At 44.7% G+C, this 499967-nt stretch overlaps 4 protein-coding genes and 3 long non-coding RNA genes across 24 annotated transcripts; 3 read left to right on the plus strand and 4 right to left on the minus strand.

Moving 5' to 3' along the window:
* Positions 1-29188: 29188 nt before the first annotated feature.
* On the minus strand, positions 29189-29898 carry PIGY (phosphatidylinositol glycan anchor biosynthesis class Y). The gene has a single exon (XM_059722292.1). It carries the CDS (start codon positions 29813-29815, stop codon positions 29600-29602), a length of 216 nt encoding a protein of 71 aa, XP_059578275.1. The 5' UTR covers positions 29816-29898; the 3' UTR covers positions 29189-29599.
* On the minus strand, positions 29875-30321 carry PYURF (PIGY upstream open reading frame). Its single transcript, XM_019488112.2, has 2 exons — positions 30126-30321; positions 29875-30025 (listed from the first exon to the last, which is right to left on the minus strand). The coding sequence occupies exons 1-2, from the start codon at positions 30278-30280 to the stop codon at positions 29875-29877; spliced, it is 306 nt and encodes a 101-aa protein (XP_019343657.1). The 5' UTR covers positions 30281-30321.
* Positions 30280-45110, plus strand: LOC132248621 (uncharacterized). Its single transcript, XR_009459928.1, has 6 exons — positions 30280-30429; positions 32414-32557; positions 36018-36084; positions 37205-37284; positions 38159-38345; positions 41614-45110. It is a non-coding gene; the product is annotated as an uncharacterized LOC132248621 (long non-coding RNA).
* Positions 45111-78581: 33471 nt separating this feature from the next.
* On the plus strand, positions 78582-171443 carry LOC102561522 (probable E3 ubiquitin-protein ligase HERC3). 7 transcript variants are annotated; one of them, XM_059722293.1, is made up of 26 exons: positions 78588-78693; positions 81100-81210; positions 81354-81617; positions 119389-119548; positions 121667-121743; positions 122292-122513; positions 123613-123704; positions 125274-125404; positions 126336-126496; positions 128424-128500; positions 129993-130117; positions 131386-131445; positions 134565-134676; positions 137410-137599; positions 140188-140351; positions 141054-141167; positions 142413-142436; positions 142521-142610; positions 147541-147711; positions 148603-148746; positions 151250-151416; positions 152702-152768; positions 154498-154580; positions 161597-161780; positions 162639-162741; positions 169708-171443. In XM_059722293.1, the coding sequence occupies exons 2-26, from the start codon at positions 81171-81173 to the stop codon at positions 169914-169916; spliced, it is 3231 nt and encodes a 1076-aa protein (XP_059578276.1). In that variant the 5' UTR covers positions 78588-78693; positions 81100-81170; the 3' UTR covers positions 169917-171443. The 7 variants fall into 7 exon arrangements, with proteins under 7 accessions (XP_059578282.1, XP_059578277.1, XP_059578281.1 ...); XM_059722294.1 differs by lacking the exon at positions 81100-81210 and having other exon boundaries at positions 78585-78693; XM_059722295.1 differs by lacking the exon at positions 81100-81210 and having other exon boundaries at positions 78592-78672.
* Positions 171444-194896: 23453 nt separating this feature from the next.
* On the minus strand, positions 194897-452684 carry FAM13A (family with sequence similarity 13 member A). Of its 11 annotated transcripts, none has more exons than XM_059722315.1 (24): positions 452609-452684; positions 421816-422005; positions 416534-416743; positions 400255-400435; positions 364400-364559; positions 351168-351251; positions 307524-307693; positions 252895-252936; positions 241831-241875; positions 239196-239375; positions 235747-235933; positions 230426-230502; positions 229613-229655; positions 221851-222001; positions 212430-212643; positions 210861-210999; positions 209881-209962; positions 209522-209742; positions 208168-208251; positions 204066-204161; positions 202247-202330; positions 197936-198132; positions 197022-197123; positions 194897-195995 (listed from the first exon to the last, which is right to left on the minus strand). In XM_059722315.1, exons 2-24 carry the CDS (start codon positions 421970-421972, stop codon positions 195869-195871), a joined length of 3033 nt encoding a protein of 1010 aa, XP_059578298.1. In that variant the 5' UTR covers positions 421973-422005; positions 452609-452684; the 3' UTR covers positions 194897-195868. The 11 variants fall into 11 exon arrangements, with proteins under 11 accessions (XP_059578298.1, XP_019343650.1, XP_019343649.1 ...); XM_019488105.2 differs by lacking the exon at positions 452609-452684 and adding an exon at positions 424973-425344 and having other exon boundaries at positions 221851-221998; XM_019488104.2 differs by lacking the exon at positions 452609-452684 and adding an exon at positions 424973-425341.
* On the plus strand, positions 355704-373464 carry LOC109283329 (uncharacterized). 2 transcript variants are annotated; one of them, XR_002090439.2, is made up of 3 exons: positions 355704-355827; positions 368265-368374; positions 370873-373464. It is a non-coding gene; the product is annotated as an uncharacterized LOC109283329 (long non-coding RNA). The 2 variants fall into 2 exon arrangements; XR_009459929.1 differs by lacking the exon at positions 370873-373464 and adding an exon at positions 369196-370833.
* A 27264-nt stretch (positions 452685-479948) lies between the features above and the next one.
* On the minus strand, positions 479949-489077 carry LOC109283345 (uncharacterized). Its single transcript, XR_002090462.2, has 3 exons — positions 488931-489077; positions 485675-485772; positions 479949-481022 (listed from the first exon to the last, which is right to left on the minus strand). It is a non-coding gene; the product is annotated as an uncharacterized LOC109283345 (long non-coding RNA).
* Positions 489078-499967: the final 10890 nt, after the last annotated feature.

Below are 499967 nucleotides of genomic sequence, written 5' to 3' on the forward strand. Positions count from 1 at the left end.
CCCTCTAATCAGTACTGGGGAGGCCACATCTTAAGTACTGTGTCCAGTTTTGGTGCCCCCCACTACTGAAAGTACATGGACAAATTGGAGAGGGTCCAGGGTCCAGTGCAGGGCAACAAAAATGGTGAGGAGGCTGGGTGATATGACTTATGAGGAGAGGCTGAAGGAACTCATCTTATTTAGTCTAGAGAAGAGAAGTCTCAGCGGGGATCTACTAGCAGCCTTCAACTACCTGAAGGTGGTTCCAAAGAGGATGGAGCTGAACTGTTCTCAGTGGTGAAAGATGTCAGAACAAGGAACAATGGTCTCAAGTTGCAGCAAGGGAAGTTTAGATATTAGGTAGAATTTTCTCAGTAGGAGGGTAGTAAACCACTGAAACAGGTTACCCAGAGAGGTGGTGGAAGCTCCATCCTTGGGGAGTTTTTTAAGCCTATCTTGACAAAGTCATGACTGGGATAATCTATTTGGGGATGGTTCTACTTTGAGCAGGAGGTTGTACTAGATGCTACATAGTTGATCATGCCTCTGGAAAAAATCTTCAAAAAACAGAGGTGTACCTCTTATTTGAAGGGCAAGTGGTATGTAAGAACTTGAAGTATTTACTATTGTGATGGAAGCTCTAAGAAGATGTAGATAAAAAGACCTGTTAGGTTGCATAGACGTTCCGTCTGTCACAGCATGAATGAATACTGTATAGTACATTCTATAACTTGCTGAGTCTAGTTCTAAAATGTTCCAAGTATGGGATTAGCTTCACACTGACAATAATATAACTCAAAGCATAATCTGGCTTGTATGTAAGAAGGCTGTGTGATATTTTAATCACCCAGTTTAATAGATTATTGAGTACTACATCAGGTCCACCATGTATTCTGTGTGTTTCTGTAAGTGAGTCCCTTAATTACTACAGGAGACCCTCGCCATGTTCTTGTATCCCCCGCCAATGTCAAAATCTGTGAATAAGGCACTGTGTTCATGAACGCCATCTGGGGGGGGGCATGACTGTGCTGGTGGTGGCGGGAGCCCAGTGGTGGCAGCAGAAGCCTGGCGGTGGCAAGTGCAGGTCTCCCAAGGAGCTCCTTTAAGTGTATTTAAGATGCGGGTTTGGCATTTGCGAATATTTGAAACCGCGAATGCCAAATCCGCGAATAGCAAGGGTTTCCTGTACTTTCATATATTAAATAGGCACTAAAGTATTGTATTTCAGTATTGTGAACTTGCCTTTGACTACAAGCACGTACATATTTTACATATCTCCAGTGAAGGAGAGAAGAGTAAGTGTAATGACTTATAAAATAAGTTTTAGCAGCTTAATTGGGCTGTTACATACAGATCCTCTAGTTTTTCCTTAATTTCTAGTTAAGATTAATTTAGTCAAAGTTGACTAGGCTCATTTCACAGTCTCCCTATGCTTTGGCCTGGACTAAGCAGTCATGGCCTGCTGCCCGCACTACAGTAAGAATTCAGAAACTTTCATTCACATAGCTAGCTGAGACATAAATTAACATGACACTTGAATAATAATACATCTGAACCAAGTTTCCAGTAAATACAAAAGTGTCTTGACTGACTTTAAAGGCTCAGTAAAGATCATGTAGCCTGTAGTTTCTGAAACTTACAGCCCTCACTGAAACAGGAGAGCCATACACACAGGCACATTAGGGGTGTTTGAAACAGAAATCCTGTTCCATGTTCCACTCACTGTCAGTATAACAATATAACTTCCTATATGAGCACACCAACTTAAGACAGGCTTGAAATCCAAATCCAATTTTTGCAGCTTCAGCCCATTCTTGTTAGAAATAGTCACCAGTTAAATTGCAGCAAGTCCCTAGATTTCCTTTTCTTTTATATTAAAAGAATAAATACAATCATTTTAAAGGAGATAAAAGTACTGCTTGCTCACCTGTGTAAAATCTTTCAAAGCCATGATTTAAGAGAATTGACTCATCTTCTGCCTGATCCTGTACATCTTAAATCAGCCATCCTGCCTCATCATTTTGCTTCCAGAAGTTCATGTTCAACAAGCTGCTTCAGCAAGATAAAGTTAAATAATGTTTGTGTTTTTGCCTCAAAATGTGTAATCAGGTAGGGAGCTGTGCTCTTAGCCTAAATGTGGAAAACTTTCCTTCCTTGCAATCTCGAGTTACCACCTTAAACATTATACGAAGCAGCACAATGTAGTAGGAAGGGCAGTGACCCAGATTTCAAGAGATCTGGATTCTGTTGCTTATTGTATAAGTGACTGTGTAGAAGTCAGCTGGCTTCATTTTTTCTCATTGCAGAATGGAGTTTTTTATGGAAGAGAGTCAAAAGATGAAATATTTCTATGTAAGAGCTATATATGGTGAATCTCAGAAGGTCTGCTTCTGTTCTTATTGGCCTTATTGCAAATGGAATCAACATATAATACCTTACTGACAGCCAGTGCCATCCTCTTTGATACTGAGGCACTCTTGTTTTGGTCTTGCTTGGCACACATTAAGAATGCTCCAAAAAGGGGAGGTCACTTATCTGGGTACATGGAATAAAAATTTATCATTCTACCAACTCATATAGCGTGTTTAGTCACCGACATTGAGCATTATATGAAAGGACTACCTTTTCCAAATGAGAGTGGTGAGGCGTTTGTTGTATCTGTTGTATCTAAGAGCAAATGGAAAGGGGCTTCTTAGCAGTCCTCAACATTAAGAGAGAGAGATATACTTCCAAATAATAAAAAATCACCTGCTCCAACCCCTTGTACAATTCATCCTCAAAGCACCTTAAGGAAACAAAACCAGAAGCATCCTATAAATGTATGACAGACGTAAGAGATTCAAAAATGGTACCAATGCTTGTGTTGCCCCTGTCCAAATTGAAGGTGGACAGAAAATGTATTGTTTTAAATACTAGCCCAGAGAATTTTGTGATTCTGCTGGAATCAACTTTCTGAATAAGCTGTCCTTCAAAAACCATTATAAGGTCAGTAGGTATTTCATATTCAGGTGTAAATCAGACCAACTTGAACTGTTTGGGTATTGCTTAGGATACTAAACTTTCCTGAGTAAGCTAAAAATTACATCTAGTTTTTATCAGACAGGCTGTAACCTTTGGGTACAGACAGAAGTTATATTTGTCACGTGATTGGCTCCTTGAAAGTGCTCTACAGCTGTGCTCTTACAGAAATGCATGGCTGCTGAGTGCTTTAAAAGTGCTTGAACACATGACACTCTAAACCTTCATTACAATTGGAGCACCTTCAATAACTTTTGTCAGCACTTTCCAGAAGCTGATACAGCCCAGCCCCTCCCCTGGTGCTGTCTTCAGAATGAGAGGGGGATAAAGGAGAGGAGGAAGTTTCATTTGGCGTTTGCCTAACCTGTGCTGGAGGTTGAGGTGGGTGGATTGCACCCCCCCCACCCTGGGGTGGGGGGGCACAATCCACCCACCTCACCCTCCAGCGCAGTCCAGGGAAACCCCAGACCGAGCTTCCTCCGCTCCCTTCCTTCCTTCTCATTCTGAAGACAGCACCAGGATCGAGAGGGGAGAGAGCAGGGTTAGGGGAGACCAGCTTCAGACACCCAGCTGCTCCAAACTGGAGCTCGATCCTTCAACCCCCCAGACTCAATAGTAAATGTCTGTTGGGCCAGGGTGGACGCTGTAACTCGTGGTACTTCCTGCAAAGCGCCATGAGTTACAGCAGGGAGCGGACACATCTTTTAGCACCCTTTATCTCCGAGTTTGAGGAGACTGAATGGTTGCTCAGTCAGATGGAGATAAATAGCTGACCCTTCTATAGTATAGAACTTTATGTTCAGCTGTGTAGCCATTTCATTGCTGTGGACAAGACCCAGGAATGCTTTTTTGCAGAAAGTTAAAATATTTCCTGTTCTAGCCTGTAAAGCATGTACAGGAATTCTGGGCTCTATAACTTTCCCTATAAAACTAGCCTGACTTGGTTATTTTGCTCACCTGTTATTATAAAATGAAAAATGGCATGAATTTCAACAAGTCCATTAAAACCCAGTTGTAACATGCTGTTGAAGAACTCAGTGGCCTATTAATATTTTTAGCCTTCCTGATTTTGTTAATTAGTTAATAGTTTATCCCTATCATATATGATATGAATGTATGACATGCTTGATGTGATATAACATTTTTATAGGCAGGAATTTGGAATGGCAGCCGTGAGTAAGTAGTATATGCTGTCTAAAAGAAAGCCAGTAACATTTTAATGTCACATGTTTCTGTCATGCACTTTACAGTACAGGGGGGAAAACTATTTCAGGAATGTTTTAGATTGCTTTTAGACGCTTTGTATTGCATTCCTTCACCTGTAGAGCCATATGCTCTAGATCCCAGGAGTCCAATAATATGAATGCCAGAGGTAGAGGTAAAAAGGAAACTCATTAATTTAAATCTTCTCTAAAAAAAAATTAAAATAGCTCTTCTAGACCTAAAAATGTCAAATCTTTAAAACTTGGTACTTTGGGACTATCTAAGGGCCAGCATCAAGTCCTGACAGCCATTGGAATGCCAGGAATCTTTTCCTTTCTAGTAGTCTGAAGTTGCCTTTGCAAGATACATTGAGCTATGAGAAATGAGCAGGCATCCAGGTTTTCTGTTTCCCACGGAAAAACAGAGAAAACCACGGATTTCCCATTTTTATCAGAGAAAATGTGGATTTTTCCTCTTAGCAGAGAAACCGCAGATTCCCCGCTTTTGCAAAGAGCTCTTCAGGCTGGTTGAGCTCCAGCCTGCAAGAGCTGTTTCCAAACAGGGCCAGAAACCCCCAGCCCTGCCCGGAGGAGGAGGGAGAAGGGTGGGGCCTGAGGCTGTCAGTCAGCCACAGCTCAGGGCTCAGCTCAGCCTGACACTTCACTCCTGGAGCCTGTGTGGTAAGTGGGGCTTGCAGGAGGCTGGGGGGTTGTGGGTCATGGCTAAGGGCTGTGGGTAGGGGACAAAAGGTAGGGATAGGGTGGGGGGGCTGTTGTGGGGGCAAGTGAGGGGCACCAGCAGGGCTGGGGGGGGCTTTCAGGGAGCAGTGAGGGGCACCAGTAGGACAGGGGAGGCTTTGGGGTGAATGAGGGGCACCAGCAGGGCTTTGGTGAGAGTGAGGGGCTCCAGCAGGGCTGGGGAAGCTTTGGGGTGAGTGAGGGGCACCAGAAGGGCTTGGGGGAGCTTTGGGGGCAAGTGAGGGGCACCAACAGGGCTGAGGGGGGGGCTTTGGGGGCACCAGCAAAGCTGGGGGGGCTTTGGAGGTGACTGAGGGGCACCAGCAGGGCTGGGGAGGGCTATGGGGGCAAGTGAGGGGCACCAGCAGGGCTGGGGGGGCTTTGGAGTGAGTGACGGGCACTAGCAGGGCTGGAGGGGAGTGAGGGGCACCAGCAGGGCTACGGGGGGCTTTTAATAATGGATTTGGGATTTTTTATGAGAGAATTTGCAATTTTTTTATCAGAGAAAACCAGGATCCCTGGAAATGAGACATGATGAGTGCATACAGATGTTCAAGAAGGTTAGGTTAGGGTGGCCATCATAGAGGACATTCCAGTTTTCTGCTACTCTGTCCTCTGTCCTCTATTGATACAAAACCTCATGCCTTTATGTCCTCTATTTTTCTCACCTGGTACCTGCACTTGCTCTTGTCCAGCAGGCTGGAAGCAGACCTGCCCATCCTGCCACCTGGCCGATGCCTGCGCAACTCTTTGCTGGGCAAGAGCAAGGCCAGGTGAGCTCCATGCCTTGCAACAGCTGTCCATGCCCCAGGGCTTCCTCCCCACTGCCCCCAGGCACCTCTTTCCATGCTTAGGGCTCGGGATGGGGCCACCCCTGCTCATCCACTTCCTCGAGCCTCTGCCCAGCTCCCACATTTCCTCAGCTGGCCCTCTGCCTCCCTCACCATGCTGGGCTCACCCTGGGTTCCTCCTTCCCTGGTTGAAGCTCAGGACGGGGCTGCCACTGCTCACCCACTGCCTTGCGCCTCTGCCCGGCTCCCACTTTTTTTCCTCAGCTGGCCCTTCCCTCTGCCTTCCCCACTGCGCTGGGCTCCCAGCACCCTCCTGGGAGGAGCTCAGTAGAAAAAGCCCTAGCCCTTGTTTTCTTCCCCAGGTCTAGAAGTTGGGATCATCCAGACATGGTCACTAAACAAATGCTAGGGTTTAGCAAAGAAATTTCTTTGAAGAGACAAATGTTCTATCTCAGGAGTGACGCATAGGGGGTGCACATGGGTGCACATGCACCCCCTGAATGTGGCAAGTGCACCCCCTACAAACAGTGTCGGCAGTGCCTGTGGGTGGTCGCTGCTCGCCATGCCACCATTGACACTGCCAGTGGTGTCTGTGGGTGGTCTGCGATTCCCGCTGGCCACTGATGCTGCTAGCAGCGGCTGTGCGTGGTCACCCCCCTGCCGACAGCACTGGCAGCATCTGTGGGAGCTCCCCACTGCCATGCTCCTGCTGCTTCCGCCGCTGCCATGCCCACCCAACTGCCCTGGGCATGCACCGTTCATGTTCTGTCTCTTACAGTTTTCAAGCTATTTGCATTTAAAGAGTGTTACAGACACACAGACAGATACACAGAGATACGGACTAAGCCTTTTATATATATAAATGTTCACCTCACTTCCAGGGAGAACAGCCTAGAACATGGGCGGGCAAAGTCTGGCCCATGGGCCACATTGGGCCCGCAGCAGACTCCATTTCCCAGCAGCCCCTGTGGCAGTGGCTCCTTGCTGCTGGACCCAGCCCTGCTGCCTGGGCACCCCAGCCTGTTTCCTCCACACCCACTGCTGGGGGTGGGACCGATGTGGGCAGGGCACACAGCTGGGTGGCTGAGATGGGGTCATGCCAGGGAGTAAGAGAGAGGTGGTCAGGGCCAGGGAGTCCCTGGCATCTTGCAGTGATGACGGCATGAGGCAGGGCCAGGGCAGAGCCGCGATCCACTGCTTGCATGCCCCTGCGATGTGTGCAGGTTCCATGGGCAGGGAGTGGATCGTGGCTCTGCCCCAGCCCTGCCCCATGCTGTCACTGCTGCAAGATCCCAGCCCCAAAGTAGCTCCCCACCTAACTGTATGTATGCCCTACCCGTGCAACTTCTAGTAGGTCTCCATGGAGACTTCAGGAGCACGGGGACATGGCAGTGTGGGCTGTGACAGCTTGGGGCCTAGATGGACCAGGGCAGAGCCCCAGTTTTGTGGCCCTCTGCTGTCATGTCCCTGTGCTCCCAGAGTCTCCATAGAGACTGGCTGGCAGCTGTACAGGCAGGGACTGCTGGGAAATGGATTCTGGCCAATGGCTGGATCCACCATTTTGCCCACTCCTGGTCTACAAGAATAATTCAACACTATCTAGGATTCATTAACCATAATAGATTTTTGCCTCTCATTCTTTCAGTTCATAATTTGCTTTATTAGTAGATTTAAAAAGACATCTTGGACATAATTTTACTTTGCTTTTTTTAAGTCCTTCACAAGAGAACATTAAAACAATAGCCATGGAGTAAGATGCTAAATATTATTATGTCATGAAGATATTAAATAATAGAGTGAAGGATGATTAGACTTGTCCAAAACTGAAGTCTTGAGCATGCAGTATTGTGGAGAATGTTGTTCTTCATATCTGGCCCATTTACAAGCTAGAAATGTTGTGTGGTAATATTCACTACAAATAGGGAGAATGAGATTAGGGTTTAGCTGCAGAATATTTAGATTCAGGTTCTCAGCTTGAAGCCTATTAAAACCAATGGAAGCCTTCCTGTTGGCTTTGATGGGTTCAGATTAGAACATTCTCATGTCATCTTCAGAAAACCTTAGTTACAACTCCTGACTGCCCTGACCTGCAGGTGCACTGTTGGACGACAGCAGGGAAAACACCAAGTATCTCTCCAGAGGAAACTACTCTCTCTCTCTCTGCCAGATTGTGCCATCCCAACTTTCAGACTACAGCCTAGTATATTATGAACTGGGTTTTCCTGCCTTGACTTGCAGCCAAACCTCCTCTGGTGTCTCAACATTTGTCTCTTGCAGGATGCCCATTTGTGAAACTGTTTGTGAAGAAGTTACTTCCCCTTCTAGAAACAGTGGTAGGAAATGGTGAAAGTGTAAATCAAAATTTTCTGCCAATAGTATACATAACAGGCAATCCAAGACCAATCCAATCTTGCATATGCAAGAACTTGAGGAAGATACTGTGGAGCCTGAGGCGACTTTGAGGGATGCTGATAATGACCACAGCCTGTATGAGAGCCTCAAGCTCTGGGAAATGTGCTTGAGAGAACTGGTATAGGGTTTGACCCAGGGTGCAAGAACTTGAACCTGCTTCCAAGAACAAATGCCGTGACTCGGGTCTTTTTCAACCTAAAGAAAAAGTGCACAGAATAAGAAATCATTGGTCACTGTACAACCCGGTGGGGCCAGGTGCTCACAGCTCCTATCAAGATCTGAGAGTGTGTTGTTAGCTTCTACAAGGAGCTGTTTAGAGTTGAGGCTACGTGCCCAGAAACCATACAACAGTTGCATGAGGGCCTTCCCAAACTCTCCATGTCTGAGGCTGAGGAGCTCAGAGCTGTCCCTGGGCAAAACTGACTGCTGCTATTTGAAGACCTTGCCAGACCTTGACTGACTACCCGTCAAATTCTCCAAGATGTTTTGGCCCCTCCTCAGCCCAGACCCCCTGCCCATCTTCCAGGAGAGCTTCAAACATAGGATCCTTCCGGCCAGCTGCTGGTAAGCAGCCATCGCACTGCTGCCCAAGAAAGGGAATCTTGGTAACATTAAGAACTGGCAACTGCTATCGCTCCTGTGTACAGGACCAATGCCCTGACCAACCATCTCAAAACAGTCATGGCCTCTGTCATAGGCCCCAAACTGACCTACTCCATACCTGCTAGGACAGCCTGTTTCTGCTACGTGACCTGCCACCGGCTGTGAAGCTCTTTGGCTTGAACAACAACTTTGTCTTCCTGAATCAAGAACAGGCCTTTGATAAGGCCAGCCACAACTTTTATTTCATACTCTGTGCCTGCTTTCATATCAACCATCTGGCTCCTGTACTGGAACATCTCTCTGCTCCTGAAAGTGAACAGAGAGCTTATGTGCCCCATTCCCAGCATGCAGGGGTGTCTGACAGAGCTGCTCTCTCTCTCTGCAATGCTCTGTGCTTGCACTACTGAGCTACATGTGCTACAGCAGTGGACCTGATGGGCCTGCATTGGCCACAGCCCCAGCTGCTGGCCCCCAGTTAAGTTGAGAGCATATGCTGGTGATGTGATTTTTTTTTTGTGAGCAGTGAGGGTAACATCCAGTCTGTGATCAAGTGAAGCAAGCCTATGATCGTGCCTCCTCAGCCTGTATCACATGATATCCTTTGTACAAAGTCAAGTATGGGAACCAGATACAACAGAGACAGAAAGGAGGCTTCAGCCCTGTAGGCTAGTGTCCAAGGCAGCCAATGGAGAAGCACTTCCAATTCTGGGAAAGTGGAGTACTCCTCGTTAAGGGCAGAGGACTTCAGGCCCTGATCTCTACCAAGGCCTCAGGTACCAGGCCATACAGTTGCTAAGGAACAAGTGGCCGGGCCTAAACTTGTACTAAGGCCTGAGGCGTCAGACCCCTGCAGTTGCTAAGCACCAAGGCACCATGCTCAGACCACTGCAAAGGCCTGAGGTGTCAGGCCCAAACTGTTGCCGGGCCTTGAAGTACCAGATCCAGACTCTCTCTTGAGACCTGAGTGCCAGGCCCTGACTGTTGCTAAGCCATTAGGCACCAGGCCCCAACTGCAGCCCTGGTCACTCCCTACTTCTTCTGTACATGAGTGGAGAACCAAAGTGCCACAGCGTGCTCCTCTAAGGAAGATTTGCCCCTGTTTTTCTCTGGCTTTGCATGATCAAGGCAGGATGAGCTGGGGGCATTTAGAATATTCCGTGTCTTGGGAATGAACGTGTTGGACTGAGTGAGCGAGAAGGGAGGACCCGGGGCATGATCCAAAAGGAATCTTCTTTGACAGAGCAGCACTAGGAAATCACAGGGCTTGGACAACAGACCTCGCGAGTTTATGGCCTGTAGGGTCTGTGAGATCATCCAGTCTGACCTCCCATGGGGACTACACTTCCAACTGTTGTTCTTGTCATGGGTTCAAATACTTGTGCTTGCCTAAGACACATCTTCCAGAAAAACACTAGTCTTCGTAAGAAGATAGTAAGCAATGAAGAATTCATTGCTGCTGCTTCCAATGGTCAATCACCCTCAATATTAAAACCTGCACCTAGTTGCTAAATGCATTGGGTTGAACTTTGGCTTTCATCCTCAGGCCCCTTCTGACCTCTTAATCTACAAAGCTGTAGAAGTCAGGGTCACCTAGGCAAAAGCCTCTGCTATATTAATGCATCACCTGATTGGTGCCCAGAATCATGAGTGCTTGAATGGGGTGATCCAGCACATTCAGGGGGAAATGACGGCAAGCTTTGGCTGGGCTGGCGAGGGTCAGGACATTAGTCCTGCAAGGTGTGTTCCACTGTGACATCATCAGGGCCTTGGAGAGGGCCTCAAGCTATTGGGCAGTGGGACGGGGACATCACAAAGGCTTTGACATGATAAATATTGGGTCCTCTTCACCTTCCCCTACCTGTTTTACTTCTGCTTTCCTCTGCCCTCAGAAGAGCAGTGATAGCATGCCAGAAGTTTTCAGTTGGTGTGAAAATGAGTATGGATGAACGTATGGAGTGTGAGGAGCAAAGTTTTGAGTATATGGAGTGGGAGGAGCAAGGAGATGAGCACATGGCGTGCGAGGAGAAAGGAGATGAGTGTATGGAGTACGAGGAGCAAGAATATGAGCGTATGCAGTGCTAGGAGCAAGGAGATGAGTGTATGAAGTGGGAGGGAGAAGATGAGTGTATGGAGTGTGAGGAGCAATGAGATGACTGTATGGAGTATGAGGAGCAAGGAGATGAGCATATGCGGTGCTAGGAGCAAGGAGATGAGTGTATGGAGTGCAAGGGGCAATGAGATGACTATGGAGCACGAGAAGCAAGGAGAGGAGTGCATGGAGTACGAGGAGCAATGAGTTGAGTGTATGGAGTGTGAGAAGCAAGGAGATGAGCCTATGGAGTGCAAGGAGCAAGGAGACGAGCCTCTGGAGTACGAGGAGCAAGGAGATGAGCCTATGGAGTACAAGGAGCATGGGTATGAGGCAGCAGTGGGGAGGAATGGGGACAAGGCAATAGAGAAATATCAGCAGGGTTCTGAAGTGATGGAGAGGTAGCAGCATGAGGATGTGGTGACGGAGACAGATTAGAACAGGGATGCCCAACCTGAGGCATGGGTGCCACAAGTGGCAGAGGGAGCCTTTGCACATGGCATACAGCAAACTGGAGAGGGGATGGCCAGCTCAGTGGCAGGTAGAGTAGAGCAGCAGAGCAGGCCAGGAGGAGAGGGTGGGAGGAGAAAGCAGAGCAGCAGTTCAAGCAAGGAAAGGGGATCGGAGTGGCAGTCAGGGTGGGTGCGGGGTACACCTGCCTAACCTGTTGCCCCCCCATCCCTGCCCCCCCAGATTTCAACAACCCCCCTCTCTGGTTGAAAATGGACATTTTCTTTACAGGAGGTTTGAAAAGGGAAGCTTGACTTTGTTTTCTCCTCCCCTCAATGGCAGACTATGGGAGCTTTGCTACTAAGGGCTAGGTCTAGTCTGTGGGGCACTATGCATAGGCTTCCCAGTCTAACAGGCCATGCACCCATCCCTTTTCAAAGGGACCTTGACACAGGTCCCCAGCCTCTCCTTGGATGACTTGCCTTTCAAGGCCTTTATCATTTTTTCCTTTGCCTCTGGACATTCTCTAACTTCTCCACATCCTTTTGAAACTGTGGAGCCCAAAACTGCATGCTACAGTCTAGATGAGGCGTAACCAGTGCTGGAGTGGAGAGGCATTTGTTATGTTTTTGATTCTTCTGCCCAAGGGGCAGCACCTTGCATTAGTCAACATTGATCTTCATCGTGTTGGCTCTAACCTAGCTTTTTGGGCTACCAGGGTTCTTCTGCATTGTGCCCCTGTCCTCCATTGTGTTTTCAATCCCTCCTAGCTTCATATCTTCTGTACATTTTCTCAGGCAGTGTGAAGAGGAAGGAAGAAGGATGATCTCATTGCTGCCCAAGAGTGAGCATGAGCCAGCGGGAAAAGAGAGATCTCGCAGAGAATGGTGCTTCCTTAGTCAGTGCTCCATGAAGTTGGAGTGGCTACAGAGAATAGCGGAGATGGGGAAAAACCCGGATGAGGAAAAAAAAAAAGTACTGATGTGGCACGGAGCGGAGAGGAAAAAGAGGAAGGTGACAGTCAGAGCAAGAGAGTGCTGACAAGCAGCCTGGTGAATGATTTAGTAGAATTACAAGGGGCAGAGATTAAACTCGATTGAGGACTCATTGAGGGAAGAGAGTGAAAAAGACCGGAAAAATTTGGGTGGATAGCAAGAACTCCACAGAAAATAAGTAAAGCTTTTCTTTTAATTTGTTTTTATTAATAAGACAACAGGAATGAAAGTGAAGTGAAATTTTATTAATCTTTACAGATTAAAAAAAGATTTGTGCTCCAGAGGCAGATAGCCGGAACTAGTCTTGTTTTGTTGCTGACCTTAATTTTGATATATACAGGACTAGAAGAAAAGATTCCAGACTACGAGAAAAAGAAAAACATCATAACTTGTGTTATGTAAGAAAAATAATAAAAGACAATTAACAGAAAATACTGTATCGCTGTGAGTTTTTAGAATGAGAATGGTGGAATCTACCTAAATTTAGAAGAGGATTTCTATAGTTCAGTGATGAAAGATAAATTAACATTATCGGGTGTTAAAATTCCATCCCTCCCGAAACATATTTTTCCATCAAGATATGGCAGGCGAGAATTGGGTTCACCACTAAAATTAATCGGCAACTAGAATCTTATTGCTAATTGGAAATTAATCTGGAAATTGATTGGAGGGCTATCCCTTTATAAAAATACGATTAGACTCCAGGCCCAAGATAGACCCCTGCAGGACTCCTGCCATTCTTTCGTGGATTCATTTATAATTGCCCCTTGTAAGCCGGTGACTCTCCACCTTTTGGTATTTGTCTAGACTACTTTCCTCCAACTTGTTTATTTTTCTCTTCATTACAGGCACCGGCGCAAAGTGTAAAATAAAAAGTTGTGTTTGGATCACATTTCATGGGAACCAAAGAGATTCCTGTGGCCCCAGATAATACAAGACAACAGAGAAGGGAGCATTGTGACAGGGCACCACCCAAGCCACCAACTTAATGGAAGGCTGGTGGTTGGTGAGAGCCTGGGGAAAAGGAGAGAGACGCAGCCCATCATGGAGCAGGCAGGGAATGGTGACAAATTTCATTGGGCATCCATACTTCAGAAGGATCCTCCATAACACTTCTCAAGACAGAAACACTTTGACAGAATCAAAAGCTTTCTTAATGTCAAAGAAGGCCACGTAGAGAAGCTTATTTTGTTCCCAGCATTTCTCCTGGAGCTGACAAACTGTGAAGATCATGTCAGTTGTGCCTCTTGATGTCCTGAAGCCACGCTGAAATTCCAGGAGAAGCTCTTCAGCCAGTGGAAGAAGACAGTTCAGGAGAGTTCTCACAATGATCTTTCCTGTGGTGGACTGCAAGGCAATCCCTCTGTTGTTTCTACAGTCAGAATTGTGTTCTTTCTTGAAAATTGTCACAATCATGGCATCCCTGAGGTCATCTGGGATTTCCTCATTGTCCCAGAGCCTTACAAGGAGGCCATGAAGCTGTGATGTGATGTCCTCTCCTCCCTGTTTGAAGATTTCAGCAGGGATTCCATCCACTCCAGATGCCTTGTTGTTCTTCATCTGCGTGATGGCTTTCCTCACCTCGTCAAGGGCTGAAGGGATTCCAAGATCTTCTATGACTGCATGTTGTGGGATAGAGTTGAGAATGCGCTCATCAACAGCAGGGTCTCAACTGACAAAGTCTTCAAAATGCTCCTTTCAAAGGGCATTGATGGCTTCCCTTTCTTTGATCAGTTTTTCTCCATCTTTGTCTCAAGGGGGTTGGTCCCTGAGTGCTTGGACTGTAGATGGCATTGGTGGCACTGAAGAAACCATGCATATTATATATATCAGCGAGATGTTGAATCTCCTTAGCTTTGTGTTCTCACCATTTGTTTTTCATATCACAGTTCCCCCTTTGCCTTGGCTTGTTGGAGATACAATTTGTTTTACTTGAATGGGAGCCTTGCTACTCCAGCAACGGTTTACCATCAAGCACATCCGTGTCAGACAGAAATTAATAAAACAATATAAAATAAACAGTTGAGTCTGTTGTTCACTCAGGGGCCTAGCTTCAGCCTTGGAATGTGTGTCTACTTTCTCCTAAGGTGGCTAAGGCTCTTTGGGGCTTACCCCTAGTCATGAGCCTGTTTTACAGGGCTTGCCTGTATCTGGCCAACTCCTGACAGTAACTTGGGACCATAGGTACTATGAATTCCCATGAGGCCCTGGCAGGTACCTGGCATCCAGCATCTGCAGGGTTGACATGTTCCTGTCATAGGGGCAGAGGTCGGGCTTTCCTCTGTTGAGGTGTTCTTGACTCTGGTGGAGGGAAGCAGTGCCTCCTTGCCCCTGGGGCTGGCGCTGCTTTATAAGGGGAATTCCAGATTGACTTGAGCCAACTTGGACCCCTGTAGGCCCCCAAATGCCCTGCTGCTACTGCCAGGTGTTGAAAGCCCCAGTGGAGATCATCACTGCCTGCAGCTATGGCTCCTAGGCTAGATGATGCGGGACATGCCTGCTGCCTGTTCTCAGCCGTGCTCGGGTTCCAGACCTGTGTGGTGCACTGCTTCCTACTCTGAGCTCTGCTAGGGGATGGGCACATGGGGAGTGCATCACCTGCTGTTTTCCTGCCCTACCCAGGGGGTGAGTATGTGGGGGGAGGGGCAGCGCATGCTACCTGCCCATGGGCCTGTTGTCTGTCACTGGGACATCCTAGTCAGTGCAGTGACACTAGTCAGTGCAGGGTCGGGCCAGATCCCTACTACAGGTGCCATTTCCTGGCCACAGATACCATTTCCCTATAATTAACCATTCATCCTACAGAAACAACAAGTCATGGCAGGTGAGAGGAGGTAGGTGCATCATGACCAAATGAACAGGGCATGCACACTGCCCACTAGCAGCTTCTCTGGGTGTGTACCTGTCACAAGCATCTTTTTGTCCCAAAATTTCCCAAGGACAGTTCAGAACTCAATGACCTGATACAAGCTGGGACAAAAGTATAAGCAACTAATGAGTTATCTCATGACCATGAGGCAAGTTCCACTCCTCCTCAGCTCCCTGGGAGAGGTGGCACTTATAACACAGGGATTCTAGCTTGGCCTGTATGGTGGTTAGCAAATAACAGTCAAATGCATCTGACTACAATGCCTAGTGTCAGGCTTGGTGAGGTAGCTCCTATAAAATACCACAATGTTGAAACCTCCAGAGTAAGGCAAGTATAGGGCACCTCAAAACCCTAGCTCCCATTGCCTTGTGGGTATTATTTGGTTGGAATAAAGCTAAGAGACATCACCCTGACAGAAACATGCCCTTGCAGAGGTGTTAGGCAGTCCGCAGCAGCTCTAACCTGGTGCTCTGTGGCAGAAGCCTAAACTATCAAGGCACTGAACATCTGGACTCAGTTTTAAATTTGGATTCTGTCTCAATGGTCTAAAGTAGGGATGATAAATCAAGGGCAGCCTCCACTCCTCCATAGTCTTGCTTACGCATACACAGTGAAAGTCTGTGTGTGATGGTTGCAGGATTCTGGTGTAAGGAAACTGAGGCTGCTACCAAGCTTCCTCTCTTGAGGAAGGCCCTGGAAAAGGTAGGCTAAAACAGCTATGCCCCAACCCAATCTATCCTGGTCAAAATTGTCAGAACCCATTAATTAGATGCCTATAGCACAGAAGAGAATTGGTATAGCCCAGAGGAGAATTGGTATAGCCCAGAGGAGAAATGACATAGCACAGAGGAAAATTCCATGGGTTTGATACATATGGCATAGTTTTGCTGTCAATCATTCTGGTGGCAGTAACTAGGTCATGGAGAAAATTCCGCTATGCCTGAACCCAGTAACCAAATGCTACAATAGTGGAAAATTACAGTTTAGAAAAAAGTTCCCGCCACTCATATGCAAATTCACATTATTATTGGCCAGTTCTAAATTATTCCTACGTGGCGACTAGCGATCGGCTTGCTAGCCGTATAAGAGGTTGAAGCAGTTTCCACCCAAGTTGGAGAACTCCACACACACCTCATGGAGAACTCTGAGTACACTGTGGAGCCTAGCAAACTCCACGTGTGTTTCAGAGCGAACTTAGCGGCCTGGTCAACCACTAAGGACTCCCCTTCACCGACCCAAGGAGGCCTAGCACACCCCTACCCGAGACGTAAGACAACTGCCGGCCCGAACACCCCAAACACTTCTGCAGACCGACCAAAGAAACTTTGTAATTTCTGCCCGACTCAAGTTTAGTTTACAACCGTAATCGAAGCAAGCTTCTGGCCTGCACTGTATGAGCAGTGTAAGTAAACAACCTTTTTGTTTAATCAAAACGCATCAGTACCTGATTCCACTCCAAGCGTCACAAGTACCCGCCCGCCGACTAGGGCTCCTAAGGCCCCGAACCCCGTACCGCGGCGACAAAAATGAGATAAAGTGACTTGAATATTGGAACATTCAGATTCTGGCCCCAGACTCTGATTTACAAAAAAATGGCATTACTAAACTATGGATTGGTTAGACACGTAGAATTCACATTATTGCATCATCAGAAACCCAGGTGTCAGGTAAGGATTACTCCATAATCTGGCATGAGAAGCCGGTAGGAGAAAGGAGAGAGCAGACTATCTTCCTGTGAAAGCCCTACTGCTGTATCTATTCAACTCGTGCTCGGAGTGTACACACAGAACAGCTTCATCACATTGTTGAGTTTTTATGCACCTACAGTGATGAAGACAAGAATGTTTTGTACCAACAACTTGAAGAAAAGATTGAGAAAACTCATAGAACTTAGACCATTATAATATTCAGTGACTTCAATGCAGAGTTGCATGTAGTGTTGAGAATTGGCCTGGTATTCTCGGCAAACATGAATTTGGTAGTACGAATGAAAATGTCCAGAGAGTGTTAGAACTCTGTGCAAATCAAAATCTGTGCTACCAACACCAACTTCACTTGGAAAAATCACAAGAAAGACATTGTGGCACTGGCAGCAATTAGATGCAGTCAACCACTAGGCAAAACCACTTGAAAGAAAAGTTGCATACAAGGACTTATTCCAATGATGACTGTGACACTGACCATGTCGTAGTCTGCTGCAAAGTCAGAATTAATGCCAAAAAGAGTCACTGTAGCAAAACTGCCAGTTCTCAAATTGATATCGGGCAAACTAAGATGCCGAAAGATGAAGACTATTCAATGAAGAAGTTGCGCAAATAAGCTTACCTAACAACTCAGTTGGTGAGGCTTGGGAAAGTTTAAAAACTAACATATATAATGTTGCTGTAACAGCATTTGGCAAAAAAATTCAAGAAAAATGCAGACTGCTTTGAAGATCACTCTGAAACCTTTCTACCACTAGTTAAGAACAAAAGGATAGCACTAACCATCTACAAGGAATCTCCCAATACCAGAACCCTGGAAAATTTGAGAAAGGCTCGGAGAGAAATGCAAAAGGAAGATAAGAGGTGTGCTCAAGATTTTGGGCTTAAACTCTGTGATGATATTCAGAAAGCAGCTGATGCAGATGCTAGCTGTGGACTATACGGAGGCTTCAAACAAGCAATTAGTCCAGTCAAGAAGAAAACAACTCTGAAAGACTTAAATGGAAATGTCATCACTGCTAACCAAAAACAATCTGAGCACCAGATTGAACACTATAGAATACTATCCTCTGTTGAGAATGAAATCAAACATAAAGAGCTTTGAAGGATTATCACAGTTTGAAGTCGACAGATTTAGACAATGACCCTACATTAGAATATTTGCAGAAAGCCATTAAATGGATTCATAGGAGCAAGGCAGCTGGCAATGACTGCTTGTCTGAGGAAATATACAAATGTGCTAATGACAAATTACACTGAAAACTCCATGAAGTTACACTTCTCTGTTAGAAAGAGGAAGCGGTACTGCAAGATTTCAAAAATGCTTAGTTTGTACCATTAGACAAAAACAAGGGGGAGAGAAGCGACTGTGACAACCACAGAGGTATCTCCCTGTTCAACATAGTTGAAAAAATTGTCACTCACATTATGCTCCTTGCAATCTCTAGGTGAAAGAATCTATCTTGAAAGTCAATGCAATTTTCACTCAGGATGCTCCACCATTGACAATGATGCAAGAGGAGCCTAAAGAAAAATGAATATCGCTGTACATAGTCCTTATTACATCAAGGTATGAAGGCAACTGTACAGTACGAAAACAAAGAATCAAATTTCTTTGGCATCAACAGTGGGATGAAACAGGGGAGTGTGTTAGCCTCTAACCTCTTTAACATCTACTTTTCATTCCTGCTTCTTTGTGTATTCAAGGACAGCAATGATGGCATTTCTTTTCGCACCAGACGATGGAAGCTTGTTCAACAAAGTAAGGTTTAGAGCATCAGTTTCCAAGACCTACAGCTGTCATGTAAAACCCTCATAGCAAAGGAGGCTAATCAAGTTACCTTGTTAGGCACTGACTTCCTAAAAAATTAACAGTCAGCACAGCTCTGCAGACTGCGCCCCCCAATTCCACCTGCTGTTACACATTACATTCACATTACATTTCTCCAGGTCTACTGTGCACTCCACTGTGTAGGGCAGACCAGGTTCCACTTGTATGCTGCTCTCTCTTCCTCTTACTCCAGCCTCAAGCTTCCTCTTCCACCATACTGATCTGCCTTCCTGCTGGACTGTGACCCACACCCTTGCAATTCCAGGACTTCTGTTTAAATTTTGACCAACCAGCCAGGACTGGCCTACAAAATCGGGGGGCGGGATCCAGTCCCAGGCAGACCAGGATGTATGATCACCCTATTCATGTTCAGCCCGACAGGGGCCGCCACATACCTTTGCACATTTACCACTTGTTTTTAGTACAGGTACTCCTCACTTAACGACCTACCTGTTTAACGACCGCGCGGACTTACAACCAGCTCTCCGAGCAGTCGGTATTGTACGAAACGTATTGTGGAAACGGCAGCGCAGCGTCTCAAGCCAAGGCACGCAGTATCAAGGGGCGGCTCCTCGCTTATCAACCAATTCGCTTAACGACATAGTCGCAGGAACGGAACTCGGTCGTTAAGTGAGGAGTGCCTGTATTGGTATACTCAGCAGCACATATACTCTCAGCAGCGCATATACTAAAAATTGGAATGATACAGAAAAGATTAGCTCTTTATCTTTCCGTTAACTGTTGTGTGTGTGTAAGCTATAATTAATTTGCCTTTGCTTCACTCCCAACTCTGCCTCCTTGATCCAAAACTGAACAAAACAGCCCAGTTGGCCTGTGATAAAATTGATACACTCACAGTGCCCAGCTAGCCTGTGACACCAGCTACAGAATTTGGCCCTTTCTGTCACCTCATGTATGAGGGTAGGTTCTTGCCTGGTGAAGTCAGTGGCTTTATCACAGTAGCCTGGGCTGATCTAGGATTTTGAAAAGTGCGGTACAGTTGGTGTGGCACATCCTCATATATTTTTCTCTAGTTAAAGATAAACTAGAAGCTTTACTAATATGCTAGGGAGTAAGTGATATATTATTCAGTTTAATTTCAAAGCAATCACAGATATAACTATTGGAACGTGTACTAATTTGCTAGTTCATTTATAAAGTTTAAAAAATACAACAAGTGACAAAAATAGTCAAAATAGTTAATAATAGTAGAGTAAAAAAATAAAAAGAGGGAAATTCTATTTGATTTTGTACTTTATTCTTTGCATAAATAACACAAATACACCTAGTGGATATAGGACAGGCACTAAGTTGTTAGAGAGATGCTAGGGGTTTTTTCTTCGTTAGTCCAGTATTTAACATTTTAAACTAATGGAGAGATACACTTTCCTCTTATTTCTTCAAAGAATTAAAGACAAAAATAGTGAAAGTCGTCTATCTTTCTGCAAGAACCTATCCTGTCCGTACATGAGGTCCAACACCGCCTACCCCATGATGCCTACAGATCTCATTAGAGTGACTCATAATCTAATAGTGGCATTTCACTGTTGGTAGTTTTGTACTTCAGATAGGTAGGTTTCTAGGCCAAAAGAGTGCTTTATTAATCTCAAAAAACAGGAAATTTGAGAAAATCTCACTGCCTGTGTATCTGCCTGCTTACCTGCCACTTTGATTCTTAAATTTATATCTTGTTTTAAATATAGGTGTAATATTGGTTCAGTGACTGTCAGTACTTTTCCCAGGAAATTTGTCTGGAGGAGACTATAAATGTTATTATCTAATTTACTTTTTATCTAATAATTTAGAATTCTAATTGAGCTAAAGTGCTCATATAAAGCAATCCTGTTTCAGATTGCATGAGTGTTTTCCTGCTCCCCTGCCTCATCACAGAATTAGGTAGAGAAAAAGCTGCCTTAAAAAGTAGTAATCGGGGGGGGGGGGGGGGGGGGGGGGGAGGGATTCTATTTTTGAATGAACCATGGAGTCAGCAACCCATAGGGCATTTATACACATGCTCTGGGAGTGTGTGGTGGGTATGCTTTAGAGTGGCTCTAAGAGTTGTCTAATTAAAGCGCCCAGAGAGCTGCCAGTACTCCCCTTCTGCCTATCTTACTGTAAAATGCTGAAACTCCACACATAGGTTATTTTGACTCTATGCTTACATGTTCGATGCATTTATTCCAGTTCAGATTTTTATTGAAATAGATTCTGAGGACACCATCTCTAATTGCTTTTTCTCTAACAACCATACTTGGTTCCTTCTTTCATTCCCAAAAGCCAGTGTCCTAGATTTAGCAATGTTGATTTCCAAGCTGTTTGGGACACAATACTGCCAGAAAGAATCTAATAACCTTTGGAAGCCTATGTGGGATTGTGACATTAATACTGCATCATTTGTATAAAGAAAGACAGGGATACAATAATTCAATATTGTGGGTGCATGATTTAAATAATTCAGGAATAGACTAAAAAGTAGTGGAGCAAGCAGACATCCTTGTGCTCCTGGTCTTAGTTAGATAGGGCATCAATGATCTCATGATGCAATTATAATGCAACCTAGTGTCTCCCAAATATTTTGACTGGAATGTATACATGACTGATAGGATGATATACTGATAGTCCCAGGCAAAACAGAGGCTGTTATCAGATAGGCAATCAATTGGTCCATTTGCTAGTTTATTTTGACTCAAATCCATTGTGTTTATACTTTAATAAATGGGCAGATCCATTTATTACTGTCTAGTGTATTGTCCAGTGGTTTCACTACCCAAGGTGATAGAACAAAAATACAAATGGTACAAGGCCAGGCTTTGCAAATGTTCTCCACAAAGTCAGGCTGTAGAGGCTGTATACTGTATTTCAAGAGGATTGATCTGGATTAACATTCTGAAAGGCAATATTACATATACATAGCTCCATAAAATAAGATTGAAAGTGAAGCTGGATCACAGTTCTTGCAGCTGTTCTTTGTACTTACAAAGCTTCCAGGACAGCTTTTATTCAGTTGCAGAACTATAGTTTGTTAGCTGTGACCACCTAGAATGTTTGCAGCTCTTTCAAGAGAGTTAAAACATGGCTATGCAGTGTGGCTGTGTTTCATGGTTTGATCTCAACATGAATATGATTGAATAAGTGCTCTTGAAATTCCGGTATACCAGGTAATGTAATATTGGGCCTGCTTTAAATATGGGGAGCCATATGACTGGCATATGGATGTATTAGGCTACAGATTTCTTCCCAGCAACATTTGGTTCATTGCGCTCTGCAGAACATTTGTTGTAAATGAATTGGGGGTCTCTTCCATTGTACTATTAACCAGAAAGTAGACAATCAGCTATTTGTTCTGACTTGTCTACTGCATGCATCACCTTGTGGATACATGTCCTTGGAGACATCAGAAAACTCTTCATTTCTCTAAGTTATTACAAAGAAACCCTTCTTTGAGGGAAGGGCACTTTCTTTTATTTGGGTGATATCAGGCTTCTTGAATCCCTTAAATGATGAGGTGACTTTGCCTTCTTACCATTGATCAAAGACTTCATATCTAGTTGGGAGGAGGTATCAAGAAGGATTTCCCAGGGCTCTGTCTGAAGTCTGGTATTGTACCCTTCCCTCAAAGAAATGCCCTCAAAGCATACAGAAGTGCCACTTGAAAATCAAGGGAAGTGATCCTTCTACTCTTTTTTTTTTGGCATCAGTGAGGTCTCACCTGGAGCACTGTGTCCACTTTTGGGCCCCACATTTCAAGACAGATGTAGATAGATTAGAAAGAGTCCTTTGGAGAGTGACAGAAATTATTAAAGGCCTGGAAAATATGATTTCTAAGGAAAGGCTAAAAGAACTAGGACTACTTAGCCTGGAAAAGAAAAGACATAGAAGATTTGATAAGTCTTCAAGTACCTGAAGGGCAATTCTAAGGAGGATAGAGATAGACTATTCTCTGTGGCCATAGCAAACAGGTCTAAGAGCAATGGTCTCAAATTGCACAGGGGAAAGATTTTTTTTTCACTCTGAGGGTGGTCGAGCATTGGAATAGGCTAGCTAGAGAGGTTGTGAAATCTCCATCCTTTGACATTTTCAAGAACAGTTTAGACAGATACTTGAAAGGTTTAGTCAGGGAAGACCCTACCTTGATCAGGGGGCTAGATTAGATGTGACCTCCTGAGGTCCCTTGCAGCCCTACTTTTCTGTGATTCTACCTGAGTAGGATCTCTTGGACACGTCTACATGAGATGTTTATCACAGAGCTACCTAATTAGCTCTTCAGTAAACATCTTGACATCTACACATGCAGGGCTATTGAGCAGGAATAAACTAAGTAATTCCACAGCACTGCACATGTACACACTGACCTGGCTGGCTGGGGCACAAGGGTGCTTCAGTGTGGGGGCTGCCTGCCAGCTAGCCCCAGACCGATGTGCCCTTGTGCCCCAGCCAGCCCCTCCACTGCACATTGAGCCAGGCAGGAGCAGCCCCAGACTAGCAGGCTGACATTTAGGGCCCCCTGTCGTACTGCTGCAATAAGCACCGGAGTTTATTGCTTCACATTAATTGCACATGTAGATTCACCCCTTCAGATTTTAACATGTCCTTGGGCTTACTAGCTGTCTTGAAAGATGTTAACTGGAAGGACCAGCACTCCCATTAGTCACCTGTGTCAGGTTTTTCCAAACCAGTTTTACCTCCTCAGTGAGGGGGTGACAGTTAAAACAGATGAAAGTACATTAAAATAGCAATTTTTTACTAGTAAACAAAATCAGTAAACTGCTTTAAGGTCTACTAAGACTTACAGATGCTCTTTCCTGCCCTGCATATACCAAGCAGGTGTAATAGCTAGGTTTCTCCTGGAGCAAAGGTTTTAGTGGCAGTTCTTTAAGTGACACTGAGGTTTCTTGATGGGTAGCAACAACTTGGCAGCTGATCATCTCAAAAAATAGTGTGGTCTCTCAGCTGCTTGCCCTGCTGCTCCCAAAACAAACACGAAAGAAAAGATAGACTCTGAGCAGATAAAAATATGAGAGAAATGATTGTTGAATGAAAATAGTCACTCATGCATCTGTATTATGTTTTCTTAAACCCCTGAGTGGCACAGCTGGTATGAACTTGATAACCATTCAAATCACTTCATTGGGTTGAAAACACTAAGCAGCTCAGACCTAGGAGGGAGTGGCCAGAAGACCACTTACGGGTCACAGAACATTTCCTCACTGTTACATGCTTGAATCCTGCTGTAGTTTAGTAATAACAGAGACTAGCTACTGCATTAAGTTACTTGTGTGACATAAATCTAATTCATAATCGATGCGTCTCCAGAGAATAAAATCATGGCCATACCAGGCCCAACTGGCCTCCTACTTCACATTCTCGGCAGAATTAGTTGAGTAAACCCCTAGTGTAATTTGTAAGTCCCCAACCTATATTGATTGGAGGAGCAAAGAGACCACCAAGCAACAGGAATCTCTGGATGCCTTCTAGTTGATTCAGCCAGAATTATTCTGGAGAGATGCAGGGACACCATGCTGCTGCTGTAGCAGCAACAACCAGGGGAGGCAGACCACGTTACAGCAGAACCAGGGACTTTGAGTCTCTGGAGCAGGTATATTTCCTTTCCTGCCCCTCTCTCTGCTGCTTGTGGCACCCCCTCCCCAAATGTTCCCACCCTGTTCCACAGCAGGGTTTTGTCCAAGGTGCAAACCCAGCTAGTCATGCCTCTGGTTACAAACACTGGATTAGGAATTATGACCCAAGAGCAAATAGTCCTGGAAGGGACCTCTTGGGTTATTAAATGCAGTTCACTGTTAGTGCAGGCAACCACCTCATATAATCCCAGTCATAAATGTAATAAACTACATTATAGAAGTGAGTCAAGGCAGACGCTAAATAACTCTTGGTTGTAGTTTTTGTTTGTTTAGATTATAAATTAGTGTGAGGTGCTTTTTCACTTGCTTATTTGCTTGTTTTATTGTGACACCTTGAATTCAATTATTAAACACCAAATATCTACTTTTGGATATTTTCTAGATGTGCAAATAATAATGAAAACATTCTGCTGCATGTGTGTGATGATACACCCTTGGTCCATGTGTGTATTCAGCTAGTAGTAGGTAAGTCATTCTGTTGCTGCAATGATTGAGGGTAGCTGGAAGATGAGAAGTGCTGTTAAAAATCCTTTTATTTTATTAGGCTAAAGAGTTGCAGGGACTAATGGATTCAAAGTTCAGGGAAACTGTAGCAGGTTTGAGTTTCAGGGGCAGACCATGGCCATGCCTGGGTCCAGCTCTAGGGTGCCCTTGGCTTCTTACTTGCCCTCCATGCTTTTGATGCTATTGTTTTATTGGGAGGGAGGCTGCCTGAGGGTCCTAGAGCTAGAATCAGTCTGCCTAATAGTCAGCAGGTCCCCAAGTGACCCCACTCTAGTCTCAGCTCTGCTTCTCCCAGGCAGAGTGGGTCCTCCTAACTGCCTTTGCTGCCCCTGGGCACCTGTAGCCTTAAGGACTGTTACATATAATCATTTCCTGTATTCAGTCTCAGCCTTCTCGGCCTCCACCCCATTCCTCTTGCTAAACCCTCGAGCTCCAGCCACTGTACTGGACTGAGCTTCTGGATCCCAGCTTCTTATCTTGCCATCTGGACCTCTGTCTCTCTCCCTTCTCAGGCTGCTGGGCCCTCTGGCTATAACTAAGCTTCTAGCCTTCTAGCTATATACCACAACTCCTACCCAACCGTGGTCCTTAGTCCATTGCTAGCCCTCAGCCCTTTGCTTGCTGTCTCCAAGCATAGCACGCTCACAGCCTGCCACTCAGCAACGGGCATCTCATATCTGATCTCTTCTCTTTTTAGCTTCCAGGGCCAGACTGCCCTGCTTCTAGTTCCTGCCTCTGCTTCTCTCTCTCCCAGGCCCTGCCCCTTTCCTGTCAGGTGACTCCAGGGGGTTGGCTGAAGGTGCCCTCTAATTAGGTTCATTAACTGGGCTCCCTGGCAACGCAGTTGCAGCTATGCCCTGTCTCCCCTGCAAGGCTATCCTTAGGCTCTTTCCCTCTTAAGTGACAGAGAGTCCCAGGCTCTGTTACAAAAATGGTACATGGTAAGTTTACATCCAATTAAAAAGAGGAGTCTGGCTTTAATAATGAAGTCCAGTAAAACCATGATACTCATCCTCCTCCTGGACATTACAGGATCACTCAGTCATCTGGAAAGACAGTTGCCAGAGACAGTACTGCACAGAGCAATAACAAATGCAGAGTAGAGTAGTGCAGAATGTGTGGCTGGCACATTGAACCTGCCAGCACTCAAACATCTGCTTAGATCGATTATAATTTAGCCTCAGCATGTCCTGGTCTAAATACTCCTTAAATCAAATTAGTTTTCATTGGGTCTTGAGACTGACTGGTTCCTCTAGCATCTCCATGGTGTCTCCAAGAAACAGTTACTGCCCCTTCCAATTCCTACAAGGGACATTGGGCAGGAAGTAGCTTGTCTAACAGGTTAGCAGAAGCAGGGGAAATATTGCAGAACGTTGTACAAAATTGAACAGTAAAATTCACCTGTAACATGGTATGTGTTCAGCATCCCATTAATATTTTCCTTTCTTATCTGTGTTATAGCAGATTAATGATAGCTCATGCAGAGCGTGGTTCTCTTCCCATTGAAGCATCTGGGTGTCTTTTCATTGACTTAGGAGCAGGGACCCACTCTTAGTTGCAGGGCATTGAACTATAGTCATCAGCAATAGAAATCCACAGTGGTAGCAAATGCCCTAATCAGCAGAATTTAGCAATTAGGAATCCATATAAACACTGTCTGCTTCTAGACATTCTATAGGGTGCTGTCTGTCCTCCACCATCTTTAATAGGATAGTAGTGTGATTTACATCCCTGCCTTCTTTTGGATGATTAACTCCCAAGCTGAGTATGACCAGTTAATCACAAAGATCAAGATGCTGTAACTTGTTGCAGCAGACTGACCCTTGTTTTGTTCCAAAACAATTTGGGAAGCACACTTGACTGGATTCTTCTGCAGTTATTTACTCCAGGCATAGTCAGATAGGCATAAACACTGTAATATGTAGCACCGTTCAGAACTTTCCACACCAGACTTGCTTGCAAATTTGCTTTAGAACTCACCAGTGAAGTGACTTGGGTTGTACCTTGCAAGTTTTCCACTATGGGTGAAATCCATAAAAGTGTGTTAAACCTGTGTTTACAAACTATGCTCACTATCTACTGTAGTTGGTTAATGTATACTTTTGAATGTACTTTATGATAATGACTATGAGTGAAATTTGAGAGCATAGAAAAAGAAACCTTATTACTATGTTTCAGATTTTTAAAGAAAATACGCAGAATTTGTATAAATTGTTACCTCTTCTAGTGATGTAATTGTTCCAAAGCAGCTTTAAAAATATACCTACAGATTTTTATAGAGGAAGGCCCTGTAGTGAGTATGCACAATGCTGAGATGGATTCTGATTTCATCTACTTCAGTAATGTTTTTGCTTTGATTCCCAGTGTATAAAGGTGTGAAATAAGGAATTTAAGAATTGAAGTGTGGGTGGGGAATAGAACCACAAGCATCTGTCCAGATGGGATGGATTTTGCATACTCAAATGGGCATGTTCCCACATTTGTGAAGGTTCCTTTTGGGAAGTTACCTTGATACTGGTGTCTTCTGATGTGAACGTTTCTCACATTAAAAGCTACTTATCTATCTTGCCATCTGAGATGGTTTGACAGGAGCTGACAAAGTACCCGTGGATCTTTGGCACAAAGGATAAGATTGTGGTTCACAAATTGGCCTGCAGGGTAGGTACTGCTGAAGTCATGTTTTTTATTATTAAAAACAAAGATAAAGCTTTTAGAACACTGTTTTTGGTTTTTTCACCCCTTAGGTACTTTTCAAGTGCCTATCATCCATGGATTTTGCACATTAGAAAAAAACACCTAGTGCTTGGTGCCTTGCAGACTCTAAGGTTCAGACTGCCTACAACATATGAGACCTTTAGAAGTAAGAAATTAAGCTTTATTAATTGGTTAGCTCTGAATGTATTGTTCTGGAGTGCTTCAGCCTTTCAATATAATTAATAACCAACAATGGAATCTTTTTTTTCAGAATTCAGGAGCATTTAAAATCCAGTCAAAAACTAAAGAAGGGAGAAAGTACTATGCCAGCTACTTAAAAGCATGTTCCATTTAGGCTTAGAGCAAATGACAAAAAGCAGCCATTAAAAGACAGGGTGGCTTATTTTTATTATGAAATCACTTTGAACGATGGGACTAGTTAGCTAAATTACTAATGGATAACCAAGTGTTGCTTCTTTCATGGCTCTGCAGTAGTTTGCTAGAGGTGAAGTGATGGGTGACGAAAACACTAGTTTTTGCCAGCAGTCTTCTCCACAATTGGACAGAGGCCAAGGACTGACTTCTACAGGGACTGAACTTCTGTCTTCCTTCTTGTAGATGGTCCCTGCACAACAAAAATGAGGTGTGTTGGGGGCACACCATGGGAGCTGACAAGGTGTAGCTAAATAGCAGGTTTCAGGTCCCACTTCTCTTGATCTAGCAAAAAGTATCCTAGAAGAACAATGATATGACTGAGGAATAAGGGCCAGTCTTGCAGTGAGATATGGCTAAAAAATGGTAATGGGGTTCTGCTCTATGCTGTGGGTATACCTGAACCTTGCTGCCAGATCAGAGGCTACACACTTGGCTCACATTATAGAAGCGCTGCTTGGTGGAGTACTCTGGCTCTTGTCTCTGGTCTCAGACCCATCTCACCAAGACCTGGTTAATGCCAGAACTTTTGTTTCCCTATTTACTTGCTTTTGGCAGCTACCCATCTCTTCCCACAGGAGGCCACCAGCTGTCTTAAGGTACTGACCCTGCTGCCCCACAACAGTAAGTGTCCACAATACCTTGCCTATGGTTTTGTTGCTTCACTAAGCAGCGTATCAAGATAGGAAAGTCTGCTCAGATTAGTTATCTGGACTGTGTTTTTGCCTAGAGCAGTGGGTACTTCAGTGGGTCAGCGTCCCAATCCTGACTTGTTCTCAGTACTGCATCTCCTCAGTCAATGTAAAGCTAGCAAGGGGGAGTGTTAGAAGGCATTTTTGAGCCTATTGCCTTATTGTCAGCTGTTACAGGCCACTGCCAGTTGGAATAAATTAAAGCAGCTGCCAAACTACTATTTCATGGCACTTCTTGCCTGAATAATTGTGCCAGACCTGCTGATCTAGAAGGAAATCATATTAGAGTGACATGGATACCCCACCTTGGTTTTTTTTCTAAAAAGGTGTGCTGTGTTGGATGTGCATGGATGACTACCCTCAAAACATGGCTGCAGTGATCCTAACAAGTCTAAAGCTCACATGGATTTAAAAAAATCTTTGCACAGACAAGTTTGCTGTTGCACAGTGTTTTGATTACACTGCATTTTCATAGCACAGTGCCAGAAGCATTTCATGAATAAATCTGTTCAACCTAGCAACGCACCTAAAGACAGACACTGCCATCTTTAAAGAGCAGCCCACATTACTGTTTATTATTAACAACCTGAGTAAGTAATTAAACTGTATCTCAGTCAGTAGATGGAGTCATTCAGGGCAAAGACAAACACCCACTGTAATATGCTTTCACACTACTACAGTGCACCTCTGGATTTTGAGGGGCAAGGACAAATGTACTTAATTATCTTTCCTGGCAGAAATTAAGCAGTCATACACAAAGTCCTCTGTAGATCATTGTGAAGTGCCAGGAAGAGGGTGATAAAGGTCATCATTATTGAGAGAGAGCAAGGGAGGAAGAGACTATCCCAGTTACATGGAATATAATATTAGTGTACAGCTAAGATAAGCTACACAACTAGCACAGAGGCCCTGTGATTGATGAGCTCACTGGGCAGTGCCCTCGGGCTGTCTGCCTGCCTTAGTTGTGTCTAAAAAGTTTAATGCCCATCCAGGTCCACAGGTGGAAGAACACGTACACGGGGATCGTAACAGGAAGCAGCAGACTGTAGAAACATAAGCTGCTGGTGCTGGTGCAGCCCTGTGGGAAGTTTTCATCCATGGTGGCCGAATAAAACAAGCCAACCAAGGACAGCAGCGGGACAAGCACTGTCAGTGTAGGCAGTGACAGGAACATGACTACTGCTCACACATGAGCCTCTCAGTCTCTAGCTTTGCTCTCTGGGACAGCACTATCTAGCTTTGCTTTGACTCCTCGCCAGTGGGGTGAGGGGGCTCGGCCTCTATCTTCCTCGCCACCTGCGGTATCATGTTAGGGATGCCGTCCACCACCGGGTAGGCAATGCCCAGCTCCTCGTTGATCAGCTCGTTGGTGGATTCTTCATACCTGCGTGAAAAACGAACAGGTCAGGGCTGCGGATTCAAGGAGGAGAGTCCCTGCACACCTGTGTGCATATGTGTGTGCGTGGGTTCACACAAGTGCGTACCGGAGCGGGCGCTTGGACAGCGGGCACACGAGCAGCCCCAGCAGCGCGGGGTCCAGCCTGGCGGGCTGCGCAGAGCCCCGGCCGCTGTCCGGCCCACGCGTCCCGCCCGCCGCCACCTGCAACCCCCTGCGCAGCGCCGCAGCCCGGCCCAGCATCGTCCCACGCGCAGCGACTTCCGCCCGCCTGCTCGCGCCACTTCCTGCGCGCTGGGAACCCGCTCCGCCCGCGCACCGCCCCGCGCTTGGGTTCCGGGGGGAGGGGCCGTGTGTACACCCCCACCACCCGCGCCCGTTCACTTCATCTGGTACCTGGGCTTGGCGGGGGGGGGGGTGTTCTCTCTGTGTCTCTCCCTGAGGTGTTCCGGGCTGCAGGCTGACAGGGCCCGGCTCTCTCCCGCCAAGGGCCCAGCTCTGCAGTTCTGTTTCAGAGCGGCTTTGAAACGAGACCTACAGGTGTTTACGGAGGAAGGCCCTGCCCTGAGTCTGCACGGTGCTGGCCTGGACTTTTGAGTCCGGCGGCTTCGGTCATGTTTTCCCTTTGATTCCCAGTGAATAAAGGTGTGAAGTCAGGAATGTCGGAGTTGAAGCGTTCGCGGCGGGGAGCAGAGGCACAAGCAGCTGCTTTCACGTCCAGACGGGATGGATTTTGCATATGCAAAAGGTCATGCTCCCGTGTTAGTTGGGAAGCTACCCACATACTGGTATTTTCTGATGTCAGCATTCCTCACATTAAGAAGCACCCACTCCCAGCCCCTGGGGCACTGTGCTGGAGGCAGCAGGGTTCGATCAGTGGGGCTCAGTCTTTTTTTGGATCACCTTGGAAAATCGCAGCTCTCTTCTTATGCCTACAGAAAAATAAGAGGAGGGTTGGGTTTTTTCCTGTAGTCAAGAGCTCGGGAGGCCACAGTGGCAGATACCTATTTGACATCCCTGGGTTTATCTCATGAATGGTGCTTGAATGCCTCTTAGTGCTGGCATGGCAAGGTCCCACACACCACCCTCAAAAGGAGCTCGTGGCCCCTTGGTTGGGAATTGCACTAGATTGGGGTGCTCGGCTCCTAGCCAGTCGGCTGAATGTGGCCCATGGAGTCATGGCATCCAGCCCATACAGCTCCACAAGGGTCAGGGAGGTTGGTGGTGAGGGCGCAGTGGCAATTAACATTGCAACCCCTCTCCCATGCCAAGTTCTGGAGACCCATGTGGCCAGATCAGGGCTGGGTTATGCTCCCTCATCCTGCATGGCTGGATCATGGCAATGATGCCCCCCTTGTTCCCTTCCATGTGGCCAGGACCTACTTCTCCCACTGGATCGGGTCCACCATCCAGATCCAGCCCATGGACAAACCAAGCCCAGCCCATCTGGACCATGGGGCAGAAAGGTTGAGCATAAATGAACCTTGACTAGGTGGAGCCCATCTCCTTCTCAGTGACTGTCTATACTATGTTCTATTGTATGTTCTACTATGTTCATGCTTCTGGGCTTTGCTGGTTGCCACATGGGGTAGGAGGGAATTCCCTGTGACCTCCCCCACTCCCTTTCTGCTACATGTGAGGGCCGGGTTTTTTTAAGTCTTTCTCAGAGGCATTGGTTACTGGCTGCAGCCAAGACTGGGGACTTTGAGGTGTGCCAGTACTCCTGCAGGAACTTAAAGCTGGAGGTTCCTGGCTAAAGAGTCATGCCCCTCAGACTGATCACCTTAGTTGGGGGCAGGACGGAATTTTACCCCATGCTCAGACTGGTACTGACTGTGGGGGGGTTGCCTTCCTTTGTACCCCTGGGGGGTGGGGGGCTCTATCTGGAATCTCTTGAGTGTATATTAACAACCTTTTATAGAAGCAGGACATTGGCTGCCATGATCCCCCTTTTTTATCCACGGCAGGTTATTGTGTTATGTCTTGTGTTGTGTCAGGGTTGATGGTAGTTTTACAAAGAGTTTAGGTTATGGATTTGTATAGAATGGTTTGGATAGGGCAGGGGATAGAATGGTTCTTGTCTCAGGCAGGGGATTGGACTAGATGGTTAGATTAGGCAGTGGTTTTCAACCTGTGGTCCACAGACTATGTCTGATGGGTCCGTGAAAGATGACTGATCAATCAAAAGTATGTGAATAGCCACACTTACAATTTAAAGGGGTCCTCACCATCATTTGAAATGTCCAAAGGGGTCTGCATTTTCATTCAAATTGTTTTAGGGGTCCTCAAACAAAAAAAAGTTGAAAACCACTGGACTAGGGAGTTGGAAAGCGCCATCCAGCCTGACTTCTCTATAATTCTATGCTATTCCTGCAGCGTGGCTGGGGCCAGGATCTGAATGTCTCCAGGGAAAACCGCAGCTGAAAAGTTCCCAAGCAGGCCTGCTTGTGTGATGCATGCTCAAGGGCATGGCAGGCTTCTGAGGGGCTGGAGACTATTCCTGCAGTTTTGATATTCATCGTAAGTTCCTAACTCCCTCCTGGCCAACCCTGTGTCATAAATACTTGCAGGACTCCTGGAACAGGGTCAACCTATGCCCCCTGATCCAGCAATTGCTTGAATGTTTCTTGGTCAGTGTCCAGCTGGAGTTGGGAAATATAGGAGGAGGGGGGGGTAGAATAAAAAACACTCTAGAAGTGATGCACATAGATCATGACTGAGAGAAATTAAAGCAACTAACTTTGAAGGAGTGAAATCTGGGCCAGGGTCCCTGAAGCAGCACAGGTGGCTGTTAACATCTGTGAAACTGGCAGCAGTGAATGTGTTTTGGGAGTATGTGCAATTGTGCAGTTTGCAAATGCTGGTTTTGATTAGGATGCTGCCTGGCCTCAGTCCAGGACAATTTTTTTCATATTTGAGATGAAAGTCCCAGTTCAGGGAATCACAGGGGATGCCAGAGCATAGTCCTGAAACTTAGGACTGTCTCAAAAAATCCAGGACCATTAGTCACATCAAGATGGACTGAATAGGGAAAGGTATGCATAGTATAGGGAGAGATGCTACCTGAATGTATTAAAGACGTCTGTGAGGAAATATCCTTGCATTCTTTTAGACTTTTTGGCTTATGTGACTGCTACACACACTATCAGTCTTCTGTAAGATTTCCTAATTCATCTTTAATGATAAAATATTATGTGCCATAAGTCTGATATCAATGTTTAGTCCTTGGTTCTTAGTGTCCAGCCAGCTTATACATTTTTATAGTTTTATCATTTCTGTACCTTCATGACTACAATATCGCTCTGACACTACCAAAAGAACAAGTGAGTTATTCTTATTCCCATAACAACAAGAAGGAGGTCTAACTGTATTCAGCAACTCACATTCTAGGAGTACAAAGTTTTGTGCAGTAGAGTAAAAAAAATACAACTCACATGGTCATGGCACAGTATAATATATAACAGACCAATTTAAAATGCTGAGTATTTAGTACATCAAATTAAAATGTGCTAGTACCTGTAGTTTCCAATAGATGGCATCACACCATTTATAAAGTAATATTTAAGGTTAACTTTGTAGGCATTTACAGTAATGTTTCTTTAGTTTTCTGGAATGGCCAGTGTCTCCAACCTGTTCTTCTCCTCCAGAAAGATCCAACAGCTTTGGAAACAAAATCAGAATCCTGCTTATCCTTTAAGCAGGAATTTGCACAGCAAGCCACAGTGCAGGCTTGTTCCTTGTGTACACATTTGCACGTGGGCGTAAAACATTACCAAGTTAATTAATGCAGGTATCAGTACTCCACCAGGTTCAGTCTAAGCAGTGACTTCCTGTGCTCCAAAGTGCCCCTCAAGCATGCTGTGCTGCTCTGAACAGCTTGTTCCCTAGACTGGAAACACTATAGCTGCATCTGTTCAGTGCCACAGGCAGGCTAGTTAGGGAATAGCAAGTGAATTGGCAACATCGCTTAACAGTACTAATTAGTTAGCCTGAAATACTCAGCAAATGTGGCCACCTGGAGCAGTGCAGCCTGCCTGAGGATGTGGCTCTGGAGCCTGGTAAATGTACTGTTGTAGATATGGCTGAATCTAAATTGAGGTCAGCCAGACAGAAGCCTGGGAACCCATGTGCTGAGAGATGGAGACTCAGGCAGGAGTTGGGGTCCTCTGGCTCTGTTGGTGGAATTGCCTCCTGTGCCCTGGGGTAGGACAGTGTGACAACTGTAGATATTGTAGGGCTTACTGCCACTGCCAAGATTTCATTTACCCACCGGCGGTGACAGGATGGACCTTTATCTCGGATCACCTGGTCTGCCAGGAGACTGATCTTACTTTTCTCGCCTGCCACAGCTTTGTTGGTACTGTTAATAGGAGGCAATACCCTGAGATGATCCTTCAGGTCTTGAATTCTGTCTTCTTCTGTAGGGCTCCAAACCTCCCCTTTACCCCATCCTAGCCACTCCAGGTGAAACTCAAAGCTTCTCTTTGGCTTGGTATTATGCTCTCCGACTCTCTAATGCATAGTCCTCTGATGACCATAGTCTTAACCCGATATGCACCCACATCCAGGGGATGGCCTTAGACTGGGCTCAAAGACCCCAGAAACAACTCAGTCTCTCTTTAGAGTCAGTTCATGTCCCCTTTACTTTGGGATCAGTCACTCGTTTTCCAAAACAATTAATCTAACACTGCTCATTACAGATCTGTGTAGGTCTACTGGTGAGCAAACACAGTCCCTTGGTAGGATCTCTCTTCCGAGCAAAACAAAGACCCACCAGGGTGGCTCTAACCTTAGAAGGAAGTTTTCCTTGCTTCCCTCTGGGATCCTTAGCAGCTACTCCATTTAAGTGCTTTCAAAATTCTTGTGTAGGGTAGGCATGCCTCCATGTGCCTCCTTCTTTTGGTTGCTCCCACAGTCCTTGTCTGGCAGGGTCAGCAGTACCTGCTTGCAGGAACACTCAGCCGCTCCACTCAGCAGCTTGCAGGGAATCAACCCTTTCTGCCCCTCTCCAGGGCCAGAAATACCTCCTGGCAGCTTCCCTCCTCCAATCTGGAGTGAGAGGCTGCTCCAGAAGTGTTGCTGTGTTTCCTGTTTGTTTTTTTTTTCTGGTCTCCAGCTGCAGCCTCACCGGCTGCTCACACTGCAAGCTCTAAGAAACAAGGCTTTTGTTGGGCTAGTCCTTGCCAAGGAGATTTCAAATTGGCGTTATATGAAGTAGTGCTGGTAGCAACTTGGTAAATAGTCTTCCTTACCTCAGGCCCATGCTGAACCAATGTCCCATTGTGATGTTCAGAGATTATATGTTTCTAGTTCTGGTTCTCATGGATGATTGGAATTTTGGTCATTTTAAGCTTACTTGGCAGCTTGTTTTGTTTGTTTATAAGAGTATGTCTATTAACATCAGAGCCTTGAACAACTTCCAACTTGGCTAATTGCATTCTGCATATCAAATCTCCCGCTGCTGTTTTACTTATTATTTATTTCAGCCACTTAATGCAGCCCTTAAGCACCTAGCTGCCCTGGCAATTACATATTACAAATACAAATTATACAAGGGTTCCCAACTAACAATAATTCTTCACTTCCTGTCCTAAACTGTCATTATTCACAGCAGCACCACGCACAATTCTTATAGCATCTCACTGGTCCATAAGGCACCACCCTTACACATTGTAAACAACAGTGGAAGTTCTTGATCTTGCTCCTGTTCACACGAGTAACATCCATGGGACTATTCAGTTGTGTAAAGTCATTCACATACACAATACATACAGAGTTGGGGTGCAAGGTCTAGAGGATTCAGACAGCTTCACTACATGATCAGCTAGTAGGGCAATCGGAGGTCATTTTGAACAAAGGGGACTCTATGAACAAGATTGCACCATGTCTAATCAAGCAGGTTAGGAAAGGACTTTCCCTCAAAAATTCTGCTGCAGGAACTGGCCCTTATTGTGTCCATCTCTCATTCCTTGTCTACTAGCAATCTTCAGAAAGTGCTGAATGAAGAGTATGATGACGTTCTGGAGGAAATGATGTTGGATATCACAGTAAGACATTGTCTTCCTATTTACAGGTCCAACTCTATAAACAATTAGACAAAGAAATAGATTTACTCATGTGAGTCTTAGAAAGGTTAAATGTAGGTGGCCCATCCCATAAGCATGTTTAAGCCACACACGGGAGTAAGGTGGTTAACATGAAGCGTATCCATCTTTGGCTCCCCAGAGCGAATGACCATTTACAGCAAGGAAACACAGGGTTGCTTTTGTGATCTCTTTTATTGAAATAACTGTATAGTTGGGCGAGAAGTTAGGCAAGCTGTTGGGCACCAAGTACTCTTCGTTAGGTCAGCCCAGGGCAGGCAACGAATTTCAAAATCCTTCATGCTGTAGTGGGGTTGGAGTGGTGTTGTAGCTATGATGATTCAGGAAATGTGAGAAGCAAGGGGTTTTGTGGTGATATCTTTTATCAAACTGTACATTTGGGAGAGATGTTAGGCAGGCTTTTGGGTACAAAGTGCCCTTCCTTAGGTCTGCAGAAAAAAACAGTCTGAGCTAAATACTAGATAAAACAATGGCTGGTGTTTAGCTCTGCATGCAAATGAAATCTAAGTTAAACACCAGACAAAACAATGGCATGTCTGTTTCCACACATGCAAAAGAAAACAGGTACCCAGAGGAGTGGAGGAGAGCTGCAAACAGGAGCAGAGAGAGACTGTTAGAAGTCACTTCAAAGCAAAAGAAGAGAGAACCAACTTCTGTAAAACAAAGCCATTTAGAAGGGAAAGAATCATTACTACCTGTGGAGTACAAGAGAGGTTAGAAGAGACCTGTTAGATTATAATGAGTCAGAAGACCAGCATCCAATAAAAGATTCCAAAAGCTACCCTGCTTCTCAAATGTTTCTTGAACCGTCGTGGCTACAAAACACACTGACCTCATTTACAGGGTCAACGAGAAGTAGCCTTCTAAACAAGTGTGGAACAAGGCTCAAATTTTCCCTTCTGGCCCCACCTTTGCTCAAGTAGTTCCAATGAAAGCATCAACTAGCCATAAAAGCAATGGGTCCTTTCAGTGTGTGTACATTGGTGATTACAGTTTCAAGCCCTGCATCAGGAAAAGAATGGTATGTGTGACCCAGCATTCAAGACTTGCTTTTTCTGTCTAGGTAATGAAGAAAGGAGAATCTATTGTTACTGTTGAACTTAAAGAAAATGGTCCAAACATTCCCATCACTAAGCATAACAGGTAAGATCCTGAAGCTCTTCTGCACATTTCTCTTTCCTTGTTAGAATGCTCTACTATATATAGTGCACATTTACTCACTTGTACTGATTTCTGTGCATTGGGTACACAGTAAATTGTTTTTTAATGAGTTTAGTGTTGAGGTTGTTATGCAAGATGGGACGTGTTACCAGAGAGAGAGTTCAAGCTTTATCACCTATACAGTGCACAAAGGATAGCAGCGATACAGAGGCGACTTGAGTGAAATCTTACAACCTGTGTTATGCAAATGATCTAACAAAGCCCTCTGGTCTGATACTCTGTGAGTCTGTGAAAGCACTACTTACACACTTTGTGCATAATTTATAAAGTGTGTTGACTGTCTAGGATTATCATGTGATTAGACTATTCCCATTGCCAATAGAGAGAAACCGAACTGTGCTGCTTTACATCTGTGTAAATCCAGAATAATGTTGTTGATTTCAGAGGCAGTTACCATAGGTTGACACCAATATAAATACATTAGCGTAGAACATGGACCAGAGATTCATGTGTACATACTGTACAGAATACAGACCACCTATCATGTTTTACTCTGGGGCCCTGGGATACTACTATTGTATACATGTTGTTGTTATTGTTAATGGCATTAACTAGAATGAGAAACCATCCCTAAATACATTTATGTAACCAGTTGAACTGATGGACATTTGCAGGGGTCATTCTCGTTCATTCTTACATACAAGTAATCTTGTTTAACTCAGTGTGATAACTAGTCATATGCACAGGATTTGCAGGATTGAAGAGTTAAGTAGTATACATTTTCCCTTTCAAATCACCTCTTGCACTGCTTCACTGAAACCTAGAAAGTAATAGCACTGCATCTATACCTTTGCAGGAAAGAATATATTGATGTGTATGTGAATTACACATTCAATTTTAATCTGTGAAGAGGCAATTTAAAGATTTCAACGGATGCATTTTTAAGAGGCTGCCCAGCCAACAGGTGGAGGATCTTTCTTCCCACTGAACTTCAGGCCGTTTTCTATGGGCATACCAAATATAACTGGCAGCTGCTGGAAAAGGTAACTCAGGCAGGCAAATGTGTAGCTGCTCAATTGGCTGGACACACATTTCCTGTGACTTGTTTCTTTTTTGAGTGCATTGTTCATGAATGAGAAAACAGGTGACTCGAGGGACTGTTCGGGCAGAAAGGTTTTCACTTTGGGTCACTAGCTTGAACCCGTTTTTGATTAAAGTGGTGTCGCAGGGCACTTAGCTGCCCTGCTCTTAAAGTGGGAAAACTGCTGAGGAAAGAGCCCTAGCAGGGAATAAGAAGCCCAGCTGTGGGTTGCCAGGGCAACCAGAGAAGGTCAGCTGACTAGAAGGGGCAGGGCCTGGCTCCCTTATAAACCCTAGGGGCTGGGGCCAGAGGCAGTTCCCTGCCAGCAACCATGGAGGAAGGAGCTCTCTCATGGAAGGGATGGAGTATTTCCCAGTAGGCTTGAGCGTTGTTGTGGCCGGGTGGCTTCCATTTAAGTTATAGCCAGAGGGCTTGTGTTTATGTTGCTGTTTGTTAGACCGGTGTTTTGGGTGAGGCTATTAGGGGTTGGAGGAGGCTTCATAGGGGACTCATGGTGGAGTGTGAGGACCCCAGTGCTGGTGAGGGTGCAGCATTTGGGGTGCATAGACCCCGGCCCCAGAGCAGGGGGCAGCATTATTGAGAGAGCCCCAGGAGAGGGGACAGCACCACTGAGAAGCCCCAGTGTGGGCACGGAGAGCCCCAGGAGAGGGGACAGTACCACTGAGAAGCCCCAGTGTGGGCACGGAGAGCCCCAGGAGAGGGGACAGTACCACTGAGAAGCCCCAGTGTGGGCACGGGGAGCCCCACAGAGGGGGCTGCGTTACTGAGAGTCCGAGTCCAGAGAGGGCACAGAGAGAGAGAGAGGGACAGAATAACGTCCGTTACATCTGCGAGGCTTGGGGTATGGTATTGGGGTGGTAGGAGCCACGCATAGCCCATAAGGCTTGGGTGCACGGTACAACCGTGACAGGAGAACCGTGGCCAAGGGGACAGAAGGCAGCCTCCCTATAAAAATATATAAGATCAAAGACGTGGCGGGCGAGAATCGGAAGGTGCAAGACGACAGCTTGGCATGGTAAAGGAGGCGGCAGGGGAGAGCACGGTGACCCTGACGTCCCCCCTGTTACAAGTGGCTACCAGTCATTTGGGGCCTAAAGTGGCTGATGGTATTTCCTGAAGTCCTATCAGATTATGGTGCTTTCTAATTTTAACAATCTCTATAGCCAAAGAAACAAAATGGTCAGGAAATGCATGCTGCAGAATATAGTCCATACCACACTTTTTAGCACTCCCATCTAGACTAGAGAGTAGAAGAGGGATGGCCTTTGCTTAATAATATGTACAGCACCTAGCACCCCCTTGACCAGGGTCATTAGACCTTACAAGAACAATCGTTTTCAGAGCGGCACCATTTCTGGAAGAATTAGTAGATATGTATAACACTGTCTTTTGATTTTGGTAGTCCTTTGAACCCAGGTTGTACTCCATGCCACATAGATAAGAACTAGGCTAAAGGGTGTTGCTCTGAATTTATAGCTGTATTGTTGAGATCAGAACTGAGCTTTTTAATTTCATTTACTCTTCACTTAGGTAAGATTTTCCTTAAAGTCAGTGGGGGAAGGTCTAAAGAAAGAGAAAGAGGAATTGAATAATAATCACAGGTTTATCTCACAATCTGTAAAAACCAGGCAAGCAGATTCCACCTTAAAGAAACTAAGCAGATCTAAACCTGTAACCAAAGGATTATTTTATGTATTTGCCGGGTAAATTATTGTTTTATAAAAGTAATGCTCTCAGTAGTTAGCTCTGTATTTAAAAAAACAAACAAACATGTTTTGAATTCTTTCATTTGGAAAATAAGTCTGCCCTCACTTTTCTTTGGCTGTACTTTTACCATTTCCATGCCAGAGCCATCTCTGCCTTGTATCGGCAGGCACAAAGGACCATGGGCAAACTTAGTTCTATTCTTCTAGGACTCTGTCTTGGAGGTTGCCCCAGGGCATCTGATTTATTCCAGATTCTGTTATGGTTTTATTATGCTTAGCACCTATATGCAGCCTTGCTTTAATAGGTCCTGGACCCTCCTAGAGCCTGTGTATATGATGGATCATGAATCATCATGCAGCTGAGGTAGGAGGTATTTGATTAGCTTCAAAGCTGTTGCCTTTAGTGAGTATTTAGTTCATCTGCACAAATGGAAGACTGTCTACTTAATCTGTCATTGGTGCAAGCCCAATAACTTCAACATGAAGTTCAACATACGACATGAAGCTGGATTCCCAGCTGATGGAGCTACTTCCACATTCAGAAATAACAGGCACGTTTATATGTGTGATTAATGCAGACAAATAAACTCTGGAGTGTATTGCTCTGGAGTTTTTTTGCTCCAGAGTTTATTTATGTGCAGCATATGGAGCCTCATCGGAGCAGCTCAGGCTGGCAGGGGACCCAGGGGGTCAGCTTGCCAATGCAGGGCTGCTCCGGTGGGGCTGCATGTTCTGCAGAGAGGGTGGCTGAAGCTTGAGGGTGGCTCAGCACAGGGGCTGCCTGTCAGCTAGCTCTATGCTGAAGCACCCTTATGCCTCAGTTAGTCCCTCCATGGCACGTGGAGCCCCAACAGAGCAGCCCTGGGCTGGCTTCTCCCCCCACCCCAGCTCCACGTGATATGGAGCAGCTGGCTGGGTCATGAGGGTGCTCCAGTGTGGGGACTTCCTGCCAGCTAGCCCTGCATTGGAGCACCCTGTGTGCCAGCTAGCCAGGGAAGCATCTATACATGCGCTGCTATGCACAAAAAAAACTCCACAGAAGAAGAGTACTTGTAAATACAAGTACTATCCTACTGCAGATTTTCTTAGTATTGTGCACCCTAATAGGGATGCACATGTAGATGCCAACATGCTCACTGCACAGTTAATTAGTCAATTGTGCAGTAAACATCTTGTGTAGATGTACCCAACCTGGTGTTCTTGCTGGAAAGCATATGGGAGTGTGGGCAAAGAGGAGGACTGAAAATCCAGCCTTTTACCCCAAGTGTTGACTTCTACTTAGGTGTCTAATTAATATAGCTGGTCTGAAATTTTAAACTAGGATGTTTTTGATTTTTTTCAATCGCAAATTCAATTTTTCATGGGAACAGTCACAGTATTGCCAACATTTTTAGCTGTTAAGAAAATCTGAGGAGAATATTTTTATTTTGGTCACATGGCAGAAACTGAACTACTTTGAGGGTTTATTTTTCCTCCAAAATGAATTGAATTGTTTTGTTTCAGGGCAGTGTAATACCAATACTAGAGGTTTGCTTGAGCTGCCAAGGTGTATCATAGGAATTGCAATTCAAGTGCCTGCTGCCCACATTGTTCTCCACGAGCAAGGATCCCTGGCTGAACTACATCCCAGGATTCACCATGTGTTCCCTCTGGCAGAACAGCAGAGGTGCATCATGGGAGATAGATAGATAAAGATCTTCCCAGAGCCGCCCATACTAGCCTTCAAACAAGCACCAAACCTCGCCAACCTCATCACCAGAAGCAAACTTCCTCAAGCCCAGAACACACCAAAAGGATCCAGACGGTGCCATGACAAAAAATGCAAAACCTGCCAACACCTCTCTACCACCCCCACAATTACTACACCCCACAACAGCCATCAGCATCCCTGGATCTTACAGCTGCATCTCCAGAAATGTAATATAACTCATCCAATGCACCAAATGCCCTGATGGAAAATACGTAGGAGAGACCAAACAACAACTGCGCACCACAATGAATGCACACCAGAAATCTATCAAAGACAGAAACACTCAATTACCGGTGGGGGCACATTTCTCACAGGAGGACCACTCTCTCTCCAATCTCTCAGTCCTGATCCTCAAGGGAAACTTACACAACACTTCCCAGAGACGAGCCTATGAGCTCTATTTCATCAACCTCCTGAATACTAGAGATCATGGACTAAATATAGACAGTGGATTTTTGATACATTATAATCTGCCTGACAACTGACTCCCCAGCCCAGCCCCTGGCTTCTTTACTTTTCATTCCATTCCATCCAGGAAGAGCACACACCAACTACTGAAACTTCCTTAGCCTGACGAAGGGTTTTTGAACTCGAAAGCTTGCTTAATAACTATTCTCCAACTATTTGGGTTGGTCTAATAAAAGATATCAAATTCACCCAAGGAACCTTGTCTGCTCATGGGAAATAGTGCACTCATTTCTATTCAGTGGTATGGGTGGGGTTGTCAAGAATTTGAACTACAACTCCCATTAGATTTGCAGTGGTTTAAAGCAGTGTTTCCCAACATTTTCCAGCCCAAGGCACACTTACATTAATAAAAATGTTTCGTGGCACACCTGTTGAGGCATTCCCCATCCTCATACCTATTGTAGCTTATTGCCATGGCACAATTCTGTGGCACACTTTTGTGCTGCAGCATACTAGTTGGGAAACACTGGTTTAAAGAGATGCAAATTAAGCCCGTTCAAAAGAAACCTTTGCATTCTGATGAAAAATGTTTCAACAAAATGTTTTGATAAGCCCTAGCTCAGACATTAATGAGGTTTTCCATTCTGGAGAAATGTTGCCTGTTTGTGCCACAAACAAACGCCAGAATATCAGAATTTCTCACGGGACTAAAATTCTGATTTTTCCACCAACTCTAGTACCTCAGTTTTGGGCTCCACAATTAAAAAAGGATGTGGAGAAGCTTGAGAGAGTCCAGAGAAGAGCCACACACATGATCAGAGGTCAAGAAAACAGACCTTACGACAACAGGCTGAGAGCCATGGGACTCTTTAGCCTGGAAAAGCGCAGACTCAGGGGTGATCTGATGGCCACCTATAAGTTTATCAGGGGTGACCACCAGTACCTGGGGGAACGTTTGTTCACCAGAGCGCCCCAAGGGATGACAAGGTCGAACAGTTATAAACTACTGCAAGACTGTTTCAGGCTAGACATAAGAAAGAATTTCTTTACTGTCCGAGCTCCCAAGGTCTGGAATAGCCTGCCATCGGAGATGGTTCAAGCACCCACATTGAACACCTTCAAGAGTAAATTGGATGCTTATCTTGCTGGGATCCTATGACCCCAGCTGACTTCCTGCCCTTCGGGCGTGGGGCTGGACTCGATGATCTTCCTAGGTCCCTTCCAGCCCTAATGTCTATGAAATCTATGAACTGAACTCTCTCTGCAAGGTATTCCCTGGTAACTTTCTCTATAGTGCTGGATGGTGATAGCAGGTGGCATTGGACATGTTCCAAAAAATGAGATTCCCCAAATTCATTTCTAACTCTAGTGTTATTTAAGTTTTAAGAAGAAGGAAGCTTGGTTGAGGTCCTTAGAGCTTTCTTTGCTTGTGGGAGTAGTCCTGATTGGTACAAGTCAACCCAGCTTATGCCACACAAGACTTGCACCATATGAAATGCAGTTTAAAAAGCAAGTGTCCAGATATAGAACCAGTTTAGAATGGTTTAAAGGACTTGAAAGTTCCTGGAACATTTCAAAAATATACCTAGATAATCAGGTATTATTTTGATCCAGTTTTCTGTGAACTAGTTCAGTGACATCTGCAGACACCAAGCTTCCAGGACTAGTGTCTGGTCAGTCCTCCAGGCACCCTGTACTGCACCATTTCTAAGTCCTCCTAGCCCCCACCCCAACTCTCATATGGCAACTGGCTGCTCTGGTAATGCTCATTACTCAGATGGGTGGAGTGCCCCTATTTCTGGGCAAGCAACAATTGTAGCAGGCTTGCCTTTCAGAGCTTGGGTTGAGTCCCAGGCTTGAAATCTTACTGTTTTGATTGGTGGAGCTCATCCACCAATCAGGAGGCAGCAAGAGCAGTTAAGTCGCACCCTTTTCCTGAGGGGAGGGGAGAGGAGTCGTTCCTACCCCCCACCCCCCGGACTTGATTGAAGACTGCAACACTCAGGTCCGGAAGACTTCAGGGGCAGAGCCCTGGAGAGTATTAAAGGAGCTGTGAGCCCAGCATGAGGGGACACATCTGGGACAGCGAAGAGAGAAGAGCGGGGCTCAGAAGAGCTGCTCAGCACAGCGAAGCAGTAGCCCAGAAGCGCCCCTGAAGACTTCCATCACCGGGGAACAGCAGACGGCTCCAGCAGCTAGGCTCTCGGTGTGCGGCACAGCACACAGCATCCAGACCCTGGGAGCTGTGTGAGGTGGCTCGGGTCTGCAATCTCTGGCATGCAGCCAGAGACACGGTGCACAGGATGCTGCACAAAGTAGGACCTTTGGAGCGCTTGAGCGGCTCGGGTCCTCAACCCCCGGAACGAGGCTGGGAGCTCAGTGCAGGAGGCGCTGCACAGAGGGTCCAGGAGCGGACCAAGCCTGGTGCTGCACAAGGCAGCCCCCCCGCCCCCGAAACCCACTGCAGGCAAGAGAGCAGCCTGGTGCAGAGGACGAGACCACCCTCCAGGCCTGGGAGCCCTGAGTTGCAAGGAAAAGAGGGTTCCCACAGGGGAAGAGAGGGCCCCCCTAAAGTTACCAGCTTCTTTGTAGGGCTTGGGAATAGCCCAAAGGCATTGGGGTTTCCCCTCGGGATTGAGTTTATCTTTGGGGTTTATCTGTTTCAGATCAGATACTTACCTGTATCTGGAGCACTGGTATAAGGTTTTATGTCATTTACCCAGAAAGTATTGTTTATATTACTGGTTTAGATATCTTATATGTACAATGTATGTATGTGTGTATATGTTTATATCCATGTTCCTTTCCCTTGTGATAAGTTAATGTAAATAAATGTGTATATAGTTAACTCCCCTGACTGTCCTGGCCTGGCTCTATAGGGACAGAGGGAAACGGGGTGGTCTGCAGTTCCCACCCCACAGCACACCTGCCAGCTAACAGTCCCCTTCAATTGGAGAAGGGGAGTATATACCCAAGTTACCTGGGCTACACAATTAACAATTAATGGACCAATGCACATTGACTGAGCATGGAATTGAGAGCCATTCTGTGTTATTACATGCCTGTTGTGCAGTGGCTCAGTTTTCCCTCATTCTGCAATCCTGGGGAAATGCTGGGCACTTGCCACTGTGAGGCAGTGCCTCACTCCCACCCCACCATGAGGATTCTGCAACACTGCAATGCCTGAAAGGTGGCTGTCCTATTTGGAACCCTTGGCAGTGCCTCTGGTTTAATTTTACATGTGTGCACACCTCCTGGGTTGTAGGGTTAAAGCCACAGCCAGCAGGTAGCAGGATTCAAAGTATTCAAGCTGGTATACTCAAGAACAAACAAGCAGCATAAATCAGTGCCTCTAAACTTAATCTGGGTCCTCCTCATGATGTGATCTCAGTAAGCTTTCTGTCTGTATCTTCCTGACTTCCATTCCCCTCTGCAGCTTTTCTGACAGGAACCAATCGAATTGCTGCTGAAAGAATGGAATACTTGATATTGAACATTGAAAAACTTCAAAGAGAAAATGCAAATGTATACTATCCTATGGCTAATACTTGCTCCCACATTTTGGGCCTTCCAAATTACAACACTGAAGAGATCCTGAGGAAGAAATTCCTGACTGCCTTGGAGAATTATGAAAAATTTGGCCTATCATAAGTATCGGGCTTTAGAAAAAGAAACATTTTTCATGTCTTTATTGTAATACTTTTCTGTCAGCTCCTGTTTGAGGATGTCTCCTTGTGCCCTGTCTTTTATTTTTACTGCCTCTTATTTGACTCTTCATTTTTTGGGATTCCACCTGGAATCTCCTCCTCCGATAATGCATCTGACATGCAGAGAGGATGTTTGTAAGGAGATGCTGAACTAACAAAAATGGACTGAAAGAACTGAAAATTTTTTTTTAATCATGGCCCTTTCAAGAATCCTGATGTTCCCCACATGTTTACAACTGGGATTTGCAAAAAAAATTGAAGGTGGTTGGGCCATTCCAAGCCCACTGAATCCTAAAGGCTAGGGACAGAAATTACACACAAACTGGTATAAGTGATTGGAAACCAATTCAAATCTGTAACACAACAGAAGTTCACTGCACATAAACCGCATTCAAAGTGGCTAAAACCAGTTTAAGATAAACCTAGATGGATGTAGAAGCACAGACTCATAAAAGTTAGGGTTGGAAGGGACCTTAGGAGGTCATCTAGTCAAACCCCCTGCTCAAAGCGGGACCATCCCCAACTAGATCATCCTAGCCAAAGCTTTGTCTAGCCAGGTTTTGAAAACCTCCAACGTTGGAGCTTCCACTACCTCTCTGGGTAGCCTGTTCCAGTGTTTTACTACCCTTCTAATGAGAAAATTCTTCCTAATATATAACCTAAACTTGCCTTGCTGCAACTTGAGACCATTGCTCCGTGTTCTGTCATGGGCTGCCACTGAGAACAGCCTAGCACCATCCTCTTTTGAACCATCCTTCAGGCAGTTGAAGGCTGCTATGAAGTCCCCCATCAGTCTCCTCTTCTCTAGACTAAATAAGCCCAGTTCCCTCAGCCTCTCCTCATAAGTCATGTCCCCCAGCTCCTTCACCATTTTTGTCGCCCTCTGCTGGACCTTCTCCAATTTGTCCACATCCTTTCTGTAGTGATGGGTGCAAAACTGAACATAGTACTCCAGATGTGGCCTCACCAGTGCTGAAAAGAGGGGAATAATCATTTTCCTTGACCTACTGGTAACACACCTACCAATGCAGCCCAGTATGCTGTTAGCCTTCTTGGCAACAAGGGCACACTGCTGGATTGTATTCATTTTATTGTCCACTGTAAACCTCAGGTCCTTTTCTGCAGAGCTGCTGCCCAGCCAGTCAGCCCCCAGCCTGTACTGGTACATGGGATTGTTCCTTCCTAAGTGTAGTATCAGACTTAATTGATTTAAGCTAAATCAGTTTATTGAACTTCTGTCCCAGGTGCCCTCCAGCCTGAGCCACTGCAGGCTGCATTTCCAGAATCAAAATTAAATGTCCATTTACTTGCTTATCAGTTCAATTCATGCAGCTCAGACTAGCCTGCAAAGATTGAGTCAATTCGGCTTCAGGCTTTCTGATTATCTGTACTTAGCCAAAGAGAGATGATGTCTTTGGGTAATGCTGAAAGTCCCCAGCTTCCCCTTACTTTCAGTGAGCAAGAAATTAATGGGATACTAAGAGAAGGTGAGAGGTAAAGACAATGATGAATCAGTAACTCTAGGGGACTTCAGGAGACACCGACTTGCTGCTTGCTCAGCAAAATGAGTCATTAGCTGAAAACAGATTTGCCCACAGCTGGTGATGGCCTTGAGAAGCAAGGTCATAATCAAAGAATAAGGTCATAACCTTATTATTAACAATAATTATCAATATTCCTTCTCTGGGTTTCCTGCCAAATCCTGTCTTCATTGTCTTTTGTATTGAGTTTGGATGCTTTCTGGGGCAGATTGTCCACACTTTGTGTTTGTATGGCACCAAGCAGTGTAAGTCTTTTTTGAGGGTTATAATTACAAGAGGAGAAGAGGATGAGGTTTATCTTGATCAGATATACTGGTGATGGGTTCTGTAGTCTCAGAGGGCAGCTAACCAGCAGGGTCTGATCCTGCAAATACTTACTTATGTGAGAATGGAGAGTTGATTTGATCAATGCAGTCCATACTCACTTATGGAAGGAAGAGTTCTCAGGATTATCACTCATTATTGGCAGTCATTTTCTGTTCTGTGCTATTTACTCTCAAACTTTGCCAAATGCTATACTTTCAAGCAGAAATACAAGGGTTCTTATGTGGCCAACAAACTGTTTTTCATTGCAGTATAGTTGGTGATAATGTGAACTACATATGATAATTTTAAATTTCTTTCAAGGGTTCATTGTAAAATCAGAAATATTTTACTTGCTGGCTTTTTTGAAATGCACAACATGTTTTCGGTATCAATGTCAAACTCTCAGGGTTTAATTCTTAAAGTGGTTCCGTGTGGGGGGATCTCACATCCAGGCAGAGCCCTGGTGACTTCATTGCAGCTTCATGTGCGCACTAAGGCTGTCTTGCAAGATCAGTGGCTAACGCTGATAGAAATAGAAGAGACTCTTAAAGGCCAGGTTCTCTTTCACCCTACTGGCAGTAGCATAGGGAGGTAGCTGGTCACCCAGAGGCGCAGGGGCAGTGGAGACTTCTCATGGCTGTGTGATTGCAATTCCAGTCATACAGCTGCCAGCAGCAGGGACTTTTTTTGGCCCCCACCAAGACAGGTGTGTTGGTTTTTTTTGGCACCCAGCATGGTTACCCTGCTTGCCCTACCTTAGTTATGCCACTGCCTGCTGGAGTCCCTGAAAATCCATCAGTGTGTCTACTTTTAACACATCATTTGAGCCTTAAGACTTAAGTCATAAAAAAGCAGCAAGGAGGAAGACCCACCCACCCTTCTTGTACGTTAGTGCAAGAGCCTTGAGCAGAGTAAAATAGGATTGCACATCAGTGCCTATGCCCAATTCTATACTTCAGAATGGAAGAGGACCTGCCCCCAGTTTGTATTTTTCTGTATATTTTGTTTCAAATGCTTGTAAACAGTATTTTAGTATTGCATGTAATTAATGAGCTGTCAGGCAATGGCATTGATCGCTCACCAGTATTATATTTGTGCTCAGGGTTGTTGAATATGTTGGTGGGTATGTAGCACACCTATGAAAGGGTTTTACTGACCCTTCTTTCAAATATTGTGTTGAAATAAATTAAATTTCTGTGGTTTTCATATTGAGAGCTGATAGTTCTTTATTATGCAACATAGTGTTGCTATGATTACCTCTTGTTGTATAACTGGTTTCAGGAGATACTGACAATAGGAATTGAAGGCCAAGATGAGAGTGTTTGTTAGGTGTGATATATACAGAGCAGTAGAGGGAGCAGGGAGCACAGGATAGGATAGCAGAGCAGCAGATCAGGCAAGGAAAGAGGACTGGAGTGGCACTTAGAGGGGATGCAGGGCTTAAACTGTGGCATGGGTGGCAGGGCACTGTTGGTGCCTGCCACTTTAAGGGCAGTCGGGCAGCAACCAGGTGCGTGATGGTGGCAGCCATTTTGAGAACCTAATATATAAAGGCTGCAGTTTGCAGCTACCAGGCCAGGCAGAAACATTGCCTAGCTGAGCTGCAGCAGGAGCAACCAGGAGGTAAGGGCAAGAGCTGATGGGGATGGCTAGGAGGCTCTTGGTCCTGGGTACGACTGAAAACTGCACCCTGCCAGGAGTGGGTGGCCTGGTGGGGCTCCCAGTGGTGCAGAAGCCCCCAGGAAATGCCAGGCCAGTTACCTCCCCGGTGAAAGGCGAGTCAAGGCACCCAGCTTCCACATCCCTGGTGGGTGAGATCGAGCAAGGGGGGCCAAGGCTCACCGTGCAGCACTGAGGCAGGACCAAGGTTGTTGGAGGGACCTGTGGTGGCACCCAGACCCTGCAGTGGAGATCTGAGGCTGCATATAGGAGCCAGTGTGAAACTCCCTGAGCCTTGGGGAGCTATTAAGGAAGCTCCTGAGGTCAGGGATAAGGGGATTGCCCAGGAGGGGTTTGGGGACAGGGCTCAGAGCCCTGATCCCAGAGAAGGGGTTGGAGCCAAGTGTGTGGGTACGGGACCCAGTGTATGTTGCTTTGTGTGCGTACCGAGTAAACCCAGCATGAGGGTGCTGGAACCAGGAGCTCCGGCAGGGAGTGAGAGTCCTGGTGAGATTCTGGAGCTCAGGTCCCAGTGCTAGCTAGCTGGAGGGAATGCCTGCAAGGCTTAAGCTGCGGTGTAGGGGAGGAACGGAGCCGCAGATAGCACCCCCTGGCATCGGGGTGGGAAAATGGGCAGCCTCCTGCCTAATTAACACCATAATTATGTATCAACAAGGCATGGCAGGAGAGAGAGGTGGGTGGTTAGCCCAGAAAAAGGTGTGCGGGCCAACAGCTGACCAGCCCCAGGAAGGCCCACTTGTTACAGCATGCTTGCCAAAAAGATTGGCCCCGACTGTTTTAGGGCATAGAATTGCCTCTTCATTCTAAAACTGTAGGCCAGGGCAGAGCATACTACTGTAGAAAATGCCTGTAGGAATTGGTGCAAGTACTTTTGCATGGTGCAATTTTCCTCCTCCTACACATACCCCCACCGGAGTTTCTAGAAGGAGCAGCAATTAGGGAGGTTGTTGACTGTATTGCTCCTGAAGGAGACCTGCTCTTAAGTGGTTGTGGGGACTGTGGTGGAAACATCAACCAACTAACTCAGTTAATCTGTTGGAACATTTGTCCTAAATCACCAGAAATTACAAATATGGTAGAACTTCGTTATATACCCTGTTATAACGAAGTTCTACTTCGTTATATACCCTGTTTATAGCAAGTCCCTGCTTTTAACAGTCCAAGCAGCAGGAACCAAATATTAATGCAGCAAATCATCTAACCTTGTCATAGCAATGCCCTTTGTTAATTTTTTTCTCCCCGTCCCATGGGGATTCTTATTAGTGAAGTTGTACTGTATGAGGAAGACAATCAGCAACTTCAGACTCCTGGAATTCCTAATCTTTTGCATGGACATAACCAACACATGGGAGAAGTTCAAGCAATTTGGATTCCTATACTATGGGGCAGGGGGTGGTGGGGGTGGAGAGGTTGAGGGACAGACGGACAATATAACAGATGTCCCAAATGCCAGCAAAAGGCTTTGTATGTTCATGGAACACTGTAGAATGGGCAACTTGGTCACCAGCTTTCTCTTCCAAGTTGCTACCTTGGTCATCCAATGACCCTCCTTTGGAAGATCTGGCCAGCACATTACAGGTAAGAGTCCTGTCCCATCTGCTTAATGGAAAGAATAAGAAGTTTGATTTTATTCAAGGGTGTATAGCACAGACAATTTCCAGTATACTTCCCTTGACAGAGTTTTACTTCTCAAACAAAAACCCAGAGCAGAGACCTTCCAGGAGAGACGAAGTGCCTCACGAATAGCAAACAACTCATCAGTGAAAAATGTAGTCTTCTCTTAAGTGAATGTGAAGGAAACCTTTGGACAGAGACCAGATTTACATCCCAGACTGGGGTCTCTGCTAGTGCTCTGTATGAGCTCATGTTTCCTGGCAGTGCCATGTATCTGGGGACACAGTGTAAGACTTGATTTTTTGTTTGTTTGTTTGTTTGTTTTTGGTTTTTTTGTCTCTGCTCTTCAGCAAAAGGAGGACACTTATCTCTACTCCTGAACTACCAAGTATCAGCCTTTGGAGGTGGGCTTAGTACTCTTAGACTTATGCATCTGTGACAATAACAGCTATTTGCAAAAGTGTCCATTTCTGACAGTTCCTGGGCTGTTCAGTGCTGCTATTTGGGATTCCTCCATTGGACTCTACATTGCATAGTGTAGGGCAGGGGTCAGAAATCCCCAGCACGTGTGCCGCACATGGCACACGAGGCCATTTTGCTCGGCATGTTACCGCCAGTCCAGGCTCTAAGCAGCTGATGCCAGCCATGAAGCCCAGGCTGCTCCCAGCAGGTGGCTGGGAGGCTGCAAGCCCTGCTGCAAGCAGACCGGGCTTCTTGGGCTGGCTGCAGGTAGACATTGTGTCTACCAAGGTAAACATTGTGGTTTTTTTCGGCACTCCAGCCAAAAATCTTTGCCTAACCCTGGCATAAGGCATGAGAGCAACTGCTATTGCATGGATCACTCATCTGAAAGATGGGAACATTACATTGGAAAATGAACAGCTGAGATAAGTTCATGGGACTAATGGCCATTATCTTCTTTTTCTAACATCATTTCTCAGAGTGGCCAGTGCCACTGCCAGGGACATTAAGCTAAGCTTTCTTACAACTAGTCCTGCCATCCCTGCCACCATACTCATCTTGCCTCTAAGGCCAAAACCCTTTCCTGTCTTCCTCAGATGCCCAGAGGTTCAGAGAAAGTAGACAATGCTCCCTACTGCAGCAGCCCTAAAAAGCAAGGGACTGAGCTGGTGGTAATCAGCCATTGACTAAACCAGAGATCTGTCTCCTACATCCCCATCATCCACTTCTCAAGCTTTCCTGATAGTATTTTTGTCTGGGTCCGTAGACATCAGCTCACAGTCAGCCCAAAGGCCAAAGTTCCAACAGTAAGAAGCATCTTTTTTATCTTACCACGTTTTGAAGCTCAGTGCTCTGGAGGCTAATTAACTAGTACATGTCAAGTGGGTTGGAGAGGAAAAGGATTCCCTAAAAATAGTGGACTTGATTATGGCCAGAGATCGGTTCTGCTTGTGGTCTGAGCTCAGTTTTCTCCTCTCATGGTCATGGCCTGTACTATTTGGCCAAATTATTAAAGACCACTCCTGTCCTTCACTTGCAGAAACACATCCCCACACCTAGTACCTCTACTCTACATAGCTCTTGTCCCATAAGGAAGAGGAGATGGGTATAGAAACCAAGAGCCAGATTTCTGGAACTGTTCCACGCTCACTGGTTTTTGGTTTTTTTTAGGTGCCAAAAATGGAGCTGAACTGTTCTGAACATTTGTCCATAGTTGTGGTTGCTGAACTCCTGAGAATACTCAAGGATTGAAGAGCCATTTTATATAGATGAAAAGCACAAATAGTGATAATGAAAGCTGACAAAATGTTGTCATGTCAATGATTCTGTTGGTGTCAGGTTGTTTTATGCAAAGACATTCAAACTGTAGGGATTCCTCAGGCAGTGTCAAAATTTAAATCTACTTAGATATTAAATATAAATCTACAAATATATAAATACTCTATCATATACTTAACCTCATAATGTCAGATTAAAGATTTCAATATAAATCAATAATTTTAGAATTTATCAACTTACACCTATAAAACATGAAATATAAACCACACAATATCCAGCGCCCACTCACAAAATATAAGGCACAACACACTTAACTATAACTCTTCTAGGAACTCCAAGGCTCAGGCTATTTTGGAGCCTTGGCTGCGAGGGGGGAGAAACTCCCCCGGTGCCCTTCAGGCTTTCCCCAGCCCAGCCAAAATATCCTTTAACCCAAAATAAAACTTCAAATTTGGGAAGCCCCATCCTTCTGAGCTTCCCCGACCCAGGTGGATTCCCCCTCTCTCATGAGAATCCCCATCCCCAGGAAATCACAACTCTGGGGAGCCGGGTGGAGGGTCCTCATCTCTTTCTCGGCGAGTTGCCACTTCTCCTGTTGAGGATCCAGCTGTCTCTGGCTCCCTCTGGGCCCACCAGCGGCCCTGTGCACCATGGTGTGCACTGATGGCTTTACTCTTTTGCTCAGGGTTGGGGCCCTGAGCTGCCTTGCAGGGTTCCGGGGTCTTGGTTTTAACTGGGTCCCTCTGTGCGAGGCTTCAGCTTTAGATGCCTGGCCTCATGCTACGGGGTTAGGGGGTGGTAGTTCCCAGTCACCCCATGCAGCTCCTGGGACCTGGGTCAACTCCTGGACCCTCCATGCAGTGCCGCCTGTACTGAGTCTTCCTGGCCTTGTGCCAAAGGTTGGAGACCTGAGCCACCTTATACAACCCCAGGGCCTCAGTCCCACTTGGACCACGGTGTGCACTGTCCATGCACCAAGATCCCGGCCACTTACCAGGGGTTGGGGACCCAAGCTACCTCATGCAGCTCTCAGGGTCCTGCTCCTTCTTGGACCCACCGTGCAGCACCACCTGCACTGAACTCCTGGCCTCATGTCAGGGGTTATGGACCTGAGCCACCTCGTGTGGCTTCCAGGGTGCCCACTCCATGCACCACTTCTGCACCACAACTGTAGCTCCACACCAGGGGTGCAGAACCAAGCAGCCTCATACAGCTCTGAGAGTCTGACTCAGTGCACCGAACTGTGCACTGCCATTGCACTTCTTGGCAGCACAGCTGTGGGCTGCACTTCTCACAATTCTCATCTGGTGAGGAAGTCTTTGCACTCTTCAGGGCTACTGCTCTGCCCTGCTGGGCTGCTCTCCCTAGCTCTTCTTCATCCCTTGATGCAGCACATCTGTGTGCTGGGCACGCTGTTCTTTTATACTCTTCAGAGGCTCCGCCCCCGGATTGCAAGTGGACCAGTTGGGGTGAGAGGGAATATAGCTCTCACCCAGGTCCAGGCTCTTTGCCTCACCCTGAGCAGGAGCGGGGCAGCCTTTCCCCCCACAACCACCTGATTGGTGGGACGGCTCGAAGCCCTTTCAAGCCAGCAAGCTGGGCTGCTACCTGCATGCCCGCCACATAAGTTTTACAAAACCCGGTTTAGAAGTGACTATTAAACTAGTATTTTTAATTAAATCTGACAGTGAAATTAGTATTTTCTTCTAAATGTTCAGGCATTTTGCTTTATGTTTAGCCCACTAACAGGATCATGTCACATATATAAAACAAACCCTTTTTTGTAGTTGTTGTTCAGATTCAATAGAGCAACCAATATTTTCTGCAAGTCAGTGCTGGCTGGGTGCTTATTTGGTTAGTGTGATACAAATTACACTAAGGTGGTAGGTTTGATCCCTGGTTGGACTAAATGATCTCTTGAGGTGCCTTCCAGCCTTACTTCTCTATACATTTCTCTCTGATAACAGTAACAAATTAATATACAAGCATATTAAGTACAGAATTGTACAAAGGAAACCTGCAAACATGTTAGGCTTAGCTTGGGACCTGATGCAATTTCCAGTAGAGTCAACAAGAAAAGCACCATTGGCTTTCATGATTAGATGCTATAAGAGCCCTTAAAATAGAATTGTTGATGAGGTAGAGGAAATGCCCACTTCAGTACTACATCAGGTAGATTCCTTTTAACTAGTGCTTTTTTATTAACAGATCCTTGTTCAAGAGAAACTCTTCCTGTTATTTTAAAAGAAAAGAGACTTTCAGAGACAGAGGGAGGAGCACTCTGGAAGAAGCGTGCTCCTTGTTGGAAATATACCATATGTCAGGGGCAGCAAGAGTATAGACAGGCCTCTGAAAATACATACCCAGAACTGTACTTCAGAATGGGTTAGTTTTTCTCCAGGACCCAATTGGATTTTCAGAGAAATTCAGTCTGGACTGAAGGTGGTGTCCACTTGCAGAGATGGACACAAGGGCAACTAGGTGACACAGCATGCTTACAAGAAAGAGGCGTAATGGCCATCAACAAAATGCTCATCTCAGAGCATATAAACCTGGCTCCTGGACTAGAGAAGGCATTAGGGACCCTGGGCATAAGGGAGAGAAGAGCTCCCTGAAGCTTGTTGCAAAGTGGCCCTTGGCAGCCTGAAAGAGGGAGTCCCTGGAAGTGGGTGATTATGTAAATGTGCTCAAAGGGGACTGAGGCTGCAGTGCCAGTCCCAGCCACTAGGCAAGAAGCCCGGAAGGGTGGACATTGGGTGGAAGCAAGGTGGAGAGCTTTAGGGAAAGGCAAACCCTTGTAGACAGGTTACAGATAAAAGTGGGGAAGGGTAAACTCAGGCTAGATGCGGAAGTAGGCAAAGGAACATCTCTACCTCCTGTTTCCCACCTAATCTATCACCAAGGCATGGAACCACTGGCCCAAGGGAGATTCATAGATTCATAGATGTTAGGATCGGAAGGGACCTCAATAGATCATCGAGTCTGACCCCCTGCATAAGCAGGAAAGAGTGCTGGGTCTAGATGACCCCAGCTAGATGCTCATCTAACCTCCTCTTGAAGACCCCCAGGGTAGGGGAGAGCACCACCTCCCTTGGGAGCCCATTCCAGACCTTGGCCACTCTAACTGTGAAGAAGTTCTTCCTAATGTCCAATCTAAATCTGCTCTCTGCTAGCTTGTGGCCATTATTTCTTGTAACCCCCGGGGGCGCCTTGGTGAATAAAACCTCACCAATTCCCTTCTGTGCCCCCGTGATGAACTTATAGGCAGCCACAAGGTCGCCTCTCAACCTTCTCTTGCGGAGGCTGAAAAGGTCCAGTTTCTCTAGTCTCTCCTCGTAGGGCTTGGTCTGTAGGCCCTTAACCATATGAGTAGCCCTTCTCTGGACCCTCTCCAGGTTATCCGCATCCTTCTTGAAGTGTGGCGCCCAGAATTGCATGCAGTACTCCAACTGCGGTCTGACCAGCACCCAATAGAGGGGAAGTATCACCGCCTTGGACCTATTCGTCATGCATCTGCTGATGCACGATAAAGTGCCATTGGCTTTTTTGATGGCTTTGTCACACTGCCGACTCATGTTCATCTTGGAGTCCACTAGGACTCCAAGATCCCTTTCCACTTCCGTGCCACCCAGCAGGTCATTCCCTAGGCAGTAGGTGTGCTGGACATTTTTCCTCCCTAGGTGCAGCACTTTGCATTTCTCCTTGTTGAACTGCATTCTGTTGTTTTCTGCCCACTTGTCCAACCTGTCCAGGTCTGCTTGCAGCTGTTCCCTGCCCTCCAGCGTGTCCACTTCTCCCCACAGCTTTGTGTCATCCACAAACTTGGACAGAGTACATTTCACTCCCTCGTCCAAGTCACTGATGAAGACATTAAAGAGTATCAGTCCAAGGACCGAGCCCTGCGGGACCCCACTGCCCACACCCTTCCAGGTCGAAACCGACCCATCTACCACAAAAACCGACCCATCTACCACGAAAACCGACCCATCTACCACGAGATATTCTGTTTCCCCTGGAATCCCCTTGAGGGAAAGAAGGAGGCAAGGTCTCCTTTCTCCCTGGAAAAGCAAAGAAGCTGGGGGTGGGCTGGCTCATTCCTTTTGTTTCCATTCCAGGTAGGGCAGAAAGCATCAACCAAAGCAATATACTAGGAGGAGAAGAAAGAAGGATGATAGAGAATGCCCAAGCTGGCAGGCCCCCATCTGCAGCTGGGATGGCTTGGAGCCCACAGCTAGGCACTTGACCCTTCAACTGCACCTTCAGTTTTTACTGCCTGATGAGCAGTGAAGAGGTGGGAGAAAGAGACTTGAGCTCTCCCAAGTCTCCTGAGATCTCTTCCTGCGTGAAGAAGTAACATGAAAGATCAGCAAGTTTTCCACAAAGAATTGCTAGCTTGTTGGTATGATGTAAAGGAACTGGCACTGTGTCATTACTATCTCAAAACCCCTGGCTGATTTAAAGATGCAGTTTTTTTTGAGGTTCCTGCAACTGGAGTGTGGAGCACATAGGGGCATGTCAAGTCATGAACTCAACAGTGATTGCTAGGCTGCTTCACATCAAGACTATTCATGCAGCGAATTATCAACACTGTAGTTCCAGCACAGTGAGCTCATATAAAGGTACAGACTATAGACATAGGAACTTTGTCCTACAGACTGAGCTTAGCAGCCCCTGCTCAGAAGTTCTAGGTGGATGGAATGGGGCCAAGACCTAAATCTTCATATGCTCACTGTCTCAATATCACTTGCTCTGTGGGGTGATGTGAAAATGCAGGTACAGGTGGTTGAAGATAATCCAGCCAGCTGTGGGAGCTCACATATTCTGGTGGTTCTACATCAGCAGGGGGACTGACTTCCTGGATCCTGGTGAACTGACGAGATCTATTGCATATGACCTTGGAAGGGAAATGGGGACCTGGACACAAATGTATCTATATTCAGCAATATCCATGGGCAACTGGTGCCTCCTGAGTCAGGAGGGGCATTTGCCTGCCCCCCCCCCAGTGGCCAGTCATTGATCCTGCTGACCCACAAGTGGCAGTGGCATGCTGCTGGCACTTCCTGTTGCACCACTGACACTTCTGGGACAGCCCCCACTCCCTGCACCAGTGCTCTCAGGGGATGCATGTGCACCCCCTATGCGTCGCCACTGACAATATCTCGTAACCAGGAAATGATAAGAGGAAAGGAGGGGAAGGGGGGTGAGAAAGAGAATGTAAAAACAACTTATTCTGTCATGCACTGTTTTAACTCTGTGGGGTGACAGGAGGGAAGGGAGAAATGACAAGGCTATTATATTTCCTCTTGAACTTAGTTGATACACAGGGTGGGGTTTGTTCTCTTTTCTTGCTTGTGAAGGGGAGAAATTGCTGAAGGGCACAGAGGGTGCTTATACACACAACAAAATTGGCCTTTAAAGCAGCTTAATTAGCCTTTTGCACCGCTTTAACAGTGTTGCTATTTACACATTCAGCAGCATATTTCACTTTAAATAACTTTCTTACATAGCAAAGTAAAACCCATCTGAGGGTTTGTGCTTAACTGTTTCAGTCAGCCAATCAGAGTGTGAATAAAGCATTATGGACAGACAGACAGTTTAAGGCTTTTATACTATTAGAATGGTGAATGGGAAGCTCAGCAGCTACTGCAGCTCCTCAAAGAAACTGAGGTAACTGTAGCAGTGAAATTAATAGGAACGTCAATTCCATTGAGTGGATGCAAGGGGCAAACTGTTCATCAAGTACGTCTGTGAGGGGCTGAGGATCTGCAGCTTCCAGAATCTGCAGCTCGGGGGCAATTGCTCCCAGAATCTAGGGAAGGTTCCTTACCCTGGATTTCGCAAGAGCTCCTCTTGCCTGACGTGCCTGAACAAAACATTTTGGACTCGCTGAACCAGCATTTGTTGGCATAATACAAGTCACATTATAGTAAGGCTGAAACCTGCACTCTGCCAATTGCACAGCAGGGAAAGCTGACTACAGAGAAACTTTGTAGAAATGGCCCTAATAACTGGGTTCTCTCTGTCCCATTGCCTCTGTAACCTGGTATCTCTGACTGTAAACTCTTCAGAGCACAAAGGGTGTGGACAGCTCCCAGCATACAAAAGCCTTGCCAGAACAAAGTGGAAGTATCAAGAATGAGGGGCCTTAAAATAGGCTTACTTTTGCAAACTAGAATTTGGGACAGGTTCTCCATCATCAGTTCAAGTCAGTGGGGCTTGTCTGGCTTATACCAGCTGAGGGACTGGTTTAAAATAATCAAATGTCACATTTCTGGGTACAAACCATTCATCCCAAGGGTCAGAAAGGAACTTCCCCTCAAAGACGGCATTCATTAACTATACAGATAGCTATCAAGCTATGAGGAAGTACATTCTGGTTTAACATGTATGTCTTTTTATTTTGGTCTGACTGGTCTCTAAAGTATTAGGTATTGGCTACTGCTGAAGGGAAGATACAAGACCTAATGATCCATTGATCTGAAGTGATATGGCAACTGCTATGTAGCATGTGATTGTGACCAATCACAGACCAACATCATTATGCACAAAAATATAGCTCGAAACTCTGAATCCCTTGGTTAAAGACCTCATGGACTGCATTACTATGGAGACCAGCTGAAGGGGGGGAAAAGAAACCAAACACTGCAAAGTTCTATGAAATTTTGGAGAGTCAGATTCTCAGCTGCACTCTGTGTATGTGGCAGCAGAGTTAAGGGGAAGAAAGACTTCTGCAACTCCTTGATGCTGGGCTAGATCTTATTTGACAGTCCCTAGTGTGGGTTAGTCTAGACTCAACAAGTTATCTTGGTTCAGTTCCTTTCCAAATGTGCACAGTACTTTAATTCTTCCCCGTGCCAGAATTCCAAAATATGTTGTTACTGGAGCACATTTTCTGTACAGAAGGCATTTGGGTCCTGGCACAGATCTCGGAGGAACAGCCTGGCCAAAGGTATTCAGGCTCTGTGGTATCTGCAATCTACAATGCGTCTCTCTTTTTCCTCCTCCCACTTCCTTTACATGGCTAGAAAGAAGTGGTTAGATTTTAATTGGATTACGGGTATCAATATAGAGAGTATTGTATCTTGTATATAAGCATTTAAAGAGGACACTGGGCTTGTGAAGGGAAGCAAGACAATTAGTCAAGTTCTCATCCTGAGAAACTAACATCCATAGGAAACTCAGTTTATGTTCCCTATCCATTGCTGAAGGAGCATGACTCCTATATAATACCTCCTGCATCACAGGGGCTTGTGGAGACCTATTTAGTGCCTGTTCATGAAGTGAGTTCAAGATGACTAGCACTATTCAGGTGTTTAAGTACTACTATTATCACCAAGTGGTTGTACCTTGCACAAAGAGAGCAAAAGTGCTGTCAGCTGGAGTGGAAAACACACTGAAGGCAGATGCCTGTGGGAAAAAGGCTGTGCAGAATGGATGGATACCATCGACCTCACTATCTTTTTTGTTTTCAAAGAGAGCAAGCAATTCATGGAGGTGCTGAAAAGTGAAGCTAATATTGCCCTACCTTGGCCTGTGCATTCAGGCCTGGGCCTCTAAAAACAGAGGCCAGCTTTACCACCTTTTGCTCTGCTGATATCCCGTCTGTGCTGTGAGCATTTTTCCAGCCATGTGGCTGGGTGAAGGGCTTTTCCCCCCTCAGCTTGCATGAGTGAGTGCCAGGCCACCTCATGCATATTGCCAACAAAGCGTATTGCCAACTCAGATTTTTATTATTCATCTTAAGAATTCAGCCCCTGTAGCTTCACGAGCTCTTCAGAACCATGACAACCAGAGATCTAATAAAATGTCACAGGCAGGGGAAATGCATAAAGCAGGTTGAAAGCAAGTCCTGAACTAAGATCATGTTCAGGAATTCCTGGTAATGTTGTAGGAACCCAGAACACTTGGACTGCTTTTTCACAAGTCCATCTGGAAATGTGAAGCATTATCAAACATTTCTCAGTGTTAATAAAATAATGTCAAGAAGCTTCATCATGGCATGAGGTTCTAGACCAGGACTGTCCAACCTATAAGCAGCTGGGGGCTGAATGCCCTGTGGGCCATCCGTCCCAGAGTGAACTATGGACCTCCTAGGCTGCTTACTGCACAGATACCCCCCACTGCAGCTGCACAGATGCCCCCACTGAACTTTGTGCCCACATGTGCACCCCTGCCCTACCTCTACACAGCATGCCCACATGCGTGCGTGTCCCCTGCCACTGCAGCACTCCCCATATCACCACTGCTGCAACATGCACCCATGTTCACCCACAGCTTGCTAGGCCACCCTGTCCTGTTCCCAGGGGCAGGCATACAAAGCAGAACCTGGAGGACGGAGAGGGAGCCAGGAGACTCAGTGAGAGTGATGAGAACAGTGGCAGGGGCCAAAATGTAACCCCTTGTGGGCTGCATCAGCTCCTGGGCTGCCAATTGAGCAGCCCTGTTCTAGACACTGCCAATGTACTGTTTCTGATTTTCACTTACGTAGGAGTTGGGTGCCTGGGCCCTTTTGAAAAATCCCACTATGTGTCTATCTTCATCCTTGGATGTTTTTAGGAGCAAGTTAAATATTTGACTGGGATTTTTCAGTCAGGGATGATCCTGCCTTGAGCCAGATGCTGGGCAAGATGACCTTGTGAGACCCCTTCTAGCCCTGCTTTCCTATGATCTACATCTTGAGGTACCTCAATATCTGTGAAAATTTTGTTCCAATAGTTTGTTTTTACAGAGATGCTATACTGGTTCTGTGTTTTAAGACACCCAGAGTTAAAGTATTATAAAACTATATGTAAACTAGGTCTGTGGTGGGAAGCTGGGTTTTGTGGTGCTTAAAAAATATACACGCATGTCATGATACCTCACTATCTAGTCATTGTTTAAGAATGCTGAAGTGGCAAGTTGTGGGAGTCAATGCTCAACAGCTTGTGCTGTTCAGGCTAAAAAATAGATGAAGAAAATCTGCAGCACATGTTAACCAGGGTTCCTATGAAGACAGTTGGCATCGGGACCAGTTACCAAAGGGACGAGAGAAACATATTTGAGCACAGCAGTAGGAGTGGGAAGAGGTTTTATTTTATTTTACTTCATTCTATTTCTTAATTAAGTTTATTTTTGCAGCTTCCTGGTTTTAGAGGGTCTCTGTCAAGTTGAAACCTAGCCCATTAAAATTATTTTAAAAGAAGTTCCTGCTATTACATTTGCCTGAATTTCTCTAACAAATATTCCCCCATTCCAATAACATTTTCCTATAATTTTATGCTTTCTTCTCCTTTATTGCTCAAAATGCCATAGAGACAGAGGAAATTGATTGTATACATGGCAAAGATTGAAACTGACTGTACACAAAATGCTTCCAAATGACAAGGTAAACAGACCAGAAAAAAAGAACAATGTTATTTGTTTTTGATTTCTTACCATCCAAGTAATTCTAGAGTGGCATGTAACCAGAGAAAGTAAATGAAAAATTGGTCAGAAGCACAATTTTTAAGACAGCATTCCTTTAAAGCAAAATAAATGTGATTCATGTGCAGTTTAAGGGTTATTTGACACACAAGATATTACATCCAAAAATACAGAGCACTATGTGATGTTGATGATGATCCTCCCCCTCTGTGCAACATTGGTCAGGCTGCAGTTGGAGTACTACATCCAGTTCTGGGCACCGCACTTCAGGAGGGGTGTGTATAGCATAGAGAGGGTCCAGAGAAGGGCTATTTGCATGATCAGGGGCAGCAGGGTAGGCTCTATGAGAGACTATGGGACCTGAACCTGTTCAGCCTACACAAAAGAAGGCTGAGAGGGGATCTGGTGGCCACCTACAAACTGGCCACGGGGGACTAGCAGGCAATGGGAGAGTCCCTGTTCCCCTGAGCACTACCAGGAGTTACAAGGAATAACAGTCATAAGCTGACTGAGAGTAGGTTCAGGCTAGACATCAGGAGGCACTACTTCACAGTCAGGGCGGCTAGGATCTGGAACCAACTTCCAAGGGAAGTGGTGCTTGCTCCTACCATGGGGGTCTTCAAAAGGAGGCTAGATAGTCACCTAGCCGAGGTTATTTGACCCCAGCATTCTTTCCTGCCCATGGCAGGGGGCCAGACTTGATGATCTGCTTAGGTCCCTTCCAACCATACCAACTATGAAACTATGAAATGCATTCAGCTCTTGGACACAATGCCGCAGCCTTCACATAGCTCAAAGCATCACTGTACAATAGGTTTTGTACACTGTACAACACTGTATAAAATGAGTGAATAAGAAACCCATAGCTAAAGTTGTGTCCATTCAAATTACAAATCCCTTTTCTCTGGGATTTATTATTTGGCCGTAAACGTTTTACCAGGACTGAAATTTGGATTAAAATACATGAACCCCAGGTCATGTATTTTTATCTAGGGAAAAGCTGTCTATTATTATTAAGAAGAAACCATGTTTCGTGCTTTGAAAACTAAAAATAATATTTTGACTGAACCAGAGAAAAGTTGAGTCTCCTGGGAGTAAATGTGATGCCGCAAAGATTTAAGAACGTGATAGTAATCTTATTATCTTCAGTACAACCTCTGATGGGCTTACAGTACAGACCTAATCTTTGGAAGATTGGGTGTTTTTGTTAACAGGGTGGGATTGAAGAATGTACTCAGCTTTGGCCAAAGAGATACCATGATCTTCTTGGGCTTGAATGGACTCATGTAGTTAGAGGGTGAAGGCCAGCCCCTTGCCCTGTGGGTAGGCTGACCCCTGCAAAATTCTACAAATGCCTCCAACTATACAATTTATGGTTATGGGAATTGCTTTCGGGATTTCCCCCTGACTTGTTCCTTCAGACTTTTGGTTAGGGGAAAGTGAGACTCCAAGGTTTGGCACTTGCATGTAGGGTGCCTGCCATAGATTTGGGAATATTTAAAGCCCCAGACTGAGTCGGGTGGTAGAATACTTGCCAGTGGTAGTAGTGCCACACAGACTTGAATGATTGAGCTCTGAAATTTGAACTGAAGTTGAAATTTGGAACTGATTTGGCGCTGGAAATGAAAATTTATTTAAGGAAAAAAGCAAGTCCCTGGGAGTTTAATCACGGACTTAAGTGAGAATGTAGGCATGTGATTACATGAACAGATGTACTCCAAGGCCACAGTAGAAATGAAGTGCATTTGTTGCATCATCCTACTTCTTCCATATCCAACAAAACTCCCTGAGTTCTATGGGGCTTGCCTGGTTTCATGGGGAGGAAAAGTGCAGTACCTCTCTGTTAGTGTGCAAAGCGAGCAGTATTTGATTCAGATTCAGCCCAATTTGGGGGACAGTGATTTGATTCGCTGATTCGGATCACTGTCCTGATTTCGATTCGGCTGAATCTGAAGACTTGGTTCTGATTCGGAGAATCAGCAATTTGGCCATAGATGCAGCTTTACATGTTTTTTCTACATACCCTCGAGGTACCAGGCATGGCTTGTGAACACTGAGATGCTGGAGCAGATGGAGCATCCCATGGGAGCATGGGGGGGGTCCCTCCCAGAAGTGGACCGGAAGTATTCTGGTCCACTTCCAGGTCTGCTGCTGAATGTATGTCCCCCCCCTTCTCCCTCCCCCGCACCTCCCTGGCTCCGCAATCAGCTGCAGGGAGACCCTGGGTGCCCTCCCCAGACGCAGGAGGTATGAGTCACTGAGCTGGGGGGCAGGGAGTCCTCCACACGCTCTGCAGCGGACCCGGAAGTGGACCAGAAGTACTTCCTCCCCCCCACACTCCCATGGGATGCTCCATCCACCCCACCACCTCAGTGTTCACAAACCATGCCTGGTACCTTGAGGTATGTTGAAAAAACATTTAAAGCTGTGTCTATGGCCAAATCGTCAAATCTCTCCAAATCAAATCAGAGGCTTCCGATTCAATTCGGAGATATTAATGGGTATCCTGATTTGATTTGGATTCAGAGATTCAGCCACTGAATTGAGTCGAATCTCCTCCAAATCGAATCAGCAACTGAAGTTTCGCACAGCCCTACTCTCTGTGGCTTCTGGAGGGAGGATATGTAAGCAGGCAGCCTCTGGTTGTCACAGCTCTAACAAACGGGCATACAAAAGTTACTACTGCAACAAGAAGATGAACAAGGTTGGTTTGCTTCTCCCTCTACCTCAGCCTACACAAGGTCTCTCAGCAGATAACCCCCTTGACATGATACTTGTGCGGTTTGCTTTCTCCAAGCACTGAGAGCTTTGCTTTAACTGACAGTAGCAGGGACATGTAGAGACAAGGATCATCAACAGTGCATTAGTAAAATGCCTGCTGAAAAACCTGCCACCAGAAATGTGACTTTTAAGAAATTTTGAACCAGATGCAGCACAGATCATGAGGTGCTGCCTGCTTGCATCATCTGCTCCGTGTGTATGTGAGGGGGTGGACACTCCCCGATGAGCTAATGTGCATGAAGTCAGTATCACCTCTCATTAAAAAGGCTTCTGCTGTAAGAATGCAAATAATGAGTCCCTCAAGTCTGATTCACCCCTTTGTGACTCTTGCAAAAATTCCAGAATGACTAGGGAGCAAGGGAGAGGCAGAGGGAGAGGAAAGAGCTCCCCTGCATGCTAATCCAGTAAATTCCATTTCTGTCTGATATTTCTGCCTTTCTCTATCCCTATTTATTTATAGCCTGTGTAGAGGCTCTCACGGGAGTGCATCTTTGTGTCTGTTTGTGAACACTGAAAAAGAACATTATTTAAGTTGCAAAGTCAAGTGTGTAAACATTAGAAAAAGCCAAACTCCCACAAATCCCAGTTGTAGCCCTTTTGCTATATAATGAGAGCCATAGAAACACCGAGGGAAAAAGGAGTATCCTGTCTTTCGAGCAGTTTTTTAAGCTTGAGTGGTAAATAAGGCATGTTCTGTGGAAAAAAATGCAAGCATTAAAGTAATTAATGCCTATCGTATCATGCAGATGTGCCAGGAGGCTGGATTGAGGAGGCATATACAGCCTTAATTCTAACATTTACTAACTTGTTGAGTGCTTGATGTTGCAAACTTGAATATTTCAAATGTATTTTAATGTAGTATACACATTAATTGCTATATTAATCATAGAGCTGCCAGCTGCTGATGTTTACAAATTAGTTATATATAGTATTTGTATAGATGTCACACAGTTCCCTAATATATCTTCTAAATGTCACCTCTACATATGTGGTCTCTTGCTCTCTGTCTTTCAACCCCACACACTATAATTTTGGTAGGAAGAGATGGGATCCACCTGACAAAGAGAGGGAAGTGAATCTTCACAGACAGGTTCACTAACCTAGCGAGGAAGGCTTTAAATTAGGTTCACCAGGGATGGAGACCAAAGCCCTGAGATAAGTGTGGAAGTGGGTGATGCTGGCTCTTCTCCAGTCCACTGCCTTTGGTTTTTTTCACATATTAAAAATATTTAAAACTATAAGCCAAAGCCTAGAAGTATGCCATCCAGATGGTAGATTATACTGGTATGTGTGTGTGTATATATTTCCAGACACAACATCATTTCATCACTTTTATATATATATATATATATATATATATATATATATATATATAGTTGAGGTGATGTCACTGTGTAGGGTGCCTATTATGCAATAGGTATAGGACAGGGTTGTTGGCAAATGTCTGTGAATTTCTTGTCTGTAAAATGCTCTTTGCTGACAATGCAGCAATTGTTAATCTCTCAGAAGCAGGACTGCAAAGTCTCACGGGTTGCTTTTCTTGTGCTTGTGATGATTTTGGTCTGACCATTAGCCTAAAGAAGACAGTAGTCATGGGTCAACAAGTTGATCACCATCCTGAAGTTAGACTAAATGATGAAAGGCTGGAAGTAGTTGGAAAATTCACTTACTTGGACTCCACTGTCTCGCAAAATCTTGGTTTGCAAGCCAAAATTAATGTGCACCTCGGAAGGACAAGCAATGTCATGGCTAAACTTGAAAAGAGAGTTTGGAAAAATGGAGCACTCGCTCTAGCAATAAAAGGTGTCCATCTACAGCACTTGCATACTTAGCTCTGTATTGTACGACAGCAAAACACAGACTCCTTATGCCAAGGAAGAAAGAAAACTAAACTGTTTCCATCTTTGATGTCTCAGCTGTATCTTAGGCATAACATGGCATGACAAAATCTCCAACTTCACTGTTCTGGAACAGACCAAGATATCCAGTATGTTCATGCTCCTGAGGCAGAGATGCCACCATTGGTTAGGACATGTGAATTGTATGAGTGATGGCTGAATCCCCAAGCACATACTTTACAGTGAGCTGGCCATTGGGAAATGTCAACTTGGATAGCCCAAAATCTGTTTTGTTGATGTCTGCAAGAAAAACCTTCATGAGTTGTGCATCAATGGTCAACGCTAGGAATCAATCGCTTCGGAATGCTGCAAATGGAAAGCTGCCCTGAAGCAAGGCCTATGTTGCTTCAAGATGGAAAGGGTCAATGATGAGATAGAGAAGGAGTGTCAGAGGCAGGCAAGATAGGATGTTACTCAGCATGCCAGTGCAAGCTCAACCTAATTTGTATGTGCAACTTGCCTGAGGGTCTGCTTGTAACGCATCGGACTCCTCAGCCACTCAAGAAGCTGTGGTGGTACCCAGAAACACACCAAAGGCACAATCTCCCTAGTCTCCTGAGACCAATGGCTGCCAATGATAGTCCAGTATATGTGTGCATGTATCAGTGAAATCAGTAAGAGTGTGTGTGCATATACCGAAGCATGTATAGGATGGTGGGTGTGTGTGTGTGTGTGTGTGTGTGTGTACGTACATGTACTATGTCCCAATGAAATCAGTGGGAGTGTGTGTGTGTATGTATGGTAATACAGGGGCTGGATGGATGGATATGTGTAGTACAGGGTTGGTATGTAGGCATGTGTATATTATGCCGTGTATTGGTGAGATATGTGTGTGTGTGTATGTGTGTGTGTGAGAGAGAGCGCGCCATATATCAGTGGGAGTGTATGTACCAGGAATATAGATAGATAAAGAGAGTGCAGTATGTGTAGTACAGGGTGAATATGTGTGTGTGTGTGTGTGTGTGCACGTGTGTGTTTTTAACATGGATCATTGGGATGGTGTGTATGTATCGACAGACAGATGGAGTGCAGTATTTATAGCACAGGGTCAAAATATGTGTGTGTTCATATATACATCATGTACTGGTGGGAGAAAAAGAGCGAGTATGTGTGTGTGTGTCTGTCTGCCTGTGTGTATGTATATGTGTATATATGTATACATATATACATATATATATATATATCAGTGGGAACACTGGTGTATTAGTGCACTATGTATAATATAGGGTCAGTGTGTGTGTGTCTCTATATATATCTCAGTGGGAGTGTGTGCATCTGTATACATGTGTATAGGTATACCATATATCAGTGGGATCAGTGGAAATGTGTGTTTGTGTCTATATTTGTGTTTGTGTCTCCCTATATATAGACACAGACACACATTTCCACTGATCCCACTGATATATGGTATACCTATACACATGTATACAGATGCACACATTCCCACTGAGCTATACACACTTACTGACCCTGTATTATACATACTGCACTGACACAGAGACACACACAGACACACGCTCCTACTGATCCCAGATGCAGCCCTGATGCCATGTGTTTGTGTATATATTAGTGCAGTATATACAGTGTCATTGTGTGTGTGTGTGTAGTGCAGCAGGTATAGCACAGCGGGGTGGTGTGTAGTACATCATGTATAGCACAGTGTCTGTAGGGTGTGTGTGTCAATGGAAGCGTGCGCGCACGCACGTGTGCATGCCCACCCTACTGTGAAACACCCCTTTCCTAACCCCACCCAACCATTTGAGTCCTGTCCCTTGGAGAGACAGGGACTGGTGCGCTCGGTGCCTCTCCCGCCTTGCTGATTGGCTGCCTCGCCCTGCCAGTCCCCAGGGGCAGGGGCTCGTCCTGCAGGGCACAGCGATGCCTGCAGGAGCCGGAGGGCGGGGCACTTCCTCTGCAAGGTTGCGGCCACGTGGAACATTGTGGAAGGTTGCCCTGCCCCGCCCCACCCCATGCCGGTGGCAGTTGGCAGTTGGTCTCCTCCCCCCAGCCCGTGTCCAAGTGGGGGCGCATGCTCTGTGGTTGGGTGAGGCCACTTGGAGCCCGGCTGGGGGGCAGGGGCGCCCCTTGCAGCCTGCCTGTGGGGCAGAGAGGGGCTTGCGTGAGCCCACACTACCCACCTCATGACAGGCTTGCGCAGGCTCCTGCCCTGCAGTCACAGCCTGGGTGGGGGTAGCTTGAGCCACGCCGGGCCAATGCACTTGGGGGTACTGCGCACACGCACATGCATATGCACAGCAAAGTGTGCATTGACACGTGTATGGTATACATGCATGCAAGTGTATATACACATATGGATACACATGTGGATACAGAGACATACCTGTATGGGTGCTCATACATAGGTGTACACATGTAGACACACTGGTGTTTCTATAGGTACACATGCATGCATGGGCACATGTGCCTACACACATGTATGTGTATACAGTTATACACACATGCTTCCCCCCCACCCCCGACAGACAGATAAGTGAGAGATAAAAAATCACAGAATCAGAAAGTTAAGATTGGAAGGGACCTCAGGAGATCATCTAGTCCAACCTCCTGCTCAAAGCAGGACCACCCCCAACTATCTCCTCCCAGCCAAGGCTTTGTCTAGCTGTGCCTTAAAAATTTCCAAGGATGGAGCTTCCACCATCTCCCTGAGTAACCTGGTCCAGTGCTTCACCACCCTCCAGTGGGAAAGCTTTTTCTAATATCCAACCTAAACCTCCCTTGCCATTGATTACTACTCTTTGAGCATGACAATCCAGCCAGCTTTGTATCCACCTTACAGTCTGTTCATCCAACCCATACTTACTTAACTTGCTTGCAAGCATGCTGAGGGAGATCATATCGACGGCCTAGCTGAAGAGAGGGTATATTACATCCACTGCTTTCCCCACATCCACAGAGTCAGTCATCTCATCACAGAAGGCAATCAGGTTAGTCAGGCATGTCCTTGGTGAATCCATGTTCACACACACACACACACACACACACACACACACACACACACACACACACACACACACTTCCAATAGGAACTCACACCATGGGCTGTTGGACGTCTTTGCAACAGATGCTGCTCTTGTTTTTCTGTACGCAGAAAAAGAGGAAAGACTAAGAGCTGTCTTTTCCTAGGAGCGCCTCAGGTCTGTTCAGGAGTGCCCTGGGCCCAAAAAGTATGAGAATCACTTGACTACAAGGTGCAAGTCTACCCTGTATTTTGCTTGACTTTGGGCTAACACAGCAAACTGTCTCATTCTCAATGTATCTCAGCCAGGCAGTGGGTCCAGTGAAAGCTATTGTCCACAAAAGCTCTCACCTCACATGTATTTCCTGGACCATCACAACCACCGCATCACTACAATGCTACCTAATAGCCCTGTTGATATTGTAGAGCTGAGTCAGTTCATGGAGGCTGTAGAAGCCTGGAGGTTGAGAGTGAGGGGTCAGTTTCCCTGTCACAAAGTGAAGGCAACGTGGTTAGGAGTAGACAGTGGACCTGGAGGATTCTTATGCACTGAAGAAGTTGTAGGCACACTGCCCCTGTGCAGGTAACCAGTGTGTGTTACACTGTAAGCAGCGGGCAAAACACTGAAACTGGTTCCCAAGGACCCTTACCATCTACTCCTCCCAATGTCTTTAATTAAGCAAATTCCATAGCTATGCATGTAAGTGGGGTGCAGTGTAGTAAAATGAATTCTACATTGGTAGGTACATTTGTAGATCATTTGTACATTGGTAACAAATGCCTTAGGAACCATAAATGACCTAGTAGTAACTAATTATACGTATAGATTTGAACACTTCCTGTGCACTTTCACTGTGTGCATTTGCATACAGCTATATATACAACAGCAGTTACATACAACATACAAATAATAGCTTAAACTGTAATAGGAAAGACTTTTGCATGCAGAAAACCCTACAAATTTAACATGAAACACTGTAATCTGTTTTGTACCATATCATCACAGGCCTGCTAAAAATCCTGAATGTGTTAAGGATGCCCTGATGTTGCAAACAGTTTTGCCCATGTATAATACTAATCACATGGATATGTTTATTGGAAATCAGGGGTGGTAGTCATGTGAGCGAAGATCTGCTTTTGCTAGATTGGGGACTAATTCTACTTTCAGTTGCATATGATTTATTTTTAAAGATAAAAAATTGGCTTTGGTCCATCCTGCATGTAAGGTATGTCAGATGTCCCAGTAAAATAGGTTTTCAGAGTCTTTCAAATGCGTTACAGATAATTTTATTTGGCTATGTGTTCCAATCAAGCAAGCATTTTTATTGACTATTTTAAATGGAGCCTACTATAAGAACCACAGAAAGAATTGCCTATCCAGCACCAAGCTCTTAAAGGCATGTACCCCATCCTAGTGATCCTGATTGCTGCAACTAACCTGACCCCTGGGGTGTCTGAGCATGAGCAGGCACTAAAACCAAGGCAATGATTTTACCATGAGACTATCATGTAAGGGCATGATTCTGGAAGGCGCTGAGTGCATATGAGTTCTAAGCATCTTTGGTGTTCATTAAAGACATTGGGATGAGTAGATGGTAAGTGGTGGGAACCCTGTGGCACACTGCAGCAGTCTAAGAAATGAGGTGAGGTGAAAACTGAGTGTGGTATCTTGAAGATCTGTACATGAAACTATGTGATGATGGTGATGGACATCACTTTTGTCATTCCCTTCTGTCTGCTTACGACCCTTGCTTGTCTTAGATTGGGGGAGGGTATTATTTTTTGAGGTATCTCTATTTGTCTGAAGATGTTAGAGCTGCTTCCTCCCCTGAGAACTCCATTGGAGCCTCACTGCAGGTCTTGGGTCAACAATAACATAAGGAAGTTGAAGCCATTAGGGTGTCCACTTACTTGTATGAAAACAGAAACTGCCATTCATCAGTGTTCTCTTGATAAAGAGGCTTATGATTGAGTTGCTGTTGAAAGCTGTCTGGGGACTGATTGGGAGACTGTTAAAAGTCTGTCAGTGATGCTGCTTAATTAGCTGGCAAGATTGCCAGTAGAGGGTGGGGGGCTGTGAAGCATTTCCTTTTCTGCCTGAGCATCCTCCACAGACCCAGCATCTTCTTGGCACAGAGAGCAAGGGAGTCTGGAACTGGATATCTCACTTGCATCTCTGCAGGCCAGTGTAGAGGCATTGCAAAGAGGGATCTGAGGTGTTCATCCTGCTTCCAAAGCTGCCATGTCTCCAGCAATATAAATAAATGAGGCCTAGAATGTTAAGCTTTTCATTAAGGGACTAAAGAAAATAGTCAATTTTTCTTTCTCCGTTTTCTGTTTTTGGCCCTAGTGTCTGTAATGTCACCTGATTTTTCACATAGTCCCATCTTCTGACCTCTTGCTCCCTTTATGCTAAGAGTTAAGAAGAATGCTGTCCACATCAGAGTTGCTAAATGGGCATTGTGATTTTCATTTAGTGTTGGAATCACATGTCCCCTCTCATGAGGATACTCTGGTAGAACACACTGGCTGTACAACAGAAGTGACGGTACTATGTACCCTGTCACAACTCAACCCATTTATTATAGTGGCTCTTGCATTGTTTTGGTGAATGCCCTGTTCTAGCTCAGGCACTGAGCTGAAACACAGTGATGGCATCAGGAAGAAGTAGTGCTTCCAACAGGACTCAGGGGCCTTAACAAAGGGAGCAGGTAGGAAGTTCCATCATTACTGCATGGTGTCAGAAGGAGCAGCACGTTGTGTAGCGCTGAAGTCCAAGGGAACAGTGAAGGAAAAGTTTGTTTGCACTCTGCCAACTGGCAGATATTGGTGTTGAAAAAACACTTGGTCCCAAGCATTTATTACAGGGGGGCTTTCCAAGCCATAGCTGTTGCTTCCAGTCCCTGATGTTGATGAGATACCACGTTCCTGTGATCAGCTGAAGAGGCTCTAGGTGCATTGGTGATGTGTAGGGGGAAAAGCTATTCAAAACCACTTCATTAGAAGTAACCTTATTACTGAGAATCCTGTAAACTGCCAGTTCTGTTCCCTTATGAAAATGAAATGCAGTAGGTCCTTTGAGTCACGCCATGGGCTGAGGATGGATGCTACCATTCTGGCTTTACCGCCCAGTATGGTTTTCCTCAACATATTCCCTTCAGCAAAGATTTTTCCTTTTTTTTTGTCTTGCATACACCTCTTGATGTTAAATTATTTTTGGAAGGCCTGTATTTGCAGATGTCTCTTTCCTCCTTAGCAGTAGATTTTCTTCAAATAGATCTGCTGCATTGCAACCATTTTACCTGTTCATATAAATACCAAGGTGGCTGGGTGTCAGGCTCCCATGGAAAGTAAGGGCAAGTGCGTGCTGTGGCTGGGGTTACTGAAGGTCTCTTTAGTGGCTCTGGCTTAATTTTTAAAAGGCCCAAGGAATTTGAAAGTGTTTTGTTTTTATTGCATGCTCAGATTAACACATGTGATGTGAAACAGCTTTCATTTTCATTTCCCAGAAATGCAGTTTGTTTATGATGTCCACTGCCTGCCTTGGAATATTTCCACATACTGGCCTTCAAGATAAGGATTTTTAATGCATTTTTTAAAGTAAAATTCCAGGAGTTTCTCCTTGTTGTGTTAGTGACCAGGAACAGCTAGTGCCTTAATTAAGTTTGGTAATAGAGCAAGAAGCTGTCATTTTGAGGCTTAAAGTGGATTAGGACACAGGAAACCATAGCTCCCACTTGAACATAATGATGCAGTAAAGACTTGCAGCAGCCTTGCATGGTATGCTTTAGAAAAGAAACACATTTGAACTTTATCTTTTAAAATGCACTGCATCTTAAATAAGAGCTAGACAGACAAGGCCACCGGTAAATCTCCTGCTTTGTCATCATTTCAAATAGGAGCTTGATTTTTTTGTCTCTTTTAGAATATACCTTCTCCCAGGAAGTTACAGTAAAATAATGGAGAGACACAAGAGTGTCCTTTGCCGGAGGGAGATGGTGAAACAGGTATTCTGTTTTTTAGTGTGGTATACAGCCAGGTTGTTGCAAGAATTCAGAACTCAGTAGCTCCTGGGGTTTTCAGCAGGGAGTGATGACTGCTGAGCACTTTTGAGAATATGCCCATTTCACTTAGGAGCAGAAATGGGAGATGTTTGGGAAATGGGAAATGCTTTGAACATTCAAACCAAAGTGTTTGGGTGCGTGAAACTCACTGTTCGGATCACATTTTAAGAGATGGTCTTCTGGGTCACCTTTCTCCGTCATCAATCATATAATGATGACAGCAATTCCTGATGTGAAAAATAAACACTAGGGAACTAACTGTATTAAGTATTTTTAGCTTCTTTTAATGAAATTAGCAGCTGGAAAGAAGACAGCTTTCTCCCTGTGGATTACAGCATAGGAACCCTTTAAGATATACTTATACATGTCTCGCTAACATAGTGTTAGAAATTAGAGTAGCTTCCCTTTCTTAAAGAACACTAGAAACTGTAATGTACTGTTGGTGCAAACTTGTGTAACTGTCAAGTCAATGGAGTAGTACCCATTTCCATCAGCGGCTCTGCTGTTGTAATAGATTGTTTTAAAGTGGTAGGGTCATTACCCAGAGTAAATAGTGAAGTGACAGTCTTTGCCACCTAGATTCTCTGATAGGCTTTTTTGAGATAGAAAGAGGTTTAATACATGTAGAATAGTTGTCATGTGGAAATAACTACTTTTACTGCACTGTGGCCTTTTTTGCTCTTAAGGAAATGTAGTTAGCACTGCACGGGAGTTACTGGAGTTGTCTGCCTCTGCTGCCTCCTGCCCGGCAGGGGTGCCGCAGGTAGGGCCGGGCCGGGGCCGGAAGATGGCGCCTCCCCCGGGGCCGAGCCAGTGACTGTGGGCTCCCGGCACCTGTGTGTGTGTGGGTGGGGGGGGTCCCTGCCTTTCACAGGGGAGGGAGCAACTCCATCCTTTTAACTCTCCAAATCACACTACTCTCCCATGCTCTCAAACCACGCCTGGGCCCAATACCAGAATAGATTACAATACTTGTATTTAGATTACTAAATAAGAATAGATTACTTACAATAGATTAACAATACAAAAATACAAAAATACTCAGGATTTCCTCTCCTGAGAGCAAAAGGAAATGAAAATATTCAGGCTCATCATTGACGTATGGAGATCCTGTTTGCATGTACTCCAGTGAAGTAAGTTTCACTAATTTTGGGACACCCCAGTCAAAGTCCCTAGCCTCGGCTGTAGCCAACACCCAGTACCTCTGAGGAAGACTTAAAAACACCCTTGCTGCAGGGGTGTAGGTTGTAGCTGTATTGGTCTAAGGACATAGGCAGACAAAGTTCCTTGGGTGAATTTGATATCTTTTATTAGACCAACCCAAATAGTTGGAGAATAGTTATTAAGCAAGCTTTCGAGTTCAAAAACCCTTCGTCAGGCTAAGGAAGTTTCAGCAGTTGGTGTGTGCTCTTCCTGGATGGAATGGAATGAAAAGTAAAGAAGCCAGGGGCTGGGCTGGGGAGTCAGTTGCCACCTCCTGGATACTAGAGATCATGGACTAAACATAGACATTGGATTTTTGATACATTATAATCTGCCTGGCAACTGACTCCCCAGCCCAGCCCCTGGCTTCTTTACTTTTCATTCCATCCCATCCAGGAAGAGCGCACGCCAACTGCTGAAACTTCCTTAGCCTGACGAAGGGTTTTTGAACTCGAAAGCTTGCTTAATAACTATTCTCCAACTATTTGGGTTGGTCTAATAAAAGATATCAAATTCACCCAAGGAACCTTGTCTGCTTAAAAACACCCTGGCACATATAGCAGAAAGGGGAACAGTGGTGGTGGGGGCAACCAGCAGAGCCCAGAAGCACGAGAAATACCCATAGCAGAACATAGGCATAGCTATGCCTAGATCAGGGGTAGGCAAAATATGGCTTTTAAACCACGTTTCCAGACCCATTTCATTGTCACTTCCTGCAACTTCATTGGTGTCAAAGGTCATGTGACATCACTTCCTGATACCACTTCCTGTGAGGTCTTTGAATATGGCTCGCAGGCCCAAATAGGTGATAAGAAGTTTGTGATCCGGCCCCACATTCAAAAAGGTTGGACACCCCTGTTTTAAATGGTGGGCAGAATAGAGAGAGAGGGGTTGGCACCTCGTTGTCCTTGGTCTTTACAGTGAGGCTGGGTAGATCACATCCTGGGTCTTCACATGGCTTCTCCATCCCTACACCACCATGTCCATACCTCTCCAAAGAGATGTTGCTATGGAAGATGTTGGTTCTTTAAGGATAAGTTTACGTAATTCCTTAAAACAGATGTTCTGTGTTCACTGCCATAAACAAGTAAATATTCAAGTAAAAGATCTTTTTTTAGTGGTTGCCTTGGCCCTGCTTATGACAGTTGCGTTTGTTAAACGCAAACATGAATTTGAATTGTCAGTCATCAGATGGTTTCTCATAGGGCTGAGTATGGTTTTCATTTGTGAAAACACTTATCACTGTGAACAAGTAGATTCAAAGACCAGACAGCAAGGCAAAAGCTATTTTTTTTATGCAGACATACTTTTCAGGAAGGGAAGACCAACATGCTGTAATCTTGAGTTGCCAGTCCCTTTCATTCTCAAATTTACCTCACAGCAATTTGAACTTTGATACCCAGATGCATGAGCTTTGAAAGTCAATCAGTTCCAATTCAAATCCTTCAGTGTTCATGCACTGGAAGTACTGCAAATCTATATCACTTTCCCTAGTACTGAAAGAAGTTCACAAGAAATGAAAACATGGGTCCTCTGTTGCAAAAGTTTTCCAATTGCCTAGTGAACTCATCTTCCAGCTGTCCTGCATAGTTACATATATCCCCTTTATTCAACTGATGCTGTTCAGAATGGATTTTCAGACTGGGGAAGTAACAGAAGGCAGACGTTTCAATATCTCGTCTGAAAACAACTTATCACAGAAAGCTTTCCAGTCTTCAGATAGCTGACGGATGCTTTTCTGTGTTCCTTGTAACCTAGGATTCAGGTCATTTAAATGTGACGTGATGATGTCTGTCAAAAACATCAGTTTTGTTAGCTCTCTCTCATCAGTAAGGTCTGCATATTGCTGACCACCTTCCTCAAGAAACAGCTTGATGAATTCAAGACAAGCAACAAATCACGAGCACGTTACCTTGATTCAACCAGTGTACACTACTGTGCAGCACTAAATCTCCATATGCAGAATCTGTATAATTTAAAAGTTCACAGAATCTCCTGTGTGACAAAGAGGAGTGGGCAATCAAAAAATTGACAGCTGTTACAATCGTTGTCATGATTTCATTTAAATCAGAAGATGAAATCTTAGTGGACAGGCTTTCCTGATGAATAATACAATGGAAACTCATAAGAAAACATTTAATCTCAGTTTCTAGAAGCTTTACAAATCCAGCTGTTTGACCCACCATAGCAGGTGCACCATCAGTGGTAACAGAGAACGCTTTGTGCAGGTCAATTTGTTGCTGTGCGAAAATATCTTTGACAGCATTAAGTATGTTGTTGGCCTTTGTTGTGCTATGCATAGCACTCAGAGAAAATCATTCTTCCCAAACCTCCCTGGAGATAAAATATTGAACAATTATAACAGGATGAGGGATGTCATTTATGTCCGTGCTTTCATCCAGTGCAAGGTTCATCACATCACAAGCATGGAGGTCTTGAGTCATTTGTTCCCTAACATTAGTTGCCATTTCATCTATTTGCCTTTGAACAGTCCTGGATGACAATGGCATTTCATCAATATGAGCAATGACATCTTTCTTATTCGCAAAATCCTAAAACAGATCCTCAGCACATTTTAAGAAAGAATCCTAAGTATGCTCCATCTGTAAAGCACTTGCCTTTCTGAGCTATAGCTAGAGCTGCAATGCAACTTGCCCATGTGGAAAAAGTATCTCTTGTTACAAAACTAGAAAAGCTGGCTGGCTGTTTTTTAAATGAATCCACAGCTTTTCACGTGTGCCTGCTTCATTGACTCCGGGAAAAAAAAGAATATGAAGTAATTAAAACTAGGAATACGAAGTAGAGAGATGCAAATAAGCTGCATACGAGCTCTTTTAATAAAGTAAAAACCTGAAAAATATGAACTGGTTTAAGAGAGTGAAAAACTGAAGAAGTGATTTAACAGAGCAAAATAAACGGAATAATAAACTGAACTCTTCTGAGACAGCAAAAGCTGAATGTGAATCAATATAACAGCAAAATAAACTGATTAATACAGACTGGCTTGAGAGAGTGCAAGAGGTGAATATGAATTGATTTAATAGAGCAAAATGAACTGATTAATGTGCAGAGAGCCAAAGCTGAATATGAATGAGTTTAACAGAGCAAAACCAAAGTGAATAGCAAAAACGAAGACTGAAATAATGGAACAAGGCAAAATAAACGGATTAACATGCGATCTTGAACGGTGCAGCAACGAGCAGCTACAGGCCCCCGAGCCACGTGCTTCCCTCGTACAAGCACGGGGCAGAGGGCGCCTGCACCCCTTCCTCTCTTGCATCCTGCCGCGGCGGTACCCTCGCCGCCTCCGCATCGTCCTGCCCACGCAGCTCCGAGCGCACGCTCTTCCGGGCCGGGCTCGGGGCGTGCCGCGCTCTGCTGCTGGGGGAGGGGAGACTCCTGGCCCCGCCCCGGAAGAGGCTGCGCCGCGCGCTGTTGCGGGCTCGGCTGCGCGGGCGGCGGCGGGGCCGGGCTGGTGGAGCTGGGCAGAGGTCAGCGCCCGGAGTCTGTAGGTCAGTGCCGGCGTCCGCGCCTCGGGGGTCGGGGCTGCGATGCCTCCGGCCAGTCCCCGCAGCCGGGCCGGGGACGCGCCTGGGAGCCGGGCCGGGCCGGAGGCAGCGCAGCCCTGCCGCCGAGGGCCGAGCTGTGGCTGCTGCCGGGGGTGGCCGCCCCTGATATAGGGCAAGAGGTGATCGCTCCTATTTAGGGCCTGGATCACGAAGGGCTTTATGTACTAAGAGCATGAATTAGGTCCAAGCTTGGATTAAGTCTTGCTTTGCATTAGAAACAAGGCAAATGCACCCACTTCTTACTTGCTCAGAATAGGACGAGCCCAGCTTGTTTCAGTGAGGGGATCTCTGGCGTGTCCAGCTTTAATGATGCTTTCTGGGTTTGATCCAGCACGAAAATAGTAAAGTCTGCTGCTATGAATGACGTTGGGCTAAAACTTGGCATACAGGGTAGTAGGCTGATTGGAGTTTTCTTTCTCTGCCTTCCCACCCATTTGAATAGTTTGGTCAGCCCTGTTTTATTCCTAAATTAGGCAGAGGAGTTCAGGGCTGTATCAGTGCAGTGGTTCAGCACATAATCCAAATGTGGAGCTATGGTGTGATAAGGGAATGAACTAAAACCTAGTGATTTCTTCCTCTGCAATGAGAGCTTGTTTCTTTTTGCAGCAGTCCGGTACGAACCAAGGGCTCTGGACTGTTAAGCCGTGACTGTTTCCTTTTCATCTCTTTTGTTTCCTCTGACATAGCCTTGTTATTGTTCCATTTTTGCTTTCTCTGAAGGTGTGCTCCCTGACTTGTATTGAATACACCAGCAGGAACCCAGCGCATTGACTTTATGGTCTTGTGCATTTGGCCAAATTACAGCATCAGTATCTTGTCTATGTATGACACCAGGGTGGGCAAGATACGGCTCTCAGGCTGGATCTAACCTGCCATTGTAGCTATCCCATGGCTGCCTCTGCAGCACTCTACATGGGGCTGAGCCCTGTCTGCACCCACCCCGCATGACCACAGCCCTGGCCAGTGCCCGCAGCTTCCTGGTGGGACTGCTCCTGCTGCTGCAGCTGCCTCCAGTGGCTCCTCCTCCTCCTGCCCCTGCTATGCCACCCCAGGCAGGGAGAAAGTTGTAGCTGGGCAGCTCCTGCCCCATCCTGCAGGGCTCCAGCTGCCATCTACTCACTCCACCTGCCTGGCATGATGAGCAGCCACTTATGGGCTGCTGTGTGGATGGAAGGCAGCTGAGAGCTGGAGCCCTGTGCACTGGGGCAGGAGTTTCCTCACCCCTACCTGGAGCAGTGCAGCAGGGACAGGAGGAACTGCTGGAGGCAGGGGGAGCCGAGCAGTACCCAGGTAGCTGCAGCAGCAAGAGTAGCTCTAATGGGAAGCTGCACATACTGGCTGGGGCTGCGGCTGCGGCTGGGGGATTGTTGAGCACAGGGCAGGTTTGGGTGGGAGTGTGTGTGGCATGGGCTGCCCTGGGCAGGAGTGGGCAGGACTCAGCCCCATGTGCAGTGCTGCAGGGGCAGCCCTGGGCTGGATTAGGGAGGGGGCAGAATACACCTGTACCTGCACCACATTTTATGGATGAGCTGTGCTGCATGCACCCCCTTCCCTTTCCAACTTTCAGTATCTAGTGTGTAAATAGGTCCCCCCGCACACATGCGCACTTTTGTTACACACACGTGCACTCCTGCGCGCACACACCAATATGCCCCCCACACCCACCTAACATTATATAAGAGTAAGATTTTATTTTGAGCTATTATGTAATCACCTCTATACAAACTATTAAAAAACTTAAATCGGGACAAACAATATATTTTTAAATAAAATTAAAATATGTTATAGTAGATGTTTGATTTTTAGTGTGTAGTTTCTTTTTTATCTATAATTTGTTAAAATGATATCTTCTGAAAGATGTTGTGTGTGCAGCCCTTGACAGCTCACGAAAACTTAAGTGGCCCATCAACAGAAATAGTTGCCCATCCCTGGGCTACACTTTTGGGCCACTCCATGTGACCTGCATGGTTGGTGTATGTTTTTTCTTGGAAACGTCTTGTGATGTGAGGACGTGTGTATGGGTACATACATGTATGTATATATGTGTGTACACATGTATTTTTGCACCAGTTCCTTCTTTACCTGGATTTTTTATGTAGTGATGTTTTATGGTACTGCTTTTGACCAGCACGCTGTAAAGAACTGCGGGAATCCTGGTGAGGACCTGCTTAAGTAACTTATTTGCAGATGCCAGAATTAAAAAAAAAAAAAAAATCTATAAAAGCTATCAACTGCTGTGTTTGGACCTATGAAATCAGAATATGATATGCTTGCTTTCTTTTTTTTTTTTTTTAATAGGTTTGGAAATAAAATACATTTGTGTAATTGTAATTGGCACTTTTCTTTTAGGCTACGTACCCATCTTATGTATGGAGACAGTTGAAGCATAGAAGGCACTATTGGGGCGATGTCTAGGGCCCATGTGCCTCGACTTCTTACCTGTCCCATCTATTGGTAAAGGTCAGTTGGTGTAGAAAGTGTGCAAGTCTGATGTGATCAGGCAGGGAATCCTCTTTTTTGTGGTTAATATCTCTTCCTGTACAGAACAGCTGTCTGTGGTTACTTCACTTGCTGATTTTTTTTGTTTTAATTCTTTTCTGCAGGCAGCATAAAGCTACATGACTTGCTGAAAGAAGAGAAAATGTTATGCTGGGGCTATTGGTCTTTTGGCCAGCCTGGGATAGGTAGCAATCTGCAAGTAATCATTCCTGAGCCCCAGGTATATGGATTTATTCATGACAGAAATGTCAAGGAGGTGGCTTGTGGAGGAAACCATTCTGTCTTCCTGCTGGAGGATGGAGAAGTCTATACCTGTGGGATGAATACCAAAGGACAACTGGGCCATGAACGAGAAGGAAACAAACCAGGTATGTTGACTTCTGTCTATTTCAGACCAAGCACTGTGGTGGGATATAGGATGAGGGGCTTCATGACATAGAGTCGCAACAGCAAATGGAGCCTGCTGGTTGTGTGTAACCCTATCAGATTAAGATGCTAAATACGATGGGACTGGCTCCTGAAAGCTGGAGGATTACAAAGGTGCAGAAGACAGAGGAGGGAGTTTTGATGCATGCGAGCAAAACACCAAAGTAGAGGTGGGCATGCAGGTGGTTTGTTGGTGAAGTTTCCTGCTTTGTACCCAAGTGGCTTTCTTTTCTTATAGCATTATAAAGATCTGAGTGGCCTCACTATAATGTTCCTCCTGTGCCTCTCCAGATTTTGCTATGTTCCCTAGAATTGGAGGATTCCTCCATGTATACTTGGTGGCTCCTCCCTTCTCTCACCAGAAAGTTTTCACTTGATGCTAGTGGAAGGAGGTCCATTTTTAACGGGATGATGAGGATTTTTCTCCTCTTTTTCTTCTGAGGTCCTTAGTGTCTAACCAGGTCTACAGACATTGCCCCCTTCTCCCATCTCTGGAGCAAGCTAGTTTTCCCCTTGCCTTTCCAGGCTCAAATTCCCCTCCCCTTCTGTTTCAGCCAGCAGAGACTTTGTGTACAAACTGCAGGCTCTCCTCTGTGTTCACAAGGCTAAATCGACCCCACCTTATTTTATTTGGAGAGGTCTCAATCTTCTTTTGTATAAGAATGAAAAACTGATATCTCCAAATAGTGACATTCCTCTTTGTCTTGAGCTGCTTTTTACTTCTTCCTTCTTTGCAGCAAGTTCCAAAGACTTGTGTTCTTTATTTGCAAGCTTACTGAAAGAAGGGTGTCAAAGAGTTAAAGTCCAAACACTAGTGATCCCCAGTCCAAATCAAGCATTGCAATTCAGCACCTACTCCTAGTTACAAACTTGGTGTTCTCAGAGCTACTGGAACAATGTCTTGTCATACAAGGACCTGATATTTTATACAGTAGATAAATCTTCCACATTTAAGGACCCCTCTCCTCCCCACCAATCCTAAGTGATAGGCTGTTCTTCAAGGTTCACACTACTGGGTTTAGGAGGAAACTTCTCCTGTGGGTAAGGCCGTTCCTTGTGTACCAATTATGGGGGTTTTGCAGCTTCCTCTGAAGCACCTGACAACAGCCAGCATGAAAAAAGAACATTGGATAAGAGGGCTGTCAGAACTGATCTTTTGCTGTGGCTTTCCTCCTGTCCTACAGCTTTATTTTTCCAACTGTAATGTATAGAAAGTGGGATCTGCAAAAGTGCCTTATCTTTTAAAAGACAAATCTTACTTGCTTTCAGAGGGTTTTGGGTTTTTTTGCACTTGGGCCATTTAGACTCTTGAAAATCCTACCCAGAATTGATGACTAAGACTTAAGTCTCCTATTGTGTGGCTAAATAAAGATGATCCAGGGTTTATAAATTTAGATATATGCTGCTCAGCTTCATTTAATTTGCATTGCTGAGCACTCAGAGGCCACAGTCAAAATCAGGGTGCCCTTGTACAGATGCACAAGCTGTCAACTTTTTCTGTAGCCTGTCTCTTTACAAGGAGATGGGACAGACACAGTGAGAGAGGAAATGGGAGCACAGGTCAGTGTCTGAGCTGGGAAGAGAACCCAGGTGTCTTGAATCCCACTATATCATGTGGCCTCCCATAAAGATTTTGTAGAGGTTGCAGACTGGGATTAAGTGGGTGCTCTTGGACTGATTTTTTTCCCATTGATTTTTCTGTGCCCTTCTCGTTGGGGGAAACATTTGAACGACTCTGTTAGTGAACTGGGATTTCATAAATAATGCTCCATTTTGTACTGAGTGGAGATATGGGTACACTTTCTAGGGTAGCAAGCAGCTGATGTGAAGTAAAGGGACTGGGTAATGTATCTGCCCTCTTTCTGGTCTGTATGAAAGTGAAAGGAGGGGTGGAGGTCTGATAGCAAATTGTATTTTAGCTTGAAAGGGCTGCATGAGGCCTAGGGCCAAAGCCCTATACCAGTTTTGGGTCTGATTCATGCCAGAGCTTCCACTACCTTCTTGGTACAGTGTAAGCTGAGAGAACGGGCCGTGCCACTTGCCTATACCCTTGTTGTGCCAGGAGTTTTGCTTCTGACTGATGCAGCGCCAGAAGAAAGCTGTCTCTTATGAGGGTGTTGAAGCCACAGTGGCTTGGCAATGAACCCTGATTCAGGGCATTTCCCAAGCAGCCACTGCTCATAAAACTTGTACAGAGCCCCACCTAGAACATGAAACTGCTTACTAAGGCCTGCAGCTTGGCTTTGCCAGCTCTGATCAGTATGATTAGGTAAGTATACAGAGGGCCTGGGTTGTTTGAAGTCAGTAGCAAACCTCCTAGTGAAGTCGGATGAGGCCCTGCAGTCTGCCTTTGCCCTGGCTTTGGTGGGGCATGTTTTGCTGCTGTATTAAAAGCCTCCATTTTGTGTTGGATTTGTGCCATGCTGCAGTTTAGTCCATGATGATTATTTCCTTGGTTGATATCTGCTGTTAGCAAGACACTGGGACTTTTGCGACCACTTGACAGTGATCTAATCTTAAATCAATGGAAGCTTTACCAGCAACTTCAATGGGAGGAAAGTTAGACCAGCGCTGAGCCATTTTCAAAATCCTACCTTCTGTTCCTTTTCTAATACAAACTCTTTGAGTAACTAATGCCTTTTTCTGTTCCACATGTGTTCAGTCCTGTAGTAGTAGGTTGCTTTTTAAAGCTCTCTTCCATTAATGGTTTTAATCAAACAGCTCGTTTTTAATGAAGCATCAAACAACAGTATGGAGTCTTTGTGTTCAGGTAATTCCTCCCAGATGAGTTCCCCTGCTACCAGTGAAGAGCTGGTTTGGAGAAAGAGACTTCAGAAAAGTGTTCATTAGGAAGCTGGGTTTGTTTTCACATCAGGCAGATTCTGGGCTGCCATACCAAAATCCTGCAGGAACTGTTAACAAAATTCCAGCGTGAGAGACTTCTCTTCAGCATGGGAGGTGGGAACTGCTGGGGGGTATTCTGCCTTGTGAATGAGGAGTAGAATTTGTATAAGCTGCTTTTCTGCAGATGACTTTCTTGCTAATTCTAGCCTTCCTGTGTAATGGGCAGATAGTAACAGGTGTGGATGGAGGAAAAAAGCTATTAAAAGGGATCCTATCCGTTGTAAAGGTAAGATCTACTTTATGCGTTTTCCTTTACCCTCTGGAGAAGGGAATCAGTTTAATGTCTCCAGTTTTAAGTGATTGCTTCCATTGTGTTATATCTAAAGCCAAAACAGTGTAGTTCTCCTTGCTTGGACATGCCTGTATAGTTCATGCAGTGCATCGGGGCAAGGCTGATGACATGTCAGGGTGCTCTGAGTGGTGCCTCCTGTACTGGGAGCACCCTCGTCTGAGCACCTGAGCATCATTCCTGGGCATGTGCTCAGATTGGGTTGTGGTGTGCAAACCATGTGATTTTTGAGTATATGTGGCTTTGTTCTCAGTAATGTGGCCACCTCACTTGGGAAGCTGTATATATGGACCACTAGAGTCCAACCTAATGTCAGCCCTTGGCTTTCCAGCTTGATTCATAGCTTTTGCAGCTAGCAAAAAGTACACGTTGTTTCAGTTGCAGTTTCTTTTCCCTAGGTGTGTTAGGGGAGATGGAGAAGGTCTGGGTGTTCAAAGCAAGTGTTCATGCTGTAGGTACATTGTACCGGGTAGGAGTGTGAAGTGACTAATAGGGCTGATGGCTAGTAATTTGGGAAGCATTGGCATGTTGCTAAGTCTGCTAAAGATGTGGGAACTGGTGTCTTCCTTAGCGGCTGAGTATCGGCCACTCTGGGTTTCATTTGGATTTGTGGATCTTCTGTTGGTGTGAAAACTGGGTGCTTGTGGAATGCTAGGTCCCTATCCCAAGGAGATTGCATTATAATCTCTGATTTGTCAACAGTGAGAGGGTAAAGCTTGCATCTTCCCTTCAGTAATGAGCAGCAAAGTGACTGTACCCTCTTTATTGCTGTTGCCTGCCTGGCTGCACATGCACCAAGATAACAGTTTAATTTTGCATTGTGTAGGTTTGTCTGCCCATGTCTACAGGGACTGGAAATGCAATTCAAATTTAATCTATTTTAAAAAATATATAGGTATGAATATTCTGGTGATTTCTGAAGAAAATCCACAGGATGACTCCAATCCCCTGGGTTTCTCTGTTCCTGTGCTCTAAGAACACAGCTAAACTCACTTATTCTGAACTCCAGTACAAGGTTAGCTCTGACCAGATACCTTGGCATTGCCTTTGAGTCATCTGTTAATCATAAACTTTATAACAGCTGTGAGTTTAGAGGCAAACTGTGCATGGAAAGGCTGTGGAGATGCATATTTCTCTCTTAATCTCTTCCTGGTGGGTGAGGAGGTATTTGTGCCAGTGCTGATCTATTTAAACTGGGGGAAGCAGGATGACAGGAGGGGCTGTACTCACTGGAATCAGCTTTGGAAAGGAACAAGGCACAGATGAAAAAGAATGGCTGAGGGGACAGTGAGGCTAGTGACTGCTGACTTGCTGACTAGGTAGGTGTGGGCACATGTTAACAGTGTGGCAGGATTCTCCTGCTTTCCTTCAGTTCACTGAAAGGAAATGAAGAGGCCTGTCAGTCATTGTGCCCAGTCCCCCTTCCATGGAGCTTGAGTAAACAGGCTTTCTGGAGAGGATGTAAAAGGGGATGACGGAGGAATCATGCCCTCTGCCTTGGCACAGAGTGGAAGCACTGCTTATAGCTGGAGCAGTGCCCTGCTTTAGCCCTATAACCCTGTGTAGGGAGTAGATCTTCTTCTGTTCTTTCCCTTACACAACACAATATAGAACTCAGTGCAAGTACAAAGCACTCTTGCCCCGACTCGGCATCCTGTGCCCTCTGTGCAACAGAAATACTGGTTCTACATTGGGCAGTACTGAGCTGCTTCTTTCAATCTAGCAAAAATCTTTCAGCATTTGTCTAAAACTAAGCATGTGAGCAGTTCTGCTGAAATTGGTAGATCTGCTCGTGGGCTTAATGTTAAACGAATGCTCAGTGCCTTTACAGAATGGGGCTTTTGGGGGTCTCTGGTAGTGTGCGAGGGGCAGGCACTAGGAGCATTTATACACGTGCTTTGGGAGTGGTGGGGAGGAGAGGTGCTTTAATTAGAGGAAATCTGAGATGCTTTAATTCATTGGTCCCACTCTAATTAAAGCTGCTCTAATTAAAGCACCTGAAGAGTCACGTGTATCAGCATCCCTGTGCTGAAAAATGGCAGTGGGGGCACTTTAACTACAGCTTGTTGAATGAGCTGTAGATAAAGCACCCCATTGCCATTTTTCAGTGCAGGGATGCTGATACATGTGGTGCTACATTCTGCTGGAGTTCAGTAATTACCATATTCCAGCAGACTTGATTAATTGAATCTGCTCCAACACGTAGTTACAGTGCATTGGCACAGCCTTGCTACATGTGTATAGGAACCCTAGGACACCAGTTGCTGGGTCAGGGCTCTGGATGTGAGAGATGTTGGTATTGGCTTCGTTTTGCACTTGCATGGTCTGGAGCATATGTGCATCTTTCTTTGAGTGCAGTGTCTCCTGGGACTGCAGGAATTACAGCACAGCTGGTTTGTCCTTCCAAAAGTTTGTATAAAAGTCAGGTTTCTCTCAAATGAAGGAACTTGTGTTCTGGAGGCCAAGTCAGTGGTTATCTGTTCCTTCCTCTAATACTGGAACACTGTAAATGTGTTATTCAGGTCATCAGATTTACCACTACCAAAGTCTTGCACTCTGCTGTTGATTGTGTGTGATATACTACAGGTTTTATTGTAAAAATTCTGTGTTGACTATGTTCATGGTGCTATAATAATGTGCGACTCAGTTTACTTCATTAACCCTTCATTCTTTACGCATAGGCCAAGTGCCAGGGTTGGCTATGGGCAGGATGAGAAAAGATGGACCTTTAGCATCAACAGAGTCTTAAATACCTTTGCTGATGTTTCAGCAAAGGTGAGAAGCCCAACACCAACCCAGGAGATCACCAGAGGATTCATAGATTCATAGATGTTAGGGTCGGAAGGGACCTCAATAGATCATCAAGTCCGACCCCCTGCATAAGCAGGAAAGAGTGCTGGGTCTAGATGACCCCAGCTAGATACTCGTCTAACCTCCTCTTGAAGACCCCCAGGGTAGGGGAGAGCACCACCTCCCTTGGGAGCCCGTTCCAGACCTTGGCCACTCGAACTGTGAAGAAGTTCTTCCTAATGTCCAGTCTAAATCTGCTCTCTGCTAGCTTGTGGCCATTGTTTCTTGTAACCCCCGGGGGCGCCTTGGTGAATAAATCCTCACCCCTCTTGAAGTGCAGTGCCCAAAATTGCACGCAGTATTCCAACTGTGGTCTGACCAGCGCCTGATAGAGGGGAAGTATCACCTCCTTGGTTCTGTTCGTCATGCATCTGCTGATGCACGATAAAGTGCCATTAGCTTTTCTGATGACTTCGTCACACTGACGATTCATGTTCATCTTAGAGTCCACTAGGACTCCAAGCTCCCTTTCCGCTTCCGTGCCACCAAGCAGGTCATTTCCTAGGCAGTAGGTATGCTGGACATTTTTCCTCCCTAGGTGCAGCACTTTGCATTTCTCCTTGTTGAATTGCATTCTGTTGTTTTCTGCCCATATGTCCAACCTGTCCAGGTCTGCTTGTAGTTGTTCCCTGCCCTCTGGTGTGTCCACTTTTCCCCGCAGTTTTGTGTCATCCGCAAACTTGGACAGAGCACTTCACTCCCTCGTCCAAGTCGCTGATGAAGACATTGAAGAGTATCAGGTCCAAGGACCGAGCCCTGCGGGACCCCACTGCCCACACCCTTCCACTACGACTCTCTGGGTGTGACCCTCTAGCCAATTCACCACCCACCGGACTGTGGAGTCATCCAAGTCACAGCCTCTTAACTTGTTCACCGGTATGGTGTGGGATACTGTATCGGGCCTTCCTGAAGTCTAAGTAAACGACGTCAACCCCTGCTCCTGCGTCCAGGTGTTTTGTAACCTGGTCATAAAAAGAGACTAGATTAGTCAGGCATGATCTACCTGCTATGAACCCGTGCTGGTTTCCCCTCAACATAATTAGTCCTGCCGGGCTCTCGCAAATGTGAGCCTTGATAATTTTTTCAAAGACTTTGCCAAGGATGGAGATGAGACTGACTGGCCTATAATTGCCTGGGTCCTCCTTCCTCCCCTTCTTGAAAATGGGGACCACATTGGCCCTTTTCCAGTCCTCTGGGACCTAGTCTGTGCACCGTGAGTGTTCAAATATTCCCAACAGTGGTTGTGCAGTGACGTCAGCCAGTGCCTTCACTACCCTCGGATGGAGCTCATCCGGGCCTGCTGACTTAAATGCATCCAGTTCCTCCAAGTGCCTCTGCACCATCTCAGGGTCTACACTTGGTAGTCTGGCGCCCTGCTGCTGCCTCACTACAATCCCAGTGAGAGACTTGTCTTTGCCCCTTGCTAGGAGACAAAGATAAATATGACAATGGAAGATCAGGCTGAACAAGGAGGTTGTCAGCTCCTGGGGGGAGTCTGTATCTGGAGATTGAGTGAGCAGGTGCAGAGATATGGAGCTCAGGGCTGGAAAGACTGAAAAAGGAGCAGCTGATTATCTTTGGGGGATGCTAGAAGCAGGTTGGAAGCAGACAGAGGGACTGCTTAGCCTCTTTGGAGTGGGTTGGGATAGAGAACCTCTTGCTGGATGGCCTTTGCCCCATTAAATGCCTTGTTTGAAGACACTGTCTTCTTTGCTAATAGAAACTTTGGGTTGTGCTGGTTTTCCCCCAACAGGAGATTAAATCCCTCTCCCAGAAGTGGAACTGGATGCTTGCTTCTTGAGTCAGAGCCATGGAGTACCACGGAAGGTGAGAAACCAAAAGGCCAAGGTTATACAGTGGGAAGGAGCCTGGGCTTTCCCCCTGCTCTAGAAGCCATGCATGGGTGACTTTGGGGGGACTCCAGTCTCAGAGCCCAGACAAGGTGGCAGTGGTCCCAAGCAAGCACCCTCTGGAGGGCATTCTGTGATGCACGAGACTAAAGAAAGAGATTTGTGATCAGTCTTAAAAGGCAAGCTATAGGACGAAAGGCTGAGTGATCTGGGACTCTTCGGCCTGAGGAAAAGAAGGCTGAGAGGGGACCTGGTAGCAGCTTACTGCTACACTAAGGGATTACATCAAGGGCTCGGTGAGCAACTGTTCACCAGGGCACCCAAGGGAAAAACCAGGAGTAATTGTCACAAACTCCTGAAAGATCGCTTCAGGCTCAACATTAGGAAAAACTTCACAGTCAGGGTGTCCATACTGTGGAATAAACTCCCTCCAGAACTGTGCAATCACCTACCCTGGAAATCTTCAAGAGGAGACTAGACTGTCACCTTGGTGGGGTCACCTGACCCCCAGTTTCCTGCTTGTTGCAAGGGGCTGGATCCGATGATCTTCTGAGGTCCCTTCCGGCCTTAAAATCTATGAAAAAGTCAGAGATGAATATCAAAAATCATACTTAGTCTGACAACAATACCGAATTCTTGTTTTCAAATGGTATATAGCACTAACAGGGCTAATTCTACAGGGATGCAGAAATAAGAAGATGGGCTGTGTGTGAATATTTTCACATACTTTGGTTTGCAAAAGCAAAGCTGTACCACACATCTGTTCAGCAAAAGTTACCCAAACGGGGGTAAGCTTCAGGAGGTTACTTGGGTTACCTCACCCAGTTAAGTCCATCAGGCTGCTGCTGCCACCAGTTCTTGTTTCTCCTTTTAAGAGGAGCTACAAATTACCTCTTAGATTTGAGAGAATCACTCCACACAGCTAGTAACAGAAGTGCCTTTAACATAGTGTTGTGATGGAGGAGGAGAACTGTGAAGCCAGAGAGTGCTTCTACTTTATGATCTTGTCCTGCATGACCTTCCTGAGTTAGTAGAATCCTAACTGACCAGCAAGACTTGGGACCAGTGAACTTGGTGATTGTAAATAACCATGGAGTCAGGAATATTTCCTTAGGAGTAATAAAGCTGTTAAGCTCCCTTCCAAAAAACAGTCCTTTTTCTCAGTGAGGGTATTTGTTTGCTTTCTTTCACACCATATGCCTTAGCCTAAAACATCTCTACTACAAGAATTCTTGGGATATGTAACAACGAGGAGAAAAGTATTTCTGCTGTTGTTTCATTATCTCATGCAATGGTGTTCAAGTTGTCTGGCCCTGCAGGCTGGATCCAGAGTGCAAGACCATGTTGTATGGTGCATAGGGCTAGAATTCGGTGACAGCAGCATTAATTATAGTGGTTCCCACAGCTGCGGCAGCTGCCACTCCTTCCATCACCAAATTTCTGGCCCCACAGGCAGCCCTGTGGGCTACATGATGCAGCTCTGAGCTCCAGATCTAGCCTGCAGCGCCAGATGAGTTGGACACCATTTCATGAGCTAATGAAACAACGGTAGAAATACTTGCTCCCCATGGGTCTGGAATATTCAGCAGCCAGATGAGTGGTGATGGAGTTAATTGCTACAGCTCTAGGAGCCCCTGCAATTAACACTGCCATTGCTTGCCACACTACTAAATTTCCAGACCCCTGGGGAGCCTTGCAGGCCATATCTTGGTTGTGCTTGATTTAATAATGTAAAATAGGATTCGTATAAGCTCCCAGCAAAACAATTTAAATAATGGCATTGTAAATTCTAACTTTCTTTATGAAAGCAATAAGATTGATTCTAACAGGTCATGGAAAAGCCTTAAGTCATCTGGCACCTGTTTATTTTCTTTTTCTATTCTGTAAGAAGTTGAATGTCTCAATGACTGGCAGTTATTCCAATGACACCTGTGACCACAGATGGATCTGCATTCAGCAGTACTGTGCTTCCTCTCAAGGTGTGAACAAACCAGAATTGTCTCTTGGAATTAACCAGTACAATTACTGTAACCTTGTCCTTCTCTTTGCAAAAACCAAAAAGCCATTGACAGTGGAAAGCTGAGAACTGTTCCTGTCAGATAATGTGGTATACCTGTAAAGGTACTGCTGTCATGTACCGATTGACTTCTTTTCTTTTTTTTAAAATGGTTGCCTGCTTTTATAAGCCTAAGAGATGGAAATCTGCAGATAATCATCTGTACTTTTCTTAGAATATGCTTTCAGGTTTGTGTCTGCAAAGAAAGTTGCAAATTTCTGGCCTTGCTGCTTCTGCTCTGAGGCTGGGGAGCATATTTTGTTGTGCTCTTGCATAGCTCTTTTACTGAACAGCCACTATTAAATGACTAAGTCACATAGGCTTGAACTTCTTTTGTAAATGTCGTGTAGTTGTTGTAAGGATGGGAGTTTTCCTGAGCTTTGTATTATGGCTGTATCATTACATTAGCTTGGGTAGTTTTCTAACTCATTAGTCCCATGGCAATAGGAGTTTACAGTACATTAGGTGTCTTTAAGCAGCCTGTAGACATCTGCAAGACTTACTGAACTACCACAAGAACCTCCTTATTGCCTCCTACGTGATTCTAGAGATTAGACAGCTTTCATGCCTCATGCATCTGGGCACTGAAATCATTGCCTTGGTTGACATGGTATGCTTCTTCAGCCTACCAAGTTCTTCCTTTAAGCATTCCTACTGATAAGAGCAACAGTGTCAGTTGGAAGGCACATTTTCATGAATCCATATCCGTAAAGCAAACTGACCAAGCAAATCAGAATCACTCAAACCCTGAAATTCTCATTACTCAAAATAATACTGTGCTTAAATGAAACCTGGCTGCCTCAAGGCTGGACATTACTGACATCTCAGATATTCAGTAAATGTCCAAAAGGTTGTTTAAAAAAACAAAAACAAAAAACCAGCCCCTGTAGTAGTCAGATGCTCTTGAACAGTGCCTACAAAGCTGCTCAGAATTGCTTTGAAGATAGGGGAAATTGCTCTAGGATAAATTCAAGCTATTTATAGCACACTTTTACATGTCAGCTCTGTTCCTGTGCAAGTAGATGTTAAATTTCCCATTGAATTAAACAGGAACATAGTGAGGATGCTAAATGCTTTAGAATAAACCATACAATATCTTTAAAGCACTTTTCTAATACAAGACTGAAGTGAAGGCTCCTGGAAAAGTCCAACCTCCCTTTTGGGATGAAAGTATAAAAGCATCAGTGCTGACTAGGGTGACCATACATCTTGGTTTGGTGTGGACAGTCTCAGATTTCACAGGCTGGTCCCAGTCAGACCATCAAAATTAAAATGGAGGGGGGGGGGAGGTGTCCAGCAGAGGTGGAGCAGCACAAACTGTGAAATAAAAAGCCCTAGCAGACACAAAATTGCCCTAAAATAGGTTAGTTTGATTAGTGGAATGACCACTAAAACAGGGAAATGACTGTTAATGCCTGTGAAGTAAAGAACAATGGGGTCATTAACAGGCCATGGACTCCCTTGGCTGCCTGACTAGTAATACCAGAGCTCCTGACTGGGGGGGGGGGAGGGGAGGGGGAAGTGTCCCAGATTTAATATTGTCCCATATGGTCACCCTACATATAATATACCATTTAACCTAAATATATAGCCAGCCAGCAAGGCAGGTAAATCCCAGGATCCTGTGCCAAGACTTGTTGAGCCCTGAGTGAGCATGTTCAGGAGGACACTGAATGTAGTGTTCAGGAAGAAGAAGCTATAAGATTTCTGCACTGTTGTGTGTGGTACTGTGCAGGGAAGATGGTCCTCATTTCCTCAGTATGCTTCTAGTCTCTGTTTTAATTTTCCTATCTCGGATCAGAAGTCAACATAGCTCTAGGGCTGTGTTAACCACTTTGAAGTAGGAGGTAGGGAGGAGCCAGTCTGCATCCCTGGCTCTCTGGCCATCTCTAAATTCTGTTTATTAATAGTTATAAAATAAGTCTTTCTGGGACCACTGGAGATGGGCATCTTTAGCCCAGCAGGCCTTTCCTCTCTCACCTGATGGCCTCTTGCTCAGGAGCTTTCCCTGTGCATGCAGCTACCCGAAGAACTTTTTCTGTTTGACTTTCAGCCATGTGAGAAACATCTTGTCCTTGGGATCATAGTGAGGCGTGCTCGCAGCCAGGCAGAGAGAAGAATCAGATTCCTTGCTGGGAGTGGGCCATATGGGGACTTAAAAGGCCCTGTGGAACAACCTATATCCAAGAGAGAGCTTTGCCCTTAGGCTGAGTTGCTCCTGTCTCCATGGTTGCTGAATGTATGCAGAGCGACTCCCACGGGCTGTACGGAGCTCTCAGCTATTTTGGGTATGTTAATGAGCCTATAGGACACCACTTTTTGCTCCTGAATTCCTATATTTAGCACCATCGCAAGCAGCCCTATAAAATGGAGCAGGATCTCTGCAGATCACACTTGTAACAAGAGTGTTTTGCTCTGTTTGGGGCCCATGTGCATTCACATGAAGTAGCCTGTGTTGCACATAATAGGGAAGCAGTCATCTGGTGCGCTGGACAAAGGAAGACAGCAGAACTGGAGTTGCTGTTGCTAGCCTTCCTTCACTCAAGTCTGTACTAGGCCTGTGCAAAGCAGCTGGTATTTCCCCCCCACCCGCTTACCAGCACGGAGTCCATGTCCAGCTCCCTTTGGTGGCTAGTGGGGACTGCCCGAATCTCCAAAGCTCTCTGAATCTTTTGTGAATTGATTTGGATCTTTTTATTGGTTTTCGGATTCAGAAATTCGGCTGCCGTATCTCCTTCGAATCAAATCAGCACCCGAAGCTTCGCACAGCCCTACTTTGTGCTGCTGCTTCCTTCCATAATGCCCTATACAGCTACCTCGGCCTTGTTTTTTTATGTATTTCCCTTTCTTTTTTCCACCCCTTTGTACTTCATGGCATTAGTTCTTAATCTGTCATCCACTTCACTTGAACTGTTTCCTGCCTCTCAGGTGAGATGTTCCCAATAAAGCATCCCATTCTCTCCACCCTTTGCTTCACTGCATCTTTTAGTGGGCGGGCTTGGAACTTAGGGGTTCTAATGCCTCTGGATAGAGAACAGAAGGTATTACGAGTTCAGAGGGAATCATACACTGATAGGAAGTGTGAGCTATGTGTTTTAGAGGTAGCTGAGAATGCTGAGTGGGGAAAACAGCATGATTGATTCTTCCATTAGTTTATTTGATGTGAGGGTAAAAAAGGAAAGTTGCTATAACGAAACGGATCCTCTCAAATGAATCAGCTGTATCATGGTAGTGTCCAAATGTTCTTCAGGAGGTCATCTTGTTAAGTTTGGTGCAGTCACACAGTAGGAGGTTTTCCATGCTCCAGAGAGCTTGCAATCAAAAGTGAGACTTAGGAAATCTATAATGGATATTAAGAGTAAAGGCGGGGAGGAGATAGGGAGGCAGATGGAATGGTGTTTGTATCATGAGGTTATGTAGGCTGTGTGCGCAAAGTTTTAACAGTTCCAAATTTCACTTGCTCTTGCTTGAAAGTCCATGCAATACACCTTTCAAAGCATCCACCCACAGTTTGCAGTCTCATAAACCTGTAAGATACCATGTACAGTATGGAGTAGGTACTTCTAAAACTCATGCAGAACCTGCCCCTAGTCCTGTTGATGGCTAACCACTATGTGTGAAGGTAATGTGTACTGGGTGTAGCAGCCATACCTCTCAGATTCTTTTGGGACCTGATTGTTTTAGCTTACATTTTCAGAAGGGCCCCTGATATTCCCACCCCCTTGCTTCTGGAGGATCACATTTGCCTAAACGCACAGTTATGTTTTCTCTAATTGTACAGTACACAGATCCCTCTCACTGCCATTGATGGCCATGCAGAGTGCAGGGGCTTGCATAGTCACCACTGTATAGTTTGGTCTGTATAGTCATTTTTGTCTCTGGCCTGGGCATTCAAAATTTCCAAGCTGTTTGCTTCATTGTTATGTGTAGTAGAGTGGGATAGAAATAAACAGCAGCAGAAGTCAATAGGAATAAAAGGGACATGCACATTAAAAAGTATATCCTTCTGACTAAGTTTTCTCCTGCCTGTTTTCTTTTCCCATCCTCCACAGCTCTGAGTTTGCTTTTCCTCTAAACAGGTTTTATAGATTTGGATTTATGTTTGGGTGAGTGGGTTTTGTCGCCTGGGCAAGTCCTAGCCCTTTCTTCAGGGTGCCTGCTGAGACATGCTGTAAATAAACCTATTGCATCTATTCTGGTGAAGGAGAAGACCTGTATTGTCCCCTAGGATTGAAAGAGGAAAGATGGGAAAGAGAGATAAGGTAAGGTTGAAAGTAAGGGGGATTCTGATAGGGTGAGCTAAAAAATGCTTGAAGTAAAATTAAACTGAAAACACATTGTTTTTTGATGAAAGGAAGCAGAACTCATGGCAGAAGGTGATATCTTTTATTAGACCAAATAGATATTTGCAAAAAAAATTCTTTATTTGCAAGCTTTCAGGCACAGGTACCAACAATCTCCTGGTTTTACCACACCCTCAGCTCTCCTGATAAATATGAATTTTCATTTCTACCTAGGAGAACTTTTACAATCTTTGCTCTCTCATATGCCTGAAGAAAGGTACCTGTGTCTGAAAGCTTGCAAATAAAGATTTTTTTTTTTTTTTGGGCAAATATCTAGTTGGTCTAATAAAAGATATCACCTCTGGCATAAGTTCTGATTCCTTTTGCCTCTAGACCAATACAGCTACAACCTGGAGACCTGACATTGTTTTTGATGAATCATTGAATATCCTTTTGTTTTCCATTGTTTACATATGCAGGATTAATCCTGCCTTCCTCTGAGCCCCATCATAATTCTTTGTCTGTACTTTATGTGAATAAGTTCAGTGGCATTTAGTCAGTCAGGGAAAAGTTTGGCTCTAAAGCAAGGCTAGCAAGGCTTTGGCCTCTATTGGTGGCAGTTGTTTGGGTTTAGTGCACTGATTTTCGGATGTTGCAACTGATTGATTCCAAAACTTCGGGGAATGCTCTAGGGCAGTGCTTCTCAACCTTTGTTCATTTGCGGATCCTTAAACAGTTTTGAATGGAGGTGCAGACACCTTTGAATTATAAGTATGGGTATTCATATACTTTTGATCAAAATAATCTTTCATCGACCTGCACAGATTGAAAACCACTGCTCTAGGGTTCTGCCTGCTCATCACTAATGATTGTGGGTGGGGAGAACAGAAAAACAAGAAAGGAGAAAAACAGGGACTTGCGTAGCCTCTAGGTCAAAGAACTGGGCGGTGACACAGTTGGAGTACTGTGTCCAGTACTGGGTGCCGCACTTCAAAAGGGATGTGGCCAGCCTGGAGAAGGTTCAGAGGAGGGCCACCCACTTGGTGAGAGAGCAGCAGGACAGGCCCTACGAGGAGAGACTGAAGGACCTGGACCCGTTCAGCCTCAGCAAGAGGAGGCTGAGGGGGGACCTGGTGGCTGCCTACAAGCTCATCAGGGGGGATCAACAGCAAATAGGCAGAGCCCTTTTCTCCCCAGCACCACCTGGGGTGACAAGAAACAATGGTCATAAGCTGATGGAGAATAGGTTTAGGTTGGAAATCAGAAGGCAATATTTTCCAGTTAGGGTGGCCAAAATCTGGAACCAGCTTCCCAAGGAAGTGGTCCTCACCCCTACCTTGGGCAAATTCAAGAGGAGGTTGGATGATCACCTGTCTGGGGTCTTGTGAACCCAACATTCATTCCTGCCTGTGGCAGGGGGTCAGGCTAGATGATCTGTTCAGGTCCCTCCTAACCCTAGCTACTATGAAACTATGACACCTATTAATGTGTTCTAACAGTATGACTACACCCCACTCCTCTGCCTGTCCCATGCCCTGAGTTACTAATCTTGAGGGAAGCCAGAGGCCCTGGGACGAAGGGGGAGGAGGCCAAAGACATGGAGAGATGAAGGAAAATGGTGTAAAAATGTGAGCCTCTGGCATGAAAGAAGAGATCTGTATTCTGGGGAGGGAAGAGTTAGTGGGAGTTCTTAGACTAGGAATTTGAGAGGGTGGTATAGAGGGACACTATGGGGGGCAGGAATTCAGAGCCCTGGTGTGTGCAATAAACTCAGCTAGGAAGATAGGACGTGTGTGACACTCCTTATATACCTTCCAGTTGTTCATTTGTAAACAGAAGCAGATCCCTAGCTGTGGTGATAATTCCAGCACCGTTCACCTGAATTGAGATAGATAGTAGAAATGGAGGGGCTGCTGGCTGTACTGACATAGCTAACAGCCATAAATAACCTGTGGGGACCTGGCAAACCCAAGGAGAGGTCCTCAGTGAGAGACGAAGAGATTTCTTGGGAGGCGTTTTCCTTCTGTGTATTTCTGATTTGCAACCATCAGAACTGTTGTGTTACCTGTCCACAGTGGGGAATTTTATTTTGAAGTGCTTAACTTGAAATTATTTTCTTTTTAGCTCCGTGGATGTCAGTAGGGCATGTTCTGAAGAGCATTTCAGAAATGGGGCTGTTACGGCCTGGTGCAGAAGCATCTTTGGGATGCAGTAGAAGCAGTTGGTGATAGTGGGAGCCAGCTGAGAGTTTGTATCCAGTCCTTGCTTTCTGGTTATAGTGTCTTGCAGTCACATAGGATGCTGACAGATGTGGGGGAACCACTGCCACTGTCCCCCCCCCCGACACTGTACTGGAAAAGGAATCATGTCAGTTTGACCCCACTGTCTGTATAGCTTGCGCACTTCAGCAGGCTTTTTGGCGCACTTATGTAATAGCTGATTGAATCAACTATTAGATAAAACGTGAAAAGTCCTCCTGAAGCACGTGAGCTATACAGACGGTGGGCGAGCTGGGTCAAACTGACACGATTCCTCTTCTGGGCATGTGCTGCACTTGGTGCAGGGGCACATCAAGCTGAAGGTAAAGCACTTGGGAGGGGGGGATTCCCCACATCTATAAGCACCCATAGTTCTTACCAACTTTGTACGCACTGATCTCCACAAAAAGATTTTCATAACTTTCAGTGGCCAGTGGATTAGGCATTATGAGAGCCAGGTTGGGCGGAGGGTGTTAAATCCACTTGTAAGACAATGTGCCACAATATGGTAACTCCTCCTGCAATGAGACAGTTATGTTTCTTTCATGTACCAGTTAATGGACATGTCTAGTCCATTGTGAGTCCATGTCTAGTGAGTGGAAAACTAAGAACTAAAGAGCCGAGTTCAGGTTGACAGCCTTTTGCTTTGAGTTGCATCATTTTACATAGCTGATTTAGCTGAATGACTTGTCCTTCTACCTGGAGTTTAGCTTTATTAGGCAACACAACAGGAAAGGGGGAACACAGATAAAGCCAACTCATAGTTCCCTAGATGATGTGGCTAAAGTACCTCCACTCTTAGGAGTTTCTCATGCTACACCCTAGAAGAGTCTCGTTTTTCCACTTACTTTAGGCAAGAAAAGTCAACTGCTTCTGAGCCATGTAACTTATTTCCAGCAGGAAATAGCAGTGCATTTCAGTCTCTTATACTCCTTCACAAATATAGTTGTCCAGTTGGTGGTTTTGGGGGGCTTTTTTGACTAAGGATTTTGTTGCATGATGCTGCAGTCACTTAGTTTCCCCATCCCATGTGTTTTGTTTCTTGGCTATAAAAAGCTGTGTCACTGACTTACCCTGCTGTTCCTGGAACAGAATACCGGGATCCTGTAACTTTGTATGAATCATGCTGTTTTGATTCAAGCCTGTTCAACTTCCTTAGTACACTTTACTGCACAGACTGCTTTTTTGGCTGAGTCACTTTGCAGGTTTACTGCCAGCCTTAGGACAAAAAGAGAGCCACTTCAGGTGCCATATAAGGGAAGGTGCTGCAAGGAAATGTAGGGAGGAGGGTGACGTGACCTGGGGCTTTTCTCACCAGGTGCTCTGAGATTGGGGCATTTATTTTGTAAATCAGTGTATATCATAGAGATGTTGAGCCTGTCTGTGTTCTAATCTTGTTTTGCTGAAGTCCTTGATGCTGTCTTTGATAACACCATGCCTCGCAATGGAGGCCAACACATGGGCCTGCACTTTTTCATTTCCTGACTTTTGAGTGTCTCATATTCTCCATTCACTTTTTGCAACTTTGGGGCATGTCTACATGTACATTAATACGCTTTTTCTAATGAGCATTAAATTTAATACCTCCAGTGTTACTAAATAAATGGGCATTGGACTACCCTAATGCACAGTACCAAAAGCACATGTTTTCTAAGTGACAAAGTGCAGTAAGTAGCCTGTTTTACTGTGCATTACCATAATTGCATAGGTTTTTATGTGATGCTGTAATGTGCAGTAAAATAGGCTACTGCGCATCAAAGTGCATGTGTAGACACCCTTTGATTTCCTTTAGAACTAAAGGCATCCTATGTAAATGCCAGTTATCAAGGTACCTTTATCTGCTGCTTGAGAACAGCTGCAGCTGTTCTGAACTGCTCATCATTTTCACCTCAGTAGGGCTGCTTATTGTCATGCTTGGGAGGATGTGTGGTGTCTGGGTCAGGAAGTCCCGACACTCAGGAAATCACCTGCACCTTATCTGTGCTGCAGTCTCAATCTACTGTAACCACCAGTGGAGACTCATGGGTATGAGTTTTGCCTGTGAAGATGCAGCCTGATGACCACCTCCTACTTTATGTACATAATATCTGTTGAATGTGGATATTGAGATCTTTTGGGTTGGGGAATTCTGTGTGAATTCTGTTCTTTTGAGTGCTCTGCGCACTGATGGTGCAGTACATACAGCTTATAAACAAAGGATTCTCCAAACCATTTAGTGATGAGCTTAAAAATGGCAAGAGCATACCAGTTAGGTAGAAAACTCACTGGTAACCAGTGGCCTATTTAATGATGCATTAGTTTTATCCTGGCCCCTGTCACTTCAGGATAATGATTTTTCACTTCTAACATTCTTGAGCCCAGGATTAGAAGGGGTCTCCTTGGCCATAGAGTCCAGCTCCTAATGTTCATAAGCAGTCATTTGTCTAAAACAGTGGTACCCAGCCTGCTTGCCCCGTGGGCTTGGTAGGCGATGCATGTCTGTGGCAGGGGCGGGCAATTATTTCAGGCGGAGGGCCGCTTACCCAGTTTTGACAAGCTGTCGAGAGGCGCATGGGTAGCCCCGTCCCTTAACAGGTGCCCTGCCCCCTTGTCACCGTCTTGGAACCTGTGCCCTAATGGCTTGGGACCAGTGTCTCAGGGCCAGCATCAGCACAGGATGGCAGGGGCCTGTGGAGCTGGGCTGGGCTGCACCAGCAGGGAGAGGGGGGAGCTGATCTGGCTCCATAGAGCTGGCAGCTAGAACCCTCTACTCCTGCCACCCTGCTCTGGGCCCCACCGGCACTGGCCCTGGGACACCAGTGCGGGTCCCATCTTCCTGCTGGCTCTCACACCCAGTGTCCCCCTAGCCTCGCGGTACACGCAGGCGACAGTGTGCAGCCCTGACCCCCTGCTCGCCAACAGGGAAGGAGCTGGTGCTGAGTGTGGGGAAAAGTGGCTCCTCCCCCACCCCTTGGCCAGCGCTTCCTGCTGCAGCTGCTTGTAGCCTGTGCGGGGCTGTCCTGAGCAGGCACAGGCAGTTCCACGTGGGCTGTGAGTGGCTGCAGTGCGGGATGCCTGCCATGGGCCGGCGAAGATCCGTTTTCCCCCCCTGCACTCAGCACCAGCTTGTAACCCACCCCCGCTGCCAGCCTGGGCCCCGAGCCAGCTCTGGGCTTACCCGTTGGGGCTGTGCACAGCGGCCCCCCCTGCTGGCTGCGCTGGGCAGTGTTTGCCACTGCCACCTCAGTGCTGTCCAGCATGTGAGCTCCAGGCAAGCAGCAGCAGCAGCAAACACTGCCTGGTGTGGCAAGCAGGGGAGCTGCTTTCCTCCACGCCGAGCAACTGCTGCCACACGGGGCCCAGGCTAGCTGCCAGGGCGGGCTGCAAGCTGGTGCTGAGCACTGCGGGGAAAAGCAGTCCCTCCTCTGGCCCGTGGCTGGTTCCCCATGCTGCAGCAGCTCACAGCCCATGTGGGGCTGCCTGTGAGTGGCTGCAGCAGGAAGCGCCGGCCACGGGGCAGGGGAAGGGCCACTTTTTCCCCAGGGTCCTTCTGTACAGCCACATGGTCCCAGGCCAGAAGCCCCTCCTGGGGCTTCTGGCTGGGGGTGGGGGGTGGGGGGCCAGGCAGACCCTGCTGTTGCAGGAGCCCACCAGGGCTTCCCCTGGGTCCTACTACTTCTGGCTCCTGTCATTTTTGACAGGAACCAAGGACAGATAAATATTAATTTTCTAAATTTTTTTAGGGGCCTCGCGGGCTGGATAGAATGGCCTCGCAGGCCAGATTTTGCCTACCCCTGGTCTATGGGCTTGATCTGGCACATGCGGCCAGCACAGTGGTGGCCTAATCTAGCTACAGGGGTGCTCAGCCCAACTCTATGTCCACCATAGGGGGCAGTGTGAAGCAGCTTGGCCCTTACCTGGAGGCAGAGGCTGGTGGTTGTGGTGGCGGAGTGGCCCTAATCCAGACATGTTGGTTATGTGGGGGAGCAGTCCAGCCTGATCCAGATATGCAGGGGCAGGCCCAGCCCTGATCCCACTACTGGTCAGTGGTTTGGGTGGGGGGGCTGGATCTGGGTGTTCATAGCTTCCATTGGTCCCCCACTGCCAAATTTTCTGACCCATGGAGATTCCTGCAGACTGGAGGCCATGGCTCTGTGGACTGGATTTGGCCCACAGATGGGGGTTGAGCACCCTTGGTTTAAATGGTTCAGCAAGAATTGTGTACTATCTTTTGCACACCACAGCTCTGAAAACCACTACAGTGTACACAGATAAAGAGAAGGAAACAAGGGCACTTTGGCCAATGTCTGGCCCATGCTGTGACAGGAAATTAGATTAACATATGCTCAAATGATCCTGGGAAAAGGACTGCATTCTGCATAACAGAGGGAGGCAAAAAAAATCAGTGACTCTTGCCAGTCTGGTACACAGAAGATTTTTGTAGTGTGTTACACATAAGCTCCCAGAGTTAGGAGAAGATATTAGCGCTGTTCCATGGAGGGAAAACTAAGGTATGGAGACTGAAGGTGGGGCTTAGCAGCGACCTAGCTCCATTCCCCTTGAAATCAGCAATTAAACTTCCACAGCCAAGCTTGCAGAAGGAAGACTAGAACCAGGTTACCAGAGCTGAGTCACAGCTGCAAGAGAAGGGAGAAGTCGAGCTACGTTCAAGACAGTAGGCCTGATTCTGCATTGCAGTAACCCTTCTGCACTGCTCCACTGATGTCAGGCCCGTGGACATGATCTGCAGGGAATTGCACCTGCTTAGAGAGCATGGATGCATAGACAGCACTGTGTTGGAATGGCCCCTTAGGACCAGGAATAAATGAGCAGTCCCAGTGTTGGCTACAAATGTCCAACTCGGGATCCTTAAAAATTCTGTTTTATTAGGTGGAAGCACTGTAATGAAGTTAAATCATAAACCTTGGGGCTGGTCCACACACACACACACACACACACACACACACACACACACACACACACACACACACACACACACACACACACACACACTCTCTCTCTCTCTCTCTCTCTCTCTCTCTCTCTCTCTCTCTCTCTCTCTCTCTCTCTCTCTCTCTCCAAGAGTCAGGTATACCTATCCCACAGGTGCTGGAGTCTGCCATCGAGGCTTCTTTCAGCGTGGTGTTATTCTCCAGGAGTGGGTCACTAGCTGGTCCTTCTGGCTGGACAGGTCGGGTGCTGGTCAAGTTGGAGATCAAGAGGGTGCCGCTGAGGGTCACTTTTCACTGCTTTTTATCTGTCCTTGGCAGGCTTTGGTGACTCCCCAGTTTTCAGGTTTGCCCAATCCAGGGGTCATTGACCCTTGTGGGACTTCCCCCTCGGTGGCTACTGGATGGCATCTGTCAGCCCCAGGGGTCGTCCGCATGTACGTGCAGGTTTGGGAGTCCGTTGATGAATTTTGAATAGGGCTCTGGGAGCGGTTGATCTGGAGATATTCATGCCCAAAAGTTGGTCCCCGGCATTGATTAACTCAGACCAGGGCTTCTAGCCCTTGAACAGTGAGGTTTAGAGATGTCCCGGTTGCTACATTGTCTTCTATTGATTTCTTCCGTTGGTTGATCTGCGGTTTCCCTAGGTGTTAATTACTGCCTGCTACTGTGTTAGGCATTCAATCACTGATTCACTAGTTCTTTCAGGGGCCCGCCTGATACAGGGAAGCGGCAGTTTGACTCCTGCCCTTGTTAACATTGTTACAATGTATAACTTACTTCTGAAACTAAACACCTTTAGTTGAAAGGTGAGGAGTATAAAATATAAGCTACAAAAGTAATCCCGTGGCACACAAATAGATAAAAATACCAAAATACAAGGGGAGATACAAAATGCACAGACACAAATTTTAAAACACAATTCCTTATCTTGAAGTGAAAGAAAGAGGAAGGAAGAAAAGGTAGAAGAGGAAAAACATATCCAAGGAGGGGAGAGCAACTGCAGGCAAGAGGAAAAGGGGGCTTTCTGCTACACCAGGAGCTCACAAACTCGGTGAGACCTGAGCAGCATTTACCTTAGGCTTGAGCAACTTGATTATTGGGCCCGCACATATTGCCTGAGCCAGGTGAGCCTAAGAGAAGTCAGTCCCAACTTAGCCTTTTTCCTTTGAGGAAAAACAGGTGAATGGGGCACCCAATTACTAAAGTGACTGCCCCAACTGAAAAGATGAATTTTGAAATTTCAGCTGGTGTTACCAGCTAATGCACCCAGCTCTGAGCACAGGCACTGGTTGGGGGAACAACTGCAGTTCTCTGCAGGATGCGAGTACAGAACGAAAGGTGATGCCATGGGTTTTGTGTTAGATGAAGCTTTGTGTAATTACACAGATAGTAATACACTTTCACATTTTAAGGGTTTTAAGCTCTTACTTTGTGAGGACTTGTGTCAGTTTGGTTGCAAGTCTGAAACAAGTTCTGTAAAAAAGATGACAGTGGGAATAAAACCCACCATTTTTAACCTCTTTCCCTTGTCATGCAGTAATGCTTACTTTTGATGTCCAAAATGCCAGTGCCATTGCTGTCTGGGAATTAATGCTATCAGCATATGGGAATTGAATACAAGCATGAAATGTGTTAGATTGTTTGTTCTTCTCCCTCTGCCAGTGATGAAAGGTGGGTTGTACTACTGAACAGAGGTGCACACAGTGAGGTCTTTAGCTTGGTGCATAACATGTAGTTCATCTGTTTAATAGTTTGGAACCAGGTCAAACTGTGGTTAATCTGTATTTTTGAAAGTAAAATCTGGCTGCAATCCCTCCCTGGAAGGAAAGGTGCATGTATGTGAAAGGCATGACCTATTAAAACTCTTAGCTTAAAGTTGGTCATGGATTTGCAGGGTGTGCTACCTTTTGGACAGTTTTGTAGGCTGTTGGCTTAGCTTTTTCGCAAAGGTGAGCTCAATAATGTACGGCTCTTGAGAGGTGGTTTTCTTGCCTCAGCATCCTTGTTTCACTTCCTGGTTCTGCACTGAGTCTGTGTAGCTTGGACTGTACCCCTCTTGGGACCAGTGCTCTTGATAGGCATTGACCGTGACACAGGGCAGCTTTTCAAACCAAGTCAACAGTTGTTAGCCAGGAAGAACGCAGCATGGGTGGTGGGAGGGGGGGGAATATAAACCTAGATCAGAATTTGTGGAAGCTGTTCCAGTGTTTTTTTCCTCCCAAACCTGGATGCAGTTTCCCTTCTTGCATATCCCAGGAAGTCCTTAAGCCAGTCTTTAAGACAGTTCTGAATCCTGTCTCCTGATACCTCTGTCCCTTTGTCTTCAGTTGCAGCCATGCTGTGCTCACAAACCTTGCTTCTTCTCACTCTCAGTCACTAATGCTTTATCATTAAGTCTTTCATTGTCTCTCCAGGTTACGTGCACTTCTTGATGGTTGATTCACATTGTGACTAGACCTGTAAACTAATTGTATACCTCTTTTACTCCTACCTTCTCCTCCTCCCCCCCCTTCCCCCCCACCTTGACTCAGGGAGAAATTAACTGTCATAACTAAGGGGGGCAATACAAAGTAGTGGGCAAAGTAGTATTGACTCCCATTTTTCCCTAAATATATTACAAAATTTCCCACCTTTGCCATATTTTGTGCTTGTGTTCCCATTGGAAACATTAAGGATGTGTCAGAAGAATGGATCCAATGCAGATGGGTCCTATCCAATCCAGAAAATGGATTTGGGAGATGATGGAGACTGGTGGGTTTGTGTCTACTATCTTTAAAAGAACTCAATTGCCTTGTAAAGCAAATGGGGTTAATGTTGTATTTCATTAAGGCTATGTGGAATGTAAATTGCAGTAGGGTGGTAATGAAGTGGGTTTTTTGTGACTGAAGGAGTGCCCTTGCTTGGCTGTTCTTTGTTCTGTTTTCTTCTGGAGAACTTTCTAGGCAGAGCTGGTAGTGAAGCCTTTAAGACCCTAATGCGTTAACTCTCTTCTGGTTGAACATAAAAGTGCTATCAACCGTATCTGCACTAACATACTCATGTCTGAGGCTAGGAATAGACTTTGCCAAATGAAGCAGATCATCTTCACTGGGTGAAACACATCACCTGTCTTGTCCCTCCTTTACATGCTTCAGGACAGAGGGTGATGTGTTCTCCTGGGACTCAGTCCTGTGCACCCTGGGAATCCCTATGCAGGATTGGGCCCGTCAAACGCTGGGAGTACCTTCGCAGCCAGCTTTACCCTTTTACAGAGATGCACCCTCAGGAAATCTCAGGGGCACCTTTCTGCCCATGGGAAACCCCAGCTTTCCCTGCTTATGGAGATCCTGGGGGAACATTTTTGCAAGCAAGAAACCCCAACTATCCTTGCTTAATGAGACCCACCCCGAGATTATCAGGGGTGCACCTCTTTAAAATGGGAAAGCTGAGCAGCTGTTCCTGGGACTTAAGGGGCCCAGTCCTACACGGAACTTCCTGGGGTGTGCAGGACCAGGCCCCTCAAGCTCCTGGCACACCTCCCCAGGGCTCCTGAAAATTGTAGGCAGCTCACCAACCTGCCTGTGCTCTCCCACCACAAAGCAAACAGATATTAGCCGCTAAATAGCCATACAAATTAATAGCACTTTCTTCGTGGCCACACGTTTTGGGCATTTGTGGTGTGGCAAGGGGCATGGATGTGTGTTTGCTTGTCACTTTTGTGCCATCATAAAAGTGTTTATGGTGGCATAAAGGCCAAAAGGCAATATCTGTTTCCACCCTTGATTGGCTGGTCACTGAAAGGAAGACACCTGTAAATCACAGCTACCTCTAGATTTTGATATGTCTCCCATCCTTTCCACCCTACTGCTCACTGGCTTGTGACTGACCTGCTTCTGTTTTTCTTGGCATGGGGCCCACTTATATATTGCTTAGGCAGACTGGCACAACACTGCCTACTGTGGACTTGTGCATTGTCTTGTCCAAATGTGTAGGGCATGTATGTATGTGGATGTGTGAAACTGAAGTGACTGCTCCTGTAAACTAGGTCTTTAGCTAGACTTATTCATTAGAACAGCTAAAAAGATTTTTAAAAAGTATATGGTAGAAAGCACCAGGGTATTGCACCAGGAGTATTTTAAATTAACACTATCAGTACTCTGCCTCTTAAATTAACTTAAAATGCCAAAAACTGGTTACTTGCCGTTTTTGTCTCTTACTGCATAATCAAGGCATAGAACGTAATATTTAAAGAATTAAATACAACCTTGCTTCTTTCTACTGAGTTAGGCAAATTAATTGTTTTTTCTCTTATTCAGGCTAATCAGTTCCCAGTTTGATACAGAAGAAAGCATTTTTGTCCAGTTTGAAATCTGTATTTTGTTGTGTGAAACCAGGCCCCTCTTCTAACCATACTTGGGAAAACTTTACCACGAGACAAGTGTCAATTTATTGCAAGACCAGATTTTTTTCATTTGGTTAACCAAGCACTTAAAAAAGGTGTGCAATGAAAATTGTGATATTTTAATGATAGGAAAGCTATTTCGGATGCACACAGTGAGAAAATGAATTACAGGCAGGCTGACTGACTTCTGTCAGATTTCTTGATTTCCTACTGCTTTTAAAATGTATACATAAAAGATTGAAGTTAATCTCTTATCAATTTAATAACATTGACACTGGGAATGGGCACTGAGCAATAGAGCAGTTTTATAGATTTCATAGACATTAGGGCTGGAAGGGACCTCGGAAGATCATCGAGTCCAGCCCCCCGCCCAAAGGGCAGGAAGTCAGCTGGGGTCATAGGATCCCAGCAAGATAAGCATCCAGTTTCATCTTGAAGGTGTTCAATGAAGGCGCTTGAACAACCTCCGGTGGCAGGCTGTTCCAGACCTTGGGGGCTCGGACAGTAAAGAAATTCTTCCTTATGTCCAGCCTGAAACGATCTTGTAGTAGTTTGTGACCATTCGACCTCGTCATCCCTTGGGGCGCTTTGGTGAATAAACGTTCCCCCAGATACTGGTGGTCACCCCTGATAAACTTGTAGGTGGCCATCAGATCACCCCTGAGCCTGCGCTTTTCCAGGCTAAAGAGCCCCAGGGCTCTCAGCCTGTCATCGTAGGGTCTGCTTCCCTGACCTCTGATCATGCGCGTGGCTCTTCTCTGGACTCTCTCAAGCTTCTCCACATCCTTTTTGAATTGTGGAGCCCAAAACTGGACGCAGTACTCCAGCTGCGGCCTCACCAAGGCCGAGTACACGGGGAGAATGACGTCCCGGGATTTGCTTGAGAAGCATCTATGGATGCAAGCCAGCGTTTTGGTCGCTTTACTAGCCGCAGCATCGCATTGCAGGCTCATGTTCATCTTGTGGTCAATGATGACCCCCAAGTCTCTTTCTTGCATAGTGCTAGCCAACATAGCACTGCCGAGCCTATAAGGATGCTGCGGGTTTTTTTTCCCAAGGTGGAGAACCTTGCATTTATCGGCGTTGAACACCATCAGATTCTCGTCCGCCCACTTGCTGAGCCTGTCCAGGTCAGCCTGGATCATCCGCCTGTCTTCTGGTGTGGATGCTTTGCCCCAAAGTTTGGTGTCATCGGCGAACTTGGCCAGTCCGCTTCTGTCTCCAGTGTCCACATCATTAATGAAGATGTTGAACAGTATGGGTCCAAGGACAGAGCCCTGGGGGACCCCACTGGTCACAGGACACCACGATGAGTGACTTCCATCAATTACTACCCTCTGGGTCCGACCCCGGAGCCAATTTTCCAGCCAGTGGATCGTGGGGGACCCAAGGCGACAATTGGCCAGTTTCTCCAAGAGACGATCATGGGACACCAGATCGAAGGCTTTTTTGAAGTCAAGATATATGACATCAATCTCATCTCTCTTGTCCAGGTGATAGGTCACCTGGTCATAGAAGGAAATGAGATTGGTCAAGCAAGACCTACCCGCAACAAACCCGTGCTGGCTATCCCTTAAGATGTTGGCATCGGCCAATCCATTAAGGATGGCCTCCTTAATAAACTTTTCTAAGATCTTCCCCGGGATAGAAGTCAGGCTGATGGGCCTATATTTAGCCGGATCCACTTTCCTCCCTTTCTTGAAGATAGGTACCACGTTGGCCTTCTTCCAGTCTTCGGGCACTACACCAGAGCACCAAGAGTTTTCAAAGATCCGCACTAGAGGCTGGGCTATGATGCTCGCCAGCTCCTTGAGTACCCTGGGGTGAAGATTGTCAGGGCCGGCTGACTTGAAGGTATCCAGCTTCTCAAGATGTTCCTTCACGAAGTCAGCATTAATGGAGGGCAGGGGGTCACCCTCACCCGGACTTCCCGGCCCAGTAGCGGGCATGGGCGTCCCATGGGGCTGATGAAAGACCGGCGCAAAGTACCTATTTAATAGGTTGGCTTTTTCCTGGGCGTCAGTTGTCAGTTGCCCCATCTGGTTCAGCAGGGGTCCAACGTTGCCCCTGCTTTTCCTCCGGCTCCCCACATATCTGAAAAAGGACTTTTTATTGTCCTTGATGCTCAAAGCTAGCTGGAGTTCAGTTGCAGCCTTGGCTTTCCTGATCTGCTCCCTACAGGACTGGACCAGTGCAGAATAATCCTCCTTGGAGGTGACTCCCATCCTCCATCCTTTGTAGGCCTTTCTTTTTAGCCTCAGGAGGTCTTCTAGGTCCCTGGAGAGCCAGGGGGGCTGCTGTGCCCTCTTGCTGCCTTTCCTCTGAGATGGAATAGACTTAGTTTGTGCTTTGAGGATCGCTCCCTTGAGGAGCAACCACTCTTCTTGAACTCCCCTCTCCCCATGGTCACAGTCCCTTAGGGCCTCACTGACAAGCCTCCTGAGCTTGTCAAAATCGGCTTTCCTGAAGTCAAGGACTTGCGTGTTGCTGACTGACTTGCCAGCTTTTCGGCGGATGGTGAAGGTGATCAGCTCGTGGTCGCTGTCACCCAGCTTCCCATTGATCACTAGGTCGCCAACTAGGTCATCCCCAGTAGCCAGCACCAGGTCGAGCAGCGCTTTGCCTCTCGTTGGCCCATAGACTTCTTGAGTCAGGTAGAGGTCATCCACGCACGAGAGGAAGCTCTGCGACCGCTCAGATTTTGCTGAGCGATCCTCCCACGAGATGTCTGGGTAATTGAAGTCACCCATGACAACCATGGTCCTGGAGCAAGCTGCCTCAGCCAGTTCCTGGGCAAACTCCTGGTCTAGCTCAGGACTTTGGGTGGGAGGTCTGTAATAGACTCCCACCATTGTGTCCCCTGTGCCGTGTTCCCCACGGATTTTAACCGAGAGGGTCTCCAGCCGTCCACCCTGGTCACCAATATCGGCTTGCAGGGACGCGTAGCTTTCCTTAACATAGAGAGCTACACCCCCGCCCCTTTTCTCTACACAATCCCTCCTGTACAGGGTATAGCCATCTATCCCTGTGGTCCAGTCATGGGTGGAGTCCCACCAGGTCTCCGTTATCCCTATGACATCATAATTGTTTGCACTGAGCAGGAGGATGAGCTCCTCCTGCTTATTCCCCAAGCTCCTGGCATTAGTGTACAGGCAGGCAAGTGCCCCCTGGGGGGCTCCTTCTTTGCCCACAGATTTTACCAGGGCTGGGGCTGGGGTGGGCTCCCTTGAGTGCCGTGATCCGCTGGCTTTGCAAGGATTGCTCAGTGGGCCAGCAGTGGCGGTAGTCCCCCAGCGGGCTTAGTTTAAAGCCCGGTGGAGCAGGTCAGCCAGTCTGGCTGAGAAGAGCCTTCTCCCTAGGGGAGAGAGGTGGAGACCATCTCTTCCCAGCAGCTCGCTGCCTCTCTCGCCAAAGAGCGGGCTGTGGTCATGAAAGCCAAAGCCTTCCTGACAACACCAGCGCTGCAGTCTTTGGTTGACCACATAGATCCTCCTGTCCCTTCTCAGCCCATAGCCTGAGACTGGGAGGATCGACGAGAACACCACCTGTGCCCCCAGACCCTTAAGCCCCGCTCCCAAATCCCTGTAGCGCCTCTTGACCTGGCTGGGAGTGCTCCGAGCCGTGTCATTGGTGCCCACATGAATAAGGAGCATGGGATAGTGGTCTGTGGGTTTGAGGAGCTTGGGGATCCTCTCCGCAATGTCCTGGATGCGGGCCCCTGGGAAGCAGCAGACTTGCCGGTCTAAGGGGTCGGGGTGGCAGATTGGCCCGTCCGTCCCCCTCAGGAGGGAGTCTCCCACAACAAACACCTTACGTTTTGTCTTGGGGAGAGCAGGGGCGGGAGCTGCATTTAGGCCCATGTTGCCTGTGGGGGCCGGCAACTCAGCAGGCTCTGCTGGGGCAGCAAGAGGTGCGTACCTGTTGCTCAGTTCTGGCGGGGGAGGGGCCTTGGTGCGGCGGGCCTTAGGGCCCTTGACCACCTTGGTCCATGCCCCTGGCTGGACACAGCAGGAGGTCCCAGAGTCCTCCTCTGGCCTGGAGGGAGACTGTGATCTACCCTCTGCCTCCCCAGGGAGAAGGGCTTGGCAGTAGGAGTCTATCTCCTGCTCGCAGTCCCTGATGGCACACAGTCTGTGGACTGTGGCCTGGAGCTCCTCCAGCTGGCGCGCCAGAGACCCCAAAAGGGAGCAGACCCCGCAAGGGGAGGTCGCCATGCTCCCAGGCCCCAGAGCCTGAAAAAGGGACAGGCAGCCCCCGCAGCCGAGAGCCAGGGGCTCCGTCTGCGTGGAGCCTGGAACCAGGGGCTCCGTCTGGGTGGCCGTCTCTGAGGTGCCAGAGGGGGGGGCCGCGGAGCCTGAGGGGACCCTCGGGGTGCGGCGCGTGCCCATCCGTGTCATGCCTCTGGTAGGCTGGCTACGGCTGGGACTGTCTACCCTGGGGGGTGCGCAGGCAGGGTCCGGCTCCCTCCCGCGCGAACTCCGCGCTAACTCACGTGCCAGCAGAGAAGCGCGCCTGTTTGTGCAGCATGTTCATGCGGCTCTGGTCGCGTGGCTCCCTGGGGGGCTGGGCGAAGTAGGGGCCTGGGCAGGGCTTGACCCGGCCCGGCTCCACTCAGCCACCGCCTCCCACACACACACTAAGGGGTTAGCCCCTTCTCTCCACGGGCCCCGCTTACCCCGGCTGCGCTGGGGGTCAGCGGGGGGGCTCCGCGGCTGCTGGAGGGTTTCTGGGGGGCTTCGGGGGAGCGGGGGCACAGCGAGCTTTCACCCGCGCGTCTCTCGCCGCTCCCGCGTCTCAACGCTCCTGTTTTCAACTGTGATAATCTAGGTACTGTCCCTGAAGATGAGTGGGGAAGATGTGGTCAGTGGAACAACCTTTTAAGTAATCAAGTGAAGTAAGGAAGATCAAGGCTGCAATGAGAAATTTCAGAAAGATTTCTGTATATCCAACTTAATGATTCATCACAAGAAGACAGAGAGAAAAATGTCAAATGAGGACACTGCTAATGCAAGAATAATTTGTTTTGTGGCTCCCCTAAATGCTGAGCTGCAGTCCTGTTCCTTTGTTATGTTTGCTATAATGCCACCTGCCTGTTGTAGGCCAGACTTCTCAAGAGAGTTTACCAGCCAGAATCTCTGCAGATTTTCAGGAGAGCTTGAAAATGGAGTCATGGAACTTAGCATGGAAGATGCTGGGCAATGAGCCTGTTTAACAATCTGTGCCTTTCTACTGCAGTGTGGGTGTGTTGGGTTTTTCAAAACCATGCTTGTCACTGTCAGTAACCGCAGCACTCACCAGGCGGTTTACTAGTTGAACCGGGGGGGCGGGTGGATGACCAACCCGCCTTGCGGACAGGCCGGGGATGAAAGGGACACTGACTCAGTTGGAAGATAGTAAAATTGAACTTAACGTTTACTTACAGTAAGATTTCAACAGCAGTTACACAACAAAACGACAGTGGTGAAGCAGCAGTTAAAGATGACAGGTAGGAGATAGCAATTGCTTTTTCCAATGTACGTGCGGATGGAGAGCTCACTATTCGGTGAAATAATAGCCAGAGTGTGACTATTCGTATGACTATTCGGCCATGGGGACACGGATTCCTGGACAGGGTGATCAGTCCTATCCAAGGGCCTGTGTGGAACCTGGGACCCTGCGGTTTTGCGCGCTGTCCCTTTTATAAACTCTTCAGCCAATCAGAGGAGGCTGCTGATTTACAGTTAAGAGAGTGTGTCTGCTGGCCAGGCAGCCACGCTTCTCCTGCAGCTCCTGATTTGTTAAGGCTATCTGATCACGAGCTGGTCAGCCTCATGATCATGAGCTCTTCACACGCTGAACATGACCTGCTCTCGTGTTCTGCATTGGTCTGGCATGTGGGCTGAGCGTTTGGTCACCTTTGGTCACCTTTTCTACTCAGAGATGCCCCCTTGACCAAATGCCAGATCAAATGCCTTCAAGTTCTACTTCTCCTTCATCTACATTAGATAGTTGGGTATATACGAAGGTCGAAAGTGTCATTAATCAATGTTTAACTGTGTTCAAAATACAACAACCAATACAAACACACAGCAAAATGCCTAATAAGGGTATTAACAGGGTTAACAGTGGATTTCTATCAGCTGCAACACAGAGTTTCGCTGCAGAGGATCATCGGGGTCGCTTGTCTCTGTAGTCGCCTTGGTCGTGAACACGAATAGACTGATGATAAAGAGGTCGCCTTGTGACATGTTGTTGCCACCGGAGAAAGCTAAAAAAAACCAAAACTCATGATCTGTTAGTGATGCATTATAAATTGTGTTATATGCGTGTACTCCGTCGGCTTAGCCAATTGTGATGGGCCAAGACGATGCGTGTGGGTGTGACTGCTTCAATAGAAACAAAGTAAGTATTAGGGTAATCTCTGGCCCTAATTATAACACTCGGTGCTGGAGACAGATGTTTAGAGGTGGCTGTTGGAATGGTTAACCACACTGCTTCGTGAGGTGAATAACATGGTTTCCAGGGTGGACGTGGTGTTGGGGTACGTTCTTCCCACAGTGACTTGGTGGCATTCATTGAGATCAATATTTCGTTGTTACACTTAATCCAATTTTTGTATGACCCGTTTCCTTTTAGCCTTAATTGCTCTTTATACAATCCTATGTGACATTCCACGACGCCATTAGACTGTGGATGGTATGGTAGATGATGATGCCATTGGATGTTATGTTCAGCTGCAAGTTGTTTTATGGCTTTTGAATTAAAGGGTGGTCCTCCATCAGAATGTATCACATGGGGCACTTGCCAGTGAGCAAAAGCAAGCCGTAAGCATCCCTGAACTGTAGAAGCTGTAGTTTTCCTTGCTGGGATGACAAGAAGTTGGCAGGTCCCTAAATCCACAATCACTAGTCCTTTATTCGGTGGTCTTGATCCTGGGAGAGGTCCAAGCAGATCCACTTGCTACACTTTGCTTGGTGCGAAATGTACAGGATCAAAGACACCGTGCGTATGTTTATGGTGCGTTGGTTTTTCCTTAGCACAAGCTGGGCATGCTTGGGTTATCTCCCTCCACTGTTGTAAGCTTGGCCCCTTATCATTATATTGTTTCCAGCGGGTTCGTGCTTTTTCAGCACTTGGGTGCCCCCAGAAATCATGGAGCCATTTCAGCAGTGGTTGATCACCTGCCACATTTGTCAGGTTTGATTGCACTAGGCCTACTTCATTTGATGGTTCTTGATGGGCTAATAGGCAGTCTATGATGGTATGTACAGGATCTGTATCAGGTCAATGGGAATGTGTATGTTTGACTAGAGGTAGTGTTAAGAATCGCTGCAAGATTTCTTTAATGTCTTCCCAGATGGATTGATGTTCTGTCGCTTGTGCTGCCCCAGTAACAATCTGATATATATATATATATATATATATATATACTCCGAGTCCATAGCGATGACAGGGACTGGAAGTGTTCCATCATGATGATCTCGAACATGTGTGAGCGCTAGATGGAATCCTCGTAATTCCGATGCTTGTACTGACTCGTCTGTAAAGGCTGAGCGAAGATCGGTGTCCTTACAGGGTTCACAGTAAAATCCATACGCTCCACTGTTGCGGGATGTACCGTCAGAAGCTATCCAGGCTGGTGATGTAGTCCCATACAGTCGAGGTATGCTGAGTGTTTCCTCCTCATCGTTGGGGGTTAGTTCCCCGTCGATAACTTGCCGTGTTGACCAGTAGTATTGGAACCGCAGAACGGTCGTGCTCCAAGTCTTTTGTGTTCCTTGGTATTCCGGGTGACTCTGGCCGGGGTTAAGCGAGGCCAGCATAGAACCTCCTGGCGCAACAAGGGTACCTGGGGATATTGATAAATGCTCCGCTGATTGTGTCGCCAGCATGACTTTTGCTAGACAGCCATACCGGTGTTGATGATTCTGTAGTGTGCGGTGACCGGTGAACGCAGACTGCTCTGTCACTGGGTCCCTGGCTATGAACCAGATGTGTTCTCTGGTAAAACCCACATGAATTGTTAACAGGGTACCAGTAGGTGGTGTAATTAGATGCGTGTTCTGAACCTCATTGAAAACTGCTTTTGAGGCTCGTTGATCTTGGTCATTCCAAGGTTTCCTTCGTTTGGTCTTTTTTCGAATCTGCTGTTGCAATCGTTGTACAATCCTCAAATGTGGTGGTGTTATATAATGACGGAGCCAATTTAGCTGACCTAAAAGGCCTTGGAAATCTGCTTGAGTTGTGGGTCGGGACTCAAGTGTAGGTGTGGAATTGTGTGTTGTTCCCCATTGGTACTGACCTGCGAATCGCGTCCCCAAAAAGCTGATGTCGGAGGATGGTTCCTTCATGGACTTGTTTGCGTTGATTGTCCATCCCTCGTTGTTTAAATGGTCTTTTAACTTCTCGGCGGTGTTGTAGACTGTCGTGCAGTGGTGTCCCATGATGACGATGTCGTCAACGTAGGACCAGACTTTTACGTCCTCGGTCCCCGGATGTAAGGTTGCGAAGCGCTCAAGGGTGTTGTTCATCGCGGCTGTCACTAATGCTGGTGAATTGCGGTAACCTTGAGGGCAAACTTTCCACTTATACATTTTACCGCTTACACACACATTAAGGACCCCTTGTGGATCACTTATTGGAATCTAATAGAACATGTCCTTTAAATCTAAAGTGGTGGCCCACCATTCTCCATCCCTTTGGGTCTCGATTATACCGTTTAGAATTTCAGTTATGGTTTGAGCCGCGGGCATTTGGATTGGTTTACATCGGCGATTTACTTGCCGATAGTCTACCACTAACCGGGCTTCTGTTGGTTTCCCTGGTTTGGGGATGCCCCATCCCGCCGAAAGGTAGGTAGATGATCTTACTGGGCTGACGCAACCTCGTCGGTTCAAATCATGTAGTAGGGTCTTAACTTGATCCTTGAGTGTTGAGCGCGTTGGAATCCGTTGATAGCACCATGGAGTCGGATTTGCTAAAGTGGGCTGGTGTTTATCCTCTCGGGCGACAGATAGCGGTAGAGCGACAAGAATATGGTGTTTAAGATGTAAAGTTTTTATTCCTGGGATTCCTAGAATGTTGATGCCCCCTAGGACCCCGAGTAAAACTTTAGCGCCAATTGTAAACTTCACTAGGGTTGTATTGGCAGTGGCGTTTAAACCCTGTATGAAGTTAGTCCTCTGTGTTTTAATGTGTGGGACTTCAGGCTTTATTACATTAACCTGGGCTCCCGTATCAAGTGAAAACATGTTGGTATTATATTGGAATCTCTAGGCATGCTAACATTAAGGGTCACATACGGGCGTTCATCATTAAAAGGTCGGCCATCGGTGCCCGATTCGGCGGCCGCTACCCGTTTTTTTCTTTGTTTTGTTCTGGTGATCTCAACCTGAAACCTAGACGGAGTGCTAACTTTCTTTGTCCTTCATCCCCCAATCTACGGAGTTGGTCTTTCATTAAACCACTTTGATTTAACAAGAACCCAAATCTGGCACGTTCTTCTGGGGTACGATCAGTTCGGGGTTTGCTAGGTGGTGATCCTCTCCAGGGTTCTGCCACTTGTACTCCCGTTGGTGGGGTAGATGCTATTTCTATCTTATGTGCTGTGGTGAGCTTTCCCAAACTGCTTAGGACATTCCCTATCGGGCCTCCCACCAACGGATGTAGCAATAGGCGAAACATGGGTGTATTGGTACCCCCATAAATTTCCACGCAGGCTTCTACTGCTGGCGTAGACACGGGAACTATGCCAGGGTCAAGACACCAGTGGTGAGGCCAGCTACTATTCACTTGCTGGGGGTTTAAATTTAACGGGTACCGTCCAGGATTCCAAGTTAAATAACTCATTCCTGCTATGGCGTACAAAAGTTGTGTAGCCGTGGGGTTGCTAGGCGGATCTCCATGCCAGGCATGGACTCGAGTCATCAGCGCTAGAACCATAGCAGCACACAAAGGAATCGGCCAGACCTTGTTACGCAGCATCGGGGTGGTATCACCTCATGCCCCTCCGCTCCATGCGGGCTGACGCATGAGCGCGGTACATTCTTCGGGGTCTACTAGATCCGCTCCGTGTTCTAGTATTAGCCGCCCTTGCCACATTGCTAGTGTTTCGCCCGGATTTATTCGGGTCTCTTTCATTAATTCTTGGAGTTCCCCTCTGGTGCGGGTGCGAAAGGTGGTGAGTGTACGGGTCGCTGCTCCATCAGTGACGGTTTTGATTAAAGCTACAGGGTTCACCTGTAGGGCGGGTGCGTTTGCATCCGCAGGGAGAGTGGGGTATAGGCGCGGGGTGCTGTACGGAGGCGGTTCCCTAGGTGGCGCTGTTGGGTTCTCCGCCCCTCCCGCTTCAGCGATGTCACTCGCCCTTCCTTCGTCAGTGTGCAGGCCCTCCCCTAGGGGTTTTTCACTCATTGTGCCTGCGTTGAAATTTTGTGCCTCAGATGCTTTAACCACACCTTCTTTTTCCTCTGTGGCACCATCTTGGAGCTGCGGTTTGGCTTGTGTGGCACTCCGATCCGCGGCTGTCCTGGCCAGGGTCTCCACCACGCTGGCTTGGTTCGCCACGTGTCGCAACAGGGTGGTCACCGTGCGAAACAAGACATTAATCATTTTGCCCTTTTTCCACTTCTTTGTGCCCCATTTCCATTTTGTGGCCTCCCGCCATTGGTCTCAAGGCCTTCCCGGAGTCCTGTTAGGATCTCATTTTCAGTGCCTCCAGGGCTGAGGTTAAGGCACCTGAATTTATCAGGAGGTGTGTCGCAGGCACCACCTTCCTTCAGATATTTGATACATCTAGCGTATTCTTTTGCCGGGGTATGATCGCTAGTATCGATGGAAGCTTTAACGCGGTGGAGTTGTATCTCCACGGCCGTGTCGGGTGGTCGATACAGGACCGCGGGGCTTGCGAGAAGACACCCCAAGGCTGCAGGAGTGAGGCCTGTAATGGCCCATTCTTTAAGCGGCCCTCCGGTGTTTTCAGCGGGGCGGATTGAAACATGGCCGCCGATCCTCCTGTCTGGCTGGGCCTGATGATACTCCACATGGGCCCTTAAATCATCGGCACTGGTGGTCGGGGGCCTGTGGTGATATCTCCACGGGCAATGCCGTACTAACTCGTCAGTGCATTCCTCATTCTCCCTTTTCCCCGTGGATCCTGTTCGTGATGCCATGTCAGTAACTGCAGCACTCACCAGGCGGTTTACTAGTTGAACCGGGGGGGCGGGTGGATGACCAACCCGCCTTGCAGACAGGCCAGGGATGAAAGGGACACTGACTCAGTTGGAAGATAGTAAAATTGAACTTAACGTTTACTTACAGTAAGATTTCAACAGCAGTTACACAACAAAACGACAGTGGTGAAGCAGCAGTTAAAGATGACAGGTAGGAGATAGCAATTGCTTTTTCCGATGTACGTGCGGTTGGAGAGCTCACTATTCGGTGAATAATAGCCAGAGTGTGACTATTCGTATGACTGTTCGGCCATGGGGACACGGATTCCTGGACAGGGTGATCAGTCCTATCCAAGGGCCTGTGTGGAACCTGGGACCCTGCGGTTTTGCGCGCTGTCCCTTTTATAAACTCTTCAGCCAATCAGAGGAGGCTGCTGATTTACAGTTAAGAGAGTGTGTCTGCTGGCCAGGCAGCCACGCTTCTCCTGCAGCTCCTGATTTGTTAAGGCTATCTGATCACGAGCTGGTCAGCCTCATGATCATGAGCTCTTCACACGCTGAACATGACCTGCTCTCGTGTTCTGCATTGGTCTGGCATGTGGGCTGAGCGTTTGGTCACCTTTTCTACTCAGACAGTCACAAATGCACCAGTCCTAGCTTATTCAAGATCTGCTTTGTTAGAGCTTGTATACAGCTATATAGTGTCTGTATAGAAATGTGAGAGATGCCTTATTTCTTAATGACTTTTCCGTCTTCCTCAGAGCAAATTGGAGCATTGGCAGATCAGCACATAGTGCACATTGCCTGCGGAGAGTCTCACAGCGTGGCACTCAGTGACCAGGGCCAGCTCTTTGCATGGGGTGCTGGGAGCGATGGACAGCTGGGGCTTACTACCATTGAAGATTCAGTGGCAGTTCCAAGGTAAATTTTATGAGAACCAAAAGCCCAGGCTTTCACAGGGGGTGCTCGGAGGTAGCAATACTCATTATTGTTCTGTCTGGGCGTGGAGTCACTAGGAGTCTTTCCACACCTCCAATGGGCTCGTGAGAAAGTATTTTTGTCTGAATTAAAAAAAAAAGGGGGATTTTATTCCACTTTGCATTCTTCTCTTCAAGTAATTCCTTCCTCTTGGTCCAGAGGTGAGTTTTTGTTCAGTTGTGCTGCAGTCTACCCTGTTACACTTCTCTGTAACAGACAGCATGAGCCTTCAGCTTTGGTTTCCCAAAATAATAGACTAAAAAGGAATTGGCAAACTTTCTCTCATCAGAAAAATGTGTGTTAAAACTTGGACTGAGGTGCAGGGGTATAAGAGAGGAGTTGGGGCAAAACAGAAATGCTGTTTGACACCTGTATCTCTACCTTCTGCTTCTGAGAATACCCTTCTGAGATGTGCGATCCCTTTTCCAGGGATGAAAAATAATTAATGTGATGGTCTAATTACCATCATATTACATCACCTTTTGAGCAAGACCTTTTACTCAAAATGTTTTGCAGAGTTGCCCATTTGCTCATTTTGCTTGTTTGAGTTTGACACATCACTGCATTGACGCAGGGATAGGCACTGTTTTCTGGGGGGAAGGGAGGGGGTCCAGAATGACCTAGCTCAGGTCAGAGTTGGTGGGTATTAGGACCAGGCCACTTCCACCTCTTTGCCTTACTGCTCAGATGCAAAGCCATGCTTTGAAAGCTGAAAGACATCCCCACCCCAAATACACCTACAGACCTTCCCTCCTACTGGAGCCCCAGGTGGGTGGTAAGGCCCAGTACAAGGAGAGCCTTCCCTCCACTGAAGCCGTGGTTCCACAGGCTGGATCTAAAGGCTCTGTAGGTTGCCAACTCCTCCACTGAGGTGTTAGCAACCTATTCAAGTGCCTGTTATCAGCAGTTCCAAAATGATACCTTTTATTAGACCAACTGGGAAATAACAAGAAAAATGTCCTTTTCTGCAAGCTTTTGGGATCGAAGTTCCCTTCACCACTTTCTGCCCGAAAGCTTGCAGAAAAGGACATTTTCTTGCAATTTCCTAGTTGGTCTAATAAAAGGTATCATTTTGGAACCAAGAGTTCTAGTTTTTTGTGTGTCTTGTTTCAGACCAACACGGCTACCAAGTACACCCACCCCTGTATCAGCAGGGTGATATTTAATGAATCTCGGGGATCTTTAGATGGTACTGATTTTTTTTTTTTTAATTATTTAATTTAACTTCCCTGTTTGCCGTTTCAGAGTACTGATAGTGTTAAACTGCATAATGAATTATAGTTTATAATCCAAAGAGCAACTAAAAGCATCCTTTCAATAGAGTTATCTAGTTCTTGTGGTTTTCAGGCTATACCAGCTTACTTCTGTGACAGAAATAAGCTCTCTTTGTTACTTATTCCTCTTAACCCTCTGGAGCTAACATGGTGATAAGAGAGGAACATTGGGTGCTTATCTGGTTTGGGTATTATTAAAATGGTTAATGAACTTCCAGTAACAGAATCCTGATGCATGAGCTGAGGCTCTCTCTGCAGGAATAGCCATTAAAAAGGAGATTTGATAGAGAAATGGTTGAAACAAATACTGAAAACCACTAATGCTTTATTTTGAATGTTTCAGACCTATATTAGAATCTTAAGACTTGCACTGTATTCTTTTTACAAATTCCCAAAATAGTCGTGATGAATGTTAAACGAACTCCACAACCCACTGTTGCTAGCAAACCTCAGTGGCTTGCCAGAGACCAGTAATACAGACACTGGAATGCAGCTGTTCCAAGCAATTTATAGATGCTACAGCCCTGCTAAACTGAATGATAACTTGGCTGGGTGAAAGCTACTTGGACTCTGCAGCATTACCATCTTAGAATGGGTGTGTTTAATGCCTAGTAACATGTTGAACCATATGTCTTCAAGATCAGGGCTGCATGTCATTGTAGGAGAAACCAATGTGCGTCACATGTAAACATTTTGGTTAGAACAAGCACATGGGTAAAAACCATGGTGACAGAGCTGAGTGACTTTTTGTGGATTTGGTGACCTGTTACAATAATTCTTCTTTTAGGTTAATAAAGAAATTGAACCAGCAGACGATACTGCAGGTCTCCTGTGGCAGTTGGCATTGCCTTGCTCTCTCTGCTGGTACTGTAAAATTTAGTCTCCTTCATCTGTGATGTGTTAGTGCCTGTGCTCTGGGGTTTCTTGGTGTGAGGGAGTGTCCATGCACATGACATCCCTTCCCCAAAGACCTTGCCCTGAAGTAGTCATGTAGTCAAAGTAGACTGTTATGAAAACAGCTGGTCTCCAGAGCTGAAGAGAGGCCGTCCAAGGTTATGATCAGAAAGAGCTGACCAGGGAGGGAGTGGTGGATGTGGTGTACAGTTAACCAGCCTCCTGTGTGATGGTTAACGAGCCTTTTTAAAGCCTTTTGGTTCTAGCTAGAAAAATGTCAGTAGTCTGTGGCATGGGGAAAATTTTTCCTAGGCTCTACTCATGAGCAAGCAGAGCTCGTGCCTCTTTCTGTTTTGCCTGGTAAGGTATAGCAGCACTTTTTCTGTGCTTCACCAAAATTACAATAAAATTGCAATCGCATTTGAATTTATTTGCCTTAGTTCCATAATTCATGTTTTCTTTGTTCCGCTATTAGCTAAGTTTTACTTACTGATCTTAATTGGGCACTCTTATTTCAGATGGCCAGTTCTTCACCTGGGGGCAGAACAACTACGGCCAGCTGGGCCTGGGGAAAGAATGCCCCTCACAAGCCACGCCACAGCGTGTCAGATTTCTTGATGGGATTCCCTTGGCACAGGTTGCTGCTGGTGGGGCTCACAGCTTTGCCCTGTCTCTCTCAGGAGCTGTGTTTGGTTGGGGAAAGAACAGCTCAGGGCAGCTGGGCTTAAGTGATGAACAAGGTATGAAAAAGTTTATAGGTTATTTTTTGCTAAGCATGGCTTTTATTTCTGTAGTAATCATATACCTTGTGGTATATGATTTCTATCATGATGCACACCTTTTGTGAGAGAATAAAGAACTGCAGCTTCTTTGAAGGGACTTGCATACTTTTCATACCAGGAATAGAAGCAGGTTCTTTTTGCTGCTATAAATGGGACTCAGCAAGGTCAAAAGGAATATGCCAAAATGTAGGCAACCTGGATAAGTAGCCTGGTTTGTGTCCCCCTACTACTTCTTCTCCCAGTTCAGGGACACTGGGCATCTGTGACCCGCATTGAAGTCAGTGGAAGAACTGAAGTCCACACATGAAGATTAGTCAGTGGGATCAGGGTCCTAGTTCACTAGCATGAGTACAGCCAACAATCATTTATACGGAACTCAGTGACTTGTGGTGTATGCATTCAGGACACTGCATACTGCTAAATACTGCTTAGTTTATTGCTGATTTCCCTGACTGACCTGAAATAACTTTTTTTAGAGATCCTGTAGGAAAAGCTTGCTGAGTTCTTTTTTTTCTGAGCAGCCTTATAGCAAGATGCATGCTTTAGTGAATAAACTGCTTTCAAATGGCCAATCTCAAATGTACTTCATGCTTCAGCCCTGTGCTGAAGCATGGCTGCTTTTGACAGTCTTAATCCTAACCTTATTTCTACCAGTTTAAACTCAAAAGCATTTGCCTGAGGTGTGCATTTGCAGGTTACCAGAGATCTCTTGGAGTGCTGTCTAGGTCTGCAGAATTTAAGGGCTATTCTTAGTTTTCCTATGTGTGGCATTCTGGACATATGTTAACTACTTGAACCATCCGCCTGTTGTATCTGGGTCTCTGTACCCTTGAGCAAATTGCTCAGGATTTGGAGATGGAAAATAATTGTTAAATACTTGAGGGTTTAGTCACCACTCCTTCCCCACAACCACTCCAAACACACCTTAAATACTGAAGTTGCCACAGGTCAGTCAAAGTTGTGGGTGCTTGTTGTGTCTGAAAATCAGGTCACTTTGAGTTTTTCAAGCATATCATGACCGTATCAACTAAACTTCTCTCTTCCCCTTTCTCTGCAGATCGAGAGACCCCTTGCCATGTGAAACTCTTACGGACTCAAAAAGTTGTCTATATCAGCTGTGGAGAAGAACATACTGCAGTTCTAACAAAGGTAAAAGGATCAATCTAGGAATTTCATACTATTTTCTTGCCCACAGGATTATCTTATTTTGGCTTTCTGAGTGTTATAGGAGAAGAACCATGTGGCTTTTACTGACCCTTTTCCTTCTGCCCCTACTGTAATTGTGTTGCTTAAATTTGAGATTAGGATCTCCATTTAATTTAATCACCAAATTATCCCCCGGTGCACACTTATTAAAAGGATGACTGAAGATGACAATGATCCATAACAGTGTGACATAAATGATGGTGACATGCTGGCAGATCCCCAAAAAAGGCCTTTGAGAAGAAAATCTGTCTTCCTCCTTGGTTCTCCTCAAAGAGGTGGACTTAGGCATCCTGTTTTGACAGTTTAAAAGGGGACTGTTATATGCTAGATTTGAAGTGATCTCCACAGTTATGGAGCTCTGAAAGAAAGTCTCATCAGTTTAGAAACTGTAGACCCCCTCTATGTATTGCATTTATACTGTGATTAATGAATTAATTGTGACATAAATGGCAAGGGTGCTGCACCTTTACCCACATTAATGTGCCATAGAATGTCAAACAAGCCATACAAGTGTTCTGCATTATACGTAGAACATTACAAACTGTAAAACTGTTCTATGTTATATGACGAATGCTTTTTATGGCTGCTTTGTATGTGGCAGATCCAGGGATGGGGCAGATCTCTGGGAACCTGGCTTTCAACTTGTTAGTGCAGGGGGAGCCCAGGTCATGATCCCTGGCTCTCCCAGCACTGTCAGGTAGAAAGGATATGATTAGGACTTGATCTCTGACCCCAAAATTGTGCCTCCTGGCATGTACAGGTGATATAGCAGGAAATACTATTGCTGGGATTGGGGACTAAATACCACGGCACCTTTAAATGAACACTTGCCAGGGGCCTTATAAAACAGGGCTTCATTTGAAGAACCCCCAAGTTGAAGAACTAAGTGGTGTATGGGGGACAGTGTGGCCTTGTGAACAGACTATCAGAGTGGGGTTTGGGCATCCTGGGTTCCATTTGTGGCTTTGCCATTAATCTGTTTGGTGACCTTGGACGTGTTGCTACTTCAGTTTCCCCACTTGTAAAAGGAGGTGACAATGCTGCAGAATGCTTTGGGAGCTCTAAAAGAATTAAACAGTGGTGTTGCATATATAGAGAGATGGTCTCTTAGATGTGGCTCCAGTTCAAAAAAAGTGCTGTTGAACAGATGCTGATGCAGAGGGCTGCAGAAAGCAGTCTTGGGCATTCAGGCTATATGGCTATCTAAATGCAGCTGGGCATTATAATAGATCTGATGGTGACAGAGAAAGTGGGTTGGACGTCAATGTACCAAGGTACAAACCAAGATGCCAAAGACGCATGATGTGACAGGTCTATGACTGCAGCTGAGTTGACCATAAAATCAGAATACTCCACTGGGTGTTGTATGGCCAGGCGTACTGAAGGCCATTTTTTTTAGAATACCTATCATGGCCTCTGCTTAGCTTGGGAGCAGTTGTGATACCGGATGAAGAAAGGTGTTGCTGGGTATGGCTCACTAAATGGAGCATGTGCTGTTTGATTTGCTAACAGAATGGAGGGGTGTTCACGTTCGGTGCAGGTTCCTGCGGGCAGCTTGGCCATGATTCCATGAATGATGAGGTTAATCCCCGAAGCGTGCTGGAACTGATGGGTAGTGAAGTGTCCCAGATTGCTTGTGGCAGGTGAGTGCCTTGTGGAGGGTAGCACAAGGGAGGGCTTTGGTACATTTTTAGTAGTAGAAATTAATGATTTAGAGCTCTCTAAATCTGGTAGATCAAATTTAACAAAGTTGCATCCTTTTGTGCCTGTGAAATACGAATACTAATGCTATCACTGTCAGTTTTACTGTGGTCTGGTGCTGTGTATGCTCCTCCTACATCATACCAGTCGAGATAGATCCTAACAGCCAGACTCTATTCTGCCTCTTGAACATTTATGTAGACTTAACTGCTTAAGTGTGATTCTATTCCACCCTGTTCAAGTCTGAAAATCCATTAATGCCTTTGCTTTTGTAACACACAGTCATCTCACCCTTAAAACTGAGTCTCAAAAAAAGCAGCACAAGAGGCCCACCTACCTTTTTGTATTAACAGTTTTTCAGGGACTCGAGTTGGGTGGAATACAATTACATTGAGGTACCCAAATCCACTTGCACACTTGACTGGGTGGGATAGAATACAGACCTAGGTTCCTTACCTCAATAACTTACAGTCTTTCAGGAGACAGGCTGTAAATTATGAAATGCTAAATTGTTAGCCTAGTGATGAAGACAGAATTTAGTAAAATGATTGGGTTTGCATCAACAAACTGACTGCATTTTTATAAGATGAAGCAGGGCAGGGTGTCATCACCCCTAGCTCTGCGTGACCCTCTCTGGTGGTGCCTCATTTGCCCTAGTATTCAGCATTCCCTATGCTGATGTAAGGAATGCAGCCAGACATGCCTATGGATGAATGCTGGTGCATGGTCAGAGCTCACTTGATTCAAATTAGCGGTGATGTCAGTGACTTGCAGTAGCTGAGCTTCTGGCTCATTGTTTCTCTGGGTAGTTTTTTAGTCTGATTTTTCTTACATTTAAACATGGCTCAAACCTTGTAATGGTCTGCATTGCAGACACCACACTCTCGCCTTTGTGCCTTCTTCTGGAATGATCTATGCATTCGGCTGTGGAACAAGAGGTCAGCTGGGAATTGGACACACTTGCAATGTTAAATGCCCATCTCCGGTCAAAGGTCATTGGGCAGCTCACAATGGGCAGCTCTCAGGGAAGCCTGGTAAGTGTTCTGCATAGTAATGGATGTGGCACATAAGAGATTAGCCCACATGAAGTGCTCTAAAGACGTTTTGCTTTTGGTCTTTGACTTAGTCGCACTCCTGCAAAAAGGAAAGGAAAAAAAGAGAAGTCTCAGAAATGAGCTGGTGGTTTCTCATATGGTTAACCATCTCTTTCTTGCTCCTCTGCATAGCTGAGCTGCACATTGAGTTCTGCCATTGGTCTACTCTGAAATGTTCACAAATCATTCTCTTGCTTACTACTGGGACTTGTTAAAATTTCCCCAGTTCTGCCCTAAATTGAGGATTATCACTTGCTCCAGTGGGGTTGCAGGTACTCAGCACCTCACAGCTAAGGGCCTTAAATAATGCAGGTGTTTGTGGCTGAAACAGGCTCACAGAATGGTAGAGCTTGGGCAGGTGTGCACTGCCCAAGCAAAAGCCCAGGAGCAATTCTGAGAAGCAAGTCCCTCCCACTCGGTGTGTACCACAGCTTGGGAATTGGGCAGCATAACGGGTTTAGTGGAGTTGCGAGCACCTGAGTGGCAGACCCACAGCCTAAGCTGCCTGATTTCATAGATTCATAGATGTTAGGGTCAGAAGGGACCTCAATGGATCATTGAGTCTGAACCCCTGCCTAGGCAGGAAAGAGTGCTGGGGTCAGATGACCCCAGCCAGATGCCTATCCAGCCTTCTCTTAAAGACCCCCAAGGTAGGGGAGAGCAGCACCTCCCTTGGAAGCCCATTCCAGATTTTGGTCACTCTTAACTGTGAAGAAGTTTTTCCTGATATCTAGCCTAAATCTGCTCTCTGTCAGTTTGTGACCACTGTTCCTTGTTACCCCAAGAAGTGTCCTGGTGAACAGAGCATCTCCGATCCCTTGCTGCTTCCCCCTAATGAATTTGTAGACAGCCACAAGATCACCTCTCAGCCTGCTCTTGTGGAGGCTGAAGAAGTCTAGGTCCCTCAGTCTCTCCTCATAGGGCTTGTCCTGTAAGCCCCTAACCATACGAGTGGCCTCCTCTGGACCCTCTCGAGTCTATCAACATCCTTCTTGAAGTACAGCACCCAAAACTGGACGCAGTACTCCCAACTGCGGTCTGACCAGTGCCACATAGAGGGGAAGTATCACCTCCTTGGTACTATTTGTCATGCGTCTGCTGATGCGTGACAAAGTGCAGTTAGCTTTGCGGATGACTTCGTCACATTGACGACTCATGTTCTTCTTGGAGTCCACTGTGACTCCAAGATCCTTTCCGCTTCTGTGTTGCTGAGAGGGTCACTTCCCAACCAGTAGGTGGGCTGGATATTTCTGTGCCTTATGTGCAGTACTCTGCACTTGTCCTTGTTGAACTGCATCCTATTGTGTACTGCCCACTAGGGCTGTGCGAAACGGCACCGTGCCGTTTCACCTTCAGTTTTGACGGTTCAATGGAACAGCGTTCTGTTTCGAATTTCACTTTGATTTGTAACAGCTATTCTGTTCCGTTCCATCGAAACTGAAAGGCTGTTTCAATGCTGTTTTGACTTTCGCTGGGTGTGGGGAGTCAGCGTGCTGCGCGCCCCCCCCAAGCCGGGCTCAGTTCCCTTCCCCTGCACTGTTATCGGCTTCCAGCAGCGGGAGACAGGGAGAGCCAGGGCTGCGTTCTCTGCTGGTGCCCTGGGCTTAATTATGTGCTGAGTGGGCAGGGCATGCCTCTAGGTAGCACAGTGAGGATTGCTGTGGGCATGCTACGGGGAGGTTCCTCTGCTGCGGTTCCCCACCTGACATGGAATGGGTTTCGTTTTATAAATAACATAACAATCTAAAACCCAAACTCAACTGGCACCTCACCCAGGTCTTTGAGTTGTCTCAAGTCTTTGAGGTGTCTCTGTGTGACATACACAATTTATTGAATTTGGCTGCTGTTTATTCTGTCTCTTCACCAGATGCCTGTAAATATCACATTGTTAAACATATCTTCTCTGGAGGAGACCAGACATTTGTACTTTGCTCCAAGTATGAGGTAAAAATAACTATTTTTTCTACAGTGATTGGGGGGGACAGACGGGGAAGGAATTCATCTGGTATTGACTCAAAGTGATGGGATTGGCTTTCTAATTACAGTTTAGCTGATCAGGCAAACAAGCCCTATTGAACTAAGAGAATTTGAGAATCTAGTGCCAGGTGCACCCATGATGTGCAGCCTTGCAGTGAGAGGACTGTCTGGGTCATACAGAAGTTGCAGAAAATTCCTCAGGCTGCTCCCTCCCCTTTCTGAAGGGGACAGGTGTGGGTGGCTGAAAAAGAGGCTCATAATTGCAGAGCAGGTCAAGAGCACTGCTTCTCTTTTGAGGTTGCCCCCCCCCATTAACTTCACTTGGCAATTGCTTTCCAGGCCAGGGGTACTTAACTTTTTGTATACCATAACTACATATTACAACAGAAAAGAGCTGCAAGGCTTTACATCACCTTCTGCATACTCCTGTCGTATAACAAGCCTCTTGCCGACTTGAGTATGGCGTAGATTTTGCCCTTCACCTGTAGGCTTTGGAAGAAGAATATTTTAAGTCGTGTTTCTGGCTATATGATCCAGACTGTTGTGCATTCTGCATGTGAAAATCTGAAGTACTCCTCTGTATTACTGGTAATGTACTGTAATGACCAGGCACAGGAAATGACAAGTCTCTGCACAATGCTACACCCTTCTTAAGTGTAGATCATTTTTGCTATGTATCCAAAAACAATCGGGAGAGGTTCAGCTCCCATCTGCAGTATGGATCCCACCGATTCTGGGGGACCCAGCTATATCGCAGTCTTTAATTTTCTTTTTCCTTCTATGTAGAGATAACCAAAATAGCGCCGTTTGAATTCCACATGTGGAATAGCAGTGAAGAAGATAATGGTCTTCACTTGATAAATGAGGGAAAGGAAAAACTGTTTGTGTTCTTTATGGATTACAGACAAGGGATGTTTTTCAGTTGGAGGGCAGGGATTTCTGGTGCCCACTGACCTGAGTAAACAGTAGGCAGGGCCAGCTGATGCCCTGTTGCCACATGTGTATAGTGAAGTATTGTGAACCCTGAATTCAAGGAAGCACAATGGTGACAATATTTCCTCCTCCATCTTTGGCTTTCTCGTTGCCTTAGAGATAGATGTTATAAAGTTTCAAACACATTTTCAGGCTAGATAAGTAACAAAAAATATCAGTAACCCCCACCTCATCTTATGGTATTCACAGAGGTTTTGCAAAAGCATTTGGTACATTTTTAAGAGACTAAGTTGTTATTTCTTTTTTTTCTTCCTATTTCCCCTTCCAGTTTTTTGGGGAGTGTCTTTCTTTTGGAGATTTCCTTGGGTTGATTAATGATGTTGACAGCCTCTCAATTAAATCTGGTGAGAAATCGCACCTAAGAAACTGCTTGGGATCAATACAAAAAGCAGAGAAGGGCTGTGGACCGGAGAGAACGGAATTGTATGTCTTAACCTTAAACACTGAAATATGTATCTTTTCGCAGAATTCTTTGCCAGCTGATGATTTCCGGACCATAAATGAAAGCCATTATACCTGTTTAATAAATGATGAAACTATAGATGTTTGGAGACAAAACCTTTTAGAAAAAAACAGCTATATTTCTGTCAAGTAGGTGTTACTATACAGGTCACAACTTCGTTTTGAACATTTTATATTGATGGTTGTGCTTATTTTGTACTTCAGGACTCACCATTTTTGCACCCATTCTTAATTCAGATTAGGAATGTCACATCAGGCCTCCCTAGAAAAAACTAGTAAAACTTTCTCAGGTTAAACTGAACTGGGGGGACATTGGACTTCAAAAGAAGCTGTTCTTTAACCCTGGATTGCATGGTTGCATTAAAAAAAATATGGAAGGAAGACATTTTAAACAGCCTAATTACAATCTCTTCCATTCTCTTTCACATGAGTGTGTTAGTAAAAGGCATGCTGGGCAAAAATAAGGAACTGACAACTGAATTTTGACACAAGCTTGTCTGCTAGCCTGGAGCATGAGTACAAGAACATAATAAGAACTGCCATTTACTGGGTCGGATCATAGGTCCATCATGCCCAGTATCTCTGGCCGGGAGATCCCCTGGGGACTGCAGGGCTACTTTTCTGTCCCTGGTCCAATCCTGTCTCTGGGGAGAGTTTCATTGGGTAGTGTCCACTGGCTCATTGGATTCATTTGAGGTCCAGCAGGCATTATCCAATGTGCTCAGTGTCCCTCCTTGGCACACTACTTATAAACCTTTGACCTCTGCTTCTGTCCCTGTTATGTTTTTAGTTGTCCCAAGCAATTAGTTGTTGCTTTTCTAGTGGCCTCCCTTTTTAAGGGAGGCTTATCATGTTTCTTAGTGGGCAGTGGCCCATGATCCCTGTAAAGCAGCAAGTAGGCCTGTGTCGCACAGTGACAGAGAGTAGATGTTGAAAGGGAGAATGAACTGGGTATGGCCAGGATTTTTTCCACTGTTCCTCTCTCATTTTCAGCCTCCAGCATTTAAGCTCTAGGAAGTTCTAATTCAGAGGCTGTATCCTTGACTCCTGTGCTCAATAGCTACTGATGCCCCTTTCCTCCAATAATTTGTCCAATCTCTTTTTTAAGCTGGCTGAACTGTCAGCTTCTACAATCTTGTGGCAATGAGTTCCATACTTCAATTACACACTGAAAGAGAACTTCATTCTGTTTGTTTTAAACTTACTTACCTGCGAGTTCCATTTTGTGATCTCTAGTTCTTTTATTTGTGTTCAGCAGTCTCTTTAATGCATCGTTTATATACGAGGGGATGGAATAGAGGCAAATGGGCATATCAGAAATGGGATATACAAAAATACAGCATACTGTCTATTCACATAAGCATCCCTCTTTTCATTTGTCTGTCTGCTGCAAACAGTAATGTTGTGCAGATCCTGTCCTCTGCTGCATGCTGGAATGGAAGCTTCCTGGAGAAGAAGTAAGTGGCCAAAGTGTATCTTTCCTGTGACAATTATCCTGTACAGATGAAGCAGGAATCACATGCTCCATTTGCTGTTGCATTAGGCCTTAATTCATTGGGGCTTGTCTGCCTTAATTTTCTCCCTGATTACAATGGTAACTAGAGAGATGCTCCACAGGTTAAGGATTTCCTGGAAGGAAAGGCCTCTGACTTGAGAAGTGACCTTGTAAGTGTGGTATTCAGTGTCATTAAGAGGTCACAGTGAAACTCCTAGGATTTCAGCATCCAAATTGGCTTATTAAATATTGCTCACCCACCTTAGAAGTTTGAGTGGTTCACTAGGGTTAATTTTGATTATGAAAATAGAATGTGTAAGCTGACATACTGAGAGAATTGGTGTTTTGGGGGGAAAAGTAAAATAACTCTGACAATGGGCAGATGAGCCGGTTAATACCCAGCAACAGTAGGGAGTGGGAGGCCACCACTTAGAATTTTCTGTGATAACAAGAAAAGCTTAGATGGTTTGATAGTAGATGGCAAATCAAATCCAAACTCATAGCAACCTGCTACTGAAAATTACATACCTTTATATAGTTAGGGTGACCATACGTCCTGGGTTGCTTGGGACAGTTAGGGATTTTGAAGGCCAACCTTGGCCAGTTGAACAAAAGTCTCAGACTTACAGAGGTGCAGGGTGCAGTGCAGAGGAGAGGCAGATCAGCATGGTGCCCAGCCCACGCTGTCCCCTGCCTCCAGCTGCTGCTCAGGAGGAGCTGGGCTGGGCATATGCAGGTGGGGTGGTACCTGCTGCAGTCTGCCTGCCTTGTTCCCACACAGCAGCAGTGCCTGCCTGCCTGGCACACCGTGCTACTCTGCCTCTGCTGGATTGTGCCCTGCAGTCCTGCCTGCCTACCTCTGCCTCTGCAGGCAGCAGCATCACTGACTCGGGGCAGGTAGGGTCCTGGATTTCCTTAAAAATAATATGGTCACCCTACTTGTAATGGAATGGGATTAATATGGGTAGGTCCCTTTAAGAACAAGGAAGTAGTTCCACTTTGGGGACATCACTCCTGGAAAGTCCTGGGCTCCTGCTTATGAAAGCTGAGAATTCAGGGAAAAGGTGGCAAAGATAGTAAAGACCCATGATGGGAGGCTAAAGGAATTTAATGTACCAACCTAATGGAAAGATCAGGGTGTGTTGGAAGGATGAGGCTGATGACTACTGTATGTATAAACTGTTGGGAGGTAAGAGCAAAAATGAGGAGGAAGAATCTTTGTGATGACCTTATGAGTAATAGCTTGCAACCAGGTGAAGGAACACGTTCCATTGTGCAAATCTTTCCAAGAGCAGGTCAAACCAGATGGAAAAACTGACTTGCCATTTGTTCCTCCTCTTTCTTTTACTGACATGATGACTTCCATATTGTAGGTAGCCAGCATGCAGTTATGTCAGGAGTATGGAGGTGTGGAAAGCAGATTTAGTTTAAAATATAAATGATTTGCTACAAATTAATGATGTTTAGTAACAGAAGCTCGTGGGAGGGTGGAGGTGAAAGCTGTGGCTGACATACCCTAATACGATACCCTTCCAAAACTGGAGGACCAGAGCTAATAATCAATTACATTGACCAGCGATTTAACACTTGTGAAAACTGCTGTAATCTGTGACCAAATGATAGCTAAATACTGGAATTTGGTTGTCTTTGTGACCTTTATAATGTGAGGTGTGACTATACTTAAAATGCCTAACTTCAGACGAACAACATAAACATTTGAATCCATTTGAGAAATATACCCTAGTGCATTGTTCCTGATGTCTTAGTTCAGGGGGCAGCTTAGGATCACTATAACACTGCAAAGCATAGACCTAAAAGAAGGTAGTTTTTTTCTGAGGCCCTTTGCCCAGACTTCTGCACAGTATCATGGATCCTGTATGCACATGCAGCACGTGCCCTGGACCAACCCAGGCGCTGGGTGCAGCCTGAGGTAGACAAGCTCCATGTGCCACGTGTAGTGTGAAGGACCAGAGCCAGCACATTCTGCATATAGAGAGCAGGGCCTGTCTGAAATGTACAGACAGCACTGTGGGCTGCATCTTTGGCATCCCTGATCGAATATGCAAGGTTATGGATGACTAGTTATCATTTTTGTCTGGGGAAATTCTTGACACTTGTGTTTGGGATTTATAGAATTGTGAATTTTTTATTTTTAGTAGCAAGATTTTACAGCTGTTATGTCTGGAACAGGTATTGCTGGAAGCATGTGCTACAAACCATTAATCCTGTTCTAGATGCTGAGTTAGAGTACTTTTTAGCTGTATTGCAGGAAGTTCCAGTGCCTACATAAGCCTTTAGAATATTCGTTCTCTGTACACTTGGCTTCTGTATACCTTCATCTTGGGTAATATCAAGTAAAAATAAAGCTTTTTACATACAAAAATGCCTAGCAGGAAAAGAGAATTTGTGGTGCCATCTACTTCCAACTGAAAAGCATAGGAAACCTCCTCGAAACTGTGCTGGGAGTTTGATTTGGACCCTCGATTAGAAAATATAGGGCTAAGAAATTCAGAGGAATCTAACAAAGGTTGGCTGTATGAGTTGAGTTTCTAGCTCTCAGGCTATTTTGAAAAATCCAAGCTTATTTCCTTTGAAATATGTCATGTGATCTCCTTATGAATGACCAATATCTTTGTGTATAAGCCTACACCACCCCACCACCCTTTTAAAAAGGCCTCTGTTGAAATGTGTATGGAAAGGAGGAACACGGGGTCTCTTGCTGCTCATAGCTGGAGTTGTACAAATATAATTCCCAGTCCTAGAATCAAAAGTGAGCAGGCAGACCCTTTGGCTTATGTGAAGTCCCCCTGAATTCAGTAGGATGGGACAGGATCTACCCAGGAAAATCCCCATTCTCTATTTGGAATCCCTGAACTGTTCCCTTTTGATATATTTCCTATTTTGCATTAATGTATTTAGCTAAGCATTCCATGGTAGTTTTTAGTTTTGATGTTTCTTTATCTGCAGATAAATTCTCGACTGGTGTTCTCAGCCCAGGCATCTACAAAGGGTAATCTCATATCTTTACTCAACTCACGTCTTTCTCTGGTGGGGGCTTGTTTTGTTGGGTTTTTTTTTTAGAATTGATGAGCACTTTAAGACCAGTCCTAAAATCCCAGGGATAGACCTGAATTCCACGCGAGTGCTGTTTGAGAAGCTAATGAACTCTCAGCATTCCATTCTACTAGACCAGGTATTCATGTCAAGATGGTGTCTAAATATTCTTGAATGGCAACTTCTCAGTGCTGGGAAAGATAAAAGGGTCTGTATGTATGTGTATGCGCTAAACACCGCTCCTCTCTGTAGAACATACTGTTGTTTACTCATGGCTTTTCTCTGGAGGGGTTAATTAAAAACTATGGGGTTGATTCTCAGCTGTTGTAAATTGGGCTAGCCCTAATAACCCCAGCAGAGCTACACTGTCTTTTACCTGGTGAGAATCTAGCTCTGCAGTTGCTTTTTTAAAAATGTTTGCCACATGGTGAAATTAAGTGTGACCATGATAGGTACATGAACCAGAAATGCTTGCTAAACCTCTCATTCTGTAAATGTATCTGTTTGAACTTCTTAGCAAAGGTATAACAAAGAACTCATGAAACAAGGACTTCACAGAATGTGAACTAGTAAACTGAATTGTCCTGTACAGTGAAAATACCCAACTCTTGTTGCGTTGCAGGATTATTGTTTTTTGAACATCAGTATTTGCTTACCCGTTGCTTAACAAGATTTGATCTATCACGTCAGCCTCTTATTAGATTCTCACTGTTTTGTACTGTTGTGTGCACTCTTCAGTCAAAAAACAAACAAAAAAAAAAAGTGTGCTGCAACCCATAATAGCTTATACCATCTGAGAATCTGGCTCATAGTCTTTTAAAGGGCTACTGAACATACACTGGTGGTGAGAAATGCTCTTGTCTTGCGATCATTTTATAGGACTTTCAAAAGTTGCAGAGCAACAGGGCTTCTTACCTAATGAGATCCATTCTTCTGTTAATGGGGGATGAAATTATATTTGCGTACTAAGTAATTGAGAGGACTTCAGCTGTTAGAAGTAGGGCTGCGTTGTCAAATAACTGGATACAGTGGGACTCGTTTTTCTCCCATTTACACCATTAATTCTACCAACGGGAGTGCAGTTATTCCTGATTTACATAAATTCTGAGCAAATGGCAAATTAGGCCCCAGATACTTGGAAGTAAAAGTAGTAGCAATTATGCTATATTGCAGCCTCAGATAGATAGCTTTGTTCTCAAAAGCTTAGGCTTGTAGGATATAATCCTTTTTATAGTTCCATAAAATGCTTTTGTGGTGCTTTTCAGAGCTGTTAGGGACACAAGAGTTTCAGCAGTTCTGCTAATCAAGTGGTGACTCCTCTGTTGGAATTTTCATTAAGACCTATTTTCTGGGATTTTATAAAATTCTGTGCTAGAACAATTTCTTTTTTTTTTTTTTTTCAAACCTAAAAGATTAATAGTAGAGGACCATTCGTTAGTAAAACAAAAATACTTTTTAGACTTGAGAGCCTATTCATCCTAATGTCTGATGTGTTTGAAACACCTCTACTCCTTGAAGCTAACTGAACAAGCTACTTCTTTTTTGTCATCTCTCACCTCAGTCTCAACCTTTTTTAGTCCCGTGTTCCCTAGGAACAGAGACCACTAAGTGCGCTGACCTGAATAATAAGGTTGTGAATAATACAATTCATAATATGCTTGTCTCTGAACAGTGGAACCTGTTTAGATTGGATTCTAATACAGTGGCAAGTGTAGGCAATTCAGGTAGCTATTAGGGCTGTGTGAAGCATCATTGTTTTGTTTCAACACGTTTCTCTGTTTCATCATTTTGTTTCATTTCGAAGCACTGTTCTGTTTTGTTTCATCAAAACTTTTGCTGTTTCGACATTTTGCCCATAGGCTATAATGGGGAATCATGAAATTGCCTAAAACTTTCTCACTTCTTACCTGATTCAGATGAAAATTGCAGGAATGGTAGCCCCTTCTGAGAGCGTGAAGCCTGCCAAGCTTCAAGGAGATAGGTGCAGACGTTTCTGGGAAAATGCACCTCAAACTGTTCAAAGGAAAACTTATGCTTGCCGGCAGTGACAGCTTCCACTCTTCCAGTGCGCAGATCTGGGGGCTCGTATCGCCAGGAGGGATGCTGGGCAGTGCCAGACTCCTCCTGGGGGGCGGGCCCTCGGATCTGCATGCTGGATAACAGGAGGCTGACCTACTGCCTGGGACCAGCGCAGAGCTCAGCCCGCACCCAGCACCGGGGAAGATTCATGCTGTCAGGGCTGTGCTCTGCCTCCTGCCGCCAGGCTGAGCTCCATGGGACTGAGGAGTTGCTCAGAGTGCAGCCCAGCAGCGGGAGGCAGGGAGAGCCAGGGCTGTGCTATGCCTGTATTTAAGATTGACCAACAATTTCTGCTGCAAGACTTTTTTCAAGTGCTCGAGTTACAGCAGATTTACAGTTCTTTTGGCTGAAATTTTCCAAGCTAAGTATCTGCCTCAGGCTAAATTATTTTTGAGAGCTTCAGTTTAACTCTATCTTGGGACAGATTTGGGAAAAATACTTTGTTTTACCTTATTTTAAAAAAATTCTCACTGAAGGTTCATTAAGAACCACTAAACCCTTCTATGCTTTTGGAGCAGGGACTTGACATTTGTCAGGGAAATTAACCTGGTATTAAGAATAAGCCTTTTACTGTCTCTGGGGAAAATCTACCTATGTTTTGCCAAGTTATAAGCTTAGGAAAAATCTCAGTTTCTGCACATCCATAGAGACCTGAATATTGTAGCTAAATTCTCTGAAGAGTCCATTTGCATAGAGCTTGCTCAATCCCACACAGTTCCTACATGGCATCCAGATTTGCTTGTACGCCATTGCCACAGAATGACTGATTTGCCTTCTCCTGTCTTTTCTCTAGATCTTGAAGAGCTTTGAAAGCTTTTTGATTCCTCAGCTGTCAAGCTCACCACCAGATGTCGAGGCAATGAGAATCTATTTGATTCTACCTGAATTCCCACCATTTCAAGACTCAAAGTATTATATAACATTAACTCTTCCTCTAGCAATGGCCATTCTGCGTCTGGATACAAACCCAAGCAAAGTTTTAGGTAAGGGGCCAACACAGCGGTTGCAACTTGTTGTGTATCTTGCTGTCTGCACCCGCCTGAGTCACTAGTGCAGAGACCATTAAGGAGACGTACACTTGGGGTTTTTCACAAGTTCTCCACATTGGCCTAATAGCTTTCAGGTTGTGTTATACTACTGCCTTCACCAGTAGCAGAGTAAGGCTGACAGTGTGGCTAGTAAGTTTCCAGTAATATATTTGGTTCTCAAAGCAGACTTCCTTCCTTCAGTCAGAGTGGTTTTAGTGCCTGCTGTGCCGCCTCCATGTATCAGAGTTCCCTGTGCCCCCACCAGAGCCATGCAGCTGCTTCTCTTAGACCTCCACTCCCCAGTTGCAGTGCAAGCAGTACTTCCAGCTGAAGGGAGCTGCAGTGGGTCAAGGGAGCTGGAAGTTGCTTCCATGCTGCTGCTTCTCCCCCCTCCCAACTCAGCCCTACTGCCATGGAAGGGAGACCAGGAGGGCAGCAGTGGCATTGACACAAGTTCCAGCTCCCCAGCCCTGGTGCATCTCTTCACTGCTTGGCCCCAGCACAGGCAAAGCCCTGTGGCTCCTCAGGCCAGATCTGGTCCATGGGAGGCACGTTACTGACCCCTCTTCTAGGGGACACTACTCTAGTGCTCCTAGTTGAAGCTGATAGGTAGAGGGAAGGCTATGTTTACTTCCCTTGGCAAGAGGAGAGATTCTCTTCCAAAAGGAGCAGAAGAGGCAGAGTCTTGTAGAAGAATGGTGCGATAGAGAGAGTGCGGGAGAGAGGAAGGGGTGAGCATTTCTTAGCCTGTGACAGAGGCATGATGAATTCTCAGGATATAGTGCCCTGCAAACAACTGATGCAAACTCAGCCACTGGCTGCAAGCATAGATGGAGGAGGAGGGGACATTTTAATGCACTTTACTTAGGGGTAAGGGCAAGGTAGGAGCAATGCAACCTCCAGGTGGCTCCATGTTCAATGCTTTACTTAGGGCTGATTTCTTCTTTTCCTCCTGCCTTGCCTTCTACTGCCTGGAAGTCAGTGGTGAGGGAAGTAGAGAGAGGGTTTCTGGGAAGATAAATAAACCATTTTAGTTGTATCCAAATACCTATTGGAGGAAATAGAAATAAGGGTGAGATCATCATTAGACATAGTGAAAGTTCTTCATTGTAATAATCTAGAGTGGTAATAGGTAGAAACCATTTAATCAAGTGCCACATTAAAGGAGTCTCATCCCATGATGGTTTGTGTAAGGTGCCATGCAGTCCAGTTGGGTTTGAACATTCCTTTAGCGCAGTGGTCCTCAACCTTGTTAGTTCAAGGCACCTGCTGGAAAATGGCAGCTCTTAGTTTTCATTCCATTTTAGACTGCGGAACAATAATAGAGCAATTTTTCTGTTGCCAAGGACTCAGAAAGATCACAATAGGTCAGAATGTTTTTGGCACTATTAATTCCTATTTCAGATCTCTTGGTTTACTTGTGAGTCACTTTTGGACACCTAATAGTGCTACTGTTGTGTGGCACCTTATTAAATGCTTGAAAGGGTTTCAAGGCACCCCAGGGTGCTGCAGTATCCTGGTTGAGAATCACTGCTTTAGCATACTGAGCTAATGGGGAATGCTCCCCCATCTTATCTGGTCTAAAAGGTGTGGGGTTTCCCCTGGCACTAGCCTTCTATAGAAGTAGCTCCCATTTCTTCTAAAAAAAACAAGTGCAGACAACTCCAGACAACACTGAGTATTACCTCTGTCTCTCTGCAGTAACGGACCTGTCTTACCATTGCCCTGTGTACTTACAGTTTACCACATATACTCCACTTGGCAAAAATGTTAGTAGAACTGAGACTCAGATCACTGCATGGGCTTGTGTGGGAGTAGGTGTCTTTGTTTACATGTGGAGATGATGCATAGCAGTTGCAGGAGCAGTGTTTTAGAGCCACAACTTTTCTGAAAACCCAGTTATCTCATGGGTGTAGTACTTGTGATGTCACATGGGGGAGAGAGATGTTTTGAGAGAAACATACAATTTTCTCTGTGTAATGTAGGACAATCTCCAGAAGGAGGTTGCCTCATAGGTCCTTACTGGTCCATTGATCTATGCCTGTTCTTCAGACTAAGACTAGTAAACTCGAATAGAAATGGTGGCTGAGATGGTTTTGGGGGAAAAGAAATGAACTCCCTCCCCCCTCCCCCCCCGCCCCCCGGTTCTTCCACTAAAGGAATCCCTGCTGAATGTCGCCAAAAGTTGCATTTATTTTGGTACTGTTTGTGCTTACTGTATGCATGTGATGTGTTGTGGATCTATCTCCTTTAGAGAAAGTCTGAATGGCCTGCATTTAAAACAGGGTGAGGAGATCATATAGAGTGTCCCAGTGCTTTTTTTCATATTCCCTAACTAAAAAATGCTCACTACCAATGAACAGACAAGGTTCCTTGGGTGAATTTGATATCTTTTATTAGACCAACCCAAATAGTTGGAGAATAGTTATTAACCATGCTTTCAGGTTCAAAAACCCTTCGTCAGGCTAAGGAAGTTTCAGCAGTTGGCACTACCAATGAGTGCTTTAATAATATTTTAATGTGTATTTTTTGTGTATTTCTAGATAATTGGTGGTCTCAGGTGTGCCCAAGATATTTCTTAAGGTTAGTGGACCTCTATAAAGGTGCAGTTGTTTACCTCCTCAGTGGGCGAAAGACGTTACTGATCCCTGTCCTTTTCAGTAGCTACATTACAGCTGCTCTCAGACTGCTGGAGAAGCTGCACAAGGTAAGAGAAAAGCTTGTGTGATGTTGGAACACAGTGGTGTCCTGGTCTAGTTGTTTTCCCATCTTTTCTGCACCACGCTGTACCTCCACCCTTACCAATATCAGAAAGTCAGCATGGTTGCTTTTGCCTTTTTACAACCTCAGGTATGGAAGACCATGTTGTACTCATCCACCATTTATAATTGCAACCAAGGCAAGAGAGTGGATGGTCAGACTTGCACTGAACTGGAGACCAACTCATTTAAACTCGTTTAACTTTGTCCCAAACAGTGGAATAACAACCATGCTTCTGTAGAGCATCCTACCAGGGACACTGCACAACATTATACTCCAAAAGATAATTCCAGTCTCTTTCCTTATCCTTCTCATTACTGTTCTTAAGAAAGAATCACTATGAAAGATCAGATTTTCATGTACATAAAAACACAAACTATAGATTCTTGATCGCACTTTTAAATCTGTCCCTGTATATTGTAATTAATGGTATACATAAATTGGAGGTGAACTAACATTTAAAACACCTGGTGGGGTTTGTTCATTTACTTCAACTCAGTCCTGTAAGTTGCTGTACATGAAGCATAGATGAGTGTCTTGGTATAGAGTCTCGGGGGGATGGGACGGGACCGGGGGATGACACACACGGACACAAGCCTGTTTAGACGGTGCAGATGAGCTGAAATTTTTAATTTCCTTTCTTAATTAGGTAAATCAGAAAGTCAGACATGTGGAATATGACAAGTTTTATATCCCAGAGATTTCCAGCTTGGTGGACATTCAAGAAGACTATCTCATGTGGTTCTTGCATCAAGCAGGAATGGTAAGAGGGCTCGATATGGTAGTCATGAAACTGCTGTCCCTGGTTGGTGCTAGTGATCTAAATGTTAAGATTCCTAATAATAATAAATTGTTGCAAACATGGGAGCATATGTGGACAAGTTCTCTTGATTTGCGTACTTGCTGGCTTGATGATAACTTAAAATAATGCTCTCAGAAGAGAGAAACTACTAAAATATAACTAATGCCCCAAACCATCTCTGTGAGCCACTTAACATCTCTGGGATATAGTATTATGTGTTCTACTTTATTCAGTCACTTTGTCTTGGTCCTTTTAATTTGGTCAGAACCTGAGGAACCAAATTGTATATTCCATTGACACAATTTCTACATCAAGACAGGTGGTATGAACACTATGGGCAGTGATCTGACAATACTGGTGTCTAAGTTTAGGCTATTGGGCCCATTGGTTAATGGCTAAACTGGAACTTTTGAGAGATTTGAGTTCTGTTCCCTGGTGTTCTAGTAACATGTTAGGGCACGTCTACACTTGCCTCTTGACATAACTCAAAGCCGTTTGAGACATGGTAAGAAGCACACTGGGGAAAAAAATGTTCCCCATGCTGCATATTTGCAGCATGGGCTCAAAATTTGATATCGGCTCCAGATCCGGGAGGACCTGTGCAGGGTTATTTTGCCCCAAGTGGCACAACCTGCCCCACACCAAAGTGCATGTCCAGGCACATGCGCTGAGACAAAAATCCCCAGCTCAGATTTGTGCCACTCCTATTTTGAGTTGCTGCAAGCACATGCGCCTGCATGTGTGGACGCACCCCTAGTGGGCAAGAGCCTTCATGTCTTTGTACCACTCTTTCCCTATTTGCAAAAATGGAGATAATTTTACATACCTTTTCTGTAAAGATCATTGGGATCTATGGCTGGTTATTAGTATGTAGGAGCTAAATAATTTGGCAACATAATAAGATAATGAGGCAACATTTTGAATGTATGAGAAGAATAATGGCAGGGGAGGTTGCATTTTATAAAAAGTGACTGCATGCAATTCTGTATGCAATTCATGCCTTATTTTAAGACTTTTAAGTGGAGTTTTATGTGCATTTAGGTCTTGATTAGACCTGTAAATTAATTAAAATTCGGCCTGCATCTCTTCAAGAGAAAATACTGTTTTTTTTACCCTAGAGGAGATGATGTTTTTCTTATGAACTAAAGAAAACAAGACATGGGACTAAAATAATGAATCCTTTTTTCCTTCTCTTTCTCTCCACAGAAAGTAAGGCCATCTATCATGCAGGTAATTATTTTTAATCACCCTTCCCTTTACAAGTGCTTGTAAAAGTTGCAAATATCAACAGAAACCTACCTTCCTTCCTTCCAGGATGCTGTGACACTCTGTTCTTACCCTTTCATCTTTGATGCTCAAGCCAAGACCAAAATGCTACAGACAGATGCAGAACTACAAATGCAGGTGATCATCTGGTCTTTCTTTCCTTGGGCTTTGTCCATGTGGGTCAACCCCTGATGTCCTGAGTGCCCCCGGGGCGTCCCCACTGTCAGAACTGTATATATGTACATACTACTTTTGTCCTTTGTGGGTTTTTTTATTTTTGTCTTGGGTGTCCAGGCAGGCCTTGCAGGCCATGACCCAGGCCTTGTCCTTGAGGCCCAGACGTTTGGGCCAACCTGTATATGGTCTTTACTGCCCCCCATTTATCACCCTCCCTGAAATTTTATAGATTTCATAGACATTTGGGCTGAAAGGGACCCTGGAGGATTATCGAGTGCAGCCCCCTACCCCCCGGGGCAGGAAGTCAGCAGGGATCATAGGATCCCAGCAAGATAAGCATCCAAATGTGTCATGAAGGCGTTCAAAGTGGGTGCTTGAACCGCCTCCGGCGGCAGTCTATTCCAAACCTTGGGGGCTCGGACATTGAAGAAGTTCTTTCTTATGTCCAGCCTGAATCGGTCATGGTGGAGTTTGTGACCATTTGATCTTGTCATCCCTCGGGGCATTCTGGTGAACAGACGTTCCCCCAGATCCTGATGAGCACCCCTGATAAACTTGTAGGTGGCCACCAGATCACCCCTGAGCCTACGCTTTTCCAGGCTGAAGAGCCCCAGGGCTCTCAGCCTGTCATCATAAGGTCTGTTTTCCTGACCTCTGATCATGCACGTTGCTCTCCTCTGAACCCTCTCAAGCTTCTTCACATCCTTTTTGAATTGTGGAGCCCAAAACTGGACGCAGTACTCCAGTTGCGACCTCACCAAGGCCAGGTACAACGGGAGAATGACGTCCCAGGATTTGCTTGAGAAGCATCTATGGATGCAAGCCAGCGTTTTGCTCACTTTACTAGCCGCAGCATTACACTGCAGGCTCATGTTCATCTTGTGGTCAACCATGACCCCCAAGTCCCTTTCATCTGTAGTGCTAACCAGTGTAGCACTACCGAGCCTATAAGCATGCTGCAGGTTTTTCTTCCCAAGGTGGAGAACCTTGCATTTTTCGGTGTTGAACACCATCAGGTTCTTGTCCGCCCATTTCATGAGCCTGTCAAGATCCACCTGGATCACCCTCCTGTCCTCAGGTGTGGATGCTTTACCCCAGAGTTTGGTGTCGTTGGAAAACTTGACCAGTACACTTCTGACACCAATGCCCACATCATTGATGAAGCTGTTAGTATAGGCCCTAGGACAGAGCCTTGAGGGACCCTACTGGTCACAGCACACCAAGACGATTGGCTCCCATCGACCACCACCCTCTGGGTCCTACCGTGGAGTCAATTCCCCAGCCAGCAGATCGTGGTGAGGTCGAGGCCGCAGTTAGCCAGTTTAGCCAAGAGGTGATCCTGGGATACTAGATCAAAGGCTTTTTTTTAAAGTCAAGATATACAACATCAATCTTTTCCCCCTTGTCCAGGTGATAAGTCACCTGGTCATAAAGGGAAATGAGATTGGTTAAGTAAGACCTACCTGCAACAAGACCTTCCTCTCCATTGGGTTGTCGCCTTTTAGGGCCTCTCTGACAAGCCTCCTTAGCTTGTCAAAGTCAGCTTTCCTGAAGTTGAGGACTTCTGTATTACTGACTGACTTGCCAGTTTTACAGCAGATGGTGAAGGTGATCAGCTCATGGTCACTGTCACCCAGCTTCCCTTTGATTGTTAGGTTGCTGATTAGGTCATCCCCGGTTGCCAGTACAAGGTCAAGCAGCGCTTTACCTCTTGTCGGCCTGTAGACTTCCTGCATCATATAGAGGTCATCAACACACGAGAGAAAGCTTTGCGACCACTCGGATTTGGCCGATCGCTCCTCCCATGAGATGTCTGGTTAGTTAGTCTCCCATGACAACAATATACTGGGAGCATGCGGCCTCAGCCAATTCCCTGCTGAACTCCTGGTCAAGGTCTTGACTCTGGGTAGGGGGCCTGTAGTAGACTCCTACCATAGTATCCCTGTGCCGTGTTCCCCACGGATTTTAACACAAAGGATCTCAAGTTGTCCACCATGGGCGCCAATGTCGGCTTGCAGGTACGTGTAGCTTTCCTTGATATAGACAGCTACACCCCCGCTCCTTTTGTCCACTCAGTCCCTCCTGTACAGGGTATAGCTGTCTATACCCGTGGTCCAGTCATGGGTGGAGTCCCACCAGGTCTCCATTATCCTAATGACATCATAGTTATTTGCATTTAGCAGGAGGACAAGTTCCTCCTGTTTATTCCCCAGGCTCCTGGCATTTGTGTATAGATATGCAAGTGTCCCCTTAGAGGCCCTTGCCCTGCCTACATTTTGTTCCAGGGCTGGGGCTGGGGTAGGATCCCTTATGTGCTTTGGCCTGCTGGCTTTGCAAGGGCCGCTCAGTGAGTCAGCAGTGGCAGTAGTCCCCCCATCTCCTGGTGGGCTTAGTTTAAAGCCTGGTGGAGCAGGTCAGCCAGTCTGGCTGAGAAAAGCCTCCTCCCCAATGGAGAGGGGTAGAGGCCGTCCCTTCCCAGCAGCTCACTGCCTCTTTCTCTCCAAAGAGCAGACTGTGGTAATGGAAGCCAAAGCCTTCCTGATGACAGCAGCGCCGCAGTCTTTGGTTAGCTACCTGGATCCTCCTCTCCCTCAGCCCATAGCCTGAGACTGGGAGGATCGAAGAGAACACCTCTTGTGCCCCCAGACCCTTTAGCCCTGCACCCAAATCCCTGTAGCGCCTCATGACCCAGCTGGGAGCTCTCCAAGCTGTGTCATTGGTGCCCACATGAATAAGGAGCATGGGATAGTGGTCAGTGGGCTGGAGGAGCTTAGGGATCTTCTCTGCAATGTCTCGGATGCAGGCTCCCGGGAAGCAGCAAACTTTCTGGGCTAAGGGGTTGTGGCGGCAGATTACCCCCTCGGTCCCCCTCAGGATGGAGTCTCCCATGACAAACACTTTGTGTTCACTCTTAGGGAGAGCGGGGGCAGTAGCTACAGTGTCATCTGTGTTGCCTGCAGTAGCTGGCAACTCAGCAGGCTCTGCTGGGGCTGCAAGGGGTTTGTACCTGTTGCAAAGCTCCAGCTGGGCAGGGGCCTTGGTGCTGCGGACCTTGGGGCCCCTCGCCACCTTGGTCCAAGCCCTGGGCTGGACTGTAAAGGAGGTCCCCGAGTCCTCCCTTGTCCTGGAGGGAGACCGTGGTCTACCCTCTGCCTCCCGGGGGAGAAGGGCCTGGCAGTAGGAGTCTTGTCTCCTTCTCACAGTCCCTGATGGCGTGCAGTCTCTAATAAACGTTTCTTAAAAGTCAAAAGTCTGTCTTTCTTTCTTTCCTTTTTTCTTTCTTTTTGCCTTCGCACCTGCTTTTCCATATCTATTGGTGACATTTGCCCATAGTTAATAAACTGTGTTCAGTATCGAATTGCTTATGTTAGGGGTTCTTAAACTTTTTGATACCATGACAAGGGGGTTGCAAACTTCTTCCCTCCGTTGAAGCGGTGGCACGGGGGTCAGGGCCGCTGCTGCCATTGAGCGCTCAGTGCTGCAGCCATGCGCTGCATGCCACTTCTCCACGCCCAGGTCCAGCCAGCCAACCGCCGGGGACCCTCCTGCCCCCTGCTCATCAACCATCCAGATTTGGGCATGGGGAAGTGGCGTGCAGTGCATGGCGGTGCCATGGAGTGCTTGATGGCAGTGGCGGCCCAGCACCACTGCTTCTAGGGAGGGAAGAGAATTTGCAGCCCCCTTTTAAGTTGCAGGGGGGTCAGTCAAGACCCACAGTTTGAGAACCCCTGGCTTATGTAGTTATGTATTGGAGGGCCTCTTGCTACTGGGTTCAGTTGAGGCAACACTGGGTCCCTTATAGTGAAACCATTTTCTATTTAAATAGAATGAGTTCACTCTGAAAAATGTGTGATAATCAGAATGGTCATTATCACTTTGCAATGCATTGAGATAATATAGGATTTCTGAGGTTTGTTTTTACTAAATGTGTTGTATATTTATTTCTGCCTGGAACTCCTGACAGATTCTCCAAAGCATAATAATAACTTCTGTCACTGGAGATACTAAGTATTGTATAGCCGATCAGGCATTAACTTGTACTGGATACTTGGCCAAAGTCAACATTAGAATCATTCTCTAAATTGCATGTGTGCAGTATAGGCAATAAATAGAGCAGTGAACTCTACTAGAGCATAGTCAAGTAGAGCTGATGTAACTTTTTTCCTGTAGGTGGTGGTAATGCCACATAGTTGTTAGCACATTACAAAGAGCTGTGGCCTGGTGTTGATGTGTGTAAAAACTGCACATGCCTATATGTAACTTCCACTGAGGAGCAGAGAGGCAGTTGTAATTAGTCGCTGATTAAATGTAGCCTACATTGCTGGTGTCCAGAAGGCAGCATCACAGCTGGTAGGCAGCCTATGTGAGAAGTGTTAGTCTACTAGCTGGTTGGTAGATTCATTCAGAATGAAAACCCACAAGTGGCTGTCAATACCCGATTCCAGTCTCTGTGTAACATTCAACTCTTAGCTTAACCAGGGATCACCTTGCCCCTAGAGAGAGGTCCCTGCAAGTCAGACACTGTTCAGGTAGCATGGGAGCAGCTCATGCTGTAACCTTCCTATACAGCGAGTACTTGAGTCTCCTTGAAGGCAGCTATTTGTGAGCTCTGTACTGCTATGAAGAATGTGTTTGCTGTGAATGCAGTGTTGTGGCATTAAACAGGGAGCAGTTTCTTTTGTGCTGAGAGACAGGACGTTTATGAAGGTTGATACTGAGATGCTGTGGCAAACACAAGAAGAAAGGCAGGCCACAACCTCAGTGTGTGGTCACAACCCTGGGGGCTGAGGAAACAGCCGTTTCTACTGCAGAGACAAATAGTAGAAGGATTCTGTTTTGTTGTGTTTTTTAACCCACAGCACCTCTCTCCTTTTCTTTCTACTGCTCGTAGGTGGCAATCAATGGTGCAAACTTGCAAAATGTCTTCATGCTTCTCACTCTGGAGCCTCTGCTGGCCAGAAGCCCTTTCTTAGTTCTTCATGTCCGCAGGAGCAACTTGGTTGGCGATGCTTTGAGGGAGCTGAGCATTCATTCAGATATTGATTTGAAAAAGCCTCTTAAAGTAAGAGCCTTCTGTTCTTGTTTGTTCTTTTTCCCTTAATTCTCTCTTTTCTTTAATCCTCTTGCAGAGCTCACCCCCCCCTCCACCTCACAGTAGTCAAATTCATGTATATTAACTGCACAGCTGTAACTAGTAATGAAGCTTCATCCAGTTGGTGTGGTGATGAGTCTCTCCTCCCTGATCTGCTGACTTTATTGGGTGCTTGGCTCAATATGTGGTGGCTAAAGGCAGCCAGGTGCAGGGGTTGGTTTCTTCTAAGGAAGACAATTTAATTGATGTGGGTGGATAAGGGGACAAAAGCAAAAGCCCAAAATGAGAATTTTCCCTCTTTTTTTTTTATCTTGTGTTCCCTGGCCATTTTGCAGGAAGACCTAAATTGAGCCACAAGGGCCTGACAGGGCAGTTCTGTGCTTCAGGCGGCAGCTATTTTTGCATCTGCTCCAAAATCAGTACTCAGGGCTGCTGCCCTGGTCATCCTCCCCCTCCTCTCCACCCCCAACTTCTAATTACACTACTCTTGGGTCATCTAAAATAGACTGTACTTTTCTCTGAGAAGAAGCTACAGAATTCAACAGCTGCTGAAATATGATCTGTGTAGCACTCATCACTGGGAGAACTGTCCACTGGTTGGGACAAGGGAAGTTTAAAGTTATTGAGAGAGCAACTGATTATTTATGAGTCTACTCCTGCCTTCTGAAATGCAGAGTCATCCGTATATAAAGAATGTCATATCAGCACCTTCTGATTCCCTTGCCTGCATGGAAACCGTCTCATTGCTAGTGCTGGTTTTATGTGTCACAGTAATTACTTTGTACGACCTGTAATTAAATCTGATGCCTCTTATCTACAGTCTGGTCCCTTACCTTAATTAGTTGCCTCTTTGTCCTACAGGTGATCTTTGATGGCGAGGAGGCTGTTGATGCTGGAGGGGTTACAAAGGAATTTTTCCTTTTGCTGTTAAAAGAGCTCCTGAATCCCATTTATGGGATGTTCACTTACTATGCAGAATCCAACCTGCTCTGGTTTTCAGATAAGGTGATTTCCTGACCTGCCTGTACTGTACATGCTGGATTTAAGTAACGACAGCGTTGAAATTAAACTTGTTCTCATTTTTCTCCCTCAATCCTATATGGGCCAGACCTTCATGTGTTGTAAATTAGCTTAGGTCTGTTCATTTCAATAGAGCCATGCTACCTAAACCCTAAGGATCTGGCCCTAGCTCTCTATTTAGTTCATAATCCAATAAAGTGTGCCTTGTTAGATGACAGTTTGTAATAGTTATGTTAACAACTCTCTCTTTACTGTAAACACCAATAATCATAGGCTGTTTTCCAGTCTCAAAGGTTTGGGTCATAATGACCTTGAAGTTCTGTGCTTTCCCTTTCGGTCACATAATTGTAGTCAGTCCTCTCATTCGTGCATCAACATCCCATTCATGCATTGAACTTTTAATGTCAGGGAGCCCTGATGCAACAAAAAAAATAACAGAGTTATTCTGACTTGCTTCCTCTGGCAAACCAACCTTTTGTATGGTGTGGAGCATCTGTTTATCAGGTTGGATCACACAAGAGGAGATGGTTCATTTCACACTAACCCATCTCCAGAGGCTAGCAGCACTGAAAACTGGATTGTCAGGTAGCTTAAGCCGAACTTGTAGGCTTGACATGATTTTTGCTTTGTTTTGTTTCAGCCAAATATTTTAAAATTTAAACAGTTGAATTTTACAAGCAAGGAAATAGCATGTTACATTATGTAATTTGCAAGTAAGATTATCGGCATTTGCTACTTGGATTAAGTTTATGAAAATAACAGATCACATGGTCATAAGAATACGTGTCACATAAACATTGTGAGAATATCTTGTTTGCTGGTTTGCAGAGTTTAACAAATGTGCAACTCTCTTGTAACTGATACACATATCTCAAGAGTAAACACCCATGAAAAATTAGGTGAAATGTAGTAATAATTTACTTACTGTTTGCCTCAGGAACACTGATTATTCACAGACATTTAAATAAAAATAGTTATTTGTGTGTCAAATTTAAACATTTTTCCTTCAGTATTTGGGTGGCAAACTCAATTATCAACTGATTTTAATGGGCAATTAGAGAGATCACAGAATCATAGAGAAGCATGACTGGAAGGGACAGCCAGAGGACATCCTATATAAATCTGTTGTCTAACCTATTAGTAAAACTACAGTGTCAACCCTGACACAACCACAAGAAATAACACCCTAAGCTGCCATGTGTGAAGCGGGGAGACAATAGTGACCAGTGTCCTGCTTCTACGAGTATTGTTACGAAGACTCTCAAGGGATCCAAATAAGAGGGCCATGCCCCCACAGCGTGCACCAATCTGACCAGGGGGTAAAATTCCTTCTTGACCCCAAATGTGGCAATTGGCCTGTTTGTGAGCATAGCGACAAGACCCTCTAGCTAGGAACCTCCAGGTTTTAAGTTCCAGAGTTGCTAATTTTGTGAGCAGAGGTTGCAGTGTGCGGGAAAGAGCAGCCCCCTGCACCAAATTCCTGGAAGGAGCCCTCTTCAGGAGCAGAGCTAGCAGCAGGGGATTAGCTGGCCATCCAGATCCAACAGTTAGGCCAGGGATTCTCAGTCACCATGCCGTGGGACCCTAGGGAACCAAGTTCCTTTCAAAGGTACCCTGGGGTGGCAGGCAATGTTAGGTGTATAAACATGATTCACAAGATAAACCCAGAGATTTCAAAAAGAAATTCATAGTGTTAAAAACATTCATGTCTTAATGTGTCCTTTCTGAGTTCTTGCAGCAGACGGATTGCTCTAGTACTTTCCTACACTCAAAAATGAATGAAAAGTAAGAGCTGCATTTTCCAAGGAGTGCCCAAACTGAACGAGGTGTGCCTTGAGTCTAAAAAAGGTTGAGAACCATTGGGCTAGGCTGTGACAAGGATTGGAGTGTCTTTAGTAAAATGTAGGCCAGATCTGGCCTCAGTTCATATGATACTGACCCCTGATATTAGGGGCTGATGTTAAGAAAGGGTGGGTGATTTGGATTATAAATCCCTGTCTTGCAGCATGCTCCAGATGAACTCAGATTTCTCCCTGCAAAGAGTTCACTGAAGAATTGGAGCCTAAACATGCTATTGTACACCTGTCCTTTTTAGCATCCAGTTTTTTAAAATCCTTTTGTCCAGAAAAGTGATATCATGAATCAATATTAAGAAAACTTTTTGTGATTGATTTATGATCTGATTTACAATGTGTGAGGTGTTGTCTAAGCAATCAAAGAGGATGGAACCTGCTCTCAGGAGCTCACAATCAAAGGTCACATTTCCAAAATGAGCTCTTATGCATAGGCAATTAAATGTAATGGGTAGGTTTTCTACAGTGCTGTGCCTCTCCATGGGAGCTGTTGGGGTTTGCACTCTTGAAAGCCTGTCCCGAAGGTGTGCTGCTACACTTAAATATTTGGCAGGGAAAATTCTTGTTTAATTAAGCAGGATAACCTTGCTTTTATTTTTTATTTTTTTAACTGTTGTCCCCTTGCATATTTGAAGTGTTTTGTAGAACACAACTGGTTTCACCTGATTGGGATAATATGTGGACTTGCCATATACAACTTCACTGTGGTCGACCTCCATTTTCCGTTGGCTCTATACAAGAAGCTGTTGAACGTGACACCTTGCTTAGAAGATTTAAAAGAGTTGTCCCCTACAGAAGGAAGGTACAAAGCTGAAGGAACAGCTGGGCTGCTGTTCAGTAGTTATCAACCAACTTCTTGTAGGAAGTGGTCAGGGAGGCTGCTCATCTGAGAGCAGTGAGCATTAGACTGGTTAGTTTTTGTTACATAAATGATTTGCTAAATGTCTTTTCAACCAAGTAGTTAACTTAGGAGCCCTGGTCTAGGGAAGTGCTTAAGCATATGCTTAAGTGAGGAGGGCCACTGAAATTGGGAAGACACTCACATGCTGAATTTTTTTTTTTCCTTTTGGGACCGGAGGCCAGTAGAATCCTGGGGGAGGAAGGATCAGGCTTCTTGTCCTCAAGCTGTGATAGCCACACAGCCACGGGGGAAGGGGAAGACTGTTGGCTGCAACTCTGGAAGGCCTAGGTCCCATTCCCAGTGCTGCCATTGACCTATTCTGACCTTGGGCAAGTCTAGCCACTGTGCCTGTGCTCCCCCTCTCTCAGTGATTTATGCATTAAGTCTCTAAACTTTGTCTTAGTGATCCCCCTCACCTGCTGGGCACCTGGCACCATGGGATGCCAAAATCAGTGCAACTAAAAAGATATCATGTTTGAAAAACAGTTAAATGTGGAGAAGCAATAGTTTCTCTTGAACACAAAAAATTGAAGATTTAGTACTTCATGGCTGCAGACCTCCTTCTCTCCCCGCCCCAGCTCTGACAGGTTGTGAGAGCAAAGTTATATTAAGTCATTCTGATCCTGCTGTATGATTTTAGCATACAGCAAAAATTGAGGCAAGACATCATGAAGATGCAGGATTCCTATAACAGTTCTGAGGGGCCATCAACAGGATATTTAAAAATAATGGACATAAAAGTGAGTCTCCCTCTCTGCCTCATTTAGGATCTCCCTTTCTGAAGTTCTTGTGCATTTCTTGTGATTTTTTTTTTTATTTTAGTGCTAGAAATCAAACGCTTTTCTAAACACTGGACCATTGGAGAGGATCCTTGTACTAATAAGACATAGACTATGTTGAAAGTGTGTGGTGTGGCATTTATCTTACTGCTAACAAAGCACTTCTTTGTCTTCATCTTTTATATAATGCAATGTTTATCTTGGAATCCTGTTACCTGGAGTTCGGATATTATTTACTTCAGCTAATTTGGGCAGGGGGTGTACCTGATGATCTTACGAGGTCCCTTCCAGCCCTAATGTCTATGAAATCTATGAAATAATTTCTACCCCTCTTTTTAAACATTAAGCACAGACTTTGCACAGACTCTTGAATAATTGATTTCCCTCCCCCCCCATCTTTTTTGTAGGAGTCTTCAGCAACTTTTAGATTACCCTGGAGAAGATGTAGAAGAAATGTTCTGCTTGAATTTTACAGTAAGGCAATTCAAATACATCAGCAGTGTGATTTGTGGTGTGTGTAGAGGTAGAGATCATATAAACATTGATGGATGTTGTGCGTTTTTCCCTCCAGATATATCTGGATATAAAATTTATGCTGTTTGTTTTGGAAATGCTAAAATTCATCTCTGGAGGTTTGCTGTCCTTGTCTGTGTGGTCACTGAGACTAAGTAGATTAAAGCAAGTAAAGTTTTAAACTCCTACTTTGGCAAATAGCTGACATTTCACTGGAAGCTAGTGAGATGATGGCTTCCAAGTTCCTTATTGGAAAGGATGTCACTAAGGCACATAGTTTAATAGATATTTTTTCATGAAACACTGAGATGCCAAAGGATTTTCTTTCAGGTAATTTCTCTAAAGGGATGCAAATCCAAGAGAATTAAAAATGGCAGAAGAAAAACATTTAATCTTAGTATAAATTAGATCACGTGTATCTTTCTTTTTCTCAGTTAAAATATGTATAGAGCATCACAAACTAATACAGTAACACAATTTTTCTAGGCAACTGTTTTCTCTGTCTGCTCCCCCAGTCAGAACTGAGAGTTCAAAAGGTACCTTCCTTGCCTCCCAAAGCTGATACCCTCACAGGTCTCAAGCTGAGTCAGGCTGACCTGGAGCATGATGGTCTGGGTTGGCTGTAACTTTATAGGCAGGTGATTGCTGTTTTTGCAAAGGAATGTCTGAAATGGTCCATCTTAAACATTTCTGTTGAGTGGAATGAAGGGATAAAAGCTTCATGAGGGTTTCTGATTAGAATCAACCCAAGGAAACAGCTACAGTAACAGCATGCTGTGCTGGGGGTTGTAAAGAAACCCCTCCTACCTCACTGAGTTATGAGAAGGCTATACTTTTTCTAGCTTGATAAAGGAGAACTCTTAAAGTTGTCTTGTGTGTCTTAGCTCTGGAGACGAATGCTACTGAGTCTGAGTCAGCCACATGCAGGTCTATTTACAATTAAATGCTGAAGTCATGAGGCCCCAGCACTAACAATAACATCTCTAAAAGGCACCTTTAATGTAACCTTGTAACTTCCCTACAAGGTCTCTGCGCTGTTTCAGGCAAAAGACCAGTTTTACTGCTATGCTTAAATCTAAAGCTTGTTTTATAATAATCTCCATAGGGACTTTCTGGGGACAAGTCTTGTAATTTATTTGTTGGCCAGATAAAAAGCTGGACCGTAATATTTTATTTGCAAGACACGTATAATAATGTTAGCTGTCCAGAGTGTACCTGCGTGTTAATGGCATTCAATCCCTATCACAGATGGAGGCAAAAACTAAAAATAACCTTTAGTAAATGGTCTTTTGTCTACTGTGAGAGTAAATTAATTGTGTATCCTGTATTTCAGTTATTAAAAGAGGACTGCTTTGCTTGTCAAGGTGTGTAGCATTGGTTAAGTGAAGCTTTTAGCATCCATCTCTCAATTTTTAAGAGAGAGTTGACTTGAGAGTAGTCTCTTCCAAGTCTGCATTTGGGCATCGTAGCAAATCATGATCTAATGAACCCAGACTATGAAAAGAGATAGAACATGGCACAGTACCACAGTGTGTATCTTTTTTTGGAACTCACTATGTCCATTTTTACAGCTTCTCTTCCCAGGTTCTTCATGTACTAATGTCCAGCTGTAAAGGAGCCCTGCACCCATTCTTCTCACTTGTGTAGTGAGATGCAGAATGGTGAAATGAACTTTTTGGTTTTTACCTAGATATGCAGGGAAAGCTATGGCGTGACAGAGCAAAAGAAATTAATACCTGAAGGAGACAAAATTACGGTGCAGAAGGCTAATCGGTGAGTTGTCTTGTGCTCTGCACACTGGGCAATTGAAATGCGCTTTGGGTGAAGCCCTGGTCAGTAGACACATGTTTGACTATTTAGATAAACTCGGGTTTCCCTTTATGCGAGCGTTGCGTTCCAAAAAAACCTCACATAAAGTGAATTAGCGTAAAGCGAATCCATTATTACATGTAATTAATAGTGATACATACCAGCCTTGCTCTACTGTCCCCCGAAACTATGATAAATTCAAACACAAGACAGCAGCCCTAGCCCTGCCCAGCTCTCTCCCTACAGGGGACTCAATCCCCTTCTTCCCCCCAACTTACCTGCCGGAGCTGCCCTCAAGGCTGCTTGGGGCCGCATGCATGCACTCAGAAGTTGTCGGAACCCAATGATTTTTGTTTAGGCATGTAAATAAGTGACTAGATTTTCAAGAGCTCAGCTTGCCACAGCATATTGTAAAAGTCCCTTTCCTTCACATGCATATTCATATATGGTCTGTCCATCACTTAGGTCCCTAACACAGTCATGTTACATAGTGGATTGGGATTTCAGGGTGATTCTTGCCCCTGAAGCCTAGCCTCTGAGATTGTGCAGGTCAGAGGCTGTCCTTAACCATAGAGGTGTTGAAAGAAATTGAGATTAGCGAACTGGTATAAGCTATTTGGTGTTGTGAGGAAGGAATCAACTTCTCCATACGTGCACGAGTGCGTGCACATGTGTCTGACAGAGTACGTAGCAGGGATGGGCCTTAGTTCCAGACTGGAGCCCCCAGGTACCACTGTAACCCAAATACTGATGCACACTTCTCGCTTGAATGAACTCCTTGTGTGAATGCCAGCCCAGCTACCTTTTCTCCCCCCTCTTTTGTTCAGCTGTTAAACTGTTTTCCTCTTAATCCTATAATTGGATTTTTACAAATGGTCTCTCTTATTGGAAGCAGACTTATAATTCTGTGCTGGCAAAGCAACGTAATCCAGTGACTGGTCAGTTCAGGGCTGGTATTGGGACTACTGGAAGTAGTATAGGCATGCTGAAGGATGAAGTCCTCCTCAATTAATCTGATTATTAAGAAGGGTTTTGATTGTTTCTGAAAAGGGTGGGGGGCAGAATCTGTGAACCTGAGGTTACTATAATAAATGAGCTGTTCTTGACAGTGTTGCAGTAACAGATAACAGATCTCTTTGGCTACATCATGACCACAAAAATGTACATGTTTGTCAAGGTAGCTCTTTTGATGTAAAATCCTGTGCGTTGATCTTTATGTAACTCTGTAGGTACATAGCTAGCCACTGTGCAGAGATGGATCCTGTGACTGGGGTTACATTACTGTAAAGTAAATACCAGGCTTTAGATAAAGTGCAGATGTTTGTAGCCCAGTGCAGATGTTTGGGGGAATGCATTGGGTCATTTCTGAAGATGTGTTAATTGACTCCAGAAAACTCTAGAGGAGGCGTGCACCAAGAGGAAAGTCTAGGCTTTGCTCAACCAGTTTTTAGTCCATTTCAAAATGTAATTGCTTTGTCTTGACTAGAGATTTGAATCCAGTCTAATCTCTTAATCCTAGTCTAGACAAGGCTATTAACTCCTTTAGTGCTTAGTGACTTCTTCCCCACATTGTATTGGAGGCAATGGGACTGATCTGCTGTCCTTCCTTGCCCCAGTGATTTGTAGAGCGTGTATCCTCAGGCACTTCTCTTTTTACTGGAAATTGCTTTACCTGGAAATTAGAATGGGGTGCAAGTTTGATAAAACCAAAAAAGTGAACTGAGAAGCATCTTGAGCTTTCCCTTCTCTGGAGTTGCCAGATTCATAGATTCATAGATGTTAGGGTCGGAAGGGACCTCAATAGATCATCAAGTCCGACCCCCTGCATAGACAGGAAAGAGTGCTGGGTCTAGATGACCCCAGCTAGATACTCGTCTAACCTCCTCTTGAAGACCCCCAGGGTAGGGGAGAGCACCACCTCCCTTGGGAGCCCGTTCCAGACCTTGGCCACTCGAACTGTGAAGAAGTTCTTCCTAATGTCCAGTCTAAATCTGCTCTCTGCTAGCTTGTGGCCATTGTTTCTTGTAACCCCCGGGGGCGCCTTGGTGAATAAATCCTCACCAATTCCCTTCTGCGCCCCCGTGATGAACTTATAGGCAGCCACAAGGTCGCCTCTCAACCTTCTCTTGCGGAGGCTGAAAAGGTCCAGTTTCTCTAGTCTCTCCTCGTAGGGCTTGGTCTGCAGGCCCTTGACCATACAAGTTGCCCTTCGCTGTACCCTCTCCAGGTTATCCGCATCCTTCTTGAAGTGTGGCGCCCAGAATTGCACGCAGTACTCCAACTGCGGTCTGACCAACGCCCTATAGAGGGGAAGTATCACCTCCCTGGACCTATTTGTCATGCATCTGCTGATGCACGATAAAGTGCCATTGGCTTTTCTGATGGCTTCGTTACACTGCCGGCTCATGTTCAACTTGGAGTCCACTAGGACTCCAAGATCCCTTTCCACCTCTGTGCCACCCAGCAGGTCATTCCCTAGGCTGTAGGTGTGCTGGACATTTTTCCTCCCTAGGTGCAGCACTTTGCATTTCTCCTTGTTGAACTGCATCCTGTTGTTTTCTGCCCACTTGTCCAGCCTATCCAGGTCTGCCTGCAGCTGTTCCCTGCCCTCCGGCATGTCCACTTCTCCCCATAGCTTTGTGTCATCTGCAAACTTGGACAGAGTACATTTCACTCCCACGTCCAAGTCGCTGATGAAGACATTAAAGAGTATCGGTCCAAGGACCGAACCCTGCGGGACCCCACTGCCCACACCCTTCCAGGTCGAGACCGACCCATCTACCACGACTCTTTGGGTGCGACCCTCTAGCCAATTTGCCACCCACCGGACTGTGCAGTCATCCACATCACAGCCTCTTAACTTGTTCACCAGTATGGGGTGGGATACCGTATCGAAGGCCTTCGTGAAGTCCAAGTATACGACATCCACCCCTCCTCCTGTGTCCAGGCGTTTCGTAACCTGGTCATAGAAAGAGACTAGATTGGTCAGGCACGATCTGCCCGCCACAAACCCATGCTGGTTTCCCCTCAGCATAATTTGTCCTGCCGGGCTCTCACAAATGTGAGCCTTGATAATTTTTTCAAATACTTTACCAAGGATGGAGGTGAGACTGACCGGCCTATAGTTGCCCGGGTCCTCCTTCCTCCCCTTTTTGAAAATGGGGACCACGTTAGCCCTTTTCCAGTCCTCCGGGACTTGGCCCGTGCGCTACGAGCATTCGAATATTCCCGCCAGTGGCTCTGCAATGACGTCGGCCAGTGCCTTCAGCACCCTCGGATGGAGCCCATCCGGGCCTGCCGACTTAAAGGCATCCAGTTCTTCCAAGTGCTCTGCACCACCTCAGGATCTACGCATGGAAGTCTGGCGCCTTGCTGCTGCCTCTCTACAACCCCAGTGAGAGACTTGTCGTGCCCCTCGCTTAGGAACACTGAGGCAAAGAACTCGTTGAGGAGTTCAGCCTTGTCCCCCCTATCTGTCACCAATTGTTTCTGCCCATTTAGCAGGGGTCCTATTCCTCCCTGGGCCTTCCTTTTACTCCCTATATATCTAAAAAACAATTTTTTGTTGTCCTTTACTTGGGTTGCCATCCTCAGCTCCATGGTAGCTTTGGCCCGCCTAACTGCCTCCCTACAAGCACGAGCAGAGGAGGTATATTCATCTTTAGTGATCTCACCCTGTTTCCACTTTTTATGTGCTCCCCTTTTGGCCCTTAGGCTGCTCTGGATTTCTCTGGTCAGCCATGGAAGCCTCCTGGCCCCTTTCCCTCTTTTGCCTCGCTCGGGGATCGTCTTGCTTTGTGCCCAAAGGATCGTTTCCTTTAGGCACAGCCACCCTTCTTGGGCACCCATCCCATCAAAACTCCTACTCTGCAGTGCTTCCTTGACTAATCGCCTGAGTGCAATGAGATCAGCTTTCCTAAAGTCTAGCACTTTCACCCTACTAGTTACCTTACCCACTCGCCGTCTTATGTTGAATTCTATTATAAGGTGATCACTGTCTCCCAGATAGCTACCGATCTGGAGGTCCCCTATCATGTCATCTCCCGTTGCCAATACCAGATCCAGTACGGCATTCCCCCTAGTGGGACCATACACCTCCTGTGTCAGGTGGAGGTCCTGTACACAAGTTAGAAACCTGCGTGAGCGATGGGACCTTGCTGTCTGCGTCTCCCAGCAGATGTCCGGGTAGTTTAGGTCCCCCATGACTACCGCCTCTTTAGCTTTTATGGTCTCCGAGAGTTGCCTCAGGAGCCCCGCATCTATTTCTTCCCCTTGGTGTGGGGGTCTGTAACAGACCCCTACCACCAAATCCCTTTCTCCTTGCCCCCCATGTAGCCTAACCCACAATCCTTCTACTTCCTCAGCCTCGGATTCTGTCTTGATGAGGGTTGATGTATATTGCTCACTGACATAAAGTGCAACCCCCCCCCGCTTTCTTCCCCGACCTGTCCTTTCTATACAATATATAGCCCTCAATATGTACCGCCCAGTCATGGGATGAATCCCACCAGGTCTCTGTTAGCACCACTAAGTCATAGGTGTTTAGTGCAAGCAGGAGCGCTAGTTCATCCTGCTTGTTCCCCATGCTCCTAGCATTAGTATATAGGCACTTGAGCCCTGCGACTGGTGCCTTTGCTGCCCCCCCGCTCCCAGTCCCATGGGGCCCATTGTTTCTTACCTTCTTGTTCCTTACCTGTTCTGTTGTGCTGGCCTCCCCATGGCTTTCAGGTTCCCAATGTTCTCCTTCTTCAGGCTGGGCTGTCCTTGTGGGTGCCACATGGTTTGGTGGTCCACAGCTTCCCCTGCCCTCGTACTCCCCTCCCCCCGACGAGCCTAGTTTAAAGCCCGCCGGAGGAGATCCGCCAACCTTGAAGAAAACACACGCTTACCTTTGGGGGACAGGTGAAGCCCATCCCAGCTGAGCATGTCCCTCGTCGTGATGTGCGGGTCATGGTCCAGGAAGCCGAAGCCTGCCTCGAGACACCACTGCCAGGTTAGATTTTATAACATAGCGTATGAAATTTGTATACACAGTTTTCCCTGAAGCCGTAACAGCAGAAAGGATGTTGGGCACCTAATTCGTGGTTAGTTTTTTTTTTTTTTGTTTTTTTTTTACATTATCAGGAAGGATTTTCCTCATGGGTTAGTCACCTCTCAAGTGAGCAAGCATAGTGGTACATACTGGAAAACAAAATTCCCTTTAATCCTACAAAAAAATCCAAAAAATCCCTTTAATTTCTTATTTTAGGTTCTTGTTTCTGCTTGTCTGTTTTCCTTTCTTTAATTTTTCTCAGGTCTCTGGTTACTTACATGTCACAAGAATCCCCCTCCCTCTGCTTGGAGGTGAATGTTTTTTCAAACAAAACTTTTAAACAAAACATTTTGTCTTCCTCATCTAGAGAGACGGATGTTTGACTCTGCTGGATTTTCTGACCTGCTTAGCAAGTTAGCAGTAGCATGAGCTGTTATCAAATGCTATGTAGACACCAATGAAATGTTTGGAGTGTGGGTAGACAACTAGCAGCCTTTAGGGGAAGTTTTTAGTCATGAATTTGTGCTGTCTAGTGCACTGAAGTGTAATGTAAGCCATATTTAAAGGGAAATGTTTTGTTGTGTGTCCCATTCTTGTCACAGTATTATAAGGAAAGGAAGGATAGGCATAGAATAAATGAGTTTACCCTCTTACTAAAGATGGTTCCAGCCAAGCCTACAGGACATTGTCTTTATTAAAGACTATGGCTCTTGATCATCCCCAAAGCAAAATAGGGTGGTTCTTCTATGCCTGAGGAAAGCCTGCTCATTGTCCTTGCCAGCACTCCTGGGGCTACTTTTACAATAATTTACCTATAACTGGTAGGAAAACTGACAGTTGAAGACGTATGTCCCCCAACTGTGGATGCAGTAATACTGGCACTTGTGTTCACCTCAGCATAGCTTAGGATAAGCGTTTCTTAAATACTGTAAACTGGCTTGAATAAAGGGCATTACATAGATTTTTAACTAGACATTTCCCCCCGTATTTCTGTTAAGAGGAAAGAGAGTGAAATTATAGAAGGTTTAGATCAAGACTTAACAAATGGGACCTCGTGTTCTTGTCTGTACTCAGGCTTTTAAAACGTGCTGAGCACCTAGCGGTTCCCAGGGGGCTTACTGGAATGAGGAAGTAAAATGGATACCAAAATGTGGACGTATTAGGCTATTTTTTTTTTTTAATCTTGGTCTCAACCTGCTTAGTTTGACTCCTAGACCTGATCAGTCTTGGAAAGCAGCAGATCAGAAAAGTGGAGAGGAAATGCTGGGTTGAATAACTCCCTGTACCTCTGTCATGACCTGATGGCTGAAAAGAACTGCCGAGTTTTTTCCTGACTGTACAGTTGTTCAAGCTGGGTTCGAAGATGGATGTGTTCCTAAGGAGACCTAATCCTGATGTTTTCTTTAATGTAACATTGTCTATTAAATGTACTAAAATGCATACAGCAGAAAAAAGGCCTCTGTGACTTAGCAGCTCCCAAAAACTCAGTTGCCCTGCCTCACACTCAGTCCTCAATGCTCTGGGCAGCTGGATGCCTGCCTTTATGCATGTTTGTATTAATAATGCACATTATGTGCTGAGAGACTGCTGCCACTACCAACAGGTTAAACGGATATAGGATGATACTTGCATATTAGCACTTGCCATTTAAGTCTTTACACTGGCTTCTGCAGTGGCATATCACAGGGAGAAGCTATAAGAAAATGAAGCGTGGAGGACCTGGTATGTCCTGAAATGTCTTGGAAATGTTTATCCTTGGCCTCCTGAACAGTTTGGCCATTTTATAATATATTTTTTTAAATACACGGGAGACTTTCCCCCCCCCCCCCTCCTTTGAGTGCATTTCCAACCCACAGCATGAATGGTCACTTATTAGTAAAACTGGCAACTGAGTTACTCTGCAACATGAATTAACAGTATTTCTCTTTCCACCCTCTCAACGTGCCAGGCAAGAATTTGTTGATGCCTACGTGAATTATATCTTCAGTCTCTCAGTCCATGAATGGTATACAGCCTTCTCTACTGGCTTTCTGAAAGTGTGTGGTGGGAAAGTGCTTGAACTCTTTCAGCCCACAGAGCTGAGGGCCATGATAGTTGGGAACAGCAACTACAACTGGGAGGAACTGGAAGAGGTAAACTTACGGAGAACTTGCTTTATTTTCCTTCATGGGTACAGGAACTGTTAAGGATGGTGCAGAGGTTAGGACACTAACCTGGGATTTGGGAGACTGATGATAAATTCCCTGCTCTCGCACAGATTTGCAGTGAGACCTTGGGCAAGTCACTAAAGTTTTCTCTGCCTCTGTCTACCTGTGTGGTGAAGATTTCCTGGTGTTCAGATATTATGGGAACGGGGGCCATTAAAGTACCTAAGACATCTTATTTTGCAAGTTAGGTACATTTTTGACCGTGGTCTTAATATTGGGTCTCTGATGGAAGGAGATGAGCTAAATTACTCCCTTCCACTTCCATTCTCGAGTACCTTTTTCTTAGGCACTCAAAAGCTGTTAGACTGCTAAGCTATCTTGCTACTGTCTTGAGGTAGAATGGGGCAGTATTTTCTCTTTTTTATTAGGCCTGAAGTTTGAGATTTAGGGGAAGGTATAACCATGAACAGTCTTGGTAAAATTCATCTCAGCACAGAGGAAGAGCAGCACAAGGCCTAGAACTTAACGGGTCCGTAAATCTTGTGATGCCCCCTCGTGTGGTTAAAGTATATTCTGTTAGCATATGCATATAATGTACTAACATTTGGAACAGAGAAACAAACTACAGACTAAGTAATACAGACTTTATATTATAGACTGTAAGTTCCTATTCATGGTTTTAGCACTTCAACAACTATAATCTTTTTGTCAAGTAAATAGCTGGAAATAGAGTGCTAAGGAAGAAAAGTAGACAATATAAGCAAAGGGAAGCTATTTCTGGGTTAACATTTCTTTTTAGTCTTTACTTTCTGTAAGCGAAATGTTGGTGGCTCTTCTTGACAGAGCACTATCTACAAAGGGGATTACTCTGCTACACACCCAACAGTGAAGATGTTCTGGGAAACCTTTCATGAATTTCCCTTGGAAAAGAAGAAGAAATTTCTATGTAAGTATTTTTCAGTGGTATTTGCAGTCTCTTAGAACCACAGAACCAAATTTGAATCTCTGTTAAAATAATGGAAGTCCAAAGTAACACCACTGACTTTTTTTCTTTTTTCTCTTGTTGGCTACAAATGTCCAACTCGGGATCCTTAAAATTCTGGTTTATTAGGTGGATTGAAACACTGTAATGAAGTCAAATTATAAACCTTGGGGCTGGTCCCCCCCCCCCCCCCCCCCCCCCCCCCCCCCCCCCACACACACACACAAGCGAGCTACAAGAGTCAGGTATACCTATCCCACAGGTGCTGGAGTCTGCCATTGAGGCTTCTTTCAGCATGGTGTTATCTTCCAGAAGGGGGTCACCGGCTGGTCCTTCTGGCTGGACAGGTTGGGTGCTGGTCAAGTTGGAGATCAAGAGGGTGCCGCTGAGGGTCACTTTTCACTGCTTTTTATCTGTCCTTGGCAGACTTTGGTGACTCCCCAGTTTTCAGGTTTGCCCAATCCAGGGGTTGTTGACCCTCGTGGGACTTCCCCCTCGGTGGCTACTGGACAGCATCTGTCAGCCCCAGGGGTCGTCGGCATGTACGTGCAGGTTTGAGAGTCCGTTGATGAATTTTGGATAGGGCTCTGGGAGCGGTTGATTTGGAGATATTCAGCCCAAAAGTTGGTCCCTGGTGTTGATTAACTCAAACCAGGGCTTCTAGCCCTCTTGATTTCTTCCCTTGGTTGATCTGCAGTTTCCCTAGGTGTTAATCACTGCCTGCTACTGTGTTACGCATTCAATCACTGATTCACTCGCTCTTTCAGGGGCCAGCCTGATACTGGGATGCAGCAGTTTGATTCCTGCCCTTGTTAACATTGTTACTGTGTATAACTTGCTTCTGAAACTAAACACATTTAGTTAAAAGGTGAGGAGTATAAAATATAAGCTACAAGAGTAATGCCACGGCGCACAAATAGATAAAAATACCAAAATACAAGGGGAGATACAAAATGCACACTTTAAAACACAATTCCTTATCTTAAAGTGAAAGAAAGAGGAAGGAAGAAAAGGTAGAAGAAGAGAAACATATCTAAAGAGGGGAGAGCAAATGCAGGCAAGAGGAAAAGGGGGCTTTCTGCCACACTCTCTCCTTTTTTAATTTGTCAATCAAAGCTGAAAGGCGAGTTATCAGTGATAAGTCTGTTTTCTGTTTTCATTTTGGTGCTACATATCTCTTGTCATGGGGACACTGGGCAGTGTCAGATAAACTGTACTAAGGGATGTATTTCTTGCCCGGGGGCGGGGGGAAGACTCGCAATTGATTTAAAATATATAGCGCCACTGAGCCAGGTTTTGCACTGCTTTGATTTGTGAAATTGTCATAGAATCATATAAAAGTAGAGCTGGAAGGGCTGTCAGGAGGTCATCTGGTCTAACCCCCAGCTCAAGGCAAGATCATCCCTGATTAAACTATGCTATACAAGTGTTTGTCTAACCTATTCTTAAAACTACTTGAACACCCCACTTGCACAGGCACAGTGCCCCAGAACTCAAAGAACACCCTCACTTGCCCAAAAGCAAGGAGATGAGGGCACTATCAATGTCCTTCCATTGATATTTGTTCAAATCCACTTGAAAGATCCCAGGAAGAGGATCATGCCCCCTGCTTCAGAGGAAGGCAAAAACCCCACAGTCTGTGCCAGGGGTCAGCAACTTGTAAGCTGAATTTGACCCTTGGAATCATTGGATCCAGCCCGTGGATGTGGGGCTTTGGTGGCATTGAATGGCAGGAGGGTGTGGCTGGGTTCTAGCGCCCACCTGCCTGCCTCTGACCTGGGGTGGGTCGTTCTGGCCGGCTGCTGGAAAAGGTTGCTTACCCCTGGTCAGTGCCAGTTTGACTATGGGGTAAAATTCTTTCCTGACCCCTTTCTATGTTTCAAGGGCACTTGAAACATATGGTGATCAGTCTGATCCTGAGTGGAGAAGCAAGACCCTCAAGCCAGGAACCCCAAATTTTTTCAGGTGTAAACTAATAACGATGTTCTCTAGTAGAAAGTGCATTCTTACCATGTACCATGAAACTATTTGTATTTTTTTTTGAGTTAGTGGCTTAAAAAATACTCTTTCTCATACATTTAAGCAGAACCTGTACTAGAGAGGAGCATCCCTACTGTGTGTTCTGAATGCTGAATCAGAATGTGTAAGACTCTAGTTTCCCTACACAGTGCTTGATTCACGTTGCCTTTTGGGAGTAACAGGCCAGAGTCCAGGTTGTGTTGGTGGGAAGGTCTTTGCCATTTGCCTGTGGGAAGGAAGTATTTGATAATCTCACTGTTAAAAACACAATACACATTGTGAAGCAAAGCATTCCTGAGTCATGCTAAGAACCACATCCTGAGCAGGTATAAACAGTTAGCAATTCACACTATCTGAGGATCTAGCTCCTGTGCTGCTTTTCAGGAGCCAAAGAGAAACATGCACTTGAGGCTAACAGTTCCAGAGTGTAAGTCTATATCTCTGCACACATTGTGCAACATTGCATTGTGCAACGTTCTGAATGAATATGTGTGGGCTTTTTTGCTCAGGATGCCCAAGCTGTTGGCCTTTAGATCCAAAGGCTCTGGGCTCTATTGCTTTTGGTGATGGTGACTTTCTCTTTCCTGTTACACTGAAAAAGCACATAAAAGAAATGGTCTGTTAGTGGTGCGAAATTTTGCCAGCTTTTTTGTTTCGAAGCTGTTTCAATGTATTTTGAGCTTGAAACAACGAAAATGAAACTAAATAAAAGCATTCAAAACAGATTTCAAACAAAACAAGGGCACTTGAAACATTTTGAAAGTGTTTAAACGTTTTGAGTTTCGAAGCTGGGCTTACTTGGCTTCAGCACTGGTCCCAGCTGGCAGCAGCAGCCTCCTGTCACCCAGTGCAGATCTGGAGGCCGTGCCCCCGGGAGGATTCTCGCACAGCCCCCAGCCGTCCCAGGGGTGCAGGCCCCCAGATCTGTGCGCCAGATTGACAGCATGCTTTTGCTGCCGGCTGGAGCCAGTGGCAGCACCAGTCTTCCCAGAGCTTGGCATGGGCTGCGCCCAGTGCCGGTCCCAGCTGGCAGCAGCAACCTCCTGTCATCTGACAGGCAGATTGGGGGCCTGTCCACATCCCCGATAGGGCTGCCGGGGCTGTGCCAGACTTCTCTTGGGAATGCAGGCCCCCAATCTGCCTGCCGGATCACAAGAGGATGGTTCTGCTGCCCGGGGCCAGTGGCAGCACCAGTCTTCCTGGTGCTGGGTGCAGGCTGCGCCCAGCACTGGTCCCAGGCAGCAGCAACAGCCTCCTGTGATCTGGCACGCAGAGTGGGGGCTTGCACCCCTGGGAGGAGTCTGGCCCAGCCCTGCGGCCTTCCCAGGGGTGTGGGCAGGCCCCCAATTTGCGGGCCGGATGACAGGAGGCTGCTGCTGCCAGCAAATAACAGGATTTTTGCTTGTCAACATCTTGAGGCACAGTTTCCCAGGTATCTCCTTGAAACTTGGCAGGCTTCATGCCCTCAGAAGTGGCTACCATCCCTGCAAGTTTCATTCAAATCAGGCAAGAAATGCAAAGTTTTAGGTATTTTCATGATTCCCCATTATACCCTATGGGCGAAATGTCAAAACAGCATTGAAACAGTTTTGATGAAACAGAACAGTGTTTTCGAAATTAAACGAAACTTGAAACGAAACACTGTCCCGTCAAAGCGGAACGATGCTGTTTCGCACAGCCCTAGTAACTAGTACTGTTCTAAATACTGGAGCATGGGTCTTTCAAGGATACTTTAGTGCAGTGTTTCTCAACCTGTGAGTCATGACCCAAAAGTGGGTCACCAGAATATATGAAAGGGTTACAAACAAACTTTAAAAACAGATCAACAAACTTTAAAAATGGATTCTCCTTTAAAGCAGGAAAAACGTGGGAAGCTGTGGTTTTCTCTTGCAGGCTGGCGGAGTCCCATACCCACCCCAATGTCTGTCTTTCTGCTTAGAAATAATTGGTGGAAACCCTGATGTGGAGGCAGTTAAACTAGTATTGATGTACTGGTAGCTGGATTAAAGCTGGTTTAATTATTCTAAACTCATATAGCTAAAATACTACAAGAATAGTATGGGCCCAGGCTCCATTTCCCCAAACGTCAGCTCAGCTGTCTACCTCTAATCAAAACATCCAGGACTTTGCTTTCTGGTTCATTTACCCCTGCTGGTCATAGCAGATATCTAAGCCAGCTCCCTGGCTCTCCTTTTCTCCTTCTGCAAGCTGCCCAAGTGGACCGAGCTGTTGCTGGCAGGGAGGTGCTCCCCAGGCCCTGGAGCCAAGGCCTCAGTGTTGGCAGAGGGGATCTGTGTGTGTGGAATGTCCCATGCTGCGTTCCTGGCTGTGCGGCCAGGCAACAGGGAAGATGATGCGAGAAATGCCAAGCCTGCGAACTCTGGAAAGCCCAGCTGTTCCTCTGGAGCCCTTCTTCCCTGGGAAACTGGGGTGGATTTTGGATTGCAAGCTGTCTGGCACAGGACCCTTCTCTTCCTATGTATCTGCTGTATTCAGCACTGGTGTCATAGAAATAGCTCATGGTTTGTCTTAGTGAACAGGGACAACTTTTCATATTGCTCTTAGCAGAAGTCTTTGCAATGGAAGGGCTAGAAGGGAGCTGCAGCAGCAGTGATAAAAAGCTGTGAAAATTATGCATTCCATCCTACCTTGGTACCTCACGGTGGAGACCTTTCGAATAGTCTCAGCTTTCCCTTCAGTCCTGGGGTAAGGGGGCCTCATGGTTTCTGACCTTGTACCTCTGGTAAAGTGAGGAGTTTAAAACGCCCAGTAAAGTATTGGCCTGCTTCTCTTGAAGTCAGTAGTAAATTTGACACTGATTTCAGCAGGTCCAGAAGTGGTGGGAGCTCCCGCTCATGCTGAGTGCTTGTGAACATCCTGCTCTGTCCTGCATTGTACTGTACGCCCCTGCAGGTGCTGCCCAACTCTTCACACTCCACGTGAAACCTGGCCCTTGTGCAGGTTGTCCAGTAGAACAGAGCTGCTGCACATAGAAAACTTGCCCCTTTCTCTCTTGTTTCTGAAGGTGCTGGTGCCCATAAAGCAATGAATTAATTCAGCAGAGCCCTGACCCAACCCCCACAGAGCACTGGTGACTACCTTCTTTGCCAGCACACTTCCTTCCTCTTCCCTCTCCTCCCCACCCCTACCCCCTCTATTTTCAATACTGGCTGTACTGCAGCAATTCAGGGCAAGCATGTGTCAGAAAAATCCAGCTGTATCCAGTGCTTTGGTCTATGCTGAGAGCTGCACGTATCAGTGTCCCCAGCCGTGCTGCTCTGTGTGTATGGGGACAGTCCAGCTGCCAGCATTTCGCAAGACCTAACGTTCACATGAGTAAGGTTTGCTTTGTCTGTGGCTGCATTTTGCTTGGTGAATAATCCAAGTTGCCGAGTATTTAAGAGCTGGGCTTGAGTCTAGAGTGTGTGTTGTTCCAAGTCAGTCTGGCAGTTGTTTATGTCCACCCCTGTTTGTCTGTTTGCGTGTGTGTGTGACAGAGGCCAGGTTGCATATTTGTGGTGGCGATTTTGACAAGCCCATCCTGTCTTTTTGCCATGGCTCTGAGCAGGAAGTCATTAGCCCATTGCACAGCCAGCCCTGGCTGCAGGGGGAACCTGAAATATTTGTCATTCATTATTTCAGCTAATTTATTTTAGTAAATCCAGCAGCACAGGGCTAGAGTATTTGCTGGCATAGCTCCATCAGATCCTGAGCTGGTGCCTTAAGCATTAGCAGAATTGCATCCCCAGAGAAGTGTGTCCAAAATCTAAAAGCAAGCATGGTTATCTTCCCACAGATCTCCTGGACTTTGACACCACTTAAGGGTAAATCCCCTTACAATAGCTACATAAAATTGCAGAGGGAGAGCTCTGAAGTGAAACACTATCAGTTAGAGGGAGGGGTTTGCTGTATGCATACATACAGCATATTATATACATAATATGCTGTATGTATGCAAGGTGGATTTGGCCAAATGCCAAATACTGCATACATACAGCATATTATGTGCTTGGGTGCAGATTGCAGAGGGTGTTCCTCTCCCTGCATCTCCCACTCCTCTCCCATTTGTTACCAAACTGCAGCAGGAACATTTGTCTCTATTACAGTAATAATTGGACCCTCTGACAGCATTTCCTTCCTCAATCTGAAAGTGAGCCATGACATTTAGCAGCTGGGCAAAAGGAGTGGGAAACAGAGAGGTGAAGGACAGCACTTTCAAGCTAAATTGGCAACTTTTTTGGGTGTGGTTGCTGATTTAAATGCCTGACTAGAGTAAAGGAAGTTTGGTTTAAATGGCCCATCTAATACGTTGACAAGTGTCTAGAACAGAATCCAGGTGTCCTGACTTTATAAAGATGTTTGTTGTTGTCCTTCAATCCCAGTGTCCCTCCTAGATAAAGGTTGGAGGAACAGGGTATAGTCAGAGTGTTTGGGGCAGTAGGAAGCAAATGCCAGGGCCAGATTCTGAGCTACAGGAGAGGGTTGCATGGTTTTCAGTCACCCTTATGCCCCTTAAAGTTGAGGCTGCTGCAAGACTGAGATGGCTCCTAGTTAGAAACTCAAAGCCCTGGGATGACTTCAATTTACAACAGCTGCAGGTGGGCTGCTGCAGAAGTGGAAATAGCAGGAGCACAGTAAGCTTTCCTTACTCCTCCAGCTGCTTGACAAGTGGCTTGCCACTTCCTCAGCATGCTGGAACACCATGGTTGGTGTAGGAAGGGTGATTTTTCCAGTATGGTTGGTCTGTCGGGGTATGTCCCAATGAGGTCTCTCTCTCAGACTCTAGATTGACATAATGAACACCCCCTACCACATACCCCTTATGCTCATCGCACCCCTGCTCCTCGGTACTTAGTGCTTTCATTGCTGTGGGTCTAACTGTCCTAACTTGTCTGCTTTCTCTGCTCTCAGTGTTCCTGACCGGCAGTGACCGCATTCCTATCTACGGCATGTCAAGCTTGCGCATGATCATCCAGTCCACATCAAGTGGGGAGCAGTACCTGCCCGTGGCTCACACCTGCTATAACCTCCTTGATCTACCTAAGTACAGCAGTAAGGAGATCCTGAGCACACGGCTCACAAAAGCCATTGATCACTATGAGGGGTTTAGCTTGGCCTGACCAGCATGAGAGAAATGCAGGCAACTGTCCACAGAGGAACAGCAATGGAGTTGGCTCTATTTTTGTGAAGTAATGGATCAGACTATTTAAAATAATTAGATACAGAGGCCACAGAGACCCAGCTGATCTGTGAATGTTTGGGGGGATTTTAGCAGGGAGAGGAAATTGCTTTGGCATTTCTAACCCACCCAGCAAAGTGAGTTCAACCTTGTTTTGTTTTCAGTTTTTGTTTTCCTAACAGCCTCTTGTAGTTTTCACCTCCCTCCCTCCTTCCCCCAACAGCCTTTTAAATCAGCATCACTATTTTGATCTTTGTTGTTCCTTCAATGGTAGAACTGCTGGGTGAAATGGTGGTCTCTCTCTCCTTTCTTTTTTTAAACTGTGATTCCCCATCCCTTCTCCAACCTCTTTAAATTGCAAGCTGGTTCTTGCTTGCTTAGAATTGATATATCCTGTCCCTCCTGCACTGCTTCCCTCTATCCAGGGCAACTGAGTACTGACTGGGTCCTTTTATGTAAAGCCCTGTCTCCAAAATCTGCCCACGCAATATACTTCTCATGGTACGTATTCATTATGTTTGCACCAAACTGTCAAGACTGTGGGTTATGTGGGGTGATTTTTCTTTGGTTTTGAATTTTGCTTCCAAATGGAGTCACCTCAAGCTTTTAAGGAGTTCTCTGGAGTGGGGTTGTGTATAGAGTTGAGGAAGAACAAATCTTAACTATAATAATGTTTCCTGTACTGCATCTCTCCTACACCATGTTTGTTTTTTGCAAGTCTGCAATAATAGACCAAGGTGAGGGCTGAACTTGGCCCTCTAGTCTTCCCATTGTTAGATGCCAGATGGCTGTTCTTCTGCCATCCTACCCTTTTGGAGGAGTTGCGCAAGTATCAAAGAATTCCAATCTCCAAAAGAAAAAAAAAATCAAACCCAAATGACAATGTAGCCCTCTCCCCCCTTTATGGCTGTTTGTGTTTGCAGTCAGGGTTTTTTTGTTGTTGTCGCTGTTTGTTTCATTTTATATTTAACTATTTCACTGCAATACTTGTCATTTATTCTCCGTTAAATTTGGGACTCTTAAGGACAATCTTTTATTGATCAGATTTTGAAATGTACATTAACAGTCCTGGGAAAAAGAAGAACTAAAAATGTTTCCCAAAAGATTATGGCTCTTACTTCTTCCCCCTTCTCCATAAAGAATTAAAATGGTGAGCAATCCCTCATTTTCCAAAATTTGGTGTAAATCTAATTTTAAACCCATGGTGGTTGCAGAACAGACTCATTTATAGATCATGCATTACTTATGCACTGCGTTCAATATGTTGTATTGAACTTTGCACCTCCTGAGGAAAAAAAAAAGTTGTAAGCTTTCGGGTTTTTTAAATGAGGTGAGGGCTATGTTGGTAGCCTCGCAGCCTCTTTATAATACAGCATTAAAGGCAAATATACAGATCTATGAAATGTTTATTTTCTATGTGTGTGTACATAGTTCAGTATTATGCAATAAATTTAATGTTTAATTCGGATTTAAGCAGCGCTGTATGTCAAAGACTGGGGATATGGGATAGGAGTAATCTTTGAGCTTCATTTCAGCATTGAAAGTGGGTAGTGTGTGCTCTTCTAAATGTTCATTCCAGTGAAAGTACTGCAAGGGATGGTGCAGTTCTCTCCCGTCTGCTTTGCTTTGCTCACCACATCACTTTACCCAGCTATTCTAAGCACTTCCCTCCTGCATCACGAAGATGTGTATTTTCAGGGCCTATTTCACCAACCAGGGCAGAATAAATGTTGCCACCCTTTCCCTACATTCACAGAGATAGAAGCCAAAACAGCCTGTTTAAAGCTGTTGGTCATCTCTAATCAGCAACCATCCTGTTTTTGTCCAGAAGAGAGGCCAGCCTTGCATGTTTGCCAGATTTTCTTCATGGCAGCTCAAAGTATGGAGCAGTGCACTGAAAGCTGGCAAAGAGCAGGACCCTAAGACACTGAGCACTGAACAAACACAGACTGAGAGGCTGTCTTAATGGACAAGACAGAGAAAGGAGGTGTCTTCTAGTAGTTTATCGAGGGGGTGATCTGGATGCCTATTTAGATTTCCCCAGGAAGCTTGTGCTACAGAGGCTGCTGCAGCCTTACCTAGCCAGAACTGCGGGAAGTTACAGCAGCGTCATAGCTGCAGCAGGAGCGTGGGAAGTCCAAGCTGTGGTAGGTAATGCCCACCTCCGCCACTAGTGCTGGTCTCCGGCAGTTGGCATAATATTGTTTCCCCCTCCCATCTGCCCAGGGGGTGGAAGTGGCACACTGTCTTTAGTATCTTCTGTTGTCTCCCTTTTTAGAGATGGGAATCAAGTCTCAGATGAAATGGCCTTGTCCAGTGTCACACAGGTGGCCTGTGAGAAGAGCAGCAAACTAAATGTGGTTACCAACCTAGGTATCCACTATCTGGATCTCATAATCCACTTTGTAGACCAGTGGTCAGCAACCAACCATGCTTGAGTAGAGGCACTAGAACTTGGTCACTGCTGCTTCTCCCCACCACATAATGGGAGAAGCTCCCCTGTTGCCAAATGCTGCTGAAGCCCCATGTCCACAGGCCCGATCCAATGAGACTGCGGGCTAGATCCAGCCCGTAGGCCATAGGTTGCTGACCACTGTTGTCGAGCATTTTGAGGTCTCCAGGAGATGTTTACAAGTCCCTTGTGGCAGTGTTACTTGGTAGAAGTTCCAGGACCACCAAAATTAAATAAGATACCTAATTTTTAATAGAAAATTAATAAAATACAGGAAAGATGTAATTGACTAAACCATACAGATACAGCATATCAAGCAAAAGATTATAATACATAAAATGTTATCATGTTAACATTTGAGAGAATTTAAAATTAATTTCTCTAAGTCCTAAAGTCTTAAAAAGCCTCTAACAGCTTGTTAGGGGAAAAAGGACTTTCACCTAGGTTTTAAATTAAGTTTTTAGAAGAGCTCTTAGTTAATCTGCAAGAACTGTAATTCAAAGCTATGAGCCAAGATTCTGAGATTTAACTCAGATTTTATACTCTTCCACTTGGATAAAATATTAAAAAGCTTATTTAATAAGGTAAAAAATATTTAAATGGTCCTAACAGGTGTTTACTATGATTATTTTTATTCCATACCTAAGCTATATCTTGTCTACAATTAGCCTTGTGTAGCATCAAACCACAACATGTACTCTAAGCAACCCTTGCCACCTCTAACCTAGTTTTTTTTTTCAATCCATCTTTCATGACTTTTCTAGGATGGTTCACACCCTGTACCATCCTCTGGCTTAATAGTTTCCTTTGCCTCTTTTCTTACCCAAAGCTTGATCAAGAAAATGCAAGCAAGTGCTATATACCATATTGCCATTAAGCAGCTGAAGGCCTACTATAGTGTACAGTAAGAAGGGCAGAGGAGTTTGGCTGAAGACCATGTGAGGCATTGATGCCAGAACTGAACTACTTCTAACCTTTTTCACAATCCATGCTAATTAAAAAAGCAACTCTTTGAGAGACCCAAATAACCCTCATTAATGCTCACAAAGCTCAGCTTCCTACCAGAGTGTGTTTTTGTATCATTAGTGTCATTAGTACCGGGAAAAGGATAAGCTGCTCAAAAAAACTGAGAGAGAATAACTCTCTTCATTGTTTCTCTCCAATGCTGTGGGGATTGATGTGTTTTCTTTTTATGTGCTTTCCTACACTGGGATGCTGGAGGAGAAAGGATTAATAGCACCTGCGCTGCTCCCGTTTTAAGTGACCTCTGGAGCAATGTTGCTAAGAATCTACTTTAAATCTATCCAAATCTCAGTTGCCTCCTAAGGAATAAACAGTTGTAGGTTAGGAGAAAAAACTGTAACAAACCTCACTCCGTGTTTGTAGTAGGATGTTATTCTTGTGGTGGGGGAGGAAAGGGAATGTTTTGGCACATCAGTCCTCTGAATCAATCAGGGGTGGCAACATAGGGCCTGCAGAGCCACAAGACCTAGCCCACAAAGCTGGGGGTTTTTGTGGTGTATTTGTGGACAGGGCTTTGCCCATGCAGGGGCCAGACAATGAGGAACTGCACCTACAGCATAGCCACGGGGCATAGAAAAGCAGCTGCAGCTAGGTGAGAAAGCCAGCCTGTCTCGGACTTGAGCTGGATTGTGCTTAAATGTCAGCGACCACTGAACTAAACAGCTATGGCAAAAGAAAAAGCTAATGGGTTCTAATCTATTCTGGGTTCTTGGAAAATTGGTAGTCTTCCTTCTTCCCAGCAACTGCCTTGGCTCCATCTTGAACGGGTTTCTAAAGGCCATTCTTTGTACCAGTTAGAAGAGCAGCTCAAGGCAATGGAGAATACTTGCCATTTCAATCCAGTTTATATCATGGTACAAGAAAAAGCTGCCCTTGCATGAAAGCAAAAGATGAGAAACAGAAGCATCTCTTAACATGTTGTGGAACCAAGTTGCAGGGTGGCATCAAGACCAAGAATTGGAAGGGTAGGGGGCTGGGAATAAAAAAATGGGATATCTGGAACAGGAGGTTACAATACTAGTAACTGTCCCCACAAAAGGGGGTTGGTATAACTTCTGCCTCTAGCTCCTAAAAGGAAATTGCTCTGGGAGTAGTTCTCGCAGCTGCCTGCTGTAATAATACCTTCCCTTCTCAAGCAGCTCTCAGTGCAATGGATCTAGAAGAAATCCCTACTCTGAAACTGCCCCTGGTGCTCTGCAGATGTGATGATGGACCTCCTATGCAAAATTACAGCTCACAATACCCTTCTCTCAGGGGTGTTAACACTCCCAGAATTGCTCCTGGAAACAGCAAAGAAGGGCCCTGCAGGCATTTCAAGTAAACCTCCCTGCTGAGTTGGGCCAGCTCCAGGTCTCCCATGTGTTACGGAGCCCTGGAAGTAGGTCTATTACAATGGCTGGAAATAAGCAAGTGCCTAATCTTGACAGAATGCAACTATCACATTAACTTTTCTGGACCCTTTTAAAGCCAGTGTGGTTAAATCCCAGGGGAGTTGTTTGTAATTTTCTGGCATTATTACACTAGGTCTCAAGATGGCTGGATTTCCCTGCTATTGGGAAACCAAAACACTGCAACAGTGGAAAGCCATGTAGGTTTCTCCTCACCCTCACTCAGGGTTCTCATCTGAACACAGGGTCCTGAAACACAGGCTTGTCTTGGTGTTTTGCTACTGCCTTGGGGTGGGGAGTGGGGAGCAAGCGTCCAGAAATGCTTGCTAGTAATCAAATTGAACATAGCCACTATTTTAAAGAAAAATGGTGGCATGAAAATGGATTGCAGTTGTTTGGCTTACAGGCTACTTATGACAAAGCCATGGGGCACCTAATGTGCAAAGCAAGGAGTGGGGCCATGGAAATGGGTCAATGCAGATGGCAGGAGGCTCAGTGCCCAGCTTCTGGCTGAAATTTGTTGTTCAGGGCCTACAGCTGTAGCCAGATTTTCAAAAGTTCACAGCTCACAAGTGCGGCTCTTAGTGCGACACTGAGATTGCATTAAAAGCATCCTAATCCAACTGTTTTGGCATGGGTACTATACAGCTCTAGGTCTTCTCTCCTGGCTTACCCAAGGGCCAGAACCCTTTAGTGCTGCAACCCACAACCTTCTGTCTATCAGAACCAGCATCCCAGCAGCCAAGTCCTTTCTAGAAACACACACTTCCCATCCTTGCCCCCAAATTTCAGTCATGGTGAGAGCCCTTTCATTAGTGTGACCCTTTCTACTGGGACTAGCTACCAGGCTTGTCTGGTCCTTGGGTAATTGTTGTGACAGAGCCAGCTGCTAAACAACAAGGTTCTGTGTTGGAGGTTGAACTATATGACAGGACTGGCTGGCTGCTCCCCCACTCAGTTAACAAAAACCTATACAAACCAGGAGGCAAATATGGTTACTCTAAGGGCCATGGGTAAGCATTGGCTTACCCATCTCCGGGCAATGGGACCATTTCCTAAGTAAAAAGACCTGAGCCAGGGCACAGAAAACGCACTGAATTAATAGAGCAACTTTTCCCCTCTGATAAGCAATTTTTGGGGCAGGGGTATAAAAACAGGCATGGCAAACCCTGGACACGGGGTGTGGGGGGAAAATATTACATTGATTCCCAGAGAGTGGCAGTGGCAGCATTACCTGCCACACCTTGGGCTCCTCATGCTGTAGCTGCTGCTGCTGTGGCGTAGGTGGGGCCATGGGCTGCAGCAGGGGTGGCTGGGGGGTCGGAGGGGCACAGATGCCACGTATGCTGGTTGTATGCTGCCCAGAGGGTGCCCCCACCAAACTGGCACTCAGGGCTCAGTCCCCAGCCTTGAGATATGCTGTCCCCAAGCCTGTGCCTGCACCTGCGCCACAGCAACACCAGCTGCAGTGTAGGGAGCTTAAGCTGTGGCAGGTAACATTGCTGACGCTGCTGGTGCTTTTCAGTGGTTGGCATGATTTTTCACGTCACCCCACCCAGGTGTGGAAGCCTGCAAGATCTGGCTGAGGGCAAAGGGGTAGTAGGGGCACACAGGGAGAGGGGCACACAAGGACTGGGGGCCATGGGACTTACCTGAGTTGGCACTGTGGAGCAGGGAAGGACCTGTTCCCTGCTCCCTTCCCCACTGCCCCTGTGGGGGCTCCCCGGGGTGGCCCTGCTTGGGGTCTGCTGGAGCCCAAGGCAAGGAGACCTTTCAGTGACTGCTCACTCCGACACCATCCTGCCCACCCACAACCGCACCCAAACAGGGTCTGCTCAGGAATGAGGGAGCTGCCTTGAAGGAGACTCCTCTGTTCCAGCCATGCCCCTCAGGTTTCAGCAGCAGGAGGTGCAGCCCAGCCCCCCACTCCCCACACACAGTTAGAGCCTAACTTCACCAAGCTTTATTCGATCAAGAAAGGAACAGAGATGGTCATGTGCCTTGGCAGCAAGTCAGCAGCGCTTTAATGCGTCAAGATTAAAAGAAACTAGGGGATAATTAGAGAATCTCAGGTATTTTATACAACTGAAACAGCCCCTCCGCAACAGACACAGGGATGGTGTTTTGCGTGCAGTTAATAAAGCAATGTGGATCACAGTTAAGCTGCAGCTGTGGCACTTGGGAGCAAGTGCTGGAGGCCTTTAAAAATGGATTTCAATTTGCATTGCTTCCAAAAACAATGAAGGCTTTGCAGAACCTAGCCATAGGCCAGGATTTAGGGTGTAACATGACAACCCAAAAAGCAGTGCCTCAGGCAGGTCATGCCATCTAAGCACAGCGTACAATAACATCACCTCTTACTGCTGCAGGCCAGCGTCCTCTTTTTGTGCTGGGGCCGATAGGATATTTTCCAGGCTTGCATCTGTACACCCACCTGTTTTGCAAATGGGTTTCTCTGGAGCTTGGCTCTCTTCTGATGTGGGCATTTGGTTTGATCACCCACCTGACAGAGCCTGAAAAGTCTCCAGGCCACAGGAAAATTATTCCTGCATCGAGGCCAGGAACTAGAGCATATCATTTAAATGGCATCTCATACAGAAGGCAACCCCCCCACTTCCCTTCTCCCCTGCTCTCTGGCTCCCTGGCCCAGCTGCCCCATGATCTCTGTTTTGGGCACGTCAGCTCCTTATATAATGTTGATACCTCAGCATGGAAGTCTTTGAGCATGTGCCCTGCCCCACTCCCACACCTTGCTGCATGCATTCTCCGCCAACTTTTCCCAGCCTGATTCTCCTCCTCCACCACAGGTAAGTGGGAGCAGTAGCTGTTTTTCATAGAATCACAGGGCACCTATACATGACCGACCTCTGCTCCAATGTGTGGCAATTAGCATGTGGGCAGAATTAATTGAGTCTGCCAGCGTGTGCTAATTAGCATGCTCCAGCATCCCCACATTTCAAAATGGTGGCAGGGGTGCTTTAACTAAAGCTCTTTGAATGAGCATCGAATGAGCTTTAAAGCGCCCCTGCTGCCATTTTGCTGTGTGAAATGATGAATACACGTGACACTGAGGGTGCTTTAATTAGAGCTGTTCTCAGTACCACCCCCCCCCCTCCCCCCCCGCGAGCATGTCTATAGATGCCCATAGAAAAGCAGAGCCGGAAGGGACCTTCAGAGGTAATTTCATCCAACCCCTTCCCATGCCCCCAGGACATAAAACTAGTCTCCTTGGGAATGTTGAAGTCCAAAGACTCAGGGAGGTCTGGGTGCCTGCACTGGTAACACGGCAACTGAGCAGATGGTTTGTTTCCAGTGTAAGGGTTTTTGTTCAGGGCTTGAATGTCACATAAGTTCCTTCTTTAGGCACCAGTTCCCCCATTTTTTTGTATCTGGGCTCAAGGGATAGCAAATCCACCACATCCCTTGGGAAGTCTTCCCATTAGTTAATTATCTTGATTTTTGCTCCTAATTGACACTGCTGTAACAGCAGAATCTGACCTGCCAAGAGGTTTCCCACCCCATGAAGGCAGGTTCAGGAGCTAAGCCAGGGTGGAAACGCCTTGCTTGATGTTTCATTTGTGCAACCATGAACATTTTGATGGCAGCTCAAGTTGTGAGCAAATAGACATTGCTGTCCTTGGTTGTGCCACATCAAAGGAAAATAAGTGGCATGACAAAAAAGTAGTAATAGACTCTGTGGCAAATGTCTATTAGCTCTGTGGCAGGATAGTAGAGCAGCCATAGGGAATCTGGGGTTCCTCTCCATAAGCAGTGAAAATCAGGGTTTCTTCTCAGCCAGGTCTGTCCCATGCAGTTGTGCAGGGCAGGTCTGACTGAGCAGAGACACCAGGGTGAGCACATCACTCCTTGTCCTATACTATCAAAAGAAGGACAAGGGGGCAACATGCGTTTTGCCCAATGAAGCAGATCAGCTATGCCATGACATATGGCAGCACAGCTGATCCACTTCATTCAGCAACATCTGTTTCTAGCCGCAGAGTCTGAAACCCTTGAACGTGAAGACAAGCAGCTAGCTTTGCAGGTGACATAACCATGGTCCCCTCTAGTAAGGAGTCCCATCATGCAAGGGGACTGGGCATCAGATGGCACATCCCTGCTTTTCCCTCCCTACTTATGTACATAGTGCAATGAAAAAAAAAAACAAAAACACATTAAGGGAGTTAGATACCTAACTCTATTTAAGGATACTGTTGATTTTTTTCCATAGGATTTGTGGGGCTGGGCGCCTTCAGGCTTCTTTAGAAATCCCAGTCCACTTCAAAAAGAAAAAAAAACATTGATATCAGCAGTTTTAGGATTTCACTGTGAATTTGTGGAGCACACTGGGATAGACTCAAGGTAGAAGACTCTAAACTAATGGGAGGGGGTAAATGTGTTACTATGACCAACTGCTTCACTCTCTTGAAGAAAGTTCGTGCGGAAGGAAAGGAGTGAGTTAGCTAGTTTTCTGGAAGTTTGGTGATTGCAACAAGATAGTTCATGTGACTATCCATATAAGAACATTAAAGAGAGGTTCTGTTTGGGAGCTGCATTGTTTAAAAGGTGTAGGGCAATGTCCAAAAGTTAATAAACTCTTTGTTATCACATAGTAAGCGGAGGTTGGGCCTAAGCAGTTTTGGTGGTGCTGCTAATTGCCATGTGGTGCTTACTCAGTTAAATATGTGCAGAGATGTGGTTGGGGGGAGGTGGCATTTGCAAAGTGATTGGGTGATTTTCCTGTCTTTCATTAGGTTCCTACCTTTTTGCACAGTGCTAAATATCTTACTCAGCAATGAAAGACCTCTGCAACTCATACAAATACTCCTGAAGCCTGGGCTAATTTTATGAGAAGAGGAAGAAAGCAGCTGCCTATCCTAACAATTAGTTAGAAGCAGCAGCAGCAAATTTACAAACATGACTAATTTATTATATGCTGGCAATCATAGCTTTCTATTAAAATAGTTAATATTGCTGAACCTGCTGTGAACCAATGCTTTCTTGTTGAGTAATCCAGTTCCTAGTTGGTTATTCAAAAGTTCCAGGATTATCTTGCTTCTGTGTTCATGGATGTGTTGGCTAGTGGTCTTCCTGGAGAATAAAAGTCATTGCAGCTGACAGTGACACGTGTTCATGAAAATGGACATTGGAAACAACCAAAAACAAAGTCAAGCACTTTTAAAGTTTCAGAAATCAATTGTTTTGCTCCTAACTGATGCATCAGGACGTCCTGGTCATGAATGTTCATTCAACAAACCCCTTAGTGCTCCTACTTCTGAATACTGGATAGGAATGGGCAAAACTTTTCAGTGCATCCTTCTTCACATCAGCTTTCAAACAGAGAATGCATCAAGTGAGATGGACTTCTCTGTCCCAGTTCAACCAATAACTTCGATTGCTTCTGCTGTGTGACTTGGAGATTGCAGGGCAGTTGCTGAAGCAACCTCAAAATTTGAGCAGGAGACTTGTGGAACCTGCCAAGGGAAGCATAGTGGTTGGAGAGACCTACCACAAGCTTGAGGTGGAAAGAGAGTGTCGCATGGTGTAGACAACCTGGTGTGGAAGTAGTCTACAGGTTGGCAGGTGCTGAATTATGGTAGGGTATGGCCAGCATGGCAATACATCAGACAGGGCCCTGGACCAACTCAGTGGACGGTGAGACTAGGGTTTGAACCTGAGACCTGAGTGACAAGACAGGTAATTTGAGGTGGTTTGAATGACTGTAGATGGAAAGAGCTATTGAGAGTGAGGGGATTAATAAAAATTGGAGCTATGATTGCATAGGAAGAAGAGCTAGGTAAAGCCCTAAAGACTAGGTCTCTCCAACCACTATGCTTCCCTTGGCAGGTTCCACAAGTCTCCTGCTCAAATTTTGAGGTTGCTTCGAGCCCTAAAGAGACACTGCAACTATACAATCTTGTGTGGCAAAGTATTTTGGCATGATTTCCTTTGAGCTTAACTTCACAAGTAAAATGCTTAAGGAAGCTTAAGGAAGCTGAAGTGGGCATTGAACAAACTGTGCATCAATTAGAGACCTTAAAGGATGTCCTCATAAGCTGGTATTCCTATAAGAGAGTTGCAAGTGTCTTGATTTCTGTTAAGGAATTGAATGATGAGCTAGAAAGTGAAGATAGTGTCACAGGGAAAAAAAACACTTTGGCAAATAGCCAACCACTCAGCTGCAGACTTAGACCTCCTATTGGGCTCTGTCTCTCAAGCCCCTTGAATCTTGAATTTCCTGGCTGCACTATGGAACATAAAATAAGACAGGAGGAAAATCTCAACAGCCAGAGAGGCTGGAGCCTGTTGGACCCTTTCCCATTTTTCCCATTAAACAATCATTGGTGGAAAAAATCAAATTGTGTAGCATAGAAACTAAAACACATACTGAAGGGAACTCCAAAGGACTGGGTAATGTAGGGTGATTTGCCCCTCTTCCTTCCCTTTTTTACTCCTAAGAATTTGTTGTCCTGCCTGCACAAAGGTCCAATACCCAGGAGAATATTGGAGAGCACATACCTCAGAAAAGCTTGCAGAGTGGTGGTTGGACCTGAGATAGTGGGTTTGCTGGGTTGGATTCCTAATCCCTGCATTAAAAAAGCCTATTGGTTACAAGAAAAATAAAATAAAATCCACTTTGGCAAACATCTCAGAACTTAAAACTTCCTACTCTAAGAAGCAAGCACAAATAACTGGGGTATAAGGACTGTTACTTTCTTGTGCTTTTCTCTTTAATCAACATTACTCAGATGATGAAACCCAAATTACTCAGACCCCAGACCAAGCTGCTTGTCATGTTTAGTTTTGGCTTATGCCTGGATACCTCAAGATCCTTTCAAGGGTGCTGCAGGTTGCTATATAATGTTAGCACTGTAAATTGTGCAGGGTAGATTGTGGCAACCTTCTTGTGGTCTACCCCGTCAGTACCTCTTTGAGGGAAGCTAATGCTGCTCTTTTGTAATTGCCCCTGCATTCGGATTGCTACCTGCCGAACAGCTTGTGGGACTGCTAGTGGGGTTCCCACACCAAGCATGGTGCCCTTTTTAGGGTGAGTGGTTATAGACTCGGCCCCATACCATTAGTAAACAATGAATCTCCATCTACTTTCCTACAATTCAACATTGAAGGAAACAGCATACTAAGCTCTCTGTCGTTACTCAGAATGCTGCTGAAGACAATGCAGCTCTCATTCTCCTTCAGGAAACGCACTACGAATAAACCGGACAGACTAGATCTGCAAGGATTTAGTCCGGCTGCCTTCACACTCAGCAAGACCCAAGGCCTTGTAACCTTCATCAGAAGAGACGCTGATTAGTCTTCCTCACCAGACAATAACACTGAGTGGCTCGCTACCAAGATCAGTGACACTTCCATCGTCAATGTCTATAAGCCTTCAGGAACTCCACTATCTCCTGCCCAGCTGCCAACAATCCAACACCCATGCATTGTATCTGATGATTTCAACTCACAGCTCACACACTGGGGCTATAAGAACATAAATCTTGATGGGCAGTTCTTGGCTAACTGGGCTTCAACAAACAACTTGTACCTGCTATTTGACTCTAAAGAACCTGAGAGCTTTGAATCAAGAAGATGGCAGACAACTACCAACCCTGAGCTGGCTTTCTCAAGTGTAAATGTCAGCTGTCAGCCTACCAGATGAATGCTGGAGAAATTCCCACAGTCACAACATTGGTTGTACACCTATGCTTTGTAGCACCAAAGAACAGCAAACTATCACTTAGGTGGCACTTTTAAAAAGTCAGGTGGAAAAAATTCAAAACTGATACAGACTCTGTTGCTGGATCACTGCCAAGCCCGTGGAATACAGACATGAATACATCTTAATCTGTGTTTTGTGACATTATTCTTAGATGTGCCAAGAATAGTATCCCCAGAGGATACAGAAAAAATTATTTCCCTGGCTGGGATGATGAATGTCAACAGCTGTATGAAAGTTTCATCTCAGCCAATCCAGAGCAAGTCAACAATGATGCCACAGAGCTCATCAACCATCTAGACAGAGTCAGAAAAGCCCAATGGGAAGAAATAATCGAGTCAAATTTCTCACGCTTCAGCCAGAAGGCTTGGCTCACGGGAAAGAAATGAAAGTGTAAGCAAATGTTAAATCAAAGCTGAAGCTATTGCAGCTCAACTTGTGCATAATGGCCATTACGTCAAACCTGACAAGGAATTCACTAGACAGATAAAGAAAGAAGTTAAACAGCTCTGGAAGACTCATGGGCCCAATGCTCAGCTGTCTGGATAATTCAGTACTGAGGAAATGAAGGCAGTCCTTAAGCTTTTAAAGACCAAAAATCGCCCTGGCCTGACACCATACATGCAGAATTTCTTCATAATTCTGGGGAGATGATGATCATCCCTCACAATTGGAGAAAGGCCATGGTCATTGCAGTCTAAAAGCCTAACAAACCCAAGGATGATGCAAAGAGCTATAGACCTATCTCCATCCTGTGCATTCCATTCAAGCCATTGGAACACCTCACTTATGAGTCTACCCCATAATTTATCCACAGATTCCTAAGGAACAGGATGGTTTTAGATGCGGAAGATCAACAGTGGAGCAGGTAACTCTCCTTATTCAAGACATTGAAGAGAGTTTGAGGCTGGGGAGAAGGTCGATGCTGTCCTGGTGGACCTCACTGCTGCATATGATGCTGTCTGGCTCCATGGCCTCTACTACAAACTCCTCCAAATAGCTGACAAAATGATAATCAGCTTTATTATGCTCATGCTTCAGAACCACAGTTTCACTCTGAAGACCATTAATGGACAGGACACCACCCTAGAAGTCTTAAGAATGGCACCCTGCAAGGCTTGGTACTTTCTTCATTGCTTTTCAATGTGTACATTGCTGGCCTGCTTGATACCCAGCCCCAGAAGTATGGCTATGCTGATGACCTGGATCTCAACAAATAAAACAAGCAATGGGAAGCCACTGAATCCACTTGGACATCAGACATGAGCACCCTTGCTGGCTACTTTGATCACCATCATCTCCAGCTCAGCCTTGCTAAAGCAGTGGCAACAGCCTTCCACCTAAATAACAACCAAGCAAAGAAAGAAATAAAAGTTAATGTTGGCAGCTGGACACTTGAACATTCTTACACTGCTACTTATTTAGGAGTCAAGTTGGACCAGATGCTTACCTACTGCCAGCATCTGGAAGGGGTTCAGGGAAATGTTAACAGCAGAGGAACAGTTAACATTCTGTTGCCTTGCTGATACCACCTGGGGTCAATTTCAAACACTTTGCACCTCCGCTTTGGCACTTCTATATGCTTTTGCTAAGTACTGTGCACCACTATGGGGGCCGGAGCACGCTAAGTTAGTGGATTCCAGCCTGAACAGTGTCATGAGGACCATTGCCTTATGCCAACCCTAGCTGACTGCTTACCAGTCCTCTCTGGCATTTCCCCGCTCTGACATCTGAAGACAAGCTGCTACCCTGGCCCTAGGCCTCGAAGGCCAAGATCCAAACCTTCCTTTGCACTCCAGCCTAGTGAATTCCCCGCAGGTTGTGGAGAACCCATGCTGTTCCCACAGCTCGCAGTCTTCCTTTTGCCCTCCACCCCTGCAGACCACTCTCCTGAGTCAGTCAGCTTGACTCCAGTCCCACTCGCTCTTCTCTCTCTTGCAGGTACTAGTGTATCCTTTCTCTGTGGGACCTTCTCTTGGCCCGAGGACCTGTCAGGTAAATCTCTCTTCTCTTCCTCAACTTCTTGCTTCGCCAGTCTTGTCAGCGATCTGTTCCAGCGATGGGTTTGCTGCTCCTGGCGTCCCACTGAATCTCTTCACACCGTGCCCCAGGGGACAAAATAACCCCCCCCTGCCATGGACTTAAATAGCTGCTGGCTCCTAATCAGTCAACATTCACCCTGGGTGCAATCCCCTTCCCAACTGTGTCTACTAAGTAATTTACTCTGCCCTGTCCCTGCTCTGACTCTCTCCTGCACTCACAACTTTGTAGCATCAAAGGAACAGGGCTGTCCTTGCCCTGTTACAGGCCTCTCCAATGATGCTGGCTGCAGCTGTGGTGCTCAAGCTCAGACGGCTGACCACATCATCTATGAATACCCTTATGGCCCTCCTTCAGGCACCCAAGGTCTTATTGGCCATTCTACCTGTTGCTGGCTTTCTGGCTCTCATGCTTCCAACATAAGAGTGTAGTGACATGCTTCATCATTATCAGCACTGTTAAATGTGCAAAGATGATTCATAAAGAGAAACATGGGGGGGGGGGGGGGGCCCTGATGAGCATGCATGTGAAGGGGTGCACATTTCCTGCAGGACAAATAGCAGCAGCACATATTTTTGTGCCACTGCTATTTGTCCCCAGGCATGCCCCTGTGCTCTTACATGTGGTGAAGTGAGATGGGTGGGGTAGGGGAGGCTGGGGCCTGCACCTGTGCTGGCCCCAGAAACCTTACCTGGGGTCCTGGGGCAGCAGCAGCACTGAGCTGGCCACTTGGGCCGGCCAGGCTCCCTTTCTAGTGGCATATGCTGCTGCCACATGCACCATGCCACTTTTTTTACTGGTGGGATTTTTGACACTGGTATTTCCTGCTGCACTGCAAATTTACAGCATAGCAAACAGGTATACATGATCCATGTGTGGTTTGTGGCGCTTCAAACCCAGATATTTCACATAGGAATCTTTAATGTTAAAAACATTTTGACCTGTTTTTGTCTTTCTGAGCTTTTTACAACAGAATTGCTCCACTATTTTTCTGTAATGAAACAATTGAGTGACAATTAAGAGATATTTTCCAACGGGATGTCTTGAGTCTATCATGAGGTGCCTTAACTATAAAAAGGAGAATCACTTCACGAAGCTGTAGAGCCAACGTGCTAAACAAGACCTCTGTTCCTGGCTCCTTGTGTTGCGAACTTCTAGTTGCAGAGTGGCACAACTCAAAGAGCAGTGAAGAAGCTGCCACCTAGAGAATAAACTGTTGTCTGTTGGTTGGAACAGCCCGTAGGGAGGTAGATACCATGGATTCCAGTCCACAGCCCAAGGCCTCCCCCTGCATTTTATAGGTGACCTCTGCCCCAGCACATTATGTAGCCTGGTACCCAAGGCTGTCACCAAGAAAGTGAATGTCCAGGTCATAAGGTATTAAAGGCATCAAAATTCCACAACGTCACTGACCCTAGAGTATAATCCTTACTTTATGGCACAACTGGTTGGAACCAGTTTTTGAGCCATAGCATCTCGATACAAAATTGCTCTGAACATCTGAAATTATGAATTCCTCTGCAGTGTGGTGAAGAGTGGCATGATAAATTTCAAAGAAGTTAGAATTTATGGAATTTCTATCCCTGGCAATTTTTAAGTGCAGGTGAAACAGACACTTGGATCTTAAGGAGGATCTTGTTTTGGGCAGAGGGCTGGACTAGATGACCTCACGAGGTGTACCTCACAAGTAAAATGTTTAAAGAAAGTGAAGGGGATACCAAACAAATGATGCATCAACTAAAAGCTTTAAAGAATTTCCTTGTAAACTACAGTTCTGATAAGGGACTTGTACATGTCCTAACTGATGCCTTGGAGCTGGCAAACAAGCTAGTTTCCCAAAAGAAAAAAGTATGAATCACAAACAGAACATTTGATTATGAGACCAGAGCTGAATCATTAACTAATCAGGAAAGATATGAAAGTCAACTTTTACTGTCATCTTTTGGATGATGCCACTTGAAGGAAGGTTTTTGCAACTTGAGAACAATTGTTCATGCACATCTGAAACTCCAAAAACATCCTGCAAAGATCACAACAGCATTGCATCGTTTTAAACAAAGCATTAGAAGCTGGACAGGCTAATTCTCTTCCATAAAAGCCTTGGATCTTTACAATCAACTTCAAGCTTTCAGTTGCCTAATCTGGAACCAGCAGAAACCAGTTCTGTAAAAAAGCAAGCTTTTATCCTTGTTTCTAAGGCCCCAGACAGATGTTACACTTAAGACGTGATTACCTGGTTAATCACATTTTAAGTTGTAACCTGGACACGCATCCATTCAATTAATGGTGTGATAATGAGGCATAAGCCAGAAAGTTATTACACAAAATATATGTAATAACTTTCTGGCCAGTTCCTATCATGCCTTTAATTGTGGCCAGTGCCCCACAATTGAAAGCCAAATTGGGGAGACTACTGATCTCAAAGATGCCACCCACAAGTCTGAATATATTAAAGCAAGAAAAATGAAATTTGCTAAAGAGACTAGCTGCTAGTTCCAGGTCTTTTGTTGGTGAGGGTAGGGAACAGCTCTCAAAGTCTGGTTGTATGTTTATTTCCAAGTCCTTCACTTGGTTTCCAAGTTGCGTTATCATCAATATACAAGAGATTAATTTAATTCTCTCAGCATTTTATTAGGGAGAGAGTGGTTAAAAAATATTCCTGTCTACCTTAAAGTGTAGCTTAAAGTTGGCAAAGCCTGAAGGACAAACACTTGCAGGATCTACATAGCATTAATTTCTGGTCTTGGTGACAAACAACAGTTGCTAGCGCTTTGTGCTAATAGGACCATTTACCACCAGCAGCAGCAGCAGCTCAGCACTTAATACAGTAGAGTTCTCAACTCCAGAATCTATCCCTAAAGTTACATTTCTGCTCTTCCCCTACTTATGAGCAGGAGCAAATGACAACTTCTGCCAGGTAGATTCCTAATTAGGGCTCTCTACAGTGCCACATACCTTTTATCATCAAGGAAGGTAAATGATCACAACATCCTGTAGTTGGGCAAGGGTTGTTACTTGAGATTTACAGTCAAAATAGTTTTATTTTCTTTGTTTGATACAAAATACATCCATTTACAAAAATGTTTAGACAGCATTTCTAAGTCAGGTTACATCAAAAAGACACCATAGATCTGTATTAATTTGGCTTACATACGGCATGTAAACAGGACTGGCCCCAGAGTAGCTAAAGTTTGTCAAACATCATTTTTAAATACATCATGCGCATGAGAGACTTGCTTTTGTAGAGGGAATGAAATCTGCAATAAGTGATTTACCCAGTCAGGAATCTGGCTCTTACTAGCTTCTGAACTCCAACCAAAATCAAATATATGGTATATATTTATGTATGTGTACATACACAGAGACCTTTGTGTATATATTGTTCCATGTATAAAAAGTTGGTTTACCAACATGTGAAAGTCCAGAAAGAAGCACACTGTGATGATAGAAGCTCTAGCAAGCGCCAAACACCCTGCATCATATACATAATATACAGGTTGGATAGTCTGACACCTCATGAATAGCTTGAATAATGCAGTTTGTCTCTATCTACAAGGCCAAGAACATTTACAAGTCTTCCATGAGTCTTGCCAGGGACAACAAGCTGCATCAAAGTAGTGCAAGACTACAAGCTATATAGTTTGTACAGAGCTCAACAACCTCATGTCCAAAGACAAAGGGGGCATTATTCTTTGCAAGTTATGGTGTCCAAGGCCAGAAACGCAGCCTTGCCTGTTCCTCCTCATTTTTCTGATGCCTTATTGTAAGCATGTAGAAACAGGATACAAGAGACAAGATCATCCCACTTGGAGGTTGTTCTGAAGACACTTATATTTGGAGGGCAAGTCCCTCCTGCCCTGGAGGGACAGGAATGTTTGCCCTCCAAATAAAACAGTCTGCAATATTTGGCAAAATGAATGGATACACTATAGAATACGGTACATATTCCTTGTAACCACCATCTCCTGCGGGTCAACTTATGTCTTCCAACAGTATTGAGAACAAAGATGCATTCATTTTTTAGTTGGACAACAACTCGATCATTTCAGCTCCACTTGATTGTTAGTCCCACTCTTTTTGAAGGAGAAAAAGGAAATAAATTCACACAATCTTATAGCTTGGGATGGTTTTACTGCATTTTCCCCCAAAAGAATACATTTAAAGAGACATCAGCAAGTTAAAATACATGTGTGAAATCCCAGAAGTCACACTAACAAACTTTCATGGGGTGAGAATTTCACCACAGGAATTTAAACAATAGTCAACTGCTGTATTTACTAAGAATGCAATGGGTTAGTGAAACTCAATGAAATTGTAAGAGACATTGGCCTGTCCCTAGCTCATGCTGGTTTTGAGTGCATTTATTTTCACTCACCTGATATAACAGAAAGCAGCTTTTCCATTTTATGCAGTAGCACAAGGCTGCAGTGCCTGGTTTGCACACACGACCTAGGAATGTTCACATTCACAGGACAAATGGGTTTAAATGCACTTTTCATAGACATTAGGGCTGGACGGGACCTTGGAAGATCGAGTCCAGCCCCCCGCCCCGGGGGCAGGTCAGCTGGGGTCATAGGATCCCAGCAAGATAAACATCCAAATTTCTCTTGAAGGCGTTCAAAGTAGGTGCTTGAACCACCTCTGGTGGCAGTCTATTCCAAGCACTGGGAGCTTGGACAGTAAAGAAGTTTTTCTTTATGCCCAGCCTGAAATGGTCATACAGGAGTTTGTGACCGTTTGACCCTCCAAATTGCCCAAATATTAGGTTGTGAAGGACCATTTATTGTAAACCTGGTTGTACTGCTTTAAAATTATGGCTGTAGAACTGCACAGAGGGATTGAAGATGGAATTTTCAAGCGACTAAGGTGGTTAGCTGATCTCGAATAGGAGTTGGGAACCTAACTCAGCCTATTTTGAAACTAGACATTTAGGACTTAAAAACCATGGATATCTATAGACATACTTGTTTGTATCATAATTAGAATGTGTTGGAGCAGACTCAGTTAATTAGAATGCTTCAGCACCACCTCACCATCACGTGCCTTAGGCCCCTGTGTGTTTCAAAATGGCTGTGGGGGTGCTTTATCTAAACTTTGTTGAATGAGTTAGTGCCCTGCAACCATTTTGAAACACGGGGCAGTTGGGGTGGGGGGGTGCTTAATACATGTGATGGTGGGCCATTTTAATTAGAGCAGCTGTCCTCCCTTTCTTCCCCTTCCCTACTTCTGAGCACGTGTATAGGCAGCCCATGGCTCTACCCACCACCTCCTGCCTCAGCAAAAATAAGTCTCATGAATTGTCTAAATCTCTTGCAGAAATGCATCTCATCTGCTCTCTCCACTACATTAATGGGAGATTTAAAATGTCGTTGCATTTAAACATTTATAAACCCCTTCCTTATTTAGCTAGAACCACTTAGAACCTGATAAAAAAAAATCAAAAACTTCCCAGAAAAACAAACAAACATAACCAAAGCTAAATTACCCAGGTATTCATGTGAGATTCATTTTGATGTGACATTGTTCTGGCGAGTTGTGCAGTTAAATAACTTTTTTGTAATATCGGAGGAGCTACAGCATCAAAGTGCTGGAAACAAAAGTCAAAAAGCACATGCTGCTGTCAGCCAGGGCCTGCTCCTGATAGTCAATAGCGAGGCGGTTAGAGCACTAGGTCCCAGCGCAAGTATTTGGATAATCGCATGGCTCCCTGAGAAGGGAAATCAAAAGGTCATTTTCAGAGTTATGGTGGTGAAATTTTCCTGTGCTGTGAGGATTTGGACTGCAAGTCACCAGCCTGCAGCAAGCAGGCTTGCTTATAAAGCTGCAGTCAGTGGGGCAGAAGTTACCAGCTCCACCATGTGCCTCCATCTCAAGCACATGAAACATTGCTGGAATAAGCGATCTCTTGGAAACCAAAAGGCACTTTCTTAAGTGCACTCACTATAGCAGGGCTCTTTTTCCTTTCTGGCACATGTAGACAGACTAGGGCTGTGCGACGCTTCAGTAGCCGATTCAATTTGGAGATCTGACCCGATTCGGGGACCAAATTTCCAAATCAAATTGGGACGCCAATTAAAAGCTCTGAATTGATTTGATACATCCGAATCAATTTGGAAGATTCGGCGATTTAGCCAAAGACTAAACAGGCAGCTGACAGCTGCCTCCAGCTGGTAAATCTGTTGGGGTTGGGGAAGTGGGAGGAAGGGATTGGGGCTGGAACAAGCTGCCCCACCAGGGCAGGGGGGCACGGGACTCAGGGAGGGGGGTGGAGGGGCACAGGATGCGGGTGTGGCTCGCTTGGGGTAGAAGAGAGCAAGTGGCAGTAGGGCATAGTTTCCACTCCTGGTGCTACTGTGGCCGCATTGTGCACCCCACCCAAAAGCCAGCTGGGCAGCACCTGCCCCCCCCCCCCCCAAGTCCCCCCTCACCAGCAGCACCTGCCCATCCCACCCCACCCCAGCTGGGCAAGCGGTGGCAGCACCTGAGACCATGCTGGCTGGCAAGCGGTGGCAGCACCTGAGACCGTGCTCCCAGCGCTGATGTGGGCACAGCAGCACTGGGAGCGGGTGCTACGCCCTGCTGCTACTTGCCCAGCTGGTGGGGGGGGGCACGAGATGCAGGCATGGCAGCCACATGCACTAATCTCAAGCATATCTGGTGACAGCAAACATGGTCCTGGGTCTTCCCCCGATGCTTGAACTCAGCGTTTTTTTCTTCTCTAAAATGAGCAAGGGTAAGCAAACACCCCTACTTCCCCCAACCTCTGGGAAGAAAAGCCCGTTTTCCTATCCCAAATCAATGAGAAATCCAAAATTTGACTTGGGTACCCCTCATCAGGTACACTGTGACACTGACAACCTGAAGAGGTCAAAAGTACAGCTTTGCATCCCATATGAAATGTACTAGCCAGTCTCGTGTGTGGCAAAAGCCACTCAATATGCATGCAGCATGTGAACCACTGCACTAAGAGCTTCTGCAATTTAACAAACAGCATAATGAAAACAAGGTCATGCCAACACTGCAAATATAATCACTCCTGACCTGTAACTGGTCTTTTCTATTGTAACCTATGCACTGGCTCTAAAATCAGAGCTGGCACTAACAAGGATTTATCCACACTACCACTTGAACAGCAAATAGGCTTCTACTTCTGCTTTGCTTGAAGTATTATTTGAATCACCATTTTGCAAACATTCTCTTAACGGAGGCTTTGCTGAGATACAGGATTTTACTGTCTCAGAACCAAGGGTTCTCTCATGACGACAGCATTTATTGTAGTGGTTTTTCTAATTTTTGTACATTCAGGTAATAACTGACATCCTAATAGAATGATTAAGAGATAAGATGCTTTAATTGTACCACATTTAATATAAACATCTATTATTTAACTGTTTACCCTGGAGTAAACGAAATCAAAACAAATGCTACCTGTGAAAATTACAAGGTTTGCCATCTTTAACTCTTGTAATTTTGTTAGATTTATACTGAGTTCATCACTACCATCATCACCACCACCATTATTGTTTTAAAAATAAATCTCAACCATTTATCATGTAAGCATTTGGTAATACACAAACATGCATGCCTGAAAAAATAAAATGATGCATGTCCATATCATTCTAGTCCATGGGGAGTCGATTATCAAACAGGCTATAAGGCCATCATAGAGCAGACCATAGCTCCCATCACCATGGAAATATATTTTCTCTTGTACTAACAGCTTACTCATTTATTTAAAGTAGATATTTGTACAGAACATCACACCTATTAAAAGCCCCCTTGGTTGTATTCTAACACGTTCTCACATAAATAGCCATTTCATTCTGGTTACAGGCTCTAGAGCCTACAAGTACAATGACAACAGAAAACTGAAACAAAAACAAGTGTAAGAAGGATTTTGTAGCTGTGTGAAATGCTCCAGAGTGGTGAAGCTCAGTGGTGAGTGGCTACTTTGTGAATTGCAGTAAATGCTACTAAATTCTCTTCAATGAGTTTTCAGAAGATGGAAAGTCATTATGACATTTTGGTGTTTGCATCTGGGGCCCTGATCCCATAACAGTCCCACAGATTTCAAGCATAGAGCAGCATAGCTATGCAGCTGTATATGGCGTTTTCAGGATTGGGACCTTGAAGTGTCCATGTGGGTTAGGATTTTCTTACCTGTTAGTTTGCTTCCCAACTAGATGCATGTTTTTAAGCACAACTGATGGTTCTGTTTCCCCCCACGTCTTTGTTGTTTAAAAGAACAGTTTAACATAAGAGACACCTAGGCAAGCATTTGAATAGTACAATTTTAGTTATAGAGGTTTTATTACTCTTAGCTTTCAATCTTTAAAAATATAAACTCTCTAAAGTGCATCATCAAACTCACAATGTATAGAAGCTATCTGAGATCAGAGCAATGTGTCATGTAAACAGACGTGGCAAAGCACTCAGGAAATGCTACAGTCACATCAGATTAGAAGGAAATTATTCGGTCCCCTACGCACTGTCCCATCGAGACTTGTCGGGGTCAACAAAATGGTTCAATTATCAGGACACCATGGAAACAGTGTTAAAAACCCAAACACATTTCTTGTTGTCCCATAATTTGTGCAGGAAACCCAGCTGAGTGTGAAAGGCTCCATATGGACCATAAGGACTGCCACTGTCATTCCGGAGTAAGACAGTAAGAACCTGATTCAGTAAAGCTCTTAAGCTCTTGCTCAAGTTAACCCCTACCCAGCAGAACATTAACCACCAGCTTAGCTTTAAGCATGAGCTTACTTCAGTTGGATTTAGGCACAGGCTTAAGTGATTCATTGAATTGAGGCTTAATAGTACTGAAGTCAAACAGCAATATTGACTTCTCAATAACCCACCTTTGTTTCTCAGCCAAACCATTGTACTACTAACAATGATGGTTAAGCCCCAAATACCCAATCCTCCCATATTCCCAGTGAATTGAAATAGAACAAGGTGGGAGCACGAAGGCAAAACTATGGGTTTGCTAGAAAGCAGTTTTCCCAGTCCCATTCTGGACACTATCAGGGAGTTGGCCAATTGGGCCTGTATTTTAAAAGCCAGCCCCTACATTTTTAAGCTCAACTGACGGTGCTGGTTTTGATTTGTATTTTGGAAATAGAGTTAGCTAAAGATGATGGTTTTCTGAGATACAGGAGTGCTCCCTACCCCCAAGTCAATGGAGGCTGTGTGTTCAACACTTTGGAAAACTAGCCCCTAGATTGGGCACTCAAATACTAGAGACCACATTGGAAAATACAGACTTCAGTCTCTTCAACTTCTGCTGGTTTTTTGCTGGATGGGAAAGTTCTGTAACCTAAATTAAATTAATTTTGTGACTGGTAAAACCCCAGAATCAAGCTAAAACAAACAAACAAAACAACCAACCCACCTTCTTACACAACCTCTCACAAATGGGTGTCAGCTTTGGACCCATCTTTAACATACTACTTCTCAGGGGCATTATGTATTGCCTAATAGAGGTGTAGACTATTGGTGGAGATGTGGGAGAGGATGGCAGAGATGTTTCTTTTTTTAAAAGGTTATGGCGTACAGAAGAGGCCTTATAAGAGGCCTTATAATTGTTCTGTATCCATTGTGGCAAGAACTAGCGTAACAGCGACTGGGGGAGGTGGGGGGAAGATTGGCTTAAGGAACACAAACAAACTGAAAAGTATTACAGGGCCAGATTGTCCTTAAAAGCATGTGCAGGGTAGGGAAAGTGCAAGGAGATTTCCACCCTCTGGTGTGACTTGCTTGAGGGCTAGCCACAACTGCAATGGCTCCACTCAACTTCCATTGCATTAGCTATTGGACGGGTTTAGGATATGCCAGCATGCTCCACCAACATAGCAAGGGATGGCATCAGAATTCTCACCCCAGTTCCTTTAGCAGTGTTGCCCCGCACACTCTGGGCTGTGTATATCTTCATGTTCAAGTCCTTAAGAATAAAGGAGGGAAACTGTAGAGCACAAGGGCTTGTTACAATAGAAAGGGGAACCCTAAACCATACTCCTTTCCCTCCCTCATTCAGCAAGTGTCTAACGAGCATCTGATACAAGTTTCTCTAACAAACCAGAGTGAAAACTCTAAAGTGTTGACTTGAAAATGGCAAGTGCTGCATCCTGACCTCAGCCATAAGGCACTTCAAAGGTCAGAAACTGAGACACAGATTTTCTCTTCTGGCAGCATTCTCTGCTCTGTACACGTCAATCAGTGCTGCAGTTCATTTGGTCTTGCCATCTAGATGCATAAAGGGATAATGTTTAAAGATAGAGTATACATACGACAAATGTATGGACTGTCTAGTTCACTATTTAATGTCAGCATGATAACAGAAGCTGGGTGACACATACAAGTTAATATGTGCAGATCGTCAATCTGATTATTAAATTTCTGAACCAGGAGATCCATGGTGATAAAACAGATCATTCATTTGATCATGTCACCAAAACTACTACAATGCAATTGGATTCAAACTGCTGCCAGGAGAAGCCCCCCTTTTGACTTCATTGCCCACTCACAATCGTGATGTCAAAGTGCTAACTTCCAATTTGAAGTTCTAGTAAGCACACTGCTGAATTCCTTTGCTATGCAAATTAGTTGCAACTATTATCTAGCCCAACAGAAAACGTGGGTAAGAAAACCCAGAGAAATAAACAGCCCTGGGAAAGGCCACAGCAAAGGCCAAATGCAGCAGGCAGGGTGCAATGACAGTTCTTCACCAGTGAAATGGTGCAAGTCAAAAGGCTAAAATTCCAAAACTACGGGTAGCTTGAGAGCCTGAGCAAATATTACTGCAGCTACAAAAGAACAGTCTCCGTGCTTCCCAACATCTTAGATCAAACTCGTTTGGTAAACTAGTGAACGCCACTTGGCATTTCACCGCTAATTCAGACTAGTTTGCCTCTTGCTATGGTACTTTGGAAAAAATAATTCATCTGACTGATATTCTAAACAGTACAGGATTTGAAAGTGAATCAAAGCAAAGGACCCTCCCAAATGCAGTCTCTGAGCACAGCATCATCTCTCTCTCGCTGGCAAGCTCCAGTGTGGAGTGTGGATGATGGGCCTGGAGGCAGGGTGGATGATAGGCAAGTCCAGAGGATGACTGAAGCCACACTTCCTCCTCCTCCCACCTCCAGAAATGGCTGTTCAGTTCTTGGACAGCTGCTAAGCCTCTTGTTGTCAGGCTCCTGCTGCGTTCTTCAAGTGATCATTCTTTTGGCTCGGTCTCTTCTTAACCTAGATGCAAGGTCAGATCACCTTCTTTACATGATCTTGGAGCTAATATCTCTTTTACTGATCAGGACCTCCAGCAGCCGCAGCTTTGCCTTCATCTGCTTGTATTCAGTGTAATCCTCAGCCATAGGAGCACGATCTTCTTTCTGGACATATCTGAAAAAGAGCCAAGAAGGGGACACGAGTGATTTCTGAAAGAATGTTACTTGCCTCGGCTGTGAGATACATCTTTCTTTTCTAGTCAACAAGAGAAAAAATGAATTGCTGTTTAACATCCAGAGGGGAAAGAGGGGAACAGAAACTCATGCTATAAGGTGGCATGAAACACAAGACTCTCCAGAGGCAAAGATGATGATGATGATCCTGGTAGCCTCAAGTCAAGACATATTTCTATTTTTGATCAAGAACTTGTCCCCTGTTCTACTGAAACTTTCACATTCTTCTTTCACAGCAGCTTGGGTGGTAGATCTGGGTCACAAAATTTGGGAAGAGATTTCATTTCAAAGCTGCTCAGATATTTTAGAAGATATTTCTGTGGATAGTGGACTGGGACAAGAGGGCTGGTCAAAAATGCATAAATAGATTCCTTTATCATGTGCGTGTCCCCAGTGACTAAGGGGTTTAAAATGGTGAAAACTGGGGTGCGGTGATGGAGAGCTTACTGTACATGCATCTGGGAGCCAAGACCAGACCTCTTAGGTGTGAAAGGGGGTGAGACTCCCTCCTAATTCTCCCCTGCATGCCACCAACAAGTGTGTGTTGAGCTGTGGTAGGGGGAGGGGCGAGTTGGGAGAAGCTTTTGAAAACTTTTTATTGGGTTAAAAGTATAAAAATCACTTTGGCGTGTAAGAGCCATTGCCTTTCAATAGAAATTAAATGGACTTAAAAACCTAAGTGCCTTTCAAAATTTTACCTCTACGAACCACACACTGTTTAAGTCACTGGAAGGACTCCCACAGACTTCAATGGGCTTTGGATTAGGCACTTTAAGGATTATGACCACTATTCTATAAGCTGTACTAGTGCAATGGAGTCCCATTTTTGGCTGGTCCTTGGATTACTGCAAATAATTCACTGAAGAACACTTCAGGCACTTCCTATCTTCACAGCTCTTTGCAGACCCTATGCATTATTAGTTGTAGTTACTGTTAGGGCTAGATGCATGGATAAGAAAAGAATTACCTTCCATTCTGTCGGAAAAAATTATCTTCAAAGTCTCTCAATTTTTTTCTGATCCGCTTTTTGTCTTCCCTGACTTCTTGAAGCTGCTCTAAGAGTTCTGGCCTGTAGGGTTAACATATTATATTATATGCATGTAAGTGTGGAACACAAATTACAAAGAACACTGAAACCAAAAAGGTACAGTACATCTTCAAAAAATTATAAGAGCCTAACCTTGAAGACACTCCCTAGCAACTCTGTGAATAGCATAATGTTCCGTGTTATGGATTTAATTCAGTAAAATCCTTAAACTTATATTTAGTTTACACCTACAAGTAATTCCATTCCTAATCACTAAGGGTGCCTGTACATGTGCAGGGAGGCTGCTCCGATGCATTTGCAATAACAGCGTGTTGGAGCAGACTCAATTAATCAAGTCTGCTGCAGCTTGCTAATTAGCATGCTCCAGCCAGCCTCCACTTCTCATGTATCAGTGTCCCCACAAGTCAAAATGGTGGTGAGGGCACTTTAACTAAAGCTCGCTTAATGAGCTTTAAAGTATCTCTGCCGCCATTTTGAAACACAGGGACGCTGATACACAAGACATGCCGGGCACTTTAATTAGAGCAGCTCTCAGAGCTAGTCTAAAGTGCCATCCCCTTGACCCCCAGAGCACATGTAAAAATGCCCAAAAGTAGTTAGATAAGGTTCCTATGTCCTTAGATCAACACAGCTACAACCACACCCTTTAAAGTAGTTAAGCATGCATTAAATTTTTATGACTGCAGTCCTACTGATTTCAATGTAGTGAAGCAGACAAAACTGCCATCCCAAAACCTGGGTATGAATTCAAAAACCGATGCATTTGTCACAAATAAATGAGCACATGGCTGAAAAGCGACTTTCCAAGCTGGTCTAAAATAAACTTGACATACATAGATGCAGCATGAAGGTTAGACAGCCCCAAGTCCTGGCCACTCTTTGAAGGCATTTTATCATCCACTGGGGAAATGAAGCCATCAGCATCATCTTCTAGCTGATCCAAGAAGCTACGCATGCTGAAATCTGTTTTCATTGTGACTGTGAAATCTGGTTTCCCATTGCTGTCATCTTCTGAACCTTCCTCTTCCTCCTACAGAGAGACACAGTGCCCCCAGATCAAAACATGCCACTACTTCCTTCAGCTGAAAAATGTTTTATTATTTCATCACATGCACTGGCATATAGACACAGAAAGAGGTGGACAGACAGAGCAAGCACCTGAACTGTTAAGATTTAAAATGAGCAAGAATATCAGCACTAAAACTCCCCAGTCACAAAACACTGTTAGGTGTTACAACTACCACAGACTAAGCTGTTAGTAAGATGCAGTAAGTGTTGGAATTAAAGCAGCGAAAATCTCAATGGAACGTGTGCTGAAGCATGTTGTTGAACTGGTGACAAACGGAGCCATTTCCTTTAATGTCATGCCCATTTCAATTTTAGTATTTTTATTACTTCTGTAAGTGGGTTCTCCCTTTCAAACCTATGTCTCCTAGTACTTGTTTCATTGGAGAAGTGACCAAACCACATTCAGAAGTGGCATAATTCCATACAGATCTCTCAAAATCAACGATTTATAAATTCACGCATTTACAGCAGGTCAGGACTTGGCCTCCAGTCTTGTGTTTATGACACAGATCTTTGCCAGGGAAATAGAATATCTAGTAACAGACAAGAGTTACTACTCAAGTGGAGAGCTGAGAAGGGCCATTGCCTGAGAAGGGAGAAACTAAATAAAAATCCCAGAGAAATCTGAAAACATCTCAAGAAAAGCTGCAGGGAAGAGCGGTAATGTAAAGTGACCTTTAATGAAGGATTAGATTTTAAAGCGTTTCTGGAAGTAGCTTATAAGGCAAAGGACATAAAACTTAAAGTTTTCAAGTAAGAGAAGCAGCAGATGTTTCAATTGTGTTCTGCTCTTACTCCTCGCTAGCTAATTCAGCCATTAGGATCCATTTTACAGATGTACAGTATACTGTAATAATGGCAATTATGAATTAAGAAGGGGACAACAGCTCATGCTTGACTGGCTGGGATTACTGACTACTCTGCTTAACCAATAGAGAAAACAAAGAGTTTAGGCATTTGTTTTCCAGAAGAACGGAGTGCAGAATCTTCATGAACTGTTGTAACAAATTATTCACAAAATTGGAGGAAACATTTCCAAATAGCTTGTACATTTCAAATTGGTGGCTCTGCCCTCCTGCCCACAGGTAAGTGTGAAGAGGACACAATAATCAAGATTATCACAATGATTTGTTCCAATTTAAAGGGCACTGCACATGCAGCCAGAGATCATTACAGTGCAAAAACAAGCCAGTGAACTTTTGTCAGTGGGAGGTAAGGAGATAAAAAGATCAGGCATAATGTAGCATTTATACCAGGGATGGCAAACTCATTTGATGAGTGGTGCAGGGTCACTCCATGGGCTGGATGAATGGTGTGGGGCTGGCTCTGGGGGCCAGAGCAGCACACAGACCCCTCCTGCTCTGCATCCTAGATCCAAAATACACAGCGCCTGCTCTGGTCAGTCCAGGACATGCTGCATGTGGTGCCTGCTGCAGTTGGTCTAGGACCTGTGCTGTGTGCACTGCAGTTCCTGGACCAGCTGGAGTGGGTGCTGTGTGTGGCTTGGGTCCTGAAGCTTGTATATGGGGGGTCCTGAATCTTGTATATGCGGCCAGCCTGGCACACACCATGTACAGTACATGGATCAAATACAGACCCAGGGGCAGCACCGGGAACTGGAGGGTGGGACTCTAAGGGCTGGATCCAGCCTGCGGGCTGCATCGTTGACACCCCAGATTTACACTTACTTAGGCCATTCTTGCCCACCACTACAAATTATGGTCATGAGATCATCTGCAAAAAGACCTCCACACCTTGAACTGAAGGGAGCATCTCAAAAAGTCCTCCAGTAAAAATTCAAATGCTAATACCCAATACAGACCTTTCAAGATATATTCTGAAACGGGTTAAGGTCAGACCTCTACACTTGTGGTCATAATCAATTCCCTTACTCTGCCTACTGTACAGAGACCACATTTCCACCTGCACCTGCAATCCATTTGGATTTCTGCTCCGCTCTGTTCTGCTGCCTCTTACTTGGTGCCATCGGCAACTCTGTGTCACAACACATGAAACAACAGACACAACATTTCAGTAGTTCTCAACCTTTTTAGACCGAAGGCACCCCTTGAAAAAAATGACAGTTTAGTTTTCTCGTTTTTGACTACAGAAAAATGATTCTTTCTGTGGCAAAGCACTCAGAAAGACGACAACTGGGCAGAATGGTTTTGACACTACGGATACCTCTCTGAAATTTCTGGGTTTACCTTGTGAATCATGTAGAAGTTTACACAACTAACAGTACCAATATTGCACGATGCTCTTAAAAGGCTCTTGCTGCATCTCTGGGTGCCATGGTCCCCTGATTGAGAACCACTGTTCTAGTGCATCATTCTTCCCAGTAAATAAATTCTCTGGTATGTGTTTTTGTGGGATAGTTTATTAAAGATGCTCTACCTAAGGTTATCATAAGCTAGTCCCTCCCCTTCAATTTCCAACCCCTGACCTCCCTAAGTGCTTGCAAGAACAAATGGGCTCTGTGGAATACCTAAGCCTCCCTTTGGTAGAACAGGGAGGGAAGTGTATTTCAGTCAAGGAACCCTGCTGGTGAATGCCCTACTGGACTTCCCTCTTGTTTAAATAGAGCGAAATCCCTCTCTCGAGCAGTTTTTTGGGGGGGGCATTTTGATTAGCAGGGTCCTGACCCATTTATGGTTGAAAACAACCCTTTACTCAACCCAAAAACCTGCTGGAAGCCAGAACGGCTCTCAGGAACACAGATGTCTAATGCTCCCTGCATGATACAATACTCGGGGGATGAATGCATAAAAAAGCTACTGCACAGTGAGCTAGGGTGTGAATTTAAACCACGTGAGGTACTTTGCGGTAACTGCCCATGTACAGACTCTTGCCCTCAAACAGAAATGGGATAGGCAAGCTTGTATTTCCCATGGAATAAGAGCATGCTTAGAGGCAGTTACTACAGTCACTGGTTCCCTGTAACTGAACTGACTTGGTGTCCCAGTGCTCCAAATAAATGTAAATGAATAAGCATTTGAAAAAAGAGTCTCTAAATGCAGACTCAGTTCAGCAATCATCCAGTGAATATTAAGAGCAATTCACTGATGGAGAAACAAATATTTCCCATGCATTTCACTGCATTTGCTCCTTAATCAACATGAACCTCATATAGTCAACTAATATTTAAGCTGCAACAATTATCTTATTAAAAGATTCATTCACCTGGGACACTTGGCCAATGGCATTTTCAATATTGATCAACACTGCCTAGTAAACAAGTAGGTAGGCTGAGGGTGGAATTAAGACCAGAATGTCACAGCAACATGTTTCCTTCATTCACATTATGCAAGTAACTGAGTTATTGAATAAGCCCAAGGGTGCTGGCACTTGGGCCTTCACTGGTAAAGAAATATGGACCAAATTCATACCTGGTGCTTTGATGGTTTAAGTCACATGCAATTAAACCAATAATGAATTTGGCCCAATGCTTTTTGCATCAATGGTCAGCACTGAGAACTACCAACCCACAGCAGCACATGGTGTGAAAAAAATGTCACCATTCAAACCAGGTCAGATATTGGCCAACAGAACTGAACTGTTCTTACTCTGCTTTTAAAGCTGATCTCTATAAAACTGCATTTTAAAAGGTGTGAAGCCAGAACCAGACATAGGTTAGGACATGAACACGTGTATAGGTATGACCCATGTTCATTCATAGAGGGGGAGAGGGAGAAAGAGTGTCGGTGTTACAGCCTAACTCAGTCATGATGCTGTGAGCAGATTGCAGAGCCTTGGAGCAAGAGAAACGAGTACAACTTGTTAGGATTATAAAACAGGAAGAGGAAGCAAAAGTGCAATTGAGAATAATTGTGAGAATTTTTGCAAAGCAAAATATGTGCGCAGAAGGAAAAAGACACAAAGCCAAGAAAATACTGTAGGCTGATGCAAGACAACAAAAAGGAGAAATTTGTTCAAAACTGGCGAGGCATAAAGCAGCTACTGATTTTTCTGGGAGACACTGCAAAGAATCAACACTGATGAAAAAAAATCTTTCAGTGCTAGGAGGGGGAAACTGATGCAGACTGAGCAATTAGTTAGCAGCTGGAGGTCTTCACCTTTATCTCCTTGAAGAAGGATGCTGTTTCACCCTCGATAATTGGCTGCAGTGAAGGGCTTCTCCGCTTGCTGGAAGGGGAACCCTGTGATAGGCGTTAACAAGTATGTTATATGATGAACCCCTTTTTCCCCCACCACCTGTTCTCTTGCTCTCATCTCATCTCCATCATGCTCTTAACACATTTCCAGGCCAGCATTAGAAAACTGCTTCTTAAAGAAAAAAAACTCCAGGCAAAAAACCCTTGTAGCATAGAATGTTTTATTTTTTTCTTTCCCCAAGTTGCTGCTAAGCTAAGGACACCAGTGCCAAGTGTGTGAACAAAATGCTTATAACACAGGAGTGCCAGCTGTGCATGACCAGGAAAACAACGTCTTTAAAGAAACAATGACGTAAAAGCAACCCCCCAAGCCCCTGTATGTAACTTAAGAGACTGTGTGGCTCTTTATGGCTCTGATGCAAACCCAGTGAAACAGTCCAGTCAGACTTTCAGAAGTACTCAGCACTCCCATATGGGGCCAGATTTTTCCCATGTGGGCATTTCAATTTATGCATGTCTGATTTTCAAAGGTAACCTCCCCTTTCACTGTTCTTATGAGAGAGAAGGATGAGGAAAGACATTCTCCATTCTTCTCAGGCAGGTGCTGGGCACTGAAAACTTTTGAAAGACAAAATTATTTCATTTCAGTGACTCAAAAAGGGCTTGGCACTCCTTTGAGAATCTGGCCCAGTTGCAGTTACTAGGATGCATGGCTGCTTCCTGGCCATATGGGGCTATACGTTGTGAGCTATTCAAAGTTTGGGCTCTGGGCAGGTTTTGGGTTTTTTTGGGGTTTGTTTTTTTTTGTTTTAATGCAGCAAATGTATCAATTGCATCCAGAAAAACATGCCTGCCAGCGTATCCGACTGCACCGAGTGCCACTGTGCCAATCCACTCCTTTAAACAGGCACTCCGTTAAACCAGCTGCCAAGATGCAAGCATGGCCCGGCAGCAACAAAGGAGCAAAGGCTCATTCACGAAAGGCAGCACACAATATAAAACAGCTCTCTATCATGGAGCCAATTAAACTATTCCATGTCTGAGAGTGTTTTAGAACACAATCATTTTAGGGCAAGTGACAAAGGAAGCAGCAGGAGTCAGACAATAGCAGCTTCAACTTTGAGGCACTGGAGCTAAAATCCTATAAGCAGAGCTGGTGATTTTCAACCTCAGGAGGGGTGTGGTAGACTCTGTGTAAGTGGCAGCCCCACCCCTGAACTGTACCCACTGTTAAAGCACTGGCCATTTGTGGGCTCTCACTTGGAAGGAGCCGAGTGCTGGGAGCTCTCACTTGGAAGGAGCTGAGTGCCTGGCCCCTCTTCCCTTTGACCAAGGATTAAACTGGGCAGCCTGACTGCTGCTGTTTTCCAGCCCCGCCAGAGTGTGGGTAAGACGCAAGTCTATATTCCTGCCATGGTCTCCAATGTAAAAGGCCAGCACTGAGGAGCCTACAGGGTTAGGAGAAAGAGAAAGGAAAAAAAAAAAGAGGTGAGGCCTTGGCCAAAAATAATAGCAGCAGCCCACTGGAAAGAGGAGGAACAGCAGCAGGCAAAAAGTGCCCAAAAGCCAGCTGCAGGCACTGGAGTCTTCAACCAGGTCTTCACTATTCCAGCTGCTTTAAAATCAATGAACGACACGTGCTTGTTAATTTTCAGTGAGGAAGGAGGTTGGGGTTGGGCCCCTGTAACTGTGTGGTGTGTTGAAGTGTGATCTGCATGCCTCCTTTCTCCCTTCCCCCCTTGCTAAATAGCAATCCACCCTAGAGAAGTGTCGTACTCACAATAATAGGGATGGTGTTGGCCCTGGACAGGATCTGCTTGACCAAGCGGTACCTGTCGTACAATGGCTTCATCACCTGACGTTCATTTTTTGTTACCTGGAAAAGCCAAACAAAACACGCTCTGTGAGACTGGCAGCTGGTAACATGTGTTCCTGTAACACAACCACCACTGACTAGATGGCCTGAAATTAGCCTTTGTGAGTGCCATGGGCTGTCAAATGGTACTGAAAGTTGTATAGGGATTAACGTTGTCACACTGACCTGGCTGGTGTGCTGTCCCAGAACTGCTCTTGCAATCCTCAGCCTAAGCCTAAGCACTGACTGCTACCTCTGAGCAATTTCTGTCATGTGGACAAACAGGGCTTTGGACATTCACAACAGGCCTTGTAATCATCTATCCTCATTCCAACCCCACCCATGCAATGGCAATCACACCTGCACTCATGGGCAAACACACTGAGCTTCCTGCCCTCATGCTGGGATCCTGGAGGGTGAAATAGCAACAAGTGAAAGGAGTCTTGTGGACTGCCTTTGGAAGTGACCCCAGGCATGATCACCTGCAGACCTTATGTCAGATGACAATGCAATGATTGTGCAACCCTCTCTGCTGCTGTGCTTACTTCTTTAAATTGCCTTCCAGTTATGTGTGTAGAATTGCTTAACTCTCCACCTCTTCTTTCAGAAAAAAGCTCTAAAGACCCTGTCTTTTCTAGTGATTGCAGGGAATGCAGGAGAAGGGAAGCTTTACATTTACAGTAGATGCATGCAAAGGGCTTGGGAATGGTTTTATGTCTTAAATTCCTCATTAGTCAGGCAGAAAAACAGTAAGCAGAATATTCTACACAACCAAATTGCTAATCTTCTTTTCTGTTCACCCTTGTTTTAGTCACATAATGCGTCTGGCCTTCCATTATACCTTTGGCCTAATTTTGGACCACAAAGCTCTTAGGAAAGGAAGTTTTGACTGATTCTAAGGTCATTCCCGTCTACCTCAAGGCTTTCCACTGATGCCAGTAACCACAACATCTAAGCCCTTTCATGCAAGAATGATAGTGATGGTGTAGTCCATGAGGGATGATAAGGAATTTCTACCTTTTGTTCCTTTTTGGGGGAAAGGCAGTCTGTGGTTAGATGTATACACTTTTGATTTTTTTTTAAATTTCACCAGTTTATTGTGTTTTAGGCTAATTCACTTTGGACAGGTGCTCTAGGCAGAAATGCATGTGGAAGCATCTTAGCATTGTCAGAAAGGTCCAAGGTCCTCCTGAGCTCAGTGGAATACAGGATTGATTTGGTTAATGCATCCCAATTTCTACAGCCAATGGCACACAAGGCACTGATGGGTCAGCATCAAATCTAGCCACCTTGTAATTTCCCAGCCTGGCTGACCAGATACCCACTTATGGCTGGGTCAATTGGGGTGGTCTCTGATGAAAACCCAGAGTAGGGCTCAAACCCATGCCCCCAAATTCACAGCATGATGCCTTAGCTGCTCTACCACTACAACCATGACATTGGGGGGGGGGGGGGGGGGGCAGTGAAATACTTCATGATGCCTGGAAGCCACAGATAAGCTCTTGGAATTGGGGCTAACTTCCATCTCCCGTGATTACCCTCTCTCTTTCCCACATCAATTAGGGGTAAAAGGAATGCAAGGGAGGAAAACCTTCTCTTGTTACTCTCTAACCTACACCTTCACAAGACTACTCTTAAAAAAAAAAACCCATCAGCAAAGGCCCATGCTGCATTGTTTAAATTCAGAGGCAAACTTCCACAAACTGTGAGGGTTGTAGATGTACAATATTTTGCCTGGGCTCATCTCTACAACAGCCCATTTTGAAGGAGAAAGTTGAGGGTTAAAAGATCTATTTACAATCAAGGTTTCTGCATAGGAACTTGGCTCCACCTATCTATCCAGCAATCTTTGTTGGGTTGTCTTTTCTATTTAATGTATCTGTCAAACCGCTGAACAATCTCATTCCATCAACATGAAGACATGGCAATACATTTTTCTAGAGAAGCATGTAACCAGCATGGGAAAACCCCAAGGATAAGCCACCCATTCACTGCACTCAAAAGAACAGATTTCACCACTGTCTTAGTTGACGTAATTACATTCATTAGCTGATGCAGTCAGAGTTGCCTTACAAATGTTGGACTATTGTGTGCAACTAGTTGATTTCAATGGAGTTAAAAGGGTACATGACCATAGAAAGGCAGTGATGAGTCAGGCTGGGAGCCTTCCTAATTATGAAGAGAATGCCCTAGTATTACTTTGCAGTTGGACTAATCAGTCCTGAAGGGTTAGAAACAATATGAAAAGGTGCCTGCTAAGGCTGAGAACTGAACCTTCAGTTAATGCCACTTCAAAGAGGATAAAACATCCACGTTTTGCAAAAAGAAAGATAAATACGAGGTTTGGACTGGGAGAAAAGAATCACTAGGTGTGCTGAGGAATGGAAAAATGTGCACCTTGCTACCAAGCCTGGATCACACCAGAAGTGGAAAGACACACAGGTATAATTTAAGAATCTTAGTACACATACTAGGCCAAATATATTATCATGGATTTACATGAGTGCCACTTCATTCATTAAAGCAGGACTTAAAGAAAAACCGTGCACATGGACAGACTCTCTCACTGAGTAAATATCAATAATGCCAACAAAACCCAAGTATATTTTGGAAGAATGTCAAAACACAAAAAAGCCTTGCATAACGGAGCCTTTGACAATGCCTTGGGCAAACACTCCATATGGCAAACAGCAGCTAGTGAAGCAGAGGCCGCTGCTTGCATTGTTCAACTGTCTCGAGGATTTCTGTAGAAACAAGACTTTCTGGCTTAAATAAAGCAGTTCAGTTCCTACCTCTTGCCAGGTTCACCCATCACTGGTGCAGAAAGACCCAGTTGCACAATAAACCTAAGCTTCACCGGTTTTATTGTTTAGTTAAATGTCTTTAAAAACTTGGCTGAACTATCCACATTATCCAAGAACTCTCGGTACTTTTCCACTGCAGCACTGTCAGTAACTGGAAACAGCAAAACTGATTAGCTGCAGCTTGCTTTGCTTATCGGTTCAGTTCTGCTGTGTTGTAGAAGCAGCTTATTAAAAAATTAAAAAGCAGTCATATTAATAAACGAACAGAAAGAAAAAAAAATCTCAGCATCGTATTACAGGACAGATTGTGATCTGAAACCAGGATTAAACGTTCATAAATTCATCAAATCCAAATAGGGAGTTACCCTTCATTTGTGTCATGATGAAAGCAGAATCAGTCTCTGTAAGAACAGATAGAAAAGGGAATCACTCCTCCACAGTGGTTTTGATGTGTGTTTTATAAGACAATAAAGCTGTAAGGTGCCAAGTATAAGGAGCACAATGGCAGAGTCCAAGCTATAATGATCATGTTTTGCCTGGGCAGTGGTATTGACAGCAGTGAAATAAAGGAATTAAATAATCAGTAAAACCATAAACCAAATATTTCAAATGTGACAAGCCAGGGAGTGAATGGGTACAGCAGATTCACCGACTCCCCTGACACAGTGCTCCTGAGAAACAGTAATTTGCTACTCCCCTACTGCTGCTATATGCATTACTGTCACTCCAAAATTAAGCTGCTTTGCACATCCATCTGCCACCAAAGTTCATAAAATCAATACAGCAGGAGAAGCAACATATAACTTAAAGTAGCCAAAGGCTAAGAGTTGAGACCTTACATACTGTGATCAAATTCTAAACATAGGAAAGAATCTGTGTGTGGTGTTTAAACACTTAAAGTTCTAGAGACTATTACAACAGGTTCAAAAAACACAGCAAATGCAGCTTTCTTTCATGATCTCAACATCACCCCTTGCCAACAGCCTGCTACTGACACTGGAAATCGCAGACAATCTTAATTAAAAGCTTGTTCTGACATATACCCAAACTAGCTTCTGTGCAGAAAAGGTTTCTGAACGCTGCACTTAGCAGAGGCTGGTCTGAAAATGATGGTGCTTTATCCTGCCAGAACAGGTGGTTACTAATGTTTTGTAGCGGTGGGAGGTTGATCACCACAAGGCAGAAATATATCAAAACATTTTGCAATGTACTTCTATACATACCGGTCTTCCATGTATGCTTTCATAGTACAAGAGTGCTTTTTGAAGAGCCACTTTCTCAGCTGCGATCTGATCTCTAGTCATGTCCTATATAAAAGGCAAAGGAGAAAAATGGGAGAAAGTGACAAAAAAAAAACAAAAAAAACCCAAAACATTTCTAGGCTAGTATAATATTGTTCTGTGGCCTTATCTACATTAAGGCTGCAGTTAAAAGAGTAAGGCGCAGTATTTCTGAATAAACATATGCAATACCTACTACTGCTCCCCCAAGCCCCTTTTCCTGGTGATGCACACTAAAATACCGTTACCACTGCAGCTCAAATTACATGCTACATGTACAGATGAAAACTAAACAATGCTTAAATGTGAAAGCGGTGTCATGTATGCAACAAAACAATTAAATAATTTTCATAGAGTTTTGAAGATTCATAGTCCAACATAACCATTCAGGATTTCTGCTTTACCTGATTTAAAGGGGTATAAGTCTTGCAATGTGACATTTTTCTTGTCTTTTTACTCCAACTCCACATACTGCCTTCTCCCATTATTACACCAGTAGTATAACAGACATTTTAAAAGGCCTACAGCCTTGCCACTGCAGAACTGTTATAGACGCTTCGGAGATGGTCAACTTGAAACCTTTTTTCCTATAAACAATAATTTGCTACTCAGGAGCACAGAGCATTGTTTGCCCCTCTTTTCACAAAACTTGCATAAATTTGTTTTTGGAAAAAAAAATTATAATTGCGTATTTTACGCCTACCAATTCAAGGCCTTGACTTACAAGGTTATCAACAACTTTGGAACTTGCTACACCAGACAAGAATCACACCAGTAACTCTCAGATGTAACTGCTCTTCTGAGACAGTTGACAGGCCCTGGTAGGAGTCGTGATAATGTGTCCTTAGACAAGATCATTCAACTTTGGCATGAGCTACCAGAGAAGAGAAGTCTAAGCCAAACTGCAGCTATCTTCAGAAGTGCTGGATGACCTACATAATTTGTTGAAGCATTCCAGTCATAATAGAAGATAGGGAAACCTAAATAACACACAGAAAATGCCTCACAACCTATCCCTTTAGAATGGATCTTGGAACCTCAGAGATACAAAGGACACTATGACATCCAGTATGGACAATGCTTTGAGAATCACGATACCTGACAAAAATTGGTTACAGCATGGTGTGCTACAGTGGGAGGTGAAAGGTCAAGTTATTTAAAACAAAATTCAGAAGTAGATTTTAAGCTTAGCAGTTTGGATGATCCTGCATGGGTAGCAGAAGCTATCACAACCCTGAGCACTGCTGAAACATTATTTCCAGTCCTGGCACCTAACCCTGATCTGCCTGAAATGTACCTTAATGTCCTCGGGCCTGCTCGTCTCTGCTCGTTTTTCTTGGAGCTTCTTCTGAACGGACTCTAGGGTTGCTTCAACTGCAGGCTTTGCAGATTTGTCAGACAGGTCTTGTTTCTTGTCCTCCTCCTTTTCAAGCTGAGAGCCAAAGCTCTTAGGGAGAGTGTTGCTCCGTTGGCGCGTCACAGGAACCAGATCCTCTTCAGATATCTTCAATTTTGACTCTGGGTAGGTTTGGAGGGAGAAGAAGGTGGGTAGGGGATAGAAAAGAGCACTTTCAGTGACAAGGTAACAGCTCAGTGTAGCAGTCCATGTGAGGTCAGCAGCTATTGCAGGCCATTTTTCCATGGTAGGCGACTCACCTTTAAGCTGCTTCCGGAATTTTGCAAGGTCATTTGTCCATTTCAATACCTCTGAGTTGGCTGCTTTGTCACTATGGGATGGCTGGAGGAAAAAGGACAGAAATCCACAGTGAAATGGTTTTGAAAGAATGGCAGGGCAGAAATTGAGACAAAAATCTGTCTGAAGAGGTGATGGACACAGGAGCGGGAGCTACAAATGTTTGATATCTAGTCACACTTTTAGTACTACCTTCCTGACATCTGGGCAACTCGTTTAAAATTCAATTTTCCCCATCTGTAAAATGTGAGTGACAGTTTTGACTGCCTGGCCCACAAGAATATCAGATGGGTCAATAAATGTTTTAAAGCCCTCTGAAGACTGAAAGTGGTAAGTATTATAGCATAAAGAAAGGCACAGAAGCATGTGCCATTTACTGTGGCTAGATGACCCAATCCAAGAACAGACTGCACTTTTTCCCATTTGATTCCATTTTTTTTCTACTTTGGACAAGCCTTTAACTACTAAAACCTACAGTTTTCATCAGCAGCTAACGTGCATGCATGTGAACTTTTAGATCCTTAAAAAGTTGTTACTCAATGTCATGAAAAATGAGAGTTCAGTACATTGGTGTTACTCAGCAGTGCTTTGTGCATGGGCAGAGAACCAGAGTCAAGGAGTCCTTCCTCATAGACTCACTAAAACAAGATGCATCTGTGCACCCTATCAGCCAAATTTTAAATCAGTAAGTTTAACTTAGCCACTCCCACACACACAGCTATCACCTTTTGGCATGTTTAGAAAAAGAAGCAATAAAAATCCCAGCAGTTTATTAGACTGTTTCCTGTGCCTTGGAAAGGAATTCACTTGGCGATGCTAATACAAGAAAGCGTGCTTTAAATTTGTTGTTCAGCAGTTCCGTTCTTCTTCGCTTTCAGGTACTATATCTTCAGAAGCCCTCCTCAACTTGGGTCACAATGCAGGCTGATTGCAAATGGCTTACCCTGTATTTCCTCTCCTCTTCAAATCTCTCCTCAAATTTCCTGATCTTTTTCTTAAGTCCCTGAATCCTTCGGGTCAGCTGTGCAGGGGTCAAGTCTTCTCTGTCATCTTCATAAGATCCTAAGGAAGAACTCCGCCTCCTACAGGGAACAGAGAATGGAGTTGTATCCTACTCAAAAGTATGTCTTCATGCAGAGAGTCAGTTATGCCCGATGTAAGTAATGGCAAGTCCCTTGGGAAGCATGAAGCCATGACGCAACCCAATGCTATGAACATTGTTAGGGCAGTAAGACTGGTTCTGGTGTCTTTGACAGCTTTCTGGTCTCTTTGACAGAAGAATGGAAGGGCAGTCAGCTGCCAGTCAGAAAAAAAAAATAAGCAAGAGGGCGAGAGGAAAGAAGGGTTGTCATCTTGTACCCTAAAATGAGGCATGAGACCTGAAGATTAGCTGGCCAAGTCTAGATACAGTAGAGTGAGCTGGCAACTGGACCCCTGAAAAGTTAAACCAGGGGAGAGAGAGGAAGTCAGACTTCTTGAAGAGGGGTGGGAGTGAAGGGAGTTTTTATAGTTTTAGAACAATAACTGTCCAAAGTCTATTTCCCAAATATCAGGCTAGCCAAATACAGCCATCTGAATGTATATGACACACCACTTCTGCCTTCCCACCTTCAGGGTACTATAGTTACTTCCAGAGAAGTTGAAACTACTCATTCCTTTGCCCTTGTGCTAGAATAAGCCTACCAACATACAAGAGGAGTTAGAACTGGGCCAAAATGCATAATCAGTGCTGTGCTATTACTCAGACATGAATTTAAAAATCAACATTTAAAATACACCCATAAACCTTATGAGAGATCAAAAATGGGGCAAAATAATATTTACCAGAAATAACTGCCCTACATTTCTTTTACTGGTTTTTTGCCAGAATTTTTATCAGATGTGCCTCATTTCCAGTTCTGAATTGTTTACATAGAAGGCAATCAGCTAGGTCTCACACCACATTTCTACTGGAAAGAAGTTCTCCAGCCAAATTACAAACTCTTTAAAATACAGATTTACTAGTATATAGAGCCCTACAGCACAATTCTCTTTCTACCACTACCTGTGCCTTATCTACTTCAGTATTGTTGCTGCTGAACTCTTTATAGGAAGACCTCACATTCCTTTCACAAAGCTAGGTAGGTATTGTCATCCCCATGCTATAGATGGGGAAAACAGAGGCTCTTAAACATCAAGCAATGTCTCTGAAGTGACATACTGAATCTCCAGCAGAGCCAGGGACAGAATTTTGTTGAATGGGCATCCCAAGTTTTACTCTCTGTCAAGGTGCAATGGCCTCCTTATTACAAGATTATATCCTGGGTACCAACCTATGGCCCCAGATGCCATCAGAGCCACCCAAAGAAGTGACATGACTTCCACTGGTGAGATACCTCAGCCCCACAAGATGCATGCAATTACAGGGCCTATTTTGCTCAAAAGGTACACTCTACAATACAGTAGTACTGGGTAGCAAAGAGGAAAGCCTCTCGCCTGCTGCTCAGATGGTAGCTCTGAAACTGCAACCCACCTCATGAATGAATGAGAATTTGGAGGGGAAGGAGGAACTTCTGTATCATCCAGGTACTGCTGGCTTTGTCCATAAGCATAGAAGCGAGGGGAGAGCATAGGGTCGCTGTCCCCATCCAAAAGCTGGCGGATGAGACGGCCGGCCTGAGGGGAGAGACGGGCTTCGTCGGAGTCAAAGCCATCACGCTGCCAGGTGGAGAGAGCTGGGATGGGCTCTGAAATTCGATGAGAAGGCAAGGGGAAAGTGAGCTTCATTTTCCTTGCATTGTTTTTCACTACATTCTTTGATCACCACAGACATAGGCGAGTTCATAAAACCATACTGTCTGTCCCATTTCAGATACTGAAGGCCCAATTCTTTGCTACATGAGGTCGGCATTTGCAAGTGTGCAAATGCAAGTGAAGTGAGTACAAAAATGCAACCTTCTGAGAAGGGGCACTTCACAAAGATAAAGATGATCATATACACATTTAAGGAATGCAGAACCAGGGCCTGAATCCTGCCAGTAATTGCTGGCAATTGACTGAAATAAATGCTAAGCCTGACAGTACCCTCTCCCTTTACTCTCCCAACCACCACCTGAGGTTCAGGAGTTGTGCTAGGAAATACACTTTTGAAGTGCGAAGGAGATAACTCAGGGCTGCAAAATGCAACAGACAGAACGGGAAGGCATCATAAATGAGTAACAAGATGACTGAATGGCTATTATCCTCAACCTGGAAAAGTATTAGTGACAGTAAGTGCTCAGACTAATTTTTCTTCACAAGCAAACAAACAAGATCTCACTGGAATGAAATAGCCACACACTGGACATGTGAAAAAGTGAACACATCTCCACTATTGGATGAATTAACTGGCTGTAAGTAAAAGACAGAGGGTGGGTGGGAAAGGGAAACCCGAATAGCATATGGGAACAAACTGAAAGAAATCATCTCGATCTTGTGATCACTCCATCCAGATGCCACAAGGACTCTAATATCTTGTGTTCAGATAGTTTACTAAGCTGGTTTGCATGCTCCTACTTAGCACCATGGGATTAGGAGGTGTAAAAGCTATGCTTTGAACTGAGCATTCTAACCAGAATCAAGCAAATGATACACACAAGAATATCTTGAGGAAAAGAACACTAGAAAGGGCCAAATGACAGCTTTAGTATCACCCATTTCCTGTGGACCTGAATGAGATCTTGTCCAGTGTAGGTTCAAGCCTTTTTACTCCATAACCGTTTAAAACAGTGGCATTTCCATTACCCATGTAAAGTGGAACTTCTGTTATCTCATTGTTTTGCAAAACCCTCCTCCAGACCAAGGGGGTAAGAAACACTACTCTCCTTTGCGTTACCAATTGCATGCGAATAGCTAGTGCTGTACTGATGGATTCTTTGGTGCGTTTATACTAATCTGTGCATCAAACTGGATTTAACCTTAGCGTCTCAGGGGTGTAAAACCTTAGTGTCTCTGCCTTCGTGACTGATGCTACACCCAAAAGAATACGGCTGGGGATACAATAGCCCAGTGCTATGGTGTAGGGAAAGAACAAGCTTTACCTTGATGTCAGGCTGTATAACAGCTCTTCTGGAGGAATCTGCTGCAAAATGCAAAGCTTCAGCTGTGAAGTGGGTTGAAAACCATCACACATCCAAAATGTACATCTAGGGCACTACAGCTAGCTTACATGCACATGTAAACTTATTTTCCTGATTAAATGTCATTAGCAAATGCATGTTAATTCTACCTTTTCTTTGACATTTTTTGATATTGGAAAGGTTTTGCTGAAAGACGCCAATAATAAAGGAAGATAAAACATAGGACTTGCAACCCTTGAATCAAAATGTGAATCTTCTAGACCATACCAATTTCCTGAATCAGAATGCTTCCCTGAAAGCAACACAGCTCTGATGTTCTCAGCAAGGTCTTCAGAGATACTCTTATAGTGAAACGAGAAACAAATGTAAGTGCAGAAGGGGCATGATTCCCCACCCTTACTGGCCAAATTACTGTGCATAAAAATTACTTAAATAATTACTCCAGTGACCCCTTCTCCCATCCTGGGGAATGAGTACTTTCTATCCTGAAAGACTCTACTTTTAAGTTCTTTGGATGATTTACAGTCAGTTGGTTACGGACAGAAAGGAAAAAGAAAAAAGAACGTGTCTTGGTAGTAAACCAACTAAGCTGCTAATGCAACTGTGAATAAGGGCATTATTAAAAATGCTTAATACATATGGCTTTGTCCTCTGGTGGATTTACATATGATATATCATGCAACATTAAAAGTATCATAACGATTTGGAAAAGCTCTGATCCAATCCAAACAGCTCTGAACTAAGCTGCTTCACCTTTAGCAGGGACTGAGGCTCAAGCAAATCCAGTTTTTTTCATTTCAAATACTGATGATAAGATTGAATGCATGTTCCAAAGGAGAAGGTTCTGAAGGAGGGGAAGAAAAGCCCTACATGAAAAAATCAAGTCTAAGACTTGGATGGAATAAATGGCAGCCACAGAAAATTGATTTTATTTTTCACTCTCAGTCCTTGAAGGACTTCATCGACCCTGGGCAGTTCGGTTCATTTGCTGGTTATAAAACTGAGATTAAAAAAAGAAAGAAAAATCTGATCAGGAGGATAAACCAGCTAACAAAACCTGAACAGTAAGTGGAGCAAACAACTAACTGCTGTTTTGGATCAGTGTAACAGGGTGGCCTCCTCATCAGGTCTTTGCCAGATACCCTGCTCCTGGGATAACTACTCACTTCGCTCTCCTGCCATGCCTTGATGGAAAAATATGAGAGCTGTTACAAAGGCGGAAGGCTACCCATTACTCACCCTACTGAAAAGGGCCTAATACCCATTCCAACCTCCCCTCCACAAGTCCCATACCTTGCAGATGTTACTCTGATGTTACTTCTCTGGCCTATGGTCAGAGCAAACTGGGCACACAGTTGTAGCTCTCTTCTACAGTCCCAGAAGGCCACTCACATACCACCCCTCTCTTACCAAGGTCTCACTTACTCTGCTGGCTCTCACCCTGCCTCTCTCAGGGGCCACACACATGCCACCCAGCTTCAGGTTTAGCTTTCTTCTCCTCAAATCAGCCCCGGTGCAGTCCGTTGGGTATCTCCCGCTATCCTCACCTGAGTGTTGACTGAGCAATCATACGACTGTAGACCTATTTCATTCCTACCCCTCACTGGGCTACTATGCCCTCACTGGGCCTCCTCACTCACCTACACTCATGGGGCTGCTTTGTTCATTGCCCCTCTTGCTCAGGATCCCTCTCCTTGTCATCCCTCTCACATGGGGTCTGACTCAAGCCCCCAGGCTTTCTTCTGCTGCCTGGGTGCAGCCCCAGGTTCCTCCTCTGGCCTGAGCTCTGGCTCAGACCTCCTTAAGTGAGCCCTGGGCTCCCCCTGCTCATTACAGTACTACCAGGAATGTGGCACTGGGGTTACAAGGCACCCTGACCTGCCTTTCACCAGGGAGGCAACTGGCCTGGCATTTCCTGGGGGCTCCCACACCACCAGGAGCCCCACCAGACCACCCTTGCCCGGCAGGGTGCAGTTTTACATCTTACCCACGACAATCAGATCAATGATCCATCTAATTCAGGACACTGTTTTCTGTAGTGCTAGTCCCAGATGCTTCAGAGAGGTGTCACTCAGTTGCAGAATAACCTTGCCATAAAGAAAAGTTTCTTCCTAACCCCTGTCAGTCAGTATATGATGATTTCTGCCCTGAGGATCCATATAATATATTTTGCATTATATCTAACGTAAGCATGCAAGATCTTGCTATTTCTATAAAATGTCTAAGACTTTTGGAGCCTTTCGAATTCTTGATCTTGATAAATCCCACAGGTAATTTTTTAGCTGTATTACATTTTTTTTTTTGGTTTCATATTAAAAAGAAAGTGAAAGGAATGCCTGATCTATCTTCTTTAAGTCTCTGATTATTTATCTAGAATATCACATCTCTTCTTATTTGCACTTCCCCGAACAGTCCCTAGTCTTGTCAGTCTATCCTTCCTAAGGAAGTCCCTGCAGTCTCTTCAATCATCCTCACACATCTCTGGGCCCCTTCATGCCTGTACTGTATCTTTTTTATTTGATTTTGCAATTAGAGACCTGTACAAGTATGGGGAAAAGTTATTTAGTCAGGATTATGCATAAGTATAAGCAGTTCAGGGTGTACATGATGTTCTTTCTATGTTTCGGTTTGAAACCTCCATTTCAGTCCCCTGCCTCTTTCATGTTTGGGTGGAAAAGATGAAACATGCTAGTAGTAGCAGCAGCTGTCAGTGTCCCCTTTGATTCCACTGTATTACCCTTTAAAAGCTCATAACCAATCTGCCATTTAAGTTTTCAACCATCTGAGGTGCATGCGACTGTGCATGTATAGACACAACTCTGTACTGTAGTATGTAGGTTACCGTATAGAAGGTACTGGTGATCTTGAAATGACCATGGAAGCATTTTAATTAAGAGGTCTTGAGGACACATGGCAGCACCTTCTAACCAGAAGATTTTCTTATGGTTAGCTCAAAGCCAATTGTTGTTCTTTTACACTGAAGTTTTTATATTTTTAGTTTGCTTACCCCCTCAATATTGATTTGGTGCAGTACAGGACAAAAAACTTCACTTCAGCTTAAAATGTCTATACATGGAGATATACATGCTGTTCCTAAATGATGTCAGCATCCTATACAGGGATCAATGATAGCTGGAGTACAATATTGATACTCCTTAAAGGAGACACTGTCTAAATCTCCAAAGAGCAGATCTTCAGTTGGACTACAGTGGTGAGGCCCCACTGAAGTCAAAGGAACTACAAACATTTCTACCTCCTGAGGTGCTGGTTCCAAGTTCTATTTGAAACCGTATGGAAAATAATAGGAATTATAGCAGTTTTGAAAATGAAACGGTGCCACCACGCAAGTTGTAGAAAGACTGAAATGGGCCAGAGCAATGCAAAATTACTTTAAAAATTCTCAAACCTCAGTCTCTTGCAATGGTTTAAAAAGATATATAGTCTTAATGAAGCACTGCTGCATGATGGCTCAGGAATAAACACTCTTTAATTACAGGAGAGAGAGACTAGTTTACTCATTTTTATAATTTGTTAACAAAATAATGAATGTTAAAAAAATGACAGTGAAACTAAATGCTATTTGTTGCAATACTTTCTGCAATTAAATTATTTAATTGAATAAGATAATATTTAATTTTTCTGTGCATAATGGTGAGAAAACACAATAGGATTTATTACAATAAGCAAACAAGTTACTTTATCTAACTTCAGAGACCAGACCTTTAAATTTCAATGTTGTTATCAATTTACTCATTGCTATTTATGCCCTCTTTATTTTTTGTGGGGACAATTAAATTGATTATAACAAATTTACAATTGCTTATATTGGCATTTTGAGGTCCTTTTGTGGCAATGCTTTCAGGTTTTTAATGCTGACAGTGAATGCTTGTTTGTTTGAAAAGAGCCATTTTCATTCTAATTTTTTAAAAGTTATAGAAATTGGGTATAGGCTTTGTAATAATTTGTATTACAACTCTTATCTATATGTTAATGCACAGTCTATAGTCCTTTATAGTATAATGTAAGATTCATCTGAAAAAGCAGAAAGAAATGTGGGATAGTCAATTTGCTGACCACCCTTGCAATCTTCCAGTTCTCTGCTTGTCGGAGGTCAGTCATTTGTTTTAAATGAGAAAGCTTTATATTAATGATTTGCACTATCATTTTTATTGTGAGAAAAAGGTGGGGGGGAAGCTAGACTTTGGTCCTTGACTAGTCAAATTTTCAGAAAAATTTTGCCAAGCAGGGTTAGATTATGAAAGCACTAAAGATGTTTTCTTCCTTTCATTCACGAGTTTGATTTAAACAGTCTTCAGTAAACTAAGTTATGGAAGGGTTCTGGAAATGCTCTATTTGCCATCAGCTGCACTAACTGCGGGGCTTTTACAGGTTACCCTAGGAGGCTAGGACACTTTCTATTCTCAGATGGAAGAGCTGTGAGCTGCAGGGTCAATGTTGCTGTTCCTGAAATAGGTTTTACCCATGCTTCACCTGGGCACCTGATGTAGGAATGGTTCAGTTAACTCAATGCATACACTGAGAATAGAACCTGTATGATCAGGGTCGACTGATAAAATAATATTATATCTGTTGAAATGCGTCTCTGTTTTCAGTGACTACAGGTACCATAGGTTAAATTAGTCTCGGTGTAAGGAGCCACCAATAAGCCCTGCAGGATACTTGTAGACTTTCTTTGTACCAAAAAAGTAGCTTATGGGCCAGCTTGGCAAGGGTGGCATAGAAGGCCAATCTGGTGGTGGGCCAGGCTGGTGGGGCACAGAAGTGCAGATAAAAATGATCTGCTGGCCACACACCCTGAACAGCTGGACCCACTACTCCAGCCCACGGATGGGGCTGACAGGGAACCTGTGTTGTGGTTCCCTGTCCCCACAACATAGGTTGTGGCTAGACTGAGAGAATCCACACAAAATTAGTCAGGAAAATGTCCATGTGCAGACAAGCGCCACATCAATTCAAGCTAGCTGCCAACAGGTGGGGCTGTAAATGGACAGGCTCCACGACATGCTTGGCTTCACAGAACTGTCTGCATGCACTGAAATAGCAAAGCCAAACATTTTTATCCTAGTGCTGAATGCAGTTGGCAGAGGGGATGGATGTGGGGTAATTTCTACTGTACCTAACTCACCAAAACAAAAAATAAAAACGCATGTTGTTCAACTCACAGACCTCATGACAGTTCTGGAACAATCCTAGGAAAGTGAAAAACTGATATATAAACCACAGTGGCCTAAAATGTAAGGTTTCCTCTGCAGGCATCATAGTAAGAGAATAAAAACCCTTCACAAACAGGGTAGTCTTGTATTATTGTTCTCACGTTTGCTGCCAAGAGTCTCTCCCTAAGAACTTCAGTTGGAGGAAGTGACACCCGCATGGGAATACATCCCCAGCCACTGAATTCGTTTTCACAAGCCACTTCTGAGCTATGCCACTGAGTACCCAATGTTCAGTGGCTGCAAACCGATAGTGTTCTTAGTGCCCTAGGATACAATCCAGAAACTCAACACTAGAATTTCACTTGTGGTCCAAACCAAGACCTGAAGTGCCATCTGGCCATTTGATTCATGTTAAGTCTGGATTCTGACTTCAGTTACACCAGAATTTACTAGAGCCAAATAATGGGACCCTATTCACCCACCATGCTATTGAATTTGAATGCAGCAGATTTAACCATTCACAGTGGAAGTGAACAAAGATACAGTGCCAATTCAGAATAACAGTGAGGACATGATGGGATATAACACTACCATGAGATTCAGGCCACCTAGATCACAGAAGTATGAGCTACAACACAAATTCCTGACTCCCAAGAACGATCTCACTGACAAAAATCTTGTTCTTAGTGTGAAAATTATCTGCAAGCCTAGATTAGCATCTTCCCCTTTTTGGCCATTGAGACTGATTTGACATCCATGGCAGAGACTGGTTCAAAGCCTCTGACCCAGCAAGATGCAAAAACCTCATTTTGCTGGATTTATACTGCAAGTACAACATAGTGACATTTTAAGACATCTGAAGCTCCTCTGACACATGCCAACTGTCTCTTTTGAAATCTTCATCCTCTTCCATCATGTAATGTATTTTAAAAAGGAAGAGGAGGGAAGCAAGAATCTGAAAGGAAGGCTTTAAAACAATAATAATAATGATGATGTGTGCTCCTGTTTTGTTTTTACAGCATGGAAATGCTCCAGAGTTTATATACAAGTAAATAATGGGGAAGTTTCTGAAAGGAAAGTTTCTGGATTTATTTTTTTCCTCAATATGCAGGCATGACTCCTGTGAATATCACTGGAAGCTATAATTGTACACTGGGGAGAAAAGAGTTTCTTTATTTTGAAATCCAAGTGATGGCTGAACCCATATGTCACCTTTGAAAACAAAACCTCTCAGCTCAAGACCCTTCAGGGCGATGTTAATTGGAATCCCAATAAAATATAATAAAACAAAAGACCCTCAGGAGTCTGTCTTGCAGCGCTTGAATCCAATGTATGTGATGAATATCATCAAGGAATCCCCAGACTGGGGTGGAGAAGAAAGGCTATTCAGCTGATGGTAGCTGGTGCCTGATGTTGAATCAGCTTGCCTAATACTCCTGGGTTTGTATGACCAAGCACAAATAGGTCATAAGTAGAGTTCCTCTTAAGGGAAAAGAGAGACTACATCTGTCACGTATGCTATGGAGCCACAAGCAGATAACCTGGCCAGTCTCCCTGTGCCAGCTCACAGTTTGTTTTTTTCAGAGTAGCAGTTCTCTCTTTCTTTTCCTTAAAAAAAATCCTTCATCTCCTATTTTGCATCAACCTCCCTCTCTGGCTCCAAGTTGCAACACTGACAAAATTACACACATTAGTACATGGGAAGAAGGGGCTTTCAGTAATCATAGGGAGTCTGATCATGTAGATGTCAAACACTTTCAATTCCTCTTGACTTCAGTGGTAGTTGGGATACTTAGCAGCTTGCAAGATATGCAAAGAGCACATTTCAGCAACATGCGCTTAAAAAAAATTCTTAATTTTGTATCAATTGGGCCTTGCAATACTTCTGGGATAAATTAAAGTGAGTGGTCACTGGCTGAAAGGGAAATGCTCATCATTATAAGCAACTCTTCTCCCTACATAGGGTGCGGACTATGCAAAGCAGACAGTAGTGAGAAATACACAACAATGAAAAATAACTCCCGAATTAAATGTTGCAGTGTTAGCTTGAAAGAGATGAATGTGTGCATCTGAATATACGTGCAACTGGTTAGAGAAGTCAGGGGAAAAGACCTCCAGAAAACCCCCACTAAAAATACATATATATTTTTTATTACAAGCAATTTAACATGTTTCTGATCTGGTGAAGTGGCATCTTGCTAAAACAAATTCTGCAAGCCTGTTCCTCAGGACCAGGAAGGAAAAGACAAGAAATTGAACAGTTTTCCTTGAAAACGGCTTTCATGCCTACACAGTGGAGCATGGGATACAACAGGGAAAGGAGGAAATTTCCAGTCTTTCCTCAGTTTCAATGACTGGGGTTCAGCTACTCACTAGTCTAGGTTGCAAAATACCAGAAGTAGGACAATCCTGAAGCACACGAGGACTAATAAAGCTGACACAAAAGGGTGAAGCATATTCTCCTTCCTTCCCCTAAAACACTATCAGACTTGGCAGCAATTCAACATCCCATTTCTAGCTTCTCCAGACTTTCATTCCTGTACTCAGGTCAAAAGAAACTTCCTGTTGTTTTTGGCCAGGCAACATAAGCACAAAGATACAAAACTCCACTCACGTTTCCATTTTTCTCTCTTTTGTACCAACCATTATCAAACAACAGTACCTTCCCAGTGGTTGTCATCACACAGTGCGGTCAAGTCAAGCTGTGGCACTTCTGAGACAAAGCTGTCTTCTTGACCATCGGCATCTTGTGTCCTCTGCAGTTTGGTTTCGGGAATGCTTGGATGCTCCTGAATCTTCATGCTTGAAATCTGCTGTAGTCCCCAAACAAGATGACAAAAAAAAAAAAAGGAGTTCAGACGGAGGGAAGAGATACCTATAGGCAAAGCAGCAGCAAGATCAAAACTAACTGCCCCTGATGCTTCTAGCTAAGAATCCAACTTCCCTGCTCAGTGACCCCTACATGCTAATTGGTCACTCACAGTGGCAAAAACATCCGTCCATCTGCTTTCCTTGAACTTTTCCTTGTTTAGAAAGCCACAGCAAATTCCTGAAACTGCTTGCCCTGACAACTGCATGTAGCTGAAAAAACCTCCAGTTATTGACCACGATGAAAAGGGAGGGAGGTTGAAAAGGAGAGAGAGAGGGGGGTGGGAAGGAAAAGAAGAGAGAGAGGGCGTGTGCGGTTCTTTAGAGCACTGCAACTCTCCAGGATGTCAACAAAAATGCTGTTGCTAAGGTGGCTGCAATATGGTGTCTTCTAAAAGCAGCCGTCAGTGCTTCTGAGGGAGCAGCCCTACACAGTGAGCAGCACTGACTACATACATGAATGCTCTCATGCAGGCTCTGCTGGCTCAGATCAATTAATGCCAGCTAAGCTGTGCTGGCTGCACATTCCCTGATTTCCTGTGGTTGTTTTCTAGCTGGGTGTGGGAAAAGCAGAACTATTTATGGAGGAGCTCTGGGTATTAAAGCAGTGTTGCGCAAATCCAAATGGCAGTGGGGTTTGGCATCTCAGCTGAAAGTAGTGCGGACCCTGGAAAAAAAGCCAAAACTGCACTGAAACAGTGAAAGCTTTTTTTTTTTTTTTTAAAGCAAGTGCTGTCAGGTGAGTGATCCATAATTTATAGCCAGCAAGAAGCAACTGCTGTTTGCTTCAATACTGGTCACCCACTGAACACTATGTACACTGTGCATTTATGTTGAAATTATCATCGTGCTGGGGGGAGGGAGAGAGAGAGAGATTACCCAAGGCCTTGACTGGGATGATCTAGTTGGGTATGGTCCTGCTTTGAGCAGGGGGTTGGACGAGATGACCTCCTGAAGTCCCTTCCAACCCTAACTTTCTATGATTCTGTGATCCTTTTGAAATCTTACTGCATTATTTTCAATCTTAAATTACTCTGCTGACAACGTTGGTGCAGATTATAAACTGGTACAGTTTGTTTTCTAGGGATAATACCAGGAAAAACTTCTTCACAGTCAGCGTGTCCAGACTGTGCAATAAACTCACTCCAAATGTGGTGCAGTCACCTATCCTGGCAGTTTTCAAGAGGAGACTGGACAGTTACCTCACTGGGGTCACTTGACCCCAGTTGTATTCCTGCCGGGGGGGGGGGGGGGGGGAGGGGAGGGGGGGGGGGACTGGACCCAATGATCTGCAAGGTCCCTTGCAGACCCTTACAATCTATGAATCTATATTTAGTGCTGTAGCAATGAAGTTTGGCACCCAGGGCAAAGCCTGCAGTGGCAGCCTGCCCTTGCCATGCACACAGATCTGGGGGGCAAATGCCCCCCTCATGCTTGCCTGGGAGTGCATGCAGCAGCAGGAGCCACCCCTCCCTCTGTCCCCGCACTGCAACAAACAAGCCACTCGTGGCTCCAACCTGCACCGTCCTGACTGGGTAACACCTGTTGGCACCCCTTTGCTTTGGCACCCAGGGCAGTTGCCTCACTTGCCCCGCTCTTGCTACAGCTCTGTCTATATTACATAAAAACTATAAAATGTTTTGATCTCATTAACAGTTTCCTCTGTACAAAATGAATTAAGTTAAACAACTTACAATGGAGGGAAAGAAAGCATAAAATGTGCATGTACCCACCTTTATGTCTGTATATACAATTTATACAAATACAGAGCTGTCAAAAGGGATAGCACAAATTATGCAAAACACCTTATTTCAGTCTAATTTTTCCTAATTTGTAAAGCCTACTCAAGCAGGCAACTGACAGGCAGATTTTTCTGCTTTTTATTTTTTTATTTATTTATTTATTTTTTTTACAGGCATTCTAGAAATCTGGACAATGATAGGAAGTTGTTCATCCATTTATCCTAGGAGGCTGTGGGACTGAAAAAGCATCTAAAAAAACACAACAACCCAAAAGAAAAAAAGGTCACAGAATACAGGCCTTTTTTCTTCTGTGCACCTACCCCACTTGCAAAGCAGTACAGAATGTGGTCAGAATCAGCACTTTGCATGAAATTGTCCCTAAGTCGCATACGATTTTTTTATCCTACTCACAAAAACAACGCCGTTTGCTGAATTAATGTAAAAACAGAACAGTGAATGTTTTAAAGAAATTTTCTCAGAGATTATGTATCATGTCATAAATCCTTTTGCGCTGATTTTAATTACATAAATCTCTGTAAATGTCTCTCCTTGTGGCTGAATGCCCTAATATTTTAGATGCCATTCTGTCCTCGGTTATTAACACTTTATATTAAAGTTCCTTATTTCTGTGTGTTAGGTTTTGTTGGCATTATTTAACAAAAAATGAGAAACTAGTTGGTAGTTTTTCAAAAATTAATCACTTAACTCTTGCTGTTTTACACTGAACCGAGGAAATATCCAACTACAACACTAAGTCTGTTTATCCTGAAGACTTTACATACAAAAATGTTAATTCACTGTGCAATATCTTCAAAGCTGCTTCCAGTTTGTGCAGACTTAACCATTCACTTAGAGTCCACAAAAACATGTTTTCTCCCTCACTCCCAGTTCCAAATGCTTACAGGGCTCTCATAATAACAGGATTCATCACAGGGCAGACAAGAAGTCTTATCCACTCCCTAGAAAACAAACTGTACCAGTTTATAATCTGCATTTACGTTGTCAGCAGAATAATTTACGATTTAAAATAATGCCGAAAGATTTCAACATGATCACAGAATCATAGAAAATTAGGGTTGGAAGGGACTTCAGGAGGTCATCTCATCCGCCCCCCTGCTCAAAGCAGGGCCATCCCCAACCAAATCACCCCAGCCAAGGCTTTGTCTAAGATGTAAATAAAAGCATGGGGGGGGGGGGGAGGGGGGCGCAAGAGGAAGGGATCTTGGAGTGAAAGTATAACGTTTCTACCACAACTGGAATATTGCACATCAGAAGCCTAAGTCATCAAGACCATTTTCTTTGCCAGCTATCAGAACATTCAAGAGTAAACAGATCATTCAAAAGAAAGCAAACAGCAAATGTATTTTCTCTTATCACCATCATTTAACACCGAATTAAATGTTTTCCCATAATGACCTTATAATCTCATGACTCACCATGACTTAAAATATACCCACAGCAGGATATTACTTATGTTTTAGAGGGGTAAAGATTTTCATTGACATAACTGACCAAGTCTTTTTCTTTCAAGGCCCCTTAGTTGACAGAAATATTTGAAAATCTTACTTAAGAATAGATCTGCACTGTTATAGCAACCAGTTTCTCTCTGTTCCTAAAGATATGAGCTACTAGCTCATTTATGTACCTCCTAAAACAATGAATAAACCATTAGGCATTCTGAAGAATAAGTGACATAGACCCAAGAAAGACAAGACAGATGTGCAGCAGTTTAACCTAATGCATCTGAATTAACACACTAACCTATGTTCTCATGGATAATTTAGTATTTTCATGACAATTTTTTTTCTGATGCTACTGGCTTCTAATCTCTGTGACAAACAGAAAGATGAAAGAAAGGGAACAACTGATCTTTATAGGCTACTATGCCACCATCCCCTGTAAGTCTAAAGGACAATACTGATAATCTCACCAGCCTGAAAGTCATCACATACTGCTAATATTAATAACAAACAATAAAAAAAAAAAAATCTTAAAAACCTAAAAAGCAACAAAAAACACTTGGTTTGGGATTTTTAGAAACTGCTTTTGCAGCTGTACTTTGTAGGTGCAAATATTTGGGATTTCCAGAAAACTGGGCATGTCTGCACATGACGCTACACACTATGGTGACATAGTATCCACAGGTGCGTACACGCAACCAGCAGCTACTCCACTATAGTGGCATGCTCCCCTGTTATAGTGCACCGCTACAGTGAAGTAGCTGCTAAAAATAACTGTGTGTCGCGCATACAGTGCAGTATGGGCAGTACTAAAGCACAGAGCAGTAACTATGTCGCTGTAGGGCTACATGTAGACGTGCCCACTGAGGAGCAGTTGATGTCATTTAGAGTTTAATTGCCTCGCTGAGCCAAAAATAAAAGTTAAGCAGACATTTTAAATGACTTATTTGTACTAATGGAGCTACAGGTGCACAATAAATGAGATTTAAAAATCAGGCCTTGCATTTTACAATTTATTCCAGGGAAGTTTATGCAGGGACAAACCAAAAACAAAGGCAGAAAAGTATACTTGAAATGCAGGTCCTAGAACCAGAAAGGCTGCGAATAGCATTGAAATGGTACATTTTACTCAAGTTTTTTAGGACAATAATAAGCAGAGGTAGGTTTTACTCAGCAAATGGGTATGACAATTGACAATGATGATTTTTGTTGTTGTTGCTGTTTGAGCTGTAGTAAAGACTACAGTGTAAAAGTATTGTCTGAACAGAGATGAAATCATGATTTCTGTACCAAAAGCCATACAATGATGTGCTCAGATATTTCAAACTATTAGAAACAAACAGGAATGGGAACATTTTGAAATTCAATTCTGAAGTTGGTATTATGCTAAAAATCTAGGTATAAACCAAATCTCTTCTGTGTTTGTTTGAAAATGCTCAACTCTCCCACTTCAAACAAATGACCAGAACTATAGAGAGGCAAATCTTCTCAGAGCATCTTTACAACTGAGCAAAATACAAGACCCTGTCTTTTCTGCAGCTACAGCCCTGATTTGTCACTCCTCATGAGACTAGAGAGCCTGCTGCTGCTATGTACATTAAAAACAAAGCAAAAAACCCCCCTCAACCTAAACTATTCTACTGAATTAAACTAGAAAAAAAAAAAATAGAGGTCTAAATTATCCCTCTGTAGGTTAATCTGTTATTAAATTTCATATAGTTTATTGGAATCTCTATTTCTAATGTTCAGTGTGATGTTGAATTTAATACTAAAACTGCAGTTCTGGATGTCCTACAGAACTTAGCACCGGCAATGTGCTGTAGAAGTTGTCAGGAGGTAGATGGAAGTTTTAGTAGTCAGTTTCCTCCCCCTACAACATCTGGGGAAGTGTGGGAAGCTGTTCTAGTTTGTACAACAAGCTTGTGAGCTGAATATTAATATGGTTGGCAGCTAACATGTCAACAAATAGTTTTGCATCATTAGCTCCAAAGCAAATATACCACTGAAACTGAATATAAGCAGATCACGCTTCTCAGAGCCATTGTTTCAGGCAGTAGGCAGGCTCCAACAGATACCACTGCATCAGCTGCATTTAGTTTTGGTTTGGAAAGTTAGAAACCTTTCATCTTAAGTCCAGGTGTGTTTTCTGGAGCACGGTTCTGCCTCAGAGTGAGGATTCTACAGAAAATTAGAAGACTGCAAAAGCACAGGATGTGGGTGTCTGAAGACGGACATTTAAAATCTGCATAAGCACCAACTAATGCCTGCTCAGTGATCTCAGCCTGCCAGCTCCAAATACCTTGTCCAAGACCCTTATGTTGGAGGTACGGTGGGTGGGGGGGGGGGGCGGGGGGGCAAGAAAGAGCCTTTTGCTCATTCTGAATGAGTTGTTTGTTATCAAAGGTATGTTTCTAAGCTCCACTAAGCAACAGGCTTATGGGCACAAGGAATGTAAAGCAACCCTGCAGGAATGTAACATTTTCTTGACCCTGTAATTCCTATATAATGCGACCTCTGGGCCTTTTCTTGTAGCTAAAATTCTCATTGAATTTTAAATTCTTTCTAAAAAAGTTGTTCATTTTAAAACCAAAATTTAATATTTTAACTCCTTAAAAATAAAACATGCTAATTTGGGGTCCAAACACTGCTGCGCAGATGTTAGTAGGGTAGTTACAGCCTGTATTACAAGTAGCAACCTCAGGGGTAGCAACAGAGTGCCCCCCACAGGTCCCAACCTCTTCTTCCCCACAGCATGATGGGGAGGAAAGGTGTGGTTGGAGCCATTGCCCTTTCCTCCTTCCCTCCCATAAATGCAGTCGCCCACACAGCTGAGGCAGTGGGGAATCATTTATATCAAGAACAGAACTAGCATAGTACTTCCCTCCTGAGAGCGAAGGGAGAACTATGGACTGATGAAACTCAGAGCTTGGGACTAAGCCACTGTCCCTTAGCGCTGCCTACCTTCCTGAAAACATCACTCCAGGAACTTTTAGAACAATGATTCTCAACCAGGTGCCACAGGTGCCAAAGTGCCTCGAGATCCTTTCAGGTGGGCTGCCAGGCACGCAATGCTGGCACTGTTAGGCACCAACATGATTCACAATGTAAACCGAACCTGGAATCCAGTGTGTTAAAAGCGTTCTAACCTGTTGTGAGCTTTTGAGTTCTCTGCAACAGAAGAACCACTCTTATTTTTCTGTAGTCAAAAAACAAGTTCTCTGAGGGATGCCTCGAGTCTAACAAGTTTGATAACCTTTGTTCTAAGCAATATGCCATGGCACAGTGTGCATGGATCCAAGCATTTCAAAATAATCCTTTTGGTTCTCCCTACCTTTCATATTGGAAATAAAAGAGTTTAAGACACTGTATATTAAATCAGCAGCAACTGTTTTTAAACAGTAAAAAAATTCAAGCTGCAAACCCCTTCTGCCCCAAATCACTGACTTGGATTAGATAGGGTTGTCCACAAGAGCTTCTCCTTCAGCCCCTCTTTCCTCCTAAAATTTCTCACTGTGACTGGTACTGTCAGTGGTGACAACTAAAGGGATGCAGATGCAGAGGGCTCTTCATCAGCGTTTTAAATGATGCACTGTCTAGATTCAGGCCCTGAGCATGAAAACATGAACTTGTTGTTAAAGTGCTGGTAGCTTGGCCACAGGAGCACCCCTTCCATTGCCCTCTCAGTTACAACCACATGAATTGTGGGATGGAAGGATACCACAGCCATTTTTTACACTGTAACTGCAATTAAAGGACGTCAAGCTGGTCTCTCTCTCAGAGCTCTGAAGGAGTAAGAGGCAAGAAGGCAGGGGTAGAAAAAGGAAAAGCACAAAGGAGAAATATGTCCCCATAGCAAATCAGATTGAGGCATCAACACTAGGAGGGAAGGGGGAAAAAGTTTAACTCGCCTCACATGACAGTCACAGACATAGATCCCCAAAGATTACAGAATCACAACGGGAAGTCTTAAATAAAAGGCCAAAATTATTTCAGCAAAACAAGAAGAGACAGGTTAATCTTGTACATCATGAGCCAATCAGTCACATGCCCAGTTCACTATGATCTTTATCACTTAAACCAAATTGCTGATTTTACTAACTTTTATTTTTTTGGCATGTAGGGGTTTTGGAGATGGAAGCAGATGTTTAAATACTCCTTGATGTTAAATTATATATCTGGGAGAAACAAGAAGCAGAACCGATGTCTTATGAGGGGTTGTATATGAGGGGATGCTTAGAGTTGGAATGTTTCATTTGGGACACCCAGCTACCCAACCAACCAATTGTTTCTAATTCTACGAAGACCATAGTGATTTTTGCCAGTATTTAACAACTCAAAAATAACAAATACCAACCTCTGAATGCTTGAAAAAAACATCATCGTTCTCGCTTTCTTTGCTGTAAAAGAAAAAAGAATAAGCAAGTTATAAATGTAAAACAGAATAGCTTCAGAAAACAGACTGAGGTACACTTGGCTTCTAATATTTTGGTTGCTGAAGCCTACATGCTGAGAAAAGATCTGGGTGTGCTTGCTAGTAAATTTAGCAGACAGGCAACATTCAATGTCCTTGTGCTTCAGGTTGCTATCTTATCCACCTCCTCTTAGCAGCTATTTGTGGAAAATATAATAGAATTAAATTCTGATGCCCTTAATCCAAACAAATTAAAAATCTCCCAACAGACGTCACCATCAAAATGATTAATTCTCACTCAGGTGAGCCTCTCTCAGCAATCTGAAGTGTAGACAGTTTATGATATCCTGAGACCATGCCCTGTTGCTGCGCTGAGGATCTGTCTTGGGAGGATGGCAACAGGGCACTTGCTCAGGACCACTCTAAGCTGTCTAAACTTCCAATTGTCAGTGCATGTGGAGTGGGAGGGTCTCATTTCTTCACAGCACTTGCAGACATGGCTTTAAGGCACTAGCTTCTAAGAAAACACAAATTCTTTAGCTTGCCCCCATCACCACCTTCTGTTATCTGTGGCACTGGAGGCGTGTGGAGGTAGGATAGAGGCCTGCTTGCATAGCTTGTACCATTATACTGCTCCAATGTGGGCCTAACATGGTGAAGAAGACCTTTCACATTGTTTAAAGTCCCCTCCATGTTCCTGAGCAGTAAGAGCACACAGCACCACTTGGAAAGGAAAACACATGCTATAAAAATCACCTTTCTTCAGATACAACTTCCATATCGTCGAGTCCTGTGCTGTCTACAGGCCTTGGTGAGCTAAAGCTTTCCATACTCTGTAATACAGTAAATATTAAGACAATAAGATGTATGAAGGAAGAAATGCTGAAGGCCATTATCAGAATGTACATAAAAAACTAGATGCTGATCACACATTTCTCTTTTATACAGACACAATATAAAAAGCCTATTTTATTACCCATTTTCAGCAATAATAAAAAAAAAAAATAGTATTTTGCAATTTCTTAGCATCTTTCACCAAGAGGCCTCAAGTTATTCATGTGGAGCAACTAAGTGAAGCAAATATTATTGTCCCCATTTACTAGGTTGACAAGTCAAAGGAAAGGGGAGTTAGAGTGATTGTTTGAGCAGTGTAAAAGCGGGCAATAAAATCAAGAAGATCTGCCAGTTGGTCCTCTCCCCTCCCCCACATCCCTATCCAAGATCACAATATCAAGTATTTTAAATATAGAAATAACAAAATGATATATTATCAAAATAATTTTCCATTCAGTGCTGTTTGTGTTGATCTCAAGAAGAACCACTTTCTTGAAAATGCTAAAGAGGTGAAAAATGCAAAAATGTATTGCTACTGGCAGGGAGATAATGCAAGCTACCACAACGTGAATGCAGGACAAGAGATTAACATCATTATAGGATCTTGTTTTGAGATTTGCTTGTATCGCTTTGCTTATCAGCTACAAAGTACACTAGTGTTGTCTTTTATCTCAAGCTTGAAAAAGTATGATAAAAGGCAAATCGTAAAGCTAGTCTCTGTTTGGGCGTGTAAAAATGGCTTATAAATCACTTATTTCATTGGTACAGAGATTATTTCAGTAGCCACAGAACATACATCTATTTGTGTGTCTTAGCAGTCTCCCAGCTACATTTTTAAAAGGAGCATAAAAAAAGAGATGACACAGAAAAGTGGGGTCACAAAAATACCTACATTTGCATGTATACACAAAGAAATGGCCAAAGCAAACGCACAATTAGGGATATGTGGTAAATTTCTTGCGGCTTCCTGGAGGTGTAACAGATGTGAAGAATCTAACCCTTCATTTGAATTATAATTTTTTAAAGCAATTATCACTCAAAGATACATATTCCATATTTGTAAACAACACACGTATGTCACATACTTTTTGCTGAAGACTATTCATCTCTATATTGTCTATAAATGAGGATAAATAGGAGGGACTGAATAAAGAAGACATGTAAAGAAGTACTGCATGTGGCCATTTATTTATACTTGTTTTCTGTTCATTTTTTTTTTTTCCAGATTGCAAGCATATTGCAGAATTCCCCTTATGCTACGCTTAGACAAAGAGGTTATATTAACAAGAGAAAAATCTTTCAGATCTAGACCTTCAGGTTAAGGTACTGATCACCACCAATTCATGCAGGCAAGTATAATTTTTCAGTTCTAATGTTTGGATAAGTCTCCTCTGAAGACAAGCTCTGGCAAGTTTAAATAGGAGGAAGGAAGTCCTCTGGCAGTGTAGTAAAAGGCAGTTCCTGGACTGTACACAAGTACAAAATTCCAGAGATGTGGATCATAGAACTTCCTTCTTTTTCAACATCCCAGTAATCCTGTTCTGTTGATCATAAAATAAAAATCACAGCAGCCATGTTACGGGTTCAGCCTTGCTTTATGGGCCTCTTCCAAACTATTTATGCACAATTTAAATGACTAGCGGCACAGAATTAGTTTTTTAAATATTAATTACTTGGTTCTGCTCAGAAGTTTCTCTTATATTGCCCCTTACACCTAGTCAGGATATGCACCTACGAGTGTTTCCATATAGTACTCAACTAACCCCTTCAAGCTTCATGGACAAGTTGGATGAGGCAAGAGAAGCTGTGGAAAAGGATGAAATGGGAGGGCCTTAAAGCTATGCCACAGAATTAATTTGGTAAAAGATAAAGGTATGAATTTAAAGCAGAAGAGCTACATCAGTGCTGTGTAGGCACACTTCTGGTAGAACTCCAAAACAACAAGGTCCAAGCCAAGCCCACATGGGCCAGTGAGCTAGCGTGGTAAGGCACATCACAAGGTATTGATGGGGATAGCATCACATCCAGGAGCCTGTGACTCACAGTCAGAAGAACCAATAACCCATATACAGCTGGGCTGACTAATATGAGGCTCAGATTCATCCTTCTGGATTAGTAGCAAGGCACACTAACCTCTATTGCTTTATCCTCACCACTAAAAGAGTGCCTTTTTTGGATTATCTGTATATTGCTTGAGATGGGATTTAACTGTACCAGTACAAGTGGCAAAACTTTCCTGTGTAGACAAGCCCTCACTATGGATTTATACTTTGCATGGAACAATGAGGACTTTGCTGTGATTGGGACTGCTTGGTTTTATTGCAATATAAACATGAAATAAATAAAGTTAAATTTCTATGCCAGCTCAAACGGCCTCTGCTGCTTCTCATGACTAGCAGCTGTATGAATATATCAGCATACACAGAAGATGTCCTTATAATTCTCCCACCTATTTGCTAAGATGTCCCTGTGCACTGTACTGTTGGCAGAGGCTGACTCTTTGCAGCACGTTCTCTATTTTGTGTGGCACTCTCCTTAAACAGTCAAAAAATATTCCTTATGCTCCCATTTGACATTTCAGTTTAAGTGCATCTTCTGTCAAACCACAGAAAAGACAGAGAAGATGACCACAGTTCCTTGGTGTGCTCTGGGTAGTTACAATAATGATCCTGACCTCTGCAAGATCTACCTTTCAGGGGTGGAGCACAATACAGGAGAGTGAGAGAAAGATGTTTTGGGCAATCCAATCATACAGCCTTTCACTGAAGTCAGATACTAGAGTCTCCCCAACCCATCCGACCTACCAAATATCTATTTTACTAGTTTTTCCCTCTCAAAGGCCACAGTCTGGCACAGTCTCATTTGCTGTAAGGACCATCTGTACTCCTTTGACTGAGTGAGGAGGCTTGGAAGAGTGTGCTGGTATATTCTCCCTCTTTAAGACCACCGCTCTAGTTAGGCCCTCTCATTTCAGTCGTAGTTGCATGCATACATTCAAAACCTAGAATGTGGTCCTAAGTCTGCCAAGACTGATTTCCTCCAGATTGATTTAAAAGCAAGCAATAAAAAAAAAAACAAAACTTTTCACATGATCTTAGAACATCACTGCTTCATTTGTTAAAGATGCAACTGTAAGAATAACAATAACCCTCAAAGAAAACAGAACAGCCTGTCTGAATAAGAGAAAGGACAAAGTCAACCACACATACTGTTTGTCCTATGGGGAAATTACTGAGTGTTCAGTCCTTGCCACCTGTAGTATCCACAATGATAATACTGCAATTATTAGGAGCCATGTGCCAGAGAGTTAGTGGGTCATTTTGGGGAGGCTGCCTGCATGGTGACTGCCTCTTGAACACCCAGGTCAAATGCCAATTGCACGTGAGCCTCAAGTGCTTAAATGTGCCACTTGCAACAGCTTTTAAAAATATGCATGTTGCAAAGAGCACAGATATTCTATTGTATGCAACAGGATATTGATTTTTCATGATACACAGAGCCTATGGTCCTTTCTTCCCTGTTTGATCAATTCCTATTCCACCTACTACACACAAAAAGCCAATTAATTCACTTTGGAATTTGCATACACTTTACTCTGAAATAATCGTGGTTTTGTAATCTAAACAGGAGATGTCAGAACACAACGTACTTTTGCAAAACAAATATGTCCCATTTAGCAGGCGCTCACCTATACCAGACTTTGGAACACAGCCCACTAGAGTCAAAGGACATATGCTACAGCTGGGAATGCATAATTTTTCTTGAGGCATTCTAGTACTTGTGGCAGTATTAACAGTTTGTGGGGTTCCACTTGGACTGCATTGAATGCCTGCCTGTCTTTAGCAATGGACTGACCTTGAAAAATGCTGTAGACTCCAACCTACTAACAAAAAATTTGGTGTTTGGATTAGCTGGAGGGGGGAAGGCAGTTGTATCAAGTATCTTTGCAGCTTGTCCCTGTGGGCAAAATGTCTTCTACCCAGGTGGGTCTATACACGCATGTTAATGTGAAGCCAATAAAAACTCCGAAGCTTCTTGCTCCAGGTGTGCCGTTTGCACAGGACCACCGCATGTTGAGCTGGGTCAGAGCATCCCCGGCTGGCAGGGGGCCCCAGAGCTTAAATGTGCTGGGGAGGGGCTGGCTGGGGCACTACAGTGCTTCAGTGTATTGCTTATCAGCAGGCAGGCCCTGTACTGGAGCACCCTTGTGCCCCAGCCAGCCAGGGTAGTGTCTACACACATGCTTCTGCAGAGTAAAAATAACTCTGCAGCAGGATAGTATTTACAAGTACTATTCTACTGTGGAGTAAATTGATTTACTACAACCTAACAGGGGTGCATGTGTAGATGCATGATGTTCACTACACAGCTAATTAGTCTACTGTGTGATAAATGTCTTGTGTAGACATGTCCCCTGAAGGTCAAAGAGGGACTAAACATATGCTATGACTCAATCTTACAGGCTCCCAATGTAAATGTGTGCATCCCAGAGGCTGCACACATACCACTGTGCTTATAATTTGCAGAATATTACATCTGTACCAGCCATGTACATCACCAAAAGGGAAGAGGTAACTGAACAGATAAACTTTTGTTCCAAAAAATTCCCAAGCATTTTGCAAACTCCACGTGTAATACCATTCCTCACACACCTCCACCCACCCTAACCTCTGCCCCAGAAGTGCAGCCACTGCTAGCACGAAGTGACATTAAACTGTGTATAACATATTGGACAGCTCACCGATTATGCCCCTGCCACTCTCTCACTACATATCACTTGTTGAAAACATACAGTGCTCCAACTCAAAAATAGCTGGGATTAAAAAAAAAAAAGGGGGGGGGGCAGGAGAAAAGAAGGAAAATGGAGGGGAATTCACAGAGAGAGTCCAATCTATGACCCATTAGACCCTTGCAAAATTAGGGGCAAACTTCATTTCCTTACTCTGGTTTCAAAAATATATTGTTTTGCATTGTTTAAAACAGCAAAATAACGAAACGTTCCGAGAAGAGAATCAGCTCAGCGTAGATTCTGAGGGTCAAAATCTGGACCTTTCTCTGCATCTTTACTGCACTAGTTTGGGGCCTGATCCCCAAAAGTCTTACAAATGCAATATGCAAACAATTATACCTCCGAAAACAGTTATTCAAGATTTAGGCAATGGAAAGTTCTGATGCTTGAATGGAATGCTCTTTAATAACAAGATCCTGGCCATCTCTGCAAACTGTGCAGCATGTTTGCTTACCACAGGGTTATCCTGGTTATCATTAAGCTCAGAAAGCTTGGTGCTGGATTTCTGCCGCTTTGGTTTATTCCTCTCTCCAATATACCCTGAGTTGTTGTCTTGTAATTTTTCTGCTTCCTGAGCAGTCAGAATACAATCTTCAAGGCTGCTGAATCCAGAGGGAATGTTTTCTTTGTTGACGACCTCCCTAAACAGAAAAGTTACATGGCTACAGGCTGTTCTTTAAAGATGTTGATGTCCTACTATATTAATGATAACAGCATAAAATCTGAGCTACAAGATCAGCTCAGGTGCAGAACATCTCTTGAGAAAACATAGGTGGGGATCAACACTTTGGACCCTATCCAGCTGTCACTAGTACCAAGGATAAGAATGTCAATGACTTCAGTGGAACCTGGTGTAGCTCCTTGATGTACAATTGGTTATTTAAGCTTAGGGTGGCAAATTTTAGCTTGGGACAATTTTTTTTAAGTGACCAACAACCGTTAATTTCTGTTAACTAAGTGCAAAATTTTGGTACAGCTTCCATACGGACTCTTGCATGTGCTTTCAGGCATGAGAGTAAGCATAAGTAGAAGACAGAATGGGAATGAACGTACCTCCTCAACTGTAAGTGTAGTGCTGTGATAAAAGTCTGCATAATATGCTGTGTGGTATGTGAGTGGGATAGCTTGCTTAACATCTTCTTGTAGGACACTAGATTTTTGTTACACCTTGTTGGATGTGCAGGCATTTTCCCAAAATGTTGTCAATTTTGGCTCCTTGGGTATAGCCGGAGGAGATAGGGGATGGGGCATTCCCTGCATTTGCCTTTTACAATCCACTGCCCTGTCCTCTTAAACAGGGCTCTCTCTGTTTTGTGTAATAACAGAGACCTTTACAAAATGTATGCATTACTGTATTCTTTATATTTGCATGCAATAATGTATTTTCTTTTTCTTAAACTCTGTGCTCCCCCAGGTTAAATGCAGGTCTGTCATGCTGGAATGTTTGGTAACTGTTGTAAGCAGGAATGATTCTGAAGCCCAAATTCTGCCTACAGTGACTTCAGCAAAGTTGCTCTAGATTTGCACTAGAGTAAATAAGAAAAAAAAATTGCTTCAAAGGGTTTGGACTATGTTACTGAGCCACAAAGTATTCAGATTTTTTAAAACTCCTTTTAATCGCTTTCTAGTTCATGATTCAGTGCGTCACAGGAAGAGCAAGATGAAAGAGAATCCTACAACCAAATCTAGAAGATATTCTTTTATCTCTGCACCATAATTATTACAACCTCAGCCAAACTGATCCAATATAGCAGGCTGTAGAACTTGCAATGTACTTAGTGCAAGTCCATGTACATATTTATGTAATAAATACTTTCCTAGTTTTAAATTGCATGGTAGTTTAAGTCAGTGACATTACAGAGCCTCTTTAAACTTACATCCAAGCAACAGGGAGACAAACACCACACAAACCCCAGCACAATTTGTCTCTCTGAGGCCACAGAAATGACCCGATTCTCCAAAGCATTGTGTTTAAAAATGGCATCTGGGGTTTGGGAGTCAATTATAGTATTGATGATATAGTACTCACCTGGGTTAGAAAGCATTAAGGCAGATCTGTAAAGCAATGTGGAGGCTGCACAGTAGGGAAAAATAACCCCTGCAGTACTATATGCTTCTAAACACATACATTAGCCCATCTCTGACCTGCTTACCTGAGAAGTCTGTTAGCATGGCTACTAAACAGGAAAAACAACTCTGGATTTATAGCTAGATGCTTCTATGGCTTGAAAGCCCAAATCCCCAAACCAGTTTTTCAACTTGTCTTCATTTGTATAGAAATGCTTTTAGTGTAATTGCTGTTCTCTACTTCATTATTGTTTACACATGTGTCAAGCAGCATGGACTACAATTTGCAAACCTGTGTTCCTAAAGTTAAACTCCTATGTAAAAGCGGCTTGACTGTATAGGTGCTAAAAAACCTGCAGCTCCAGAAACTTGGCATCTTTGAAAATTAAATCCTTATTTAGGGGACTCATTATGGACATAAAAGCCTAACTTCAGAACTTAGGCCTCCATCTCATGGATATTTATAAACACACTGAACTACAGTAGGACTTGAACATTAGGACTATGCAAAGCTTTGGTCGCTGATTCTATTTGGCGGAGATTAGGCCCGATCTGGCGGCCAAATCTCTGAATCTGAATCAAATCAGGAGACCCTTTAAATCTCTCCAAGTTGAATCAGAGAGATACGACAGCTCTAAATTTTTTTTCTACATACCTCAAGGTACCAGGCGGCTTGTGACCGCTGAGATGGTGGGGCGGATGGAGCGTCCCACAGGGGGTCCCCAGCATGCTTGGCAGTGGACCCGGAAGTGGAGCAGAAATATTTCTGCTCCACTTCCAGGTCTGCCGCCAAGCACTCAGGGCCCCCCAGTGAGCTTCTGTGGGATGCTCCATCTGTCCCACCATCTCAGCATTCTTGAGCTGCACCTGGTACCTCGAGGTATGTAGAAAAAACATTTAAAGCTGTGTCTATGGCAGAATCACTGAATCTCTGAATTGGCATCGAATCTTAAGATTTGGATTCAGCTGAATCAAATCTGGGCAGTGATCTGAATCAACAAATCGAATCACTGTCCCCGATTTGGTCCGAATCTGAATTCGAATTGAATACAGCCTGTTTTGCACACCCCTATTGAACATGCTTGCAGTTAAGCATATGCAAGCATTTATATCACCAAGGCCTGGGTTTCAAAATGTTGGCTATATTATACCATTCTACTGTCCTTACCACCCTATAGAAAAATATATTCAGTTTCCCTCACACTGTTGTTAGTGGACATGCCTTTGAAATGTGAATATTTCTATAGCAGTGCGAATACTTCCATAGCATAAACTATAGGTTACCTGTATAACACTGGGAAGAAAAGAATACTATGCATCATTCTTAATCCTTGAGAAATAGTTAATGAAAATAGTGCCTAGCTTTTTAGAACAAATGAGATAAAATGGTTTTTTTTTCCCTTGATTAATAAAAAAGAAAAAACTTTGCTTCTTCGTGTAGCTCCATAGTACCCCTACAGACCACTAAAAAAACCCCAACCTAATGTAAGCTGCATCTCCATGCATGAAATGAGTTTGGTCCCAATTTTAAAGACTTTTTTTTTTTTTTTTTTTTTTTTTTTAGGAAAGCATCTAAAATGGTTATTTTAGCTGGAAAAGAATCTCTGCACACTGTGCTTCAGTCCATTCCATTACCACTAATAAAGCCCCTAGCTTTGCAACTCCCAGCTCCGGCTAATGGCAATGGAGCTGCATACAAGTAAGTGCAAAATCATTCCTTGAGCTAAAACTTGTAACAGGGAAGATCCTGTCAAAGTCTCACTAAGTTAATGTGCACAACATGATGCAATCAATCCTGTATAATTGTTTAAAAAAAAATAAAAATCAGAATCATACATGTCTCTATTTCTTCGGGCTTCATCTTGCTCTTTGTGATGCCGCCGCCTCTGCTTAGCAGACACGTTGGAAGAGGTTGAAGATGTTCCTGATTCAGAGTCCTCTGAACTCTGCCCTCCTGAGCCATGAACATCAAAAAGGTGCTGTTCCACAGCTGAACGGATTGTCTTCTCTAAATACCTGGCAAACCGAACAGGCAGGGTAAATGGATGGACTGACACAAATTCCTCTCAAAAAAACCAACCAACCAACCTCGCCCCCCATTCCCCTCCAGATACACACAGACTTTTTTTTTCTCTATATTTCAACATCATAAAATTATACTTGGGATTGTGCACACTTGTAGTAAAGCCCCTGTTAGGACGTGAGGACACGTCTCGGAAATGCTGAGCCCTCGTGGTTTCCACTAGTGTCCACAGATACTGTGGCTGCTCAATACTTCTGTGAATCAGGCCATTTTTTTCCATCTCCCTGATATGAATGCAAGTGCCTAACTTTGGCCTCCCAAGTTAACAGCCCTTGCCCTGAAGGGTTCACATTTGTTTGAAATGCGAATTCAAGATTGAAGTGATTAGAAAACCAGTAATGACCCAAGAGGCTCTAAAATTACAGGTTTGTTTTAATTCACTCCCAGTTCTGGAAGGAAAAATTACCCTTCTAAAATGCGCTGCACAGCCAGAGGGAAATGACAAGAAACTCTCCGAGCAATCCTATGAAAGCAAACTTGTGGGAAAGGTATGTTACGTTTGGATTGTTAATGCATGCTTGAGGCAACCAGTCTGTCATCCCTGCTCTGACCTGCTCTGCATAGACTGAGCAGAGCTGGAGGTGGTGCGATGTGGGGAAATATGCCTACAGTGCCACAACCTAACAAGCTATGTGTACTCCCCTTCTCTGTCCAGTGTTGGACCGGTGCTGTTAGCCCATACAAAATGAGGCTGGGGTTACAGCCTCATCTCTTCTTTAATCTTCCCTACTAATTTTGGGGTGAAAGACTCCCAGAGAAGCTAGAAGTGAACGCGGACAGTGCATGTAAAGATTGATGACAATCTGCTACAGCTTCACCAGAAAGGAAGGCTCTGTGAAATGAAGATATTTAGTGTTCTACACATAAGGCTGTGAATGTGTGTGCAGCAAGGTATGCAATGACTATATGCTAAGAGCATGTAGCTGAAAGCATGGTTACTAGAGAGAATAAAATGGTGACCAATATTCATAACATGCTCCTGATGACTGAATAACAGGGAGATTTTCAAAGACTCAAAAGGCAGTTGATGGTTAAGCGGAATCAGTTGCCCATTGTGTCTTGGAAAATCTCCTCCCCAATGTACTCAAGTCATTCTCACATTTGAACTTCTTAGAAAAGATATCATTTGTTATGATGTCCATGCCATCTGAGCCCTTAACTCAATAAATAATTCCAAGATGGTTGATCTTCATTTCTGTGATATCCTTTGGGAAAAAGGATGTTGTTCCTTATCTGGTCTTTTTATATGAACTGGTTATTCCTTATATGCTTTCTACATGGAAAATTTACCACTCCAGGAATGCAATCTGATGTAAGATACATTATTGTAGTCAAAACCCTCCCTCATTTGTTCATAAGAACAGAGAAGTCAGCCTAAACAAAACTAGCAGGTTTAATCTGACAATGGCCAGCAACCTTTGCAGCATTCATATGAAAGAAATGAAATATTAAATATTATATAAAGGCTGGCCAGGAGCCGCTCTAATTAAAATGCCATCCCTTTACCCCCGGAGCATGTGTATAGACACACAAAGTTCCTTCTTTTTTCATAGTTTCCTATATTCACAGGCCAGAGGAGATTCATGGGTAAAGTCTGAGATCAATCAACTTGTTTTTCAAAAAATTTTGAAAATGTATTCCTTTATTTTGAAGGGGTTTCCCCATGTACTCTGGAAGACCATATCTCAAAAAATGGCTTGACTACAACTTCCAAATATCTTTAATTCTGTCTGCAGTGAAATTTAGCACACAAAACATTTTTTCTAGGGAGCTGGCTGGCTAATTCCAAACTGATCAGCTATGAATATGTGACCCTGTCTGTGGGCGGTGAAGTCTCCAAAGAGATCTTAAGTCTGTGCTAACTTTTGACTATATTGATACTGAGTTTATAATTTAAACATCATCATAGACAAAATGTGATTTAATTACAATACAGGCATATGTATCAGATACTGGTAAGAATCCCCCACCAAGCTAGGGGACTTCAACATCAGGTGAATAAGAGGACTTGGAAGCTCTTTGGGACAGGGACCGCTGTTTATTTCTAGTTTTGCAAAGCACCAACCATTCTTGGGTCCTACTCTGTGACTGAGATTGCCAGACAGTCAAGTGATACAAGTGAATAAGAGGATAATACTGTGCAGCAAGTTTGAAGTTCTTTATTTCCCCATGTTCTGTACCATCAAAACATCCCACAGGGCATGGGAAAGAAGAAAGGAATCATTATACTTGGTTTATTTTCACTACAGTAATTTTGATTTGGGGCAAAAATAAACTCTCTTTGGGTAGCACTAGGACATTAAAGAAAAATAAAAGAATTAAATACATATTTTTTAAAATGTAGGTATACAGAAAACAGTCACAACATTTATAAACAGAGTCACTTACTCTCCAGTAGCAGGAATGTTACTACTGACTTGAGATACATGGGCACTGCATAAAGGGAAGAAAAAAAAAGAAGAAAGTTAGATCTAATTACCAAAGTAACATCAACAAAACATCTGAAGGAGAGCCCTGGCTTTTCTCTTCTCATTGTCTTTTCCTTACAGGCAAAATTAGCTAACTAAACGAAGTCAAGGGAGGGTCCTGCAGCCTTACTGGCATGACATATATCACACCAAAAACTTCATAAACTTACAGATATTTTATTTACATCCTTTTAATGCAATGCATCAGGCCAGTACACTCAGAATTGGACTGCTTTCATTTCACTACAGAGGGACTGCAAACTAAAAGGAAGGTAATTTAATTACTACATATTACCGATTCTTCTCCTGCAACTACAAGTCACATGTGATCTATTCAGAGAGCTCTGTTCTTCTGAGATGAGATTTGAAAATGTATCCGCTAACTTCTGCTTCCCATGTCCTTTGCTTCCTTTTTTTGTTTTTAAATATCTTTTCTCTTTTTGCTAGGTGCCTCTTGGTCTGACCCCAGGCTCAGGAAGAGCTAAAATAATTCCATTTGTTACCACTCACAGTTCAAAGCCCTTTCAAACAAGCTGACGTGCCATCTCGCACAGCCATCACTGATTTGCTCCCTAACTGCACAGCCAGATTAGACCTGGCCAAAGCAAGCCCCCTCCCCACACTAGATTCCCCTCCTACCCGCAGACTCAGCCATGCAGATAAGAGGGCATGTGATATTTTACTTCTGTTCATCATCCCTACAGCATTTATTAAACCAAAATAAGTTACGAGCTCAAATGTTTCATTTGGCTTTATCCTCTTATCAGCAAGAGAATTAGTAGCATGGCTGACTAGTATACTCATATGTATATCTACCTTCTGTGGCTGGGTTTCAAGAGGGAAATGTTAAAATTTCACTGCAGTATATTAAGTTTACTGTGCCACCCTCAGAGCTGTCCTTGGATTTCAGTCAATAAATGAAACTACACAACTTCACAAACTACATCATTGCTGCTGGTTCAACAGTGTCTCCATTCCTTTAAAGTGACCACAGATCTCTTTTTGCTTCTCTTTAGTATTTCACCCACCAAAGACGAGCTTACTTGGAAGCATGTTGCAAACACAGAATCTATACAATAACAGTAACTATACAGTTGTATAAATCAACTATTTATTACATACATACACACACAAATGCATACATATAAAAATATAAATCTGAATTCTATTAATTCAGGTTTTTAAGTTCCTGTAAACATACAGCCTTTATAATCATTATACACATTTGAATGAACACGCAGATCTACAGCAAGGCTCCTCTGAGTAAGCACATGTGTGTATGCAGCTACCTACTTTCTTAATCTACACAGGCATTAACCTATGCAATTAATTTGTCACATCATTTTACTGTTTATCCTGGACATTTTGATTAGCTCATGTATTTCCTATCCACTCATAAATCTCTTCCCCTGGGACTTATTCCAGAAATATAACCCCCCTGTGCCCAAAGTTGCTATTTTAACATTTGAAAAGTAAATACTTCCCAAGGTACGTGGATGTATATGAGGAACAAAGGTCATGTAGTTGCAATTTATCACACAAGTTTCCCTGCCACATGTTTGGTATTAGTTTAATAGTATGTCAATTTTCTATGCCTATGTTAATTCCTAATATTCGCATATACTCCATATTAAATATTTCATTCTTGATTTATTTGATACATATGCCACCCCTCCCAACAAAGGCTGAGGTTGGCTTACAAAAAGAAAACAGAATAGCTTAAGAACAGTGGCAAAAGAACAAAAAAGGGAACTAGACTATCAGGATAAAATGGAGACCCCTAAACAACATCTTGTTCTAGTTTTATTTGGCCTACAAAATATTTTAACAGTCTTATAGGTTCTGCCAGTAAACCAACACAATATTGATTTTAAAATTATGTTATAACACATATGAAGTAAATATACAGTCACCCACCCATGCCAAGTCCAGGGAAAACAAAGCATTTTAAAACATCTTCTTGATAACATCATTAGCCCTTTTAAATTTAGAAACTGCGTCTCTATGTATTAAGCAAGATTGTATAAATGAAGTAAGATTTCACTTCTTGATCCTGTGATATTTTAATGTTCTTTACTGGTCCTGTACCTCAATAGTATGCAGATTTTCAAGCAGAGGTTTTCAGATATACTACATTTCTTATATAATTCCACAATAATTGGCTTTCCATGCTATTTAAATTTTGAAGTTTAGTTAAAATGCACTACTAAACTGGCTTATTTATTCTGCATCAACCTTTTCTACATTCTGGAAGTTATCCCTTTTGGGTTTTTTTGCTTTTCAACTCTTGGCACAGTGAGTAGAATTATGAAATAGTTTTAAAATACTAGGCACAAATGTGTATGAGCATGTTAATAATCTCTAGCAAATACAAGGTAAGAGCTTTTGGAGAATTTCTCATTTAAAGAGAGAGAATTCAGGTGCTGAATTCCTAGGGGTTTACCAAACTTCTTGGGTGTCTGAAGTCAGGAATCATTCACATCATGCTTCACAAAGCATGCAAAGCCTTGCTTTGACTGCCCAGAAATGCACTTTATCATGTCCTGTTGTGCAATTAAATGGCTTCAGAATAACCCCGTTGTTTATTAAAATCAACAAAACAATATAAACTCATGTCCTGCTTGAGTTAATCATTTTCTCCTTTTGTCTGACTCACTGATACTCACAGTTGCTCATTTTCACAGCTAGATTATTTTCAGCAAACTATACTGATCTTGGGAGGCACACTGAGGAATTATCACCTTCTAAGCTTATGTAGTCCTCACTGTGCCTACTGCTGACAGCCTTTGGGCTGTTAAACAAGTTTGGGAATGCATGCTTCCTCAGAACTAGCCTTGTCTGCAAATTTGTGACGGAAGTCCATTCCTGTTTTAAACTCCACCGTTTTACCGATGTGCTTCCATAACCTCCTGGTATTTGTGGACTGAACTACCGTGGCACTCCAGCATTATCCTACATCCAGCTTCCCACACGTAGGTACAACTCTCGTGCACCTCTTAGTCCCCTTCAGATATGTTCCATTGCCTTTCCCAATGGAAAAGTTGCAGGAGAAGCTGACAAGTTCATTCTCCTCACAAATTTGCCCGATGAGAAATGCCAGTGAAACAATCATCTACAGTTTCCTAAACAGACCATTTCCAAAGCCTATCTGGTATTTAAAATTTCAGCAGCTAAATTATTCAAATGTTTAAAAGGTACTGTAATAATGCAGGTGTTTGCCAAATAAACAACCCAAACTATTTAATTTTCAGTATGGTGATGCCCACCTTTTTTCCTTTAGTTTAAGGTTAACCCCTTGATTTGTCTGGACCTTACAATTTATTTTCAGACAGTTTCAAAATTGAAATTTGATTCTAAGAATCTTCAAACCAGGTGAGGTTTGCTTTTGCAGAAAAATTCTGAAACCAATGAGTTTAAACAAAAAAATCTGCTATAAATCCTTATATATGGAAAGGATATGATTTGAATGCTTTCTTTGCACATTGCAGGGTAGTTGGATTTATGGAACATTATAACCTGCCTGCTATCCGGTAACTGCAGGTAACCTCTCTACAGTTTACCAGCTACAGTCTATTACCAGCTCAACATTCCCCACTTGCTCCCCCACCTTCCTGTCTCACACCTATCATCTCCAGTCCCCTCTGATCCTCACTGCCACACATTTGCATTTTCACAGACCTAAATTTTGCATACTGGCTTCTGTTCCACCATGGAAAACACTAATCCCCAGCAGACTCTCCCTGTGCCTGAAGAAGAGTGTTTATGCCCAAAAGTTTGCAAAGAACAAATTTTCCAAGTATTTAGTTGGTCTATTAAAATTTATCACATTTACCCAAAGAAACTTGCCCTTCTTTGCAAACTGACTTTTGCAAGTTCAAGCCTGAAATTATTTATCTCACCTTAATGCAGTGTACTATGTTCATGGTGAGATTGTAATATTGTCGCCTGAAAATTAATCCCATTAAGAAGAATGGATCTCTGGTATTTGTTCTTCATCTATATCCCCTCCTCCATCCCTAGTTTTGCTGCTTAAATTGCTTATAACCTTTTAGGGCTTGTGCACACTGACACCTACTGCCTGTAACAGAGATATATTTGGAACAATACAAGTGACCTGACCAAGAAAAGACTGTACTATAGGTAAGAATGCCCTATATTTGATTCACCCCTTCAGTCTTCAACTAACGCACATAAAGTGAAGCACAATTATCAGTCTGCAGCATATATAATTTCTAAAAGAGCCAAGCTCTTCAAGCTCTTGAGTAGCTACTATTGCAAGTCTCAGCTCCTCAAACAATGCTTAAGATATTGATGAATCAGACTCTTTATTATTAGAGCAATAAAGCAACAAACAGATTTTCAATGATGTTTAAAGGAGAACTGTTACAAGGAAAGACTGGGGTTTAGGCTGTAGCCGTGTTGGTCTAAGGATATAGGCAGACAAGGTTCCTTGGGTGAATTTGATATCTTTTATTAGACCAACCCAAATGGTTGGAGAATAGTTATTAAGCAAGTTTTCCGGTTCAAAAACCCTTCGTCAGGCTAAGGACGCTGCAGCAGTTGCTGCGTGCTCTTCCTGGATGGAATGAAAAGTAAACAAGCCAGGGGCTGGGCTGGGCTGGGCTGGGGAGTCAGTTGCCAGGCAGATTGTAATGTATCAAAAATCCAATGTCTGTGTTTAGTCCCTGTTCTCTAGTATCCAGTGCTATAAACTCCATTTCATCAACCTGCCGGATACTAGAGATCAGGGACTAAACATAAACATTGGATTTTTGATACATTACAATCTGCCTGGCAACTGACTCCCCAGCCCAGCCCAGCCCAGCCCAGCCCCTGGCTTGTTTACTTTTCATTCCATCCAGGAAGAGCACGCAGCAACTGCTGCAGCGTCCTTAGCCTGACGAAGGGTTTTTGAACCCGAAAGCTTGCTTAATAACTATTCTCCAACCATTTGGGTTGGTCTAATAAAAGATATCAAATTCACCCAAGGAACCTTGTCTGCCTACAAGGAAAGACATATGCTTTACCCATCTATACTTAAAGCAGACTCTCCCTATGCCTGAAGAAGGGTGTTTGCACCCAAAAGCTGGTAAAGAACAATTTTTCCAACTATTTGGTTGGTCTAAAAATATATATATCACATTTACCCAAAGAACCTTGTCCACCTGTGTCCTTAGCCCAACAAGGCTATAGCCAACAACCCTGAAGCATCTTGTCTGTCATACAAGAGTAGCTAAGCCATTTATTTCTCTTGTGTAACATAGGACAAGTGTCAGAGACAACAGATAACTCAAGCAGAGAGAATGGTGGGAATCAAATGGTGGGAAAAGCCAAAATGATAAATCTGGGAAAAGCACCTGATTAAAAGTGGGTCTAGTCCAGCACCTATTGAAATCAATGCACATTTCGTTACTGGCTTAAGAAAAGGGCTGAACCTTTGGTGTTTCTTCTGATCTAGATATTCTCATACATATCTGTATTTACTTGAAACCAAGATGAGGTCATCGTGTGTCATCGTCCCCCCCCCGGTTAACATGGGGGATGAGTGGGGAAGACGAGTCTTGTCTTGTATTTGTGTGCCACTGCTCTGGTTCTGTCCTGGGACAGCTGCTGCTGCTGCTTGGAGTCAGCAGCAGTTTGGTGCATGTCGGTCAATGGTCAGGGCTAAGGTCTGGGACTGGGTGACAGCAGGGCGGGGAGAGGAGAGTGGTTATGGATTGGGTGGAGGATGGGACAGCAGCATGTGCTCATCATCAGGTGGGTGATCAAGAAGCATCTTGGGTCAGAGGATGGGGCTAGTGTTGCCAATTCTCTTTGAATCTATTCTAGGAGGTTTCATCACATGACATAATGACACTAACAACTTTACATCAGGAAAGCAAATGTACATTACTATTACATTTTAAAAACCCACTGGACTCCTACATAAGTCAGATTCAACATTTTAACAAATGCCCTATCATTTATCTCCTGGGTGACTTTCAGCAGTCTTCTGGAGATTTATATCTATCTAATTCCTGGAGACTCCAGGGCAATCTTGGATGGTTGGCAACCCTAGATGGGGCAGCAGTGCATGGGGGGGAGGGGGGGGAGGGAAGGGGTAGCATAACAGTGCAGGTCATGGAATGGGGCAGCAGCATGCACTGTTTCCCATTCCCCTGACCCACAGCACTGTCCCATCTCCTGATCCATGCTGCTGATTTCAGGCAGGCAGCAGTGTGTGAGGGGACTGGGCAGCAAGGGTGCAGGCCAGCACATCAAGTGGCAGGGGAGATAAGGGAAAGGCACGCATTGGGGGGCAGTGGCAAGAGAGTAAGGTGCAGGGAATTGGGCTGCCTGCCTTCCCCTACACTTGGAGACAAATTTCAAGATTATCTCCAATAATTAGGATTTGATATATGGAAAACAATAACAGTTAAAAAAAGTTTCATGTACATAATCCACTTGTTGAGGGTCATCTTAAATTCAAAGCCATCTTGGATTCAGATAAATATGGTACATATTAGCCAAGCAGCCACCCATCTCAAGAGTTAACAGCAACTATTCAATAACAGTATTTCCTTTTTTCACATGGTCTTGGGATTTCCATTGAGGAATTGCTTTAAAAAACAATTTAAAAAATGATTTCTAAAACATATACTCCAGCAAAGAGCACTGCTATGGAATCTGTTTCCTCCAAAAGCTCATTTTACAAGTTGGACAAAACTGCCTACACTTAGAATTGACTTTGCTAGCCGTTGCTTGATTACCTGAAACCGGATTACCCAAGGCAGCTGGCATTTGCATTTCAGTTATATAAACTAAGCAGGCTGAAGGACTCCCTCTTATATAAGAATCTCAGTTCTAACACCCATGTGGCTTTCATTACAAGAAATTTGGAACATAAATGAACGTTAAGCACAACTGTCTAGAACAAACAGTACATAGGATTTCCTCTCCCTTTATTGTTACAATACTACTGTTGCAAGGTACTCAAGACACCAAAGCTGAGCAAATAAACAAAGTGTCTTAGGAACAGGACTATAAGGGATTCATGAAATCCAGCACTTGCTATCACAGGAAACATTTTGTGCAATTCCTTTCACAAACTATCTTAAAGTGATTAGATCCTTCCCCTCTTCTACTCCTACTAGAAGGCTCTTCCAGAACCTCATTCCTCTTCTAGATTCAAAGAAAGTTCTCATCTGCAGCCAAAAATTTATTCACTACCACACGCTTCTTGTCATGTAAACCTTGATCATTTGACAAAGCTTTTTTTTTTTTGTCCTCCTTCATGGTGTTTTGTCTTCTGAAATACATCAGTGGGGTATAATCATCCCTCCTCTCAGCCTTCTCTTTGCTAAGCTAAACAAGCATTCTGATCGTACAAAATAGTCTTTCCATGCCTCACCATCCTAGTAAAGTCCTCTGCACCATTTCCTCTTTGAATTCAACTTCCTTGAACAGAGGTGACCAGAATTGCAGAAAAACTCTCACCAGAGCCTTGTACATAGGCATCAGTACCTCTCCCCATGTCTATCATACCATGCAACCTAGATGTAGTAGGGTTGGAATGTTGCTGTAGCTGTGAAGGTCCAGACAATATGCAAGAAGCATGAGTTTTTTTGGTAATAGCTTTTATGGGAGCAGCTGTATAGAAAAAGAGAGGTTAGACAAGCTTTTGGGCACAAATGCCCATCTTTCCCAGACCTGAAGAATTAAAAATATTTGCTTTATTACTGATTCTTGCCTTTAAAAAACAAAAACAAAACCCAAACAAACTCAAGGAAAAGAAAATTGTTTTTAGCCTGTCATGAAATGTACAATGCAGAATAAAGTTACTGAATATAAAAAAGAAAAATTATGACATTTGCAAAACTGATCAACAGATAGACAGAATGTTCCTCCAGCTAGCAACAGCTAAGTGTTATACAGTGCTTGGAATACAAACAGCTCTTGTACATATCCAACCAATATATTGCATAACTGTCTGCATTAAATTACTGTACATACTGTACGAACCCAGCAACCGCTACACTGTCTTGGCACCCCACATCCCTATGTATTACATTAATGACTCACTCATTAAATGATGGGCTTAAGATTCCAAACTATGTAATCTTGGTTGGCACCCAATCAGAACAAATAAAATGGACCATTGGACATAAGGACTGATTCAAAAGGTTTCCCTCCCTTCCCTTCTGTGGTGCTGGACTGATCAGAACACATGTCGTACCCTGCTCCGGGGCAGCAGTAAAAAAAAAAATGTTACAAGTCACAAAGAAAAAAAAAATCTGCCACCCACCACACTGCAAGCAGTGGAACACCAGCCATTGCCCAGCCTGTGCTGGGTCTCCTGCCAAATTAACTCCACTTGGCAGCCAACCTCAAAACTACACATTTTTGATGTGTGATAAATAGCAGCAAGAGTTGCAAGCCATTACATATATTTACCAGTAATAGCTTCTAAGTGATGTTACAAAACAAGCAGGGGAGGCCTGAAGGCTTATGTACCAAGATGTGCTGCTCCCCCTTTGATCTGCTCAGTCATTTCTTGCAAACAACTGACTTGTTCTCATTTACTCCTCTTCCGATTTACAAAGTCCAGTTCCCATACAAATTGTTCCTCCCTTGGAGAGGTTCTCGTGTATACCCACTCCTATCAATGCCAAACCTACATTTAAGAGACTCTCTGGATCTTCAAATGATCCTAGGCGATAATGATTTCCTATTCCTCAAAATGTATACTACGTTTGTGCGAAGCGTCAGTAGCTGATTCGATTTGGAGGAAGTTCGCCCCGATTTGGGGATCGAAATTCTGAATCCAAATCGAATCTGGAGACCAATTAAAGCTCTGAATAGATTCGAAGCATCCAACTCGATTTGGAAAAGCTTCAGCTGCTTCAGAGATTTGGCCATAGACTAAACAGGCAGCTGACACAGCTGCCTCCAGCTGGTAAATCTGCTGGGATTGGGGGACGAATAAGCTGCCCAACGGGGGGGGGGGGGGGAAGCAGGGCACGGGATGCAGGTGCAGCAGCACTGGGAGCGGGGGCTATGCCCTGCTGCCACCCGGAGCCAGCCACACCTGCATTGTGCCCCTCCCCACACACCGGCTGGGCAAGTGGCAGCAGGGCAGAGCCTCTGCAGCTCCCCTCACTGGGCCAGAGGCAGGCACAGCAGGAGGACCGGTAGGAAAAGTCACCATGGCTGCCCTGCCCAGCCCCAGCCGCCGCCCGGCACTTTAAAAACAAAAAGCCCCACAATCACCAGCTCTGACAGTGGGGATTAGGGCCTCAGGGCACTCGTGGCAGACCCCCCCCCCCCAGTGCAGTGTGGGGCAGTAGGGCCCAGAGTGGGGTGCAGGCTGGCAGGGGTCTGTGGAGCCAGGCTGGGCTGCACTGGTAGGGAGAGGGGAAAGCTGGCTCAGTTCCATAGAGCTCCTGCCAGCCAGGACCCTGTACTCCTGCCGCCCTGCTCTGGGCCCCGCCTGCACTGGCCCCAGGACACCGGTGTGGGCCCCACGCTCTTGCTGGCTCCCACGCCCACTCACTCCCAGTGTCCCCCTCAGCCCCACGGTATAGGTGGGGGGGGCAGCACACAGCCCCAACCCCACGCTCACCGGCAGGGAACAAGCTGGTGCTGAGTGCAGGGAAAAAGCAGTCCCTCCCCAGCCCTGGGGTCAGCGCTCCTTGCTGCAGCCACTCTCAGCCCGCATGGGGCTGTCCTGAGCAGGCACAGACAGCCCCACACAGGCTGTGAGGTGCTGCAGCACAGGGCACTAGCCACGGGGTGGGCCACTTTTCTACCCCACACTCAGCACCAGCTTGTAACCTGCCCTCGCTGCCAGTCTGGGCCTCATGCCAGCTCCGGGCTCACCCACTGGGGCTCCGTTGCGGCAGCAGCAGCTGACACCCCCCCCCCCCCCCCCAATTTGCCGTGCCAGGCAGTGTTTGTTGCTGCTGCCCACCCGGAGCTCATGCACTGGACAGGCGGCAGTGGTGGCAACCGCAATGCAGCCTACTGTGGCGCAAGCTCCAGGCAGACAGCAGCAGCAAACACTGCCCAGCATGGCAAGCCGGGGGGCCCGCAGCTGCCGCCGCCATTCTGATTGGGTGAGCCTGGAGCTGGTGCGGGGCCCAGGCTGGCAGCGGGGGCAGGTTACAAGCTGGTGCTGAGTGTGGGGAAAAGTGACCCCGCACCACTCTGCGGCCGGCACCCCGCACTGCAGCACCTCACAGCCCGCATGGGGCTGTCTGTGCCTGCTCAGGACAGCCCTGTGCGGTCTGCAAGTGGCTGCAGCAAGGAGCGCAAGTCACAGGGTGGTGGAGGTGCTGCTTTTCCCTGTGCTCAGCACCAGTTTGTTCCCTGCCCATGGTTCTCCCCTGCCCTTCCCCCTTCGCCCTCTCCCCTTACCTGAGTTTCCTGTGCCGGTGCAGCCAAGAAGCCACATAGTCCCAGCTCAGAAGACCCTGCTGGGGTTTCTGGCTGGGGGGGGGCGGGGCCGGCTGGGTCCTGCTGCTGCAGGAGCCCACTGGGGCTTCCCCTGGGTCCTACTGTCCCTGGTTCCTGTCATCTTTGACAGGATTAGGTGGCAGGCGAACATTTAACATTGCTACCGGTCTCCCAACAACCAACTTGTGAGGAATCCCTCGAGCTAGATGACATGGCTCTGTAGACCAGATCTGGCCTGAAGGTTGAGCACTACTTATATAAACCATGGAATGAACTGATCAAAATATGAAAAAGTTCATCATCTAAAGTTTGCAAACCTAGCATTAAAAGTGAACCCCGCATCCACCCACAAACACATATGTTAAATATTTTAAATCTCAGTAGACTATCCCATGCTAGTCAATGACCTGCGATCATGACAGTAAACAATAATCTTGAAGTTAAGAACAGCCTGGTCTGACATTTTTGACATGGTGCCCAACATTTTGGTATAACAGCAAGTTAATCCCACAGAGAGAAACAAAATAGAGAGAGACATCTGAATGAATACCTTAAATAGAAGGGTGACATAGGCCGTTCATCTTCTTGGGAGCTAAAAATAAAGCACATTTAAAAAAATTATCATCATGTAGTTCTGTTCTTTATTTGAAAGTTAACAAAATACAAAATATTTTCTCTCTAGAAACGGCAATAAAAATGAAACAATGCATCTGTCACAAACTAGGTATATACAAGTATTCTGTTCTGTTGTTGTACAGCAATTTATAAAAGGGCATTTTAAAACTACATTAAAAAAAAATATATATCAAGAAATCTCAAGTAATTTGCCAGAATTCACGAACTGAGAATAGATGTGTTGCTGAACTGTTGAGAGTCACTGCAGTTCTGCAGCGGTTTGTAGACTATTTCTATAGCAACAATAAAGTAAATTCACTGAGAGTAACCAGAGCCTTTCACTTCCTGCAGTCCCAGAATTAAGTAACCTGTCAGTAAAAGTAAACAGAAATGCTGCTCGTGAAGGATTTTTTTAATTTTGCATTTGAAAATGCCAAATTAGTAACCATGTGTGTACTGAGATGAAAACTTGATTGCTACATTATTCTAGTTTTATGCTAGTTTTACCCCACTGAAATCAAAATGAGTTGCAGAGATATAAAACTGGAGTGACAAAGATGAACGTGTCCTTTATAAACTAAATATGTTTTAAATAAAAATCAGGGGGGAGAAATCCATTCTTCCTTGATATGGCTATACCAAGTCCTTGATTCCATATTATTGTCCGAATTCAGCTTAGATAAGACTCCAACAACTGTAGTGCCATATTGGACTTGAGTGACGTCACAATCTGAATCACTTAAATGTCCATTCTCTGAACTGTTATTTTGGTCTTGATCCAATTACCCTGCAAGTAACTCCACTTGGGTGCTGCAATGTCCAAAAATTAGATATGCCTAATGATTCTAGGAGTGTAAGTGGCAGCTTCTAGAGCACTGTTAATCCAGAACACTTTTTGGAGAGTTAGGGCTCTGACACTGCATTTAGGGCCGTTTGCATTTTGTTTGCTTCGGACCTTAAACTGAATGTGTGGCATGTCAGGGCTGACCCATGACAGATCCCCATGCTTCGCTAAGTGTCAGGATCCAGCACAGAGCCATCTCAGGGTCTAGAGCATAGCTACCCCCTAACCCTATCAATGGGACTGAGCTGGGGGGGACCCAGGGCCTCTGCCCAATTCTACAAAATAAGAGTGGAGAACCTCATGGACACTGGACAGAGAGTACTGGCCTAAAGTTTTCCCCCTATTCCCAAAAAAGATGTGATTCCATCAAGTCACAAGAAGGACATTTAGAATCTTGCAATGCAAGTCTTCTGGGAAAAATCAAGGCGGGGAACTGATACTAGGTGAAGAAAGACAAAAGGTGACTTAAGTTTTATACAGACTTCAGAGAATGTGACTTTTGAGAGCACTGAGCTGGGAGTTTTAACCCACTGAGGACAGCATTCATGTTTACGGACTTCCCCTGAAGCAGTTTTGAGCCAGTGCTGAACACTCCTGAAAACCCAACCCACCACTGGTTTTGATCTCAGTTGCTTTTGCAAGCTGACAAATGACTCTGAATGTATCTGCAAGCACAGGATAAGAGTGAAAGGATGCCACTGTGAATTTTGTTGATATGCAGCCAGATAGAGGTCTCAGATGTAGCACAGCAACTCCCACTGGAGTCCAAAGGAAACCATCAGAGATGACTTGGCCCAGCACCAGCCAAAGGCAGCTTTCTAATGTGAAATCTGCCTCTGGCTGTATGAACTGTGACTCTCAAGTGAGGGATATTATAGCCCTACAAAAATCACCACCAAATTATCCATGATGGAATGACAGCTCGATTCCCTGAGTAAGTTAACTATTTTCAGGTTCAGTGGTGTCCCAGAATTCACAGGCAATGAAAAATACCCTGGGAGGGAGGGGAAACCATAGCTGAAGTCAGTGAGGTCTGCCAAAGCTCAGGACTCCAGCGTAATGCATTAGCTACAGTGACTTTGCAGTTCCCCAGTTCTCAAAGCAGTCCAACAACTTGAGCTGTTTGTTGAAATGTTATGGCTCACTTCCATGGTTCTGTGTTCAGCTGCTTGGGCAGCTTTATTATATGGACTTTCATATGTAAGCAAGGCTCTGGGAAAGGGCAAGAAGGCTGCAGGTGCCATTGGTCTGTCTACCCCTCCCCTCTGTCCTCTTACTGCTGCACTAGCTGACATAGCTGGTCCAAAAAAAGGAAACAAGTGTACAGAGTCAGGCTCCCCTGGACTAGCTATATGGGTAAGTCCCTCCCTGGATTTCTATGAAAAGTAATTTCTGCTTGCACAGCACTCAAAAGTAGTAAAAAACCCTGTGTAAGTGCCAAATATTATCATTTTGTAGAAGACATACTGCAGCATATTTGGATAACCATTGCTAAAAGAGAGCGAGTTACCACCACCACAGTATTTGGGGCCTTTTTACTTGTATGCATAAGTGTGCTTCTCTGCCCCTTAGAATTTGAGAGGCATTCTTTATATTCAGGGGTCTTCAACCAGGGGTTTGTGTACCCCAGGGGGTATGTGGCAATGGCACAGAGAAGCCAGTGGCACTTCTGGTTCTGCTGCCGCTTGACCGGTCACTGGGCCCCCCCACACCCACTTGTTGACTAGCTGGGGGGGGGGGGGTACCCTGACCTAAAAAAGTTGAAAACCTGTGCTTTATACTACAATAAGAGAAGTTGCGTAAGACTCATCAGGCCACCAGCAGAGCTTTTATCATATACATGCATTTTGATTCATTACATAACAGTCTGACTTACAAACTGAAATGCCAAGATAGTCCCAATGGTACACAGTGAACATACAAAATAAAGCTAAGCGCAGAACAAGCCACAGCACCATCAGAAATTCTACAATTTGACATGACAGGAATGATGCCATCAAATGCTGCAGACTTCACTTTTTCAACAAGCCATAGACTTCCTCTTTCCTTATCTTAGAGCTATCTGTTAATTCCCAGGTCATAAAAAACCTGTATGACCCAGAAAAGGTCAAAATGTCTATATTTACACAAGTATGTATTTGCCCCTAGATGTTTTTGCAAAGCAAACCAGAGGAAAAGTTATTTTAAAAGCCCTGGTTAGAGATAAAACTGCAACCATATAGCTTTAGAGCTACAATGTTTCATAGACTAACATTTCAGATGCACCTGATCCTATTTTTATCCCAACATTCCCTACCATTTTACATATGTAGCTTCACTAGTAAGTAGCAGCCTCTGAGTTGAAGGGTGGGGCAAGCTAATCGTCACATAGCCCAGTTGCTGGAAAAGGGGAGGTTCTGAACAATAATGCTGGGATCATACTTTAAACCTTGATAAAAAAAAGTGCTATAGGGCCTTGGATGCCCAGGCAGAGCAGGTTACATCCATTTTTAAGGTCTTTCCAGAAAGCATTCTCCCACTCCCCCCAAAAATATATGGCAATCTATTCATTTATTCTATACCAGAATGTGGAGGAGAATCTAAGCCAGGGTTTGGCAACCTATGGCCCATAGGCCAAATCTGGCCTCCAAAGAAGTTTGATCCAGCCTGTGAAACTCTGACCTGGCTGGAGAATTAGAGGTACACAGCTATGCCATGCCACCCATCTTCTCTGCAGCCCCTCCTGCAGCTTTCTCTTGCCTGTGCTTACCCTTACTGCAGAATTTGCCCCCTACACTGCCACTGCGGAAGGAGATCAGCATAAAGGGTAAAGGCAGAGTCAGAAACAGGCACCTGTGGCAGCAAAAATGGGCTGAGCTCTGATCTAAGCCACGACCAGAATTGAGTCAAGAGTTACTTGTACCTTAAGCATTTCCCCAAGTGGACATCAGACCACTAAGCCGCCCCTTGTAATCATTTATGGACTGTAAATCTTGATTGCATTTAAAGTTTTAATAAAAAAAATATTTCTTAGCTTGATGCTACAAAGTAACATCTGTCTACGTTTATAGTATGCATCCAGGCAAGAAATATTGATTGTTGACAGAATTAAGACCAGCACAGCACACAAGACATTTTGAAACATTTTCTGTAATGCTTTGAAAAATTAGAAGAGCTATATATTTTTTTGGCTTGCTATTTTAAACTAAGTTATGATGCACACTACAATGGGTCATTTTCTAATCGTGAGGCCATCTAAGTAGGATAGAAATTGATTTTAAAATCTTTTGCTTCAGGCCCTGATCCTGTGTTGACACTAGGGGTTGGAGTGTTGTTGTAGCCCTAATGGTCCAGGAAACACACAAGAAGCAAAGAGGTGTTTGTTTTTTGGGGGATTTTTTTTGGTAATACCATTTATTGGATCAATTGAGAAGTTGGAAGAGATGTTAGATAAGCTTTTGAGAAAGGACAAAATATATCTATATATATTATATGATCTCTCTCCCAACTGTTCAGGTGGTTCAATAAAAGATACTTAACCCCCTCCAACAAACCCCAACAGCAGCAACACACACACTTTGCTGTTGACAGAAGGGGGCATGTCCCCATGAATGCGTATGTGCAGGGGCATGCATTTCCTCCAGGATGCATAGCAGCAGCACATATTTGTGCCACTGCTATTTGTACAGGGGCATGCCCAGGGACAAGTGCTCCAGTGCGCAAAGGGACCCGGGTGGGGTATGGTTGATTGGGGCCAGCATCTGTGCTGGCTTCAGCAGTCTTACCTGGGTCCTGGGGGCCTCCTGGGGCAGCAGGTACCTGAGGCAATGGTGCCGAGACTACGGCTCAGAGCCTGGCGGCATCACTGCAATGTGAACCATGCTGCTTTTGAGGTGCTGCAATCCGCATGTGTGTGCTTGTGGGGACATGCCCCAAAAAATTTTTTCCAAAAACGAGAGCAAAATACAAACAGCCACTGCCAAGTGACGTGAATCACTTTGTATCAGAGTACAGAGTGGCTCTACATAGCAAGAAGTGCTTCACACCTTTAAAAATATTATCTTAAAGAAAATGGTTGAAGTCTTTAAGAAGCCTTAAATGAGTTTATTGGGAGAACACAGTGCTGTGCAACTCCTTTTGGGGTAAGCAGACACATGACCTTTTCAAAAAGAAAGTAATATTTGGCACTGTAAATGCAAGACAGCTGTTTGCAGAAGGACAAGAGGAGAGAGAAATTCTGAACTTTGCTTCCTATATGTCCTAAATGGCTTTGGTACTCAGCAAAGCATTTACTCATTAGAGCTGCCCATCACATATGCTAATCCTGCCGTTAGCTACGTAACATGCGTAGCAAGGAAAAGACAAGGGGGTTTGGTTGTCTGTTATGGATTTTTCTATTTCCACCTTCCTGTTTGGCTTTACACAGTATTTATGGACAAAAGGATGTGAATTTGGGGAGAACAGGAGTTCTTTTACAGTTAGCTTTTACAGAGATCAGTTATCTTTTACACTGCTGTTCCATGCCGTGGTTGAGTCGGTGACTGGGGAAAAACAACAGACTCCCCAGTTGTTACACAAAGCTGCACAAAATTAGGGTGTGGAATAGAAAATGCATGGAACTTACAGCCTATCCAAGCCATGCCCTTGCTGCTAAAAATAGACTATTTGCAGTCTTGATCATTTATCTTTAATCATCCTGACTGCTAAAGTAATAATATTGAGGCATTCATGTTCCTAGTGAGCTAATTAAAAGAAAAATTATATATATTTGTCAGACTAGGAAGTGGCAAGTAACATTCCCTCTAGTACAACACACATGGGACTTTTTAATGATTTTTTAAAGACAGATTTTCCTTACAAAATGTACACAAGCCATGCATACTGAATGTTGTGATGTCTATAAGATATGAAACAATCACTGATAATGATTTTGGGATGCAAACAAGCAAAAACAAAACGCCTTTCAATATAATTTAGACAGAAGTTAAGGTCCAGGAAGGGAAGAGAACAAACAAAACCTTTCTGAAATGTACCATTTATATATTCAAGGACTCTGAAACCAAAAGGAGGTTCGTTATTTTGAGACTTGGCGTACACACACACACACACACACACACACACACACACACACACACACACACACACACACACAGTCTCTCTCTTTATTTTATGAAGGTGGCATATCTGAAAAAACTTTTGAATACTTCATAAAATGAAGAGGAGGAGGTGTTATTTACAATACCTTACTAAACTGTGTCATTGCTTTTCTCATGTCTGTGTAAGGATGGACTCTGTTGACACCCCAAAGTTGTTCCCATCATCATATGGAAAGTTCTCTAGGTCTTGTTGTGTCCCCAGCTGAAAGCCAGACATTCACAGGCATATGCATCTCTGAATAGCTATCTTAAAAGCTATTGCCCTTCTGCAATAGGAAAACTGCAGACAGCTGATGGCTGAGTAATGTGTAGGGCTTCCCCTCCCCCATCCCCCCTCAATTCCTCATTCTGCACCTTGGAAGGCCTTTCCATCGCTTGAACAGGTACTTGCTTGTCTGGGTTGGTGGTTCTGATGCACAAAACATGCACTGCCAGTTGCAATTTTGTCTTGGGGCCCAGAACCAGAACAGGTGGCCACAGGGCCCGGGGGGGGAAGAGGGGGAATGTGCCCCTCAGATTTGTGCACAGGGCAGGTTGCCCACTCAGTGCTCAGGTTCCCTGCCCTGCTGCCTTCCCCCTGGGGCCTCCACAGCCCAGTGAGCGGGACCTGGTGCGACAGGGCAGAGCAGGGCTGGGCAGGGAAGCTCAATGCTATTGCCATGAGCCCCATGCTGCCATGGCAAGGCACCCCCTACCCACCCAGCAGCAAAGGGTACAACTGCACACCACTGCCCCAGCTGCTGCTGGGTGGGCAAGGGGCGCCTCTCTATGGTGCCACTTGGCTCACAGCTGTGGCCCTGAAATTCCCCATCCCACTCTGCCCTGCCCTGCTACACCAGGTCCCACCCAGCGGGCCATGGAGGCCCCAGGGGGAGGGCAGTAGGGCAGGGAGCTTGAGCCCACAGCAGGCAGTCCACATCTACCCCCCTTCCACAGACTGTCTCTGCTCCAGTTGTGCTGCCCACGGGGGAGGGGGAGCCAGGCTCTGTCCCATGGGTGGCAGCCAGGGCTTGAGTGCAGCTGTGGGGGGCAGGGGGCTGCAGACCCAGGTCCCTGACCCCATAGCCTTGGCACCTGGGGCCCCCTCTGGCAGAGCTGGGAGGGTGGGGAATGAGAAATTTTGGGGGGTTTAAAATCAGAGAACTTTCAATTTTTAAAAACAGAGAAAGCCACGATCCCTGATAATGGGCAAGAACTGCCAATGCAATGTGCTCATCTTCCACTCTGGCAGACTGGACGGATACCAGAGAGCAGAGTCTTTCTGCACATGGTCACTCTGTTGCATGCCCCTCCAGTGCGGCAAATGCCACACATCCATTGTTTTTGATACTGATATTCCCACCACGAACCAGGGACACCCAGATCCTGTTTGGCTTAAAAAAGTTGGATCACAATATGCATTTATGCACGCGAGAACTGATTCAGAGCTATCTACCAACTCCTGGAACAGTATAACAAGTTAACTCGTCTGTGCCTTGTCAAGGAGGTAGCTCTATAAAAGGTAGAAGGCTTGGAAAATATCCTTATTGACTTTTTTTTTTTAATATTGCTTTTTTAAAATATCACTGGTTTTTATATGCATTAAATATCTACATTTCTTCTTCCCCCCACCCCATCTCCTAGTCCTAAAACCCTATTATGAAATTCTGCTTTCCTACTCCATATCACCTCTCCAAAGTTAAACACAATGTTTACTTGCTTAGATAAAGTAGCTGTAGAATTGTTAAAATGTACTTTGACTCAAATGTCAATATTTTGCATTCAAGATGAAGTGCATAGCCAAGGTCATGTTTTCCTACTGCTTTGCTATGGTCATACATGTTTGTTCTGTTCTCAAAAAGTCAGATAAAAAGAAAGGCTCTTTTTCTACTCTATCGCAGTTCTAAAAGCTATTCTGGACTTTAAAAGAAATCAGTTTTTCTAGTTCTAACACTGTGTTTGTGGACTTAGACTGTTGTTGGTACTTTTAAACAGACAAATAAAGAGCTACAGAAAGTCTGAAGTATTAGTACTATATCAGTTCACTCATCATGATATCCAATCATTCAGAACAGGCATGTCAGAATAATTCACTTGGATAAAGGGCAGCAACATGGTTTTTTTTCTTCTCTTATCTTGTCTGTGGTACATCTGTACATATCCCTTAATGAAATTTCAGAAACTGAATTTTTGATGGCATAGTGGTATTTAACAGATTACCTCCCTCAAAAATTCTTTAACATTAATTTTAAAGCAGAAATAGTAGTTGGAAAAGGATGCAGAAGTAACTCCTGATGATGCTTGAACACACATTTGCTTTCTTAACCCAACTTTACTCATACTTTCAGACAAGTGGGCAAAGGAGACCATTGACACCTATAAGAAACTCTAGATAATTTAAGGTTTTATAGAAGAGATCAAACTTTGAAATGACCAAGGGCCACATGTGACACTGGCATCCAGCCCAGGCCATGAACTACATGCCACATAGGCTGCATGCTGTAGAGGCAGTTCCTCCCTGGGATCCTCCTCATTGCATGTGCTGGGCCCACAGCATGTGGCTCTCCGCCACATGGGCTGCACATGGACTTCTGGTGCCTCCCCCAATGTGCAGCTGCCAGAAGCGGATCTGGGGGGCCTGCAGGCTGCCTATTAAACCTGGGCCACAAGTTACCTGAGAAATCATAGGGCGGTGACTGATGGAAAAAACAAAGGTTGAAGTATAGCAACTGATAATCAGAGGATTGGTGGGACTCTGCTTCCTTTATGGAAATACTAGGGAATACAAGTCTAGACTAGTGTCCTAACAGTGCTATTGCAGCATATGCCATGGTCACCACCAAAAATCAATATTGACCATCCGTTAACAAGTGGTACCAGTTTTTTTCTTACTACAACTATAGAGGGGTGTGAAAATGCTGTACTTCCAAAAGTGTTACATAGTAATTGATCATTGGCAAGAGCTTCAGTGACCACTGCTCCTCATGAGATACGGTTTGTTTTATACACCCATTTTCTAAACTTCTTAGAAAAAAAAAGGGGGGGGGGGGGAACCCTCCCCCACCTACCCTGAAGATCAGTTTCCATGTTCAACCAGCATTAGAAACATGATACATGTCTGTAGCTTCTCTCTTCTCAATGGCTTCAATTCAATATTATACCTAAGCATGTTTCTAACTTCCAGTAAGCAAGTAATCCCACTGGAATCAATTTGGATTTATGCTTTCAAGCAGTTTGCCAACTGGGAATAATATGGCAAACTATTAGACACCTGTCCAATAAATAGATCTATTTCTTCCAAAATGATGTCTCATAAATAAACTGAAAGTCCTTAGCAATATTTTGGCAGCTGAATTGGTACCGACTTAGAGAAAACGCTATCTTCTGCAACATGAGTTATTATTCTGAAGCGCTGAACTAGCTGGACCCTGACTAGGCTTGTGGGATTAGTAGTCCAACTACAGGCTCCTGAAAATGGAGGATGACCCCTTAATCCAGTATTTCTATTTTAGAATTTAACAAGACTGAGCCTCTGCTTTCTGCTAAGCACACACTAACATAAAGAAGTCTAATTCCACTATTTTATAAAATAATACATTGAATATGGTGTGCAGGATCAGTATGTCCTACTTGTGAGAAAAAAAAAAAGAAGGTATTATTCAGGTAACCTGTCTCAACAGGTTTATGCATCAGTACCAACTCTATAATGGGAGGCCATTCTCTTTCAATCCTAGGAAATCCAAAACATGGTATATGCACACAACGTTTAGACTACCTCTACATGGTCAGTTGCAGGCAGTCCTTGAACAACATATTACCTTGTCCTCACAAATCTGGCTACAAGACTGTTAATCACAGAAGGTACAATTCATGAGATTCTTTAAGACCTCAGATAAAGGTGCATAACTTTATGTTGCTTATCTTCATTGCTTATGGAGTTTTCAAGTTCTGGGGTGTTATTCAGGGAGTCCACTGCTGTTTCTTATACATGGGTTGTTTGTTATTTATTGCATGATGTTCTAAACCTTCCTGGATAATGCAGGATATAAATTTAAACAACAGCCATTTCTTTCAGCACAGTTTTGCTATATATTCTGCCTCTTATTTCTACACAGCAGCCTGGAATCAGATGTTATAAAAACACAACTAGAAAAGAAGAATGGAACCTCCTTTTCATTGCAAATTATTGTCTGTACATACATTTCAATTAATGTCCCTGTTGAAACATGTTCTAGTATATTTTCTTTTCACTATTTTATTTTAGTAGCAGGTTCTTCTTTTCTAAGATGTAGTGTTATTCAAGCTGAGGGGTTTTTTTTAAAGATTTAAATTAGCTGGGGTTTATGATACAAGTCAGGGCAACATCTCGTCTTTTTATTTGTGGTTTGGCAATGTTCCTCAGTAGGATAACTCCCCAACAAAAAAAAAAAATGGGTCAGAAAGAGGCAGGAGATATGGTTCCAAGTGTGTACCAGCCAAAATTACACCCTTTCTCAGAATTTAGAATTGGCAAGTTGCTCAACATACATGAACTTGTTGCATAATAATGGAGCAAAACTCTTACTAGGAAGCTACAGAGATTTTTGTTTTGGAACTGTTTGAAAATCTTGATTGGTATCAACGGAAGGTGTTGAGAAGCTTAGTATTTCATTAAGAAGAAAAAAAAAATCTAGATTTCTCTCATAAACTGCTAGGATTAGTGAATGTACATTATTGCACATGGAGACAAACAGCTGAAATCAAGCTGCTATATTTACTGCAATATATATCACCTCCATAAACTGGTCACCGTAGAGATAATCTTACTTGGTGAAAACAACAAAGCTTAATGAACATTAAGAACCTCAGGGTTTGGGACCCAACTCCCATTGAAGATACAGGAAAGATTCCCAAAATAGGCACCGAGTAACAGACCCTAAGAAAGAAAGGCTAATCTAAAGGATCAGGCATGGGACTTGGAGTCCTAAAGTTTGGATTGTATTTCTGGTTCTGTTACAGACTTTGCCTGTGATCTTGGAAATATGCACAAACAGAAACCAACTCACAACGACCTGTAAAATGAACCAGCTATAATTGCAAGATCTCTCTAAGAGGAGACAGAGGGAAATGTAAAACTTATTTCGGCAATGTCTGGAAAGTGTTTTTAAGTTCCTCTAGAGGAAGTCTGAAGAACTAGTATGATCTTGTTTGGCTTATTTACAATACAACTTTCCAAACAGCTGCTCATTGCTTTGAGAAATAAAAGCTAATGCAGCGGAAGGACTACAGTTCCAACAGGAAGAACAGCCTCTAGAACAAAAATGGCTTTCCCTACCTAATACATTGTATTCATTCAAATCCAAACAACAGGGAAAAAAAGGCTCATCTTGGATTTGAGTACTGGCTGAGGCAGGTAGTTGTTGCAGTCCCAGCTCTGGGGCCAGGGTTAGGGGGGCAGCAGAAGTCAGAGCCAAGCTGCTGCCTACCCCGTATCAGGGTGGTGTGAGAAAAAGGTGTGGTGGGGGGTACCCACAGAAGACTGTGCATTTGGGGGGCCACATGCAAGAGACCTGCGGTATGTGGCTTGTGGGGACTGCAGAGGAGGCTATGCAGCCTGATGCTTACCTTGAGCCCCAGCTTCAGCTCCAGCCCTGATCTGGCTTGGCCTGGTCCAGCTCAGAGCTGCTGCCATTGCTTCTGGCTGGCCAAACTGGGCCAGCCCAGGGCCAGGGACGCCACCAGTGCTGCCCCAGAACCACTACAGATGTTAAGTGGCATGGAGCCAAATGGCCAGGGGGGCAGGGGTTGAAGGGAAAGCAGCAGGTGGGCAAGAGGCCAAGGGAGGGGCAAGTAGCAGTGTAGGCAAGTTGCTGGGAGGGTACACAGCAGGGGGGCAGGTGCAGGCACAAGGGGCAAGGGGTGGAGGTCTGGTTGCTTGCCCCCATGCCACTGCTTTCCCTGCTACAGGTTCTATACATGGAAAATAATAAACATTTTTCCATGAACAGAATGTAATTATTGGGGGATTGTCTTAAATTCAAAGTCATCTTGGATTTGGGTAAATACAATACATTGTGCTTATAAAAACAGAGAAGATAAATACAACAGGCTTAATGCTGACTGCAAATCACAATTAGTCCACATGACCAATTACTGCTGTACAGGTTAGAAAAATTCAAGCTCCATTTTCAGTTAATTCTCAGAGGAGCCTAAAACAACATTCAGAAAAGTTTCCTTATTCCTTACATCAAGGGTTTTCAACCTTTTTTAATAAGTGTACCCTCAGCAGCCATTTTTTTAATAAGTGTGTCCCCCCTAGGGTGGCAAGTGGCTGGATGCAGAGCATCTGTGTGGCCCTGCTCTCCCTCCGCTCCAGCCCTGCTCCTGTGAGGCAGTGGCGCAGGGTGGTGGTGCTCTGTCCCGCCCACCCCCACATACTCCCTGGGACCTTTCAAAGTAACCCCAGGGGTATGCGTACCGCCAGTTGACAACCCCTGCCTTATGTCAACTGATTTAATTTAGCCAAGAGAAAAAAAACACTTGAAGCTACTGGGTCACAAAAATGCTGTATAATCACATGCAGGGCATTCTTATCCACCACCTTCATGCAAGGGGCATTTTTGTGAAAGCTGCCATAGTAATGCAATAATGAATTTTTAAGAGGGTTTTGGCAACATGATACATATGGTTCTGGAGTGCCAGGGGCACTCAGCATTCCACCCCATCTTTTACTGTAGTCTTGGCACTTGTACTGTATCTATTCCTCACTAAGACTGTATGCCCCATTGCATGCTGTTCCTCAGATGAACAAGATAGATAGGTAAGTTGCATACATATGCATTTGACAGATGGATCAATAGAAATAATATATTACATAACATCTTATCACATCCAAGTAGAGTCAATAACTCAATATACAACCTACTTTAAGTGATCATAATTGCGCAATAACAGCATTTTCCTTTAAGGCTATATAGACCTGCCATGTGGAAATACGGAATTATTACTGTCTGCATTACAGCACCTCCTGAGCCCAGTTGATTGGGGCCCCTCTGTGATGGGTATGGGCACAAATGCACAAGTCTGCACCCCAAAAACTTACATCCCATGTGGTGCAGACAGGACCCAGTCCTTGGGACAGAGGTCCATCTGAACACATCTGACTGTAGGACTGGGACCCAGCATTAGGTTGTTGCTGTAAATGCATCTGCTTCTGAAGACAGCCAGAGATAGAAGCTTACTTCATAGGTGCTCTCCAGCTTTTAGACTGCACAGCAGCACTCAGGTCAATAATCTGGCTGTCAGCTAAGCCAATGGGAGCTCTATGCTCAGAAATCTAAAGCTTTGCCTTCATTGCCAAAAAAGGTAAGTTTTTGTTGTAATGTAACTAACCCATTTTGGCCAGGCCACTGTAAATTCTTGGAGAAGGAAAGGATCTGTAGTTTTACCATGAGATAAGCCAGGCAAGATCATCCACAGGTGGGAGTCGGGTGCTCGCCCCACTTAGATACCTCACCATAAACATTGTAAATGCTTCATCTCCTCCAGGATTGTATAGAGGGACAGCTGATACAAGATATGTCATCCCACTGTAAAAACCACAATACCCCCCTCCCACCCTCCTTACTTTTCCAACACATGCCTTTTGTCCCCACAGCAAAGATAACATAAGAAAAAGAAAAGACTGACTAAGAAGCTTCAGAGAGAAAAAAAATAGCATGATCCCTAAACTAATATTGTGGGAGGTTCTCAGGACTATATGGTGATTTGCCATTAGGTCAGAAGTAGAGCTGGTAAAGCAGAAATAAAGGAAACTGTTTATACATTTTCTGGTGTCTGTTCTATTATTTTAACTACAAAGCTCAACTGATTCTACAACACACGCAGTTTCATCAGAGAGAGAGAAAAGCTTCCTTAAAAAAACCCCCAAAACACAACTTTAGTATATTATTGTACAAATACCAGGGGTTTCTCATGATCTCAAGTAAATTATTTCAACAACAAAATAAGGAGCATAACCAAAACAGTCCCATAAAAGAGACTTCTCCAGCAGAGAATATAGCTAGTCAAGAGACTGCAACAGAGTGCAAACAACAGGCACTTGGTTCTGACAAGCAGCTGCAACGCTCAGCACCCCTGAGAGAGAAAAAGGGTAGAGAAATCTGGGGAGACAGAACCTTAAAATGGAAATGTGTACAGTAACTAACTCTTGTTGAAGACCTAGAGACAGTATTTCTGTTTCTCTGCAGTCATCAACATGGAAGCCTCTGGACTGCACTACTGCAAAACAGAGTTCCTTCACATCTACCTGCAGAGAACTAATTCTCCCTGTTCCACCTTATAGCAAAGACAGTATCAAGACGATAAGGTTTCAACAACAAATTCAACTACTGTTTCTGACTCGAACATCCACTCCCCAAAAAAGCCACCAACCCTGGCGGGCAGAAACTTCACAGAATTTGTTAAAACAATACTGCTAGGTCATTAGTGCTGTGCTGAAAAACCATTAAAATGACTTATCTGCTGTTTATTTTATGTAAAGATAAATATTCCCCATATTTTTATAGATGTTAAGGGGGAGGGAAACTCAGTATCTAGGAAACCAAAGACAGCAGCTAGTAAAAATGTTCAATGACACAGAGAGAATTATTTTTACTAGGTTGCATATTTCCACATAACGCCCCCCCCTCAAACCCCAAAGCTGCTGTTTACCCAGTATTGTTCTAAAACAGGCATGCAATGAAATCACTGCTAAGCAGATGCAAACCTGGATGCTAAGAAATCACAACAGCTCTTCTCTGACAATACAATCTTCCCTGTTTCTAAGGCCATTTTAAAGACTGCCCCTAACACGTCTGGGTGAATATATGTGGAGCATCAGGTCACCTCTAGCTGTCTTCATTACTGTACTATAGTCCTCCATTACAGTAAAGTGATGGGAAACACCTATCTAACTCAGCTTCAGACACACTGTCAAAAGCACAGAGCCATGATTCTCAACCAGGGTGTTGCAATGTGTAGCACTGTTATGTTATACAAATATGATTCACAAGATAAACCCAGAGATTTTGCATACAATGAACCCATGCTAACCTGCTGCGGTCTTTTCTCAACTCTCTGCCCCAGAAATGCTGTAATATATTTTGTCATCATCAAAAAACAAGAGAAAACTAAGCATTTGACAGGTGACTTGAGTCTCCACAGACTGAGACCCAGTGGCACAGAGGGTTGCCTCTTAGAAGTAAATGGACCTATATCCCTTCAGATATCTCAGTAGTTTCACCACAGCCCCTCCTCTCCCACAGGAGGATGGGGACATCTTAGTAAGTATTAAAACAGGAATGCACAAAGGAACCCCCCCAATACTCTTTCCTCCCTAGCCAGATACACTGACTGACCCCCTCATCTGATCTACAAGCCCGGCTACAGGCCACCTGAAGACTGCTAACCTGGTACTGGGCTGGTATGCTCTGCAGGACTCCCAGACATTCAGCTCTTTGCTGGTAAATCTTCCCAGGCGCATCTCTTAACGAGGCAGCGAGCCTGGCTGTGAGCCGATACTGGGCTTCCCAGCACCAAGCAGAACGGAAAAATTACACGGAAGGTTTCTCGGGGCAAAGAGGGAAAAAAGCTCTAATTGCGCCCTGATGCCTCCATCCGGGAGAAAAGGGAAACTCGTGAAACTATGAAACCAGGCCAGGACTGGTCGGGATCCAGGTCATAAGTGCGCAGCAGAAGGACAGAAGATGAGGGCTGGAAGGGAGCGCAGGAGCTCAGTTAGTGCAACCCCCTGCTCAAAGCAGGACCAGCCCCAGCCAGACCGTCCCAGCCAGGGCTTTGTCTCCCGCTAGGCTTCCAAGCCTCCAAGGCTGGAGACGCCAGCAGCTCCTGCTCAGGGTGAGCAGGGGCAGCGAGGGGAGGCGGTACCTTTTCAGAGGCAGGATCTCGCAAGCCATCCTGGACAGGCAGGGTCAGGCGACGGGGACAAAAAAGCTCCGCGCGCCGAACGTGGCCGGGCTCTGCGCTCCCACCCCGCGTTCCCGGGAAGCAGCTGAAGCCTCCAGCCAATCAGGGCGAAGCCACCGCCTGCCCTCACCCCCCCCCACAGCCTGCGGGACTCTACGCCGCTGCCCAGCCCTCCAGGTCCCCTGCAGCCAATGGGCGGCCGCGCAGCCGCGTTCCAAGGCCGTGGGGGCGGGTTCCAGCGGGGCCCTGCGTTCCAGCAGGGAACTGGGGTTGTGGAATCCTCCGGGCGTCACTGCGCGGGGCGGGGCGGAGCCTGGACTGGCCTGCTCTCCGCCAAGGACCTGCTTCCGAGCGGGGGCAGCCTCGCCTCGTCTCGCGTAGGGATGCTGAAGAAGCGGAGAGGCTGCGCGCGTGTGTGGTGTTCCCTTGCCGCCCTGACTCTATGGCAGAAACACCCTTACCATCTAACTGCATACAGCACCTAGTCGGGGTTCAGCCATCTCTCTTCAGGTCTAAATGCAGATCATAAATAATGACCATGCAGAGGCAGTGCATGTAATGCCAACCGGATTAGAGCCTGCCAGCTCTCGAGGCAAGAGAAATGGATAGGAAATGACAGTCCCCAACCAAAAGGATTTACAACCTACAAATGTCCTCTGAAAATGCCATCTCATTCTTCTTCTGAAGAGCACAACCCCAGGGCTAAAAGGAGTGCTCATAGTTTGCACTGAGACAGGTGAATAATTCCATTAGCAAGGGCAGGTTTGCTATGTGGACTCATGTCAGTTATATCAACGTTAGCTGTGGACAGACAAAGTGATCAAAATATGGAGTGATGGGGCAGGGACAGGGAAGGCATCAGACGCTGGTAATCTCACATCAGATACTCCACAATAGTGATTTCACATGTCTTGGTAAGTGGAAGCTAAACCTCAGTGACTATTCACCCAGAGATTTAACTTTCCCACTATAGCTTCCATTTACTATGGAATAGGGATACACATCAAACAGCCTGCAGAGGAGCACATGATGTATAGTCAGCTCCCACTCCCTTTTACCTTGTTACCATTTGCTCATGTGTCCATACTGTTGGGTGCACTCTATACTAGAAAAGGTTTGCTGGTATAGCTATAACAGTGTATCTCTAAAGGCAAACCCACCTAGGGTAATCACAGCCAGTAAGAGTGATATTGCCAGCTTAATTTACCCAGGTTCCTCAAATGAAGCAAGCTATCTCGGTGCATACATGTTTGCTGGTAAAGCACTGGAAAAATATTGTTTCTCCCAACTGACACTACTACATCAGCTAAAGTTTCTGGTATAGACCTGCTATTAGAAACAAAGGAAATGCTGCCTACCTCAGCAAGATGCCAAAGGTACATCTTTTCTAGATAACACAGTGATACAATTTAACCACAAAACATAGCCTCCTGCCTATTTACACTAATCTATTACCTAATAAACTTGTGTTAGGACTTTCTCATCCTGAATTAGAATAGCAAACTAAGCACCAAGATGGTTAGCCAGGTTAGTCTGAAGACAGGCAGAAGGTAGTTGGTGGCACCTTAGAGAGAAACTTTCAGAGAGGCAAAGGCAGACAAGGTTCTGTGGGTAAATCCAATATCTTTTATTAGACCAACTTAAGTAGTTGGAAAAAATTCTTCTTAGCAACATTTTGGGCACAAATGCCCTTCATCAGGCTGAGGAAGCATTTGCAGAGGCATAAGCTTTTGTAAGCAACACCTAATACCATAGCATCTGGTAGGTCGCTGCCTCTATCAAAGTTCATGCCTCTCTGACCCAGTTGGTCTATAGGGTGCCACCTTGCCCTACTTTCTACTTACTTGTCAACAAATTAGCCTAGTACAGCTCCATGGTGCAACTATGGATATGTCAACACTGGAACCCCAGCACTAACATGTCCATAGCTGCACAACATCACAGCTTTACCCTTACCTTATTTGTTGTGCTTTATTTAGTATGATGAAGCCTTGGCTGGGACCTCTGGGCATTGACATGATATAAATAAATAGTTTACACAGTGTCTAGGCACCTGGGTACAGTCTGCATGAGGTGGATCAGAGTACCCAGGAACTGTACGTATCAAATGGTTGAAGAAGAAGAAATGGTAACAGCAGAGTTTGTTTTTACTGATGTTCCCAATGTGACATTTCTGATGCTCCAAGGCTGCTCTGAAATGATGGGTGTTACCCTGACCCTTAACTTGTATGTTCCACAATAAAGAAAAAGGCAAATCACCAGTTAGTTGGGTGGGTGGGTGGGTGGGTGGGAGGGGGAGTGGAGGGGAGAAAGGGGTGGTATCATTAGCCAGTATCTCTGCAACACTGAAGCCTTGGGAAATGAGTCATATAAAACCTACAACAAGATCCAGTATCAAAAGTTTCCAGGAATATTGAAGGAGATGTTCAGAATTTTTAGGGGGTGGGGAGGGGGAGTCTGGCACCACCTAGTTATCCAGTAACCATGAATTCCCCCCAAATCAACCACTTCCCACAGCTGCTGCACCTGGAATTAGAAAAAAATATGCAGAAAAAGCACTATTATGGGGAAATGAACAATTTGACTCGGCAGATAGGAAAGCTGCTTTCTGCCATTTTTTGCACTGAAAAAGGGGAAAGAACTTCCGACTGAAGGAAGGCATAGAGCACCCTCCTAGACAATGACTTCCGTCAGAGTGCCCTACGTGCTAACACTTTACTGATCTATTGAAGGGAGGAGGCAACCTGTGGGGTGCATGTCACAAGTGCCATGGGCAATCTTTGTATATGGCACATGGCAGATCAGGGAAGGGACAGCCAGCACAGTGGCTGATGGGGTAGGAAGCAGAAACCAGAGGAGCAAATCATATAAGGGAAATGGATTTGGAGTGGCACTCAGAGAGGGTCCAGCTAATTTGTGGCACATCTACCAAAAAGACTGGCTCCTACTGCTCTGTTGGATAATTCCAAAACAGCAATTCAACCAGTCTTGTAACACAGATTTAACATGGACACTGGCAGCATCAGCCTTAAGTCCCAGAGGAGCTAGTCTATAGGCTGAAGGGAAGCAGTGGCCAAAGTACATTAATTATATGTTTAAAGCTCCCATGCAGATGTAGGTCACATGAATTAGTCATGAGCAGTCAGCTCCTTTGAGAACCAGAAAACCTTCACAGATTAACAGAGAGTTACCAGATTTCAGACAAGGATGTCTAAAAACTGCTCATCCTGGTCCGTCTCAGCAAGAGATGGGAGAGTTTATGTTTAAAAATCCAAGCCTGACCAAAACAATGGACTGTCATGCAGATGCACTCTTAGGACCTGGGGCATGGAGCTGGAACCGGGAAAGAAGGTAGATAAACTGTGAAGTGGCTCTGCTTTAGTGGGCTAAGCTGTTTGTTTAATGCTTGCTACTGTTAAAAGGCATTATCAATGCTCTGTGAACTGTGTCAGAGCAAGTGCTCTGTTGCACAAGTCCACACCACCCATGTCATAGGAAAGGTCCTTTTATTTTAAAAGAGCAGCACCCTCTGCCACCTCAGATCCAGAGTGAAGCTATCTGACCTTTATCTCAATTAAGTAACCAGTAGTGACACAGAAATCTTGATGGCTTTCTGTTGAAATAAACATATACTTTTAACAAATGTAAGAGAGAGATGTTAATTTTCTATATAATATCATTTAGTATCCTTTTAAAAAACACCTTGAATATTTTTCTGACTTGCTATCAAACTCAATAACTCCTTCTTTCTAGGCAGCTCTTTGAATAACCAGTATTGCTTTATTCCATTTCTGTCAAACTAAGTATTGTTATCCAGATGCCAAGTCAGCTAAAATAAATTGGCTCCTATATTTTACAAAGGACTTCTCTGCATGGAGAAAAACCAATAACACCCCGTGTGGAATAGCTATCATTGAATAGCTAAAGTGCATGAACCTAAACAATATAAAAGCCTCACTAGTGCAGAAGTAGAGTCTACAAGGATGGTGAGTGAATAATATATACGTGTTTACACCTGAGCTAATTTGAAGTAACTTCCCACTGGCTTCCGTATGCAGACAAGCTCTAAGAATCTGCTAAAATCCAGTGCACAGACTTTCCAGATAGAAAGTCTAACACCAAGGAAAGTCAAAACATCAAGTCTAACACAAGGTTTCATAGCTCATCTTTCCCTACATATCCACTGGCAAGAAAATTTAATGTCTATTAAATTCAGGCAGATTAAAAATGGGAAAAGTTGTCCTTTCACTAGAAGCCCTTGTTTCCCAAGGTTTTAAGTATTTCTGGAGTAGCAGAAGCAGCCATGATAATCCCAGGCTGGGAGATGTAGAGAAGGGTAAAGGAAGTACCATAGGATATGGACGACAGCCAGTCTCAAAGGCTAATACCCCCTGCTGTTCCAAACTGGGGTAAATCCCACCAGGGCAAGTTCTGCTTTATACAAGTGCAACACATCTAAGCTAGTCCTTTGAACCCCTGTGGCAGAATGCCACCTCTGTCTCTCCCCAAAAACTCTGCTATGGACAATTTGGTTAACATGGTCCCTGCAAAGGGCAAACATCCCATCTCTTTAGGTAACCCTGAGTTGGAGACATTCCTGAGGGAGGGGGGAAACCTGCTCCCTCTGCCTACGTGACTGGAATCACATACGTGGGTGGGGGGCTTAGACTCCCTATTGTTCTAAGCAATGCCAGTCTACCCAGCAACCAGTGATGCATTTCAAACTGGTTGGCTGCCAGCCAACAGGTGCTGGCCTCCATTGGACCAGGTAAATGAGGTCATAAGGTTTATATAAGTTAAGGACTGCTCAGGTGGAGGGGCAGTGGCAATGATGACAACTCAGAGAGAGAAGCTGGACCTTCTGAAACTTGCTCTCTCTTGAAAATCATGATCAGTGAATTGCCTGCCTCCAGAGGGAATCTCCACCTGCCTCTGGATGGTACTCGTGAGTAAGCTACCTGAGATCTAACTAGATATATAGTTTGCAGTAACTCAGATGCGTGATCAAAGGCTACCTAGCCACCCTGTTTGCTCTATGGGATTTCTCTGATATTGCTCTACCCTGTACCCTATTCCAAACCTACTCCCTGTAGCCAATAAAGTTCTTCTTTATACCTATTGTGGGAGACTTATTCGGAGTGGATCTAGATTATGCCTTGGGGTCCCCTTCGTTCGGCCGACCAAGGGAGACCACTATTTGTGCTTCAGAGTGAGGAAAGCACCCCAAGTTCTTGAAGTGGGTCGAGTACCCTCAAGGGCTACTAGGCCTGTGTTTTCCAGAGGGCACAGAGCCAGGATCAGTCCAGACCCTGGGTAGTGGTGGCATTACCCCCAGGCTAGAGGGTATGCTCCAGGAAGGGGGTCAGCCAGACGTGAGGCGCCCCCAGGGAGGCACTTGGAGCCTGGAAGGTGGTCAGGCGCACTGAGGTGGGTGGCTCAGCACAGGAGCACCTCTACTGGTCCGCCACACCCCTGTCACTGTATCAGTGTAGTTACACCAGTACAAAACTCACTACTCCAATGCTTTGTCAATATCTGAATGATTTTTCACTTCATCACATAGGCAACAAGTGATTTATTTATGTCACAACCCGCAGCCTCTGCTTATCTCATCAGAAACAGCCAAAGAACAGAAATCTCACCTGGCAGCTATTTTCCTCCTTTCCCAATAATTAGCTGTCACAGCAATAGGAGATTTGATCATGGATGTTTACCCTAAAGCCAATATGCTACTTTGCATGGGGCACATCTTCCATTTATGCTCTTTGGCATCTAAGAGACTGGTTCAGAGCTGGATGATTCTATTGAAAGCTCCTGCTTCTCTGAATCAGTTAGTCTGTAGGGATACGACACCGTCCCACTTTCTTTCTGACTGAGCAGGGCTGGCCACCTCTGTGCTCTTTTACAGAATTAAGACTGGAAAAATGCATATAAAAGGTGGGAATTGAATATCTCTTTCCGTGTTAGTTGTCTGTCCTTGTTAAATTTATTTCCAAGTTTAGGCAAAATAAAATCTCTGATACAATTTATATAGATCTCTCCAAGTTCTACTGTTCAAGTTGGCAAACCTCATTTGACAGCAGTGGTAGCACATTTCACCAACTGTTTGTTTTAATCATAGGGAATAAGCCTACACACCAATCTTCTCCAGACAGGGAAAAAAGTTTGCAGAAACTTTTTATATAAAATGAAACAAAATTCCATTCCTACACCATATGCAACTCATGTGAAGAGAGATTATAGAAATATTATAGGTGCTATAGAAATAAAAATTCTCCTGATGGAAACAGTTTATTTTTTTGTATTTATACAGCTCCTGTCATGTTGTGAGTGCTATGGCCAAGGCCATAATATTCCAATGAGGTTGCATAAGCTCAGAACAATATCCAAATTTGAACAACATTGGCTTGTAATTTTTTTTTACCATGATTTCTAAAAACAAAACAAAGAAATGCTAGCTGGGACTATACATGAACCATTTCAACCCTCCGCATCTTATCCCCTCCAAAAACCCCTCCAACATTTAGAGATTGAACATAAATTTGAAAAGGAAGTGTCATGTCAATCATTACTACAGCATTGCTTTCTCCTCCTTCATTCCTTTGAACACTGAACTGCACAGCAAGTATTTTTTTCCCCCAGCGTATGAAAAGAAACAAGACAACAGAAACTGTGAACAGCATAGCACTGGGGGGCAGAGAATATAACTGATCTTGTTAATGGATTTTATGAAGATGTGGCTGCATCAGCCCCTTGGAAAGCTTTATACAGCAGATATCCACTACTGCCCTTCAATGTTACACAGACTGCAGTCCTACTGGGAAAAAAATGGGGCTGTTCTGATGGAAACTGAAGTTATATGAAGTGATGAGGCTAGAGAGTTCTGCTCAGTGCCTCCTAAGCATTCCTCTCATATTTAATACATTATTTAGTAGTTTCTCCTTTGCAGAAACATGAGCTGTGAAAGCAGAGATAAGCTTCCCTAATCAGACTGCAAGTGAAAGTTTTATGTATGTTACAAGGGAAAAGATGATAATATCTAGACAACTTTGGAACCCCAACAACTTATGGATGCTAACACAGGATATTTGCATTTGTGTATAGGATGATTTGTGTATATAAAAGATAGTGATTAAATTTAAAAATTCTGGTGGAAAGCAGTCTCCATGTGCAGGAAGATTTGACTGCTTAAGTAAGAAGAAACAAAACTCTGTGCATATAAAACAAGAACACATTTTGAAAATGTAGCCCTAAATGTCCGAGTAGATCAGACAGGATATTGCATTTAACGATTGCCATGGATTCACCCCAAAGCCAAGATGCATTTGGAGCTAACCTTGTGACATGCAGAAGTATTCTGCCAAATTAGATTTATTCCTGTGGTGTTTAGATTTTTTTTTGCAGCTAGTGTGAAGCTGTGTTCAGTTTTGTCATTTTTATTCCTGTATGTATCATGGGATTTGATATAAATGTGCTTTTGTGATTTCATATTATCCAGTAAGGTATTTAGCCCACACCCAAGCTACATCCAGCTGGTATGCATCTTGGGCTAGGCTGTTGTTCATCCTTTGAATTCAAAGATGACCATGATATCACTGGTTGGTTTAGTTTGTGTGAATGTGTAAATGGCTGATCAGGCCAATTTGTGCTTTGAATGGTCTACAGCACACTGAGAAAGGGATGCTGCTTTGAGTTGCCCGATAAACAAGCTCATTGCTTTGAGTTGCCCAGGGAGAGGGATTTAACGGTGGGGGGTCTACTACAGACCCCCCAACCAAGGGGAGGAGCTGGACCAGGAATTTTCGGGCCACCTTGCAGAGGCACTTAAGGCAAGGGATGTAGTTGTCATGGGTGATCTAAATTACCCGGACATCTGCTGGGAGGAGCAGTCAGCCATGTTGGATCATTCCAGGAGGTTCCTGGCTGAGATACAGGACCTCCACTTAACCCAGGAGGTGCACAGTCCCACCAGAGGAAATGCCCTGTTGGACCTGGTCCTGGCCACAGGCGATGATCTGGTAAGGGGGCTCCAGGTCCTGGACCACCTGGGTGATAGCGATCATCACTTGCTGGAATCCATCATCCAGCGCAGGGTGTCAAGGGCCTGCTGCAAGGTGGTAGCCCTAGACTTCAAGAGGGCCAACTTCAATGAGTTGAGGAGATTGGTGGGAGAGGCGCTGGGGTTCTCGAGGGCAGGGGAACTCAGTGCCCAAGATGAGTGGTCGTTCCTTAAGGAGACAATACTCAGGGCCCAAGTGGTGACAATCCCAACAAGAAGCAAGGGGGGCAAAAGTGCCCAAAAGCCTCCCTGGCTCACCAAGAAAGTCCTGGTTGCTAAAAAGGCGGCGTACACCCGGTGGAAGGGGTGGACTACCTCCAAAGAAGAGTATAACTCCACTGCTCGGGTCTGTAGGTGGGCTGTTAGGAAAGCTAAGGTGGACACAGAGCTAGGACTAGCGTCCAAGATCAAGGATAATAAAAAGTCCTTTTTCAAATATATAGGGAGGATGAAGAAGGCACTGGGAAATGTGGGGCCCCTGCAAGATACACTGGGCAATCTGGTGGTCACGCCAGAAGAGAAGGCAGACATCTTTAACAAATTCTTCACCTCCGTTTTCTTGGGCAGGGACCGGGACTCCCCCACCGTGATTCAAAACGGACTCAAGGGGAACGCCCCAAGACCTAAGGTTGAGGAGGACCAGGTTGGAGTGCTTCTGGAGGGGCTGGACGTGTTCAAGTCAGCAGGTCCAGATGCTCTCCACCTCAGGGTGTTGAGGGAGCTAGCAGGGGTTATTGCAGGGCCCTTGGTACGGCTTTACGAGCGCTTGTGGTGCTCGGGCCAGGTGCCAGATGATTGGAAGATAGCCAATGTGGTCCCCATCTTTAAGAAAGGGAGGAGGAAGGACCCAGGCAACTATAGGCCTGTCAGTCTTACCTCAATCCTGGGGAAACTCTTTGAGAAGATCATCAAGGAGCACATCTGTGATGGGCCGGCATCAGGGGTGATGCTGAGGGGCAACCAGCACAGTTTCATTAGGGGCAGGTCATGTCAAACCAACCTGATTGCCTTTTACAATCAGGTCACAAAAGTATTGGATGCAGGTGTCGCCATGGATGTAGTCTTTCTGGACTTCAGCAAGGCCTTTGACACTGTCTCTCACCCCATCCTCGTTAAAAAACTAGGCGACTGTGGCATCGATGCCTACACGGTCAGATGGATTGCTAATTGGCTGAAGGGTCATACTCAGAGGGTGGTGGTGGATGGGTCATATTCGACCTGGGGGGAAGTGGGCAGCGGAGTCCCCCAAGGGTCGGTCCCTAGGCCTGTGCTGTTCAATTTCTTTATCAGCTATTTGGACGATGGGGTGAAAAGCAACCTGTTCAAATTCGCTGATGATACCAAAATCTGGGGTGAGGTGGGCACGCTAGCAGGGAGGGAAAGACTGCAGAAAGACCTGGATAGGTTGCAAGGGTGGGCTGACAAAAACAGGATGCTTTTCAATACGGACAAGTGCAGGGTGCTGCACTTGGGCAGTAGTAACTGGCAACACACTTATAAGATAGGAAATGCCCTTCTTGAGAGCACGGAGGCAGAAAGGGATTTTGGAGTCATCACTGATGTTAATCTTGGAGTCAGTATTGACTCCAAGATTAACATGGGCCAACAGTGCGAGGTCACGGTCAGCAGGGCAAACCGGACCCTATCGTGCACCCACAGGTGCATCTCAAGTAGGGCTAAGGAGGTGATCCTCCCCCTCTACGCGACAGTGGTCAGGCCACAGCTGGAATACTGTGTCCAGTTCTGGGCGCCCCACTTCAAGAGGGATGTGGACAACATTGAGAGGGTCCAGAGGAGGGCCACCCACATGATCCGGGGACAGCAGGGCAGACCCTACAATGAGAGGCTATGGGACCTGAACCTGTTCAGCCTTCACAAGAGAAGGCTGAGGGGGGGGCCTTGTGACCATCTATAAACTCACTAGGGGGGACCAGAAGGGTTTGGGGGAGACCTTGTTTCCCCCAGCGCCCCCCGGGATAACAAGAAATAACAGCCACAAGTTGTTGGAGAGTAGGTTCAGATTAGACATCCGTAGGAACTACTTCACAGTCAGGGTGGCTAGAATCTGGAACCAACTTCCAAGGGAAGTGGTGCTGGCTCCTACTCTGGGGGTCTTTAAGAAGCGGCTCGATGCCTACATGGCTGGGGTCACTTGAGCCCAGTTTCTCTCCTGCCCAGGCAGGGGGTCGGACTTGAAGATCTACAAGGTTCCTTCCGACCCTACTTCTATGATTCTATGAAACAGCGTCTGTTGTTGTGAGATTTATGCTGTTTGCGCTTTTGCTTTTCCTCAGTGCTCATAGATGTACCTCCAGTATGGATGATTGTTCACCAGGTAGAAGAATCATGAGCGAGATCTTCCCAAGACTTCAGATCAATGTTGAAATATTTCAAGGTTGACCTGAGGGAGTCCTTGAAGCATTTCTTCTGACCTCCCTGAAAGTGCTTTCCCTCCTTTAGCTCACCATAAAAGATCTTCTTTGGCAGTCACTCATCTGACATCCTGGTGACATGCCCTGCCCTTTTTATCTGAGATTTCATCAACTGAGTGCAGATGGTTGAAATGCCTGCCTGTGTGAGAATCTCAGTGTCTGAGACCTTGTCTTGCCATCAGTTTCCTCAGACAGCCAATGTGAAAGTGGTTCAGCTTCACAGCATGGTATCTGTACACTGTCCAGGTTTTGCACGCATACATCAGGATTGGCAACACAATCACTTTGTAGACCTTCAGTTCTGTTTCCTGACCAATGCCTCTGTGCTCCCACACATTTGCACGTAGTCTGTTGAAGGCCATGCTTGCTTTAGCAATTCTGGCATTGGTTTTATCATTGACATGAACTGCACATGACAGTGTATTGCCGAGATAGGTGAACTTGTCCACTGCCTGGAATGTTTGGCTATTCACTGTGATGGTAGGCTGTATATAAGGCTGTCCTGGAGCAGGCTGGTGCATCAGTTCTGCCTTCTTAGTGTTGATTGCGAGACCAAAGTTGTCACAAGCTGAAGAGAAATGGTCCATACTCCGCTGCATGTCAGACTCAGATTTGGCATTCAGGGAACAGTCATCAGTGTGGCAGGCTTACGGCAGACTCGTATCAGAGCCAGCGTCCAGGTGGATGGTCTATGGGGAAAATGGCCAGTACTGTGCAGGAGGGGGCCTGCAGAGGGGCCTGGCCCTAGAGGCCTCCCAGAATAAAAGGAGCTCCTTGGCTATAGCTCAGGGGTGGGTGAGAAAGAAGGAGCACTAGAAGTGCTATCTGATAACCTCTCCACATCCAGAGCACTACAGGAGCTGGCCACTGGATAACACTGCCAGAGCTCAATCTACAGTGTGGCAGTAGGGCTGGGGATCCTTCCTGAGGCAGGAGCCCCTGCGGAACCAGATGAAGCCACCAATGGCCAGGAACCTGTGGGAGAGGGAGCAGGTATTGGTGCAAGAGCTATGACTAGCAAGGCAGGGGATGTGTGCCTGATCAAGCAACTGCTCACTCACTGTGATGCTGACAGGTACTCTGAAGGCAGTCAGGATGGGAGGCAGGCCATCCAAGAAGGACTTGTGGGACCCACCGAGAGAGGGAACTCATCGGGTGCCCCCAGGACTCTGTGCATCACACATGAGTGAGCCCGGAGTCAGAAATTCCTGCAAGAGCAGTGTCAGCCTCGTAGGGCCCAAACAACCATGAGAGAACGTCTTGTGAAGCACTGCGGCATGTGGCCAGGCACCAGCAGGCCTAAAGTGCCGGCCCACCTGTAGTGTATCTGCACCTGATGAAGTGTGTGGGAGTCAGGTAAAATGCATTCCATTGAGCCTTGAGCATGGAATTGAAGTGATTAGAGGCGGGTAGCATTGGTGCTCTGCTCACCCGCACTGCCAGAGCATCTTGTATTCAGTTATAGTTAAGTTGTACATTCACTAAGGTGGGAGAGCCTGGTCATACTCCTGCGAAGAATGTTGTGGGCAGGAGTTTCAAGGGAATGAATGGCACCAGTGTTCGGTTCCAGAGCTGATCACCCAAAGCAGACCACCTGAGTGGAAAGAGGTGAGGTGCAGCAGAGGAGGAGACTCACAGAAGAAATACCAGCAGAGTCCCAGGGGTCAAAGAAAAGAAACATTGAACAACACCTCTAGGTAATTTTAAAAAACCACCAAGTCATGGCAGACAGTAAACCCCAGGGTAGCACCGAGGTGGGCTGGACATGATAGTGGTGGCACTGCAGACATGGGCCTGCCACAATCAGCAAACAGATCATAAACAGTCATCATTTCCTGTAACTTTGTCTTCACCCGTACTGTCCTCAAATTGAAGAGTCTGCCATCAGTCCTGTAACTGATGCCAAACCCAGTGTCGCAGTCGTGAAAGGTTGTGAGCATGGCAAAGAACATCATACTGAAGAAGGTTGGGGCCAACACACAGCTGTGCTTGACTCCATTAGTGACTGGGAATAGTTCAGATGACTCGCCATCATCCACAAGGTGAACAAGCATGCCATTATAGAATTGTTGAATCACTGCAATGAATTTCTCTAGGCTATGCAGGGTGGTGGTGATGGCTGTTCAGGAAACAATAGCCATTCCCATTCATAGAAGGTCATGTTTTCTCCTTGTATAGATTGAAACAATGGCTAACTAAATGGGCCCTTTTGGGAAAGGGGACTGACACACTTTTAGTCATTCCCACCTGATAGAGAGGGAAAACTCATCTGCATAATATTGGGCCTTTTTACACATGCAAGCACCACAGCACCAGGCACTTTGAAAAGCACCTAATGCTGCAACGCTTGCAGTTGTATAACTGGCAAAATGCGAGTCAGCGCTGAGAAAACTGTGGCTGCACACATTTGAACTAAAACATATTGGAGGTGCTTTAGTTGAAAAGTGCACCACTGCAATTTTCTGGTTGCTGATGCACATTTCACCACTTATACAAGTTCACGCGGCACGGCGCAGTTTGCTTTAGCTTGTGTGCAGAGCAGACTTGATTGAGTCTGCTCCAAAGGAGTGGATCTCCGGCATGTCGAGGGACAGAAAAGTATGTGTATAAATGCTCCATTAAGTCTGCTCAGCTCCCGCTCTGGGTGGTGGCATTGGGTGGGCAGAGGGGCTGGCTGGGGCACTAGTATGCTGAAAGTGCAGAGCCATGTGGCTAAGCAGCAGAGTCTGGCCATCTGCTGGCTGGGCTAACCAGGTGTGGTCAGTGTCTATACATGTGTTTAATCACAATAAATTACCCCAGCATAAGTTAGTATTGCCCCTGTCCCTGACTGAGGTTTAAATTTGTTTTGATCTTACTGAGGTTTAAATTAGTTTACTGTGGCTTAATACCATTGCATGTGTAGACAGTGACATTTTACTCTGCAGCGAATTAGTCTACACTGCAGTAAAGTCCATGTGTTGACACAGCCTCTGTGACAGAAAGGGCTAATATGATCATCAGATGTCTAATTGTGTCCAGTTCTCATGTCCAGATTTCAAGATGCCTGTTGAAAAAGTGGAGAAGATTCAAAGGGCCTGAAAACAAATTCAAGGATTGGAAAGCATGACTTACAGAGAAAAGTTCAAGAAACTCCATCTATTAAGCCTGGTGGATAATTTGAAGGTGAAGGCATCTTGGTCAACAACATTCATGAAATTATAGTCATGAGAAAGCCCCTTTATAAATCCATGGTGCATCCACACCTTGAACACTGCCCAGTTCTGGTGCCTATACCTCAGAAAGGATATAGAAGAACTAGAGATGGTCCAGAGAAGGCAACACGGACTAGTGGTATGGTAGGGTTTCCATATGAGGACAGACTAAAGAGGCTAGGCCTATTTAGTTTAGAAAAGAGACGCTTGGGGGCGGGGACATGATAAGGATTTACAAAATATTAAATGCGAAGAAAAAGTAAATAGGGATTTGTTATTTACCATCTCTCACAATACAAGAACTAGGGGTCACAAAATGAAGCTAGTAAGTAGCATGTTAAAAACTAACAAAAGGAAGTTCTTTTTCACACAGCCTGTAATTAAAGTATGGAATGGATTGCCACTAGATGTTGTAGAAGCTAACAGTTTAGCAAGATTCAAGAAGGGACTGGACAGATTCTTGGCGGAAAAGGGCAGCAGTAGCTACTGAGCATGGGAGTTAAGGATACGGCCTCTGAATTAGAACTTTCTAGACTTTAAATGTGGAAGGCTGAAAATGAGAGAGAAACAGTGGAAAAAACCCTGGTCATACCCATTTCACTCTCCCTTTCAGCATCCACTCTCTGCCACTGTGTGACACAGAATATTGGGCAAGATGGTCCTATGGTCTGACCCAGTAAATGGCAATTCTTATGTTCCTATAAAGGAAGGCTAAAAACAGAACGAAATATTGTACTGGGGAAAAGCAAATGTTCACACACTTGGAGAACTAACTGGCAGGAACTCATGGGAGACAAGTCTAAATGAAAAGGGGAGCAGAGGGAAGTTGGTGGTTAGGTCCAAAAATAGGCTATCCCAATGTGGAGACTGGTTAGGGAGACTATGTAGCAAAAGACTGTGTGGTTAAACTGTGAGATCAACAATGACTTGAAACTTAAAAATAAGTCCTACAAAAGATAGAAACTTGGCCGTACTGTTAAAGATGACTAACAGAGTGTAGTATGAGCATGTACTGACAAAATCAGGATGGCCAAAAAATAAAATGATACACAGCTAGTAAGGAAGATAAAACTTAACCAAAAAGCTTTCTATAAATATGCTCTGAGTAAGAGGAAGACCCAGGAAAGTACAAGTGCCTGAATGAATGGGAAGGGGAAGCTAATAATGGACAATGCAGATAAGGCTGAAGGGTTTACTGCCTTTTTTATTTGAAAATTGATCAATCGTCAACTGACAAGCACATCACCAGCAAGGATAGGTTGCAGGTACTCAGCCCAAAGGAAGAAAAATAACAAGTTAGAGATTATTTAAACAATAATCTGTTGTCAAATGAGCAAGATCTGATGGGATTCATCCTGGAATACCCAAAGATCTGGCTGAAGAATAGCAGACTGGCTATCCTTTTATGGAGGATGAGTGGGTTCACTAAGACTGGAAAAAGGGCAATGTAGGGCTTTTTTTAAAAACAAAAAGGATATAAAAGGAGGGCCCAGGGAATCAGAAATCAGTCAGTCTAACTTTGAGACCTAGAAAGCTAGTAGAATGATGCTGGATCAAACAATCAATTTGTAGGAACCGATATGATAACAAGATGATAAACAACAGCCAGCACTGGATATATCAAGAACAAGTCATACCTAAGCAACCTGATTTCCATCTGTAACAAGGTTACAGGCTTTGTGGATGCAGTGAGAACAGTGGATACGATATACTTCAATTTTAGGCAGGTTTTGGCATCATTTCTTATGATGTTCTCATAGTTATTCTAAGGGAACACTTTAAATTAAACTACTATAAAGGTGGTTGTATAATTGGTTGGATGATTATACTGGCCACACTTGCCGCTTAGGCGATGGGCGGTAGGGAGGGGCAGGCGGTAGTGCCGGTGCCCCCCCCGCAAGTACCAGCTGGGGAGTGGAGCACCATGGTGCTCCCAAAAGCGGCTGCAGGCACTTCCGGAAGCGGCCACAGAGATCAGCCGCAGCAATCGGCCATCTTGCAATTGCCTGTGGGGGGGACCTAAGCTTGGAGCTAAGCTGTGTTAATAGATTTAATAGATTTCTTAGACATTAGGGCTGAAAGGGACCTTGTAAAATCATTTGAGTCCTGCCCCGTGCCCAAGGGGCAGGAAGTCAGCTGGGGTCAAAGGATCCCAGCAAGATGTTGATCCCAGCTAAATGTTTCTTGAAAGTGTCCAGAGTAGGTGTTTGCACCACCTCTGGGGGCAGTCTGTTCCAGGCCTTGGGGCTGAGACAGTGAAGAAGTTTTTCCTTATGTCCAGCCTAAAATGGTCTTGCAGGAGTTTGCGACCGTTGGACCTTGTCATCCCCTGGGTTGCTCTAGTGAACAGGTGTTCCCCCAGATCCTGATGCACACCCCTTATGTACTTATAGGCTGTGACCAAGTCACCCATGAGTCTGTGTTTCTCCAAGCTGAAGAGTCCCGTAGCTTGCAGCCTCTCTTTATAAGGCTTGTTCATTTGCCCTCTGATCATGCATGAGGCTCTCCTCTGGACTCTTTCAACCTTCCCTACATCCTTCCTAAATTGTGGAGCCCAGAATTGGATGCAGGACTCCAGCTGCAGCCTCACCGAGGCCGAGTACAGCGGGAGGATGACATCCTGGGTCTTGCTCAAGATGTATCGGTAGATGCAAGCCAGAGTTTTGTTCACTTTGCCAGCTGCGGTATCACATTGGTGGCTTATATTCATCTTGTGATCAATCATGACTCCCAAGTCTCTTTCACTCGTGGTGCTAGCAAGGGTAGCGTTGCCAAGCTTATAAGTGTGATGCGGTTTTTTATTCCCGAGGTGGAGCACCTTGCATTTCTCCGTATTGAATGCCATCAGGTTTTCATCCACTCACCTTGCAAGCCTACCAAGGTCAGCCTGGATCACCAGCCTATCCTCAAGTGTGGAGACTCTTCCCCAGAGTTTGGTGTCATCAGTGAACTTGACCAGTCTGCTTTTGACACCAGTGTCCAGATAGTTTATGAAGACATTAAAGAGTACAGGTTGGAGAACGGAGCCTTGGGGGATGCCACTAGTCACCAAGTGCCATGTTGATTCGGTTCCGTCAACTACCACTCTCTGCGTCTGACCTTGGAGCCAGCTCCCCAGCCATCAGACTGTGGCGTAGTTGAGGCTGCAGTTGCCCAATTTTTCTATGAAGACATCATGGGACACCAGGTCAAAGGCTTTTTTAAAGTCCAAATATATGACATCAACCTCTTCCCTTTCGTCCAGGTGATACGTCACCTGATCATAGAAGAAAATGAGGTTGGTCAGGCAAGACCTACCTGCAACAAACCCATGCTGGCTATCCCTTGGAATGTTGCCTTCTGTTAGCCCGTTTCCCTAGAATGGTTTCTTTGATAATTTTTAACAAAATCTCCCCAAGGATTGAGGGAAAACTGATTGGCCTGTAGTTTCCTGACTCATCTTTCCTCCCTCTCTTGAAGATGGGCACCACATGGGCCCTCTTCCAATCTTCAGGTACTTCACCTGAGTGCCACAAGTTCTTGAATATCCTCACCAGTGGCTGCGCTACAATATCTGCTAGTTCCTTTAGCACTCTTCGGTGCAACCTATATGGACTAGCTGATTTATGGGGGTCCAGCCTCTCAAGATGATCCCTCACAAGATCCATGCTAATGGTTGGCATATATTCATCCTCACCCTGGTTATCCCGCATCATGTTAGGCAGGGTGATCCCTTTGGGCTGGTGAAAAACGAACACAAAGTAATCTTTAAGCAGATTGGCTTTTTCCTGCGTGTTGGTAGTCAGCTGCCCCAGCTGGTTTAGCAGGGGTCCAACGTTGCCCTTGTTTTTCTTTTGACTCCCCACATATCTGAAGAAAGACTTTTTATTGTCCTTAATTTGTGTAGCCAGATAGAGTTCAGTTGCAGCCTTGGCTTTTTTAGTTTGTTCCCTGCAGGTGTGGACCAGTACAGAATATTCCTCCTTAGTGATGTTTCCTGTCTTCCATCCTTTCTATGCCTCTCCTTTTAGACATAGGAGGTCCAAGAGTTCCCTGTTGAGCCAACGGGATTGTTGAGCCCTTTTACCACCTTTCCTACGGGTTGGGATGGGCTCCCTTTGTGCTTCTAGGATCACTTCTTTAAGGAGCAACTACTCATCCTGAACTCCCCTCCCTGTGAAATCATGGCCTCTCAGGGCCTCAAGAACAAGCCCCCTCAGCATATGAAAGTCAGCTTTCCTAAAGTCAAGGACTACTGCACTGCTGGCTGACTTGCCAGCTTTGTGATGGATAGTGAAAGTGATCAATTTGTGGTCACTGTCACCCAGCTTCCCTTGGATTCTTAGGTCGCTGATTAGATCATCCCCTTTGGCCAGTACTAGGCCCAGCAGCATCTTGCCTCTTATTGGGCCATAAACTTCTTGAGACAGGTAGAGCTTATCCACACATGTAAGGAAGCTTTGTGACCAATTGGATTTGGTTGAGTGCTCATGCCATGAGACATCCAGGTAGTTGAAGTCTCCTATGATGACCGTGCACCAAGAGCATGCAGCCTCAGCCAGTTCCCTGGCAAATTCTTGGTCAAGCACTTGTTTCTGGTTTGGAGGTCTACAGTAGATTCTTATTATTGTATCCCCTTCACTACGTTCCCCTTGTATTCTAACCCAAAAGGTCTCCAGTTGTCCTCCTTGGGTGCCAATCTCAGCCTGTAGGGACGTGTAGCTCTCCTTCACATAGAGTGTCATGTGAAGGACACTTCACACATGTTAAAGCAGCACCCTGCTACAAAATTTTGCCAGCCCCTGGCCAGGAGGATGGAAGTGAGTGCCCACGTAGCAAGAGTGCAGATGACAGGATAGGGTAGCTGATACTTTAAAGGACCAGATTAGGATTCAAAATAACCTTGATAAACTGGGAAAGCAGTCTGAAATAAATTAAATGAAATTCAATAAGGACAAGTGCAAAGAACTTAGGTAGTACTTGGGACTATTTGAGCTGGTTGCAGTGCCACAGAAAAGAACATGGGGGCTATAATGGATTGCAAACTGAATAGGAGTCACAGTGCAATACTACTGCAAAAAAGTTAAGTGCAAACTGGGGTGTGTCAACAGGAATATCATAATCTAAGTCAGGGGTAATCATTCCTTCATTTTATTCAGCATTGGTGAAGCACTACATTTTAAGATGCATATGGACAATTAGGAAGAGGCCAGAGGAGAGCTACAAAAATATCCAGAGCTCTATAAAACATAACTTATGAGGAAAGGCTGGAGGATCTGGGGTTATTGAATTTAGAGAAGAGACAAAGAGGGGGCAGTTGGTGACGATCTTTAAACACAGAAGAGGCTATTAAGATGACCATCAACTTGTGTTCTGTGCCCAAAAAGGACAGGACAATAAGTAACTGGCTTGAAGTGCAAGACATGTAGGGTGACCACATATCTTGGATTGGCCAGGACAGTCTGGGATTTTGGAGGCTAGTCCCGGCAGGCCAGTGAAAATGAAAATGAATGTTCTGGTTGCCAGGTGGGGAGGAAGAGTGGCAGGAGCTGTGAAATAGGAAGCCCTAGCCCACAGCAACATTGCCATAATAGATCAGCTTGATTAGTGAAATGACCATTAAAAAGGGATTAACACCTGTGAAGAAAACAATGGGTCATTAACGGGCCATTGACTTCTGAACTGCCTGAATATTGGTGCCTCACACCCACCTGTGTCAAAGCTGTGGAGGGAAGGGGGGACAGTGTCCTGGATTTCACATTGTCCCATATGGTCATCCTAGCCATAGGCCCCGAGGCTGCATGTCTGGCATGTGCAGGCACTCCCTCTCCCTTTACTGCATGTAGGCAGGCACCCCTCCACTTCGCTGCATGCGTGGGTGGGCACACCCTCCAGCCGTACTATATGCAGCTCCTCACCTCACTTTACCACACCTTCAGGTGCCTGACCACAGCTCCCCTGCTGCACCATGCCACGTGGGTACTGCTGGCTCCCCTGGCACTACAGGTTGGGCTGTGCTGTTCCACCCTATCCCACCCAACTCCCTGGAATTAGGCACATACTGAAAGTTGGAGGAGGAAAGGGGAGCCCTAACACCCTGGCTGCTGCTTCAGGCAAAATGATAGGGCGGGAGGCACTTAGGTTAACCCCTGGTGGGCTGTCAGGTGAACCATAGTTATCAGGCTTGAAGCATGAATCAATTCAGAGAAGTCCTATGGTCTTTTAATGCAGCAAAATATAATAAACAACAGCTATGGGCTCCTATAGACATGCAGGGAGCCTGCTCTGACATGCCGGAAATCCAGCGAGTTGGAGTAGGCTCAATTAATCGTGTCTGCTGGAGTGCAGAAATTAATGCTCTCCAGCAGACTCTAGTAGTCTGGTGTCACATGTATCAGTATCCCCACACTGAAAAATGGTGGTGGGGTGCTTTGAAGTAAAGGTCATTTGATAAGCTTTAGTTCAAAGCATCCTGCCACAATTTTTCAGTGTGGGAATGCTGATACAGGCAAACCTGCTTAGCGCTATTTCGCTTAGTGCTATTTCGCTATAACGCTCATTTAAAATTGATACCTGATTTCACTTAGTGCTCAGTGAGTTTCATTATAACGCTCGCAGTTGCCATCTTGGGTCATTAAAAAGAATTGTGGTTGCCATCTTGGGTCCGCAAATACTTTCAGTTTCACTTAACGCTCCACTCAACACTCATTTTTTCAGGAACCAATTAAGAGTGCTAAGCAGGGGTTGCCTGTACATGTGATGCTTGGGCACTTTCAATTGGTGTGACTCACTAATTAAAGCCCCTCCCCCCCCCCCACCTCCCAGAGAACGTGTAAAAATGCCCAATGGGACTTTCCAGATTTAAAGTTATCTTAATCTGTGAATCAGCTGTCCCTGTTAGCACCAGTATCTGTGGTTCCAGGAGGAGCAAACAGTTCAAAAGACTGTGTGGTTAAACTGTGAGATAAACAATGACTTGAAACTTAAAAATAAGTCCTACAAAAGATGGGAACTTGGCCATACAGGTCAGTTGCATCATACGCACTTTTAACTTGCACGAATTCAACTATACACGGGGTTGGAGGGGGCAGCGGGGCTTGAGTTTGCACGCTGCGTTGCCGCTTAACTGGAGGCCCATTATGGCGGTGACGGCCACTGCCTCCAAAACCTCCTGCTGTCGCCATGGAGCTGTGCCCGAAGCTGTGTGACCGGCCGCCAGATGGCAGTGGTAGCATGGTGGTGGCCGGGCGGCACGCAGCCATCCCCATCACCACCCCGCGCTGCGCCACTGCCGCCGGCCACACAGCTCTAAGCACAGTGCCACATGCAGACTCAAGCCCCGCCCCCTCCCACCCCGTGTATAGTCACCGATTTTTGCCTTACGTGATTTTTGCTTTACACGCTGACTTCATCACCTAACCCCCGCGTAAGATGCAACTGACCTGTACTATTAAAAGATGACTAACAGAGTGCAGCATGAACATGTAGTGACAAAATTAGGATGGCCAAAAAATAAAATGATACACTGCTGATTTGACAGAAGATCCCTAGGACAGTCCACTTTTACACAAAGTGTAGCACATCATTAATTAATATAGTAATGGTTGCGGAGGCGCCTTTGGTTTACACAAGCAGCTCTTTTAGGGCCTGGCACTGGGTTTCAACAATCCTGGGGAAGCATAGTTATGATTTACAACAGATGAAAAAATGGGAACAGAGACTGTGTTCACTTTGTAACAGAATAGGCCTTTTGACAAGGGAACTCCAATAGTTTTCCATATATCATGCAGCTTAAATCTACAAAAATGATACATAAAAGAGTTGCCACCCCTGCCCAAATATCAGGGATGGTGTCGTGAGAGTGGGGCAGGGCTTTCAGCCAGCACCAATTTACTTTCCAGCCAGCCCCTGCTCCTCACAGAGCAGCCCGTGGTCCCAAGATCTAACACTTAACTGATTTAACTATTTACACTTTATTTACAAAACAAGAATAATAGGAAAGGTTATTTACAAGTGAACTTAAATGTCATAACCAGAATCACAAAACAAACCAGAATGCATTAGGCAACCCTTGACTCAAGAACCACAGGTAGGGTAACTGGCAGCTTTTAGCCACTGCTGAGATGCTTCAGCAAGGAATCAGGGTGCTTGCTTCCAGCAGCTCCAACAGGCTTCCCAATAAGGGACAGACTGCAACAGTGTAGGTTCTTCTGGTCTGCAGCAATCAAATTGTATCAAGCCCCTACCCCACCTCAAAGAAGCTGAAGGGTGACCCTACATGGCAACTAAAAGGCAAGCAACAAGCAACAGAGTAGGCTCCTGCAGCAATTGGCATGACCCAGGCACAAAGCTCAGAGACTCCATCCGATGACAATCGGCTACAGAATAAGGGACAGGACTGAGTCCCCTCTGGGGCAGTCAGTGGCAGAGGGTCAGCAGCACAGGCAGCTGCTAAGGGTCGCTGCTCTAAACCCCTGCTCCTGATGACTGGCTGAGTGCTCCACACTCCTCATGGCTTGTGTATCTCACCCCAAGCTCTGGCCTGTGCCCCGAGCTCCCAGGGACCCTCGTCCTGGTGCTCTGCTACTCTTCAGGATCCCAATGCCTTGCCTGCTGCTGTCCTGATTCCCTGGGGGAGGTAAGGGGTTTCCTCAACTCACCGGCCCAGCTCCCTGCTCTGGATAAGGATGCTGCCTGCACTCCTGGCCGCTGCTTCTTCTCCGCAGTGGAGTGGAGGGCTGACTGTCCCCTCTAGCCTCCTGGACGCCTGGCACATCCAGCCCACTGTGATGGGTCCTTGGGGCACCAGCTCTCTGCCCCAAGCCCTGGCCACTGCTCCCTCTCTGCTGCAGGGCTGGAGGCATGGCCGACTGCCACTGCCACCTTCTCCCAGGGCCTGCGAGGCTCTTCAGAGGGGTGTCTCTGCTCCCTCTGCTGGGTCAGCTCACCCCAGCTCTTCTTAGGCCTCCTGAGTCATTCCCCATAGTCACTATTCAGCAGCCCCCCATGCCAGTTTGGCTGCTGCTTTTATCCCCTCCCGCAATCCCACCCTGGCTTGCAAACTGGCCAACCAGGGCTCAGGGTGGCTGGCCCACAACTCTGGCCATCCCCCTTCTATGCGAATGAGGGGATTGAAAACCCCATCTTTAGGTTGGCTTCTCCTTTTCCACAGGGCAGGGCTCCCCTGCTCCACCTTTGGGGTCTCTCAGAGTTCACCGGCACTGTTTCTAGCCCAGGGTAAGTATCTCAAGCCAATCTGGTGAGCCCACATTGGCAGTCTGTTACAAGATGAACCCATCCAATGTTATAAATCTGGTGACAGTTTGCTAAATTATGCAAACATTTTAATGGGACTGAATTTGATTGTTTTGTATTTGTATGAAGACCACTTAGCAGTTAAAATTTATATTAAAGACAATTATAAAAAGTATATATATAATGTATATATTAAAAAATATGCTAGACCTGTCCATACAGATAGGAAAAGAACAAATCGTTATGCTAAAGGAGTTAAAATATGTGTAACAAACACAGATCATGTCATAAAACAGCTTTGTTAGGAAGTTATGGAAGGCTTTTAACAAGAAGGTAGCTTTGACCTGACTTAAAGAAGAACTAATGCCTCCCAGAAGAAGTGTGCCACCTCCATCCTCACTGTGACCTTTGTGGGTTTTAGCAATCCAATTCTAATTAGCAGATTTTCCCTACACTAGAAATATGCTTGCAGCAGCCCTTGTGGGAGACTGCTGAGCTTCAGACAGCTGCCCAGATTTGACTTGTGTAGTAATTTTATTATATTTCCCTAGCTTCATTACCCAATACCCTTCCTATAAAAAACCCTCCTATACCTTCACAGCTACATTTTGCCTCTTTCATTTTCTGCATTGATGAGCCAGAAAAGGATCATCAATGGGAGATCCAGGGCAATGCTTAATGTTTTTGTGCTATAATTCTTTGGTCTTTATTAAATATGAATTTAAACAATTAAGAAAACTGTTCACCCTATTAGGTGTATAGGTGGACTTGGACATCTAAATTCATTTTTATTCCACCCCACTGGAGTCTCTGAAAAACTGTTAATGCAAAAGGTGGATGGGGCTTCCTCCTCCTCAATGCTTTTTTGAGACTTGGTGTTAAAGGCCAGATGCTGCTGCTTATGAAAGTGGAGGCATTAATAGATTTTTTGGGAGCTGAACAGGGTAGAATAGAATTTCACTTGGGCACCTAAGTCTACTTGCAGCTCTAAATCTGCTTAGAAGCCTAAAACAGAATAGAAACTGCCCCTCTGTATTATATAATTGTCCCTTAACTTGCTAGTATAGGAGGAAAACATATGCCTAAGCCAGATGGATCTCAGAGTTCCTGATCCTGGCCAATAAATAAACTGCAAAGACATTTCCCATGGAACGGGACACCCAGAGCTTTTATGTTGCCTCTTAGGCAATCAGATTAGTTGCCAATGCTGGTCGTGAAAAAGAAACACTGTCCTTCATAAGAGCTGCCACGCCTGACATCAGCTGTTTCAGTTTGTTTCAATGGTCTATCATCTTATGAGATGGTACAGGAATGACTTCTTGGCTTCCCTCCTGAAGGAGAAGGAGGAGGAGGAGGAGGAGTGGGAGCAGGTTTCAAAAAGAGTTTTCTGGGAACATATCAAGTAATGAATGACTGTGCCTGCTAATCTGCTGTTGGAACAGGGTAAGACATATGGCACAGCAGTTGACTGGGTTGTTTCTTAATTTTACTCAAGTTAAGTAACAGAACACAGGACATGAAGCAAACAGAAGTCTGGTTTTGTATAAGCCTTTGAACAACAGACTTTTTCTAACACCCTGCTAATAATGGACCTCCTATATATACCTAATGAAATTTCTCTCCTCTTAAAACTCTTGCTGATTTCATAAAATGTTATACACGTAATAATTTTAACAATTCAGCTGCCTAAAAGCAGAGAAAATATTGAGAAGAAAAAGTACATAATGTTCAAGAAAAAGCGTAAGCCGTCAGAGACAAGTCTGAGGACTGTTAACTTTGCATACAAGGTCATACCCTGAAAGATCTGCCAGGTCAGCTGTTCTGTGGCCTATCGTTTAATGTCAAAAAACTTCTAGACAATTTGTTCACATCACAATAAAAAACCCCACTACTCTTCAGGGCAGGGCCTACCTCATAGTAAGTGCACAATACAGTTCTAGTAAGCACGTACTGTAGGGGCCACAGTCTAAATCAGGACTGGCCTTTGGCTGCAAGGTGTGATACTGCTCAGACAGAAGTTATGACCTCTATGCAGAAATTAGATAAGGTTTTATGGCTGGTGTTCTGTTGGGCTAGATGGCAATGGTGTTTACCATCTACGATAATCAAAAGCCAATCCTACAAAAATTGCATTTTACTGTTTAAAAAATAATCATTCTGTGTATTCACCAGGTGCTGCTTATTTTGCAATGGAGATTGTGAAATGGCATCAGGTGCAAGAATTCACAGGAAGTATGATGGAAATCAAAGAAGAAAATGCAAACATTTTCTAATTCAAAGGCAGATTTATGAGAACCAGCTCTGACTAAGGAGGGTTGTATGATAGCTGGTACAAAACCCTTCAGAGTAAGCTCCTCTTCCTGAGCAAATGATACACTGCAGAGGAACCTTCCCTTTGAGGAAATTACCAGCCAACTCAAGTGGTTCTTGAGATGGATTCTGGGACAAGTTGACTGGGTTCATGCTCTGCTAGAGAGAATCCCTCTGTGGGGCAGACAGGAGGACAGAAGTGAACTGTTGAGAGCAACCAGATCTCTTGGTATGGGCAGAATTTGGAACTGGACCAAGGTTGGGAGGAGGGAAGATGTTGGCTGTGAGGAACACTTTGACTTACAATATACAAAATCCTGGCTGCAAGAGGCCTATTTGCTTTAAATGTAGCTTTCTGAACCTGAAATTGTGGACTGTTTCTGCCACAGCAAGTAACGGTGGCTTACCTGACACATGACATTAAGGAATAACAGTGTTAGTTTTATGTACAGATGTCCTAGCTCAGTTTAATAATCAGTGCAACTAGCTGCTGGGACAGAGGTTTGGACTCACATTTGAGCCTCAGCTCCTAGATCAGACCAGGTAGTGAGCACCACCAAGAGAACACGCTTTGTCTGCCCAAGGTAAGGGAATACCATGAGGGTTGGCAGTGGTTGTTCTGAATAATTCACAAACTGTGTCACCAGTGACCGATGAGGCTTGACAGTATTCAAAAAAGAACTGGCCATTTGTACAGACATATAGAATATTCACAGTTACAACAAAAAGGATTGAGACCAGCGCACACACAAAACCCAAGAATTAAAGAAGGGATGGAAACTCTCCTGCTTTGGGCCATAAACTGATCATTAAAGGTGCTTGTACACATGATAATGTTACGATGTACACAAGACAAAAATTTCCCTTTGTGTGGCTTGGCTTAATGGTGTCACACATTATATGTATGTGACTTTCGGGGATTTAAAATGAGTTTGCATCATTGCAAACTAAACTATATCCCAATGTGGTTTAGTTTGCAACAGTGCAACTTGGAACATGGCAGCCATTAGTCAGTTCACCCTCTGGCCACAGGAGAGGTGGGCAGGCAAGCTCTGCAGAAAAAAAGGATTGGGCCCCTCACTGCTTCTGCCTTTAGCAGGCTTGTGCAGCCAGCAGAATGTCTGGGTCCACCTGGGTTAGACTGGCTTGCCCCTGGCCCAGTGTGGGGAGACAGCAGGAAGGTGGCTGGGTGTGCTGGCAGCCAGAGAAGATGGCAAGGATGATGCACAGTGCGTGGGGGAACCCGGGCAGGCTGCTAGCTTCCCTGAGCCCATCTGGGGTTCCAACACTCTGTGCACTGTCCCCACCACCTTCTCCAGCTGCCAGCAAACCCAGAGGCCCTCCTGCCACCTCCCCACGCTGTACCAGGGGCAAGCCAGCCCATTCCTGGGTGGCCCCAGGCATCCTGCTAGCCGTTGGAGCTCGCTGAAGGCAGAAACGGTGAGGGACCCAATCCTTTTTTTCTGTGGAGTCTGCCCACCTCTCCCAGGGCCGGGGGGCACAAATTAATGACCCCCAACCTCTGGCTGCCAGGGAGGTGGGCAGGCTCTACTGGAAAGAAAAAAAGGATCAGGCCCTAGCAACTTCTGCCTTCAGCAAGCACCTGCAGCTACCAGGACAATAACATATATACAGTGATGGAAAAATAAAACTCACCACTTCAATTAAAAACTCATCGTTTCAATTTAGAGGGCATAGAATGCAACCCTAAGGACTAAAACCCCCTCACATGTACAAGCACCCTATCTAAAGACAACTAAGGGGAAACTTTCCCTTTCAGCATGTTATTTTTTAATAGCTGACCAAAGAATTTTTGATTTTCCTATCAAACACCTCATATGTGCTGCTGTTAGAGACAGAAGAGTAGGTAACATGGACTACCAGTCTGATCCAGTATAGCTCTTCTCAGTTTTGGTTTGATGCAGAAATGTTCGAGAGTAAGACAAGTATGCAGTGGCTCCCCCTGGAATATGAAAGAGTCACTGTGACCTGGAGTGGGTTGGAATGAGGAAACAATAAGACCAGAGTATAAAAAAAGTATTGGAAGGTGAGGAGTTCACAAATTATGAACATAATTTTAAATTCCTGAAATGACCAAACAAAAACAAAAATGACTGCTAACACAACAGGCCTGTGCAATATTAAAACATGATTAAATACAGCAGTATATGAATACGTTTAGGTACTCAGTTTTTAAACAGTTGACTACTTTAATAATTTTAAAATACAGAGTGGCCCAACTGACCAGTTACATCAAAAAAGAATTCTGTAATTCCTGTATAAATCTCAGGGCATCAATAAACTAAAAAATAACAGTCCATCTAAAATGATATGGAACAGATGGGTTAGACTGTAAGCACCTTGGAAAAGGAAACCTATCTTTCTTCAAAAACATTGCAGAAATGAACAGCAGTCTCCAGGATAAAATAGTGGTCCGAGTAATTTCTAAGCAAAACACAATTTACTAAAAATATCAGCTTAAAAATTAATAACTTTATTAAATATTAATCTGTCGTCATATCACAGAATCATAGAAAAAAAGGCTGAAAGAGACCTCAAAAGGTCATCAGATATAGCCCCCTGCTCAAGGTAGGATTATCCATGTCTAAATCATGATCCTGAAATTCTGAATAAGTGAAATGGAGTGAGAGGACTCTCTGCAAATTGCTCATGCTAAATACGGTATGTTGTGCCTCTGGGTCACTAGTAACCGTCCTGCCCAGTCAATAATGACTGGAAGTCATTAACAGGCACCAGATGCTTGGAAACAGGTGAACTCTTTTTCCCGGTTATCCATGGCACAAAAATACTTCAACATTTTGTGTAATAGCTAGGAAAATAAGAAGTATAGAGACAGAAGTACTTTTAGATCCATAAAAACAGCCCTTTCCAGGACAAGGTTGAGCATTATGAATTTCATCTTTTACGTGCTTGTAGTTAAGCAGGACCTTTCATATCCAAATTGCTTACAAAAATGTAAAGGGAAAACTGTTCTGTCACTGGCTGTGAGAGAGAAAGACTGAAATTGCTCAGATTATGGATACAAGCAGGATGACAAGAGCAGTGAGTGACAAGCTTACCCTTCTAACCCTCTGCCTCTCTCTACTAGACAGCCAGCTGACTACCTTGATTAAAAATATCACTGTGTCATGGGAAATCACAGCTGAACCCCTTCAGCAGACACTACCGCAGTGTGCAGAACATAACGTTCAAGTATCTATTTCTTGTGGCTGAAATGGGGAAATTGCAGAGGCAAGTGATTCTGATTCAGAACTGATGATCTTTATTGGAGACTGCCTGGTTACGCTGTCTCTAGGAAGCACCATGTCAAGGAAAAGCCACATGGCACTGAGGTGAAAAAATTACCCCACATGCAAAACAGCTGGTGTTTTCATGTCTAAAATGTAATAGTGCAACACCAATCTTCCTTACTGAACAATGCAGCAGGCACATCAGGAAGCACATCAAGAACAAAAGAGAAAGAAGTCTGATTTGTAAGACCAAAAGAGTAAAAAATACCATGCACTGAATTGCTCATTTTAGCTGTGTGCAGCAAACTCCAGGTGGTGGGCAGACATGTACTGCTGGGTGTCAAGGTGTTTTAAAAAAAACAACCCCAAAACAACAGCAAATTTAAATACTGGCTAAAATTACACCAGCTATTTCACTATTGCCTATTCTTTCATACAAAGCAAGTTTACTATATGTTTAAAATTGCCTCCAAACTCAGGAAGGAAGTTTTCATTTCAATTTATTTAGAATCAAATGTAGCATGACTATACAATTTTCCTTCCCAAAAGCAGAGTAGGAATGTTGCACTGGCCTCAGGTAGTGAGGCTTTTTCCAAAGGGGGGGGGGGGGGAAGGAAACCCCACAGCTGGTTAAAGGGAAACACAAAGAACAATACAAAAAACAAAAACCACCTTCCTATTTGATGTGGAAAGCCTGAGCTGTGGAAAGAGTTACATGTATATTTGTCTATTTCTCTCATGGGATAAAGCATCATACCTAGACTGGTATGTGCTTTTTGTAGCCTTTTCCAGAATACAATCTTGGTGAAAAGGAAAGAAAGGGAATGGAAGAAAAATCTTTGCCCCACACTGCCCATTACAGATGCAAAGCAATCAAAAGCTGTTCCAATAATATATGAGGTGATTGTCTCATCAACAGCTCTTGCTACTCCAAATATTTGTTTATGGTGCATATGTCAGGGCATCAGATTCAGGATATTTTGGTGCCCATTCGCCACACATATATCAATCGAGAAACTAAGCAGGAAGGCAAAAATATGACCTAGGAACCAGAGAGTGGCAATACCCATACAGGTTAATAGTGAGTTTTTGTCTAGCATATGCAGCAAGACTCCCAGGAGGTAGCATCTTACTTGCCCTGGGCTGATGAAAGGAAGACTGGCTGAAAGAGGGATATGAAATTAATCCAGGTGAATTACAGAGGGAAAACTACTTGCTTTAGTAACTGACACTATAACCTGATTATGGACAGTTACTGAAAAATAAGAAGAGAAGTGAGACCACGCCCTGACTCCTGGAACACAATCGCCTACTGTGGAGGGAAGTGTAAATCATAGCAGTCTTTGTTGGTTATGCCTGGGGAGAATGCTTTTCTAAAAACTTGTTATGTAACAGTTCATAATGCCAGCAATTCTCACAATTCAAGAGCCGACTGCATATAAAGGGCGGAGACAAATGTATTCAAAATTGAGTGAGTCAGCCTGGAAAAATCAACTCAACACAGCCTAAAGAGAGAGAGGCAGAGATGGAGAAAACAAATATCTATTCAATGAAGAAATGCCTCAGTGAATAACTAGCCTGTTATTGGTATTACTGCAATTCCCCAAAGCTGCTAGCTCAAGCACAGACAGACTTAGTGGAAGATGTTCCTTGTTCCCAAGGACTCCCACCCTTCTCAGCCTCACCCTAGATCTTTGTCCCTTCATTAAGAAATCAGCTGTTCTCTCAATATTCAGGGCCTCTGAGGACACCGACTTGTTCGGTTCTAACCCCTTCTATAAACCTGACATACAGGATCTTGAGTGATAAGGCAACTTGTTAATTCAGGTAATCAATCTGAACCAAATATACTGCCCTGATAAACTCAGAACAAGTCTGCTTGATTTATTCTATCAGCAATGTACAATCAAATGCTTATCACTCCACATACCAGAAACACAACGGAAAGTTTTTTTGGGGGCTGCTAAAAGGAATGCCAACAAGTGGAGAAAGTGTTTCTAGTGTGCACACATATGAAATTGCACAGATATATATTTTGTCCACCCAGCAAGTTATGGTAAGAACATGTGAATGTTTTCCTTAAGAACAGGGTACAGCAATGTACACAACCCCACACCTTGTATTTAAAGGAGATGTAAGAGTTAAGACTACAAAACAAGTAGGGATGAGGCCAAGAGCCAATAAGCCACTTTGTGAACTAGAGGCTGGTATAAACAAACCTGCCCTTTGAAAACACCCTGCTACTGTTAAAAAGTTGACACAGGGTAGCTATGCTGGCAAATCCCACAGTGCCTGAGGCTGCAGCCATAAACAAGGTTTCATGATCTTTGATATGAAGGGAAAATTGGTAGAAAGCACTGACAAGCCTGTTTACATTCAATGTCACTGTTAACCCCATTCACTTCCTTCAAGCTCCTTTCAGATTTCAGGACTAAAAAACTGCACATTATTGCTTATTAAATGGGTCTGTCAATATCTTTCTCTTCCCACCCGAATATGTAAATTGATAATAAGTAGGGTAAGTCGCAAAATACCTCTTAGCTTAATAATCTTGTGTGATGGGTGGGAATGGACCCCACTTTTTCTCCAGCACAAAGAGCATTAGTCTCCTCATGCAGGCAGGCATCCTTGACTGCAGAGAGATGCAATCCCCATTATATGGTGGCTAGTAGTAGAGACTTTTACACTGCTGGGTCATTGTACCCTGCAGGCAGCAAATATTTTGGACCCAGGAATATAAACAGCAAAAGAAAGAGTCTCCTGCGCACTGAATTATTCTGCCATTTTGTATTTAAGCCATGGGGTACATCTTTAACTCATATCTTGGGGTTGCAGGAAGCCCTACCTTTTCTATTCAGGCTGCACAGGGTCTTAGCCTTTTAATGTCAGAAGCTGTGGCAGAAGAAGGCCTTTCCTTTCCTGTGACTAATTACTAAGTAAGCTCTGGAACAATTAACACTGATTTTGAGAGTCAAACTAGGGGCACTTAAGTCCACATGCACCTGTAAGCATGCAAACAGTCCCAAAGTCATCACTATGACTACTACTTAAGATGATGCACATCCTTGCTGAATTGGGCCTTGTGTAGACCTTTCTTTTTTAGCTGCTAGACCCAAGCTCTTAAACAGTGAGAGACATCCCAAAAATGAGACAGACATCATGTGTATTCCATCTATACCTTCTTCCAAAGTGCCAAACTCAAGTTTTTATTGCTCTTTTTCTTTTTTCCTATATTTTGAGATTAGATCATAGATCTAATGCATCCAAGGTGTGTTTTTTCTGCTGCTATAAGGTAAGCAGTTTGCCCTTGGCACATAGTTAAAGGTGACGTGCATTATGTACTGGCAGGGTACAAGTAGTTACTCCACCTATTTTGGTTAGACTAAATTATCTCTTTTCTCATACACAGAGACATGCCAACCCTAAAATAAAAAAGCGTTCTTTATATCAACAGTCAAGATGATGAAGCAGGGCATGGAGCATGGAGAAAGTATAACACACATTTTATAACCTGCAGTATGCTTCAAACATTACTTTGTACATCCTCAGGCTTCTCTTATCTATGGAATTATAACAGAAGCTCTATACAAAAAATGATACCACCATTGGCAAGACACAAAATGTACGAGTAATACAGTAAGTTGTTTAAGAGGAAACAGACAAAATTACATCTGGTACCTAAATCTTTAGTAGTTTCATTACTGGTGTGTTGTACAAAAAATAACATAGTATAGCACCTGTTGAAGGGATGTTTGAAATACTTCCAAAAAAGCCAAGAGCATAGTGGATTGTATTAATAGGAGTGTCACTTGCAGTACTGATATGGCTTCACCTGAAGTACTGTGTCCAGTTTTGGGCCCTACACTTCAAGAAAGATGTGGGCAGGTGAGAAAGAATCCAGCAGAAAGCAACAATAATGATTAGAGGTTTGGGAAACATGAGTTACAAGAAAGGCTGAAAGAACTAGGGCTGTTTAGTCTGGAGAAGAGGAGTCTAGGGGGTGGGATTTGATAACAACCTTCAGATACCTGAAGCAAAATGATAAAGAAGTTTAGAGGTTTTTTTCTGTAGCTGCAGAGGACAGGACTAGGAATAATAGCCTCAAACTACAGCAAAGGAAATTTAGGTTGGCGATTAGGAAGAACTTTCTAACTATGAGGGTGGTTAAGCATTGGGACAGGTTGTGCACTGTCCATCCCTGAAAATTTTCAAGAGCAGGTTAGACAGATGCTTTATTGGGATGGTTTAGTCAGAGACAATTCCGACCTGAGCAGGGGGACTAGATGACCTTACAAGATCTCTTCCAGCCCTACATTCCTATGATCCTAAAATAAGTAAAAATAATCTAAATTCTCAGATCTATTTTTCTAAAGACCTTTCCTGTAATTAATATAGCAAATTCTTAACCTATATTAAATGGTATAACCATTCACTTTGGTTCCAGACTGAGAACAGTACAATTTAGCAGAATGTAAACTGAACAGAGATGGTTTGGAAAAATGAAACAAAATAAAAAGGTAAAATGCATCTCTACCCAAAGGAAATTAAAATAAAATTCCATTTTAGGTGATATTTTAGGTGAAAAGTTTAACACCATTACCAAAGAGATTAGTTTTGTCAGCTTCTTTATTCATCTCCTCCCTCATTCTTGTTCTGACCATCTCTTCCCTCCGGCTGAAATCTCTCCCATTGAGATAGGAGCTATATGGGTAGCAGTGGCAAACTAGACTATTACTGGCTAGTGGTTAAATCTGCCATGAAAAAAAGCTGTGCTACATCAGTATTTTTGGGGCAATGTACTATGTATCAAGGGATAAGACAATTGGAGAAATACACTTTGAGAAAGAGGTATCGTAAGGAACTATTTTTCCAAACCACAACACAGGAGCCTTGTCCGATGGCTAATTGATTAGGAGCTCCATGTCTTCCCTGTCCGCTCCCAGCCATGATCAAATCCATCAGTTGTTTCCCCCCACCAACCTTGCCTTTTTTTAAATGATGGTAGCAGAAGAAGAGAAGATATGGGGCAGGAACAAGAGCTTCATAGCTCTTTCCCCAGCAGCTCCAAGAAACCCTTTTTCCACAAAGAACCAGAGCCAATAAAGTGACCCTCCTTCCTGACAGAGCCAAGAAACCACCAACAGAGGAAGGAGACATGCCAGTAAGTACTGCTCAGTGTTCAGTGACAGAGGTGCAGATATGCAACCACAAATCCTTTCCATACATGGACAGAGGATACACAGGTACATAGGACTGCATGGGGCCTCACTGGGCAAACAAGTCCTGTCCCCTGCATTTGCAGGCACTTGTTATTTGAAGGAATTCCCAAATTTCCACTTCAAGGGAAGCTGTCTCCATTCCACATACTCTGTCCTCTCCCCTTTGGGCAGATATCAGAAGCCAAAGAATTTGTGTTTTATGACAAGCTCAGGGTATTGTTGCTAACATTGCTTTTATGAAAAAGAACCACTCTTTCTGTCCATTTTTTCTGTCAAACTCAAAGCTGAGTTTCTGAACACACTGTACTTGATAGCCTGAGCACAAACACAATACTATCCTTTTTTTTTTGGAATAGAACAGGCAGCATTTCATGGCCAGCTCACAATTTGGTGCAATTAAGATGGTAAGTAGGCAGTGTCTCGTATGAAACACCAGCCACTTCTCCTTTTTCTTACCCAGCTTTGATGAAAACAGTTATTCACTGGGGAAAGGGATGTTCAAAAGTTCAAGGAGTGTTGAAGGGAGGTGAAGTGCCTTGAAACTGCTTCAGCTTCACAGAAATGCTTCTCTATGAACCAATTCAGAGAAGGGCTCGTAAATCATACAAAAATATATGTCTCTTTCCACACATTTCTCATGGGTAAAAAATGTCAAACAGTTACTCACACAGGATTTCTCTATGGTCATACTTGTACAGTAGCCTCAGATGCTGTTGCCCCATGTTGACCAGTTCTCTAAGCATCACAGTAATTTGTATAATTTCCTTTGATCTGAAGGTGACCTTGCAAACAGTACTGAATTTACTTCCACATCTTTCCTCTAAATCAAGTGTTACTGTTTCCCTTCACTATCAGGGAAACTGGGACAAAGAAGGATTTTATGGCATGCCTCAAAGGAAGCCTGTGGCAAGATCAGTCTTTTTGCCTATTTTTGAATGTAGACTGAAAGGAAGTCATAACAGATTAAGCTCTTGGTGGGAATTCAAATATCTATCAGCATCTGTAGTTAATAAGGCTGGCTATCCATCTATCTTCTTCTAACATGCCTATCCTCATGATGTCTGAGAACTGACAAAACAAAGGATACCAGCAATTGGCATTTTCACGCAACAAAGGACTGATATAGCTAAGAACAACCATTATTATTTTATAATACTGATCTTGTAATAACTGAGTAAACACAATTGTTCCTACCAAAGAGAATCATACAATACATATAACAATTATACAACTTATCTCAGAATCTGTACATGTATCTGTATGTATGACACAAAAACAATTACATTAATAAATCTCAAAGACGCACAGAAATCTAGAATGGATGCCAGAGAAGCCTTCTGTTCCAGCTATTTTCAGGCTGCCACCTCAAAGCTTAGACCATCACAGACTTGCCAGGCAGAAGAATTCCTTCCTTCCAATGTGTTGTATTTTCTCCTAACCATTTTTCTTTGTAAGAATCCAAGAGTGCTCTTCTTGTCCAGAGTGACTCATGGTTACACTCTTTTAAACACTACCTTTGGGAAGGCAGAAGGAAGGTGTTTCTTCCTCCCCCTCTGGCATGTCTATGAGGCATCTCCCACTCCAATCCTCTCCTCATCCAGAAATTGCTTCCCCTCCCTTTTTTCTGTATACTGAGGCACTGGTCATAGAATCACAGACTCATAGAAGTTAGGGTTGGAAGGGACCTCAGAGGTCATCTAGTTCAACCCTCTGCTCAAAGCAGGACCAGCCGCAACTAGACCATCCCAGCCAAAGCTTTGTCTAGCTGGATTTTGAAAACCCCCAAAGATAAGGCTTTCACCACCTTTCTGGGCAACCTACTGCAGTGTTTTAGTACCCTCCTAGTGAGAAAATTCTTCCTAATATCTAACTTAAACTTGCCTTGCTGCAACTTGAGACAGTTGTTCCTTGTTCTGTCATCTGCCACCACTCAGAATAGCCTAGCTACATCCTCTTTCGAACTCTGCTTCAGGTAGTTGAAGGCTGCTATTAAATCCCCTCTCACTCTTCTCTTCTCTAGACTAAATAAGCCCAGTTCCCTCAGTCTTTCCTTAGAAATCATGTGCCCCAGTGCCCTCACCATTTTTGCCGCCCTCTGCTGGACTCTCTCTGATTTGTCCACATCCTTTTTGTAGTGGGGGACCCAGAACTGAACACAACACTCCAGATGTGGCTTCACCAGTGCTGAATAGAGGGGAATAATTACTTTCCTTGACTGGCAACAAAGCTACCAGTGCAGTCCAGTATGCCATTAGCCTTCTTGGCAACTAGGACACACTGCTGGCTCATATTCAGTTTATTGTCCACTGTAACCCAAGTCCTTTTCTGCAGAGCTGCTACCCAGCCCATCAGCCCCCAACCTGTACCAGTGCATGGGACTGTTCTGTCCTAAGTGCAGGACTTTGCACTTGACATTGTTGAACCTCATGAAATTTCTTTTGGCCCAATCCTCCAGTTTGTTTAGGTCACTCTGAATCCTAGACCTACCTGCCAGTATATCTACTAAACCCCACAACTTAGTCTGCCCTGCCAGGCATTCTACTATGCACAACTCTTTTTGCTTGCTCACCAGGGTACTCCAGAGGCAGCCCTCTCTTTTCCTCTCTGTATTTTGATATCCTCAGTAGTGCCAGAAGCTGTGTTCCTCCTCTGTAGCACTATTGGAAGCAGAACAGCCGCAGCAGAAGTAGCAGTATGAAGCTAGGGGGATGGAGGAGGAAAGGTACCTCTAAATCCAACACAGCAGCCACAGCTGCAGCCTATGTTGGCTGGGAGAGAAGCTGCAAGGCAGATTTACAATTCCAAGTCCCAATTCCTCAAAGACGTCAGGAGCGACTTGGGACACAGGGCAGGAAACTGGCATGCGCATGAACAAAACAGAACTGCCAGCAAGCAAGAATTTACAGCTAATTCATTTCCCAAATAAAACAGAGCACTTTCCTCTCATGGCCTGATGCTAGTTTCCATGGAAATCGATCACTCCTCCTTAATTAAAAAGGAACCTCATTTGGTGCTTAATGTCCCATATCCTGTATCCAGCCAACACAGGATACACTCTGTCCCATATTTCAGCAGTAATCATGTGGCAAATCACACACTACAAAAGAAAAGGACGAATTCATACCACAAATGCTTTAATGTTGTGCTGTGTTGCTTCAAAACATGGGCTTCTCATAAAGTTACTTTTTGTTTTCTAGGAAGATAAGTGGTTACAATATGTAAGTCTCCTTCAAAATGTCCTCTTCCCCTGGTGTTTATTTTGGGCACCTGATAAAATGTGTTAGTCACATGTACTTCTTCAACTTTAATGAAGAGCCACAAGACTTAACAGGTCTCTGTTACTTTGCTAAAAAGCAGTTGTTGTCACTGTACTTACAAATCTTGCACCACAAAACTGAGTAAGATTTCCAATAAGGCATCAAATTGGGCCTAATAAAGGCTTGTAACATCAGCTGTGCTTTTCAATTATTAGCAGGCAGTGTGGTGCAGAACTTCTGTCTATCTCCTGTGGAGTATGTTGGGCAGTGACTCCATCTCCCCTGTCCAGAAGAGAATGGCCAGTGGTGTCTCTATGTTGTTAGGTATCTACTAGCCCCATCTATGCTTTCGCTCTGCGCTGGGTTACAGAGAGCAACTGCAGTGCTGTGCTCTGTGACACACCTGGGGTGCAACCTCACTCTGTGGGCCAACCTATCTCCCCATGTTGTAGTGGAATTAAATCACTTTTACAGTAGCCTGGGCCCTCTGCCTACAGCAGAGACACAGGGATTTTCTCTTAAAGTAAGGGCATTGAAGGGTTGATTTAACCCATGGAATATTAATGAAGATACTGATTTACCTTGAAGTTCCTCAGAGATCCATTACACTTGGTCAAACATACAGGCATTAAAAGTCCTCTTCCTCCTTCTGTTTAATCTTTATAGAAGTGACTGTTCTGTAAACCTTATTAGAAGAATATGCCCTCCTGAAGCACCTGTCCTATCACAGGAGTGTCTTTTTTACCTAATAACAATCACATTTTAAAGTCCTAAACTGAACACCTCCTGTCTCTCTAACTACATAATCATGTGCTGCTTAGTCAAGAAACATATCCACATATTGGTCTTAACCTTTGTTAAGCAGCTTCCATAGCATTGCGACATACTGCCCCTTCCCAGTTACAAACCTCTACCAAACAGGCTACATTTATATACATGTACAATTGCATCTGATGGAAAACTAACTATCTTCTTTGCATTTGCACGTGAGAAGGTGTTGGTGTGCACTGCTCCATTTGGGGGGGCATGTGCATTTTAAATAACTGTAGCTCTATTTTGCAGCACTCCCTGTATGTAGATACACATCTGCATGAACTCATGTATACAGAAAGAACACAGTAGGACTGCAGTCATCACTAGATATCAGTACATAAAGAAAACACCAGCAAATCATTTTTTACCATAATTAATTAATTTTGTTTCCATAAAACATTAAGCGCACCTTAAAAAACTACTGGGACAAACCCTCAAAACAGCTCAAGTCCTTCTATGAGAGCATGGTTAAGAAATACAAATATTTTTCTTAGTTATACTCATTGGCTCACAACAGTAGTGTTTTAAAGCTGCCTTTTATCTCCCCTTCATCTCCCCTTGCTTCCCCTCAACCAAGGAACATAAAATTGAAGCAATTATAAAAATGGCTCTGTGGCCACATTGCAAAGAGTGTTTGGGCATTTTCCGGTCTGTGTGGATAATTGTCTCTCTGTTTTAAGAGCAAAACATTCTATTTGGTGAAAATGATAACACCTTGCAGGCCCTACCGAATGGGGAAGAAACTGGATGCTTTAAGGTTAAATCTGAGAATCAGCAGAATTTGCTGTACTGCTACAAAGCTACACATCTGCTTTGTGTTCCAGCCATGCAGTAATATTCAGATTCTAAACACATTCACATACGCATTTTATAGAAAGGAAGGAGCACTAACCTGGAGAAGAATGCAGCACGGTTAATGAAGATTTCATCTGCTAAATCCATCTCCTCCAAGCATGAACTACTGTCACTTAATCCGAGGCTGACCTGAGGAATTCCAGCTGATGGACCAGGTTGTGGCACTAAGCATGCCTGGAGAGAGTCTTCCTTTAAGCACCTTGCTATCTAGAGAAGCAAAGAAAATAAAATTTGAAAATGAAGGAAGGGCACAGCAACCTTGCTAGTGAATATGTGGCAGAAAGACATCTTAGCATAGTGTACAAGTAACAAAGAATGTGACAGGCTGCAAACCATTTGCATAAAATGCATATAAACCATTTTTTAAAATCTGCTGAAGAACATAACAATTAAGACAGAACAGATTCATCAATTGCCCATATGCTTTTGTCAGGGAAACAAGCGAGAGAAAGGTAGCTGCAATTACTGGGAAGTTAATTTCTACATCATGGCAGGATATCACAGATGAAAAAGAAGATGATAAATGAATTCTTGCTTCTACTGAAATGAATTCAGTAGGTCAGCAGAAAAAATAGAATGTAGAAAAATGCACCTTCTCAGTGGGGCAGCTCATACTTTTAAAGTTTTCCTGCAGTCATTATCCCATACACTTGTTTAAAAGTTTTCAAAACCATCCGAACTCTCTCTAAAGTCTTATGAGCGTGGGGGTGGATGTGAGTGAAGGAGTTCCCACGGGTATCTCCAGAGGTGTAATAACACAGCCAGACACTCTAAGCAGCTATGACACACAGGGGCAGCAGCAACTTCTGGCTGCTGCCACGTTGGGTGGCTGTGGTGGCAGCTGTTGTTTTTTGCCTCTGTGCCCTCCACCCAGTGCCAGATTTAGGATTAAACTACTTAAGATATATCTTAGGGCCTCACAATATGAGGACCCTCTAAATAAGAAAAAAAAACCTGGACATTTTCACTTTAATATGACAAAAATATACATATATGTATAAAGTACATATATATGCTCCAAAGTTATTATTCATATTAAGTTCATAAATTTGTTCAGGCATAACAATAATTCATCTTAAAATTTCAAGAAAATCCATTTTCGTGGATTTTGTGGATTAAAGAACAAAAGATCTGATCCAGAGCTCCTACAAACGCAACCTGCCTTTTATTCCCTGAGACAGGCCAGCTGCTTCATACGTTTACTGTATGGAATGCAATGCTTTCCCATTTTTCAACAGTTGGATGAGAAGTGAACTGATGGAAATTACATCATTAACAACAAATATATGCCCTTTAGTACGCCCTAGTTCATTAGAAGAAGGCATACCCTCTATCAGTGTAAACATGTTTCCTGTAGGTGGCAAGAACAATTTTTCTTTTAAACCTGGTACCCAAAAGGTTGTTTTCTTGAGCCTGTATATTTTCCTAAACTAATAAATTCATGTTTATACAGGACCTAGTACAATTGGGATCTTTCAGATTGTGGCTTTTAAGTGCTAACACAATGTTAAATGATAAGACCAACTCCTTTCGAGTCACAGGGCATGTCTACATGAGGCATTTACTAGTTATCTAATTAGCTCTGCAGTGAAGTCTCCATGTCTACATGTGCAGTCCTATTAGGCTGCAGTAAACTAATTAACTCTGCCATAGGTTAGTACTTGTAAATACAAGTACTATCCTGTGGCAGAATTCTTTAGTGCACAGGAATGTATATGTAGATGCTGATGGGGTTGGCTGGGGCACAAGGGTGCTTCAGTGTGGAGGCTGCCTGCTGGCTAACCCCACATTGGAGGACCCTCATGCCTCAGCCAGTTCCTCGGTAGCACATTGAGCCAGGTAGGAGCAACTCCAGGCTGGCAGGCTGACTCCCTGGGCTCCCTGCCAGCTGGGGCTCCTCTGATCCAGATCAACATATTGTGGTCCCAGGCTCATGTATAAAAGTGGTGCCCAGGAGCAATAAACTATATGTGCCAGAGTTTATTGTTTTGCATTAATTGCACATGTAGATGTATCCACAGAAGCAGAAAAATTCTTCAATAATATTTTATTTGCTACACTGTATATAAATAAGTAAAAAAAAAAGAAGAACAAAAGCTCTAAGAAAAATACAAGGCTCTGGTCAAACTTGAAAGCAGTTCCTCACTGGGGAAAGAACGACATTGCAATCTCCCAGGTTTAAAACAATTCTAATACAGCACTGAAGTAAATGATGAATAAATGAGGTATACTTGCCAAGGTGCCTAACAGTAGCAATCTAAGGCCAGGGAGCTACCATTACATCTTTTCCATACTGCAGGAACACTGATTGCAGCACATAAATAGTGCAGCCCAAAGACACTACTGCCAAACATTACATCTGCAGAATCTGCCTCACCCACCGTAAAGTTCTAGAAGAAGAAATAGGATGAGGCCTATTTGGCAAAGGTGCAAAACTTACAGGACACCGTGCACCCGACTGAATTTGTTACAGCCATTCATGCTCTTTGGCCTGTGACATTCTGACTTATAGATGGTTTGATATCTTGGCGCTTTTCAAATAAAAATTGAATTATTAGTCTGGTGTCCAAAGAAGAAAACAAAGGACCTGGTGGAGCTTTCATTCTTTTAAAATATTTTTTCTCTTTTGTCTTTCCAACAATGATATTGTGATTTGTTTAGACAATGACACTGCCAATGGAAGAGGTGTGGCTCATATGTATTCTCTGTGGGGCAATTTTGTCTGGAAGGTCAGATTTTACTTTAGGATTTTAATTGCACAATTACAACACACCAATTTTAGTACAGAAAGGAAGGAAAAAACAGAACCCAGTGTTCTGAGTTCCAGCCTATCTGTAACCTGACATTATGCTAACTCTGTAATGCAATATATATGATCAACCCAACTTAAATTTGACCATGGGATTGATTGAGCTTATCGTCTAACAATTGAAACATTTTTCACTAACTCTTTCTGAGCAAAATCCTGCCTTCAGTTACATCAGTATAAAACTGAAATAAACTCCCTTGAACTCGGTTATTCTACATCTGCATGGGTGAAATGGAAATCAGACTTCCCCCACTCAAGTGGAACCTCCTTAATCCATGATTGTAACCTAATACAAGTTTTCAACAAGTCTATAAAAAGTGCTTTTAAGAACAGCAAAACCCAAGCATTTTACCTCAGAGGAACAGTAGAATTTCACTGAAGAAGATTGGGGGAGTCAGAAACATATGCAGCCTAGAGAGTGCAGAGGGGAAGCACCAGTACCACTGGCCATTTTTAGCCATCTTTGTCCACTTCCAGGGCAGTATTGAGTGCTAGGGGAAGGATCACCAGGTGAAACATAAAAAAGTGTCAACCCACAGGGAGCATGATGCGGCATGGGCTGGCTCTCATCCTGACACAGCAGCAGGAGCTCTGCAAGGAGGATATGTAGGTGTGTTGTTTCTAAAGCATTCTTCTGTGCATGCATGTGCATGTGCACACACACGCATGCCCCTCTTCTGCAGAGCATAAGTTCTGCTCCTGGTTCAGGAATGGCACTGCAACTCCAACTCCCCTTGGTTGATCTGGCAAAAGCAAGTCACATTCCTCCTCCAGGGCATCAACACAAGAATGTTAGAAATTATACAGCAGCAAACTCACTGATCAATATCTAGAAGTCCCATAACTTGGCAGTTCAGAAATCAAGAATGTCATATATTATCTGGTGGTTATAATGCCATCTCTAACTAGAGGTGTTGCAAGCTTTTTAGTATCCAGGGCAGGGGTGGAGAGCAAGGAATTGTACTGACCACTAGAAAGCAAGGGTTGGGGGGAAAGGAGAGAGAGAGAAGAGTCTCCCCTGGGCTCTCCTCATTTGAGTAGCAGCTGCAACTGCTTCTGCTTTAACAGCATGGGCTGGCCTGCAGCTGCTGAGGGACTGGTAGTGGCACTGGGGACTGCTCCTGGTGTCCCTTTGCTCCCTCACCCACAGAGGCAGGGCTGAGCCTCCGTGTCATAGTCCCCACAAAGAAGGGACATCATTCCACCTCCTTACCCCTAGTTGATACGCTGGTGGGCATGCCACTGCCTCTGCCCAGCTCCCTATGGCTGGGCTACGCAGGGCTCTATATGCCATGGAAAGACTCCTGGGGGAGAGGGACATAGTGACATCTTAAGTCAGTGCCTGGGGCCCTCTTGTCCTGCTCTAGTTATGCTACTGCCTGTAGTCACAATATTGATGCTGTAGTAATAGCTCCCCTAGAACAGTTCCATGCCAGTATCAACCCTTGACAGTGGTCAAATCCTCACTTAAATCTGTGAAAGATTCCATGTCACAAAGCGCTAACTGGCAAACTATGTGTAAAAAGGGGCAATGTGTCAAACTAGTACTTACCCCAGCCTTTTCTAGCCACCTTGTGTTAGACAACAGTCCCCCATATGGTTTCCACTAGGGTCAAAATTTGTCCCATACTACAAAGATTTCCTGTAATCCTAGAGTTATCACTGCAATTCCTCCCAAAACAGAGCTATGTAAAAGTTACAAGGCTGCTTTTTGCAGCCAAGTGCATTCTTAAAGAAAAGGAAACCATCATAGGCAAATCGTAGGGGAGGCATGTGCCCCCCCCCCCGAGATTGGCCATCACCACCGCCAGCTTCTGCGGACAGTTGCTGCTCGCCACTCCCCCCCAGCTGCTGCCAGCTTCTGCGGGCAGTCACTGCTCGCCACCGCCACTACCTCCGCCGTCTTCTGCGGGCGGTTTCCGCTCACCACCCCACTGCCGCCCACAAATTGTGCCCTCCCCCCCTCCACCCCCCCCCAGTCTTGGGAGGCACCAGTCATTCATAGAAAACATTCTACAGTAATTGCAAATATCTTCTTGTGTAGGCAAGTAGCTTTACCTCTCTCAGGCTGACCTTTGGAAAAAGCAAGGTATTTCTGGTTTTTGTTTGCATCTTTTGCTTTAGAAAATTTATCCAAATTTCACACTATATTAGCAAATGAATGCTAACCTTGCTATACTGCTTTACACTGGAGGGTAAGGCTGGGATCCAGAATGACCTGGGGAAACTGGAGAAATGGTCCAAAATCAACCAGATTAAATCCAACTAGGAATCATGCAAAGTTCTGCGCTTTGGATGGAATAACTATAAGTGAACATACAAACGGAGAAATGACTGGCTAGGTGGGAGGACTGCAGACAAGTACCTGGGATTTCAAGTGGACCATAACCTGAATACGAGCCAAGAGTGTGTTCTTGTTGCAAAAAAAGCCTACAGCACAGTGGGTTGTATTACCAGTTGTGTCACTTGCAAATCAAGGGAAGTGATTCTTCTGCTCTATTTGGTGCTGCCGAGGCCTCACCTGGAGTATTGCATTCAATTTTGGACCCTTCACCTCAAGAAAGTTGTAGACAGATTGGAAAGAATCCAGTGGAGAGCAACAAAAATGATTAGAAACATGGAAAATATGACTTACGGAGGAAAGGCTGAAAGAACAGGTGCCATTTAATTTAGAGAAGAGAAGACTGAAGAGGGGATTTGATAACAGTCTTCAAATACTTGAATGGTAATTATAAAGAAGATGGAGATAAACTGCTCTCTGTGGTTGTAGGGTATAAGACTAGGAGCAATGGCCGCAAGCTGCAGCAGGGGAAATTTAGTCAGAAAGTTCCTCTGAATCTACAATCTAAGAGGGTGGTCAAGCAATGCAACAGGCTACCAAAGGGAGAAAACAGATGTCGCCTTTTTTCACCTTCGTGCTGCCACAAACATTTTTATGATGCCACAAAGTTACAGCAAATAGATATCCATTTCTGTCCATACCTTTTGTTGTACCACAATGTAGCTGCAACAAAAGGTAGTAATAAATTGTGTTTCTTTACTGCAGCAAATATCTACTTGCTTTATGGTGGGAGAACACAGGCAGCTGGAGCTACCTGCAGTCTCCCTCTTTCCTGGGCAGCTATCTGTACTCTTCCTTTTCCCTCCTCTTTTTTGAGAGGCGTAGTCCTGCACCCTCCAGGATTTCCTATGCAGGATTAGGCCCCTCAAATCCTGGGAGTGTGTACTTAGCTTTCCCCACTTCCAGAGATGCAGCCCTGACAATCTTCAGGGCATGTCTCTGGAAGCAGTCAGGGTTTCCCTGCTTCCAGAAGTTCATTCCAGAGATTGCCGGGGCATGTCTCTGTAAGCGAGGAACAAGTTGCCTATTTTTCTGGAAGATCCAAGGGCGATGTGGTTTTTGCCCAGTAAAACAAATCAGTTGTGTCAAGTCACATCCTGGCACAGGTGATCTGCTTCATTTAGCAACATCTATCTCTAACGTAAGGGAGGTTGTAGAACATCCCTCCATGGAAATTTTTGATAGACACTTGACTGGGATGGTTTAGTCAGGGTTTGAAATATGGGGAAGCTTGGGCGGGGGGGGGGCAGGGCTGAGCCTCCCCATAAGAGACGAGAGCCCCCCATAAGACAAGAGCCCCCAGCCCATCCTGCATCTTTCTAAGTAGCTCAGGTGGCAGTGGCAGCTCCTTCTGGTTTCCAACTCCCATCGCTGCAGACCCCCCAAGAGTCGGAGTGTAATTTGAACCCTGGGTTTAGCCAGAGATAATCTTGCCTTGAGCTGAGGGGCAGGGGAGGGGGAGAGGTGAACTAAATGCCTTTGTGAAAGTCCCTTCCAGCACTATGAGCTTATGTTTGCTTATCAGCAAACCTCTTGAAAGTATGAGGAAATGCAGATTGTTCTGGAGAAGTATGACTTGTTTCTGGTATGGTATAACATGTAGCAAACAGTGATTGTGTCCTGCTGTACAAGCCCCACTTTCAGCTGAGCTAGGAAGCAGAAATCTTCCTAACTGTGTAAACATTTTTATTTTGTTTGATGAAAGACAACATGGACATATTCAAGGACAACCCCAAGAGCAAAGGTTTATTTAGGGAAAAGTGAAAGGTTTGCCTGCTGATAACCTTTTCAGTGGTGAAGCTGACTCTCAACACTTGATAAAGATCAGGCTGGGCCTGACTCCTATTCAGAGATGGCTGTTAGCCATCTCAGTGGAAAAAGTAAGCTGTGACTCCTCCACACACAAAAGCCACTGGGTATGGATGACTATTCATACAGGAAACAACCAGCTATGGCCTTGTAAGTGATAGGTTTATCTATATGAGGCCTGACAGTCAGCATTTCAATGCATATTTTAAATCCTGAGACTACTGCTTCATAATTTAAAATGAAAGTTTGCTTTTCTCTGAATACATATCCAAAGAAGCAGGATACTTCACTGATTCAGGGGTAAAGGGCTGCCCAAATGTATGAACCCACAGAATCAGCTAGTGAAATTAATGGAAGGTTTGTTCAGCTTCAATGCAAGGATGTACAACTTCATATAACTGGCAATTGCTGTCCTCATAAGGTGGTGGTTCTCAACTGGGGTACCACAAGAACTTGCCAGGGGTGCTGTGCCACTGGCAGTGCCACTGCCAAGGTGTGAAATGTTGGAGCTGAACTGAGAAGTGGCTGCAGCAGAAAGGCACATGTACCTGTGTTGTAATACGCAGGCAGGCATGATGTTTCTACTGCAGCTTTTCCAAGTTTGGCTCTGATGTGCCCCCTGAAAGCAGAGGTATGCAGGGCAGCTCTAGCCATTGGTGGTGACAGCCTGGATATAAATGCCACTGTTACTGCATAAAACTGTGCTATGTGCCTCCATTTTCAGGAGACACGTCAGAGCCAAACCAGGAAGAGTCTACAGGTAGGTAGAGCATCTGCCTACACCCAGTGCTGTAGCAAAGGGGGGGCGAGCAGGGTGACTACCCTGGGCGCCAAAGCAAAGGGGCTCCAACAGACATTGCCCAACTGGGGCAGAGTGTGGGATGGAGCTGTGAGCAGCTCATGGGGGAGGGAGGGGGTGTGAGAACAGGAGAAGGGTGGCTCCCGCCGCTGTGTGCACTCCTGGGCAAGCATGGCGGGGGTCATGTGTCCCCTGGATCTGTGCGCAAGGCGCGGGTGGGCTGCTACTGCAGGCTTTGCCCCAGGTGCCAAACTTCCTTGCCATGGCACTGCCTACACCTTTCTGCTGCAGCCACTTCTCAGTTCAGCACACACTCCTTCCACAGCTGCCTCCCAATCTGGCACTGTAGAAGGTGCCCAGCACAGGCATTATATAAATTATAATGATCTAATAAATTACTAACCTATTCATTAATAATATTATAACGATTGTGTTAGAATATACATAATATATTTAAATTAAATTTTAAAAAGGAGTGCCCTAAATTTTGAAAAGTTTTGGTGTCTTGAGTTTAAAAAGGTGAGAAGCACTGCATTAAGGTTACAGGTGCCAACAATTAGTATATCTGTGTGACAGGGGGCAAACTAGAGGCCGGATCTCTAACTGGCCTGCCCACCTGCCTGTGGCAGTCAACCCTAACTCACCTGCCACGACATGAATGTTTTAAAATATAAAATTTAAATTATAAAGTATGCAGGAGGCTGTCCTTACACTACTCTGATGCTGGAGGGTGCTATCCATGGCTCCGAACCTCCCTTACACCATGGTCCATGCCTCACAGATGGCATCCAGATTGATATTGCTCCCTGGTCTGAGGCCAGGGCAAACTCAGACCATTGTTGGGCCTCTTCCACATTCACTCCACCCCCCTCTCACAGGGGCCTCTTACAACCTGCCCTGCTCCCTTGAGCAACCTCTCTTGGCCATTAGGCTTGCCTACTAACTCTATGATGCAGCACCTTCAGTTCACTCGTGCTCCCCTACTCTACGTGGTGTCACCTTGTGCTGAACACTGGCCTGATTCTGTCCCAAGCCCTTCGCTGGGCAACTTACTCCTGTTCTCACTCTTGGGGCTGGCCCATGTACTGCCCTTTAAGCTGCGCTAGCAGCCCTCTTGGTATGCCCCTGGTGCAGTCCTTCACACCGCCCTCTGCAGTCCTACTGTGCACTCCAACTCTCATAGTCCTTCAGGTGTCCTGCTGCACCCTACTCTACATGGATCCCCACACAGTCACTATTCACAACACCACCACCCCGCTCCGGGGTTTCCAGTACCCTTTGTCCCTGCTGGGCTCAGGTGTCTACTAATCAGCACACCTGGTCCCATGGCTCCCACAGCTCTCACCAATTACCCACCAGATTGTGGGGGTCGGGGTTAAGGTGTCTCTACCCAACTTTTACCGGGGGGTGGGGGGGATAACCAGTCTGGTATTTCTTGGGGGCTGTCCCACCACAGACAGCCCTGCCAGACCTCCCTTACCTGGCAGGGTGCAGTTTTAGGTCATGCCCAGGACCAGGAGCCTCCAAACCTCCCCATAGCTTCTGCCCTTCCCTCCCAGATGTTCTAGGAGCAGCAGCTCAGCCTGATGTTACCTCCTTAGCTTCCAGCAGCAGATTGCCAGCCCAGCCTGTGTATCTGGCCCTAAAATGGCTGCCCTAATCAGGCATCTGGCGGCTGCCTGCTTCCAGCCCTTAAAGGGGCAGGTACCCAAAGGTGCACTGCCACAATCTGGAATTTTATAAGGGAATAGTTGTTTTCATGATCAATTTGAGCATATGGACACATGCTGGCTAAAACAAGGATAATTAAAACTCTCCCTTCAGGGTACATACTGGCTCTTCAGAAAGGGATCTTCTCTCAGTCACCACTTAATATATTGTTATTAAATGGGTACCTCAAGGTACCCATTTAAGGTACATTTTCCTATGAGGTAGAAAGCACTGATCAAGCTCAGAAATGAGATAACAGACCTAAAGATTATTGTCAGGATTAAGCCATGCTCATGCTCATACAAAATCAAAGCACAGTTTGTTCCTTGCTACACTGCCCCAGTAATGTCACAAAATTCCACGCATGCTGTCATCACATTCTTCATGACTGGGTCTACCCTCAGTATGGTCCACACCCAGACACTGGTCCACCTCACCTGTGGAGCTCAACATGTGTGGAGTTACTCTGGATTTGTCAAATGCTGCTGGTAGCTTTGGAAGAAACACTTGATGGCTGTTTTAGTGTCCATAGCTCTAAAACATATTTAAATATTTAATATTGATAAATTCCCCAGGCAAAAAGGGAAAGATTAAACAAGCCATTCTACAAACAGGATGCTGTTTATGTGAAGGGTTATCCCGCTATCAAGAATATGAATTGAATCAAATTTTCAATTAGAAGATTATCATTAAGAATAATCATTAAGACGATGACAGAATGGTTTTATTTTACCTGTATTTTTGAAGAGGGCATTCTTAAACTATTTCTGCTGGGCAGCTGATCTTTTCAAAGATCAAAGCTTGTTCCAGTGCTCTAATTAAATACCTGAAGCATTACGACTCCAAGCACAGATATTTTAGCATGAGTTCCTTTACCACAACTTGAACAAGGGCAACATCCGTTCAGATTTAGAGTTCAAGATTACTCAGACCTAATCCACCCAGGTGTTTAAACTCCTAGGGCCTTTGTACACACCACAAAATTGACCTTTAAAGCTGCTTCAATGCCCTTTGCACTGCTTTAATGGTGAGACCGTTAACACTGTTGGCGGCATAATGAGCTTTAATAGTGTGGCTGTTTCTGCTGTCGGTGGTGTATTATGTGTTAAATGACTGGGATGCAGCAAAATAAAACATGTCCAGGTGTTTTAGTTTGCTACCTTACAGCGGTGGAGGGAAGCACTGGGCCCTGTGCAGCTCAGGGGCTGTGCAGGCAGCCCAGTGGCAGCCCATGCAGGCAGGCTCCACTGACAGAAATTAAAAAAAAAAAAAAGTGGTGAGACTGATCTTTTTTGTTTTCTCACCAGAGCCTGCCTGCCTGAGCTGCATGGGGGCCCGGTGCTTCCGTCCGTGGCTGTGGTACATCATGGGACTGCCTGGGCTGGGTGCCTGTGGGTGAGGGCTGACTAGGGGGTGCCGCCGTCACCGTGGAAGGAAGCACTGTACACCCCCCCCACAGCTCAGGGACCGCTCAGCCTGCTGGCAGCTCGCCCTCTCCCCCCCTACCACCGGAGAGGCAAGTAAGGATCAGGCCTGACCCTTGTGTATATGCCATAGGGGTTTATTTCCCCCTAAATTGAAGGGGTGTTTTAAAAAACTCACCACTTCAATTTAGGGAGAATTAAGCTGAAGTAAACCCCTGTGGCATGTTCAAGCAGCCATAAGTACCTATGTAGTCCCACTGAAGCCTGTGGGACTATTCCCATGCTTAAAATTAAATACATACTTAAATGCTTGGGGAGATCAAAGCCTTACTCCCTTCTGTTTGGAGGAATGAGGTACTAAAAGATACTTTTCACCAGGGATAGGACTTTGCACCTCTGTGGCTAGAACGGATAAAGCACGTTGTTTAACTAGCACAGGGAGCTTTTGCCAGGATGATTTTGGAACAAGATTCCTCATTCAGAATGGTTCTAGAAGCTTCTTTACTTTGGCTCAAAATGCAAATCTAATCTGCAAAATAACTCCAGACACACTGTGGATAGGAAATTCCCTATTTATGACCTTGCATGATTTCCAGGTCAAGTATACTCCATTTTCTAGTAAAACAAGAGGGGCTTTTTCCATTCACTTAGCTCAGCAACTTTCACCTGTTAAAACAAGCTGCTTGCTTTCTAGGGCACAACTTACCTTGTTGGTCAAAGTCCACCCTTATTTATACCTCTTGAATCCCAATAATTTCAAATGGTTCACAGGTGACTTCTATTCTGATTTGTCTATCAGCAATAGAACTATGAATGTAATTGTGATTACAGAGTCCAAATTGGCCTTTATTTACAGAAGGCATGTTGTGCCATTGCAGAGTAATGGCCACTTAGGGCATGGAGCGATGAAAGAGTTATACCACTTTAAAGGGGGTTGCTTACCATGGGACGGATGAGTCTGTCCCATTCAGGAGTATATTGTTGTGGTTTAGCTTCTTTTAACATGGGATACAAGTAACAGATATAACAGTTACACCTGATCAACTGGTGTGTGCTCTCCAGCAGCAAGTTATCCTTTGTCCTTTAAGTGGTGTTAATGCTTTGTCCATGCCCTGGAGTTACCAAATATGTTGTCAATATGAAAGTTAGAATAGAATTCTACTCCCTGTTTTGCAGATGCATTGGGCTCTACAGGGTTAATCCAAGGAGCAGTAAAAACTTATTTTAGTTCCTCAAATCAACACACAGGATTCTGAACATAAACACTGAGCAGATCAGTCAAGAAAGAAAGGGGCTATTTGCCGCCAAGTCCCTTTTCTGATCGGAACCCCTTCTTTGAAGCATTTGTGAATTCATTTCTGGGGATAAGATGGAGTAGGAGGGAGGAAAAATGTTTTGGGAGACTGACTCAGGTGTACAGACATGTGGGATCAGTTTAGGAAAGTGCTTTCAGCAGAGCTGTATCTGAGCTATTAAAATGACGGCCGCATGCTGAGCATATCTGAGCTTGTTATTTACTGCTCTTAGGAACAGCAAGGTCAGAAAGAAGATGCTAAAAAGAGTAGATTGCAGCTGTCCTCATCCTTAATAAGAAGGTACAGTTCATGGAAATGAGGGAGCTCAGGCTACTCAGTAAGTGAAAACACTGCAACCCTGCACATGTTGTCAGAATACTTCAGACTTCTGCATTAAAAAGGACATCTTTGAACTGCACTGCAGAATCCTGTGAGCCACATTTTGCCTCAGTTACGTCAAAGCAAAAAATTTCTGATCAAGTCCCAATTTCCTGGAATCACATCTTTGCATCTGAGTCAATTCAAGCCATTGCGTGTATTCATAAAATGGTGAAGGGGGATGAGGGAGAAGGTGAGTGGGAGTCCTACCCACAAAGCTGCTGCTTCAGGTTACTTGTGTTTCTATACTTGCCTATGTAAGCAGCCGTTGTCCTGGTTTGAACTGTTCCTCATGTGACCTTTCAGGACTAGTCTTAGACTTGACGACACTCTAAATGGATGGACTGCTGCTAAGACCCTACTCCTAACTCCAGCATTCTTTTTTGACCAACCCCCTTCTCTGTTCCATATCACCTGACCTATCAAATTATCTAAGCTTCCAATGAAAACACGCCTCTTGCTATAAATAAGTGGTTGTATGATATCTGGGACGATTAAATCTGACATGAAATGATTTAAGTGCATTTGCAAAATGGTCATCTGTGATGAAATAGAACAATTATTTACCCTAACAACATGTTAAAAAGGAACAGTTACCCATTTGCTCTGGACAGCTGGTATTTTCAAGTATCAATTAATCAAGTATTTAGTTTAAGTGCTATATAAAAAAACTAACTGATGCTCCAAGGCTCAGCTAAGAATTTTCTGAGAAGCGAAGCTGAAGAATGCACTCGAGGCATTTCTGAAAGGAAGGATCAGATGAATGAGTTCTAGTTTCTCTCACACTAATAATAAAACCAGAAAATAAGGGAACTGAAGCATATCTTTATAAAAAGAGTGTGTGAACAGTAAATCCAAGAGAAAGACTCTGAGAAACTGGGACTCTCCTGTCACAACCCAAGGGTGTGATTTTGTTTGTGCGCGCTTCGGCACTGCTAAATTATTTCCCGCCACTAGGAGCTTTCTTTGCAGGGTGCATTTCTTAGTTGCAAAGAGAAACTATTGGACCCAGCGTGTATCTCAAGAAGGCTACAGGGGTCTGATCAATCTCTGGCCTCTCCCCGTCGCCGAACGATCCCTCAACGAACCCCTTCCCTGCACGCAAGTTCCACGGAGCCTAGCAAACTTCGTGTGAGTGTATCCAGAGCTCTTTCTCCGAGTTGTTTTCTTCAGTTGACGCGACGGGCTCGCGTGTTTAGAGCCTTCAACTGGATTGGGCTAGAGGTTCGCGTGGAAGGAACTCTTGTCCGCCTCTTCTTTTCTGTCTGTAACCGCAACTCAAGCAAGTTTTCCCGCCTGCACCGCGACCATCTTCGGTGTAAGTAAAATAATCTTTAATCAACTGCTAAGCGTCCGTGCCTAATTCTAGTCCGCCGGCCTGCATTCCCTGACCCGCGTGCCAGGGCTGCTGGCCACAGCCCGCCGCGCGCCCCCGAGGGCCTCGGACCGCTCTCGGCCCGCACATCTCCCACATAGCCAAGAAGGAATTTGTACTGATGCAAACTGGGTAAGGTTCTCTGATGTGGGTTTTGGGGCAGGGGTATCATCTGACTAGATGATCTACTCCCCCTTCTGGCCTTAAACTCTATCAAGAGTCAGGCCAAGATGTTACCAGCCTACAACGCATTGGGACCTTGGACCCAAAGATAGTGCTCAGAACGCCCATTGATTGCCTGTGTGCATTGTGTTTGCAGTCTGTAGCAGATCCAGGATCTAGTTGAAAGAAACATAGGATGAACCTTGCCGTGAGGCTGACTGTGCAGATGGCTCCTCTTCTCCCCCTGGAACTGGTGGGATTCCAAGTATAGAGCTCTCAGGGTGTAGGGAACTGTGAGTAAACAGGGAGGGATAGCTCATAGCAGGAGTCACATGGTACCCACCACTGCACCCAATGCAAATAGAAGTGTAAAGTCAATAGAGTCTGCGTTGGGGATCCCAGAGGAAAGTGTATGCTGTGGAGAACTCCTTGGCAGCTTGGGAGCAGAGCACAAGATACCCAGTCTTTGCACAGTCAATCTGTGCCCCATCAAGATCTCAAACTAGTTGCCAGTTTCCTATGAGCAGGGAGTAAACCCCTCCCTGACTGAACAATTCAGAGAAAACTGCTAAGAAAATGGCCTGAAACTTCCTGCCCCACTACATTTCAGCTTATGATTGTAAAAGGGACCACATAGTTTCTTTAGCCAATCAAAAATAAGGGCTCTAGCTAGTGAGAGCATCTCCCTCCCAATTTCTTGGGGTTTTTTTTTAGCTATTCAGTTGTTCAGACTAGTGAGTGCAACAAACACACAAAATATCAACAAAAAAACTTCCTTGGATACTAGTTAGGAACTGGCCTCTGTGCTCACCTATACAAGCTCTATGCAAGCCAGGGAACCTCCTGTGTAGTCTGCAACCCTGCACAAACAGCTAACTGGAAAGGGTACGTGGCAGTAGGCTACATCTGTTATACAAAGATGTGTTCACAAGTGATTGCATTTTGAGTTATTAAGTTTTAACTTAAACCAAGAAATACCACTCTTGAGTACCTCCACTCTCAGACATAAGTGGGGATGTATCATCATCAGTAGACATGTTACTACAAGCTTCTGGTATAAGGCAAGAAAAAAGGTTCATTAAGGTATTTGATCTGAATAGGGGAAACTCTATGCCAAAGCAGATGCTCAAGACCCAGCTCTGAAGTTCCAAAAGAGAAGGAAACCAGTGTATATGCAATTGAGTTAAGTATGGTGGTAAGTTACAAGCAGCACAACTGAAGGTACTTAGGTGTTTAAGAGATGCAGCAGTGATGCACAGTGCTTCATACATGTGTCACAGAGCCTTAGCACAGCAAACCCTGTTTACATCAACAGATTCATTTAAGTCATCCGAGTTAGAAGAATGGGATGAGCCTGTAGTATTCAGACTAAACAATCTAAATTACAAGGTGTCAATTAGCAACTTTGCAGCTGTATCAGAGATCAGGGACAACAGCTGACCCTGGCTAGCAAATTACATAGACTCCTAACTTCAACTCAGAAGCAAAATGATCACTTCATATCAGATAGTTATGCCTCCTGCTTCCTGTGCCATGTACAGTGTTTCAGTAATACAAGCATCTCCCCTTCCATGATGCAGTGCTGTGTTCTTTACAAGTGCATCTGCACTGACAGCGTGAAACAAAATTCCTTTCCACTTCTCTAAGAGATCACAGGCAGCATTCATCAAGCTTCAACATTACGTGATACTGTCTTTGTACTTTTTAGGGGTTTAAGGTTAATTTAATTGTGAGAATTTACAGCGTTTGGCACAGTCTTTCCTTCAATTTCTTCTTTCCCCTTTTTCTCATCTTATCACTTTGGCATCATTACATGATTCTGCAACTGTAGGAAACTCTTCCCTTAAAAAATTTATTGTATTTGAAGGGTTGCATTACTCACTGCCTTACACATTCACACAGTTGTATGGCTACCAAGTAATCAGAATGGCAATGTTTTCACATGGGGTATGTTTAGTCTTGGCAGGGTGTAAAGGACACCAAGGGCAAAGCAAGGGAGAACCTGAGATAATTATAACAAGAACCCACCCCCACTCTATACAACAATATCTTGTGGTTGTAAGCCTCTAGAAGGGTGAAATGTTTGGGGCTGTGCTAGGTAATGGGTATTTGTTACATCCATTACCATTGGTGGCTACATTTCAAAGATTTTTAATATGCATCACATATGTCAGTGGCTTTGATAATCTAGTATCTCAAGTGACTAAATTAAACTTTGTTGACACAATCCAATCCACACCCAGAGAAGCTACAAAAGAATTGTGCCACCCATTCAACAAATAGAAAACTGGGCCACGTTACACAAAGGAATCAATCCATCTTTCCCTAGGACTTGGCTTCATGGGGGAAAACGCCTGAAATTGCTAGGGCAGGACAATTACTGTAAAATAACTACTCATTAGCACTATGTCCTGTGTGGGCAGCCTTACTTCACAAAAAAGTGCAACAGTGCTGTTTAGCTTAGTCCATGCTGATAGCTGTGTTGTTCTCAAAAGCAAGGAGTTAAGTTTATAGTACGATAAAGCTTGTTTACTTAGAGAACAGTACCTAGTTTACAGTTCTGCTGTTCCCTCCTGCAATCCTGGGGCAAATGTAACATCTTATTCATAACACTCTTAAAGGTATCCACACATCTTCCCCCTTTACATGTAACATATCCCCATATAATACTAACATTGGCAATTCAACTCATAGTTAAAACACATTTTAACAGGTCTCTATTAGTCTTTGTGTTGGCTTTTTAAAGTGATCTCCTCAGTTTCTTTGCATTCTCAATCCTTATTGGTTCAGTTCTTGTTTGGTTTCCTTGTTCAGATGTCTCTACTTCTGTGTCATTTTCAGCCTCTTTTGTCATTTCTTGTTGCTTTGTTGTTAGCTCTGTTTCCTTTGATGAATCTCATGATGCTACTTCCTTCCTCTCCTTTACAAGCTGCAATTGTTGTCTGTTCCTTCTTAACACCTGTCCTTCCGGTGTGACTACTTTATAGGATCTGGGAGCTACTTGATGGGAATCTAGTGCTTTTTGTTCCCACATTTATCCATCTGAAATAAGCACCATATCTTTGTTGTGCAGTGAATCATAGTACCATTTTTGTTTGAGTTTGTCAAGTTTTTAAAATGTTTTCACATCTTGCTTTTCATTCTGATGAGCATCATCCACAAGATTTGGCAGCCTGGTTTTGAGTTTCCTTGTAAACAGCATTTCTGCTGGGGACAATCCATACTTCATAGGTGTTGCCCTGTAATTTAAAAGTGATAGATAAACATTGGTGTGTGAATCTGTAGCTTTTTTTCAACAATTTCTTCACTATTTGTACTCCATTTTCCACCAGGCCATTGGATTGTGGGTATTTAGGACTTGAAGTGTTGTGACGGAATCCATATTTGTTTGCAAACTCTTTAAACTCAAGACAGCTGAATTGAGGTCCGTTGTCTGTTCCCACAATTTGTGGAATCCCATGTCTAGCAAAAAATCGATTTGATGAGAGTTCTGACATGGTTAGCTGTTGTGCTTTTGAGCAATGCAATTTCAGGATAGTGAGAATAATAATCCAGCACTAATACATATTTTTTTCCTGCATGTATGAATAAGTCAATGCCCACTTGACACCATGGTGCTATGGGCTCCTCCATGACCGCCATAGGCTCTTTTCTTTATACTGATGGCATGTTGTACAAACCTTAAGGCATCTTGTACAAACCTTAAGGCATGTTGTACAAACCTTTACAGCAGGGGTGGGAAAAATGCCAGATCCGGCTGGCAGCTGGACTCTAATTCCCATCAGCCCCTACCTGCATGGCTGGGGCCAGTTTCCATTGAGACCCCAGCAGCAGCTGCACTGTGATAGCATGGCTGGGGTTTCCATGGAGACTGGCCCCAGCTGCACTGGCAGGGCAGGGAGCTGCTCCAGGTCTGGGCTGGGATCGTGCAGCAGTGACAGCATGGCCCAGAGCCAGAGCGGTGTTGCGATCTGCAGCCTGCATACTCTGGGCAGGGTTGTGCAGGCAACAGATCATGTCTCTGCCCTGGCTCTGGATCATTTGTCACCACTGCAAGAAGCCAGGGCAAACCCACAACCCCCTGCCCAGACCATGCAGGCTGCAGATCATGGCTCTGCCCTGGCTCCAGACCATGCTGTTATCACTGCAAGATCCCAGCCCTGAAGCAGCTCCCCACCCTGCCATGTGCCCTGAGCTGCTGCTGGGGTTTCCATGGAAACCAGCCCCAGCCACATGGGCATGGACTGCTGGGAAATGGAGTCTACTGCTGGCTGGTTTCGGCCCCTGGGCTAGACTTTGCCCGCTCCTGCTTTACAGCATCTTCTATGTCATTATTTATGTTAGACCAATATAGAACACCCCTTGCTCTCCTTTTGCACTTTTCAATACCTAGATGCCCCTCATGTGTTTTGTTTAACATGTCTTTCTTTAACATTGCTCGAACAAGTCGTGAGCCTTTGAACAAAATACCATCCAGTACTGACAGCTCTTCCTTGAACTGAGGGGCTAGGTATATGTTTTCCGGGCCAACCAGCACAAATAGCTGTTATCGCCTTTTGTAATGCAGTGTCCTAAGCAGTAGCTTCTGCAATTAGTGCCCACATTTTATCTGTGACAGGAATTAGTGCATGTTAATCTCATTAAAAGAATATGTCTGAGTCTGGAATTCTGTCATTTTCCACTGTGTGATATGCTCTGTACAATGTATCTGCAATAAGCAGATGTTTTTCTGGAGTGTATTTCTAGATCATACATTTGCAGTTGAAAGAAAAGTCTCTGTAATCTGGATGACATATCTGATAATGCTTTCTTTAGTAGTTACCAAAGTTTTATGATCAGTTTCAATGCTCACAGGCTTCCCGTAGATGAATATATAACATTTCTTGCAGCCAGATACCAAAACTAAACTTTCTTTCTTAATTTGTGCATATAGACACTCTGACTTTGAGAGCTTCTTCAATGCATATACTACTGGTCTCCAGCTATCCCCATATTTTTGAAGCAAAGCTGCTCCAATGCCTTCTTTAGCAGCATCTGTTGACAATTTAATGGATCTTTTAGGGTCACAGTATTTTAGTACAGGAGCTTTCATTATTTTTTCCTTCAAGTTTTTACATTCATCTTCATGTTCCCATATCCACTGAGCATTCTTTTGTAGGAGTGATCCAAGATTTTTGGTCTCTGCTAAGTTATGTAGATATTTCCCTACAAAACTGATCACTCCCAGTAACCTTTGCACTCCTTCCCTATCTGTAGAGGGTAGGTATGTTTGTAATGGCTTTAACCATTGCAGGATCAATTGGCACCCCTTTCTCAGAGAGCTTTTCTCCCAGATATGTTATTCCTTTCACCCTGAATTTGCATTTTGTTTGTTCAGTTTCAAACCTGCTCTGTGAGCTCTTTCTAGTCTTTCTTAGCCTCAAGTCATATTCTTCCATAGTATTTCCCCAAACTAATATATTATCAATATAAACCATAGTTCTGTCAAGACCTTCAAAATTTTGTTGCACCTTTCTGTGAAATACTTCAGATGAAGAACACAGTCCAAAAGGAAGCCAACAAAAGCAATATCTTCTGAAGGGTGTATTGAAGGTACATAATCTAGTGCTATTCTTTTCTAGGGGGACTTGCCAAAACCAATAAGAGGTAAACAAGGTGGAGAAATATTTAGCTTCTGCCATGTTGCCAAAAACCTCTTCCCTGGTGGGAATGGTAAAATATTCCCTTTTGATGTACCTGTTCATTTGCTTAGGATCTAGACACAATCTCAAGGATACATCTTTTTTTGTCTATTATGACCAGTGAATGAACCCGAGCAGCTGGTTGCTCCACTTTTTCTGTTATGTCCATGTTAACTAATCTATCTAATTCCTTTTTTTAGTTCCTCCCGTAGTACAAGGGGAACATTTCTTGGAGTATGTATGGTGGGAGTATTTGGTTCTCTTAATTCTATCTTGTACTCAGCTGACAGTTTCCCTATGCCTTGAAACACATCATAAATCTCTTCTTCTATGTTCTTGCATTCTTGTCCCTCATTGGCATCCATTCCCTTAATCAAACCTAGAGTTTTTCACATTCACAACCCAATAATTGGCACTAGCTTTTGTGGGACTGAAACACACTGAATTTTTACTATATTACCCTTGTGTAAAACATACAGTGTATCCTTGGTTGCAATCATGTTCCCATTATATGCTCTAAGTCTCACTTTCTTATCTTCATCATACACAGGTTTAGTTTTCATTTTTTGAATAATGTGCTCCAGTATAACATTGACCTGTGCCCCTGTATCTAATTTAAAAATTACCATTAGTCCATTGGTGTCCAGGGTGGTTGTCCAATCTTCAGAAGAATTAACTTCTTCTTGCATTGTACCAATGAGGAATTCTTCATTTTCTTCATTGCATAGAGCATGCACCTGCTATTTCTTTTGTGTTGTATTTTGCTCCTTTCTGCAAACTCTTGCAGAGTGATTGAATCTTTCACATTTGTTGCAGCGCTTACCAAATGCAGGGCACTGCATGCATTTGTGGTAACCCCCACAGCATCTGCAGCTGACCATTGCTTCTTCAAGCAATTCTCTTTGGCCTTCACTTGCCTGCTTCATAGTGAGGTCCTCCTTTTTGTATTGTTTGTGTGTTCCCGTAGGTTTTTGTAATTTTGTAATCCGTTCTAGTTCAGCTTGTTCTGCTTTTTCCTCCTGCTTCTGCAGCCTGGTGCTTGTTATTTCAGCTACTTGGCACATTCTAACTACTTTTTCCAAATTAAGCTCAGGATCCCTTAGCAGTCTTTCCTGAGGCTTGTATCCCTTCCACTCAATATTATTTGGTCTCTGATCATGGACTCTTTTAGGTCTCCAATGTTGTATGTCTGGCTCAGCAGTCTGAGGTCTTTTACAAACTCCTCTATTGTCTCACATTCTTTCTGCTATCGCATATGGAAAGTATACTGTTCAAATGTTTCATTTTGTTTGTTCTGCTTCTGACAGTTGTAGGCGATTATAAAAAGACAGAGCTTCTGGGCCTGCTATATTAAAAAAACCCCTACCTTCAGTGAATCTTCCTTCTCTGTAGCTCCACTGGTCATCATATATATGGTAAAACTCTGCTTAAACTTCTGCCAGTTTTCTGCTGTATTGCTGGACAGCTTTAACTCCTCTGGAATTCTGTGATGCTCCATTTTTTTGTTTTTCTTCGCATCCCACTCCTGGTACCATGTGTTGTTCTCAAAAGACTAATGAGTTAAGCTTATAGAATGATAATGCTTGTTTATTCAGGGAGCAGTACCTAACCTACAGTTCTGCTGTTCCCTCCTGCAGTCCCCAGGCAAATGTAACAACTTATACACAACACTCTAATACACTCTCAATGGTAGATTAAAGTCTGAATGCAATCATGGTACAGAGTAGGAGCATCTACGCGGGGAACTAACGTAGTGTAACTACTCCACTTTATGTTTATCCCCTAACATAACAGGGTGCTTATCACAGGGGGTGGCCACAATGCCCCCTGGTGGCCTCTCAGCCCTTGCTTGGTTTGCCCTGCTTGGTCACTCTCCCCTTTGCTTGCCCACCATGCCTTACTGTTATGGTCTTTTAAAGAAAGGGAGGCTGCCCCAAGGCTTCCCAAGCCTGGCCTCATTCTCTCTTGCTCCCAGGGATAATTGCATGGTTTCAGGAACATTTGGCCTTAACCCAACACTTGGATGCATAAGGCCTTTATATCCATGTTAGGACTTGGACTTTCTGGCCTCAGCCCTCTTTTTCTCTTGGTGGTTCCTATAGGCCCACTGTGCCAGACCTGGCTTCTGGGTCCCAGTCTTGTCCTGGCCATTTTTGGGCAGTAAGCCTGCTTTAGCTTTCAATAGACCACTGGCCCTTGGCTCCACCTGGCTCTGGGCTCTCTGGTTCCACACACAGCCCTGCTCTGGGCTCTGCCTTGGCCTGGCTTCAGCAGGGCTCAAGGTGATCATGTGCCCCTAAGACACTAATGGGACCTCCAGCCAACCCCTCACAGTTCCATTCACAAACCGTCAGTTAAAACAAAAACTGAAACATCAGCCCACAGACTCCAACTTAATTCCCCAGTGTGGCAGGGCACTGGTTGGGGCAGGTGCCTGGTGAGGGTGGCCATTTTAAGGCCCAGCTCCCTACGCTGAGGGCAATTTGTGATCAGCCAGCAGAGGAGAAACATCTCTCGCTGAGCTCTGCCAGGAACACCTTGCAGATAAGGGTGAGGCTTTGGGGAAGGTAGAGGCGTCACTGGTCCTGGGCATGACCTAAAACTGCACCCTACAGGGGCAGGAAGGCCTGGTGGGGCTCCTGATGGTGTGGCAGCCCCCATGTAAATGTCAGGAGTGATCACCTCTCCAGTGTATGGTCAGAGCACCATAATCTCAGCCCCCCACCTTCAGATGGGTTGTATAATGCAGGGAAGGCCAGGTAAGCTTATTGAAGTGCCTAAGCATGCTGGGGTTAGTGACCCTCTGTGGCCAGGCATGCTTTGTGAAGCATCTGAGCTGGAAATGTGGAACCCCAAGCCCTGTGAACAGGCAAGAAGCTTAGACTTGTCCTGAGGGACACTTGACTGGCCCATGCTGGGGCCAGGACCCAAAGTGGGGTTGAAGGGCCAAGGTGGCCCACCACAAGGGAAGCCCAGAGCAGAGAGTCTCAGGATCCTGACTGGCTTGAGATAGAGCCAGGGCCTAAGGGGGAGCCAAAGATGCCAGAGAGGGGATCACAGCTAATGGGGTGAAGGGTACAGCTGAGTTTAGCTGCCTGGGATGCCATCTGTGAGGCTTGGGCCATAGTGTAGGGGTGGAATGGAGCTGTGGATATTCCCCTAAACATCGGGGTTCAAAATGGGCAGCCTCCCACCTAATTAACATCAGAATACTATTACATCAAAGCGTGGCAGAAGAGTGAGGTGGCTGGCTGGCTCATAGACAGGAGGTGGGCCGGTGCTTGCACCAGGTATGAAAGCTTGCCCCTGTCACACCCAGCACATTGGCTGTCTGAAATTCCCTGTCTGTACTGAGCCTTCTTCTCTGCCAGCCCTCAGCATTTTACTGGCCTCTCTCCAAGATAACAGGATTTTTCCCACCAACAAGCAGTCTGCCATGGGGCTCCTTGCCCTTTGGCCTTCAGAGCCAGACTTCTTGGCCTCCGGCTCTGGGCCTGCATTTATGTATCTCCCCAGCTCTGGCCCTGGCCCTGCCCCCTGCTGGTCACCTGCCTCCCTGAGCTGCTGCAGGTGCTTCCTAATTTGGTTTGCTGGAGCAGTCTCAGGATGGTCCATTGCTCCTGGGCCCTGCAATTTCTGGACAGGGGCCAAATTACACCTAGCTAATTTGTGCACACTCTGTGGATTTCTTATATAGACAAGTTCTTAATTCTGCCACACCTCCCATTGTTCAGTCACTTTGAATTCTCATAGATTTTGAGGGATAGCTTGTCAGGAATAAAGAGCTCAGATCATAGCACATACAACAGAGCTGTAGGAAAAATTAAACTATTCTGCTAAAATATATTATTTCTCATCTTGCTGCTGAGCAGACTTACCACATCTTTTGCCCCAATAAGCTACCTCAGCTACCTGTACACCAACAGAAATGATATGCCCCCAAGGCAATGGCAATGGATTCTATTAGGTACTTCAATATATGCTTATAAATAATGTTGCAGCTACAGCGAAGGATTCTGAAAACAAAGTATCTACCTGAAAATAATAGCTTTAGCATGAAAAGCAAACGGTAATAGGAGCATCAGTGGGTAGATTAGGGAGAGGTAAATTAGAAAGGTGTCAGTGATATTCCTGTATCCTTCCTCCTAGTAGAGTTTGTTTTTCCCATAAATGTGGAAATATTTGCCAAAAGATTTCTGCACTGCTGAAAGAAACAGTTTTGCCAGATACAGAGCTAATCCTCTGATGTCCATGCAAGTAGTTCTGAAACCCTGTAAAACATTGCTGAGAAACCTGTTTCTCTCCATTTATGGTATTCCTGAACTTCCCAACACCACACAGAATTACAGACTAATAAAAGAATTCCGTGCCTAACTGACTTTGTTGGCACTGTCCTACACTACATAATAAATCAAGAGACACAGGAAAATCCTTCAAGGAAAATGAGTCATTTACATCTCTCTTTCTTCTGCCCTTAACAGTTCATTAAATGGCATTCAAAAACTCTGAAAAAATTACCAACTCCAATCCTGCTGTCCCCACCAGCCCCAAGTAGTTTACTGAAATACAGAGCTCTTGTTACATAAGAAGACAACATTTTGTATGAAGATGGCAGAATCCACTCTTTCTGAATTTAAACAGTGGTACACAAGCATTTTCAAATCAACCTAAAATCCTGCTAGGTCCCAAATAGGATTGTTCACTGTGGACCCTCTGAGTCAAAAGCAGATAATTAAAAACAGATTTCTGCAGCATACCCTCAAAGAACAGCAGTGGGGTGAATATGTTTTGCTGTCAGATACCCATTTCACTCCTATCTCCTGCTTCTTAGTAGGGAGAGACATTCTTTAAAGAGGTATACACAATTATAAAAATAATATGAATGCCATTTCCGCTGATTATTAGGAACATCGCCAGATGGTGAAATACACTCCTCTATATGAAAATCAGTCAAGGGAAGAGCCAAAAGTTTCCCTCTGTTGGAATATTCTGAACTAGACTGGACAAAAAAGGAAAATATATAGTAGAGAATAATCTTGTACCATTGCAATAATTGCTATCGTTACTCTGAACTGAGAAGAAAGCAAGAGAAAGAGCAAGAAAGCGGGATAACTCTTGGAGGGGATAGCAGTAAATGATTCAACATTGATACAGTAACAGCCCTTGCAGAGAGTTGTGTTTCAGTATATAAATGCACTTGATTGATACAGGATAATGCTTCAAAATGATCAGGAGGCATACCTGCTGAGAACACAGCAAACAGCACTACCCGGTAACCTAGAAGTATCTGTCCAACACTGACAGCAACAAGAGACCATATTTGTCCTGGACAGCAGCACACAAATACATTCCTGTAGTTCTCTAGACTGAACAGATTAACAGTTCATTCCACTACCAGCTAATCCCCTGCTCCCGTCCCATCTGTCTCCTTCCCTGCTGGCTTTCTTAGGGCAATGATTAATCAGGATTATATTACTCCACGTAAAACTTGGCCTGCTTTTCTTCATTTTACTTTATCATTGGTCTTCAAAATAAATAAATGAAAGCAGACAGTCTTCCTACAGTTGAGGTGTTCACCTTTTACAAGTTCTGAAATAAGGGCACAAACAGTATCATAGAGCCTGGGAAGGCCTGAAAGTCAAATTTTCAGCATGTTTGTGTTAATTCATACGTCATATCAACAAGATAACGTTATCATCACTAATCTGACTTTACCTCTTGATTCCTATAAAGTAAGAAGAATATGCATAGATTTGCAACAGCTTTGTAAGACCGAGGGACAAAACACTGTCCTTTCATTGGTGTGGTAGTCTTTTGGCTTTGTTTTTCAGTCCTGCTGGAACCTGGGGGCTCAAAAAGTGGGAAGTGATAAAGAATGTGTTAGAACAGTGGAGCTCAAACTTTTGGCCCCATGGTCTAGACGAGTGGTACAGGGCCTGTCTGTGGGCTGGATTGGACCCTGGGACTGGTATCACCCTATCTTTGCCCTGTGCACCAGGACTGGGCTCTGAGGGCCCAGCACTATCCATTCTCATCACCCTGGAAGGGATTTGGTCTTGGAGGCCTGGCAATGCCTTCTCCTGCCCCCTATGCACCAGGATTGGGTCCAGAGGGCCCAGCAACACCCCTTCCATGCCTGGATTGGGTCCTGGGCACCCAGCTTTGTCCTTTCCCATCTCCTGAGTGCCGGATTAAATCCTGGGGGCCCAGTGCCACACCCTCCTGGCCTCCACACTGGAATTGGGTGTTGGGATTCAGCACTTCCTCCGTCCAGCCCTGCTTGCTGGGATCATGTGCCAGATCCAGCATGCAGGGCCCGGGGATCCTCGTGGGTCTGGAGATCTGGCAGCAGAGAAGTGGTGGCACTGCTCCCCACCAGCAAATTTCCAGACCCATGGGGAGCCCTGCAGAGTAGATGACATGGTGCTGCAGGTTGGATCTGGCCTGTGGGCTGGAAGTTGAGCACCCCTGTGCTAGGATGATATTGTGCTGAATCCTGACTCTTCCAGAGGGTGTCAGGCCTACCTAAACAGCTCTAAAAGACTGATACTTAACTCTTTGGGCAGTAATCCTCTATGTTTAGCATGTATAGTATGTATAGTATGCAACGCACAGAGGCCTCTTGATACTCCTGAGATACAAATGATCAGGAAGAATAGCAAATGCAGCAAGTGACCAGCTTGGCTTGGCAAAGAACTATTTGGTGAGCTTAAATACAAAAAGAAAACTTACAAGAAGTGGAAGCATGGACAAACAACTTGGGAGGAGTATAAGAATATTGCTCAGGCATGCAAGGATGATGTCAGGAAGGCCAAAGCGCTATTGGAGTTGCAGCTAGCAAGGAACATGAAGGGTCATTAGAAGGGTTTTAACAAGTATGTTAGCAACAAGAGGAAGGTCAGGAAAAGTGGGGGTCCCTTATTGAATAGGGGAGGCAACCTAGTGAAAGATGATGAGAAAAAGGCTGAAGTACTCAATGCCTTTTTTACCTCAGTCTTCAAAGGCAAGGTCATCTCCCAGACTACTGAATCGGGCAGCACAGTTTGGGGAGGAGGTGAGTGGCCCTCAGTGGTGAAAAAACAGGTTAGGGACCATTTAAAAAGCTGGATGTGTACAAGACCATGGGACTAGATGCAATGCATCAGAGGGTGCCGAGGGAATTGGCTGATATGATTGCAGAGCCCCTGGGCATTCTCTTTGAAAACTTGTGGCGATAAGGGGAGGTCCCGGATGATTGGAAAAGGGCAAATATAGTGCCCTTCTTTAAGAAAGGGAAGAAGGAGAATCCAGGGAACTACAGACCAGTCAGCCTCACCTCAGTCCCTGGAAAAATTATGAAGCAGGTCCTCAAAGAATCCATGTCTAAGCTCTTGGAGAAGAAGGTAATTAGGAACAGTCAGCATGAATTCACCAAGGGCAAGTCATGAAGGGAATGAAGTCTGCCACATTTCAAGAAGATAGGTGCAGAGGTTTTTCAGAAACTGCACCTCAAACCTCAAAAAGAAAAAACTCGGGACACTTGCCAGCAGTCGTAGCCTCCTGTCATCTGGTGCAGATCCAGGGGCCTGCACCCCCGGGAGAGCTGCAAGGCTGTGCCAGACTCATCCTGGGGGTGTGGGACCCTGGATCTGCACCAGATGACAGGAAGCTGCTGCTGCCGTTGCTGCCTGGGACTGGTTCTGGGTGCAGCCTGCACCCAGCACTGGGGAAGACTGATGCTGCCACTGGACCCAGGCAGCAGTAGAAGCCTCCTGTCATCTGGCCTGGTGGCAGGAGGTAGGGGAGAGCCCGGGCTGTGCTCCGAGCAGCTCCACAGCGCCATGGAGTGCAGGCCGGTGGCAGGAGACGGGCAGAGCCAGGGTTGTGCTCCACCTCCTGCCGCTGGGCTGAGCTCCATGGGGCTGTAGAGCCGCTCAGAGCACAGCCCTGGCTCTCCACTGCCTACTGCTACTGGGCTGCTTCAAAACTTGAAGCATTTCAAAACTTTTGAAACGTTTTGAGTGCCCTTATCTCGTTTTGAAACTGGTTTGAAGCTTTTTGTTCCATTGCTGTTTTGAGCTCATAATGCATCGAACCAGCTTCAAAACAAAACACTCGGTGAAATTTAGCACACCCCTAATGGATTGTACCCTCAGCAAGTTCGTGGATGACACCAAGCTGGAGGGGTATAGTAGATACACTGGAGGGTAGGGCTAGGATTCAGAGTGACCTAGACAAATTGGAGGATTGGGTCAAAAGACATCTCATGAGGTTTAACAAGAACAAATGCAAAGTCCTGAACTTAGGATGGAAGAATCCCATGTACCACAACAACTTGGGGGCTGACTGGATAAGCAGCAGTTCTGCAGAAAAGGACCTGGGGGTTATAGTGGACAATAAGATGGATATGAGTCAGCAGTGTGCCCTTGTTGCCAAGAAGATTAATGGCATACTGGGCTGCATTAGTAGAAGCGTTGCCAGCAGATTGAGGGCAGTAATTATTCCACTCCATTTTGTACTGGTGAGGAATACTGTGTCCAGTTTTGCTGCCCCCTCCCTCCCACTATAGAAAACTTGCAGACAAGTTGGAGAGAGTCCAATGGAGAGCAACAAAAATAGATATTAGGAAAATCTTTCTCACTAGGAGGGTGATAAAGCACTGGAACAGGTTACCCAGAGAGATGGAATCTCTATCCTTGGAGGTTTTTAAAGCCTGGTTTGACAAAGCCTTGGCTGGGATGATCTAGTTGGGGACAGTCCTGCTTTGAGCAGGGGGGTAGACTAGATGACCTCCTGAGGTCCCTTCCGACTCTAATTTTCTATGATTCTATGGCTTGCCTAATTCAATATTTTCACATTTGTGTGCTTAAAATCAGATAATCAAGCCATATTAGGCACTTTGATAAATAACCCAGTTTTCAAAGATGGTGATCATCTTTTCAGAGAGTTCAACAGAGGTTTGCTCAACTTTTGGGTTAAAAGAAGTTACATGCTTTAATTGACTTTTAGCATACATGTATTTTTTCCCTCCAAAGACATATTTTCATATATCCTTTATTGGCTGATTTTGAAAATTCAGTCCATAATATCCTGCGCTTATTTTAAAAAAAGAAAAATTGTAGAGTCATTTGGCTTGTGCAGTTTACATGCTCCACCCATTTCACCAGTGGAGAGTTTGTGTTTGAATCACCCAGGTTTTACTTCACTGAGCTGTATATACATTTGTATTTCTCCCTACAGTTCTAAAGAAACTAGTCAATTGCCCATCAAGAATGGGGAGGGGGACGAGGGGGGAGGGGGGAGGGAGCTGGGATGGAGTGCCACCACCTAACGCCCCATGCTGCTGCTGTTCTGCCTCTTGCAGGGAGTGGGGTGGGGGAGCCAAGGCCAGCACTGCTGGCCTTGGCTCCCCTGTCCTCTGTCCAGTTCTTGGTGTGGCTTCAGAATCATGGTGGCACTCCCCCATGCTGTTTCCGTCAGCCAATCAGAGTGCAAATAAAGTGTTACTGACAGATAGACAGACAGACTTAGGCTTTTATAATATTAGAATACTTTGCAATTCATGATCTTCAGGAAATTGCTAGATATCAAAAAGCATTTGGTAAGTCAAAAAACATTTTACAAACTCTTTGCTAAGTCAAATCCCATGCTAAATGACATGATATCTCAGTCAGGACTATGTTGGTGCCCAAGTTTTAATGAGGTCTTTTTGCAGTTTCTCTGTTCAAATTAAAGTTTTAAAAAATATATACATAAATAGTAACAACAACACAGACACACTCCTTTCAATATAGCCAAAGGGATTTATTCAGATTTTACATACACAAAATCACCTCCCGACACAGCCCAAGTTCGAAAAATACTAGTCTCGAAAGTGAATATTTTCCAACCTAATGAACGTGTGTAAGCAAGCTTCTTTGGAACCTAGGCTATAGCAATTAACATATATATAATGATACACAGGCATTTGATTGGGTTTTGGATTGGTGGTAGACTTGGACAGTGGGAGGGTAAGATGTGTTAAAATGTATCTCCAGAGACCGTACACACATCTTGCCCCAAACAGAATGGCTAACAAACAGGCAACTTAAGCCTCCGAAATCAAGGCTGAACTCCCACAGACATGAAGCTGGAGCAAGACTGCACCTACATATTTATAAGTAGAAGAGGAGAGGAGGCAGAAGGGATGATGGAAGAGAGGGAGAGAGAGAAAGAAAGAGAGAGCAAGAGAGAGAATCATATCCTATCACTGACCTTTCATATTTTAACTCACCTAGAATTTCAGATAATATGGTGGGGGGAAGGGAAACGGAACAAGACATTATATGACATGCAGTAAGCCATGGTCTTTCCTGGAAGCGTCTTTATTGATGTTTCTCATCTTTGTTGATGCTGTTTTCCTTAAGGTGGCAGTAGTGCAACTGAAGGGGGGCAACTGAAACAGCAGGCTCAGATGTTGTCTTTTGGATGCAGGGGTGGGGGGAGCACAAAAATAGCTACCACCACAGCTGGCAGCTGACGGTACCACTGCAACTGGCAGCACAGCATCTGGCACTGCCCCATGCACTGTAACTGCCTCTGGAAGGTGATATTTAAAGCATGACACTCTAGATCAGCCCAGAATATAAAAAGGGCCTTCCAGTGGATGTATATATATTCCCACCGACGTCACTGTGGGTGGCTGTTAGTATATATTTCCACTAAGCACTGGCAAAACTCCAGTGAAATAACATGGCCTTTAACTGCTGCAGGCCAAGTGTCACCTCAAATATCATATCAAGGCTTAACAGTGATTGTTTTCCTCCAAGAGCATCCCTGCTATGTTGTTTATGCCTGTTTTCACCCTGAAGCATTCCCTTCCTCAATTCCTCCCTTTTCTTCAACTTTTCCAAAATTCTATATCAAGGCTAAGCTGCATTTGTATGACATTTCTAAAGCTCTCTGGTGAGAGAGCCAGGAGGGAAGGGACTTGCTGACTGGTATCCTCTCCCCACTGTGATTGTACAAACCAGGGGAGGAAGGACCTGTGCTGTACATGTAGAAATTCAAGCCAACACCGACAAGGCAAAGGTTTTATCCAAATGAGGCAGTGGCAGGAACTTCTACAATGTTGGATTTACTACTAGCAGCAAACTGTCCCTTCCCCCATACCCTACTGTGTCAGTCAACACCCCATATTCTCTTTTCAGGCTGAAGTGGTCAATTTTGAAAGAACCAGATATGGGGCCAGGTATACTCTCCTCAGCACCCCTACAGATCACTGTAATAAGGAATGCCAGAGAATACCATTTAATCTACTGTCTTTTAAAAGGAATATTTCTGGGTTAATATTCCTGTCACAAATTGGTCAACATGAAATAACAGCTCTGGCATTCTTTTTACACCTGCCAGTGAATTTAGGCATCTCAAAACTACTGTTTTATTTACCTTCTGTCAACCAGTTCTGGGCCATGATTTTTGTATGTGATCTCTTTGCCATGTTATATGACTTGTGTTACAGTTGCTCTTAGACCAGGGGTGGGCAAAATGCGGCCCAGGGGCCGGATGCGGCCTGCCAGGCCATTCTATCTAGCCCACGGGGCCCCTAAAAATTTAGAAAATTAATATTAATCTGCCCTAGGCTGCCTGTCATGCAGCTCTTGATGGCTTGCCAAAACTCAGTAAGTGGCCCTCTGCCCCAAATAATTGCCCACCCCTATCTTAGACTCTTAAGTGGTAGGCCTTGTACGAACATCTGGGCAGACCAAGTTTTCTAGGCAGAGACTATCTTTTTGTTCTTTTGTACAGCACCTACAGAGCAATGGAGTCCTGCTCTACAACTTTTATCACAGGAGATCGTAGGTCCTGCTACTACATAATACAAAAAAAGAATAGTCTGTGCTTTGAAGAGCCTACAGTCTAAACAAATCAGACAAAGGGTGCAAGGAGAAAAAAATAAGTGACTTGGTCAAGATCATGCAGTAGGCTACTGGCAAAGTGAAGAGTGGAACTCGGTTCTCCCCATTCCTGGTATTGTTTTCTCAAGCAATAACTCTTTTCCCCAAACAAGGACAGCATGCTGGCCAAGAAAATTTTCCTTCCCTCTGAGCTTCTTTATGAGATCCTTAAGAGATACTACATGCTGTTTCCATTTTTATGGTGTACCAGAGTTCACCTGGATACTGTTTTAAACCACTTAACTCCAGAGATCTCACTGATTAGAAAAGATTATTGCATCCCCAGAATACTCCTTGCCCTAATTATTTTACAGGTGAATAATTCCTTAATGTCATGCTGAGCTGACAGAAACAGAGATAGGTGGGGGAGCACTTCGGGAGGAACCTGACAGGAGGGAGAACAGGAAAGGCACAGAACCTTGATCAGTAAATTGCAACTCCATCTCCAGCTGCAAACAGGACCAAGAGGGGTAGGCACATACCAGTAGATATTAGACATAAGTAAGGAGAGAATAAAGCTGGGAAAACAATGCTGGAAAAGACATCCTGGGTGAAGGAACTGTGAAGAGTGGAGTGGAGGAAAAAGAATGAACCTCCAGTTAGCAAGGCAGGAGGTTCCCTGCCAGCACTGATTGTTACCTGGGATGACAGGCTGCAGGGTTGAAAGTATAGCCCTTATGCCAATTTCTTACATCTACACAGGCATATCAGTGATTGAACCTGCATCAGCTCAGGCTAAACCTTTTGCAGTGTTTGAATAAGGTGTAAACCAACTCCATCTGATCAAGGGGATAAGAACAATTGAAGTAACTTCTCTAATAAAAAGGTGGGCAGGAGCTGGCAGCACTCAGGAAGTGGGGTGGGACTTGTATCACTGCTTATACCTCCAACAAATACTTTAAAATCCTGGAACATATCCTCTGTGACCAGTCCAGCTGTCAGGCCAGGTATTAGCTGCACAGGGAGCCCCTCTTAAGGGTCCAAAGCAGGATCCATATTTTTGGGTCCTGACCTCTTGGGATGTGGAGGAGAGAAAAAGAAGGATCTGCATAATAGATCTCCCATGTGACTGGTCTGCCCATCTTTTGCTTTTCATGCATTCAGGCACAGAGCCCTTAGAGTGGAACTCTAAGCAGGTACTCACGAGATCCCTCTAAGACACACTTCAAAGCCTGAACAGAAACAGACACAATGAAGAGGAGGAAGAGGTGGTTACAAAACGTGCCCTCAACAGTTTTGTTTTGTATCTGAGACCTACAACCATTCGCATAACAGAACAGATTAGTAGGGCTGTACAAAGCTTTGGTAGCCAATTTGATTTGGAGGCGATTCGGCCCAATTTGGCAGCCAGATCTCCAGATCTGAATAGAATCGGGAGACCCATTGAATCAGAAGCCTCCAGATTGATTTGGAGAGATTCGGAGTTTCAGCCATACTATACAGGCAATCTTTGATGCCGCTGGATACAGCTGCCAGCTGGTATGTCTATTGCAGTGGGCGGAATGGGGAGGGAAGAGGTGTATGTGTGTGGGGGCACAGATCAACACCCCCACAGCGAGGGAGGGATTGGGGCTGGGGCAAGCTGCCCAGGCAAGGGAGAGGGGGAGCAAGATTTGGGGAGTGGGGCTCCCACTCCTGCACACCACTACACGCACCCAATCCGGGAGCTGCTTTTCTGGTGGCTCCTCTGATGGCTCTCGTCGCCAGTCTGGGAGGGCATGGGAGCAGGTGTGTGCCCCCAGATCTGCACACGGCGGGCTGGACCAGGCTGCACTTTGGGAGGCTACTGCCAGCCACCCACTGTCGGGCTGCACTTTGTGGGGTGGGTGGAGCCAGGGCTGCGCTCTGGGAGGCTGGCCCCAGTCACCCGCTGCCAGGCTGCACTCCACGGGGCAGGTGGAGCCAGGGCTGTGCTCCGGGTGGCAAGCCCTTGCTGCCAGGCTGTGCTCTACAGAGCGGGCAGAGCCAGGACTGTGCTCCAAGAAGCTAGCCTCAGGTGCCCGCCGCTGGGTTGCACTCCATGGGGCAGATGGACCCAGGGCTGCACTCTGGATGGCTAGCCTCAGCCACACCCCAGAGCATAGCCTGGCTCCACCCATCCCACAGAGCACAGTGGAGCAGGGGCTATGGAGGGCTGCAGCCACCCTAAAATTCCCCACGCCCGTTCCCATGCCCTCCTGGACTGGTGGCAAGAGCTGCCAGAGGAGCCACCAGAAGAGCAGGTCCTGGACCGGCAGTGTATGGTGGTGTGCAGTGGTGGAAGCCCCATTCCCCGAGTCCTGCACTCCCTCCGCCCTGGCTGAGCAGCTTGTCCCAGCCCCAGCCCCAGCCCCAATCCCTCCCTTGCTGTGGGTCCATTGATCTGCCCCCACCCCACACCCCTTCCCTCCCGCCTCCACCCACCACAACAGACTTACTAGCTGGCAGCTGTGTCTAGCATCATTGAGGACTGCATGTATACTCTATGGCCAAATCTTTGAATCGGTGCTGAGTCTCCAAATCCAAATCAGCTGAATAGAATTGGGAAAGTGATTCAAATTACTGAATCAAATCACTGTCCCTCTGAATTGGCTGAATCCAAATCTGAAGCAAATACTTGCTGCTTCACACAGGCTGACAGCTTAGTGCTTGGGGTATTGGCAGTGCAAGGGGCAGAGGGGCCTCCTGGTAGCAGCTTTAAGCTGTTATTTTCTGCCCACCTCCACCCCCACCCCAAGTTGGCACCCAAGGTTGCTGCCCAAGTTGCCCCACCTTAGTTCTACTACTGCCCAAACCAATGGTGTTAAATTTGGAAGGGGCATTTCAGTATATTTGAAAATAGCAATGACAGAGGGAAAAGACTGAATTGTGCAGGGCAGTAGGAGTAATTAAATATGGTCAGAGAATAATTAAATGTTGTCAGGAGCTTTTCACTACCTCAGTTTCCCAAAAGAAAAAGACCACTGAACCTTTTCTCATACCTTTTTAGACAAAACTTTTGTCAAGAATGTGTTCTCTACTCAGAGAACAGACAAACAGACAGACCCAGTACAACAGATAGCCTAGTGGCTCCTGACTGAGATATGGGCCACAGAGACATGAAACAGTATTTTGGGGTGGAATTCTCAATATCTCCTGATAGAGTTGTCCCACCTTGCATAAAGTAAATGTGTGTGTGTCTTATTCTACAGGCGAGGGGTGAAGGAGACCTACTGCAGAATAGCTGATAAGAGGTTAGAGCCCATACATGGGATATGGAAGAATAGCAAAGCAAAGCCTTGAACTTAGATTTCCCATTTCACAAATCACTGCCAATACTAGCTATTGAAGAATGTATCCTTCTTTGTATTTCATGAGAAACTCCAACAGGTTTTGGTTTCATCCTTAACTTGCAGCATGAGAACATCACTGAAACCTTGAAAAATGTCACAAGATGAGGAAACCTCTTCCCATCCTTTTCCGTAGCCCTGCTCCATTTATTTAGCTTTTGGACAGTATTTTGCTGTTGCACATATACTTTTAGACAGTCCAGCCTGCACTGTCTTCTTTATAAGCTGCTATTTAAAAAAAAGAATAATTCACAGTGCATTTCTGTATCTTACATTAGTGTCCTGCTATAATACAACATTTACACTGGATAGAACATTACATCTGGGTTTTTTTTCTCCCCCCTTTTAAACAAAGTGCAAAAATTTGCCAGGTTTAAACTTTCAGTGACATGTAACCTTAGAGCTATTGAGAGAGCTCAATACAGGAAATGTTGGCAAAGCCTCTAAATCTATAGAGGCTCTACTGGAAGATTGCTCAATATGATGTTGGTGATAAGAGAGGGTTCACAGTCCTCTTACCAGAACTATTTTCAATCTCTCTTCCCCTTTCTTGGTTAACTGCAATAAATAACCTCCTTTTGGCCTCAAAAACTGTCAGACTTGGAGGGAAGTCATCTAGCTGCTCTAGATTCAGAAGCCATTTTTGTTTTAAATGTTGAAAAAGTCCTTAATGTATTTTTGGTACGTATTATCTTAAAAGGTGACCTTAGTTTCAGGAACTTCAAACTTGCTTTCCCCTGGTGACTAGTTCCCTGGTTAGTTTTTCAGACCGATGAACCAAATTTTTTGCTGGTATAAAGGAGAGGCAGCTGCACCCTATATTCACCAGCAGAAAATTCCCCCCCGGGCTTAAAATAAAAGTGATGTCATAGCTTTGTTTGCTTATCAATGGACTCTATGCAAGTCGCTCCAATGGAGACAATCACTGACAAGTTGGTGATTAAGCCTGCAAATGTCAGAGCTAGTCTAAGCTTTATTCAAAAGAGTCATGGTAGCCAGTCAAATAAAATTCACAGAATAATTATTTGATGCACTTGGGGATCTTTTAAAATGGGCTTTTAATTTTTTCCCCTCTTATTTATCAATTTTTCTGTACATTATGATTTTTAAAATATGATGCTTAGAAAGAATACTTTTATGATTCATTCAGCTGTAGCGTCCATCCCCTTTCCCTCTATACATGTCCTTCAAGATGGAGTGTCCTTAGGTTCCTTTGTGTGCCACCTAGAGAAGAGCTTTTTCCTTGCCTTCAAGGCCTAGTCTCTAATGGTTTCCCAGAGAGTTTTTGTGCAACAAATACTACTGTGCTTCTTCTCCAGCAGTGGAAGTCTTTCCCCTCCTCAGTTTATTACTTCCTCACTCAATGGAAATCATGAAACATTTCCATTGTGAGAGGTACCTTTCTCAGAAAAACCAGAGCTCCATCTTTTGTCTAGAGCCAGATCTCACAGCTGCCCCCCACACTATCAACTGCAGGTTCTGTACCTTGTTGAACACAGCTCATCTTACTTCCAGTTCAACTGTACATTGATTCAGACACTGGCTGCCAGCACATTTTGTCAGCAATATAACAGTGTAGACATCGTGCAGGTGGTAAATGAATCAGAAATTCTGGCTAGGATTTAGTGATTATACCCTGCTCCTAGGCACTTCATCTGGATTGCCTCTGAATACCAAAGTTTTGTGTCTATCTCTGCTAATCAAACATAACAACTCATTCACCGGACTGAGTTCAGTTCCTCTATTCCCTGTATGTATAACCTCCTCAGAAGTGGTGCTGAACAAAGAGTGTGTGCTAAGCACTGGCCCTTTGGTCTGACAGCTTCTATTTGGAATCACTCACCAATTAATTCTGTAATTTCTCACAGCAAAATACATTAGAGAATCTTACCAAGTCAACCTGAAGAAATAGTACAGCTGGGGGGAAGGAATCCTTTTGTGCTTATCGAGTGGAAGCTCACCAGTGTCACAATAATGCTTTCACTAACCAAGAGCCTTTTATCTGAAACATAAAGGGATATTTTACCATAAGCTATGAGCAAGGGAGTCATATGTAGGTGTGCTGCTCCAGGAGCAGCCCAGAAAACAGACTGTGATTCACTCAGTCATAGAATCATAGAAAATTAGGGTTGGAAGGGACCTCAAGAGGTCATGTAGTCCAACCCCTGCTCAAAGCAGGACCATCCCCAAATAGATCATCCTAGCCAAAGCCTTTCTACCCAGGTATAAAAATATCCAACAATGGAGATTCCACCACCTCTCTGGGTAACCTGTTCCAGTGCTTTACTACCCTCCTAGTGAGAAAGTTTTTTCCTAATATCTAACCTACACTTCCCTTGCTGCAACTTACTCCTTGTCCTATCATCTTTGATCTGGTATCCCATGATGTTTTCATGGGAAACTTGGAGGATTGTGGGCTTAACTGCTCGACAGTTAGGTGGGTAGGAAGCTGGCTGCAGGGTAGGATGCAGAGAGTTCTAATATCTGTGTTGTCCTGGCGAGAAGTGGCCAGAGGTGTTCCTCAGGGGTCCATGCTTGGTCTAGTGCTTTTCAACATCTTTATCAATGATTTAGATGTGGGGGTGAAGAGCTCACTGGCCAAGTTCATGGACAACACTGAGTTATGGGGGAGCGTGGTCATGCTTGAAAACAGGCTGCAGATACAGGCAGACCTAAATAGGCTGGCAAGTTGGGCAGAATGGAACCAGATGAAGTTTAACATTGAGAGTTGTAACGTGCCCCATCTGGGGACCAACAATCCCCAACATACTTACAGGCTCGGTGGCGCCATACTGTCTAGCACCACAACTGAAAGGGAGCTAGGGGTAATAATAGACCATAGTATGAACATGAGTCGGCAGTGCGATGCTGTAGCCAGCAGGGCAAACAATACTCTGGCATGCATCAACCAATGCATCTCAAGCAAAACCAAGGAAGTCATTCTTCTGCTTTACTCAGCATTGGTAAGACTGCAGCTGGAGTACTGCATCCAGTTCTCAGTGCCACACTTCAACAAGGATGTCAGAAAGCTTGAGAGAGTCCAGAGGAGAGCCACCGGTATAATCAGAGACTTGCAAGGCAAGCCATACTAGGAAAGGCTGAGGGATTTGGGCCTCTTCAGCCTAAAAGAGAGGAGGCTGAGAAAGGACTTGGTAGCAGCTTATCTCTACATCAGGGGAATACATCAAGGGCTTGGCAAACAACTGTTCACCAGGGCACCCTTGGGGAAAACCAGGAGTAATGACCACAAACTGCTGGAAGACTGTGTCAGGCTTAACACTAGGAAAAACTTCTTTACAGTCAGGGTGTCCAGACTGGAATCAACTCCCTCCAGAGGTGGTGCAATCACCTACCCTGGAAATCTTCAAGGGGAGACTGGACAGTCACTTTGCAGGGGTCACCTGACCCCAGTTGTCTTTCCTGCCTAGTTCAGGGGGGCTGGACCCAATGATCTTTGCAAGGTCCCTTGCAGTCCCTTACAATCTATGAATATATGAATCTGCCACCACTGAGAACAGTCTATTTCTATCCTCTATGAAAGCACCTCTCAGGTAGCTGAAGGCAGCATTAAATCTCCCCCCAGTCTTCTCTTTTTCAAACCAAGCAAGCCCAGTTCCCTCAGCCTCTCCTCATAAGTCATGTCCCCCAGCCCCCTCACCAATTTGTTGCCCTCCTCTGGACTCTCTCCAATTTGTCCACATCCTTTCTGTAGCAGGACACAGTACCCAAAACTGGACACAGTACTCCAGGTATGGCCTCACCAATGCTGAATAGAGGGGAAGAATCACTTCCCATGATCTGCTGGCAATGCTCCTACTAATTCAGCCCAGCATAATGTTAGCCTTCTTGGCAACAAGGGCATGCTGTTGGCTCATATTCAGCTTATTGTCCACTGTAACCCCCAGGTCCTTTTCTGCAGAGCTGCTGCTTAGCCAGGCGGTTCCCAGCCTGTACTGGTACATGGGATTGTTTTATCCTAAGTGCAGGACTTTGCGTTTGCCTTATTGAACTTATGAGATTTTTTTTTGGTCCAATCCTTCAATTTGTTGAGGTCTCTCTGAATCCTAGCCCTACCATCCAGCATATCTACTACTTCCCCTAGCTTGGTGGCATCTACACACTTCCTGAGGATTCACTCCATCCCTTCTTTCAGGTCTTTGATGAAGATATTGAATGAAACTGGCTCCAGGACTGATCCCTGGGCCACTCCACTTGAAACTGTCTGCCAACTAGGTATCAAACCATTGATTACTACCCTTTGATCCTGGCAATCCAGCCAGTTTTCTAACCACCTTTGAGTCTGTTCATCCAACACACACTTCCTTAGCTGGCTTACAAGGATGTTGTGGGAGACCATATCAAAAACCTTGCTAAATTCATTGTATATCATGTCAACTGCTCTCCGTACATCCATAAAGCCAGTCATCTCATAATAGAAGGCAATCAGGTTGGTCAGGCATGATTTGTTCTTGGTGAATCCATGGTGACTATTCATAATCACTTTCTTCTCCTCCAAGTGCTTAGAAATGGATTCCTTGAAGCCCTGCTCCATGATCTTTCCAGGGACTGAGATGAGGCTAACCAGTCTGTAGTTCCTCAGATCCTCCTTTTTCCCCTTTTAAAGATGGGCACTATATTTACCCTTTTCCAATTATCTGGGACCACCAGTTTTCAAAGATAATGGCCAAGGGCTCTGCAGTCACATCAGCCAATTCCCTCAGCATTCTTGGGTGCATTGTTTCCAACCCCATTGATCTGTACACATTCAGTTTTTCTAAATGGTCCCTAACCTTCTTTTTGCCCTGTTTGCTGCTCACCTTCTCCCCAAACTGTGCTGCTAGGTCACCCTGCTTCTCCCTTGGTCTGGTGGATATGTAATCTGTGCCCACCCTAGACCCTTATGTGCCAACTCATAGATGCCAGCCACTGACATGGTGGAGGTGCAGGATACAGGAACAGTGGCCTCCTGGAGCAGTTACTTGTATCTGCTTTGGATGGGGGAAGTAAAGGGGTACACTGACACTGCATTTCTGAATGGTCCCATAGCATGGCTCACAACTGAGCTGTAATAAGTTACATCCCCCAGTAGTCCTGGGTGGTATTGATAATCTGTATTTTACGGATAGTTAAATTACATCCCTCTGGGCTATAGATGTCATTTTCAAAGAACAGTAAAGGAGTCAGACAACCAGCTCATACTGAATTTCTATCAGATTTGGGTACCTGATACCCTGAGACTGGTTGCCAAAGTGAAACAATCCTGGAATAGGAGTAGAGAGCCCTGACTCCCAGCTCCTCCCCTGCCCCAACTCTAACACTCCCTCTAACTATGACAAATGGGGTTTAAAGAGACCTAGGTTTCTTTACTCTTATACCAACATAAGTCCTCAAAAGCCTCTTAGCTGGTTTAGGGCAGAACTCATGAAAGTGAGCCTGAAGGAACGGCTCATGAAATCACAATTCAAAGGTATCACTTTTTTCCTGGGGGGGGGGGGAGACCCCACACATACAATGATTTAATATAAACAAATACAAAAACCTTTGCCACTACTCACAAGCCCTTTTCCATCCCCCATCAGGTAATCCTATTTGTCTTGCATTGGTTCCACAGAAAAAGAAGAAAACATCCTTGTTAATAGAGGAAATGATGTCAACAAAGCTTTTTAGATAAAAGAATTATTAACATGCCATATAACGATGCATAAAAACATGGTGCTTTCCCCTCAATTGCTACTGAAGCATGGGCAAATACTGATCCATCTAAGCATTTCTCCCTTTTTCTACCACTGTATTATACACTATTATCAAAAGCCAACAGATCACATTGAGACAGGACAGGAGTAATAAAAATCACAACAAAACTGCTGTCAAACACGCATCACCACTTTTTAACTCCGAACCTCATGCCTACATTCAGCTTTCCCTTCATTTCCTTTTGCTTTCCTCAGACTGTTTACACAGCTGACCTTTTACGTGGGACTATAGCTTTTACTAAAAAGGTGACTTTGCTCTGCTACATACAGCCTTTTAATCTATTTAAATTGCTGTAGAGATTGCAGAAAAGCACGTACAAAGCTCATGACCTGTGTCTCATGATGCAAGGGACAGGGAGCTGGGGAGTGCCATTTTCTAGAAAACACTACACTATACAAGAGAAATAAATCACACCGAGGAGCAACACTGATAAGCTGGAATGCTGGTAACCACTGCTGTGGATTATTGCATTTTCTTATTGAAAAATACTGCTAAGTGTCTAGAAGACTGTCTTGCTTCCCATATAAAATAACCTATTGGCAAATGCTCTTTATAAGTGACTGTTTAAAATCTGTCATTTTCCTCTTTTCCTAACAGATATTCTTGCCGTGGCTGCCACAGGTCACCAGGGATTTTATTTATGACTTGGAATGTTGTCATGGCATCTATGAACCCTAATCACAGATCAGGACACCACCACTGTGCTAGGCCCCTTATAAACACAGACTAAGATGGTATTGTCTGCCTAAGGGGATATGGGAGAGGAAAGGGGGCATTGTCCATATTAACTCAGAAAAACATGCATTCTGGTGACCAAAGACAATTGGCTAATGAGGTCTGCACATGCTGCGAATGTAATACATGCTGACTTAAATGGGGAATTAATTAAGTTGGTTCTTGGAAGAGAAGACTTGCATGTATCTCTATCCTTACATTTACATCAATGTCCATCCTTATGTTTTGTCAGTTCCTGTCAAATAGGCATGTCAGAGCTAAGAAGTCATAAACAAAGTTAGCGGGGATGGCTCAGTCTCAGGACTGACAGGCATGCTACATAAAGGGCATGTGTCAAAAAGTAACATAACCCTCCTCAGTAGACATTATTAACAAAGTAATGGAACAGCAAAATGTGTGCAGCAGTTCCTTGCTGGGTTATGTGTGTGTACGCGTGTCTCGGTGTACGTGTCCAAGTAAGTGTTGTCATGTGGGTGTGCATTAATGAAGCAAAAAAGTTGAGAACAGCTCCAAGGGACCTTTATTGTTCCATCTGACTGTTCTTAGAACAGGTGTTTGATCTCTCCATTTACTGTAAAGTAATCCATAAATGCACTGCATTCTCAAAAAGCATGACCTAGCTGTGGCAGAAATGCAGGCCCTCCAGACTGGCATCTCATGTTACGCTTGCTTTGAACCAGCTTTGGAAAACACAGTTGTATTGCTGATCTGAAAATCAAACACTCATGGCAGTAGAAACTTTCCATACCAATGGCCAACACAGAGAGAATTCACTTATCTAAATTGTAAAAGGGGAATCTAGCATTCCAATAAATTATTTAATTTACATTTCAGTGTCCAGTTCTAGCTATTACGGTTGCAGAGATCCCTCTGTACAGAGAAGAACCTCTTCTAAATTCAGGAGACATGCTATTAACAAACTAGCATAAGGTTCATTGGTGCTTGGACCTTGTAACAGGTACAGGGAGTGTGCATATATGTGCATAATTAGATACAGATATGGCCTTGCCTCTGTTGGCTCCCTGCCCAGCAGGCAGTCACAGCTGCTATTCTTTGTCTGCCCTGAACAAAAGAACAATGTACTTCTAGAACATTCTAGGATGGTAGCCACCCCACAAATGGTAGAGGGCAGAGGTATAGTAAAGGTCCTTCCCATTCCATGAAGGCCAGACAGGCAGTGGAGATCAGGTGGACTCCCCTATGAAGCAGCATGGCAGACACAGCCCTGGGAGTCAGTGGGATGGCATGACTTCACCCACACCCCAGGGAGGCCATTGTTCACCGGGCATCTTCCATCCTCAACCAAAGGATTTTCAAGAGCACACAGAGCAATGTTAACTCTGCTCCTTATAAAACCAGCCTCAGTTTTACCATTTCATTCAATGGGAACAGAGTCAGGCCAATGTTCAGCACCTTTGTAGTTCCACCTAAAGTGGACTATAGAATAAAACCACTGGATCAATGGTATAGTTCAGGGATGGTCAACCCATGGCACGAGTGCCACAAGTGGCACAGGCAGCCTGTGTGTTGTACATGGCAGCACAGGGAAAAGAAGACTGGACACACACCTTGCTGGGGTTATTTGACCCCAGCAGTTTTTCCTGCCCAGAGCAGGGGGGCTGGACCTGATGATCTTGCAATGTCTCTTCCAGCCCTAAACTTCTGTGAATCTGAGAGACAGGCAGCACAGTGGCATGTAGAGTGGGGAGCAGAAAACTTAGCAACAGATTGGTCAGAGAGCAGAGAGCACAAAGCAGATCATCCAGGGAAAGGGGATCAGAGTGGCACTCTGGGAGGGTGCGGTGCTAATTCATGGCACGCACACCTGCAAAAAAGGTTGGGCCCCACTGATCCAATCCATGTTGATCCTTCCCAAGCTGAAAAATATTGGGAAAAAACCTTTTTGCTTGTAACGTGCAATTCTTAAAATATGGCCTTGAACTAACCAACCTATAAAGTGAATATAATGCTTTCACATCAACCCAACGCAATAGGTAACTTCACTAATTGATTGCATGCTTTATTAACAAGAAACAGGATGAAGATAGAGGAATCTGAAAAGGACCCAAGGATTCTTGTTGGCATGAAAATTCTCATCTCTACAGATCCAGAAAACCCCTATTGTTTCTCTGTGACTAACATCCTGTATGTCAGGAAAGTTTAACTACATGCCCATTTTACTGTACCTTGCTTCTTGGAGATGCCTTTGGTGCCTCCCTTTCCAGAGCTCTTGTCAGGTTGACAGGCAGGGACTGTGCACAATTGGCCTCCTACAAGATGATGTTACCCCCCAAAAAAGAGAGAGACAAAATAAAAACATTTAAAACTAAACAGGCACATACAAAAAAGTAGCTATGTTCTTTATCTTTTGATTAGATTTATAGATCCAAGAGGTAAGCATGTGAAAACAATTATCCCTATGTATTTTAGAGCTAAAATTTGCTACTTATACTAAAAAAAAAAAGAAATCCAAAAATCTGTGGTAGAAAACCACTAGAAAACACTAGAAAAAATGATAGAAAAGGAGGAAGAGAAGTGTCTGATTCAATTGCAGTTCAAATACTCTATAACAGTGGTCTCCAACATTTTTAAGTAGGAGATCAATTTTGGCATTTAAAAGCAACCCAAGATCCTCCATGCATTGGTGCCACCTACCCCCTGTCCCTCCCCCACCACCCAACAGGTCAGTCTGTGGGGAGAGAAGTGGGGGCAGATTGAGGCAAAGGGAGAAAAATTATTTGGGGGGCACACCTCCCCAGCAGGTAAGTCCTACCTAGCTAGGGCCCCACTCAACCTACCCCTGCTTCTGTCTCTGCAGCACTGTCCCTCACTGTGGGGGCCTCAATCTAGCCCCCGCCCCTTCCCTCCCCCACAGACTGACCTGCTGGGTTGGGGCGTGCATGTGCATGCATGTGGGCACTCAGCCCCCCACCCCAGCCTCAGATCGACTCCAAGAGGCTCTGAGATCTACCGCAAGAGGCTCCAAGATATACTGGCTGATCGAGATCCACTGGTTGGTGACCACTGCTCTATACCTTAAATACTTTATTGTACTCTCTCTTATAGAGAAGTTCTGTAAAAAAATATTGTACTTCGGTTTACATTTTCTGTACATTTTCATGTCTTCAGAAATATTGTAGTTAGCAACACTGTATACCAGAGGTATCAAACATAAGGCCCAAGAAGCCAGTCCATCTGATGTACTGGACTACTGGCAGGCCACTGGAAGTTGGGTTGGGGCCAGGGCCTGCTACAGAATTCAGGCCCCTTGGTCCCCAGTGGCCCTGGCAGTCTGTGGCAGGGGGGTGAGCAAAGGCTGAAAGAGACACAGTCAGTCTTTGGCCCCTTTGCCAGTCATTACTGCCACAGCCCTACCTCCCCAGCCACTGGCCCTAACTATGTAGCTTGTGTTAGAGCCAAAGCTGGAGCTGCTGGTGCTGCCACTGCCACGTGCTGCAGGTCAGAGCCAGAGCTGCCACTGCCGCCACTGCTTTTTCATGCCGCAGGCTGGATCTAGCCTGAAAGGAGCGCTGCAATCCAGATCTGGCCCAGAGTTTGACAGTGAGTTTGACACTCCTATTATAGACTATCAATTTAAGGTCTAATGAGTGTTTTCACTAACTCCAACATGAACATTATGATTGGGATCTACTTAAATTTTGGCAAGACAAAAAGCTTTTCATGACCCACTCACAGTGTGCAGAGCTGATTTTGTGGGCATTTCACAATAGCCCTACCACTTGGTGCTGATTGGTAAAGGGGCACCAGCGGGGAGGATTGGGGAGGGGTGTCTGCTATCTTGAATGCTGGCTGCTCTTCGTGCAGCCCCACCTCTCAGCACTCATTGGCGGAGAAACCCCAGTGGGGGGAGAAGGGACAAGGGGGCAGCCGCCATCTTGTCTGCTGCCCTTGGTACTGCCCTGCCAGCTGGCACCTTCCCTCCCAGCAGCAAGGACTGCTGGCTCCCACTGGGGAGTCAGCATTTTATTTTTATCAAGCTTTTTTTGTTGATTTTGCAGATTTCATGGAAAATTCTGGATTTTGCCATTTCCACAATATCTATGAAACTACAAATTAAGTAGGTCTCTAATTATGATGTTTTAATGTTACACATAAAGGAGATATTTAACATTGCTGAGTCAGGAGCATAGAAAAAGATTCCAGAATCATCCCAATAATTATAAGGGATCCTGGTTTTCTCTGATTAAAAAAAAATCCTCAATTTTTGGATTAAAAAAAGTAGCCCAAAATCCACATTTTTCCATAATCAAAATGAAACACTAACGTATAGATAGAAATATAGTGGTGTTTCATTTTGAACATGGAAAAATGTGGATTTTGGGTTACTTTTTTAAATCTGAAAATTGGGCATTTTGTAATCAGAGAAAACCATGATCCCTGGTAATTATTCTGAGATTTGTTTTCATTTGATGTTTCTCTCCCTTCCTGATTGATGCAGAGATTAAACAGTATAACATTCCTTCCCCACTTGAGAGTCAAGAAGCTACTGTAGCAGAAGGGTTCTGAGGCTTGTAAACTTTCCCCTACAAATCTCATGTTGCTCATTTCCTATGACCTCTCATCTTGAATATCACTCTGTCTGAATCATTTTGTTCCTATTATAAATATGCCCATCTGCTCATTGGTGAACAACTGCTTTGTAAATCTCCACAGAGTGAGAGAACATTAAAACTGAAAACCAAAGAGAGATTCCTACAGGTGCTTTCCCTCTGCACTGCCTCTGCATCACTATTTTATCATATTTACTCAAATCCAAGATGAGGTTTTTCTCCCCCATGGGGAAAGAAGCTCTCATCTTGCATTTGAGTACAAGGTGGAGGAGAGGCATGCAGCTGCTGTGGCTATAACACTCCATTCCTGAGCTTGGAGCAATGCCAGGCAGAGCCACAGCAGCCACTTGCTACCCCTTTGCCTGTCCCTGCAGCCTCTGCCCTCCCCCCGCACCCCCCCCCCTCCACCATCACCTGCAGCCCCTGCCCAGGCACATAGCAACAATGTCTGTGGAGAGCAGGCAGGGGGCAGGCAGTTCAGGTGACAGCAAAACAGGCACCATATGGGGGGCAGGGGCTGACAGGCATGGGGGGGAGGCAGCTTGCAGGAGGGAGAAGTTGTGGAGAGGCAGGGGGCAAGGATGCAGCCTGACCCCGCCCCAGCTGCCTTCCCCCTACCACTGCAATAGTGGCAGAATGAATGTAAGGTAACCCTCCAATAATTAGATTCTATACTTGGAAAATTATAGCATATTCATAATTTTTCCATAAACAGAATGTAAGGAATCTTAAATTTGAAGTCATTTTGGATTCAGGTAAATAGGGTACTTGAATCTGCTTGAAGCCTCTGAGTCTCTTTGATTCAGATAGAAGAGAACAGGTGTTGTCTGTCCATGTGATGATACAGAGTGAAATGAAAGCTCAGTCTACCCATCAAAGCAACTAAAAAGCCCTGAGAAGAGATTTTCAAAATGGAACTGTTCATACTGACTCAAATGGAAGAGTAAAGCCAACCTCAAGTCCTTTTGAAACATATTCCCAGCACCATGCTAAAATGGAAAGTGGGAAACCCCTCAAGTTTTCCTATGGAAATTGGGAAAGAAATAAACTAACCATAAATTGAAGGTCAAAAAATTGCCTAGATCCCCACAGGCTTACCAGGGGCATGATCCAAGTTCAGGACTAGAACTCCCAAGTTCTCCTCCTCCTCTTGAAGAACCATTCTCTTGCTTTTATTATATATCTAATCTCTGGAAACTCAGCAGGGGAAGATTTGTTAATTGAAACCAGGATGTGGGTGATGTGGGCAACTTGACTACACATACTGTTGGTGAGTCTTGGGAAACTCTGTACACTATCAAAGAAATGGCCAGAGCCTCACGTTAGGCTGCTTTAAGTAACTATGTGGTAAACTGATGAAGGAAGGAGGCATTTACTTAAAAAAAAAGCTTCTGTGGACTGTTTTGGTCACAGCAAGCTTGGAGTAAAATGGATTTTACAGACGGCTTCAGTGGGAGCAAGAGTTAGGCCAGCATTGAGTGCCCTTGAAAAATCCCATGTTCTGCATTCTACCTCAGGACAGTAGGCATGATCCTGGAAGGGACCAAACACTGTGGCTTAATACATTTGTCTGAACACTGGAAATCAGGTAGAAAAAGTCTATTCCACATAAAACAAAAACCTTGTTTTGAAACTATCCCTTCTCCAAAAAGCTGGCAGGATGCCAGTTTTCATTTCTCTTCAGAGTGTTAAATATGCTGAATAATCGTAATAAGTAAGTAATTCCAAAACTATCATTTTAGATTAGTTTTGTACTTTGTATTTTATTACTGGGATCACTTGCTGTTTTGCTTCCTGGCAAGTGGAGTTGTCTGCTCTGTCACTTAAAGGAGCAGAAAAGAAACAATTTCTTACACAGGTTGGTAAATTCCTATTGTTTAACAAGCAGCTGCAGCAGGCCCTCATCTAACCAGATACTGTTGCAACCCTGCTTAGTCATTTTCCAGCTGACGTGGGTTTCCAGCTAGTCTGCACTTACCAATTCAAGGTGCTCTGCTGTGGGTGGTAGACTTCCAGAGGAAAAAAACTAGGTATGGTGTGGCAGAGCACCTTTGGTGCCTGCCACTTGAAGGGCTGACAGCAGGCAGGAGGGCAGCTGGGAGGTGCAGGCCAGCCCTGATGAGGTGGTCACATGACTGCAAGAGTGTCATGTGATTGGAGGAGAGGGGTGAGTGGCCTCCATTTCAGCTCAGGCACCCAGGGCTGAGGTGGGAGCTGCTGCAAACAGCCAGAGAAAGGACATCACTCAGTTGGAGCTGCTTAGAACATCTTGGAGGTAAGGGCAGAAGCTGTGGGGGATGGCAGGAGGCTCCTGGTCCTGGGTATGAATTGAAACTACACCCTGCTGGGGAAGGATGGCCTGGTGTGACTATCTGTGGCAGGGTAGTTTCCCAGAAATGCCAGGCCAGTTGCCTCCCCAGTGAAAGGTGGGTAGGAGCACCTTATAACCCCAGCTCCCACTACCCAGTGGGTAATTTTAGATCAGGAACAGGCAGTGGGGGACAGGCACTTTTGCAGACACCTGAGCCCATGCGGTGTAAGACCCCGAGCCCCAGTGAGGTGGCATGAGTTGGCCCCAGTGAGGGGTGGAAGTGTGTGTGGAGTCCTGCACAAAGTAGGGTGTGTGGTGGCACTTGAAGGGCTGCGCATGGGGGTACAGAGTAGGGTCTGCACAGGCAGGCCTGAAGGACTGAACTGTGGGTATATAGAGTAGGGTTGCTTGGGCAACCTGAAGGGCGCACAGGAGCCAACCCCGTCAAGAGCAAAAAATTTGGATGAGTTGCCTGTCGAGACTTCAGGAATGCCTTTGATACGGTATCCCACACCATACTGGTGAACACGTTAAGAGGCTGTGACTTGGATGACTACACAGTCCGGTGGGTGGCGAATTGGCTAGAGGGTCGTACCCAGAGAGTCGTAGTGAATGGGTTGGTATCAACCTGGAAGGGTGTGGGCAGTGGGGTCCCACAGGGCTCGGTCCTTGGACCGATACTCTTCAATGTCTTCATCAGTGACTTGGACGAGGGAGCGAAGTGTACTCTGTCCAAGTTTGTGGATGACACAAAACTGTGGGGAGAAGTGGACATACCAGAGGGCAGGGAACAACTATAAGCAGACCTGGACAGGTTGGACATATGGGCAGAAAACAACACAATGCAATTCAACAAGGAGAAATGGAAGGAAAAATGTCCAGCATACCTATTGCCTAGGAAATGACCTGCTTGGTGGCACGGAAGCAGAAAGGGATTTTGGAGTCCTAGTAGACTCCAAGATGAACATGAGTTGTCAGTGTGACGAAGTCATCAGAAAAGCTAATGGCACTTTATCGTGCATCAGCAGATGCATGACGAACAGAACCAAGGAAGTGATAATTCCCCTCTATCGGGCACTGGTCAGACTGCAGTTGGAATACTGCGTGCAATTTTCAGCGCCGCACTTCAAGAGGGATGTGGATAACCTGGAGAGGGTCCAGAGAAGGGCCACTCATATGGTTAAGGGCTTGCAGGCCAAACCCTATGAGGAGAGACTAGGGCACCTGGACCTCTTCAGCCTCCACAAGAGAAGGTTGAGAGGCGACCTTGTGGCTGCCTGTAAGTTCATCATGGGGGCACAGAAGGGAATTGGTGAGTATTTATTCACCAAGGCGCCCCTGGGGGTTACAAGACATAATGGCCACAAGCTAGCAGAAAGCAGATTTAGATTGGACATTAGGAAGAACTTCTTCACAGTTAGAGTGGCCAAGGTCTGGAACGAGCTCCCAAGGGAGGTGGTGCTCTCCCCTACCCTGGGGGTCTTCAAGAGGAGGTTAGATAGGCATCTAGCTGGGGTCATCTAAACCCAGCACTCTTTCCTGCCTATGCAGGGGGTCAGACTCGATGATCTGTTGAGGTCCCTTCCGACCCTAACATCTATGAATCTATGAGGTGGCAGAGTTTAGCTCAGTGTGAGGCATAAAGCCGGTATCGCATAGAGTAGGGTTGCTTGAGCAACCCGAAGGGCTGTGTGTGGACTGGCTGGAGTGTGAGTAGGTAAGCTTGTTGGCCCAAGTGGGTTGTTGGAGCAGGGTGGGTTTGCGAGTGACCCAGTGAGGGGCAGGATGGAAGAGGCCCTGTGAGAGGGGGTGGTATGTATGAGACCCAGTGAAGGGCAGAATGTGAGAGGCCCAGCAAGGGGGAGAGTCTGGTTCAGCCTTAGGCCGGAGTTATGAACAACTTATGATGCCACCTGTGATACATGGGACCTGGTGTAGGGAAGGTCAGAACCGTGTATATTGCCCCAGGCATTGGAGTATTAAATGGGTAGCCTCCCACACCTTAAATACAGTTTATTAACTAGCAAGTCGTGGCAGGAGAAGCAGGGCAGACTGCCCTAGATGGAGGGGTGGGCCAATGTTAAGATCCGGTCTTGACATGGCTCCCTGTTACACATGGTCAAGAAACAGGTTACATTTTCCCCTTCAAGCCAGCACTCAACCAAAGCACCTTGCTACTTCCTTTCCTTTTTCATGTTCTTGTGACAAGGTATTTAGCAGAATTCATAGATTCCATGGAATCTGACAGGGCCACACCACAAGTGATTCTGCTATGGCCTCAAATTTGCAATCTCTGGGCTGTCTCTGTGCGCCTTGGTGTCCATGCCACCGCAGGCCCCTACTTTGCTACTGGAGATGGCAGCGTTCACCTGAGCCACACTGTAAGACTGATCGGTTTTGCTCATTAAAAAAACACCCCAATAAGGTTTTTTTTTCCAATAAGTGGTAACTCCAGTGAATCTAGCCTGACCCTTATTTAGGTAATTACCTACCATCTGACTTAATTTCACATTGAATCTTCAAATTGAAGGAAAGTGTTCCTCACTTCCAGTATTTAACTGTTGGCAAACATTGTTGATTAATGTTCATCCATGGTCACGTTTCATGACAGACGTGACTGCATAACAATGGATAATCATGTATTATAGTAAGGAGTATAATTGCTGTTGGAACAACACTTGAGTTCCTTTGGAATGAAAGGCAGTAGATTAAAATAGGGCAATGCACTACTGATGTTGTTACTGGGTTGGTTTCTTGAACCAGTTTATTCAGTCAGGTGATAAAACAAGAATATTGTAGCACAGAATTGATTTATACTTTAATTATCTGAGTTATCTCTCTGTTTAATACCACACAAAGAAAAAAAATCAATCAAGGCCTATCTTACCACACTAGGAATTCTCCTCTAAAGCAGCATTTCTCAACCCATGGATTGTGACCCAGAAGTGGGGCACAAGAATATATGAAAGGGTCACGAAAAAACTTAAAAAATGGATCAACAAACTTTAAAAATGGATTCTCCTTTAAAGAAGAAAAATGTGGCTTTTCCCTTGCAGGCTGGCAGAGTTCCAGGAAGGGTTGCTTGGTGCCCCCTCCCACCCCTGCGCCCTACATATCCATCCCCTGCTCCACACCCTAGAGGTCTGGGGTCGGGAGGCAGGAGACAGTGATTTGGGAGTGAGGGGCACTGGGTAGGGACTGGCCATCAATGTTTACAAATGGCTTCTGATACAAAAAAGGTTGAGAACCACTACTGTAAAGTATAACACAAGCAACATTTGATTATAGCACCTACATATCTTCTGTGTGATACATACATAGCAGCTAAATTGCCCCTTGTGCCCAGATGGATGAGAGATTAAATAGTTTCTAAGTGACACCACCCAATAAATACAGGAATTAAGAGGGAGCACCGAGGCATTTATTTTATGGCCTTAATAAGTCAGAAGTATGCAACATGTGACAGATATCTAATCTGTAGGCATAACCCACTTGTTAATGTGTGCCTACTAAACATGTTTATCTCCAATTACCTTAACCTACAAAACAACATGGAAGAGAAACATTTCCACAGCATCCAGAAACTTCCTCAAGGTCATGAAACTGTACCCCAAACCAAAGAACAGCTTCAATGAACATTTTATTACTTTATGATGGACTGAAATTACATGTGGTCAGAAAATGGAAATCTGTGTCTGTTCAAAGTTTGTATTAAACTTTTCCATCCTGAATTGGGATTAAAATGTCAATGAAGCAGGTACTGGACTCCAACATGGAAAGAGATTCCCTTTTCCTAGAAAAAGTATGGGGAATCAGCTCTTCTCCTGGACACTTGACTTCCCTGTTCACACTGACTAAACATGGTGCAAAACTGAAGTCAGTGCTGCTTCCCCCCCTCTGTTTGCCCCATGCAAGAGGTGAAGCAGACAGGGATTAAGCTGCTCCTTGTATGCCCTTATTGTCCTGTGCATGAGCAGTAGGAGACACAATTTGGATTTCAATATCCTTCTCTGCTAATGATTACTGCTGGTTTGTAACCACACCTCTCTCTCTCAAAGCTGCTTACTTCAGTTTCTTCCATTTGGAGAATTTCTTTGAAGTACTAACTTTTATACAGAAGTAAAATTACGTGGTGCCAAGTCAATCCATTCAACTTTTTTTTTTCTTTTTTTCCAATAAGCTGCACAAAGCCAAGTATGCTTTTGGCATGGCTTTGTTTGAAAAGCACATTTTCTCCCATTAAAGCAGCCAAAGGTTTAATAGTATGGTATGTGGGAAGTAAGATACCCACACATCAGGTGCCATGGGAGCTCAAGAAAATGACAGTCATAACAGGGCTCAATGGAGGATGCTATGTTCCCAAAATGGAATGGCCAAAGCCATAATCCCCTTGTATCATGTTTTGCTACCAAATACCTGGAATAAGCCTGATATCTGCTCCACAAAAGCAGACCATTATGTATGCAGGCTGCAAGAACAACAGGCAGCCACATATCTGGATTGCACTCAGGAATGACTGGAAAGTAGAGGGGGAAGCAGGTGTATTACATGTATGCATGCTTACAGTCATGCACACACCCAGGAAGGCTTCTGCTTATGGGTGGGCTGGGGAGCTGTAATTACAGTCTGTTGGAGTAGACTAGCATGGTAATTACTGCACTCCAGCAGACTCCAACATCATGTGTATCAGCGTCTCCACACTGAAAAATGGCAGTGGGGTTGCTTAAACTAAAGCTTGCTCAAAGGGCTTTAGTTAAATTGCCCCTGCCACCATTTTTTAGCGCGGGGATGCTGATACACATGACATTCCAGGTGCCTTAATTAGAAAAGCTCTTGGAATTGCTCTTATTAAAGTGCCCCCACCACTCCCAGAGCACTTGTATAAATGCTAGTTAAGTGTTCATAACTTCAGATGCTGATCACAGAATCATATAGAGACAACAGGTTTCAAGGAGCTCCCACATAACTCTGAATCAGGGTGATTTTTGTGCTGGTGTTCTGCCCAGCCTGGGTTTCAATTTTATACATTTTTAAAATGAAACATATTCCTCCTATAAGTGCTTCAGTTCCCATACCAGGGACTCTCTGATAGGATTTACAACAGCACTTCAAAGTGAAGGCAAACAAAGTGCTTCCCACAGAACAGTGTCCTAATGATGTCTAGGGTCAGAACACGCATCTCAGAGGATGTATTTGTTGAATCAAAATTACCCTGGATACTTGATAAACTCAGAGACTAAGACCTAGTTTCTGCCCTTAAGAGTAGACAATCCAATGAGTCAGAAATACAGACCAAAGATGATAGAGACACAGGGATCAGGTTAAGAAGTAGCCTTGGCACAGTGGCGGTCCCGCACCCCCTGCCATTATCTCATATAAAGAAAAATACTATTACTCTTATTTTGAAAGAGGCAGAAGGACAAGTTGAGGTTGAAGGGAAAGAATGGTGGGAAGGGACTGTTTGAGTAAAGAAGGAAAAGGGAAAAGTGAAGAAGACGAGGAAAGAAATGGGCACAACAGATGGGGAGTAGCAGGGGGTAAGAAGAATCTAAGTGGAAAAGCAACCAAAGGCAACGCAACAAATGAAAGCAGAGGCTATAGGGGAGGGGAAGAGAGTGATGGAAATAGCCCAGGTCCAAATAGTAAGTGATGCTGTCAGGAGCCTGTGGCAGCTACTGCTGCTATTCCTCACACTAAGAGGCAGAGGAAGGCCAATGAGACTGGCGCCATGGAAGACATTTGGGTTCAGTGAGGGACAGCTCTGCCTTTTCAACTGCTGCCCATGCTGATTGCAACAAATTCTCAGCTGGCTGCAATACAGCTGAGGATCAATGGGGTTGGAGGAACATCTAAAATCAGAGCGGTATTTGCCCCATGCTTTTCACTTGTGCACATAGTACAATTACTGTAGTTAGTAAATCTAGCTGGCCATAGGTGGGAATTAACTTTCATTAAGAATAGTGTTTGCATGCAGACCACCAGTTATTTGCTGCGCTGGGCAAGTCAATACATCTGTAGAGTAATTGTTTTTTCAATACAGGGAGCAGCCGGCAGCTACTGTCTACAGAAGCTAGTGCATCAGTAATCTCAAACATAACTCGCTTTTTTTCCCCTCTCCTACTGAACTCATTCATTCCCATTCCTTTTCCACTACCATTGCACCATCTAGGATTCACAATGAAAGTCAGAGTGTTTAGGGATCCCTGTCATGACACAAAGAGGGTAACTTCCAGAAATGGCAGAAGGCACACTATCAAATTGTTCTTTAGCACACCCCTTACAGCTTGGGCAGGAGGTCACCATTCACTTGAGGGGCATAGAACATCCTGTTCTCCTCCCCAGCATGCTCCCATGGTGAGGGCCCCCACCCTCCAGAGGACACAACTCATGTGTTATGGCTCCTACTTCAAGACACTGCCCTACATCTTGGAAAATCTAGCTACACCCCTGTTGTTAGCTATCTGGGAACAAGGCCAAACATTGTCCACAGACCTACAATATACTACTGTCAAAATCTGCAGGTGCCACCAACACCTGATGACAGGATTAGACCTCCAGTTTTGGCACCACTTGTACCATCTGGGTAGCCTGTAACTTGCCAGCTAACAGGGTAATGCAAGAGGACTCTCACATTCCTCATCTTGCGTTCAGTCCAATGCATCTATCTAAATAATGCCAGTCCTCTCTTATACCCCTGGATCATGTTCAAAATAAATGGATCTGTAGACACATGGATTAACAACTTACCTTGACTTTAATGCCCGAGCTCTTTGAACCAGCATTTTAATTCTCAAAGGTGCTTGTCTTTGGGGATTCTAAAGTGGTTCAGGCATAGGGACCACTTTTTCCCCATGGTCAGCAAACACCTCGGCCCATTTTTCTCCAACCAGAGAGACTAACAAATAATTGACAGTTTGTGATGACTCTTGCTGAATTCTCCTTGGCGGCATCTAGTGGCCCGGACACCTATCAGATTACTAACAGTTGCTTTATGATGTCAAGGAACATTCTAGACTCCTAGTTTCCAAACAGTGTACAGATCATTTCCTCTGCCTGGAGGACACAGGTGTTCTCCAATGAGCTTTGAGACAGCAGTATGAGACATCAGGGAGGAGATGGCAAATGAGTCATCAGCAGTTCCATTCCCTGCTGTCCAAGGACTTTATGTGCGCATAGAGAAGAATGATGACTAAGGCAAAAGCCTTTAACTTGCCCTGAATGAGGGCCACGTAGAAAGCATTTAGCGGAACTTTTCTAAGAGTAAGAAATCCCTTTAATTATTCACTGATGATTTTGCTATGTACTTTGCTATGACCCAGCTGGGTCTCACTGTGTCACTTCAGGTCCTCAAATTCAATATTGTTTTTGTTGCCTAAAATTCACCAGGAACAAGTCATCGATGGAAGCACTGGACAAGGTGCAGGTAGTGGCTGTGCAACCCCTTCGTTGCCATCAGTATTCTGCACAGATGATTGTCTAGGTTCTGACCTTCTTTGTGGAAGCAACCGTTCTAGTCCATGATTCATGATGGGACTTTTTTACTATCTTCCTAAATGTCCCTTTCTAAAAGAGTCACTGCATACAATTTTCACACCTTCCCTCTCCCACCAAGAGACACAACTTAAAGTATATTGGGGTCCTCATTATTTAAGAGTTATATTATGTTTAGTTGTTTAGCCATTGCTTGTGTGCTATTCACTGCACAGTCATGAATAGCCTTTCCTCTTACATGCTCTAAAAATTAACAGCTCCAGAAAGTGTCTTTCCTGACTGGGCATATATCCTTCACCACTGGTTCATAGTAAGGAACCAACTTCTATGCCTTAAGCTCTTGCTGTTGTGGGGCCTGGCCAAGAAAAGTGCTTGTTTTGGCTATCTACCTCAGCCATTTCCCTCCCCAATCCCCACTTTCTCCTGTTTTAATTAAAAGAAAAGATCAAATAGGTTTCCTTTTTAAAATCATAAAGTTAAACATTAGGGTTAACTTTATAAAGAATAAAAACAAACAGAATACACCCCTAAAGCCATCAAGATCTTGAAGCTGAAATCAGCCTTTCAGAGCGCCCCAAGGGATGACAAGATCGAATGGTCACAAACTTTGCTGCGACTGATTCAGGCTGGACATAAGAAAGAACTTCTTTACTGTCCAAGCCCCCAGGGTTTGGAATAGACTGCCACCAGAGGCGGTTCAAGCACCCACTTTGAATGCCTTCAAGACACATTTGGATGTTTATCTTGCTGGGATCCTATGATCCCTGCTGACTTCCTGTCCCTGGGGCAGGGGGCTGGACTCGATGATCCTCCAGGGTCCCTTCTAGCCCAAATGTCTATGAAATCTATGAAAAGGATAGACTTGTTAGTATACAATGGTGGTAGCATCACAACTGTACATAAATGAATACCAGAGAAATGTATGAGACTGGCATTTTTGCCTCCTATCCAATTTGAGAAAATTTCTGGACAGGGCCCTACACAGCGTCACCTGCCCCACAGCTCTTCATCCAAATCAGAAAAGAAAAACACTGCAGGTACTCACTTTCACCAAAATAATTCTCGCTAGCTCCTCACATGGATGCTGTTCCACATCTTGCTTTGCGTGCTCCAGTTCAAACAAAGTATGACAGTTTTCCAGCATTGTGGCCATAATTGTGTTGCAGATTTCCTGTTCCTTCATACCTTCCAATCCAGAAAGTACGCTGCAAAAATCAAAGGGAACATCAAGCAGAGCATTAGAAGGACACAAAGTACTAGTGCCCACAATAAAGTCATCAAAATGCGAGAAGTACAAATACAGTCAGGCTGGCAAGTCAAAGAAGCTCTGTTCGGGTAAGAATGGACTGTTAACTAAAGAGCTCTTTACTTAGATACAAGGGATAATCCAGAAGGGATGCAGTGGCACAGGTGCACCCCTCTTTGACTGTGTCATATATGATTCCTTGGTGCAGGGTCTGTCCTGAGCTCCAGCTTTCTAATGTCAGTCTGCAGCTTAGGGGTTGAGCTTTGCCACCATCACTTGTCCCTTCCTTTTCTGTGCTGCTAAATTCACCAGGGACAAAGAGGGAGGGAAAGGGCAAATGACAGTTAGGCAGCGAGACAGACTGTCTAGGGAAGTTGTGCAATCTCTATTATTGGAGGTGTTCAAGACAGGTTGAATAAGTATTGATCAGGGGTGATCTATGAGTAGCTATGCCTATGCTAGGCTATGGACATGTCCCGTGCTTCTGGGCTTTGAGATTGCGGCATAAGGCCAGGAAAGCATTTATTCCCCATCTTGTTGCTGCCCATGTCAGCATTTTTTCACTTTCCTCTTTTGTTGTACTCTGTAGCGCGGGCATGGCACTCTTCTTTGGATCTCTAGCATATGTTAATAATCCCCGCAGCTGTTGTCCCCCTGCTTTATCTGTGCTGAATTGGGGGGACAACAGCTTGGGTGAAAGGGTTAATTGTGCAGTTTTAGAAATAGGTTAGACAAGGATTTGTATGGGATGGTTTTGATAGAGATGATTCTGCCTCAGGAAGGGGGATGGACTAGATGACCTTGAAAGGTCACTTCCAGCCCTACTTTTCTATTACTCCATGACTGGCTGGTGAGCTCAGAACTCACTACTCATGCAGAGCTCTGGCAGGAGCCTGTGATGGCCAAGCAGCTAGTTCAAAACTCACTGTCTATGTGACGTACAATCAAAATGGAGTGACTGTACCCACCCTGACTTGTCCTGGATCTGCTACTGCCTGCATACCTCACAGTGGATACATTTACTGTCATTCATTCTCAGTTATTTTAACCTGCTATTAAAAATACAGTCATATTTTCTACAGAACTATTTTCTTCTGAGAATTTGGCTCTTTTTATTTATCTTTTTAAAAAAAGAATTAAAAAAATGTAAATCCAATAATGTCAAATTTAGCTATTTGTTAATCCCTTGTCGAATAGCTCCAGCAGTTCCACATTCTTACTTGTTACCCACACAATCTACAGTAAAATTGAAAGAAAAAAATGGAAAGGTATCTCCCTAAATGGGAAGGATTGTTTGTATAAAGGATGGGGAAGAAAACAAAGTAAAACACTTGCGTGGTTTTGTTTAGAGGTAACTTGAGAATAAACCATCTTTTAATATAATCAGGAAAATGAATTTCACAACTAATCAGCTGCCACGGGCATGATAATGATGAATGATTAATGTCTTCTGGGGCCAATCTTGTGTTTAAACAGTGAGCTACAAGAAATGAAGAGAAATGAGAACTTGCATGTATCACACGTACCTCCCACCCCACCAGACAAACACATATCTACTTTTTGGTAGCTTGATTTCTCCTGTGGGACCCTTGCCAATATTTCCCTTTGGTATTATCTGCTCTCTTCATGTATATCCTCCCACTGATGTTAACAATGACAGCATAATACTGCAAAGGCATGCAACTGCATGATTTCCGAAGGACGGTATGGTCTGTTATTTTAATATTTTGCCTGTGCTATGAATATTCAGGACCTAAAAAACAAGTGGTTGTATTAGTTAAGCATTTCACTACAAAAAAATCTCATTCTCAAATTCACATTAAGGCCAGAATCTCCACTGCCTTTAATTCGTGCTCCACACAAACTTAATACTATCTACTGGGAGGGGCAGCTGCATTTCTATTCAGGTAGTGCTGAGAGAGTCAACTGGCTCACGATCATCTCCCTGATTCAAGTTAATCTCTCTGCACTCCACAGGTGTTAACAACCCTCTATCCTTTCTAATGGTCTTGATGTTTCACTTCTCAAATTATCCTTTCTTTTGCAATTTTACTTTCTGTTAGTCATTCCTGGTAATGACTCTCTCCTATTTCATAGCTCTACAGACTATTTTTAGTTCTAGATAAAAAACTTAATTTAGGTAAAGTAATATTAACTTAGGTGTAGATATGACTGACAGTGGGCATGTCTATATGAGACTGTATTGAGGAGTTGTTACTGCACATTTATTTAGTACTTGTATAAACAAGTACTAAATAAATGCGCAGTAATCCAAGTTACTGCTCAGTAGTGCCAGCAAACACCTTTTTTGTGACACAACTGCACAGTAGCTGAACACTACTGCATAGTAGAATCATGTCACAGTTTTTGCCACATGATGGTACTGCACAGTAGTATTGGGGTACTGTGCAGTCAGTGTATCGTGTAGATGCACCCAGTGAAGTATTGGAGACACTGTCAAGACAATCAGGAAAGCTAGATTTTGTTTTATGAATCTGAATAAGAGACATACATTTAACTATAATGACTACAGGACTAATGATGCAATATCTTTTAACTTCACTGACTATTTTTTGTGTTTGCTGTTTGTGTTTGTTGTGTTTTTTTAAACTTGATATACGAACTAGCAAATTAGTGCACATTCCAATAGTTATATTTGTGATTGCTTTCATCTTGAACAGAATAATATAGCACTTGCCCCTAGCATATTAGTAAAGCTTTTAGTTTCTGTTTAACTAGAGAAAAAAACTAGTGAGGATGTGCCACACTATCTGCACCTCACTTTTTAAAACTCTAGATCAGCCCAGGCTGCTGTGATAAAGCCACTGACTTCAGCAGGCAAGAACCTACCCTCATACAAAAGGTAATGGAAAGGGCCAAATTCTATGGCTAGATACAAGTACATGGAGTGCCCCCTATCTGCCACAGAAGCCTTGCATATACAACAAAGGATAGCATTTGGCCTGAAAACACATACCAAAGGTAATGCAGCTGACCTGAATTAAGGAAAATCTATATTTTTAACCCCTTATGCTTTGCTCTGGAAGAGAGAGGGAAAGAGGGACTTTTGATTTGTTAAAAACTTTATTATATCAATACTAAAAACAAATGGTGAATGTGCAAAGGTATGTGGCCCTCCCATGGGCTAAGCATGAATAGGGTGCAATATGTCCTGCTTTGGCTGGGACGGTCCCATATTTTGTAGGCAAGTTCTGGCTGGTTGGTCAAAATTTAAACAGAATGCCCAGAATTGCAAGGGCATGGGCACAGTGTGGCAGAGAGGCAGATTAGCATGGTGGACGAGGAAGCTTGAAGCTGGAATAAGGGGAAGAGAGAGCAGTGTGCATGTGGAACTTGGTCTACCTACATAGAGGAGTGCATAGTGGAACTGGAGAAATGTAATGTGAATGTAACTGAAGGTGCAGTGTAACAGCAGGTGAAACCAAGGGTCAGTCTGCAGGGCTCTGCTGAACGTTAATTTTTTAGGAAGTCAGTGGCTTCATACCTTGATGTAATGAGCAAATGATGTTCAAGTTTGGTGGGAGAAACCCAATTTCTTCAGAACAGTAAAAAGGCCTGGTTTGTTGATCGTATCAAAAGTCTTCATCAGATCAATGAAGGCTATGTATAATGGTATTAATTTTTCTCTATGCTTCTCCTGCAGCTGCTTGACCAAAAATATCACTGTCACTGTTGGAGCATCCTGAGCGAAAACTGCTTTGACTTTCAGGACAGATTTTTTTCACCTAGAGATGGCAGGCTACGGAGCATAATGTGAGTCATAACTTTTCCACTGTTGTTCCACAGGGAGAATATGTTTATATTTGTCATAGTCACTTCGCTCCTCTTGTTTTTGTCTAATGGCAGGGCTTTTCAACCTTTTAAAATCAGTGTACCCCTGGCAGCCGGACATGGAGCGGGGGGGAGAGGGGAGGAGGTGTATGGCTGGATGTGGAGGGGGGGGGCAGGGAGCACACGGCCAGACCTGGAGCAGCAGCAGTGCAGGGTAGTAGATGGCAGTGGCAGCCACTGTGTGCAAGCCCCCCCCCCATGTCTGGCTGGCTGGGTGGCACCTGTGTGGCCCACAGAGGGGCACCGCTGCCCTCACATACCTCACCCCTAAACCTGCCACCCCTGCTTATTTGATGCTTTCATATATTCTGTGATTATCACCTGTGTCAGCTGCTTTCTGAATATCAAAGAGTTTTGCTCAAATTCTACTGAGCTGGCCACTCCCTCTTTCCAAGGAAATCCTTCCCAAGTTTCAATATGGCTTCAGTCCATAGAGAGGCTCCACAGACATGATTTTTGTGACCTGGCAGATACAGGATAAAGGTAGAGAACAACACCAGGAACTGTATCTGGCCTTTATTGATTTGACTAAAGCCTTCAACTCTGTTAACTGCGAAGTTCTGTGGAAGATCTTATCAAAGTTTGTCAGCCCAAGGAAAGTATCACCATTCTAAGACTCCTTCATGACCAGATGACTGTCTCCATCCTATGTGGTGGCTGCTCTATGGACCCCTTTGCCATTTGAACTGGCATCAAGCAGGGCTGCATGATCACACCAGTTCTGTTTTCCATCTTTCTTGCAGTCATCAAGATGCATACCCATGACCATCTGCCACATGGCATCAGCACTGAGTACAGGATGGAAGGCAACCTTTTCAATCTCTCTTGCCTCTGTGCCAAAACCAAAGTTACTTCAGCCTCAATTGTGGAATTTCAGTATGCTGATGATTGTGCTGTCACTGCACATACAAACAGCCCTTAACTGCCTCTCTCAAGCATACTAGTGCTGGGAACTGACCCTTAACATCAGAAAAACAAAGGTGTTTCACCAGCCTGCTCTGGGCCAATCAACTTCCCCCACAAAGATTCATATTGACAGAGAGGAGCTGGAGGATATTGAACACTGCATATCTTGGCAGCCATCTCTCAAAGAAGGCCAACATCAATGAAGAGATCCAGTATAGGAACTGATGTGCCAGCACTGCCTTCAGAAGACAGTATCGTCATGTGTTCAATGATCACAACATCAGAACTTGAATAAAACTCCTACTATATAAAGCTGTGGTAATCCCAACTCTTTTCTATGGCAGTAAAGCTTGGGTGACCTACAGGGACCACCTGAAGAGCTTGGAATGCCATCACCAGCACTACCTCCAGAAGATCTTTACCATAAAATGGAAGGATCGTCACACAAATGCCAGTGTCTTCATTGACGCCAACACCACCAGTATGGAAGTGTGGATTAGTAAACATCAGCTGCTGCAGGTAGGGCATCATGTGTGCATGCCTGATGTCCTCTTACCAAAACAAATGCTATACTCTCAACTCAGACAAGGACAAAGGACATGCAGGGGTAGAGGATATGCTTCAAGGACACCGTCAAGGTAAACATTAAGAAGTGTGGCATTGACACCACAGATTAGGAAAAACTAGCCTGAGGCAGGGCTACATGGTGACACTTTGAGAGAGAAGGTACATCTTACTTTGAGGAAAACCATCTCACCCTGGAGGCAGAAAAATGGCAGAAATGGAAGGAAAGGACACAAGACCAAGAAATCCATGGTCTGAGTCTCCCTTTAACTACCACCTGTAGCATTTGCCAGAGAGTCTGTGGCTATAGGGCTGACCTTCTTAGCCATCAATGAAGAACTCATTTACAACCCTTTACTTGACTTGTGGCAGTGATCACTCTTGACTGTGAACGATTGCCACCTCTGACTCGCCTTCCTTTGGAGCTCTCTGGGGCTTCTCCGCATCAAGCTGCTCTTGCTCTCCTGAGGGATTAGGGCCCGTAGGGCTAGAAACTCCTCTGAGCCTCCAATCTGGTGAGCAGGCTTCTGCCCTACTCATTTCATCCCTGTTGGGGCTTGGCTGTAGTCAGGCTCTGCAGTCCATCCTCCAGGCTCCCAGGGCTCTCCCTTTCTGCTGGTATGGGGTGTGCTCCAATGACGTCTGCTCCATCGTGCCGACCAATTCGCAGCCGGCCCAGACAGATGAATCAGAGTGGCTGCAGCGTTTGTGGTTCTGCTGCCTGCACCACAAGTGATCCTGGAGGTAAGTATTCAGCTACATAGGTCCCTGCCACACATATACCCAGCCCCCACTGCTGGCAGGACAGCCTCACCATTCTGGCCGCAGTCGCCGAAGTGCTCCCTGCTGCAACAGTGGTGCACATCCTTCAAAGTTAAAAGAAACATTATGATTATGATGTATTATTAATTGGGTCCATTAGGCCCATGCTTTTGTGTTATGTTTTTCAGGTACTATTAAGATGTGGACTCTATGGTTCAAGATTTTCATACTACTGCTGGCACTTGTACTTCTGGTGCAAGGAGACACCTGAAAAGGAGAATGCAGAGGAGACTTCCACTCAGGCCTACCTCTCTATGAGCAAGGCTATCATTGTTGTGTGGTACTCCATTATTGTTGGAAATTACCACAAGAAACTCAGTGTGATGCAGTTAACTCCCAGACAGCATCATTCAGAATTTCTGGATTGGCATCTACCTGAACTAAGTCTAAAGTTCCTTGGTGGTGTAAACAAATGAAAGGAACTGATATACAGTGTACCTGATCAGGCATAATTCTACTGGGTGTTGAGGAATAATGGTTCAGTGTACTGGAAATTGCGCTTATACTAAGTTGATGTTTACTAACTATTATCCAAGTGTGGACGTAGGAGTCTATGCAAATTTAAATAGAGGTCCAAATAATGAACCATTCTATGCCACGTATTTGACAACCAAAATGTTCCCTTTAGCAAGCACAGTCAAGACCTTGTCCTGGATGCGGACCACTCAAAAGAACCTGAATGATATCCTGGCCTTACAGTTCAATTTTGGTCCCCCTCTGTTCCCCGTAATTAAATATCCTGATTATTGGCAATTAAATTGGCCTGTGATCCCCAGCTAGATTCTAGCTGGCCAATTCAATGCGTCTCTCACAATCATTACCAATTCCTCTCAGTTCAATTTTACTTGGGGACTTGATACCTGCCAGGCTCAACATACTGCTACTCACAACATAAGCAATGCTACCTTTGTGCAGACATTCTTTGTAGACAGCCCTGACAGTGGTATTTGGAAATTTTAGGGTCCCAATGGTACAACTAAAACACAACTGGTTAAGGTGCGTGGAGAAGCACATAAAATGACAGTGGGTCCAGTTGTAGTAAAAACAGATGTATAATTGGATGTGGGAATTCAACCAATTGTCCATGCCATTAACATCTCAATCAATTTGTGTCCATGTTAATCAAACAAGAAAACCCCAGTGTTTAAATCTTACACAGCCCTTACAAAAGGGTTGGGAAAAATGATTAAAAGGTGAAGTCCTTGTTAGCACAGAAAAAAGGAAAAGATTGGTTGACAGTTCTTGGAGCTGCAGGAACTGGGATGTAAATGATGAATTCCATTGATTCAGAAGCAATGACAAATAAAATAAGTACCCTAGGATCACTCCTGCAGAAATTGGCACTCATTTTACAGTTTTACAGTCAGTCATTTACAACTACAGATGGCAGACTTAAACCAAAGTCTGAGTAATATTCTTTCTGCGGATAGTGCCACCTTGGTGACGGCTATCTTGTAGTTAGGAGCAAATACCTCAACAGCCCTTACATGCACACAAGCACAACTGTGGCAATTATGTCATTGCCAAGAGTGTGGTCGACCAAGCCTTGAAGGGAGATATACCTGAAGGAAACATGTGGCCAATGCCTGGGCCAAACTGATTACATCAGCACCCAATATCACTACACACACACTGAGCCTCACCATTCTTGACTATCAGCTACAGCAATTCCTAGGAGCTAGCCCAATAATACCTCTAGGTGTCATCATTAATAAAATGGTTCTCATGCCTATAATATTGTCCCAATGGGCAGCTGAAGTACAAGACTACTGGAAAGAAATCAACTTGCAGCTATGTGAAACAGTTAATCAACAAGCTTATACATGCCCAAAACTGTTTTGTATTATAAAGATGTTTGTCTGAGTATTGATCAAGTGGAATATCAGTATTCTATGTATCTAGATTATTCGAACCAAAATAAGGTAATTGATATAGGGGATGGATGTGTATGTTTTCGAACCATGTATGATGTTGTGTTAGTTAACTCACAAAATGTATTTTTAGAAGAGAGTTCTAACTGTTTTTGTAATGGTGTTGAAATTTCAGGATGTGACCTTAATTTCAGTAGACAAATGTTTAGTCAACAGTCTTTCACTTGGGGTTTTCATATTTTTTATAAAACAGACTTAAGTGTAGTCCAATTAGGAGTGTGTCCAGATGAGCTACACAAATAAATCCACCATCATTTATATCAAAAGGTTCAAGAGGTTCAAAATTCAGCAAAAAACACTGTCACAGTACAGCATATAAGCAAAACTGTTATCAGTTTATTAGACAAGATATAAGAAGTCATGCAACATCGCTGGTGGGAAAGCCTCCTTGGATTGTCTCCTACTGCAACTAACATCCTTAATAAGGCTTTGCACCCCATTGTTCCCAGCAATGATTCTTTATTCCTTCCCTCTCAGCTCATCGCAATCTCACACCATTTCTAGCCAGCTGATCCTCAACTCCTCTTTGCCTCTGCCTTTCCAATTGGCTCTCTCCTCATTTTTGCGTGCCATACCTCCATCCTTGTTGTCATCTGGGTCTCTCTCCTCCTCACTCTCTCAGTGGGGATGCTCTAGCTGCATCAAGCAGCTACTCCAGAAGCACAGCTCCCTTTTTTCCTCACTTAGTTCTTGCCGGTGTTCAGTTCGTGCCATCACCAGCTCTCTACCTTCATGACAATCACAGAGTCAATATGAGTCTGCAGTGTGATGCATCTGCACAGAAGGCAAATGGGGTTTTGGGCTGTATCAACTAGCCCAGATAAAAGAGTTGGAAGGTGATAGTGCCTCTCCACTCTGGCACTGGTTAGGCCTCATCTAGAGTATAGCATGCAGTTTTTGGCTCCAGTTTCAAAAGGATGTGGAGAAGTTAGAGAGGGTCCAGAGGCAGAAGAAAAAATGATAAAGGCCTTGGAAGGCAAATCATACAAGGAGAGGCTGGGTACCTGTGGCAAAGTCCTTTAAAAAGGGGTGGGTGCAGGGCACGTTAGACTGGGAAGCCCCTGCATAGTGCCCCACAGACTAGACCTAACCCTTAGTAGCAAAGCTCCCACAGTCCCCCATTAAGGGGAGAACACAAAGTGAAGCTTCCCTGTTCAAGCCTCCTGTAAAGAAAATGTCCATTTTTCAACCAGAGATGGGAATTGTTGTAATCAAGTGGGGGCCAACCGGTTAGGCAGCTGTACCCTGCATGCACCCACCCACCCTGAGTGCCACTCTAATCCCCTTCCCCTGCTGCTCTGATTTCTCCTCCCACCCTCTGCTCCCTGCTCTTCTGCTGCTGAGCTCACCATCTCCTCCCAGTCTGCTGTATGCCACAAACAAAGGCTGCCTCTGCCATTTTTGGGACCCATACCGCAGGTTGGCCAACCCTGTTTTAATCCGTCTCCATTGCCTCATCCCTGTGCTCCTACCTCTCCATCACTTCAGATCTGTGCTGCTGTTTCTATATTGCCTTGTCCCCCTGTTCCTCCCTACCACTACCCCGTACCCCTGCTCCTGCACGTCCATCAGATCATCTCCTTGCTCTTCTATCTCCATCAGATCATCACCTTGCTCTTCATAATCCATGATGTCATATGTGGTCATATTGACAAAGAATGAAAAGGAAAATTCCTATTATACCAGCACTGCTCCTCTCAGGGCAGATGAAAGCAGAAATAAAGCAGGTAGGGGGAGGTGAAGAGGAGCCAACATCTGTCATGTCAAAGCCTTTGTGATGTCACTGTCCCAATGCCCAATAGCTTGAGGCCCTCACCAAGGCCCTGATGATGTCACAATGGAACACAGCTTGCAGGACTGATGTCCTGACACTTGCCAGCCCAGCCAAAGCTTGCAGCCATTTCCCTCTTTGTGCACCGAGTCACACCATTCATGCACTTGTGATTCTGGGGACTACTCAGGTGATGGATTAAGGCAGCAGAAGCTTTTCCCTAGGTGATCCTGACTTCTACTGCTTTGTAGCTTAGGAGGTCAGAAGGGGCCTGAGGATAAAAGCTATAGTTCAACCCAATGCATTTAGCAACAAGGTTCAGGTACTGAGGATTGAGGGTGATTAGCCATTGGAAGCACCAAACAAGGGCTGTGATGAATTCTTCATTGCTTAGTATCTTCCTACCAAAACCTATGTTTTTCTGGAAGATATGTATTAGGCAAGCACAAGTAATTGAACCCACAAAAAGAGCAGTAGGGGGAAGTGTAATCCCCATGGGAGGCCAGATTGAATGATCTCACCGACCTTACAGACCATAAATTGAGGCTGAGGAGGCATGCTCATAGGCTTGCTTCACTTAATCAGGGACTGAATGTTACCCTTACTGCTCATAAAAACAATCACATCACCAACATATGCTCTCATCTTAACTGGGGTCCTGTGACAGAGGGCATGACCATTTTGAGATGGTTTGCCAGGGCTTTGGTTAGGATTTTGTAACCTGTACACAGAAGCGATACCAGTTGCCAGTTCTTAATGTTACCAAGATCCCATTTCTTGGGCAGCAGTGTGAAAACTGCCTCACGGCAGCTGACCAGAAAGATCTTTGAAGCTTTCCTGGAAGACAGGCAGGAGGTCTGGGTTGAGGAAAGGCAAAAAGGTCTTGGAGAATTCAACAGGTAATTGATCAAGGCCTGGCACCTTCCCATGGCAAGCTCCTCAAATAGCAGCCATCTGTTTTGCCTGGAATAGCTCTGAACTCAGTCTCAGACAGAGAGTTTGGGAAGACCCTCATGTAGCTATTTAATGGTCTCTGGGCCAACAGACTTAACTCAGAACAGCTCCTTGTAGAAGCTAACAGCATGCTTTCAGATCTTGGTAGTATCTGTGAGCACCTAGCCTGACAGGGTTGTACAGTGACCAATGATTTCTTATTCTATGCACTTTTTCTCTAGGTTGAAAAAGAATCGGGTCAGGGCATCAGGCTCTGTGAGTTCTTGGAAGCAGGTTAGAGTTTCATAGATTCATACATTGTAAGGCCAGAAGGGACCTTGGAAGATCATCAAGTCCATCCCCCTGCACCAAGCAGGAAATATAACTGGGAGTCAGGTGACCCCAACAAGGTGACTGTTTAGTCTCCTCTTGAAGATTTCCAGGGTACGTGATTGCACCACTTCTGGAGGGAGCTTATTCCACAGTCTGGACACACTGACTATGAAGAAGTTTTTTTCTAATGTTGAGCCTGAATAGGTCTTCCAGGGGTCATTACTCCTAGTTTTCCCCTCAGTTGCCCTGGTGAACAGATGCTGACCATGCCCTTGATGTAATCCCCTAGTGTAGCGGTACACTGTTACCAGGTCATCTCTCAGCCTTCTTTTCTTCAGGCTGAAGAGTCCCAGATCCCTCAGCCTTTCCTTGTATGGCTTGCCATGTAAGACTCTGATCATATGGGTGGCTCTTTTTTGGACTCTCTCAGGCTTGTCCATGTCCTTGTTAAAGTATGGTGCTCAGAACTGGATGCAGTACTCCAGCTGCCGTCTCACCAATGCGGAGTAGAGTGGAAGAATCACCTCCTTGGTTTTGCTGGAGATGCATCGATTGATGCATGGCAGAGTATTATGTGCCCTACTGGCTACAGCATTGCACTGCCAGCTCATATTTGTCACAACCCAAGGGTGTGATTTTTGTTTTGTGTGCGCTTTGGCGCCACTGAATTATTTTCCCACCAATTTGTAGCTTTCTTTGCAGTGTGCATTTCTTCTTTGCAGCACAGAAATGCACTTTGCAAAGAGTTCCCGCCATTTGTATTATAATTCGAGCCCCATTATTGGCTTGCGTTAAATTATTCACACGTGGTGGCTAGTGATTGGCTTGCTAGCTGTATAAAAAGCTTGAGTGGTTTCCGCCCAAGTTGGAGGACTCCATGAACACCAGGAGGAGGAGACTTCACACTGTGTGAAGATCTCTAAGCGCTGCGGAGCCTATCGGACCCAGCGCATTTCAAGCAGGCAACAGGGGTCTGATCAGCCTCTAGCCTCTCCCCATCACCGAGCGCAATCCTCAATGTATCCCTCTTCCCTGCGCGCAAAAGGATCCACGGAGCCTCGACAACTCCATGGGAGAGACCCGAATATTGTCTGAGTCCTCAAACAAGGATTTAAGCAGAGCTGTGCCTGGGAAACTTTCCAGCCTACACTGCGACCATCTTCGGTGTAAGTAAACAATCTTGAATTAACCACTAAGCGTTCGTAACTAATTCCAGCGCCGCCTGCTTTCTCTGACCCGCGCGTGCCCGGGCTGCTGGCCACAGCCCGCCGCGTGCCCCTGAGGGCCTCGGACCGCTCCCGGCCCGCACAATATTCTACTGTGGTCTATTATTACCCCCAGGTCCCTTTCATTCATGGTGCTAGTCAGTTTGGTACTGCCTTGCACCCTGGGTCAAACCCTCTATCACCTGCCTGCCTACGTCCTTAAACCAACCTAGCTACAACCAACAACCCTGTACCAGTTCTCTTCAGCACTTTTCCTGGAGTTTGAGGCTCTCATACAGCCAGTAGTGATTATCAGCATCCCTCAGGGTAGCTTCAATGTCTTCCTCAAGTTCTTGCATGCTGTAGCTGTGGTCTTGGATTGTCTGTTGCATATAAAGTTGACAGAAAATCTTGATTTGTGCCTTCCCCATTTCCTACCACTGTTTCCAGAAGGGGAAGTCACTTCTTGAGGCTGGTACATGAAGCAGTTTCACAAGTGGGCATCCTGCAGGAGGCGAATGTTGAGACACCAGTAGGGGGTTTGGCTGTAAATTAGGTCAGGAAAACCCAGTTAATACCAGACCAGGCTGAACTCTGAAAGTTCTGATGGCACAATCCAGCAGAGAGCAAGAGAAAGAGAGAGAAGAAGGAGAGTGTGGTTTCCTTTGGAGACACACATGGTGTTTTCCCTGCTGCTCTCCCACAGTGCACCTGCAGGTCACTGCAGTCAGGAGTTATAAATAAGGTTTTCTGAAGATTACAGATTGAGAACATACTAATCTGAACCCACCAAAGCCAACAGGAAGGCTCTCACTGGTTTCAGTAGGCTTCAGGTTTGGAACCTGAATCAAGATACTCTGCAGCTACACCCTAATCTCACCCTCGCTATTTGCATTGAATAACACCAAGCAACATTTCTACCTTGCAAATGGCCCAGATATGAAGAACAACACATTCTCCACAACTGCATGCATAAGACTTCATGTTTGCACAAGTCTAATTATCCCTCACTATTATTTAACATCTTCATGACTTACAATAATATTTTGCATGTTGCTCCATGGCTATTATCTTAATGATCTCTTGTGAAGGACTTAAAAAAAAGCAAAGTAAAATTATATCAAGGATGCCTTTTTAAATCCACTAATAGAGTATATTATAAACTGAAAGAATGACAGGTAAATATCTATTGTGGTTAATGAATCAGGGTTGGAAGGGACTTCAGGAGGTCATCTAGTCCAGTCTGATGCTCAAAGCACGACCATCCCCAACTAGATCATCCCAGCCAAGTTTTTGTCTAGCTGGGTCTTAAAAACCTTCAAGGATGGAGATTCCACAACCCCTCTCAGTAACCTGTTCCAGTGTTTTACTATCATCCCAGTGAGAAAGTTTTTCCTAATATCTAACCTAAACTTCATTGGTACAACTTGAGACCACTGTTCCCTGTTCTGTCATCTGCCACCAGCAAGAACAATCTATTTCCATCCTCTTTGCAGCCACCCTTCAGGTAGTTAAAGGTTCCTATTAAATCCCTTCTCACTTTTCTTTTCTCCAGACTAAATAAGCCCAGTTCCCTCAGCCTCTCTACACAAGTCATGTGCCCCAGCCCCTCACCATTTTCATTGCTCTCCACTGGACTCTCTCCAATTGTTCACATCCTTTCCGTAATGGGGGCCCCAAAACTGGAAACAGAACTTAAGATGTGGCCACCCCAGTGCTGAATAGAGGGAAATAATCACATCCCTCAATCTGCTGGCAATGCTCTTCTTAACGAAGCCCAGCATGTCATTAGCCTTCTTGGCAACAAGGGCACACTGTTGTCTCATTGTCCACTGTAGTAACCCTGAGGTTCTTTTCTGCAGAGCTACTGCTCAGCCAGTTGGTCCCTAGCCTGTCCCAGTGCTCAGGATTGTTCCATTCTAAGTGCAGGACTTTTAAGGGCACTTCTTATTGAACCTCATGGCCATATCCAGATGAGCAGGGGCATGCATTTGCAGTGGCACAAATAGTAGCAGCACAAATTTGTGCCACAGAACATGCCCCTGCATGTGCACTTTTTTGCAGAACACACTGTGCCAGTATGGGCAAACTGTCCTTGCCCAGGTCCTCTTGGCTCCTGGTGTGCTAAAGCATCTGGGGCACAAATGGCTGGCATCTTCCTGGAGCACCAAGCCTCTGTTTGTTCCACTGAATGCTATTGTAATATGTACTGTGCTGTTTTTTTTTCCAGTGCTTTTTTTTTTTTGCTACTGGGAAATCCCAGCACGTGGTGGTAGGGTGTGCTGCCCAAAACCAGAGTTTGGCTGGCTAGAGCCATATTCCAACTGCTGGCCAGTCTTCGCATGCCTGGATCACTGCTGCTGGAGCCCCAGGAGGGTCCCAGAACCCTAGATAAGGCTGCTGGAGCCAGCCCAGGTGGTGGCCCCAGCTTCCCTAACCCAGCCTTGGCAAATTGACACGTGCCAAAGTGCATATGCAAAGGCATTCCCAGGGACAACCAACAGTAGCACAAATATGTGCTGCTGCTAGTTGTCCCTGGGAAATACAGGTTCCCGCTTGTTGAGCCATGCCTCCTGATTTCATTAATCTGCATTAATCTGTAGGATGCACCGCACCCACTCCTGCCTGGGCCCTTCCCTTTGACTGGAAGGATTGAGGAGAACAGCCACCTGAGTCTGTTCACCCATGAACCCAGCACCCTGTAGCTACTTTTGATTTACTTAGGGTCTCCCCTGGCAGTATCATTGGGGCCCACATGGTTGAGCAGCATGGGGTAGAAGTTAGAGTGCTGTAAGAGTCTTGGTAATTCTTCTGTGACATCTCAGATCCAGGCTCTGGGCAAGTAGCAGACCTCCTGAGACAACAGGTCAGGCCAGCAGATGGATGCCTCCATCCCCCTCAAGAAGGAATCTCCAGTCATGATCACCCATCACTTGTTGGTGGCAGTGCTCTCTATCTACTAGGTATCTACCAGATATTCAGATAGAAGTAGTTAGCCCTGTTAGTCTGAAGTCAGGCTGAAGGCCATGTAGAATTGCACCTTACACACTAATTAGACCAGAGATGCATAAACTTCTGTGAGCAATAGTTCACTTCATTCAGATGACAGACACTACTCCTGACATCAGAGGCTGCTTAGGAGAAACAATGCAGCAGTACCCTCTCCTCAAAGGCAGCTTCCTAGGAACACAGTAAGAGGAATTTTACTGATCAACAATGAAGCATTAAGATAGAAAATGTTAGTTCAAGCCAGTGATACTTCACTCCTTCACAAGCAATTAATTCAGTCACAGAACTTAACCAAACAAAACTGATGCTTTCGTGTGTATACACACACACGAAAGCATATATATGTAAAACTTGAGGGGAAAATAAATATATACATTCCCCCCTCTCCCTGCCCCCCCCCAAAGTTTTATATATACACACACACACACACACACACATATACTGATGCTTTTGTGTGTGTGTGTGTGTGTGTGTGTGTGCGTGCGTGTGTATACACACACACACACAAAAGCATCAGTTTTGTTTGGTTAAGTTCTGTAAGTTAATTTATTGCTTGTGAAGGGCAGGAGTATTACTGGCTTGAACTAACATTTTCCATCTTAATGCTTCATTGTTCAACAATCTGATCATTGTTGAAAAATATATATATATTTTCCCCTCAAGTTTTACAGCTTTGAAATATGGGTGAAAATAAGGGCTGACCATGCAATTTCTAGGTCAGATCATTATGCATGACTGGAACTCTTCCGAATGCAAAACAGTGGGCCTGACCCTAAGTCCACTAAAGTCACTGAGAGTCTTTCAGTTGATTTAATAGGCTTGGAATCACGTACACATTGTTGAAGAACTGTTTCTCCATTTATTAACTTACAGGAGTACAATACTGAAACTAACACTTACTTCAGAATACATTACAGGAGTCAAAGAAAATGCACAAAAAAGAAAGAATCAACACAGTTAAGGTCCTAAAAAAACCCCCTCTCTCAGCAGTTGCACTACTATTCTATCAAAACAGGATTATAAATACAACTTATGTAGATATGTGAAATGGTAAAGGTTTCATATTTCTTTGAGAATTTTCACTTTTGCACTTTCTGGGATCTTTTCCTGCTAGTTAGCTACCTTAACACTGCATTGGCATAATCTTTTATTTTTAATCTCATTAAGTATTTCTCTGAATGGGAAAAAGGACCAAGGAATCCTGTCAACTGCCCTCTGCCCACCCTCTGCGCTCATATCAACTGCAATCAGTATCGAGAGAATTGTTTTTTTAATCCTTGCCTAGTGAGGAAATCCACACAGGGTTTGACCATTCTGATATAATGGAGATGTAGATGTAACATGTAGCTGTATGTATGCTATGTCTGCCTCTTGCAGGGTCTACTATTACTCTCGACTAAAAGAGTTCACCTTTCAGCTTGAATGATAAGGCTTTTCAAGTGTAGGCACAATGTTCTAGTCCAGTTTGAATGATCTACCTGGTTATCATGAATTTAGCATGTGGATTTCATTAAAGCATGTCTTCTTTGGCTTTGCAAATGTCTATTTATTATATGCACTAGTCACATTTTAACCCTTGTTTTTTAACACTGAAAAAAAAAATCCTTACTGCAGACTAGGCATGTGCCAACTTTAACTTTTAAAAATAGTATTTGGAGCTACCAGGCAGCAAAAGTCAAATTAATTTCTTTTTCACTGAGAAACATTTATCTCACTCTCTAATAGCGCAAAAATGGCTTACTTTACTTTCTTCAAGCTTAAACTATATACTAATAAAAAAAATCTTTGGGTTAAGACCAAACCACAGAAAGTTTAATCCAAAGGTTGATCTTCAAAAAATGTTAAGCAGTGCAAAATTATATTGCAAGCTGAATCTGTGATAATGCATGCTTACAGGCATGATGTAAAAACAAACTCTGTTCCCAACCCGTCAGGGTATGTGTAGGCTGGAGACAAAATGCATCCAAACATATCCTGAAAGGCACTTCAGAGCAGTGCTGCTAGTTAAATAACAATTCTTGTTCTAAGTACTCACTTCCTTTCCTTTCACTCTACATCTTTATGTGCTGTGCTTTCTAGGTCACATTTTTATTGTTGCCAATATAACAACAAACTTGGATGCTTGAATTCCCCATAGCAAATATACTTGGCAAGCAGACCTTTCACAGAATCATGGCATTCCACCCTAGAATCCCAACAAATTCTTGATATGTAGAGAAAAAAAAGTAACTCTCAAATGGCAACATTCTATTTTGCCTTTATACAGACTTTATTCTTTCAGGCACTAAACAAAAATTGAGGAGAAAACCTGGTTTATGATGTACAAGTCAGAATTACACAGTAGTACATCTGCACAGCTTTCCCCACCTTCTTCCTCAACATCACTCTCTCCTTGTGCAGAAGATGCAAATCTTTGCCTTCAAGAGTAAACCATGAACAACTAAAAGTCAGGGTGTCAAACTCTCCTGATCTCTGAGGATAAACCTGGAGTATAAGGAAACTCCTACACTGGAGCCAGATCCAGCAATGGTGGTGGAACTAACAGCGGTAATGCATGCAGCCACTGCTTCCCCCACACCAGCATGAATGTCAATAAGGGCTCTGTCACTGGGAATTCAGCAGAAAGCCTCACTCTGATGATGTAGAATTCCAGGCGGTTCTGGGAACCTGTGGAGCAGATGAAACGCTTCCACAGGCTGGATACAGCCTGTAGGCTGCATGCGTGACATGTGTGACTAAGAAAATGCAGCAGACTGTTGATCAGCAGCACAAAGGAGGTAAACCAACGAAGGTGCAGCTTAAATAATTACTTAAGTGGAATAAGTGAAATAGACATCCAATCTGTGCAATGGAACAATTCACTAAGGATGTAACTATGACCTGAATTCCCATCTCTGGCATTGGGACAGAAGAGAATCAGTGGGAGCTGGGAACAGAAAAAAACATGCAAATGAGGCCCATTTTCTCCTTCTGGCAGCTTCACTAATGCAGCAGCAAGTGGTATAAAAATGTGTAGAAGGTGACTAACCTGAGACATAGGGATTGCCATACCAGATTAGACCAGTTCATCTAGTCCAGTATCCTTTTTATGACAGTGGCAGTATCAAATGTTCCAAAGGGACATACGAAACATCCATACTGGATTTCTGTGATATTTTCAGTGTTATCATATTATTTTTATTTATCAAGAATAATTTAAAGTGACCAACCTCCTTTACATAAAATTTATGACACTGTCTTTCAGCATTGTGCCGAATTTCCACTATTTCAGACATCCCATACTGAGGCAGACTATACTTAGCTGTCAAAAGAAGCATCAGGGAAGCATGACAACACGTGACATTCTTAAACAAATTTTCAACAGGCTGCAGGACCTCCCCTGCAGGCACAGCTCCAACCCCATTCCTACAACCATCACCTCCTTGTTTCCTTTAGCTTTACAAAGGCCTTTTCTGGCTTTGACCAGCCTGTGAAGTGACAGTGCCTTTCACAGACCCATCACAATGACTAGCTTACTTTGGGGAAGCATCCCTTGGAAGCTTTTATTGTGTAGGCAAATTATGCAAGTCACAGGTCTGCTAGCCTCATGTCTAACTTAATTTATGCTGACACCAGAGAATGTGGCCAAAGGCCAGGTCTTCTGCCAGTTTTTGTACTGATAAACTTTATCTGTTTGTGATGTGATATCCTGCTGTCTCCCCTCCCCTCCCACAATATACCTGTACTTATACCACTTGTGGATGCAGTTATTGTTTATTCTCCTTCCTGCATGGGGAATTGCTATATTTATGTAAAGCACTCTTATACTAATATAATGGTGCTCTCAAGGTGGGGGCAGTAAAAAGATGGGTGGTATCACTTTCAATTGTATGTATAGACAAAGCCAAAGTGCACTAGAGGGGAGTATTACATACATACCAGCAATTGACTGGTAGTCTTCATCTTTTTCCTTTCCACCACTCAGATGCTCCCATTGTAAGCCCATTTCAAAGCGTATTTTTCTATACTTATCCTTCCCTTCCCCCAGTTCAAAATGCCCTCTGTTGCCTTAACTCCCCTCAGAGGTGCAATCAGTGATGCTCCAATAGAGGAAAGGCAAGATAGAAAATAACACCCTGAGCTGTTTGCCCCTGGAAACTGAACCCACCACTTCTCGCGACCCCTTTTACTGGCAAGGGAGAGGGAAACAAACTTGAATCTTCCACTGCGTGGCATTTACATGGAGCTAATGCAACATAATGAGTCTTCTTGTTATCCTCCATAGCTCTGCAAAGACATCATTCTATTTATTATTGCTGCTACTGCTGAATCATGCAACAGGAACCAAAAAACTACACGTGTCTGTGAAACGGTGATACTGCTGAGTAGGTCAATATGTAAATACCACTGTAACTGTTATTCTTGCAAGTAAAGTTCATCCCTTAGCCTGTATCTAAACATGTTGAACAAAGACAAACAATCCCAGGGCACCTTGAATTTGAGAATGGTTCAGAGCATTCCTGTCCTTTTCATTGTGCAGAGTTTGGTTTTAAGTGACCATAAATCAAACTCTAGGGTCTCTTTGGCTAGGACATCAACCTTGTTCATAGCAGAATATCAACAAAGCACACATACCCATAACCTCATTTTTGAGTAGGATATCTAACTTACCTGCCCAAGCAATGCAAGCTGCATTCCCTTAGATCTCATCAGTATAGCCTTTCCTCATGCAATAGTACAGGTTCCTATTGTAAAGCATGCATACACATAACCTCAGTTTTGAGCAGGGTATCTAACTTACCTGCTAAGCAATGCAATTTGACATCCTTAACAAAATACTAGTCTCAAAGGAAGGCTTTCACCTTTCTAGAAGGAGGCTGTATCTGCAGCCCCATGCTTTAATTTGAGTGAGGTTTCTAAATAGGTTGCAAGTAATGAGTTGTAGCTGAAAAAACTGAGGGGTTACAGGAAGCAGTAGGCCCCCCAGGTTTGATTAAATCAGACAGGGTCCCTAATTCTGCCATAACTTTGTTTAAAGATTCATGGATTCTTAAGACTAGATTCTCTCTCTTGCAAGTAATCTCTAACTTGTTCATGAACTTTTGAAAGGGTGAATCCATTATAATAGCATCACCACATACAGTATTTGTAGCCCCTGTTCAATTTGTGTCAGTTTTCTTTGCATCGCATTCTAAAATGTAACTGCATCCTCAGGTCTCAAACCGCAGACAACAGCGTATGTACCTGACAAACAAAATTCCTCTGAAGAATTATCACTTCCCACTGGGCAATGCATTCCAGGTTAGGTACAGACATTCAAAAAGCCTAAGGTGGAATCAATCTAAGATATGAGGTTTTCTGTAAGTGGCATAGTTTAGGTCAGTAGTGAACAAGAATATACATTCACCCTTTTGTGGGGGAAGGGGGAGGCGGGTGAATCTTAGATTGGGTTCTGCCATTTTAAAACCAGTCTATGTGTGCTGAACTTCTGTCCTGTTACAGGTATAGACTGGTTTCTGATCACCTATACTGGTAAAAGTATACCTGGCCCCAGTTAGGACATCAGTATCAGAGAGGAAATTCAAAAGGGACAAGAAAAGGGCATGATACCTGATTAAGGAGATCAGCTACAAAACAACAAAGAAAAATGTTTTTGACCTTTACAATAAGGAACCTACACTTGAAGCAGTTAGATTAATTTTGACTGACTGAAACAGCCAGAGTGCTCTACAAGCATTCGACAGGAGACGGTGCAGCGGACTGCCACCATGACAGCGAAGTGGCAGTGAGGACCACTGGGGGACACAGAGCTGCTGGGCCTTGGCAAAAGCTAGCAGGAAGGGGGAGGGGGGGCACCACCACCACTGCTGCTGCCACTCCCCGACAACAGCCCCGAAGGTGGGTGGGGATCAGTCCTCGCCCCAAAGCAGCAGGGGCGAGGGTGGGGGGAGCAGGCCCATTTGCCTCCTCTCTCAACTGGATGAGAAGCGGGGGCAGGGCTGAACATAGGATTCCATCCCTACCCACTATGATGGCAGGGAGCATGTTGCTGCCACCCTGCCAGGGCCCAACAAAAGATGGTGGGGGGGCACAGTGATATGCCCTGCTGCTGCCAGGCCCTGCCAACAGCTGGGAGGGAGGGAGGGGAGCGGGGAGGAGAAGCAGGTGAATGTGGACTGGGTGAACCCAGAGCGTGGGGGTGGTGGGGAGCAGTGCCGGACCCAGAGTGCGAGAGTGGGGAGGGGTGGTGGGGAATGGGCCTAGACAGGAAGTGGTGGGGGAAGTGGGAAACGAGCCTAGACATGGGCCTCTGCCCATGCTCCTGCCCCCTCCCCCCACCATTCCTGATGGGCAATTGGCTAGTTGAACTATAAAAGGACATCCACCTGACTTTAAACTACTTGTACAACCTGCACTACTTTAAATCTCATTAGTATGGTTTTGTCTTTCCTCATGCAACAATATAGGTTCTTACTGTAAGGCTTGCATACCAATAACCTCAGTTTTGAGTAGGAATTGTCCCAGCACAGTATTAAAGGTTTGTGCTGTTCAGTATCCAGATGAGACATAGAACTACATTCATGTTCACATTGCGGTCATGAGGGATCCTATGACAATCCCTGTACATGCAGGAGCACTAATCCTAGCACCTCAGCTGAATTCCAGCAAGAGAAATCATAGTGGGATGGATCCAAACCAAAGAATGTCATGGGCTCTGGTGGGTTTTGTATCAGGCCCCTTCAGGCCCCTCTTCTATATGCCTTCAGCTAACGTTTTTTTCTTCATTTTGTGTCCTAACCTACTGTGTTGGTCACTGGGTATGTGGCATCCAGCCATCACATTCTGCTTTGGTGATGGTTGAATCCCACTGAAAAAATACAGAAATTCTCAGATACAGTTTGAAAACTTAATTGAATGTCCTTTGGGATGACAAGTTCCACTAGTTTACAAAGGTATTATTAGTTTGAGAACACAGCAGCTATATTAGGCCATCTCCAGCCCTAGTCTGAAGACCAGATGCTATCCTTGACTGTACCTTCATTTGTAAATAAATCCATTTGCTGAATAAAATTCCTTCATTTGTTTTGGTGGACTCTCAGCTGTACAAGAGGTATGTGGAGGCTATAACTTTGCAAAAATTTCTAACTCTTTTCAAACACACACAGCAACTGGATTCCATAGTAACAAAATACAGAAAGGGATGCCACCTGAATGTGTGACACTGATTTTACAAAGTGTTTTACCAGCACTTCATTTACTAGTCAAAATGGAGGGCTGGTTATTGACATATTGAGCCTCAACCTTTCTTTAATAACTTTGCTTTAAAAAAATTAATTCTCTGATGGGATTTACTTCCTATGCACACAAAACCAAACAGGGGAATGTTTCTATGTAGTAATTCATAAAACAATCAATACCTTCATCCACATTCATATTCTAACACATTCAATAAGTAATTAATCTTAAAAAAAACGACTTCGCCAGTTTTGACCTCTGTTTTCCTGGATTGGAAAATGAACAGTAGTTAATGGGCAACAGTAGTCAGTGGGTGGGTATCATCTGCCTCTCATTTAATGTTGTAACAGAAAAGATAGAGTGGGAGGAAGAAATTGTTATTCATTGAGGTGTTCATTTATACAATACTACAATATTTCTGAATATTTGTTATAAACAGCATGAACTTTGTAACAGTTCTTCAACTTCATAGGTGTTTATTGCTGTTCATTTTCTTCTCAATGTATTCAAACAGATTTTAACACCACAAAGACCGGTACCTTTAATGTTCTGATGCCTTTCATCTGCTTTTACATAAAAGAATCATGAAAGTCAGTGTTTTGTGCTGGAAAACCCCCTCCAGTGCCCACAACTGCTGTGTTGTACAATGTTGAATTTTGATTGATAGGAAGGAAAGATATGTTCAAGGAGTATCACAAACAATGGAGTTTGCAAGCCAGAGTTGTAGAAGCAACTTACTTCTTACCCTAATTCAACACATATCCTTACTGGATTTTTTGCTTTGAGCTCTGAAACCAGAATTAATAGTTAGGATTTACTGAACCTGCCTCCCTTTTAGCTCTATGCATCAGCAAATAGTATGAGCATCACTGTTACTCTTTTATGAGACTGTCCACTCTCAAGAATAGCCTCTACTCAGCATTGGCTGCAGCTGCAGCTGTTCTTACACTATATGGGTTAGCTTAGCTACCACCCACAGGAGCTTGTACTGGCCAGAGTTTTGGCACTACTCAAAACACTGCAAATTCCCAGTTCACCTGTCAGATGCTTACTCAGAGCAGCTCCCAATGACAGAGGAAGCCTGGGGAAAGGGAGGGAACTTGCTTTTTTACATTCTGCCTTGCTCCCCAGTGGCATGCAGGAGCTATACCAGAGGTGACTGGAAATACCAAGGACGCAGAGGACTATGAGATCCATCCATAGAGCTCCCATATAATGCCCCCTTCATGAAGAATCATGAAAGAAAAAAGGGGTACTATTTTCCAGTTTCTTAGATACTTACACTAGCAAGATGCTCTCTCTCTTCCAGAGCAGGGGCAGGTTTTTTCTGGCTCCTCCCCTTGCAGCACCCTCTGAGATCCATGTGCTTTTGCAGAAATCCCCTTCCTGAGGGGATGCAGGTGTATTAGCAGCATTGGCTTTGGCATGAATAGCCACTTGAGTGTCACATACTTTTGGGAGAGAAGCATATCAGACAACAAAGCTACTTCTGAGCTCCATCTTTATACTGCAGGCCCACTAAGGCAGGGGTTTTTTTTAGTCTAAGTACCTGCAGTGGCCGGACACTGAGTGGGGAGGGAGGGGGGCGGGGGGAGTAGCACACAGCTGGACACAGTAGGGAGGCGGGACAGCATGCAGGCAGGCACGGATGGAGTGCTGCCGCCTCCCAGGAGCAGGGCCAGGCTGGGGTGAGGGCAGTGGCACCCCTTCTGGGGGTAGGGGCGGGGAAGCTCACCAGGCTGGTGTGTGGTGGTGGTTCCCGGCTCTGCTCCTGGGAGGCGGTGGCGCTCTGTCCATGCCCACTCACGCATACTCCCTAGGACTGGTCCAGGTACCTCCAGGGGTATGTGTACCCTCAGCTGACAACCCCTGCACTAAGGGAATTCCCATGAAAACTTGTCTCTCTGCAGCAAGATCTAATCAGGATCTAATCAGGTTGCTCTGGATTAGGGGAGTCAAGGGGTGATTGGACATCTGCAAGGAATACTGGTGGCATGCAAACCTGTCCCAGTCTGGGCTTTGGGTAAGAGTCACAACACAGCCCTGCTTACACTCTATATTGATTTTTATTTTTTAATCACATACCCAGTCCCCTTCCTTTTCTTAAATGGGCCCAACAATTAACAACAACCTTGTGCCTGCACTCAGAGTGCTACTTGTGTAGTGTTGCTATTCACAGTTGCATGGAATGGAAAAGATTTCACTGTTGGTCTACACACAAACTGGTTTGGAGGCAAAGAACCTGTAGTGTTATTTATGTTCTTCTAACCAATGTTTACTGTTCCCCAAGGTTCCATTTCCATATGTACTTGACCATTCACTCTCACCATAATAAACCTGCACACGAGTGGAAAGAAAACAGGGTACTGAACCTGAAATAATTTCCTTTTTTATAGAAGTTTGACTCTGTACTTTATTGTCTTACCATATCTCATGTCTGAGAATGCTCTGAAGACCACTGTTTTGTTAATTTCTGTGTGTTGCTATTAATGTTGGAAACACGAGATGACATAATTAAAACATCAGAAAAGCCCGTGTACAGTTTGGATAAATAACAAGTGAGGGAATGAAGATAATGTGTTAAACTCCTAAAATCATTTGAAGAGTTTCAAAACTGAGATAGAAGAGGAATTATTGAGTATATACATACCCATAACTAGATATAATGAAATGAAATAGAGAAAATGAAGATGCAGTCTAAAGATCCTCAAAAAATTCCTAGCAGTGAGATTTATTTAACTGTGGTGCAATCTCCCAGGAGATGTGCAGGAAGCCACATTTAAAAGTCTATTAGACAATTAATGAGCAAAAGAAATAAACTACAGGAAGCAACCCTGAACTGGCAAGGGATGGATGAGATGCCCTAACAGTTTTTTTTCTGTAAACTTTAAAGCATGAACATTTGTGATCAAAACAAAGAGGGATTTTACAAGTTCATTAGGTAGGAGTGTGAATTTTTAAAAGCTTGGCACTTATGGCAACTGCAGGGGTACTAAGATAACAAGGATGAATTGATGACTTGTGAGTTAAAAACAGGCAGAGAAGATTCTTTGGGTAAATCTAATATTGGATACTCAACTTTATAACAGGACAGACAAACACAGCTTCATTGACTTACAGTGTCATCCATCTAAAAGAGAACAAGAGCAGAGGGAATCTGAATATTCATGATTAACTGAGCCTCTTTGTCTAGATCACAATGTCTAATCATCTATTACCAGTGAATCAACAGACAGCCCAAGACCATTCCTTCAGAATTAATGCTGTCCCACATTCCAGGAAGAGTGGCTTTGTTAATATTTGCACAGGCCGAAAATAAAATTGAATGCATAATAAAAGAAAAAAAAAACTATGTCTGTCTCTGCTCCATGTTTGGGTCTTGTGAAGATTCACTAGCTACCTGTTAAACACAGAGAACTCCACCACAACAAAGTTTTTTTTCTTGCTTCGTTTCTAATTTTGCAACCAGATCACTTGGATGCCAGTATTGCAGCTGCAGGACTGTATGCACCCCTGCAAAATGCCAGGTCCTATGCCTTCATCTATATCAGGGTAGAATTCCATGGTCTAAATCTTGAGAAACAACACTCCCTGGATTCAAGAGTGCTCAAAAGGCCCTACTAGATCTGGCACTGAACTGCATGCCTCCCCTTCAGGAGCTTGAATAGTGCTCAAAAGAAATGACAAGTTTTGTTTTCATCCTGCTCTACCTTAACACACACATGTGACATGAGTTTTGTTTTGAACAGTTTGAGGCGCAGTTTCACAAAACCCTCTGCATTTATATCCTTGAAACGTAGCAGACTTCATGCCCTCAGAAGGCGCTACCATCTCTGCAATTTTCATCCAAATCAGGCAACAACTGACAAAGTTATAGGCATTTTAGTGATTCTCCATTATAGCCTACGGCCGAATCACCAAAACAGCATCAATACTCCAAAATAGATTCGGCTGAATCGAAACGGAAAAGTGATCTGAAACACTGAAACGAATCACTGTCCCTCTGAAATGGCTGAATCTGAAACCGAATCGAAACATAGCCATTTCACACAGCTCTAATGTGTAGCAGTTTAGGGCCAATGGTTGATGGACAACATAAGAGACCAGAAGGTACTTAATGTAGTACAGGATTGGGAGCAGATAGAGCTCATGACAGATCAGAATGGAAGCATATCATTAAGGAGGTCAAAGTGCTACAAATGCTGGTTGGCCACTGGAGGCAAGTATAAGGTGCAAATGTGCCCTGCCTTCTGCTTGACTTTAGACTATGGCTAACCACATCTCCCTAGGGCTGCCAGGGGGCACAGGGGCTGGTTCTGATCTCCATGGGGCTGGGATGCAGCAGTCCCAGCTGCCAGGACAATTATCCTGGCCTGTGGGGATTGGGTCCCAACCTAATCTCCATATGGCTGAGACAGCAGTCCCAGCTGCCAGGACAGCTCTCCTGGCTATGTGGAGATTGGGACCTGTCCCAATCTCCACATGGCCGGGAGACATCTGCCCCTGCAGCCAGCACAGCTCTTCCCCCCTCTCCCCCCCCCGGCCCCTCACCACATCCAGGCTTAGCCACGCAGCAGCAGGCCTTCTGTCCCACTGGCACAGTAGCTCATGTGACATTAATTTAGTACCTGTATTTCCTGATTATAGCAAACAGCGATTATAGCAAACAGCGCAGTAAGTCCCATGCATGTGTGGATGATGATGCTTTCCTGATCATTAGATTAGTCTAATGAGCAGCAAAGCATCTTGTGTAGATGCACCCATAGAGAACAACTGATCACCTTCTTCTATGAACACTTTTTCTGTATTTGGAGATTTATGAAATCCTCCTCTCATCTTTTCTTCTCTTGAAAAAAATAATCCCAATTCTTCCAATGTTTTTTCACAGGTCACATTTTCTAGACCATTAACCATTTTTGTTGCTTTCCTCTGGACTCTTTCCAATATTCTACCTTCTTTCCTGAAGCATGTGTCCATAGTTGAATAGATACAAACAGAGCCCATAGCACTGCATTTAGGTAACCTAGGGAGTGACAAAACTGGCTTTTCATTTCCTAACTCTAATAATTGCTAATAGCAGTGGTGGCTCTTTTTTAAGCTCAAACACCAGAACTGTAATCACCATGCACTATAACCAAGAGCCCTAATAGATGTTAATTTAATTGTACAATGGGATCTGAGAAGTTTTCCCCTGAATCCCAACAATCAAGGTTTGGCAAGGTAGGACGCATGATTGTTGGTATCCGGGCTAAAATTCCTCAAATCCCATTTTCATGCTAGGGCATGAAGCCAACTGTGCAGAGACCTAGAGATGGGATGCTCCTTGATCCCCAGGTGCCTGTGAATACACTAGAAGTCTGCACAACATGGCTTCAAATGTCCCTGCCATGGGGAACTAATGGGCTTCCCTCATATAGAGGAATTTAAAGCTGTGCCATGTGCATGGCTTTACATGTCCCCTTGTGTGGGAAAGTCAATGGATTTCCCTCATACAGGGATATTCAAAGCCACGCCATCCAACCCAGTACTGAATTACATGCCACATGTTCAAATTTGAGTGAGTTACAAACCAGCCACAATGGTGTTTCACGTGTAGTGTTGGCCCCTTCTTTTTTACCGCTGTAGTCTAGTGGAATGGTGGAAAGTTTTATTCAAGAGAGACCAGCATACACAAGGCAATATGCATCTGAATTTTGAATAGGATCATCTCAGCTGCCACATACCAAGTGCTTCAGGGAATTTTAAAGCTATCTGCATTTCTTTGGTAATTTTCCATTTTTCCTCTGTGAGCTCTCTCTCTCTTCCTTCCATCCTCAACAAAAGATATAAATTTATCCTGTTATGCAAAACAATTGTTATTTGTTGAGACAATGAAATTGAGAGTTATGAGGAGCTGAGGCCATAACAAAACACTTCACATATTTTCTGTAAAGCTTTTTGCTGTGTTAAAAACCCTAACATTTCCTAAATTAAACTTTGAACAAGACAGAACTTGCTGGCACTTGTGGACTCACTCATCAATGAGAAAAAACCCTAAGATGTTCAGTGCCCTGAATAGTGACTGCAATACTCATGTCGATCAGCTTCAATTGCCAGTAAGCCTTAGGGAATATTGGCTTTTTAACAATAACCTATATGAGATATATAGAGATAGATCTATCTATCTATATCTAGATATATATATATCTAGATATAGCTGTATGCATCAAAGTTTGTAAAATTGCTATTTTTCTGAACCTAGTGATGAACTGAGACTGACATTATTTGTAAGATTTATAAAACTATCAGTTAGTTATTTCAGGGCTCCTACTTGAGAAGAAACAGAACATACCATGTCACCACAACCAGCAAGCCAATTTAAATTTCAAACAGCAATCCGCTGAAGACGTCACATGAAAATTGAACAATTCTGGCTTTAAGAACATACACCATTAAGTGACAAATGCATCTACAACCATCATTATTTAGGAAACTACATAGGATTTGAGTCACCAGGGTTAACTTTATGAAACCTCAAAGCCCTCCAACGGTATTTGTTTGCTCAGAACTTGAACAAGATGAATTAAAAAGCCACTCCCAAACTTTCCTTTCCCCTATGCATATGAACTTGCCTATATAACCTTACCTTTTGGAACTGTTTTTATCTTTTCAGAAGTTAGACAGGTTTCACTTATATCCATTTCCTTATTAATGTGGTCCTCTCAGTTTTGCTTTTTCTTGAACTCATGTAGGTAATTTGTTTTTGTACTGGACATAACATAAGTCTTGGTGCTTATAGCATAATATCATTATCTTCATTATCCAAAGCAAAAAGTCATGCCCATTTTAAGAAAAGGTAGGCTCTGATATAAATACTGTTCACATGACAGTTTAAAAGCAAATGTCTACTTTGTGCTGCTTGCTAAAAACATCTTCTTGGGTATCTGGCGCCATCTTGCTGGGTGATAAACATTTAAACAATGTGTGCCCGTCTCCTCTCAACGGCAAGCTGTCGCATTGCCTTTGCCCAAGCTGCTGCCCTAGCTTGCCAGGGACCTTTGTGCCGGCCCCGGAGGGTACCTCGGTTGCCTTCAGGGTGAACCCCAAACTCGCCTGTCATGACTTGGAGTGTTCCTTCAGTGAAGGGGGTCCCCTCTAAGGATGCCTCCAGAGCTGTCATAGATTCATAGATGTTAGGGTCGGAAGGGACCTCAATAGATCATCGAGTCCGACCCCCTGCATAAGCAGGAAAGAGTGCTGGGTCTAGATGATCCCAGCTAGATACTCATCTAACCTCCTCTTGAAGACCCCCAGGGTAGGGGAGAGCACCACCTCCCTTGGGAGCCCGTTCCAGACCTTGGCCACTCGAACTGTGAAGAAGTTCTTCCTAATGTCCAATCTAAATCTGCTCTCTGCTAGCTTGTGGCCATTGTTTCTTGTGACCCCCCGGGGCGCCCTGGTGAATAAAACCTCACCAATTCCCTTCTGTGCCCCCGTGATGAACTTAAAGGCAGCCACAAGGTCACCTCTCAACCCTCTCTTGCGGAGGCTGAAAAGGTCCAGTTTCTCTAGTCTCTCCTCGTAGGGCTTGGTCTGCAGGCCCTTGACCATACGAGTTGCCCTTCTCTGGACCCTCTCCAGGTTATCCGCATCCTTCTTGATGTGTGGCGCCCAGAATTGCACGCAGTACTCCAACTGCGGTCTGACCAGCGCCCTATAGAGGGGAAGTATCACCTCCCTGGACCTATTTGTCATGCATCTGCTGATGCACGATAAAGTGCCATTGGTTTTTCTGATGGGTTCGTCACACTGCCGGCTCATGTTCATCTTGGAGTCCACTAGGACTCCAAGATCCCTTTCCACCTCTGTGCCACCCAACAGGTCATTCCCTAGGCTGTAGGTGTGCTGGACATTTTTCCTCCCTAGGTGCAGCACTTTGCATTTCTCCTTGTTGAACTGCATCCTGTTGTTTTCTGCCCACTTGTCCAACCTATCCAGGTCTGCCTGCAGCTGTTCCCTGCCCTCCGGCGTGTCCACTTCTCCCCATAGCTTTGTGTCATCTGCAAACTTGGACAGAGTACATTTCACTCCCTCGTCCAAGTCACTGATGAAGACATTAAAGAGTATCGGTCCAAGGACCGAGCCCTGCGGGACCCCACTGCCCACACCCTTCCAGGTCGAGACCGACTCATCCACCACGACTCTTTGGGTGCAACCCTCTAGCCAATTTGCCACCCACCGGACTGTGTAGTCATCCACATCACAGCCTCTTAACTTGTTCACCAGTATGGGGTGGGATACCGTATTGAAGGCCTTCCTGAAGTCTAAGTATACAACATCCACCCTTCCTCCTGTGTCCAGGCGTTTCATAACCTGGTCATAGAAGGAGACTAGGTTGGTCAGGCATGATCTGCCTGCCACAAACCCGTGCTGGTTTCCCCTCAGCATAATTTGCCCTGCCGGGCTCTCACAAATGTGAGCCTTGATAATTTTTTCAAAGACTTTACCAAGGATGGAGGTGAGACTGACTGGCCTATAGTTGCCCAGGTCCTCCTTCCTCCCCTTTTTGAAAATGGGGACCACGTTAGACCTTTTCCAGTCCTCTGGGACTTGGCCCGTGCACCATGAGCGTTCGAATATTCCCGCCAGTGGCTCTGTAATGAGTCTGTCACGTGTCTTGGCAGATGTTCTCAGGGATCCAACCTCCCCTACACCCCGGCCATGCACCAACCTTTGAGATGGGCCTCCAGATCTTTTTGCGGCTGTCCCCTGCTGGTATCTTCCCCGGACCCTGTGGCTTTTCCTGCTGACAGGCACCCTGAGCCCTGGTTGGACCCAATGGGTCTGGTGACCTTCGACCTCTGGACTTATCTTCCTTAATGCCTTGAACCGCCTTTGTCTGGAGCCGTTGGGCTTCAATGGACCCTCACACTGTTCATCTTTGCCTCTGGGCGGAGTCCTGGCTACTCTGGTCTGGTACTAAGGGTTTCGCTAACCTGTCCTCACCAGGGAACGGAAAATAGACAAACCCTAAAAGGGAACACAATCGACACTCTCAGGGCAACCCCTCATCCTAAGGTGATCAGATATGAACAAAATCAAGAAACTAATTACGTAACTGCCAGGGGCGCACAGCAAAAGGAAAAACAAGAAGAGGAGCACCCATGGGAGGGAGTCCCCACGCCCTCCTGGCTTCTAATGCCCCTTTTGCCCCCTAGGCTAATGAGCCCTCCGGTTCAAGCTTCAAGCCTTCACCCCAGCCGGGGCCTCCAGGATCCTCTTCCACCCTGGACCTGTGGCACCCGTTGCCTTTGCTGAGGGCTCCTGCGCCGGCTATCTCTGCAGTCTTTGCTGTCGCCCTTAGTGATCCTGTTGATCCCCCCTCGGTCCTCTTCACCATGAAGAATCCTCACGGCTCCTGCCGCCCTAGCCTCAGCCAGCCTCTGGTCCCGGCCGAACTTCCTTTGCGGCTCTGATCACTGCCGCTGTTAGTGTTGCTGCTGCTTCAGCTGCTGCCACCGTTGACGGCTGCAGGCGCGGGGCACTCTCCACCCTGCAGTCTCCCGTGGCTCCTCCACCCAACTCCTGCACCTTCGGGCCTGCCTTTTACTTCCATCAGGTGGCGTCTCCCTGTGACATCACCTGACCCCAGCTGAATATAGGCGTGGCTGATAAACTGCGCGGGCGGTTTCCCACCACGCATTTCTTTGCTCTTCCCGGCCCCTGCAACAAGTAAGTTGCTGTTTTCTTTTTAATTGGGGTTTGCCTCTGAACGAGGCTTTCCCCTTTTCTGGACAATAAGCTGATTGATGCCCCTGGGACACAGTGTACTCCAACATATTAGAGACAAGGATAAAATGGGAAGAATAGCTGCCTATGTCATAGCTGCTAAGGTGAACAGTGAATAAGATTTGGAAGTTGATAGTTACCATGTATACCAGATACCAGCATATGGTAACAAAGCAAAGTAATTCTCATGCTGCTATTTTTAATGGGGTGAAAGATTTTTTTTAAAGAATTTGTCCAGGATAGAATAGATTAGATAAAAATGGAACAAAATTCTCTTCTTTGAGCCACACTGTGAGTAAAATTTATCATGTAAACCCAAGACTTTTGCCACCAAGCAGCAGCCCTTTCAAGCATTATATCTAGAACACATTATTAGAAGAAAGGAGTGGATTTCAAAAGCAAATTTTAAGAAGCATTTAGAAAGAAGTAAGTTACTGTCACAAGTGGCCCCTGAGGCTGCCCTGCTGCTTCAATGTCATGTGGATGACAATCAGCAGAAGGATCTAGATCAGGCTTGTCCAACATATGGCCTGCAGGCTGCCATGCGGCCTGCCAAGACATTTTCTGTGGCACGCAGTGCTGTGACGGGAAACGAAAGTAAACATGGTTTACTTTCGTTCCCATCCCTTGTTCCTCCCCCAGACCCTAAGCAGCTTCCTAATGGCTGCTGAAGGGCTGGGGAAGGGACAAGGTTCCCACACGTACCACATCAGCTTGACATTGCCGACACGATGTGTGTGGGAAGAGAAGTAGCCATGTGCCTCTCAGAACAGGATGAGCCCAGCCGGAGCAGCAGGGGGCTCAGCTGCATTTTTCCCCTGCCTGCACCGGTCAGTCCTGAGCGGCACACGGCTCTGCCGCCGCCTCTGCTGGCTGGTGCCGATTTGGTGCCGACCTGGCCGGCCTCTTCCTGTCTGCAGCAGCACATGGGAAGCCAGCTTCAGCTTCATGCTGCTTTTCCTGGCTGGTGCTGACCTGGCTGGGCGGGGCAGCATGCGGCTGAAGCTGCCTTCCCACGTGCTGCTGGGGATGCCCGGCTGGGTTGGCATTGGCCAGCAGAAGTGGCGGTGGAGCCTCCTGTCTTTTGGGACCAGCTGGCACAGGTAGGGGGAAAGTGCAGCAGCACATGGGGAAGGCACTGCTTGATAGGGGATGGGATGGACTGGCCAGGCTGCACCAGGGAAGGAAAGCTGTGGCTGATCCCCCTGGAGCTGTGCTGTATGCTCCTTTAAGACTGAACAATATGTTCAAGAATAGAGCATGAACGATCTGGGCTCCAACGTAAATTTGGAGCAGGTAAAAATCTTTGTAAAAATACTGTCCAGTGTTTGGATTGTGTTTGCTTCTGTTTCTCTTTGTGCGGGATTGGGGGTTCAACTTGTTACTACTTGTTAAAGATGTGTTACTAACAAGTTATTAATTCAATAAAAGTAAATCTTCTTGAAGATTTTTCTCAAAAATGCCCATATTTAGTTGCTTTGATTAGTTTCCACTCTGGCTGATATCTTTTCCACATTTGATCTGTCGACTTGCATTATGCTTCTTTCATTCATTGAGAAGTAAGTAGAAGCGAAAGTGTTTATTTTAGTCAAGTGTTTGGTATTATTTCATTCTTGCTTTTATATTGTTTTTATTTTGGATTTTAAAACATTTCCAGACACATTTCATTGTCACTTCCTGCAACTTCATTGGTGTCAAAGGTTATGTGACATCACTTCCTGGTGTGATACCACTTCCTGTGAGGTCTTTGAATATGGCTCGCTGGCCCACTGGATGATAAAAAGTTTGTGATCCGGCCCCACATTCAAAAAGGTTGGACACCCCTGATCTAGATGATGGTGTTATTGAAAGATGCAATCAACAACTTTGTTCACTCTCCTCACCATTTTCTCCCTCTTAAACCAATTACTTTTCTGTTGTACCTTTTCAGAAACTGTCAAAATTAGTGTCTTCCAGATCCTCACTTCTGGGAATGTCCTTTTTATTTAGGGGTTAGATTAACAAATCACTGCATGTCAGGATGAGTCAAAAGGAATAAATTAGCAATTCCCTCTAGGTGTCAGACCCAGCACAGGAGAGAGTGGTCCCTCCAATGAAACCAAGCAATAACATATGTTGAGGGAGAAAACTTCAGTTGAGGTTTACATTGTACTGTATGGGCAAGAACCAACTTAAAAAATATGTGTACAAGTCCAGAGCACCTACACTCTGTGCCAGGGTGGGATAAGGACTCAGCCCTACTGAAGTCAACAGGGCTTTCTCATGGCTTGAGGTGGAAAAGTAGTGACTTGGGGGCAGAGGGTGGATAACAGGCATGCAAGCAGGTGGGCAGCGTCCTCATTCTGCTGTCACTACAGCAACCACTCATGCAGATTCACTGTCCAAAACTCTCCCTCCTGCATCATCCTTTTTTCTCAGAGGATGGGGTGGATTTCTTTATTCTTGAAAACAGAACATATGCCTCAGACTAAGTGTGCTTCTCAGTTGGGTTGTTCTTAGAGTCCTCTTTCCCCCTGTCCCGCCCCATAATTCCCCTCTGCTACAGAGGGAAACTCAAACCTTTTCATATACCTGAGTAGGAATCAAGAGGATTTACACAGCCTGACGATAAGAGTGAGGAAGCAGGCAATAAATCTTCATGTGTCTTCAGTATCTGAGATGATCATAACACATCTCAAAGTACACAACAGCACTGACAGAGTGAACACTTTTCCCTCCAAAAGGAACAAAGAGTTGGGCCAGAAAAAAGCAGCCATTAAGATGTGTGAATCCTGTGAGATATCTCAAGTCTATCCCTGCTGAGCCTCATCTCCCACCCATAGGCAGGTTTTTGGGTCCTTTATTAGCAGAGCTACTATTTGAGACATGGACCAGAAGAAGGAACCAAATGGCTTGCTCATGCAGAGGAGACTTTGACCTCTTTTTCTGAGAGTCCACAGAGAGAAATAAGCAGCACTTCATACCTGCCCTCCAGCACCTCATTCTCTAATCTCTGAACCTTGTGCTCAGGAGCTTCTATGGTGCTTGGCAGCAAAGGGCGGTGCAATCTCCCACCACTTGTGAAATCTGGGAAATTTTCTGCTCCACTTGCTCCTGTCTACACCATATAGCAAACTAGAAAATTACTTTATAAAAGGTATTGCAAGTGCAAAACATCTCCTTCTCTGACCATCCAAACAAAAGGGTGCAGCTTACTCCTAAAGGTGAATTCCCAAGATGGCAACATTGCTTATGAAAAGTTTATGATCAATTCAAACAATGAGAATTTGGAGCTGCACCTGATGCCACCTGCTCCAAAATACGTGCAGCCTAAACAAAGGAAAATGTGGAAACTTGCAAACTTACTGAAAGCAACTTGGTCCAAAGACAGTGGCAAGATTGCAAAAATTCATTTTGTTTTCCACGTGATGCTCGGCAACTTGTGTCAAGAAACAGCACAGGTATTTCAGCAGGCAGTAGTGAGCATCAGGCAGCTCTTTCAGGAGTTCTTTCAAGTTATTGTCCTTCTGAGCATCACTTCTAGCATCTGAAAAAAAGAGGGAGGGGAAAAATCAACATCAGAAAAAGGTGTCACCACCAATCTATCCATGCAAATTAACTTTATTCTTTAAACAAAAAGAGTCAGATTCTACTCCATATGACCTTGCACGAAAAGGACTACGTTAGAACAAGATTTGGTTAAACTAGTACAAGTCCACCTGCAGACTAGCCTCATTATACATTAAATCTAGAGTTACTCCATTAAGCTCAGTGGAGTTAAGCCCAAACAACAATTTTTTGCCCTCAAATCCTACCTTAGCATTTTTTTTCAGCACTCCACTAGCTCGCCTATCTCAATTCATCACTCCAAACAGTGTACCTGCTCATTTCTTGTTCCTCTTAGTAAGGCAAGATTACTTTTGTACAGGAGCTGTCCCTTGTCTAACACTAAGCATTCTCTGTGCAATAATAAGAAAACAATTGCCCAAAATATATCCCTGCTGAGCCTCATCTACCACCCATAGGCAGGTTTTTGGGTCCAAGGCCCAAGGACCAGCTAGGATAAAAAACACAGACATTTACTATTACAAACTTCAGAGCCACACTCCCAGTAGTTGAAAAAAAATGAAGCAATTGCATGTTAGTTTCTTTTTTGTCATACTTTGCTGCCCTACCTGACTTTGCTATAGTTTCCTTTTTAATATATCATCATGAATCTTTTTCTAAAGGTTTTTTCTTCTGTTGTTCAGATCCTCCTTGTACTCACATTCCCTCTATGCTTCATGTCTCTCCATGCCCCAGAACTAATTTTGGTTTCCCATTACTCCTGCCTACTCATAATACACAGACACAGACACACTCTCTCTCTTCACTTTCCCATTGATTCCAGATGCTTTTCCCCTGTGCTAACAGTGGCTCTTGATTACCCTGATATGCAATTCTGTTGATCTGTCATATTGTCTACTTCCTTGTTTCAAGAGTGTGACTCTCCTACTTTCCCCCTTGTCCTAGAGGCCTTTGTTTCAGCGTGTTGGCTCAAGATAAATCCATTTAATACATGCAAAACATTCAGAAGTAATGGCCATCAGACCCCTGAGCAAGATAATAAATACTGGGTATGACATCTCAATAAGAAGTTTAACTCTGACCCTCTTGTCTTGGGTTTTGTGCAATATACTTGGTCACTGGTTTCAGTACAGTGAGCACAACCACAATTGGTTTGGGGAATACATTTTTACACAGGCCCCTTGAAGTGTATTTTTATATTGAATCCAGTTCTGTAATCTTTTCTCACAATGATTACAGCTGACTGACTTACAGGAGCAGTCTCACCCAGTCAAAGGGTGTATTCACAGGAGTAAGTGCTATTTACTATAAAGGATGGAGAATAAAACTTAGTGGGCAGGTCTACATGAGATGTTTACTGTGCAGTTGACTAATTAACTGCATGGTAAACATCTCAGGGTCTACACATGTGCCCCTATTAGGTCGCAGGAAACTAATAAACTCCACAGCAGGGACTACCCTAAATACAAGTACTATCCTGCTGTGGAGTCTTCTTGTGTGCAGCTGTGCCTGTGTAGATGCTGATTGGTTGGCTGGGTCATGAGGGTGTTTCAGTAGCCTGCCAGCTAGCCCCACGCTGAAGCACTCTTGTGCCCCAGCCAGCATCTCCACAGCACACTGAGCCCAGTTGGAGCAGCCCTAGGCTTGTAGGCTGACCCCCAGGGCTCCCTGCCAGCCAGGGCTGCTTCAATTGGGCTCTACATGCCGCATATGAATAAATTCTGGAGCTAATTGCTCTGGAGTTATTTGCAGATGGCACACCTGGGAGTTTATTCATGTGCAGTAATTGCATGTGCAGACGTGCCCAGTTTGGGGGAGTATTATTACAGTAAATGTAGCTCTCTCAGGTCATATCTAATTACTGTGAAATATAAAGTTCCATAAAATATAAAATGGTGCACAAGTAAAGAAGAAATGGTGATGTTGGGTAGCAACTAGATTTTGTGTTTCAAACTGCAGAATGCTATTAGCACATCTAATAGGACTTTTCACTTGCGAACTTTTAGAAGAAAATGCATTACTTGCAAGGGCATTGTACAACAAGCAGAATACAACAGAAATTCTGTTTCATAGATGACCTCAAGTTTTTGAACTCTGGCTATTTTCTGATTTGGAATTAAACCTTAAAACAGAAAAAAAACCAACAACAACAAAAAAAGAGTCTAAACATTCTGGGTTGTTCAAAATATTTTAAAAAGCAAATTGAAATGGAAAATCATTTCTAATGGAAAAATGTAAGCCCCATTTCCACAAATATCAAAAGGATGGTTCAACATTCCATGAACTATTTCCTCCAACCCTTTTTTCCCCTCAGAACAAAATTTGGCAAAACTGACATGATTTCAAAACATCTTGATTTCAGCTCAGCGATGTTTTTGACAGAAAATTGTTCCATTAATGGTTTTCTGGTAAACTCCAATCAAAAGGTTGGTTCATTTACATTTAGCTAAGCATTTCCATACCAAGAAAGTTCTCTGAAAATTCTTGATATTATAGGCTGGACCTCTGCCTAGATTTAATTCTGCATAACTGCTGTCAGGTAATTAGACTTTTCTTTTGTGGCTCATTTTAAGTTTCATGCAGGAACTCCCTTATAGCTCTTAGGGTTTTGCTCTTGCTGTTGGAGAGATGTCTTTGCTCCATGAGCCCCAGGTGAGAGATTCTGTCTTATGAACAGAGTCTTGTGTTCCTAGAGGATGACTATTTTGTTCCAAAGTGGCTGGTGGCTTGAAGACCAAATACTGGAACCTTGCTAACACTGCAAGTCACACAATATTCTTCAGGTCAGAGGGCATTCTGGTCCAGTCCCAGCTAGGTCAGCCTTCCAAAGCCCAAGTCCAGGAAAGCACTTGGAAACAAGCACGTTGCATGTGAAGCAACTTAGCAAGTGCCTACTAAAACAGCGCATATGCCAAGTACGTGCTGTTTTGCACACTATGGGCAGAGTGGTTTGTAACAGAAGAGAAAGGACATTGTATTGCAGGCTTGCCCTCTTGTGGTTGGAAACTAGGAGACAGAGTACATAAAATGCTGTTACCATGTTTTCTTGTGTACAACTCGTACCCCTTTTCCCCAAACCAGTTGGGGAAAATTGGATATGCATTAGATGTGAGGAAAAGGGTTTCCCATAGGTCCAGACATTTGGCAGCAGAGACAGGCATTAATTGCTGTGGCTCTGGGAACCATGGCAATTAATGCTGCCACAGTTCCTCCCCCCATCTATACATGGGACTGGGCTGGCAAGCAGGCTGGCCTGTAGCTAGGTCCTGCATGATGGCTCTGGAGCCCTGTGCCAGGTTAAACCCAGTGCGCCAGTCTAGGAGTGTGCCAGGTTGGCCTTGGCATAAGGCTCCAGAGCCAACACACAGAGTTGGCTGGGAGGGTCCAGTTGCAGGAGGTGGGAGCTCATTGAATCAAATCTATGAATCTATAATTTTATTTAAAAACAATATTAGGATCATCATTCATAAGGTGACAAAGGGTAAGACTGTTTGTTTGTTTCCTATTTTTATCTGAGTGGACATTTGGGAAGGCTGGTATGGAGCAAGATAAGGAAGTCAACAGTGCCTCTATTTTCACAGAGCAAGATGGAGTGGACAGATTCTTTGATTTGATTATGAATTACCTGTTACTTTTTATAAGATCTTGGGGGAAAAAAACAACTTGGTGTAGTTTCCATGCAGTCAGAACTTTAGAATTCACTTCCAAATATATTTCTGATTAGATAGCAAACACTGTTTACTAGTCTAAATATTTGTTCCCATAAAGCTGCAAGCAGTTATGATCAGTAAAGCCAAACCTATTACTCAGGAAAAACATGTCAATAATGCCACACAACTACCTAATTAGGAAAACCCTTTGAGAGCTAATTGCTTCTATCACCCTCCCACTGGCACTTGAGATTGTTAGGTACTTTTCCATTTACAGACGAGTTTCTCATCCCTTAAAAAAAACTGACAGGATTCTATTTTCCGCTCTTCACAATGCATTTTGAAGTCAGGAAGGCACTTTTGCTGTAAACAAATCTGTCAGCTTCATGGCAACAGATTTAATTCAGTGAGTTTGACTTCCTTGTTTGTTAAGTATTCTGCATTCACAGGATCAACTCTTTGGTCCTCACTCAATACTATTCTGGCATTACACATGGCTTATAGTAATTTCCCAGGTTTTCAGAAAAAGGGGCAGGGGATCTGATTTGAGATTTTCAGAAGACAAACTCTGGGATGGGGAGAGCACATATCTATAGAACAATGGGAAACACACTTTTGTCTCTATGGGTTAATTTGTTTACAACCTTATAGACTAAATTAGAGAGATATATAGCAGAAGCTTTTGTGCACTCCAAAAGACGTGCTATGAAAAGACATGCACAGAGCAGTGTATAAAATGGAAAGAGTAACTTGAATACTAAAGGCAGGAAAGGAGGGAGGGAGGGGAGAGATGAGAGGGAAGGTAGTGCTGGGTGAGGCAAGTGAGTAATAAACCCATAGAAACAAAAGGGTCACAGAAATTAATCCAGGTAACGGGATAAGAATCCATAGTCCCTATTTAAGCCATACTAAACACAATTCAGTTTGTGGATAATTTCTTGTTCTGCAATTTCCCTTTCAAGTTGTTTTTTAAAGATTTGCTGCCTAAGAACAGCTACCCCAAGTTCAGCAATAGAACGTCTAGTGCCTGTCTGTTGTCTACACAGCACAAATGGAGTGAGTGATGCCTAGGTGTAAGAATGAATGAACATTGATTTGACACCAGCTCCAAAAAGACACAAAGGCCGGTGACAGAATTTTTCAATTTCCCTGGACATTCCACCTGTGACTTCATAGCTGACATCTTGCTTCACGTAAGGTGAAGAACATGATAAGACCACCCCATGAAGCAGGAGCTCCACTTTAGATATGTATTCACAGACCAAAATTTCAGTCCTGCTCAAAACCCAACAGTGCCTATAATGACCTGGATTTCCAAAAATAACACAGCCTGAAATAAGCTGGTAACTTCTGAAAAACAAGATACTAAGGAAGGGGCTTGAAGCAGTTAAAAATGTTGCTGCTGAAAGCATGGCTAACAGACCAGAAACAAGAACAGCAAGAATGGATGAGATGTGTGGGTGGAAGATTTTTAGCTGCATCCCATTTTGCTACAAAATTCACATAATTAAAGAAGAAGAAAGGGTTTTGCAATATTTTGCCCTGTTTCTTTACATGCTGAGGTTCTCTGCTGAGAAACAACCACCAGCTTGTCACCTAATCCAATCCCTTTTGCTGCTCAACTAATTTCTTACTCCTTCCAAAACATAAGTGACCAAAACATCACTAAAAAGCACTGTGCAATATGTTAAATGTTATAACAGAGAGTTAGAAGAACTGAAAATTTCCCTTCTCTACCCTTATTCCATACTGGAAATATACCAGCACTGGCTCATATTTCAGATAAAGTGAGGTGCTTATGATGCAACTCCACCTCTGATCAACAGCTCACACCTTGTTTAAGTCAATAAAAGAAACTCCAAAAAATCTCTTTCTAAAATATTGTAAAAAGATAACTAGTGAATATAAAACCTAACCCAACAATGCAAGAGACCCAGCAGCAGGTCATTAATCCTGTGCAGCAGGATTCCTGTCTTCCTCTCTACCCTGCTGGGAACTTTGCCTCCTACTTGTTGTTACTACTCTAATGAATACTACCTTCGTATGGAAGGCAGCTTCTAGTGTTTTCACCTGTTGACAAGCATCTTGTGCATTTGAAAAACATATCACTCTCAGTTTGTTGCTAACCTTTTTATTATTGAAATGAAAATAAAAGCCAACACCCCCCTCTGATTTGCAATACTTTGGTGAGTGAAGACACCAGCTCCCACTTCCATTTTCACAACCATTTCTCAGGCTGCGATTTGGCCTATAAAAGTTGACACAGCCCATGTGTTTTTTGCTGTGCTCCAAACACTTTACCTGGCTGACTACAAAGCAAGAAATAAAAGGCTGACCTACATAGAACTGCAGATCCAGAACAGATCTCCACTCTCTCTCAAACTAAAAACTGTACTCAAAGACTACAGGTTTCCCTTGATTTATGTGGGTTCTATTTATATGGATTCGCTCTTATGTGGTGACTCTTTTTATACCTGAAATTTGTTATATGCAAGATAAATTCGCTCTTATGTGATCTGCATAGGTGTGCTTCCCCCTCCCCCAATCAGGGAAGTCTGTGAGAGGAGGGGAAAGGGCCGTGAGCAGAGGAGAGGTTGACAGGAGGGGAAAGGGCTGTGGGGCTGGGGCTACACTCACTGCAGCCCCTGCTGCAACTGCTCTACGAGTGGCCAATGCCAGCAGCTTGCAGCTGCTGAGCTCCACTGCACCCTGAGCCCCCCGGGGCTCCGCTTCCCTCAGGGCATTGTGCCCGAACCCCTGGTGCAGTGCAGCCCAGCGGCTGCAAGCAGGTGGTGTCCACCATTCCTGGGGCTGCAGCAGGGGCGGGTGGCAGCCTGCAGCAGGACAAGAGCAGGCTGGGGCCAGTGGCCACTGCAGGCTGGGGCTGGAGGTGGCACTGGGCTTGTCTCAGCACTCAGGGCGGGCTGCAGCAATGGGAGGGGGGCTGATGCCACTCCAAAATTCACTGTAGCCCCCCCCAGCGCCGGGAAGAGCCTGGTACTGTCGCCGGCCCCAGCCTGCAGCAGCTGCCAATGCCAGCCTGTTTTCGTCACACTGCAGGCTGCTGCCTGCTCCTGCTGCAGCCCCGGGAACAGCTGATGCTACCTGCTTGCAGCTGCTGGGCTGCGCTGCGCCCCTCCCTCACCCCTTTCCTAGCCCCAGCCTCCCTCCCTCCCTATCTATCTATCATGGTAATGCACCTCTACCTGTTCCACTGTAAACTGGGTTCACTTTATGCAAATTCGACTTATGCGCCGTTGTCTGGGAATGCATCTACCGCATAAATCAAAGGAAATCTGTATGTAAGACCATAAATGCACCTGGGCTTGCCAGACATGGCCAGTGGAGAAAGCGGACAATTTTTCAACACAGTATCATGCCTCTATATTTAGCATATGAAAAAAAATACAGCATTCTAAAGTGGATCTAGGAGGATGTGTGAACACTCTTTATTTAAACATGTAATCAAGTAGCCTTCCGTATAAATGCAATGAGTGTCAGAGATAAACTTAAGACAAACAGGGGTCTACATTTTTATACACATCTACTGCAGGGAGCAGCGCAATAAATCAGTGATGCCCAAACTTTTTTCCTCATTGAGGGGCCTGAACTCTTTGCAGGCCAGCCAGTGGGCCTGATCTGGCAGGTGGAGTGAGTTTCAATATGACTGCAGAAAGCAGGATGGGGAGAGGTGCCGAGCCCTGATCCAGCTACATAGGGGTGAGGGGGTGTGGCCTGCCCCCTACCCAACCATGTGGAGGAAGAGGGTGTGGCCTGGCCCATCCTTGATCTGGCTATGCAGGATTTAGGAATTTGGCAGTAGGGGAGGCGTAACAGTATTAATTCACCTTGGTCTCTGACCACCAAATTTTCCAACCTGTGGGAAGCCCCGTGGGCTGGATGCCTCAGCCAGATTTGACTTGCTGGCTGGGGGGTGAGAGTCCCTGCAATAAAGAGATTATACAGAGGAAAAGCTTCCTGTGTACTGGAAGGAGACATGCCATTTGACTGGCCTGCTAAAAGGAAGCAATCATGAAAGAGGATAGGGGTTGTGTGTACAGGGCTTGTGCTTTTCTGGTTCCTAGCACTGGACAAAAAACTTAAGAGGCAAAAAGAAAAAAAGAAAAAGACAAGACATGAAAAACTAGAAGTGATAAACAATCCATAGAGAGGATCATTACTAAAGTAGTACTTCTGACAGTAGTGAAGTGCCACTGGTCTATAAATATGCTTCCAACAGCTTGGCCTGGCATGCTCCAAACACACCTCTCTGTACCAGTGAGGTTCCTTGTATAGGGGGAAAGATGGGCTGGGGGGAAATTTCCCATTCCAAAGACACCAATGTGGTGAGCAAGGTCAAATTCTGCCAGATGTTTTGCAGGGATGTCCTAGAACCAGTGCCCGCCCTACCTGCCTTAGCCATGCACCTCTAGCCAATACCATTTTGGGGGCAACAGTGGCTTTACTATGAGCTGCCTGCCAAAGGTGGTGGTGTTGCAACAACTCACAGCTACAAATCCTCTCTCACCAAACTTCTGCTAGTGTTCGAAGAGCAAAATGGAGGAAGCACTGAAGTTGCCTTCAGATTATACCACCTACTCTTTTATCTGGGATTGTATGAACCAAGAGAGTATTTGAGTAGTCATCTCTGTTAGTTTATATTTCTATAGATTTTAAAGCATTTTAAGTAAAATACCGACCTCAACATTAACACACTTTACTGTCAATCTCCACCCGCTCACACACCTCTCCTTCCCAATGAAGTGGAACTTGGCTTTCAGGCAGGCCCCTTGCTTCCCTGTCAGCCCATTCTGTCAGGCAGAATACACGAGCCCTCTAGGATGGTGGAATCTCCATGCTTAGAGGTTTTCAAAACCTGGCTAGACAAAGCTTTGGCTGGGATGATCTAGTTGGGGATGGTGCTGATTTGAGCAGGGGGTTGGACTAGATGACCTCCTGAAGTCCCTTCCAACCCTAATTTTGGTTCCTGCTGAAACAAGAAGGTTGTTACCAGTTGTGCATTTACCAGTTATGATGTAATGGTTGCCATGAGTGGTGTGTCCTTAGAAAGGTCTATCTCCTGCATACATTAAATGCCACACAACCATAGGCCTCTGGAACTGCCCACGGTCTCACCGGTCTCACTTCCCAAGTTCTTCAAAGAGATGGATCCCATATTTTGCATAGCAAGGAAATGCAAGCAATTCAAGGTGAAATAAGAATTTTGCAGCCTTATAAAATCCACCTGCCCTGAAGTGTGCTTTCTAAAGCACTTGTTGCTGTACTAAGCAATAAGAACTTTTAAGAGAACATTTTGTCTTGTTTTTAATTAAATTACGATATAACACTATATGACTCGTAATTACCTGTAGTTTTCTATCAAGTTATTTTCATAGAAGAGATTATTCCCAACTGTCACTTTAGATAGATATTTTGAGACTCAGATGCTTGTACACCTACAGATATTTTTGTACTAAACCTGCACAAGCTTTTCTAAATAAATTCTACCATATTCTGAAAGTAAATATAAAAAGAAAAAAAAACATTTTCCATGCAAAGTTTTAATGGGAAGGTTATAATAGGACACTGGTACCAACCTTCCTTGTAGAGCTGAGACTGAGTGACTTCAGAGTCAAGGTTATTTTTAATATGTTAACTTAAAAATAGGTTGACCTACTTTCTTCATACTTTACAGCACAGAGAGAGAAATGGGTGCCATTTTGCAATAGATCCAGAGGGACAGATAAATAAATAATTTAGGTAACTTAAGCCTGCACAACTGAGTCTATAACTCTGGTCATTTAGCTCTAAAAAATGATTATCTATCATTTGTGCTAAGGCAAAATCCCTGCCAGAGTAAACATTTCATTTCAGGGTCATCAGTTAATGTCCTGTTCTTCAAGGTGGGAAGGTGGGCGTGTTGAAATCACCACATTTTCTTCCAGCTTTACAGAAGAGTCCTTCTTGACTTACAGACTTGAACTGGAATTTTTCAGATCAGATGCAGTTTTTCTTAGAATTATAATGGGACAAAAGTAGGACATACTGGATACATCTACACATGCCCATTACTGCAGAGTTGACTAATTAGCTCTGCAGTAAAGCATCACATTCTACACGTACACCAATATTAGGGTGCAGTAAATTAACTAACACCGCCATAGGATAGCACTGCCCCCGACAGTACTATTCTACAGTGCAGTAATTTACTTTGCCAAAACACATGTGTAGACAGTGACAAGATAGCTGGAGCATGAGGTTGCTAAAGTGCAGGGACTGCATGCCACCTAACCCCACACTGTAGCACCCTCATGCCCCAGCGAGTCCCTCCATCGCCTGATACTGCCACCCAGGGGCTGGGGTTGACGTCTCAAACCTCCTGCCAGCTCAGAGATGCTTTGCCCTGGCTCAAAGTGCTGCAGGTGCATGTGTAAACACTGCACCCAGAAGCAGCTGACTCGGGCATGAACTGTGCTGGAGTTTATTTCGTCACATTAATAGCGTGTGTAGATATATCCACTGTGGACGTACCTTCCTAGTTAAGATTTGGAATTATAGAATCATTAGTAGGGCGAGAAGGGAACCTTTGGAGCCCATCTAGTCCAGCCCCTGCCCAAGGCAAGATCATTCCTATCCAAACCACCCCAAGCAAATCCTTGTCTAACCTATTACCAAAAAGACCCAATCAGACCTGTCACACAAGCAAAAGGCACAGCACCTAACCTGCCACAGGTAATGGAGAGGGACAAGACTGATAAGTGTCCTGTTGCTGCAAGGGTTGTGCAAGAGATTAAATAAAGAGATAAAAGAAGAGAGATAAAATATGTGGAAGAGATCTAAGGTAGAGAGGGCCGTGCCCCCCACTACAGAGGATGGCGAAGCCCCCACAGTCCATACCAATCTGACCTGGGGGGTAAAATTCCTTCCTGATCCCAAATGTGGTGATCAGTCTGACCCTAAGCAGAGGGTTAAGCCTGCCTAGCTAGAAAGCTCTAGGTTTTAGTCCCAGCAGGTGCTTTGGCACAAACCCTGTCAAAACCCCCAGACTTGGCTGCAGACAACACCCAGTGCCTCTGAGGACGATGAAAACCATCCCCCACTCCAGCGTATGTAGTAAAAGAGGCAGCTCTTCAGATATTGGAAGACTGCTATTGTATTTCTTTTTATGTGCCTTTTCCTTAAGCAAAACATGCCTATTTGCTCTAACCTCACCTTCCTTCCAACCAACCTCTCTTGCCTCCAAGCCTTTTATCATTTTTGTCACTTGTCTCTGAACCACCTCTAACTTCTCCATGTTCTTTTTAAAATGCAGAGGCCAAAACTGTCTAACACACTCTAGATGAGGCTTAACCAGTGCTGAGAAAAGAGTCGCTATCACGTCTGATGCCTTTCACATAATGCTCTTACAGATGCAAACCAAAACAACATTTGCTTTTTGTGCAACTGCATCACACTGCAGACGCACTGAGTCCATGACCAACAAGACTCCCAGATCCTTCTCCATAGTGCTGCTATTTAGCCAGGTGTCACCCATATTTGTGTTTTGGATTATTTTCCCCCTGAGGTGTAGCATCTTGTATTTGTCAGCATTAAACTTCAGCCTGTTAGGTCCAGCTCAACTTTCCAATACGTCAAGATCCTTCTAAATTGTGATCCCATCCTACAGTATGTTCACAGTCCTACCCAATTTCAGGCCATCTGCAAATTTGCCCAAGAAGTTCTCAATACCAGGATCCAAATAATTAATAAACACATTGAACAGGACTGGGTTCACAGGACAGACCCCTGTGAGACTCCACTCAAAAACTTCCTGCCATTCTGACAGAGATCCAGTTATAATTACCCTTTGCTATTGAGGCAATTTTCTATCTACCTTATAGTAGTTTTGTCTATCCCGCATTTCTCCAATTTGTGAAAACATCATGTAGGACTTCGTCAAAAGCCTTGCTGAAATCCAGACATACTATAGCCATTGTATTCCCTGTATCCAGCCAACTAGTTATATTGTCAAAGGAGATCAGGTTACCACTGTATTCCACAACCTCATTAAACTGGCTTGTTCAGAAGCAAATTTTGTGAATTACCTGAATAATTCCGTGTGTGTTTCAAATGCAACAGAGACATGCAGTGGCCAGTCTTGTTACTCAGAAATATGTGCCTTCCATGGAAATGAAATGCATCAGGAAGAACTCTCCATTTCTTATGGGAAATCATTTATAGATGCCTGAGCACGACTGAAGCTTTCCAAATGGCAGCTAGGAATGCCTGTAGCTCACATTAATAGTTTTCAGCAAGGGGCGGGGTGTTTGTGAAATTTTGAAATATTTTCCACTTTGTTATAAAATGAGATAAAAAGGAAACATTTAATTTAATATACATCATAAGTCAGAGATGATGTGATATTAAGAATAAATAAAGAAATATTTTTTAAAAAAATCGGCAAAGGTGACTTGGCTCAGAAAAGGGATGTTCTAAACCAAGGGTCGACAGCCTATTCTGGCAGTGGGCTGGAATGACCTAGCTCAGGTCCAAGGCAAGCCAGTGCTAGGGTCTGGATACTACTGCCACCACTTCTCCCCACCAACACTCCTCTCCACTGCCCAGTCACAGCAAGCCACGAGCAAAATGCTCAGCTGCCCAACTGCATCACAGCCAAAGCCCCATCTGCAAAACCCCAGAGAACCTTGCTCCGTGGGCCGGAACCAAATGTCTTCACAGGCATGATTTGGCCCACTGGCCTTAGGTTGCTAATCCTTGTTCTAGGCAATGACACTTGCTTACTGAATGGATGCAACACCTGTGGAACAGAAGATCATTAAGAGCCTTTTCCTACAATCACACAGCCCATGGATGGTGTGATTACAGATACAGTCCCTGCACTCAGTAGAGGGTATGGGATGTTTCCACAAAGCACCCCCAAGAGAATACCTGGCTCCAAAGGGGACAAGGAAGTGGCAAAGCCATGGCCTTGCTATCTTTCCCCTGAAGATCTGCTCATTCATTCCTGTAGGCAAGGAAGCAGACTAAATCCATCTCTTCTCCATACTCTAGCCAGCTCAGGAAACAGACTGTGCCTCATAACTGGGGTATGGGAATTCCACACCAGTCAGGTCTGAGTCATATCTGTGATTTCAGTTGCACACAAAAGTCTCATGCATGTGTGGTCCCATCTGCTTTCTTCTTACTGTTCAGATCACATTTCTAGTATTTTTACCTATTAGCTCTGCTGTCTTTGCAAGGTTATAGGAGAGTGAAAAGAGTTTTGAATCTCATCCAACAAGATAAAATAGCTCACATTGAATTCAAAGCAATTTATTTATGTCCTGTAGTGAGAAGAGGGCTGCTGCAACAGCATTTTGGCTTATAGCAAAGCAGCCCATCTAAAAGAGACAAATATAGGGAACTCTCGTTATTCGTGGATTTGCAATTTGTTGTTTCAAATATTCTCAGTGTGCCTCACCAACCCATGCTCTCTCCCTGCGCAGTGTGATGACACTTTGTTACTACGCTCCGCAAGTAAGGGGTGGTTCAAGAAATTTAAAAAGAGGCACAACCTACATAATGTGAAGTTGATGGGGGAATCGGCATCAGCAGACCATGAAGCAGCACAGGATTATCCCCCACAAGCCTGAACAAGTTTTCAATGCAGACAACATAGTACAATATTTGCAGATTTCCTTATTCGCGGGGCAATCTCTCGTTACCTCCCAGCTTCATGTTGTTGGGGAACCCTGGCACAGGACGCAGCCTGTCTGACTCACAAAGAATTCCCCCTCCCCAAACTGATTAAGATGCAGTGGGAGACGCACCTAAAACCCTCCAGATAAGGGTGACAAGAGTGAAACAACTGCCCTAGGTCTCACTTGCATCCGAGATGGAACCAGATAGCAACTCATTTACATGGAAGATGGAGAACAGAAAGCCCGAAGCAAAGACTGCAGTGAATTCTGGAATCAGAGAAGCAGAGGAGCACTGCATGATGGGGAACCTGTGCTCCAAATGCTAATTAACCCACATTTACACACACCCAGATCAGCATTTATCAGACCAGTTCTAATCTGGATTTACAAAGGACTCCCTCCCACCTCTAAGTTTAATAGGCATCTTGAGCTGTACATTTCCCGGTCCCACTATGGGAGGCCTATTTAAACTTGATTGACTAAAACTCGGTTGCCGGGTTAGGGAATGCTGAGGCAAAGCGAGTCAGAGGGGGTTTGGGCAACATTCGAACAATGGTAAAGGGTTCATCACAGCATCCAGCCCATTGGAGCCCTGACCACAAGAGTTGTCATACTTTTCCTGGGACAACTGGTGGAAGTCCTCTCCACAAAAGGTTATGAACACTCCAGTAAATGCCTTAAGTCTGTTAAAAGACCATAGTAAGATCTGGAAAAGTTATGCTAAGCTGAGGTTTGTTCACAACAAGTAAAAATCCAAAACCCTGATGCTGCAAGCTATCTATTATTTGTGAAGAAACCATGAGATATCCCATCAGTATATCTGCTATCCATAGGAATTTCCAGCTGGCTCCTAAGTGTCTGGTTACTCCTTAACCTTATATGTTTCCTGAGTATCAATCAGTTTCTTGAGATGTTCCAAACCAGATAACCCCTTGTCAATAGAAAAGACAATGATTTACACTATTAAGAATGCTTTGAAGAAACTGAACTGAGGGTATAAAAATCTGTAAAAAAAAAGCAGCAGTGTGTGTGCTGACACCATCAGCTGTTCTTCCCGAGAGGCTGAAGGAGGCAGATCATCTCCCTTCAAGGATTGTGCTAGGAACTTTACCTGTCAGCTTTGAGACCCAGAGTGCCTAGGACTGATGAGATCCCAACGCTCTCTCTCTCTCTCTCTCTCTCTCTCTCGGCATAAATTTCTGAACCTGAGCTGTATTAGTTAAGCTTGAGCTAACTTTCCCAAAATACTTAGTAAAACCAGGGTAGTATTGTAATTGTTTGTGTTTGTTTGCCTTTGCATGTCTATTACTACTAGTACCATTATATATTTCATATACTTAGCAATAAATAACTTCTATAGTCAAACTGGCGGTAACTGGGTATATTTTTCCTTCTCTACTTCTCCTTCCCCACTTGCTCTGCAGCAATGCTTCTTTTACCTAAGCTAAAGATCCCTGTAAAGCCCAAAAATATTGTGGAGTCTGCTCATCAAAAGGCTAAAGATTGGGATGTGCTGAATTTGAAACACATAAAGGGATCGGCTTGTACAGGCTGATTGACCCAGTTTGACTCAGACGTGCCCTTATGAACTGAATGCTGGCCCACGAGGGTGTCAGCTGGACACCCAGCCAGATTCAGAGGTATTCTGTTTACCTGTGTGCTTGTGTCTGACTGCAGTTTCTTGTTGCTTTGATGAATTGATTCTTGGCATATGAGAGTGTCACCCTGTCCATGCTGATCAACCTGGCCGGGTTAGGCATGTCACATTAATCTGTGTGTGTTTGTGTGTGTATGACTGATTTGGTGACTGGAGGAACCCAGCCCCATTGAAACTGAGTCCTGCAAGATAGCTCCATTGGGGGTAAGGACTTGCAGAACGGAGATATACAGCTCCATATAGAAACACAAGCAACACAAGCAGCACATTGATAGAATTACCAAGACCCTAGAAATGTATCTCTAATAAATGAGCACACCCCAAAGTGATGGGCAAATCTGGTAACACTCTAGAACGTATCCCCCGCAAATGGCGAGGGTCTCCTGTACATCATTAAATAGGATTAAATGAAACTTCCACCTTCAGAATATTTAGAATTGATGGTGATGTATAAGCCATGACTAAGATCTCCCAGGTTGAGCTTGAAAGGTTAGTAAAAATGGGAAAGTTTTTGTTTTTAATCTGTAAACTGAATAATTTTGATATGGAATCACTTCTTGATAGTTAACGTGAGATAAGGTATATCTGAACCCCCAAATTATATTTACTTTGATTAGCAAATTGGGGATCAGCATCAACTTTCCTTTCCCAGAATCCACCAGCATGACTTTATAAAAGCCTGCACTATCAGAGCAGCAGCAAAACTTTGCTCTGAAAAATATGTCTCTGATTTCCTGTCATTCAGTCTGTGAGAACACTTAAACTTGACCGTTCAGGCTGAAGTGCCTAGATTATAAAAGGATTATAGAAGCCACAAACATGAAATGTTTTACTATTCATGGAAGAACTCATTCTTCATCTAAACATGTATTGATGCTCTTTTAGAAACCTATGCTTTCTACTGAAATTGCCATAATTGTGATTCTCAGAGCATTTGGGGAGCAGGTAGGGAATAGTGGCAGCAAGGGAAACACAAGAGTGACAGGATGATATACACAAGAAAGGCTGTGCAGAACAGGTAGGGACTGCAATTCTTGTTATTCAGAAAAGAAAACACATATAAGGACACTAAGGGGGTGATTTGCACTCACCCTGGTAAAGCTGAATGAGTCGGGGATGTAAGGCTGAGGTGATGACCCCCTCTGGCAATTCTCTCAGAAATAATTTCAGCAGACTGGCTGCTGAGCACACATCCCCATCTTTAGCCAGCTCCACATCTTCTCCACGCTCATATTTCAGACGCAGCTGCTCCACCGTTTTCACATTACCATTTACCCTGAAGAGACCTTCCTGGGTCAGTCCTGCAATTATATATCACACATGAGAAAAACCAAGTAACAAACACTTGGCTTTGAAATAACACACACTGCTGACAGAGGCACCTTGGTGCAAGTGACCAACACACAGTATACATCACACACACCTTAGTGAATTTACTAGACGACCTAATAATGAACAGTGAGGACTAGATCTTGAGGCTTATTAGAACTCTTTCAAGTACTCATGAATCTTAGTGACCACGCAGCACCACTCAGGATTGAGCTCAAGTGGTGGAATCTTACTTCTGTAGGCTGCAGTAGCTGCACCATTAGATGCTGACATGGAAAACATCTAAGCAAGTACCTCTGCTCACAGAATGGTCTTATTGCCAGAGCCACTACTTATAGAAAGATGGCCACTTCTTAATTGGGCCCTTAAATGTCCTACTAAAGACATTTACCAAAAAACAAAAGAGAAACCTTTGTACATTAGACAATTAACTGCAGCAGTAACTCTACTGTGAACAGCAAAACTCTGTGTAACTAACTATAGTAAAAAATCGAAGGATACAATGCATACTTTTGTATTGTATGTGGCTTATAACAGCGGTTTTCAACTGGGGGTCCGTGGCCCCCTGGGGTGCCACGAGCAGGTTTTAGGGGGGTCTGCTCAGCCTGGCCCAGCATGGGAAGGAGCTGCCTCAGCCCCCTGAGGGCTGAGGCAAGTCCCAAGGAAGGGGCAGGGACAGGCCCGGCCCACAGCTTCCATCTTGCAGGGTGTGCTGGAGTTGGGTGGGCGAGGTGCCACGCTGCTGCTGCTGCTCAGGTGAGTGGGGCCCTGGGGCGGTGCAGGTGCGGCTGGGCAGTTGCTGTGGCACAGGTGGGCTGTGGAGTTTTTATAGCAGGCTATACACCCCAAACTAAAGAGTTAAGGGAAAAGGAAATCTTCCACATATTCCACAAAAGAATCCAGATGAATCGCATCATGTTTAAAGTCAACTCCATTTCAGTACATGCCTAGATTTCACACAGGAGCAGATTCAGAAGGGATGCAGTGGCAGGCCTGCACCCTGCTTTTGGATTGGACCACATCAAAGGAACCTCTGAGGTCTTTTTTAAGCATTTAAAGGAAGTGAAAAATCCCCTTCACCTTTTCTCCCCCTTCCCTACCTGCTGCTGTAGTTTTCCTCCCTCTGGAGGAAGCACCAGCTTGTTTGTCTTCCCCAGCCAGGCTGCATGTGAGCTGGGCTCAGCTGGGGCTGGGGAAAGTGGCAGTGGGGATGGGTGGGAGCATGGGAGGGAGGTGGGAAGTACACTCCTGCACTGCTGTTCCTACTGTCCCCAGTCCCAAATGAGCCCAGCCTCAGCACAGCCCGGCTGGGGTGGGTGGGAACAGCTCTGGTGCTCTCCCAGCTCAAGAAACAGCAATAGTGGCAAGCAGGGGAGGGAGGAAGGAGAGTGGGGATTTTCACCTGCTTTAGGGACTTTAAAAAGTCCCCTAAGTCTCTTGAGGGCAGTGTGCTTGTATTGGTGGGGAAGAAAGCAGTGAGCTAGGGATGCAACCACCCTTGCTGGGTGAGTTGCTGCTCCTGCACTTTGCTGTGGGAAGTCCTGGATCTGCCCCCAATTTCACATGCTGAAAAAGAGCAACTCCATGAAAATGAAAAGCAGGATACTGTAATAAAGATATCAGCAACCAAATTTCAGTCTTGTACACCATCTCTGTAGAATTACTTATCCTTTGGTGGTAGCACAATAAAAAGGGGTTAAAAAAATGCAGCATGTAACAGAAACAGACATCATAAAACAGCCAGGTTTGACTTGAAGCGCATACCTCTCATAGACAGCAATATCACTATATAAAATGTTACTCTGACATCTGCTGGGCAATGGGAAACACTGCTTATCAAAATCTATTGCTATCTTAGAAGTCAGGGGAAGTTACATATTCTACACACAGTAATGCATCCTTTATCACCATTTGATTTCCCTCAAAAAAGTCATTTCTGGGAGAGGCTCAAATTCAGATTTTGCAAAAATCCTAGGAAAGTTCTAACTTTAGCAGAGTAAAAAGCCCCAAACAAGCATCCTTGCCTCCTTGCCATAAAACTGCCAACTCAAAGTCTGCATTTCAGGATGGCCCTGAATTGGTAATTATTCTCATGCAGAGGGAACTGTGCCATATCACCGAATTAACCAAGTTCACATCTGAGGGTGTGCAAGAGTTAGTCCTCAAAATGCGCTTTGATATCCTCTCAAAAAAATAAAACCAACTGATTTCCAGGTTAGCTCATGTCTGCTTTGAAAAGCAAGTGTGTCCTAGGCTTTCTTCAGATATGTGGACATCTTTTGGATCTTGTTTGCACTTTGACAGTGGGGCGGGGGGAGGATTATATCTCTTACACTGCCCTCTTCATGAGACTAATTACTGATTCAGAGCCATTTGGAAACTCAGACTTTGAAACAGGCACTGCAAACACCTGAACTTAGATGCAGACAGAATCCCTCTCTTGGCTCATGTTGAACTGAGTGCCTGTCTGAGAAAGCTGAGCTGGACATAGGTGACCTGCATCGTCTGGCAAGGTGTCTTAACTTCCTTCATTTAGGACAACACACACTGTCCTAAATGTTGACAGTTAAGGCTCAGACCTGAAGAAGAATGATTTGCATTAGAAAGCTTATCAAAGTCTATCCCAAGCACAGAGTTGGTTCAATAAAAGATATCACCGACAAAAATCTTGGACTCTCACTTATTTCCTGGACCATCATGGCTATAGCATCACTGCAACACTACCTCCTTCATTTAGAAAGCATTTAATGTTCCACCAGACTAGAGGAACCTGCCCTGCCTCCTCCATCCAGCCCACATTTGGCAGGAGGTATTGGGGTTTCTTAAGGCATGCACAATGCACAGCTTATACTCTATTAACCATGCACCAGTAAAATAGCTTGAAGATGTTTTCTCCTTAACCATTAGTTGCTTAGTTCCCAACATCTTAATATACTCCTCAGTATGATGAAGGTTATCAGAACTGGTTCCAGCTTACAACAACACTGCTGTGATTCACATTTGGAACCATGTCTTTCTAGTCATAAAGGTCTAGAACAGGGTTTGGGGCTTTTTGCTTAAACCTTAAATTTGGCAGAAACTGCTTTTATTAGTTCTCCTCACCTTTGCTCTCCTGCTGTACCACTTGGACACTCTAAAAGGGGATTAAGCTAAACAAACAAGACATTCTCTTTCTGGAATACGAGTTCCCCTAGGTGAAAGTATTCAGGAATACATACTGGCCTTCCAGTTTATATCCTACCTTGATCCATGTTCACTTTGAACTTTTTTTTTTTTTAGATCAGATTGGAAAGAATGCTTGTTTTGTCAAGATGTCAGGAGAGAATGTAAAGTACTGTAATGTGGCTGCATCTACACATGCACTTTACTGTAGAGCAGACTAATTATTTGCAGACCAAAGTGTCAGCCTCTATACTTGAGATGGTATTAGGCCTCAGTAAACTAATTAACAGCACCATAAGATAGTACTGTTCCTTCTACCCCTATTGGGAACAGTACTATCTGATTGCAGAGTAATTAACTGTGATTAAACACATGTGTAGATGCTGACCATGGGTATAAATTACACCTGGTCAGTCCAGCCAACAGGGGGTCAGATTCCTGCCAGCTGCCTAGCCACACAGCTTCTCATTTCAGCACCCTTGTGCTGTGCTCCAGTTAGCTCCTTTGCTGCCCACCTGGAGCCTGAGGCAGAGCCAGGCTGGATTGGCCCTGGTGTTAACTGCTCTACCCTGGTTCATATTGCTTCTGTCTCAGGCACACATGTAGATGCTGTGGCTGGGAGTAGTTTACACTGGCTCAAACTGCTCTGGAGTTTATTGCTTCAAATTAATTATGTATGTAGACATGCCCTGTAATGAGCAGTACAGAGCTTAGAAAAGGCACCTTAAAAGGAACATTGTTCCACCCTGTTGCTAGAATAAAACAAATGCCAATATTCATAGAGTGAAAATTCCTCTTTTATGGTCATGGTGTAATGTACAGGCCAATATATACCATGTATGTGTAACAAAGGTGTAGAGGCCCCATGCTAGCTCTCTGCAAAGGAATGAATAGCAACAAAGAATTAATCCCATTCTATTCTACGTATTAAATACAAGCGTGGCAAGGCTGGGAATTAAGAGACTTACCTTCTAGTGTTAGTTAATAAACATAAAAAGCTTCCTCTGAACCTTATAAATATATAGGTGCACTATTACAGTGGTGTCACACTCCTGTGGCCCCCTGGACTGGATCCAGACCATTGTCGCTCTTGTGGGCCAGATCTGCACTTGCTCTGGGCAGTAGGGCGAGCTGTGATAACTGCTGCAGGTGCTTGAACCTGAGTCATACGTGTTGCTTACCCCTCTGCTGCTAATGTACATCCTCAATGGGGCTCTGTACGCTGGAATTCAGCAGCCCTATCTCCTTCACCCTGACCCCCAAATTCATGTTCCTTCCAGCAGCCTTGTGGGCCAAATGACAGCCCAGGGGCCATGCCTTTCACACCCCTGCACACAGGAGGACCTAGAATTTTGAAAACGGGGTGCAGTTGGTGAGGTGCATAATCACATATAAAACAACACATAATTTTCTCCAGTTAAAAATAAACTGATTCCCTCAGCACTGCCTGACTAGAAGTGCTGTTGCCACTGCTAGACAGTTGGTTTTAAACTTTGGATACAGCAAGTACACCACTGCACGCCTGTCCCCTACCCCTCCGCTGATCTGCCCCTGCACTATTATATGTGTACACACACACACACACACACACACACACTTGAGACACAGCAAATATGCAAAGCTGGAGGTAACAACATCTTAAATGATCAAAAATGCAACTTCATAATGCAGCAAATTTTGAACGTAAATGTCCCTTTGCAGTCTGCCATAAAGCCAGCCAAAGAAAAAGCCAGCGGGGGGAAAGGACTGGGGGGGGGGGAAGGGGAGGGGTGTTGGCCACAACTTTGTTTAGCTTCTCTACTAGGGACGAATCGAAGACCCTCCCTTTGAAGAGACATTCACAACCAGCACTGTTAAGTGAAAAAGATGGCTTTCAGCTTACCATGCTGGGTCAAATATTCTACTAGATTCCACACCACAGTTGGGATGCCATTCTTGCTAAGTCCTTGCTGCTGAAGTTCCTGGAGACTCACACCAAACACCTTCTGGCAGCTAGCATCCCTCTGCTTGTTCAGTGGCAGTGCTGCAATCTTTTTCATGTCTTCTTTCAGCCTCACTGCTGACTTACTTTGCTTAAAGGAGCACAGGAAAAGAGAGCAGTCGGTCACATTTACTATAGGAGGTTGCATGGTTACAGCCTGAGAATGTCAATTAAAAACCTGAGCTTGTATGTTTTGAGATAGAAGAGTCTGCAGTGTGTGGGTTTGTTTGAATAACTAATCCTTAGCAAAATCTCTATGAAGCAGTTCCTTGGAACTGAGCAGAGAAAAGCTCATGAGCAAAAAGTGGGAAAAGGAGGAGGAAGGGCCCCAAACCATAACTTATCTGTAGCTAAGAGAGAGCATGGACAGACACACCACAGTCTGTATTCAAACCCCATTGCTACAGTAACCAATGGGCGGGACTCATAAATGACTGTGTACAGTACCTACACAATAAACTATCAACATGGACTCTTAATTTTTAAGGCCAGAAGGGCCTGTTACTGAAAAAATAACTTTACCCAATAAGCTCATAATTGGGTCAAAGTCCATAACTTTTGTCTTTGGGAAAAAACATCCAGTTCTGACTTTAAACATTTCAAGCAAGGAACAGTAAATCCTAATGCAATATACCACAATAAATTATGTATTCCTCAGGGTATAAATCTAAATCAGCATGGCTGTGTGGAACTGAAGAGCTACACGTATAAGAAGAGTTGCTAAGAGAAGACAGAGAAGTATATTACCCCACCAAATGTCACGTGTGTGTGTGTGTAGAAGTTCACAATAGCATGGTTTCATTATTATGGCTGAGCAGGATAATGTTCACCAAAACCATTTCACTTGACAGCTGGAACATATTGCTAATAAGCAGGTAAAAAAATACCTGCTCTAAGCTGCAATAGTCCTTCTGGCAGAGATTTTTGCTTGTATTTTGTGGGTGAAAACACACAGGGACACAGTTATTTCATTGTATTTGTATTTTTTCTTTTGGTTTTAAAATAGTAGCATTTCTTTTAAAATTTCTCACTCTCCACATGAAACATGCCATTTCAACTCAATTAACTAGCTAACTTGAAAGCTGCACAAATTTTGTCTATTGAGCCTGACTATCCTTGTTCTGGATGAGAGAGAAAAAAAATGCAGTTCATTTTACCCAGACTGCTGCATCCTTTCTGATAAACACAGCATCTTTGAGGGAAAAGATGTCTTTTAATGAGCTATTTGACAGCAGAAGTAGATATTTTCATGCTACCTTGTATGTAAATGACTTTTATATGCCACATTTGTTGGATATTACCTTTGTAGCTAAGGCAGTCAAAAACTTTAACATAGAATTTCAGCCATGACAATAGACCAGATAATTAAAAATAGTATAAACATATGATAAATAATTAGTAAGTACTGTCAGTGTTCAAACTCTGCCTTCCACTGACTGTTACTAATATGACTTTAAAAATACATTTCATTAGGGTTATGTGAATAATATAAATAATTTTCACTTTGGAAGGCTGTGCATGAAAGCAAAAGTTAGGTCAAGTGAGCTAGAGCATTTATTTCTTCATGTATTATTTAGGAGTATTAAATAATATTGGCTATAATTAAAAAAATAGTAATATATTGTAGTATTAGATATATATTGCCATCACCTTATACTAATATGTAATATCACACAGTAAAATATCAAGGTATTATACCAATAGATAGCTAGATAGATAGATAGATATTAGGTTAAATGAGCCAAACTAAGAATAAAAAACATATATATTATTTTGCCTCTTCCTTTAGAGACTCAACATACTTTCCTAGAAGACCAGCATGTGCTTAGCATGCTGAAACACCCAGTGTGTGCTTAGGTTTACAAAGGCACTGGAAGACTGAAAAACAGGATCCTGGCTTGATTTTACAGCGGGGAAACTGAGGCACAGAGAATGGAAGCCACTTGTTCACCTTCGTTGTGTCAGTCTGTTAAAGAGCCAGACAGACACCCTGATCTCCTACTCCTGGCCTTCAGCAGAGGCTAGAGGAATACAATGTTATAAATTGGGCTTGGAATTACAGAAGATACTTTGGCTTTAAACAAAGATTTATAAACAATATGTGAACTATAAAAAGATATCTTGCCCGTAACAAAGAAAAACAATATTAAGTTATCAGCATGAAGCCATTTGCTAAAGCAATTTTTAAGGAACCAGTTTAAACCTATCTATGCTCAACTGGGGAAAACCATTAATCAAAATCTTATTATAATTGCTATACTTCAATTATTGTTTCCTGTGAGCAGTTGCTGTTTCATACAGAGGTAAGTGAATGGTTACTTAACCATTTTTTTTTGCTTAATAATATTCTAAATTTCAACAACACCAAACAAACAGGAGTGTGCATTTTTAGAAGTCACACTTTCAGAGCGGTGGTTTTCTAATTTATCTAAAAATCATAATTACAAACTCCATGTCACAGTCAGTCTGTGGCTAAAAGGGTTGCCAACCAATTCCACCATTGCTAGACAAAGTTATTCTTGTAAGCTGTTTCCACATCAAAAAGCAGAAGGAAAGTGGTAGGCTCAAAAGACACACACACCCTCCCCAGAAAAGAAAGAAATGCCAATTGTACATTTTAGTTTAATGAGCCAACCAAACCCTCTCTGTTTTATACCTGCACTGAATTCCCTACTGTAACAACCCTGCTGTTAAATATTTAACAGAAAACAGTATAAAAATAAGTCTATATTTTAGTCTAGAGCAGTACCAAGAGAGATAACTTAGAAAATATTCACTTGTCCCTGAATGACTTTAGTAGCCACTCCTCGGTACAGATGCACATTTTTGACAAATCATTAACATGACATTTTAAACAGATCCATACTGATTGGCTAGTTTAGTTTTTTAAGCTGAAGTTAGAAGTCAGCCAACCCCAAATGCTGATCTTATCTAACACTTCCCCCTACATATTCATGCACTACCAAGTTTATACGGTTTTAATAAACTAGTGGACGGCAGAGGCCTCCTTATGCACACTCAGAGTAATCACAGCACACAACAGAGAGTCTGTACTCACACAGATGGCTAATGCTCCTGCCCCCATTCTTTCAGGAAGTGTCTGGAAGAACTGATGAAGATGGGATGAAAGTATTAGACAGAATACTGAAGGCTACCAAGAGTCTATGCCATGAAAGCTTTACAGTTTAGGAAAACACAAAAATCCAGAGAAAGGTCCAAAGCTGTTAAGGAATTCCTATTTTCTTGGATGAAAATCCCAGGAAGTCATTTCTTTCTTTTTAAGACTCTGTACACATGGCTGGGAGCAGTTCCCTGCAGCTGAAATCTGATTCCGGGAGTCGGGTACTGGCAATCTGGAAGAGTCATGTGACCTGGAACTTAAGTCATTAACATCTTTTCATGAATTAGCAGGAACTTCTTACAAGCTTTTCCGAAGATGTACCCAAGAAGTTACAGAGTGTGTGTCCTGCATAATAACGTCGCCCCAGAAACCAGCCTCCCCACCTCCTGTTATGCAACAGCTACCACTTGGTGGCATTAACGATTAGCATCATCACTCCCAGTTCTGAATTAGTGAGGGTAGTTTCGTCACCCTGCTTTACAACTCAGAAATACCTTCAGGCTAAACAAACTCCTTTGGTATGTTGCTAATACATACAGTAACCCTTTCCAAAGCAGGGCTGACTTTTCAAAATAAAATGAGCCCTGAGAGAGAGAGTCACACTCTCTCTCTGTGCATCTTAACTGCTCCATTTATCTGTACCTAGTAAAATGCTATTCAAGTTAACAAATGTGTTAATTCCATTTAAAACCTTTGGGGAAAAAATATTTGACTTGCTATTGGCAAATAACCCAGAAAACATCGTTTCCAATCCTTTACACACAGAAGGAGGATTTGGTCTTTCACACCGATTGAACAAGTTCATTTAGGAGTTTATGACAGTGTCTTATATTTGACACACTTGAGGGTTAAAATAAAACACAGGTATACCTATTGCATTTTAATCACCCATACAATGCTTAATCAAATCCTCCTTGTACAATTTGTCTATTTACCTGGGAAGAACATAGTACTTGCATTAGAAGTATCAGGACAGAACAAAGGATCATGAGACTGCAGAAGGAAAAGAGCAACCAAAGCAAAAAGGTGAGAGACACCAACAGTATTCACAGCACCCACAGCTTTCCAGATAGAATGGGACATGAAAAATTTCACTTTCTGAACAGTTAATTTTCACTTTAGGCCTGTACTAGAGGTGAATTTCCAGGCTGCATTTGCTAGCTAGAAACTGAAGTTGAGTGTCCACATTTTCAAAAGTGTGTTGGAGTGCCAAGTTTTTCTGAATATTTGTCCCTCTTCTGGAATCCCAATTCAGAACAGCAGTTAATCAAGCATGCCAGTCTGTTCCCATTCAAGACAATATTTAGGATTCTGCTTTGCTTTTAGCACATTGTTAAAAGTGTTGTACTGAATAAGGTTGATTTCCTGACTCAGAGCCCAGGTATCTAAATTTAAATGGAGCTCTTGGAAATGGGCTGGGTTATCAAATGCAGGTGCACTGAAATGCCAGACTGGACACAGTATTTCCACTTTTGCTTCACCTTGCTGGACAATAACATTTCCTCATGAATTAGTGGGAAAGAACTGAGCTTCCTGTTAGAAGGAAAGGTAATGGGGAGGGCAGGGTTCAAATTATGGGGGTAGTCAGGGGGGCTGAGCCCTGCCATAAGAGACAAGAGCCTCCCCTGTAAGATTTGAAAATCATAACCTGGGAGGGTCCCCGATTTTATTAGGACATCGTGATGGGCAGCCCAATTTTTTTTTGCAGGACCGGACCCCCCCTCCCGAGTCAAAGTGTAATTTGAACACTGGCCCAGCTGACATATGACACACAAATATGAATTGAGGATTTATGAAATATTTTAAGGGGTAGGGTTCCCCATAAGCAATTTATTTTTCTTTGGAATTAAGAATAAACTCTTTTATGTTACATTTCATTTTTCCTTTAACAACAGTTTTGCTGGTCTAAAAATGTTCCTTTCCACACTCGGTGAATTAGACAGCAGATATCTTTTCATTTTAAATTTCCTTGCAGTAGAACATGGTGCTCTATCATGGATTTGATGCAACCTCCTGCTGGTCCATCCTCCTTCTCATGTTAAGCCATTAATGTGCTTTCCATATATATCACACACAGCTGTGTTCTTCTTAGCCCTAACTGTAGTTACACAAATAAAACCAGATTACATGTTGAAGACTGAGACCTGCAAAACAATTTATGGGACGATGACTTGCTCACTGTCCATGTCAGTCTAGACATGGCCCTGTGATGAATAGCAAATAATGACAAAAGGTTTCTTATAAGCTTATGTAGCAGAGAAGAATGTAAAATTTCATTTCCATAGCAGTTTAACTGCAGGAAATCTGCACTGGCCAAAAAGAACAATGACAATCAATATAATACATTGCTGACTGTAGCAGCCAGAATCTGCCCTTTACCTTTAAAAGAAAAGGTTACTGTATTCACTGAAATGCTATGAATATATATTTTAGTATCTTTGATCCACACTTACTACAATTAGTTATTTACTCACATAATACAAGGACAGCTTAAGACAAGAATACCAAGCAATTTCATCTACCATCCTTCTTATACATTTCAATACATTTCCCAAATACAACTTTTTCCTTGTCAACTCCCCTTATTCCAGTACAGCACCAGAAATGCAACCTCCTATTGTTCAGATGATCCAGTTTTCTCCTGGACCTTCTATCTAAGAGAAGCCTTGGTTCATACAGATTGCCTTCTGATCCCCCATCCCAGACAAATGATCTTGGACTACCTGGTCCCCACTGGATCACCAGCTTTCAGGATGAGGACTTTTGAGAGAGAAAGATATGCTGCATCAGGAATGCCAGGGATCAGTTAGTATTTCTAGCATTGGAGAAGTAAGGCATGACACACTGGGCACACCTACACATGCCAATTTAAGGTACTTTAGCTCAATTTAAGGTTCATTAAGTGCATGTGTCTACACATGCATTCCCTTAATGCAACATAAAAATGGCAATTTTAGGTTATTCACGCCTAAATTTGATACCTTTAAAAGCAAATAGTGCTCACTTGGAGGCAAGGGGCACTTGCCTGCTGTGGGGCAGGGCCTGGCCCAATATCTGTCATTGTGGGGTGAACTGGAGCTAGAACAAAAGATGCTGCTGCTGCTCAAGGTACTTCTGAGCTCAAGGCAGCGCAGCCTCTTGCTGGCTCAGCCTTATTCTCTGCAGCCAGAGCTGGGGCAGCAGCACACTAGGCTTTCTCCCCGGGCTACCTCAAGTTCTGGGTGTGGGTAGGATGGGGAAGCTGTGCCCCAGCTCCATTTGTAAACATATACCATGTATTTGCTGCCTCAGAGATATTCACCATTACAGCTCCTTCTCCAGCTCAGGTGCTGGGTGCAGGGCGTAGCCCTAGGCCCCAATTCTGGCAATGGAACCCAGCAGCCCCAAAGGGCACAGGAGTGGCTCAACACACACAGCCTGGTCACCTCGGAGTCAGTGGAAGCTCTGGACCCACAGACAATGACTTCAGGAGTCCAGATGCCCCTTCAGGCCTATAATGCTGCCTCCCCTCTGTCTGTCTTGGCATCTGCTGCCCAACCTGGGATGGCACACTGTGGCCCCTTTCTGGGAGTAGTGGGGAGCTTGTAAGGCAGAATTTGGCCTTGCTTGGGGTTTCTTGTGAAAGGCAAACATTGTAGCATCAAAAGCTCTGGCAGCACCACCAACTCCATGGACGTCATCCTCTAAATGCAGTGCTTCTTAGCCAGGTGCCTTGAGATCTTTTTAAAGATGCCTCAGTATTAATATGGTCAGGTATGCAAATATGGACACACAATTCACTAGATTAACCTAGAGATTTCCAATAGGAATCCACAACGTCATAAACAGTTTGCCCTGCTGTGGTCTTTTTAGGTTCTTTGCAGCAAAAGAATTCCCTGCTATTACTCTGAAAACTCAGAGCTGGCATTTTCTGAAATGTGCCCTAAGTCTAGAAAGGTTGAAAACCACTGTTTGAAACCAGTGCCCCTTCAGCCCTGATTGGCTGAGGAGCCACATGTTAACCAAGGAGCCACAACAACATTCAGGCTTGTAGATGAATAGTGGCAAACACTCACATCTGAAAGAAAAAAAACCAACCTAATTACAGTGTGTGATTGCATACGTTACATTAGTGTGGCTGCATGTGTTGCATTCTTCATGACTGTAGGAAAGACACACCCAAAAAAGGAAAAAAAATGCAGTAAAAAAGGAAAAAAAAGAAAAAAATATTTTCTGCAAAGAGGCACAGGTGACAAGTTGAAGAGCCAGTCACTGAGAAGGCGATTCAGTAAGCAAAGAGTTAAGATTAACACTGGGTGTGTCTACTTATGCATTAATGCACTTTTCCTAACATGCATTGAATTTAATATCTCCAATATGAGGTACTAAATAAATGTGCATTAGGCTGCGCTAATGCGCAGTAGTGGAAGCATATGCTTTTTAGGTGACAATGTGCAGTAGCTAATTCTACTGAGCAGTTTTTTAAGCACCACTTTAATGCGCAGTAGAATAGGCTACTGCATATTAAATCACATGTGTAGACATGCCTACTGACAAGTGACAGTGATGTGGCTTCTCAAAGTTCTTCAACTTTAATCAACTAATTTGCCCCTGCCTGACCCCTACTTCTGCAGCGTGAAGTGGGCAAAAGTTACTCCCTGTTGCCCATCCCACATTCCTAGGTGGACTGAAAGTGTTCATTGCTTGATGCCACTCTTGTGAAGCCCAAAGTCCAGCGTTGGTCATTGAACATATATTTCTGGGAAGAATGGGGGTGTCATTGTGTGGAAGGTAGGCATGAGATCAGCAGTGGCAGCAGAGAAAAAAAAGTGTTCCAGCTAAGGAACATAAGGAAGCAAGGCTGTCTAATGGGAATAACATCAATCTGACAAATCCCTGTCTGCTGATGGTCTGTAGGCATGAGACCAGTGTCCTATAGAGATCTTCAGCATGTATATACAATCAGTCATTGCCTTGGCCCTTCTATAATGTTGCCATCTTCACCTCGCTGATCAAGTGATCTGTTGCCCCCAGAGAAAGAACCAAAGAATTTTCAAACAAAGTTTCCCCTTTCACCCAATTATATATAGAAGGGGATGACATCTGTCTTAGTTCAGAAGAACAGCTTACCCATTGTAGCAGATGGCAGCCATTTGTTCTAATGCACTTTAATCCCAAACTATTTAACCTCTCAACCTGGGATTCCCAGGTCTTGTATACTTTTTTTCACTATTATGTTTTCAGAGCAATACCTCAGAGTATTCCTCTGACTACATGTCTGACACACCTCAAAGACAGCTGTGATTAAGTTAATGTATACTATCACTGGGGACCTGGAGATACTGACACTGAGACCCTTTACATCAGGGTTCATTAATAACAATGCACGTTACACTTTATCTGGAAAAGACAGAAGCAGTTACCCCAGATGTCTACCCCAGTAGGTGCTACTGCAGAGGCTTGCTATTAAGTGGGAATAAAGCATATATACCCTGTTTGTATTGAGCAAAAGCTACGATGGGACACAGAAAACCCATGCTGATATAGCTAACAGTGGTGTATATTTACCACTGTTTCTTCCCAGGGTAAGTCTACAGCAGTAACACCAGGCTAGGGGCTGGTATCTGTTCCTTTTTTCACACCTATGCAAGGCAGTTTACACCAGCATAACCATGTCGTGTGTTGAATCTGTGAGCTGCCCTGGTAAGGAGATCCAGCATAGGGTAATGAGGAAATCCAGCATAGGATCTGGTGCACAAGTGCTTTCTTCAAGAAATTGTTTCATCATGTTTTTATTAATTGCAATCTCTGTAAAGACACCAAAATCCAGGTCTGCAGTGCAGTCATTATCCCCACTCTCCTCTATGGATATGAAATGTGGGTGACCTATTATCACCATCACAAGAGCCTGGAGAGGTTTCATCAATGATGCCTCTGGAAGTGCTCTGCATCAAATGAGAAGATTGCCGCATAAACAACAGCATCCTTGCCAAAACCAATGTTACCAGCACTGAGTCGGTGGTCCTCAAGCACCGACTTTGCTGGACTGGACATTGTGCGTGGTTGCCTGGCTCTCAACTCACAAAACCAGTGCTCTACTCCCAGGTTAGTTGTGGCCCAAAATCTTATGGTGGCCAAAGGAAATGCTACAGGGACATATTGAAGACGCACCTCAAGAAAGTGGGTGCTGACATCAAGAGCTGGGAGGAGCTGGCTGCTAACCAACTCCAATGATGCCACTGGCTCAACAAAATGGTGGCTTGTTTCGAGGTAAAGCACCTTGCTCTTGAAGCAGAGAAGAGAAAGTAGAGGAAGGAAAAGGAAATGAATCTCAGCCTGCAGTCTATTCTCCCCTGTAGAAAGAACTGCAACTTCTGTGGATAGATCTTTGGCTCAAGGATTGGACTTTTAAGTCACATCAATGAGCTGCAGTAGAGAGAATCCTCAAATTGAGCGATTGTTGCTGCTGAGCTGGCTTGGTGTCCATTAAGCTGTGTTTGGATACTGTTCAACAAAATAAAACACTTTAATTCTGAACTGCACTGTCAGCTTCCCCATCTCTTCAAGGATTTTCCTTGGTGAGAACTATGTTTGTGGTGGGTAGGCAGGTTACTTCCAATGACAGCTTTCTACACTCCATAGAAGTAGCGCTCTGTAGAAAAAGATACAGATGAACAGGCGTTCTCTCTTCTTTGAATACTGGACATCTTTGTGGCTGATAATGGTATTATTGTATAGGGACCATTTTTATAGTTCTCCAGACACTTAAACAGTAGACCCTTTGATTCAGAAGTGATTCAGAATCTGGATCTTCAGGGGAAGTATGTGAGCATTTCTCATTCCTACACAACCACCATAGCCACAGGATTTGCTCATAGGCAATGTCTCCAGAATCAGGCCCCAGTTGAAGGAGATGAGCAAGCACAAAGGCAAGCATTCAGAGGAAACAATGAAGAGAAAAAGAGAAGGAGAAGTCTGTTTCAGTCTGACACACAAGGGTCGGAATTATGCCATGAGTTGAGAATTCCTTTACAGCTCAATAAAGAAGCCATCTACCTTTCGTTATGGGAGGTCTGACTGAATAGAAGTGGGCCCCTGAGAGCTGGCAGCCAGATTCCAATGTTAGGGGAGTCATCCGCCTCAAGCCTTTTGGCAGAGGATCAGGAACTCAGAATCCAGAGACAAGTATGGAAGAAGCACGCTCCCAACCCATGCAGAGACCTATGGAACATCTCCAAAGTCCAAAGGCACTCAGAGCATATATTCAAATTGCAGAATTCCTGTATAAGGACTATAGCCTCACTAATAGCTTAGAAAAGACAGAATTATTTACACACACCCACAAACACACACACACATGCACACACAGTGGCGTGGAGAAGGGAGGGAATGACAGCCCCTCTGCAATACTGCCACCCTAAGTATTCAAAAACTCATGACTCATGCTCCGCATAAGCATTGGATTAGTTTAAAAGTCCTGAGATTTTTGACAGTTTGGTTCCTTTTCCTCTAGCTTTTGAGCCACAACAGTTTCTGTTTTGAAGCTTTTCTTTGCCCCAACAAATGCTAGTAACACCTATTTTGGCGTATGGAAACCTGAAAGTGAAATGGACTAGAAACTAACTAGAAACAGCACTGAAATTGGCTAGCCTATTTTGATTGCTGAAACAGAGCAGAAAACAAGTAATCAGCCAGCTCAACCAGGAACACTAAAGTAGAACTTAAAAATTATGTTAGTTGTGATAATCTAAGGCATATGATTCTGGTACAGTAGTTTGATGCAAGTCTAACTCCTGCCTATGAAAGAAACAGAAAAATATTTGACTCCCCCTTTCAAAGCTAAACATTTCTTTTGCTGGAGGAAAAGACAGAGAAAGAAGAACAATTTTTGTTTTTACTATACAGAGATATTCAGATACTTCCGTGAGGGCCACCAATGCAAACGACAAGAGAGAAAGTATATTTAGTGTCCTTGTCACAGCTCTTAATACAACTCACCAGATTAAAACTGCAGTGAATAAGAACAATGATGTTCAGCAGTATACATTTTACACTGTTGTCTTTTAAAAAAATATACAGAATTAATTTATTTATATTTGAGATTAAGATTAATATTTGCTGAAGTCAGTGCATTCCTACCCCTGGATATTCTCATGAAAAACTAAATGGCTTGAAACATCTCTTTCTCAAATATTTCTCAGACTACAAGCTGGTATCAGTTCAGGAAAACTTCCATTTGTAAAATAACAAAAATAATCTATGGGAATAGATAGAGGAAAGTGTTTTATTTGGTAGGAACAAATATCTGTTTATAACAAGTGATTATAGAGATACTTTTGCCTGCAGGAAAAGTTGAAGATAATCACACTGGTTTGTACATAAGCTATTTGTTTGGGATAGTATTTGAGGGCTTAGGACCTATAGAAATAAATCAAGGTTCTCTCTGTTCTTGTGATAACATTGTGCAAACCACCTCATTAAAAGCCCTGAAATGTGAGGTCCCCACAGGGATTGATTGAATAGCCAGAGATGTCAGTGGAATGGCTCCCATTGACTTCCCTGAGCGAGGGATCAGTTCTCTAGTGATGAGTAAACTGCTCAATGATGGTGTCCCTGGTTAATATCCAGTGATAAAAATTTAGGAATATGCTGGCCAGGTTTGTTGCCTACTGTATAAAATATTTCCAATCTTGCTCAGAGGGGACAGGAGAATACAAGATGTAAAAAGCAAAAAGAGACTGGTAAATTATGTCAAACTTCTACCAAAAATAGTAGGGTGTGACTATGGCTCTGTGATACAGTGACAATTACCTACTGTAAGTTGTTCACTTTCCGCTTATCTCCATTGCCCTCGCCCTGTGTTCACACAGATAGCAAGTGTCAATTTTCAAAGGCAACAGGAAACACCTGCAGGACAGCAGTATCCTCCAGATGCTCTACACAGCAGATCTGTGGGATATTTGTCTAATGGCAAGTTTTTAGACTGGCTACTGAACCCTACTCAACTGTCACTGTTACACACCAACTCTTGAAACTGCAGAGAGAAAATAAAGCAGTTCAGACAAGCCTACAACAGATTAATAGATTTCATTGATTGTACAGAAGTTAATAGGCTTCCTTTGTTGATATAAATTCTTCATAACGATCCTTGTCTCTTAGGTCTTTTGCTGACAGTCTGATAAAATATATGCTCATGCTATGAGTTGATATATGCACGTGGATACATGAAAGAGTTGCTGCATCTTCAGTGAACAGAGAAAGGCAAGAATTGTTTCTCAAAAATATTACAGGAAAGAAATCATGCCCTTGTTTCTCCTTCTTGGACCTTCCCCAGGCTGTTAGTAATAAATACAGAGTTTGGGTTCCACATGGTTTACCTGCTGGGGCTGGGCAGAATTCAGGCACTTTCACTGAAATCTGTGCCACAGGTGTAGCCCCACAGGTGCAGGCCTTAAGTTTGAGACTTCTCTTGACAATAAGGTTCTGTAGTCCAGTTTACCTAGGCCTTGAAACTGTCCTAAGTAGCCCTAGGACAGTGGTGAGCAATTATTTGGGCCAAGGAGACGCATAGAAAGTTTTGACGAGTTGTTGCAAGCCAGATCAGCCTCCCTCTCTATCCATCTGCAACAACTCCCCAAGCTCCTTATGTGGGATGGGACCACAGGAGGGTGGAGAGTGGTGTTTGGGAGAGAGATGGGTGGGAGAGGCTGGGATCATGGACCAGGGTCATGGGGCGGGTAGGCAGGTCTGCCTGGGAGCTAGGTCTCGGGAGCTGACTGGAGGTGAAGAGAGGGAGGAGGGGGGGACATGCAGCAGAGCTCTCCTGGGTGGTGTGGTCCATGGCTGCCCCTGGGGCATTCCATGTGGTGTTGAGCCCCTGCTGCTGCTGCCTGCGGCAGCCCACGCTGTGCTCCACCTATCCAGCCAAGTGGGTGGAAGGTGCCCAGGCGCTGGTGCTAGAGCTGGAGCTTCACATGCTGGGGCAGGAGCCATATGGCTGAAGCTCCCAGCTGTCTTCCGCCCACTCGGGTGCCCGTGCTTGGTGGTAGGAGTCAGTGGAAGGCAGCCAGTAGCTGGAGCCAGAGCCCCACATGCTGGGGCAGGAGCCACCCAACTGAAGTTGTCTCCTGGCCTGGAGCAGAGCAGCAGGAACAGGAGCCACTGCTGAAAGCAAGGGGAATGGAGCAGCACCCAGGCAGCTGCAGCTGCACTGGGAGCAGTCCTGCCAGAAGCAGCACACTGGGTGGAGCCAGGCTGGCAGGCATGGGCTGGAGCCTGGCATAGGCTGCCCTGAGCTGGGCTCAGCCCCATGTAGGGCACCGCAGGAACAGCCATGGGCCAGATCGAATCAATTGGCGGGAGCCCCCCACAGGCTGAATCCAATCAGTTGGCGGGCCAGTTTCAGCCTGTGGGCCATATTTTGCTTGCTCTTGTCCTAGTAGCTTATGCACAGTGTCTGATACCAGAGCTGTGGTCCCTCAAATTTACTCTCTCTGTGTCTGAGGTATGTCTGGCAGCATAAGTGCTAACACCCAGGTCCTGCAAAGGAGACATCACATTTTACTCAGAGTGAGAAGGCAAAAGGTACACAGATCCATAGAATAAAGGATCTCCAAATTGCTTCTGCGAGCAGCCTTAGCATTTCACAAGCCATTTGAATTTCAATCAGTTCCCAGGGTTCCAGATTTCTCTCAGTCCCCTCTCTTCTTTTTTACTCATTAGGTTCTGGTCAGAGTCTCTTCCTTCTTTCCTTTAGTTTGTGAAATGCTGTTCCTTACCCATATGGCAGTTCCTAAAGCCCCTTTCTTTGTGCCTTTTTTTCTGTGGGAGATTTTCCATTGCTTCAACCTCACACCCCGGGAAAGTCATTTGTCTTTCACCAGCCATTTTTGTTTTGTTTTGTTTTGTTGCATACCCATTGTATTATGGCCAGAATCATTTAGTATTAAGGACTTTTCTATTGATGTGTAGCTGCTTCCATACAGGGTTTGTTAGGATACACAGTTGGTCTTGGTTACCAAATGGCTGATTCAATACAAGAGCAAGCAGTCAGAAGGCACACAAACAGATTTCTCAAGCCATCACAAAGGGTCACTAAGCACCAGGAGGAACCACACAGGGAGGCAGTGAATTCTCCACCACTTGAGGTATTCATATCAAGACTGGATACCTTTCAAGAAGATATAGCTTCATCAAATGCAAATTATCGGGTACAACATAGCAGCAAGGGTGTGAAATTCTATGGCTATCTTATGCAGAAGGTCAGAAGATGTAATCCAAGGTTCATTCTGGCCTCAGTGTGGCTATAATTTTATGAACTTCTTATGAAAGAACAATTTTGTACCATTTTATCATGGAGATATCCTTCCTTCGAAATAGACAGACATATTCAGGACTCTTGCTGGAAGGGCTTGTTTCATCCTCACTCAGATAAAACTCCCCCTGGAGGAAGCGCTTCAGCACTGAGACCTGAATGAATTCAGATACAGAACACCAGGCCATTTTTTTAAAATGTGGAGAAAGAGCAGTGGATTTGCAGCCACTATTCCTTCCATGCAGATCCATGGATATGGGTGCCCATTCATATAATTTGATGAAGTAGGCTGTTGCCTATGAAAGCTCACATCTTGAAGCAGTTAGTTTTCAAGGTGCCACCCTGTCCTACTTTCTGCCTGGATATGCAAGTGAATAATCAGATGCAGTACTACCCACTAGGTCTGAAATAGGAAAGAAGAGATCTAAAGTCTAGCCCCTACTCTGCCACTGACATGTCATATGACTTTGGGTGAGTCACTTAACTGCTTTCTGCCTCAGTTTCCGTATCTGTTTTGAGATGTTTAAAATAAATTAAATGTGCTCTATAGAAGGGAACAAAGCTGAAAACCCTAATCCATGTAAGGAGGCATATTGGAGTAAAGGACTTACTGGCATGGGTTTTATTATATCCTGGGGGTGCTCAACCACTGGCCTGCAGGCCAAATCTAGACTATGGGGTGCTCCACAAGTGGGGAAATTTGGTAGCGGATGAGCAGTGGCAATTAATGGTGCCACACCTCCCCCACTGCCAAATTTTCAAGACTTGCAAAGCAGGGGCTAGGCCAAGCTACACCCACTTCCTTCCCCGCTCCCTGTGCATCTGGACTGGGGCTGGGCTGCCCCCATGTGTCTGGATCTGGTCCACTGGCAGGATCTGGCCTTTGAACCAACCAGGCACTGCCCATCTGGTCCATGAGGCAAAAAGGTTGAACACCACTGGTATATACTATTAAGGGTATAATTAACATAATTAAGGGTCTGGAGCCTATGAACAAAAATATTTGTTATTATTATATTTGTAACCCTATGTCAGGTTACACCAACTTCAAATTTAGTTTGAGCTGTCAACCAGAAGCCTGAGAAAATAAAATTTTAATGGTGTTTAACATGAACAAACTTCCTCACTCGCAAGCAAATGTTAAACTAAACAGAGTTTATTAGGGGGCGGGTGTGCGTGTGCAAACATATAAGATTTTAAAAAATGTAACTATTGAACATTAACTGAAACCCATACCTAGATCACAGCCACCGTCACTGGCAAACCAGCCCAGGGAGGTACCACTTATCCCAGGCAGTTAGGAAGGAAATTGTACCCAGGGGTTCATCTAGGGGTTCTACCAGCTGCACCAACCGAAGTAGCAAGGGCTGAACTAAGAGGCCCACACCAGAGTTGATGCCACTCTGACCCAGGGGGAGCACTGCTAGTGAAGCATTTGAGCATAAACTATTGTTTCCATTGCCATCTTGTGGCAGAGAAAATAAATGCAAGGCTGCAAGTCGCATGCAGTAGCCTTCAAACATGAACAGGTTCAGCTACCTCTTCCAAAGACACATGGGCAAGCTCACCTCCAGCATTCAGCTCTTACTTCAGTAATGTCACTCCTGTAAGCCACTGCCCATCTGTTTCTAGAGGGCCTGGTTTTGAATCTTTATATCCACTAAGCTTTTCATTGATTTCAGTTTTGCACTTAGCCTTGTAAGTAAATCAGGACATTGGAACCAAGGGTTGCTGTGCATATCAGAAAGGGAAATCTGCCCCCACATTTTCCAGAAGACATTTACTAAGGGCCCATTCTTACCACCACTTAGACTTTGCACAGACAGAGCTCTCAGCAGCTTCAACAGAAGGTTTAGAGTGCACCTCTCTCATGCCTTGCATCTCAGCCCAGGGCCAGGCATAACCTCCATGGTCAACCTGAGTTGACTGCTACTGGGGGTGTTGAGTGAACATGGAGCAGCAGAAAAAGGGAAGGTCTAGGCCCACTCCATCTCAATCTGCAGAGTTTGCTGGCCCCATGTGGGATACAGGGAGACAGCATGTTGCACACTCTCACAGGTCCTCTCAGAAACTGTATTCTGTCTGTGCCCTGAGGATCGATCCAAAAAACTTAACTACAGAGAACTTTGGTGACTTCAGGGGGCTTTCCATCAGTTGTCTGCTCAGCTTTTCAGCTGGTGTAAATCAGTCTCATTACTCCTGTCATGCTATTCAGACTAACAGCAGTGGCAGATCTGGATCATTGCCTCTGCTGGAGTGCCCCACTGGAGTGGCAAGACTCTGGGCTGCACCCAGCACAGTCAAAACCTTCCATACCCTGACATAGCTGGTGTAGCTGTAGCTGGTAACACCCATGTGAAAGAAAATGTGCAGAACAGTTAATGTAGGCTCCCAGCTAAATTCACCACTTGCTAATCATCTGGAGTAATTCTACTGACTCCCTACACAAGTGCAAGCAAGAACAGAGCCTGCCCATCTGATTTTGACATGGACTGAGGTCTTCCTGATTTTGTGATCGCCCTTCTCCCAGGATAGCAGATGAGACACTAGGATCAGAGTACCATCTTTGGCTTTTGGTCTTCGTGTTTAATTCCTAGTTCTGGAAAACACTAATTCTATGATTTATGTGAGCCATTTACCCTGGAACAGTATCCGCTTAGGAATAAACAGGAGAAGCATGCTAATATTACTAATTTGTTACTGTAAACTACAGTCCCTCATATTTTTAACTACCCCCAGTAATACTGCTCCCCCTTCCTAGTCTTACTAGTGCAAGCTTGCTTGGATTTAGGCTTTTACTTTATATTTGTACAATGGGTCCACCATCTTGGCTGGGTCCTATATACAAATATAACCTGGTCCTGCACACAGACTGAGTAAAGGGCTTCTGCCCAGGCAACTCTTCATGGGAAGAGGCCAAAGAGAATTCTTCCCGTAGGTGGCAGAATGCCTGCAGTACAATTCAGTGGTGCTGCTGGCTCCGCTAGCAACATCCCTGCCCCTATCTCTAACATGTAGGGTAGATGAAGCCCTCACTGTGTCCCTCTAGACTCATGGCATTCTGTCTTCCACATACTGAAGAATCCAGGTTTTCTCTTCTGGCTATAGGGCTAGGCAGTCCACAGACTGATGGGAGTAAATGGAAACAGGATTTTACCCGTCAGTGAGTTCCAGCACCTGCAGGATTTCCCAGCATGTAGTACCGGAAAGAAAGTTGCAGGGGAGGAGGCTTGAGACACAATCAAGTTTTCATTATTATCACTATGCAGCACCTAAAGGTCCTGATAAGGACCCCAAGTACTGTGGCTTTCTTGTATATGGTGTATATTTCACCATTCTGGATATTGATTATAGTGTCTAAAAAGGAAATGTTGGTGCTGGAGTATTCAAGAGAGAGTCTGATGCAGGGGTGATGATTAGTGAATTTGTGCCTTAGAACTGGAAGCCACCATCACTTCCATATGAACTACAAGAAAAACTACAGAACTTGACCCCCCCCATTACCCAAGAGGAACTGTTTACATGCTTCCTAAAATCCACAAACAAGGGAACCCAGGCAGACCTATAATACCCACCCATAGATCTGTAACTGAGGAAATATCAGGTTTCTTCAAATCCACCTAAAACCTCTTGTCACCCAAAGCACTAGTTTTGTCCACGACACAACAGACTTCCTATGAAACCTTAAAAACATAGACCTCCTTCCCAGCAATACCCTCCTAGCCACCATGGATGTTACCAACCTATATACCAACTTTCCACACTAGGACGGCATCCAAGCCTGTCTTACATATCTACAAGAGAAAGATTACAACTTGGAGTACAGACCTAAACACATTACTGAATTCATACACTTCATCCTCACACACAACAACTTCACTTTCAGTAGCCAACACTTTCTCCAGACTATGGGCACAGCTATGGGCACAAAAATGGCTCTACAATATACCAAACTTTTTATGGGCCACCTGGAAGAAGAATTCCTCAAGAAATGTAAAACCTGCCAACATATTTCCACCACTCCCACAATAACTACACCCCAGAATGGAACCATCAGCACCTGCACCTCCAGAAATGTAATACATCTCATCAAGTGCACTGAATGCCCTGATGGAAACTATGTAGGAGAAACCAACTGCGTACCAGAAAGAACACATACCGAAAATCTATCAAAGACAAAAATATCCAATTACCTGTGGGTGCAACTTTCTCATAAGACAACCACTCTCTCAGTTCTAATTCTCAAAGTCAATTTACAAAACACCTTTTGTAGACAAAATAAATCTACTGGATACAAAAAGTCATGGACATTGCATTTATGGCACATAATAACCTGCCTCACATCTGACATTCCAGGTAACCTCTCTACATGTTACCAGCTACATTTGATCACTGGTCAACAGTCTCATCTCCTGTCCTACCCCTGCTACCCCCCACCCCAAACCTGAGGAAAGAAGCCCAAACCTGAGGAAAGGAGAAAAATGTGGGGAAAATATGGGAGAAAAAATGTGGGAAATCCCAAGGGGCTGCTTGGGTCAGAGGGAGCGGGGAGGGTGATTGGTGGCAGGGAGCACCACATGCATGTACATGCACACATGCACATGGCAGTCAAGCAGCAGTGGAGAGCAGCTCCCTCCAGGTAAGTCTAAGGGGGCCAGGGGAGGGAGGCACAGGCGATGCATTGGGTGTGGGGGGGGGCAGTGGAGCACAGGCAATGCAGCAGAAGGCTGGGGGTTCACAGGTGATGCGGTGGGGGGATTACATGCACCTCCAAATTTCTGCACCCACAATGGAGCATGGGGTGCAGGGCTGCAGTGGCGCCAGACCAGGTCTGGTCCAGAGCCATCTCTGCAGCCCAGCAGAGGGGACCCAGTGCAAGAGGGAGCACTGCACCATCATGGCCACCAAGGTGAGGGAATCCTTGCCCACCCAGCAACAGTAGGGGCACAACTCTGCACCACTCCACCCTACTCCCTGCTGTGTTGCCTGTTCCCCTTCCTGCCCTGCATGCGTTGCCTATACCTATGCCCCACCTCCCCACACACCCACCCCATTCCCCACACACTGCGGGGTGTGGGGCATAGCCCCCTGCTCAGCAAAAGTCAGCACGTATGCCTGGATCTACCTCTGAGTATACGCATATATGTGGATGTCAAGAACATGCCAGATTATAATTAATGACAACAAAACTATTGGATGGAATATTAAAACTTGTACTTCAGGGCACAAGCTGGCCTCTGACTATTAGGGTGTCTGTACACGAGCAGTGAGGCTGCTTTGAAGCACTGTAATTACAGTGCATCTGAGCAGATTCGATTAAGAGAGTTTGGTGGAGCGTGGTAATTACTGTGCTCCAGCATCTCATGTATCAGCATCCCCGCACTTCAAAATGGCAGCAGGAGCGATTTAACTAAAGTTTGTTTGATGAGCTTTAGTTAAAGCACCTCTGCCACCATTTTTAAGTATGGGGACACTGATACATGAGATGTACCAGGTGCTTTAATTAGAGCAGCTCTCAGACAGCTGCTGTAATTAATGTGCCTTCCCCCTCCCCACTCCTGCAGCATATGTATAAATGCCCTTAGAGACTGTCAGGCCCTAATTTGAGGAACATACCACACCTGCCTACTACATAAAGGGATGCTTCCCTTGAAGCATCTGGCATAGTCCACTGTCCTGATAATTTCTAAGATTCTAGGTAAAGTCTTTCTAGAAAGATCATTATTGCGGTTCTTGTACTATTCTTTTCCTCCTCTGTTGCTGGAATTCTCTCCAGCCTCTCTCCCCAGGTAGGATTTAGTTCACAAATCTTTACATGCAACTATCTAGTTCAGAAAGAACAAGCCAACCAGCAACCATCACTCCTGGCCCATTGCTATTCTATCTTTTCTCAATACCTACATTTTATTGTAGGGTGTGTCATACATACTACATGTACTTTTTATAACTCTGCCTTGCTGATTTGTTTCTCCTTCTGAAAGGCGATATTAATAGCCATGATTCTGTAGTGATTAGAACTTACACTGGAAAAATGATGTTGCCTCAATGGCATACTAGAGTGCATGCTTTGGTGGAATAGTGCATCTCAGGAGATACCAAGGCCTGTAAGCAGATTACACAGTGCAATCTCTTGGGGCACTGCAAAAAAAAAAAATAAAAAAAAAAAATCCAAGAATAGCCTGTCTGATAGAAATATGGGTGTGTGGGAGAGGAGAACAAAAAGTTTATAATGCATATACTGCAGGACAATAATGCTTTGCAGAGTTGCCAGAAACCCGACTTTAATTATGATGTGACTAAACATGGACTGTGCAAGAAGAAAAGATAAATGCTGGTGACTGATGGCATTATTATCCAGCAATAAAAAGCTAATTAGTGATAAATTGAGATTGTCTTGTAGAAGTGATGTGTGATACCTGATGAACTTTGTCCTACTTTTCTAACCCAAGCATATCTAGGCAAGCAGTTGGAAGGACATAATATGCCTGGAGTTTTTTAGGAATCATATGAGACAGCCAATGAAGAAATATGAAATGACAAACTTGCATCATCATTGTAATTTAGTGTTATGATATTTAACAATAATATGGATTGCATTCCTCTGCTACCTCAATGACCCAAAACTCAGGAAGTTCACTTCCTCTTTCCTGCTGTATAAACTCAGCTTCTGACCTACATCTTCATGCACAAGTGTAATGGACAAGAAGCACTGGTTTATAAGAAGTTAGATTTCAAAAGAACCCAGCTGCAACATTGTTTAATGAAAAGAGATCCTGAACCTACAGTGCTAACCTATCAGAGCAGGAGATACTAAAAACCTCCTTGAGTAGGAACTACTGGAGTTGCAAAACCAATAACCATGCAGAGAGATGCAGTCTCTGAGGTGAAGCACCTTTCAGCATTCATCAGAGGAGACAGGGTACCTTACAGAAGAGCAACTCAGATAGCCTTTTGCTACTCCATTTTCTTATACTAGGTTCTCTAAACAGACAGATGATATTTGGACAGTCGTAACGAAAATATTATAAATATTAATCTAGTTTCAATATTAAACAAATGTTCCTGGATTAATGGTTACACCATTTCATTTACAACAGAACCATTGTAACATAGTTTGAGTCATTAGCAATTTGTCAATACCTAAAACAGTTAAGCTTAGAAACATTTTGTGTCAGGTAGGAACAAGCCAAGGAATGAGTTATGATGCAGTGTCTCATTTACTCTCTTGCATCCTCCCTGCTCAAGGAATCTACCTTCTTGTGGCAAAACTTATGACACCCCTGTCCCAGATCAAGATAATTTCCAGTAACAACCTAAAAAGATTTTTTTCAAAACCTGTTAAGAACTGTCTAGATCAGTGCATCTTTTTTACTTTCTCTCCCACTTTTTCCTGTAGCATGTAGCTGAGAATTGCTGAATAGCTTCTATGTTCCCAAACTAGCTCCACTTCAGTCTTGGGTGAAGTAATCCTCATGAACAGAGGGAAAAATGTCTAAATAGTTAGCACTGACCAAATCCTATTTCAGGTGTAGTTGACTGTAAAGTTAGGCCAAGGCTAAGGACTAGTGACAAAAATCATACCCCCAGCCAGGAAAGTGGTTTCCATTCCTTCAAAATTAAAACTACTTTGGGAACCTTCCCAGTCCTACAAACTTTGCATTGGTACAACTATGTTTTAGGTATAAACAGGGACCCAGGTTTTCTGTTTCTCACGGAAAAACAGAAAACTACAGATTTCCCCTTTTTATCAGAAAAAACGCAGATTTCTCCTTTTAGCAAAGAAACCTGCAGATTCTCTGCTTTTGCAAAGAGCTCTGCAGGCAGGCTGAGCTCCAGCCTGCAAGAGCCGTTTGCAAACAGGAAAGGAAACCCCCAGCCCTACCCGAAGGGAAAGGTGGAGGGGGAAGGGCAGGGCCTGAGGCTCTCAGTCAGCCACAGCTCCGATCAGCTCAGCTTCACTCTTTGCTCCTGGAGCCTGAGGTAAGTGGGGCTAGTAAGGGGCTGGGGGCACCAGAAGGGCTGGGGGGAGCCACGAGCTGGCCCTGCCCCCACTCAAGCAGGCAGCAGCAGTGGGAGAGTCAGCTCCATGTTGCTTCTGCTGCAGCTGTTTGCTGTTGGGGGCAGGACGCTGCAGGCTTGGGTCCCTGGCCCCATAGCCCTGGCAGCTGGGGGCCCCCTCTGGCAGGGCTGGAGGGGTAGGGACTGTGGGTGGGGGCAAGAGGCATGAGTAGGGTGGGGGGCTATTGTGGGGGCAGTGAGGGGCACCAGCAGGGCTGGGGGGGTGGGGGGGAGCGGTGAATGAAGGGTACCTGCAGGGCTGGGAGGGCTTTGGGGGGCGAGGGACACCAGCAGGGGGCTTAATTTTAATAATGGATTTTGGTTTTTTTTTTTTTTTATCAGAGAATTTGCGATTTGTTTTATCAGAGAAAACCAGGATCCCTGGTTATAAGAGCATTCCCATTCACTTCTGGCACAGGACATTGTGAGCTACAGACAAAATATAGCTGTACTCTGAAATACTTTATGAAAATGGTATTGTAAGGCACTATTCTTAGCGTGTCAGTGATTTCCATTTCAAACATGATCTGTTTCAGGAATTTCTCCCTACCTCCGCTCTCAGCATCAGCCTCACAAATTTACCCTTGTAACTATGAATCACACTGTGCTCTGCCAGACTTACACATCTTCTCCAGCATAAAGATTTCTTTAATGATAGCTGTGCATTGTTATGGGCATGGTGTAACTGGCTGCTAGCAACAATTCTGTTGATTCTCAAGATGGAATAAAATCCAGTGCTAACAAGAAACAAAATCACTTTTTGTCCTAAAGGAAGCGGGTTCAATTCTAAAAGCACATGGTACTCTGAGCAGCTCTGAGTATTGAGGTGTCATTTTTTCCACATAAACATGCTTTAAAGTATAAATGTACTTCACCACATTCTTATTTAAGAATGCTGGTGATATAGCAGCTCATTGCAGCTCCCTTTAATGGGTTTCCCACTCGCTCAAAATAGTTGTTTTGTTTTTCATTGGCTTTGCTGTAATTACAGAGTAGTCTAGTACTGTGAGAGTCCTTGAACTATCCAAAATGAATAGATTCTGCATATAAATGTGTTCAAATTTTTGGGAAGAGTTCCATGGTTACCTGAGCACAATGGTTCAAGTTTTTCCTTGATGCAACTCCCTTGAAGTATTTTGGATGTAGTCAGCCTAAAGAGGTAATTTTTATACTGTAGGCTAATGAACCTGTATGAGCATGTACTGTCACTGCAATCCATGGTAAAAGGCAACATAAGCATAACTCTGATACTTCTAGGTCAATTTTCTAAAGAACTTAAAGAAGAATTTAGAAATGGGATTTTCAAAGGGGTTTAGAAGACCTGGGTTCTTAATTCCTTGAAAAGCCTAAGAACACAACTTTAGGTGTTACTCTTTAGGATTTGGCACTTAGAGTGTAATATTGGAAATTTCATAAACAGTTAACATGTTTGGACCCACTTGCTTCCATTTTGGCACCAAAGTAAACTGACCAGATTTTCAAATATGTTCATTACTCAGCAGATCTCACTGATCACAGGTGTGGTGGCTGAACACTTCTTATAATCTTGGTAGTCATACTGTAAATATCACCCTTGTGTACACTGTGCCACCCAAAAGCACCTAGAGAAATATAGTTCAATAAGCCTTAACTAGCACTGTAGTTGGATTTGTCCCGTCACATAATCGTAAAGCCCTGCATGTTTAACATAACATTAGCATGGAGCCTGAGCTGCAAAATTCAAACTGCTCTGACATTTACTAAAGTTCAGGTGTATTTTGATCCTGATCCAGAATTTCAGCTCGAAAGCTGTCTTTGTGTAATGTTTGCTAGTCTGAAAAAACATATGCAGACTCTGACCATGTTCTTTTGTAAAAAAGAGACTGGTTCTAAATGCATGAGTTTGAGAGAAGCAGTAGAGTTTGATATTCATTGTCCTCAAGTGAGTTTCCATCTAATGGAGCATGGCTGAATGGAAAAAATGCCTGACAGAAGTGATTGATTGTTTTGATTTACTTCTGCTCTTTTCCCCCCTCAGCTTTCTTTCCTGTGGTGGCTGCCAGATGATTTAGCAGCCAGTGCTAGTTCAAGACAGAAAAGGTCACATCGACTGCCTCTTGCACAGCCCATGATTTGGAGTCATAACACCCTTGCCTAAAAATGGCAAAGTAAGCATAGGGGCTTGCTGCTAACTGCTGAAACTGTCCTCAGTGGAAACAGAGGAAATTTCTGTGCTCTAATGATCCTAATTTCATTTCTCAGTTCACAGGGACACTACAAGTCTTTCACACACTGTATGAATTCAATAGTAACCCTGCTATAAGTATACAGCCTACTTTATTGGCAGACTTTAGATTAAATGTAAAGTACTCAGGAATTAAAGTATCCTTCCCAGTCACATAGATAAGTATACTTTACCAAGATGGAAAAGCAGTATCATCCCTTATACCAGGCACAAACAAGTTGTATATTGTCCTCCCAGACAGCATAGCTGTCCACAGCAGTCCATACACCTGTTACTTCCAGGCTGGCCTGCTGTAGTTCACTCAATCCATATACAAGTCTAAAACAATGTAGAGCCTCTATTTGATAGAAAATACAGGGGCTCCCCTCTTTTGTAGTATTGGCCAGTCAAGACTAGGCTTGGTCCTTCCTCTGGGTCCCAATTTGTTTTGCTGCCAGCTGAATGTCTTGGTCTATTTTTTTAAAGAGACTAATGTTGGAGCAGCTTACCAGCAACTGTATATCCATCCTGAACTGCTGAGACAGTTGTACCATGCAGACCATACAACTCAGCATATAACTCATGACAGCCAAGAACAAACCACCCTCAGCTGGCATGGAGGATCCAGCCCTAACTTAATCAGGGCCTAAACACCACTTTCCCTTTAGTGGGGACAGTAAAGGGAGGCACAGAGCTGCAAAGCCACGTCTGTACTCCCTGGGGATTCCTTGATGTGTCCTGGATCAGATTTAAACATTTCCAAAGCAGCCTCACTGATCACTTGTCTGCATAATTGGCATTTACCCGCTAAAAAATGTTCCTGGTTTAATTTTCCTTTCTTAGTTTATGACGACAAATTCAGTAACGTGGACATGATTTACCATGTAATGGCTTATTATGCTATAATTAGTGAAATGTGCTAGGGGGCACATCAGAACAATTTTACCCTCCTGCCCTTTCAGTACTACTTTACTGCCAGGTGGCATTCTAGGACAAGATTTGATATTTTGGTTGGTTTATTTTCTTGGGTCATGCCAGGTTGCTTTTTTGTGGGGAGTTGTTGGCTGTTTTGCTTGAGCGCCATGGGTTGTTTTTTTTGGGGGGGGGTGGGGGTTGAGTTCAATAAGCAGTGCTGCCCACCTCTCTTGCAAAGCCTCCTGCTTTTTTCTGGGTGCTTGTTCCATGGGGCGCTGCTGGTTGGGGCAGGAAATCTTTTCATGCCGAGGTCTGTAAGAGTGACCCTGCCTACCTCTCCCTCACAAGTCTGGATTGGCATCTGTACCACAGGCCTCCCAAAGTGGCTGCCCTCCCGCTCAAGCCTGGTTCAGAAGCCGTTCTGCCCCTGCTTTTTCAGCATGCTTGTTGCACCGGGTGCTGGGTGTGGGATACACTTAGGGCTACACAAGGTATACAAAGGCTCTGGCTGCCCCTCCCACCACCTCACCTCACCTCACCTCCCTGTGTGTTGGCATCTGGGTATCATGTACCCAGGCTAAAGCCTGAATGGAAACATTATTACAGGAATTTTTATATAGAACAGAAAGAATCCTCTGTCTTCTGTTGTTTGTATCCTTGCATCAAAAAGCAGGACTTTTTCCAAAGCTGAGAACAAGTGTGGGGGTGATCTGGGGTTCTTATTGAGGTTGATTAAGATTCTTTGGGTACCAGGGATCCCTGTGCACAGGACAGCTTACCCTAAGGTGGTGTTGGAGGCGGGGGGCACGATCAGTCTACTCCAACTCCCCCTCCTCCTGCGATCACCACAAAGTGGCCAGCATGAGCAGCTCCAGTTACAGCTCTCTCATTAGTCTGTGCCTTGAGGCAGACCTCTGAACCTGGCTTTCCAGGAGTTTGAACAGACACTGGCCCAGTTCAATAAACCATTCTGTGATGTAACTGTTCTGGGGCCAGCAATATTATTGTTTTCTTGTCATTTACCCTGTTAGGAATGTAAGTGGCCCTCCTTTGGACCCTCTCAATACTATCCACACCCCTCCTGAAGTGCGGCGCCCAGAACTGGACGCAGTAATCCAACTGCAGCCTGACCAGTCTTGCATAGAGTGGGAGGATCACCTCCTTGGACCTGGTTGCGATGCATCTGTGGGTGCGCGATAAGGTGTGGTTGGCCCTACTGACTGTCCTCACAGTGGTGGCCCATGTTCATCTTGGAATCAATAATGATTCCAAGGTCCTTCTCTGCCTCTGTGCAGATGAGAAGGGAGTTCCCCAGACTGTAGGTACGCTGCTGGTTCTTCCTCCCCAGGTGCAGTACCTTGCACTTGTCAGTATTGAAACCGATCCTGTTCTCATCCACCCACCCCTGTAACCTGTCTAGGTCTGATTGCAGCCTATTCCTCCCTTCTATCATGCCCACTTCTCCCCACATCTTAGTGTCATCCGTGAACTTGAACAAGGTACTTTTCACCCCCTGTGCAAGTCACTATGAAGATGTTGAACAGTGCAGGCCCGAGGACCAAGCCCTGGGGAACCCCACTGCCCACATCCCTCCAGGTCGAAAACAATCCATCCACCACCACTCTCTGGGTGCAGCCCTCCAGCCAATTTGCCACCCATCTGACTGTGTAGGCATCGATGCCACAGTTGCCTAGTTTTTGGATGAGAATGGGGTAAGAGACAGTGTCGAAGGCCTTCCTAAAGTCCAGAAATACTACGTCCACTGCTACACCTGTGTCTAAGGATTTTGTGACCTGGTCATAGAAGGTCACCAGGTTGGTCTGACAGGACCTGCCTCTAATGAACCTATGTTGGTTGCCCCTAATCATAATCTCCCCTGCTGGTCCCTCACAGATGTGCTCCTGGATAATTTTCTCAAAGAGCTTTTCCAGGACCAAGGTAAGACTAATGGGCCTATAGTTTCCTAGGTCCTCCTTCCTCCCTCTTTTGAAAATGGGGACCACATTGGCCCTTTTCCAATCCTCTAGCACCTCACCAGAGCACCACGAGTGCTTGTAGAGCTGTGCCAGGGGTCCTGCAATGTCCTCTGCCAATTCCCTCAGCACCCTGGGGTGGAGATCATCTGGACCTGCCGATATGAAGACATCCAGTCCCACCAGAAGTTCCCTGACCAGGTCCTCTCTGACCCTTGGCCCGGCTGTGCCTCTCCTGAGTTTGTCCAGGATTCTGGTGTGGGGGGTGTCCCAGTCCGTGCTCAGAAATATGGAGGCAAAGAATTCATTAAAGAGGTTAGCTTTGTCATCTGGTGCAACCACCAGATTGCCAAGCATGTCCTGCAGGGGCCCCACGTTACCTGGTGCCTTCTTTTTACTCCCTCTGTATTTAAAGAAGGACTTCTTGTTATCTTGGATCCGGGTTGCTAGTCCTAGTTCTGTGTCCGCCTTAGCCTTCCTAGTCTCGAGCAATGGAGGTATAATCCTCCTTGTTGATGGCCTCTCCCCTCCCTTGGGTGTACGCCTCCTTTTTAGCTTTCAGACGATCCTGAATGCCTTTGGTGAGCCATGGGGACTTTTGAAAACTCTTGCCCCCTTTGACTCTCATTGGGATTGTCATACCCTTTGGGCTCAGAGGATTGTCTCCTTAAGGAACAACCACTGATCTTGGACTCCCAACTCCCCTCCCCTCCGGGACCTCAGTGCCTCCCCGACTAGTTTCCTTAATTCATTGAAATCGGCCCTCCTGAAGTCCAGGGCTGCTGCCTTGCTGCAGGCCTTAGACACCCTGTGCTGGATGGTGAATTCCAGTAGATGATGATCGCTATTGCCCAGGTGGTCGAGAACCCTCAGTCCCCGTACCAGGTCATTGCCTGTGGGCATGACCAGGTCCAGCAAGGCATTCCCCTAGCAAGCATGGGTTCTCTCCCAGAATTGGCAAAAGCCTGTTTAGCTGCGACTTGTACTTGGCAAGCCATGCACTTTATTTTCTCTGTTCATCAGTCAGCCACCCCCCACGTTTCTGAGGTCCCAGGAACATTTAACTTACAAGTGTCCCTGCTAGTCCCCCCTGTGCCCAGGCCTGCTTGCACCGAGTGGCCTGCTCTCACTATCTACCATTTTGGGGTGCCCCAGGCCACATGCTAGGGTTTACTCCCTGAATTTCAAACTGCTTGCCTCTACTGAAGGTCAAGAAACATCTGCACCACACAGCACCCCCCTCCCTACCCCACTGCCTGTGGTAGTGTAGGCAGAGACACCTGGATGGCAGTGACTAATCTTCTTACCACCCACTGTTTTGGGGTGTCCAACACCAAAGCTACATGCTGTGGTTCATGAAGCTGCAGTTTGTTCCTTTAATTCCCAGGTCCTTATTCCTGGTTCCCAGTTCCTTTTTCAAAGCTAACCTATACCCAATAAAAGCTTCTTATTAATGAATCACACATTCTAAAGAGAGAAAATGTAATTAGCTATGCATATTTACCAAATTATATTTAAATATCCTGCATCCACCATGCCTGTGTACCACCAGGAAACTCTCCTGGAAACCTCTGACCAAAGTCTTGCTCAGCCTAAAGTGTGGCCTGATTGACAGCCCTCCATGCACACTGTAGTTAGTATATGGTCTCGAATAAGGAATTTTTTGGGGCTGGGATTAGAGATGGAAATCCTTCTTAGGCCCCCCTAGACTATGCCTCTGTGCCACTGGGGGCCTCTCCCAGACATCTCTGAATAGAGTCTTGCCTGGCCCAAATCACTGTTTGTTCATGCCAGGCTGCCAACTTGCAGCCCCCCCATGCACACTATACTAAGTATATGGGCTTGAATAAGAAACTGTTTTTTGGGCTGGGATGACAGCTGGAAATCCTTCCTGGGCCACCCCACATGGTCAGGAGTGTCCAGGAGAGTCCCTAGTGCCAGAGGCATGGGGTGGCCCTAGCTCTGGGATGCAACGGCCACATATAACAGTGCATGGGGAGGGCAGAGATGTGCCCAGCTCTGGGGTATAATGGCTATGTATAACAGTGTATGGGAAAGGATGAGATACACCCCAGAGCCAGGTGCAATGGCCATATATAACATTTCATCACAGCCCTCACCATACATTGTTATATGTGGCCATTACACTCCAGAGCTGGGTGCACCTGGGTCAGTCCTGAGTCAACATAGTTGTGTCTGGAGAGATGAGGAGACGGTACCATGGTCTGTTATTGTGGTTGGTGTCAGGGGGAGCTGTCCTGGCAATGAGGGAACTGCCTGGGTGGCCAGTGGGGGTCACCCTAAAACCAGCACCCCAGCAAGGTTGCCAGGAGGCGTGAAACCCCTTTTCAAAGAGAGTCCCTGTAACAGGGGGCCTGCTCGGGGCTGATCTCGCCATGCCCCGCCCACCTGTTTCTGGGCCAACTGCCCGCATTCTCTCCCACCATGCCTTGCTGTTAATTAATTAATTAGATGTTAATAAGTGGGAGGCTGCCCATTTGCTGCCCCAGTGCCAGGGGGCACTATCTGCAACTCCTTTCCTCCCCTACACCACAGCCCAAGCCTTGCTGATGGCATCTCTATGTTCCTTTAATCACTGGCCCCCATACTGGGCCCCAGAATCTTCCTATTGAACCTCACCTGGATTCCTCCCCTCAGGCAGCCTCTTCTGCCATCATACCGGGCAGCATAGCTCCCTGAACTGGCTCCCCTTCAGGTGTGGTCCCCCCACCAAGACCTTCGGCTCATCTAGCCCTGGCCCACCTCCAGGCCAGTCGGGACCCTAGGACCTTAGCTCTTGGGCATCCATCACGGTGACCCTTCCAGTCCTGGCCCCAGCATGGGCCAGTCAGGGGAAACTCAGACAGGCCTGAGTCTATGACCCATTCCTCGCTCTCTAAGGGTCCACCCTCTGGGCCCTCCAAACAAAGGGGTCACCCACCCAGTCATGGGGGCTAGGTGTTAAGGTGCCCCAACCCACCTTTCACTGGGGAGGTAACTGGCCTGGCATTTCCTGGGGGCTCCCACACCACTGAGAGCCCCACCAGGCCACCCACTCCCAGCAGGGTTCAGTTTTAGGTCAGGACCAGGACCAGGAGCCTCCTGACCATCCCCTACAGCTCCTCCCTTACCTCCAGATTGAGATCTGCAACCCTCCAGCCAGGTGATGTTGTTGCCTGGCCTCTCACAGCAGAACCGCTGTGTTTATATGGGCAGCCCCAGTTCCAAAATGGCTGCCCTAATCCGGCACCTGGCGGCTGCCAGCTTCAGGCCCTTAAAGTGGCAGGCACAAACAGTGCCCTGCCACAGTCCCCGAGTGCCACAGTTGCATGGCATGGGTACCCTAGCTGTGGGGTTTAATAGGCACACATAACAGTACATGGGAATAGCAGATATAGGCCCAGCACTGGGGTATAATGGCTATGTATAACAGTGTATGGGAAGGGCTGATTCTTGGCCAGGGTACCAGAGGGTTGAGTTGCCTGCAAAAAGGAATCCCCACTGGGGAAGAGGATTCCCCTCACCTCTTCTACCCCGACTCACTGGGGTGCCTGTGCCTCATATTTTGTGGGATCTGCACCTCATATTTTGGGAAACTCTGTGTCTTATATTTTGTGAACCCTGTGCCTCAAGTCTGTTGTTGATTTGTCTGTTATATGTGTATGTTCACCTAAAATCCCTTTAACTCCCCTATGCTCCCCTGGTTCCCCCTCCCAGGTGCCTGGAGGGGAGGGTACCATTATCTCTCAGGGTCCCCTTGCCCCCTGCATGTGTGTTACATTCCACCCTGTTCTTTTCCTATTAAACCTGTATGTGTTTAAGTTCCAATTGGTCTTGGCTCTACTGTATAGGGGATAGGAGGAGAGCTGCTCCCCCATAAGTGGCTACTCCTCCCATAGCACACTAACACCTGCTAAATCCCTTCAATTGGAGAGGGGGTACACCTCATCTGAATACCACCTGGGTTACATTTACCATTCGGGTTACCCCTACCCTCCCAGCCCTGCCGGTCCCCCTCACTCCTGACCTGGCCCCCCAGCCCTGCCAAACCAAAAGCCAAAAAGCCAGTCCAACAAAAAGTAATTTTAATTAACCTGAGTCTTGAATGGTCTGACCCATAACAAATTTGATCTTTGCCACAAAGTGCATGTGAATACAGGGAACATTTTTTTATGGAATCCAAAAAAATGTATTTTTCATTAATCTGAACCTTGAACTAAATCACCAGAAACAATTTGCAGGATTAGTACCTGGAGTCTTGTTGAAGTATTGCAATAGAAATTCAGTGTATTTCCATGGATTACTGAGTGAACCTAAGCAGCATTTGGTGGTGTAATAGTTGCAAAGTAGGAGGAAAAAAAAAAAAAAAAATCACAATTTCGGGCATAAGTCAGATCCACATTGAAAATTTAAAATGATAAAATAAAACCTTCATGGAAGAAATTCAGGAGCTAAAAATAAAACATGTTGGAGATGTTTTAAATTACCACAATAAAAAAAAAAATCTAAACGATAAAATCAGCTGACAACGTGGATACTTAGCTAGCTTAATGGCGATTTTTGTCACGTGGACACAGGAAAAGTGTAACGTAGTAACAGGAGAGGTGTAACGTGGACAAGTGCCCACTGGGGGGCTATGGATCTGTCTGAAAATGCCACTACCCTTCTTCTACTACCAGTAAACTATTATTTCAGTTATGTGATTACTATAGCTAGCCTACCATGTCCTGGGCAGTCTGTCACCCCCTGGCATCCAGCCCCAGCCTGCTTCCCTCTCTCTGGCACCTGGAACACTTGTACACCATGCCTGCCTCAACTTTACATTACTAATGATGTGTGTGGGATATTGCCTTCAAACAGCCCAGCTGCCAAACTAGAAACCACTTTTCCCAGTGAGGATCTCTCTATTTCTCTCTGGCTGGGCTAAGGGCCTCCTCACAGGCTCCCTGGGTCTTGCAGCAGCTCACACAGGGTTTACCTGTAGCATCTTCACCAGGTGCCCTCAGTGGTCTCATTCCACCACTCCCATACAAACATGAACATGTATCAATATCAACTTCTCTCTACCTGAGACTTGCTCTCTCAATAAGTTCTTTCTGCTACCACAACCTGGGCCAGAACCCCTCCATCTCCCAGCTGACCCAGGAACCCTACTGGCTCCACCCCCTCTGGTCAGTAGGCTTCCCCCTGCCTAATGAGGTACAGAGGGACGCCTTTGTTAATCAACAGGCTTACTGCCCTGTTCCTACTCTGATGGGCCACAGTCACTTCCACCCTGTTGCAGTCCCTGGCCTTTCCTGGGCCCTGCTCTGGGCACTGGGGCTCTTTTAGTTTATGCTAAGCCACACTGCGGGGCTCTGGTTACCCAACCTAGAGCCTAGAGCTGCTCCCAGGGCCAGCTCTCCATGTGCCAGTTTGCATACTAGGTAGGGTCTGAGCAGCCTCGAGCTGCTCCCAGGGCTGGCTCTCTGTGCACCGATCCACGCAGCGCCCGCCCAACCACTTGCTGGGTTCTCAGTCTCTTAGAGCCTGAGTGCTGCATACTGATCCGCACACCGTTGGTGTCCCAAGGACGGTCTTTTCCAGAGCTCCTCTCTCCTTGCCATCCCTCACCGTGTCTCTCCTGAGCATGCTCTCCTTTTCTACGCTTTGGGGGTTCCCTCCCTGAAGTCCAGTGGACCTGTCGTGCTTCAGTCCACAGTCCAGTCGGGGAGCTCTTCTCCACCTCCCTTTGGGAAAGGGGCAGTGCCTGCTTTCCCCCAGCTTGTTTCTGATTGGTAGATTGGTTCCACCAATTGGAATTGAGGATTCTCGAGCCCCTGGACACATTGGAGTTTGATCAGGTAAGTCTGTTACATGAGTATAGCTATACTGGATGCCATGAAGTGACACCATTTCATACCAAACAATGTTCTGGTCTTATCTATTTAAAAAGGGCAATAATAATACAGCACCCCTTCCAAAACATATTTTTATGGAGTGCATCATGCCCTGCTTTTTTGGTCTCTTATCTGGTCAGCTGACAGACTTCCGATCACTGCTCTTATAGTTCTGCTACAGATTAGCATTTCACACCCATTAGCCAGGGGGAGACTTCTGATCAAAATATCCAGTTCCATCTGGAAATCCATGCTCCAAATATGCCATTCTCCAGATTCTCACACCATTACTAACTAAAACTAGAGCTGAAGGATAAAGCAGCTCAAAGAACATGGCATATGAAAAGCCTCCCTTTTATTTCAACATCAGCTCTAATTTAGAGGGGATGAACCCTGTCTCATCCTATAAAACACTGGATTGCAGATGTTTCAGTGTGAGGTGTATAATTTTTGAAGCTTTGACCCATCACAGTTGCTTTTGTTTTATTGTAAAAATATGTCAGAGCAAGGGCTTTGGGATGTTAAAAGTGTGCTTTCAAATCGATGGTTTACAAAGTGCTCTTTTGTTCTTGAAACTGGCAATTATATTGTCCCTGTACTGGAAGCTGAGATGGATACAATCTTTTCCACAGCCACTGTAAACAATGGACGGAACAGAAGCTTTTATTTGATCAAAGCAGATAGGAAAGGCCTATCCCCATGGTCTTGCATTTCGCATTGTCCTTTACAGCTGGGCCAAATGTTAAAAACAGGAACATAAAACACAGGCGTTCCAATTTTGTCTACCAACTTCACAAGGCCACGACTGATAAGAGAATACACAATACAGAGCAAAAGTAAGGCCCTGACTTGTTGAACCATCTTATATAAGGTTTTCCTTTTATCTCCTTAAACTAGAGATCGGCAAAATGGCAGATCTGGCTGGTGGCTGGACTCCATTTCGCAGTAGCACCAGCCCGTATTGCTGCGGCTGGTTTCTTAGGGCACGCAGGCAGTGGATTGCAGTTCTGCCCCAGCTCTGGACCATATTGTCACTGCTGCAAGAACCTGGCCCCAGAGCAGATCCCCACCCAGCCACGTGCTCTGCCAGGGCTGCTGGGGCCAGTCCCCATGGAACCTTGACCCTGCGCTGTCATGGCTCCACTCCTGCTGGGGTCTCCCTGGAAACCAGCCGCAGTATTGCAGGCAGGAGCTGTTGGGAAATGGAGTCTGCTACAGGCCTAATCTGGCCCGTAGGCCAAACTTTGCCTGCCCCTACCTTAAAAGTCGGTTAAAAAAAAAATCACTAGTGCCCTGAAATAAATCCAGAGGGTCCACTTGACCCTTCAGTTCAGAGTAAACCAGGAACAGGTCAACTGAACTTGGTGGAGTTACACTGGTGAAGAACCAGCAGAAGTAGGATAAAAAAAACAGGTTCATAGTCTGAACATTACTGATTTGGTGAGATGACAAACACAAACCAGAAATACAGTAGGTCATGCCCTCAGATGATGTCAATCATTAGGGCTCTGGTGCAGTCAGTCAAGCAAAGACAATTCACTGCATCTTAGGACCTGGTCCAATGATCTTCATTTTTATTCAAGCTTCACAATTAATATTCAAATCTTGATTCCAAATTTTTCATAAGCACTTTTGGTTTTCTGTTTGAGGTAGGCACATAATTAGCTATAGAGTTTTCTGATCTTTGAACATGGATGGGTCTGGTCGGTTTTTCCAGCATTTTTTCCTGTTCTAGCTAGCAGTTCATTAAACAGATATTGCTTATTGGGTCTCTTATGGCACAGATCTATCATATCCAAATTAATCGGTGCTATCAAGTGTCACAACCCAAGGGTGTGATTTTTGTTTGTGTGTGCTTCGGCACTGCTAAATTATTTCCCGCCACTCATAGCTTTCTTTGCAGGGTGCATTTCTTAGTTGCAAAAAGAGAAGTGCACGCTGCAAGGAGTTCTCGCCATTCGTATACAAATTTGCGCCCCACTACTGAACAGTTCTAAATTATTCCCACGTGGCGGCTAGCGATTGGCTTGCTAGCCGTATAAGAGGCTTGAGCGGTTTCCGCCCAAGTTGGAGGACTCCACGACTATCAGGAGGAGGAGAACTTCACGTCTTGTGAAGATCTCTAAGCGCTGCAGAGCCTATCGGACCCAGCGTGTATCTCAAGAAGGCTATAGGGGTCTGATCAGCCTCTCGCCTCTCCCCGTCACCGCCTGATCCCTCGACCTACCCTTCCCTGCGTGCAAGTTCCACAGAGCCTAGCAAACTTTGTGTGAGTGAATTCAGAGCTCTGTCCGGGTTTGAGTCCTGCAGGTTTATCTTCCTGTCGCCGAAACCCCATTGCGACGTACTCTTGAGGTTTTTGTTCATCTTCCCGTCGCTGAAACCCCATTGCGACGTACCCTCATGTTCTGCAGGTTCGAGTTTTGTTTTGTTTTGTAACTGCAACTCAAACAAGTTTTTCTGCCTGCACCGCGACCATCTTCGGTGTAAGTAAAATAATCTTAAATCAACCACTAAGCGTCCGTGCCTAATTCTAGCGTGCTGCCTGCCTTCCCCGACCCGGCGTGTCTGGGCTGCTGGCCACAGCCCGCCGCGTGAAGTAAAACCCCCGAGGGCCTTGGACCGCTCCCAGCCCGCACATCAAGCACTCAAAGTTTAGGAAAACACATTATGAAGATTGCCTGCACAACCTTGATTTAACCTCTATGAATCATGGTTTTAATTTCACAATCATACTCCATTTTTCTTTCACAGGACCCCTGCTTCATTCAGTACAGAAAATAGACTTTTCTTTCTATCCTCCTCATTCAGTGTGTGACCTCACATCTTACTGCAAATCAACCAAACCCTTCACTGAATTCAAACCTTAATTATTTTCTCCTTTTTCTTTTCATGGTGATGTTTGACACTATCTCCGTCAGCTCTGTCTATACAATTCTGTATAGTTGGTTATGTCTTTTTCCTCTCAATTCCCCTAAGCAGACTAACTTTCCTTCACGGAGTTTTGAGGACTACTGGAAGCAGTGTAGTAAATTAGATTCCTTCTTAAAAATTAGATTTATAAACAATACATCCTTGTCGTCTCCAAAGGACAGTGTGAGTTCGTGCCCGGTGCACTTTTGCCAATAAACACACAGGGGTGGAGGATCCAACTTAATCTTTATTGTTTAAAGTCTGCGCAGAGAGGGATGCTTGGTGATCGTTTGCAAAACAAGCACACCGGTTTCTACCTTTGGGTACCTTTTATACATATGTTTGCAAGTGTATCACTCAGTGATTGGTTACAAACCACTGACATAAGACGTTCTCTACTGAGCATGTCTCTATACCTATGTTTTAGCCATGTATTTCATTTACATACATATATGTTTCATTAACATACTTTTGCTCTGCCCAGGGGTGTGATTTTTAGCATTATAATGAGACCTTTTTCTGAACTTCTTGCTATCTTACAGGTGTCAGGGAGACATTATCCTGCTGCTGTTAGGGAGGCATTCCAGGATTCCTCTGCATCCCACATGCTGTGCTCTGCAAGCATCTCTTAACACACACATACCACACCCCTCCCAGCACCAGTAAATTGCCTTAAGTATTCAGTTAGATATAGTTTGCAAAAGCTAGATATACCATAAAAAAGATTACATAAAAAGATTACATCATCCTGTCCTGAAACAATAGAGTAAGACCAGCTTTTGTTTCCATTTACTTCAGGGTAAATCTGAACCCCAGTAAATAATAATAGCATTCTTTCCTGTGACAGTATTCCAGGGGTGGGTGCAAGGGAAGCCTAGGCAAGAACCAAATACAGTAAACCTTCAGAAATGTGTGGGGAACCACGGTTGTATTCTGCTGGGACACAAGCAAAGGAGGTTACCAGTCTGCAAAACAGAGTTCTAGAACCTGTGGGGACCATGCATCTTTAGGGAAATAAGGCTAGTCTTTTGTCTTCCCACAATCTTACTCACACAAAGCATTTGATCATGTCACTCTGATCTTCAGGCAGCAACTTTGATTTCCCCATTAACTGTACTACATAGTTGAAATTACATAGTTAAAATGCAGGCATTTTATCTCTGGGTTTACCCTAGCCTGCTTTGTAATTTTTGGGTCAGATACTTCACACGCGCAATTGAAATTTGCGGTGGACCATGACTGGTATTAACACCACGGCTAGGGACAGAAATTACACATAAACTGGTTTAAGTGTTCAGAAACTGGTTTAAACCTGTAACAGAACATAAGCTCAGTGCACATAAACCAGTTTCAAAATGGCTAAAATTGATTTAAGATAAACCTGGTCGAATGTAGTATCAGACTTAACTGATTTGGGTCAAATTGATTTATGGAACTTCTGTCCCAGACCCCTTCCTGGTTTAAGTTAAAGCAGAGTCCTCCAGCATCCCAACATGCTCTGCAGCCCTGAGCTAGGCCATGCTCCCTGTCCCTCTGCTCTCTAGCCAAAGCAGGGACAGGGGCATGGCCAGACACATCCTGGCATGGCCCCATTAAGGCAAAGTGGTCAGGGAGGGGGTTAATTCTTCCCTCCTTCCCCATCTCCCCACCGCAGCTGGGGTCTGCTTGTCTGCGGGCGGAGGTGGCAGCTGGGGCAGGCAGACCCCAGCTGTGGTCTCCGGGGGCAGAAGGAGGGAGGGAGAAATTAACCCTGTCCCTGCCCCTTTGCCTTAATGGGGCCATGCCGGAATGCATCTGGCCACATCCCCACCGCTGGAACAGCAAGGGGAGGGGGAGGGATAGCAGCTTCTGTCAGGGTTCCCCAGGGAGCGCAAGCCATGTGGAGGTTTATTCCCCTCTCCCTTCCCAGTTCCACCGGCAGGGACTGCAGCCATCCCAGCATGGCCCTATTAAGGCTAAGGGGGCAGGGAGAGGGTTAATTTGCTCCCCGCCACTTGGGGACTGCAGTCAGGGTGGAGCAACCTCCCTCCTCACCCCACCACCACAGGGGGAAGGGCGCTCTGTGCAGCTGCCCAGCCCCATAGGGGGACTCTTCCATTTCCTCTCCTGCCCGCCCACCCCACTACAGGGCAGGGAGGGGGGCTTTGTACAGTGCTGGAGAGGGACTCTTCCCCCTCCTCCCCCACACCTGCTGGGTGAGGAGAAGGCTTTGTATGGCACCGCCCAGCCTGGCCCAGCCTGGGCATGGGGCATGGCTGTCAATTAGCTGAAGCTGCCGGAGAGGGTCCTGCCCCTGTGGCCTGGGCTGGAAGAGTGGTTCTGATAAAAAAAGTTTCTTTGTATGTTGTTTTCCTGCTTTCACTAATCAGTCAAACTGGGATAAATAAAAAGCATGTTCAAACCAGTCTGAAGTCAGTAGATGGTGCTAGGGATATAGGACATGCTGTAGCCATATTTAAATGCACATTAATCTAGCTAAAATTTTAAAACGACTTTGCAATTACATGATACACTGCAATACTTTGGGAGGATAGGTATTTCTTCAAATTAAAAAGAGATACTGTGCTAATGAATCACATCATTATGTGATTCATAGATTCATAGATGTTAGGGTCGGAAGGGACCTCAATAGATCATCAAGTCCGACCCCCTGCATAAGCAGGAAAGAGTGCTGGGTCTAAATGACCCCAGCTAGATACTCGTCTAACCTCCTCTTGAAGACCCCCAGGGTAGGGGAGAGCACCACCTCCCTTGGGAGCCCGTTCCAGACCTTGGCCACTCGAACTGTGAAGAAGTTCTTCCTAATGTCCAATCTAAATCTGCTCTCTGCTAGCTTGTGGCCATTGTTTCTTGTAACCCCTGGGGGCGCCTTGGTGAATAAATCCTCACCAATTCCCTTCTGTGCCCCCGTGATGAACTTATAGGCAGCCACAAGGTCGCCTCTCAACCTTCTCTTGCGGAGGCTGAAAAGGTCCAGTTTCTCTAGTCTCTCCTCGTAGGGCTTGGTCTGCAGGCCCTTGACCATACGAGTTGCCCTTCGCTGTACCCTCTCCAGGTTATCCGCATCCTTCTTGAAGTGTGGCGCCCAGAATTGCACGCAGTACTCCAACTGCGGTCTGACCAACGCCCTATAGAGGGGAAGTATCACCTCCCTGGACCTATTTGTCATGCATCTGCTGATGCACGATAAAGAGCCATTGGCTTTTCTGATGGCTTCGTCACACTGCTGGCTCATGTTCAACTTGGAGTCCACTAGGACTCCAAGATCCCTTTCCACCTCCGTGCCACCCAGCAGGTCATTCCCTAGGCTGTAGGTGTGCTGGACATTTTTCCTCCCTAGGTGCAGCACTTTGCATTTCTCCTTGTTGAACTGCATCCTGTTGTTTTCTGCCCACTTGTCCAGCCTATCCAGGTCTGCCTGCAGCTGTTCCCTGCCCTCCGGCGTGTCCACTTCTCCCCATAGCTTTGTGTCATCTGCAAACTTGGACAGAGTACATTTCACTCCCACGTCCAAGTCGCTGATGAAGACATTAAAGAGTATCGGTCCAAGGACCGAACCCTGCGGGACCCCACTGCCCACACCCTTCCAGGTCGAGACCGACCCATCTACCACGACTCTTTGGGTGCGACCCTTTAGCCAATTCGCCACCCACCGGACTGTGCAGTCATCCACATCACAGCCTCTTAATTTGTTCACCAGTATGGGGTGGGATACCGTATCGAAGGCCTTCCTGAAGTCCAGGTATACGACATCCACCCCTCCTCCTGTGTCCAGGCGTTTCGTAACCTGGTCATAGAAAGAGACTAGGTTGGTCAGGCACGATCTGCCCGCCACAAACCCATGCTGGTTTCCCCTCAGCATAATTTGTCCTGCCGGGCTCTCACAAATGTGAGCCTTGATAATTTTTTCAAATACTTTACCAAGGATGGAGGTGAGACTGACCGGCCTATAGTTGCCCGGGTCCTCCTTCCTCCCCTTTTTGAAAATGGGGACCACGTTAGCCCTTTTCCAGTCCTCCGGGACTTGGCCTGTGCGCCACGAGCATTCGAATATTCCCGCCAGTGGCTCTGCAATGACGTCGGCCAGTGCCTTCAGCACCCTGGGATGGAGCCCATCCGGGCCTGCCGACTTAAAGGCATCCAGTTCTTCCAAGTGACTCTGCACCACCTCAGGATCTACGCATGGAAGTCTGGCGCCTTGCTGCTGCCTCTCTACAACCCCAGTGAGAGACTTGTCGTGCCCCTCGCTTAGGAACACTGAGGCAAAGAACTCGTTGAGGAGTTCAGCCTTGTCCCCTCTATCTGTCACCAATTGCTTCTGCCCATTTAGCAGGGGTCCTATTCCTCCCTGGGCCTTCCTTTTACTCCCTATGTATCTAAAAAACAATTTCTTGTTGTCCTTTACTTGGGTTGCCATCCTCAGCTCCATGGTAGCTTTGGCCCGCCTAACTGCCTCCCTACAAGCACGAGCAGAGGAGGTATATTCATCTTTAGTGATCTCACCCTGTTTCCACTTTTTATGTGCTCCCCTTTTGGCCCTTAGGCTGCCCTGGATTTCTCTGGTCAGCCATGGAAGCCTCCTGGCCCCTTTCCCTCTTTTGCCTCGCTCGGGGATCGTCTTGCTTTGTGCCCAAAGGATCGTTTCCTTTAGGCACAGCCACCCTTCTTGGGCACCCATCCCATCAAAACTCCTACTCTGCAGTGCTTCCTTGACTAATCGCCTGAGTGCAATGAGATCAGCTTTCCTAAAGTCTAGCACTTTCACCCTACTAGTTACCTTACCCACTCGCCGTCTTATGTTGAATTCTATCATAAGGTGATCACTGTCTCCCAGATAGCTACCGATTTGGAGGTCCCCTATCATGTCATCTCCCGTTGCCAATACCAGATCCAGTATGGCATTCCCCCTAGTGGGACCATACACCTCCTGTGTCAGGTGGAGGTCCTGTACACAAGTTAGAAACCTGCGTGAGCGATGGGACCTTGCTGTCTGCGTCTCCCAGCAGATGTCCGGGTAGTTTAGGTCCCCCATGACTACCGCCTCTTTAGCTTTTATGGTCTCCGAGAGTTGCCTCAGGAGCCCCGCATCTATTTCTTCCCCTTGGTGTGGGGGTCTGTAACAGACCCCTACCACCAAATCCCTTTTTCCTTGCCCCCCATGTAGCCTAACCCACAATCCTTCTACTTCCTCAGCCTCGGATTCTGTCTTGATGAGGGTTGATGTATATTGCTCACTGACATAAAGTGCAACCCCCCCCCCTTTCTTCCCCGACCTGTCCTTTCTGTACAATCTATAGCCCTCAATATGTACCGCCCAGTCATGGGATGAATCCCACCAGGTCTCTGTTAGCCCCACTAAGTCATAGGTGTTTAGTGCAAGCAGGAGCGCTAGTTCATCCTGCTTGTTCCCCATGCTCCTAGCATTAGTATATAGGCACTTGAGCCCTGTGACTGGCGCCTATTCTACCAATGCAGCCACTTGTATGAAACAGACCACCCATCACTACCACCAAATAGCTGCTTAGGTGAGGAAAGAAAGAAAAATACTGGGCTGGAATTTTGTTAACGCAGAACTTGGATCCACTGTATCTAAAGAAAACAATAGGGAGAATTTAGGTAGGTGGAATGCAGACAGCCAGGTTGAACACACTTTCTGGGGACTTTTCAGTGACAACAAGCCAGCATTGTCCCGACATTATAGCTCAAAGGTAGCACTTTCAGCAGAACAACATCAATTACACTGTTGTCATTCGACAAGTGTTCAAGACTATGCAACTAAAGAACTGGTCTCAGTCCCGCTGCCATTTATAGCACCAAACAGGATCAAAGTGTTGTGTGGGTCAAAGGTTCAAAGTGTGAAAAGAAATGCGCCTGAGGGGAACACCAAGCAGAGTCCCTTGGGCCATGCCCCCCGGACCTCAAAGGCATCCAAGGAGCTGGGGGACACTGCCCACTGGTGCTCTGCCCAGAAATGTGCATGGATGAGTTAGAGGAATGTGACCCCACAATCCCCAGCCAGAGCCTCCTTCCTGGTCATGTACAGGGCCCACTTGGCCAGGGCCAGAAGGAAGTTGATCTGGAGGTCCTGGGACTTGGTGGGACTCAAAAATAAAAAGATAGGGGGTGAAGTTCAACCAGAACCTCAGGAAGAGGTTTTGGAGGTAGAGGGGCTGCAGCCTGATGCACTCAAGTGTCATGTGCTCCAGGGCCTCCCTCTGCATGCAGAAGGTGCAGGAGACCTATCTGCTGCCTGTCTATTTGTATCTTCAATATTAATGTGGGCCTTAAGGCCAACCCAGCTAACTAGTAGCCCCTTTGTGGGGCCAAAGGGTGAAAGATACAACTAATTTCTTGGGACAACAAAATCAAAAACAGGATAGAAGTGATGTGGGGGTCAAAGGATCAAAATGTGAAAATAAGTTATCCAGAGGGGGACACCAAGCAGAGCCCCCCAGGCCGCACCCACTGGTCCTCAAAGGCATCCAAGGAGCCAGTGGATGCCACCCACTGGTGCTCTGCCTGGAAATGTGCTCAGACAAGTGAGAGGAAAGCAGCCCTGCAGTCTCTGGGCACCTTCCTGGCCAGAGCCTCCTTCCTGGTCAAGTAGAGGGACCACTTGGCCAGGGCCAGGAGAAGGTTGACCAGGAGGTCCTGGGACCTGGTGGGGCCCTGTTACAGGGGTCCATCCCCAGGCCTGTCTAATGTAGGCCTGACCCTCTGTCTCTGGGCTACCCACCAAATTATCTCACCTGCCATGCCCTGATAGAACAGTAATTATGATGTTACTCAGGTGGGAGGCTGCCCATTTACTACCCCAATGCTAGGGGTCACTATCTACTGCTCCAAACATTCCCTACACAGTGACCCATGCCTCGCAGATGGTACATAAATGTTGACCTGTGACCTAGGGCATTGGGGTCTGCCCCCTGTCTCTGCACCTCTTGGTGTTGCACCCCCCTGGAGCTGGGGTCTGATCATCCCCTGGCACTATGGCCCCCATGGCGCTGGGGCTTTGCACAGTAGTGTGCCCCAATGAGGCCTCCTCCTCTCCAAATAGCCTCAGCCCGGTCCACTGGATAAAACTGTAACATAAACATGAGCCCCCGGGCTATAACATAATACAAGTCCTACAAGCCGCATTCTGGCTCCTTAAAAACCCCAAAGTGCTCCACAAATATTGAGTACCCCCCAGTTCTGGGTACCTTGTAGACTCTTGGAGACTCATTAGCCATAGCAACAGGCTGGCCAGCAGCCACAGTGTTCCTGGGTATTTTTGCTGTGCAGGAGCTTTCTTCCCCTGGCCACTTGCCAGAGACCTCATCCTGCCAGCCTTGGCCCTGGGGTTTATATGTGCCCAGAGGCCTATCCCCTTCCTATCAGCTGACCAGCCTGGGTGGTTGGGCTATTAACCCCTACCCTCCTGGTGCTTGGTGTTCCTCTGGACTCAGGTCTTAAAGGGGCAGCACTGCCCCATAGTAACAGGGTTAGGGTTCCCTGTTACAGGCCCAAAAATAAAAAGGTAGGGGTTGAAGTTCAATCAGAACCTCAGGAGGAGATTCTGGAGGTGAAGGGCCTGCAGCCTGGTGTACTCAAGTGTCATGTTCTCCAGGGTCTCCCTTTTCCCACAGAAGGGACAGGAAACCTATCTGCTGCCTATGAGCCTGCAGCTGGTTTCCCTTAGCAATGGCCCCTCCTCCCCTCCAGCCTGTCCCTGTTTTTAGAATGGGAGGGAGGAAAGGGAGCAGAGGAAGCTCTTCTAGGGGTACCTCAGCTGGTGCTGGAGGGTGGGGTGGGTATATTGGAGTCCCCCCGAAGTGGTTGAAAAAAACCCGAGGCCAAAATCCCTCCGCTCCCCTGTCCGCCTTCCATTCTGAAAACAGCAACAGGCTGGGAGGCAGCACAGGCAGAAGTTACAGAAGATGCTATGTTTTGAAACATCTTCATCTGACCCCTCATGCAATGAGGGTTCAGATTTTCATCTACCTGGCCATTTTTAAGTGGTCTGCAGCCATGCACTTGTGTTTTGTCATGGCTATAAACCACTTTCTGTGGCCAGATAAGGCAAAAATTGTCACTTCTGTCTGTTCCCTGTATGTAGAACTTCCACCTGAGATGAGACTCCCCCTTGTGGTAGCTACTCTGTGTGCACTATGAAATGGCCCTTGGCAAACTTAAGTAGACAAAACTAACAAGCAAGGAACAGATTGACTTACTCAGGATCAAACAGTCAAGAACCAAACACAAATTTCCTGGTGTCAAACTGTCCAGTCTACTCAAGCAGGTTACATTCATGTCTCACAAATTTCCACAGTGTTGCCAACTCACATGATCTTTGGCATTGTTCTTAAATTCTACACTTTGGGAATGTGAAAAAATTTAGCTCTTTCTTGTATATATATAAATATACCACCAGAGACCTTTGGCAGTTTGACCAGAAAGGCCAAAGAATGAATGGGCCTCTGGATGGTACTGCAACATTTATCAAATGTCTGTGCCAGGGTTAACTGTCAAGGGTTAACTAAAAATGCTGCTGTCCCATGTGGTGTTGTGCAGGCACTACCAGAGGCTGTAAGTGTTTCTGGTTGGGATGGAGAGCACAGTGGTGAGGAAGCAGTTTGGTAAATTGGTGCCATATGGAAAACTCACATTGTGCCTGTTTTGTGGATCAATGGGTGATATTCATTTCCAGGGCTGCCTGCCTGTTACCTTTCCCAAGAACCAAATTCAAATTGAAGCCTGGAGCTTGGTGATCCCATTCTTTGCTCTTTTTGAAGTCATTCACACCAGAGTAAAGAGTGCAAAGCCCACCCATTCCAAGCTTGTTTCCTTAAATAGATTACAAAAGAGAAAAAACTCCCCCTTGGTCATACAGATGTGTGCAGTCAAGTTTATTGCAGAGACTAGGCTACATGCTCAAAGTGGAAGATGCCATACATGCCTGAAGTTTGGGACTGGGAAAGATTTCGATATTTGTGAGCAAAGAAAGAAATAGTTCCTTGCTATTGTTTATAAGTAGCAAATTTTTGAAATTGCAAAGTGATTTAGAATAGTATAAGCCCTGGGGAGAGTTGGCTCACTGGGCAGGGGACAGATGGCATAGGTGATGCGTAGGGGAGACGGGGGGGGATGTGTCTCCCCTGAGATTGACCTCCGCAGAAGCCGCCGGCAGCTTCTGTACCCCTCTCCCTGTGGCCCTCAGCCTGGGCTACACTGCAGTGCACACTGGCAGGGGCAGCTGCGGGGTTCCCCCACAGATCCTCCCTGCCAAGCAGTGTTGTGTTGTAGGGGGTAAGAGTAGGTGCTAGTTCCCCTCTCCCAAGTACTCAAGCAGGATACAATTAGGGTTACCATATATCCATGTCCTCTTTTTTGGCTTCTCGTGTCTGGATGGGTCTTTAAAATGAGAGCAAATGTCTGGGTTTTTACTCATCTGCTTTCCCTGGGTGGCTGCTTGGGGCTGTGAGCAGCGGGCAAGTTGATTGGCTGTTGGGGTTTACATGCTCCCCGTGCAGGCCCCAGCAAGCTCCTTCCAGGTAAAGAGATGGTGTATGTTTGTATCCTTGATTCATGTAGCCAGATGGAGTTCCGTTGCCGCCTTGGCTTTCCTAGTTCACTCCCTACAGGTGTGGACCAGTATAGAATACTCCTCCTTAGTGGTGTTTCCTGTCTTCCATCCTCTATAAGCCTCTCTTTTTAGATGTAGGAGGTCCATGAGTTCCCTATTGAGCCAAGGGGGTTGCTGAGCCCTTTTACCACCTTTCCTGGGTTGGGACAGACTTCCCTTGTGCTTCTAGGATCATGTTCTTAAGGAGCAACCACTTGCCATGAACTCCCCTCCCTGTCAAATCATGCCCTCTCAGGGTCTCAAGAACAAGCCCTCTCAGCTTATGAAAATTGGCTTTCCTAAAATCGAGGACTACTGCATTGCTGGCTGACTTGCCAGCTTTGCAATGGATAGAAAGTGATCAATTCATGGTCACTGTCACCCAGTTTCCCTTCGATTCTTAGGTCACATCATCCCCTTTGGCCAGTAGCAGGTCCAGCAGCACCTTACCTCTTACCTCTGCCCATAAACTTCTTGAGACAGATAGAGCTCATCCACGAATGTAAGGAAGCTTTGAGACCAATCGGATTTAGCTGAGTGCTCTTCTCATGAGATGTCTGGGTAGTTGAAGTCTCCCATGACAACCACTGAGAATGTGCAGCCTCAGCCAGTTCCCTGGAGAATTCATGGTCAAGGTCTTGTTCCTGATTTGGAGGTCTGTAGTAGACTCCTACCATTGTGTATCCCCTTCACCTTGTATTCTAACCCAGAGGGTCTCCAGTCATCCTCCTTGGGTGCCAATCTCAGCTCGTAGGGACATGTAGCTCTCCTTCATATACAGGCTACATCCCCACCTCTTTTTTCAGTATGATCTTTGCTGTACAGGGTATAGCCATTTATACGAGGAGTCCCACCAGTAGTAGTCCAGTATGTAGTCCAGTCATAGGAGGAGTCCCACCAGGTCTCCATTATACCTATGAGATCATAGTCATTTTTGTTTAGCAGAAGGACCACTTCCTTCTGTTTATTCCCCAAACTCCTGGCATTAGTGTACAGGCAAGTAAGTATGCCGTTGGAGGCCATAGGCTGCCTTGCACTCATGGAGAAGCTCTGTTTCTTGGCTGGGGTAGAAGTGGGTTCCCTTGAGCATCCTAACCTGCTGATTTTGTGGTTGATGCTTGGTGAGCTTGCTCTGGTGTTATCTGCCAATGCCCCGGTGAGTTTAGTTTAAATCCTGGTCGAGCAGGTCAGCCATTCTGACTGAGAAGAGCTTCTTCCCCAGTGGAGTAAAGTGGAGGCTGTCTCTTTCCAACAGACCACTGTCTCTCTCTCTGCAGTGCAGACCGTGATAGTAAATGCCGAAGCCTTCACGATGGCCTCAGTCTTCTGTTCGCTACCTCAGTTCATCTCACCCTCCTCAGCCTGTGACCCATAACTGGAAGGATCAAGGAAAAAAACCACCTGTGCCCCCAACCCTGTGCCCCCCCCGCTCTCAGAGAAACAACTTCTTAAACAACTTTTTCCAAGGAAGGAATGGAGGGACATTACCAGCTACCTGTTGATTAGCTGCAAAGAGCCCTAAGCCACTGTCTTTTGTCTTGTGTCCCAGAGCACAGATGTAGCCAGCATGTGGTATACTAGCAAATGCCGAGAGGTGTCTGTGTAAGGCAGAAGGGAGGGGGGATCCCTGCTTGAGCAGGGAGTGGTGGTGGGAACAGGAGGAAGCCAGGCAGACGCCCTGTAAGTGCAGTCTCTGTACAGGAGCTGCAGCTAGGGAGCAAAGGGAAGGGGCCAGATCTGCTGGGCTGGAGCAGAGAGCAAAGCATCTGAGATTCTGGGGGACTCTGAATTAACTTAAACCAGGAAGGGGTCTGGGACAGACACTGTATAAACTGGTTTGACCTAAATCAGTTAAATCTGATACTACATTCAGCCAGGTTTTTCTCAAACCATTTTCAGCCATTTTCAAATTGGTTTATGTGCACTGAACATCTGTTCTGTTACATGTTTAAACCAGTTTCCAATCACTTAAACTAGTTTATGTGTAATATTTGTCCCTAGCCTAGATGTCATGAGGCTTGGGACAAAAATGACAAGATTTGGCAAAACGGTGGTTTGTATAGCATATTCTTTACCTGTATTACAACCTGTACCCCCTGAGGAATCCCCAGAAGGAAACACAAGTGCTTTACACTCTTGGCATGATGGTAAGTATATCTGAGTTTGGAAGCAAGAACTGGAGACACCCCAAATACTAGTCTTCGTAATAAACATACACATACAACTCTGTATGACCAAGGGGCAGTCTTTTTTCTTCTGTAATATATTTCAAGAACCAAGCAAAATTTAAATAGAAAACCACAATTAGTTTGAATGTATTTTTGCTAGTGGTATATTTTGCATCAGTTCCCTGGTCTTGATGCACGGACTTATTAAATGTATCCCAATAAATTGGTTCAACTCCTAATTCCCAAGGAAAGCATAATTCCATCTTGTCTACTTCTATTTTTTTCTGGCCAGCAGTTGTTTACCTTGACATATTACATCAGCTAAACTTTCAGCATCGATGGGAGTTGTATGATTTTCTACTTTGGGGGGTAGTATTGCACTACACTAAATTACTTCCCATTTCAAGTGTTCCCCAGTGATTTAAAAGTTACCACAGTGCTAAAGCATATGCTTAACTTAAAACATATGAGTAATCTAGTTTAAGGTAATGAGATAACTTAAGTACTATGGTTATATAGCTTGCTTTAAAGATATTTGAAGGGGGTGTCATAGGAGTTTAAGATATAATAGTGAATTCGCAAAACCTAATGCATAAAAGTCAGACTGGGAAATCAGTTAGAGAGGAACAGAAGAAATCAGTGCAGCCAGAGCTCCACAAGGGGAAAAAAAGGGAAGATGTCCTGATGCACTGAACAGCTCTCTCTGGGTGCATCCAGATGAGCATGGTTGTATGGTATGTGGCACCACAAACATTTTTGTGGTGCTATATACTGCACAGTTCAGTGCTCTCCATGCTGCAAGGGTGCGCTGCCTGAGTGTGTGCCTTGCTGGGTTTTTTCCCCGCACATTTTTTTGACTCCTGGATATCCAGGGGTCAAAAGAAACATAGAAAAAAACCCCAACCAGCACAGTGCATGCTCAGGCAGCATGCACTGCTGAAAAGCAGAACCAGGTTGTACAGAGCCACACTGGCTGCTGGCCAGGTTCTGCCTGGCAGGATCTCTGTGGCTGCAGCCCCAGGAGGCCCCCAATACCCCAGGTAAGGCTGCTGGGGCCAGCACAGCTGCTCCAGCCTCCCCTACTGTCCCTGGGGTAACTTGCCATGTGCCAAAGCATGTGTGGCACAGGTGTTTCCCAGAGATAAGTAGATGAGGCACAAGCTGCTACTTGTTCCTGGAGAACCTAACGTCCACTCACATCTGAACATGCCCTCCATGGCAAAACCGACAAAGTTCTCCAACCCAATAGTTAACACTTACCTTGTGATAAATAGAAAGTTTATCAGTAGTGTATAATCCAGATTGCCACTGCAAGTTGCTCCCTTGGCAGCACTACAGGCACCACTCTGAATTCAGATTTACATTTATCATTTTTACATTGTATTTCCAACTGGGAGATATAAACTGTTTGGATTCAGTCACTAAATAGATGTTGCTGCTACTTATACTGAAACTACTGAAAGCCAATTAGTCTGTAAGTGGTGATTTTTCAGACTGAAATCCTCAGTTACTATTGTACCCTTCTCCATTGCATTCAGGACTACATTATTTATAATCAAGAGCTAAACAGATATGATCCATTTCCACTAAAAACACTTTGCAAAGCACATGGGCTGACTAGACTGTTACCAGCAGAAGCAAATTCTTACAGATCTCAGCTACTAACAATGGGTTTAGTACAAATGGAGTCAATGGGTGCATCCACACAAGTGCGCACATGCCTCTTGCCCCACCTCAAACCCCTTTGAGGTGGGGCAACAGGCACATGCAGGAACAAAAAAATGTTCCCCGTGCTGCAAACTTGCAGCATGGGGAGAAATTTGACCCCTGGATATCCAGGGTTCTAAAAAAAGTGAAGTATAAAAAAGCGGGGCAGGCAACTGAGGCAACTGGAGGCGGGGTCCTCCATAGAGACGCTCTGGCCGCCAGCTCTCCCGAGGCCCCTAACCACTGCCAGGGCTGGCCCCTCCCCCCACCAGCCCCCCAAGTCCCCCAACCCCTGCCAGGGCTGGCCCCTCTCCCTGCCAGCCCCTCTGAGGCCCCCTCCCCCTGCTGGGGCTGGCAGCCCTCCCTCTCTCCCCACGCCAGCCCCCCCAAACCTCCCAAACCCTGCAGGGGCCGGCCCCTCCCCCTGCCAGCCCCCCGAGACCCCCTCCCCCTGCTCTGGCTGGCCCCATCCTCCCAAACCCCCCCATCCCTGCCCCCCACCTCATACTTAAAAAAAACCCCAAAAAACCCCAGCACTTACCGGCAGTTGAAGCTGCCGTCTGCTGACTGGGGCTCCGCCTGCAGGGTGTGGGGCAGAGTGACAGCCCCAGTGGCCCCAGCTTGGGCCCTTCTGCCCCTCCGCTGTCCTCTGCTGTCTGGGGGGCTCTGCCAGGAAGCCCTGGAGCCCCCTGCCACCCCTGCTTCTAAGGTAAGCAGAGGGTTTTTTTCCATTTTTTTCCTGTTCTTTTTCTGTGGTTTTTTTTTTAAGTGATAGTGCCTGGAGTAGTGGGGGTAGCCTTCGGGGCCTGGGGGAGCATGGGGTGGGGCTTTGTGGGGCAGCCATTGGGGGTGCTGCAGCAGCTGGTGGGGGATGGGGCCAGGTGGGGCAGCAATTGGGGGGCTGGGATGGGGCATGTGGGCCTTGCAGGGGGGTTGGTAGCCTCTGTGGGGCCCATTTGGCCTCCGTTGGAGGGCTGTACCCCTTGTGTGGGGGCTGAACCCCCTGTTGGGGGGCCAAACCCTTTGTGCGGGGGATGAACCCCTTGTGTGGGGGCTAAATCCCCTGTTGGGGGGCCATCACCTTGTGGGAGGGCAGCAAAATATGTATTCATGAATTCATGAAACCTGTATTTAGAGTTCACTTTATTATTAAGATAAGAGACTTGCTTTAACACTGTAGATATATCAATAGAACATTGTCCAACTGATCGCTGCCTCTGTCTCGCTCTCTCTCTCTCTCTTTATAGTGGTCTTTTGTTTTACTTGTGGAGGAACATGGATTTGGGGGTATTTCAGAGAGTGACTTTGGGATTTTTTTTTTATCAGGGATTTTCCAGTTTTCCAATAGGGAACACCAGAATTCCTGCTAGGGAGGCCAGTGGCAGAACCCTGCCTGCTCAGAGCTGACACCTTAGACCCATCTGGCTGTGGCTGACCTCCTGGCCAAATGGGGCCAGGAGGATATGCTTTGACAGTTCAAAGCAGGCCACCACACCCAGAACATCTTCCAGGTGATAGCTGCCCAAATGGCCAGGCAGGGGGCACAAATGGCAGTAGTGCTGCACAAAAGCCAGCCCTACAACAGCAGTCTGCTGGCAGCTGGCCCAGATGGGCAGATGCCTCTACTGGCTATGCAGTCCCCATCCGAGTCTGGTAGGTGCACGGCAGGTCACAGCCAGGAAGCAGCCCCCACTGCCAGACAGCTGTAGCGGGTAGAGGGTGCAGGGAACTCTCAGGGCTGCTTCAGCAGTCCAGCTGGCACAAGGGGTAGTGTCCCCAGGTACCAATTGGCTGGGCCCCAGAAGCTCTTGAGAGCTAGTAGCCCTGAGCTACTTGCTAGGGCAGCTTTTTATACTGCTGAGGCCAGGACAGGGCAGCTTTTTATTCTTCTGGGGACAGCACAGGTGCTGGCCCTGGGCTCTAGCTCCCCCGGCTGAAGATCCAGGAGGAGTCAGGCAGGGTTATTTTGCCCCAAGTGGCACAATTTGCTCCATAACAAAGTGCACGTCCGAGCACGTGCGCTGAGGCAAAAAGCCTGCTCAAATTTGCACCGCTTCTATTTGAGCTGCTGCAAGTGCACGTGCTTGCATGTGTGGATGCACCCAATGGGATTATACCAATTAAGATTCCCTGAGGCTCTAGGACATTATAAGAATATTATCTGTATTTAATTTATTCTTTCAAAACTTGTTTTGGAAGTTTTAAGGCCTGTCTTGTAAGTCAATAACCAACCCAAGGCAAGAGAAATTGGATTACATTAAATAAAAGATGACCCTGAAGAGCAATCGTTAGTTTATGAATATTGCCAGCTCTCAAGATTTGATCACTGTAAAGAGAATACTTGCTTTCTGGGGTCAGCCATATTGGTCTGGGGCTATAATAAAAGATATCAACTTGAACCAAAAGACACTGTCTGTCATGCTTTTTGGGGTATTTTTGGGGGGGCTCCTGAAGGTATGTTATTATGCAAGCATCTTAGTTGCCATTTAAAAGTTTCTAGCTCACTTAATTTAGGCCAGATGTTGAAAATATGAATCCTAAAGGTTTGCATTCCAGATGATAAAAGGAGCTAAAATTAATATAAACATTTTTCATAATTTTTAATACGGTCTCATCAAGTGGAGTATGATTTATAATTTCTGAATGTTGGGGTTGGTAATAATGAATCGATGAAGTAATTAAATGGAAGACACAGCAGGAACAACTCCTATATAGACTTGCTTTCCCTAGCCCCTTATTCAGCAAATATTTCTCCAGACTGCTATATCTACAGCTTTCATTCCTATTTTATCAGTGCTGATTTATTAAATGAAAGGAAATTATTTCTCACAGGTGTGTGCCAGACTTGAGATGCCAGATTGCAATGACTTGTTTGTCTTTCAGAGCCAAGGTATAAATATCTAAAAGATCAGGTGCTGATAACCGCGCACCATTAGCAGGTGTATTCTTGCAGGCTTTGGTGTCATGTGGGGAAAAAAAAGAAAGCAAACAGACAAAACTTTAGAAGAGTGATTAACATGATGTAATCAATGACCTATTATAGTTTTCTGCAGAAAATAATTTTAATACTTAAGGTAATGAACATCTGTAAAGTGAGAGATCTGGGTGTTTAAAATTCCAAATCTGCTCTTCAAAAGTATCCCTGCAAAGTAGACAGGGAAAGTCTAAGTATAAAATGGTCCAGAATAAATGTGCAAAAAATGACAAGCATATAACTAAGTGAAAACATTGACCCAGGATACTGCTGACATAGCACAACTCTTGATTTTATAAGCAAAGTCTAAACAGGACTAACTTAAGAGGCCTCTATCAGAAACTCTAGCAGTTTGTGGTATCTTGTTTTTACTACCATCTTGTCTTTAACTAAATACAGACATTTGTAACACAAAATATTCATAATCCTAGTAAATTCACCACTTGGTCAACGTTTTCCTTGTTCATTTAACTTGCTGCCAGGGGTGTGTGTGTGTGTGTGTGTGAGTGAGAAAGAGAGAGAGAGAGAGAGAGAGAGTGTGTGTGTGTGCGTGTGTGCATGTATGTGTTCTAAATATGGATGTTGTGTTGCTAAGGGTTTCTGGAGTCTTGTCCATTTATCCACAGGATGGGGACCAAGCCAACATTACTAAGGAATCTGAACTTTTAAGTGGAGAGGTCACTGTTTCTAGAACCATGTTTAAGCATGACAATAAGAAAAGTATGACACATTGGAAAGGGCCAGGGAAACGTGCCCTACAGTGACAGACTTAAGAACCTTAGTCTTGTTAGTCTACCTAAGACAGGACTGTCCAATTGACAGCCCAGGGGTCGCATTAGGGCCCAAGAGGGTTAACGTGCAGCCGCCAAGCACCTACACAGTTGCTTCCCCTTTTATCTCTCTGGCTCCCCAGGGGGTGGGACAGCACAGCCCACAGCACTATGCGAGCTTGTAGAATGGTGCAGAACTAGGTGGGGGGGGGGGGGGGGGCTGTCCACATGAGCAGTTTGGGGGGTGCAACTTGGGGCTCGCACTAGTGTGGCCCTCCCCCATAGTATGGCACATGCATGGTCACCCCTAGCTACTTAGAAGCTGGACACCCATGATCTAAGGGGATAGTAACAAGGCAATTAGATTCTTGTCTGCAAGTGCCTTTTGCTGTTTATCTAACAGGGTTATGAGCTTGATGTAGGAATTAGTGGGTGAGAGTCAATGTTATTTTATATCAGAGTTGAGATCAAATGATTACAATGATTCTTTGTGGCCTCAGAAAAAAAAGGCTGAATTGAAGATACTGATAGTCATTCTTTAAAAAAATTGGTTTCTCTTTTAGAAGTAGAGCTGAGCAACAACTACAAAATATATTTAAATATTAATTTGAATTTCTAAATGTTCATAATTGTGCAGTAGCATAACTAGGGGATGGAGGGTGGTGACCAGGGCAGCAGCCCAGGGTGGGTGGGCTGGGGTACAAAAATAGCAGCTGTTGCAACTGCTTACCAACCATTGCCAATGGCAGCCAGGCCACTGCTGCTACCCCCTGTGCCACTGCCACCCAGGGTGTAGAACTGCCGTGTTACACCACTGAACTGTGGAGAGAGCAATTTTATCCAGTACTGGAGAGTGTTTGATCAAGCACATGGTTTGGATTATAGTCAGCTCACAAAAGAAAGCATGTAATGAAAAGTTGTTCGACAAGTGACCTTAATTTCAAATACTTATAATAGATTCTTAGAAGCATGCAAAAACCCAAAAATTATTCACAGAAGTTTAGTGAATAATTCTGAGAAACACCATTGAGAAAATGATCATCTGCTTGCTGTGGACAATTGTAGTATAATGGACTATAATGTCATAGCATGAACTGCAGTTCCCAGAGGGCTGCTGGGGACGAGAGGAAGTGGAGGAAAGCTGGGATGGCGTGTGAAATGGCAGGCCAGTTGGAGAGTGACAATGAGAGATGGCAGCCAGAGAGATGTGTGGCAGAGACTAAAAGCAGCAGCAGAGTTGAATCTGCAAGCCAACACAGTGGGGTTCAGGCATGGGGCCTGGGTAGAGAGTAACCGAGTGTTGTGGGACCAGACTGGTCTGGAGCTCCCTCTGGAGTTCCTTCCTCTGGGAGGGTCTAAGGTTTCTTCAGTGTATAATGTTGTTAAAGTTCCCTATCTGTTACCTTGCTATCTGTTACTGAATGGTTTCACCACCGAGTCACTCTTTATTACCTGATTGTATATCCTGAATGTATGTACCCTAATGTTTATTCACTTGTGCTTTCCCTGTCTCCTTAACTCATTGGCTTGTGACCCTAACACCCAGCATCCTCTATATAAAATTGGGAACCCTCCTTTTTGGCTTTCTGTAGCAGTCTCCAGGGCTCTGGATTTCAGTAGAATGGTAATAAGCAACAGAAGTTGTTGAATTCATCAGATAAAATTATGAATTAATTGCTCAACTCTGATCGCAGGCTCTGTCTTGCGGTATCTGTGTCAGGCATCATAACTACTGTGGGTTGAAATAAAACTCTCTACACATCCTTGATTAGCAATACAGGCAGCATGCTCTCCTAAAGCTTTTAAGATGTGCCAGCTTCTTTTCTAGGTCTTTTCTATCCCCTTTAGAAAGTGGTACCTGAAGAAAAGGTTGCTTAGTGAAAAAGTGGTATTGAATAACCACAGTAGATGTGCTCTTGATTCCACAAAACAGACAAATATATGCTTACATCTGTCCCTGTTCACCACAACACTTACTTAACCTTAGGTATGTCCATAAAAAGTTTTTCTAGATCAAGATTTGTAGTTCAATGAGAACATTGGTTCTCAAACTAATGAAAAAGAAATCTAAATTGCCAGGAAAACAGAGAGGAATGATTGTGAAATCGGGTCTGAGCTCTATAACTAAAACTCAGCCAACTCAAATCAAATGCTTTTTTGAATAGCATTCATCCTGCTCCTTTATTAGCCTAAGATAGTTTATCCAGTTACAGTGGTACCCTAAATAGAATTGAACAATTTACATTTGCTTAAGGATGGATGTATTTTTATTTAATGCAGGGCATCTGTCACAAATATCTCTGCACTATTACTTGCAACAGCTGTTTCAAAGTTGACAAAAATGTTTTTTGTTCAGGAAGGCTTATCTCTCTTAGGCTAGGTAAAGACATTCAAAACGTCTGGGGCGGAATTGATTTAAATTACTCAGTTTTCTGTAAGCAGTGTAGTTTAGATTGGTAGCAAACAGAACACACATTTGCCCTGGGGTGCAGGGGGGGCATAAATCTTAGAGCAAGTACTGCCATTTTAAAACCAGTCTGTGTGTGCTGAACTTCTGTTCTGTTATGGGTATAGACTGGATTCCAATCCCTTATACCCATAAAAGTGAAATGTCTGTACCTTGCCTTAGTGACATTTCTCTCACTGCTCCAAAGAAGTTTTAACTTAGCAGGAAGAATGGCACTTGTGTGTATTTGAGGGACATTTTCCATGTTGAAGTCATGTGCGAGTCTGGGATATACCAAACTGGGAAGGCAAGGGAAGACAATATAGCTCGCTGCTGCTAATGCTATGAGTGGGTCATGAAAAACAGCATGAATTAGTGTAGCTTTACAGTTTTTGATCTGATGAACTGACCATTTAGATAAATGTCAGAAACATTATGTGAAGCATTAAAGCTAGATGCTTAATGGCTTCATTCTGGTATTATACAATATGTTTTAAAGACAGAGAAATACACAGGAAACCTGCCTGGCAAGTGTTCTGTTGAGCAGTGAAGTGAAAACACTTAACAGAGATAAAAAATATCTCTGTAGCTCTCAGCTGTCAGAAGGTTTCCATAGATATTCAGGACAGGTCGCCCATGATAGAAGGAAAAGGCACTTTTGACTAGCAAAAATGATAAATTGTCAGACAGTATGGTCGTTTGACTTCAACATATTGTTTTAGTTGTAGCTGGAGTTGTTTTGTACTTGATAAAGAAACATGAATAACTTAAAGCAGAATTTCATCACACTGAAGTCTACCCAGGGAGTTAGCTTCTAACGTCTGATTTTTAGCTTAGCCCCAAGCTGGGACATTGTTGCTATTGCATTTTTTTGGCTTGAAATTCATGGAGAGAGACTACCTAGAGTGCAAATCTGTCTCTACTGAAGTCAGTGGGAGTTATCAGTACCTTCACTAAATCCAGGATTTTATCTTAGTCTGAGGGTGCAAACATCATTCCTGATCAACAAATTCAGACACTTTTTCACAAGGAAGCAAAAATATTATAAGTGAATCCAAACAAGTTTTGGAAATTCTTCAAGCTTTGAAATTTAATTAGGCTGTGACATTACTGGGACGTGTCAGAGACAACTTATTATTTCAGTGTGACAGAATCACAGCAAGATGTATTTTTTAAAGGCCTAATCTCAATGAACACTTAAGAAATTAAGATCTGCCTACATATTTAAGACCAAAGGGGTAGCTGCAGTCATCCACTGCATTGTGTACTGGCAGGCAACCTTCTCAGTTTGTTTCAAGTCACAGTAGTAATAATGCCAAACACAGAGCTCCAGCTTGCTGACAAGCAATTTTTAAGTAACATCACCGTGATCCTATGAAGACCTTTTGGGTTTTGCTTGATGGCCTTAATGCTCTCAACTTCTGAGAGATTAGTGCCTAAAAGAGTTAAAGATACATTGTGGAAGCAATCATGCTTGTGTTACAACGATATGTAGGATTTGAGGAAGAATGTCTTACATTCAAAAACTTGCCTGACTTTATCCCAGCTACGTAGTTGGGCCAACAAAAGCTATCACCCTAAGAAATGCTTGCTTTGCACAACAATATGTACTTCACTCATCTAATAGAATGTATGTTACAAATCTATCTTGATTAAACACTGAGCCAATACACATTTTTTCCTGGATTCAGCTTATGTCAAATGTCAAGACTGATGGCCAAAGGTACTGTTACCTTTGGTCAGACAAGCCTTTCCAGGCATCACTGTGTCTCGCTTCCCAGTCCTTGTGGAGGTGACCTTAGAAGTGAGTGTTTGATTCTCTTGCCATAATTTTAAGAGAACATCCAGAGGTTCTATGAATTTACAGAAAATAATGAATATTTCCTGAACAAAGATATTATGGTGAATAGATAATTAATGTAAGTGGAAAACAAGAAGCATTTCATGCTAATGAACAGTAGTAAGCATGATCTCAGTATTTAACCAATAATTCTTTTATTTATACAGGAGTAGCACATAAAAGTCCTAGTTGGAGTCAGAGATTTGTTGGTCTAGGTTCTGTGAAAAGTAATTAAAAGAAAGATTTTCATTCTATCTGAGAGCTCACAGTCAACAATTATGACAAGGTATTCCACTGAAATGAAACAGACTGGGACTGGGAAAGAGAAAAGCCATGGCAAATAAATATATAACAAGATAGGCTTGATTGAATTTGAAGTCAGGTCTACAGACTATAGTTCAATAAACCTAAGTCTCAGTGTCTCTGCACATGAATCAAAGCTAAATATTCTCAAATTTAGGAAGGGAAAGGGGTGGGGGGAGGGTCTGGGGTTTCCATTTGGTTTCTGATAGATTATGTTGCCAACTGCAAGATTCAGATTCAGATTTAAAGGTCTGAAGAGCATCAGACTTCAGCTTTATTCACCTGGCAGGTTATCAGATGGCATCTAATGGCACTGATCCTTTTCAGTCAACAAAGCAGTAAGTTCACCCATGGGGTTTTGATTCAGATGAACATCTTTAACCACACAACAACAGCAAGAAGTCTTTTGTATCATCAGACAATTCACAGGTAAGAGTAGTGAGGAATAAGAATCACCCTCAAGATAAGACATATAGTTATATCCCTATACATCTTATAGAAGTTTTAAAGAAACCTTTATTCTAGAGCAAACTACATAAATCAAAGCCAGGGGAGAGGGGAGGGGTTACTTCTTAATATAAAACAACACAACCAGTACAAGTAGTAGTTTATGCAAGGTTGTGTCAGGCATGTCTTGAAGGTTGTTTCCTCACTTCACTCTATGATGACCTTTTGAACTGGAGATGCGGAGGCTGGCTGGACTGGACCAGGCTGGCTGGTGAAAAGTTCTCAAGGAAACAGGTGAAAGTAGGGGGTGTGTTCCTTACAGCTTTGACATGGAAATTAAGTTAGTAAATTTTTCTTGGAAAATGCCTTATTTGATTACTGCCTGTAGAGCATTATTAGAGCTTCTTTTGAAGTCCAAAGAGTTTAAGGATTTTCTTTAATCTCAACAGTTCCCATGGGTAAAGATCAGAAGGATGTCATCTTTCGGAGTCAGCCTAGTTAATAAAGCAGGATGTAATTCATACTCAGGTGAAAGCAATGTAAATAGCAGTGATATGTGACTGTTGGATCTATTTCTGGCTGCAATGGCATTAGCTGTAAAAGTAACACATAGCACCAGTGTGCAGTATGCATAGCAGCAGTGTGCAGTGCTGGATTTAGGCTTAAGCTACAGTTTAGAGCCTCACAATATGAGGGGCCTCTGAATAAGAAAAAAACACCTGGACATTTTCATTCTAATATGACAAAAATATACATATATATGGCTCCACAGTTATTATTCATATTGAGTTCATAAATTTGTGCAGAAATAACAATAAGGAATCAAAATGTCATGAAAATCCATTGTCATGGATTATTTTAATTGTATGATGCCTCTTAAACCGGACATAGTTTAGGGCCTCAGCATGTCATAATCCAGCACTGATAGTGTGGCACCTCTTTCCAGTTAGAATTTTCAAAAAACCCACAAATCTTCATATGTAATAGCATAAAACACAGGTTAAGCTCCATGCAGGCAATACTTTCTGGACCAGGAGTCACTGTCTAATCAATTGGTATCCTCTGTAGATCAGTCATAAAATGTGTGGGATTATCTGCAATTCATTATGCTCAATGATTAGCAGAATTTTGGTAAACACCCTTGAGGGGCTTTTGGAATCTTTTAGATCCTTAAACTGGTGCTTATAATGACCCTTCCTCCTTCCTGCTCCCCGCTGGAGGTTCAAATAATTTGGGAGATTTCTCCTGGGTTGTTTTGTAAGAAGAACTTACCCAGAGATGCCTGAACAGACATTCAAATACTGAGACTCTGAAGAGCAGAGAGCTTGCTGTGTATCCAGGGGGCCCATGTACACACATTTCAACATGTTCTGCAGATTCCTTCAGTCTGCCTGGTGACAGATGGCAGCAGTGCACAGGGCAGCTTTGACTAGCTGACCCAGACTGTGTTTCCCTGTAGTACAATGTGGGATTGTGAAGGGCATCATGTCCTGCTCCCTGTTTATCTGGAGTAGTAGAGTCCAGCCTGAGTGACACACTGTCTTAGTTGGGGAGGGTAAGAAGCAAAACACCCCAGGATGCTGGAGGACTATATTGGTGTTTCTCTCACAAGGGCGAGTTCTACAAAAATTTGTGCTCTCAGGAGAAACTGTCTTGGGAATGACTTCAATCTAGTTATTCCCAGGTTATTTTTTCTCCCAGAGTAGCTATTTTTACTCTGGAAGAAAAATCCCGAACATCTAAATACTCATGGATTCTCCCGGGAGAGCAGTGAGGGTGGCTCTACATGTTATTCCAATCACAGCACTGCTTTCCTCACATGATGCAGACATTGTGCCATGTGCACAGCTACATATGCATAGGGCAAGCTGTCAGGAGGAGGGAAGAAGGAATAACAGCTTGCACTGCTACTGTTGACCAGCTGAGGGAGCTCTCACCAGTCAGCACCACGACTGAAAGAATTAGATGACTCTACTAAGAATTCATCTCCTAGGATCTCCAGAGTTTCCCTGGAAAGCAAGCTTGGAGGTTGGCAGGGGAGGGATCCTCCACCACTGCATGGAGCCAGGGACACCCTGCTGGGCAGGGACATGGAGTGCATGGAGCCATGGACATCAGCAAGGGTGGGGGAGTGAAACCCCCCCATCCTTCCCTGAACAAGCATAGAGAGCTGGGGGTATCCTGCCCAGCTACAGAGCAGCCTGGTCTGCAAGGAAGCAGCAAGCACAGGGTGTGTGTGTGGGGCTAGTATTCCTTGCTTCCCCCCATGCTTGCTGCTACCTGGAATGGTCCAGTGTAGGAGGTGTCTCTGCTTATTTTCTTGTGTTCACATGGAGAATGAGGGGCAGCATTTCTGCTACTGGGTGCTGCTGGACAGAGAGAATGACCTAGGGCTCCAAACTGTGCCAGGGCAGGGGTTTCCCTCTTGTTCTTTTCCAGAGAGGTTTACACTGGAGATGGAGCAATGCACCTTGGGATACTGGAGGTCCAGTAGATTTTCTATGATTACTATTACACAATGTACTCCTTGCTACATGTGTAAATTATAGCTGGATAGCAACCAGCTATAAAGTTAGTACACATTTTTGAAGTCTAACTTTATACCTGGTTTCAGCTTCGAACAGAATGACAGCTACTTTTGCACATGTAGCTGGTCTCAGTTGATTGCACAATTTACACATTACAGTTATTCTGTAATTAACTGGTCCTAGGAGAAACTGGATGTCTATAAACAGGTCATAATCATCATTTCACCTGACTTCTTGCATAATACAGTTCAGAGACTAAGCTCTGGTGGAGTGACAGAACAGGACAGCAGGCATAGAGGACCTGCTCTCATTCTAGTCTCCTGTTTCCTGAGAAAAGCTACCTCCCTATGACTGCCTACTCTGCTCCCCAGCACTTTTATATACTGTGTATCTTTTGGGACATATAAGGGGTCTGACTCCAAGCTGTATGGACTCATTGGAAAATCTCCTATGGACTTCAGTGGTTTTTTGAGAGTACCTGGTGTTCATTTAAATTCTACCATAAAACAAAATGTCACTGTGTCAGTTAAAAATTGTACAGATGGCACTAAAGAACTGTACGAAAGCCAGAGTGGACACAGCTTGAAGGCACAAGCTTCAAGCTGCATATCATGACTAGAGCCAGAGCCACCATTAGACCCATGAAAATCCTTCCCTGCTCCCACCTACACATTAGATTATCTGTACTGTTATATTATAGCACCCAGCATCTGCCTAAAGCTATGACTGAAAAGGATTACTTTGGGACATATTTTGAGAGATGCTGGATAAACCCCAATCCTCTATTGTCCTCACTAGAAATTGAGCACCTAAGCAGAGTACCTTGGAAATTGCATCTAAACACACTGAAGAAAAGAAAGAGTTCTACAGATTTTAGCAGCAGAAGGAACCATAGCCATGAGATAATCTCACCCTTCGTGTAACAGAGGTCAGAGACATACATCTAGTTCTTGCATCAATCCCACATCCCATAGTTAAGACAGCTCATACAGAACATCACCTACCATGTAATCCAAGTCCTAGGGAGCTCTCCACGTCAGTAGGTACCAGAGATTAATTAAACTTGTTGTTAAATATTTGCATTTTATTTCTAGTGTGATTTTTACCTTGGTCCAGCTTCTGGACACTGTTTAAATGGTCTGGCACAATCTTGATTGCAGGCCAAGGGGCTTTAAAAAATCCTGCTTGAAGGGTCTGCATGCTGAAGCAGATGGATAACATACTTGGACTGAACAGAGAAACTGTAATGCATTGTGACGTGCAGCTTGCTCAACTTCTGTGTGACATTTGGCACAGAACTTGCTTCCGGCTTTATCTCTTAGGAGAGCATCATGAAGAAAACTTTTAGATTAGGGTTGTCATGAGGGATGGTCCAGACCTCTGCACAATTCACGTAGGAAAACTTTATGTAGTTTGCACATGATTACAAGCTTAGCCAACATTTCCAAAAATAATAGGCCAGAGGCAGAGGCACCTATAATGTGATATAGAGCCTACCATGTCTGTGTAACTGGTTCAAATCTGCAGTGGACAGTGGAGGCCAAACATTATTATTACAGTATTGGGTGGTTCTTGATGGTAGTAGTGGTCCACGTCCAGTTCCCCATCAGAGAGATTTCAGTACCATGCACTGGCACCAAAATGAGTAATTAAGTACTTCCTAGGCTGTACAGAAAGAAGCAAAGGTCTATGTGGGTGTATTGCCCAGCCCCTAAAGGTAGTCCAATGGGTTTACCGTAGAATCACACTGGAAGATTGAGGAGGGGAGGCTGCATTCCTTATGTGTGCAGTCCTGGTTCTGTGGGTAGACAGAACTACTCGTTTCCCCCCTATTTTCTAAATAAAATAAAGCTGGGACTAAGCTCTGGCCCTAATGAATCAAACGCACAGTTTTTACCCTAAGAAGCAGTCTCCCTCCTGCCCACAGAGCCTTCAATAAGTAGAAGACAAGCTGTTACTCTCTACATGCTGTTACTTCTTCAGTGGGGATAGAAGCAAGCAAGGAGAAAGTGGGGGTGGGGCGGGAATAAGATAACCTATCATTATCTATTCACAAAATTCTCCAAGGAAGGGGCATATGAGGGATCCAGGTGCCAAGTATCACAGCCCTAACTGTACACTGAGGAAATAGTATGACTGGTGTTTACATTCTACAAAGCATTTTCACACCAGCTTTGCCCAAGCATTGAGAAATTGACTTTCTGTGCTTAATAACAAGCAAAGTGCTCAGTGCACAACACTGAATTCTACCAGGCTATAGGTAGGGCTTAATATGTAGTTTGCAGCAATACTTTATCAAGAATGCTGGCTTGTTGATCCCTTGCCATGTGACTGTGCAGACATGAGTAAGGTCATTTTCTCTCCAGGCAGAAAGTTAGTCATGTGATGCAAGAATGCTGCCAAAATGTGTTGTTTCTGTTCAGCTCCTGTCAAGGTTTGACAGCCTATTAGCAGTTAAACAAAAGGTTGGGCTTGCTTTTTCCTATAGGCACAAAGGAGAGTCTCTTAGTTGTAACAGAGACTAAGAGATAGCCTCCACCACTTCCTCCCCAGCTCCCTTATGAAACAGAACCTCGGTCATAACAATCACTTAGACAAGATAGCAAAAGTCTACATACCATTAGGGTCTATGGCCAAGGGCAGAAATGTAAGACTATGCATTTTCCACAAGGCACTGCGCAGAGCTCACTGATGTCAGGAAAAGGGTGCTCACCATCTGAGTTGAAAATATGGCCTTTATGTCATAGTTAAATGTTTAGCCCATTATTTTCATATTTATCATTCTAGAAGCCTACTCCCTTCTAGTCCAACATTATGCTGCCCTTGGTTTCTCTTCCTTCCTGTTTCTCCTCCTTTTCTCTTTCCCCATTCCTTTTTCTTTTCCCTGTAGCAAAGCCCTTCCCCACCCACTCCATACATTTTATACCCACTTCTATTCTCCTCCTGTACTAGGCTTTCAATTCAATTCACTTATCTCACCAGCAAGGGCATAAGGCAGAAGTAATTATTCACCAATCAATTCTGTACTAGGCTAGTTTCCAGAATTACCATTGCTTTGGTAGTTAATATTCACAAAGATCAGCCCCATCTGATTAACAAGGAAAACAGTAGTTTGTGTTCTAAGGAAAGGTTTAGGACAGGTGGCAGATTTAGGCAGACCTTGCTGGATCCACACATATTGGTCACATTTAAAGGTTCTTCCTGTTACAGGGGCTAGATGTTTCTCTTAAACAGGAAATCTGGGTCTGCAAGATCTGACTAACATCAGCGATCACACAGACCATGTTTGCTACTTCTAATGGGGGATTTCATTGAGCAGATGCTAATCATCACATAACAAACAAAACAGTTGTGACTTCCAAGAACTGCAAGAGTGTTTACTTGCAATATATAAGAACAATTCCAGGTTCACCCTAATCTATGCAGAACCTAGGAAGGATGTGGTCCACAACAAACAAGGCAGACAGAGCTGGAACCCAAGCTGCATGGAAGAAATCCTATGTGCTTACTCTGTAATTGTAATTTTTGTTATTATTAAATAGCTTTAAAGCTACTAATATGCATGACAACTCGAGTTACCCAAGCACATTTCTTATGCATTTGTTCTTTCTTGTCTTGGATGATGTGGGGTCCCACAGGGCTCGGTCCTTGGACCGATACTCTTTAATGTCTTCATCAGCTACTTGGACGAGGGAGTGAAATGTACTCTGTCCAAGTTTGCGGATGACACAAAGCTATGGGGAGAAATGGACACGCCGGAGGGCAGGGAACAGCTGCAAGCAGACCTGGATAGGTTGGACAAGTGGGCAGAAAACAACAGGATGCAGTTCAACAAGGAGAAATGCAAAGTGCTGCACCTAGGGAGGAAAAATGTCCAGCACACCTACTGCCTAGGAAATGACCAGCGGGGTGGCACAGAAGTGGAAAGGGATCTTGGAGTCCTAGTGGACTCCAAGATGAACATGGGTCGGCAGTGTGACGAAGCCATCAGAAAAGCTAATGGCACTTTATCGTGCATCAGCAGGTGCATGACGAATAGATCCAAAGAGGTGATACTTCCCCTCTATCGGGCGCTGGTCAGACTGCAGTTGGAGTACTGCGTGCAATTCTGGGCACCGCACTTCAAGAGGGATGCGGATAACCTGGAGAGGGTCCAGAGAAGGGCCACTCGTATGGTTAAGGGCCTGCAGACCAAGCCCTACGAGGAGAGACTAGAGAACCTGGACCTTTTCAGCCTCCGCAAGAGAAGGTTGAGAGGCGACCTTGTGGCTGTCTATAAATTCATCACGGGGGCACAGAAGGGAATTGGTAAGGTTTTATTCACCAAGGCGCCCCCGGGGATTACAAGAAATAATGGCCACAAGCTAGCAGAGAGCAGATTTAGACTGGACATTAGGAAGAACTTCTTCACAGTTCGAGTGGCCAAGGTCTGGAACGGGCTCCCAAGGGAGGTGGTGCTCTCCCCTAGCCTGGGGGTCTTCAAGAGGAGGTTGGATATGCATCTAGCTGGGGTCATCTAGACCCAGCACTCTTTCCTGCCTATGCAGGGGGTCAGACTCGATGATCTATTGAGGTCCCTTCCGACCCTAACATCTATGAATCTATGAATCTATGGATTTTCAACACAAAAATGTTCTGCTCAGAACATCACTTAATTACTTAAACATCTCTCATTCTGCATCTTCCCAGTGTCTAGGGTGGGAAGGACCATGAATGGCGTGTGCCTACAGCAGCTGAGGGGCACAGCACCAGTGGGAGTGCAGCAGCGATGGTGGGAGCCCGGCAGCAGTAAGTCGGGAGCTCCCGCAGACGCTGTCAGGACTGTTGGTGACAGAGGGTGGGGGGTGGCGACACAGTGGCAGTGCTGGCGGCAGGGTGGTGAGTGGCAACCGCCCACAGGCGCCACCGACTGTCAGTGTGTCTTTTCTCAGGGGGTGCACCACCACACTCTGGGGGTGCATGTGCACCCATGTGTGCTCCCTACGCGTTGCCCCTGGGCACGATTATTCTTCAGTCAAAGTAGAACTACATCTTCCACGGGGTCACGTACAAAACTGTATGGGTTTAGGTCTATTCCCAAAAATCACTACGAACCAAGGATTTCTGATATGGAAAACTGAAGTTGTTTTTGCAGCCTATAAAGTTATTGTCAAAGAAGACAGAAGCAAGCAACACAACCCCAGGGGGAAATTCTGGCCTTTCTGAAGTCAATAGGAGTTTTGCCGTTGACTTCAATGCATCATTGACTATATGCACCTCACTGATAAGGGCTGACAGTTATACCATTTTAAGTGCCTACTGTTCACTTACTAGTACTGCAGATCTATAAACATGCAAGAATCACCTGCCACTGTAAGCCTGGTTGTCTTTTTCACATATATTGCTTTTTATACAGTTCTATTTGTTCTTGATGTGCAACAGAGACACAAAAACCATTATATCAAAACATCAGGAATCTCTCAACATAAATCAGAGACTAGGCTGCTTATGCAGCCCCCCCTGCTTCTTATTCACTAGTAACGTTACAAGATTCCCTATACCTTCCCATTTTAGGTGTGACACCCTGCCTTAGTTTCCCCCCTTCTTCAGAGCCCAGCTCACTCAAGTCTCCAACAGCAACAAATTTCACAAGAAGTCTCCCTTTCAAACAAAGCTTTCATTCATTAGGGGGCAGGAAAGTAACGCCCCCTCCCTCCCCCCCCCACATTATGTATCCAGACTTTTCAAGTCCTGTTGAGCCTCCTTCAAGTAGAATAATCTTTCCTAGTTCTTGTTCAGGGGATCACCATATCTCATAGCCCAGGCCCCTTTTGACTTGCCTCCTAGGCTTCTGACCTAAGTTGCCACATTCCACTAGATTCTCTCCAGACTTACTCTCATGTCTGTTTCTCACCAATTTCCATCAGGCACTTTCCATGCCTCAGCTTCCCTTCCCTCTCCTTCAATATAGTTCTCATAGGCAGCCTGGCCCCAGTCACATAACCTCCTCCTGCATGCCTTTGCATTAATTGCAACCAGCTGTGGGGTTTTTTTTAACCTTGGTCAAACAGATTAACTGTTTCCTCCCAGGCAAGGGATGGGGCACCTGCACTCTGACATAAGGTCCTGTAGACTGGACTGTATCTGAGGTCCAGTGGGCTAGATACTGTACAAACATGGAACACGTGATAGTCCTATGCTGCTTTTAGGGGTTTAATTGGCTACATGCAGCCTATGTATTTTGTTAAATTCAGTAAACACCTAAAGGCTAATCATTCTCATCTGGGGCTTGGTCATGGTAGGGGAAGAAGAGACAGCATGAAGCAGACAACACTCTTCCCCCCCACCCCTCCAAGCATGCTTACTGCTTTACCACTTACAAGACGCAGCATATTTTCTTCTGCACACTGGTCACAGTTCATGGGAGCTTGTGTCCCTGACTCTAAGGGTGAAGTTACATGTTACACTTAGACCATACTAAGGGCACTTAAAACATGAGCATCCCCATGTTAAAGCTTATTAACTCATGCCAAATGCCCTCTGAGCATCGCAAAGTTACATGCCTTCTGGTGAAGGTTTACTTTGGGCTGTGTCCCAGCCTGTGTTAGGGTAACTTCAGCCTACTCCATGGAGATAAAAGGAGCAATTTGCACTCTTCCAGCATCCCACAGCTTCCAGCCCCCCTGCCCTCCCATGCAGAATAGCAATAAAGCTTAGGTGTCCTGGCTCCTAGCCACATCCCTATTCACCAGCCCTCTAGTGGCAAGTCAGAACAGGCAGAAAATGGTATTAACCCTTAATGTCTAACTGCTGCCAGCATATTCTAATTTAACACTATCTAACATGACACAGATTTAGAATGGTCTAAGTGTAACATGTAATTTTAGCATGAAATGACAAGGCTAGCTACAGCCCCCAAAGATGGCATTGATCAATTAGGAAGAGTTGGGGTACACTGTGCTTTGGCGACACTCCCACCATGTCTCTATACCAGTGGTTGCAGGGGAACTGCAGTTTAGGAAGTGACTACAGAATTGCCTTTGTGACTGTTGAGTACCCTGCCATGAGAGAAAAGCCTCCAGCAAAGGAACAGGCAGCTGCTTTCCATCTTATATTAGTTGTGAGAAAGAAGTGGGCAAGAGAACCTGGATCACGTATTTAAGGAGAATGGAGAAATGCAGGGGCCTGACCATAAAATATGGAAGTGATTGCTAGCTCAGATTCATCTCAGGGATTAGAAGATTCTCCCTATTGTCTGCAATAAGTTTGTTAGTTATTGCCCCATGGCACCTGTGGTCCCATCCCGGAATCCAGTAGAACTGCTTCTTTTATCAGAAAGAGATAGAAGTACTGACCAGCTCATTCTCTGAGATGACCCAGGCAGGCCAAGTTGAGTCAACTTGGAGGACTGATTCCAGCCATGGTATCCCCATTTTACAGAAGAACAGAAAAATGCAGGGTCAAGAGCCATGGATCTAGCACTTTCCAGGGACACTACAAGCTCCCAAAAGTTGTCGTTAAAACACATTTTTCCCCATTAAGGAATTCATCTGTATAAAAGGGCAACAGTGAATTGGTGGCAAAAGTGCATTGTCAGCCTGCTATTTCTTGGGGCTGGAGAGGCACATGAATACAGAATTGCAGTGTCTGAAGTCACAGCAAAAGGACTTTTCTTGATTTATGGTACAGAACATTTTCAGGTCATTGAACTACCTGTCACCTGGTTTTCACACCAGATATTTTGTTTGCTCTGTAGTTTCTTATGCTTCTACAAGAAACCTGCCAAGATCCAATGTGGGTCTAAAATACAACAGAAGAGCTACAAGAAGCAGTAACCATTCAGGTAGTACTGTCCAAGGCCAACACAGTGTTTGAGAAGTATATACACTCTAGAAAAGATATCATTGTTTAGGATGGGTGTTAGGGAACGGGCACCTAACTGGGTATAATGGAGAGGAAAAGTAAGATTGAGTATCAGGTAAAAACTTTCCAAACAGAGAAGCATTGGCACGTGGGTACATGTGCACCTCCTGAGATTGGCAGTGCACCCCCTGCAAAAATCGCCACCAATGCTGCCGGTGGTACCTGCAGGCAGTTGTTGCTCACTGCCCCTGCCCCTCGCTGCTGACACCACCAGCAGCATCTGCGGGCAGTCCTTGATTGCTGCTGGCACCTCTGATGCTGCCAGCAGTGTCTGCAGGTGGTCACCAACCGCCGGTCAGCACTTGCCGCTCCCTCCCCCACTGCGGCTGCCTGCGGGAGCTCCCTGCTTGCTGCTGCCATGCCCCCACCGCTGCCGCCTGTGGGCGGTCGCCATGCACCCCCAGCCCCAAGGGGCATGCATCATTCATGCAGGGAAGTATATTAAGATGCAAGGTCTCCCCTCTACTCCCAAGGTGGTGGCAGATGCCTTATGATGCAAAACAATTAAAACTGGGCAAAACATTTGAGAATATGCATTATGGAACAATCCTCTACTGGCCATTGTTTAACTTGACTTAATGGGACCTTTCCCACTCTGATTTCTAGCATAGAGTCCTGCAAGAACCTCCTTTAGTTTCAGAAGTTAATATTTTTTCTCTTAACTGCCTTTAATAAAAAGCTGAAAGTCTCTGGGAGGAATACTAGATTGTGAAAATATAGTGGCATGGGAGATGCTCATGGATATACTGGAAAGGAATATACTTGACCAAGTGTCATCCCTATTCTCCACCACATCCTGGTAGAGGTCCTGAGTTACACCATTTACAGGAGCCTGTGCTTTGACACCACAGAAGCAGAGTAGAAAGACTGAGCCACAGATAACAGAGACAACATCTAATATCAGCCAAGCAAACTAATAGTCCTGAGCCAGGGACGTCTCAGTATCCTCTCTTCTAAAATCAGCCACACAAGCAGGAGATATTGAGCCAGCAGGAACCTTACAAAAGTCTGGGCCTTCCCCTGACAGCAGTAAAAAACTAGATGTTCTGAACGACCTCATTAAATGGTTTACATCAAACTTCAAAAATACAATATATGTGAAAAAATGATCTAAGTAAAACAAAGTAAAGTGGAAGATGCGTCTCCACAATCAATGAGGAAATCTTGTCTTCTTGTGTTGCTGCCTCCTTTGCCCTGCTGATACCAGCATCAACTGTTCATCTGTCAGGTCTCTGTGCCAACTTCTGTATTCTGTTCCCATTTTTCTTTCATGGGACATGCTCTCGAAAAGGATCTATAAGGCCATGCGGCAGGGCACTGTAGGTGCCTGCCACTTTAAGGGCCAGAAGACAGCAGCCGGCAGGTGCCTGATGAGGGCAGCCATTTTGGAGTCAAGGCTGCCAATATAAACAGGGCATTTTGCTGCTGGAAGGCCAGGCAACAACATTGCCTGACTGCAGGTATCATCTGGAGGTAAGGGAGGAGCTGTAGGGGATAGTCAGGAGGCTCCTGGTCCTGGGTGTGACCTAAAACTGCACCCTGCCAGGAGTAGGTGGCCTGGTGGGGCTCTCAGTGGTGTGGAAGCCCCCAGGAAATGCCAGGCCAATTACCACCCTGGTGAAAGGCAGGTTGGGGAGCCTTAACCCCAGCTTCCACAACCGGTTGGGTTACCCCCTTATAGGGTCTGGAAGGTGGACCCCAGCGAGAGAGTGGGGCCATAGACTCAAACCTATCTTGACATCCCCTGACTGGTCTATGCTGGGACCGGGACTGGAAGGGTCGAAGGGCCAGGGGCCCACTGTGAGGGATGCCCAGAGCTGAGGGCCTGGTGTTCTGACTGGCCTGGAGGTGGGCCAGGGCTAGTGAGCCAAAGGTCATGGGGGGGACCACACCGGTAAGGGGGAAGCAGCTCAGGGAGTTATGCAGCTGGGAATGAAGACTGCATAGGCCGCCTGAATGGAGGGATCCAGGAGGGGTTCAGATGTGGGGCCGGTGATGTTGGTAACATCTGGATGCCATCTGCGAGGCTTGGGCTGCAGTGTAGGGGAGGAACGGACCTGCACATAGCGCCCCCTGGCATCAGGGCAAGAAATGGGCAGCCTCCCACTTAATTAACATCAATTAATTAACAACAAGGCATGGCGCACAAGAAGGCGGGCGGTTAGCCCAGAAACAGGTGGGTGGGCCACAGGAAAATTGGCCCCAAGAAGGCCCCCCCCCCGTTACAGGCCACCACCTTGTTTTCAAGAGCCGCCTTTAAAAGAGGTTTTCCCAGAAAAGATGTGTTGGATAGCACTTGAATGGGTTAATGTTATACCTTGTGTCACCACCCCTGTGTCATTCTTGTATTATTGCTAATAAAGGACTTACCTCTGCTGAATACCACGTGGGCCTCTGCTGTGCTCCTTCCTGAATCAACAGGACACTATTCCACAGTACTCAGTTCAGTGCAAGCAGTATTTTACTGGCTTTGCCAAATCCTGTGGACATTTCTATAGGGACACCTTTATGTATGGGTGCTGACAAGCCCATGAGGGCTGCAAAGCCTTGCTGCATGCCTGAATGCTTTTCACCAGCACTCAGCAGCTGGTGAGAAATGAGTCCTTCAAATCTGCACCTGCGTGTGTGCATGTTTTTCTGGTGCACTGGGTTTAAACTGAGTAACAGGCATAAAATCCAGAGAAAACAATGCTGCCAAGAACAGGTTTCTGAGCATTAATTAGTAAGGGAAATAAATGGAATTACAGAATTAAGGTAGAGTCTCTGCATGAATGACCCAAATCCCTTTCTTGTGCTGGAGTGCACACAGCATGCCGTGAAGGAACAAGGATTTTTTTCAGAGTTAATTTGGCACCAAGATAGAACAGCAAAAGCAAATTCCTTTACAGCCTGGCAATGACGGACTTAATTTGCTGATTGCACTTAACTTGATGCTTGTAAACATAACAGAATACACTTTCAAAAATGTGCTCCTTGTAGTTTGTGCCTGCACATACACATGCAAGCATTGCTGATAGTTTCCCTCGCTTTATGTGGGTTCCGTATGTGCAAATTCTCTCTTATGCGACTGGTATGGTGGAAATCCAGTTATCTGCTTTGTGCAGTGCACTGTAGGAGTGACGTGTACCAAAGTAGTCTCCTGTGTGGATCTGTGCACCTCGCTTGTTGTTTGCAACACATGTTTCTGTAGTTGCCATCCCCATTATGATAGTGCCCTGTGCTTGTGTGTACTGTCTGCTGTTGGTGAGTACCAAAATTGTCTTGTAAAAGTGATAAAAATGGGTCTGGGATTTTAACTCTGGATTTAAATGCCTAATTTTAAAAATTTTGCTTTTGGGCTGGCTCTCAAAAGATTCAGTTAAGCATCCAAAACATTGCCTGTTCATGCACGTGCAACTGATTCTCCTCAGTTGTAAAAATTCATGAAAAATCTCTTGAGATTCCCAGTTATAACACAATACAGTTATATATTGCTAGACAGAGTGGGAAAGGAAAAGATTGCATAAGTTTTCCCAGCTGTAAATAAGAGATTGTCATTACAGCAGGCAGCTGGAAAATCCTTGCAAGACCATACCTACTCTTAGAAAGCTGGCGCTTTGTCCCTGGGACATTGTTCAGGCTAATCCATGGAAGACAATGACACTAGGATGTACAGAACCACACAGAATGGAACCCACAAGAGCTCATTAATAAAACACATTGCCTAATTGTCCAAAGCAGTGGGGGATTAGGTGAAGTAGCATGATTCCAAGCAGCTAACAAAAGGGGGTGAGAAGCCCATTGATGGGCAGCAGAGACAACAACATGCTACGTGTTTTTCAGGGAGACTTTCAGCTGATATAAATTGTCAGTCCCTTTGACATCAACACAGTCACTCACCAGCTCAGGGCAGGTGGTGAATGCCAGGCTGGGGGGGCTATCCCTACTGCCCCATGCTGCAGGCGGGGCTCATGGCAGAGCCCCCTGCACAGCATAGGGCAAGTAGGGTGAGGTCCCTTCCAGTCCTAATTTTCCATGGTTCTGTGATTTGTGGTAATTTTTCATATTTTGTAATGGCCAAGAATTTAAAGATCACCATCCGTCTGTTTGACTTGGGGATCAAATTCCATGAATTGATCTATTCATGGTTGAGATTTAAACTCTTGTGTTTAGACTTGGCTCATGTACCACAACTGCACAGATCTTTCTCTTCCATATAACTTCTCAAGACTGGTTGTTGATATTGGCAATTCATCCAGCATATTTGAAACTATTTGCTACTTAGCCTCTCTACATGTCCAGGTAAAAGCACAATGAGATATAATATACAATTCACACAATCACACCTCTTGCCATGCCACACATACATAGCAGGAGGCACAACTGTGGGATCATAAGTTAGATGGCATTGCACCTTATTCCCAGTGCAATTCTGGGCTCTCCTCTGCACCACCAAGAAACAATCTCTTATGGGTGGGAGCCCCCTCAGCTGAGGGTCCCCAGGCATGGGGCCACCTTGCATCCCCGTGGCAGGGAGACAGCTGTGGCAATCTTTGTGCCTCAGGGGTGCATGAAACCATGAAAGGTGGGGGGAGGGGAATGCTGCTGCTGTGATCTCCTTGCCTCGGGGGTTCATGAAACCCCTGGGGTAGGGAGGCTACCACAGCTACATCTCCCTGCTGTGGGGGTGCATGGGGTGCCCTCACAGCTGGAAGCCCCTCAGCTGAGGGGCTTCCAGCCACAAAAACTTGCTTTCTGCCAGTGCAGGGGGAGCCCAGAATCAAGCAGAGCCCCTCAGCAGAACTACCAGATAGAGGTTATGCCCCCTTTCTGCTGCTGAGGAAAGAACAACCTGCCAAGACTTGTTTTAGCAACTAAACTGAGGAGATTCCAGCTGTAATGATACCCCATGCATCCCTGCAGTGATGAGCCTGCCCTTGGCCCAGGGATTTCACACCACAGCAGCGATTTCCTCATCACAGGGGTTTCACACACTTCTGGAGGAGGGAGATCACTGTAGCAGTCATTTCTGTGCTGCGGGGATTTCACGCAGCACAGGATAGGGAGCTTACAGCTGTGCCCTGTGGCTACTGGGACTCAGCAGGTAGGCTGCAGGGACCCAGCATCCACAGCTATGGGACTTTGGGTCTTGGTAGCTGCAGGGTGATGCCAGGACCTAACATTTGCAGGTGCTGGGGCTAAAAGTCCCCAGCAGTTGCTAGCCTTGTGGCCCTGGCTGGGCAAGCTGCACCTGAGTGGTTGGCAGCCCACAGCTGGCGGTGCTCCCAGCCACAGCCTGCTACATGTGTAAATTATAGATAGCAACCACCAATATAGTACACATTGTTGAGGTCTGACTTTATAGCTTGTAGCAGCTTTTAATGATGTGATAGGTACTTGCATGTATAGCTGTTCTCAAGATAACTGCACAAATAAACAGGTAATTGCATGATTCCTATAACATGTAGAGGGGGTTTTACACAGTAAAGGAAAATGCAACTGTGAGGATCATCTCGGAAGTCAAGAAGCTACTGTATCAAAACTGGTAGACAATGGATAATAGTCAACAGCAACCCTGTCCTAGCAGTCTTTCTCTTATACACATCTTTTCCAGGGTCTGTTCCTCAGAGATGAAACCTGATACTTAAGGCCTAACCTTTCAAAAGGGGATCAGTGCTACAAAACCCCACATTTGTTTATACAAAATAGGCCTTCATGTTTGCATATTGTATTTTCTATGCACGTTCGTTCACACACACTAGGTATCACTTCTGTAGACCTCTGCAGACCACCCATTGACAGTCTGGACCCCGAAATCAGTTGGCTTTTTACTGTAGCAAGGATTCTTGTTGCAGCCCTAGGGTAGTGACAGATTCCATGCTTGTTGTACCTCACTTTTTATTCAAAATGGGTAGAAACTAGGTCTCTTACTATATAGATTCATAGATTGTAAGGCTGGAAAGGACCTTGGAAGATCATCAGATCCAGCCCCCTGCACCAAGCAAGAAGGATAACTGGGGGTTAGGTGACCCCAGCAAGGTGACTGTCTAGTCTTCTCTTGAAGATTTCCAGGGTAGGTGATTGTACCACAACTGGAGGGAACTTATTCCATGGTCTGGACACCCTGACTGTGAAGTTTTTCCAATGTTGAGCCTGAATCGATCTTCCAGGAGTTTGTGGCCATTACTCCTGGTTTTCCCCTCAAGTGTCCTAATGAACAGTTGCTCACCAAACCCTTGATGTACTCCCCTAGTGTATATGTGTAATGTGTGTGTGGCGTCCCACACATATATGCCCCTTTTAAATATACATATGTGCATGTATGCACATGGACATAAACACACACTCACTCGTACCTGTTATGAACTTCTGAAAAGATGCAAAAAGATGCAGTTCCTTCCAGTAAAGCTGGTCCTTGGAAAAAGCCTCCTTCTTTAATCAGCTTGAACGATGAAGGATAGAACTCCCCCTCTCCAAAAGACAGAATTCTTTGCCTGGATCTGACTTAAGCCTATATAAATATTGAGAAAGCAGAGCTGGCCAGAAAAGAACAAAGGGGAAAACAAATCATTGCCCATTTAAAATAAGTTACAATGTGTAATTTAATTATGGGTATTTAACCACTGTAGACCTAGCTATAATCTTTTGTCTTTATTTTTTTAAAAATACCTCCATTGGCCAATGTGGTTAAATTAACTTAGGATTTTAAATCCATATTTATACATTTTAATAAAAATGGCCTGATTTTCAAAATTACTTAACACTGCAGTTCCTATCTTCAGTGGGATTTGATGGTACTCAACATTTGGAAATGAGAATAGATGGTTAAGGATTGACTTGGAAATCTAATTTCACATATCTGTTATTGAAAGCCTTAGCTGTTGTATATACATACACATACAAATGTTACACACACATAGAAAAATCACAGTTGTGGAAGGACAGATGCAAAAAAAACAAACTTCCTTAGAATGTACTGACTTTCTAATCATGACTTGAACTATCAGGTAGTATATTCTATTGCTATTTCTAGAGTCTATGCCCTTGAACACCATGCAGCCATTTATTCACTGGAAAGAGGGTGTAAGATGCCTGTACTTGTGCCTGTGTCCTCCAGTGGTGGGAAAGTGGTGGCCATGTTAACTGCTGTGGCTCCCAGAGCCATGGCAATTCACTGTTGCTGCTCCCCTGCTGCCAAATATCCAGACCAATGAGGAGCTCTGTAGACAGAATAACACGGCCCTGTGTGCCACAGTGATCCAGTGTACTGGGTTGGTCCACGACCAGATCCAGCATAGGATACTGGGCCAGTGCACATGGCCAAGCCGGCACACTGGATCGAATCTGTGGACCAACCACGTGTACTAACCTCGTGCTGGATAGTATACAGCTCACAGATCAATCTGGCCCATGGACCAGATAAGCTGAGCACCACTGGCATAAATGGCTGCATAAGGTGCAAGGAAGTGAAGCCTTAGGTACAGTGTATTGAAGGTACTCACTATTTTATACACAATTGTGATGGGACAAATGTAATAGGAAATAAAAACCCCTCTCTTGTTAAAAGAGAAAAAAATAGGGTTCTGTAATATTTCAACCAGAAGCAAAGTGGCAGATTTATTTCTGTACGGGGAAGAAGTCCACTACCATTCAATCATGATTTCATAGGCCATGAGCAGACATGTATAGACATTCCCATGCCCAAAACTGCAATCAAGAAGGTATTTTTCACAGCACTCTAGAAACAACTACCATATTTACTTGCATGCCACACATACCTTTTGTATGACCTAAAGATCCTTTCAGAACCTGTGTTCCGAAACACCTTGGTTTCTTCTTGCTTCTTCTTCCTATTTTTTGCATCCATTCTTCTTTGTTCTATGATTTGGTGACTGGTTGATCATTCTTCTTCCTCAACAACAGTGAGACTAATATTCGTCTCTGTATTTCCACTCCCAGTTTGGTGATCAGAATGTCTTGGCAGGTTGGTCTTTCCCCAGCAACAGAAAGGGGCAGAACTTCTATTTGCTAGCTCTGCTCAAACCAACAGACTAAGTAGCACTGACAAAATGCTCTCAGACAACGGCGGACTTGAGAGCCTCACACACAATTAGAGACTGTCCTACAAAGTGCCTCCCTCAATGGCTTCCCTTGGACTCACGTTTCATGGGTCATAAAACACTCCCTGATTCCCAATCTGGAAAAATAGAAAGGACTGGCATTGTTTCCCATAAAAGATGGCTGAAGTCAAGATGGAAGCAATCTTTATTTCAATTAACTCTTTTTGTTAAGGGTTCCCAAATCAACGGTAGCCATTTAAAGCATCCTAACAGATATACCAATGTGGACTTATTCCTAGATTTCTGACCGATTTATATATTTTTTTGATTTCCTAAAACAATTATAAATTCTAGGGTTCCTTCAGTTAGTTTCTCTACCTTCAGTTTCAAATTGCAGTCTGAGTCTCTTTCATTTTTCAGATATTTTTACCTTTGAGCAAAAGTTATCTTTCCTAACTTAACCTTTTTCTTAGACCTTCCTTTCAGCATTCTCTATAGTTTGCCTTTGCATTTTTAACAATTTAACTACTGCAGTGTGATGTTGGGTCACAGGGAAAGAGGAATATCCTTGGGTACTAAGCAAACTCATTTATCCCATCATGATGATTATACTTTTGGTTTTGACACCAATATGGCTCACACTGAGAACAAGTTATCCTGCTCGTGGGAGGGCCTCTGCATGTATCAAACACCTCTATAAATACCCCAACCACATGAGTCCTTTGTAGTAATGGTGAACAGTTCACCATCCTCAGCAAATGACATATGACAAAGTTGTCTACCTATACACAAGAGAAAGCTTAATCCAGCATTAAGTTTACCAAGTTGCTTACATTCTGTCCTAGTGGAGCAAAGTCCAAATATAGAATACTTATAGGATATGTGCTGGTGCTTATGGACTCTTTTTTGGCACATTATTGCTTGGTTTTGAATTCCTATGGTGAGCACGTATTTCCATATATAATGTTAT

The sequence above is a fragment of the Alligator mississippiensis genome, chromosome 2 (assembly GCF_030867095.1).
Source record: "Alligator mississippiensis isolate rAllMis1 chromosome 2, rAllMis1, whole genome shotgun sequence".
Lineage (NCBI taxonomy): Eukaryota > Metazoa > Chordata > Crocodylia > Alligatoridae > Alligator > Alligator mississippiensis.

Bases quoted from the DNA above. Each gene is read 5' to 3' on its own strand.
- PIGY (XM_059722292.1), bottom strand. From the start codon at position 29,815: ATGTTCCTGTCACTGCCTACACTGACAGTGCTTGTCCCGCTGCTGTCC.
- LOC102561522 (XM_059722293.1), top strand. From the start codon at position 81,171: ATGTGCCTCGACTTCTTACCTGTCCCATCTATTGGTAAAG. The intron at 121,744-122,291 runs GTACTGTAAAAT...CTCTTATTTCAG, and splicing joins TTGCCTTGCTCTCTCTGCTG to ATGGCCAGTTCTTCACCTGG. The intron at 128,501-129,992 runs GTAAAAATAACT...ATCTTTTCGCAG, and splicing joins TACTTTGCTCCAAGTATGAG to AATTCTTTGCCAGCTGATGA.
- PYURF (XM_019488112.2), bottom strand. From the start codon at position 30,280: ATGCTGGGCCGGGCTGCGGCGCTGCGCAGGGGGTTGCAGGTGGCGGCG. The intron at 30,026-30,125 runs GTACGCACTTGT...TTTTTCACGCAG, and splicing joins CTGTCCAAGCGCCCGCTCCG to GTATGAAGAATCCACCAACG.
- FAM13A (XM_019488104.2), bottom strand. From the start codon at position 424,999: ATGGGGGCAGGAGCATTAGCCATCTGT. The intron at 416,744-421,815 runs GTAAGCTGAAAG...ATATAATTGCAG, and splicing joins AGAATATTTGACCCAGCATG to GACTGACCCAGGAAGGTCTC. The intron at 208,252-209,521 runs GTACATTTCAGG...CCTTTTATATAG, and splicing joins GCAGGCCCGAGGACATTAAG to GACATGACTAGAGATCAGAT.